Source organism: Haliotis rufescens, unplaced genomic scaffold (genome assembly GCF_023055435.1).
Source record: "Haliotis rufescens isolate VD_foot unplaced genomic scaffold, xgHalRufe1.0.p SCAF_8, whole genome shotgun sequence".
In the NCBI taxonomy this organism is placed as follows: Eukaryota; Metazoa; Mollusca; class Gastropoda; order Lepetellida; family Haliotidae; genus Haliotis; species Haliotis rufescens.
Window position 1 is genome coordinate 47379099 of NW_025964372.1, and position 494047 is coordinate 47873145.

The window sequence follows — 494047 nt, forward strand, 5'->3', positions numbered from 1 at the left end:
AAAAGTTGTCATTTAAATATCTGGGTAATTTTTGTCGAAGTTTCTAAAATTTAATATTACCTTGTCCGAAAAATAAAATTTGATGATAAAAAACAAAGCAGATGACAATAATACCGATCGCTCAAACGCATAACGGCAACCCGATGCACGTGCGTTCCGTGTAAATTGAAATGCCCATGCGTTCCCCCATTTCTTGCCCTATAAAATCCACCCAGGTCGGATAACATTCATTCGTTATTGAATTGCCACCACATGCCAAGATTTACATTTAATCAGCGACACCAAACCCTTGGACGATTGCAAGCTGGACAAACCGTCCGGCAAGTAGCCAATGCATTTCAAGTCCACGTAAGAACCATAAACAGGCTCCAGCATCAGTACCAGACCACCAACACTAAAGATGATCGACCACGTAGTGGAAGACAAAGGGTCATCACCCGACGTAAGGATCGTCAGATTGTGCGACAGCATCTTCAACATCGCTTTGTTACTGCTGCGGAAACTGATCGACCGACGATTGACGAGCAGACACCTCCACTGTCACAGGCCACAACGAGGACGTCATCACCGGGACCGTCTTTAGTGGGCAACGCAGCACCAGCAGTGGCAGCACCAGCAGTCTTCTCAGACGAGAACCGTTACTGTATTTCAACAGCAGATGGCAGAGATATATATATATATATATATATATATATATATATATAGAGAGAGAGAGAGAGAGAGAGAGAGAGAGAGAGAGAGAGTCTGGCGACGCCGTGGGGAACGTTATTCGGATGCTTGTGTTGTTGAGAGAGACTCGTAGGGTGGTCCGAGCATCATGGTGTTGGTTGGAATTGGTCTTGCACAGTGGGTCGACCCTGTGGTCTTCCAGAACATCGGTCCAGGGAGAGGCAATGGTGTCACTGTAGCTCGGTACAATAATCAAGTCTTGAGACCACACGCCATACCTCATTTGGCACGTCGCCGCAACCACGAGTTTCTGCATGGTAACGCCCGTGATCACATTGCGAGAGCAACGAGAGACTCCCTCCAGCAGAATGGCATCAGAACCCTGTGGTGGCCTGCCCTCAGTCCCGATTTAAATCCCACTGAGCACCTGTGGGACGAGATTCAAAGGCGGCTGAATGACGTCCGACCAGGGCCGACAACTGCAGCTGAAGTGCGTCAGGCGTTCCTCAGAGTGTGGGCTCGAGTGCCCATGGCTTTCATCAACCGCCTCATCCAATCCATGTATCGACGTTGTACGGCAGTCATCAATGCGGACACACGAGATATTGACTTGTGATGCCATTTTCTAAGAGACTAGTGTTGTGTTTCACTTTAAGAACATTTGAAACTTTAATTTCAACCTTGATGATCAGTTTTGCCAAGTTTCATCTTTTTAATATGTCTCAAAGTATGTTTACAGTGTTTGGACAAATAAGGTTTCTCATATATCTAGCCATGGTGACGTTTCTGTTCAGTATATGAAAGCATCACTACATAAATTGTTTGATCAAAGAACTTGGTATAAATGACATATCAAATAATCCCACATATAAGGCCAGTATGTTAACTGGAGAAATCTGCCAAAACCATACATCTGTACTATAAACTTTCAACTTTCAAACCTGATCATGTCAATCCCTCTTTTGTACTAGATTCCAAAGCTACCTAAAAATCCATAGAAAGAGAGATGTATTGCTGGGTCCCGCAAATTTACCGCCAAATCCCTGTCTCAACGATTTACATTATCCTTAATACAATCAAGGAAGGACTATCTTTATATTCACAGAAAGTATTTGAGACAAGTGAAATTATTACCATGTGGATTCTCAAAAACTCAACGGATTTGCTACACTATTCTTAATCTCAGAAAAGAACAAGGTTCGATTCTGTCATTTGATTTTTCTTTGTACATCACTTTCCCACATGACAAACATAAGGAAAAACAAACTTCATTCCTTGATCTTTGGGGCTTTTGCCACAAAACATGACGACCATAGATATAGTTACATACCTATCTTCAGACGTTCAGGTCAATGGGTCAAAAATGAAAGCAAATGCCATCTTAAGTTTACTGAGAAAACAATATGTGAAATGCTGGACCTCATTGATAACATCTATGTATAATTTGTGGATAAGACATTTAGGCAAGGTGTAGGCATCCCAATGGGTGCTCCCCTTTTTGCTGATCTGTTTCCTGATGCATATGAATAAAAAAATTCTGCTCGGATAGGCGAAGTCAATACAAGGTAATTTGGCCAGGAAGTTGAAGTTTAGCTTCAGGTAAACAGGGAATTTTTTGCGACCGTTTTATTATTACGAGGTTGGCGAACGAGACTCAATCGCAAAAAATTGAAAACGCAAAAATAAGTATAAATAATACATACATACTTTATTCATTGCAACACGTCATCAAATGTTGAAATCATCAACCAGAACCACAAGTTACCCAATAAGTTAAAAACACAAATGAATGCAGAATGGTCACACAATACATCACAAATGACAGTGTAAACAGACCAATTAGTGTCTTCTTATATAGTTTGCATTCAAACTCACAGTCATGACACTGAGTTGGTCGCAATCCCTTTCGGTCAACTTTCCGGCCAACTCAGATTAACTCGCTTCGGAGAGAAGCTGTCTATTGTGTGGTAATCGAGGGGTCATCTCAACACGGCAACTCGCAAATATATCTCGTCGCAGTATTGTCTTTCGTGTGGTATTCGCAATATTTTAACGGCGCAGAAATAAAGCTGTTTACAGTATATCCATGATCTGATACCGGTCAATAAGAAACAAATAGCCAATTCCCTTCCACTGATTTACCCAGCTGAAATAGAAATAAAGGAGACCAGTGATACCGCTTCATCTGTTTCATATTTAGATCTATGCATAAAGATTCAGAGTGACAAAACACTCTCCACATGACTGTATGACAAGAGTAATATGACATCAACTTTCCAGTAGTCAACCTTCCCTTAATGTCGAGCAATATTCCTGCAGCCCCAGTCGTTGTTTTTCTAAATTTCAAAACTTTTGAGGTACAATCGAGTATGCTTTTTCCACCATGATTTCAAAGAGCGTCCTACAACTCTTGCTAAGAAGTTGTTTGATCAAGGTTACAACATTCACGACCCCTGTAAACATTCAAAACGTTTTATGGTAGACACGTGGAGGATATTTCCAAATTTGACGCATCAGCGACAACAAAGTTGTCCGATACAATTCCATATCTTGACGTGTACAATATGATCCCGTGTTTTTCGGATGAACAATTGACTTGCCTTTGCATGGGTTTGTAAGGGGTGCCACCGGTGGGACAGTATACGCTCACCTTTTCGCGAACACATGATATCATCACGATTCGATGGTGATTCATAAACAGTCACACTCAAGATATATTCGGAATCACACAATCGATATTTTTTTATTAAATTGAAAATGGTTTTGTGCTTTAATTTCTACGCTCCAACTTATTTATTTAAAGTGCGCGGGCGGGATACCAATCTAACAACACCGAGTTTTCTGCCTGCTGCCAATGCTGTTCCCCGGGTGCAAGAACGGAGCACCTGCATCATTCAAATCATTCGACAAAATCTGGACATTCGTATTTGTTTTTTTGTTTGTTAACGCCGCACTCAGCAATATTCCCGCTGTATGACGGCGGTCTGTAAATTATCACGTCTGGACCTGACATCCAGTGATTGACATCATGAGCATCGATCCATGCAATTTGGATACTATAACATGCATCAACCAAGTCAGCGAGCCTGACCACCCAATCCCATTAGTCGCCTCTTAAGACAAGCATAGTCGCCTTTTACAGCAAACATGGGCTGCTGAAGACCTATTCTACCCCGGATGTTCACGGGTCCTGGACATTCGTCGATCCACTAACTTATCAATAGAGCCTGCTATTTATTACAGTTGCCACATATTTGATCCATTGTATTACCTTTTATGACTGTAAACCAATTCCTGGGTTTTCAATATTAGTTTTAATTATTCATTGATCTTGTGTGGTTATTTACTGATTTCACATTTAATTCTTAACGAACTTTTTTGTCAGGGTACACTTTTGCTTTTCAAATTAGGAAACAACTCGTAACAGGACGTACAGTTATAAAACTCAATATCAACACTACGTATATATGTTCAATAACACTGGGAATACATCAGTACCAACCTTGTAACCTTGAACTGGCGCAAACTGTTGAAATCAATAGGCCTCCCATCAATCACACTGTCTATGTCAGGCCTATTGATATTGAGGAAACATCTGGATTTATCACACTTGATAATGGGGCCTTTACACAGGATGGCGACCTTTGTGCCCCCCGCGTGCGACCATAAAGTTTGCCTGGTCGTCGTTGGATGCTCATAGGAGACAGAATGGTTGCCTAGGTCGTTCCAAGGTGGTACACAGGAGGATGAGACATCGCCATGGACGCCATGGTCGCCGTGAAGTTTTGAACATGAACATTTTTAAAACAGTCGCACAAAGGTCGCTGAGGAGGTTGGATGCTCAAAGGTGGATCAAAGGAGGCAGAAGGGAGGCACAAGCATTGTCGTTGTTGCAGAATGAAGGCACAGTGGTCGCCAAATGGTCGCCAGGTAATAGATGCGTTCTGCTGAAAAATATTCACGTCAATCTGGGAGATGTTTCTGCCTCCCTTGTGCCTCCTTTGGGCGACCAACAGCGTGCATTGAACGATGACTCTGGTGGCCGCCGTGCCTATATTCGGCGACCACGACAACCCTTGAGACATCATGGCAATTCTTCTGCCTCTTTTCTGCCTCTTTTGAGCTACCTGTAGTGCTCCTCAGCCTGCCTATAAATAGAGGGCTTGTACCTGTTCATTGTGGTTGACGCTGAACAACTCGAGCAGTTACTGCTGAACAACTGCTGGAGCAGTTACACAGAAACATGGTTTTCTGGATTTAGGCGACCATTAAGCGTCCTGGCCAGGTTTTGATCGCACAAAGGTGGCACAAAGGTCGAGGCCCTGTGTAAAGGGGACTTAACGTCCACGTCAGTGTCTTTATCATGCATTTATGCATTTACATATATTATTACAATATATTTACTAAATCACTATTAATTCATGAAAAATATTTGTAGAGAACTAATAGTGCATGACGTATGACACCAAAACAAAACGCAATTTCGTATTTCTGTCGATAGTTTTATTCCCACCTGCCTTGTGTTTGAAGTTCTTTTATATAATTCAAGTAAATTTGAGCTTTAAGAAAGTTAACACCTGCGCCGTAATGAGTCCCGTCAACGCTGTGGACTTCTCTTGTCAAGTTGAAAGAGTCGAACATAGGGACACTGTGCTCCTCTACGACCTTCCTCATGTGTCTGTTGAAAAGCTCTGCATGTTCATTGTCTACTCCCTTTACAAATGCTCTTCGCCAGATGCCGAACTGATGGAACCCAGACCAGACCAGTTTTGGCCAGGTCCGTTTCTTCCCCCGATGAACTGTATTTATGACAGACATGGCATAGTTCTCCGTGTCCTGTCTGTTAAAGAATTTCCACAGTCCACAGCCAAACAGAACCATGGACCGTCGTTTGTCCAGAAGCTGTTTCACATATTTTGTCATCCTTGATATTGAACCAGAATCTGTGTGTGCCCGAAATACAGCCTTGACTGTTCCGTTACACAGTGTTGGAGCATAATCAATATACTGGCGGCAGCTTCTCATCGGAAAGACATACATCCCTGCACAATTCCTTTTAGCATCTGAAACAAAGGATGGTTGGATGAGTTTGGTTTTACGCCGCTTTTAGCAATATACCAGCAATATCACGGCGGGGGACACCAGAAATGAGCTTCACACATTTTACCCATGTCAAGAATCGACGTGACGAGCGAACGCTTTAACCACTAGGCTACCCGACCGCCCCCTGAAACAAAGGTTATTATCATCAACTGAAGTGTATGACACAACTGAAGTTTTATTATCACTCGGGCTGACATGTGTGACACGTGTGACACGTGTGTGCGTGTGCGTGTGCGTGTGCGTGTGCGTGTGCGTGTGCGTGTGTGTGACTTATGCCCCGCTCAGACACTATAATGAATCCAAGCCGACAACAAGTACCATATTTTAATGTGTTTTGGTGTCATGCGTTCGGGGATCGTACCACCGAGCTTACGCTCCACGGGCAGACGCTCTACCCACTAGGCCACGGTGGCGGTCATCTCCAAATGAGTCAACAGTCATACCTATTGGCGCATCGGGTCGTAGTCCACCATGTTGATAGTCTCCCTTGAGTATGATGATAAAGGCCAGGAACATCTGCCTGACCAGAGAGTCGCCGTAGAAGTGGTATGTTCCACCGCGAAGGAGTTGACATGCCGTCCCCGACGTGAACGTTTCCATCTTGCACCTAAATGAAAAGCTCAGACGTGATTGAGGAATAAGAGATTACCTTTGTTATAACAATATAAGGACATTGCTGAGCCACGTACGAACATATATCAGACAGAGAGAGAGAGAGAGAGGGGAGAGTGAGAGAGAGAGAGAGAGAGAGAGAGAGAGAGAGAAGAGAGAGTGTGTGAGAAAAAGACAGAGATAGAGATAGGGATAGAGAACAAAAGGGAGAGTGTGTGAGAAAAAGAGAGAGTGTATGTGTGGGATGAGAGAGAGAGAGAGAGAGAGAGAAGAGAGAGTGTGTGAGAAAAAGACAGAGATAGGGATAGAGAACAAAAGGGAGAGTGTGTGAGAAAAAGAGAGAGTGCATGTGTGGATATGAGAGAGAGAGAGAGAGAGAGAGAGAGAAGAGAGAGTGTGTGAGAAAAAGACAGAGATAGAGATAGGGATAGAGAACAAAAGGGAGAGTGTGTGAGAAAAAGAGAGAGTGTATGTGTGGGTATGAGAGAGAGAGAGAGAGAGAGAGAGAGAGAGAGAGAGAGGAGAGAAGAGAGAGTGTGTGAGAAAAAGACAGAGACAGGGATAGAGAACAAAAGGGAGAGTGTGTGAGAAAAAGAGAGAGTGTATGTGTGGGATGAGAGAGAGAGAGAGAGAGAGAGAGAGAGAAGAGAGAGTGTGTGAGAAAAAGACAGAGATAGGGATAGAGAACAAAAGGGAGAGTGTGTGAGAAAAAGAGAGAGTGTATGTGTGGGTATGAGAGAGAGAGAGAGAGAGAGAGAGAAGAGAGAGTGTGTGAGAAAAAGACAGAGATAGAGATAGGGATAGAGAACAAAAGGGAGAGTGTGTGAGAAAAAGAGAGAGTGTATGTGTGGGTATGAGAGAGAGAGAGAGAGAGAGAGAAGAGAGAGTGTGTGAGAAAAAGACAGAGATAGAGATAGGGATAGAGAACAAAAGGGAGAGTGTGTGAGAAAAAGAGAGAGTGTATGTGTGGGTATGAGAGAGAGAGAGAGAGAGAGAGAGAGAGAGAGAGAGAGAGAGAAGAGAGAGTGTGTGAGAAAAATACAGAGATAGGGATAGAGAACAAAAGGGAGAGTGTGTGAGAAAAAGAGAGAGTGTATGTGTGGGATGAGAGAGAGAGAGAGAGAGAGAGAGAGAGAGAGAGAGAGAAGAGAGAGTGTGTGAGAAAAAGACAGAGATAGGGATAGAGAACAAAAGGGAGAGTGTGTGAGAAAAAGAGAGAGTGTATGTGTGGGTATGAGAGAGAGAGAGAGAGAGAGAGAGAGAGAGAGAGAGAGAGAGAGAGAGAGAGAGAGAGAGAGAGAGAGAGAGAGAGAGAGAGAGAGAGAAAAAAGAGAGGGTGTGTGAGAAAAAGAGAGAGTGTATGTGTGGGTATGAGAGAGAGAGAGAGAGAGAGAGAGGGGTGTGGGGGGACACAAAATCGTATATATTATCCAAATGGCATTGATGACAATTGTTTCAGGAGCTCTATGACATGAGCAAACATCAAGTCAAAAAATCAATGTTGCCATGAGATTCAACAGATTGAATTTCTGAGGTAAACGTGACACATGTTCGTTACTGAAATATCTATACGAAGCACATGTGTGAGGTCACAATCTAATTGTGACATCTGTCACAATTACCTGTGGGTCTGAATCCTGCACTGGACTCAATAAGGTACTATACTTGGTACTTTACTGTAAAGTATAAAGGAATTGTATTCCCAAAATAACAATATGTTGCATTGTGAAATATCCTCCACGCTTTACAATGTCCAATGTACGTCATACGTTATACCTACAGAGCATACACGGAAAAGTCGTCTTGTGAAGGGACCATTTGGGACCATTTGAACACATTTTAGTATTATTTGGTGAATTTAACGGGCTTAATATACTAAATATTCATATTAATAAAAGCCTGCGAATCACTATCAAATAGTGAATAGTGGCGTTCGCGAAAAGGTGAGCGTATCCTGCACCCGTCAAAACACATGCAAAGGCAAGTCAACTGTTCACCTAAAAAACACGGAATCACATTGTATAAGTCAAAATAGGGAATTGCATAGGACTTCATTTTCGTCAAATTTGGAAATGCCCTCCACATGTGTAGCACAAAACCATTTTGGAAGCTTTACTGAAAGTTGTAACCTTGATCAAACAGCTTTTGAGCAGGAATCGTATGACGCTCTTCGTAGAAAGGGCTTGCTCGATTGTACCTCAAAATATGGAGCTGCCGGAATAATGCTTGACATAAAGGGAGCGATTCCTTTTGAAAAGCTAAAGTCATTCCCCTTGTCAGCATTTCAGCATTTGGGTAACCACCAACTCTTATCTCTAATAACCCCACCCCGCGAATGTCAACCATTAATGTATCGAATTCGGTGCGGTTACGGAAAGAGGCGAAGTCGCCGGGGTAATTTCCCCATTCGTGACCAACTCGTCCCAGTTTACCTGGAGTTATTTTCGCGTCAAAGGATTATCTAATTGACTTAAATATGAACATTTTATAGGTAACCATCTGTAACACAACATTATATACATTTTGTAGCTTTGAGGATTATACAACTATTTGATAATATTTAATTGTTAATTTCACACGGCATTGTCATGTGTCCGAGTAGCTGAGGTCAACAATTAGACCTCCTCAAATCAAACAATACGGGTTCGAAAGTCGCTGCCGACATATATTTTCTGAAAAAACCTGCCTTGTTAAAATATGAAAACATAGTTCGTGTATTCCAAGTTTAAATCAAATGAAATGTGGTTCAAGATAATGTGTTATTGACAAACCACTCTCCATTCCTGCAAAATAATGGAGTGGCGTCACAGATGTGTTTAATCAAGGGGAGGGGGTGGTATAATAAAATCACGCACCTGCTATCACGAGGTATCCATGTTGAGTATTCCGCATGAATCGGTGACCGAAGGTCGTAGCAACCATCACAAGCACATTCTTCAACCGTTTTCATTTGACAAACGTTGCCATAACAACAGGGAGAAGTTCCTTTCGGTTCGCACAGCGCACGGAACCACCCAGATCCAGGGTACGAGATGTCTCCACATCTCTTGTCGACTCGCTCTAAACTTGCGATGCTGTTTTCCTTCATGATGACTTGTTGCAATAATTCCATTTCATTTTCCTCGGTCTCTGTCAAAGGTCGTGTCTTCCAGGATCCCGACAACATTGCTCCGAGAACGCTAGGACACGTCGTGTTGACGCCACTGGAATACGTCATGGTGACGTTACTGGGACGCGTTACCCGGAGACTAGCAGACGCCATGGTGATGTTTCTAAAAACCGTCGGGATTAAGTGATTAAACGTAGGTTGTTTAGCCACGTAACAAATCACTGTGATTGAGACGATCGCTGTTGTCGTCAGTACGCTCCAGTGCTGCCTCATCTGGACTTCTGTTGGTTAGCTATGCAAAACACAAGGACATGGATAAACTGAAGAGGCTGTTTGTTTGATTGTACACACCGCTCTTTGCAATGTTCAAGCTGTAAGTACCTGTAAATAATTAAACCTGAACCAGACTTTTATGAAAACACTACGCAGGAGTCGGTAGGTACAGGCAAAATTAAAATCAAAATCAATATCAAAATCAAAATAACACACACACACGCACGCACGCACGCACGCACACACGCACACATACACACATGCACGCACACACACGCACACACACATACACGCACGCACGCACACACACATACACGTACGCACGCACGCACGCACGCGCACGCACGCACGCATACACACACATACACGCACGCACACACACACACGCACGCACGCACACACACATAAGCGCACGCACGCACGCACACACGAACACACAAACACACACGCACGCACACACACACACACACACGCACACGCACACACTCACATACACACACGATCCCGAATCACGTCATACCAAACCACGGTATAAGATGGTACCTGTTGTTACCCTGCCTGGCTCAGAGTCAGTATGCTGTGTCTGAGTGGGGTATCAATGTTACTGAAACCTCAGTGAGCTAACACAATTAATATGGTATTAGCCTGCAATAATCTTGAACGTGGCGTTAAACCTCACTGGCCATTTCCTTACCTAAAAAATATAGCTTTGTCCTGTCTTCCGGTGCTTGTGTTGTCGATCAAGCTATCAATTTCTGGTTTGTCAGAATCGCTGTAAACTGTCACACAAGAAGACATCTCACCTTACATTAAAATACTAGCTTTTGATTGGATAAGGAGCAATCAGTCATTTTCCCTGTAGCCCGCCCATGTAGCCCTCAGAGAGATCAATCGAAACACACCGTATGCGACATTCTTATCTCGCCTAAGTGTCGTTGAAAATCAATTGATGTGAAATCAGTTGATGTTTATCCGAATGCATTTGGCGAAGTGAAGAACCCCGGCTCGTTTGCGTCATCACAGCTGTCAAAATGGCTAGATTACAGCGTTTTACTGAATTACTGAATGTCGGTAGGATAAAATCGTTGTCAACGGATCCCTCTGGGCCTATGACGTGATGTACCCTGTGTATGAGCCAATGTACCAGAGCCGTCATGCCACCCAATACCCCTCGAGATCTTTTGACAACTAACAGTATACAAATTGGTCTTGACCCCAAACGTTATGCTACGGAGTCCTGGCCAGCGTATGGGGGTGTTGCTGGGCAGGTTATTGTTTCTGATAACGGCCAGTCAACACGTGTTTTAGTCAGGCTTCAGTTTCAAACACGTCCCTGCGTCACGAACTATGAAGAGACGTGCCCGTTGCCACGGTTACCACGGCCAGATGCCCTGCTCTGTGTGTTTGTTGTTGATAAGAGTTTTACAAATTTTATTATATTTGGCCTTTCAGTATAATATGATGAGAGAAATGTTCGCCTCTCTCTTTTAAAATAATTATATCTGAATAAGTAGTGAAATTCATGGTGATGGGGAATTACATAATTTACAAGTTCTATTTTCCTTTGGAATTTTTTTCCATCGGCCAGTCTCATTAGGTAAATTATGATTACTGGTTCGAAATCGTAGTATTGGAATTGCTATTCGTTTTGGCAATAGAAGATATTTATCGAGAACCGGAGTGTCCTTTAATGTTTATAGTATAAGCCTTTAGAACTAGAATTAACGTCACTTCTCCATTTCTGGAAAAAGTGATCTTTAAGTATTTGCTCTACTTCTGACACTAGCCACTTTGTTGTGCAAATTGACGGGTTGTTAAATACATAAGATAATCCAATACTGTCTAATATATCCATTACACCTCTAACCCAGGGATTTGTTGATGCAATAGTCTTGTTCCCATTAATTGACAGATATTTATATAACAGCTGTGAAAGTTTACACACACCAGTTTGATATGTTAATTTGAGCCAGAAACATATCATTCGTTTACAAATTATTATTCTTAATGGTAGCCTACCTAATTCGCCATATATCATACAACGAGGAGTTGAAGTTCTTAATCCTGTGATAAGTCTGAGAAATTTGAGGTGTATTCTTTCTATAATTTCTAAATTTTCAAAGCCCCAGATTTCTGAACCATAAATTAATATTGGTAATACCATCGTATCAAAAGCTGATAATACGCAGTCCAAAGGTAAAACACGTGCCATGTGTTGATAAGGCAGTTTATAAGGAGGCCAGCCGTCGCCACTCACGTACCAACCACGCGCTTCACAAATGTTCATGCTAAAGTGTCATACCTTTACAAACATGTATTTACTGACGCGTGATACTATTTTGATAACGTGCCTCGGTGACAGGAGGGTCATATGCAGGCATTGATTTCACGTTCTCTCAAATGACAGTGGTTTTGTGTTTGCAGTACTGCCGATGTTGCATTTGTTACACAACTCCATTTGTACGTGAATACGAATGTAAAAAATAATACTTTTAGGAAATAAAACAGCTGTCTAGTGTAGTACACGTCCTTCGTGGATTCGTCTCTCTCTTCAGTTGGGATTCACGGCCCCAAGCAACATTGTTTGTTTATTTGTTTGTTTGTTGTTTAACGCCGCACTCAGCAATATTCCAGCTGCACGACGGCGGTTTGTAAATATTCGAGTCTGGACCAGACAACCATGTGATTCCACCAGACCTGTCAGTTCACACAATTGGGACCGATGACATGCATGAACCAATGCTGACCACCCGATCCCGTTAGTCGCCTTTTACGACAAGCATAGTCGCCTTTGACGGCAAGCATGGGTTGCTGAAGACCTATTCTACCCCGGATCTTCATGCTACTCCCAAGCAGCAATGATGGTCGTGATAGGCGACTAATGAGATCGGGTGGTCAGCCTGGGTGGCATTGTGATTACGTGTCACTGTACCCCGACGATGTGGGGCGTTGCTCGTTCTATTCATCATTGGTTTATCTGGTCCAGAATCGACCATTTAAAGTCCGTCAGTGAGGCGTTACATGAAGCCGACCTGAAAATGAAAATGACCTGTATATGAAACGGACCTGGGTATCTAAGTGACGTAACGTGAAGCTGATCTGAAAATGGGAATGACCTGTATATGACACTTACCTGTATATCAAAATGACGTGTATATGAAACTGACCTGTACAACTGTATATCAAACGGACCTGTATATCAAAATGACGTGTATATGAAACTGACCCGTACACCTGTATATCAAACGGACCTGTATATCAAAATGACCTGTATATGAAACTGACCCGTACACCTGTATATCAAACGGACCTGTATGTCAAAGTGATGTGTATATGAAACTGACCCGTACACCTGTATATCAAACGGACCTGTATATCAAAGTGACGTGAATATGAAACTGACTGGTACACCTGTATATCAAACGGACCTGTACATCAAAGTGACGTGTATATGAAACTGACCCGTACACCCGTATATCAAACGGACCTGTACATCAAAGTGACGTGTATATGAAACTGACCCGTACATCTGTATATCAAACGGACCCGTATATCAAAAGGACATTTATATGAAACTGACCCGTACACCTGTATATCAAACGGACCTTTATATCAAAGTGACGTGTATATGAAACTGACCCGTACACCTGTATATCAAACGGACCTGTATATCAAAATGACGTGTATATGAAACTGACCTGTACACCTGTATATCAAACGGACCTGCATATCTAAGTGACGTGTATATGAAACTGACCCGTACACCTGTATATCAAACGGACCTGTATATCAAAGGGACGTGTATATGATACTGACCGGTACACCTGTATATCAAACGGACCTGTATATCAAAGGGACGTGTATATGAAACTGACCCGTACACCTGTATATCAAACGGACCTGTGTATCAAAGTGACGTGTATATGAAGCTGACCTGAAAATGATGCTGGCATGTAATTATGCAACTGACTTCGGCAGTGACACCTTCCCATATATACCTCTCAATCTCACCTCATTTACTTTCCTGTAAACTGTACATTCTCCTTGTTTCTATCTATCTAAATATTTATTAGTTATTCCTATGGTCACTACTAAAAACTTTCAAGGTTAAGATTTCTGAGCCAAACTGGCGACCCGATGAGGGACAGCGACGAGTCACGTTCAAATACCCCTTGTCACGTATTGCCGAGTTCATGACTTTGTGTCATCACGTCAAACAGGCTCGCGCCTGTGGGTGTGTATCCAAAGTCACAGGTTACACCTTGTCAATTAGGTCAGGTGAGGTGAACGGGGTTTAACGTCGCATCCAATATTAGTGTACTTATATAGCGACCTGCATGCACGTGTATGTGTGGCTGCTTGTACAAGTCCAAACTGATGCCGATTTATAGCTAGCTCACTGAGATACCATGCTGCAGTTTAACATGGATACCCCACTCAGACACAGTATACTGACTCCGAGCCGACCAGTCCTTGTTTAAGCCCCTTTATGCCGAGCGCCAGACAGGGTTACAACAAGTACCATCTTTTAACGTCTTTTGGTATGACGCGGCCGGGAATCGAACCCCGGACCTTCCGCTCTCCGCGCGAACGCTCTACCACTAGTCAATTAAACTTGGTGAGATACATGCATGTCAAACTGTCACACACGACCCAAACACCTAAACGAGGCCCAGACGCCCAAAATGTTGAGCGCGAAGTATTGACGGATAAATTGAATTCCTGACTGAGGGACAAAGAGGAGTGTTTTTTAAATTTGATATACGGCTTTTCCGTTGGAAGAGAGACCGGTCACATGAACGCGAAATATTGATTGCTTGATATGATTGATCGATATGAAATAAATTGGCATGGAATGACATGGCATTATATGGTATGATATGATAAGATATGATGGGACAAGCTATGACATTGCTAATGTGTTGTGTGATATGACATATTGAAATGTGATTCAATATAGTTGTGATATATGGTACGATGGTATGTATAGTATGTTATGATAATGTTATATGAAATAATACTATATAGTATGATCTTATAATAATGATACAATATGATATGATGTTATAGAATATGTTGTATGATATAACAAGTTGTGATATGGTAATATAGAAATTATGAAATTACAGGGTATGGTATTGTACTGAATGTTTGAAATTATGTGACTGCGTTGAAATGCGAGGTCGAATGACGTGAGGTGATCTGGTGAGATATGTACATAAATTGTATAAAACTGTATATTCTTCAACTTGTACTATAGGCCTGTGGCCTCTTCAGTATGTGAAATAAAGAAAAGATTCACCAACGCGAAACTGAGAAGGAAAAGAAAGAAGCCAAGGAATGTCATCACTTGGGCCTCCAGTGGCTGGACGAAACGGCTATCGTTGTTAAGACACACACACCAACCAAATTACAGAAACACTAATCGATATTATGTCCTTTGATCGAACCTACCTGAACCAGAAATACGAGACCGGTGACACCATTTCATCTATGTCATATGTCTATGATGTGATAAATTCAGTGAGTAATGTCTCTATTGTTATGTATAAATGGGAAAATTATCATTATTTTGGCACTGTCATTAATTATAAATGAAGGAATGAATGAATAAACAACATAACAATATAAATATTTCGTCTTTAATGATTTTATTACAAAGTACACACGGTTATTATCTATCGTGAAGACGTCCGATTTTCGATCACAAATCACTTAATTTCGTTAATCCGACATACTCGTTAATCCGACACAATCATGTGCAACCAACGATGTCGGATTAACGAGACTTGACTGTATTTAGATCTATGAAAAAAGATTCAGAGTGACAAAACTTCCCACAAGACTGTGTGACAAGAAAGATGACTATAAGGTTCACATAGTCAACTTTCTCTCGATGTCGAGCAATATTCCAGCAGTTTCAGCCGCTGTGTTACAGCATTCAAATTTATTAAGTTTTCAAAACGTTATTTAAACTTTCAAAAATAGGTATGGTACATATGTAGATATTTTCAAATTTAGGGACAAAGACATAAGTGTCAAAAATAATTCCTGATGCAATTCACCGCGTTGGTTTGTTTAGGTTAATATTTGACTTGCCTTTGCTTGTGTTTGTGACAGGCGCCACCGGCAGTGCAGGATACGCTCGCCTTTTCGCGAACACCTAGTTCAAAATATGTTTCATACCGTTATATGGCAGTGTAATGTATTCTAGAACAATGTTGTAATTCTATTGAGTCAAGCGTAATCTGGAATCTTCTGAAACATCTTGCCTATACAGCTCTGTATAAAACCTTCCCTTCGGTATTTAGACTATCTAATCACTGATTGTCTGGTCCAGACCCGATTATTTGCAGACCGCCGTCATATAGCTGGAATATTGCTGAGTGCGGCGTTAAACAACACACCAGCCACCAAGACTATATAAGGGGGCAAGGGTGTGCCTATATAAATCTCACATTGCATCTCACATTACATCAAACCGTTTTCACTCTGGGTCTTTTTGGAGGCTTGACCACTGTTGCAGCTTAATGGATATTATTATCACTTTCCAGTTATTACTACTGCTTCTGTATGGTATGCTGCCATTGCAAATGTACTGTCGTTGAAGTTTGTACTGCAGCGTATTCTATACTGGCTTTGTAATCACTTTGCAGTAATTTGTATTAGTTTATAAACTTAGTTCATTTTATAACACAATTGATACATGTATACCCATTTCCTTTGTTCTTTGTTGGTTTCACGCTAAATTCTTTTACCTATAGATTTCTGGGTTATACTTATGCTTTCAATGTTGAAGTCGACACGAAACAGCTGTTGTGATTCATATAAACATGCAGATGATATGTTTGTTTGTTTGTTTGTTGTCATTCAACAAGATCCGGACATTCGCGTTTGTTTGTTTGTTTAACGCTACACTCAGCGATATTACAGCTATATGACGGCGGTCTGGAAATAATAGAGTCTGGACCAGACAATTCAGTGATTGACATCATGAGCATCGATCCACGCAATTGGGATCGATGACATGCTCAACCAAGTCAGCGAGCCTTACCACCCGATCCCGTTAGTCGCCTTTCACGACAACCATAGTTGCCTTTTACGGCAAGTATGGGTTGCTGAAGACCTATTCTACCCCGGATCTTCACGGGTCTGCAGATGATATGGTCAGGATCGAACAATGGATTATGGAAATGAGCTCTGTCGCTTAAATTGTTAAATAAAGCAGTTTCATAAAGATACCTATTATGATTATGGAAAATGTTTTCTCGCTTGTATTTACGTGGCTCTGTAGGGTGGCGGAGAATTAGGAACGCGCATAGATTTATTGTTGTGAAATCTGTAACTAAAGTAGAAAAAACGTGACGTCAGTTATATCAACGTGTATTCATGATTGACTTTAAACTAACTATTATATGGGTCTGTAGTGTGCAAATATTTGATAATCACTTATATCTGTCCCACGTGTATAAGTCTAACGATTACATGGGCCCAAAGTGCAGAATATCTGACTAACGATTGCTTGGATCTATAGTGTGCAAATATTTGACAATCCATTACATTTGTTTCACGTGTATATAAGACTAAAGATTAAAAGTTTAGGAGTTTTCATTATACAAATAATTACTCAGGTCCGAGGGTCGTGGTTTTCGCATATTGACCTCGTCAAGAGTAATCATTCCTTTTGATATATCAAAATTCACTTTAATGTTTATGAAGTCTTAAAACCGTCCTCTGTTTCATTACAATAACTTTGCTGCAAGCCGTGACATGTTCGTACCAGACGCAATCTTGATTTCTAGCAGACGAGTCAATATTCATTCCGTGACAGGTCAATATTGATCATTTGACGAGTCAATATTCGAGGTCAGTGTCAGTCACATGATTTGGGGGTCACCATTGAAATGTATTGTTTCGTCACGTGGTACGGTTTAACCAATGGAATTGCAAGTTTCTTAATGGAGGTAAATAAATAACGATGACACGGGTTTAATGTACTATATATAAGACTACCTATTACATGGATCTATCATATCTACCAGACTTAAGATTACATTAGTCTGAAGTGTAGATTATTAAATTAATGATTATATGGATTTAACGTGAATAGACCAACAATTACACGGGTCTACAGAGAAGATTGTTAGACCAACAATTACACGGGTCCAAAGGGATGATTGTTATACCAACAACTACACGGGTCTACAAGGAAGATTGTTAGACCAACAATTACATGGGTCTAAAAGGAAGATTGTTAGACCAACAATTACATTGGTCTACAGTGAAGATTGTTAGACCAACAATTACACGGGTCTTCATTGAAGATTGTTAGACCAACAATTACACGGGTCTACAGTGAAGATTGTTAGACCAACAATTACACGGGTCTTCATTAAAGATTGTTAGGCCAACAATTACACGGGTCTACAGTGAAGATTGTTAGACCAACAATTACACGGGTCTTCTTTGAAGATTGTTAGACCAACAATTACACGGGTCTACAGGGAAGATAATTAGACCAACAATTACACGGGTCTACAGTGAAGATTGTTAGACCAACAATTACACGGGTCTACAGGGAAGATGGTTAGACCAACAGTTACCCGGGTCTTCAGGGAAGATTGTTAGACCAACAGTTACCCTGGTCTTCAGGGAAGATTGTTAGACCAACAATTACCCGGGTCACCAGTCACCGAGCCTGACCACCCGATTCATTAAGTCGCCTCTTCACGACCAGCATAGTTTGCTGGGGACCTATTCTAACCAAGGGACACTGTTCGCGATCATGGCCCGTGCGACTGGAACGCCTCAATGCAATGGTTACTTCTTGGTTTACAGGAGGTCTGTTTATAGAGATTCCTGGGTTCACATAGAGCCCTAACGCGTGAAACACTGTCCGTTCTAAAGAAATAGTTATATTTGTTCCGTTAACCTCGAAACTTTCTAAGGCTGAAAACGTCCTATACAAATAGACACAGTTGACAAGGGCGTTCTATTTCTCATGTGTAGATTCGTGTCTCTACGATATTGTACAGATGGTGGTGTCAACGATCGCCACGGCTCACTATGTTTGTGACCTGGTTTCATGGACAGACAAAAATCGTGTCCTGGTGCGCATTGGGGTTACGAACATTTGTCATGACTCAGCGCCAATTGAAACAGCAAGCAATGCCCCGTGGTCCCTCTGTGACGCGCCACCTAGTTATCGTAACACTTCCTGAAAACAACAGCAACCCACCCCCTTTCCTCCCCCACCCCCCACTATCAAATAGTGATGATACTAGGTGCCCGCGAAAAGGTGAGCGTATCCTGTAGCACCGGTGGCACCCGTCACAAACACATGCAAAGGCAAGTCAATTGTTCAACTGAAAAAAACACGGGAACATGTGAGCACAAGTCTAAACACAGGGGCATTTACGCCAGCAGCCGTTAACTATTGTCTATCATGCCTATGAGTCTTGAGGTATTGGTTTTATCCATATGTTACCTTCTTCCATTTGTATTTTGATTGATTTCAAGGTTTTATGTACAAAGGTGCAAATTGTCTCACGACAATATATGTTGTCAATTCACACCTTGTAGCACCTGTGTGTTTTCTTTCGCGAGAAGCCTCAATCCTGGTCGTGGGTGTTTACTGACAAACAATCCTTATTCAAACAATCGCCACAACAGAACAATGAGTCTTCATCCGTCACCACTCGCACCTTTCCGTACCCAAAACGAAAGTCTTCGATCGTCACGAAGCTTGTTCCGGACAGACACGAGTTACACTCGACACACCAACCCTGTAGGTAATCTCGGACAGAAATGGAAGGAATCCGTATTATTAGAACTGGACCAACTTGTTCACGTGACTATAACAGTAAAAAACAGAATCTGGCGACAGTTATTGTATGGCAGTGTAATCTATTGTTAAACAATGATTGTATCTGTATTACACTGTTTCTGTTTAGATTCGGTAGAAACTCATTGCATTATGTTTGGACAGTGATTAGTTGTCAGGAATGTAGTATTATTTAATGTAAGCAGTAGTGGTGAACTACTATATTTAGGCGCTCGTGTGATGTGTCAAGCATTACAGAAACATGTGGAAAATAAAGAGTACTAAACGCGCTCCCGTGGAATACCGGTATGAAACGAGCGAATAGGCCTGGTATTTGACGAGGGAAAGCTGGTCAGACACCAGACTTGTTCACGAGTTTCATAAAATTGGTATTACACAGGGGCGAGTTTAGTATTTTCTTTATTACGCGATGCATGTCATTATCAAATTGAATTCAACAGAATAATTAGGTGATGGTCTGAGGATGCCATAATGTTCCCCACCAATATACATTTCATGAACGATTCTGGTGGTCATAGTTGAAAGTTGATAGATGTGTTCGTACAGGTTCACGACTGCCGCCTTGTCATGTCATGTCATGTGTCATGTGCACGAAACTGGTGCCATTGTAGATTCCTGACTGTGACCATCCGGATACCTTGAGTCATATGACAAGACCGAGCCCAAGAAACGGATTCATTGTGGCGGAATGTTGATATGTGACGCTGTTAGGGCAGGTTAGAATAGGGCGAACAGGTTCTATTATCACGTGGTTTCGACAAACAACTCCACAGTTTTATCATGCCAGTTACACCTTTCAAGGCCTTAGTAAAACTTTACAAACGGTGTATTGTAGACATATGGAGGACATTTCCACATTTATCGTCAATGACCAAAATGATGTCCGATACAATTCATTATCATGAATTGTACAACATGTTCCTTTACAGTGCAAGTCCAATTGTATCAGACATCAATTTGGTCACCGATGCGCCCCATGAATATGTGACCCGTGAAGATTCCGGGATAGAGGAGGTCTTCAGGAACCCATGCTTGCCGTAAAAGGTGACAATGCTTGTCGTAAAAGGCGACTAACGGGATCGGGTGGTCAGGCTCGCTGACTTGGTTGATGAATGCCATCGATTCTAATGCGTGGATCGATGTTCATGATATCAATCACTGGATTGTCTGGTCCAGACTCTATTAATTCCGGACCGCCGTGGTATAGCTGGAATATTGCTGAGTGCGGCGTAAAGCAACAAACCAACAACAACAACCAACCAATGCATATGTCTACCATAAATGGTTTTGAAAGCGTCACTACGGACTTGAATGTAGTTACCCTGATGAAGCAACTCTTGAGCAAGAGTGGTATGACGCTCTTTGAAACCTTCATGGAAAGAACATGCTCGATGGTACCTCAAAGGTTACATTGAAACACGCATAACACAATAGGGAGCGTTACACTGGATATTGAAATTGAAACTAACGAATTCATTGATGGGGATAAATATATTTTTTCGATTATTTCTCAAATGCTTGAAATAATAGGGCAGTGTCAGACGTTGACATACGACAAGTTGGGATCAGGTCCTAAAGCACACAAATGACATCATGTTGTGTACCATATGTTGAATGATTGACCTGTCTGGATGGCTTCCATAGGACGGGCGCGCCATTGTCAAATCCCAAAAATTTAAATATACAACCCTATGATGCAGCGATGAAAATTCCTGGTGCAAGATGTCGGTATGGATTAGACCCCAGTAGGATGATAATCCCTTGGACGATCTGACAAAGGTATGAGGACCTCGTACCGCCAGAGTTACGTTGGGAGCCCGCGCCAACAGTTTTCGTGCAGGGGGAACAAGTCTCCTCACATGTTGCCTAAATACATCCGGATGCACAACAGTGAAATGAACATACAAGTACAACACTACGATGTCGCTGGAGGTGTCTGGAAGGCTCTCAAGAACAAGATGTTGTGCCTGTTCTGCAACTCGTGGGTACCGTGTACTACCATGGTAGAAAGGCATTTCGTGAGCACGCCAGGAGACGCTGAAGTTGTAGGTGGTATCCGTGTCGGTCACAGGCATGTGGCCATGTCCATGAGAAGGGAAATGCAGGAACGAGTGAAGACTTTGCTTGAACTGTGCACTTGTTGAATCACCGTGCAGCCAGATCGTCTTTCCCTTCAAGCACTCTCTGTAGGCCGCGGCCGTTCTAGGTAGCGTGTCTGTGCATTGTAATGGATGCCAGGTGTTATTGTGAAAGAAACCTGTCGGAGACACCCGGTGCCAGGTCGCTTTGGTTAGCATTCGGCTGCATGGTGTCCCGGGGGGCGTTAACGTTGTTTTGTTATCCTCTGTAAATAGAAATAATCATCATGAAATATCACAACCCAATTATGTACCAATTCATACTGAATTGAAAACCGGTTTCTTTCTTATCCATCGGGAGGTTTCCTGTGTTTAAGTATATTGTCTACCTTTGGTCTCTATAAAGTACCATGTACGTTTCTAGTGTCTCGACTGCCTCTGGTCTCTTGGATAGAGAATTTGAATGTCGATTGTTCCATGCCCGGCCGCGTTCTAAAACAAGGACTGGGGGTGTCAATGTTAGACTGTGACATGGTATCTCCTTGGGCTGGCACTATACTAGCACTTGGCCTGGCATTAGTCCGGAGTACAAGCAGCTACACACGCACTCACACATGCATGGACATCACCTTCATGAGTGCAATATTCTTGAAGGCAACATTAACCCAAATTCACCTCACCACATCCTAGATTTTCAGCAGTGTACTAGAAGCAGCAATAGTGAGTCTACAATACTCCAGCTACAAGTCTATCATGGCGGTCTGTCTGTAAACGAGTCTGGGCAAGGAAGAGTAGCAACAGGAGCAACGATTCTAGTCGTAGGAGAACAATGACACTCAATCGGCTACATATAAGTCGCCGAAACAGTCCACCCAATCACAATTAATTGCATCTTATGACAGGCCACAGAGTGTTTGGGATCCGAAACTATTCTAACTCGGATTCTCGGATTGTTTTCACTGTGCGATGAAGTAAATGTGTTATTTCATATCTACCGTTTATAAGTAATACTTTTATCGTCACCGGGAGGATGTCAGGTGTTGGGTCTTTTCTGGACCTAGATATAAAAAAATCGTGAATTAATTACTCTCTTTATTCACGCTCTACTATCGTGATATATAAAGTATTTCAGGCTGTATGTGAGCAAATAATGCATTACAGTCTAAAGCGCCGCATTTCTCTGTACAGACTTTCGATGCGCGGGTCTTATCCTATGATCGTTAGTTCGTATCCCATGTTCGTCCTTAAAATGATCCTTGGTTTTGTCAGCATGAAGGCTTAATTCGAATTCAGGGGCGGTCGGATAGCCCAGTGGTTAAAGCGCTCGTCACGCCGAAGACCCGGGTTCGATTCCTGACATAGGTACAATATGTGAAGCCCATTTCTTGAGTCCCCGCCGTGATATTGCTGGAATATTGCCAAAAGCAAACCCAACTCCTACTCACTCACTCATTCGAATTTAAACTGACTTGATATAACTGAAAAACAATTCAAAGTGGTGTAAAACCCAACTCACTCACTCTCCTACAACCTACTTAGGAAATAATCGGTGAAGTATAATAGAATACATACCATTGGAGGATATCTCGCTCAGTGTTATTCAGCTTGAATGAAACACCACTTGAATGGGAATATGACCATGTATCACAAGTTAAATTTGCTGTGCTTGGTCTCCTGCAATACCAAGGGAGACCACTGTTCTCGAGAGTAAGATTACACCACTCGGGTTGCTTCAGAGGACTCGGCTGTTTCGTGGAGCAGATCGTTGTTTCAGAGAGTTGATTCTTGACGAATGTAGCATGCACGTTCCATAGACTTCCATATTGGTCGAAGATCTTGTATTGCAGAACTATCTCCTCTTTCCTTGTGTTTATAAGGGCACGTATGATGGCATGTCCTGCCCACGTGGCTTTAATTACTGCGCCATAACTTCCATTATTGTAGTCAGTGACGTCACCGGAAACGGAAGCATTGCTCTTCCGGTCCTCCATCCACACTCTCAGAAAGTCTCCGCCTGTCAACTTCCGGTAACCGTTGACGTCATACATGTTTATTTGCACCTTGATGAGATCACCCAAGTGGAAGGTTGTATGGTTGTGTTTGAGGTACATCTGGCTTTTAGCGGCACAGGATGGGTGGTTTGGTGTGGTTGGGGACCGTACAACGGTTTCTGGGAGATACCGAAAACCATATGCGTTAATGTCTCTGTTACTGGTTAGCCATCCGTAAGTGTTCCACTCTCTGCAATGAAATGAGTCAATGAGCGAGTGAGTGAGTGAGTGAGTTAGGTTCAGCGCTGCTTTGAACAGTATTCCACTTATATCACATCGTGTCAGCTTAATGTAGGAGGAGTCCCCCGCCGTGATATTGCTGGACCATTGCTAAAAGCGGCGTAAAACTACACTCACTCACTAATGTAGGAGGAAGCCCGAAGAGATGCAGGTTTCAGACGTTTACTACTTTGGTGAAACCCACAATCACGGGTATGCTGTTGACAAACCCAGGAAATAATCGGGGCGAACCGGGATTCGAACCCACAATCATAGGTTTCTTAGGGGATGCCAGTCCACACAGCGAATTGCGGCGCCTAAGACGACTTGGTCACATATATTGACACATACATATATTGCACCTCTAACAAGTATTATCCTTCATTTTCCCCACAATTTATAAATCTAGCCGAATACATCTTATTGATTATACAAATACAATACGTGAGTGAATATTGTTTTACGCTGCTATTGGCAGTATTTCAGCAATATCATGGCGGAAGAAACCAGAAATGGTCTTCACACATAATACCCACATTGGGGAATCGAACCCGGGACTCGGGCGTGACGAGCGAACGCTTTAACCACTTGGCTACCCCATCGCCCCACATATACAATAGGCAAACTTGTAAGCCATTAGGACGTTCCAACACCAATGATTGTCATGACGTTATGTTCTGATGCCTTGTGAAAATAGACAGAGAACGTATTTTGTTCCAGCGAGTTTCTGCTGACTCTACAAACGACTGTTGACTTTTCGAGAATACCTCTTTACATAAGGTGACAGTGCTGTACTTACTTGAATGTTGCCCAGTTTGTGTAGACCGCAGCGAATATACTCAGCATTGCCCAACAGGCAAGGACAGAAAAGCAGGATCTCTTCATTCTGAAACATACACCTTCGATAAACAACCGTTACCACAGCGAAGAGGCTTACAAAGTCATTTATAGAAGCAACGGGTGACTGAAGCAGTTTCATGAATACATTTCAGTCAGAGGCCATGGACTTTGTGAATGGCTGCGTTTGATCGGATACTAAGCAACAAAGAGCGTACTCGTCAATGAAAAAGGGTTAATCGACAGAGCCGACGGCCGATATCTATATGATCTACAGGCACGGGATTGAGTAACATATTAAACTGGGTCAGTAGTTCTGGATAATATTGTCCAACGCAGACAATGATTCGTGGTACATGTGTTACTCGGACAGTGTATGAAGTGGTGCTGCAGAGGTTCTCAAAGTCCGCCCGCCCACATGGGGGTTCCGGGTTAGAATAGGTCCCCAGCGGTAAATATGTAAATTTGTCCTGGGTGCTTCGCAGCATATTATTAGAAGGGTGTTTCAGTTTTTTTCCCCTTGTGGACACATGACAGTTATTTGTTGCATGTTTGCTGTCTAACGCCGCACTCAAAATTGTTCCAGCTATATGACGCTGGTCTGTAAACAATCAAGTCTGGACCAGACAATCCAGTGATTGACATCTTCCGTATTGATCTACGGAATTGGTATACGATGACATGCATCCATAATCATTATAACAATATGTAGATATGTGAATTAGTGAGTATGGTTTTACGGCGCTTTTAGCAATATTCCAGCAATATCACGACTCTCACACATTGTACCCATGTCGGGAATCGAACCCGGGTCTTCGGCGTGACGAGTGAACGCTTTAACCACTAGGCTACCAGACCGCCCCATTTGTGGGTAAAACCGACATAAGTATTCTGTAATCATACAAATACATGTTGTACATCGTCAACGTAGAATTGATAAAGCTATGAGGGTAAAGCACCACGTTCTCGTGTTCCTTGTAAGACTGGAAGCCATTTTCTCAAATAGCCTTGGTTCCGCTGTTCATATCCTCATACCTGGACATTCTTGTTCTAAGGATCTATACAAGGATCCTAATGGGCATAGATTTCAATAAGATTTCCGAATGCCATATACCATTAGTAATAGTAAATGCTATTGTTCTCGTGTGCATAGTAAACACATTCACGAAAAAACCCTGACGTCATTGTTGTGTCAATACCTTTTCTCAAACAATGTTGCAAGGGAGCGGGTTGCACTAACCTTTTGAGACGACTAAAGAATACACTCTCTATCAACGTTCACACTGTTTGCAGCAACGTGAGGGGGCTTGTTTTGTAGATCGAAGGGGGTATGTGCGAAAGATATTGCTACTGCTACTACTACTGCTGCTGCTACTACTACTACTACTACTACTACTACTACTACTACGACTACTACTACTACATCTACGTCTACTACTACGTCTACTTCTATTACTACTACTGCTACTGCTATTGCTACGTCTACTACTACTACTACTACTGCTGCTGCTGCTGCTATTACTACTACTATTTCTACAACTTCTACTACTACTTCTACTACTGCTACTACTACTACTACTACTACTACTACTACTACTACTACTACTACTTCCACAACGGGATCAGTCGACAAACCGTGTACAGGAGATTACGAGCCCATGGTAACAGAGCACATGGACCCTACCGTGTTGTTGAATTTTCACTCTTTGAAATGTTTGCAATGTTCTATATTGCATTACCCATTCAAAAGAATCATAACAGCGGATAACAGTGAAACCTTGACTAGGCCTACTGTTTACATGTGTTGTGACAACACCAACCAATTCAAACACCGTCAACGTATATCTCACATGACAAAAGACCTATTCAATACTGGCCTCCTTTACCGTGTTGTGCATGATATTGCGTACAACCATAATCACGAGACCGAGTTGACTCTCTATGTGCAGTAGTTGTTCAGGTAGGTGCAGTTATAGCAGTAGAAGTTGGTTTGTTTGTTGTTTAACGCCGCACTCAGCAATATTCCAGCTATGTGACGGCGGTCTGTAAATAATCGAGTCTGGACCAGACAACCAAGTGATTGACAACATGATCATCAGTAGAGGTACTTATACACATTACCTCGTGGACCGCCTCCGTGGTCTAGTGGGAGAGCGTCCGCCCGGGGAGCGGAAGGTCCTAGGTTCTATCCCGGCCGCGTCATACAAAAAGACGTTAAAAGATGGTACTTGTTGTTACCCTATCTGGCGCTCGGCATTAAAGGGCTAAAACAATGACTGGTCGGCTCGGAGTCAGTATACTGTGTCTGAGTGGGGTATTCATGTAAAACTGCGGCATGGTATCTCAGCGAGCTAGCTATAAATCGGCATCAGTCTGGACTAGTACAAGCAGCCATACACACACGTGCATGCAGGTTTACAAGCAAGTGTGGATTCCTTATTTATATGAATTGCCATTTCCAAACCACACCCAATCGGTTCGTCTCAAGTCAACAGTCAAATTGAATGCACGTATGCACTAGGACACACGATACATGTATAAATGCTTGTGACGAAGCATTACAGCGCGAGTTGCATGCAACATTGATAGTCTCCATTGCATCGAATTTCGTAAACACCTGGCATCGTCCCTGTAAGTACAATCACGTTAGTTATATTTACACAGCTATCGTTTCCCGCTGTATAAATTGTGTTCCCTTTCTTTACGTAGACCAGTGATATGCTATAGTATATGCATACTTTGTATTCAGTATGCCCCATAGTGTATTAGAGCTTTGTACTGTCGTTATTAAAAGAAATATATTCCTATCTTAAACCACGAGCCGCGTACAGGTCGATATCACATTAAGTGGTAGAGTATCAACAAACATCAGATGAATTATGTGATGTGATGTATGTTTCGTGTGGACTGTCGGATATGTGATGTTATGTGATGGGATGTATGTGTCATGTTGACTGTCGGATAGGTGATGTGGCGTGTATGTTGTGATGTCATATGATGAATGTTTATGTCGACTGTCGGATATGTGATATATGTTTCATGTCGACTGATGGATATGCGATGTGATTAATGTTACATGTCGACTGTCGGATATGTGATGTGATGTATGTTTCATGTCGACTGTCGGATATGTGATGTGATGTATGTTATGTCGACACTCGGATATGTGATGTGATGTGATGTATGTTTCATGTCGATCGTCGGATATGCGATGTGATGTATGTTATGTCGACACTCGGATATGTGATGTGATGTATGTTTCATGTCGATCGTCGGATATGCGATGTGATGTATGTTTATGTCGACTGTCGGAGATGTGATGTGATGTGATGTATGTTTAATGTTGACTGTCGGATACGTGATGTGATGTATGTTTCATGTCGACTGTCGGAGATGTGATGTGATGTGATGTATGTTTAATGTTGACTGTCGGATACGTGATGTGATGTATGTTTCATGTTGACTGTCGGATAATTGAAGTATGTTTATATTGACTGTCGGAGATGTGATGTGATGTGATATATGTTTCATGTCGACTGTCGGATATGCGATGTGACTAATGTTTCATGTCGACTGTCGGATATGCGATGTGATTAATGTTTCATGTCGACTGTCGGATATACTGTGTGATTAATGTTTCGTGTATAAATTGTGTTCCCTTTCTTTACGTAGACCAGTGATATGCTATAGTATATGCATACTTTGTATTCAGTATGCCCCATAGTGTATTCGAGTTTTGTACTGTCGTTATTAAAAGAAATATATTCCTATCTTAAACCACGAGCCGCGTACAGGTCGATATCACATTAAGTGGTAGAGTATCAACAAACATCAGATGAATTATGTGATGTGATGTATGTTTCGTGTGGACTGTCGGATATGTGATGTTATGTGATGGGATGTATGTGTCATGTTGACTGTCGGATAGGTGATGTGGCGTGTATGTTGTGATGTCATATGATGAATGTTTATGTCGACTGTCGGATATGTTATGTATGTTTATGTCGACTGTCGGATATGCGATGTGATTAATGTTTCATGTCGACTGTCAGATATGTGATGTGATGTATGTTTATGTCGACTGTCGGATATGCGATGTGATTAATGTTTCATGTCGACTGTCAGTAAGTGATGTGATGTAAGTTTCATGTCGACTGTCGGATATGTGATGTGATGTATGTTTATGTCGACACTCGGAGATGTGATGTGATGTGATGTATGTTTCATGTCGATCGTCGGATATGCGATGTGATGTATGTTTATGTCGACTGTCGGATATGTGATGTGATGTATGTTTCATGTAGACTGTCGGAGATGTGATGTTATGTGATGTATGTTTCATGTTGACTTTTGGACATGTGATGTGATTAATGTTTCATGTCGACTGTCTGATATGTGATGTGATGTATGTTTCATGTCAACTGACGGATATGCGATGTGATTTATGTTTCGTGTCGACTGTCGGATATGTGATGTGATGTGATGCATGTTTATGTTGACTGTCGGAGATGTGATGTGATGTGATGTATGTTTATGTTGACTGTAGGAGATGTGATGTGATGTATGTTTCATGTCGACTGTCTGATATGTGATGTGATTAATGTTTCATGTTGACTGTCGGATATGCAATGTGATTAATGTTTCATTTTGACTGTCAGATATGCGATGTGATGTATGTTTCATGTCGACTGTCGGATATGTGATGAGATTAATGTTTCATGTTGACTGTCAGATATGTGATGTGACGTGATATGTTTCATGTCGACCGATGGATATGCGATGTGATTAATATTTCATGTCGACTGGCGGATATGTGATGTGATGTTTGTTTATGTCGACTGTCAGATATGTGATTTGATGTATGTTTCATATCGCCTGTCGGAGATGTGATGTGATGTATGTTTAATGTTGACTGTCGGAGATGTGATGTGATGTGATGTATGTTTAATGTTGACTGTCGGATAGGTGATGCGATGTATGTTTCATGTCAAATGTCGGATATGTGTTGTGATGTATGTTTAATGTTGACTGTCGGATATGCGATGTGATTAATGTTTCATGTCGACTGTCGGATATGCGATGTGATTAATGTTTCATGTCGACTGTCGGATATACTGTGTGATTAATGTTTCGTGTAGACTGTCGGATATGCGATGTGATGTATGTTTCATCTCGACTGTCGGATATGCGATGTGATTAATGTTTCATGTCGACTGTCAGATATACGATGTGATTAATGTTTCATGTAGACTGTCGGATATGCGATGTGATGTATGTTTCATGTCGACTGTTGGATATGCGATGTGATTAATGTTTCATGTCGTCTGTTGGATATACGATGTGATAATGGTATGTGTAGACTGTCGGATATGCGATGTGATGTATGTTTCATGTCGACTGTCGGAGATGTGATGTGATGTATGTTTTATGTCGACTGTGGGAGTTGTGATGTGGTGTGGTGTGGTGTGATGTGATGTGATGTGATGTATGTTTATGTCGACTGCCGGAAAGGTGATGTGATGTATGTTTCATGTCGACTGTCGGAGATGTGATGTGATGTATGTTTATGTAGACTGTCAGATATGTGATGTGATGTGATGTATGTCTATGTCGACAGTTGGATATTTGATGTGATGTATGTTTATGTTGACTGTCGGATATGTGATGTGGTGTATGTTTGTGTCGACACTCAAATATGTGATGTGATGTGATGTATGTTTATGTCGACTGTCGGATATGCGATGTGATGTATGTTTATGTCGACTGTCGGATATGTGATGTGATATATGTTTCATGTCAACTGTCGGATATATGATGTGATTAATGTTTCATGTCAACTGTCGGATATGCGATGTGATTAATGTTTCATGTCGACTGTCGGATATACTGTGTGACTAATCTTTCGTGTAGACTGTCGGATATGCGACGTGATGTATGTTTCATCTCGACTGTCGGATATGCGATGTGATTAATGTTTCATGTCGACTATCAGATATACGATGTGATTAATGTTTCATGTAGACTGTCGGATATGCGATGTGATGTATGTTTCATGTCGACTGTTGGATATGCGATGTGATTAATGTTTCATGTCGTCTGTTGGATATACGATGTGATAATGGTATGTGTAGACTGTCGGATATGCGATGTGATGTATGATTCATGTCGACTGCCGGATACGTGATGTGATGTATGTTTATGTCGACACTCGGATATGTGATGTGATGTGATGTATGTTTATGTCGACTGTCGGATATGCGATGTGATGTATGTTTATGTCGACTGTCGGATATGTGATGTGATATATGTTTCATGTCGACTGTCGGATATACGATGTGATTAATGTTTCATGTCGACTGTCGGATATACGATGTGATTAATGTTTCTTGTAGACTGTCGGAGATGTGATGTGATGTGATGTATGTTTCATGTTGACTTTTGATGTGAGTTATTTTTTAGAAATACACAATATATAAAGTTATTTGATTTTATCCCATTTGATTAACATTTACGTCAGGAGTTTTTACATTTCTTCCCACTTACTATCAGATCAATGTATGGAGAAAAGAGTCTCTATAAATCACTATTCATTTTTAACATGTCTTTATGGATTAGAATGAATTTATTTCCAAGTGGCAGCATATCCTGTGTCTATATAGCAATGTGACATTTAGAAAAACTATAAATATCAAAGTTTTAATTGATTCATATAAATTGAACTAATTATTTGATAATTGGGATCTTTCAATTTTTCAGTTGCCGAATGAGTGTATGACATAAATGCATTGCTTGAAGGGAGTTGGATGTATTGAATGTATTTGGATACATATGTTACTTTCATTGACTTAACGAAAACTATGAAGTCAAAATTGTATCAGATTTTTATTTCTTGAATCATCGCCTATATTCCGTTTGCTTTTTATCTTTTTTTAGTTTGTGTGTATGATGAATATTGTAGCATAAAAATAAGACTTATATAAAGTAATCTTTATCGATTAAATTACTTTCCTTTGAAAATGTTTTCAATGCCCAGCTTTTGATTCAAATTTGCAACAAGAGTGCTCGCACATTTTGAAGTTCAGGTATGTATTGTACATCAGCAAAGGCTTGAGAGAATTTACCCAGAGCAATGAAGTGAAGGATAAGGCACGATACTATTAAACATCTCTGTGTGACAACAGAACTGACGTTAATTTTGTCTTCTTTGGAAATCCGTTAGTTTTTGTGACAATTCGGGAAATTTAAGGAAGGTATGAAGGACCTGTGGCAGGAGCGACTTACATGTTTGTGGCCATCATGACCGCTGAGTAAATCGTTACCAGAAATACCGACACCAATGGAATTCTTTATCATTCAACCTATCTGCATATTTCAAAGGACCCTTCCCTTGACTGATAAACAATTTAAGTTGCGAATATCCGACACTGAGCTACATATATAATGATGTCTAACTGTACAGCTTTTGTAAGCTATAAAATTCCATTGATTTTTTATTGGGGTCTTTGAAAATTCATTTCATTTGTCGGATATATCAGATATTGAACTAGAAAAATATATTTTTAATTCAACACAATGACAGTCGTATGGGGCTATTTGGATCTTCTAATCATAGTAACATATAGCATTCTGTCAGTGTTTAAGACCCGTGAATGTCCAGGGTAGAATAGGTCTTCAGCGACCCATGCTTGTCGTAAAAGGCGGCTATGGTAGTCGTAAGAGGATTGGGTGGCCAGGCTCGCTGGCTTGGTTGATGCATGTCCTCGATCCCAATTTCGTGGATTGATGCTCATGATATTAATCACTGGATTGTCTGGTCCAGACTCGATTATTTACAGACCGCCTTCATATTGCTGGAATATTGCTGAGTGCGGTGTTAAACAACAAACAAACAAACAATGTTGAATTATGTTCTCATATCTAAGAGTCAAGTTGGCAGGATCAAGAGAGTTGTCCTTCGTTAGATATGAAGTGGGGCTCACGTAAAACAAATATATATATATATATATGATATATATACACCAGATAAGGTGTACAGCGTTCACACAGCTGTACTGAGCAGTGATTTGTCTGGTGTTCAGAGAGTGGTGCTATCAACCTGACTGAGTGTATGTACATGTATCTGACAAATGTGGGGTTTGACACCGTTATTCCTGCTATATACAAGTAGGATATAACTGTCGGTAGTGCAGGCTATCACATACATCCCGTGATTTGTCTGGTGTACAGTGGGGGGTTGACACTGTTATTCCTGTTGCATACAAGTAGGATATAACTGTCGGTAGTGCAGGCTATCACACACATCCCGTGATTTGTCTGGGGTACAGTGGGGGGTTGACACTGTTATTCCTGTTGTATACAAGTAGGATTTAACTGTCAGTAGTGCAGGCTATCACACACATCCCGGGATTTGTCTGGTGTTCAGTTGGGGGTTGACACCTTTATTCCTGTTGTATACAAGTAGGTTATAACTGTCGGTAGTGCAGGCTATCACATACATCCCGTGATTTGTCTGGTGTACAGTTGGGGGTTGACACTGTTATTCCTGATGTATACAAGTAGGATATAACTGTCAGTAGTGCAGGCTATCACACACATCCCGTGATTTGTCTGGTGTACAGTGGGGGGTTGACACTGTTATTCCTGTTGTATACAAGTAGGATATAACTGTCGGTAGTGCAGGCTATCACACACATCCCGTGATTTGTCTGGCGTACAGTTGGGGGTTGACACTGTTATTCCTGATGTATTCAAGTAGGATATAACTGTCGGTAGAGCGGGCTATCACACACATTCTGTGATTTGTCTGGTGTACAGTTGGGGGTTGACACTGTTATTCCTGATGTATACAAGTAGGATATAACTGTCGGTAGTGCAGGCTATCACACACATCCCGTGATTTGTCTGGTGTACATTGGGGGGTTGACACTGTTATTCCTGTTGTATACGAGCAGGATATAACTGTCGGTAGTGCAGGCTATCACACACATCCCGTGATTTGTCTGGTGTACAGTGGGGTGTTGACACTGTTATTCCTGATGTATACAAGTAGGATATAACTGTCAGTAGTGCAGGCTATCACACACATCCCGTGATTTGTCTGGTGGTCCTTGTTGACACCTGTTATTCCTGATGTATACAAGTAGGATATAACTGTCGGTAGTGCAGGCTATCACATACATCCCGTGATTTGTCTGGTGTACAGTTGGGGGTTGACACTGTTATTCCTGATGTATACAAGTAGGATATAACTGTCAGTAGTGCAGGCTATCACACACATCCCGTGATTTGTCTGGTGTACAGTGGGGGGTTGACACTGTTATTCCTGTTGTATACAAGTAGGATATAACTGTCAGTAGTGCAGGCTATCACACACATCCAGTGATTTGTCTGGCGTACAGTTGGGGGTTGACACTGTTATTCCTGTTGTATACAAGTAGGATATAACTGTCGGTAGTGCAGGCTATCACACACATCCCGTGATTTGTCTGGGGTACAGTGGGGGGTTGACACTGTTGTTCCTGTTGTATACAAGTAGGATATAACTGTCGGTAGTGCAGGCTATACATACACATCCCGTTGTTTGTCTGGTGTGCATTGGGGGGTTGACACCGTGATTCCTGTTGTATACAAGTAGGATATAACTGTCGGCAGTGCAGGCTATCACACACATCCCGTGATTTGTCTGGGGTACAGTGGGGGTTGACACTGTTATTCCTGTTGTATACAAGTAGGATATAACTGTCGGTAGTACAGGCTATACACACATCCCGTGATTTGTCTGGTGTACAGTTCGGGTTGACACTGTTATTCCTGTTGTATACAAGTAGGATATAACTGTCGGTAGTGCAGGCTATACATACACATCCCGTGATTTGTCTGGTGTGCATTGGGGGGTTGACACTGTTATTCCTGATGTATACAAGTAGGATATAACTGTCAGTAGTGCAGGCTATCACATACATCCCGTGATTTGTCTGGTGGTCCTTGTTGACACTGTTATTCCTGATGTATACAAGTAGGATATAACTGTCGGTAGTGCAGGCTATCACACACATCCCGTGATTTGTCTGGTGTACAGTTGGGGGTTGACACTGTTATTCCTGATGTATACAAGTAGGATATAACTGTCGGTAGTGCAGGCTATCACACACATCCCGTGATTTGTCTGGTGTACAGTCGGGGGTTGACACTGTTATTCCTGTTGTATACAAGTAGGATATAACTGTCGGTAGCGCAGGCTATCACACACATCCCGTGATTTGTCTGGTGTACAGTGGGGGGTTGACACTGTTATTCCTGTTGTATACAAGTAGGATATAACTGTCGGTAGTGCAGGCTATACATACACATCCCGTTGTTTGTCTGGTGTGCAATGGGGGGTTGACACCGTGATTCCTGTTGTATACAAGTAGGAAATAATTGTCGGCAGTGCAGGCTATCACACACATCCCGTGATTTGTCTGGGGTACAGTGGGGGTTGACACTGTTATTCCTGTTGTATACAAGTAGGATATAACTGTCGGTAGTACAGGCTATACACACATCCCGTGATTTGTCTGGTGTACAGTTGGGGTTGACACTGTTATTCCTGTTGTATACAAGTAGGATATAACTGTCGGTAGTGCAGGCTATACATACACATCCCGTGATTTGTCTGGTGTGCATTGGGGGGTTGACACTGTTATTCCTGATGTATACAAGTAGGATATAACTGTCAGTACTGCAGGCTATCACACACATCCAGTGGTTTGTCTGGTGTACAGTTGGGTTTTGACACAGTTATTCCTGTTGTATACAAGTAGGATATAACTCTCAATAGTGCAGGCTATCACACACATCCCGTGATTTGTCTGGTGGTCCTTGTTGACACTGTTATTCCTGATGTATACAAGTAGGATATAACTGTCGGTAGTGCAGGCTATCACATACATCCCGTGATTTGTCTGGTGTACAGTTGGGTTTTGACACAGTTATTCCTGTTGTATACAAGTAGGATATAACTCTCAATAGTGCAGGCTATCACACACATCCCGTGATTTGTCTGGTGGTCCTTGTTGACACTGTTATTCCTGATGTATACAAGTAGGATATAACTGTCGGTAGTGCAGGCTATCACACACATCCCGTGATTTGTCTGGTGTACAGTCGGGGGTTGACACTGTTATTCCTGATGTATACAAGTAGGATATAACTGTCGGTAGTGCAGGCTATCACACACATCCCGTGATTTGTCTGGTGTACAGTCGGGGGTTGACACTGTTATTCCTGTTGTATACAAGTAGGATATAACTGTCGGTAGTGCAGGCTATCACACACATCCCGTGATTTGTCTGGTGTACAGTGGGGGGTTGACACTGTTATTCCTGTTGTATACAAGTAGGATATAACTGTCGGCAGTGCAGGCTATCACACACATCCCGTGATTTGTCTGGGGTACAGTGGGGGTTGACACTGTTATTCCTGTTGTATACAAGTAGGATATAACTGTCGGTAGTACAGGCTATACACACATCCCGTGATTTGTCTGGTGTACAGTTGGGGTTGACACTGTTATTCCTGTTGTATACAAGTAGGATATAACTGTCGGTAGTGCAGGCTATACATACACATCCCGTGATTTGTCTGGTGTGCATTGGGGGGTTGACACTGTTATTCCTGATGTATACAAGTAGGATATAACTGTCAGTACTGCAGGCTATCACACACATCCAGTGGTTTGTCTGGTGTACAGTTGGGTTTTGACACAGTTATTCCTGTTGTATACAAGTAGGATATAACTCTCAATAGTGCAGGCTATCACACACATCCCGTGATTTGTCTGGTGGTCCTTGTTGACACTGTTATTCCTGATGTATACAAGTAGGATATAACTGTCGGTAGTGCAGGCTATCACATACATCCCGTGATTTGTCTGGTGTACAGTTGGGTTTTGACACAGTTATTCCTGTTGTATACAAGTAGGATATAACTCTCAATAGTGCAGGCTATCACACACATCCCGTGATTTGTCTGGTGGTCCTTGTTGACACTGTTATTCCTGATGTATACAAGTAGGATATAACTGTCGGTAGTGCAGGCTATCACACACATCCCGTGATTTGTCTGGTGTACAGTCGGGGGTTGACACTGTTATTCCTGATGTATACAAGTAGGATATAACTGTCGGTAGTGCAGGCTATCACACACATCCCGTGATTTGTCTGGTGTACAGTCGGGGGTTGACACTGTTATTCCTGTTGTATACAAGTAGGATATAACTGTCGGTAGTGCAGGCTATCACACACATCCCGTGATTTGTCTGGTGTACAGTGGGGGGTTGACACTGTTATTCCTGATGTATACAAGTAGGATATAACTGTCGGTAGTGCAGGCTATCACTCACATCCCGTGATTTGTCTGGTGTACAGGGGGGGGGGGGGGGGGGGGGGGGGTTGACACTGTTATTCCTGTTGTATACAAGTAGGATATAACTGCCGGTAGTGCAGGCTATCACACACATCCCGTGATTTGTCTGGTGTACAGTGGGGGGTTGACACTGTTATTCCTGTTGTATACAAGTAGGATATAACTGCCGGTAGTGCAGGCTATCACACACATCCCGTGATTTGTCTGGTGTACAGTGGGGGGTTGACACTGTTATTCCTGTTGTATACAAGTAGGATATAACTGCCGGTAGTGCAGGCTATCACACACATCCCGTCATTTGTCTGGTGTACAGTGGGGTGTTGACACCGTCATTCCTGATGTATGCATTACAAGTAGGACTTTAATGTCGGTAGTGCAGGCTATCACACACATCCCGTGGTTCGTTTTACATCTGTCGGCTATCACGTCAATAATGAAGTCATTATTTGTGACTAAAATCATGTTGATAGCCGTAAATAACGATGTGTACAAACTCCTCGGCGATAACATCAGTCTGTATTAGTCTTTACAGAGTTGTGTCCCTTTGATTATCTTGGTCATGTTATGCAGCTGCCTTCCGTTCAGTGTTATTGATAAAAACTCTAATATAACATTGATGTTATTGTGTCAAGCTCTCGAACACCGATGGGTCGACCCCAGGGTGGTTTCGAATGTCTAGTGCGACCGTGGCACACTTAACCGGACTTACCTCCATTTTCATCTGGATGTGTCGTAAAGTTGTGTTGTCTCGAAATGATTTGTGGGCCCAAGAGTCAGTTCAGTTAAAAATCAGTTCAACTTACCCTGATAAGTCGAACTGGCAAATGTTTACAAATGCAACATAAGTCGAGGTTAAGCTTTCATGTGATGTGAAAAACGACAATGTTTGTATTCCTCAGTAGAGGCGTGATATGTAACATGCACGATAAGGTACGTCTGCTTTCTGTTGTCAATCGGTTGTATGGTCGAGTCGGATGTGTCGAATCCCGGATAATGCGAACTATTTATCTGCTCCCTGGAATTGGACACAACAGGTTTGACTGTAGTTACAGTTTAGTAGATCATTCAAAATGCCACAACCGCCAGTCACAAAACATATGCAAACAGTCTGTTTGTTGTTTAACGCCGAACTCAGCATTATTCCAACTATACACCTGGAACTTAATTAAGCGCCACCCATATTTATATCAATGAGTCAACCTTGTTGCAACCTACGGAAAAATTCTTTTTACATACGTGTGTCTAGTGTTGTTCACTGCTTAAAAGGGACACTAGACACTAATCACAGAGAAAACGTGAGTTTGAAGCATACTGATGAATTTTATTTTCAAATGGTGACATTTTAGAAAAATACGTAATTTGCACCAAAAAGAAAGTGAATATTACTATTGTCACACAGCGGTTACTGAAATGGTTGCATCAAATTTGAATCAGTGCAATCCTGGAACAATGTCTAAAGAAGCCCCAAACACAGTTTATGTCAATATTTGGTGTATCCTCCTTGTGCACGAGTGACGTCAGCCAAACGCTTCCTCATTCCCTGAATCAAAGTTGAACTTGACGTTGAGGTATTCTAGCCCACTCCTCATGCAAAGCAGCATCGAGTTCACGTAAATTTTGGACAGGTGGGTCTCTTTCTCGAACTTGACGGCCTAAAATGTCCCAAAGATGCTCTATGGGATTGAGATCAGGACTTCGTGCTGGCCAAGGAAATGTCTCAATCGCATTCTGACGTAAACATTCGCGGACAGCACGTGATCTGTGAGGTCGGGCGTTGTCATCCATGAATATCGGTCTTGTGGCCAATTGATGGTTATCAAAATGGGGAATAACTGCCGTCTCCAAGATGTAATGCTGATATCGAGGTCCGTTAAGAGTGCCATGTACACTGATCAAGTCCAGTTTACATGAGTAAGATACACAACCCCACACCATTACGGACCCACCACCAAAAGGAATGGTTTCAAGGATGTTTCGTTCGGCCATGGCTGTATTTGGCTACCTCCAGACACGTGTACGCCCGTCCACCATGTGCAAAAGGAACCGGCTTTCATCAGAAAAATGAACTCTCCTCCATGATCGAATGTTCCAGTTCTGACGTTGAGTTGACCACGCCAAACGAGCTCGTCTGTGTTCCTGTGTTAACAGTGGACGTTTGATTGGTCTTCTGGCTCTATACCCCGCTGCCTTCAAACGATTTCGGGCGGTTCTGGTTGAAATTACTCGGCAACCTAGCCACTGTGATCTTAAAACTGTAGCGTTGTCAAACGGACGTCGCCTAACAAGCCGTAATAACGCTGCATCTTCCCGCCTGGATGTCTTTCGAGGCTGACCTGGCCGTGGTCTATCCTTAACTTCATTTGTTGCACGGTATGTTTGCACTAATCTTGCAATTAGGGAATGGTGACGTCCAAGTTGCCGTCCAATATCCCCAAAAGACAATCCTGCATTATTCATTCCAATAACCTGCCATCTTAATGCTTCTGACAGTGTACGACGTGGCATGGTGGTGTTTGACAACGATCAGACAGTCTTTGTCAAGAAATGTGTACCTTTCAAGGTGTGCAAAGGTGAAAACCCATACTTGAGTTCAGAAAATTTAATGGTCTTGTGCTTCACGTGGAGTACATGCAACAGCAATCGCGTTGATCGTGGCATTGTCAGTGTGATGGTGTGGGGAAAGGGCCATATTGTCTAATTAATAATCGTTGTTTGCTTATTTTCGGTATTCATAATTCTGTGTCATATTTAGTTCGTTGGCGCTTAACTAAGTTCCAAGTGTATATATGAAGACGGTCTGTAAATGATCGAGTCTGGACTAGACAATCCAGTGATTAATATCATGAGCATCGATTCACGCAATTGGGATACGATGACATGCAGCAACCAAGTCAGCGAACCTGAGCACCCGATCCCCACCCCACCCCACCCATGTGGCTGTCCCCGATGTGATTGTGAAGCATGACTTTTATGGGCTACCGGATACTTACAGATTTCGCTCAATATCAAGGGATCAGTTCACTTCATTTCTAACACTGACCTTCGTATTTGTATGGACCTTTGTCGATGGTAATAAAAACATGACATCTGACATCAAAAGTACAATTTGCCTTTCGACCGAGTTCATGAAGTTGTGAGTGATATATATGCATTTGGAAAAACAGTTTTAATATATTTTTGTTTTGTTTGATTACTCTGCTATTTTGCAGGTATAGTTATTTGCCTCTCACGACGAGCTGATGGCAATCTATATTCTTACCCGGAATCCCCACTGGTCTAACAGTAAAGTTGTATCTTTAGTCTTTGGAGACAGGATTGAATTATATGGGTTTTAACCATTTATTGAAAGTTGGGCATGTGGATTTTAGAGATTTAAACAATTCCTATATATGCCCCTTCCGATAGTGCCATCTACATTGAATAACATCCTTTTATATCTGGCTTTACCTTCAAGAGAAAATTAATTTCATACTGTTCAACCGAATGACATTTCATTGTGAGATACCTGTTACAGGTCATTCCTCAATATGTGTAAACAGACATCTCTCTCAGGCTAATGCTACGAAAACATTGTGAGCTGTTTGTAAACAAACAAAAAATGCCCACAATGCCTACGTTATTTGGGGCGGTAGTGTAGCCTAGTGGTTAAAGCGTTCGTTAAAGATCAGGTTCGATTACTCAGATGGGTACAATGTGTGAAGCTTATTTCTGGTGTCCCCGGATGTGATATTGCTAAAAAAATTGTTAAAAGCAGCAGAACACCATACTCACTCACTCAAACGTTATTGAAAACAATTAATTGTTAAGTGAATTTCAATACTCATTAATAGAACCTTTACACTGATTTAATGAGGGCTACTGTCTATATATTCTATATCATCTATATATTCTATAATATGTATGTATTTATGTCTTGTCTGTTCAAAGCTACAAGATGTCAGGTGCGAGACCCAAATCTGGATTAGTCGACAACTGGCAGGCTGGGAAGACTGTCGCAGAGTGTAATCTGCGCATGCTCAACACGGGAGACTTAAGTGACGTCACATTCCGTGTGGGATCTGAGAAACAGGTGGTCCGAGCTCACCGCTACGTTCTCGTCAGTCGCAGCTGTGTCTTCAATGCCATGTTCTGTGGCCCCCTGGCGGAGACAGGGGAGGTAACCATCCCCGACATTGAGGCAGACATCTTCAAAGAGTTCTTGAGGTTAGATTAATCTAGCGGAAGATAAATTAATACACAAATTAAGATAACACCTTACTTATTCTTTATCTGCTTTCTGTTTTTGGTACGAGAAGCATCTGTATTTATGATTAATTAATTGCTATTCATGGATAAACAGAAAGCATTGGAAAACATTAAGCCTGCCTGTTCTGTTATATCTAAACAATACTCAATGACAAGCATAATATGTGATCGATTATACCTAGATAAAGAGTTATCTCCCTTTTCAGGTATCAGAATTGACACCCCTAGCTTTCTTTGGGCATGCAAATACTCAATATTTTACGTGGAGACCTACATATGTTTTTTTTCTAAATGTATGTTACTTGATTAATATAGTGTTTCTATTTTTGGTCCTTTTTTACAATACGTGTATGTAGTTAACAAACTTAAATAGTAATGAATACTACAAAGTAAGTTTAATTAGACTATTAGGTTAATGTGTTCCAAGGAGTCAGCTTAAGCAATTTTGTATTGTGATGTCATTTAAGGTCTACCCCACAATACGTGGGTGCCACCTCCAAGAAAATATAGCATGGAAAGGTTTGGGTTTTTTTATTCGGTACTAGTACACTATACACTCTCTTCATGTTACATCTCACAGCGTTGTAGTGGGTTTCACTTATTGTTTCCAACGTCTTTAAGGTTAGATCAATCTAGCGGTAGATTAATACACAAATTAAGATAACACCTTACATATTCTTTATCTGCTTTTATATCAATGTTTCGTAAATGCTCAGAAGATCATAAACTCACTTTTTAAAATTTTCCATGTCCTTTTTGTTACATGTTACTGTAGGTATGTGTACACAGACAAGGCCACTATCAACGCTGAAACAGTCACAGAACTAATGTACACCTCCAGGAAATATTCTCTGGATGCATTGTTCAATCTGTGTGTTACGTTCCTAGAACAGTCCCTGTCAGAAGACAATGTCTGTCAGATCCTGGAGGAGTGTCATGGTTACGGGGGGCTGGACGTGGAAAAGAAGGCCCTGGAGATTCTTACTCAAGGAGGGAAGGAAGTCATCCAATCTCCTGGCTTTGTGAAACTTTGCTCAGATTGTATGAATAAGTTTGTTAGGTCAGATGTTTTATATTTGAAAGAGGAAGACGTATTTGACGCAGTGCTGTCCTGGACAAAGGAAAGATGCCGGAAGGAAGGTGTGAGTGACACGCCTGAGAACATACGGAGACTCCTGGGAGATATGAGGTATGAGATCCGGTTTACCAGCATCCCCCTGGAGTATCTGGTGAAGGTTGTCGGCCCATCTGGTGTACTGACAGACAGTGAGAGAATGCGAATAACGGACGGAACCATCGACACAACTGTTGACATATCTCCATTCAAACATTCACAGAGAAATCCTATTGGTTGGAAACTGAAGGCATCCTGTAAACGAGTGGCTAGGTTTACGTTTAACGTATTTCTGTGTTCTAATTTGAGAAGTGGGATAAGAGCTATCTCCTTCTCACCTAGTCGGAGAATTTTCCTACTGGGGTGTCAGCTGTATGGTGGGTGGGATGGAGATGCAGAGTATACACTGACGATCAGAGTGTATGACGCCAATAACGTGGCGATTGATGAACCTTTCGTGAACACCAGGATGACACTTCAAGGCAGATACAAGCTGAATGACGTCCTGTTTCCCAGGTTTATTTCCCTCACAGCAGGTGCGACCTACACTCTGTGTGTGGACATGGAGGGACCTGAATCTTACTCAGGTGGGGGAGGAAAGGATACAGTAACTGTGGATGGGGTACAGTTCACATTTACAGACTCTCCAATGTCTACTAAAGACACATCAACACGAAAAGGACAGATACCTGGTTTGTTGTACAGTCTCCCGCCGCCATAGGCAGTACTGGTGTATCAGGTGTGTTTCGCTGACTGCTATGGCGATGATATAAGATAATTTGATATCAAGGAAACCAGATCATCTTCCATATGATCATATTAACAGGTTTAATCCCATTAAATTCCATCTGACTATCAGTGACATCTGGCTTAAACTCACTGGGGATGTGGACTACGTTATATCTGTGTAGTACAGGGAGTAAATCAACACTAAACCAATTCCCACCTATACAACATGGTTGTTTACACCTTTCAGAATACATGAGAGGACAAGGTGGTGATTGCTGATATTTGTTTCGAAATAAATATTCTTAAGATTTGTAGATATAACTCGTAGGTCTATTTGCCTTTGAGGCATCTTACATACTGACGTCAACAGCATAATGTATTGTGCGTGGTTGGACTGATGCCTGAAGCTGTAGTGCAAGTCTGTAATGACGTAATGAAGGGTGAAGGTCGTTTTGGTTACTCACCGTTTGTAGGGCACGTGAAAACATAAATGCACGTGTGCTTTGTTGTGTGTGTTGTTAATCATACTTCCCCTTGATATTGATCAGGACATTGCGGCTGAACTATGCTGTATCTAAGATGTGGTTTTGTATTCAGTGGACCCGTGAAGATCCAGGGTAGAATAGGTCTTCAGCAACACATGCTTGTCATAAGAGGCGACTAACGGTTACGGAAGGTCATGTCATTGTATCCCAATTACGGAATGATGCTCATGATATCAATCACTGGATTATGTGGTCCAGACCCGATTTATTACAGGCCGCCATCATATAGCTGTAATACCGCTAAGTGCGGCGTTAAACAAACAAAATTGTGTTCAGTGATAGATTACTTCTATTCTCTTAGACAACAAACACTCGGACTGGTTCGTTGAAAGTCGTAGTGTTCAATCTAGTGCAAGTGTGCTCAGTTTAACAACTACAGTCAATCCGATAAGCAATGTATATATTCCTCATGTAAAACATGAGTTGCAAAAGAGTTATTTATACCCAATGATCAATCATCCTTTTAATCAGCCCTCTGTTGCTATTCAAGACGAATGTGTACTTGTTTATTATAATCTCGTTAAGGTTGCCTATACAGTAAACTACGGTTATAGCCAACTCAAAGGGACCACAAATTCTAGTTCGTTATAACCTTAATTCGTTATAAGCATATATACAGCATATATACAGCAAATTGCAGGGACCTAAATACCAGTTCGTTATATCCGCCAATTCGTTATAAGCGTGTTCGTCATAACCGTAGTTTACTGTATATGCATGTACGTGCTCTCTGTATCATTACCATGTCACTTGCTTCATATCGGTGTCAAAGTCTACTGCCAGACATTGCTACAATTGTAATACAGAAGTTGGTCATCACGTTTACAGAATTTATATTAGGTTGTTCTTATGTCTTTATTGTTTTGTTTCTCAGATATTAGCTCAGTATAATAAAGCGCAGATTGCGACCAAAATATGTTCATCTGATGCATTAATGTGTTTGCCTAGCTACGCGATCTGCTAACATATTTAAAGTACATGGATAGTAGGATTTGTTGCGTACGTAAAAGATCTGGTACGTATAAAGGTACATGTAAAGTAAAGTCTGTGTTGCCTAGCTGCACGATCTGGTTCATGTTATGTAAAGTGCAAGGATCATCTAGCCTCTTTGCCTAGCTACACGATCTGGTAAAATATTTAAAGTACACGGATCGTAGGATTTGCTGCCTAGCTAGAAGTTCTGGTACATATAACGGTAATTGTAAAGTGCATGTGTTACCTAGCTACACGATCTGGTTCATGTTATGAAAAGTGCATAGATCATCTAGTCTGTGTTGCCTAGCTACACAATCCGGTGCATGTTATGTAACGTGCATGGATCATCTAGTCTGTGTTGCCTAGCTACACGATCTGGTCCATGTTATGTAAATTACATTCATCAGCTAGCCTGTGTTGCTTTGGTACACGGTCTGGTCCATGTTATGTAAAGTGCAAGGATCATCTAGTCTGTGTTGCCTACCTACTCGATCCGGTGCATGTTATGTAAAGTGCATGGATCATCTAAGCTGTGTCACCTAGCTATACGATCTGGTTCATGTTATGAAAAGTGCATAGATCATCTAGTCTGTGTTGCCTAGCTACACGATCTGGTTCATGTTATGTAACGAGCATGGATCATCTAGTCTGTGTTGCCTAGCTACACGATCTGGTCCATGTTATGTAAAGTACATTCATCATCTAGTCTGTGTTGCTTTGGTACACGGTCTAGTCCATGTTATGTAAAGTGCGAGGATCATCTTGTCTGTGTTGCCAAGCTACACGATCCGGTGCATGTTATGTAAAGTGCATGGATCATCTTGTCTGTGTTGCCTAGCTACACGATCCGGTGCATGTCATGTAAAGTGCATTGATCATCTAGTCTGTTGCCTAGCTACACGATCCGGTGCATGTTATGTAACGTGCATGGATCATCTAGTCTGTTTTGCCTAGCTACACAATCTGGTCCATGTTATGTAAAGTACATTGATCATCTAGTCTGTGTTGCTTTGCTACACGGTCTAGTCCATGTTATGTAAAGTGCAAGGATCAGCTAACCTGTGTTGCCCAGCTACACGATCCCGTGCATGTTATGTAAAGTGCAAGGATAATTAAGTCTGTGTTGCCTACCTACTCGATCCGGTGCATGTTATGTAAAGTGCATGGATCATCTAAGCTGTGTTACCTAGCTACACGATCTGGTTCATGTTATGAAAAGTGCATAGATCATCTAGTCTGTGTTGCCTAGCTACACGATCTGGTCCATGTTATGTAAAGTACATTCATCATCTAGTCTGTGTTGCTTTGGTACACGGTCTAGTCCATGTTATGTAAAGTCCAAGGATCAGCTAACCTGTGTTGCCCAGCTACACGATCCCGTGCATGTTATGTAAAGTGCGAGGATCATCTAGTCTGTGTTGCCTACCTACTCGATCCGGTGCATGTTATGTAAAGTGCATGGATCAGCTAGCCTGTGTTGCCCAGCTACACGATCCCGTGCATGTTATGTAAAGTGCAAGGATCATCTAGTGTTGCCTAGCTACGCGCTCTGGTCCATGTTATGTACAGTACATGGTGAACTAGTTTGTGTTGCCTAGCTACACGATCCGGTGCATGTTATGTAAAGTGCAAGGATCATCCATTCTCTGTTGCCTAGCTACACGATCTGGTGCAAGGTTTGTAACGTACATGATTCATCTAGCAGCTGTAGACGAGGGATTGAATGGTAACAATGAATGTAATGTGTAAATAGTGTCGACACTATAAGCCAACAGTGACCCGTGCTGTCACCAGGACAGACTCAATATGGATCGGGTGGTCATAATTGATGTTTAAATGGCGTCGACAGCATATGCACCGAGTGATCCATGCTTGTCACCAGGACAGACTCCAATGGGGATCGGGTGGCCACAATGAAAGTTTAAAGGGCGTCGACAGCAAACGCCCACAGTGACCCATGGTCGTCACCAGGACAGACTCTAATAGGGATCGAGTGGCCACAACGGACGTTTACATGGTGTCGACAGTATGCTCCCACAGTGACCCATGCTTGTCACCAGGACAGACTCCATTAGGGATCGGGTGGCCACAATGAAAGTTTAAATTGTGTCGACATCTTGCTCCCACAGTGACCCGTGCTCATCACCAGGGCAAACTCTAATAGGGATCGGGTGGCCACAATGAAAGTTTAAAGGGCGTCGACAGCAAGCGCCCACAGTGACCCATGGTCGTCACCAGGACAGACTCTAATAGGGATCGAGTGGCCACAACGGACGTTTACATGGTGTCGACAGTATGCTCCCACAGTGACCCATGCTTGTCACCAGGACAGACTCCATTAGGGATCGGGTGGTCATTTTAACGTCCATTATGTTTAAATGGTGCTTGACTTTCTGACCACTAGGAAGTGTCTGTAGTAACCTTGGTAACAGTGGGTGAGTGAGTCGGTGATTGTAGCCTTATCTTGGCGATGAACACATAAGGGGCCAATATTAATGTGAAGGACAGTGTGTTGCGTAGAGGAAGCGTTGACATTAAGTGGGAGGATGAATTTTGAAAATTGACTTCTCCTATCCCGTCATCCATCATCTTTGACTTCGAATTGGGTTTATAGTCTAAAACCGTTTAACAACCTGATAACTGTTTATAATATATTACAATTGTATACCGCTGTTCGCGTACACAGAGCACCATCCTCCATATTGCACCACTAAAGCTGAATATAAAACAAAACAAAATCATAACAGAGAATATAATAAGCCGAGAGTACAAAGTGTACAAAGAAAGGATGTGAGTCATTGTACCCCTGTGGGGGATCGAACCCAGATATTTTGCAAGGACAATGAATACTGTAGCTCAAAGGCTTCGTGACCCTACAGCCGTATCGGGAGATAGAGCATGACAAGAGTTGTCCCCTGTTATCATCACATGATACGCCCATATACAGATAGTGAATTACAGGTGACATCGATCACACACCTCTTTCGCGTTCGCCGTTTTCCAAGGTGTTCCAAGGTGTTCCAAGGTAAGATATTAACTGTTCGAATGTAACTACGGTGTATTTCATGTGCAGTGGGTAACATAGACCTAGCCTCTCCATGTTGAACTCGAGCTATCTCCTCTTTTGACCACTGTCCATGAGAAGCTACACAGCCCACTTCTACACAATAACCTGCATAGCCACTGTCACTGGCATTGGAATAAACTACTTTCTTGGTACATGCTGTCTGAACAAGTGATCTAGATGTTTTCTGCTTTACCTTGTCTGACCAGTACAGTATCATACTCATATCTGACAGCACTATCTTGTTGATCCATGAACCTGACATACCAGTGTCCATACTAAAGGATCTTATTAGTTGTATTTTAGGCCCCGGCACTAATTTCATGGAAATTATTTGACCAACAACAGAAACCACATATCTAACATGTATGCGCCTAAATATAACAGGTGAAGTATGGCTTCTCCAACCTAATATACCGTTCTTGTAGGTACAATAACTGTCATGGAAGTTGTGTCCAGCCAAAAACCTAGCGACTCCACTGTGACGAAATCTATGGTGACTTTTCTACCATTGGAACAAAACCCGGTAATAACAACCTGACGAACATGTCTCATCTTTTGAAGCTCCAGCCAAAATATGGTCTTTCAAAAAAGTAACTATCCCAAACAAAAGTCCCTGTGAGATGAGTAGATATGTGTATAATGATATGCAAGATGAATATCAAACTTTTAGGACATTCACCATGATTGCTATAACACAACGCTGTTTTTCAAAGTTTATCTGCTGGCCAAGTTGTAAGTAACTTTTGAGACGACCTTTTACAATTGTTTCCGATCTACCTTGCTCGTACTCATAGTAGTCATCAGTTAGCGTAGTCACATTGATTGTACTATACTCAACTGACAGATCTTGACATGGCCTATTGGCCGACTCGACTTGAGCCCCAAATTCCACTCACTGAGATTCCCCGAGGGGCTGTGCAGTTGACACATGGACATGTCCATCTAAAATGTGTGAATCCCCCATATGCAAAATATGTTCCTGACCTTTGCCCTTTCCCACAAAAAACCTGACCTGTGGCTGGATGAATATGCTGCACAGGAGCAGTAAGATCAGCAAATTGCTTGGATCGCTGATCCGCGAGATGACCTACCAGTCGTGTAGAGGGCGTGTTGTGTACACTTCTGACGCAGCTTGCACTGGCAATGCGTTATCATACTCTGAAGCATCAGCTTTATTGTTAGATAACTATGTTTCTGATATATCAAGGGGTTGACACTGTTATTCCTGTTGTATACAAGTAGGATATAACTGTCGGTAGTGCAGGCTATCGCACACATTGAAGCACATCTGTCGGCTGTCACGTCAATAATGAAGTCACTATTTGAGACTTAAATCATGTTGATAGGCGTAATTAACGATGTGTACAAACTCCTAGGCGATAACATCAATCTGTATTTTTCTTTACAGAGTTGTGTCCCTTTGATTATATTGGTCATGTTATGCAGCTGCCTTCCGTTCAGTGTTATTGATAGAAACTCTGATATAACATTGATTTTATTGAGTTAAGCTCTCGAACTCCGATGTGTCGAATCCAGGGTGGTGTCGAATGTACAGTCCGGTCGTGGCAAACTCAACCGGACTTACCTCCATTTTCATCTGGATATGTCTATAGTTGTGTGGTCTCAAAATAATGTGTGGGCCCAAGAGTTAAACGTCAGTTCGACTTACCCTGATACTCTGACCAATATTTACAAGCGCAACCTAAGTCTTGGTTGAATTTGCTTGTGAATGCATAAATGTGGATGTGAAAAACGATTATGTTTGTGTTCCTCACTACAGACTTGATATGTACCTTCATGTAACATGCACGGTATGCTACGTGTCTGCTTTAGGTTGTGTGGCCCGGTCGGGTGTGTCGAATCCTGGATAATACAAACTATTTATCTCCTCCCCGGAATTGGACATAAGAGGTTTGACTGTAGTTACAGGTTGGTAGATCATTCAAAATGCCACAACCGCCAGTCAAACTAGGGTTGTCTGTTTGCTTGTTGTTTAACGCCGCACTCAGCATTATTCCAAATATGTTAAGGCGGTCTGTAAATGAACGAGTCTGGACCTGACAATCCAGTGTTTAATATGATGAGCATCGATTCACGCAATTTGGATACGATGACATGCTGGAACAAAGTCAGCGAACCTGACCACCCGATCCCATCAGTCGCCTCTTATGACAAGCGTGGGGTGCTGAAGACGTATTCTATCCCCGATCTTCACGGGTAAGGAATGGCTGTAAGGTTTGTTGTCATGTGGTTCTCCCCGATGTGATTGTGAAGCATGACTTTTATGGGCTACCGGATACTTGCAGATTTCAATCAATATCAAGGGGTCATTTCACCTCATATCTAACATTGACCTTCGTATTTGTATGGACCTTTGTCGATGGTAATTAAATCATGACATCTAACCTGAAAAGTTCAATTTGCCTTTCGACCGAGTTCATGAAGTTGTGAGTGATATATATGCATTTTGTTTTGTTTTTGTTTGATTACTCGGCTATATTGCAGCTATAGTTTGTTGCCTCTCACGACGAGCTGGTGGCAATCTCTATTTTTACCCGGAATCCCCACTGGTCTAAAAGTAAAGTTGTATCTTTAATCTTTGGAGGGCTGAGTTATATGGGTTTTAACCATTTATTCTAAGCTGGGCATGTGGATTTGAGAGATTTGATAAACATGTTATCTTGGCTGTACAATTCCTATATATGCCCCTTCCGATAGTGCCATCTACTTTGAATAACATCCTTTTATATCTGGCTTTACCTTCAAGAGAGATTAATTTCATACTGTTCAACCGAATGACATTTCATTGTGAGATACCTAATACAGGTCATACCTCAGTATGTGTAAACACATCACTCTCAGGCTAATGCTACGAAAACAATGTGAGCTATTTGTAAAGAAACAACTTTTGCCCTTAAATGCCTATGTTATTTGGGGCGGTGGTGTAGCCTAGTGACTCGTTGGTCACGCCGAAGATCAGGTTTTCGATTACTCAGATGGGTACAATGTGTGAAGCTTATTTCTGGTGTTACCCTGTCTGGCGCTCGGCATTAAGGGGCTAAAACAAGGACTGGTCGGCTCAGAGTCAATATACTGTGTCTGAGTGGGGTATTCATGTTAAACTGCGGCATGGTATCTCAGTGAGCTAGCACTATAAATCGGCATCAGTCCGGACTAGTACAAGCAGCCACACAAACACACACACGTACATGGACGTCGCTATATAAGTGCAATACTCTTGGACGCGACGTTAAACCAAACTTCACCTCACCTCACCTATAATATGTATGTATTTATGTCTTGTCTGTTCAAAGCTACAAGATGTCAGGTGCGAGCCCCAAATCTGGATTAGTCGACAACTGGCAGGCTGGGAAGACTGTCACAGAGTGTAATCTGCGCATGCTCAACACGGAAGACTTAAGTGACGTCACCTTCCGTGTAGGATCAGAGAAACGGGTGGTCCGAGCTCACCGCTACGTTCTTGTCAGTCGCAGCTGTGTCTTCCATGCCATGTTCTGTGGCCCCCTGGCGGAGAAAGGGGAGGTAACCATCCCCGACATTGAGGCAGACATCTTCAAAGAGTTCTTAAGGTGAGATTAATCTAGCGGTTTTACAAATCATCCATTACCAAGAGAAAATTGCACCTTCCGTAATGTATGCTGATTTTATACCTTCTTCTAAATAACTATTTACATGAGTAATTGCTCTTTTGATACCCGAGCCACATTAAATATGTTGCTATTCTCCCTCCAGTGTTTCTATTTTTTGTCCTTTTTTTTACAATACTTGTATGTAGTTAACAAACTTAAATAGTAATAAATACCACAAAGTAAGTTTAATTAGACTATTAGGTTAATGTTTTCCAAGGAGTAAGCTTAAGCAATTTTTTATAGTGATGGTAAATCATGTCATTTGAGGTCTACCCCACTATACGTGGGTGCCACCTACAACAAAATATAGCATGGAAAGGTATTTGTTTTTTTACTCGGTACAAGTACACTATACACACTCTTCATGTTACATCTCACAGCGTTGTAGTTGGTTTCACTTATTGTGTCCAACGTCTTTTAAGGGGAGATTTATCTAGCGGTAGATAAATTAATACACAAATTAAGATAAAACCTTACGTATTCTTTATCTGCTTTTATATCAATGTTTCGAAAATGCTCAGAACACAAACTCGTTTTTTTAATTTTTCCTGTCCTTTTTTCTTACATGTTACTGTAGGTATGTGTACACAGACAAGGCCACTATCGACGCTGAAACAGTCACAGGACTAAAATACACCTCCAAGAAATATTCTCTGGATGCATTGTATAATCTGTGTGAAACGTTCATTGAAGAGTCCCTGTCAGAAGACAATGTCTGTCACATCCTGGAGGAGTGTCATGGTTACGGGGAGCTGGACGTGGAACAGAAGGCCCTGGAGATTCTTACTAAAGGCGGGAAGGAAGTCATCCAATCTCCCGGCTTTGTGAAACTTTGCTCTGATTGTATGAATAAGTTTGTCAGGTCAGATGTTTTATATTTGAAAGAAGAAGACGTATTTGACGCAGTGCTGTCCTGGACAAAGGAAAGATGCCGTGAGGAAGGTGTGAGTGACACACCCGAGAACATACGGAGACTATTTGGAGTTATGAGATATGAGATCCGGTTTACCAGCATCCCCCTGGAGTATCTGGTGAAGGTTGTCGGCCGATCTGGGGTGGTGACAAAGGATGAGAGAAAGCGAATAATTGAGAGAACTGTTGACACAACTGTTGACATATCTCCATTTAAACATTCACAGAGAAATACTATTGGTTGGAAACACAAGGCATCCTGTAAAAAAGTGGCTACGCTTAAGCCTTACCGTAATCGTAGTTTGAGAAGTGGGATACGTGCTATCTCCTTCTCACCTAGTCGGAGCATTCTCCTACTGGGGTGTCAGCTGTATGGTGGACAGAGGAGAGATGCAGAGTATACACTAACAATAAGAGTGTATGGCGCAAATAATGAGGTGATTGATGAACCGTTCGTGAACACAAAGATGTCGCTTCAAGGCGGGGGCCAGCTGAAGGTGCTTGAAGGCGGGGGACGGATGAATGAGGTCCTGTTTCCCAGGTTTATTTCCCTCACAGCAGGTGCGACCTACACTCTGTGTGTTGACATGGAGGGACCTGACACTGTCTGTGGAGAGACAGGAAAGGATGCAGTAACAGTAGATGGAGTACATTTCACATTTACAGACTCTCCAGTGTCTACTACAGGCACATCAACACGGAACGGACAGATACCTGGTTTGTCGTACTGTCTCCCGCCGCCATAGGCAGTACTGGTGTATCAGGTGTGTTTCGCCGACTGCTATGGCGATGATATATGATAATTTTATATCAAGCAAACCAGATCATCTTCAATATGATCATTAATTCCATTAAATTCCATCTGACTATCAGTGACATCTGGCTTGAACTCACTGGTGATAACAACTATGTTATATCTGTGTAGTACAGGGAGTTAATCAACACTAAAACAATTCCCACCTATACAACATTGTTCTTTGCACCTTTCAGAATACATGAGAGGACAAGGAGGTGATTGCTGATATTTGTTTCGAAATAAATGTTCTTAAGATTTGTAGATATAACCCGTATGTCCCAAACTATTTGCCTTTTGAGGCATCTTACATACTGACGTCAACAGCATAATGTATTGTGAGTGGTTGGATTGATGCCTGAAGCTGTAGTGCAAGTCTGTAGTGACGTAATGAAGGGTGAAGGTCGTTTTAGTTACTCACCGTTTGTAGGGCACGTGAAAACACAAATGCACGTGTGCTTTGTTGTGTGTTTTGTTAATCATACTTCCCCTTGATATTGATCACGACATTGCGGCTGAACTATGCTGTATCTAAGATGTGGTTTTGTATTCAGTGGACCCGTGAAGATCCAGGGTAGAATAGGTCTTCAGCCACACATGCTTGTCGTAAGAGGCGACTAACGATTTCGGAAGGTCATGTCATTGTATCCCAATTTCGGAATGATGCTCATGATATCAATCACTGGATTGTCTGGTCCAGACCCGATTATTTACAGACCACTTTCATATAGCTGTAATACCGCTAAGTGCGGCGTTAAACAAAAAAAATGTGTTGAGTGATAGATTACTTCTATTCTCTTTGACAACAAACACTGGGACTGGTTCGTTGAAAGTCGTAGTGTTAAATCTATTGCAAGTGTGCTCAGTTTAACAACTACTGTCAATCCGATAAGCAATGTGTATATTCCTTACGTAAAACATGAGTTGCAAAAGACTAATTTATACCTAATGATCAATCACCCTTTAAATCAACACTCTGTTGCTATTCAAGACGAATGTGTACTTGTTTGTTATAATCTCGTTAATGTTGCCTATACAGTAAACTACGGTTATAGCGAACTCAAAGGGACCACAAATTCTAGTTCGTTATAACCTTAATTCGTTATAAGCATATATACAGCAAATGGCAGGGACCTGAAACCCAATTCATTATATCCGCCAGTTCGTTATAAGCGTGTTCGTTATAACCGTAGTTTACTGTATATGCATGTATGTGCTCTCTTTATTATTACCATGTCACTTGCTTCATATCGGTGTCAAAGTCTACTGCGAGACATTGCTACGATTGTAATACAGAAGTTGGTCATCACTTTTACAGAATTGATATGAGTTTGTTCTTATGTCTTTATTGTTTTGTTTCTCAGATATTAGCTCAGTTCAATAAAGCGCAGATTGCGACCAAAATATGTTCATCTGATGCATTAATGTGTTTGCCCAGCTACACGATCTGCTGCATCTTGTGCAAAGTCCGTCTCTTATCTAGCCATCATTGCCTAGCTACCAGATCTGGTAACATATTTAAAGTACATGGATAGTAGGATTTGTTGCCTAGCTAGAAGATCTGGTACGTATAAACGTACATGTAAAGTGCAAAGATCATCTAGTCTGTGTTGCCTATCTACACGATCTAATGCATGTTATGTAAAGTGCAAAGATCATCTAGTCTGTATTGCCTAGCTACACGATCTGGTTCATGTTATGTAAAGTGCATAGATCATCTAGTCTGTATTGCCTAGCTACACGATGTGGTCCATGTTATGTAAAGTACATTGATCATCTAGTCTGTGTTGCCTAGCTACCCGATCCGGTGCATATTATGTAAATTACATTGATCATCTAGTCTGTGTTGCCTAGCTACACGATCCGGTGCATGTTATGTAAAGTGCATTGATCATCAAGTCTGTGTTGCCTAGCTACACGATCTGGTTCATGTTATGTAAAGTGCAACGATCATCTAGTCTGTGTTGCCTAGCTACACGATCTGGTTCATGTTATGTAAAGTGCAAGGATCATCTAGTCTGTGTTGCCTAGCTACACCATCTGGGTCATGTTATGTAAAGTGCATGGATCATCTAGTCTTTGTTCCTCAGCTACACGATCTGGTTCATGTTATATAATGTGCATGGATCAGCTAGCCTGTGTTGCCTAGCTACACGATCCGGTGCATGTTATGTAAAGTGCAAGGATCATCTAGTCTGTGTTGCCTAGCTACACGATCCGGTGCATGTTATGAAAAGTGCAAGGATCATCTAGTCTGTGTTGCCTAGCTACACGATCCGGTGCATGTTATGTAAAGTGCATGGAGAACTAGTCTGTGTTGCCTAGCTACACGATCCGGTGCATGGTATGTAAAGTGAAAGGATCAGCTAGTCTGTGTTGTCTACCTACACGATCCGGTGCATGGTATGTAAAGTGCAAGGATCATCTAGTCTGTGTTGCCTAGCTACACGATCTGGTGCTAGGTTTGTAATTTACATGATTCATCAAGCAGCTGTAGACTAGGGATTGAATGGTAACAATGAATGTAATGTGTAAATAGCGTCGACACCAGGACAGACTCAATATGGATTGGGTGGTCATAATTGATGTTTAAATGGCGTCGACAGCATATGCACCCAGTGATCCATGCATGTCACCAGGACAGACTCCAATGGGGATCGGGTGGCCACAATGAAAGTTTAAATTGTGTCGACAGCATGCTCCCCCAGTGACCCATGCTCGTCACCAGGACAGACTCCAATAGGGATCGGGTGGCCACAATGAAAGTTTAAATTGTGTCGACATCATGCTCCCACAGTGACCCATGCTCATCACCAGGACAAACTCTAATAGGGATCGAGTGGCCACAACGGACGTTTAAATGGTGTCGAAAGGGTGCTCCCACAGTGACCCATGCTCATCACACACCCCCCCCCCCCAGCTAGACTCTAATAGGGATCGGGTGGCCACAATGAAAGTTTAAATGGCGTCGACAGCATGCTCCCACAGTGACCCGTGTTCATCACCAGGGCAGACTCTAATAAGGATCGGGTGGTCACAATGGACGTTTACATGGTGTCGACAGTATGCTCCCACAGTGACCAATGCTTGTCACCAGGACAGACTCCAATAGGGATCGGGTGGCCACAATGAAAGTTTAAATGCTGTCGACAGCATGCGCCCACAGTGACCCATGCTTGTCACCAGGACAGACAGACTCCAGTAGGGATCGGGTGGCCACAATGAAAGTTTAAATGCTGTCGACAGCATACGCACACAGTGATCCATGCTTGTCACCAGGACAGACTCAATAGGGATCGGGTTGTCATTTTAACATCCATTATATTTAAATGGTGCTTGACTTTCTGGCCACTGGGAAGTGTCTGTAGTAGCCTTGGTAACCCTGGGTGAGTGAGTCGGTGGTTGTAGCCTTATCTTGGCAATGAACTCATAAGGGGCCAATATTAATGTGAAGGACAGTGTGTTGCGTAGAGGAAGCGTTGACATTAAGTGGGAGGATGAATTTTGAAAATTGACTTCTCCTATCCCGTCATCCATCATCTTTGACTTCGAATTGGGTTTATAGTCTAAAACAATTTAACACCCCGATACCTGTTTATAATATATTACAATTGCATACCGCTGTTCGCGTACACAGAGCGCCATCCTCCATATTGCACTACTAAAGCCTAAACATAAACAAAAGAAATACAGAACAGAAAATATAATAAGCCGAGAGAACAAAGTGTACAAAAAAAGGATGTGACACATTGGACCCATGTTGGGGATCGAACCCACATATTTGGCAAGGACAACGAATACTGTAACTCAAAGGCTTCGTGACCCTACAGCCGTATCGGGAGATAGAGCATGACAAGAGTTGTCCCTCGTTATCATCACATGATACTCGCATCAGCGGATAGTGAATGCGGAAGTTGTTTAACTAGAATTACAGGTGACATCGAACACACCCCATTTCGCGCTTGCCGTCTTCCAAGCTCTCGTTATCAGGTAAAATCTTACTGTTCAAAGATAACTACTATGTGTTTCATGTACCGTGGGTAACAGGGACCTGGCTGCAGCCTTTGGTGTCTACATTGCAGGTGAGGTGAAATGGGGTTTAACGTCGCGTCCAAGATTTTTTCATTTATATAGCGACGTGCATGTACGTGTGTGTGTGTGTGGCTGCGTGTACTAGTCCGGACTGATGCCGATTTAGAATGCTAGCTCACTGAGATACCATGCCGCACTTTAGCATGAATACCCCACTCAGACACAGTATACTGACCTCCGAGCCGACCAGTCCTTGTTTTAGTCCCTTAATGCCGAGCGCCAGACAGGGTAACAACAAGTTTTAACGTCTTTTGGAATGACGCGGTCGGGAATCGAACCCGGACCTTCCGCTCTCCGGGCGGACGCTCTACCACTAGACCACGGAGGCGGTCCATTGCATAACGGTTGAGGTGTACAATCAAGCATGCTCTTTCTCCGACGATTTCAAAGAGCGTCATATTTAATAGTGATATAATCAAGCTTTTGGCCAAGTGGTGTGTACTGACAAGTCGAGATGCTAGACTTTTATAGTAATCGCCTTCGTATGTTTTGACATTGAGGGATTCAAGATTCAAGATTCAAGATTCTTTATTCAGCATTTTGGGCCATGTGGCCTAGAGTACAATTACAATAATTGCTGCGTCACGTGATGTCAGGAAAATAAATACAAGTAGTCTTATTTCACATTAAATACCTGATTTAAGTATAAGGCCAAAGCCTTTACAATGTCGATATTTTTGGAGTTGAGTAGATTACATAAACTGTGATTATCATGATGGACATTGGATAACCAAGGCAAATAGTGGTTTCTGACAGGAGAATATTTTGAACATATAAACAAAACATGAAATTCATCCTCTAATTGCCCATTGAGTGATTCCTCAGTCAGTGAATTGTGCATTGTCTTAATCTAAATTTTATCAGACGATACGTCACTAGGTTGGTTGGTTGGTTGTTTAACGCCGCACTCAGCAATATTCCAGCTATATGACGGCGGTCTGTAAATAATCGAGTCTGGACCAGACAATCCAGTGATTAATATCATGAGCATCGATCCACGCAATTGGGATCGATGACATGCATCAACCAAGTCAGCGAGCCTGACCACCCGATCCCGTAAGTCGCCTTTTACGACAAGCGTAGTCACCTTTTACGGCAAGCATGGGTTGCTGAAGACCACTGGTATAGTAATTCATAAACGCATGTTGATGATATAGTCGGAATCGTACAATGGGCTCTGCTAGAAGCAGAGACTTCTTATGATTATGGAAATAGGGTTATGTCGCTTGTAGTTGTAGTGTACAAAGAGTTGGAGTGTGGGGCATGTTGGGAAATGATGATACAGGCATGGATGACCCGTGACAGGAAGGTGATGGATCCAACATTGGAAACAGATAATGAAGAACATCGTATGGCTTCTTGTGTACCGTAAGTAATTGTATTCTATGTTGTTTCAAGCAAACATCCTCAATACTTGTGTTTTACGACACTCTGAACACTATTCTCCCCCGCAACGAAGTGGAATGGGGATATTGGAATGGGTCCGTCCGTCACGGTTCTTTTCCGGAGCAGAACTAAAAATAAATTAGAGATATCTGAACCAAACTTGGCACATTGATAGGTCTAGTGGTGAACTGGTGCCTTTTGAATTTAAAAACATATTTTCGAGTTTCCATAGGAACGACTTTGACCTAGACCGAAAATGGCGGTAGTGCTCGTTTCCGGAGCAGATCTTGAAAAACGTACAGTATTTCTTGACTTGCAGACATGTCATGTTTGTGGGGGATATGAGTATTTAATGCATATTTCGGTGACAACACGTGGTGGCACTTTAACATACACGGTGAACACGATGGTGGAGCCTACGAGGCGTGTTGACCACGGCTAATAATCAGCATGAATCTCGGATTTTCACCGACGATCAGCGGATCCTGACACTACTAATGGACGAAACGCGGATCCTCCAGGTGTCTAGCTCAGCAGAATGCACAGAGACACCCTTCTTGTTTATCAAAACAGTGATATAAAGTCATTTCGATTTTTAAAAAATACTTGACAGTTACTTTAATAAAAGCTTAATTTAATGTTTTCTATTGTGGCTAGTGAACAAGCTTAAGTTACCTGAGTGAGTGAGTATGGTTTTACGGCACTTTTTGCAATATTCCAGCAATACCACGGCGGGGGACACCAGGAATGGGCCTCACACATTGTAACTAAGTCAGGAATCAAACCCGGGTCTTCAGCGTGACGAACGAACACATTAACAACTAGGCTAAATACTGAATAAAGTTGGCTGTAAATTTGGTGAAATGTGTGTTGGGGTTTGGATCGTGAAGTATGACACTCATGACTTATTGGTCAGTAAATAAAACTATATACCTTCTATATGTCTCCACCAACACAGCAAGCTGAATATTTTTATTAACTGACCAATGACGATTTTCTATGGACTTTACACAATCGATAAAGATCTAAAATAATTTGTTTGCATTGCTCTAATAAGAGCCATTGTCCATATTCTCAATTATCTATTTATTCTTGTGTTTTCTGTTCAAAGCTACATGATGTCCAATGAGAGCCAGGAATCTGGATATGTGGACAACTGGCAGTCAGGGAAGACTGTCACAGAGTGTAATCTGCGCATGCTCAACACGGAAGACTTAAGTGACGTCACATTCCGTGTAGGATCAGAGGTGGTCCGAGCACACCGCTACGTTCTTGTCAGTCGCAGCTGTGTCTTCCATGCCATGTTCTGTGGCCCCCTGGCGGAGACAGGGGAGGTAACCATCCCTGACATTGAGGCAGACATCTTCAAAGAGTTCTTGAGGTTAGATTCATCCACCAGTTTCGTATATTAGTCTATTCACCAATGAAAATAACACATTATGTACTCTGGTTCTGATGACATATTATTTTCGGAGATGCTAGGAGGACAAAAAGCCATTGTTTGAACTATATGGATTCGTACTTTAAGAGTGTCAAGACATCAAGTGTGCTCTACGCGGTAGCAGAGGCGATATTTAGCATAGAGGCATATCCCTACCTGGACACACAAAACAGATGTGATTATACTATTTTCACTTTAATAAAGATAAACATTAATAACATAATACAAACAAACAACATTTATTTCTTCCCATTCTTATTTCTTAGATATTATTGTAGGTATGTGTACACAGACAAGGCCTCTATCAACGCTGCAACAGCCACGGGTCTAATGTACACCTCCAGGAAATATGCCATAGATGCATTGTACAATCTCTGTGTAACGTTCCTGGAAAAGTCCCTGTCAGAAGACAATGTCTGTCAGATCCTTGAGCAGTGTCATGGCTATGGGGAGCTGGACTTGGAACAAAAGGCCTTGGAGATCCTGACTCGAGGAGGCAAGAGAGTCATCCAATCTCACGGGTTTTTGAAGCTTTGTGCTGAGTGTGTGGCTAAGTTTGTGAGGTCAGATAATTTGGATTTTAAAGAGGAAGACATCTTTGAAGCAGTTCTGTCCTGGACAAAAGGAAGATGCAAACAGGAAGGTGTCAATGACACGCCTGAGAACAGACAGAGTTTCCTTGGGGATATAAAGTATGAGATCCGGTTTACCAGCATGCCCTTAGAGTATCTGGTGAAGGATGTAGGCCGATCTGGTGTGCTGACAGACAGTGAGAGAATACGAATAATGGACAGAGCAGTAGACACAACTGTTGACATATCGCCATTTAAACATTCACAGAGAAAAACCGTAAGTACTATAGAAAGGAAACCGAAGGCATCCAGTGTGTATAGGTATGTGTCTTATCGCAATTTATTGATACCAGCTGGGTCCAATGCTATCTCTTTCTCGCCTAGCAAGAGCATATCCCTGCAAGGGTGTCAGTTGTATGGTGGATATGATGATGCTGAGTATAAACTGAATATCACTTTTTATGACCTTGATAAAGTGGTGTTTTTTGAACGGATGAACACGATGATGCTTCAGGGCAGTAGACAGCTGAATGAAGTCCTGTTTCCAAGGCCTTTTCCCCTAACAGCAGGTGCGACCTATACTCTGTGTGTGGACATGGAGGGACCCGACACTGTCTGTGGAGAGGAAGGAAAGGATACAGTAACAGTGGATGGAGTAAAGTTCACATTTAAAGACTGTCTAATGCAACGCACAATCACATCAACACGTCGAGGACAGATACCTGGTTTGATGTTCAATCACTCGTCATAGGGAGTACTCGTATATCAGGTGTGGCTTGCTGACCACTTTGACACTGTGGCATAATTTGATATTGTGAAAACCATATAATTAGAGGATAACCCACGAGATACTGGTGATTACGGAAAATATGGCCCGAGTGAAATTAACGTTCTCAGTTCCGAGCTTTAGCGAGGAACTGAGAACGTTAATTTCCGAGTGAAATTAACGTTCTCATTAACGTTAATTTCCGAGTGAAATTAACGTTCTCAGTTCCGAGCTTTAGCGAGGAACTGAGAACGTTAATTTCACGAGGGCCATATTTTCCGTAATAACCGTATCGAATGGGTTATTCTAATTATTACCCATACTCAATTTTGATGATTTTGTGAAAACCATATAATTAGAGGATAACCCACGAGATACTGGTGATTACGGAAAATATGGCCCGAGTGAAATTAACGTTCTCAGTTCCGAGCTTTAGCGAGATGGGAACAGATGGGAATGTCATACAAGAAGAATCAAGTCAGTCGCAGTGCGAGATGTTTGACCTAGATCTCGACCGAAGTTTCAAAGAGCGCATGGCTGAACTGGGAGCAGGATGTTTACATCTATCATCGATTCTATGCAGAATCTGTCTGGATGTATGATAACCTGGGACTAATCGGAATCAGAATCGGAATGAATGACGTTAATTCTTCGTCGTTCTTGACTTGGTTGTCTGACCGTAGCCCCAGTGTCATTTGGGGAAATTGTAATGTTAAATACCCCACCATAGATCGGCCCAGCGAAAAGTGTGTGAACTGCTTCACATTTCGTGTCATGTGAAACTCGGTTCTGTTGTGATGTACTTAGTGACACATGGTGGGCTTGTGGCATGTCGTGAGATCTATCAACATGTGATTTAAGAACTTGGGGATTTCTCATGGCTACAGTGGAGTTTGAGGTGCTGGAATGTGCAAGGATGTTGTTAATATTGTGATGCTGGTGCTCATTTATTTTGGAGTAATGATTGATGGACTGGATGTTTTTGTGACCAAACACCTGCATGATCTGATGTGCGGGAACGCCATTGTCAGAGAGAGTTTGAATCATCCTTTTCCTTGCACTGTGATTTGTTAAACGTTTATCAGCTGACAACCCTGCCCTGACGGCCATCCTTTTCATTATGGAACCCAGTTTATTACGACCAACAGGCTGGCGTTTAAACCACGTGTCTCCAGATTTGACCCCAAATTGTGTGTTGGTTGCAAGGTAAAAGGGGTGATCATTATCACAGTAATTTGCGGGTCTCAGATCACGGTACCGTTTATAGACAGCTACCGGACAGCACAAATCACCAGGTTGTGCCCATGCCTTAGGGGCAACGTCACGTGCCCCCTCAGCCTGACGTGTTTTCGATTGTCTCTCAATATACTGCAGATACTCATTGTTTTCAGTATCTTTTTTTGAGAATGACATCGCCCCATTGCATGCGCCTGTGAGGGGTGGCAGAACGCAGACCAAAGTAGATGGTGTTGTTCCACCATAACGTGTTTAAGATTGCATCAGATGTACTTGTGCCAAGTTGTCCAGATTCACGGAGTTTATTTAGTTCAAGATCTGACACGGGATCGGCCCGCTGGGGTAAGTTGCCTTTACCTTGCTTTTTCAGGGATTTATGTTTAGATCTTAAAACTTCTCGAAGTTTAATGAAATGCACGGAGTCTGACAACGAGTGTTTATAGTCATGTCTCTTCAGATAATGCTCAACACTGGCCTTTATCCCTTTTTTTGTCGATGGTTCGTATTCTGTTCCATCCGACTTTTTGGCGGATATGAAAAACCTGCACAAGAGAATATTGAGTTCACTGGGTGGGATTTCTTCAACTTTCCTTGTTTCTTGAAAACTTTGCTAAAAAAAACTGTGAACAAACTTCATGTCAAGTTTTGTTTTCTTCATGGTATTTTCATTTTCATTACTTGCCAAAAAGTCAATATCAATTTCCTTTATTGCAAAGTTTGTAGAATTGTTTTGTGTGGGGGGATCGAAAAAGTCATCACTCATTAAGTCATCCACGACTGCTTGGGGTAGGCCAAAGGACGGACTTGACGGACGTGACGGTGGTGCATTTGACACAGTTTCGGGTAGTAATCTCAATCGGAATCGGAGAACTTGCATTTCGCCAAACATAGTCTTCACCACATAGACATTGAAGGTATTAAGTGGTTGAACTATCTGTATTACACGTCCAGTGAGATCGCCATCAACTTTGACCAGGTCACTGACCTTTATCGGTGTCAAGTGGGCAGCCATGTTTGTTTACAAACAGAACAGACGTATCAAAGTTGTGCACCGAAATTTGATCGATTGTTAAATGATTGTGCATTAAAGAGATGTTACAGTAATACAATATTGGTACTTCGTTTTTATTTGGAAAAAAATACTGTATATTGTTCTAGTCAAAGTCACGCATTTGCGAGAACGACATCAGCATATAATTCATGAATGAAAGCACGTGAATGAAATGTGAAAGCTCAAAAGTAGATCCGGCAAGCAGTGTCAGTCCAATGAAATAGCGTAGACATTTAACCAGCCAATGAACACCGAGAATCACCAAAATGCACATGTGCAAATATCCAAAAGTTAATACACTAGTTCTTCCTGCCCGTATGGGTAATAATCTTGAAATATTGAAAGGTATAATCTCATTAAATGCGGAAGTTGCATAATAAAATTGCAGTTTTCCAAGGTGTTCGAAGGTACGATATTAACTGTTCAATGTAACTACTGCGTGTTTCATGTGCATTGGATATCATGGACCTGGCTGCAGCCGTTGGTGTCAGCATTGCAGAACCTTAACAGTATACAATCGAGTATGCTCTTTCTACGACTATTTTAAAGAACGTCATATGACTCTTGCTCAGCAGCAGCATTCAAGGCCTTAATATTACTTTTATGGTAGAAAAGTCATGTTGAGGAAATTTCCAAATTTGACGTGTCAGTGAAAAACATGATTTCCGGTAGGCTATTTTGCACTATATGGTCCCTTGTTTGTTCAGGTGAACGCTTGACATGCCCCCATCATGGTTATACCGTCACCACTCCTATTAGCAAGTGGTATGTGCTTCTGAGAGGAGGTTTGTGAGTTTGACAAATAAAATATCGAGAGAAGTATCAATGATACATCAATATGCAGGTCCATATTTCTTGACGACTCAGCATGTGATGTGTTCCACCAGTGGGGCCGGATACGCTCTCTATTTCACGAACACCTGGTATCAGCACTATTTAATTTTCTCACAAGAACAGCGGATCCTGATTCTACAAATATCGATGACATAATGACCTACAACTGGTACACAACTGCTCTGACGTGTGTTCATAACTCCTCACATCTCATTTGATAGATAACAGTTTTCGACTGTCACGTTGTGATTTCTGTGGTTTAGTGGGTACTGATAGTCAACAAATCCAAAACAAAGAAGCTATTGTGTGGTTGGCCACTAATACAAAGCCGGGCACTCACGATTGGTCACCCTACACCATCAGCAGTTTATTGGTTATGAATAACGAAGATTTCAGGCTGAGCTTTGACACACTGATGAAAGTGAGAGCACTGAACATTGGGATTCAAACCTTCTGAAACTGTCTAAAATCTTTCTGTGAAATTCTCAGTCTTCAAGAAACAAGGCCCTGGATATCGCAGACTGTATCACTCATAATGCTCTCGATATTTTGTTCATGAAAGATGAAAGCCTAAATAACAGCAAATAAAGTTACACTCCCTGAAGCACATACCAAGGACTTATGGAAATGGTGGTGGCATAACAATGACTTACATGATCTAATCTCTGTAACACAAGAGTTTTGTTAAATGATGAATTTAATCATCTCTGTCTCAAACTTGTCCTTAAGGTCTGTACAGACGTCTGGTATCGAAAAGGAAGACATTTTACCCGTTGGTGATTTCAATGAACATTATGATACGATTGGAAAGAGGTGAAGAAATTGATAAAATTCATTGACCCCGTGGGGTTAATCCAACACGTGAATGAATCCACACAAAAGTCTTTTTAAATGTGCATTGACGAGATATGAGAGTAATGTTAAAGAAGACAATGATCACCATATCTTGAAAATGGCATTCTCGATGTCAAAACAAACAAATCATTTATGCCAAGACATCAAAAACACAGATACTGTGTAATTCACCAAGGGATGTGGATGCTCTATGTCGTTGTATGAAAATACCTTGATACAACTCTTGGATAAACATGCACCGACTGTAACAAAACAAGCCTCAGAGGCCAAATGTTCTCCAATACCCAAACGTTACACTGATAAACAAGTCGTATGCTCGTGTGTGCATGGAGCCAAGTGCGAACTCGTATATTTAGGTTTGAACGCGAGAATGAAAGGTGAGAGCAAGCGGATACATTGTAGATTGTGCGAATGTGAGGCAGAAAGTCCTTGTCAATGCAATGGTATATAAAGAGTTCGTCCCTCAAATCAGTGTGGGTCGTGCACTCGAGGGTGAGAACACCAGACCACCATTACATGTACATGTTGGGCCAAGATCGGGCGTAAGTAGTTCATATTTAATCATATTCATGTATAATAGGATTGTTTAGTTTATTAATATGTTCCATGGATAGTAAATTATTAAACTTTGTTGTTGCGTCTAGTGCATATTGTAAATGTAAATAAAGAGTAAAATGGTAACAAAGTGTTTTTGTATTTTTGTGGTAGTAATGGAATATATATACCCACATATGTATATACCGAATATTTAGACATGTTCTGAATATTGTGAGTAGTAGTGCTGGACACCCAGCTACTCGGGTACCGTCCTTTCAGTGTTAATGTCATGCAGGCGTGACCTTTAGTCCTACCCTGGGAACAAGATGATACACACCAAGATACGTTGCGGGAGACCGTCTGATGGAAGACAGACATGAGCTGCCAAGACGTTAATGCGTCCAGTATAGACGTGACTCCTGTGTTGTATCAGAGTGCAGTGAGTAAATGCAGTATTCACTGATGCTGTATCTCCACATCCTTTAATATGAACTATTGTCATCAGAGGCAATACATTGACTAAGGTCACTCTAACGTGCTCATTGTTTGTCGTGGAAGACAAATTTACAAATGACTATCTATTGTCATCATCATTCATACTGTGTCATGAAAGGCCAGAATTATATGTTGTCATTGGACAATTCCCTTATACATGTCTGTGTAGACATTTTTTTTGTTTTTGATGATGATATTTTAATGTGACATGTGACATCTTTTATACCTGAACCTTTTTGATTGTATTGTGTGTGTATATATTAGGTTAATATTAGTATTAGCCAGTATTAGTATTAGTTTAGTATTATAGTATTAGTATTAGTATTAGTAGTAATATTGTCAGATAATTGGTAAGAAGTTCGTAGGAATTATGTAAATAGTTTTTGTTTTCTCTTATATAATAATAAATTTTTTTTTTTTTTGCTTTGAGGGTTCTGTCATTTATAATTCTCCTAGAGCATATTCTGTGACAAACATATTTAACAGTGGAACACGCTGTGCGACACACATATGAAGCTCCACATTGCGTTGTAAGCTAAATCAAATAACTGATTGTAAGTGATGTTTCATGCGACCTTGTCCTATAAATAACACGGAATTTTGATTGTCTGTAAGCCATTTCACCCGTTGGTGATCCTGGGTTGCAGCAAGACAATGTAGTACCATATCTCAATTATTCTGATCTATTTATCGGCTAAGATAATCTGCTTCCTGATACTAATATCGAGAAATCCACTTGAAATGAAGCTCCACATTGCGTTGTAAGCTAAATCAAATAACTGATTGTAAGTGATGTTTCATGCGACCTTGTCCTATAAATAACACGTCATATTGATTGTCTGTAAGCCATTTCACCCGTTGGTGATCCTGGGTTGCAGCGAGACAATGTAGTACCATATGTACCACATTCAGCTCTCTCCGAGTCGAACTCGAGCTATCTCCCCCTTTGATTACTGTCCATGAGAAGCTACACAGCCCACGTCTACACAATAACCTGCATAGCCACTGTCACTGGCATTGGAATAAACTACTTTCTTGGTACATGCTGTCTGAACAAATGATCTATAAGTATACTGCTTTACATTGTCTGACCAGAACTCATATCTGACAACAGGATCTTCCTGTACCATGTAACTGACATACTAATATCCATACTTAAGGATCTTATCATTAGTAGAGTGTGCACGGTTGGCCCAGTCGTCTGAGACGCCGCGATTCGCTGTGCAGAGTTGCGTCCCCTTGGCACGCCAGAAACCTATGATTGTAGGTTCGAATCCCGGGTCGCCCCGATTATGTTTCTAGGTTTGTCAGCACCATGCCCGTGCTCGTGGGTTTCACCAAAGTGGTAAACGTCTGAGACCTGCATCACTTCAGGCTTTCCTCTCACATTAAGCTGACACGCTGTGAACAAACTGGAATACTGTTAAAAAGCGGCGTTAAACCCAACTCACTCACTCTTATTATTTGTTGTATTTTAGACCCAAGCACTAATTTCATGGAAATGTACTGACCAACAACAGAAACCACTGATTAGTATCTAACAGGTATGTGCCTACATTTGGAATCAAACAGGTGAAGGGTGGCTTCTTCAACCTTATCCACCTTTCTTGTAGGTACAGTAACTGTCATGGGGGTTGTGTCCACTAGCCACTTCAATACCTGTGTCGAAGTCAATAGCATGATAGCAAGTGAAGGACTCATAAAATATATATAAATATATGACATGCGGAAGTGTCAACACGAAACTAGGATTACAGGTATCCAACAGGTGAAGAGGTTTCTCTCGCTCTCCGTGTTCAAACCATCTGTACCAGCCCAGGTAAGGGGTTTGTTTGTTTCTTGTTCAATGCCGCACTCAGCAATATTCCAGCTATATAACGGCTGTCTGTAAATATTCGAGTCTGGACAAGACAATCCAGCTAGTGACACCATGAATATCGATCCACGCAATTGGGATACAATAACATGCATCAACCAAGTCAGCGAGGTTGACCACCCGATCCCGTTAGTCGCCTGGTAAGGTGTACACTGTTCACACAGCAGCACTGAACGGTGAATTGTCTGGTGTACAGAGAGTGGTGCTATCGACCTGACTGAGTATATGTATCTGATATGTCAAGGGGTTGACACTGTTATTCCTGTTATATTCTAGTATGGATATAACTGTCGGTAGTGCAGGCTATCACACACATTGTAGCACATCTGTTGGCTATCACGTCAATAATGAAGTCACTATTTGAAACTAAAATCATGTTGATAGCCGTAATTAACGATGTGTACAAACTCTTCCGCGATAACATCAGTCTGTATTAGTCTTTACAGAGTTGTGTCCCTTTGATTATCTTGGTCAAGTTGTGCAGCTGCCTTCCGTTCAGTGTTATTGATAGAAACTCCGATATAACATTGATGTTATTGAGTCAAGCTCTCGAACTCCGATGTGTCGAATCCAGGGTGGTGTCAAAAATACAGTCCAGTCGTGGCAAGCTCGACCGGACTTACCACCATTTTGATCTGGACATGTCATACTAGTTGTGTTGCCTCGAAATAATTTGTGGGACCCAGAGTTAAAAATAAGTGAAACTTACCGTCATGAGTCGAACTGACAAATGTTTAAAAGTGCAACCTAAGTCGAGGTTGAATTTTCATGTGAATGTATAAATGTGGATGTGAAAAACGATTATGTTTGTATTCCTCAGTACAGACATGACATGTACCTTCATGTAACATGCATGGTATGGTACGTGTCTGCTTTAGGTTGTGTGGCCCAGTCGGATGTGTCGAATCCCGGATAATACAAACTATTTATCTGGTCCCCAGAATGGGAGACAACAGGTTAAACTGTAGTTACAGGTTGGTAGATCATTCAAAATGCCACAACCGCCAGTCACAAAACATATGCAAACAAACTAGGGTCGTCTGTTTGCTTGTTGTTTAACGCCGCACTCAGCAATATTCCAGCTATGTTAAGACGGTCTGTAAATGATCGTGTCTGCACCCGACAATCCAGTGATTAATATCATGAGTATCAATTCACGCAATTGGGATACGATGACATGCAGCAACCAAGTCAGCGAACCTGACCACCCGATCCCATTAGTCGCCTCTTACGACAAGCATAGTCACCTTTTACGACAAGCATGGGCTGCTGAAGATGTATTCTATCCCGGAATCTTCACGGGTAAGGGTTGGCTGTAAGGTTTGTTGTCATGTGGTTGTCCCCGATGTGATTGTGAAGCATGACTTTTATGGGCTACCGGAGATACTTGCAGATTTCGCTCAATATCAAGGGGTCAGTTCACCTCATTTCTAACATTGACCTTTGTATTTGTATGGACCTTTGTCGATGGTAATAAAAACAGGACATCTCACCTCAAAAGTCGTGAAGATGTGAGTGATATATATATGCATTTTGTTTTGTTTTTGTTTGATTACTCGGCTATATTGCAGCTATAGTTAGTTGCCTCTCACGACGAGCTGATGGCAATCTATATTCTTACCCGGAATCCCCACTGGTCTAACAGTAAAATTGTATCTTTAGTCTTTGGAGACAGGGTTGAGTTATATGGGTTTTAACCATTTATTGAAAGCTGGGCATGTGGATTTTAGAGATTTGATAAACATGCTATCTGGGCTGTACAATTCCTGTATATGCCCCTTCCGATAGTGCCATCCACTTTGAATAACATCCTTTTATATCTGGCTTTACCTTCAAGAGAGATTAATTTCATACTGTTCAACCGAATGACATTTCATTGTGAGATACCTAATACAGGTCAATCCTCAGTATGTGTAAACAGACATCTCTCTCAGGCTAATGCTACGAGAGCTATTTGTAAACAAACAATTTTGGCCCAGCAATGCCCCTATGTTATTTGGGGCGGTGGTGTAGCCTAGTGGTTAAAGCTTTCGTTAGTCCCGCCGAACACCAGGTTCGATTACTCAGATGGGTACAATGTGTGAAGCTTATTTCTGGTGTCCCCTGATGTGATATTGCTAAAATAATAATAAAAAAAGCAGCGTAACACCATACTCACTCACGTTATTGAAAACAATGAATTGTTAAGTGAACTCATTAATAGAACCTTTACACTGATTTAATGAGGGCTACTGTCTATATATTCTATATCATCTATATATTCTATAATATGTATGTATTTATGTCTTGTCTGTTCAAAGCTACAAGATCCCCGGACGCGTCATACCAAAAGATGTTAAAAGATGGTACTTGTTGTTACCCTGTCTCGCGCTCTGCATTAAGGGGCTAAAACAAGGACTGGTCGGCTCAGAGTCAGTATACTGTGTCTGAGTGGGGTATTCATGTTAAACTAAGGCATGGTATCTCAGTGAGCTAGCACTATAAATCCGCATTAGTCCGGACTAGTACAAGCAGCCACACAAACACACACATGTACATGCACGTCGCTATATAAGTGCAATAATCTTGGACGCGACGTTAAACCCAATTTCACCTCACCTCACCTATAATATGTATGTATTTATGTCTTGTCTGTTCAAAGCTACAAGATGTCCGATGAGAGCCCCAAATCTGGATTAGTCGACAACTGGCAGGCTGGGAAGACTGTCGCAGAGTGTAATTTCCACATGCTCGAAACAGAAGACTTCTGTGACGTCACCTTCCGTGTGGGATCAGAGAAACAGGTGGTCCGAGCACACCGCTACGTTCTTGTCAGTCGCAGCTGTGTCTTCCATGCCATGTTCTGTGGCCCCCTGGCGGAGACTGGGGAGGTAACCATCCCCGACATTGAGGCAGACATCTTCAAAGAGTTCTTAAGGTGAGATTAATCTAGCGGTTTTACAAATCATCCATTACCAAGAGAAAATTGCGCCTTCTGTAATCAATGCTTATTTTATACCTTCTTCTAACTAACTATTTACATGAGTAATTGCTCTTTTGATACCCGAGCCACATTAAATATGTTGCTATTTCCCCTCGAGTGTTTCCATTTTTGGTCCTTTTTTTACAATACTTGTATGTAGTTAACAAACTTAAATAGTAATAAATACCACAAAGTAAGTTTAATTAGACAATTAGGTTAATGTGTTCCTAGCAGTCAGCTTAAGCAATTTTTTAATAGTGATGGTAAATCATGTCATTTGAGGTCTACCCCACTATGAGTGGGTGCCACCTACAATAAAATATAGCATGGAAAGGTATTTGTTTTTACTCGGTACAGGTACACTATACACTCTCTCCATGTTACATCTCACAGCGTTGTAGTGGGTTTCACTTATTGTGTCCAACGTCTTTAAGGTAAGATTAACTTAGCGGTAGATAAATTAATACACAAATTAAGATAACACCTTATGTATTCTTTATCTGCTTTTATATGTTTTGTAAATGCTCAGAAGATCATAAACTCATTTTTTTATTTTTCCTGTCCTTTTTCTTACATGTTACTGTACCTTTAGGTATGTGTACACAGACCAGGCCACTATCGACGCTGAAACAGTCACAGGACTAAAGTACACCTCCAGGAAATATTCTCTAGATGCATTGTATAAACTGTGTGAAACGTTCCTAGAAAAGTCCCTGTCAGAAGACAATGTCTGTCAGATCCTGGAGGAGTGTCATTGTTACGGGGAGCTGGACGTGGAACAGAAGGCCCTGGAGATTCTTACTCAAGGAGGGAAGGAAGTCATCCAATCTCCCGGCTTTGTGAAACTTTGCTCTGATTGTATGAATAAGTTTGTTAGGTCAGATGGTTTATATTTGAAAGAGGAAGACGTATTTGACGCAGTGCTGTCCTGGACAAAGGAAAGATGCCGGGAGGAAGGTGGGATTGACACGCCTGAGAACATACGGAGACTCCTGGGAGAGATGAGGTATGAGATCCGGTTTACAAGCATCTCCCTGGAGTATCTGGTGAAGGTTGTCGGGAGATCTGGCGTGCTGACAGGGGATGAGCGAATACGAATAATGGACAGAACCATAGACACAACTGTTGACATATCTCCATATAAACATTCACAGAGAAATATTATCGGCTTGAAACGGAAGGCATCCTGTAAAAGAGTGGAGTGGTTTAACGCAATTGGGTTTAGTTGCAACACAGGTAAAATCTCTACTGAGATAAGTACAATCTCCTTCTCACCTAGTCGTAGCATTCTCCTCCTGGGGTGTCCTCTGTATGGTGCATTTGCTGTAGATGCAGAGTATACACTGACAATCAGAGTGTATGACGCCAATAACGGGGTGATTGATGAACCGTTCGTGAAGACAAGGATGACGCTTCAAGGCAGTAAAGTGTTGAATGACGTCCTGTTTCCCAGGTTTATTTCCCTCACAGCAGGTGCGACCTACACTGTGTACGTTGACATGAAGGGTGTAAGCCACACTGCCACTGGTAGGGAAAGAAATGCTACAGTAACAGAGGACGGGGTACATTTCACGTTTACAGACTCTCCAATGTCTACTACAGACACATCAACACAGAGAGGAAAGATACCTGGCTTGTTGTACAGTCTCCCGCTGCCATAGGCAGTACTGGTGTATCAGGTGTGTTTCGCTGACTGCTATGGCGATGATATATGATAATTTGATACCAAGCAAACCAGATCATCTTCCATATGATCATATTAACAGGTTTAATCCCATTAAATTCCATCTGACTATCAGTGACATCTGGCTTGAACTCACTGGTGATGTCGACTACATTATATCTGTGTAGTACAGAGAGTAAATCATCACTAAACCAATTCCCACCTATACAACATGGTTGTTAAGATTTGTAGATATAACCCGTAGGTCTATATGCCTTTGAGGCATCTTACATACTGACGTCAACAGCATAATGTATTGTGCGTGGTTGGATTGATGCCTGAAGCTGTAGTGCAAGTCTGTAGTGACGTAATGAAGGGTGAAGGTCGTTTTGGTTACTCACCGTTTGTAGGGCACGTGAAAACATAAATGCAAGTGTGCTTTGTTGTGTGTGTTGTTAATCATACTTCCTCTTGATATTGATCAGGACATTGCAGCTGAACTATGCTGTATCTAAGAGGTGGTTTTGTATTCAGTGGACCCGTGAAGAATAGGTCTTCAGCAACACATGCTTGTCGTAAGAGGCGACTAACGCATTCGGAAGGTCATGTCATTGTATCCCAATTACAGAATGATGCTCATGATATCAATCACTGGATTGTCTGGTCCTGACCCGATTATTTACAGACCGCCGTCATATAGCTATAATACCGCTAAGTGCGGCGTTAAACAAACAAAATTGTGTTCAGTGATAGATTACTTCTATTCTCTTCAAAAACAAACACTCGGACTGGTTCGTTGAAAGTCGTAGTGTTAAATCTATTGCAAGTGTGCTCAGTTTAACAACTACAGTCAATCCGATAAGCAATGTATATATTCGTCATGTTAGACATGAGTTGCAAAAGAGTTATTTATACCCAATGATCAAACATCCTTTTAATCAGCCCTCTGTTGCTATTCAAGACGAATGTGTACTTGTTTATTATAATCTCGTTAATGTTGCCTATACAATAAACTACGGTTATAGCGAACTCAAAGGGACCACAAATCCTAGTTCCTTATAACCGTAATTCGTTATAAGCATATATACAGCATATATACAGCAAATTGCAGGGACCTAAATACCAGTTCGTTATATCCGCCAATTCGTTATAAGCGTGTTCGTTATAACCGTAGTTTACTATATATGCATGTATGTGCTCTCTGTAGCATTACCATGTCACTTTCTTCATATCGGTGTCAAAGTCTACTGCGAGACATCGCTACAATTGTAATACAGAAGTTGGTCATCACTTTTACAGAATTTATATGAGTTTGTTCTTATTTCTTTAATGTTTTGTTTCTCAGATATTAGCTCAGTTCAATAAAGCGCAGATTGCAACCAAAATATGTGCATCTGATGCATTAATGTGTTGCCTAGCTACACGATCTGCTGCATCTTGTGCAAAGTCCGTCTATTATCTAGCCATCGTTGCCTAGCTACGCGATCTGGTAACATATTAAAAGTACATGGATCGTAGGACTTGTTGCCTAGCAAGAAGATCTGGTACTTATTAAGGTACATGTAAAGTGCATGGATCATCTAGTCTGTGTTGCCTAGCTACACGATCTGGTCCATGTTATGTAAAGTGCATGGATCATCTAGTCTGTTTTGCCTGGCTACACGATCTGGTACATGTTATGTAAAGTGCATGGATCATCTAGTCTGTTTTGCCTGGCTACACGATCTGGTCCATGTTATGTAAAGTTCATGGATCATCTCGTCTGTGTTGCCTAGCTACACGATCCGGTGCATGGTATGTAAAGTGCAAGGATCATCTAGTCTGTTTTGCCTGGCTACACGATCCGGTGCATGTTATGTAAAGTGCAAGGATCATCTCGTATGTGTTGCTTAGCTACACGATCTGGTCCATGTCATGTAAAGTGCATGGATCATCTAGTCAGTGTTGCCTAGCTACACGATCTGGTTCATGTAATGAAAAGTGCATAGATCATCTAGTCTGTGTTGCGTACCTACACAATGTGGTCCATGTTATGTAAAGTGCATGGATCATCTAGCCATCGTTGCCTTGCTACACGATCCGGTGCATGTTATGTAAAGTGCAAGGATCATCTAGTCTTTGTTGCCTAGCTACACGATCTGGTGCATGTTATGTAAAGTACATGGAGAACTAGTCTGTGTTGCCTAGCTTCACGATCTGGTGCATGGTATGTAATGTGCAAGGATCATCTAGTCTGTGTTGCCTAGCTACACGATCTGGTGCAAGGTTTGTAATGTACATGATTCATCAAGCAGCAGTAGACTAGGGATTGAATGGTAACAATGAATGTAATGCGTCGACACTATAAGCCAACAGTGACCAGTGCTGTCACCAGGACAGACTCCAATAGGGATCGGGTGGCCACAATGGACGTTTAAATGGTGTCGACAGCATGCTCCCACAGTGACCCATGCTTATCACCAGGACAGACTCAAGAGGGATCGCGTGGTCATTTTAACATCCATTATATTTAAATGGTGCTTGACTTTCTGGCCACTAGGAAGTGTCTGTAGTAACCTTGGTAACAGTGTGTGAGTGAGTCGGTGGTTGTAACCTTATCTTGGCAATGAACTCATAAAGGGGCAATATAAATGTGAAGGACAGTGTGTTGCGTAGAGGAAGCGTTAACATTAAGTGGGAGGATGAATTTTGAAAATTGACTTCTCCTGTCACGTAATCCATCATCTTTGACTTCGAATTGGGTTTATAGTCTAAACCGTTTAACAACCCGATACCTGTTTATAATATATTACAATTGCATACCGCTGTTCGCATACACAGAGCGCCATCCTCCATATTGCACCACTAAAGCCTAAACATAAAACAAAACAAAAACAGAACAGAAAATATAATAAGCCGAGAGTACAAAGTGTACAAAGAAAGGATGTGACACATTGTACCCATGTGGGGAATCGAACCCAGATATTTGGCAAGGACAACGAATACTGTAACTTAAAGGCTTCGTGACCCGTATCGGGAGATAGAGCATGACAAGAGTTGTCCCCTGTTATCATCACATGATACGCCCATATACAGATAGTGAATTACAGGTGACATCGATCACACACCTCTTTCGCGTTCACCGTTTTCCAAGGTGTTCCAAGGTAAGATATTAACTGTTCAAATGTAACTACGGTGTATTTCATGTGCAGTGGGTAACATAGACCTGGCCTCTCCATGTTGAACTCGATCTATCTCCTCTTTTGACCACTGTCCATGAGAAGCTACACAGCCCACGTCTACACAATAACCTGCATAGCCACTGTCACTGGCATTGGAATAAACTACTGAACAAGTGATCTAGATGTTTTCTGCTTTACCTTGTCTGACCAGTACAGAATCATACTCGTATCTGACAACACTATCTTGTTGATCCATGAACCTGACATACCAGTGTCCATACTAAAGGATCTTATCATTAGTTGTATTTTAGGCCCCGGCACTAATTTCATGGAAATTATTTGACCAACGACAGAAACCACATATCTAACATGTGTGCGCCTAAATTTGGAATGTAACAGGTGAAGTATGGTTCTATATACCGTTCTTGTAGGTACAATAACTGTCATGGAAGTTGTGTCCGGCCAAAAACCTAGCCACTCCAATACCTGTGAGGGAGGCTATGGTGACTTTTCTACCATTGGAACAAAACCCGGTAATAACAACTTGACTAACATGTCTCATCTTTTGAAGCTCCAGCCAAAATATGGTCTTTCAAAAAAGTAACTATCCTAAGTTTGGCCAAACAAAAGTCCGTATGAGAGGAGTAGATATGTGTATAATGATATGCAAGATGAATATCAAACGTTTAGGCCAATCACCATGACTGCTATAACGCAAGGCTGTTTTCCAAAATTTGTATTTCACACTGCTTTTGTAAACATATTTGTTTAATCTGGAAAGATTAAGAACTTTTGCAGCCAATTGCTATCAAACCCAATGCGATCTCTGGTGCACCTATCTGCTGGCTAAATTGTAAGTAACTTTTGAGACGACCTTGTACAATTGTTTCCGATCTACCTTGCTCGTACTCATAGTAGTCATCAGTAAGCGTAGTCACATTGATTGTACCATACTCAACTGACAGATCTTGACATGGCCTATTGGCCGACTTGACTTGAGGCCCCAATTTAACTCGCTGACATTCCCTGAGGGGCTGTACAGTTGACACATGGACATACCCATCTAAAATGTGTGAATCCGCCATATGCAAAATATGTTCCTGACCTTTGCCCCTTCCCACAAAAAACCCTGACCTGTGACAGGATGCATATGCTGCACAGGAGCAGTTAAATCAGCAAATTGCACGGATCGCTGATCCACGAGATGACCTACTTGTCGTGTAGAGGGCGTGTTCTGACGCAGCTTGCACTGGCAATGCGTTATCATCCTCTGAAGCATCAGCTTTATTGTTAGATAACTAGATGATCGTTATATTCTTGTACTCTTCGATGGGTGAACAAAAAGCCCAAGTCAGGCAATATCAACAAGATCTTGATGAAGTGTAAATATAGCAACCCATAAGCCAGCGTTACCCGATACATCTCACTCCATTTCAAGCTCCTCGGGTGATTTTTAATTCAAAAGAAATTTGTCAAGTGATTTTGGAGTCCAAATAAACTTATTGTGAGGGTTTCTGATCCATACAGAGTTCACTTTTGTTAATTTAGACATTTTCCTGTCAGCGATTACCAATGTCATCAGAACCAAAGCCTATCAACTATTCCTACATGCTTCAAGACAACTGTTGTAAAACCTCCCATTGAGAAGGCAGGTGAGAGTAGCAGTGAGTTAGCTGAGTATGGCCCTGTTTCAAATCTACCCTTCCTCTTCAATTATTCTTGAAAAATGTGTTAAACTCAGGATTACACAACATTTCAGCATGGAACTGGACAAAGTACTTCTCGGCAATCTAAATGACTTACTGACAAAGATCATATAAAAGATATGTCATGGCGTTACATTCCACCTTATTTATAATAAAATATATAGATTAAGCTCAATCGTTATGTACACTACGTTACAAGTGCAGGGAGTAAATCAATGTGAAACCAATTGACATTTCTCTCACATCATTGTTTGTACAACCCTGAGCACATGTGGTAACATCCACCATTCCAATAATTCATGTTGTTCAAGAAGAAAGACCAGAACATGAAGTATATCGACATTCTGTTCCAGAGTGAGTGAGTGAGTGTGTATGGTTTCACGCCGCTATTAGCAATATTCCAACAATATCACGGCGGGTGGCGAGGTAAAGGAACAAATCGAAGGGGTCTTGAAATGATTCTTGTTTATTCAAGTCTGAAGCAGTGAAGACACAAGAATGATAAATTAACGTCCTGTCCATACAGCGCCGAATAAGGCGTACTTATCTGCTACATACATGTATGAATAAACGCTAACTGTAATGAGTCATCAACAATACTGATTTACATCAGCTGTAACTTACAAATTTTCCCCTTCATCAGCAAAGCAAACCGGCCTTATGCCCACCACGCAAGGAGGGTTATCGCGCTTGCTCACAAAGAACCATAACTCTAATTGACTGTTAATTAATGACGTTGTGAATGTCAACATGCACGCAACACTGGTTCGAGTCGCACCCATACAACGCAACCTAAACATACTTTTCTTTTTCCCTTTTTTTTCACTTGTTTTACATGCATAACAAACATCAAAATATTCAACATCTCTAACATAAGAAAATACTTCCTTAAGTACATGAAAATCAACACAGCATCAACTCAGAGGCCCATACAAACTAAATACGTGTGCATTAATGTTGTAAGCGCAACAGCGGGCATACACCGTAAATGGGATTCACACGGCCACGTCACAACGTGAAAGAACCATCACGGCCACCTCTACAACTACTGCGATACCAGGATATGCGTACGATGTTCAAACAGGTTTTTGCATGCAAGCTGGGGCTAGTGAAATTTGACCCAGGGCATTGTCTTACACGAAAGTAGTTTTTGAACTGTTAGACACATTCTACTTTTAATAATCTCATTTCTGTTTGACAGCAGAATGATATTTGTCATTCTTTGGAGGTGAAATGGTGTATAATGTCGTTCAAGATTAGTGCACTTATATAGCAACGTGTGTGCGTGCATGCGTATGTGCGTTCTTGTACTAGTCTGGACTAAAACCGTTTTTGTTAGAGCCCGAGCCAATCTGTACCTTGCTTCATCCTTTTAATGCCGTGCGCCGAGTGTCGATTGATTGAGAGAAAAAAGATGTTTCAGAATTCAAGCTAAATGTTTTAAATATATAAAAAATATCTGGGTTTGCAGCTGATGATGAAAAAATGTCTGTTCTCGATGCAAAATCTCAAAAAGTGTCTGTTTCAAAGACGTTGATACCCTTTGCAGCCTCTGTGATTTCTCCAGCTTCACCTGGACTTCCAATATCTATTTTTAGATATGTCAACCACTTCTAGATTAGCAGCCCAGTGGCTGGACATAGAAGTACCTCGCCTGGCTACACCTTCTTTAAACAATAATAAACTATCCGTGTTCAATAATTGTTTTGTTTCTGTGAGAGGCGTGTACATGATTGACAGAGTTGTCTGTCGCATGATATCGCACTCATAAAATATACATATGCCATGCGGAAGTGTCAAAACGTAACTAAGATTACAGGTATCCACAGGTGAAGAGGTTTCTCTCGCTCGCCGTGTTCACACCATCTGTGCCAGACCAGGTAAGGGGTTTGTTTGTTTGTTTGTTTGTTGTTTAAAGCCGCACTCAGTAATTTTCCAGCTATATGACGGCGGTCTGTAACTAATCGAGTCTGGACAAGACAATCCAGCTATAGATATCATGAACATCGATCCACGCAATTGGGATACAATAACATGCATCAACCAAGTCAGGGAGGTTGACCACCCGATTCCGTTAGTCGCCTGGTAAGGTGTACACTGTTTACACAGCAGCACTGAACGGTGACTTGTCGGGTGTACAGAGAGTGGTGCTATCGACCTGACTGAGTGTATGTATCTGATATGTAACTAAAGTCATGTTGATAGCCGTAATTTACGATGTGTACAAACTCCTCAGCGATAACATCAGTCTGTATTAGTCTTTACAGAGTTGTGTCCTTTTGATTATCTTGGTCAAGTTGTGCAGCTGCCTTCCGTTCAGTGTTATTGATAGAAACTCCGATATAAAATTGATGTTATTGAGTCAAGCTCTCGAACTCCGATGTGTCGAACCAAGGGTGGTGTCGAATGTACAGTCCGGTCATGGCAAACCTTCATCTGGATATGTCGTATAGTTGTGTGGTCTCGAAATAAGTTGTGGGCCTGATAAGTCGAACTGATAAATGTTTACAAGTGCAACCTGAGACGAGGTTAAATTTTCATGTGAGTGGATCAATGTGGATGTGAAAAACGATTATGTTTGTGTTCCTAAGGACAGACTTGATATGTACCTTCATGTAACATGCACGGTATGCTACGTGTCTGCTTTAGGTTGTGTGGCCCAGTCGGATGTGTCGAGTCCCGGATAATACAAACTATTTATCTGCCCCCCCCGAATTGGACATAACAGGTTTGACTGTAGTTACAGGTTGGTAGATCATTCAAAATGCCACAGCCGCCAGTCACAAAACATATGCAAACACACTAGGGTTGTCTGTTTGCTTGTTGTTTAACGCCGCTCTCAGCATTATGATCGAGTCTGGACCAGACAATCCAGTGTTTAATATGATGAGCATCCATTCACGCAATTTGGATATGATGACATGCAGGAACAAAGTCAGCAAACCTGACCACCCGATCCCATAAGCCGCTTCTTACGACATGCATGGGGTGCTGAAGACGTATTCTACCCCCGATCTTCACGGGTAAGGAATGGCTGTAAGGTTTGTTGTCATGTTGTTGTCCCCGATGTGATTGTGAAGCATGACTTTTATGGACTACCGGATACTTGCAGATTTCGCTCAATATCAAGGGGTCAGTTCACCTCATTTCTAACATTGACCTTCGTATTTGTATGGATCTTTGTCGATGGTAATAAAAACAGGACATCGGACCTCAAAAGTTCAATTTGCCTTTCGACCGAGTTTATGAAGTTGTGAGTGATATATATGCATTTGGAAATACAGTTTTAATATATTTTTGTTTTTGTTTGATTACTCGGCTATATAGCTGCCTCTCACGACGAGCTGATGGCAATCTATATTCTTACCCGGAATCCCCACTGGTCTAACAGTAAAGTTGTATCTTTAGTCTTTGGAGACAGGTTTGAGTTATATGGGTTTTGACCATTTATTAAGCTGGGCATGTGGATTTTAGAGATTTGATAAACATGTTATCTGGGCTGTACAATTCCTATATATGCCCCTTCCGATAGTGCCATCTACTTTGAATAACATCCTTTTATATCTGGCTTTACCTTCAAGAGAAATTAATTTCATACTGTTCAACCGAATGACATTTCATTGTAAGATACCCATTACAGGTCATTCCTCAATATGTGTAAACAGACATCTCTCTCAGGCTAATGCTACGAAAACAATGTGAGCTATTTGTAAACAAACAACTTTTGCCCAGGAATGTCCCTATGTTATTTGGGGCGGTGGTGTAGCCTAGTGGTTAAAACGTTCGTTAGTCACGCCGAAGATCAGGTTTTCGATTACTCAGATGGGTACAATGTGTGAAGCTTATTTCTCGTATCTCCCGCTGTGATATTGCTGGAATATTGTTAAAAGCAGCGTAACACCAATCTCACTCACTCAAACGTTATTGAAAACAATGAATTGTTAAGTGAATTTAAATACTCATTAATATAACCTTTACGCGATTTAATGAGGGTCGCTGTCTATATATTCTATATCATCTATATATTCTATAATATGTATGTATTTATGTCTTGTCTGTTTAAAGCTACAAGATCCCCGGCCGCGTCATACCAAAAAACGTTAAACGATGGTACTTGTTGTTACCCTGTCTGGCGCTCGGCATTAAGGGACTAAAACAAGGACTGGTCGGCTCAGAGTCAGTATACTGTGTCTGAGTGGGGTATTCATGTTAAACTGCGGCATGGTATCTCAATGAGCTAGCACTATAAATCCGCATCAGTCCGGACTAGTACACGCAGCCACACAAACACACACACGTACATGCACGTCGCTATATAAGTGCAATAATCTTGGACACGACGTTAAACCCATTTTCACCTCACCTCACCTATAATATGTATGTATTTATGTCTTGTCTGTTCAAAGCTACAAGATGTCCGGTGCGAGCCCCAAATCTGGATTAGTCGACAACTGGCAGTCAGGGAAGACTGTCGCAGAGTGTAATCTGCGCATGCTCAACACGGAAGACTTCTGTGACGTCACCTTCCGTGTGGGGTTAGAGAAACAGGTGGTCCGAGCTCACCGCTACGTTCTTGTCAGTCGCAGCTGTGTCTTCCATGCCATGTTCTGTGGCCCCCTGGCGGAGACTGGGGAGGTAACCATCCCCGACATTGAGTCAGACATCTTCAAAGAGTTCTTAAGGTGAGAATAATCTAGATTTATTAATACACAACTTAAGACAACACCTTACGTATTCTTTATCTGCTTTTATATCAATGTTTCGAAAATGCTGTGAAGACAGGTATTATGTTTGTCAAGGTTGATTTTGTACATTCACTAACAGCATTAAGTCAAAATACCCTACATAAAGTGTGTGCTACAGGGTAGTGAGGTTTTTTATGTATTATATATGCTTACCTGGTCTAGCTAGTGAAAAGAAGGAATATAATGTAGTACTCCCTATTAATACTATATACCATTATTGTTGTCCACAACAAGTCGACAAGTAAAAGATATAACTCAATGTTAGTATGCTGCTATGATTTGAATTACGCTGACAAAATCATGAAATAAAAAGGATTCTTTATCTTTTTCCTGTCCTTTTTCTGGCATACTGTAGGTATGTGTACACAGACAAGACGACTATCAACGCTGCCACAGTCGCAGGATTAATGTACACCTCCAGGAAATATTTTCTTGATGCATTGTTCAATCTGTGTGTAACGTTCCTGGAAAAGTCCCTGTCAGAAGACAATGCCTGTCACATCCTGGAGGAGTGTCATGGTTACGGGGGGCTGGACGTTGAACAGAAGGCCCTGAAGATTCTTACTCAAGGAGGGAAGAAAGTCATCCAATCTCCCGTGTTTGTGAAACTTTGCTCCGATTGTATGAATAAGTTTGTTAGGTCAGATGTTTTATATTTGAAAGAGGAAGACGTATTTGACGCAGTGCTGTCTTGGACAAAGGAAAGATGCCGGACGGGAGGTGTGAGTGACACACCTGAGAACATACGGAGACTCCTGGGAGAGATGAGGTATGAGATCCGGTTTACCAGCATCCCCCTGGAGTACCTGGTGAAGGTTGTCGGCCGATCTGGTGTACTGACAGACAGTGAGAGAGTACGTATAATGGACAGAACCATAGACACAACTGTTGACATATCTCCATTCAAACATTCACAGAGAAATACTATCGGCTTGAAACTGAAGGCATCCTGTAAAAGAGTGGAGAGGTTTAAATCAATAAACAGTTTTGTTTGCAGCTTGGGTACAATTTCGAGAAGTTGGATATGTACAATCTCCTTCTCACCTAGTCGTAGCATTCTCCTACTGGGGTGTCAGCTGTATGGTGCGTGGGATAGAGATGAAGAGTACATAATGACAATCAGAGTGTATGACGCCAATAACGGGGTGATTGATGAACCGTTCGTGAAGACAAAGATGACGCTTCAAGGCAAAAAAGTGTTGAATGACGTCCTGTTTCCCAGGTTTATTTCCCTCACAGCAGGTGCGACCTATACTGTGTACGTTGACATGAAGGGTGTAAACTTCACTACCATTCGTGAGAAAGGAAATGCTACAGTAACAGTAGATGGAGTACATTTCATATTTACAGACTCTCAAATGTCTACTACAGACACATCAACACGTCATGGACATATACCTGGTTTGTTGTACAGTCTCCCGCCGCCATAAGGCAGTACTGGTGTATCAGGTGTGTTTCGCTGACTGCTATAGCGATGATAAATGATAATATGATACCAAGCAAACCAGATCATCTTCAATATGATCATATTAACAGGTTTAATCCCATTAAATTCCATCTACCTATCAGTGACATCTGGCTTGAACTCACTGGTGATGTAGACTACGTTATATCTGTGTAGTACAGGGAGTAAATCAACACTAAACCAATTTCCACCTATACAACATTGTTGTTTGCACCTTTCAGAATACATGAGAGGACAAGGATGTGATTGCTGATATTTGTTTCGAAATACATATTCTTAAGCTGTGGTGCAAGTCTGTAGTGACGTAATGAAGGGTGAAGGTCGTTTGGTTACTCACCGTTTGTAGGGCACGTGAAAACATAAATGCAAGTGTGCTTTGTTGTGTGTGTTGCTAATCATACTTCCCCTTGATATTGATCAGGACATTGCGGCTGAACTATGCTGTATCTAAGATGTGGTTTTGTATTCAGTGGACCCGTGAAGATCCAGGGTAGAATAGGTCTTCAGCAACACATGCTTGTCGTAAGAGGCGACTAACGGTTTCGGAATGTCATGTCATTGTATCCCAATTACGGAATGATGCTCATAATATCAATCACTGGATTGTCTGGTCCAGACCCGATTATTTACAGACAGCCATCATATAGCTCATAAGTGCGGCGTTAAACAAAGAAAATGTGTTCAATGATAGATTACTTCTATTGTCTTCGACAACAAACGTACGGACTGGTTCGTTGAAAGTCGTAGTGTTAAATCTATTGCAAGTGCGCTCAGTTTAACAACTACAGTCAATCCGATAAGCCATGTATATATTCCTTATATTAGACATGAGTTGCAAAAGAGTTATTTATACCCAATGATCAATCATCCTTTTAATCGACCGCCTCCGTGGTCTTGTGGTAGAGCGTCCGCCCGGAGAGCGGAAGGTCCAGGGTTCGATCCCGGGCCGCGTCATACAAAAAGACGTTAAAAGGTTGTTCATCTAATTTCCATGAATGTATATTACATAGTTCATATGTTCATGGGCTTCTTCACTGAATGTATAGTGTGGAGGACTACTTTACTTGAGGATAAGTAACATAAATAATGATGATAATTATGATAGTATTGCCATTATTATTCCTTCAGATTATTAAAAAAAAAGGTATTATGTTTTCATAGAGAGAAAGAGGTATGGAGATTGTGAGATTATTTTTAGCATCGGAATTGTTAACATAATTCTTAAAGATATTATGTTTTGTTTATTTGTTGTTAAATGCTGCACTCAGCAACGTAAAGATATTAAAACATTACATTTAGGTTCAGTTGTATTTTTATATTTTTATCATTTTGCAAATGTTACAGAGACCTGATAAGGGATATATTATAATGTATAGTCGCTATTCTTAAAGTAAGAATATGTTAGATTTATCAACCAGAAATATTGCACACAAGAGGATAATCATATTTCATGACACTATTCAACGTCGAAGTCAACGATATTTGTGTATGTTATTGCTACATGACACGGATACGTCATGATAAAGCAATTAGAAATTGGCATTTGATGATATAAGATAGCTACGCGATAAATCACAAAGAACAAAGAAGGAAGCGATATTTATTTCACGATAAAACATTGTTCTATCATGACGTCATTTATTGAGATTCGAACATGCACTCGCAACTTGAAAAGTAAAATTTTTAAATTTGACCTTATTTTTGAGAGGTATGTGTCTAGTGAGTTGTTACCAATAAATGTTGCTGGAGAATCCGAAAGTGAGAGTGATATGACAATCGGTATTGGGAGAAAAGGTACAGATGATTGACGAGAAAATTGTGAGAATATGCGGGACCAAACTCAAATACTAAAATGGATTTATCTAGCATGGCCGCTGTCGGATTCTATTCAATGAATCATTATTATTTAAGTACGGGTAAATATTGTAAAGCGTGTATTTTTTCCTAATTTAACACCCTAAAAGAGGCTGTACATAATGTTGATATCTCATATAGAAATAAACGAGTCTCGGTCGTTGTTTATCGTACAATTAACAGCTCCCACTCGTCGTTTGTTTCTTAATTACATGACCATATACACTAACATTATATCTTTTCATGTTTATCGGTCAACAAAAGCGACATAAGCATTTCCATTATCATGAGAAACCCTTGCCAAAAGTAGCGCCAACTGCACCATTGCGACAACATCAGGAGCAAGTTTCATGATTGACATGATGACATTGGATGCTCCCAAAAACGCGAGCTCATTCCGATCCACTAGTGGCACCCTCCACAAACACATCCAAAGGCAAGCCAATTGTTCACCCGAAAAGGCAGAGAATTGCATCTGACATCATTTTTGTCATTGATACGTCAAACCTGGAAATGCCGTCTACACGTCCAACACAAAGCCCAAGCCAGGACCCAAATCCTTCAAACCCGGCCAAAGTTCTGTTAATTACATACATTTCCCCCATAACCTTAAATAATCTATACCAGTTCTGAAGTAAATCGTATTTACCCGTATGAATCGTCTTATGTTATTTATTGCCGATAAACAGAATATGCACACTTTCTGAAAGTACTGTGTGATAAGTCACGCACCAAACCTATACTCTCGATATATATGCTGCTCTTACTTAAAAAAGAATATTGGGTTAACAAGATACGTATATTAAAGTACCATACTTTCCCGATGTGCTCTCATTCTAGTTTGAAATAATGTCATAAATAGTTACCACTCATCTTTCAATATTTTTCAAGGTTGGGTTAATCACGAACATATTTGAATATGTACAACATCTATACTTACTTATCTTTATACTTAAAGGCATCAGGATTGTCTGTCATAAGACCCCGAAACAAATATGTCCAACACAGCCCAATATTTGGCTCTTGGCTCCTTGTTCTTATATTTTATAAGTATTGTTTAAACAGCTGTTTTTTTCTGTAAAATTTGTTCATTTCAGAAATTAGATGTTATTCTAGCATCAGGTCTGTGGTACGTTTACTGCATCAGCATAACATTAAAACGATATTACATTATATAAATCCACACAGAGGAAATGCTTAACATTTATCTTTAAAGAAGGAGTGCAGGACGACTTGCTTTATACATATAAATGTGGACATATATGTATGGACATTTGGATGATACAGATATATACCTCCTTAAAGATAGTGTTCGTAGATGACTGTAGAAAATGGAATAATTATGTGAGTAATCGGGTTAATACCACGTTCAGCAATATTTAGCCATATTGCGATATTGGTTTCCAACATACAAGACGGACAATGAAATTATGACTTGAATTTGGACCTGGCTTTCTGGTGTGATGTAACACCCCAGAATCTCCGATAGAAAAAGGGCTCAAAGCACGAATTAAGATCACGAGATGACACTGATGTATGCATCTGGACATATATTTGCGTAGTATTACTACCTTAATTCATCAGTATATATGTATTTTGCATAAAAGGGTATTATAGGATCGACGCTGACATGCGCATATAACCTATTCACCAGTGCTGTAATATTTCATTTCTTCTGACACATATCGACACGAGAAATTATATTTAAATTCAAAAGGAGCCCAAGTGGGATAGAAATTTGAGTCTGAACCTGTTGAACAAGGCTTGTTTCATTTTGGGCTATAGCATTGCCGCAAGGCCTGGGCGGAAGGGAACACCTGTTTGCACCCATCAGATACCAATCACAACTTCTCTCTCCAAACGAAAACAAAATACGAAAAATGTCGGAAGTGTATCCTTCTAATTTTCTATTTAGATACATGTTTTAACTTTGAAGTAATTATATGTATCTCATGTATTATTGGTATCTGTGATGCTGGTACCGTTTTGTTGCCATTGTGTAGCTTTTGTGGAGTTATTATGAATATCAAATACATGCCTTGAAATATGGACTTGTGAAAGAACTCATCATTGAATCATTTGCATTTAAATTAATGCATATACCATTTACTTGGCGTGTATGGACATATTATCCATCTACCTATACACACTTATTATGGACATATACCGAATTTCATTGTACCTTATTATTTAAAAAAATACCCGTGAAGATCCGGGTTAGAATAGGCATTCAACAACCCATGCTTGTACGAAGGCGACTTGGCTCGCTGACTTGGTTGATGCATGTCATCGTATCCAAAATGCGTAGATCGGTGCTCTTGATGATAATGACTACATTGTTTGGCCCAGACTGGATTATTTACGAACCACCGCCATATAGCTGGTATATTGCTGAGTGCGGCGTTAAACAACAAACAATCAAACACAATCTAAATAATTATTAAACACCTTCCAACAATGAGAAATTAAACTTATATTTTCTAAATATTCTGTTATATTTATAACATAATTTGATTCATAATCTAATTATTGCGTTGCTTTCTTCCCTGTCATTCAATGTGCATGTTCAAACCCCTAAACTTTTAATATTACATTTTTCATAAATGGCTACGTTAGTGCGTTGCCTAGATCTCTCGTTACCTATTCACAAGAATAGATTGAAATAATTTGTTTTAATATCATAATTCTGTTTATCTAATTCATAATACGAAATTGATAATTCATTTATAATAGTATAGATCATATTCGTGTATATCACTATCTGATGCTAAGGTTTTATTTCAGAAAATATAATTAATTCAATACAATATAACACAATTTGCCATTATTTGACTTTTAAACTGTACAAAGTATGACATAATGATCAGAATGCCTGTAACGGGTAGTATTTAAGAAAGAAATATTTGTCCAGAAGTCCCATTTTTCAGATATGCCCTTCAGTAGTATTATTGCATATCTCCAGAGAGAGGTTTACATTGTAGTTCTCATTATTTGTGGATAATTCAAAAAGCAACATAGAAAATATAAATGCTACCATGACGAAAGAATACAGAGTATACATAACTCGCAATTCTATATATTCAGCAAACTGCCCAAAACCGAAACTCCACAACATATCCGATTACACTGATTAAGGCTGTCCCAGAACTCCATGCGATACTGACGCCCAAACCATACAGAATAAATTTAAAAGGAATCCAGCTCAAGTCTAGAACGATTTGGCAAGCCTAGATTGCCTTAATTCTATCCATGAAAGTAAGCATTAATAAAAAAATATTGTTCTTGTCTGCTTCAGATTATATTTTGTAGATACTTATTTTAACTAGGAAAATTGTACTGACACCGGCGCTGTCCCTATTGAAGCTATCCATAAGAATTTCGAATTGCCGTCCATTGTTCGATGTCAATACTTCGATGACAAGTAAGGATATCATAAAGTAATCGTTGATGCCGCGCTACACTTTGATAAAAATTATAATCAAGTTGACTGGTGTGTACATTACTACAGTGAACATGTACATGATCATGCTCTAATAATCAAATGCCGTAATGTCAAATACTAATTTATTTTTGTGTGATGAATTTAACTGGATCAGTAGTAACATGTGATATTAATATTCCATCAATTTCTTTCCTGGTTGGTCCATCCATGTCTACAAAATGAAAATAATACAATTAAAATGGAGCATAGAACAATTCTTAATTTCAGACTAGAGCTGTGGAAGTCTAGACTTTCCCAATCATTATAGACTTGAGTTGGTCTCATGATTTACATTATTCTCTTGGGTCAACGTCACAGCTCATACCATACACTAACAAGACCAGCTTGCCCTCCGCCGGAGCTCCCGGATTTTGGTTATATCATCTAACATGGCCAACTCTGCTCTTAAGTAAACAAGAATCTAATCTGCGAGGGGTCCTTTATCATCCCTATGTGGCTGCTTATAAAAATCGGATATCTTTTCCCAAAGACCTGGTTAATAATATATTTTCTGCTGAATATTCGAAACAAATAGAGTGAGTTGGTACTACATGTACATATGTATACGGTTCTATTTTAAATGACTGCAGCGCTCCATTATGAAAACAATTTGTTTTAACGCCGCTCTCAGCAGTATTCCAGTGATATATGACGGCGGTCTGTTGTATATGAAATATATGCAAATTGAATCTTGAATCTTGAAAGTTGTAACATTTCCGCAAATAAGTATCACATGCAGTATACAGTATATCAACTGCAATATACTGTATACATCAGTATACAGTGTGTCGCGAGCTCTGCGCTGGGCTGGAGCACACATTTCCTACGCCTCTCCCTTCGTCAAACACATCACTAGGGTTGCAACGAGGTCACAGGTCAGGCGGTGCACTCGTCAGTTGTCTAATACGGTCAAGAGTAAGATCTTCCGGAAGACCACTGCACTGGAGGTATGTGGATTATTGAGGAGGTACTACGTGTTTGGAACTGGGAGTTGAACACTAAGCACTTTTAGAGAAGAGCTCACAATAAAACGTTATGGACTCGCGGACGGACTTGTGTTTTCATTTCAAGACGTACATTTATCAGGTTGAACTTCCTAACTGTAACAATAACTGAACTTTACGCCTTTTATACACATTTGTGATGGGGCGACAATGCGACAACGAGACATATTTTGACCTTGAAAATGTCGCGTAACGGCATCGTCGCCCTTTTGTAAAATAAAGAAAAGGATTACCAAAGAGCGACAATGCGAACACGCGACAATGCGACAAATGGCCAATTGTCGCGCTTTTGTTAATTTTGACACGTTTTACTTATTTTTGTAAAGGCGTCAATGCGACAATGCGACAACGAGACAATGTCCTTTTCATAGTGATCCGTGCAAATAAAAATGAGTAATGAAATAGAAGTCTGACATGCCAGTTAAAAGATAGAGTGTTGCAGCTTCTGATTTCATAGATCTTCAAGAGGGGTTATCAATAATGGGATGGGTGATGAGTTCAACTGCATACGCTGTGATTAACAATAATGCCCCGAGTCAATACATTTATCAAATGTATGACATGTATTACGTGAATGAACATAGTGTTTATACTCGTCCATGTGTTTGACGGACAAAATAATTTTCTGGCTCGGTAAAACTGAGGACGGGCATCATTGTGTGTTTCCGTGCTTTGTTCAGGTGAACAATTGACTTGTCCTTGCATGTGTTTGTGACAGGTGCCACTTGTGTGGCAGGATACGCTCACCTTTTCCCGAACACCCATTGGATGACCTGAACCACTTCGGATTTTTATCCAACGTCAGTCTGATACACCATGATATAACTGAAATACTGAAATACTGTACAGTTGAAAATGATGTTTAATGCGATTACCGTAGTGTGTTACTGCAACTGTTCATATTTTGTGCAGTGATGTTATGTAATATGTAAAAGAAAGCATATTCAATTATCCAATTGATTTGAATAGAATATACTTGCGACAGTGTATTTTATTAACGCCCCAAATCGTAATTTAAACACATAAAATAACAGATCACGCATGGTGCCTTGACTTACTACTAGATTTAATGGGCCACCCCGGAATAAAACAGTTCCCCCAAAGCGAGGAACATATGTTTTAGTATGTTTACAAGAAATATATTCCAAACAATATCCTTATTAGATGAGAAGATCTTTTACAGAATTACCTCAGTAAGTCAATTACAATGACAGAGCGTCGTAATACATTTACATCAAGTACAATACGTCAAAATGGCCGACACGATAAACGTGACGGGAGATATTTTCGAAGTTGTTAATTAACCTGTGGCTATTTCAAGCCTTTGGCATCACTGAACAATTGGCCGATCATTGAAAGGTGATTGTGAAGATGTGTCAAATAGATACTAAGGTAAATTCATAGATTTCTGTAAATTGTCACTGCGACTGTTTGGATTTTTTTCCTGTTTTTTCTCCCTGGGATGGGTTGTAGCGAGGGTATCCTTAAATGGGCTTGCAACCACGCTTCTGTATGAATTCGTACCAGGGAATTCCAAGGGTTTTCCCCAGGAATGTGGAAGTAGTCAGTGTTTACGCCTTTTCAAGAATACAGTCACGTGAAGAACGTCATGTGACGGACCTCGCGTCCAAGTCGTATATCTTGTAAACTTCACATTAAAAAATTAGTTATTGTTATAACCAAATGAAACACAACCCATTATCCGATAGGGGTAACTGTACATAGCCGTTACCACAATAAACTTAGTAACATTGTTTGGTTTGACTTCTTGGCGCGTGTCTGAATTCCAGTAACATGTAACATATCCTAAAACTAGCTTATCAGCAAATCTCGCTGCACTGCGCGCGACAGATACTAGAGCAAGGCATGCCAGAAATACGAAACCTAAAGCTTCCTAAAGGAAGCCTTGGACATCACGTGCGTCGGGGGACCAGCGCCATCTGATTGGCCGTTAACAGTTGTACAAGGCGGAGCAAAAAGCATCGTTTTTCCGTCCATTTTACGCTTGAAAAACTCGACCCTTTTCTGGACACTTTCTAGACGCTGACCAATTAATCAATTTTAATGAATTTTAGTTGTTTTTCCGTCCAATGACCATATACGGAAAAAAACGACGTTTTCGTGTTTGCAGTGTATGTTCATCTGATGCCTTAATGTGTTGCCTAGCTACACGATCTGATGCATCTTGTGCAAAGTCCGTCTCTTATCTAGCCATCGTTGCCTAGCTACGCGTTCTGGTAGCATGTTTAAAGTACATGGATCGTAGGATTTGCTGCCTAGCTAAAAGGTCTGGTACATATAACGGTAAATGTAAAGTGCATGGATAATCTAGTCTGTGTTGCCTACCTACACGAGGTGGTCCATGTTATGTAAAATGCAAGGATCATGTAGTCTGTTTTGCCTAGCTACACGATCTGGTAAGATATTTAAAGTACATGGATAGTAGGATTTGCTGCCCCAGCTTGAAGGTCTGGTACATATAACGGTAAATGTAAAGTGCATGGATAATCTAGTCTGTGTTGCCTACCTACTCGATCCGGTGCATGTTATGTAAAGTGCATTGATCATCTAGTGTGTTTTGCCTAGCTACTCGATCTGGTTCATGTTATGTAAAGTGCATTGATCATCTAGTCTCTTTTGCCTAGCTACACGATCTTGTGCATGTTATGTAAAATACATTGGTCATCTAGTCTGTGTTGCCTAGCTACACGATCTGGTGCATGATATGTAAAGTACATGGAGAACTAGTCTGTTTTGCCTAGCTACACGATCTGGTGCATGTTATGTAAAGTACATGGAGAACTAGTCTGTGTTGCCTAGCTACACGATCCGGTGCATGGTATGTAAAGTGCAAGGATCATCTAGTCTGTGTTGCCTAGCTACACGATCTGGTGCATGTTATGTAAAGTGCAAGGATCATCTAGTCTGTGTTGCTTAGCTACACGATCTGGTGCAAGGTTTGTAATTTACATGATTCATCAAGCAGCTGTAGGGCTTGAATGGTTACAATGAATGTAATGTGTAAATGGCGTCGACACTATAAGCCAACCGTGACCCTTGCTGTCACCAGGACAGACGACTCAATATGGATCGGGTGGTCATAATTGATGTTTAAATGGCGTCGACAGCATATGCACCCAGTGATCCATGCTTGTCACCAGGACAGACTCAATATGGATCGGGCGATCATAACTGATGTTTAAATGGCGTCGACAGCATATGCACCCAGTGATCCATGCTTGTCACCAGGACAGACTCAATATGGATCGGGTGGCCACAATGGACGTTTACATGGTGTCGGCAGCATGGTCCCACAGTGATCCATGCTTGTCACCAGGACAGACTCAATAGGGATCGGGTGGCCACAATGAAAGTTTAAATGCTGTCGACAGCAGGCACCCACAGTGAACCATGCTTGTCACCAGGACAGACTCCCATAGGGATCGGGTGGCCCGAATGAAAGTTTAAATGCTGTCGACAGCAGGCACCCACAGTGACCCATGCTTGTCACCAGGACAGACTCCTATAGGGATCGGGTGGCCACAATGGACGTTTACATGGTGTCGGCAGCATGGTCCCACAGTGATCCATGCTCGTCACCAGAACAGACCCAAATAGGGATCGGGTGGCCACAATGGACGTTTAAATGGTGTCGGCAGCATGGTCCCACAGTGATCCATGCTCGTCACCAGAACAGACCCCAATAGGGATCGGGTGGCCACTGTGGACGTTTAAATGCTGTCGACAGCATGCGCCCACAGTGATCCATGCTTGTCACCAGGACAGACTCAATAGGGATCGGGTGGCCACAATGGACGTTTACATGGTGTCGACAGTATGCTCCAACAGTGATCCATGCTTGTCACCAGGACAGACTCAATAGGGATCGGGTGGCCACAATGGACGTTTACATGGTGTCGACAGTATGCTCCAACAGTGATCCATGCTCGTCACCAGAACAGACCCCAATAGGGATCGGGTGGCCACAATGGACGTTTAAATGGTGTCGACAGCATGCGCCCACAGTGATCCATGCTTGTCACCAGGACAGACTCAATAGGGATCGGGTGGCCACAATGGACGTTTACATGGTGTCGACAGTATGCTCCAACAGTGATCCATGCTTGTCACCAGGACAGACTCAATAGGGATCGGGTGGCCACAATGGACGTTTACATGGTGTCGACAGTATGCTCCAACAGTGATCCATGCTCGTCACCAGAACAGACCCCAATAGGGATCGGGTGGCCACAATGGACGTTTAAATGGTGTCGACAGCATGCGCCCACAGTGATCCATGCTTGTCACCAGGACAGACTCAATAGGGACCGGGTGGTCATTTTAACATCCATTATGTGTTAATGGTGCTTGACTTTCTGGCCACTGGGAAGTGTCTGTAGTAACCTTGGTAACAGTATGTGAGTGAGTCGGTGGTTGTAGCCTTATCTTGGCAATGAACTCATAAGGGGCCAATATGCATGTGAAGGACAGTGTTGCGTAGAGGAAGCACCATCCTCCATATTGCACCACTAAAGCCTAAACATAAAACAAAACAAAATCAGAACAGAGAATATAGTAAGCCGAGAGTACAAAGTGTACAAAGAAAGGACGTGACACATTGTACCCATGTGGGGGATCGAACCCAGATATTTTGCAAGGACAACGAACACTGTAACTTAAAGGCTTCGTGACACTACAGCCGTAGTTGTCCCCTGTTATCATCACATGATACGCCCATATACAGATAGTGAATTACAGGTGACATCGATCACACACCTCTTTCGCGTTCACCATTTTCCAAGGTGTTCCAAGGTGTTCCAAGGTAAGATATTAATTGTTCAAATGTAACTACGGTGTATTTCATGTGCAGTGGGTAACATAGATCTGGCCTCTCCATTTTGTTGAACTCGAGCTATGATCAGCTATCTCCTCTTTTGACCACTGTCCATGAGAAGCGAAACAGCCCACGTCTACACAATAACTTGCATAGCCACTGTCACTGGCATTGGAATAAACTACTTTCTTGGTGCATGCTGTCTGAACAAGTGATCTAAATGTTTTCTGCTTTACCTTGTCTGACCAGTACTGAATCATACTCATATCTGACAACACTATCTTGCTGATCCATGATCCTGACATACTAGTGTCCATACTAAAGGATCTTTTCATTAGTTGTATTTTAGGCCCCAGCACTACTTTCATGGAAATATACCTAATATACCGTTCTTGTAGGTACAATAACTGTCATGGAAGTTGTGTCCAGCCAAAACCCTAGCCACTCCACTGTGACGGAGTCTATGGTGACTTTTCTACTATTGGAACAAAACCCGGTAATAACAACCTCACGAACATGTCTCATCTTTTGAAGCTCCAGCCAAAATATGGTCTTTCAAAAAAGTAACTAACCCAAGTTTTCTCAAACAAAAGTCCGTATGAGAGGAGTAGATATGTGTATAATGATATGCAAGATGAATATCAAACGTTTAGGCCAATCACCATGACTGCTATAACACAAGGCTGTTTTCCAAAGTTTGTATTTCACACTGCTTTTGTAAACATATTTGTTTAATCTGGAAAGATTAAGAACTTTTGCAGCCAATTGCTATCAAACCCAATGCGATCTCTGGTGCACCTATCTCCTGGCTAAATTGTAAGTAACTTTTGAGACGACCTTTTACAATTGTTTCCGATCTACCTTGCTCGTACTCATAGTAGTCATCAGTAAACGTAGTCACATTGATTGTACTATACTCAGCTGACAGATCTTGACATGGCATATTGGCCGGCTTGACTTGATGCCCCAATTCCACTCACTGAGATTTCCTGAGGGGCTGTACAGTTGACACATGGACATGCCCATCTAACATGTGTGAATCTGCCATATGCAAAATATGTACCTGACCTTTGCCCTTTCCCACAAAAAAACCTGACCTGTGACAGGATGCATATGCTGCACAGGAGCAGTTAAATCAGCAAACTGCTGATCCGCGAGATGACCTACTTGTCGTGTAGAGGGTTTGTTCTGACCCAGCTTGCACTGGCAATGCGTTATCATCCTCAGAAGCATCAGCTTTATTGTTAGATAACTAGATGATCATTATATTCTTGTACTCTCCGATGGGTGAGAAGATAGCCCAAGTCAGGCAATATCAACAAGATCTTGATGAAGTGTCAATATGGCAACCCATAAGCCAGCGTTACCCGATACATCTCATTCCATTTCAAGCTCCTCGAGTGATTTTCAGTTTAAAAGAAATTTGTCAAGTGGTTTTGGATTCAAAATAAAGTTATTGTGAGGGTTTCTGATCCATACAGAGTTCACTTTTGATAATTTAGACATTTTCCTCTCAGCGATTGCCAATGTCATCAGAACCAAAGCCTATCAACTATTCCTACATGCTTTAAGACAACTGTTGTAAAACCTCTCATTGAGAAGGCAGGTGAGAGTAGCAGTGAGTTAGCTGAGTATCGCCCTGTTTCAAATCTACTCTTCCACTTCAATTATTCTTGAAAAATGTGTTAAACTCAGGATTACACAACATTTCAGCATGGAACTGGACAAAGTGCTTCTCGGCAATCTCAATGACCTGCTGACAAAGATCATATAAAAGATATGGCATGGCGTTACATTCCACCTTATTTATAATAAAATATATAGATTAAGCTCAATCGTTATGTACACTACGTTACAAGTGCAGGGAGTAAATCAATGTGAAACCAATTGACATTTCTCTTACATCATTGTTTGTACAACCTTAAACACATGTGGTAACATCCACCATTCCAATAATCCATGTTGTTCAAGAAGAAAGACCAAAACATGAAGTATATCGATAATTCTGTTGCAGAGTACAGGGAGTGAGTGAGTCAGTAAGGTTTCACGCCGCTATTAGCAATATTCCAGCAATATCACGGAGGGGGTACACCATAAATGGGATTCACACGGCCACGTCACAACGTGAAAGAACCATCACGGCAACCTCTACAACTACGGCAATACCAGGATATGCGTACGATGTTCAAACAGGTTTTTGCAACGTTTGATCGTGTCGTTTGATTGAGAGAAAAAAGATGTTTCAGAATTCAAGCTAACCTGGACTTCCAATTTCTATTTTTAGATATGTCAACCACTGCCAGATTAGCAGCCCAGTGGCTGGACATACAAATACCATGCCTGGCTAAATCATCTTTAAATAATAACAATCTATCACTGTTCAATCATTTTCTTGTTTCTTTGAGAGGCGTGTACATGATTGACAGAGTTATCCTTCGCATGATAGCAAGTGAAGCACTCATAAAATATAGATATACAGGTATCCAACAGGTGAAGCGGACTCTCAGGCTCACCGTGTTCAAACCATCTGTACCAGACCAGGAAGGTGTTTGTTTGTTTGTTTGTTGTTTAACGCTGCACCCGCAATATCCCAGCTATATGACGGCGGTCTGTGACTAATCGAGGCTGGACAAGCCAATCCAGCTAGTGACATCATGAATATCAATCCACGCAATTGCGATACAATAACATGCATCAACCAAGTCAGGGAGGTTGACAACCCGATCCCGTTAGTCGCCTGGTAAGGTGTACACTGTTTACACAGCTGTACTGAACGGTGATTTGTCTGGTGTACAGAGAGTGGTGGTATCGACCTGAGTGTATGTATCTGATATATCAAGGGGTTGACACTGTTATATACAAGTAGGATAAAACTGTCGGTAGTGCAGGCTATCGCACACATTGTAGCACATCTGTCGGCTATCACGTCAATAATGAAGTCACTATTTGAGACTAAAATCATGTTGATAGCCGTAATTAACGATGTGTACAAACTCCTCGGCGATAACATCAGTCTGTATTAGTCTTTACAGAGTTGTGTCCCTTTGATTATATTGGTCAAGTTGTGCAGCTGCCTTCCGTTCAGTGTTAACATTGATGTTATTGTGTCAAGCTCTCAAACTCCGATGTTTCGAATACATTGGTGGTGTCGAATGTACAGTCCGGTCGTGGCAAACTTTCATCTGGATATGTCGTATAGTTGTGTGGTCTCGAAATAATTTGTGGGCATGATAAGTCGAACTGACAAATGTTTACAAGTGCAACCTGAGACGAGATTAAATTTTCATGTGAATTCATAAAGGTGGATGTGGAAAACGATTATGTTTGTGTTCCTCACTACAGACTTGATATGTACCTTCATATAACATGCACGATATGGTACGTGTCTGCTTGAGGTTGTGTGGCCCAATCGGATGTGTCGAATCCCGGATAATACAAACTATTTATCTCCTCCCCGGAATGGGACACAACAGGTTTGACTGTAGTTACAGGTTGGTAGATCTTTTCAAAATGCCACAACCACCAGTCACAAAACATATGCAAACAGACTAGGGTTGTCTGTTTGCTTGTTGTTTGACGCCGCACTCAGCAATATTCCAGCTATGTTAAGACGGTCTGTAAATGATCGAGACTGGACCTGACAAACCAGTGTTTAATATCATGAGAATCGATTCACGCAATTGGGATACGAAGATATGCAGCAACCAAGTCAGCGAACCTGACCACCCGATCCCATTAGTCGCCGATTACGACAAGCATGGGCTGCTGAAGACCTATTCTATCCCCGATCCTCACGGGTAAGGGTTGGCTGTAAGGTTTGTTGTCATGTGGTTGTCCCCGATGTGATGGTGAAGCATGACTTTTATGGGCTACCGTATACTTGCAGATTTCGCTCAATATCAAGGCTTCAGTTCACCTCATTTCTAACATTGACCTTCGTATTTGTATGGACCTTTGTCGATGGTAATAAAAACATGACATCTGACATCAAAAGTTCAATTTGCCTTTCGACCGAGTCGTGAAGATGTGAGTGATATATATGCATTTGGAAATACAGTTTTATTTATTTTTTTTGTTTTTTTTTGTTTGACCACTCGGCTATATTGCAGCTATAGTAAGTTGCCTCTCACGACGAGATGATGGCAATTCTTACCCGGAATCCCCACTGGTCTAACAGTAAAGTTGTATCTTTAGTCTTTGGAGACAGGGTTGAGTTATATGGGTTTTAACAATTTATTGAAAGTTGGGCATGTGGATTTTAGAGATCTGATAAACATTTCCTATATATGCCCCTTCCGATAGTGCCATCTACTTTGAATAACATCCATTTATATCTGGCTTTACCTTCAAGAGAAATTAATTTCATACTGTTCAACCGAATGACATTTCATTGTGAGATACCTATTACAGGTCATTCCTCAATATGTGTAAACAGACATCTCTCTCAGGCTAATGCTACGAAAACAATGTGAGCTGTTTGTAAACAAACAAAAATTGCCCACAATGCCTATGTTTTTTGGGGTGGTGGTGTAGCCTAGTGGTTTAAGCGTTCGTTAGACACGCCGAAGAACAGGTTCGATTACTCAGATGGGTACAATGTGTGAAGCTTATTTCTGGTGTCCCCCGATGTGATATTGCTGAAATAATGTTAAAAGCAGCGTAACACCATACTCACTCACTCAAACGTTATTGAAAACAATTAATTGTTAAGTGAATTTCAATACTCATTCAAAGAACCTTTACACTGATTTAATGCGGGCTACTGTCTATATATTCTATATCATCTATATATTCTATAATATGTATGTATTTATGTCTTGTCTGTTCAAAGCTACAAGATCCCCGGCCGCGTCATACAAAAAGACGTTAAAAGATGGTACTTGTTGTTACCCTGTCTGGCGCTCGGCATTAAGGGGCTAAAACAAGGACTGGTTGGCTCGGAGTCAGTATACTGTGTCTGAGTGGGGTATTCATGTTAGACTGCGGCATGGTATCTGAATGAGCTAGCACTATAAATCGGCATCAGTCCGGACTAGTACAAGCAGCCACACAAACACACACACGTACATGCACGTCGCTATATAAGTGCAATAATCTTGGACGCGACGTTAAACTAAATTTCACCTCACCTCACCTATAATATGTATGTATTTATTTCCTGTCTGTTCAAAGCTGCAAGATGTCAGGTGCGAGCCCAAAATCTGGAACAGTCGATAACTGGCAGGCTGGGAAGACTGTCACAGAGTGTAATCTGCGCATGCTCGACACGGAAGATTTCTGTGACGTCACCTTCCGTGTCGGGTCAGAGAAACAAGTGGTCCGAGCTCACCGCTACGTTCTTGTCAGTCGCAGCTGTGTCTTCCATGCCATGTTCTGTGGCCCCCTGGCGGAGACAAGGGAGGTAACCATCACCGACATTGAGGCAGACATCTTCAAAGAGTTCTTAAGGTGAGATTAATCTAGCGGTATATTAATTAATACACAAATTAAGATAACACCTCACATATTCTTTATCTGCTTTCATATCAATGTTTCGAAAATGCTGTGAAGACAGGTATTATGTTTGTCATGTTTGACTTCGTACATTCACTTACAGCATTAAGTCAAAATACCGTACATAAAGTGTGTGCTACAGGGTAGTGAGGTTTGTATGTAGTATATATGCTTACCGGGTCTAGCTAGTGAAAAGAAGGAAAATAATGTACTACCCCCTCTAAATACTATATACCATATTTTTCGGTCCACAACAAGTCGACAAGTAAAAGATATAACTCAATGTTAGTATGCTGCTGTGATTATGAATTACGCTGACAAAATTATAAAATAAAATTTCCTGTCCTTTTTCTTACGCGTTACTGTAGGTATGTGTACACAGACCAGACAACTATCAACGCTGACACAGTCGCAGGATTAATGTACACATCCAGGAAATATTTTCTTGATGCATTGTTCAATCTGTGTGTAACGTTCATGGAAAAGTCCCTGTCAGAAGACAATGCCTGTCACATCCTGGAGGAGTGTCATGGTTACGGGGAGCTGGACATGGAACAGAAGGCCCTGGAGATTCTTACTCAAGGAGGGAAGAAAGTCATCCAATCTCCCGGCTTTGTGAAACTTTGCTCCGATTGTATGAATAAGTTTGTCAGGTCAGATGTTTTATATTTGAAAGAGGAAGACGTATTTGATGCAGTGCTGTCCTGGACAAAGGAAAGATGCCGGAAGGAAGGTGTGAGTGACACACCTAGGAACATACGGAGACTTCTGGGAGAGATGAGGTATGAGATCCGGTTTACCAGCATCCCCCTGGAGTACCTGGTGAAGGTTGTCGGCCCATCTGGGGTGTTGACAGCGGATGAGAGAGTACGAATAATGGACAGAAATGTAGACACAACTGTTGACATATCTCCATTTAAACATTCACAGAGAAATACTATTGGTTGGAAACTGAAGGCACCCTGTAAACGTGTGGCTAGGTTTACGTCTCACAGTTTGTGGGGTCCTAGTTTGAGAAGTGGGATAAGTGCTATCTCCTTCTCACCTAGTCGTAGCATTCTCCTACTGGGGTGTCAGCTGTATGTTAGTTGGAAGGATGCTGAGTTTACACTGACAATAAGAGTGTATGACGCCAATAACGTGGCGATTGATGAACCTTTCGTGAACACAAAGATGACGGTTCAAGCCATGGGAAAGGTGAATGACGTCCTGTTTCCCAGGTTTATTTCCCTCACAGCAGGTGCGACCTATACTCTGTATGTGGACATGGAGGGACCTTTGACCGGCTTTGGTGAAAAAGGAAATGCTACAGTAACAGTAGATGGGGTACAGTTCAAATTTACAGACTCTCGAATGTGCACTACAGACACATCAACAGAGAGAGGACAGATACCTGGTTTGTTGTACAGTCTCCCGCCGCCATATGCAGTACTGGTATATCAGGTGTGTGTCGCTGACTGCTAAGGCGATGATATATGATAATTTGATATCAAGCAAACCAGATCATCTTCCATATGATCATATTAACAGATTTAATCCCATTAAATTCCATCTGACTATCAGTGACATCTGGCTTGAACGCACTGGTGATGTAGACTACGTTACATCTGTGTAGAACAGGGAGTTAATAAACACTAAACCAATTCCCACCTATACAACATGGTTGTTTGCACCTTTCAGAATATATGAGAGGACAAGGAGGTGATTGCTGATATTTGCTTCCAAATAAGTGTTCTTAAGATTTGTAGATATAACTCGTATATCTATTTGCCTTTGAGGCATCTTACATACTGACGTCAACAGCATAATGTATTGTGCGTGGTTGGATTGATGCCTGAAGCTCTAGTGCAAGTCTGTAGTGACGTAATGAAGGGTGAAGGTCGTTTTGGTTACTCACCGTTTGTAGGGCACGTGAAAACATAAATGCACGTGTGCTTTGTTGTGTGTGTTGTTAATCATACTTCCCCTTGATATTGATCACGACATTGCGGCTGAACTATGCTGTATCTAAGATGTGGTTTTGTATTCAGTGGACCCGTGAAGATCCAGGGTAGAATAGGTCTTCAGCAACACATGCTTGTCGTAAGAGGCGACTAAAGGTTTCGGAAGGTCATGTCATTGTATCCCAATTACGGAATGATGCTCATGATATCAATCACTGGATTATCTGGTCCAGACCCGATTATTTACAGACCGCCGTCATATAGCTGTAATACCGCTAAGTGCGGCGTTAAACAAAGTGAGTGAGTGAGTGAGTGAGTATGGTTTTACGCCGCTTTTAGCAATATTCCAGCAATATCACGGCGGGGGACACCAGAAATGGGCTTCACACATTGTACCCATGTCGGGAATCGAACCCGGGTCTTCTGCGTGACGAGCTAACGCTTTAACCACTAGGCTACCCGACCGCCCCCGTTAAACAAAGAAAATGTGTTCAGTGATAGATTACTTCTATTCCCTTCGACAACAAACGTACGGACTGGTTCGTTGAAAGTCGTAGTGTTAAATCTATTGCAAGTGCGCTCAGTTTAACAACTACAGTCAATCCGATAAGCCATGTATATATTCCTTATATTAGACATGAGTTGCAAAAGAGTTATTTATACCCAATGATCAATCACCCTTTAAATCAGCCCTTTGTTGCTATTCAAGACGAATGTGTACTTGTTTATTATAATCTCGTTAATGTTGCCTATACAGTAAACTACGGTTATATCGAACTCAAAGGGACCACAAATTCTAGTTCGTTATAACCGTAATTCGTTATCAGCATATATACAGCATATATACAGCAAATTGCAGGGACCTAAAAACCAGTTCGTTATATCCGCCAGTTCGTTATAAGCGTGTTCGTTATAACCGTAGTTTACTATATATGCATGTATGTGCTCTCTGTATCATTACCATGTCACTTTCTTCATATCGGTGTCAAAGGCTACTGCGAGACATTGCTACAATTGTAATACAGAAGTTGGTCATCACTTTTACAGAATTTATATGAGTTTGTTCTTATGTCTTTATTGTTTTGTTTCTCAGATATTAGCTCAGTTCAATAAAGCGCAGATTGCGACCAAAATATGTTCATCTGATGCATTAATGTATTGCCCAGCTACACGATATGAAAGTGCGTCTATTATCTAGCCATCGTTGCCTAGCTACGCAGTCTGGTAACATATTTAAAGTACATGGATCGTAGGATTTGTTGCCTAGCTGGGTGATCTGGTACGTATAAAGGTACATGTAAAGTGCATGGATCATCTTGTCTTTGTTGCCTAGCTACACGATCTGGTGTATGTTATGTAAAGTGCATAGATCATCTAGTCTGTTTTGCCTACTTACATGATCTGGCCCATGTTATGTAAAGTGCATGGATCATCTAGTCTGTGTTGCCTAGCTACACGATCTGGTTCATGTGATGTAAAGTGCATGGATCATCTAGTCTGTTGTCCCTAGCTACACGATCTGGTCCATGTGATGTAAAGTGCATAGATCATCTAGTCTGTTTTGCCTACTTACATGATCTGGCCCATGTTATGTAAAGTGCAAGGATCATCTAGTCTGTGTTGCCTAGCTACACGATCTGGTTCATGTTATGTAAAGTACATTGATCCTCTAGTCTGTGTTGCCTAGCTTCACGATCTGGTCCATGTTATGTAAAGTGCATCGATCATCTAGTCTGTGTTGCCAAGCTACACGATCTGGTCCATGTTATGTAAAGTACATAGATCATCTAGTCTGTGTTGCCTAGCTACACGATCTGGTGCATGTTTTGTAAAGTGCATGGATCATCTAGTCTGTGTTACAATGAATGTTTTGTGTAAGTGGCCAAAACGGACGTTTAAATGGCAGCATACGCCCCCAGTGATCCATGCTTGTCACCAGGACAGACTCAGTATGGATCGGCGGTCATTTTAACACCCATTATGTTTAAATGGTGCTTGACTTTCTGGCCACTGGGGAAGAGTATGTGGTAACCTTGGCACATGAACAATGTGAAATACAGTGTCAAGGAAGAGTTCACATTCAATCATTTTTGACTTCGTATTCGGTTTATAGTCTAATATATTTTAACATCCTGATACCTGTTTACAATATATTACAATTGTATACCGCTGTTCGCGTACACAAAGCTTCGTCCTCCATATTGTACGTTGTATCGACAGTATACGCCCACAGTGACCCATACTTGTCACCTGGACAGACTCAGTAGGGATCGGGTTGCCACAATGGATGTTTAAATGGTGTCGACAGTATACGCCCACAGTGACACATGCTTGTCACCAGGACAGACTCAGTAGGGATCGGGTGGCCACAATGGATGTTTAAATGGTGTCGACAGCATGCTCCCACAGTGGTCCATGCTCGTCACCAAGACAGACTCCAATAGGGATCGGGTAGCCACAATTGACGTTTATATGGTGTCGACAGTATACGCCCACAGTGACACATGCTTGTCATCAGACTCAAATACCGATCACATTACCCATCATCTCTGACTTCATGTTAGGTTTGGACGTTGGGGTAGCCCAGAGGTTAAAGCATTCGCTCGTCACGCCGAAAACCCGGGTTCGATTCCCCACATGGATACAATGTAGCAACCCAATTTCTGGGGTCCCTATTGATGGAATATTGTTAAAAGCGGCGTAAAACCATTCTCATTCACTCACTCATATTGGGTTTATAGTAAATATGCAACTATTACATAACCAGCACCTGATTTAACCACAACATGCTCCAGATCACACTATGTGTGCTTGATGTTAAGACAAATCTCGGCGTCCTGGGTCCGAATACTCAAATAGACACATACCCCTTAATGCCGAGCGCCAGACAGGGTAACAACAAGTATGCTCCGGGCGGACGCTCTACCACTAGACCACGGAGGCGGTCCATTGCATAACGATTGTAGTGTATAATGAAGCATGCTCTTTCTACGACGCTTTCAAAGAGCGTCATAGTTAATAGTGATATAATCAAGCTTTTGGCCAAGTGGTGTGTACTGACAAGAGGAGATGCTGGACATTTATAATAATCGCCTTCGTATGTTTTGACATTGAGTGATTCAAGATTCAAGATTCAAAATTCTTTATTCAGTATTTTGGGCCATGTGGCCTAGAGTACAATTACAATTACAATCATTCCTGCGTCACGTGATGTCAGGAAAATAAATACAAGTAGTCTTATTTCACATTAAATACATGATTTAAGTATAAGGCCAAAGCCTTTACAATGTCGATATTTTTGGAGTTGAGTAGATTACATAAACTGTGATTATCATCATGGACATTGGATAACCAAGGCAAATAGTGGTTTCTGACAGAAGAATATTTTGAACATATAAACAAAACATGAAATTCATCCTCCAATTGCCCATTGAGTGATTCCTCAGTCAGTGAATTGTGCATTGTCTTGATCTAAATTTTGACAGACGATACGTCACTAGGTTGGTTGGTTGGTTGTTTAACGCCGCACTCAGCAATATTCCACCCATATGACGGCGGTCTGTAAATAATCGAGTCTGGACCAGACAATCCAGTGATTAATATCATGAGCATCGATCCACGCAATTGGGATCGATGACATGCATCAACCAAGTCAGCTAGCCTGACCACCCGATCCCGTAAGTCGCCTTTTACGACAAGCGTAGTCAGCTTTTACGGCAAGCATGGGTTGCTGAAGACCTATTCTACCCCGGAATCTTCACGGGTCCGTCACTGGGTAATAATGCTGTATTATTACAAAATCATAACCTGTACGCCTGTGTACTGCGGTCTCTGGATAATAGAAGTCACCGAGCTCGATGGATTTGATGGATACGTCCATCTTACGTCACTATAGCCTGCAATGTAGCTGTCAGTGTTCAGTCTAAAACGTAAACGTCTACACGATATAATTGCTTGTAGATATACTGTAGGTAATGAAACCGTTAAGAGTATATCAATTCCATTTATTTAGTAAATATTTATGTCAGAAATATTTGAACAATATTGAGTGTATTTTTCACTGGTATAGTAATTCATAAACGCATGTATATGATATAGTCGGAATCGTACAATGGGCTCTGCTAGTAGCAGAGACTTCTTATGATTATGGAAATAGGGTTATGTCGCTTGTAGTTGTAGTGTACAAAGAGTCGGAGTGTGGGGCATGTTGGGAAATGATGACACAGGCATGTTTGACCCGTGACAGTAAGGTGATGTATGCAACATAGGAAACAGATAATGAAGAACATCGTATGGCTTCTTGTGTACAGTAAGTAATTGTATTCTATGTTGTTTCAAGCAAACATCCTCAATACTTGTGTTTTACGACACTCTGAACACTATTATCCCCCGCCACGAAGTGGAATGGGGATATTGGAATGGGTCCCTCCGTCACGGTTCGTTTCCGGAGCAGAACTAAAAAAAACATTAGAGATATCTGAACCAAACTTGGCACATTGATAGGTCTAGTGGTGAACTGGTGCCTTTTGATAGTTTGGAATTTTTAAAAATATTTTCGAGTTTCCATAGGAACGACTTTGACCTAGACTGAAAATGGCGGTAGTGGTCGTTTCCGGAGCAGATCTTGAAAACCGTACAGTATTTCTTGACTTGCTGACATGTCATGTTTGTGGGGGATATGAGTATTTCATGCTTATTTCGGTGACAACACGAGGTGGCACTTTAACATACACGGTGAACACGATGGTGGAACCTACGAGGCGTGTTGACCAAGGCTAATCAGTATGAATCTCGGATTTTCACCCACGATCAGCGGATCCTGACACTACTAATGGACGAAACGCGGATCCTCCAGGTGTCTAGCTCAGCAGAATGCACAGAGGCACCCTTCTTGTTTATTAAAACAGTGATATAAAGTCATTTCGATTAAAAAAAAATACTTGACAGCTTAATTTAATGTCTTCTATTGTGGCTAGTGAACAAGCTTAATTTACCTGAGTGAGTGAGTATGGTTTTACGCCGCTTTAAGCAATATTCCAGCAATATCACGGCGGGGGACACCAGAAATGGGCCTCAACATTGTACCTATGTCAGGAATCGAACCCGGGTCTTCAGCGTGACGAACGAACACATTAACCACTAGGCTAAATACTGAAAAAAGTTGGCTGTAAATTTGGTGAAATGTGTGTTGGGGTTGGGATCGTGAAGTATGACACTCATGCCTTATTGATCAGTAAATAAAAATATATACCTTCTATATGTCTCCACCAACACAGGAAGCTGAATATTTTTATTAACTGACCAATGACGATTTTCTATGGACTTTACACAATCGATAAAGATGTAAAATAATTTGTTTGCATTGCTCTAATAAGAGCCATTGTCCATATTCTCCATTATCTATATATTCTTGTGTTTTCTGTTCAAAGCTACATGATGTCCAGTGAGAGCCGAGAATCTGGATATGTGGACAACTGGCAGTCAGGGAAGACTGTCACAGAGTGTAATCTGCGCATGCTCAACACGGAAGACTTAAGTGACGTCACCTTCCGTGTAGGATCAGAGAAACAGGTGGTCAGAGCTCACCGCTACGTTCTGGTCAGTCGCAGCTGTGTCTTCCATGCCATGTTCTGTGGCCCCCTGGCGGAGACAGGGGAGGTAACCATCCCTGACATTGAGGCAGACATCTTCAAAGAGTTCTTGAGGTTAGATTCATCCACCAGTTACGTATATCAGTCTATTCACCAATGAAAATAACACATTATGTACGTGTACTCTGGTTCTGATGACATGCTAGGAGGCAAAAAAAATATTTTGAACTATATGGATTCGTACTTTAAGAGTGTCGAGTCAGTATGCCCTACATCAAGTGTGCCCTACGCGGTAGCAGAGTCGATATTTAGCATAGAGGCATATCCCTACATGGACACACAAAACAGATAACCCAACCTGATTATACTATTTTCACTTTAATAAAGATAAACATTAATCACATAATACAAACAAAATAACATTTATTTCTTCCCATTCTTATTTCTTAGATATTATTGTAGGTATGTGTACACAGACAAGGCCTCTATCAACGCTGCAACAATCACGGGTCTAATGTACACCTCCAGGAAATATGCCATAGATGCATTGTACAATCTCTGTGTAACGTTCCTGGAAAAGTCCCTGTCAGAAGACAATGTCTGTCAGATCCTGGAGCAGTGTCATGGCTATGGGGAGCTGGACTTGGAACAAAAGGCCTTGAAGTTGCTGACTCGAGGAGGCAAGAGAGTCATCCAATCTCACGGGTTTTTGAAGCTTTGCGCTGAGTGTGTGGCTAAGTTTGTGAGGTCAGATAATTTGGATTTTAAAGAGGAAGACATCTTTGAAGCAGTTCTGTCCTGGACAAAAGGAAGATGCAAACAGGAAGGTGTCAATGACACGCCGGAGAACAGACGGGGTTTCCTTGGGGATATAAAGTATGAGATCCGGTTTACCAGCATGCCCTTAGAGTATCTGGTGAAGGATGTAGGCCGATCTGGTGTGCTGACAGACAGTGAGAGAATACGAATAATGGACAGAGCAATAGACATAACCGTTGACATATCTCCATTTAAACATTCACAGAGAAAAACCGTAAGTACTATAGAAAGGAAACCGAAGGCATCCTGTAAAAGTGTGTATAGGTTTGTGTCTTATCGCAATTTATTGATACCAGCTGGGTCCAATGCTATCTCTTTCTCGCCTAGCAAGAGCATTTCCCTGCAAGGGTGTCAGTTGTATGGTGGATATGATGATGCTGAGTATAAACTGAATATCACTTTTTATGACCTGGATAAAGTGGTGTTCATTGAACGGTTGGACAGGATGATGCTTCAGGGCAGTAGACAGCTGAATGACGTCCTGTTTTCAATGCCTTTTCTCCTAACAGCAGGTGCGACCTATACTCTGTGTGTGGACATGGAGGGACCTGACACTGTCTGTGGAGAGGATGGAAAGGATACAGTAACAGTGGATGGAGTAAAGTTTACATTTAAAGACTGTCTAATGCAACGCGCAATCACATCAACAAGTCGAGGACAGATACCTGGTTTGATGTTCAATAACTCGTCATAGGGAGTACTCGTATATCAGGTGTGGCTTGCTGACCACTTTGAAACTGTGGCATAATTTGATATTGTGAAAACCATATTATCTTGGATATGATCACAATGAAAGGTATAATCTCATTAAATGCGGAAGTGGTTGCATGATGCAATTGCAGTTTTCCAAGGTGTTCCAATGTGTTTCAAGGTACGATATTAACTGTTCAATGTAACTACTGCGTGTTTCATGTGCATTGGATTTATGATACATCAATATGCAGGTCCATATTTCTTGATGACTCAGCATGTGATGTGTTCCACCAGCGGGGCAGGATACGCTCTCTATTTCACGAACACCTGATATCATGGATCTGGCAACAGCCGTTGGTGTCAGCATTGCAGAACCTTAACAGTATACAATCGAGCATGCTCTTTCTACGACTATTTTAAAGAACTTCTTATGACTCTTGTTCAGCAGCAGCGTTCAAGGCCTTAGTAAAACTTTTATGGTAGAAAAATCATGTGGAGGAAATTTCCAAATTCGACGCGTCAGTGACCAACATGATTTCCGAAAGGCTATTTTGCACTATATGTTCCCTTGTTTGTTCAGTTGAACGCTTGACATGCCCAAATCATGGTTATACCGTCACCACTCATATTAGCAAGTGGTATGTGCTTCAGAGAGGAGGTTTGTGATTTTGACAAATAAAATATCGAGAGAAGTATCAATGATACATCAATATGCAGGTCCCTATTTCTTGACGACTCAGCATGTGATGTGTTCCACCAGTGGGGCCGGATACGCTCTCTATTTCACGAACACCTGGTATCAGCACTATTTAATTTTCTCACACGATCAGCGGATCCTGATTCTACAAATATCGATGACATAATGACCTACAACTGGTACACAACTGCTCTGACGTGTGTTCATAACTCCTCACATCTCATTTGATAGATAACAGTTTTCGACTGTCACGACGTTTTTGTGATTTCTGTGCTTTAGTGGGTACTGATAGTCAACAAATCCAAAATCAAGAAGCTATTGTGTGGTAGGCCACTAATACAAAGCCGGGCACTCACGATTGGTCACCCTACACCATCAGCAGTTTATTGGTTATGAATAACGAAGATTTCAGGCTGAGCTTTGACACACTGATGAAAGTGAGAGCACTGAACATTGGGATTCAAACCTTCTGAAACCGTCTAAAATCTTTCTGTGAAATTCTCAGTCTTCAGGAAACAAGGCCCTGGATATCGCAGACTGTATCACTCATAATGCTCTCGATATTTTGTTCATGAAAGATGAAAGCCTAAATAACAGCAAATAAAGTTACACTCCCTGAAGCACATACCACGGACTTATGGAAATGGTGGTGGCATAACAATGACTTACAGGATCTAATCTCTGTAACACAAGAGTTTTGTTAAATGATGAATTTAATCATCTCTGTCTCAAACCTGTCCTTAAGGTCTGTACAGACGTCTGGCATCGAAAAGGAAGACATTTTACCCGTTGGTGATTTCAATGAACATTATGATACGATTGGAAAGAGGTGAAGAAATTGATAAAATTCATTGACCCCGTGGGGTTTATCCAACACGTGAATGAATCCACACAAAAGTCTTTTTAAATGTGCATTGTCGAGATATGACAGTAATGTTGTAGAAGACAATGATCACCATATCTTGAAAATGGCATTCTCGATGTCAAAACAAACAACTCATTTATGCCAAGACATCAACAACAAAAATACTGTGTAATTCACCAAGGGATGTGGATGCTCTATGTCGTTGTATGAAAATACCTTGATACAACTCTTGGATAAACATGCGCCGACTGAAACAAGCCTCAGAGGCGAAATGTTCTCCAATACCCAACCGTTACACTGATAAACAAGTCGTATGCTCGTGTGTGCATGGAGCCAAGTGCGAACTCGTATATTTAGGTTTGAACGCGAGAATGAAAGGTGAGAGCAAGCGGATACATTGTACATTGTGCGAATGTGAGGCAGAAAGTCCTTGTCAATGCAAGGGTATATAAAGAGTTCGCCCCTCAAATCAGTGTGGGTCGTGCACTCGAGGGTGAGAACGCCAGACCACCATTACATGTACATGTTGGGCCAAGATCGGGCGTAAGTAGTTCATATTTAATCTTATTCATGTATAATAGGATTGTTTAGTTTATTAATATGTTCCATGGATAGTAAATTAATAAACTTTGTTGTTGCGTCTTGTGCATATTGTAAATGTAAATAAAGAGTAAAATGGTAACAAAGTGTTTTTGTATTTTTGTGGTAGTAATGGAGTATATATACCCACATATGTATATACCGAATATTTAGACATGTTCTGAATGTTGTGAGTAGTAGTGTTGGACACCCAGCTACTCGGGTACCGTCCTTTCAGTGTAAATGTCATATAGGCGTGACCTTTAGCCCTACCCTGGGAACAAGATGATACACACCAAGACACGTTGCAGGAGACCGTCTGATGGAAGACAGACATGAGCTACCAAGACGTTACTGCGTCCAGTATAGACGTGACTCCTAGGTGTTGTATCAGAGTGCAGTGAGTAAATGCAGTATTCACTGATGCTGTATCTCCACATCCTTCAATATGAACTATTGTCATCAAAGACTATACATTGACTAAGGTCACTCTAACGTGCTCATTGTTTGTCGTGGAAGACAAATTTACAAATGACTATCTATTGTCATCATCATTCATACTGTGTCATGAAAGGCCAGAATTATATGTTGTCATTGGACAATTCCCTTATACATGTCTGTGTAGACATTTGTTTTGTTTTTGATGATGATATTTTGATGTGACATGTGATATCTTTTATACCTGAACCTTTTTGATTGTATTGCGTGTGTATATATATTAGCTTAATATTAGTATTAGCCAGTATTAGTATTAGTTTAGTATTATAGTATTAGTAGTAATATTGTCTGATAATTGGTAAGAAGTTCGTAGGAATTATGTAAATAGTTTTTGTTTTCTCTTATATAATAATAAATTATGTTGTTTTTTTGCTTTGAGGGTTCTGTCATTTATAATTCTCCTAGAGCATATTCTGTGACAAACATATTTAACAGTGGAACACGCTGTGCGACACACATATGAAGCTCCACATTCCGTTGTAAGCTAAATCAAATAACTGATTGTAAGTGATGTTTCATGCGACCTTGTCCTATAAATAACACAGAATTTTGATTGTCTGTAAGCCATTTCACCCGTTGGTGATCCTGGGTTGCAGCAAGACAATGTAGTACCATATCTCAATTATTCTGATCTATTTATCGGCTAAGATAATCTGCTTCCTGATACTAATATCGAGAAATCCACTTGAAATGAAGCTCCACATTGCGTTGTAAGCTAAATCAAATAACTGATTGTAAGTGATGTTTCATGCGACCTTGTCCTATAAATAACACGTCATATTGATTGTCTGTAAGCCATTTCACCCGTTGGTGATCCTGGGTTGCAGTGAGACAATGTAGTACCATATGTACCACATTCAGCTCTCTCCGAGTCGAACTCGAGCTATCTCCCCCTTTGATTACTGTCCATGAGAAGCTACACAGCCCACGTCTACACAATAACCTGCATAGCCACTGTCACTGGCATTGGAATAAACTACTTTCTTGGTACATGCTGTCTGAACAAATGATCTATAAGTATACTGCTTTACATTGTCTGACCAGAACTCATATCTGACAACAGGATCTTCCAGTACCATGTAACTGACATACTAATATCCAAACTTAAGGATCTTATCATTAGTAGAGTGTGCACGGTTGGCCCTGTCGTCTGAGACGCCGCGATTCGCTGTGCAGAGTTGCGTCCCTTGGGCACGCCAGAAACCTATGATTGTAGGTTCGAATCCCGGGTCGCCCCGATTATGTTTCTAGGTTTGTCAGCACCATGCCCGTGCTCGTGGGTTTCACCAAAGTGGTAAACGTCTGAGACCTGCATCACTTCAGGCTTTCCTCTCACATTAAGCTGACACGCTGTGAACAAACTGGAATACTGTTAAAAAGTGGCGTTAAACCCAACTCACTCACTCTTATTATTTGTTGTATTTTAGACCCAAGCACTAATTTCATGGAAATGTACTGACCAACAACAGAAACCACTGATTAGTATCTAACAGGTATGTGCCTACATTTGGAATCAAACAGGTGAAGGGTGGCTTCTTCAACCTTATCCACCTTTCTTGTAGGTACAGTAACTGTCATGGGGGTTGTGTCCACTAGCCACTTCAATACCTGTGACGAAGTCAATAGTGACTTTTCTACTATTGGAACACAACCAGAAAATAACAGAACCTGATGAACATGTCTCATCTTTTGAAGCTCCAGCGCAAATATGGTCTTCCAAGAAAGTAACTATCCCAAGTTTGGCCAAACAAAAGTCGTATTGGATGAGTAGATATGTATGTAATGCTATTCAAGATGAATATCAAAATTTTCAACCAATCACCATGATTGCTACAACACAGCGCTGTTTTCCGATCTTCGTATTTCACACTGCTTTTGTAAACATATTTGTTTGATCTAGAATGATTAAGACATTTTCCAGCCATTAGCTATCAAATCCAACACGCTGTTTGAAGTCAGGTGCACCTATCTGCAGCCTAAATTGTAAGTAACTTTTTTTAGACGGCTTTTTCAATTATTTCTGATCTACATTGTTGGTACTCATAGTAGTCATCAGTAAGCATAGTGGCATTGATTGTACCATCAATAACGTTACTATACTCAACTGACAGATCTTGACATGGCCTATTGGCCGGCTTGACTTGAGGCCCCAATTCCACTCACTGAGATTCCCTGAGGGGCTGTACAGTTGACACATGGACATGTCCACCTAAAATGTGAGAATTTGCCATACGCAAAACATGTTCCTGACCTTTGCCATTTTCCAAGAAAAACCTGACTTGTGATAACATGAATATGCTGCACGGGAGCAGCAGTTAAAGCAGCAAACTGCACGGATCTTGTAACCGTCGCTGATCCACGAGATGACCTACTAGTCGTGTAGAGGGCATGATGAGTACGCTCTTGATGCAGCTCGCACTGGCAATGCGTTATTATCCTCTGAAGCATCAGCTAAATTGTTAGAAATGTAATTTTGTACTGTTTCCCAGATGCCTTCAGATTAACTTCTTTTGTAACAATCCAATTTTGACGTCACAAATCTTCCAATTGATCGCTCTGTTCCAGGACTCTTCATGGAAATTAAATGGAATTGTGTTCCCCTCGCAGAAACAAACAGTCCTTGTCAGGTTTTAATTTCTTAATATCCAAAGAAGCACCAATTTCAGAATTGTGTGACGATTCAAATTGCTTTTTATGTCAATCAAGCTTATTCAAAATGACGTCGATTGTAGCGTCTGTATCCATTGCAACGCCAACTTGCCGTGCTTACTAATAAAGCGAGAGAGAAGAATTCAAATTCACCTTCCTTTTATATGCCCTCCACAACGCCACCTGGTTGGGCACACAGTCCCTTGAATACAGTTGCACACCTCTGGGAGGAAACAAGTTCCATTGTCATATTTCAAATGAAGGAAATAGGATTTCAGAGAAGGTGCAAAAGGCAAACACTGAATGGCTTTCCACTAAAAGGCATTCGAAAATCTTAGCTGGAAATGCATAGACAGATTTGTAACCATTCCAGAAATGCAAAAGCACAAGAAATTGGAAACTCAAAGAATAGGTTGTGTTGCTCAAAGATCAAGCAGCGTTATGGAAAACTAGATGCTCGTTATATTCTTGTACTCTCCGATGGGTGAGAAGAAAACCCAAGTCGGGCAATGTCAAGAAGATGTTGATGAAGTGTTAATATGGCAACCCATAAGCCGGCGTTACCCGATACATCTCACTCAATTTCAAGCTCCTCGAGTGATTTTCAATTCAAAAGAAATTCGTCAAGTGGTTTTGGACTCAATTTGTTTTATTGTGACAGGTTCTGATCCATACAGAGTTCACTTTTAATATTTTAGACATTTTGCTCCCAGCGATTGCCAATGTCATCAGAGCCAAAGCCTGTCAACTGGTACTGTTCCTACATGCTTCAAGACAACTGTTGTAAAACATCCCATTGAGAAGGCAGGTGAGAGCAGCAGTGTGTAAGTGTGTAATCTACCCTTCCTCTTCAATAATTCTCGACAAATGTGTTAAACTCAGGATTACACAACATTTCACCATGGAACTGGACAAAGTGCTTCTCGGCAATTTCAATGACTTACTGACAAAGATCAGTAAAATATATTTCATGGCGTTACATTCCACCTTATTTATAATAGAATATATAGATTAAGCTCAATCGTTATGTACACTACGTTACAAGTGCAGGGAGTAAATCAATGTGAAACCAATTGACATTTCTCTCACATCATTGTTTGTACAACCCTGAGCACATGTGGTAACATCCACCATTCCAATAATTCATGTTGTTCAAGAAGAAAGACCAGAACATGAAGTATATCGACATTCTGTTCCAGAGTAAAGAGAGTGAGTGAGTGAGTATGGTTTCACGCCGCTATTAGCAATATTCCAGCAATATCACGGATGGGGGACACCATAAATGGCATTCACACATTATACCCATGTAAGGGATCGAACCTGGGCCTTCAGAGTGATGAGCCAACGCTTTAACCACTAGGCTACCCCACCGCCCCAAAAAGAACAGTGACCAGTTTAGGGGTTTCTACTTAAATACTGCACAGGGCAGATTCACACGGCTACGTCACAACCTGAAAGAACCATCACGGCCACCTCTACAACTACGGCAATGCCAAAACCAGGATACGACAGTGTGGAGCATTTACGCATTGAAGATTTTCGCAGTAGACGAGCAATTTGAGGTGTCACTTTGACGGACATACAACGTCGGCTGCGATGGAGACAGGTTTGGTATTGTGATGAGTCACATTTTATGTTACACGGCGCGGATGGTAGACATCGTGTTTACAAGCGTCGCGGGGAACGCTATGTATGAAACTGCATACAGGAAGTGGACAGATTGGTGGTAATAGTGCGCTGGGCATCATTTTTGTAACTCAAGTTTGGAAATGTCCTCTACGTGTCTACAATAAAATAAATAAAAGTTAATCTTCTAGGCCAAATTACCTTGTTTTGACTTTGACAGTCCGAGCGGAAATTCCGATTCATATGCAAAAGTTCAAAAAGTTTTTTTCATGGAAGCTGGGGCGTGTGAAATTTGACCCAGAGCAATGTCTTACACGAAAGGTTGTTTTTGAAGTGGAAGACACATTCTACTTTTAATCCTCGCATTTCTGTTTGACAATAGAAATATATTTGTGTTTCTTTGGAGGTGAAATGGTGTATCACGTCATTCAAGATTAGTGCACTTATATTTGCGACGTGTGTGTGTTTGGCTGCGTGCGTGCGTGCGTGCGTGCATGCGTGCGTGCGTGTGTGCGGGCTTGTACTAGTCCGGACTAATGCCGTTTTTCTAGAGCCCGAACCGATCAGTACCTTGTTTTATCCTGAGCGCCGAGTGTCATTTGATTGAGAGAAAAAAGATGTCCCTGCTTCAGACCTTGAAAAAATATATTGCCTGCCACAAAAATTACATTGTTGCAAGGTGTTTTCAGAATTCAAGCTAACTGTTTTAAATATAAAAAAATGATATCTGGGTTTGCAGCTGAAGCTGAAAAGATGTCTTTTCTCAATGCAAAATCTCCAAAAATGTCTATTTCCAAGACTTTGATAACCTTTGCAGCCTCTGTGATTTCTCCAGCTTCACATGGACTTCCAATATCTATTTTTAGAAATATCCACCACTTCTAGACTAGCAGCCTAGTGGCTGGACTACCACACCATCTGTAAACAATAACAATCTCTCAATGTCCAGTAATTGTCTTGTTTCTGTGAGAGGCGTGTACATGATTGACAGAGTTGTCTTTCGCATGATGGCAAGTGAAGGACTCATAAAATATATATAAATATGTGACATGCGGAAGTGTCAAAACGAAACTAAGATTACAGGTATCCAACAGATGAAGAGGCCTTTAAGGTTCTCTCGCTCTCCGTGTTCAAACCATCTGTACCAGACCAGGTAAGGGGTTTCTTTGTTTCTTGTTCAATGCCGCACTCAGTAATATTCCAGCTATATATCGGCGGTCTGTAAATATTCGAGTCTGGACAAGACAATCCAGCTAGTGACATCATGCATATCGATCCACGCAATTGGGATACAATAACATGCATCAACCAAGTCAGGGAGGTTGACCTCCCGATCCCGTTAGTCGCCTGGTAAGGTGTACACTGTTTACACAGCTGCACTGAACGGTGATTTGTCTGGTGTACAGAGAGTGGTGCTATAGACCTGAGTGTATGTATCTGATACATCTGGGGGTTGACACTGTTATTCTTGTTATATTCTAGTATGGATATAACTGTCGGTAGTGCAGGCTATCACACACATTGTAGCACATCTGTCGGCTCTCAAGTCAATAATGAAGTCACTATTTGAGACTAAAATCATGTTGATAGCCGTAATTAACGATGTGTACAAACTCCTCGGCGATAACATCGGTCTGTATTAGTCTTTACAGAGTTGTGTCCCTTTGATTATCTTGGTCAAGTTGTGCAGCTGCCTTCCGTTCAGTGTTATTTATAGAAACTCCGATATAACTTTGATGTTATTGAGTCAAGCTCTCGAACTCCGATGTGTCGAATCCAGGGTGGTAACGAATGTACAGTCTGGTCGTGGCAAACTCAACCGGACTTATCTCCATTTTCATCTGGATATGTCGTATAGTTGTGTTGTCTCGAAATAATTTGTGGGCCCAAGAGTTAAACGTCAGTTCGACTTACCCTGATACTCTGACCAATGTTTACAAGCGCAACCTAAGTCTTGGTTGAATTTGCTTGTGAATGCATAAATGTGGATGTGAAAAACGATTATGTGTATGTTCCTCACTACAGACTTGATATGTACCTTCATGTAACATGCACGGTATGGTACGTGTCTGCTTTAGGTTGTGTGGCCCGGTCGGATGTGTCGAATCCTGGATAATACAAACTATTTATCTCCTCCCCGGAATTGGACATAAGAGGTTTGACTGTAGTTACAGGTTGGTAAATCATTCAAAATGCCACAACCGCCAGTCACAAAACATATGCAAACAAACTAGGGTTGTCTGTTTGCTTGTTGTTTAACGCCGCACTCAGCATTATTCCAAATATGTTAAGGCGGTCTGTAAATGAGTCTGGACCTGACAATCCAGTGTTTAATATGATGAGCATCGATTCACGCAATTTGGATACGATGACATGCAGGAACAAAGTCAGCGAACCTGACCACCCGATCCCATTAGTCGCCTCTTATGACAAGCATGGGGTGCTGAAGACGTATTCTGCCCCCGATCTTCACGGGTAAGGAATGGCTGTAAGGTTTGTTGTCATGTGGTTGTCCCCGATGTGATTGTGAAGCATGACTTTTATGGGCTACCGGATACTTCCAGATTTCGCTCAATATCAAGGGGTCAGTTCACCTCATTTCTAACATTGACCTTCGTATTTGTATGGACCTTTGTCGATGTTAATAAAAACTTGACATCTAACCTGAAAAGTTCAATTTGCCTTTCGACCGAGTTCATGAAGTTGTGAGTGATATATATGCATTTTGTTTTGTTTTTGTTTGATTACTCGGCTATATTGCAGCTATAGTTAGTTGTCTCTCACGACGAGCTGGTGGCAATCTTTATTTTGACCCGGAATTCCCACTGGTCTAACAGTAAAGTTGTATCTTTAATCTTTGGAGGGCTGAGTTATATGGGTTTTAACCATTTATTGAAAGCTGGGCATGTGGATTTGAGAGATTTGATAAACATGTTATCAGGGCTGTACAATTCCTATATATATGCCCCTTATGATAGTGCCATCTACTTTGAATAACATCCTTTTATATCTGGCTTTACCTTCAAGAGAGATTAATTTCATACTGTTCAACCGAATGACATTTCATTGTGAGATACCTAATACAGGTCATACCTCAATATGTGTAAACACATCTCTCTCAGGCTAATGCTACGAAAACAATGTGAGCTATTTGTAAAGAAACAACTTTTGCCCTTAAATGCCTATGTTATTTGGGGCGGTGGTGTAGCCTAGTGGTTAAAGCGTTCGTTAGTCACGCCGAAGATCAGGTTTTCGATTACTCAGATGGGTACAATGTGTGAAGCTTATTTCTGGTGTTACCCTGTCTGGCGCTCGGCATTAAGGGGCTAAAACAAGGACTGGTCGGCTCAGAGTCAATATACTGTGTCTGAGTGGGGTATTCATGTTAAACTGCGGCATGGTATCTCAGTGAGCTAGCACTATAAATCGGCATCAGTCCGGACTAGTACAAGCAGCCACACAAACACACACACGTACATGGACGTCGCTATATAAGTGCAATACTCTTGGACGCGACCTTAAACCAAACTTCACCTCACCTCACCTATAATATGTATGTATTTATGTCTTGTCTGTTCAAAGCTACAAGATGTCAGGTGCGAGCCCCAAATCTGGATATGTCGATAACTGGCAGGGTGGGAAGACTGTCACAGAGTGTAATCTGCGCATGCTCAACACGGAAGACTTAAGTGACGTCACCTTCCGTGTAGGATCTGAGAAACAGGTGGTCCGAGCTCACCGCTACGTTCTCGTCAGTCGCAGCTGTGTCTTCCATGCCATGTTCTGTGGCCCCCTGGCGGAGAAAGGGGAGGTAACCATCCCTGACATTGAGGCAGACATCTTCAAAGAGTTCTTAAGGTGAGAATAATCTAGCGGTAGATTAATTAATACACAAATTAAGATAACACCTTACATATTCTTTATCTGCTTTTATATCAATGTTTCGAAAATGCTGTGAAGGTATTATGTTTGTTATGTTTGATTTCGTACATTCACTAACAGCATGAAGTCAAACTACCCTACATAAAGTGTGTGCTACAGGGTAGTGAGGTTTGTATGTAGTATATATGCTTACCTGGTCTAGCTAGTGAAAAGAAGGACTATAATGTAGTACACCCTCTAATCACTATATACCATAATGGTTGTCCACAACAAGTCGACAAGTAAAAGATATAACTTAATGTTAGTATGCTGCTATGATTTGAATTACGCTGACAAAATAACAAAATAAAAAAGATTCTTTTTATTTTTCCTGTCCTTTTTCTTTCGCGTTACTGTAGATATGTGTACACAGACAAGGCCACTATCAACGCTGAAACAGTCACAGGACTAAAGTACACTTCCAGGAAATATTCTCTGGATGCATTGTATAAACTGTGTGAAACGTTCCTAGAAAAGTCCCTGTCAGAAGACAATGTCTGTCAGATCCTGGAGGAGTGTCATGGTTACGGGGAGCTGGACGTGGAACAGAAGGCCCTTGAGATTCTTACTCAAGGAGGGAAGAAAGTCATCCAATCTCCCGGGTTTGTGAAACTTTGCTCAGATTGTATGAATAAGTTTGTTAGGTCAGATGTTTTATATTTGAAAGAGGAAGACGTATTTGACGCAGTGCTGTCCTGGACAAAGGAAAGATGCCGGGAGGAAGGTGTGAGTGACACGCCTGAGAACATACGGAGACTCCTGGGAGATATGAGGTTTGAGATCCGGTTTACCAGCATCCCCCTGGAGTATCTGGTGAAGGTTGTCGGCCCATCTGGTGTACTGACAGACAGTGAGAGAATGCGAATAACGGACAAAACCATAAACACAACTGTTGACATATCTCCATTCAAACATTCACAGAGAAAAACTATTGGTTGGAAACTGAAGTCATCCTGTAAACGAGTGGCTAGGTTTACGTCTCACAGTTTGTGGGGCTCTAGTTTGAGAAGTGGGATAAGTGCTATCTCCTTCTCACCTAGTCGGAGCATTCTCCTACTGGGGTGTCAGCTGTATGGTGAACACTGGAGAGATGCAGAGTATACACTGACAATAAGAGTGTATGGCGCCAATACCGTGGCGATTGATGAACCTTTCGTGAACACAAAGATGACGCTTCGAGACGAGGGACGGCTAAATGACGTCCTGTTTCCCAGGTTTATTTCTCTCACAGCAGGTGCGACCTATACTCTGTATGTGGACATGGAGGGACCTAAGACCAGCTGTGGTAAAAAAGGAAATGCTACAGTAAAAGTGGATGGGGTACAGTTCACATTTACAGACTCTCGAATGTGCACTACAGACACATCAACAGAGAGAGGACAGATACCTGGTTTGCTGTACAGTCTCCCGCCGCCATAGGCAGTACTGGTGTATCAGGTGTGTTTCGCCGACTGCTATGGCGATGATATATGATAATTTGATATCAAGCAAACCAGATCATCTTCCATATGATCATATTAACAGGTTTAATCCCATTAGATTCCATGTGACTGTCGGTGACATCTAGCCTGAACTCACTGGTGATGTCGACTACGTTACATCTGTGTATTACAGAAGTAAATCAACACAAACCCAATTCCCACTGATACAACATGAGAGGACAAGGAGTTGATTGCTGATATTTGCTTCGAAATAAATGTTCTTAAGATTTGTAGATATAACCCGTATTTTCTTAACTAATTGCATACTGACGTCAACAGTGTACTTTATTGTGCGTGGTTTGATTGATGCCTGAAGCTGTAGTGCAAGTCTGTAATGACGTAATGAAGGGTGAAGGTCGCTTTGGTTTCTCACCGTTTGTAGGGCACGTAAAAACATAAATGCACGTGTGCTTTGTTGTGTGTGTTTTTAATCATACTTCCCCTTGATATTGATCAGGACATTGTGGCTGAACTATGCTGTATCTAAGATGTGGTTTTGAATTCAGTTGACCCGTGAAGATCCAGGGTGGAATAGGTCTTCAGCAACACATGCTTGTCGTAAGAGGCGACTAACGGTTTCGGAAGGTCATGTCATTGTATCCCAATTACGGAATGATGCTCATGATATCAATCACTGGATTTTCTGGTCCAGACCTGATTATTTACAGACAGCCATCATATAGCTATAATACCGGTAAGTGCGGCGTTAAACAAACAAAAATATGTTCAGTGATAGATTACTTCTATTCTCTTCGACAACAAACGTACGGACTGGTTCGTTGAAAGTCATCGTGTTAAATCTATTGCAAGTGTGCTCAGTTTAACAACTACAGTCAATCCGATAAGCAATGTATATATTCCTTATGTTAGACATGAGTTGCAAAAGAGTTTTTTATACCCAATGATCAATTACCCTTTTAATCAGCCCTCTGTTGCTATTCAAGACGAATGTGTACTTGTTTATTATAATCTCGTTAATGTTGCCTATACAGTAAACTACGGTTAAAGCGAACTCAAAGGGACCAAAAATTCTAGTTCGTTATAACCGTAATTCGTTATAAGCATATTTACATCATTTATACAGCAAATGGCAGGGACCTAAAAACCAGTTCGTTATATCCGCCAATTCGTTATAAGCGTGTTCGCTATAGCCGTAGTTTACTGTATATGCATGTATGTGCTCTCTGTATCATTACCATGTCACTTGCTTCATATCGGTGTCAAAGTCTACTGCGAGACATTGCTACAATTGTAATAAAAAAGTTGGTCATCATAAGTTTGTTCTTATGTCTTTATTGTTTTGTTTCTCAGATATTAGCTCAATTCAATAAAGCGCAGATTGCGACCAAAATATGTTCATCTGATGCATTAATGTGTTGCCAAGCTACACGACCTGATGCATCTTGTGCAAAGTCCGTCTATTATCTAGCCATCGTTGCCTAGCTACGCGATATGGTAACATATTTAAAGTACATGGATAGTAGGATTTGTTGCCTACCTAGAAGATCTGGTACATATGAAGGTACATGTAAAGTGCATGGATCATCTAGTCTGTGTTGCCTAGCTACACGATCGGGTGTATGTTATGTAAAGTGCATTAATCATCTAGTCTGTGTTGCCTAGCTACACTATCTGGTCCATGTTATATAAAGTGCATGGATCATCTAGTCTGTGTTGCCAAGCTACACGATCTGGTGCATGTTATATAAAGTGCATGGATCATCTAGACTGTGTTGCTAAGCTACACGATCTGGTTCTTGTTATGTAAAGTGCATTGATCATCTAGTCTGTGTTGCCTAGCTACACGATCTGGTCCATGTTATATAAAGTGCATGTATCATCTAGTCTGTGTTGCCTAGCTACACGATCTGGTGCATGTTTTGTAAAGTGCATGGATCATCTAGTCTGTGTTACAATGAATGTTTTGTGTAAGTGGCCAAAACGGACGTTTAAATGGTATCGACAGCATACGCCCCCAGTGATCCATGCTTGTCACCAGGACGGACTCAATATGGATCGGCGGTCATTTTAACATCCATTATGTTTAAATGGTGCTTGACTTTCTGGCCACTGGGGAAGAGTCTGTGGTAACCTTGGCACATGAACAATGTGAAATACAGTGTCAAGGAAGAGTTGACATTCCATCATCTTTGACTTCGTATTGGCTTTATAGTCTAATACATTTTAACAACCTGGTACCTGTTTAAAATATATTACAATTGTATACCGCTGTTCGCGTACACAAAGCTTCATCCTCCATATTGTACGTTGTGTCGACAATATACGCCCACAGCGACCCATGCTTGTCACCAGGACAGACTCAGTAGGGATCGGGTGGCCACAATGGATGTTTAAATGGTGTCGAAAGTATACGCCCACAGTGACACATGCTTGTCATCAGACTCAAATACCGATCACATTACCCATCATCTCTGACTTCATGTTAGGTTTGGACGTTGGGGTAGCCCAGAGGTTAAAGCATTCGCTTGTCACGCCGAAAACCCGGGTTCGATTCCCCACATGGATACAATGTATCAACCCCATTTCTGGTGTCCCTATTGATGGAATATTTTTAAAAGCGGCGTAAAACCATTCTCATTCACTCACTCATATTAGGTTTATAGTAAATATACAACTATTACATAACTAGCGCCTTATTTAACCACAACATGCTCCAGATCACACAATGTGTGCTTGATGTTAAGACAAATCTCGGCGTCCTGGATCCGAATGCTCATATACACACATACCCAATTGGAGCCACTCATCAAATAAATTAAAGGTATCCACGTGTGGCTCCAACCATGCTCCGATGTGGACCTTCTCCTACTCACAGTGTTTACCTCTAAAGCTAAACATGATTTGGACAGAGTCAGTCTCGATACAAAAACAGCACAAGATATAGTAAATGAGAGAATGAGGTTATGAGCCGAGTTTGGCAAAACTCCAATCAGCGTACTTCACACATTGCACCAATGTGGGGGATCGAACCCAGATATTTGGCAAGGAGAACGAACCCTGTAACTCAAAGGCTTCGTGACCCTACAGCCGTATCGGGAGATAGAGCATGACAAGAGTTGTCCCCTGTTATCATCACATGACACGCCCATATACAGATAGTGAATGCGGAAGATGTTTAACTAGAATTACGGGGTGATATCGAACACACCTCATTTTGCGCTCGACGTTTTCCAAGCGTTCTCAGGTAAAATCTTACTGTTCAAAGATAACTACTATGTGTTTCATGTACCGTTGTGTCAGGTCGGGTGAAATGGGGGTTAACGTCGCGTCCAAGATTATTGCACTTATATAGCGACGTGCATGTACGTGTGTGTGTTTGTGTGGCTGCTTGTACTAGTCCGGACTGATGCCGATTTATAGTGCTAGCCCACTGAGATACCATGCCGCAGTTTAACATGAATACTCCACTCAGACACAGTATACTGACTCTGAGCCGACCAGTCCTTGTTTTAACCCCTTAATGCCCAGCGCCAGACAGGGTAACAACAAGTACCATCTTTTAACGTCTTTTGGTATGACGCGGTCGGGGATCGAACCCCGGACCTTCCGCTCTCCGGCGGACGCTCTACCACTAGACCACGGAGGCGGTCCATTGCATAACGATTGAGGTTACAATCAAGCATGCTCTTTCTGCGACGATTTCAAAGAGCGTCATATTTGATAGTGATATAATCAAGCTTTTGGCCCAGTGGTGTGTACTGACAAGTGGAGATGCTACACTTTTATAGTAATCGCCTTCGTATGTTTTGACATTGAGTAATTCAAGATTCAAGATTCAAGATTCTTTGTTCAGCATTTTTTCTGCCATGTGGCCTAGAGTACAATTACAATAATTGCTGCGTCACGTGATGTCAGGAAAATAAATACAAGTAGTCTTATTTCACATTAAATACATGATTTAAGTATAAGGCCAAAGCCTTTACAATGTCGATATTTTTGGAGTTGAGTAGATTACATAAACTGTGATTATCATGATGGACATTGGATAACCAAGGCAAATAGTGGTTTCTGACAGAAGAATATTTTGAACATATAAACAAAACATGAAATTCATCCTCTAATTGCCCATTGAGTGATTCCTCAGTCAGTGAATTGTGCATTGTCTTGATCTAAATTTTATCAGACGATACGTCACTAGGTTGGTTGGTTGGTTGTTTAACGCCGCACTCAGCAATATTCCACCTGTATGACGGCGGTCTGTAAATAATCGAGTCTGGACCAGTCAATCCAGTGATTAATATCATGAGCATTGATCCACGCAATTGGGATCGATAACATGCATCAACCAAGTCAGCGAGCCTGACCACCCGATCCCGTAAGTCGCCTTATACGACAAGCGTAGTCACCTTTTACGGCAAGCATGGGTTGCTGAAGGCCACTGGTATAGTAATTCATAAACGCATGTTTATGATGTAGTCGGAATCGTACAATGGGCTCTGCTAGTAGCAGAGACTTCTTATGATTATGGAAATAGGGTTATGTCGCTTGTAGTTGTGGTGTACAAAGAGTCGGAGTGTGGGGCATGTTGGGAAATGATGATACAGGCATGGATGACCCGTGACAGGAAGGTGATGGATGCAACATTGGAAACAGATAATGAAGAACATCGTATGGCTTCTTGTGTACCGTAAGTAATTGTATTCGATGTTGTTTCAAGCAAACATCCTCAATACTTGTGTTTTACGACACTCTGAACACTATTATCCCCCGCAACGAAGTGGAATGGGGATATTGGAATGGGTCCGTCCGTCACGGTTTGTTTCCGGAGCAGAACTAAAAATAAATTAGAGATATCTGAACCAAACTTGGCACATTGATAGGTCTAGTGGTGAACCGGTGCCTTTTGAACTTTAAAAAATATTTTCGAGTATCCATAGGAACGACTTTGACCTAGACTGAAAATGGCGGTAGTGGTCGTTTCCGGAGCAGATCTTGAAAACCGTACATTATTTCTTGACTTGCAGACATGTCATGTTTGTGGGGGATATGAGTATTTAATGCATATTTCGGTGACAACACGAGGTGGCACTTTAACATACACGGTGAACACGATGGTGGAGCCTACGAGGCGTGTTGCCCACGGCTAATAATCAGCATGAATCTCGGATTTTCACCCACGATCAGCGGATCCTGACACAACTAATGGACGAAACGCGGATCCTCCAGGTGTCTAGCTCAGCAGAATGCACAAAGACACCCTTCTTGTTTATCAAAACAGTGATATGAAGTCATTTCGATTTTTAAAAAAATACTTGACAGTTACTTTAATAAAAGCTTAATTTAATGTTTACTATTGTGGCTAGTGAACAAGCTTAAGTTACCTGAGTGAGTGAGTATGGTTTTACGGCACTTTTAGCAATATTCCAGCAATAACACGGCGGGGGACACCAGGAATGGGCCTCACACATTGTAACTAAGTCAGGAATCAAACCCGGGTCTTCAGCGTGACGAACGAACACATTAACAACTAGGCTAAATACTGAATAAGGTTAGCTGTAAATTTGGTGAAATGTGTGTTGGGGTTTGGATCGTGAAGTATGACACTCATGCCTCATTGGTGAGTAAATAAAACTATATACCTTCTATATGTCTCCACCAACACAGCAAGCTGAATATTTTTATTAACTGACCAATGACGAATTTCTATGGACTTTACACAATCGATAAAGATGTAAAATAATTTGTTTGCGTTGCTCTAATGAGAGCCATTGTCCATATTCTCAATTATCTATTTATCCTTGTGTTTTCTGTTCAAAGCTACATGATGTCCAATGAGAGCCGAGAATCTGGATATGTGGACAACTGGCAGTCAGGGAAGACTGTCACAGAGTGTAATCTGCGCATGCTCAACACGGAAGACTTAAGTGACGTCACCTCCCGTGTAGGATCAGAAGTGGTCCGAGCACACCGCTACGTTCTTGTCAGTCGCAGCTGTGTCTTCCATGCCATGTTCTGTGGCCCCCTGGCGGAGACAGGGTAGGTAACCATCCCTGACATTGAGGCAGACATCTTCAAAGAGTTCTTGAGGTTAGATTCATCCACCAGTTACGTATATTAGTCTATTCACCAATGAAAATAACACATTATGTACTCTGGTTCTGATGACATATTATTTTCGGAGATGCTAGGAGGACAAAAAGCCATTGTTTGAACTATATGGATTCGTACTTTAAGAGTGTCAAGACATCAAGTGTGCCCTACGCGGTAGCAGAGTCGATATTTAGCATAGAGGCATATCCCTACCTTGACACACAAAACAGATGTGATTATACTATTTTCACTTTAATAAAGATAAACATTAATAACATAATACAAACAAACAACATTTATTTCTTCCCATTCTTATTTCTTAGATATTATTGTAGGTATGTGTACACAGACAAGGCCTCTATCAACGCTGCAACAGCCACGGGTCTAATGTACACCTCCAGGAAATATGCCATAGATGCATTGTACAATCTCTGTGTAACGTTCCTGGAAAAGTCCCTGTCAGAAGACAATGTCTGTCAGATCCTTGAGCAGTGTCATGGCTATGGGGAGCTGGACTTGGAACAAAAGGCCTTGAAGATCCTGACTCGAGGAGGCAAGAGAGTCATCCAATCTCACGGGTTTTTGAAGCTTTGCGCTGAGTGTGTGGCTAAATTTGTGAGGTCAGATAATTTGGATTTTAAAGAGGAAGACATCTTTGAAGCAGTTCTGTCCTGGACAAAAGGAAGATGCAAACAGGAAGGTGTCAATGACACGCCTGAGAACAGACGGAGTTTCCTTGGAGATATAAAGTATGAGATCCGGTTTACCAGCATGCCCTTAGAGTATCTGGTGAAGGATGTAGGCCGATCTGGTGTGCTGACAGACAGTGAGAGAATACGAATAATGGACAGAGCAGTAGACACAACTGTTGACATATCGCCATTTAAACATTCACAGAGAAAAACCGTAAGTACTATAGGAAGGAAACTGAAGGCATTCTGTAAAAGTGTGTATAGGTTTGTGTCTTATCGCAATTTATTGATACCAGCTGGGTCCAATGCTATCTCTTTCTCGCTTAGCAAGAGCATATCCCTGCAAGGGTGTCAGTTGTATGGTGGATATGATGATGCTGAGTATAAACTGAATATCACTTGTTATGACCTTGATAAAGTGGTGTTTTTTGAACGGTTGAACAGGATGATGCTTCAGGGCAGTAGACAGGTGAATGACGTCCTGTTTTCAAGGCCTTTTCCCCTAACAGCAGGTGCGACCTATACTCTGTGTGTGGACATGGAGGGACCTGACACTGTCTGTGGAGAGGAAGGAAAGGATACAGTAACGGTGGATGGAGTAAAGTGTACATTTAAAGACTGTCTAATGCAACGCACAATCACATCAACACGTCGAGGACAGATACCTGGTTTGATGTTCAATCACTCGTCATAGGGAGTACTCGTATATCAGGTGTGGCTTGCTGACCACTCTGACACTGTGGCATAATTTGATATTGTAAAAACCATATTATCTTGGATATGATCATATTGAAAGGTATAATCTCATTAAATGCGGAAGTTGTTGCATGATAAAATTGCAGTTTTCCAAGGTGTTCCAAGGTGTTTCAAGGTACGATATTAACTGTTCAATGTAACTACTGCGTGTTTCATGTGCATTGGATATCATGGACCTGGCTGCAGCCGTTGGTGTCAGCATTGCAGAACCTTAACAGTATACAATCGAGTATGCTCTTTCTACGACTATTTTAAAGAACGTCATATGACTCTTGCTCAGCAGCAGCATTCAAGGCCTTAATATTACTTTTATGGTAGAAAAGTCATGTGGAGGAAATTTCCAAATTTGACGTGTGAGTGACCAACATGATTTCCGAAAGGCTATTTTGCACTATATGTTCCCTTGTTTGTTCAGTTGAACGCTTGACATGCCCAAATCATGGTTATACCGTCACCACTCCTATTAGCAAGTGGTATGTGCTTCAGAGAGGTGTGTGTAATTTTGACAATTAAAATATCGAGAGAAGTATCAATGATACATCAATATGCAGGTCGATATTTCTTGATGACTCAGCATGTGATGTGTTCCACCAGTGGGGCAGGATACGCTCTCTATTTCACGAACACCTGGTATCAGCACTATTTAATTTTCTCACACAATCAGCGGATCCTGATTCTACAAATATCGATGACATAATGACCTACAACTGATACGCAACTGCTCTGACGTGTGTGCGTAGCTCCTCACATGTCATCTGATAGATAACACAGTTTTCGACTGTCACGACGTTGGTGTGACTTTTGTGGTTTAGTGGGTACTGATAGCCAACAAATACAAAACACAGAAGCTATTGTGTGGCTGGTCACTAATACAAAGCCGGGCAATCACCATCGGCAGTTTATTGGTTATGAATAACGAAGATTTCAGGCTGAGCTTTGACACACTGATGAAAGTGAGAGCACTGAACATTGGGATTCAAACCTTCTGAAACCGACGTAAACCTTTCTGTGAAATTCTCAGTCTTCAAGAAACAAGGCCCTGGATATCGAAGACTGTATCACTCATAATGCTCTCGATATTTTCTTCATGAAAGATGAAAGCCTAAATAACAGCAAATAATGATCTAATCTCTGTTACACAAGAGTTTTGTTAAATGATGAATTTAATCATCACTGTCTCAAACTTGTCCTTAAGGTCTGTACAGACGTGTGGCATCGAAAAGGAAGACCTTTTTACCCAGTTTTACAATGAACTAACGGTTCTCCCCGACAAACTCCCCCAGGGGAAAAAATACAACCGTTGGTGATTTCAATGAACTTTATGATACGATTGGAAAGAGGCGAAGAAATTGATAAAACTCATTGACCCAGTGGGGTTAATCCAACACGTGAATGAATCAACACAAAAGTCTGGACATTTTTAAATGTGCATTGACGAGATATGACAGTAATGTTGTAGAAGACAATGATCACCATATCTTGAAAATGGCATTCTCGATGTCAAAACAAACAAATCATTTATGCCAAGACATCAAAAACATTGATACTGTGTAATTCACCAAGGGATGTGGATGCTCTATATTGTTGTATGAAAATACCTTGATACAACTCTTGGATAAGCATGCGCCGACTGTAACAAAACAAGCCTTAGAGGCCAAATGTTCTCCAATACCCAACCGTTACACAGAATCACAAGTCGTATGCTCGTGTGTGCACGGAGCCAAGTGTGAAAGGTATATTTAGGTTTGAACGCGAGAATGAAAGGTGAGAGCAAGCGGATACATTGTACATTGTCTAAGCCTGTGTTGTGCGATTGTGAGGCAGAAAGTCCTTGTCAATGCAAGGGTATATAAAGAGTTCGCCCGTCATATCAGTGTGGGTCGTGCACTCGAGGGTGAGAACGCCAGACCACCATTACATGTTGGGCCAAGATCGGGCGTAAGTAGTTCATATTTAATCATATTCATGTATAATAGGATTGTTTAGTTTATTAATATGTTCCATGGATAGTAAATTATTAAACTTTGTTGTTTAGTATAGTGCATATTGTAAATGTAAATATAGAGTAAAATGGTAACAAAATGTTTTTGTATTTTTGTGGTAGTAATGGAGTATATATACCCACATATGCATATACAGAATATTTAGACATGTTCTGAATATTGTGAGTAGTAGTGTTGGACATGACACCCAGCTACTCGGGTACCGTCCTTTCAGTGTAAATGTCATGCAGGCGTGACCTTAAGTCCTACCCTGGGAACAAGATGATACACACCAAGACACGTTGCGGGAGACCGTCTGATGGAAGACAGACATGAGCTACCAAGACGTTACTGCGTCCAGTATAGACGTGACTCCTGTGTTGTATCAGAGTGCAGTGAGTAAATGCAGTATTCACTGATGCTGTATCTCCACGTCCTTTAATATGAACTATTGTCATCAAAGACAATACATTGACTAAGGTCACTCTAACGTGCTCATTGTTTGTCGTGGGAGACAATTTACAAATGACCATCTATTGTCATCAACATTCATACTGTGTCATGAAAGACAAGAATTATATTTTGTCGTTGGACAATTCCCTGTCTGTGTAGACATTTGATTTGTTTTTGATGATGATATTTTAATGTGACATGTGCTATCTTTTATACCTGAACCTTTTTGATTGTATTGTGTGTGTATATATATTAGATTAATATTAGTATTAGCCAGTATTAGTATTAGTTTAGTATTATAGTATCAGTATTAGTAGTTATATTGTCAGATAATTGGTAAGAAGTTCGTAGGAATTATGTAAATAGGTTTTGTTGTCTCTTATATCACAATAAATTATATTATTTTATTTGCTTTGAGGGTTCTGTCATTTCTAATTCTTCTAGAGCATATTCTGTGACAAACATATTTAACAGTGGAACACGCTGTACGACACACATATGAAGCTCCACATTGCGTTGTAAGCTAAATCAAATAACTGAATGTAAATGATGGTACATGCTACCTTTTACTATTATAAACACGGCATTTTGATTGTCTGTAAGCCATTTCACCCGTTGGTGATCCTGGGTTGCAGCAAGACAATGTAGTACCATATGTAGCACATTCAGCTCTCTCCGAGTCGAACTCGAGCTATCTACTCCTTTATTACTGTCCATGAGAAGCTACACAGCCTTCGTCTACACAATAACCTGCATAGCCACTGTCACTGGCATTGGAATAAACTACTTTCTTGGTACATGCTGTCTGAACAAGTGATCTATAAGTATACTGCTTTACATTGTCTGACCAGAACTCATATCTGACAACAGGATCTTCATGCACCATGTAACTGACATACTAATGTCCATACTTAAGGAGGTCTGAGGCGCCGCGATTCACTGTTTAGAGCTGCGTCCCTTGGGCATGCCAGAAACCTATGATTGTGGGTTCGAATCCCGGTTTGCCCCGATTATGTTTCTAGGTTTATCAGCACCATACCCGTGCTCGTGGGTTTCACCAAAGTGGTAAACGTCTGAGACCTGCATCACTTTGGGCTTTCCTCCCACATTAAACTGACACGCCGTGATAAAACTGGAATACTGTTAAAAAGCAGCATTAAACCCAACTCACTCACTCTTATTAATAGTTGTATTTTAGGCCCCAGCACTAATTTCATGGAAATGTACTGACCAACAACAGAAACCACATACTTAGTACCAAACAGGTATGTGCCTACATTTGGAATCAAACAGGTGAAGGGTGGCTTCTTCAACCTTATCCACCTTTCTTGTAGGTACAATAACTGTCATGGGGGTTGTGTCCACTAGCCACTTCAATACCTGTGACGAAGTCAATAGTGACTTTTCTACCATTGGAACAATACCAGAAAATAACCGAACCTGATGAACATGTCTCATCTATTGAAGCTCCAGCCAAAATACGGTCTTCCAAGAAAGTAACTATCCCAAGTTTTCCGATCTTCGTATTTCACACTGCTTTTGTAAACATATTTGTTTGATCTAGAATGATAAAGACATTTTCCAGCGATTAGCTATCAAATCCAACACGCTGTTTGAAGTCAGGTGCACCTATCTGCAGCCTAAATTGTAAGTAACTTTTGAGACGGCTTTTTACAATTATTTCCGATCTTCAGTGCTAGTTCTCATAGTAGTCATCAGTAAGCATAGTGACATTGATTGTACCATCAATAACGTTACTATACTCAACTGACAGATCTTGACATGGCCTATTGGCCGGCTTGACTTGAGGCCCCAATTCCACTCACTGAGATTCCCAGAGGGGCTGTACAGTTGACACATGGACATGTCCATCTAAAATGTGAGAATTTGCCAAACGCAAAACATGTTCCTGACCTTTGCCATTTTCCACGAAAAACCTGACCTGTGATAACATGAATATGCTGCACAGGAGCAGCAGTTAAAACAGCAAACTGCACGGATCTCGTAGCCATCGCTGATCCGCAAGATGACCTACTAGTCGTGTAGAGGGCATGATGAGTACACTTCTGGTGCAGCTTGCACTGGCAATACGTTATCATCCTCTGAAGCATCAGCTAAACAGTGCGTGCGTGCGTATGTGCGTGCTTGTACAATTCCGGACAAAAGCCGTTTTTGTTAGAGCCCGAGCCAATCTGTACCTAGCTTTATCCTTTTAATGCCGAGCGCCGAATTTCGTTTGATTGAGAGAAAGAAAATGTTTCAGAATTCAAGCTAACTGTTTTAAATATATAAAAATTTCTGGGTTTGCAGCTGATCCTGAAAAGATGTCTATTCTCGATGCAAAATCTCCAAAAATGTCTATTCCAACTGCAACAGAATTATTGCTGGAATATTGCTAAAAGCGGCGTAAAACCATACTAACTCACTCATTATTTCAAAGACGTTGATACCCTTTGCAGCCTCTGTTATTTTTCCAGCTACACATGGACTTCCACTATCTATTCTTTGTCCACCACTTCCAGACTAGCAGCCCAGTGGCTGGACTACCACACCTGGCTACACCATCTTTAAACAATAACAATCTATCACTTTTCAGTAATTGTCTTGTTTCTATGTGAGGCGTGTACATGATTGACAGAGTTGTCTTTCGCATGATAGCAAGTGAAACACTCATAAAATATATATAAATATATGACATGCGGAAGTGTCAAAACGAAACTAAGATTACAGGTATCCAACAGGTGAAGAGGTTTCTCTCGCTCGCCGTGTTCAAACAATCTGTACCAGCCCAGGTAAGGGGTTTGTTTGTTTCTTGTTCAATGCCGCACTCAGTAATATTCCAGCTATATAACGGCGGTCTGTAAATTTTCGAGTCTGGACAAGACAATCCACCTATTGTCATCATGACTATCGATCCACGCAATTGGGATACAATAACATGCATCAACCAAGTCAGCGAGGTTGACCACCCGATCCCGTTAGTCGCCTGGTAAGGTGTACACTGTTTACACAGCAGCACTGAACGGTGATTTGTCTGGTGTACAGAGAGTGGTGCTATCGACCTGACTAAGTGTATGTATCTGATATATCAAGGGGTTGACACAGTTATTCCTGTTGTATACAAGGAGCATATAACTGTCGATAGTGCAGACTATCTTACACATCCTGTGGTTCGTATCACATCTGTCGGCTATCACGCCATTAAAGTCACTATTTGAGACTAAAATCATGTTTATAGCCGTAATTAACGATGTGTACAAACTCCTCGGCGATAACATCAGTCTGTATTAGTCTTTACAGAGTTGTGTCCCTTTGATTATCTTGGTCAAGTTGTGCAGCTGCATTCCGTTCAGTGTTATTTATAGAAACTCCGACATAATATTGATGTTATTGAGTCAAGCTCTCGAACTCCGATGTGTCGAATCCAGGGTGGTGTACATGTCGAATGTACAGTCCGGTCGTTGCAAACTTTCATCTGGATATGTCGTATAGTTGTGTTGTCTCGAAATAATTTGTGGGCCTGATAAGTCGAACTGACAAATGTTTACAAGGGCAACCTGAGACAAGGTTAAATTTCCATATGAATTCATAAATGTGGATGTGAAAAACGATTATGTGTATGTTTCTCAGTACAGACTTGATATGTACCTTCATGTAACATGCACGGTATGGTACGTGTCTGCTTGAGGTTGTGTGGCCCAGTCGGATGTGTCGAATCCCGGATAATACAAACTATTTATCTGGTCCCCGGAATTGGACATAAGAGGTTTGACTGTAGTTACCAGTTGGTAGATCATTCAAAATGCCACAACCGCCAGTCACAAAACATATCCAAACAGACTAGGGTTGTCTGTTTGCTTGTTGTTTAACGCCGCACTCAGCATTATTCCAACTATGTTAAGGCGGTCTGTAAATGATCGAGTCTTGACCAGACAATCCAGTGATTAATATCATGAGCATCGATTCACTCAATTGTGATACGATGACATGCAGCAACCAAGTCAGCGAACCTGACCACTCGATCCCATTAGTCGCCTGTTATGACAAGCATAGTCACCTTTTACGACAAGCATGGGCTGCTGAAGATGTATTCTACCCCCGATCTTCACGGGTAAGGGTTGGCTGTAAGGTTTGTTGTCATGTGGTTGTCCCCGATGTGATTGGGAAGCATGACTTTATGAGCTACCGGATACTTGCAGATTTCGCTCAATATCAAGGGGTCAGTTCACCTCATTTCTAACATTGACCTTCATATTTGTATGGATGTTTGTCGATGGTTATAAAAACATGACATCTGACATCAAAAGTTCAATTTGCCTTTCGACCGAGTTCATGAAGTTTTAATATATTTTTGTTTGTTTTGTTTCCGTTTGATTACTCAGCTATATTGCAGCTAAAGTTAGTTGCCTCTCACGACGAGCTGATGGCAATCTATATTCTAACCCGGAATCCCCACTGGTCTAACAGTAAAATTGTATCTTTAGTCTTTGGAGACAGGGTTGAGTTATATGGGTTTTAACCATTTATTGAAAGCTGGGCATGTGGATTTTAGAGATTTGATAAACATGTTATCTGGGCTGTGCAATTCCTATATATCCCCCTTCTGATAGTGCCATCAACTTTGAATAACATCCTTTTATATCGGGCTTTACCTTCAAGAGAAATTAATTTCATACTGTTCAACCGAATGACATTTCATTGTGAGATACCTATTACAGGTCATTTCTCAATATGTGTAAACAGACATCTCTCTCAGGCTAATGCTACGAAAACATTGTGAGCTGTTTGTAAACAAACAAAAATTGCCCACAATGCCTATGTTATTTGGGGCGGTGGTGTAGCCTAGTGGTTAAAGCGTTCGTTATTCACACCGACGATCAGGTTCGATTACTCAGATGGGTACAATGTGTGAAGCTTATTTCCTGTGTCCCCCGCTGTGATATTGCTGAAATAATGTTAAAAGCAGCGTAACACCATACTCACTCACTGAAACGTTATTGAAAACAATGAATTGTTAAGTGAATTTCAATACTCATTAATAGAACCTTTACACGGATTTAATGAGGGTCGCTGTCTATATATTCTATATCATCTATATATTCTATAATATGTATGTGTTTATGTCTTGTCTGTTCAAAGCTACATGATCCCCGGCCGCGTCATACCAAAAAACGTTAAACGATGGTACTTGTTGTTACCCTGTCTGGCGCTCGGCATTAAGGGGCTAAAACAAGGACTGGTCGGCTCAGAGTCAGTATACTGTGTCTGAGTGGGGTATTCATGTTAAACTGCGGCATGGTATCTCAATGAGCTAGCACTATCAATCGGCATCAGTCCGGAGTAGTACAAGCAGCCACACAAACACACACACGTACATGCACGTCGCTATATAAGTGCAATACTCTTTGACGCGACGTTAAACCCAATTTCACCTCACCTCTCCTATAATATGTATGTATTTATGTCTTGTCTGTTCAAAGCTACAAGATGTCAGGTGCGAGCCCCAAATCTGGATTAGTCGACAACTGGCAGGCTGGGAAGACGGTCACAGAGTGTAATCTGCGCATGCTCGACACGGAAGACTTCTGTGACGTCACCTTCCGTGTGGGGTTAGAGAAACAGGTGGTCCGAGCTCACCGCTACGTTCTTGTCAGTCGCAGCTGTGTCTTCCATGCCATGTTCTGTGGCCCCCTGGCGGAGACTGGGGAGGTAACCATTCCCGACATTGAGGTAGACATCTTCAAAGAGTTCTTAAGGTGAGAATAATCTAGCGGTAGATTTATTAATACACCAATTAAGATAACACCTTACATATTCTTTATCTGCTTTTATATCAATGTTTCGAAAATGCTGTGAAGACAGGTATTATGTTTGTCAAGGTTGATTTCGTACATTCACTAACAGCATTAAGTCAAAATACCCTACATAAAGTGTGTGCTACAGGGTAGTGAGGTTTTTATGTATTATAGATGCTTGCCTGGTCTAGCTAGTGAAAAGAAGGAATATAATGTAGTACTCCCTTTAAATACTATATACCATAATGGTTGTCCACAACAAGTCGACAAGTAAAAGATATAACACAATGTTAGTATGCTGCTATGATTTGAATTACGCTGACAAAATCATGAAATAAAACGGATTCTTTATATTTTTCCTTTCCTTTTTCTGGCATACTGTAGGTATGTGTACACAGACCAGACGACTATCAACGCTGACACAGCCGCAGGATTAATGTACACCTCCAGGAAATATTTTCTTGATGCATTGTTCAATCTGTGTGTAACGTTCCTTGAAAAGTCCATGTCAGAAGACAATGTCTGTCTGATCCTGGAGGAGTGTCATGGTTACGGGGGGCTGGACGTGGAACAGAAGGCCCTGCAGATTCTTACTCAAGGAGGGAAGGAAGTCATCCAATCTCCCGGCTTTGTGAAACTTTGCTCTGATTGTATGAATAAGTTTGTCGGGTCAGATGTTTTATATTTGAAAGAGGAAGACGTATTTGACGCAGTGCTGTCCTGGACAAAGGAAAGATGCCGGAAGGAAGGTGTGAGTGACACACCTGAGAACATACGGAGACTCCTGGGAGATATGAGGTATGAGATCCGGTTTACCAGCATCCCCCTGGAGTATCTGGTGAAGGTTGTAGGCCGATCTGGAGTGTTGATAAATGATGAGAGAGTACGAATAATGGACAGAAACGTAGACACAACTGTTGACATTTCTCCATTTAAACATTCACAGAGAAATACTATTGGTCTGAAACTGAAGGCATCCTGTAAAAAAGTGGCTAGGCTTACGGCTCACCATTATCGTAGTATGAGAAGTGGGATAAGTGCTATCTCCTTCTCACCTAGTCGGAGCATTCTCCTACTGGGGTGTCAGCTGTATGGTGGAAACTGGAACGATGCAGTGTATACACTGACAATAAGAGTGTATGGCGCCAATAACGTGGCGATTGATGAACCTTTCGTGAACACAAAGATGAAGCTTCAAGGCTGGGGCGATCTGAATGAGCTTCAAACCGGGGGACGGCTGAATGACGTCCTGTTTTCCAGGTTTATTTCCCTCACAGCAGGTGCGACCTACACTCTGTGTGTGGACATGAAGGGACCTGGCACTGTCTGTGGAGAGGAAAGAAAGGATGCAGTAACAGAAGATGGAGTACATTTCACATTTACAGACTCCTTAATGTCTACTACAGACACAACAAAACAAAGAGGGCAGATACCTGGCTTGTTGTACAGTCTCCCGCCGCCATAGGCAGTACTGGTTTATCAGGTGTGTTTCGCCGACTGCTATGGCGATGATATATGATAATTTGATATCAAGCAAACCAGATCATCTTCCATATGATCATATTAACAGATTTAACCCCATTAAATTCAATCTGACTGTCAGGGACATCTGGCTTGAACTCACTGGTGATGTCGACTACGTTACATCTGTGTAGTACAGGGAGTAAATCAACAATAAACCAATTCCCACCGATACAACATGGTTGTTTGCACCTGAGAGGACAAGGAGGTGATTGCTGATATTTGCTTCGAAATAAATGTTCTTACGATTTGTAGATATAACCCGTAGGTCTATTTGCCTTTGTCTTACATACTGACGTCAACGTTGTACTATATTGTGCGTGGTTGGATTGATGCCTGAAGCTGGAGGGCAACTCTGTAGTGACGTAATGAAGGGTGAAGGTCGTTTTGGTTACTCACCGTTTGTAGGGCACGTGAAACCATAAATGCACGTGTGCTTTGTTGTGTGTGTTGTTAATCATACTTGCCCTTGATATTGATCACGACATTGCAGCTGAACTATGCTGTATCTAAGATGTGGTTTTGTATTCGGTGGACCCGTGAAGATCCAGGGTAGAATAGGTCTTTAGCAACACATGCTAACGGTTTCGGAAGGTCATGTCATTGTATCCCAATTACGGAATGATGCTCATGATATCAATCACTGGATTGTCTGGTCCAGACCCGATTATTAACAGACCCCCATCATATAGTTGTAAAACCTAGTATAAGCATATATACAGCATCGTTATAAGCATATATACAGCATATATACAGCAAATGGCAGGGACCTTAAAAAACAAGTTCGTTATATCCGCCAGTTCGTTATAAGCGTGTTCGTTATAACCGTAGTTTACTGTTTCAAGCATGTATGTGCTCTCTGTATCATTACCATGTCACTTTCTTCATATCGGTGTCAAAGTCTACTGCGAGACATTGCTACAATTGTAATACAGAAGTTGGTCATCACTTTTACAGAATTTATATGAGTTTGTTCTTATGTCTTTATTGTTTTGTTTCTCAGATATTAGCTCAATTCAATAAAGCGCAGATTGCGACCAAAATATGTTCATCTGATGCATTAATGTGTTGCCCAGCTACACGATCTGCTGCATCTTGTGCAAAGTCCGTCTATTATCTAGCCATCGTTGCCTAGCTACGCGATCTGGTAACATATTTAAAGAACATGGATAGTAGAATTTGTTGCCTAGCTAGAAGATCCGGTACGTATAACGGTAAATGTAAAGTACATTGATCATCCAGTCTGTTTTGCCTAGCTACACGATCTGGTCCATGTTATGAAAAGTGCATACATCATCTAGTCTGTTTTGCCTAGCTACTCGATCCGGTGCATGTTATGTAAAGTGCATTGATCATCTAGTCTGTTTTGCCCAGCTACTCGATCCGGTGCATGTTATGTAAAGTGCATTGATCATCTAGTCTCTTTTGCCTAGCTACACGATCTTGTGCATGTTATGTAAAGTACATTGATCATCTAGTCTGTGTTGCATAGCTACACGATCTGGTTCATGTTATGTAATGCGCATGGATCATCTAGCCTGTGTTGCCTAGCTACACGATCCGGTGCATGTTATGTAAAGTGCAAGGATCATCTTGTCTTTGTTGCCTAGCTACTCGATCCGGTGCATCTTATGTAAAGTGCAAGGATCATCTTGTCTGTGTTGCCTAGCTACACGATCTGGTGCATGTTATGTAAAGTACATGGAGAACTAGTCTGTGTTTCCTAGCTACACGATCCGGTGCATGGTATGTAAAGTGCAAGGATCATCTAGTCTGTGTTGCTTAGCTACACGATCTGGTGCAAGGTTTGTAATTTACATGATTCATCAAGCAGCTGTAGACTAGGGATTGAATGGTAACAATGAATGTAATGGGTAAATGGCGTCGACACTATTAGCCAAAAGGGACCCGTGCTGTCACCAGGACAGACGACTCAATATGGATCGGGTGGTCATAATTGATGTTTAAATGGCGTCGACAGCATATGCACCCAGTTATCCATGCTTGTCACCAGGACAGACTCAATATGGATCGGGTGGCCACAATGGACGTTTAAATGGTGTCGGCAGCATGCTCCCACACATACCCAAGAATACATGGGACCTAACTCTTCCACAACGATATAAACCCAATAAAGCGTTGTAAAATAGTATCTTGATGTCATCAGCGATAACTCCTGCAGAACTAATTGAGGTTAATTAGCAAGGGTTAATTAGTGTTTATATATAGCACGACTCTCGTGCTGTACGTTCTACGTTCGAACCCACGTGTAGATACATTTCGTGTAAATATTTTACATTTCTGTTTGTTTTAAAAACTAAAAGAACATTGTTTTGGATTAAGTTCATGAATGTATAATTTGGTATGTCATACTTTATTATCCCCGTTTTATATTGATGTAATCGGAATGTATTCATTTGAAGTGTACTTTGCGCTATTACCTGTTGTTAAAAAGTGCCACAAGAGGCGATATAGTTATGCATGAAATAATTATACAAGCACCGAGTCGAAACATCAGCTAACAAACTAAATAAACAAAGTTTTGAATTGAGGAAAACTATTTATTTACGTGAAGACATGAATAATATAATGCATTATGCTAATCTTTAACAAAAGGATGTCACATGTCCGAAACACATAAACAGGTCTGCAAACATCAGTTCAGTTTGCTGGCCATCTCCATAAGTTTTGCCCTTGAAGTGGACTTCGTTGACACATCATGAGTTTGCAAAAAGTCACGGAGCCCCGAAACTGAAAGTTCGCTCAAATTGACATCTTGAGTTGGTTGAGATGTAATTTCTTTAGTGATGTTTGACCTTTTACCCTGTCTCACTTCATTTATCGTATCTTCCCAATACACAAGCTTCCTTTTGGTGTATTGGCGCTTGACTCGATTTAGATCACTATGGTTCTCCATTCGTTTCCTGACTTTCAGTGCCTCAACGGTTGCATCCCATTTATTTGATTTTTGCTGATGTATTTTTTTAATTTCATCATTAGTTTTTTCAAGGGCCTGACAACTGAAGTCACGAATTGAGCCATAGCGGTCAACAAAACCAGGAACATGGTAAACCAAACAGTGAATATATGGCGTTATTCGCATCTTTTGGTACAAATTCATTTTACACCCGATTGAAACGAATAACTGAACCCAGCTTTTCGACAGTTCAAAAACCTCAATTGCTGGGGTACCTGGAGTACAAATTTTGGAATAGATTTCTGAAAGGTTTTGCCAAAGTTTGATGATGATGCTCTCAGTGTCAGGATTTAATTTACCTCTAAGCTTTGCAGGTAGATAATTCAAAAGCTTTTTCTTTTCCTGACCCGAGAGACTTGTCCAATTGAGTTTTTTGCTCTCTCTCTCTTCCCAAACAGAAAATGAAACACCACAGGACCTGATACACTGTACTATCTCGTCAACATGTCTTGCCTTCTCTTTCTTTTCAACTAGACACTTATCCATGTCGCATGCCTCCACTATCAAATTCCTTTCTAGCACATCTGTTATCCTAAGTAGCAGATGCAACTCATCTCCAATGTAGTTCTGAACCTCAAGTTTTATAAGCGGGGCATGGAGAGCACCATGGGAACATTTGTCTGCACATTGTGTAATGTCCTCTACTGTACGCCTGAGTTCCCCTGTGTCATAGTAATCCCAGGCCTTAGTCACGTCGTGTCTATCATTCTTATGCACTTTGCACCAGGGACAAGCATAATTGCCAGTAGCGCCACCTAGGCCTAACATTGTTGAAATCATTTTCATGTCTGACGAGAAAAGAATGTCAATGCCTATCTCTCTGCAACCCACTTGGATATGACCCACAGTTACAATATCATTGATGTCATTAAACATTGGATAAAGACAGGATTTTAAACTATGGTAATCTTCTTTACATTGTACAATGGCAAGGGTATTTAAATTTAAAGATGATAGTGTCTTGCCAGGCTCGACAATGTGGAATGTAAAGATGACAAAATTAGAAATCCTACTAACTTTGGTGCCATCCCCGCCAATATTAACACACACCTTATCTACGTCAGGATTATCTTTGATATGCTGCGCTACCTTCTTCCTGAGCTCATCCTTAAAGCTAAGCATTGCTCCCGGCACATTACCTGGCACACGTTGAATGACTACGGAAGACGACATCTCATTACGTGCCCCTACCACTGTGTGAGTTCTTGGTAATTCTCTGTGAATTTGGGAAATTTCGTGATATGCTGAGTCGCTTACGCCAAAACGATCCAAAACATTGACAAGGGAGCGCAGCTTTAGCTTTTCAGATTCTGACAAGTTGGAATAATGTTTTGGAGTTGACATCGGTAAACTGACTAAACTGTTTTTTGAACCGCTGGCTGTTGTTGTAGGCGTTAAACCGAATTCCTGTGTAGAGGTGTAGGACCTTGACCAGAGAGCGTGTGCCAAACTTGTGTGATTCCTGCTCTACTCTATCGCCTAAAAACTCAGTAACTGTAGCATTACCATCCCCTTGAACACACAGTAGCTCACTTGAAAATACAGAAAAACAGTGTTTTTCACCCATAAAAAGTTCCCTTTTTCTGCCAGATTTATATTTAGTTTTCAATTTGGAGGACACTGATCCCCAAACACGTCCAATGTGTGTTTCCATCCTGTCTGTCTGACATAACTGCATGTGCTTTAGTTGAGTATTTACAATGGCTATGTATGATAGATTACCATAGCGACATTTTGCAGTATGGAGCTGTTTGAGAAATTTATGAGTAACAAACAAAGATATAGCAATTTTGTCAGCCCGTTCTAAATGTTTCTTATTCAGAAACGGACTGACCTCAGTGGAAAATGATAAAGAGTCCTTGAATTTCAAATTCTGTGCATACGTTATGTTGTCAGACATTTTGAACAAACAATTTAAGGTTATATACACTGTGGAAAAACTATATACACTATATACAAAAAGCCATAAGTTGTTTTGAGTTCATTTTCCCTTTGAAATGATGGCTGCATCACAAGCTCTAGTGAGCACAGCAAACTGTACTGTCTCGACGGGGGTCTTCACGAGAAGCACACGACCATCACGGACCACCCAGATGGAAGTCATCCTCACACGTGGCCAGGCCCTCACAGGAAAGTCCACACACGTTCCCTCTCCTTGGACGTTGACATGATACCACCAGTGGTCAGATAGAAAATGTTTGGTAAAATCCGCTTGCTGGAGATGCACCTTGCCATCAGAATGGTACACAGACCTAAACACGTCCAAAGGACACGGTACAGAAAACCTGACTTCACGGGTTTTCAGACGTGCCTGGAATCCTCTCTCTACATCTCGAAAAAATGCAGATATCAGCTGTGGACAGGCATCTGGTTGGTGGAAAGACTGAATCAAATGACCTGGCAGATGATGTTCAGGCTCCCAGGTGCAGTCCTCTATTGAGTAACCCTGCCATTGCACAAGATAGAGTACACCCTGAAAACAAAATAAAGAATATTGAACATGTCAATGACTTACATTGATCTTAGCCAATACCATTTCATTTGCAAATACATTTCAATAATCAATTCATACACGATATGTCACGCTAAAATGGTACGTAATGTGCACAGATTATATAATCATATTATGATAATAGATGTAATCAAATTACCCATCGTTAACTAAGTCTGGTCTGTAGCGATTGAACTGCACAGACGTTTAAGATATTCCTGTTGTTCCTCCACCAGCAGCGGTCGGTCACACAAAGACCGCCTTCATTACATATTTCCTTTTTGTATACATTATAGTTATACTAGATCTTTGTTAAGGGTTTTGATAAAAATATAGTGTTGATTGGTAATTTTAATCTACCAGAGGATAGTAATCTTAATATCAATGAATCTTTACATGACCTTTTTTTGCCAGACAATGCTTTAATTATATAATGCAAATACTACGAGATATCTGTTACAACTTTACTTACAAGTAAATGTAACTTTTAACCATATTCAGGATTGTGACACAATAAACTATTCTATTCTATTCTTAAGTTCTATTAAAAGCACTACTACTAATATTACTGTATTTCACCAAGGGCGTAAAGAGAGGTCCTTGATTTCACACAAGCCCAAGACTGAACGTGTGGTGTTTTAAATCCGTATTATCAAGTTTCAATGCCCCTATCAAACAATATACATTACGTAAACGCGACCCCATCTGGTGATATCGCCAAGGCGTGATATAAATGTATACAGTCCACTCGTAAAACATCATCTGTTCGGTATTATGGGTTTGTTTTTATTTATTTCTTCTTGATAAGGTTGGGGATGGTCTTACTTGTATTACATTTACATATTGCTTAAATAACAAACACTTCATGAACCATCGTGGCTCTACCAAAATGTAACGAGAATGGAACTATTGACAAAACTGTTTCAGGAAATAATTAATCAAAGTGTTGTTATATAAACATATTTCGATAAAATAGCATGTGATTGATCAATCCCTATCTTATAGTAATGAATTCCCATTCAATGAAAAAAATGTTTTTGAATGCTTTGATATTATAACACTATTTCATGTCAATTTCTATGAAATTAATAGAATAACCATGTCTGAAAACCTCAACTATAATCTATAAGTATGGCGCTGCTTCAAATGTGCTGAACCATTAATCAAAACCTACATTTACGTTTATTTTGTTAAATGTGATGTTTTAAGAATTACACTATATCCTATTTATTTCATGTCATACGCTGTTGTTGTTTTATATAGTTAATATCTTAATTATATATTATCTGTTAGTCTGTGAATGCTCTGACGTATCTAGCCCAACACATTATGGTACCTTTTACTACTTACTAATAACTTGAGAGCTGTACACATTAAAACAAAAGCACAAATTAACTTTAAGTTGACCTACCTTTTGAGTTTTCTTCCTTTGTATCAACCGCTCCACACAGTACACTCCTGGAAGGGTTACGGTGTTGGTAAATCTGGAAGATCGGTCGCAGCTAAGTGGTTCCCCTTCATGTAGTTTCTTCCAGTCCGTGTGATTGCGTGCCCTCAAATCCATTCTCACTTATATATCGTATCGGCAGTAATTGCTAAGATAACAAGACGATTACCAAAATGACCGATAGCGTACGCAACAGGCACATGCATGATTTTTCATGCATCGCGCTTGCTTTTATACATACCTTTGACACACTGAGGTGCAGTGTCATATTGACAGCAATCTCTCAAATACGTACAACAAACCATGCCTTGAAATTTAAATCTTAACGTCATGTGACGAATGTAGCATTCTTTATTTTCTGTTTAAATGTTAGTCAACTGAAAACATGTTATTTTTAGTACAGATTTATATTGGAAAATGTGTCCATTATTTTAATACGTGAAAGGATAAAACTACTTAAAACTTTTTTCAGTGATTTAGTTTACGATACTTATTTTACTGAACTATTATTTTTGGGTATGAACAGGTATAAAGTTTTAGATCTTGACATATGGATAGATATCAACTCGAATCCTAATATTAATACCGTGTTCCTTTCTATGTATTATTCACGAGAGACAGGACGACGCCTCCCCCCAAATATAGGAAAATGTTGTTAACAATAAGAAAATGTTAAGAAAGGCAAAAAAATTAATTACAAATTTTGCCAGTTAAATAACAAAGATTGACTTAAATTCCAATACAGCTACGGATACTTACGATATTTCCTCATCCCGATTTAATGTTATCTAACACAAATCCCTTCACTAATGTCCGGTCTTTGACAATGAGCTTAGCGGTTTAACACCTGTTATATTGGGGAAACAAGAGATAAGGCAAGTAAAGGAAAGAATCACACTACACGTGTGATTACAGGACGTTTCTCCCTCTCTTATCTGCTCAAATGGCTTAATTAAATTGCATTAGTTTATCAAAACAATGTTATTAAAGGATATCCGATAGTTTTTACAGGCAAAATATAATTTGTTCCGTAATAAAAACTAATTCGGATGGAGGTTTCTTACAGTTTAAGAATTGTATATAACCAAAAAATTTCTTTGAAATATAAACCAAAACAATTGCTCCTTCTTTGTCAATACATTCAATTCTTGATAAAGCCAATGTAACATAGTATATTGATAATATCATTACAACATATTGTTATTCCATGACGGTGATGTTATCATTTGATAAAAATCCGTATCTACACAAACAACAAGAGTTTAACAAAGTATTTGCGTCATACAACACGATATCTGTTAAACATATCGGATCATTACGGTTACATTTATAAATCATTAACATGTTTATAACCTTACAATTCGTAAAATAATATACCACTGAGTCAAGAATTGTTTATATAATTTTCAATAAGTAAAGTAGGGAATTTTGAATAGAATTGCGCGCCATGACGACAAATAATTAAACACAGAGAGTACACTCATGATACGAAGCACCTGAAGACAGACATATAGATATATATGACCCCTATTGACCGCTTGTGCCCAGGTCCAAGGGAGCTAACCAGCCGGTGCCATAACTGACTGGAAAATATAGCAATCTCGAAAAATGTGTGTCATCTTTAAGCTTTTGTGGAAGAAACTTAGCATCCATATTTTTTGCTAAGTTTTGGAATAGTATCTGAGAAAGGTTTGATGAATAAGTAGATATGCGCGGAGTATATCTATGTATTATACTTAACAAGTTATACAGTGTCAAACTTTGTGATAAATCTGACAATTCTTCTTTCATTATGGTAACAGCAAAGCATAACAACCCTCTACATTCGTTTCAAGATGGAAGCCATTTACGTCCAAGTTAAAAATATATAGAAAAATTCTTTAGAAAGCTTACGGTAAGTAGAATACATACATAGGCGGGGAGATACTGTAACTTCTGTCTATTCTATTTTAAAAATTAAAAAAGAACCTAGTCCTTCTTTGCTATCATATATTGCACGCTCCGTTGAACAGGAGGCACAGCAGGCGACAGGCGTCCACTTCTTGCACATGGTGATCCATGCTTGTCACCAGGACAGACTCCAATAGGGATCGGGTGACCACAATGGACGTTTAAATTGTGTCAACAGCATGCTCCCACAGTCATCCATGCTCATCACCAGGACAGACTCCAATAGGGATCGGGTGGCCACAATGGACGTTTAAATGGTGTCGTCAGTATGCTCCCACAGTGACCCATCCTTATCACCAGGACAGACTCCAATAGGGATCGGGTGACAACAATGAAAGTTTAAATGCAGTCGACAGCATGCGCCCACAGTGATCCATGCTTGTCACCAGGACAGACTCAATAGGGATCGGGTGGTCATTTTAACATCCATTATATTTAAATGGTGCTTGACTTTCTGGCCACTGGGAAGTGTCTGTAGTAACCTTGGTAACAGTGGGTGAGTGAGTCGGTGGTTGTAGCCTTATCTTGGCAATGAACACATAAGGGGCCAATATTAATGTGAAGGACAGTGTGTTGCGTGGAGGAAGCGTTGACATTAAGTGGGTGGATGAATTTTGAAAATTGATTTCTCCTATCCCGTCATCCATCATCTTTGACTTCGAATTGGGTTTATAGTCTAAAACAATTTAACAATCCGATACCTGTTTATAATATATTACAATTGTATACCCCTGTTCGCATACACAGAGCGCCATCCTCCATATTGCACTACTAAAGCCTAAACATAAAACAAAACAAAAACAGAACAGAAAATATAATAAGCCGAGAGAACAAAGTGTACATAGAAAGGATGTGGCACATTGTACCCATGTGGGGGATCGAACCCAGATATTTAGCAAGGACAACGAATACTGTAACTTAAAGGCTTCATGAGCCTACAGCCCTATCGGGAGATAGAGCATGACAAGAGTTGTCCCTCGTTATCATCACATGATACTCGCATTAGCGGATAGTGAATGCGGAAGTTGTTTAACTAGAATTACAGGTGACATCGAACACACCCCATTTCGCGCTCGCCGTTTTCCAAGCTCTCGTTCTCAGGTAAAATCTTACTGTTCAAAGATAACTACTATGTGTTTCATGTACCGTGGGTAAAAGGGACCTGGCTGCAGCCTTTGGTGTCTACATTGCATAACGGCGAGGTGAGGTGAAATGGGGTTTAACGTCGCGTCCAAGATTTTTGCATTTATATAGCGACGTGCATGTACGTGTGTGTGTGTGTGTGGCTGCGTGTACTAGTCCGGACTGATGCCGATTTAGAATGCTAGCTCACTGAGATACCATGCCGCACTTTAGCATGAATACCCCACTCAGACACAGTATACTGACTCCGAGCCGACCAGTCCTTGTTTTAGTCCCTTAATGCCGAGCGCCAGACAGGGTAACAACAAGTTTTAACGTCTTTTGGTATGACGCGGTCGGGAATCGAACCCCGGACCTTCCGCTCTCCGGGCGGACGCTCTACCACTAGACCACGGAGGCGGTCCATTGCATAACGGTTGAGGTGTACAATCAAGCATGCTCTTTCTCCGACGATTTCAAAGAGCGTCATATTTAATAGTGATATAATCAAGCTTTTGGCCAAGTGGTGTGTACTGACAAGTGGAGATGCTAGACTTTTATAGTAATCGCCTTCGTATGTTTTGACATTGAGTGGTTCAAGATTCAAGATTCAAGATTCTTTATTCAGCATTTTGGGCCATGTGGCCTAGAGTACAATTACAATAATTGCTGCTTCACGTGATGTCAGGAACATAAATACAAGTAGTCTTATTTCACATTAAATACATGATTTAAGTATAAGGCCAAAGCTTTGTGGCCCCCTGGCGGAGACAGGGGAGGTAACCATCCCTGACATTGAGGCAGACATCTTCAAAGAGTTCTTGAGGTTAGATTCATCCACCAGTTACGTATATTAGTCTATTCACCAATGAAAATAACACATTATGTACTCTGGTTCTGATGACATATTATTTTCGGAGATGCTAGGAGGACAAAAAGCCATTGTTTGAACTATATGGATTCGTACTTTAAGAGTGTCAAGACATCAAGTGTGCCCTACGCGGCAGCAGAGTCGATATTTAGCATAGAGGCATATCCCACCTGGACACACAAAACAGATGTGATTATACTATTTTCACTTTAATAAAGATAAACATTAATAACATAATACAAACAAACAACATTTATTTCTTCCCATTCTTATTTCTTAGATATTATTGTAGGTATGTGTACACAGACAAGGCCTCTATCAACGCTGCAACAGCCACGGGTCTAATGTACACCTCCAGGAAATATGCCATAGATGCATTGTACAATCTCTGTGTAACGTTCCTGGAAAAGTCCCTGTCAGAAGACAATGTCTGTCAGATCCTTGAGCAGTGTCATGGCTATGGGGAGCTGGACTTGGAACAAAAGGCCTTGAAGATCCTGACTCGAGGAGGCAAGAGAGTCATCCAATCTCACGGGTTTTTGAAGCTTTGCGCTGAGTGTGTGGCTAAGTTTGTGAGGTCAGATAATTTGGATTTTAAAGAGGAAGACATCTTTGAAGCAGGAAGATGCAAACAGGAAGGTGTCAATGACACGCCTGAGAACAGACGGAGTTTCCTTGGGGATATAAAGTATGAGATCCGGTTTACCAGCATGCCCTTAGAGTATCTGGTGAAGGTTGTAGGCCGATCTGGTGTGCTGACAGACAGTGAGAGAATACGAATAATGGACAGAGCAGTAGATACAACTGTTGACATATCTCCATTTAAACATTCACAGAGAAAAACCGTAAGTACTATAGGAAGGAAACCGAAGGCATCCTGTAAAAGTGTGTATAGGTTTGTGTCTTATCGCAATTTATTGATACCAGCTGGGTCCAATGCTATCTCTTTCTCGCTTAGCAAGAGCATATCCCTGCAAGGGTGTCAGTTGTATGGTGGATATGATGATGCTGAGTATAAACTGAATATCACTTTTTATGACCTTGATAAAGTGGTGTTTTCTGAACGGTTGAACAAGATGATGCTTCAGGGCAGTAGACAGGTGAATGACGTCCTGTTTTCAAGGCCTTTTCCCCTAACAGCAGGTGCGACCTATACTCTGTGTGTGGACATGGAGGGACCTGACACTGTCTGTGGAGAGGAAGGAAAGGATACAGTAACAGTGGATGGAGTAAAGTTCACATTTAAAGACTGTCTAATGCAACGCACAATCACATCAACACGTCGAGGACAGATACCTGGTTTGATGTTCAGTCACTCGTCATAGGGAGTACTCGTATATCAGATGTGGCTTGCTGACCACTTTGACACTGTGGCATAATTTGATATTGTGAAAACCATATTATCTTGGATATGATCACAATGAAAGGTATAATCTCATTAAATGCGGAAGTGGTTGCATGATGCAATTGCAGTTTTCCAAGGTGTTCCAATGTGTTTCAAGGTACGATATTAACTGTTCAATGTAACTACTGCGTGTTTCATGTGCATTGGATTTATGATACATCAATATGCAGGTCCATATTTCTTGATGACTCAGCATGTGATGTGTTCCACCAGTGGGGCAGGATACACTCTCTATTTCACGAACACCTGATATCATGGATCTGGCTGCAGCCGTTGGTGTCAGCATTGCAGAACCTTAACAGTATACAATCGAGCATGCTCTTTCTACGACTTTTTTAAAGAACTTCTTATGACTCTTGCTCAGCAGCAGCATTCAAGGCCTTAGTAAAACTTTTATGGTAGAAAAATCATGTGGAGGAAATTTCCAAATTCGACGCGTCAGTGACCCACATGATTTCCGAAAGGCTAGTTTGCACTATATGTTCCCTTGTTTGTTCAGGTGAACGCTTGACATGCCCCCATCATGGTTATACCGTCACCACTCCTATTAGCAAGTGGTATGTGCTTCAGAGAGGAGGTTTGTGAGTTTGACAAATAAAATATCGAGAGAAGTATCAATGATACATCAATATGCAGGTCCATATTTCTTGACGACTCAGCATGTGATGTGTTCCACCAGTGGGGCCGGATACGCTCTCTATTTCACGAACACCTGGTATCAGCACTATTTAATTTTCTCACACGATCAGCGGATCCTGATTCTACAAATATCGATGACATAATGACCTACAACTGGTACACAACTGCTCTGACGTGTGTTCATAACTCCTCACATCTCATTTGATAGATAACAGTTTTCGACTGTCACGTTGTGATTTCTGTGGTTTAGTGGGTACTGATAGTCAACAAATCCAAAACAAAGAAGCTATTGTGTGGTTGGCCACTAATACAAAGCCGGGCACTCACGATTGGTCACCCTACACCATCAGCAGTTTATTGGTTATGAATAACGAAGATTTCAGGCTGAGCTTTGACACACTGATAAAAGTGAGAGCACTGAACATTGGGATTCAAACCTTCTGAAACTGTCTAAAATCTTTCTGTGAAATTCTCAGTCTTCAAGAAACAAGGCCCTGGATATCGCAGACTGTATCACTCATAATGCTCTCGATATTTTGTTCATGAAAGATGAAAGCCTAAATAACAGCAAATAAAGTTACACTCCCTGAAGCACATACCAAGGACTTATGGAAATGGTGGTGGCATAACAATGACTTACATGATCTAATCTCTGTAACACAAGAGTTTTGTTAAATGATGAATTTAATCATCTCTGTCTCAAACTTGTCCTTAAGGTCTGTACAGACGTCTGGCATCGAAAAGGAAGACATTTTACCCGTTGGTGATTTCAATGAACATTATGATACGATTGGAAAGAGGTGAAGAAATTGATAAAATTCATTGACCCCGTGGGGTTAATCCAACACGTGAATGAATCCACACAAAAGTCTTTTTAAATGTGCATTGACGAGATATGAGAGTAATGTTAAAGAAGACAATGATCACCATATCTTGAAAATGGCATTCTCGATGTCAAAACAAACAAATCATTTATGCCAAGACATCAAAAACACAGATACTGTGTAATTCACCAAGGGATGTGGATGCTCTATGTCGTTGTATGAAAATACCTTGATACAACTCTTGGATAAACATGCACCGACTGTAACAAAACAAGCCTCAGAGGCCAAATGTTCTCCAATACCCAAACGTTACACTGATAAACAAGTCGTATGCTCGTGTGTGCATGGAGCCAAGTGCGAACTCGTATATTTAGGTTTGAACGCGAGAATGAAAGGTGAGAGCAAGCGGATACATTGTACATTGTGCGAATGTGAGGCAGAAAGTCCTTGTCAATGCAATGGTATATAAAGAGTTCGTCCCTCAAATCAGTGTGGGTCGTGCACTCGAGGGTGAGAACGCCAGACCACCATTACATGTACATGTTGGGCCAAGATCGGGCGTAAGTAGTTCATATTTAATCATATTCATGTATAATAGGATTGTTTAGTTTATTAATATGTTCCATGGATAGTAAATTATTAAACTTTGTTGTTGCGTCTAGTGCATATTGTAAATGTAAATAAAGAGTAAAATGGTAACAAAGTGTTTTTGTATTTTTGTGGTAGTAATGGAGTATATATACCCACATATGTATATACCGAATATTTAGACATGTTCTGAATATTGTGAGTAGTAGTGCTGGACACCCAGCTACTCGGGTACCGTCCTTTCAGTGTTAATGTCATGCAGGCGTGACCTTTAGTCCTACCCTGGGAACAAGATGATACACACCAAGATACGTTGCGGGAGACCGTCTGATGGAAGACAGACATGAGCTGCCAAGACGTTAATGCGTCCAGTATAGACGTGACTCCTGTGTTGTATCAGAGTGCAGTGAGTAAATGCAGTATTCACTGATGCTGTATCTCCACATCCTTTAATATGAACTATTGTCATCAGAGGCAATACATTGACTAAGGTCACTCTAACGTGCTCATTGTTTGTCGTGGAAGACAAATTTACAAATGACTATCTATTGTCATCATCATTCATACTGTGTCATGAAAGGCCAGAATTATATGTTGTCATTGGACAATTCCCTTATACATGTCTGTGTAGACATTTTTTTTGTTTTTGATGATGATATTTTAATGTGACATGTGACATCTTTTATACCTGAACCTTTTTGATTGTATTGTGTGTGTATATATTAGGTTAATATTAGTATTAGCCAGTATTAGTATTAGTTTAGTATTATAGTATTAGTATTAGTATTAGTAGTAATATTGTCAGATAATTGGTAAGAAGTTCGTAGGAATTATGTAAATAGTTTTTGTTTTCTCTTATATAATAATAAATTATTTTTTTTTTTGCTTTGAGGGTTCTGTCATTTATAATTCTCCTAGAGCATATTCTGTGACAAACATATTTAACAGTGGAACACGCTGTGCGACACACATATGAAGCTCCACATTCCGTTGTAAGCTAAATCAAATAACTGATTGTAAGTGATGTTTCATGCGACCTTGTCCTATAAATAACACGGAATTTTGATTGTCTGTAAGCCATTTCACCCGTTGGTGATCCTGGGTTGCAGCAAGACAATGTAGTACCATATCTCAATTATTCTGATCTATTTATCGGCTAAGATAATCTGCTTCCTGATACTAATATCGAGAAATCCACTTGAAATGAAGCTCCACATTGCGTTGTAAGCTAAATCAAATAACTGATTGTAAGTGATGTTTCATGCGACCTTGTCCTATAAATAACACGTCATATCGATTGTCTGTAAGCCATTTCACCCGTTGGTGATCCTGGGTTGCAGCGAGACAATGTAGTGTCCATATGTACCACATTCAGCTCTCTCCGAGTCGAACTCGAGCTATCTCCCCCTTTGATTACTGTCCATGAGAAGCTACACAGCCCACGTCTACACAATAACCTGCATAGCCACTGTCACTGGCATTGGAATAAACTACTTTCTTGGTACATGCTGTCTGAACAAATGATCTATTAGTATACTGCTTTACATTGTCTGACCAGAACTCATATCTGACAACAGGATCTTCCTGTACCATGTAACTGACATACTAATATCCATACTTAAGGATCTTATCATTAGTAGAGTGTGCACGGTTGGCCCAGTCGTCTGAGACGCCGCGATTCGCTGTGCAGAGTTGCGTCCCCTGGGCACGCCAGAAACCTATGATTGTAGGTTCGAATCCCGGGTCGCCCCGATTATGTTTCTAGGTTTGTCAGCACCATGCCCGTGCTCGTGGGTTTCACCAAAGTGGTAAACGTCTGAGACCTGCATCACTTCAGGCTTTCCTCTCACATTAAGCTGACACGCTGTGAACAAACTGGAATACTGTTAAAAAGCGGCGTTAAACCCAACTCACTCACTCTTATTATTTGTTGTATTTTAGACCCAAGCACTAATTTCATGGAAATGTACTGACCAACAACAGAAACCACTGATTAGTATCTAACAGGTATGTGCCTACATTTGGAATCAAACAGGTGAAGGGTGGCTTCTTCAACCTTATCCACCTTTCTTGTAGGTACAGTAACTGTCATGGGGGTTGTGTCCACTAGCCACTTCAATACCTGTGACGAAGTCAATAGTGACTTTTCTACCATTGGAACAAAATCAGAAAATAACCGAACCTGATGAACATGTCTCATCTTTTGAAGCTCCAGCCAAAATACGGTCTTCCAAGAAAGTAACTATCCCAAGTTTGGCCAAACAATAGTCCATATTGGATGAGTAGATATGTATGTAATGCTATTCAAGATGAATATCAAAATTTTTAACCAATCACCATGATTGCTACAACACAACGCTGTTTTCACACTGCTTTTGGAAACATATTTGTTTGATCTAGAAAGACTAAGACATTTTCCAGCCATTAGCTATCAAATCCAACACGCTGTTTGAAGTCAGGTGCACCTATCTGCAGCCTAAATTGTAAGTAACTTTTGAGACGGCTTTCTACAATTATTTCCGATCTACATTGTTGGTACTCATAGTAGTCATCAGTAAGCATAGTGACATTGATTGTACCATCAATAACGTTACTATACTCAACTGACAGATCTTGACATGGCCGGCCTATTGGCCGGCTTGACTTGAGGCCCCAATTCCACTCACTGAGATTCCCTGAGGGGCTGTGCAGTTGGCACAAGGACATGCCCATCTAAAATGTGAGAATTTGCCATACAAAAAACATGTTCCTGACCTTTGCCATTTTCCACGAAAAACCAGACCTGTGATAACATGAATATGCTGCACATGAGGAGCAGTTAAAACAGCAAACTGCACGGATCTCGTAGCCATCGCTGATCCGCAAGATGACCTACTAGTCGTGTAGAGGGCATGATGAGTACACTTCTGGTGCAGCTTGCACTGGCAATACGTTATCATCCTCTGAAGCATCAGCTAAATTGTTAGAAACGTAATTTTGTACTGTTTCCCAGATGCCTTCAGATTAACTTGTTTCATAAAAATCCAATTTTGACGTCACCAATCTTCCAATTGATCCCTCTGTTCCAGGACTCAACCATCAATCATCTCTTCATGGAAATTAAATGGAATTGTGTTCCCCTCGCAGAAACAAACATAGTCCTTTTCAGGTTTTAATTTCTTAATATCCAAAGAAGTTTGAATGAACTGTTTTCTCGAAGCACCAATTTATGAATTGTGTGACGATTCAAATTGCTCTTTATGTCAAGCGAGCTTATTCAAAATGACGTCGATTGAAGCGTCTGTATCCATTGCAACACCAACTTGCCGTGCTTACTTATAAAGCGAGAGTGAAGAATTCAAATTCACCTTCCTTTTATATGCCCTCCACAACGCCACCTGGTTGGGCACACAGTCCCTTGAATACAGTTGCACACCTCTTGGAGAAAACAAGTTCCATTGTCATATTTCAAATGAAGGAAATAGGATTTCAGAGAAGGTGAAAAAGGCAAACACTGAATGGCTTACCACTGTGGTTCTGATCAATACAGAGTTCACTTTTGATAATTTAGACATTTTGCTCCCAGCGATTGCCAATGTCATCAGAGCCAAAGCCTATCAACTATTCCTACATGCTTCAAGACAGCTGTTCTAAAACCTCTCATTGAGAAGGCAGGTGAGAGCAGCAGTGAGTTAGCTGCCTATCGCCCTTTTTACAATCTACCCTTCCTCTTCAATGATTCTTGAGAAATGTGTTAAACTCAACATTTCACCACGGGACGTGACAAAGTACTTTTCGGCAATCTCAATGACTTACTGACAAAGATCATATAAAAAATATTTCTTGGCGTTACATTCCACCTTATTTGTAATAAAAAAATATAGATTAAGCACAATCGTTATGTTACAAGTGCAGGGAGTAATTCAAAGTAAAACAATTGACTTTTCTCTCACATGATTGTTTGTACAACCTTAAGCACATGTGGTAACATCCATCATTCCAATAATCCATGTTGTTAAAGAAGAAAGACCAGAACATGAAGTATATCGATACTTCTGTTGCAGAGTAAAGGGAGTGAGTGAGTCAGTATGGTTTCACGCCGCTACTAGCAATATTCCAGCAATATCAAGGAGGGGTACACCATAAATGGGGTTCACACATTGTACCCATGTGGGGAATCGAACCCCGGTCTTCAGAGTGATGAGCCACTCGGCTACCCCACCGCCCCAAAGGAATAATGACCAGTTTAGGGGTTTCTACTTAAATACTGCACAGGGCAGATTCACACGGCTACGTCAAAACGTGAAAGAACCATCACGGCCACCTCTACAACTACGGCAATACCAATACCAGGATACGACAGTGTGGACCATTTACGCATTGAAGGTATTCGCAGTAGACGACCAATTTGAGGTGCCATTTTGACCGACATGCACCGTCGGCTGCGATTGAGACAAGCTTGGTTTTGTGATGAGTCACGTTTTATGTTACACCGCGCGGATGGTAGACATCGTGTTTACAAGCGTCGCGGGGAACGTTATGTACGAAACTGCATAAAGGAAGTGGACAGATTTGGTGGTAATAGTGCGCTGGGCATCATTTTTGTAACTCAAGTTTGGAAATGTCCTGTACGTGTCTACAATAAAATGTTTTCAAGGCTTCACTGAGGCACTCTGAATCTTTATGCATAGATCTAAATATAAAACAGATGTGGCGGTCTCATGGGTCTCGTTTGTTTCTAGTTCAGGTTGGTAAATCAGTGGCAGAGAATTGGCTATTTGATGGTTATTGAAGGATATCAGATCATTGATGCACTGAAGCTTACGTTGAACTTCTTGTCCAAATTACCTTGTTTTGACAATGACAGTCCGAGCGGAAATTCCGATTCATATACAAAAGTTCAAAAAGGTTTTTCATGCAAGCTGGGGCGTGTGAAATTTGACCCAGAGCAATGTCTTACACGAAAAGTTGTTTTTCAAGTGTAAGACACATTCTACTTTTAATCCTCTCATTTCTGTTTGGCAACAGAATGATATTTGTGTTTCTTTGGAGGTGAAATGGTGTATAACGGCATTCAAGATTAGTGCACTTATATAGCAACGTGCTTGCGTGCGTGCTTGTACTAATCCGGACTAATGCCGTTTTTCTAGAACCCTTGTTTTATCCTTTTAATGCCGAGCCCAAAATATAAAATAATATCTGGGTTTGTAGCTGAAGCTGAAAAGATGTCTATTCTCGATGCAAAATCTCCAAAAATGTCTAAGAAGGGGCGGTTGGGTAGCCTTGTGGTTAAAGCGTTGGCTCGTGACGCCGAAGACCCGGATTCGATTCCCGACACGTGTTCAATGTGTGAAGCCCACTTCCGTCGTACCCCGCCCTGATGTTGCTGGAATATTGCTAAAAACCGCATAAAACCATACTCACTCACTATTTCAAAGAAGTTGATACCCTTTGCAACCTCTGTGATTTCTCCAGCTTCACATGGACTTCCAATATCTATTTTTAGATATGTCCACCACTTCTAGACTAGCAGCCTAGTGGCTGGACTACCACACCTTGCTACACCATCTTTAAACAATAACAATCTCTCAATGTCCAGTAATTGTCTTGTTTCTGTGTGAGGCGTGTACATGATTGACAGAGTTGTCTTTCGCATGATAGCAAGTGAGCTCTCATAAAATATACATAAATATATGACATGCGGAAGTGTCAAAACGAAACTAAGATTACAGGTATCCAACAGGTGAAGAGGTTTCTCTCGCTCTCCGTGTTCAAACCATCTGTACCAGACCAGGTAAGGGGTTTGTTTGTTTCTTGTTCAATGCCGCACTCAGCAATATTCCAGCTATATAACGGCGGTCTGTAAATTTTCGAGTCTGGACAAGACAATCCAGCTAGTGACATCATGAATATCGATCCACGCAATTGGGATACAATAACATGCATCAACCAAGTCAGCGAGGTTGACCACCCGATCCCGTTAGTCGCCTGGTAAGGTGTACACTGTTTACACAGCTGTACTGAACGGTGATTTGTCTGGTGTACAGAGAGTGGTGCTATCGACCTGACTGAGTGTATGTATCTGATATATCAAGGGGTTGACACAGTTAATCCTGTTGTATACAAGTAGGATATAACTGTCGGTAGTGCAGGCTATCACACACGTGGTAGCACATCTGTCGGCTGTCACGTCAATAATGAAGTCACTATTTGAGACTAAAATCATGTTGATAGCCGTAATTAACGATGTGTACAAACTCCTCGGCGATAAGATCAGTCTGTATTAGTCTTTACAGAGTTGTATCCCTTTGATTATCTTGGTCAAGTTGTGCAGCTGCCTTCCGTTCAGTGTTATTGATAGAAACTCCGATATAACATTGATGTTATTGAGTCAAGCTCTCGAACTCCGAGGTGTCGAATCCAGGGTGGTGTCGAATGTGAAGTTCGGTCGTGGCAAACTCGATCGGACTTACCTCCATTTTCATCTGGATATGTCGAATAGTTGTGTTGTCTCAAAATAATTTGTGGGCCAGGAGTTAAAAATAAGTTCAACTGTGATGAGTCGAACTTACAAATGTTTAAAAGTGCAACCTGAGTCGAGGTTGAATTTTCATGTGAATGCATAAATGTGGATGTGAAAAACGATTATGTTTCTGTTCCTCACTACAGACTTGATATGTACCTTTATGTAACATGCACGGTATGGTACGTGTCTGCTTTAGGTTGTGTGGCCCAGTCGGATGTGTCGAATCCCGGATAATACAAACTATTTATCTCCTCCCCGGAATGGGACACAACAGGTTTGACTGTAGTTACAGTTTGGTAGATCATTGAAAATGCCACAGCCGCCAGTCACAAAACATATGCAAACAAACTAGGGTTGTCTGTTTGCTTGTTGTTTAACGCCGCACTCAACAATATTCCAGCTATGTTAAGACGGTCTGTAAATGATCGAGTCTGGACCAGACAATACAGTGATTAATATCATGAGCATCGATTCACGCAATTGGGATACGATGACATGCATCAACCAAGTCAGTGAACCTGACCACCCGATCCCATTAGTCGCCGATCACGACAAGCATGGGCTGCTGAAGACGTATTCTACCCCCGATCTTCACGGGTAAGGGTTGGCTGTAAGGTTTGTTGTGATTTGGTTGTCCCCGATGTGATTGTGAAGCATGACTTTTATGGGCTACCGGATACTTCCAGATTTCGCTCAATATCAAGGGGTCAGTTCATCTCATTTCTAACATTGACCTTCGTATTTGTATGGACGTTTATCGATGGTAATAAAAACAGGACATCGGACGTCAAAAGTTCAATTTGCCTTTCGACCGAGTTTATGAAGTTGTGAGTGATATATATGCATTTGGAAATACAGTTTTAATATATTTTTGTTTTGTTTTTGTTTGATTACTCGGCTATATAGCTGCCTCTCACGACGAGCTGATGGCAATCTATGGCAATCTTACCCTGAATCCCCACTGGTCCAACAGTAAAGTTGTATCTTTAGTCTTTGGAGACAGGTTTGAGTTATATGGGTTTTAACCATTTATTAAAAGCTGGGCATGTGGATTTTAGAAATTTGATAAACATGTTATCTTGGCTGTACAATTCCTATATATGCACCTTCCGATAGTGCCATCTACTTTGAATAACATCCTTTTATATCTGGCTTTACCTTCAAGAGAAATTAATTTCATACTGTTCAACTGAATGACATTTCATTGTGAGATACCTATTACAGGTCATTCCTCATTATGTGTAGACAGACATCTCTCAGGTTAATGCTACGAAAACAATGTGAGCTGTTTGTAAACAAACAAAAATTGCCCAGCCATGCCTGTGTTATTTGGGGCGGTGGTGTAGCCTAGTGGTTAAAGCGTTCGTTAGTCACGCCGAAGATCAGGTTCGATTACTCAGATGGGTACAATGTGTGAAGCTTATTTCTGGTGTTCCCGGATGTGATATTGCTGAAAAATTGTTAAAAGCAGCGGAACACCATACTCACTCACTCAAATGTTATTGAAAACAATGAATTGTTAAGTGAATTTCAATACTCATCAATAGAACCTTTACACTGATTTAATGAGGGCTACTGTCTATATATTCTATATCATCTATATATTCTATAATATGTATCTATTTATGTCTTGTCTGTTCAAAGCTAGAAGATCCCTGGTCGCGTCATATCAAAAGACGTTAAATGATGGTACTTGTTGTTACCCTGTCTGGCGCTCGGCATTAAGGGGCTAAAACAAGGACTGGTCGGCTCAGAGTCAGTATACTGTGTCTGAGTGGGGTATTCATGTTAAACTGCGGCATGGTATCTCAGTGAGCTTGCACTATAAATCAGCATCAGTCCGGAGTAGTACAAGCAGCCACACAAACATACACACGTATATGCACGTCGCTATATAAGTTCAATAAACCCAATTTCACCTCACCTCACCTATAATATGTATGTATTTATGTCTTGTCTGTTCAAAGCTACAAGATGTCAGGTGCGAGCCCCAAATCTGGATTAGTCGACAACTGGCAGGCTGGGAAGTCTGTCACAGAGTGTAATCTGCGCATGCTCGACACGGAAGACTTCTGAGACGTCACCTTCCGTCTGGGCTCAGAGAAACAGGTGGTCCGAGCTCACCGCTACGTTCTCGTCAGTCGCAGCTGTGTCTTCCATGCCATGTTCTGTGGCCCCCTGGCAGAGACAGGGGAGGTAACCATCCCCGACATTGAGGCTGACATCTTCAAAGAGTTCTTAAGGTGAGATTAATCTAGCGGTTTTACAAATCATCCATTCCCAAGAGAAAATTGCACCTACCATAATGTATGCTGATTTTATACCTTCTTCTAAATAACTATTTACATGAGCAATTGCTATTTTGATACCCGAGCCACATTAAATATGTTGCTATTTTCCCTCAAGTGTTTCTATTTTTGGTCCCTTTTACAATACTTGTATGTAGTTAACAAACTTAAATAGTAATCAATACCACAAAGTAAGTTTAATTAGACTATTAGGTTAATGTTTTCCAAGGAGTCAGCTTAATAAATTTTTAATAGTGATGGTAAATCATGTCATTTGAGGCCTACCCCACTACACGTGGGTGCCACCTACTACAAAATATAGCATGGAAAGGTGTTTTGTTTTTACTCGGTACAAGTACACTATACACTCTCTCCATGTTACATCTCACAGCGTTGTAGTGGGTTTCACTTATTGTGTCCAACGTCTTAAGGGTGAGATTAATCTGGCGGTAGATAAATTAATACACAAATTAAGATAACACCTTACCTTACGTTTATCTGCTTTAATATCATTGTTTCGAAAATGCTCAGAAGATCATAAACTCATTTTTTTTATTTTTCCTGTCCTTTTTGTTACATGCTACTGTAGGTATGTGTACACAGACAAGGCCACTATCGATGCTGAAACAGTCACAGGACTAAAGTACACCTCCAGGAAATATTCTCTGGATGCATTATATAAACTGTGTGAAACGTTCCTAGAAAAGTCCCTGTCAGAAGACAATGCCTGTCAGATCCTGGAGGAGTGTCATGGTTACGGGGAGCTGGACATGGAACAGAAGGCCCTGAAGATCCTGACTCGAGGAGGGAAGAGAGTCATCCAATCGCCCGGGTTTGTGAAACTTTGCTCTGATTGTATGAATAAGTTTGTTAGGTCAGATGTTTTATATTTGAAAGAGGAGGACGTATTTGACGCAGTGCTGTCCTGGACAAAGGAAAGATGCCGGAAGGAAGGTGTGAGTGACACGCCTGAGAACAGACGGAGACTCCTGGGAGAGATGAGGTATGAGATCCGGTTTACCAGCATCCCCCTGGAGTATCTGGTGAAGGTTGTCGGCCCATCTGGGGTGGTAACAAAGGATGAGAGAGTACGAATAATGGACAGAACCGTAGACACATCTGTTGACATATCTCCATTCAAACATTCACAGAGAAATCCTATTGGTTGGAAACTGAAGGCATCCTGTAAACGAGTGTCTAGTCTTGCGTCTAACATGTTTTGGATTTTGAGAAGTGGGATAAGTGCTATCTCCTTCTCACCTAGTCGGAGTATTTTCCTACTGGGGTGTCAGCTGTCTGGTGGGTGGAATGGAGATGCAGAGTATACACTGACGATCAGAGTGTATGACGCCAATAACGTGGCGAATGATGAACCTTTCGTGAACACAAAGATAACGCTTCACAGCGGGTGCGAGCTGAATGACGTCCTGTTTCCCAGGTTTATTTCCCTCACAGCAGGTGCGACCTACACTCTGTGTGTGGACATGGAGGGACCTGCAACTTACTCAGGTGTGGGAGTAAAGCATGCAGTAACAGTGGATGGGGTACATTTCACATTTACAGACTCTCCGATGTCTACTACAGACACATCAACACAAAGAGGACAGATACCTGGTTTGTTGTACAGTCTCCTGCCGCCATAGGCAGTTCTGGTGTATCAGGTGTGTGTCGCTGACTTTTACACATACGTTACATCTGTGTAGTACAGGGAGTAAATCAACACTAAACAAATTCCCACCTATACAACATGGTTGTTTGCACCTTTCAGAATACATGAGAGGACAAGGAGGTGATTGCTGGTATTTGCTTCAAAATAAATGTTCTTAAGACTTGTAGATATAACCCGTAGGTCTATTTGCCTTTGAGGCATCTTAAATACCGACGTCAAGAGCATAATGTATTGTGCGTGGTTTGGATTGATGCCTGAAGCTGTAGTGCAAGTCTGTAGTGACGTAATGAAGGGTGAAGGTCATTTTGGTTACTCACCGTTTGTAGGGCACGTGAAAACATAAATGCACGTGTGCTTTGTTGTGTGTTTTGTTAATCATACTTCCCTTTGATATTGATCACGACATTGCCGCTGAACTATGCTGTATCTAAGATGTGGTTTTGTATTCAGTGGACCCGTGAAGATCCAGGGTAGAATAGGTCTTCAGCAACACATGCTTGTCATAAGAGGCGACTAACGGTTTCGGAAGGTCATGTCATTGTATCCCAATTACGGAATGATGCTCATGATATCAATCACTGGATGGTCTGGTACAGACCCGATTATTTACAGACCGCCATCATATAGCTGTAATACCGCTAAGTGCGGCGTTAAACAAACAAAATGTGTTCAGTGATAGATTACTTCTATTGTCTTCGACAACAAACGTACGGACTGGTTCTTTGAAAGTCGTAGTGTTAAATCCATTGTAAGTGTGCTCAGTTTAACAACTACAGTCAATCCGATAAGCAATGTATATATTCCTTATGTGAAACATGAGTTGCAAAAGAGTTATTTATACCCAATGATCAATCACCCTTTTAATCAGCCCTCTGTTGCTATTCAAGACGAATGTGTAACTTGTTTATTATAATCTCGTTAATTTTGCCTATAAGCATATATACAGCATATATACAGCAAATGGCAGGGACCTAAAAACCAGTTCGTTATATCCGCCAGTTCGTTATAAGCGTGTTCGTTATAACCGTAGTTTACTGTATATGCATGTATGTGCTCTCTGTATCATTACCATGTCACTTTCTTCATATCGGTGTCAAAGTCTACTGCGAGACATTGCTACAATTGTAATACAGAAGTTGGTCATCACTTTTACAGAATTTATATGAGTTTGTTCTTATGTCTTTATTGTTTTGTTTCTCAGATATTAGCTCAGTTCAATAAAGCGCATATTGCAACCAAAATATGTTCATCTGATGCCTTAATGTATTGCCCAGCTACACGATCTGCTGCGTCTTGTGCAAAGTCCGTCTATTATCTAGCCATCATTGCCTAGCTACGCGATCTGGTAGCATATTTAAAGTACATGGATAGTAGGATTTGCTGCCCCAGCTTGAAGGTCTGATACATATAACGGTAAATGTAAAGTGCATGGATAATCTAGTCTGTGTTGCCTACTTACTCGATCCGGTGCATGTTATGTAAAGTGCATTGATCATCTAGTCTGTTTTGCCTAGCTACACGATCTTGTGCATGTTATGTAAAGTACATTGATCATCTAGTCTGTGTTGCATAGCTACACGATCTGGTCCATGTTATGTAATGCGCATGGATCATCTAGTCTGTGTTGCTTGGCTACATGATCTGGTGCATGTTATGTAAAGTGCAAGGATAATCTAGTCTGTGTTGCCTAGCTACACGATCTGGTCCATGTTATGTAAAGTACATGGAGAACTAGTCTGTGTTGCCTAGCTACACCATCCGGTGTATGGTATGTAAAGTGCAAGGATCATCTAGTCTGTTTTGCCTAGCTACACGATCTGGTGCAAGGTTTGTAATGTACAAGATTCATCAAACAGCTGTAGACTAGGGATTGAATGGTAACAATGAATGTATTGTGTAAATAGCGTCGACACTAAAAGCAAACAGTGACCCGTGCTGTCACCAGAACAGACTCAATATGGATCGGGTGGTCATAATTGATGTTTAAATGGCGTCGACAGCATATGCACCAAGTGATCCATGCTCGTCACCAGGACAGACTCCAATGGGGATCGGGTGGCCACAATGAAAGTTTAAATGGCGTCGACAGCAAACGCCCACAGTGACCCATGCTCGTCACCATGACAGACTCCAATGGGGATCGGGTGGCCACAATGAAAGTTTAAATGGCGTCGACAGCATACGCCCACAGTGACCCATGCTCGTCACCATGACAGACTCCAATAGGGATCGGGTGGCCACAATGAAAGTTTAAATTGTGTCGACATCATGCTCCCACAGTGACCCGTACTCATCACCAGGACAAACTCTAATAGGGATCGAGTGGCCACAACGGACGTTTACATGGTGTCGACAGTATGCTCCCACAGTGACCCATGCTTGTCACCAGGACAGACTCCAATAGGGATCGGGTGGCCACAATGGACGTTTACATGGTGTCGACAGCATGCGCCCACAGTGATCCATGCTTGTCACCAGGACAGAATCAATAGGGATCGGGTGGTCATTTTAACATCCATTATGTTTAAATGGTGCTTGACTTTCTGACCACTGGGAAGTGTCTAGTAACCTTGGTAACAGTGTGTGAGTGAGTCGGTGGTTGTAGCCTTATCTTGGCAATGAACTCATAAGGGGCCAATATTAATGTGAAGGACAGTGTGTTGCGTAGAGGAAGCGTTAACTATCCCGTCATCCATCGTCTTTGACTTCGAATTGGGTTTATAGTCTAAAACCGTTTAACAACCCGATAACTGTTTATAATATGTTACAATTGTATACCGCTGTTCGCGTACACAGAGCACCATCCTCTATATTGCACCACTAAAGCCTAAACATAAAACAAAACAAAAACAGAACAGATAATATAGTAAGCCGAGAGTACAAAGTGTACAAAGAAAGGACGTGACACATTGTACCCATGTGGGGGATCCAACTCAGATATTTTGCAAGGACAACGAATACTGTAACTCATAGGCTTCGTGACGCTACAGCCGTATCAGGAGATAGAGTATCATATGAGTTGTCCCCTGTTATCATCACATGATACGCCCATATACAGATAGTGAATTACAGGTGACATCGATCACACACCTCTTTCGCGTTCACCGTTTTCCAAGGTGTTCCAAGGTGTTCCAAGGTGTTCCAAGGTAAGATATTAACTGTTCAAATGTAACTACGGTGTATTTTATGTACAGTGGGTAATATAGACCTTGCCTCTCCATGTTGAACTCGAGCTATCTCCTCTTTTGACCACTGTCCATGAGAAGCTACACAGCCCACGTCTACACAATAACCTGCATAGCCACTGTCACTGGCATTGCAATAAACTACTTTCTCGGTACATGCTGTCTGAACAAGTGATCTAGATGTTTTCTGCTTTACCTTGTCTGACCAGTACAGAATCATATCTGACAACACTATCTTGCTGTGCCATGAACCTGACATACCAGTGTCCATACTAAAGGATCTTATCATTACTTGTATTTTAGGCCCAAGCACTAATTTCATGGAAATTATTTGACCAACAACAGAAACCACATATCTAACATGTATGCGCCTAAATATTACAGGTAAAGTATGGCGTCTCCAACCTAATATACCGTTCTTGTGGGTACAATAACTGTCATGGAAGTTGTGTCCAGTCAAAAACCTAGCGACTCCACTGTGACTCTGTCTGGTGACTTTTCTACCATTGAAACAAAACCCGGTAATAACAACCTGACGAACATGTCTCATCTTTTGAAGCTCCAGCCAAAATATGGTCTTTCAAAAAAGTAACTATCCCAAACAAAAGTCCCTGTGAGATGAGTAGATATGTGTATAATGATATGCAAGATGAATATCAAACTTTTAGGACAATCACCATGATTGCTATAACACAACGCTGTTTTTCAAAGTTTATCTGCTGGCCAAATTGTAAGTAACTTTTGAGACGACCTTTTACAATTGTTTCAGATCTACCTTGCTCGTACTCATAGTAGTCATCAGTAAGCGTAGTCACATTGATTGTACTATACTCAACTGACAGATCTTGACATGGCCTTTTGGCCGGCTTGACTTGAGCCCCAAATTCCACTCACTGAGATTCCCTGAGGGGCTGTGCAGTTGACACATGGACATGTCCATCTAAAATGTGTGAATCCGCCATATGCAAACTATGTTCCTGACCTTTGCCCTTTCCCACAAAAAACCTGACCTGTGGCTGGATGAATATGCTGCACAAGAGCAGTTAAATCAGCAAACTGCTTGGATCGCTGATCCGCGAGATGACCTACCAGTCGTGTCGAGGGCGTGATGTGTAAACTTCTGACGCAGCTTGCACTGGCAATTCGTTATCATCCTCTGAAGCATCAGGTTTATTGTTAGATAACTAGATGATCGTTATATTCTTGTACTCTCCGTTGGGTGAGAAGAAAGCCCAAGTCAGGCAATATCAACAAGATATTGATGAAGTGTCAATATGGCAACCCATAAGCCAGCGTTACCCGACACATCTCATTCCATTTCCAGCTCCTCGAGTGATTTTCAATCTGTACTTTACTAAGAAAGTGTTATCCCAAATATAACATTAGTTACATTTGACCACATTCTAAAATGGCATTGTGTATTCATAGCTTTCGGCCATGGGAGCCGTGCCAATTTACACTTGTCAGGGGGTACTCAAAGTACGTGATCTCGACTACCAGTTGTCGGACTTTCATTTTTGTGGAAGCCTCGGTGACTGAGTGGGTTAGATCGCTGACTTTGTGTGCTGGCGATTAGGTGCCTCACCCTGGCAGGTGTGGGTTCGAATCCCGGACGGGTCTCAACCCAAAAAAGTACTAGAATCTGTACTTTACTAAGAAAGTGTTATCCCAAATATAACATTAGTTACATTTGACCACTTTCTAAAATGGCATTGTGTATTCATGATTGACAGAGTTATCCTTCGCATGACAGCAAGTGAAGCACTCATAAAATATAGATATGCCATGCGGAAAGGAAACTAAGATTACAGTTGCCAACAGGTGAAGAGGACTCTCAGGCTCGCCGTGTTCAAACCATCTATACCAGACCAGGAAGGTGTTTGTTTGTTTGTTTGTTTTTTGTTTAACGCTGCACTCAGCAATATCCCAGCTATATGACGGCGGTCTGTAACTAATCGAATCTGGACAAGACAATCCAGCTAGTGACATCATGAATATCAATCCACGCAATTGGGATACAATAACATGCATCAACCAAGTCAGCGAGGTTGACCACCCGATCCCGTTAGTCGCCTGGTAAGGTGTACACTGTTTACACAGCTGCACTGAACGGTGACTTGTCTGGTGTACAGAGAGTGGTGCTATCGACCTGACTGAGTGTATGAATCTGACATATCAAGGGGTTGACACTGTTATTCCTGTAATATACAAGTAGGATATAACTGTCGGTAGTGCAGGCTATCGCACACATTGTAGCACATCTGTCGGCTATCACGTCAATAATGAAGTCACTATTTGAGACTTAAATCATGTTGATAGCCGTAATTAACGATGTGTACAAACTCCTCGGCGATAACATCAGTCTGAATTAGTCTTTACAGAGTTGTGTCCCTTTGATTATCTTGGTCAAGTAATGCAGCTGCCTTCCGTTCAGTGTTATTGATCGAAACATTGATTTTATTGAGTCAAGCTCTCGAACTCCGATGTGTCGAATCCAGGGTGGTGTCGAATGTACAAGTCCGGTCGTGGCAAACTCGACCGGACTTATCTCCATTTTCATCTGGATATGTCGTATAGTTGTGTGGTCTCGAAATAATTTGTAGGCCCAATAGTTAAACGTCAGTTCGACTTACCCTGATAAGTCGAACTGACTAATCTTTACAAGTGCAACCTAAGTCGAGGTTGAATTTGCTTGTGAATGCATAAATGTGGATGTGAAAAACGATTATGTGTATGTTCCTCAGTACAGACTTGATATGTACCTTCATGTAACATGCACGGTATGGTACGTGTCTGCTTTAGGTTTTGTGGCCCAGTCGGATGTGTCGAATCCTGGATAATACAAACTATTTATCTGCTCCCCCGAATTGGACATAACAGGTTTGACTGTAGTTACAGGTTGGTAGATCATTCAAAATGCCACAACCACCAGTCACAAAACATATGCAAACAGACTAGGGTTGTCTGTTTGCTTGTTGTTTAACGCCACACTCAGCATTATTCCAAATATGTTAAGGAGGTCTGTAAATGATCGAGTCTGGACCTGACAATCCAGTGTTTAATATGATGAGCATCGATTCACGCAATTGGGATACGATGACATGCAGCAACCAAGTCAGTGAACCTGACCACCCGATCCCATTAGTCGCCTCTTACGACAAGCATAATCACCTTTTACGACAAGCATGGGCTGCTGAAGATGTATTCTACCCCCGATCTTCACGGGTAAGGGTTGGCTGTAAGGTTTGTTGTCATGTGGTTGTCCCCGATGTGATTGTGAAGCATGACTTTTATGGGCTACCGGATACTTGCAGATTTCGCTCAATATAAAGGGGTCAGTTCAACAGATTTCTAACATTGACCTTCGTATTTGTATGGACCTTTGTCGATGGTAATAAAAACAGGACATCTGACCTGAAAAGTTCAATTTGCCTTTCGACCGAGTTCATGAAGTTGTGAGTTATATATATGCAGTTTGTTTTGTTTTGTTTGATTACTCGGCTATATTGCAGCTATAGTCAGTTGCCTCTCACGACGAGCTGATGGCAATCTATATTCGTACCCGGAATCCCCACTGGTCTAACAGTAAAGTTGTATCTTTAGTCTTTGGAGATAGGGTTGAGTTATATGGGTTTTAACCATTTATTGAAAGCTGGGCATGTGGATTTTAGAGATTTGATAAACATGTTTTCTGGGCTGTACAATTCCTATATATGCCCCTTCCGATAGTGCCATCAACTTTGAATAACATCCTTTTATATCTGGCTTTACCTTCAAGAGAGATTAATTTCATACTGTTCAACCGAATGACATTTCATTGTTAGATACCTATTACAGGTCATACCTCAATATGTGTTAACATATCTCTCTCAGGCTAATGCTACGAAACCGGTGTGAGCTATTTGTAAACAAACAACTTTTGCCCAGAAATGCCTATGTTATTTGGGGCGGTTGTGTAGCCTAGTGGTTAAAGCGTTCGTTAGTCACGCCGAAGATCAGGTTCGATTACTCAGATCAGTACAATGTATTAATCTTATTTCCTGTGTTCCCCACTGTGATATTGCTATAAGCAGCGTAACACCATACTCACTCACTCAAACGTTATTGAAAACAATGAATTATTTAGTGAATTTCAATACTCATTAATAGAACCTTTACACTGATTTAATGAGGGCTACTGTCGATATGTTCTATAATATGTATGTATTTATTTCTTGTCTGTTCCAAGCTACAAGATGTCAGGTGCGAGCCCCAAATCTGGATTAGTCGACAACTGGCAGGCTGGGAAGACTGTCACAGAGTGTAATCTGCGCATGCTCGAAACGGAAGACTTAAGTGACGTCACCTTCCGTGTGGGGTCAGAGAAACAGGTGGTCCGAGCTCACCGCTACGTTCTTGTCAGTCGCAGCTGTGTCTTCCATGCCATGTTCTGTGGCCCCCTGGCGGAGACAGGGGAGGTAACCATACCCGACATTGAGGCACACATCTTCAAAGAGTTCTTAAGGTGAGATTAATCTAGCGCTTTTACAAATCATCCATTACCAAGAGATAATTGCACCTTCCGTAATCAATGCTGATTTTATACCTTCTTCTAAATAACTATTTACATGAGTAAATGTTCTTTTGATACCCGAGCCACATTAAATATATTTTTTACAATACTTGTATGTAGTTAACAAACTTAAATAGTAATAAATACCACAAAGTAAGTTTAATTAGACTATTAGGATAATGTGTTCCAAGGAGTGAGCTTAAGCAAATTTTTCATAGTGATGGTAAATCATGTCATTTGAGGTCTACCCCACTATGCGTGGATGCCACCTACAACAAAATATAGCATGGAAAGGTGTTTTTTTTACTGGGTACAAGTACACTGTACACTCTCTTCATGTTACATCTCACAGCGTTGTAGTGGGTTTCACTTATTGTGTCCAACGTCTTTAAGGGGAGATTAATCTAGCGGTAGATAAATTAATACACAAAATAAGATAACACCTTACGTATTCTTTATCTGCTTTTATATTAATGTTTCGAAAATGCTCAAAAGATCATAAACTCATTTTTTTACTTTTACCCAGTCCTTTTTCTTACATGTTACTGTAGGTATGTGTACACAGACAAGGCCACTATCAACGCTAAAACAGTCACAGGACTAAAGTACACCTCCAAGAAATATTCTCTGGATGCATTGTATAAACTGTGTGAAACGTTCCTGGAAAAGTCCCTGTCAGAAGACAATGTCTGTCAGATCCTGGAGGAGTGTCATGGTTACGGGGAGCTGGACCTGGAACAGAAGGCCCTGGAGATTCTTACTCAAGGAGGGAAGGAAGTCATCCAATCTCCCGGCTTTGTGAAACTTTGCTCCGATTGTATGAATAAGTTTGTTAGGTCAGATGTTTTATATTTGAAAGAGGAAGACGTATTTGACGCAGTGCTGTCCTGGACAAAGGAAAGATGTTGGAAGGGAGGTGTGAGTGACACACCTAGGAACATACGGAGACTCCTGGGAGAGATGAGGTATGAGATTCGGTTTACCAGCATCCCCCTGGAGCATCTGGTTAAGGTTGTCGGCCCATCTGGGGTGGTGAAAAAGGATGAGAGAGTACGAATAATGGACAGAACCGTAGACACAACTGTTGACATATCTCCATTTAAACATTCACAGAGAAATACTATTGGTTTGAAACACAAGGCATCCTGTAAAAAAGTGGCTAGGCTTACGGCTCACCGTTATCGTAGTTTGAGAAGTGGGATACGTGCTATCTCCTTCTCACCTAGTCGGAGCATTCTCCTACTGGGGTGTCAGCTGTATGGTGAACACTGGAGAGATGCAGAGTATACACTGACAATAACAGTGTATGACGCCAATAACGTGGCGATTGATGAACCTTTCCTGAACACAAAGATGACGCTTCAAGGCGGGGACGAGCTGAAGGTGCGTCAAGGCGGGGGACGGCTTAATGACGTCCTGTTTCCCAGGTTTATTTCCCTCACAGCAGGTGCGACCTACACTCTGTGTGTTGACATGGAGGGACCTAACACTGTCTGTGGAGAGGAAGGAAAGGATGCAGTAACAGTAGATGGGGTACATTTCACATTTACAGACTCTCCGATGTCTACTACAGACACATCAACACAGAGAGGACAGATACCTGGTTTGTTGTACAGTCTCCCGCCGCCAAAGGCAGTACTGGTGCATCGTGTGAGTTTGGCTGAATTTTGTTGGCAATTACAAAGCAGATAGCAGTCAGACGTTGGGCCAACGTTGGGCCAACGTTGGCTGAACATCGTTTGGTCAACGTTGGGCCAACGTTTCTTTGCCAACGTTAGGCCAACGTTGACCCAACGTTGGGACAACGATGTTCAGCCAACTTTGGACCAACGTTGGGCCGCCGGCCAAAATGACGTTGGGCCAACGTTGATAGCCAACATAGACCCAACGTTGATGGCCAACGTTGACCCAAAGTTAGATTACGCCTTTTTTATTCCTCACTACCTCCCAGGCAGCCTGAAATGTTTGTACCAGTCTTGTTAAGACATCAGGTAACAAGCAATACGTTCTGCAAGCTAAATTCATTCTGAACACTATCCATGAAAGAGCATGCCAATGAAATTTGTTCTCTTCTGGCAGGGTACCTCAGCATGCATAGTTTGAAATATGGCGAAGAAAAAAATTCAAAATTACATGTACAATTTAGTGATATAATATTTACTTTCCCCAAAACCTTTTTAAGACATAGTGCAAATTGTTCACAAATGTTTCAACACTATTAAAAGATATGTGATTTTCCCATGAGTTTGCAAATTAAAACTATCACCCAGCAGACAATAAGCCCGGCACAAATTGAAAGATTTAATATTTCTTGGCCTTACCCAATACCTTCAGCATTGAGGAGCAACGCTGAGACAAGCAAAATAGTCCATGCGTCAGATGTCCTATGATCCATATCCTTGATCCATTAAAGAATATGACAGCAACAAAGTGACACTAAAATTCTGGATTCAGTGACCTTTATTTATTAGTTAAATGACAAGTCAGAACTTGGGCTGAGTGGTTGAGGAGCCTTTTCAATCATCAGATGTAGAGTGAGAAGAACTTATCACAGGGATGATCTTCAACTGTATCCATGGTCTTTCCTCATTGTGCCTTGCTAACTGAATAAAAAAACAATGACACAAATATAATAAAAATGACAAGGCAAGGAACATATTTTTGACATAAACAAATGGTTGCATTCCCCCAAATAATAATGTGATGTCTGAAATAATAATGTGATGTTTCAGCAGTGCTACCTCCACCTCCACATCAAACTTTGCACTGAACTTCTCCTATTGGAATAGAAACTACTCCAAATTGGAAAAGAATCCATGTATTTCTTTTCAAGTTATAAGTTGCACAAATGTTGAAGAAAATAATTCTAATTTCAAAACATGTAAAAAATCATACTGTTTTATAAAATACCCATATCAAAATCAACCTTTGCCCTGCATCTCTCCAATTAATATAAAAAGTGTTCCTTTGTATCACATTCTCAAATAAACCAGCAGAGATAAATCTCATTTACTAACAGTATGTCATCAGCGGTGTTAACTTTGACAAATAGTTTCATCAGCCTATAGAAATCAACTGTAATTATTCAAAAGCAGTAACTTTGCCTTTCTGCATTGCAAATGCAAAATAACATATGTTGGCGGAGTTTCTAAAATCTGATGTGAAAAATAAACAAATAAATGAAAAATATATATTTCCAAATAAAATAAATAGTTCTCATGTTGCAAGCATGAATGTTGAATATGATTATGAATTGACCTTCCAATCAGTAATAGAACTGTTAACACTTTGTGGTATTTAATTAAAATCGTGATTATAGATTCTATTTAATCTTTTTTTTAAAATAACACCAATATTTTACATATTAATATGCCAGGATATTTATATATGTTCTAAAATTCACAGAGATAGTGACGTTGGGAAAATTAACAAAATGCTATATCTGAGACAATATAAGACAAAGTTGAAACATCTCTGTAAATATTTATTGAAATATATTATTCTCAATCGGAGATGATTTATTGACTATTTCGTACCCAATTTAATCCAATACGTTCCCTTAGTTTTAACCATAACTCCCCGTAGTAGTAAATCATTTCTTAATATACACAAATAAATAATAATCAATCCCTTTCAAATAACAACAAACACGATCCCACGGCCACTGATTGGTGATCGAAAACTGAACTCGCGGTGTTGCCGACAACAAGGAAAAGCTCCATACATGGATCAGCAGGAGTCTGCATGGTATTATTATATCATGTACACGGAATGCTTTGAGTTTTAGAAGCCTCGTTCTCAGTTGTTCAGTTTAATTGATCTTTTTCACCGTAAAGTTAATTGTCACAAGCGATAACGAATTTCACCTTTTCAATTGAGTTTGCTTGTTATTTTTAAACATATGCGAGAATAGGAACAACCAGTATTCATTTACAAATACCATAGTCAGTAGTCATGTGGTTGCTCGCTGTCCGGTGACCTCCAACTGTTAGAAACAGCTAAGATCAACACTGCAACTTACGACATACGGTGCACATTTCTTTGCACTATCATGTCCTCTCGATCACGACAAACTTTATGATACGGACAAGCTCGATTTTTTTGGAAACGCTAGTAATAATATGCTATATTTGCAAGCAATCAGAGTGACATATTCCTATTCGGCTTCGGTCATGAAGTTAGTGAACGTGGTGTTTTCAATTTCTGGAAAATAATTACTCGTGTTGATATTTCTGAATGTACAATGGTTGTTTTTTCTCGGGTACTGTTGGAACATTATAACAAGACATTAATTAAACACTTACCTCTATATGTATTCGAAGAAAACAGTATTCCGATGATCGAGCCTGTGCTTGTGTCGCGTCGTCTGCTCGTCGAGAGGCGCAAAAACGCAGCGCCCTCCATGAGAAGCTGTCAATTAAGAGTAGCGCCCCTTGGAAATAATTTCCGAAATGCGAACTGACGTTGAAACAACGTTTGGCCAACGTATGAAATCCGACCGCGACATTGCCAACCTTTGCCAACGTTGGGCCAACGTCTGAATGCTAACTGGGATATATATATATATGATAATTTGATATCAAGCAAACCAGATCATCTTCAATATGATCATATTAACAGGTTTAATCCCATGAAATTCCATCTGACTATCAGTGACATCTGACTTGAACTCATTGGTGATGTAGACTACGTTATATCTGTGTAGTACAGGGAGAAAACCAACACTAAACCAATTCCCACCTATACAACATGGTTGTTTGCACCTTTCAGAATACACGAGAGGACAAGGAGGTGATTGTTGATATTTGCTTCGAAATAAATGTTCTTAAGATTTGTAGATATAACTCGTAGGTCTATTTGCCTTTGAGGCATCTTACATACTGACGTCAACAGCATAATGTAATGTGCGTGGTTGGATTAATGCCTGAAGCTGTAGGGCAAGTCTGTAGTGACGTAATGAAGGGTGAAGGTCGTTTTAGTTACTCGCCGTTTGTAGGGCACGTGAAAACATAAATGCACGTGTGCTTTGTTGTGTGTGTTGTTAATCATACTTCCCCTTGATATTGATCAGGACATTGCGGCTGAACTATGCTGTATCTAAGATGTGGTTTTGTATTCAGTGGACCCGTGAAGATCCAGGGTAGAATAGGTCTTCAGCAACACATGCTTGTCGTAAGAGGCGACTAACGGTTTCGGAAGGTCATGTCAATGTAACACAATTATGGAGTGATGCTCATTATATCAATCACTGGATTGTCTGGTCCAGATTATTTACAGACCGCCGTCATATAGCTGTAATACCGCTAAGTACGGCGTTAACCAAAAAAAAGTGATAGATTATTTCTATTCTCTTCAACAACAAACACTCGGACTAGTTTGTTGAAAGTCGTAGTGTTAAATCTATTGCCAGTGTGCTCAGTTAAACAACTACAGTCAATCCGATAAGCAACGTATATATTCCTTATGTTAGACATGAGTTGCAAAAAAGTTATTTATACCCAATGATCAATCATCCTTTTAATCAGCCCTCTGTTGCTATTCAAGACGAATGTGTACTTGTTTATTATAATCTCGTTAATGTTGCCTATACAGTAAACTAAGGTTATAGCGAACTCAAAGAGACCACAAATTCAAGTTCGTTATAACCGTAATTCGTTATAAGCATATATATAGCATATATACAGAAAATGTCAGGGACCTATAACCCAGTTTTTTATATTTCCCCCAGTTCGTTATAAGCGTGTTCGTTATAACCGTAGTTTACTGTGTATGCATGTATGTGGTCTCTGTATCATTACCATATCACTTTCTTCATATCGGTGTCAAAGTCTGCTACGAGACATTGCTACGACTGTAATACAGAAGTCGGTCATCACTTTTACAGAATTTATATGAGTTTGTTATTATATCTTTGTTGTTTTGTTTCTCAGATATTGGCTCAGTTCAATAAAGCGCATATTGCAACCAAAATATGTTCATCTGATGCCTTAATGTGTTGCCCAGCTACACGATCTGCTGCATCTTGTGCAAAGTCCGTCTATTATCTAGCCATCATTGCCTAGCTACGCGATCTGGTAGCATATTTAAAGTACATGGATAGTAGGATTTGCTGCCCCAGCTTGAAGGTCTGGTACATATAACGGTAAATGTAAAGTGCATGGATAATCTAGTCTGTGTTGCCTACCTGCACGATCTGGTGCATGTTATGAAAAGTGCATAGATCATCTAGTCTGTGTTGCTTACCTGCACGATCTGGTGCATGTTATGAAAAGTGCATAGATCATCTAGTCTGTGTTGCCTAGCTACACGGTCTGGTCCATGTTATGTAAAGTGCATGGATCATCTAGTCTGTTTTGCCTTGCTACACAGATATTTACCAGATATTTAAAGTACACGGATCGTAGGATTTGCTGTCTAGCTAGAAGGTCTGGTACATATAACGGTAATTGAAAAGTGCATGTAGGATCTAGTCTGTGTTGCCTCGCTACACGATCTGGTTCATGTTATGAAAAGTGCATACATCATCTATTCTGTTTTGCCTAGCTACTCGATCCGGTGCATGTTATGTAAAGTGCATTGATCATCTAGTCTCTTTTGCCTAGCTACAGGATCTTGTGCATGTTATGTAAAGTACATTGATCATCTAGTCTGTGTTGCACAGCTACACAATCTGGTTCATGTTATGTAATGCGCATGGATCATCTAGCCTGTGTTGCCTAGCCACACGATCCGGTGCATATTATGTAAAGTGCAAGGATCATCTTGTCTGTGTTGCCTATCTACACGATCTGGTTCATGTTATGTAAAGTACATGGAGAACTAGTCTGTGTTGCCTAGGTACACGATCTGGTGCATGTTATGTAAAGTACATGGAGAACTAGTCTGTGTTGCTTAGCTACATGGTCTGGTGCATGTTATGTAAAGTACATGGAGAACAAGTCTGTGTTGCTTAGCTACACGATCTGGTGCAAGGTTTGTAATTTACATGATTCATCAAGCAGCTGTAGACTAGGGATTGAATGGTAACAATAAATGTAATGTGTAAATGGCGTCGACACTATAAGCCAACAGTGACCCGTGCTGTCACCAGGACAGATTCAATATGGATCGGGTGGTCATTTTAACATCCATTATATTTAAATGGTGCTTGACTTTCTGGCAACTGGGAAGTGTCTGTAGAAACCTTGGTAACAGTGGGTGAGTGAGTCGGTGGTTGTAGCCTTATCTTGGCAATGAACTCATAAGGGGCTAATATTAATGTGAAGGACAGTGTGTTGCGTAGAGGAAGCATTGACATTAAGTGGGAGGATGAATTTTGAAAATTGACTTCTCCTATCCCGTCATCCATCATCTTTAACTTCGAATTGGGTTTATAGTCTAAAACCGTTTAACAACCCGATACCTGTTTATAATATATTACAAGTGTATACCGCTGTTCGCATACACAGAGCGCCATCCTCCATATTGCACTACTAAAGCCTAAACATAAAACAAAACAAAAACAGAACAGAAAATATAATAAGCCGAGAGTACAAAGTGTACAAAGAAAGGATGTGACACATTGGACCCATGGGGATCGAACCCAGATATTTGGCACGGGCAAGGACAACGAATACTGTAACTCAAAGGCTTCGTGACCCTACAGCCGTATCGGGAGATAGAGCATGACAAGAGTTGTCCCTCGTTATCATCACATGATACTCGCATTAGCGGATAGTGAATACGGAAGTTGTTTAACTAGAATTACAGGTGACATCGAACACACCCCATTTCGCGCTCGCCATTTTCCAAGCTCTCGTTCTCAGGTAAAATCTTATTACTATGTGTTTCATGTACCGTGGGTAACATGGACCTGGCTGCAGCCTTTGGTGTCTACATTGCATAACGGTGAGGTGAGGTGAAATCGGGTTTAACGTCGCATCCAAGATTATTGCACTTATATAGCGACGTGCATATACGTGTGTGTGTTTGTGTGGTTGCTTGTTCTAGTCCGGACTGATGCCGATTTATAGTCCTTAGTCAGTGAATTCAGCATTGTCTTGATCTACATTTTGACAGACGATACGTCACTAGGTTGGTTGGTTGGTTGTTTAACGCCGCACTCAGCAATAGTCCAGCTATATGACGGTCTGTAAATAATCGAGTCTTGACCAGACAATCCAGTGATTTATATCATTAGCATCGATCCACGCAATTGGGATCGATGACATGCAGCAACCAAGTCAGCGAACCTGACCACCCGATCCCGTTGGCCGCCTCTTACGACTAGCGTAGTCACCTTTTACGGCAAGCATGGGTTGCTGAAGATCTATTCTACCCCGGAATCTTCACGGGTCCGTCACTAGGTAATAATGCTGTATCATTACAAAATTATAACCTGTACACCTGTGTACTGCGGTCTATGGATAATATAAGTCATCGAGCTCGATGGGTTTACGATGGGATACGTCCATCTTACGTCACTGTAGCCTGATATGTAGGTATCAGTGTTCAGTCTGACACGTCAACGTCTACAAGATCATATTGCTTGTAGATATACTATAGGTAATTAACTTTAAGAGTATATCAATTCCATTTATATTTAGTAAATATTTATATCAGAAATATTTGAACAATATTGAGTGTATTTTTCACTGGTATAGTAATTCATAAACGCATGTTTATGATATAGTCGGAATCGTACAATGGGCTCTGCTAGTAGCAGAGACTTCTTATGATTATGGAAATAGGGTAATGTCGCTTGTAGTTGTGGTGTACAAAGAGTCGGAGTGTGGGGCATGTTGGGAAATGATGATACAGGCATGCATGACCCGTGACAGTAAGGTGATGCATGCAACATTGGAAACAGATAATGAAGAACATCGTATGGCTTCTTGTGTACAGTAAGTAATTGTATTCTATGTTGTTTCAAGCAAACATCCTCAATACTTGTGTTTTATGACACTCTGAACACTATTATATTGAAATGGGTCCGCCCGTCACGTTTCGTTTCCGGAGCAGAACCAAAAAAAACATGAGAGATATCTGAACCAAACTTGGCACATTGATAAGTCTAGTGGTGAACTGGTGCCTTTCGATAGTTTGGAATTTTAAAAAATATTTTCGAGTTTCCATAGGAACGACTTTGACTTAGACTACAAATGGTGGTAGTGGTCCTTTCCGGAGCAGATCTTGAAAACCGTACAGTATTTCTTGACTTGCAGACATGTCATGTTTGTGGGCGATATGAGTATTTCATACTTATTTCGATGACAACACGAGGTGGCACTTTAACATTGGGTGAACGGTGACGCAGTTCAAACACGGTGAACACGATGGTGGAGCCTACGAGGCGTGTTGACCAAGGCTAATAAGGCATTCAAGGCCTTAGTAAAACTTTTATGGTAGAAAAATCATGTGGAGGAAATTTCCAAATTCGACGCGTCAGTGACCAACATGATTTCCGAAAGGCTAGTTTGCACTATATGTTCCCTAGTTTGTTCAGGTGAACGCTTGACATGCCCCCATCATGGTTATACCGTCACCACTCCTATTAGCAAGTGGTATGTGCTTCAGAGAGGGGGTTTGTGACGTCATTTCAGCCATTTTGACAAATAAAATATCTAGAGAAGTATCAATGATACATCAATATGCAGGTCCCTATTTCTTGACGACTCAGCATGTGACATGTTCCACCAGTGGGGCAGGATACGCTCTATTTCACTAACACCTGGTATCAGCACTATTTAATTTTCTCACACGATCAGCGGATCCTGATTCTACAAATATCAATGACATAATGACCTACAACTGATACGCAACTGCTCTGACGTGTGTGCGTAGCTCCTCACATGTCATCTGATAGATAACACAGTTTTCGACTCCCACGACGTTGTTGTGACTTTTGTGGTTTAGTGGGTACTGATAGCCAACAAATCCAAAACAGAGAAGCTATTGTGTGGTTGGCCACTAATACAAAGCCGGACAGTCACGACTGGCCACCCTACACCATCGGCAGTTTATTGGTTATGAATAACGAAGATTTCAGGCTGAGCTTTGACACACTGATGAAAGTGAGAGCACAACATTGGGATTCAAACCTTCTGAAATCGTCTAAAACTTTTCTGTGAAATTCTCACTCTTCAAGAAACAAGGCCCTGGATATTGCAGACTGTATCACTCATAATGCTCTCGATATTTTGTTCATGAAAGATGAAAGCCTAAATAACAGCACATAAAGTTAAACTCCCTGAAGCACATACCACGGACTTATGGAAATGGTGGTGGCATAACAATGACTTACAGGATCTAATCTCTGTAACACAAGAGTTTTGTTAAATGATGAATTTAATCATATCTGTCTCAAACTTGTCCTTAAGGTCTGTACAGACGTCTGGCATCGAAAAGGAAGACTTTTTTACCCAGTTTTACAATGAACTAACGGTTCTCCCCGACAAACTCCCCCAGGGGAAAAATACAACCGTTGGTGATTTCAATGAACATTATGATACGATTGGAAAGAGGTGAAGAAATTGATAAAATTCATTGACCCAGAGGGGTTAATCCAACACGTGAATGAATCCACACAAAAGTCTGGACATTTTTAAATGTGCATTGACGAGAGACAGTAATGTTGTAGAAGACAATGATCACCATATCTTGAAAATGGCATTCTCGATCTCAAAACAAACAAATCATTTATGCCAAGACATCAAAAACATTGATACTGTGTAATTCACCAAGAAATGTGGATGCTCTATGTCGTTGTATGAAAATACCTTGATACAACTCTTGGATAAACATGCGCCGACTGTAACAAAACAAGCCTTAGAGGCCAAATGTTCTCCAATAATAAACCGTTACACGGAATCATAAGTCGTATGCTCGTGTGTGCATGGGGCCAAGTGTGAAAGGTATATTTAGGTTTGAACGCGAGAATAAAAGGTGAGAGCAAGCGGATACATTGTACACTGTCTAAGCCTGTGTTGTGCGATTGTGAGGCAGAAAGTCCTTGTCAATGCAAGGGTATATAAAGAGTACCCCCCTCAAATCAATATGGGTCGTGCACTCGAGGGTGAGAACGCCGGACCACCATTACACGTTGGGCCAAGATCGGGCGTAAGTAGTTCATAGTTAATCATATTCATGTATAATAAAATTGTTTAGTTTATTAATATGTTCCATGGATAGTAAATTATTAAACTTTGTTTTTTAGTATAGTGCATATTGTAAATGTAAATATAGAGTAAAATGGTAACAAAGAGTTGTTGTATTTTTGTGGTAGTAATGGAGTATATATACCCACATATATATATACCGAATATTTAGACATGTTCTGAATATTGTGAGTAGTATTGTTGGACATGACACCCAGCGACTTGGGTACCGTCCTTTCAGTGTAAATGTCATGCAGGCGTGACCTTTAGTCCTACCCTGGGAACAAGATGATACACACCAAGACATGTTGCGGGAGACCGTCTGATGGAAGACAGACATGAGCTACCAAGACGTTAATGCGTCCAGTATAGACGTGACTCCTAGGTGTTGTATCAGAGTGCAGTGAGTTAATGCAGTATTCACTGATGCTGTATCTCCACATCGTTTAATATGAACTATTGTCATCAGAGACAATACATTGACTAAGGTCACTCTAACGTGCTCATTGTTTGTCGTGGAAGACAATTTACAAATGACTATCTCTTGTCATCAACATTCATACTGTGTCATGAAAGGCCAGAATTATATTTTGTCGTTGGACAATTCCCTTATACATGTCTGTGTAGACATTTGTTTTGCTTTTGATGATGATATTTTAATGTGACATGTGATATCTTTTATACCTGAACCTTTTTGATTGTATTGCGTGTGTATATATATCAGGTTAATATTAGTGTTAGCCAGTATTAGTATTAGTTTAGTATTATGGTATTAGTATTAGTAGTAATATTGTCAGATAATTGGTAAGAAGTTCGTAGGAATTATGTAAATAGTTTTTGTTTTCTCTTATATAATAATAAATAATATAATTTTTTTTGCTTTGAGGGTTCTGTTCTTCTAGAGCATATTCTGTGACAAACATATTTAACAGTGGAACACGCTGTGCGACACACATATGAAGCTCCACATTGTGTTGTAAGCATAATCAAATAACTGAGTGTAAGTGATGTTTCATGCGACCTTGTCCTATAAATAAAAACGGCATTTTGATTGTCTGTAAGCCATTTCACCCGTTGGTGATCCTGGGTTGCAGCAAGAAAATGTAGTACCATATCACAATTATTCTGATCTATTCATCGGCTAAGATAATCTGCTACCTGATTCTAATATCGAGAAATCCACTGGAAATGAAGCTCCACATTGCGTTGTAAGCTAAATCAAATAACTGATTGTAAGTGATGTTTCATGCGACCTTGTCCCATAAATAACACGGCATATTGATTGTCTGTAAGCCATTTCACCCGTTGGTGATCCTGGGTTGCAGCAAGACAATGTAGTACCATATGTACCACATTCAGCTCTCTCCGAGTCGAACTCGAGCTATCTACTACTTTATTACTGTCAATGAGAAGCGACACAGTCAACGTCTACACAATAACCTGCATAGCCACTGTCACTGGCATTGGAATTAACTACTTTCTTGGTACATGCTGTCTGAACAAATGATCTATAAGTATACTGCTTTGCATTGTCTGACCAGAACTCATATCTGACAACAGGACCTCCCTGTACCATGTTACTGACATACTAATGTCCATACTTAAGGATCTTATAATTAGTAGAGTGGACACGGGTGGCCCAGTCGTCTGAGACGCCGCGATTCGCTGTGCAGAGTTGCGTCCCTTGGGCACGCCAGAAACCTATGATTGTGGGTTCGAATCCCGGTTCGCCCTGATTATGTTTCTAGGTTTGTCAGCACCATACCCGTGCTCGTGGGTTTCACCAAAGTGGTAAACGTCTGAGACCTGCATCACTTTGGGCTTTCCTCCCACATTAAGCTGACACGCCGTGATATAACTGCAATACTGTTAAAAAGCAGTGTTAAACCCAACTCACTCACTCTTATTATTTGTTGTATTTTAGACCCCAGCACTAATTTCATGGAAATTTACTGACCAACAACAGAAACCACATACTTAGTAACTTACAGGTATGTGCCTACATTTTGAATCAAAACAGTTCATGGGTGGCTTCTTCAACCTTATCCACCTTTCTTGTAGGTACAGTAACTGTCATGGGGGTTGTGTCCACTAGCCACTTCAATAGCTGTGACGAAGTCAATAGTGACTTTTCTTCCATTGGAACAAAACCAGAAAATAACATAACCTGGTGAACATGTCTCATCTTTTGAAGCTCCAGCCAAAATACGGTCTTCCAAGAAAGTAACTATCCCAAGTTTGGCTAAACAATAGTCCATATTGGATGAGTAGATATGTATGTAATGCTATTCAAGATGAATATCAAAATTTTCAACCAATCACCATGATTGCTACAACACAACGCTGTTTTCACACTGCTTTTGTAAACATATTTGTTTGATCTAGAATGACTAAGACATTTTCCAGCCATTAGCTATCAAATCCAACACGCTGTTTGAAGTCAGGTGCACCTATCTGCAGCCTAAATTGTAAGTAACTTTTGAGACGGCTTTTTACAATTATTTCCAATCTACATTGCTGGTACTCATAGTAGTCATCAGTAAGCATAGTGACATTGATTGTACCATCAATAGCGTTACTATACTCAACTGACAGATCTTGAGATCGACTATTGGCCGGCTTGACTTGAGGCCCCAATTCTACTCACTGAGATTCTCTGAGGGGCTGTGTAGTTGACACATGGACATGTCCATCTAAAATGTGAGAATTTGCCAAACGCAAAACATGTTCCTGACCTTTGCCATTTTCCACGAAAACCCTGACCTGTGATAACATGTATGCTGCACAGGAGCAGGGTTAAAACAGCAAACTGCACGGATCTCGTAACCGTCGCTGATCCGCAAGATGACCTACTAGTCGTGTAGAGGGCATGATGAGTACACTTCTGGTGCAGCTTGCACTGGCAATACGTTATCATCCTCTGAAGCATCAGCTAAATTGTTAGAAACGTAATTTTGTACTGTTTCCCAGATGCCTTCAGATTAACTTGTTTCGTAAAAATCCAATTTTGACGTCACCAAACTTCCAATTGATCGCTCTGTTCCAGGACTCAACCATCAATCATCTCTTCATGGAAATGAAATGGAATTGTGTTCCCCTCGCGGAAACAAACATAGCCCTTATCAGGTTTTAATTTCTTAATATCCAAAGAAGTTTGAATGAACTCTTTTCTCGAAGCACCAATTTCAGAATTGTGTGACGATTCAAATTGCTCTTTATGTCAATCGAGCTTATTCAAAATGACGTCGATTGTAGCATCTGTATCCATTGCAACACCAACTTGCCGTGCTTACTCATAAAGCGAGAGAGAAGAATTCAAATTCACCTTCCTTTTATATGCCCTCCACAACGCCACCTGATTGGGCACACAGTCCCTTGAATACAGTTGCACACCTCTTGGAGAAAACAAGTTCCATTGTCATATTTCAAATGAAGGAAACAGGATTTCAGAGAAGGTGCAAAAGGCAAACACTGAATGGCTTACCACTGAAAGGCATTCGAAAATCTTAGCTGGAAGTGCATAGACAGATTTGTAACCATTCCAGAAATGCAAAAGCACAAGAAATTGGAAACTCAAAGAATAAGTTGGGTTGCTCAAAGATCAAGCAGCGTTATGGAAAACTAGATGCTCCCTATATTCTTGTACTCTCTGATTGGTAAGAAGAAAACCCAAGTCGGGCAATGTCAACAAGATCTTGATGAAGTGTCAATATGGCAACCCATAAGCCGGTGTTACCCGATACATCTCACTCCATTTCAAGCTCCTTGAGTGATTTTCAATTCAAAAGAAATTCGTCAAGTGGTTTTGGACTCAATTTTTTTATTGTGACGGGTTCTGATCCATACAGAGTTCACTTTTGATAATTTAGACCTTTTGGTCCCAGCGATTGCCAATGTCATCAGAGCCAAAGCCTGTCAACTGGTACTGTTCCTACATGCTTCAAGACAGTTGTTCTAAAACCTCTCATTGAGAAGGCAGGTGAGAGCAGCAGTGAGTAAGCTGACTGTCGCTCTATTTCGAATCTACCCTTCCTCTTCAATTATTCTTGACAAATGTGTTAAACTCATGATTACACAACATTTCACCACGGAACTGGACAAAGTGCTTCTCGGCAATTTCAATGACTTACTGACAAAGATCATATAAAATATATTTCATGGCGTTACATTCCGCCTTATTTATAATAAAATATATAGATTAAGCTCAGTCGTTATGTACACTACGTTACAAGTGCAGGGAGTAATTCAAGTAAACCAATTGACATTTCTCTTACATCATTGTTTGTACAACCTGAAGCACATGTGGTAACTTTCATCATTCCAATAATCCATGTTGGTCAAGAAGAAAGACCAGAACATGAAGTATATCGATACTTCTGTTGCAGAGTAAAGGGAGTGAGTGAGTCAGTATGGTTTCACGTCGCTATTAGCAATATTCCAGCAATATCACGGAGGGGGTACACCATAAATGGGGTTCAAACATTGTTCCCATGTGGGGAATCGAACCCGGGCCTTCAGAGTTATGAGCCACTAGGCTACCCCACCGCCCCCCAAAGAATAGTGACCAGTTTAGGGGTTTCTACTTAAATACTGCACAGGGCAGATTCGTAGATATGCGTTTACGCATTGAAGGTATTCGCAGTAGACGACCAATTTGAGGTGTCATTTTGACGGACATGCACCGTCGGCTGCGATTGAGACAAGCTTGGTTTTGTGATGAGTCACATTTTATGTTACACCGCGCGAATGGTAGACATCGTGTTTACAAGCGTCGCGGGGAATGCTATGTACGAAACTGCATACAGGAAGTGGACAGATTTGGTGGTAATAGTGCACTGGGCATCATTTTTGTAACTCAAGTCATTTTGACGGACATGTACCGTCGGCTGCGATTGAGACAAGCTTGGTTTTGTGATGAGTCACATTTTATGTTACACCGCGCGGATGGTAGACATCGTGTTTACAAGCGTCCTGGGGAACGCTATGTACGAAACTGCATAAAGGAAGTGGACAGATTTGGTGGTAATAGTGCACTGGGCATCATTTTTGTAACTCAAGTTTGGAAATGTCCTGTACGTGTCTACAATAAAATGTTTTCAAGGCTTCACTGAGGCACTCTGAATCTTTATGCAAAGATCTAAATATAAAACAGATGTGGCGGTCTCACGGGTCTCGTTTGTTTCTAGTTCAGGTTGGTAAATCAGTGACAGGGAATTGGCTATTTGATGGTTATTGAAGGATATCAGATCATTGATATACTGAAGCTTAGGTTGAACTTCTTGTCCAAATTACCTTGTTTTGACATTAACAGTCCGAGCATGTTCCGATTCATATGCATAAGTTCATAAAGGTTTTTGCATGCAAGCTGGGGCGTGTGAAATTTGACCCAGAGCAATGTTTTACACGAAAAGTTGTTTTTGAAGTGTAAGACACATTCTACTTTTAATCCTCTCATTTCTGTTTGACAACAAAATTATATTTGTGTTTCTTTGGAGGTGAAATAGTGTATAACGACGTTCAAGATTAGTGCACTTATAAAGCAACGTGTGTGCGTGCGTGCGTGCGTGCGTGCGTGCTTGTATTAATCCGGACTAATGCTGTTTTTCTAGAGCCCTTGTTTTATCCTTTTAATGCCGAGCCCAAAATAAATAATGATATCTGGGTTTGCAGCTGAAGCTGAAAAGATGTCTATTCTCGAAGCAAAATCTCCAAAAATGTCTATTTCAAAGAAGGGGCGGTCGGGTAGCCTAGTGGTTACAGCGTTCGCTCGTCAACCCGAAGACTCGGGTTCGATTCCCGACATGGGTTCAAGGTGTGAAGCCCACTTCTTGTGTCCCCCGCCGTGATATTGCTGGAATATTGCTAAAAGCCGCATAAAACCATACTCACTCACTATTTCAAAGACGTTGATACCCTTTGCAACCTCTGTGATTTCCCCAGCTTCACATGGACTTCCAATATCTATTTTTTGTCCACCACTTCTAGACTAGCAGCCCATGGCTGGACTACCACACCTGGCTACACCATCTTTAAACAATAACAATCTCTCAATGTCCAGTAATTGTCTTGTTTCTATGTGAGGCGTGTACATGATTGACAGAGTTGTCTTTCGCATGATAGCAAGTGAAGCACTCATAAAATATATATACATATATGACATCCGGAAGTGTCAAAACGAAAGTAAAATTACAGATATCCAACAGGTGAAGAGGGTTCTCTCGCTCTCCGTGTTCAAACCATCTGTACCAGACCATTTAAGGGGTTTGTTTGTTTCTTGTTCAATGCCGCACTCAGCAATATTCCAGCTATATATCGGCGTTCTGTAACTAATCGAATCTGGACAAGACAATCCAGCTATTGACACAATGAATATCGATCCACGCAATTGGGATACAATAACATGCATCAACCAAGTCAGCGAGGTTGACCACCCGATCCCGTTAGTCGCCTGGTAAGGTGTACACTGTTTACACAGCTGCACTGAACGGTGACTTGTCTGGTGTACAGAGAGTGGTGCTATCGACCTGAGTGTATGTATCTGATATATCAAGGGGTTGACACTGTTATTCCTGTTATATTCTAGTATGGATATAACTATCGGTAGTGCAGGCTATCACATACATTGTAGCACATCTGTCGGCTGTCACGTCAATAATGAAGTCACTATTTGAGACTAAAATCATGTTGATAGCCGTAATTAACGATGTGTACAAACTCCTCGGCGATAACATCGGTCTGTATTAGTCTTTACAGAGTTGTGTCCCTTTGATTATCTTGGTCAACTTTTGCAGCTGCCTTCCTTCAGTGTTATTGATAGAAACTCCGATATAACATTGATGTTATTGAGTCAAGCTCTCGGACTCAGATGTGTCAAATCCAGGGTGGAGTCGAACATACAGTCCGGTCGTGGCAAATTCGGCCGGACTTACCTCCATTTTCATCTGGATATGTCGTATAGTTGTGTTGTCTCAAAATAATTTGTGGGCCGAAGAGTTAAAAATAAGTTCAACTGTGATAAGTCGAACTGACAAATGTTTAAAAGTGCAACCTAAGTCGAGGTTGATTTTCATGTATATGCATAAATGTGGATGTGAAAAACGATTATGTGTATGTTCCTCACTACAGACTTGATATGTACCTTCATGTAACATGCACGGTATGGTACGTGTCTGCTTTAGGTTGTGTGGCCCAGTCGGATGTGTCGAATCCCGGATAATACAAACTATTTATCTGGTCCCCGGATAAGGACACAACAGGTTTGACTGTAGTTACAGGTTGGTAGATCATTCAAACTGCCACAACCGCCAGTCACAAAAAAAATATGCAAACAAACTAGGGTTGTCTGTTTGCTTCTTGTTTAAGGCCGCACTCAACAATATTCCAGCTATGTTAAGACGGTCTGTAAATGATCGAGTCTTGACCAGACAATCCAGTGATTAATATCATGAGCATCAATTTACACAATTGGGATACGATGACATGCAGCAACCAAGTCAGCGAATCTGACCACCCGATCCCATTAGTCGCCTATTACGACATTATTTGTATGGACCTTTGTCGATGGTAATAAAAACAGGACATTGGGCCTGAAAAGTTCAATTTGCCTTTCTACCGAGTTCATGAAGTTGTGGGTGATAGATATGCATTTGGAAATACAGTTTAAATATATTTTTGTTTTGTTTTTGTTTGATTACTCGGCTATATTGCAGCTATAGTTAGTTGCCTCTCACGACGAGCTGATGGCAATCTATGTTCTTACCCGGAATCCCCACTTGTCTAACAGTAAAGTTGTATCTTTAGTCTTTGGAGACAGGGTTGAGTTATATGGGTTTTTAACCATTTATTGAAAGCTGGGCATGTGGATTTTAGAGATTTGATAAACATGTTATCTGGGCTGTACAATTCCTATATATGCCCCTTCCGATAGTGCCATCTACTTTGAATAACATCCTTTTATATCTGGCTTCAAGAGAAATTAATTTCATACTGTTCAACCGAATGACATTTCATTGTGAGATACCTATTACAAGTCATTCCTCAATATGTGTAAACAGACATCTCTCTCAGGCTAATGCTACGAAAACAATGTGAGCTGTTTGTAAACAACAATTTTGGCCCAGAAATGTCCCTATGTTATTTGGGGCGGTGGTGTAGCCTAGTGGTTAAAGCGTTCGTTAGTCACGCCGAAGATCAGGTTCGATTACTCAGATGGGTACAATGTGTGAAGCTTATTTCTGGTGTCCCCTGATGTGATATTGCTGAAATAATGTTAAAAGCAGCGGAACACCATACTCACTCATTCAAACGTTATTGAAAACAATGTATTGTTAAGTGAATTTCAATACTCATTAATAGAACCTTTACACTGATTTAATGAGGGCTACTATCTATTTATTCTATATCATCTATATATTCTATAATATGTATGTATTTATGTCTTGTCTGTTCAAAGTTACAAGATCCCCGACCGCGTCATACCAAAAGACGTTAAAAGATGGTACTTGTTGTTACCCTGTCTGGCGCTCTGCATTAAGGGGCTCAAACAAGGACTGGTCGGCTCAGAGTCAGTATACTGTGTCTGAGTGGGGTATTATTGTTAAACTGCGGCATGGTATCTCTGTGAGCTAGCACTATAAATCGGCATCAGTCCGGACTAGTACAAGCAGCCACACAAACACACACACGTACATGCACGTCGCTATATAAGTGCAATACTCTTGGACGCGACGTTAAACCCAATTTCACCTCACCTCACCTATAATATGTATGTATTTATGTCTTGTCTGTTCAAAGCTACAAGATGTCAGGTGAGAGCCCCAAATCTGGATTAGTCGACAACTGGCAGGCTGGGAAAACTGTCACAGAGTGTAATCTCCACATGCTCAACACGGAAGACTTAAGTGACGTCACCTTCCGTGTTGGGTCAGAGAAACAGGTGTTCCGAGCTCACCGCTACGTTCTTGTGAGTTGCAGCTGTGTCTTCCATGCCATGTTCTGTGGCCCCCTGGCGGAGACAGGGGAGGTAACCATCACCGACATTGAGGCAGACATCTTCAAAGAGTTCTTGAGGTTAGATTAATCTAGCGGTTTTTCAAATCATCCATTACCAAGAGAAAATTGCACCTTCCGTAATCAATGCTGATTTTATACCTTCTTCTAAATAACTATTTACATGAGTAATTGCTCTTTTGATACCCGAGCCACATTAAATATGTTGCTATTTTCCCTCAAGTGTTTCTATTTTTGGTCCTTTTTTACAATACTTGTATGTAGTTAACAAACTTAAATAGTAATAAATACCACAAAGTAAGTTTAATTAGACCATTAGGTTAATGTTTGCCAAGGAGTCAGCTTAAGCAATTTTTTATAGTGATGGTAAATCATGTCATTTGAGGCCTACCCCACTATACGTGGGTGCCACCTACAATAAAATATAGCATGGAAAGGTATTACATTTTTTTACTCGGTACAAGTACACTATACACTCTCTCCATGTTACATCTCACAGCGTTGTAGTGGGTTTCACTTATTGTGTCCAACGTCTTTCAGGGGAGATTAATCTGGCGGTAGATAAATTATTACACAAATTAAGATAACACCTTACGTATTCTTTATCTGCTTTAATATCATTGTTTCGAAAATGCTCAGAAGATCATAAACTCATTTTTTTTAATTTTTCCTGTCCTTTTTGTTACATGTTACTGTAGGTATGTGTACACAGACAAGGCCACTATCGACGCTGAAACAGTCACAGGACTAAAGTACACCTCCAGGAAATATTCTCTGGAAGCATTATATAAACTGTGTGAAACGTTCCTAGAAAAGTCCCTGTCAGAAGACAATGCCTGTCAGATCCTGGAGGAGTGTCATGGTTACGGGGAGCTGGACGTGGAACAGAAGGTCCTGAAGATCCTGACTCAAGGAGGGAAGGAAGTCATCCAATCTCCCGGCTTTGTGAAACTTTGCTCTGATTGTATGAATAAGTTTGTTAGGTCAGATGTTTTATATTTGAAAGAGGAGGACGTATTTGACGCAGTGCTGTCCTGGACAATGGAAAGATGCCGGAAGGAAGGTGTGAGTGACACGCCTGAGAACATACGGAGACTCCTGGGAGAGATGAGGTATGAGATCCGGTTTACCAGCATCCCCCTGGAGTATCTGGTGAAGGTTGTCGGCCGATCTGGTGTACTGACAAACAGTGAGAGAATGCGAATAACGGACAGAACCGTAGACACAACTGTTGACATATCTCCATTTAAACATTCACAGAGAAATACTATTGGTGGGAAACTGAAGGCATCCTGTAAACGAGTGGCTAGGTTTACGTCTCACAGTTATCGTTGTTTTGGTTTAAGAAGTAGGATAAGTGCTATCTCCTTCTCACCTAGTCGGAGAATTCTCCTACTGGGGTGTCAGCTGTATGGTGGACGACATGGAGATGAAGAGTATACACTGACAATAAGAGTTTACGACGCCAATAACGTAGCGATTGATGAACCTTTCGTGAACACCAGGATGACGCTTCAAGCCAGTAGACAGGAGAATGACGTCCTGTTTCCCAGATTTATTTCCCTCACAGCAGGTGCGACCTATTCTCTGTGGGTGGACATGAAGGGACCTAAGACCTGCTCAGGTGAGGGAGGAAAGGATACAGTAACAGTGGATGGAGTACAGTTCACATTTACAGACTCTCCAATGTCTACTACAAACACATCAACACGGAAAGGACAGATACCTGGTTTGTTGTACTGTCTCCCGCCGCCATAGGCAGTACTGGTGTGTCAGGTGTGTGTCGCTGACTGCTATGGTGATGATATATGAGAATTTGATATCAAGCAAACCAGATCATCTTCCATGTGATCATATTAACAGGTTTAATCCCATTAAATTCCATCTGACTGTCAGTGACATATGGCTTGAACTCACTGGTGATGTCGACTACATTATATCTGGGTAGTACAGGGAGTAAATCAACACTAAACCAATTCCCACCTATACAACATGGTTGTTTGCACCTTTCGGAATACATGTGAGGACAAGGATGTGATTGCTGATATTTGCTTCGAAATAAATGTTCTTAAGATTTGTAGATATAGCCCGTATGTCCCAAACTATTTGCCTTTGAGGCATCTTACATACTGATGTCAACAGCATAATGTATTGTGCGTGGTTGGATTGATGCCTGAAGCTGTAGTGCAAGTCTGTAATGACGTAATGAAGGGTGAAGGTCGTTTTGGTTTCTCACCGTTTGTAGGGCACGTGAAAACATAAATGCACGTGTGCTTTGTTGTGTGTGTTTTTAATCATACTTTCCCTTGATATTGATCAGGACATTGCTGCTGAACTATGCTGTATCTAAGATGTGGTTTTGTATTCAGTGGACCCGTGAAGATCCAGGGTAGAATAGGCCTTCAGCAACACATCCTTGTCGTAAGAGGCGACTAACGGTTTCGGAATGTCATGTCATTGTATCCCAATAACGGAATGATACTCATAATATCTATCACTGGATTGTCTGGTCCAGACCCGATTATTTACAGACAGCCATCATATAGCTGTAATACCGCTAAGTGCGGCGTTAAACAAAGAAAATGTGTTCAGTGATAGATTACTTCTATTCTCTTCGACAACAAACGTACGGACTGGTTCGTTGAAAGTCGTAGTGTTAAATCTATTGCAAATGCGCTCAGTTTAACAACTACAGTCAATCCGATAAGCCATGTATATATTCCTTACGTTAGACATGAGTTGCAAAAGAGTTATTTATACCCAATGATCAATCACCCTTTTAATCAGCCCTATGTTGCTATTCAAGACGAATGTGTACTTGTTTATTATAATCTGGTTAATGTTGCCTATACAGTAAACTACGGTTATAGCGAACTCAAAGGGACCACAAATTCTAGTTCGTTATAACCGTAATTCGTTATAAGCATATATACAGCAAATGGCAGGGACCTTAAACCTAGTTCGTTATATCCGCCAGTTCGTTGTAAGCGTGTTCGTTATAACCGTAGTTTACTGTATATGCATGTATGTGCTCTCTGTATCATTACCATGTCACTTTCTTCATATCGGTGTCAAAGTCTCCTGCGATAAATTGCTACAATTGTAATACAGAAGTTGGTCATCACTTTTACAGAATTGATATGAGTTTGTTCTTATGTCTTTATTGTTTTGTTTCTCAGATATTAGCTCAGTTCAATAAAGCGCAGATTGCGACCAAAATATGTACATCTGATGCATGTATGTGTTGCCCAGCTGCACGATCTGATGCATCTGGTGCAAAGTCTGTCTATTATCAAGCCATCATTGCCTAGCTACGCGATCTGGTAACATATTTAAATATATTGATAGTAGAATTTGTTGCCTAGCTAGAAGATCTGGTACGTATAAAGGTACATGTAAAGTGCATGGATCATCTAGTCTGTGTTGCCTAGCTACACGATCTGGTTCATGTTACGAAAAGTGCATAAATCATCTAGTCTGTGTTGCCTACCTACACGATGTGGTGCATGCTATGTAAAGTGCATTGATGATCTAGTCTGTATTGCCTAGCTACCCGATCCGGTGCATGTTATGTAAATTACATTGATCATCTAGTCTGTGTTGCCTAGCTACACGATCTGGTGCATGCTATGTAAAGTGCATTCATCATCTAGTCTGTTGTGCCTAACTACACCATCTGGGTCATGTTATGTAAAGTGCATTGATCATCAAGTCTGTGTTGCCTAGCTACACGATCTGGTTCATGTTATGTAAAGTACATTGATCATCTAGTCTGTTGTGCCTAGCTACACCATCTGGGCCATGTTATGTAAAGTGCATTGATCATCAAGTCTGTGTTGCCTAGCTACACGATCTGGTTCATGTTATGTAAAGTGCATGGATCATCTAGTCTGTGTTGCCTAGCTACACCATCTGGGCCATGTTATGTAAAGTGCAAGGATCATCTAGTCTGTGTTGCCTAGCTACACGATCCGGTGCATGTTATTTCAAATGCAAGGATCATCCAGTCTGTGATGCCTAGCTACACGATCCGGTGCATGTTCTGTAAAGTGCAAGGATGATCTAGTCTGTGATGCCTAGCTACACCATCTGGGCCATGTTATGTAAAGTGCAAGGATCATCTAGTCTGTGTTGCCTAGCTACACGATCCGGTGCATGTTATTTAAAGTGCAAGGATCATCTAGTCCTTGCTGCTTAGCTACACGATCTGGTGCAAGGTTTGTAATGTACATGATTCATCTAGCAGCTGTAGAATAGGGATTGAATGGTAACAGTGAATGTAATGTGTAAAAGGCGTCGACACTATAAGCCAACAGTGACCAGTGCTGTCACCAGGACAGACTCATTATTGATCGGGTGGTCATAATTGATGTTTAAATAGCGTCGACAGCATAATCTAACAGTGATCCATGCTTGTCACCAGGACAGACTCAATATGGATCGGGTCGCCACAATGGACGTTTACATGGTGTCGACAGTATGCTCCAACAGTGACCCATGCTTATCACCAGGACAGACTCAAGAGGGATTGCGTGGTCATTTTAACATCCATTATATTTAAATGGTGCTTGACTTTCTGGCCACTAGGAAGTGTCAGTAGTAACCTTGGTAACAGTGTGTGATTGCATCGGCGGTTGTAGCCTTATCTTGGCAATTAACTCATAAAGGGGCAATATTAATGTGAAGGACAGTGTGTTGCGTAGAGGAAGCATTAACATTAAGTGGGAGGATGAATTTTGAAAATTGACTTCTCCTGTCCCGTCATCCATCATCTTTGACTTCGAATTGGGTTTATAGTCTAAAACCGTTTAACAACCCGATAACTGTTTATAAAGATTACAATTGTATACCGCTGTTCGCATACACAGAGCACCATCCTCCATATTGCACCACTAAAGCCTAAACATAAAACAAAACAAACACAGAACAGAAAATATAATAAGCCGAGAGTACAAAGTGTACAAAGAAAGGATGTGACACATTGTACCCATGTGGGGAATCGAACCCAGAAATTTTGCAAGGACAACGAATACTGTAACTCATAGGCTTCGTGACGCTACAGCCGTATCGGGAGATAGAGTATGATATGAGTTGTCCCCTGTTATCATCACATGATACGCCCATATACAGATAGTGAATTACAGGTGACATTGATCACACACCTCTTTCGCGTTCACCGTTTTCCAAGGTGTTCCAAGGTGTTCCAAGGTAAGATATTAACTGTTCAAATGTAACTACGGTGTATTTTATGTGCAGTGGGTAACATAGACCTTGCCTCTCCATGTTGAACTCGAGCTATCTCCTCTTTTGACCACTGTCCATGAGAAGCGACACAGCCCACGTCTACACAATAACCTGCATAGCCACTGTCACTGGCATTGCAATAAACTACTTTCTTGGTGCATGCTGTCTGAACAAGTGATCTAGATGTTTTCTGCTTTACCTTGTCTGACCAGTACTGATTCATACTCATATCTGACAACACTATCTTGCTGATCCATGAACCTGACATACCAGTGTCCATACTAAAGGATCTTATCATTAGTTGTATTTTAGGCCCCGGAACTAATTTCATGGAAATTATTTGACCAACAACAGAAACCACATATCTAACATGTATGCGCCTAAATTTGGAATATAAGAGGTGAAATATGGCTTCTCCAACGTAATTAACTGTCTTGTAGGTACAATAACTGTCATGGAAGTTGTGTCCAGCCAAAAACCTAGCGACTCCACTGTGACGGAGTCTATGGTGACTTTTCTACCATTGGAACAAAACCCGGTAATAACAACCTGACGAACATATCTCATCTTTTGAAGCTCCAGCCAAAATATGGTCTTTCAAAAAAGTAACTATCCCAAGTGTGGCCAAACAAAAGTCCGTATGAGATAAGTAGATATGTGTATAATGATATGCAAGATGAATATAAAATTGTTTAGCCAATCACCATGATTGCTATAACACAAGGCTGTTTTCCAAAGTTTGTATTTCACACTGCTTTTGTAAACATATTTGTATAATCTGGAAAGATTAAGAAATTTTGCAGCCAATTGCTATCAAACCCAAAGCGATTTCGGGTGCATCTATCTGCTGGCCAAATTGTAAGTACCTTTTGAGACGACCTTGTACAATTGTTTCCGATCTACCTTGCTCGTACTCATATTAGTCATCAGTAAGCATAGTGACATTGATTGTACCATACTCAACTGACAGATCTTGACATGGCCTATTGGCCGGCTTGACTTGAGGCCCCAGTTCAACTCACTGAGATTCCCTAAGGGGCTGTGCAGTTGACACATGGACATGTCCATCTAAAATGTGTGAATCCGCCATATGCAAAATATGTTCCTGACCTTTGCCCTTTCCCACAAAAAACCTGACCTGTGGCTGGATGAATATGCTGCACAGGAGCAGTTAAATCAGCAAACTGCTTGGATCGCTGATCCGCGAGATGACCTACCAGTCGTGTAGAGGGCGTGTTGTGTACACTTCTGACGCAGCTTGCACTGGCAATGCGTTATCATACTCTGAAGCATCAGCTTTATTGTTAGATAACTATGTATCTGATATATCAAGGGGTTGACACTGTTATTCGTGTTATATACAAGTAGGATATAACTGTCGGTAGTGCAGGCTATCGCACACATTGTAGCACATCTGTCGGCTGTCACGTCAATAATGAAGTCACTATTTGAGACTAAAATCATGTTGATAGCCGTAATTAACGATGTGTACAAACTCCTCGGCGATAACATCGGTCTGTATTAGTCTTTACAGAGTTGTGTCCCTTTGATTATCTTGGTCAAGTTGTGCAGCTGCCTTCCGTTCACTGTTATTGATAGAAACTCCGATATAACATTGATTTTGTTGAGTCAAGCTCTCGAACTCCGATGTGTCGAATCCAGGGTGGTGTCGAATGTGCAGTCCGGTCGTGGCAAACTCAACCGGACTTATCTCCATTTTCATCTGGATATGTCGTATAGTTGTGTTGTCTCGAAATAATGTGTGGGCCCAAGAGTTAAACGTCAGTTCGACTTACCCTGATACTCTGACCAATGTTTACAAGCGCAACCTAAGTCTTGGTTGAATTTGCTTGTGAATACATAAATGTGGATGTGAAAAACGATTATGTTTGTGTTCCTCACTACAGACTTGATATGTACCTTCATGTAACATGCAAGGTATGGTACGTGTCTGCTTTAGGTTGTGTGGCCCGGTCGGATGTGTCGAATCCTGGATAATACAAACTATTTATCTCCTCCCCGGAATTGGACATAAGAGGTTTGACTGTAGTTACAGGTTGGTAAATCATTCAAAATGCCACAACACCGCCAGCCACAAAACATATGCAAACAAACTAGGGTTGTCTGTTTGCTTGTTGTTTAACGCCGCACTCAGCATTATTCCAAATATGTTAAGGCGGTCTGTAAATGATCGAGTCTGGACCTGACAATCCAGTGTTTAATATGATGAGCATCGATTCACGCAATTTGGATACGATGACATGCAGGAACAAAGTCAGCGAACCTGACCACCCGATCCCATTAGTCGCCTCTTATGACAAGCATGGGGTGCTGAAGACGTATTCTACCCCCGATCTTGACGGGTAAGGAATGGCTGTAAGGTTTGTTGTCATGTGGTTCTCCCCGATGTGATTGTGAAGCATGACTTTTATGGGCTACCGGATACTTGCAGATTTCGCTCAATATCAAGGGGTCCGTTCACCTAATTTCTAACATTGACCTTCGTATTTGTATGGACCTTTGTCGATGGTAATAAAAACTTGACATCTAACCTGAAAAGTTCAATTTGCCTTTCGACCGAGTTCATGAAGTTGTGAGTGATATATATGCATTTTGTTTTGTTTTTGTTTGATTACTCGGCTATATTGCAGCTATAGTTAGTTGCCTCTCACGACGAGCTGGTGGCAATCTTTATTTTTACCCGGAATCCCCATTGGTCTAACAGTAAAGTTGTATCTTTAATCTTTGGAGACATGGTTGAGTTATATGGGTTTTAACCATTTATTGAAAGCTGGGCATGTGGATTTTAGAGATTTGATAAACATGTTATCTTGGCTGTACAATTCCTATATATGCCCCTTCCGATGGTGCCATCAACTTTGAATAACATCCTTGTATATCTGGCTTTACCTTCAAGAGAGATTAATTTCATACTGTTCAACCGAATGACATTTCATTGTGAGATACCTATTACAGGTCATACCTCAATATGTGTAAACACATCTCTCTCAGGCTAATGCTACGAAAACAATGTGAGCTATTTGTAAAGAAACAACTTTTGCTCTTAAATGCCTATGTTATTTGGGGCGGTGGTGTAGCCTAGTGGCTAAAGCGTTCGTTGGTCACGCCGAAGATCAGGTTTTCGATTACTCAGATGGGTACAATGTGTGAAGCTTATTTCTGGTGTTACCCTGTCTGGCGCTCGGCATTAAGGGGCTAAAACAAGGACTGGTCGGCTCAGAGTCAATATACTGTGTCTGAGTGGGGTATTCATGTTAAACTGCGGCATGGTATCTCAGTGAGCTAGCACTATAAATCGGCATTAGTCCGGACTAGTACAAGCAGCCACACAAACACACACACGTACATAGACGTCGCTATATAAGTGCAATACTCTTGGACGCGACGTTAAACCAAACTTCACCTCACCTCACCTATCAAATGTATGTATTTATGTCTTGTCTGTTCAAAGCTACAAGATGTCCGGTGCGAGCCCCAAATCTGGATTAGTCGACAACTGGCAGGCTGGGAAGACTGTCACAGAGTGTAATCTGCGCATGCTCAACACGGAAGACTTAAGTGACGTCACCTTCCGTGTAGGATCAGAGAAACAGGTGGTCCGAGCTCACCGCTACGTTCTTGTCAGTCGCAGCTGTGTCTTCCATGCCATGTTCTGTGGCCCCCTGGCGGAGAAAGGGGAGGTAACCATCCCCGACATTGAGGCAGACATCTTCAAAGAGTTCTTAAGGTGAGATTAATCTAGCGGTTTTACAAATCATCCATTACCAAGAGAAAATTGCACCTTCCGTAATGTATGCTGATTTTATACCTTCTTCTAAATAACTATTTACATGAATAATTGCTCTTTTGATACCCGAGCCACATTAAATATTTTGCTATTCTCCCTCCTGTGTTTCTATTTTTGGTCCTTTTTTTTACAATACTTGTATGTAGTTAACAAACTTAAATAGTAATAAATACCACAAAGTAAGTTTAATTAGACTATTAGGTTAATGTTTTCCAAGGAGCCAGCTTAAGCAATTTTTTATAGTGATGATAAATCATGTCATTTGAGGTCTACCCCACTATACGTGGGTGCCACCTACAACACAATATAGCATGGAAAGGTATTGGTTTTTTATTCGGTACAAGTATATTGTACACTCTCTTCATGTTACATCTCACAGCGTTGTAGTGGGTTTCACTTATTGTGTCCAACGTCTTTTAAGGGGAGATTAATCTAGCGGTAGATAAATTAATACACAAATTAAGATAACACCTTACGTATTCTTTATCTGCTTTTATATCAATGTTTCGAAAATGCTCAGAACACAAACTCTTTTTTTAATTTTTCCTGTCCTTTTTCTTACATGTTACTGTAGGTATGTGTACACAGACAAGGCCACTATCGACGCTGAAACAGTCACAGGACTAAAGTACACCTCCAAGAAATATTCTCTGGATGCATTGTATAATCTGTGTGAAACGTTCCTAGAAAAGTCCCTGTCAGAAGACAATGTCTGTCACATCCTGGAGGAGTGTCATGGTTACGGGGAGCTGGACGTGGAACAGAAGGCCCTGGAGATTCTTACTAAAGGCGGGAAGGAAGTCATCCAATCTCCCGGCTTTGTGAAACTTTGCTCTGATTGTATGAATAAGTTTGTCAGGTCAGATGTTTTATATTTGAAAGAAGAAGACGTATTTGACGCAGTGCTGTCTTGGACAAAGGAAAGATGCCGTGAGGAAGGTGTGAGTGACACACCCGAGAACATACGGAGACTATTTGGAGTTATGAGATATGAGATCCGGTTTACCAGCATCCCCCTGGAGTATCTGGTGAAGGTTGTCGGCCGATCTGGGGTGGTGACAAAGGATGAGAGAAAGCGAATAATTGAGAGAACTGTTGACACAACTGTTGACATATCTCCATTTAAACATTCACAGAGAAATACTATTGGTTGGAAACACAAGGCATCCTGTAAAAAAGTGGCTACGCTTAACCCTTACCGTTATCGTAGTTTGAGAAGTGGGATACGTGCTATCTCCTTCTCACCTAGTCGGAGCATTCTCCTACTGGGGTGTCAGCTGTATGGTGGACAGAGGAGAGATGCAGAGTATACACTAACAATAAGAGTGTATGGCGCAAATAATGAGGTGATTGATGAACCGTTCGTGAACACAAAGATGACGCTTCAAGGCGGGGGCCATCTGAAGGTGCTTGAAGGCGGGGGACGGATGAATGAGGTCCTGTTTCCCAGGTTTATTTCCCTCACAGCAGGTGCGACCTACACTCTGTGTGTGGACATGGAGGGACCTGACACTGTCTGTGGAGAGAAAGGAAAGGATGCAGAAACAGTAGATGGAGTACATTTCACATTTACAGACTCTCCAATGTCTACTCCAGGCACAAAAACACGGAAAGGACAGATACCTGGTTTGTTGTACTGTCTCCCGCCGCCATAGGCAGTACTGGTGTGTCAGGTGTGTTTCGCCGACTGCTATGGTGATGATATATGAGAATTTGATATCAAGCAAACCAGATCATCTTCCATCTGACCATATTAACAGGTTGAATCCGATTAAATTCCATGTGACTATCAGTGACATATGGCTTGAACTCACTGGTGATGTAGACTACGTTATATCTGTGTAGTACAGGGAGTAAATCAACACTAAACCAATTCCCACCTATACAACATGGTTGTTTGCACCTTTCAGAATACATGTGAGGACAAGGGGGTGATTGCTGATATTTTCTTCGAAATAACTGTTCTTAAGATTTGTAGATATAACCCGTAGGTCTTATTGCCTTTGAGGCATCTTACGTATTGACGTCAACAGCATAATGTATTGTGCGTGGTTGGATGGATGCCTGAAGCTGTGGTGCAAGTCTGTAGTGACGTAATGAAGGGTGAAGGTCGTTTTGGTTACTCACCGTTTGTAAGGCACGTGAAAACATAAATACACGTGTGCTTTGTTGTGTGTGTTGTTAATCATACTTCCCCTTGATATTGATCACGACATTGCAGCTGAACTATGCTGTATCTAAGATGTGGTTTTGTATTCAGTGGACCCGTGAAGATCCAGGGTAGAATAGGCCTTCAGCAACACATCCTTGTCATAAGTGGCGAATAACGGTTTCGGAAGGTCATGTCATTGTATCCCAATTACGGAATGATGCTCATGATATCAATCACTGGATAATCTGGTCAAGACCCGATCATTTACAGACCGCCATCTTATAGCTGTAATACCGCTAAGTGCGACGTTAAACAAACAAAAATGTGTTCAGTTATAGATTACTTCTATTCTCTTTGACAACAAACACTTGGACTTGTTCGTTGAAAGTCGTAGTGTTAAATCTATTGCAAATGTGCTCAGTTTAACAACTACAATCGATTCGATAAGCATATATAATGTATATATTCCTTAAGTTAGACATGAGTTGCAAAATAGTTATTTATACCCAATGATCAATCACCCTTTTAATCAGCCCCCTGTTGCTACTCAAGACGAATGTGTACTTGTTTATTATAATCTCGTTAATGTTGCCTGTATGTGCATGTATGTTCTCTCTGTATCATTACCCTGTCATTTGCTTCATATCGGTGTCAAAGTCTACTGCGAGACATCGCTACAATTGTAATACAGAAGTTGGTCATCATTTTTACAGAATTTATATGAGTTTGTTCTTGTGTCTTTATTGTTTTGTTTCTCAGATATTAGCTCAGTTCAATAAAGCGCTGATTGCGACCAAAATATGTTTATCTGATGCTTTAATGTGTTGCCAAGCTACACGATCTGGTGCATCCTGTGCAAAGTCCGTCTATTATCTAGCCATCGTTGCCTAGCTACGCGATCTGGTAACATATTGAAAGTACATGGATAGTAGAATTTGTTGCCTAGCTAGGAGATCTGGTACGTATAAAGGTATGTTATGTAAAGTGCATAGATCATCTAGGCTGTGTTGCCGAGCTACACGATCTGGTTTTCATGTTATATAAAGTGCATGGGTCATCTAGTCTGTGTTGCCTAGCTACACGATCTAATGCATGTTATGTAAAGTGCATGGATCATCTAGTCTGTGTTGCCAAGCTACACAATCTGGTTCATGTTATGAAAAGTGCATAGATCATCTAGTCTGTGTTGCCTACCTACACGATCTAATGCATGTTATGTAAAGTGCATGGATCATCTAGTCTGTGTTGCCTAGTTACACGATCTGGTGCATGTTATGTAAAGTGCAAGGATCATCAAGTCTGTGTTGCCTACCTACACGATCTGGTCCATGTTATGTAAAGTGCAAGGATCATCTAGCCTGTTTTACCTAGCTACACGATCTGGTAACATATTTAAAGAACATGGATCGTAGGAGTTGCTGCCTAGCTAGAAGGTCTGGTACATATAACGGTAATTGTAAAGTGCATGGATCATCTAGTCTGTGGTGCCTAGTTACACGATCTGGTGCATGTTATGTAAAGTGCATGCATCATCTGGTCTGTGTTGCCTAGCTACACGATCTGGCCCATGTTATGTAAAGTGCAAGGATCATCTAGTCTGTTTTGCCTAGCTACGCGTTCTGGTCAATGTTATGTAAAGTGCAAAGATCATCTAGTCTGTTTCGCCTAGCTACCCCATCTGGTTCATGTTATGTAAAGTGCATTGATCATCTAATCTGTGTTGCCTAGCTACCCGATCTGGTGTATGTTATGTAAAGTGCATTGATCATCTAGTCTGTGTTGCCTAGCTACACGATCCGGTCAATGTTATATAAAGTGCATGGATCATCTAGTCTGTGTTGCCTAGCTACACGATCTGGTGCATTTTATATAAAGTGCAAGGATCATCTAGTCGGTGTTGCCAAGCTACACGATCTGGTGCATGTTATGTAAAGTGCATGGATCATCTAGTCTGTGTTGCCTAGCTACACGATCTGGTCCATGTTATATAAAGTGCATGGATCATTTAGTCTGTGTTGCCAAGCTACACGATCTGGTCCATGTTATGTAAAGTACATAGATCATCTAGTCTGTGTTGCCTAGCTACACGATCTGGTGCATGTTTTGTAAAGTGACTGGATCATCTAGTCTGTGTTACAATGAATGTTTTGTGTAAGTGGCCAAAACGGACGTTTAAATGGTATCGACAGCATACGCCACCAGTGATCCATGCTTGTCACCAGGACGGACTCAGTATGGATCGGCGGTCATTTTAACATCCATTATGTTTAAATGGTGCTTGACTTTCTGGCCACTGAGGAAGAGTCTGTGGTAACCTTGGCACATGAACAATGTGAAATACAGTGTCAAGGAAGAGTTGACATTCCATTATCTTTGACTTCGTATTCGGTTTATAGTCTAATACATTTTAACAACCTGATACCTGTTTAAAATATATTACAATTGTATACCGCTGTTCGCGTACACAAAGCTTCATCCTCCATATTGTACGTTGTGTCGACAATATACGCCCACAGCGACCCATGCTTGTCACCAGGACAGACTCAGTAGGGATCGGGTAGCCACAATGGACGTTTAAATGGTGTTGAGAGTATACGCCCACAGTGACACATGCTCGTCATCAGACTCAAATACCGATCACATTACCCATCATCTCTGACTTCATGTTAGGTTTGGACGTTGGGGTAACCCAGCGGTTAAAGCATTCGCTCGTCACGCCGAAAACCCGGGTTCGATTCCCCACATGGATACAATGTATCAACCCCATTTCTGGTGTCCCTATTGATGGAATATTGTAAAAAGCGGCGTAAAACCATTCTCATTCACTCACTCATATTAGGTTTATAGTAACCAGCACCTGATTTAACCACAACATGCTCCAGATCACACTATGTGTGCTTGATGTTAAGACAAATCTCGGCGTCCTGGGTCCGAATGCTCATATACACACATACCCAATTGGAGCCACTCATCCAATAGAGGTATCCACGTGTGGCTCCAAACATGCTCCGATGTGGACCTTCTCCTACTCACAGTGTTCACCTCTAAAGCTAAACATAATTTGGACAGAGTCAGTCTCGTACAAAAAAAAGAACAAGATATAGTAAATGAGAGAATGAGGTTATGAGCCGAGTTTGGCAAAACTCCAATCAGCGTACTTCACACATTGCACCAATGTAGGGGATCGAACTCAGATATTTGGCAAGGACAACGAATACTGTAACTCAAAGGCTTCGTGACCCTACAGCCGTATCTGGAGATAGAGCATGACAAGAGTTGTCCCCTGTTATCATCACATGACACGCCCATATACAGATAGTGAATGTGGAAGATGTTTAACTAGAATTACAGGGGACATCGATCACACCCGGCGTTCACCGTTTTCCAAGGTGTTCCAAGGTGTTCCAAGGTGCTCAAAGGTGCTCAAAGGTGCTCAAAGGTAAGATATTAACTGTTCAAATGTCACTACAGTGTGTTCCATGTACCGTGGGTAACAGGGACCTGGCTGCAGCCTTTGGTGTCTACATTGCAGAACGGTTGAGGTATACAATCAAGCATGCTCTCTCTACGACGATTTGAAAGAGCGTCATATTTAATAGTGATATAATGAAGCTTTTGGCCCAGTGGTGTGTACTGACAAGTGGAGATGCTGGACATTTATAGTAATCGCCTTCGTATGTTTTGACATTGAGTGATTCCTCAGTCAGTGAATTGTGCTTTGTCTTGATCTAAATTTTGACCGACGATACGTCACTAGGTAATGATGCTATATTATTACATCATTATAACGTCACTAGGTAATGATGCTATATTATTACATCATTATAACGTAAACGTCTACAAGATTTAATTGCTTGTAGATATACGAAAGGTAATGGACTCTTTAGAATATTTTAATTCCATTTATATGTAAACGCTAATATGTACAGATCATATTTGAAAAATATTGAGTGTATCTTTCACTGGTATAGTAATTCATAAACGCATGTTTATGATGTAGTCGGAATCGTACAATGGGCTCTGCTTGTAGCAGAGATTTCTTATGATTATGGAAAAAGGGTTATGTCGCTTGTAGTTGTGGTGTACTAAGAGTCGGAGTGTGGGGCATGTTGGGAAATGATGATACAGGTAAGGATGACCCGTGACAGTAAGGTGATGGATGCAGCATTGGAAACAGATAATGAAGAGCATCGTATGGCTTCTTGTGTACCGTAAGTAATTGTATTCTATGTTGTTTCAAGTAAACATCCTCAATACTTGTGTTTTATGACACTCTGAACACTATTATCCCCCGGCCCGAAGTGGAATGGGGATATTGGAATGGGTCCGTCCGTCACGGTTCGTTTCCGGAGCAGAACTGAAAAAAACATTAGAGATATCTGAACCAAACTTGGCACATTGATAGGTCTAGTGGTGAACTGGTGCCTTTTGATAGTTTGGAATTTTGTTAAATATTTTCGAGTTTCGATAGGAACGACTTTGACCTAGACTGAAAATGGCGGTAGTGGTCGTTTCCGGAGCAGATCTTGAAAACCGTACAGTATTTCTTGACTTGCAGACATGTCATGTTGGTGGGGGATATGAGTATTTCATGCTTATTTCGGTGACACCACGAGGTGGCACTTTAACATGGGGTGAACGGTGACGCAGGTCGTACACAGTTAACACGATGGTGGAGCCCACGAGGCGTGTTGACCAAGGCTAATAATCAGCACGAATCTTGTATTTTCACCCACGATCAGCGAATCCTGACACTACTAATGGACGAAACGCGGATCCTCCAGGTGTCTAGCTCAGCAGAATGCACAGAGACACCCTTCTTGTTTATTAAAACAGTGATATAAAGTTATTTCGATTTTAAAAAAAAATACTTGACAGTTACTTTAATAAAAGCTTAATTTAATGTCTTCTATTGTGGCTAGTGAACACGCTTAAGTTACCTGAGTGAGTGAGTATGGTTTTACGGCGCTTTTAGCAATATTCCAGCAATAACACGGCGGAGGACACCAGAAAAATGGCCTCACACATTGTAACTAAGTCAGGAATCAAACCCGGGTCTTCAGCGTGACGAACGAACACATTAACAACTAGGCTAAATACTGAATAAAGTTGGCTGTAAATTTAGTGAAATGTGTGTTGGGGTTAGGATCGTGAAGTATGACACTCATGCCTTATTGGTCAGCAAATAAAACTATATACCTTCTTTATGTCTCCACCAACACAGCAAGCTGAATATTTTTATTAACTGACCAATGACGATTTTCTATGGACTTTACACAATCGATAAGGATGTAAAATAATTTGTTTGCATTGCTCTAATGAGAGTCATTGTCCATATTCTCCATAATCTATATATTCTTGTGTTTTCTGTTCCAACCTACATGATGTCCAGTTAGAGCCGAGAATCTGGATATGTGGACAACTGGCAGTCAGAGAAGACTGTCACAGAGTGTAATCTGCGCATGCTCAACACGGAAGACTTAAGTGACGTCACCTTCCGTGTAGGATCAGAGAAACAGGTGGTCCGAGCACACCGCTACGTTCTTGTCAGTCGCAGCTGTGTCTTCCATGCCATGTTCTGTGGCCCCCTGGCGGAGACAGGGGAGGTAACCATCCCTGACATTGAGGCAGACATCTTCAAAGAGTTCTTGAGGTTAGATTCATCCACCAGTTACGTATATTAGTCTATTCACCAATGAAAATAACACATTATGTACTCTGGTTCTGATGACATATTAGTTTTTGGAGATGCTCGGAGGACAAAAAGCCATTGTTTGAACTATATGGATTCATACTTTAAGAGTGTCGAGTCAGTATGCCCTACATCAAGTGTGCCCTACGCGGTAGCGCAATCGATATTTAGCATAGAGGCATATCCCTACCTGGACACACAAAACAGATAACCCAACCTGATTATACTATTTTCACTTTAATAAAGATAAACATTAATAACATAATACAAACAAACAACATTTATTTCTTCCCATTCATATTTCTAAGATAATATTATAGGTATGTGTACACAGACAAGGCCTCTATCAACGCTGCAACAGCCACGGGTCTAATGTACACCTCCAGGAAATATGCCATAGATGCATTGTACAATCTCTGTGTAACGTTCCTGGAAAAGTCCCTGTCAGAAGACAATGTCTGTAAGATCCTGAAGCAGTGTCATGGCTATGGGGAGCTGGACTTGGAACAGAAGGCCCTGAAGATCCTGACTCGAGGAGGCAAGAGAGTCATCCAATCTCACGGGTTTTTGAAGCTTTGCGCTGAGTGTGTGGCTAAGTTTGTGAGGTCAGATAATTTAGATTTTAAAGAGGAAGACATCTTTGAAGGAGTTCTGTCCTGGACAAAAGGAAGATGCAAACAGGAAGGTGTCAATTACACGCCTGAGAACAGACGGAGTTTCCTTGGAGATATTAAGTATGAGATCCGGTTTACCAGCATGCCTTTAGAGTATCTGGTGAAGGATGTAGGCCGATCTGGTGTGCTGACAGACAGTGAGAGAATACGAATAATGGACAGAGCAATAGACACAACTGTTGACATATCTCCATTTAAACATTCACAGAGAAAAACCGTAAGTTCTATAGGAAGGAAACCGAAGACATCCTGTAAAAGTGTGTATAGGTTTGTGTCTTATCGCAATTTATTGATACCAGCTGGGTCCAATGCTATCTCTTTCTCGCCTAGCAAGAGAATTTCCCTGCAAGGATGTCTGTTGTATGGTGGATATGATGATGCTGAATACAAACTGAATATCACTTTTTATGACCTTGATAAAGTGGTGTTTATTGAACGGTTCAACAAGATGATGCTTCAGGGCAGTAGACAGCTGAATGACGTCCTGTTTCCAAGGCCTTTTCCCCTTACAGCAGGTGCGACCTATACTCTGCGTGTGGACATGGAGGGACCTGACACTGTCTGTGAAGAGGAAGGAAAGGATACAGTAACAGTGGATGGAGTAAAGTTCACATTTAAAGACTGTCTAATGCAAAGCACAATCACATCAACACGTCGAGGACAGATACCTGGTTTGATGTTCAATCACTCGTCATAGAGAGTACTCGTATATCAGATGCGGCTTGCTGACCACTTTGACACTGTGGCATAATTTGATATTGTGAAAACCATATTATCTTGGATATGATCATATTGAAAAGTATAATCTCATTAAATGCGGAAGTTGTTGCATGATAAAATTGCAGTTTTCCAAGGTGTTCCAAGGTGTTTCAAGGTACGATATTAACTGTTCAATGTAACTACTGCGTGTTTCATGTGCATTGGATATCATGGACCTGGCTGCAGCCGTTGGTGTCAGCATTGCAGAACCTTAACCGTATACAATCGAGTATGCTCTTTCTACGACTATTTTAATGAACTTCTTATGACTCTTGCTCAGCAGCAGCATTCAAGGCCTAAGTAAAACTTTTATGGTAGAAAAGTCATGTGGAGGAAATTTCCAAATTTGACGCGTCAGTGACCAACATGATTTCCGAAAGGCTATTTTGCACTATATGTTCCCTTGTTTGTTCAGGTGAACGCTTGACATGCCCAAATCATGGTTATACCGTCACCACTCCTATTAGCAAGTGGTATGTGCTTCTGAGAGGAGGTTTGTGACGTCATTTCAGCCATTTTGACAAATAAAATATTGAGAGAAGTATCAATGATACATCAATATGCAGGTCCCTATTTCTTGACGACTCAGCATGTGATGTGTTCCACCAGTGGGTCAGGATACGCTCTCTATTTCACGAACACCTGGTATCAGCACTATTTAATTTCTCACACGATCAGCGGATCCTGATTTTTCAAATATCGATGACATAATGACCTACAACTGATACGCAACTGCTCTGACGTGTGTGCGTAGCTCCTCACATGTCATCTGATAGATACCACAGTTTTCGACTGTCACGACGTTGTTGTGACTTTTGTGGTTTAGTGGGTACTGATAGCATACAAATACAAAACAAAGAAGCTATTGTGTTGTGGGCCACTAATACAAAGCCGGGCAGTTGCGATTGGCCACCCTACACCATCGGCAGTTTATTGGTTATGAATAACGAAGATTTCAGGCTGAGCTTTGACACACTGATGAAAGTGAGAGCACTGAACATTGGGATTCAAATCTTTTGAAACCGTCTAAAATCTTTCTGTTAAATTCTCAGTCTTCAAGAAACAAGGCCCTGGATATCGCAGACTGTATCACTCATAATGCTCTCGATATTTTGTTCATGAAAGATGAAAGCCTAAATAACAGCACATAAAGTTACACTCCCTGAAGCACATACCACGGACTTATAGAAATGGTGGTGGCATAACAATGATTTACAGGATCTAATCTCTGTAACACAAGAGTTTTGTTAAATGATGAATTTAATCATCTCTGTCTCAAACTTTCCCTTCAGGTCTGTACAAACGTCTGGCATCGAAGAGGAAGACATTTTTACCCAGTTTTACAATGAACTAACAGTTCTCCCCGACAAACTCCACCAGGGGAAAAAATAGAACCGTTGGTGATTTCAATGAACATTATGATACGATTGGAAAGAGGTGAAGAAATTGATAAAAACTCATTGACCCCGTTGGGTTAATCCAACACGTGAATGAATCCACACAAAAGTCTGGACATTTTTAAATGTGCATTGACGAGCTATGACTGTAATGTTGTAGAAGACGATGATCACCATATCTTGAAAATGGCATTCTCGATGTCAAAACAAACAAATCATTTATGCCAAGACATCAAAAACATTGATACTGTGTAATTCACCAAGGGATGTGGATGCTCTATGTCGTTGTATGAAAATACCTTGATACAACTCTTGCATAAACATGCGCCGACTGTAACAAAACACGCCTTAGAGGCCAAATGTTCTCCAATACCCAACCGTTACACAGAATCACAAGTCGTATGCTCGTGTGTGCATGGAGCCAAGTGTGAAAGGTATATTTAGGTTTGAACGCGAGAATAAAAGGTGAGAGCAAGCGGATACATTGTACATTGTCTAAGCCTGTGTTGTGCGATTGTGAGGCAGAAAGTCCTTGTCAATGCAAGGGTATATAAAGAGTTCGCCCCTCAAATCAGTGTTGGTCGTGCACTCGAGGGTGAGAACGCCAGACCACCATTACATGTTGGGCCAAGATCGGGCGTAAGTAGTTCATATTTAATCATATTCATGTATAATAGGATTGTTTAGTTTATTAATACATGTATGTTCCATGGATAGTAAATTATTAAACTTTGTTTTTTAGTATAGTGCATATTGTAAATGTAAATATAGAGTAAAATGGTAACAAAGAGTTTTTTTATTTTTGTGGTAGTAATTGAGTATATATACCCACATATGTATATACCGAATATTTAGACATGTTCTGAATATTGTGAGTAGTAGTGTTGGACATGACACCCAGCGACTCGGGTACCGTCCTTTCAGTGTAAATGTCATGCAGGCGTGACCTTTAGTCCTACCCTGGGAACAAGATGATACACACCAAGACATGTTGAGGGAGACCATCTGATGGAAGACAGACATGAGCTACCAAGACGTTACTGCGTCCAGTATAGATGTGACTCCTAAGTGTTGTATCAGAGTGCAGTGAGTAAATGCAGTATTCACTGATGCTGTATCTCCACATCCTTCAATATGAACTATTGTCATCAGAGACAATACATTGACTAAGGTCACTCTAACGTGCTCATTGTTTGTCGTGGAAGACAAATTTACAAATGACTATCTATTGTCATCATCATTCATACTGTGTCATGAAAGACCAGAATTATATTTTGTCATTGGACAATTCCCTTATACATGTCTGTGTAGACATTTATGTTTTGTTTTTGATGATGATATTTTGATGTGACATGTGATATCTTTTATACCTGAACCTTTTTTGATTGTATTGTGTGTTTTATATTTTATATTAATATTAATATTAGCCAGTATTAGAATTAGTTTAGTATTATATAGTATTAGTAGTAATATTGTCAGATAATTGGTAAGAAGTTCGTAGGAATTATGTAAAAAGTTTTTGTTTTCTCTTATATAATAATACATTATATTATTTTATTTGCTTTGAGGGTTCTGTCATTTCTAATTCTTCTAGAGCATATTGTGTGACAAACATATTTAACAGTGGAACACGCTGTGCGACACACATATGATGCTAATGATGTAAGCTAAATCAAATAACTGATTGTAAGTGATGTTTCATGCGACCTTGTCCTTTAAATAACACGGCATTTTAATTGCCTGTAAGCCATTTCACCCGTTGGTGATCCTGGGTTGCAGCAAGACAATGTAGTACCATATGTACCGCATTCAGCTCTCTACGAGTCGAACTCGAGCTATCTCCTCCTTTGATTACTGTCCATGAGAAGCTACACAGCCCACGTCTACACAATAACCTGCATAGCCACTGTCACTGGCATTGGAATAAACTACTTTCTTGGTGCATGCTGTCTGAACCAGTGATCTATAAGTATACTGCTTTACATTGTCTGACCAGAACTCATATCTGACTACAGGATCTTCATGCACCATGTAACTGACATACTAATGTCCATACTTAAGGATCTTATCATTAGAAGAGTGGGCACGGGTGGCCCAGTCGTCTTGGACGCCGCGATTCGCTGTGCAGAGTTGCGTCCCTTGGGCACGCCAGGAACCTATGATTGATGGTTCGAATCCCGGTTTGCCCCGATTATGTTTCTAGGTTTGTCAGCACCATACCCGTGCTCGTGGGTTTCACCAAAGTGGTAAACGTCTGAGGCCTGCATCACTTCGGGCTTTCCTCCCACATTAAGCTGACACGCCGGAATACTGTTAAAAAGCGGTGTTAAACCCAACTCACTCACTCTTATTAATAGTTGTATTTTAGGCCCCAGTACTAATTTCATGGAAATGTACTGACCAACAACAGAAACCACATACTTAGTATCTAACAGGTATGTGCATATAATTGGAATCAAACAGGTGAAGGTTGGCTTCTTCAACCTTATGCACCTTTCTTGTAGGTACAGTAACTGTCATGGGGGTTGTGTCCACTAGCCACTTCAATACCTGTGTCGAAGTCAATAGTGACTTTTCTACCATTGGAACAAAACCAGAAAATAACAGAACCTGATGAACATGTCTCATCTTTTGAAGCTCCAGCCAAAATATGGTCTTCCAAGAAAGTATCTATCTCAAGTTTGGCCAAACAATAGTCCGTATTGGATGAGTAGATATGTATGTAATGCTATTCAAGATGAATATCAAAATTTTCAACCAATCGCCATGATTGCTACAACACAACGCTGTTTTCCGATCTTCGTATTTCACACTGCTTTTGTAAACATATTTGTTTGATCTAGAAAGACATTTTGCAGCCATTAGCTATCAAATCCAACACGCTGTTTGAAGTCAGGTGCACCTATCTGCAGCCTAAATTGTAAGTAACTTTTGAGACGGCTTTTTACAATTATTTCCGATCTACAATGCTGGTACTCATAGTAGTCATCAGTAAGCATAGTGACATTGATTGTACCATCAATAACGTTACTATACTCAACTGACAGATCTTGAGATGGACTATTGGCCGGCTTGACTTGAGGCCCCAATTCCACTCACTGAGATTCCCTGAGGGGCTGTACAGTTGACACATGGACATGTCCATCTAAAATGTGAGAATTTGCCATACGCAAAACATGTTCCTGACCTTTGCCATTTTCCACGAAAAACCTGACCTGTGATAACATGAATATGCTGCACAGGAGCAGCAGTTAAAACAGCAAACTGCATGGATCTCGTAACCGTCGCTGATCCGCAAGATGACCTACTGGTCGTGTAGAGGGCATGATGAGTACACTTCTGGTGCAGCTTGCACTGGCAATACGTTATCATCCTCTGAAGCATCAGCTAAATTGTTAGAAACGTAATTTTGTACTGTTTCCCAGATGCCTTCAGATTAACTTGTTTCGTAAAAATCCAATTTTGACGTCACCAAACTTCCAATTGATCGCTCTGTTCCAGGACTCAACCATCAATCATCTCTTCATGGAAATGAAATGGAATTGTGTTCCCCTCGCGGAAACAAACATAGCCCTTATCAGGTTTTAATTTCTTAATATCCAAAGAAGTTTGAATGAACTCTTTTCTCGAAGCACCAATTTCAGAATTGTGTGACGATTCAAATTGCTCTTTATGTCAATCGAGCTTATTCAAAATGACGTCGATTGTAGCGTCTGTATCCATTGCAACACCAACTTACTGCCGTGCTTACTCATAAAGCGAGAGAGAAGAATTCAAATTCACCTTCCTTTTATATGCCCTCCACAAAGCCACCTGGTTGGGCACACAGTCCCTTGAATACAGTTGCACACCTCTGGGAGAAAACAAGTTCCATTGTCATATTTCAAATGAAGGAAATAGGATTTCAGAGAAGGTGCAAAAGGCCAACACTGAATGGCTTACTACTGAAAGGCATTCAAAAATCTTAGCTCGAAGTGCATAGACAGATTTGTAACCATTCCAGAAATGCAAAAGAACAAGAAATGGGAAACTCAAAGAATAAGTTGTGTTGCTCAAAGATCAAGCAGCGTTATGTAAAGCTAGATTCTCGTTATATTCTTGTACTCTCCGATGGGAAAGAAGAAAACCCAAGTCGGGCAATGTCAACAAGGTCTTGATGAAGTGTCAATATGGCAACCCATAAGCCGGTGTTACCCGATACATCTCACACCAATTCAAGCTCCTTGAGTGATTTTCAATTCAAAAGAAATTTGTGAAGTGGTTTTGGACTCAATTTCTTTTTTATTGTGACGGGTTCTGATCCATACAGAGTTCACTTTTGATAATTTAGACATTTTGCTCCCAGCGATTGCCAATGTCATCAGAGCCAAAGCCTGTCAACTGGTACTGTTCCTACATGCTTCAAGACAACTGTTTCAAAACCTCTCATTGAGAAGGCAGGTGAGAGTAGCAGTGAGTTAGCTGACTATCGCCCTGTTTCCAATCTACCCTTCCTCTTCAATAATTCTTGAAAAATGTGTTAAACTCAGGATTTCACAACATTTCACCACGGAACTGGACAAAGTGCTTCTCGGCAATTTCAATGACTTACTGACAAAGATCATATAAAATATATTTCATGGCGTTACATTCCATCTTATTTATAATAAAATATAGAGATTAGGCTCAATCGTTATGTACACCACGTTACAAGTGCAGGGAGTAATTCAAAGTAAAACAATTGACATTTCTCTTACATCATTGTTTGTACAACCTTAAACACATGTGGTAACATTATCGATGTTGTTCAAGAGGAAAGACCAGAACATGAAGTATATCGATAATTCTGTTCCAGAGTAAAGGGAGTGAGTGAGTGAATATGGTTTCATGCCGCTATTAGCAATATTCCAGCAATATCACGGCGGGGGTACACCATAAATGGGGTTCGCACATTGTACACATGTGGGGAATCGAACCCCGGGCCTTCAGAGTGATGAGCCAGTAGGCTACCCCACCACCCCCAAAAGAATAGTGACCAGTTTAGGGGTTTCTACTTAAATACTACACAGGGTAGATTCACACTGCTACGTCACAACGTGAAAGAACCATCAAGGCCACCTCTACAACTACGGCAATACCAATACCAGGATGCGACAGTGTGGACCATTTACGCATTAAAGGTATTCGCAGTAGACGACCAATTTGAGGTGTCATTTTGACGGACATGCACCGTCGGCTGCGATAGAGACAAGCTTGGTTTTGTGATGAGTTACATCTAGATTACACGGCGCGGATGGTAGACATCGTGTTTTACAAGCGTCGCGGGAAATGCTATGTACGAAACTGCATAAAGGAAGTGGACAGATTTGGTGGTAATAGTGCACTGGGCATCATTTTTGTAACTCAAGTTTGGAAATGTCCTTTACGTGTCTACAATAAAATGTTTTCAAGGCTCCACTGAGGCACTCTGAATCTTTATCCATAGATCTAAATATAAAACAGATGTGGCGGTCTCATGGGTCTCGTTTGTTTCTAGTTCAGGTTGGTAAATCAGTGGCAGAATTGGCTATTTGATGGTTATTGAAGGATATCAGATTATTGATGTAATGAAGCTTAAGTTATTCTTCTGGCCAAATTACCTTGTTTTGTCTTTGACAGTCCGAGCGGAAATTCCGATTCATATGCATAAGTTCAAAAAGGTTTTTCATGCAAGCTTGGGCAAGTGAAATTTGACCCAGAGCAATGTCTTACACGAAAGGTTGCTTTGGAACAGTAAGACACATTCTACGTTTAATCCTCTCATTTCTGTTTGACAACAGAATGATATTTGTCTTCTTTGGAGGTGAAATGGTGTATAACGTCGTTCAAGATTAGTGCACTTATATTGCAACGTGTGTGCATGTGTGCGTGCGTGTGTGCGGGCTTGTACTAGTCCGGACTAATACCGTTTTTCTAGAGCCCGAGCCGATCAGTACCTTGTTTTATCCGTTTAATGCCGAGCCCAAGTTAAAAAATAATATCTGGGTTTGCAGCTGAAGCTGAAAAGATGTCTATTATCGATGCAAAATCTCCAAAAGTGTCTATTCCAAGGACGGGGCGTTCGGGTAGTCTAGTGGTTAAAGCGTTCGCTCGTCACACTGAAGACCCGAGTTCGAAGCCCATTTCTGGTGTCCCCCGCCGTAATATTGCTGGAATATTGCTAAAAGCGGCGTAAAAGCGTACTCACTCACTCACTATTTCAAAGACGTTCTGTGATTTCTCCAGCTTCACATGGACTTCCAATATCTATTTTTAGAAATGTCCACCACTTCTAGACTAGCAGCCTAGTGGCTGGACTACCACACCTGGCTACACCATCTTTTAACAATAACAATCTCTCACTGTCCAGTAATTGTCTTGTTTCTATGTGAGGCGTGTACATGATTGACAGAGTTGTCCTTAGCATGATAGCAGTGAAGCACTCATAAAATATACATATGACATGCGGAAGTGTCAAAACGAAACTAAGATTACAGGTATCCAACAGGTGAAGAGGTTTCTCTCGCTCGCCGTGTTCAAATCATCTGTACCAGACCAGGTAAGGGGTTTGTTTGTTTCTTGTTCAATCCCGCACTCAGCAACATTCCAGCTATATAACGGCGGTCTGTAAATATTCGAGTCTGGACAAGACAATCCAGCTAGTGACATCATGAATATCGATCCACGCAATTGGGATACAATAACATGCATCAACCAAGTCAGCGAGGTTGACCACCCGATCCCGTTAGTCGCCTGGTAAGGTGTACACTGTTTACACAGCTGTAGTGAACGGTGATTTGTCTGGTGTACAGAGAGTGGTGCTATCGACCTGACTGAGTGTATGTATCTGATATGTCAAGGGGTTGACACTGTTATTCCTGTTATATTCTATTATGGATATAACTGTCGGTAGTGCAGGCTATCACACACATTGTAGCACATCTGTCGGCTATTACGTCAATAATGAAGTCACTATTTGAAACTAAAATCATGTTGATAGCCGTAATTAACGATGTGTACAAACTCCTCGGCGATAACATCAGTCTGTACTAGTCTTTACAGAGTTGTGTCCCTTTGATTATCTTGGTCAAGTTGTGCAGCTGCTTTCCGTTCAGTGTTATTGATATAAACTCCGATATAACATTGATGTTATTGAGTCAAGCTCTCGAACTCTGATGTGTCGAATCCATGGTGGTGTCAAAAATACAGTCCAGTCGTGGCAAGCTCGACCGGACTTACCACCATTTTGATCGTGACATGTCGTACTAGTTGTGTTGCCTCGAAATAATTTGTGGGACCCAGAGTTAAAAATAAGTGAAACTTACCGTGATGAGTCGAACTGACAAATGTTTAAAAGTGCAACCTAAGTCGAGGTTGAATTTTCATGTGAATTCATAAATGTGGATGTGAAAAACGATTATGTTTGTATTCCTCAGTACAGACATGATATGTACCTTCATGTAACATGCACGGTATGGTACGTGTCTGCTTTGGGTTGTGTGGCCCAGTCGGATGTGTCGAATCCTGGACAATACAAGCTATTTATCTGGTCCCCAGAATGGGAGACAACAGGTTAGACTGTAGTTACAGGTTGGTAGATCATTCAAAATGCCACAACCGCCAGTCACAAAACATATGCAAACAAACTAGGGTTGTCTGTTTGCTTGTTGTTTAACGCCGCTCTCAGCATTATTCCAAATATGTTAAGACGGTCTGTAAATGATCGAGTCTGGACCAGACAATCCAGTGATTAATATCATGAGTATCAATTCACGCAATTGTGATACGATGACATGCAGCAACCAAGTCAGCGAACCTGACCACCCGATCCCATTAGTCGCCTATTACGACAAGCATGGGCTGCTGAAGACCTATCCTACCCCCGATCTTCACGGGTAAGGGTTGGCTGTAAGGTTTGTTGTCATGTGGTTGTCCCTGATGTGATTGTGAAGCATGACTTTTATGGGCTACCGGATACTTGCAGATTTCGCTCAATATAAAGGGGTCAGTTCACTTCATTTCTAACATTGACCTTCGTATTTGTATGGACCTTTGTCGATGGTAATAAAAACAGGACATCTCACCTCAAACGTTCAATTTGCCTTTCGACAGAGTCGTGAAGATGTGAGTGATATATATATGCATTTTGTTTTGTTTTTGATTGATTACTCGGCTATATTGCAGCTATAGTTAGTTGCCTCTCAAGACGAGCTGATGGCAATCTATATTTTTACCCGGAATCCCCAGTGGTCTAACAGTAAAGTTGTATCTTTAGTCTTTGGAGACAGGGTTGAGTTATATGTGTTTTACCATTTATTGAAAGCTTGACATGTGGATTTTAGAGATTTGATAAACAATTCCTATATATGCCCCTTCCGATAGTGCCATCTACTTTGAATAACATCCATTTATATCTGGCTTTACCTTCAAGAGAAATTAATTTCATACTGTTCAACCGAATGACATTTCATTGTGAGATACCTATTACAGGTCAATCCTCAGTATGTGTAAACAGACATCTCTCTTAGGCTAATGCTACGAAAACAATGTGAGCTATTTGTAAGCAAACAATTTTGTCCCAGCAATGCCCCTATGTTATTTGGGGTGGTGGTGTAGCCTAGTGGTTAAAGCGTTCGTTAGTCCCGCCGAACATCAGGTTCGATTACTCAGATGGGTACAATGTGTGAAGCTTATTTCTGGTGTCCCCTGATGTGATATTGCTGAAATAATGTTAAAAGCAGCGTAACACCATACTCACTCACGTTATTGAAAACAATGAATTGTTAAGTGATTCATGTTAAACTGCGGCATGGTATCTCAGTGAGCTACCACTCTAAATCGGCATTAGTCCGGACTAGTACAAGCAGCCACACAAACACACACACGTACATGCACGTCGCTATATAAGTGCAATAATCTTGGACGTGACGTTAAACCAAACTTCACCTCACCTCACCTATAATATGTATGTATTTATGTCTTGTCTGTTCAAAGCTACAAGATGTCAGGTGCGAGCCCCAAATCTGGATTAGTCGACAACTGGCAGGGTGGGAAGACTGTCACAGAGTGTAATCTGCACATGCTCAACACGGAAGACTTCTGTGACGTCACCTTCCGTGTGGGATCAGAGAAACAGGTGGTCCGAGCTCACCGCTACGTTCTTGTCAGTCGCAGCTGTGTCTTCCATGCCATGTTCTGTGGCCCCCTGGCAGAGACAGGGGAGGTAACCATCCCCGACATTGAGGCAGACATCTTCAAAGAGTTCTTAAGGTGAGATTAATCTAGCGGTTTTACAAATCATCCATTACCAAGAGAAAATTGCACCTTCCGTAATGAATGCTGATTTTATACCTTCTTCTAAATAACTATTTACATCAGTAATTGCTCTTTTGATACCCGAGCCACATTAAATATGTTGCTATTTTCCCTCCAGTCTTTCCATTTTTGGTCCTTTTTTTACAATACTTGTATGTAGTTAACCAACTTAAATAGTAATAAATACTACAAAGTAAGTTTAATTAGACTATTAGGTTAATGTCTTCCTAGGAGTCAGCTTAAGCAATTTATTTTATAGTGATGGTAAATCATGTCATTTGAGGTCTACCCCACTATGCGTGGGTGCCACCTACAACAAAATATAGCATGGAAAGGTATTTTGTTTTTACTCGATACAAGTACACTATACACTCTCTCCATGTTACATCTCACAGCGTTGTAGTGGGTTTCACTTATTGTGTCCAACGTCTTTAAGGTAAGATTTATCTAGCGGTAGATAAATTAATACACAAATTAAGATAACACCTTATGCATTCTTTATCTGCTTTTATATCATTGTTTTGTAAATGCTCAGAAGATCATAAACTCATTTTTTAATTTTTCATGTCCTTTTTCTTACATGTTACTGTACCTTTAGGTATGTGTACACAGACCAGGCCACTATCGACGCTGAAACAGTCACAGGACTAAAGTACACCTCCAGGAAATATTCTCTAGATGCATTGTATAAACTGTGTGAAACGTTCCTAGAACAGTCCCTGTCAGAAGACAATGTCTGTCAGATTCTGGAGGAGTGTCATTGTTACGGGGAGCTGGACGTGGAACAGAAGGTCCTGGAGATTCTTACTCAAGGAGGGAAGGAAGTCATCCAATCTCCCGGCTTTGTGAAACTTTGCTCTGATTGTATGAATAAGTTTGTTAGGTCAGATGGTTTATATTTGAAAGAGGAAGACGTATTTGACGCAGTGCTGTCCTGGACAAAGGAAAGATGCCGGGAGGAAGGTTGGATTGACACGCCTGAGAACATACGGAGACTCCTGGGAGATATGAGGTATGAGATCCGGTTTACAAGCATCCCCCTGGAGTATCTGGTGAAGGTTGTCGGGAGATCTGGCGTGCTGACAGGGGATGAGAGAATACGAATAATGGACAGAACCGTAGACACAACTGTTGACATATCTCCATATAAACATTCACAGAGAAATACTATCGGCTTGAAACGGAAGGCATCCTGTAAAAGAGTGGAGTGGTTTAACGCAATCGGATTTAGTTGCAACACAGGTAAAATCTCTACTGAGATAAGTACAGTCTCCTTCTCAGCTAGTCGTAGCATTCTCCTCCTGGGGTGTCCTCTGTATGGTGCATTTACTGTAGATGCAGAGTATACACTGACAATCAGAGTGTATGACGCCAATAACGGGATGATTGATGAACCGTTCGTGAAGACAAGGATGACGCTTCAAGGCAGTAAAGTGTTGAATGACGTCCTGTTTCCCAGGTTTATTTCCCTCACAGCAGGTGCGACCTACACTGTGTACGTTGACATGAAGGGTGTAAGCCGAACTGCCACTGGTAGGGAAAGAAATTCTACAGTAACAGAGGACGGAGTACATTTCACGTTTACAGACTCTCCAATGTCTACTACAGACACATCAACACAGAGAGGACAGATACCTGGCTTGTTGTACAGTCTCCCGCTGCCATAGGCAGTACTGGTGTATCAGGTGTGTTTCGCTGACTGCTATGGCGATGATATATGATAATTTGATACCAAGCAAACCAGATCATCTTCCATATGATCATATTAACAGGTTGAATCCCATTAAATTCCATCTGACTATCAGTGACATCTGGCTTGAACTCACTGGTGATGTCGACTACGTTACATCTGTGTAGTACAGGGAGTAAATCAACACTTAAACAATTCCCACCTATACAACATGGTTGTTTGCACCTTTCAGAATACATGAGAGGACAAGGAGGTGATTGCTGATATTTGCTTCGAAATAAATGTTCTTAAGATTTGTAGATATAACTCGTAGGTCTATTTGCCTTTGAGGCATCTTACATACTGACGTCAACAGCATAATGTATTGTGCGTGGTTGGATTGACGTAGTGACGTAATGAAGGGTGAAGGTCGTTTTGGTTACTCACCGTTTGTAAGGCACGTGAAAACACAAATGCACGTGTGCTTTGTTTTGTGTTTCGTTAATCATACTTCCCCTTGATATTGATCAGGACATTGCGGCTGAACTATGCTGTATCTAAGATGTGGTTTTGTATTCAGTGGACCCGTGAAGATCCAGGGTAGAATAGGTCTTCAGCAACACATGCTTGTCGTAAGAGGCGACTAACGGTTTCGGAAGGTCATGTCAATGTAACACAATTACGGAGTCATGCTCATTATATCAATCACTGGATTGTCTGGTCCAGATTATTTACAGACCGCTGTCATATAGCTGTAATACCGCTAAGTACGGCGTTAACCAAAAAAAAGTGATAGATTATTTCTATTCTCTTCAACAACAAACACTCGGACTAGTTTGTTGAAAGTCGTAGTGTTAAATCTATTGCAAGTGTGCTCAGTTTAACAACTACAGTCAATCCGATAAGCCATGTATATATTCCTTATGTTAGACATGAGTTGCAAAAGAGTTATTTATACCCAATGATCAATCATCCTTTTAATCAGCCCTCTGTTGCTATTCAAGACGAATGTGTACTTGTTTATTATAATCTCGTTAATATTGCCTATACAGTAAACTAAGGTTATAGCGAACTCAAAGAGACCACAAATTCAAGTTCGTTATAACCGTAATTCGTTATAAGCATATATATAGCATATATACAGAAAATGTCAGGGACCTATAACCCAGTTTTTTATATTTCCCCCAGTTCGTTATAAGCGTGTTCGTTATAACCGTAGTTTACTGTGTATGCATGTATGTGGTCTCTGTATCATTACCATGTCACTTTCTTCATATCGGTGTCAAAGTCTGCTACGAGACATTGCTACGATTGTAATACAGAAGTTGGTCATCACTTTTACAGAATTTATATGAGTTTGTTCTTATGTCTTTATTGTTTTGTTTCTCAGATATTGGCTCAGTTCAATAAAGCGCATTTTGCAACCAAAATATGTTCATCTGATGCCTTAATGTGTTGCCCAGCTACACGATCTGCTGCATCTTGTGCAAAGTCCGTCTATTATCTAGCCATCATTGCCTAGCTACGCGATCTGGTAACCTATTTAAAGTACATGGATAGTAGGATTTGCTGCCCCAGCTTGAAGGTCTGGTACATATAACGGTAAATGTAAAGTGCATGGATAATCTAGTCTGTGTTGCCTACCTGCACGATCTGGTGCATGTTATGAAAAGTGCATAGATCATCTAGTCTGTGTTCCCTACCTGCACGATCTGGTGCATGTTATGAAAAGTGCATAGATCATCTAGTCTGTGTTGCCTAGCTACACGGTCTGGTCCATGTTATGTAAAGTGCACGGATCATCTAGTCTATGTTGCCTACCTACACGATCTGGTGCATGTTATGAAAAGTGCATAGATCATCTAGTCTGTGTTGCCTAGCTACAAGGTCTGGTCCATGTTATGTAAAGTGCAAGGATCATCTAGTCTATGTTGCCTACCTACACGATCTGGTGCATGTTATGAAAAGTGCATAGATCATCTAGTCTGTGTTGCCTAGCTACACGGTCTGGTCCATGTTATGTAAAGTGCATGGATCATCTAGTCTGTGTTGCCTAGCTACTCGATCCGGTGCATGTTATGAAAAGTGCATGGATCATCTAGTCTGTTTTGCCTTGCTACACAGATATTTACCAGATATTTAAAGTACACGGATCGTAGGATTTGCTGTCTAGCTAGAAGGTCTGGTACATATAACGGTAATTGGAAAGTGCATGTAGGATCTAGTCTGTGTTGCCTAGCTACACGATCTGGTTCATGTAATGAAAAGTGCATACATCATCTATTCTGTTTTGCCTAGCTACTCGATCCGGTGCATGTTATGTAAAGTGCATTGATCATCTAGTCTCTTTTGCCTAGCTACAGGATCTTGTGCATGTTATGTAAAGTACATTGATCATCTAGTCTGTGTTGCACAGCTACACAATCTGGTTCATGTTATGTAATGCGCATGGATCATCTAGCCTGTGTTGCCTAGCCACACGATCCGGTGCGTGTTATGTAAAGTGCAAGGATCATCTTGTCTGTGTTGCCTATCTACACGATCTGGTTCATGTTATGTAAAGTACATGGAGAACTAGTCTGTGTTGCCTAGGTACACGATCTGGTGCATTTTATGTAAAGTACATGGAGAACTAGTCTGTGTTGCTTAGCTACATGGTCTTGTGCATGTTATGTAAAGTACATGGAGAACAAGTCTGTGTTGCTTAGCTACACGATCTGGTGCAAGGTTTGTAATTTACATGATTCATCAAGCAGCTGTAGACTAGGGATTGAATGGTAACAATAAATGTAATGTGTAAATGGCGTCGACACTATAAGCCTACAGTGACCCATGCTGTCACCAGGACAGATTCAATATGGATCGGGTGGTCATTTTAACATCCATTATATTTAAATGGTGCTTGACTTTCTGGCAACTGGGAAGTGTCTGTAGTAACCTTGGTAACAGTGGGTGAGTGAGTCGGTGGTTGTAGCCTTATCTTGGCAATGAACTCATAAGGGGCTAATATTAATGTGAAGGACAGTGTGTTGCGTAGAGGAAGCATTGACATTAAGTGGGAGGATGAATTTTGAAAATTGACTTCTCCTATCCCGTCATCCATCATCTTTAACTTCGAATTGGGTTTATAGTCTAAAACCTTTTAACAACCCGATACCTGTTTATAATATATTACAAGTGTATACCGCTGTTTGCATACACAGAGCGCCATCCTCCATATTGCACTACTAAAGCCTAAACATAAAACAAAACAAAAACAGAACAGAAAATATAAAAGGCCGAGAGTACAAAGTGTACAAAGAAAGGATGTGACACATTGGACCCATGGGGATCGAACCCAGAAATTTGGCAAGGACAACGAATACTGTAACTCAAAGGCTTCGTGACCCTACAGCCGTATCGGGAGATAGAGCATGACAAGAGTTGTCCCTCGTTATCATCACATGATACTCGCATTAGCGGATAGTGAATGCGGAAGTTGTTTAACTAGAATTACAGGTGATATCGAACACACCCAATTTCGCGCTCGCCGTTTTCCAAGCTCTCGTTCTCAGGTAAAATCTTACTGTTCAAAGATAACTACTATGTGTTTCATGTACCGTGGGTAACAGGGACCTGGCTGCAGCTTTTGGTGTCTACATTGCATAACGGTGAGGTGAGGTGAAATGGGGTTTAACGTCGCATCCAAGATTATTGCACTTATATAGCGACGTGCATATACGTGTGTGTGTTTGTGTGGTTGCTTGTACTAGTCCGGACTGATGCCGATTTATAGTCCTTAGTCAGAGAATTCAGCATTGTCTTGATCTACATTTTGACAGACGATACGTCACTAGGTTGGTTGGTTGGTTGTTTAACGCCGCACTCAGCAATAGTCCAGCTATATGACGGCGGTCTGTAAATAATCGAGTCTTGACCAGACAATCCAGTGATTTATATCATTAGCATCGATCCACGCAATTGGGATCGATGACATGCAGCAACCAAGTCAGCGAACCTGACCACCCGATCTCGTTGGCCGCCTCTTACGACAAGCGTAGTCACCTTTTACGGCAAGCATGGGTTGCTGAAGACCTATTCTACCCCGGAATCTTCACGGGTCCGTCACTAGGTAATAATGCTGTATCATTACAAAATTATAACCTGTACACCTGTGTACTACGGTCTATGGATAATATAAGTCATCGAGCTCGATGGGTTTACGATGGGATACGTCCATCTTACGTCACTGTAGCCTGATATGTAGGTATCAGTGTTCAGTCTGACACGTCAACGTCTACAAGATCATATTGCTTGTAGATATACTATAGGTAATTAACTTTAAGAGTATATCAATTCCATTTATATTTAGTAAATATTTATATCAGAAATATTTGAACAACATTGAGTGTATTTTTCACTGGTATAGTACATGTAATTCATAAACGCATGTTTATGATATAGTCGGAATCGTACAATGGGCTCTGCGAGTAGCAGAGACTTCTTATGATTATGGAAATGTCGCTTGTAGTTGTAGTGTACAAAGAGTGTGGGGCATGTTGGGAAATGATGATACAGGCATGTTTGACCCCTTGACAGTAAGGTGATGCATGCAACATTGGAAACAGATAATGAAGAACAGCGAATGGCTTCTTGTGTACAGTAAGTAATTGTATTCGATGTTGTTTCAAGCAAACATCCTCAATACTTGTGTTTTACGACACTCTGAACACTATTATCCCCCGCCATGAAGTGGAATGGGGATATTGGAATGGGTCCCTCCGTCACGGTTCGTTTCCGGAGCAGAACTAAAAAAACGTTAGAGATATCTGAACCAAACTTGGCACATTGATAGGTCTAGTGGTGAACTGATGCCTTTTGATAGTTTTGAATTTTTAAAAATATTTTCGAGTTTCGATAGGAACGACTTTGACCTAGACTGAAACTGGCGGTAGTGGTCGCTTCCGGAGCAGATCTTGAAAACCGTACAGTATTTCTTGACTTGCAGACATGTCATGTTTGTTGGGGATATGAGTATTTCATGCTTATTTCGGTGACAACACGAGGTGGCACTTTAACATACACGGTGAACACGATGGTGGAGCCTACGAGGCGTTTTGACCAAGGCTAATAATCAGTATGAATCTCGGATTTTCACTGACGATCAGCGGATCCTGACACTACTAATGGACGAAACGCGGATCCTCCAGGTGTCTAGCTCAGCAGAATGCACAGAGACACCCTTCTTGTTTATTAAAACAGTGATATAAAGTCATTTCGATTTTTTAAAAATACTTGACAGTTACTTTAATAAAAGCTTAATTTAATGTCTTCTATTGTGGGTAGTAAAGAAGCTTAATTTACCTGAGTGAGTGAGTATGGTTTTACGCCGCATTTAGCAATATTCCAGCAATAACACGGCGGGGGACACCAGAAATGGGCCTCACATATTGTACCTATGTCAGGAATCGAACCCGGGTCTTCGGCGTGACGAACGAACACATTAACCACTAGGCTAAATACTGAAAAAAGTTGGCTGTAAATTTGGTGAAATGTGTGTTGGGGTTGGGATCGTGAAGTATGACATTCATGCCTTATTGGTCAGTAAATAAAACCAACACAGGAAGCTGAATATTTTTATTAACTGACCAATGACGATTTTCTATGGACTTTACACAATCGATAAAGATGCACAATAATTTGTTTGCATTGCTCTAATGAGAGCCATTGTCCATATTCTCCATAATCTATATATTCTTGTGTTTTCTGTTCCAAGCTACATGATGTCCAGTGAGAGCCGAGAATCTGGATATGTGGACAACTGGCAGTCAGGGAAGACTGTCGCAGAGTGTAATCTGCGCATGCTCAACACGGAAGACTTAAGTGACGTCACCTTCCGTGTAGGATCAGAGAAACAGGTGGTCCGAGCTCACCGCTACGTTCTTGTCAGTCGCAGCTGTGTCTTCCATGCCATGTTCTGTGGCCCCCTGGCAGAGACAGGGGAGGTAACCATCCCTGACATTGAGGCAGACATCTTCAAAGAGTTCTTGAGGTTAGATTCATCCACCAGTTACGTTTATTAGTCTATTCACCAATGAAAATAACACATTATGTACTCTGGTTCTGATGACATATTATTTTCGGAGATGCTAGGAGAACAAAAAGCCATTGTTTGAACTATATGGATTCGTACTTTAAGAGTTTCAAGACATCAAGTGTGCCCTACGCGGTAGCAGAGTCGATATTTAGCATAGAGGCATATCCCTACCTGGACACACAAAACAGATGTGATTATACTATTTTCACTTTAATAAAGATAAACATTAATAACATAATACAAACAAACAACATTTATTTCTTCCCATTCTTATTTCTTAGATATTATTGTAGGTATGTGTACACAGACAAGGCCTCTATCAACGCTGCAACAGCCACGGGTCTAATGGACACCTCCAGGAAATATGCCATAGATGCATTGTACAATCTCTGTGTAACGTTCCTGGAAAAGTCCCTGTCAGAAGACAATGTCTGTCAGATCCTTGAGCAGTGTCATGGCTATGGGGAGCTGGACTTGGAACAAAAGGCCTTGGAGATCCTGACTCGAGGAGGCAAGAGAGTCATCCAATCTCACGGGTTTTTGAAGCTTTGTGCTGAGTGTGTGGCTAAGTTTGTGAGGTCAGATAATTTGGATTTTAAAGAGGAAGACATCTTTGAAGCAGTTCTGTCCTGGACAAAAGGAAGATGCAAACAGGAAGGTGTCAATGACACGCCTGAGAACAGACGGAGTTTCCTTGGAGATATAAAGTATGAGATCCGGTTTACCAGCATGCCCTTAGAGTATCTGGTGAAGGATGTAGGCCGATCTGGTGTGCTGACAGACAGTGAGAGAATACGAATAATGGACAGAACAGTAGACACAACTGTTGACATCTCCATTTAAACATTCACAGAGAAAAACCGTAAGTACTATAGGAAGGAAACTGAACGCATCCTGTAAAAGTGTGTATAGGTTTGTGTCTTATCGCAATTTATTGATACCAGCTGGGTCCAATGCTATCTCTTTCTCGCTTAGCAAGAGCATATCCCTGCAAGGGTGTCAGTTGTATGGTGGATATGATGATGCAGAGTATAAACTGAATATCACTTTTTATGACCTTGATAAAGTGGTGTTTTCTGAACGGTTGAACAAGATGATGCTTCAGGGCAGTAGACAGGTGAATGACGTCCTGTTTTCAAGGCCTTTTCCCCTAACAGCAGGTGCGACCTATACTCTGTGTGTGGACATGGAGGGACCTGACACTGTCTGTGGAGAGGAAGGAAAGGATACAGTAACAGTGGATGGAGTAAAGTTCACATTTAAAGACTGTCTAATGCAACGCACAATCACATCAACACGTCGAGGACAGATACCTGGTTTGATGTTCAATCACTCGTCATAGAGAGTACTCGTATATCAGGTGTTGCTTGCTGACCACTTTGACACTGTGGCATAATTTGATATTGTGAAAACCATATTATCTTGCATATGATCATATTTAAAGGTATAATCTCATTAAATGCGGAAGTGATTGCATGATGCAATTGCAGTTTTCCAAGGTGTTCCAAGGTGTTTCAAGGTACGATATTAACTGTTCAATGTAACTACTGCGTGTTTCGTGTGCATTGGATATCATGGACCTGGCTGCAGACGTTGGTGTCAGCATTGCAGAACCTTAACAGTATACAATCGAGCATGCTCTTTCTACGACTATTTTAAAGAACGTCATATGACTCTTGCTCAGCAGCAGCATTCAAGGCCTTAGTAAAACTTTTATGGTAGAAAAATCATGTGGAGGAAATTTCTAAATTCGACGCATCAGTGACCAACATGATTTCCGGTAGGCTATTTTGCACTATATGTTCCCTTGTTTGTTCAGGTGAACGCTTGACATGCCCCCATCATGGTTATACCGTCACCACTCCTATTAGCAAGTGGTATGTGCTTCTGAGAGGAGGTTTGTGACGTCATTTCAGCCATTTTGACAAATAAAATATTGAGAGAAGTATCAATGATACATCAATATGCAGGTCCCTATTTCTTGACGACTCAACATGTGATGTGTTCCACAAGTGGGTCAGGATACGCTCTCTATTTCACGAACACCTGGTATCAGCACTATTTAATTTTCTCACACGATCAGCGGATCCTGATTCTACAAATATCGATGACATAATGACCTACAACTGATACGCAACTGCTCTGACGTGTGTGCGTAGCTCCTCACATGTCATCTGATAGATAACAGTTTTCGACTGTCACGACGTTGTGACTTTTGTGGTTTAGTGGGTACTGATAGCCAACAAATACAAAACAAAGAAGCTATTGTGTGGTAGGCCACTAATACAAAGCCGGGCAGTCACGATTGGCCACCATACACCATCGGCAGTTAATTGGTTATGAATAACGAAGATTTCAAGCTGAGCTTTGACACACTGATGAAAGTGAGAGCACTGAACATTGGGATTCAAACCTTCTGAAACCGTCTAAAACTTTTCTGTGAAATTCTCAGTCTTCAAGAAACAAGGCCCTGGATATCGCAGACTGTATCACTCATAATGCTCTCGATATTTTGTTCATGAAAGATGAAAGCCTAAATAGCAGCAAATAAAGTTACACTCCCTAAAGCACATACCACGGACTTATAGAAATGGTGGTGGCATAACAATGATTTACAGGATCTAATCTCTGTTACACAAGAGTTTTGTTAAATGATGAATTTAATCATCTCTGTCTCTTGCCCTTAAGGTCTGTACAGACGTCTGGCATCAAAAAGGAAGACTTTTTTACCCAGTTTTACAATGAACGGTTGTATACAGTTATCCCCGACAAACTCTCCCAGGGGAAAAAATAGAACCGTTGGTGATTTCAATGAACATTATGATACGATTGGAAAGAGGTGAAGAAATTGATAAAACCCATTGACCCGGTGGGGTTAATCCAACATGTGAATGAATCCACACAAAAGTCTGGACAATTTTAAAATGTGCATTGACGAGATATGACAGTAATTTTGGAGAAGACAATGATCACCATATCTTGAAAATGGCATTCTCGATGTCAAAACAAACAAATCATTTATGCCAAGACATCAAAAACAGTGATACTGTGTAATTCACCAAGAAATGTGGATGCTCTATGTCGTTGTATGAAAATACCTTGATACAACTCTTAGATAAACATGCACCGACTGTAACAAAAAAAGCCTTAGAGGCCAAATGTTCTCCAATACCCAACCGTTACACAGAATCACAAGTCGTATGCTCGTGTGTGCATGGAGCCAAGTGTGAAAGGTATATTTAGGTTTGAACGCGAGAATGAAAGATCAGAGCAAGCGGATACACTGTCGTGGTCTAAGCCTGTGTTGTGCGATTGTGAGGCAGAAAGTCCTTGTCAATGCCAGGGTATATAAAGAGTTCGCCCCTCAAATCAGTGTGGGTCGTGCACTCGATGGTGAGAACGCCTGACCACCATTACATGTTGGGCCAAGATCGGGCGTAAGTAGTTCATATTTAATCATATTCATGTATAATAGGATTGTTTAGTTTATTAATATGTTCCATGGACAGTAACTTTGTTATAAACTTAGTATAGTGTATACTGTAAATGTAAATATAGAGTAAAATGGTAACGAAGTGTTTTTTGTATTTTTGTGGTAGTAATGGAGTATATATACCCACATATATATATACCGAATATCTACACATGTTCTGAATATTGTGAGTAGTAGTGTTGGACCCTGCGACTCGGGTACCGTCCTTTCAGTGTAAATGTCATGCAGGCGTGACCTTTAGTCCTACCCTGGGAACAAGATGATACACACCAAGACATGTTGCGGGAGACCGTCTGATGGAAGACAGACATGGGCTACCAAGACGTTGTTGCGTCCAGTATAGACGTGACTTCTAGGTGTTGTATCAGAGTGCAGTGAGTAAATGCAGTATTCACTGATGCTTTATCTCCACATCGCTTAATATGAACTATTGTCATCAGAGACAATACATTGACTAAGGTCACTCTAACGTGCTCATTGTTTGTCGTGGAAGACAATTTACAGATGACTATCTATTGTCATCAACATTCATACTGTGTCATGATAGACCAGAATTATATTTTGTCGTTCCCTCATACATGTTTGTGTAGACATTTGTGTTTTGTTTTTGATGATGATATTTTCATGTGACATGTGACATCAGGTTAATATTAGTATTAGCCTGTATAACATTAGTTTAGTATTATAGTGTTAGTGTTAGTAGTAATATTGTCAGATAATTGGTAAGAAGTTCGTAGGAATTATGTAAATAGTTTTTGTTTTCTCTTATATGATAATAAATTATATCATTGTATTTGCTTTGAGGGTTCTGTCACTTCTAATTCTTCAAGAGCATATTCTGTGACAAACATATTTAACATTGGAACACGCTGTGCGACTCGCACATGAACTTCACATTGCGTTGTGAGCTAATCAAATAACTGATTATAAGTGATGTGTCATGCGACCTTGTCCTATAAATAACACGGCATTTTGATTGTCTGTAAGCCATTGCACCCGTTGGTGATCCTGGATTGCAGCAAGACAATGTATTACCATATGTACCACATTCAGCTCTCTCCGAGTCTAACTCGAGCAATCTACTCCTTTATTACTGTCCATGAGAAGCGACACAGTCCACGTCTACACAATAACCTGCATAGCCACTGTCACTGGCATTGGAATTAACTACTTTCTTGATACATGCTGTCTGAACAAATGATGTATAAGTATACTGCTTTGCATTGTCTGACCAGAACTCATATCTGACAACAGGATCTTCCTGTACTATGTAACTGACATACCGATGTCCATACTTAAGGATCTTATCATTAGTAAAGTGGACACGGGGGTGGCCCAGTCGTCTGAGACGCCGCGATTCGCTGTGCAGAGTTGCGTCCTTTGGGCACGCCAGAAACCTATGATTGTGGGTTCGAATCCCGGTTCGCCTCGATTATGTTTCTAGGTTTGTTAGCACCATACCCGTGCTCGTGGGTTTAACCAAAGTGGTAAACGTCTGAGACCTGCATCATTTTGGGCTTTCCTCCCACATTAAGCTGACACGCCGTGATATAACTGCAATACTGTTAAAAAGTGGCGTTAAACCCAACTCACTCACTCTTATTATTTGTTGTATTTTAGGCCACAGCACTAATTTCATGGAAATTTACTGACCAACAACAGAAACCACATACTTAGTACCAAACAGGTATGTGCCTATAATTGGAATCAAACAGGTGAAGGGTGGCTTCTTCAACCTTATCCACCTTTCTTGTAGGTACAGTAACTGTCATGGGGGTTGTGTCCACTAGTCACTTCAATACCTGTGACGAAGTCAATAGTGACTTTTCTACCATTGGAACAAAACCAGAAAATAACAGAACCTGATGAACATGTCTTATCTATTGAAGCTCCAGCCAAAATACGGTCTTCCAAGAAAGTAACTATCCCAAGTAACTAGCCTTCACATTAACTTGTTTCATAACAATCCAATTTTGACGTCACAAATCTTCCAATTGATCGCTCCCTTCCAGGACTCAACCATCAATCATCTCTTCATAGATATGAAATGGAATTGTGTTCCCCTCGCAGAAACAAACATAGTCCTTTTCAGGTTTTAATTTCTTAATATCCAAAGAAGTTTGAATGAACTCTTTTCTCGAAGCACCAATTTCAGAATTGTGTGACAATTCAAATTGCTCTTTATGTCAATCGAGCTTATTCAAAATGACGTCGATTGTAGCGTCTGTATCCATTGCAACACCAACTTGCCGTGCTTACTCATAAAGCGAGAGAGAAGAATTTAAATTCACCTTCATTTTATATGCCCTCCACAACGCCACCTGGTTGGGCACACAGTCCCTTGAATACAGTTGCACACCTCTGGGAGAAAACAAGTTCCATTGTCATATTTAAAATGAAGGAAATAGGATTTCAGAGAAGGTGCAAAAGGCAAACTCTGAATGGCTTACCACTGAAAGGCATTCGAAAATCTTAGCTGGAAGTGCATAGACAGATTTGTAACCATTCCAGAAATGCAAAAGAACAAGAAATTGGAAACTCAAAAATTAAGTTGTGTTGCTCAAAGATCAAGCAGCGTTATGGAAAACTAGATGATCGTTATATTCTTGTACTCTCCGATGGGTAAGAAGAAAACCCAAGTTGGGCAATATCAACAAGATGTTGATGAAGTGTCAATATGGCAACCCATAAGCCGGTGTAACCCGATACATCTCACTCCATTTCAAGCTCCTTGAGTGATTTTCAATTCAAAAGAAATTCGTCAAGTGGTTTTGGAGTCAAAATAAACTTGTTGTGAGGGTTTCTGATACATACAGAGTTCACTTTTGTTAATTTAGACATTTTCCTGTCAGCGAATTCCAATGTCAAAGCCTATCAACTATTTCTACATGCTTCAAGACAAATGTTGTAAAACTTCCCATTGAGAAGGCAGGTGAGAGCAGCAGTGTCAGCTGACTGTCGCTCTATTTCCAATCTACCCTTCCTCTTCAATTATTCTTGACAAATGTGTTAAACTCAGGATTACACAACATTTCACCATGGAACTGGACAAAGTGTTTCTCTGCAATCTCAATGACCTACTGACAAAGATCATTAAAAAATATTTCATGACGTTACATTCCACCTTATTTATAATAAAATATATAGATTAAGCTCAATCGTTATCTACACTACGTTACAAGTGCAGGGAGTAAATCAATGTGAAAACAATTGACATTTCTCTTACATCATTGTTTGTACAAACTTAAGAAATTGTGGTAACTTTCATCATTCCAATAATCCATGTTGTTCAAGAAGAAAGACCAACACATGAAATATATCGATAATTCTGTTGCAGAGTAAAGGGAGTGAGTGAGTGAATATGGTTTCATGCCGCTATTAGCAATATTCCAGCAATATCACGGAGGGGGTACACCATAAATGGGGTTCGCACATTGTACACATGTGGGGAATCGAACCCCGGGCTTTCAGAGTGATGAGCCACTAGGCTACCCCACCACCCCAAAGGAATAGTGACCAGTTTAGGGGTTTCTACTTAAATACTGCACAGGAAAGATTCACACTGCTACGTCACAACGTGAAAGAACCATCACGGCCACCTCTACAACTACGGCAATACCAATACCAGGATACGACAGTGTGGACCATTTACGCATTGAAGGTATTCGCAGTAGACGACCAATTTGAGGTGTCATTTTGACGGACATGCACCGTCGGCTGCGATTGAGCCAAGCTTGGTTTTGTGATGAGTCACATCTATATTACACGGCGCGGATGGTAGACATCGTGTTTTACAAGCGTCGCGGGGAATGCTATGTACGAAACTGCATAAAGGAAGGGGACAGATTTGGTGGTAATAGTGCACTGGGCATCATTTTTGTAACTCAAGTTTGGAAATGTCCTCTACGTGTCTACAATAAAACGTTTTCAAGGTTTCACTGAGGCACTCTTTCTCCATAGATCTAAATATAAAACTGATGTCGCGGTCTCATAGGTCTCGTTTGTTTCTAGTTCAGGTTGGTAAATCAGTGGCAGGGAATTGGCTATTTGATGGTTATTGAAGGATATCAGATCATTGATGCACTGAAGCTTACGTTGAACTTCTTGTCCAAATTACCTTGTTTTGACATTGACAGTCCGAGCGGAAATTCCGATTCTTATGCATAAGTTCAAACAGGTTTTTGCATGCAAGCTGGGGCGTGTGAAATTTGGCCCAGAGCAATGTCTTACACGTAAAAGTTGTTTTTGAAGTGGAAGACACATTCTACTTTTAATCCTCTCATTTCTGTTTGACAACAGAATGATATTTGTGTTTCTTTGGAGGTGAAATGGTGTATAACGACGTTCAAGATTAGTGCACTTATATAGCAACGTGCGTGTGTGCGTGCGTGCGTGCTTGTACTAATCCGTTTTTCCAGTAATTGTCTTGTTTCTATGTGAGGCGTGTACATGATTGAAAGAGTTGTCTTTCGCATGATAGCAAGTGAAGCACTCATAAAATATATATAAATATATGACATCCGGAAGTGTTAAAACGAAACTAAGATTACAGGTATCCAACAGTTGAAGAGGGTTCTCTCGCTCGCCGTGTTCAAACCATCTCTACCAGACCAGGTAAGGGGTTTGTTTGTTTCCTGTTCAATGCCGCACTCAGCAATATTCCAGCTATATAACAGCGTTCTGTAACTAATCGAGTCTGGACAAGACAATCCAGTTATTGACACAATGAATATCGATCCACGCAATTGGGATACAATAACATGCATCAACCAAGTCAGCGAGGTTGACCACCCGATCCCGTTAGTCGCCTGGTAAGGTGTACACTGTTTACACAGCAGCACTGATCGACCATTTGTATGGTGTACAGAGAGTGGTGCTATCGACCTTAGTGTATGTATCTGATATATCAAGGGGTTGACACTGTTATTCCTGTTATATTCTAGTATGGATATAACTGTCGGTAGTGCAGGCTATCACACCGTTTTAGCACATCTGTCGGCTGTCACGTCAATAATGAAGTCACTATTTGAGACTAAAATCATGTTGATAGCCGTAATTAACGATGTGTACAACTCCTCGGCGATAACATCGGGTCTGTATTAGTCTTTACAGAGTTGTGTCCCTTTGATTATCTTGGTCAAGTTGTGCAGCTGCCTTCCGTTCAGTGTTATTGATAGAAACTCCGATATAACTTTGATGTTACTGAGTCAAGCTCTCGAACTCCGATGTGTCGAATCCAGGGTGGTGTCGAATGTAGAGTCCGGTCGTGGCAAACTCGACCGGACTTATCTCATCTCATCTGGATATGTCGTATAGTTGTGTGGTCTCGAAATAATTTGTGGGCCCAAGAGTTAAATGTCAGTTCGACTTACCCTGATACTCTGACCAATGTTTACAAGCGCAACCTAAGTCGAGGTTGAATTTGCTTGTGAATGCATAAATGTGGATGTGAAAAACGATTATGTTTGTGTTCCTCAGTACAGACTTGATATGTACCTTCATGTAACATGCATGGTATGGTACGTGTCTGCTTTAGGTTGTGTGGCCCGGTCGGATGTGTCGAATCCTGGATAATACAAACTATTTATCTCCTCCCCGGAATTGGACATAAGAGGTTTGACTGTAGTTACAGGTTGGTAGATCATTCAAAATGCCACAACCGCCAGTCACAAAATATATGCAAACAAACTAGGGTTGTCTGTTTGCTTGTTGTTTAACGCCACACTCAGCATTATTCTAAATATGTTAAGGCGGTCTGTAAATGATCGAGTCTGGACCTGACAATCCAGTGTTTAATATGATGAGCATCGATTCACGCAATTTGGATACGATGACATGCAGCAACCAAGTCAGCGAACCTGACCACCCGATCCCATTAGTCGCCTGTTATGACAAGCATGGGATGCTGAAGACGTATTCTACCACCGATCTTCACGGGTAAGGAATGGCTGTAAGGTTTGTTGTCATGTGGTTCTCCCAGATGTGATTGTGAAGCATGACGTTTATTGGCTACCGGATACTTTCAGATTTCAGTCAATATCAAGGGGTCAGTTCACCTCATTTCTAACATTGTCCTTCGTATTTGTATGGACCGTTGTCGATGGTAATAAAAACATGACATCTAACCTCAAAAGTTCAATTTGCCTTTCGACCGAGTTCATGAAGTTGTGAGTGATATATATGCATTTTGTTTTGTTTTTGTTTGATTACTCGGCTATATTGCAGCTATAGTTAGTTGCCTCTCACGACGAGCTGGTGGCAATCTATATTTTTACACGGAAACCCCACTGGTCTAACAGTAAAGTTGTATCTTTAGTCTTTGGAGGGTCGAGTTATATGGGTTTTAACCATTTATTGAAAGCTGGGCATGTGGATTTGAGAGATTTGATAAAAATGTTATCTTGGCTGTACAATTCCTATATATGCCCCTTCCGATAGTGCCATCTACTTTGAATAACATCCTTTTATAACTGGCTTTACCTTCAAGAGAAATTAATTTCATACTGTTCAACCGAATGACATTTCATTGTGAGATACCTATTACAAGTCATTCCTCAATATGTGTAAACAGACATCTCTCTCAGGCTAATTCTACGAAAACAATGTGAGCTGTTTGTAAACAAACAACTTTTGCCCAGCAATGCCCCTATGTTATTTTAGGCGGTGGTGTAGCCTAGTGGTTAAAGCGTTCGTTATTCACGCCGAAGATCAGGTTCGATTACTCAGATGGGTACAATGTGTGAAGCTTATTTCTGGTGCCCCCTGATGTGATATTGCTGAAAAATTGTTAAAAGCAGCGAACACCAATCTCACTCACTCAAACGTTATTGAAAACAATGAATTGTTAAGTGAATTCCAATACTCAATAATAGAACCTTTACACTGATTTAATGATGGCTACTGTCTATATATTCATCTATATATTCTATAATATGTATGTATTTATGTCTTGTCTGTTCCAAGCTACGTGATGTCGGGTGAGAGCCGGGAATCTGGATTAGTCGACAACTGGCAGGCTGGGAAGACTGTCACAGAGTGTAATCTGCGCATGCTCAACACGGAAGACTTAAGTGACGTCACCTTCCGTGTAGGATCAGAGAAACAGGTGGTCCGAGCTCACCGCTACGTTCTTGTCAGTCGCAGCTGTGTCTTCCATGCCATGTTATGTGGCCCCCTGGCGGAGACAGGGGAGGTAACCATCACCGACATTGAGGCAGACATCTTCAAAGAGTTCTTAAGGTGAGATTAATCTAGCGGTTTTACAAATCATCCATTACCAAGAGAAAATTGCACCTTCCGTAATGTATGCTGATTTTATACCTTCTTCTAAATAACATGAGTAATTGCAATTTTGATACCCGAGCCACATTAAATATGTTGCTATTTTCCCTCCAGTGTTTCTATTTTTGGTCCTTTTTTTACAATACTTGTATGTAGTTAACAAACTTAAATAGTAATAAATACCACAAAGTAAGTTTAATTAGACTATTAGGTTAATGTTTTCGAAGGAGTCAGCTTAAGCAATTTTTTATAGTGATGGTAAATCATGTCATTTGAGGTCTACCCCACTGTACGTGGGTGCCACCTACAACACAATATAGCATGGAAAGGTATTGGTTTTTTTACTCGGTACAAGTACTCTATACATTCTCTTCATGTTACATCTCACAGCGTTGTAGTTGGTTTCACTTATTGTGTCCAACGTCTTTTAAGGGGAGATCAATCTAGCGGTAGATAAATTAATACACAAATTAAGATAACACCTTACGTATTCTTTATCTGCTTTTATATCAATGTTTCGCAAATGCTCAGAACACAAACTCATTTTTTAAATTTTTCCTGTCCTTTTTCTTACATGTTACTGTAGGTATGTGTACACAGACAAGGCCACTATCGACGCTGAAACAGTCACAGGACTAAAGTACACCTCCAAGAAATATTCTCTGGATGCATTGTATAATCTGTGTGAAACGTTCATTGAAGAGTCCATGTCAGAAGACAATGTCTGTCACATCCTGGAGGAGTGTCATGGTTACGGGGAGCTGGACGTGGAACAGAAGGCCCTGGAGATTCTTACTAAAGGAGGGAAGGAAGTCATCCAATCTCCCGGCTTTGTGAAACTTTGCTCTGATTGTATGAATAAGTTTGTTAGGTCAGATGTTTTATATTTGAAAGAAGAAGACGTATTTGACGCAGTGGTGTCTTGGACAAAGGAAAGATGCCGTGAGGAAGGTGTGAGTGACACACCCGAGAACATACGGAGACTCCTGGGAGATATGAGATATGAGATTCGGTTTACCAGCATCCCCCTGGAGAATCTGGTGAAGGTTGTCGGCCGATCTGGGGTGGTGACAAAGGATGAGAGAACGCGAATAATTGAGAGAACTGTTGACACAACTGTTGACATATCTCCATTTAAACATTCACAGAGAAATACTATTGGTTGGAAACTGAAAGCATCCTGTAAACGAGTATCTAGGCTGCGTAAACCTAGTTGTAGTTTTAGAAGTGGGAGAAATGCTATCTCCTTCTCACCTAGTCGGAGCATTCTCCTACTGGGGTGTCAGCTGTATGGTGGGTTGGGTGATCCAGAGTATACACTGTCAATAAGAGTGTATGGCGCCAATAACGAGGTGATTGATGAACCTGTCGTGAATACAAAGATGACGCTTCAAGCCAGTAGACAGGGGATTGACGTCCTGTTTCCCAGGTTTATTTCCCTCACAGCAGGTGCGACCTATACTCTGTGTGTGGACATGGAGGGACCTGCAAATTACTCAGGTGAGGGAGGAAAGGATACAGTAACAGTGAATGGGGTACAGTTCACATTTACAGACTCTCCAATGTCTACTACAGACACATCAACACAGATAGGACAGATACCTGGTTTGTTGTACAGTCTCCCGCCGCCATAGGCAGTACTGGTATATCAGGTGTGTTTCGCTGACTGCTATGGCGATGATATATGATAATTTGATATCAAGCAAACCATATCATCTTCCATATGATCATATTAACAGGTTGAATCCCATTAAATTCCATCTGACTGTCAGTGACATCTGGCTTGAACTCACTGGTGATGTAGACTACGTTATATCTATGTAGTACAGGGAGTAAATCAACACTGAACCAATTCCCACCTATACTACATTGTTGTTTGCACCTTTCAGAATACATGAGAGGTCAAGGAGGTGATTGCTGATATTTGCTTCGAAATAAATGTTAAGATTTGTAGATATAGCCCGTAGGTCCCAAACTGTGAGGTATCTTACCTACTGACGTCAACAGCAAAATGTATTGTGCGTGGTTGGATTGATGCCTGAAGCTGTAGTGCAAGTCTGTAGTGACTAATGAAGGGTGAAGGTCGTTTTGGTTACTCACCGTTTGTAGGGCACGTGAAAACATAAATGCACGTGTGCTTTGTTTTGTGTTTTGTTAATCATACTTCCCCTTGATATTGATCAGGACATTGCGGCTGAACTATGCTGTATCTAAGATGTGGTTTTGTATTAAGTGGACCCGTGAATATCCAGGGTAGAATAGGTCTTCAGCAACACATGCTTGTCGTAAGAGGCGAGTAACAGTTTCGGAAGGACATGTCATTGTATCCCAATTACGGAATGATGCTCATGATATCAATCACTGGATTATCTGGTCCAGACCCGAGTATTTACAGACCGCCGTCATATAGCTGTAATACCGCTAAGTGCGGCGTTAAACAAACAAAAATGTGTTCAGTGATAGATTACTTCTATTCTCTTCGACAACAAAAGTACGGACTGGTTCGTTGAAAGTCGTAGTGCTAAATCTATTGCAAGTGTGATCAGTTTAACAACTACAGTCAATCCGATAAGCAATATATATATTCCTTATGTTAGACATGAGTTGCAAAAGAGTTATTTATACCCAATGATCAATCACCCTTTTAATCAGCCCTCTGTTGCTATTCAAGACGAATGTGTACTTGTTTATTATAATCTCGTTAATGTTGCCTATTCAGTAAACTATGGTTATAGCGAACTCAAAGGGACCACAAATTCTAGTTCTTTATAACCGTAATTCGTTATAAGCATACATGTATATACAGCATATATACAGCAAATGGCAGGGACCTAAAAAACAGTTCGTTATATCCGCCAGTTCGTTATAAGCGTGTTCGTTATAACCGTAGTTTACTGTATAAGCATGTATGTGCTCTCTGTATCATTACCATGTCACTTTCTTCATATCGGTGTCAAAGTGTACTGCGAGACATTGCTACGATTGTAATACAGAAGTTGGTCATCACTTTTACAGAATTTATATGAGTTTGTTCTTATGTCTTTATTGTTTTGTTTCTCAGATATTAGCTCAGTTCAATAAAGCGCATATTGCGACCAAAATATGTTCATCTGATGCATTAATGTGTTGCCCAGCTACACGATCTGCTGCATCTTGTGCAAAGTCCGTCTCTTATCTAGCCATCGTTGCCCAGCTACGCGATCTGGTAACATATTTAAAGTACATGGATAGTAGGATTTGTTGCCTGGCTAGAAGGTCTGGTACATATAACGGTAAATGTAAAGTGCATGGATCATCTAGTCTGTTGTGCCTAGCTACACGATCTTGTCCATGTTATGTAAAGTGCATGGATCATCTAGTCTGTGTTGCCTAGCTACACGATCTAATGCATGTTATGTAAAGTGCATGGATCATCTACTCTGTGTTGCCTAGCTACACGATTTGGTTCATGTTATGAAGAGTGCATTGATTATCTAGTCTGTGTTGCCTACCTACACGATCTGGTGCATGTAAAGTTCAAGGATCATCTAGCCTGTTTTGCCTAGCTACACGATCTGGTTCATGTTATGAAGAGTGCATTGATTATCTAGTCTGTGTTGCCTACCTACACGATCTGGTGCATGTAAAGTTCAAGGATCATCTAGCCTGTTTTGCCAAGCTACACGATCTGGTCCATGTTATGTAAAGTGCATGCATCATCTAGTCTGTGTTGCCAAGCTACACGTTCTTGTCAATGTTATGTAAAGTGCATGGATCATCTAGTCTGTGTTACAATGAATGTTTTGTATAAGTGGCCAAAACGGACGTTTAAATGGTGTCGACAGCATACGCCCCTAGTGATCCATGCTTGTCACCAGGAAGGACTCAATATGGATCGGTGGTCATTTTAACATTATGTTTAAATGGTGCTTGACTTTCCGGCCACTGGGGAAAAGTCTGGTAACCATGGCACATGAACAATGTGAAATACAGTGTCAAGGAAGAGTTGACATTCCATCATCTTTGACTTCGTATTCGGTTTATAGTCTAATATATTTTAACATCCTGATACCTGTTTAAAATATATTACAATTGTATACTGTTCGCGTACACAAAGCTTCGTCCTCCATATTGTACGTTGTATCGACAGTATACGCCCACAGTGACCCATACTTGTCACCAGGACAGACTCAGTAGGGATCGGGTGGCCACAATGGACGTTTAAATGGTGTCGACAGTATACGCCCACAGTGACACATGCTTGTCACCAGGACAGACTCAGTAGGGATCAGGTGGCCACAATGGATGTTTACATGGTGTCGACAGCATGCTCCCACAGTGGTCCATGCTCGTCACCAAGACAGACTCCAATAGGGATCGGGTAGCCACAATTGACGTTTATATGGTGTCGACAGTATACGCCCACAGTGACACATGCTTGTCATCAGACTCAAATACCGATCACATTACCCATCATCTCTGACTTCATGTTAGGTTTGGACGTTGGGGTAGCCCAGAGGTTAAAGCATTCGCTCGTCACGCCGAAAACCTGGGTTCGATTCCCCACATGGATACAATGTAGCAACCCCATTTCTGGGGTCCCTATTGATGGAATATTGTTAAAAGCGGCGTAAAACCATTCTCATTCACTCACTCATATTGGGTTTATAGTAAATATTCAACTATTACATAACCAGCACCTGATTTAACCACAACATGCTCCAGATCACACTATGTGTGCTTGATGTTAAGACAAATCTCGGCGTCCTGGGTCCGAATACTCAAATACACACATACCCCTTAATGCCGAGCGCCAGACAGGGTAACAACAAGTATGCTCCGGGCGATGCTGGACATTTATAGTAATCGCCTTCGTATGTTTTGACATTGAGTGATTCAAGATTCAAGATTCAAAATTCTTTATTCAGTATTTTGGGCCATGTGGCCTAGAGTACAATTACAATTACAATCATTCCTGCGTCACGTGATGTCAGGAAAATAAATACAAGTAGTCTTACTTCACATTTAATACATGATTTAAGTATAAGGCCAAAGCCTTTACAATGTTGATATTTTTGGAGTTGAGTAGATTACATAAACTGTGATAATCATGATGGACATTGGATAACCAAGGCAAATAGTGATTTCTGACAGAAGAATATTTTGAACATATAAACAAAACATGAAAGTCATCCTCTAATTACCCATTGAGTGATTCCTCAGTCAGTGAATTGTGTATTGTCTTGATCTAAATTTTGACCGACGATACGTCACTAGGTAATGATGCTGTATTATTACATCATTATAACTTTTACGGCTATGTCCTGCGGTCTCTGGATAACAGAATTCACCGAGCGCGATGGATTTGATGGATACGTCCATCTTACATCACTATAGCCTGCTATGTGGCTGTCAGTGTTCAGTCTGACACGTAAACGTCTACAAGATTTAATTGCTTGTAGATATACGAAAGGTAATGGAAACTTTAAAAAAAAAAATATTGAGTGCATCTTTCACTGATATAGTAATTCATAAACGCATGTTTATGATATAGTCGGAATCGTACAAGGGGCTCTGCTAGTAGCAGAGATTTCTTATGATTATGGAAATAGGGTAATGTCGCTTGTAGTTGTAGTGTACAAAGAGTCGGAGTGTGGGGCATGTTGGGAAATGATGATACAGGCATGTTTGACCCGTGACAGGAAGGTGATGGATGCAACATTGGAAACAGATAATGAAGAACATCGTATGGCTTCTTGTGTACCGTAAGTAATTGTATTCTATGTTGTTTCAAGCAAACATCCTCAATACTTGTGTTTTACGACACTCTGAGCACTATTATCCCCCGCCACGAAGTGGAATGGGGATATTGGAATGGGTCCCTCCGTCACGGTTCGTTTCCGGAGCAGAACTAAAAAAACCATTAGAGATATCTGAACCAAACTTGGCAAATTGATAGGTCTAGTGGTGAACTGGTGCCTTTTGATAGTTTTGAATTTTTAAAAATATTTTCGAGTTTCTATAGGAACGACTTTGACCTAGACTGAAAATGGCGGTAGTGGTCGTTTCCGGAGCAGATCTTGAAAACCGTACAGTATTTCTTGACTTGCTGACATGTCATGTTTGTGGGGGATATGAGTATTTAATGCATATTTCGGTGACAACACGAGGTGGCACTTTAACATACACGGTGAACACGATGGTGAAGCCTACGAGGCGTGTTGACCACGGCTAATAATCAGCATGAATCTCGGATTTTCACCCACGATCAGCGGATCCTGACACTACTAATGGACGAAACGCGGATCCTCCAGGTGTCTAGCTCAGCAGAATGCACAGAGGCACCCTTCTTGTTTATTAAAACAGTGATATAAAGTCATTTCGATTTAAAAAAAAATACTTGACAGTTACTTTAATAAAAGCTTAATTTAATGTCTTCTATTGTGGCTAGTGAACAAGCTTAATTTACCTGAGTGAGTGAGTATGGTTTTACGCCGCTTTTAGCAATATTCCAGCAATATCACGGCGGGGGACACCAGAAATGGGCCTCACATATTGTACCTATGTCAGGAATCGAACCCGGGTCTTCAGCGTGACGAACGAACACATTAACCACTAGGCTAAATACTGAAAAAAGTTGGCTGTAAATTTGGTGAAATGTGTGTTGGGGTTGGGATCGTGAAGTATGACACTCATGTCTTATTGGTCAGTAAATAAAACTATATACCTTCTATATGTCTCCACCAACACAGCAAGCTGAATATTTTTATTAACTGACCAATGACGATTTTCTATGGACTTTACACAATCGATAAAGATGTAAAATAATTTGTTTGCATTGCTCTAATGAGAGCCATTGTCCATATTCTCCATTATCTATATATTCTTGTGAATTCTGTTCCAAGCTACATGATGTCCAGTGAGAGCCGAGAATCTGGATATGTGGACAACTGGCAGTCAGGGAAGACTGTCACAGAGTGTAATCTGCGCATGCTCAACACGGAAGACTTAAGTGACGTCACCTTCCGTGTAGGATCAGAGAAACAGGTGGTCCGAGCACACCGCTACGTTCTTGTCAGTCGCAGCTGTGTCTTCCATGCCATGTTCTGTGGCCCCCTGGCGGAGACAGGGGAGGTAACAATCCCTGACATTGAGGCAGACATCTTCAAAGAGTTCTTGAGGTTAGATTCATCCACCAGTTACGTATATTAGTCTATTCACCAATGAAAATAACACATTATGTACGTGTACTCTGGTTCTGATGACATGCTAGGAGGCAAAAAAGATATTTTTGAACTATATGGATTCGTACTTTAAGAGTGTCGAGTCAGTATGCCCTACATCAAGTGTGCCCTACGCGGTAGCAGAGTCGATATTTAGCATAGAGGCATATCCCTACATGGACACACAAAACAGATAACCCAACCTGATTATACTATTTTCACTTAAATAAAGATAAACATTAATCACATAATACAAACAAACAACATTTATTTCTTCCCATTCTTATTTCTTAGATATTATTGTAGGTATGTGTACACAGACAAGGCCTCTATCAACGCTGCAACAATCACGGGTCTAATGTACACCTCCAGGAAATATGCCATAGATGCATTGTACAATCTCTGTGTAACGTTCCTTGAAAAGTCCCTGTCAGAAGACAATATCTGTCAGATCCTGGAGCAGTGTCATGGCTATGGGGAGCTGGACTTGGAACAAAAGGCCTTGAAGTTGCTGACTCGAGGAGGCAAGAGAGTCATCCAATCTCACGGGTTTTTGAAGCTTTGCGCTGAGTGTGTGGCTAAGTTTGTGAGGTCAGATAATTTGGATTTTAAAGAGGAAGACATCTTTGAAGCAGTTCTGTCCTGGACAAAAGGAAGATGCAAACAGGAAGGTGTCAATGACACGCCGGAGAACAGACGGGGTTTCCTTGGGGATATAAAGTATGAGATCCGGTTTACCAGCATGCCCATAGAGTATCTGGTGAAGGATGTAGGCCGATCTGGTGTGCTGACAGACAGTGAGAGAATACGAATAATGGACAGAGCAATAGACATAACCGTTGACATATCTCCATTTAAACATTCACAGAGAAAAACCGTAAGTACTATAGAAAGGAAACCGAAGGCATCCTGTAAAAGTGTGTATAGGTTTGTGTCTTATCGCAATTTATTGATACCAGCTGGGTCCAATGCTATCTCTTTCTCGCCTAGCAAGAGCATTTCCCTGCAAGGGTGTCAGTTGTATGGTGGATATGATGATGCTGAGTATAAACTGAATATCACTTTTTATGACCTGGATAAAGTGGTGTTCATTGAACGGTTGGACAGGATGATGCTTCAGGGCAGTAGACAGCTGAATGACGTCCTGTTTTCAAGGCCTTTTCCCCTAACAGCAGGTGCGACCTATACTCTGTGTGAGGACATGGAGGGACCTGACACTGTCTGTGGAGAGGAAGGAAAGGATACAGTAACAGTGGATGGAGTAAAGTTTACATTTAAAGACTGTCTAATGCAACGCTCAATCACATCAACACGTCGAGAACAGATACCTGGTTTGATGTTCAATAACTCGTCATAGGGAGTACTCGTATATCAGGTGTGGCTTGCTGACCACTTTGAAACTGTGGCATAATTTGATATTGTGAAAACCATATTATCTTGGATATGATCACAATGAAAGGTATAATCTCATTAAATGCGGAAGTGATTGCATGATGCAATTGCAGTTTTCCAAGGTGTTCCAAGGTGTTTCAAGGTACGATATTAACTGTTCAATGTAACTACTGCGTGTTTCATGTGCATTGGATTTATGATACATCAATATGCAGGTCCATATTTCTTGATGACTCAGCATGTGATGTGTTCCACCAGCGGGGCAGGATACGCTCTCTATTTCACGAACACCTGATATCATGGATCTGGCAACAGCCGTTGGTGTCAGCATTGCAGAACCTTAACAGTATACAATCGAGCATGCTCTTTCTACGACTATTTTAAAGAACTTCTTATGACTCTTGCTCAGCAGCAGCATTCAAGGCCTTAGTAAAACTTTTATGGTAGAAAAATCATGTGGAGAAAATTTCCAGATTCGACGCGTCAGTGACCAACATGATTTCCAAAAGGCTATTTTGCACTATATGTTCCCTTGTTTGTTCAGGTGAACGCTTGACATGCCCAAATCATGGTTATACCGTCACCACTCCTATTAGCAAGTGGTATGTGCTTCTGAGAGGGGGTTTGTGACGTCATTTCAGCCATTTTGACAAATAAAATATTGAGAGAAGTATCAATGATACATCAATATGCAGGTCCCTATTTCTTGACGACTCAGCATGTGATGTGTTCCACCAGTGGGGCAGGATACGCTCTCTATTTCACGAACACCTGGTATCAGCACTATTTAATTTTCTCACACGATCAGCGGATCCTGATTCTACAAATATCGATGACATAATGACCTACAACTGGTACACAACTGCTCTGACGTGTGTTCACAACTCCTCACATCTCATTTGATAGATAACAGTTTTCGACTGTCACGTTGTGACTTTTGTGGTTTAGTGGGTACTGATAGCCAACAAATACAAAACGAAGAAGCTATTGTGTGGTAGGCCACTAATACAAAGCCGGACAGTCACGATTGGCCACCCTACACCATCGGCAGTTTATTGGTTATGAATAACGAACATTTCAGGCTGAGCTTTGACACACTGATGAAAGTGAGAGCACAACATTGGGATTCAAACCTTCTGAAACCGTCTAAAACCTTTCTTTGAAATTCTCAGTCTTCAAGAAACAAGGCCCTGGATATCACAGACTGTATCACTCATAATGGTCTCGATATTTTGTTCATGAAAGATGAAAACCTAAATAGCAGCAAATAAAGTTAAACTCCCTGAAGCACATACCACGGACTTATAGCAATGGTGGTGGCATAACAATGATTTACAGGATCTAATCTCTGTAAGACAAGAAGTTTGTTAAATGATGAATTTAATCATCTCTGTCTCAAACTTGTCCTTGAGGTCTGTACAGTCGTCTGGCATCGAAAAGGAAGACTTTTTTACCCAGTTTTACAATGAACTAACGGTTCTCCCCGACAAACTCCCCCAGGGGAAAAAATAGAACCGTTGGTGATTTCAATGAACATTATGATACGATTGGAAAGAGGTGAAGAAATTGATAAAACTCATTGACCCAGTGGGGTTAATCCAACACGTGAATGAATCCACACAAAAGTCTGGACATTTTTAAATGTGCATTGACGAGATATGACAGTAATGTTGTAGAAGACAATGATCACCATATCTTGAAAATGGCATTCTCGATGTCAAAACAAACAAATCATTTATGCCAAGACATCAAAAACATTGATACTGTGTAATTCACCAAGAGATGTGGATGTTCTATGTCGTTGTATGAAAACACCTTGATAGAACTCTTGGATAAACATGCGCCGACTGTAACAAAACAAGCCTTAGAGGCCAAATGTTCTCCAATACCCAACCGTTACACAGAATCATAAGTCGTATACTCGTGTGTGCATGGAGCCAAGTGTGAAAGGTATATTTAGGTTTGAACGCGAGAATGAAAGGTGAGAGCAAGCGGATACATTGTACACTGTCTAAGCCTGTGTTGTGCGATTGTGAGGCAGAAAGTCCTTGTCAATGCAAGGGTATATAAAGAGTTCGCCCCTCAAATCAGTGTTGGTCGTGCACTCGAGGGTGAGAACGCCAGACCACCATTAAATGTTGGGCCAAGATCGGGCGTAAGTAGTTCATATTTAATCTTATTCATGTATAATAGGATTGTTTAGTTTATTAATATGTTCCATGGATAGTAAATTATTAAACTTTGTTGTTAAGTATAGTGCATAGTGTAAATGTAAATAAAGAGTAAAATGGTAACAAAGTGTTTTTGTATTTTTGTGGTAGTAATTGAGTATCCAAACCCACATATGTATATACCGAATATTTATTCATATTCTGAATATTGTGAGTAGTAGTGTTGGACATGATACCCAGCCACTCGGGTACCGTCCTTTCAGTGTAAATGTCATGCAGGCGTGACCTTTAGTCCTACCCTGGGAACAAGATGATACACACCAAGACATGTTGCGGGAGACCGTCTGATGGATGACAGACATGAGCTACCAAGACGTTACTGCGTCCAGTATAGATGTGACTCCTAAGTGTTGTATAAGAGTGCAGTGAGTAAATGCAGTATTCACTGGTGCTGTATCTCCACATCCTTTAATATGAACTATTGTCATCAGAGACAATACCAAGGTCACTCTAACTTGCCCGTTGTTTGTCGTTGAAGACAATTTACAAATGACTATCTCTTGTCATCAACATTCATACTGTGTCATGATAGACCAGAATGATATTTTGTCTTTGGACAATTCCCTTATACATGTCTGTGTAGACATTTGATTTGTTTTTGATGATGATATTTTGATGTGACATGTGATATCTTTTATACCTGAACCTTTTTGATTGTATCGTGTGTGTATATTTACTAGGTTAATATTAGTATTAGTCAGTATTAGTATTAGTTTAGTATTATACTATTAGTATTAGTAGTAATATTGTCAGATAATTGGTTAGAAATTATGTAAATATTTTTGTTTTCTCTTACATAATAATAAATTATATTATTTTATTTGCTCTGAGGGTTCTTGTGTGACAAACATATTTAACAGCGGAAAACGCTGTGCGACACACAACACAACATAAAAAAATGCCCAGTCTCCCCATGAACACAACTGTTATCACCTAACACAAATACCGCCATACACTTAACTGTTGCACGACAACTCAAACCAGAGGCAAAGCTTTTTGGCAAGAAAGTGATGGAACCGTGTTCCCTCAACGAATGCAACAGCCATGACCCCGGAAGATTTACATTATTAATACACATCAAGATGAAAAATTATCACAATACGCACCAATTGCAAGTATTATAACGGTTCTTCACGCTGAACCAACAGCGACTAGAAGTTGCAACCAGTCAAATCAGTGATAGCAACATATCAATACCTATGCCACATTGCCCACCTTTGCCAAGCAAAAAACCACAGTTATATTCTTTGGTGGGAGCCAATCAGCGAACTCACAAACATTCACACAGACATAATGCAGGTCGTCTTGGTACACATTCTGAAACAAATCTGTAAAACAGAACAACTCATCAACTAAACTCTATCAAAAGACCAAGAATATCAAAATGCAAATCATTCTCACCCAGACCACTTTTAAGCCTACAGGCTGGATGAGCCTCTTTTGGCCTTGACAAAACAGTATTAAACTTAAGGAACAAACACACATTTATCACAAGGTAATGGCCAAAAACAAGTTGAGTGCCAGTCTGGAACAACCAACGTCCCCACATCATGACACTGTGAAAAATGTTTGATAGTTGTAGGTATCAAACACACAGGGGATACAATCCAATTCATTGTCCCTTTCCAACAAACAATAACTACTGCCTGACATCCCGGATGCTGAAACGCGAATTAAAGCCGCAAGTTTGGTGTTTCATGCTACCTTTTACTAATTTAAACACGGCATTTTGATTGTCCGTAAGCCATTTCACCCGTTGGTGATCATGGGTTGCAGCAAGACAATGTGGTACCATATGTACCACATTCAGCTCTCTCCGAGTCGAACTCGAGCTATTTCCCCCTTTTTGACCACTGTCCATGAGAAGCTACACAGCCCACGTCTACACAATAACCTGCATAGCCACTGTCACTGGCATTGGAATTAACTACTTTCTTGGTACATGCTGTCTGAACAAATGATCTAGAAGTAAACTGCTTTACATTGTCTGACCAGAACTCATATCTGACAACACGATCTTCCTGTACCATGTAACTGACATACTGATGTCCATACTTAAGGATCTTATCATTAGTAGAGTGGGCACGGGTGGCCCAGAGGTCTGAGGCGCCGCGATTCACTGTTCAGAGCTGCGTCCCTTGGGCACGCAAGAAACCTATGATTGTGGGTTCGACTCCCGGTTCGCCCCGATTATGTTTCTAGGTTTCTCAGCACCATACCCGTGCTCGTGGGTTTCACCAAAGTGGTAAACGTCTGAGACTTGCATCACTTTGGGCTTCCTCCCACATTAAGCTGACACGCCGGAATACTGTTAAAAAGCGGCGTTAAACCCAACTCACTCACTCTTATCATTTGTTGTATTTTAGACCCCAGCACTAATTTCATGGAAATTTACTGACCAACAACAGAAACCACATACTTAGTATCTAACAGGTATGTGCATATAATTGGAATCAAACAGGTGAAGTGTGGCTTCTTCAACCTTATCCACCTTTCTTGTAGGTACAGTAACTGTCATGGGGGTTGTGTCCACTAGCCACTTCAATACCTGTGACGAAGTCAATAGTGACTTTTCTACCATTGGAACAAAACCAGAAAATAACAGAACCTGATGAACATGTCTCATCTTTTGAAGCTCCAGCCAAAATACGGTCTTCCAAGAAAGTAACTATCCCAAGTAACTAGCCTTCAGATTAATTTCTTTCATAACAATACAATTTTGACGTCACCAATCTTCCAATTGATCGCTCTGTTCCAGGACTCAACCATCAATCATCTCTTCATGGAAATTAAATGGAATTGTGTTCCCCTCGCGGAAACAAACATAGTCCTTTTCAGGTTTTAATTTCTTAATATCCAAAGAAGTTTGAATGAACTCTTTTCTCAAAGCACCAATTTTAGAATTGTGTGATGATTCAAATTGCTCTTTATGTCAATCGAGCTTATTCAAAATGACGTCGATTATAGCGTCTGTATCCATTGCAACACCAACTTGCCGTGCTTACTCATAAAGCGAGAGAGAAGAATTCAAATTCACCTTCCTTTTATATGCCCTCCACAACGCCACCTGATTGGGCACACAGTCCCTTGAATACAGTTGAACACCTCTGGGAGAAAACAAGTTCCATTGTCATATTTCAAATGAAGGAAATAGGATTTCAGAGAAGGTGCAAAAGGCAAACACTGAAAGGCTTACTACTGAAAGGCATTCGAAAATCTTAGCTGGAAGTGCATAGACAGATTTGTAACCATTCCAGAAATGCAAAAGAACAAGAAATTGGAAACTCAAAAGTTAAGTTGTGTTGCTCAAAGATCAAGCAGCGTTATGGAAAACTAGATGCTCGTTATATTCTTGTACTCTCCGATGGGTAAGACGAAAACCAAGTCGGGCAATGACAACAAGATCTTAATGAAGTGTCAATATGGCAACCCATAAGCCAATTTACCCGATACATCTCACTCCATTTCAAGCTCCTTGAGTGATTTTCAATTAAAAAGAAATTAGTCAAGTGGTTTTGGAGTCAAAATAAACTTATTATGAGGGTTTCTGATCCATACAGAGTTCACTTTTGTTAATTTAGACATTTTCCTCTCAGCGATTGCCAATGTCATCAGAACCAAAGCCTATCAACTATTCCTACATGCTTCAAGACAACTGTTGTAAAACCTCCCATTGAGAAGGCAGGTGAGAGCAGCAGTGTGTCAGCTGACTGTCGCTCTTTTTCCAATCTACCAATCCTCTTCAATTATTCCTAAAAATGTGTTAAACTCAGGATTACACAACATTTCACCACGGAACTGGACAAAGTGCTTCTCGGCAATCTCAATGAGTTACTGACAAAGATCATATAAAAAATATTTCATGGCGTTACATTCCACCTTATTTATTATAAAATATATAGATTAGACTCAATCGTTATGTACACTACGTTACAAGTGCAGGGAGTAAATCAATGTGAAACCAATTGACATTTCTCTTACATCATTGTTTGTACAACCTTAAGCACATGTGGTAACTTTCATCATTCCAATAATCCATGTTGTTAAAGAAGAAAGACCAGAACATGAAGTATATCGATACTTCTGTTGCAGAGTAAAGGGAATGAGTGAGTCAGTATGGTTTCACGCCGCTATTAGCAATATTCCAGCAATATCACGGAGGAGGTACACCATAAATGGGGTTCACACATTGTACCCATGTAAGGGATCGAACCTGGGCCTTCAGAGTGATGAGCCAACGCTTTAACCACTAGGCTACCCCACAGATTGGACAGATTTGGTGGTAATAATGCACTGGGCATCATTTTTGTCACTCAAGTTTGGAAATGTCCTCTACGTGTCTACAATAAAATGTTTTCAAGGCTTCACTGAGGCACTCTGAGTCTTTATGCATAGATCTAAATAACAAACAGATGTGGCGGTCTCACGGATCTGGTTTGTTTCTAGTTCAGGTAGGTAAATCAGTGGCAGGGAATTGGCTATTTGATGGTTATTGAAGGATATAAGATCATTGATGTAATGAAGCTTAAGTTAATCTTCTAGGCCAAATTACCTTGTTTTGACTTTGACAGTCCGAGTGGAAATTCCAATTCATATGCATAAGTTCAAAAAGGTTTTTGCATGCAAGCTGGGGCGTGTGAAATTTGTCCAAGAGCAATGTCTTACACGAAAAGTTGTTTTTGAAGTGTAAGACACATTCTACTTTTAATCCTCTCATTTCTGTTTGACAACAGAATGATATTTGTGTTTCTTTGGGGGTCAAATGGTGTATCACGTCATTCAAGATTAGTGCACTTATATAGCGACGTGTGTGTGTGTTTGGCTGCGTGCGTGCGTGCGTGCTGGACTAGTCCGGACTAATGCCGTTTTTCTAGAGCCCGAGCCGATCTGTACCTTGTTTTATCCTTTTAATGCCAAGCGCCGAGTGTCATTTGATTGAGAGAAAAAAGATGTCCCTGTTTCAGACCTTGAAAAAATATATTGCCTGCCACAAAAATTACATTGTTGCAAGGAAGTCAACTGTTTTCAATATAAAAAAATTATATCTGGTTTTGCAGCTGAAGCTGAAAAGATGTCTATTCTCGATGCAAAATCTCCAAAAATGTCTATTTCAAAGACTTTGATACCCTTTGCAGCCTCTGTGATTTCTCCAGCTTCACATGGACTGCCAATATATATTTTTAGAAATGTCCACCACTTCTTAACTAGCAGCCCAGTGGCTGGACTACCACACCTGGCTACACCATCTTTAAACAATAACAATCTCTCAATGTCCAGTAATTGTCTTGTTTCTGTGTGAGGCGTGTACATGATTGACAGAGTTGTCTTTCCCATGATAGCAAGTGAGGGACTCCTAAAATATATATAAATATATGACATGCGGAAGTGTCAAAACGAAACTAAGATTACAGGTATCCAACAGGTGAAGAGGTTTCTCTCGCTCGCCGTGTTCAAACCATCTGTACCAGCCCAGGTAAGGAGTTTGTTTGTTTCTTGTTCAATGCCGCACTAAGCAACATTCCAGCTATATAACGGCGGTCTGTAACTAATCGAGTCTGGGCAAGACAATCCAGCTAGTGAGATCATGAATATCAATCCACGCAAGTGGGATACAATAACATGCATCAACCAAGTCATCTAGGTTGACCACCCGATCCCGTTAGTCGCCTACTAAGGTGTACACTGTTCACACAGCTGCACTGAACGGTGATTGTTTTGTGTACAGAGAGTGGTGCTATCGACCTGACTGAGTGTATGTTTCTGATATATCAAGGGGTTGACACTGTTATTCCTGTTATATTCTAGTATGGATATAACTGTCGGTAGTGCTGGTTATCACACACATTGTAGCACATCTGTCGGCTATCACGCCAATAATGAAGTCTCTACTTGAGACTTAAATCATGTTGATAGCCGTAATGAACGATGTGTACAACTCCTCGGCGATAACATCAGTCTGTATTAGTCTTTACAGAGTTGTGTCCCTTTGATTATCTTGGTCAAGTTGAGCAGCTGCCTTCCGTTCAGTGGTATTGATAGAAACTCCGATATAACATTCATGTTATTGAGTCAAGCTCTCGAACTCCAAGGGTCGAATAAATGGTGGTGTCGAATGTACAGTCCGGTCGTGGCAAAACTTTCATCTGGATATGTCGTATAGTTGTGTTGTCTCGAAATAATTTGTGGGCCTGATAAGTCGAACTGACAAATGTTTACAAGTGCAACCTGAGACGAGGTTAAATTTTCATGTGAATTCATGAATGTGGATGTGAAAAACGATTATGTGTATGTTCCTCAGTACAGACTTGATATGTACCTTCATGTAACATGCACAGTATGGTACGTGTCTGCTTTAGGTTGTGTGGCCCAGTCGAATGTGTCGAATCCCGGATAATACAAACTATTTATCTCCTCCCCGGAATTGGACATAACAGGTTTGACTGTAGTTACAGGTTGGTAGATCATTCAAAATGCCACAACCGCCAGTCACAAAACATATGCAAACAAACTAGGGTTGTCTGTTTGCTTGTTGTTTAACGCCGCACTCAACAATATTCCAGCTATGTTAAGACGGTCTGTAAATGATCGAGTCTGGACCAGACAATCCAGTGATTAATATCATGAGCATCGATTCACGCAATTGGGATACGATGACATGCAGCAACCAAGTCAGCGAACCTGACCACCCGATCCCATTAGTCGCCGATCACGACAAGCATGGGCTGCTGAAGACGTATTCTATCCCCGATCTTCACGGGTAAGGGTTGGCTGTAAGGTTTGTTGTCAAGTGGTTGTCCCCGATGTGATTGTGAAGCATGACTTTTATGGGCTACCGGATACTTGCAGATTTCGCTCAATATCAAGGGGTCAGTTCACCTCATTTCTAACATTGACCTTCGTATTTGTATGGACCTTTGTCGATGGTAATAAAAACAAGACATCTGACCTCAAAAGTTCAATTTGCCTTTCGACCGAGTTTATGAAGTTGTGAGTGATATATATGCATTTGGAAATACAGTTTTAATATATTTTTGTTTTGTTTTTGTTTGATTACTCAGCTATATAGCTGCCTCTCACGACAAGCTGATGGCAATCTATATTCTTACCCGGAATCCCCACTGGTCCAACAGTAAAGTTGTATCTTTAGTCTTTGGAGACAGGTTTGAGTTATATTGGTTTTAACCATTTATTAAAAGCTGGGCATGTGGATTTTAGAAATTTGATAAACATGTTATCTTGGCTGTACAATTCCTATATATGCCCCTTCCGATAGTGCTATCTACTTAATAACATCCTTTTATATCTGGCTTTACCTTCAAGAGAAATTAATTTCATACTGTTCAACCGAATGACATTTCATTGTAAGATACCTATTACAGGTCATTCCTCATTATGTGTAAACAGACAATGCTACGAAAACAATGTGAGCTATTTGTAAACAAACAGTTTTGGCCCAGGAATGCCCCTATGTTATTTGGGGCGGTGGTGTAGCTTAGTGGTTAAAGCGTTCGTTAGTCACGCCAAAGATCAGGTTCGATTACTCAGATGGGTACAATGTGTGAAGCTTATTTCTCGTATCTCCCGCTGTGATATTGCTGGAATATTGTTAAAAGCAGCGTAACGCCATACTCACTCACTCAAACGTTTTTGAAAACAATGAATTGTTAAGTGAATTTCAATACTCATTAATAGAACCTTTACACTGATTTAATGCGGGCTACTATCTATATATTCTATATCATCTATATATTCTATAATATGTATGTATTAATGTCTTGTCTGTTCAAAGCTACAAGATCCCCGGCCGCATCATACCAAAAGATGTTAAAAGATGGTACTTGTTGTTACCCTGTCTGGCGCTCTGCATTAAGGGGCTAAAACAAGGACTGGTCAGCTCAGAGTCAGTATACTGTGTCTGAGTGGGGTATTCATGTTAAACTGCGGCATGGTATCTCAGTGAGCTAGCACTATAAATCGGCATCAGTCCGGACTAGTACAAGCAGCCACACAAACACAAACACGTACATGCACGTCGCTATATAAGTGCAATAAACCCAATTTCACCTCACCTCACCTATAATATGTATGTATTTATGTCTTGTCTGTTCAAAGCTACAAGATGTCAGGTGCGAGCCCCAAATCTGGATTAGTCGACAACTGGCAGGCTGGGAAGACTGTCACAGAGTGTAATCTCCACATGCTCGACACGGAAGACTTAAGTGACGTCACCTTCCGTGTTGGGTCAGATGAACAGGTGGTCCGAGCTCACCGCTACGTTCTCGTCAGTCGCAGCTGTGTCTTCCATGCCATGTTCTGTGGCCCCCTGGCAGAGACAGGGGAGGTAACCATCCCCGACATTGAGGCAGACATCTTCAAAGAGTTCTTAAGGTGAGATTAATCTAGCGGTTTTACAAATCATCCATTACCAAGAGAAAATTGCACCTTCCGTAATGTATGCTGATTTTATACCTTCTAAATAACTATTTACATGAGTAATTGCTCTTTTGATACCCGAGCCACATTAAATATGTTGCTATTTTCCCTCAAGTGTTTCTATTTTTGGTCCTTTTTTACAATACTTGTATGTAGTTAACAAACTTAAATAGTAATAAATACCACAAAGTAAGTTTAATTAGACTATGAGGTTAATGTGTTCCTAGGAGTCAGCTTAAGCAATTTTTTTATAGTGATGGTAAATCATGTCATTTGAGGTCTACCCCACTATACGTGGGTGCCACCTACAATAAAATATAGCATGGAAAGGTTTTATCTTTTTACATTATCATGTTACATCTCACAGCGTTGTAGTGGGTTTCACTTATTGTGTCCAACGTCTTTAGGGTGAGATTAATCTGGCGGTAGATAAATTAATACACAAATTAAGATGACACCTTACGTATTCTTTATCTGCTTTAATATCATTGTTTCGAAAATGCTCAGAAGATCATAAACTCATTTTTTTTATTTTTCCTGTCCTTTTTGTTACATGTTACTGTAGGTATGTGTACATAGACAAGGCCACTATCGACGCTGAAACAGTCACAGGACTAAAGTACACCTCCAGGAAATATTCTCTGGATGCATTATATAAACTGTGTGAAACGTTCCTAGAAAAGTCCATGTCAGAAGACAATGTCTGTCAGATCCTGGAGGAGTGCCATGGTTACGGGGAGCAGGACGTGGAACAGAAGGCCCTGAAGATCCTGATTCGAGGAGGGAAGAGAGTCATCCAATCTCCCGGGTTTGTGAAACTTTGCTCTGATTGTATGAATAGGTTTGTCAGGTCAAAAGTTTTATATTTGAAAGAGGAGGACGTATTTGACGCAGTGCTGTCCTGGACAAAGGAAGGATGCCGGAAGAGAGGTGTGAGTGACACGCCTGAGAACATACGGAGACTCCTGGGAGAGATGAGGTATGAGATTCGGTTTACCAGCATCCCCCTGGAGTATCTGGTGAAGGTTGTCGGCCCATCTGGGGTGGTGACCAAGGATGAGAGAACGCGAATAATGGACAGAACCGTAGACACAACTGTTGACATATCTCCATTTAAACATTCACAGAGAAATACTATTGGTTGGAAACTGAAGGCATCCTGTAAACGAGTGGATAGGTTTACGTCTCACGGTATTCGTAGTATGAGAAGTGGGATAAGTGCTATCTCCTTCTCACCTAGTCGGAGCATTCTCCTACTGGGGTGTGCGCTGTATGGTGAACGGTGTGGAGATGGAGAGTATACACTGACAATAAGAGTGTATGACGCCAATAACGTGGCGATTGATGAACCTTTCATGACCAGGATGGTGCTTCAAGGCAATTTCACGCTGAATGAAGTCCTGTTTCCCAGGTTTATTTCCCTCACAGCAGGTGCGACCTATTCTCTGTGTGTGGACATGAAGGGACCTATGGCCTGCTTTGGTGAGGGAGGAAAGGATGCAGTAACAGTGGATGGGGTACATTTCACATTTACAGACTCTCCACTGTCTGCTACAGACACATCAAAACGTCAAGGGCAGATACCTGGTTTGTTGTACAGTCTCCCGCCGCCATAGGCAGTTCTGGTGTATCAGGTGTGTTTCGCCGACTGCTATGGCGATGATATATGATAATTTGATATCAAACAAACCAGATATCATCTTCCATATGATCATATTAACAGGTTTAATCCCATTAAATTCCATCTGACAGACGGTGACATCTGGCTTGAACTCACTGGTGATGTAGACTACGTTATATCTGTGTAGTACAGGCAGTAAATCAACACTAAACCAATTCCCACCAATACAACATTGTTGTTTGCACCTTTCAGAATACACGTGAGGACAAGGAGGTGATTGCTGATATTTGTTTCGAAATAAATGTTCTTAAGATTTGTAGATATAGCCCGTAGGTCTATTTGCCTTTGAGGCATCTCACATACTGACGTCAAGAGCATGATGTATTGTGTGTGGTTGGATTGATGCCTGAAGCTGTAGTGCAAGTCTGTAGTGACGTAAAGACGGGTGAAGGTCGTTTGGTTACTCACCGTTTGTAGGGCACGTGAAAACATAAATGCACGTGTGCTTTGTTGTGTGTGTTGTTAATCATACTTCCCCTTGATATTGATCAGGACATTGTGGCTGAACTATGCTGTATCCCAGATGTGGTTTTGTATTCAGTGGACCCGTGAAGGTCCAGGGTAGAATAGGTCTTCAGCAACACATGCTTGTCGTAAGAGGCGACTAACGGTTTCAGAAGGTCATGTCTGATGCTCATGATATCAATCACTGGATTGTCTGGTCCAGATCCGATTATTTACAGACCGCCGTCATATAGCTGTAATACCGCTTTGTATGGCGTTAAACAAAAAAAAATGTGTTCAGTGATAGATTACTTCTATTCTCTTCAACAACAAACACTCGGACTAGTTCGTTGAAAGTCGTAGTGCTAAATCTGTTGCAAGTGTGCTCAGTTTAACAACTACAGTCAATCCGATAAGCAATGTATATATTCCTTATGTTAGACATGAATTGCAAAAGAGTTATTTATACCCAATGATCAATCACCCTTTTAATCAGCCCTCTGTTGCTATTCAAGACGAATGTGTACTTGTTTATTATAATCTCTATAATGTTGCCTATACAGTAAACTACGGTTATAGCGAACTCAAAGGGACCACAAATTCAAGTTCGTTATAACCGTAATTCGTTATAAGCATATATACAGCATATACAGCAAATGGCAGGGACCTAAAACCCACTTCGTTATATCCGCCAGTTCGTTATAAGCGTGTTCGTCATAACCCTAGTTTACTGTATATGCATGTATGTGCTCTCTGTATCATTACCATGTCACTTTCTTCATATCGGTGTCAAAGTCTACTGCGAGACATTGCTACAATTGTAATACAGAAGTTGGTCATCACGTTTACAGAATTTATATGAGTTTGTTCTTATGTCTTTATTGTTTTGTTTCTCAGATATTAGCTCAGTTCAATAAAGCGCATATTGCAACCAAAATATGTTCATCTGATACATTAATATGTTGCCCAGCTACACGATCTGATGCATCTTGTGCAAAGTGCGTCTATTATCTAGCCATCATTGCCTAGCTACGCGATCTGGTAACCTATTTAAAGTACATGGATCGTAGGATTTGTTGCCTAGCTGGAAGATCTGGTACGTATAAAGGTACATGTAAAGTGCAAGGATCATCTAGTCTGTTTTGCCTACCTTCACGATCTGGCCCTGTTATGTAAAGTGCATGGATCATCTAGTCTGTGTTGCCTAGCTACACCATCTGGTACATGTTATGTAAAGTACATTGATCCTCTAGTCTGTGTTGCCTAGCTACACGATCTGGTGCATGTTATGTAAAGTGCATGGATCATCTAGTCTGTGTTGCCAAGCTACACGATCTGGTCCATGTTATATAAAGTGCATGGATCATCTAGTCTGTGTTGCCTAGCTACACGATCTGGTTCATGTTATGTAAAGTGCATGGATCATCTAGTCTGTGTTGCCAAGCTACACGATCTGCTTCATGTTATGTAAAGTGCAAGGATCATCTAGTCTGTGTTTCCAAGCTACACGATCTGGTGCATGTTTTGTAAAGTGCATGGATCATCTAGTCTGTGTTACAATGAATGTTTTGTGTAAGTGGCCAAAACGGACGTTTAAATGGTGTCGACAGCATACGCCCCCAGTGATCCATGCTTGTCACCAGGACGGACTCAATATGGATCGGCGGTCATTTTAACATCCATTATGTTTAAATGGTGCTTGACTTTCTGGCCACTGGGGAAGAGTCTGTGGTAACCTTGGCACATGAACAATGTGAAATACAGTGTCAAGGAAGAGTTGACATTCCATCATCTTTGACTTCGTATTCGGTTTATAGTCTAATATATTTTAACAACCTGGTACCTGTTTAAAATATATTACAATTGTATACCGCTGTTCGCGTACACAAAGCTTCATCCTCCATATTGTACGTTGTATCGACAGTATACGCCCACAGTGACCCATGCTTGTCAGCAGGGCAGACTCAGTAGGGATCGGGTGGCCACAATGGATGTTTAAATGGTGTCGACAGTATACGCCCACAGTGATCCATGCTTGTCACCAGGACAGAGTCAGTAGAGATCGTAGGCCACAATGGACGTTCAAATGGTGTCGAAAGTATACGCCCACAGTGACACATGCTCGTCATCAGACTCAAATACCGATCACATTACCCATCATCTCTGACTTCATGTTAGGTTTGGACGTTGGGATAGCCCAGAGGTTAAAGCATTCGCTCGCCACGCCGAAAACCCGGGTTCGATTCCCCACATGGATACAATGTATCAACCCCATTTCTGGTGTCCATATTGATGGAATATTGTTAAAAGCGGCGTAAAACCATTCTCATTCACTCACTCATATTAGGTTTATAGTAACCAGCACCTGATTTAACCACAACATGCTCCAGATCACACTATGTGTGCTTGATGTTAAGACAAATCTCGGCGTCCTGGGTCCGAATGCTCATATACACACATACCCAATTGGAGCCACTCATCCAATAGAGGTATCCACATGTGGCTCCAAACATGCTCCGATGTGGACCTTCTCCTACTCACAGTGTTCACCTCTAAAGCTAAACATAATTTGGACAGAGTCAGTCTCGTACAAAAAAAAGAACAAGATATAGTAAATGAGAGAATGAGGTTATGAGCCGAGTTTGGCAAAACTCCAATCAGCGTACTTCACACATTGCAACAATGTGGGGGATCGAACTCAGATATTTGGCAAGGAAAACGAATACTGTAACTCAAAGGCTTCGTGACCCTACAGCCGTATCGGGAGATAGAGCATGACAAGTGTTGTCCCTCGTTATCATCACATGACACGGCCATATACAGATAGTGAATGCGGAAGATGTTTAACTAGAATTACAGGGGACATCGATCACACCCGGCGTTTACCGTTTTCCAAGGTGTTTTAAGGTGCTCAAAGGTGCTCAAAGGTAAGATATTAACTGTTTAAATGTCACTACAGTGTGTTCCATGTACCGTGGGTAACAGGGACCTGGCTGCAGCCTTTGGTGTCTACATTGCAGAACAGCTGAGGTATACAATCAAGCATGCTCTTTCTACGACGATTTCAAAGAGCGTCATATTTAATAGTGATATAATCAAGCTTTTGGCCCAGTGGTGTGTACTGACAAGTGGAGATGCTGGACATTTATAGTAATCGCCTTCGTATGTTTTGACATTGAGTGATTCCTCAGTCAGTGAATTGTGCATTGTCTTGATCTAAATTTTGACCGACGATACGTCACTAGGTAATGATGCTATATTATTACATCATTATAACTTTTACGGCAAGCATGGGTTGCTGAAAACCTATTCTACCCCGGAATCTTCACGGGTCCGTCACTAGGTAATGATGCTGTATTATTACATCATCATAACTTTTACGGCTATGTACTGCGGTCTCTGGATAATAGAATTCACCGAGCGCGATGGATTTGATGGATACGTCCTTCTTACGTCACTATAGCCTGCTAGGTAGCTGTCAGTGTTCAGTCTGACACGTAAACGTCTACAAGATTTAATTGCTTGTAGATATACGAAAGGTAATGGAAACTTTAGAATATTTTAATTCCATTTATATTTAGTGAATTATTATATCAGTAAACGCTAATATGTACAGAAAATATTTGAAAAATATTGAGTGTATCTTTCACTGATATAGTAATTCATAAACGCATGTTTATGATGTAGTCGGAATCATACAATGGGCTCTGCTAGAAGCAGAGATTTCTTATGATTATGGAAATAGGGTTTTGTCGCTTGTAGTTGTAGTGTACAAAGAGTCGGAATGTGGAGCATGTTGGGAAATGATGATACAGGCATGGATGACCCGTGACAGTAAGGTGATGGGTGTAACATTGGAAACAGATAATGAAGAACATCGTATGGCTTCTTGTGTACAGTAAGTAAGTGTATTCTATGTTGTTTCAAGTAAACATCCTCAATACTTGTGTTTTACGACACTCTGAACACTATTATCCCCTGCCACGAAGTGGAATGGGTTCGTCCGTCACGTTTCGTTTCCGGAGCAGAACTAAAAAACCATGAGAGATATCTGAACCAAACTTGGCACAGTGCTTTTCGATAGTTTCGAATTTTTAAAAATATTTTCGAGTTTCCATAGGAACGACTTTGACTTAGACTGAACATGGCGAAATTGCTGGTTTCCGGAGTATATCTTGAAAACAATAGTTCTTGACTTGCACACAACCAGACGTCATGTTGGTGGGGGATATGAGTATTTCATGCTTATTTCGGTGACACCACGATGTGGCACTTTAACATGGGGTGAACAGTGACGCAGGTCATAGACAGTGAACACGATGGTGAAGCCCACGAGGCGTGTTGACCAAGGCTAATAATCAGCACGAATCTTGGATTTTCACCCACTATGAGCGGATCCTGACCTTACTAATGGACGAAACGCGGATCCTCCCGTTTGTGTTGCCTAGCAGCGTGAGCAGGCACGTAGCTCAGCGGAATGCACAGAGACACCGTTCTGGCATATTAAAACAATGATATAAAGTCATTTCGATTTTAAAAAATACATAACAGTTACTTTAATATAAGTTAAATCTCTTCAATTGAGATTAGCGGAGAGCCTTAAGTTACCTATTACATATTATTGTGTCAAAGTCTTCCAGTGTTTGTTGTTTTAAATACTGAATAAAGTTGACTGTAAAATTTGGTGAAATGTGTGTTTGGGGATTGTGAAGTATGAATCGTGGGTTACTGGATAATTTTAGATTTCAAATGATGTTTACATTTGCACTGTTTACATTTACATTCAAATGACAACTGTTAAACTCGAGTTTATAGTTAAAATATGGTATGTTGTCCATCCCCTATTAGCCTATCATCTAGATATGTGGAAGTGTTATCTGTGCACGCTCGTCACGGAAGATTTAACCACAGGAACTCGTTATTGGTTAGCAAATGAAAATATATACCCCCTGTATGTCTCTACTTAAACATGGAGGTATATACGTTTACTTACTAACCAAAAACGATTTCCTTTTAACTCTACACAGTCGATAAAGGTGTGAAAAGTAATATATCTTCATTGCTCGAATGAGGGCTATTGTCTATATTCTATCTATATATTCTTGTGTTGTCTGTTCCAAGCTACAAGATGTCTGGTGAGAGCCGGGAATCTGGATATGTGGACAACTGGCAGTCAGGGAAGACTGTCGCAGAGTGTAATCTGCGCATGCTCGACACGGAAGCCTTGAGTGACGTCACCTTCCTTGTTGGGTCAGAGAAACAGGTGGTCCGAGCTCACCGCTACGTTCTTGTCAGTCGCAGCTGTGTCTTCCATGCCATGTTATGTGGCCCCCTGGCGGAGACTGGGGAGGTAACCATCCCCGACATTGAAGCGGGCATCTTCAAAGAGTTCTTGAGGTTAGATTAATCTAACAGTTTTGAATAGTAATCAATATCAATATCCATAGTGCAATATATGTTCAGTACAGGTGTATTTGACCGAGCAAGTGATTGATATATACGTGTATGTATACTTTTATAAACACTTTATATGTTTGTTTGTTGTTTACGCCGCACGCAGCAATATTTCAGCTATATGACGGCGGTCTGTAAATAATCGAGTATGGACCAGATACTCCAGTGACTGTCATCATGACCATCCACGCAATTGGGATACGATGGCATGCATCAACCAAGTCAGCGAGCCTGATCACCCGTTCCCGCAAGTCGCAAGCATGGGTTGCTGAAGACCTGTTTTAATCCGAATCTTAGCGGGTGTATATGCTTTATACAACTATTTATAACTGCGGCAAGTATACTGTGTGGGGTATTCATGTTAAACTTCGGCATGGTATCTCAGTGAGCTAGCACTATAAATCGGCATCAGTCCGGACTAGTACAAGCAGCCACACAAACACACACACGTACATGCACGTCGCTATATAAGTGCAATGATCTTGGACGCGGCTTTAAACCCAATTTCACCTCACCTTATCTCAAAAACCAACTACTATATTTATGATTGAAGTTCAAATAAGAAATGAAATCTTTTCAACACATGTTTACTTCACTCTATTATAGGTATGTATACACAGACAAGACAAATGTCAACGCTGAAACAGTCACAGGATTAATGTACACCTCCAGGAAATATTCCCTTGATTCTTTGTTCAATCTTTGTGTGACGTTCCTGGTAAAGTCCCTGTCAGAAGACAATGTCTGCCAGATTCTGGAGCAGTGCCATGGTTTTGGGGAGCTGGACCTGGAACGGAAGGCCCTGAAAATCCTGACAGAAGGAGGGAAAAGAGTCGTCAAGTCTCCGGGGTTTGTAGATCTTTGCCCTGATTGTCTGGAAATGTTCCTCAAGTCAAACAATCGGAAAGTGAAAGAGGAAGACCTATTTGAAGCAGCTATGTCTTGGACAGAGGAAAGATGCCGGAAGGAAGGTGTGAGTGACACGCCTGAGAACAGACAGAGACTTCTGGGAGATATGAGGTATGAGATCCGGTTTACCAGCATGCCCCTTGAGTATCTGGCACACATTGTAGGTCCTTCTGGAATGCTGACACAGGAGGAGGGAGAACGCATAATGGACCAGAAACGAGTGGCTTACGAGTTTCGTAGAAATGTCACGACATCCTTCAAATATGTCAGCAGGTTGCAATATTATGAGACACGTGTCACAAAACCAGGACGACATGCCGTCTCCTTTTCCCCCAGTTGGGACATTCAGCTTCAGGGATGTCAGTTGTATGGAGGAAGATTAAGAACTGAAGAGTACACATTAAGTATCAGAGTGTATGGACCCAATAATATGGTCATCGCTGAACCGGTACGGAATGCCAGTTTGGAGCTTCACGGACGTAGACAACGGAGTAACGTCCTGTTTCCCTCGTCTGTTTCTCTCACAGCAGGTGCGACCTATACTCTGTGTGTGGACATGGAGGGACCTGCCACTGCCCGTGGTTGGGGAGGAAAAGATACAGTACAGTTCACCTTTCGACCCTCTCCAATGAGTGATACAGGCACATCACTGCGCGAGGGACAGATACCTGGCCTGATATTCAGTCTCAGATCAAAGACATCATAGGCTGCTCGAGTCATAGCTACATGTAAAAATAAAAGTGTCAAAATCCTTTCCAGATTCATAAGAATGTCATGACATGTTTTAATTGTTTTCACATTTAATCCGTCTACTTGCCCGTGTTAAAGAATATATATGTGTGTTTGTGTGTCTGCGTGCGTGCGTACGTACGTATAGAATGCTGAGACAAAGGTTTATCCTGGCAAGTTACTTTGCTAACACTCGTTTGTGTCTCTTCGCACAGCCTTGCCTTCCACATGCACCATGGTTGGTCGTCTAGTAAATCTTAGATGAACTTAACTGTTAACTTATATTGTATCATACGAGCCGGGGGTCGAATACATCCTTTTGACATGACTTTGGCGTTGACAGTCATTCTAACCAGTCTTTCAACCCAGAGACAGAACAGCCCGCATCCATGGTTACCAGAAAGGATGAAGGTCAATGATACCATTGATTTGAAAGATTTGTTATCCCTGCATCAGGGACTGCACAAAGTAAGAACAAGACTATACTATGTGTCGTTGAAAGATTTCCAACTCGTATCAGCAATTTTTGCTGACGGATGGTTCAACTAGCATTATGGCTAAAATGAATAGAATTATCATAAAAACGCCCACATGTTATAAGAAATAAGAAATAAGCAGGCCACTGTAACTTGATAATCCCCTCATATTACTCGGTCTTTTCAACTGCCCTCCTTCGTCGGGCAGTTAATGGAAGACCTCAGGCTTCTGCAAATGATAATGCCCTGAAAAATAGTATTACCTTAAGAGCAATGATCTTGATATTGCTTTGAAACGTTTGTCCAAACAACCAGAAACAGATTCCACTAAATCAGAAAACGACCTCATGTTCCTTAATTTAAAATTTTGTGAAGCCCATTTCTGGTGTCCCCCCTCGTGATATTGCTGGAATATTTCTAAAAGCGGCCTAAAATCAAACAAACTCACTAATTTAAAATTTGCAAACAATTTATGCTTTAAACTTAAGTAACATTCTCAGAAACATTTAGTTTCCCTCAATGTCAAACGATTTTTCACATTTCGGGAACCACCATTTTCCTTTACGAACACAATCCCACCCAAGGTGTTAATTATAGGAGCGTGGTTCATAACGTGGACTTGGTAGTACTGATGTAAATATCTCTACTTGTGGCTGCCAAGACTTATCATACTACTACAACACAGACATGTCCATTCCTCTTTTGTACTGAATTCAAAAGCTCAATAACAATCCGTGCAAAGAGATATATGTCACTGGTTCCAGCAAATGTACCACCAAATGTCTGACTCAAAGATTAACCATAATCCTTAATACAATCTAGGAATTGTCTTCTTTATATTCACAAAACGTATTAAAGACTAGTGGAATTGATTTGCGAAAACTCAAAGTATTCGCTTAAAATTTTCGCAATGTCAGAAAGTTCAGTTATGTCAAAACATTTGATTTTTCAGTAAGAAAAAGAAACAACTGTTTGGATAACAATTCCCAGTTAATTGAAAATAAACCAGAAGTTGTTATCCATAAAGTTGTACGTTTTACTTACTTATTTGCAGACTTCTTAAATACCAATCAAACAGTTATTTGTGTTTTTTCAGCTGGTTACTAAACTGGTTACATCCCTATACTCAAAGGTTTATGGTAATTTGTCAAAAAAGAAAGCAAATGTCATCCAAAGTTTACTGATAAAACAGTATGAGGAAAGCTGGACTTCCTCATTTGATAACAGGGGGCACGGGTCGTCTAAGGCGCCGCGATTCGCTGCGCAGAGTTGCGTCCCTTGGGCACGCCAGACACCTATGATTGTGGGTTCGAATCCCGGTTCGCCCCGATTATGTTTCTAGGTTTGTCAGCACCACAACCGTGCTCGGGTGTTTCACCGAAGTGGTAAACGTCTGAGACCTGCATCACTTTGGGCTTTCCTCCCACATTAAGCTGACACGTCGTGATAGAACTGGAATACTGTTAAAAGCGGTGTTAAACCCAACACTCACTCATTTGATAACATTATTGTCAAATGTAGTGATACAACATTTAGGCAAGAAGTGGGCATCACCATGGGCACTATTAGTGTGCTGCCCTCGTTGTTGGTCTGTTTCTTTATGCATACGAGTCAGATTATCTGCTGTGATTGGCAAAATCTAAAGACGGCAATTTGGCCAAGAAGTTGGTAAGATTCAGGTATATTGATGACCTGGTATTGCTCAAAAACTGTCCAGTAGCTCATTCCCTTTCACAGATTTACCAACTTGAGCTAGAAATATACACTGAAAGGCAAAAGAAACGTCACTTCTGACATACTGATAAAACTTAACAGACACTGGCAGTTACATGTTCTGTGGTCAATAAACTCATTTAACGTTCTACTGCTTCTTTTTGTTGCCTTGAAGTCCATTTAACAATTGAATTTAAAATGGAGTGCTTTGCCCAAACGCAGCCTACAAAAGTGCAATGGGACTCAGTTGCGGAAAAGACTTGTCAAAAACATGATGCACGTGCATATCGTGGATGGTATGGGTATAAAAGACACCCAAAACTGTTAAGCTGGCTTTCGTTATTTCGATTCATCAGCCATGCCAAGATTATCAGGAAATGAGAGACAACAAGCTATCGGAAGACTGCAAGCAGGCCAGAGTGCACAGGTCGTTGCAAATGCATTCAATGTCAATGCTCTAGATCGTCAGCCTCAGACATCTCTACATGAGACAAGATGTCTTTGACCACGGGTTTCATCCACTGCCTGATTTTAGAATCCATTTTTTCGGGATCTGTGTTTGGATCCAAGGTTCTCTTTTTATCGAGGATAGGCTTGAATTAGGCACCAAAGTAGCTGATATATGAAATGGCTCTTGACAGTCGCTCTAGAAATGTAGCTTCCCAACATTTTTTAAGTTTGTTCTCAATCCACCTTTCACTCCTTCCATCTTGTTCATATTCATCTCTCTTCTTGGATATATCTTTCTTACACACTTTCAAAGTCTGTTCCAACGTGTATTCCAACCCTTTAACCTCTCTCTCTTTATCAGCTTCAGTGACTTTAGAACTTGCAACAGAACCTAGGTCATCACTGTTGTCACTGGCTGTATCAACTTTAGCAACTTATGGGCTCCCCTCCATTCTCAGGGCACCAGTTTCTCACATGACCTTGGAGGTCGTTGTTTTTTTCAAACACAATGCCACACTCGTCACAGGAAGGCATTGTTATGTCACTGTCCTCGGATTCACTGTCCACTGGAGCAGTCTCTTCTGAGATGTGTTCTCTTCTGGTGCCCAGCAGGAAATGATATGACTGCTTGCTAACCTCCTCTTTTATAGGCTGTGAGGCGTTGACTATGTCAAGTACATTAGGTTTGGAGTCTCTCTGATTCCAAGGTGGTAGGTCGGAGGTCAATGGTCAGATTACCATATGGTTTCTGAACAGCTGACTCATACACTGACATAAAGCGGTCAGTGTTGTTGGGATAGATGCGCCTGGCAAACAACTGGACTTGATGTCTGTCCACGGGGGAATTGAACAGTGTTACATAATGGGAGTTCAAAGCAATGTCACGTAACTCATTGCCTCTGGGAAACAGGTTTTGCAATAGTAGAAAGATGAAAACATTCTTATGGTGAGAGGTTCGGGTAAACAGTCGTGAGATGCGTTTATCATCTTTAGCCTCAGACATTAAGTCCTCTTAAACCATCATGTTATTATTATGTGAATCTAAATAATTTTCATCTTGTATGTTGTAAGGAATCCCTGTGACAAATTTGACATAGGACATGGTTTTGTAGATGGTGTCGTATAGAGGTTGCCACTCAGTGTAATACCATATAATATTGTTAGGTACTGGATTGATGAGTCTTCTCTGCACTAAGTAATAGACAAACATAGACTTGCCACAACCGGATGGACCCACTGAGACAGCATTACCAGGAATGGTAAATTTGAACTAAACATGTGGGCTCTGATGCGATGTGGACTCCATGACAACTGGCATGCAACTGACACTGGAATAAGAGGATGAGCCTTCTATACTCTGCATATTAGCCTCTGGGATCCAGCTGTTAAACTTCTTGGGATTTCCCATCCATTTCACCAGCACCTTTTTTACACCAACTCGTTTCCTTTTCTTCAAAACTTTCTCCACAGCCAGATGGTGTCAGTAGGCTTGTTTACTTTCTGAAGTTCATTCTCATAAAAACTCCCCTTTATCGGATCCTCTGCCATATCTTTTAACTGGTAGACAGGAATACCATCTCTATAATAACGCCTTCTCACAAAAAAAATTCTTTAGTCCATTTCTCTTGAAATGCAAACCAAAATGGGATTGTCTGACTTGATCTCCAACTTTCAACTTAAACGATTTCTTCCTGGGTTTCTTATCTTTCTTGATAGTTTCGTGTTTTTTCAGAGAATCAATAAATTGTTCTTTCCATACTACATTTTCATTAGTGATGTTTATGTCTGAGGGTGATCGTTCATTCAATGATCTGTGAGGTCTGTGGTTATAATCCCAGACGAGATCTTGCAAAATATCCAAATAATGATACGTTTGTTTGTAGGTGAAATATCTGTACCTCGTTGTCTTGAGGGTCCGTATGACTCTCTCAGCATAAGACGCTTTGGTTTCATTCTGAATCACATAATAGGTAATCCCTTTTCTTTGTAAGAAAGCGTTCACTTTCCTATTATCAAATTCTCGATCGTATGATCTTAGGCAGAGTTGTATGAGAAAATATCTTTTTCAAAGATTTAATAACAGAGTCGGGTTTTTTATTGCTCAATGGTTCAACCAAGAAATACCTGGTAAACACATTCATAACTATCATCAGGTATTTAACGCCAGCATTGTCTAAAGCAATATTGGATACATCAGCCAAGTCTATATCCCAGCGATCATTCAATCCAGAGGCCACCACTCTGTTCCGCTTGTATTTATACCTTAAAGGTCGCTGCAGTGAATAGGCATCTTGAGAAGCTAAATAACCACTTCTTAATATGATGTAAACTGATGTCATACTTCCCCTCTCTTTTCACGGTGTGATACAGCTTATTTGGTCTGGAAAGGGAGGCTGGATGTTTTGAGTTAAAATAAATATCAGACAAATAAATTTCCAACCGTCAGCCGGCATGGTTGCATGTGAAATGATACATAAACTTCTTCTGTAAACTTCTGTTCTGAAATGATACATACATACATAGAGTATACATAAATTTTATATGCATTCCCCATTTGTAATTCTTATAGAGTGAGTGAGTGAGTGAGTTGGGTTTAACGCCGCTTCTAACAGTATTTCAGTTACATCGCGGCGTGTCAGCTTGTGGGAGGAAAGCCCGAAGTGATGCAGGTCTCAAACGTTTACCACTTCGGTGAAACCCACGAGCATGGGTATATATAACCTAGAAACATAATCGGGGCGAACCGGGAATCGAACCCACAATCATAGGTTTCTGGTCATTCATATAGAGCTGAGGCTGGGTTACATTCATTCACAAAAACATACTTGTATGTGTGTATTATCTCGTGGAAATGTGGAATGTTTCCTTTATACAAAGTGAGGAGGTCATGGAATGATGAGCAAACCGCTGTGTTATCCAAAAGCATTTTGTTTACACAGCTGACAGACGACTGGCTGTATGACCCGATTACACGCTCTCGACCGGTTTGAATGTACTATACGAGCTTTTTGTAGTGTGACGTCACTCCTTCATCAACCAATTAGATTGACGTACATTAATGTACCTGGCGTTGAACTGTCATAGTTGCTTCATCATCAGGCCACTTGCATTGTACCGATCGGTTTAAAAAATGAATAGTCGAGACTCTGCCCTGGATGCTCAGATGAAAACCTGAATCTTCAGAATATTTTCGGGAAATGCAAACTTGTTGAAGGTAAGTCGGGAAAATACTTGTGTGAACATCAAAGAGGTTGATTTTTATATATCGATTATACTAAAGTAAATGTGAGATAAAATGTCGAGGGGAAGCAACGCAGTCGTCCGATGGCCTGTAGAAACCACGCCCTTTGAATGGGACCTGCTGCGAGTGACCTCAGTGTAATAAAGCTCAGTTCAGTTCAGACTGGGGGACCCGTGAAGATTCCGGGATAGAATAGGTCTTCAGCAACCCATGCTTGCCGTAAAAGGTGACTATGCTTGTCGTAAAAGGCGACTAACGGGATCGGGTGGTCAGGCTCGCTGACTTGGTTGATGCATGTCGTCGATGCCAATTGCGTGGATCGATGCTCATGATATTAATCACTGGATTGTCTGGTCCAGACTCGATTATTTACAGACCGCCGTCATATAGCTGGAATATTGCTGAGTGCGGCGTTAAACAACCAACCATTCAACCAACCATCAGACTGGGGACAATTTCGTTTCGTGCGAAAGAACAGTGTAACGTTTTATATTACCCGTCCATGTGTCTGTAGACTGGTACCCGGTCAGAGGAGCGCATGCGCTCTAAGACAGGCGAGCCAGTCTGCATGTGGTTGTGGAAAGGAAGTCGTAGGTATAATAACAATAATACACAATAATAAATAGAAAAAAACGGTGCGTATATATAGGACAATCACTTAGAGTGTAATCAGAATCAGAGATGAATTATGACAGTACAAGAAATGACTCATGTCATGTTGTCATGATACAGTATATACTTATTTATAATACTCGAAAGTTGGTCTCGAGCTAAGGGGATGATGGTGAGCGAAAAGTGGGGGTCTTTGTTAAACGCAGGGGACAGGTCTTGTATTTATGAATTTATGGTCAAGAGAACTGGTATGGTGATATATTTTCACTGGCATATGTTATTTGTAGCACCAATATCACACAACTGTCATGTTTACTTACTCTTGATGAATATTGAACCCAAGGAGTTTTAAACGCCCGATTCAATGGCTGAACAGATGTTGAGCTGGTCAGTGACCATTGGGTGTGCTGGCTGGACATATTGCAGAAACTATTAGTTAATCCTTGAAGTTTTAGATCGAATATATACTTGGGACTTTAGGTAGAATGGACGGCTAAAAACGATCTGAGTATTTGTGAAATTTACGTTGTTTTAGTATATTACGACAGGGACACCTGAAATTGGCTTCACACATACATTGTGTGACAAGTGAACGCTTCACATCGAGGCTACCCCACAGCCCTTAGAAGAAATTAAAATGTTTGATCTGTAAAACAGAACATAAAATTATGTGATGCGCTGTTTATTGTTAATGTGTCTTATACGTTTTGAAGGGCGACAAGTCTGTATTGTGGAAAAGCCTTTGCTCATCAAGCCAAAGGGCCAATTTTATTTCACCATATGGGTAAATTGTGTGAAGCCCATTGCCAATTGCAGGAATATTTATAACAGCGACATAAAACCATAGCCTACACACTCTTGTTTTGAATATCACCAATAGGAGGTGCAAATTTTAATAATTTCCATTTGGAACCAGTATGGTCTTTGATGTTCATATGCATTATATGTTATAGATGAGGGCATGTGTCTGGTTAAAGAAATGACCACAGAATGAATCGTGAAAAACCCTCCCTCCCATTTGGCTGGATTGTGAAACAGTCGTCAACGTACCCGGAACGTGTCTACTACTTCAACACACACAGTGGTGTAACAACATGGGAAATGCCTCATCTCGTCAAAACGAACAACGTGAGTTCCGATGTTCTGGTAGAATATGTATGTTGTGAATATGTGTCAACTGATTTTTAATCCCGAGTTCAGTCGTGTGGGTAAAGCTAAGATATGCCTGACAACAACCTTACAACAAAATATGGCCTCTTGCATCATGTAATGATGCAGTTGGAATAACAAAATCCACAGATTCACAGATTTTTCCAGATTGTGATCATTTGTCTGTAATATTCTGTAAAATCAGAGACCATATAATAGATGCCCTCTATTATATGGTCTCTGGTATAATGGTATAAACCCTGCTCACTCTCATCCATACAGGCTGTCTCCATGGTGTAGTGTATAGGGTCTGCCCAGACAGCGGAGGGTCAGTAGTTTGATCTCAGAATGCTTCAATAGATGGTACTTGTGGGGTTATAACATGAACTGGTGTCTGAGTGGGATATCCATGTTAAACACTACCGCAAAGCATGGCATCTCATTGAACCCACACTCTTAGCGTGAGCCACCTAATCGCCAGCATATAAAGTCAGCGATCTGACCCACTCAACCACCAAGGCTTCCACAAAATGGAAGTCTGACAACTGGTAGTCTAGATCACGTACTTTATGTACCCATCTGATATGCGTAAATTGACACAGCTCCCATGGCAGAAATCTCTGGACTAGTCTTAGAAGTACAGACTGTCTAAGGCTGTCTGTGTTGAGGATGGAAACAGACAGAATCTTTTACACATGCTTCGGTCCCCTTTTGTTCCACGGCTAACAAAACCCACTGTGCAGAGTTGCATCCCTTGTCCGTACTAGGATGTGCTTTTGTTCCACGGCTACGTGATGGACATTTATTACCTCATTTTGACAATTTTGTGACCTATTACTTATTTGACAGTCGCTTACTTTGAATAGCTGCTTTGATGATCATGATGATATCCTCCTGCTCAACACCAAATGAACATGATAACATGAATTGGTGTAATGTCTATTGTTTAAAATACCCCCCTGTCCGAATGTCCGAGACGGTCTGTTTTGCTGACTGATGGTCAGTCTTGGAATGTTGCACGTAAGAGGCGACTAGTGGGGATCAGGTGATCAGGCTCGCTGACTTGGTTGATGCATGTCATCATATGTCATCGTAAGAGGTAAATTAACTGGAAACGTTTAACACATTTATAATATTGATGAATAAAATTTCAATGAGTTAAAGTTACTAAGTTGACAATCCACGAGTTAATGTTATTTTCTGAGAACTAACATTAAACAGTACTGTTTTTACTCTTTAGCTCGTTAGTCTAGAGCAATGTGGACTGGCAGCATTTTATCTGGTCGTCAGGTAATTTTACAAAGAATGCCAGTCTGACTGAAATTTTGGGGAATTTTATACACTGGTAATGTGAGCATTTTTATGGTTCTGAAATGGCTACATGGTCTATATCTTTCCGTTAGGGGAGGTCGGGTAGCCTAGTGGTTAAAGGGTTTGCTCGTCACACCGAAGACCCGGGTTTGATTCCCTACATGGGTACAATGTGTGAAGCCCATTTCTGGTGTCCGCCGCCGTTATATTGCTGGAATATTGCTTAAAGCGACGTAAAACCATACTCACTCACTCTTTCCGTTATTTCAGAATGCTATACCTCCACCTTGTCATGCAGGAAAGGAACAATTCAGTCCACCATGCAGTCCTCGCTACTCTCCGACCGACTCCTCCGATGATTCCCCATATTACAGTGAAGCAGAAAAGCAGGACCCCCAGAATGAGCCTGTGTTTAGTCAGTTCCAGAAGAACATCTATGATGATGTGATTTCCAACTCTCCGTCTCACGAAAAAGACGAACAGGTAAGACCCACCAAAGAACAGTCCACTGGACAAGTACCAAAAAGATCTCAAGGAAAATGTCCGGACACCAGTTATAAACACAAAGTCCGTGAGAAAGTGTCTATGAAGGAGGAGAAGTGTAAGTCTGAGGAGAAAGTTCCTCGAGTTAAATTCAAAATAGAGACGCCTGATTCAAAATTACAGGTGAAAAAGGAAGTGAGTGACAAGCCAAGGAAGTTTGCACAAGGTGACCGACAACACTCCTTTAATATTTCCAAAGTGTTAACAGAAATCAGAAAAGATGTTGAGTCTTCTGATAATGTTAAAACTTCAAAGAAGAAAACTACATCGGGAAGTGATTCTGTTAGTAGTATACAGAGGATGGGGGAATTCCCACTGCCGCTTACGAGGAAAATTGGCAGGAGAGAGGTTGTGCGTTCATCGGAACATAACAAAACACAAGACAAATCTCCACTAAAAAAGAAGGGTGAAAGTGGCAGGAGAGAGGTGGTGCGTTCACCGGAACATAACAAAACACAAGACAAATCCCCACGGACAAAGAAGGGGGAAAGTGGCAGGAGAGAGGTGGTGCGTTCATCGGAACATAACAAAACACAAGACAAATCCCCACGGACAAAGAAGGGTGAAAGTGGCAGGAGAGAGGTGGTGCGCTCATCAGAACGTCACAAAACACAAGACAAATCCCTGACTGCTGCTGGAGCAGGGCGGTTTTCTAATCTAGTACATTTGAAACAGGGCAAGGACCCTGAGACGGTACCCAGTTCGTCAAGCAAAGATTTGTGGACACGGAAAAGAAAAAATTCAGATTCCCCCACCAGTGATGTTGTGCCTGTGAAAATTGTGCCAAAGAATAATTTGTCTCTAAAAGTATCAGTTGGAGAGAAGAGGAAAGTTGTATTGAGTCCTCAAAGAAGGACTAAATGTAGCCGTCAATCATCAGGTGAATATCTTGACCTCAATGTGGAAGACCAGACAGTAGCAGATCGTCTTCAGCGTGTCAATCAAAATACTTCAGCTGTTGTTGTTCGATCACCTGTGTTTGACAGGTTGAATGTTTCAAGTGAAGTAAGTCCGCTGAACATTCCAGGCCCCAGTGCTGCAGTCCTCTCCCCAGTTAGAAAACATAGACCTAACCATCAGCCTGATGTCAGGAGGGTGGTCTCGTCGGACAGTGAGGCTAACACTAACAACAGTGTCCCTGGGGACCCCCCCGGTCCTCGACCCCCTCCACAGGCAGACAGACTTGACCGCGTCCAGGAGTGGATAGATCTTATTAATGGGAGTCAGGAGGTCCAGCCGGAAACACCTGCATGGTCTCAGCCTTCTGTTCAGGTTCAAGGTAAGTCAGTAACCTAGGATACACTTCCTTTTCCCTGCTTTCCTCATGAGATGCTGGTTAGGATATGTATTCTGCATCTGGGTAAAAGTAGGATCTGTTTTAGGATAGGTTCTCAGGACATGGGTTAGGAAAGGTCCTCAGGATCTTGGTTAGGATAGGTCCTCAAGATCTGGGTTAGGGTAGGTTCTCAGGATCTGGGTTAGGATAGGTCCTCAGGATCTGGGTTAGTATAGATCGGTTATACATGTTATAGATTATCAAGATTTTGGTTAGGATAGGTCTTCAGGATCTGGGTTAAGGTTATCAGGATCTGCTTTAGGGCCTCTGGATCATGGTTAGGATAGGTCCTCTGGATCATGGTTAGGATAGGTTCTCAGGACCCGGGCTAGGATAGCTCCTCAGGATCAGGGTTAGGATATGTCCTTTGGACCCTTGTAAGGATAGGTTATCAGGATGCAGTTTTAAGATAGGTTCCCGGAATAGGATAGATACCCAAATAAGTTTCCAGGGCGTCACCCAATGGCTTAAATTACTGTTTTACCCTGGTTTGCCTGGTCCACACTCGAATAGTGACAGGTCTCACTCAGTGTTCATGCATGGTAAGTTAGACAATTGCTTGTGTTTTGGGTCATCCCTGTGGGGAGGGACTCTGGTCAGAATAGGCCACATTGACCTCATTCTTTGAATGTATCGTATTCGACGTAATAAGCGCCTAGGGCGCTCTCGAAATTAAAAATAGGGGGCTCTTTTTAGAATATTATTTTCGTGAAAAAAACAGAGTTGAAAGATAAATTTTGTGGTTTATGCTGACAGCCTGAAATGTTTATGTACGACAGATATATTTTTCTAGAATTTAATTGCCCATAATTAAGGTTGCATATAACACACGAGTGCATATTGTACGCGAAATAAATAAGTCTTGTGAACATTGATCAATCGGAAAGGGTGCTAATTAGGATTGTTCACTAGCCAATATATTAGCAAATACTGCCGTGGGCGCTTATTAGAGCGGGGCGCTTATTACGTCGAATACGGTATGTTATGAGATGACTGAAATTGGAATCATGTGGCTACAGTGTGTGGCCTGACTGTGGCCAACACTGGTTGTCATTATGCAGTCACAATTAGTGTAACATCATACTACTGATATTGTATATAAAGTAGCTCCATACAATAATATGTCTTGTTTGTCTTTAGTTTGCAGCATTCATTAATATGGCCTGATCAGTCCAATGTGATGTACGCAGCATTCATTAATATGGCCTGGTCGGTCCAATGTGATGTACGCAGCATTCATTAATATGGCCTGGTCAGTCCAATGTAATGTACGCAGCATTCATTAATATGGCCTGGTCAGTCCAATGTGATGTACGTAGCATTTATTAATATGGCCTGGTCAGTCCAATGTGATGGCCTGGTCAGTCCAATGTGATGGCCTGGTCAGTCCGATGTGCTGGCCTGGTCAGTCCGATGTGATGGCCTGGTCAGTCCAGTGTGATGGCCTGGTCAGTCCAATGTGCTGGCCTGGTCAGTCCAATCTGATGGCCTGGTCAGTCCAATGTGATGGCCTGGTCAGTCCAATGTGCTGGCCTGGTCAGTCCAATCTGATGGCCCGGTCAGTCCGATGTGATGGCCTGGTCAGTCCAGTGTGATGGCCTGGTCAGTCCGATGTGATGGCCTGGTCAGTCCAGTGTGATGGCCTGGTCAGTCCGATGTGATGGCCTGGTCAGTCCAGTGTGATGGCCTGGTCAGTCCAATGTGATGGCCTGGTCAGTCCGATGTGATGGCCTGGTCAAGCCAGTGTGATGGCCTGGTCAGTCCGATGTGATGGCCTGGTCAGTCCAGTGTGATGGCCTGGTCAGTCCAATGTGATGGCCTGGTCAGTCCAGTGTGATGGCCTGGTCAGTCCGATGTGATGGCCTGGTCAGTCCGATGTGATGGCCTGGTCAGTCCGATGTGATGGCCTGGTCAGTCCGATGTGATGGCCTGGTCAGTCCAATGTGATGTGTGTTTCAGCCCTGCTAGAGCATCCCCAGGATGAGGATGAGGTCTGTGACATGGAGGTGGACGAAGACACCGACGAGGACGAGGATCAGATGATAATAGATGTAAGCATCACCATTCCTTTCATTTAGTAGAATGCTTTAAAAAATAAAAGAATTGGTTCTCAGGCAATGACTGTTGAAAATATAGTGTGGGCATTGTTTTTTGTTTTTTTTAGCTTGTTCAAACTAATATGTAACCATGGTAACGAAACAAACAGTTGTGTACCATCAACCTGGGAAATGGCTTCCCTATATAAACAAGCATTCAAACTCCTACTGTTGCCATGACCATGACACGAGATGCACAGTAAAACAGTGCACATGTAAAGGGAAGTAACTGTGTGCTTTATTGAATTGAAACGTACAGCAGGCTTTATGATGATGCGGGTGGTGCCTGAGTTACCAAGACTATTATTTAATTCTCATCACATCCTTCAGCTTTCATAATTAACACTGCCCTTTACCTGTGGCGGGTGAACGCTTTGAGAGCTGTTTCTATCATGAACAAAAATTCCTTCTGAGTGACCAGAATTTCTGAGCTGATTTTCTTTGTTCTATTATGGTTTTTGTTTAGTCATTCATTTAATGAGTACTTGATCAGAAAGTAAATTTTAGAACTTTCTCTCACCAATAATAAAGATTAGTTTTGGTTATTTTGAAAGTTGGTTAAGATTAGAATGGTTGTTTCAGATAAAGTATTTGATGACCTGTTGTATTGAACAAGGAATCCTTCATATAAATGATAATATGACAGATAAAAACTCTTTTATATATATGCATGAAAATACTGTAACCAAGTTACAGATTGCCTTTTGTGTTTGATAACTGTTTGATTGTCTTTGCTCGTTTCAGCTTCAAGAAGTCCGAGGAGAATTAGAGTTCAGTTCTAGTCAGGTAGGTCGTTTAATATAGGGGCCTGTCCTTTCACAACTTGGTTTATGGATGGATGGATGAATTATCTTGTATTGCAGACTGAAGGGTTGGTGGTTAGTTTAGTGATTTTATCAACAATATTTTATGTTGCCTGAGATAACAGATATATGAAAAGTGTCGAAATGAAATGTGGGCTGCTGCTACCACATTCTCTGTATTAAGCCCCCTCATCCAGTAAGTGCCCCTTGACCAACTTCTAGACCAATCTGTAAGTAGTCTTTATAAGCACCACTGACTAAGACCAAACATTTACATGACAGTCCATGTTTTCTTTTGTATTTTACACATTCCCAGTAGTTCAAAGTGGCATTAAACCCAACTCACTCATTCACATTCCCTCTAAAGTGATCCTCTCTCCGACAACATATTAAGCTTGAAAGGAGGATGCAGGGGTTTATCTTGACGAGGGAATATTCCTGCAATATCATGTCAGGGGACATGTTGTAAACATGTACAGAACTGAACCTCGGTCTTTGATGTGACAAGCGAACGCTTTAACCACAAGGCTACCCGACCTCCTCCTTAGTTCTACATTCCACAGATGTGTCTCTTTCTTTGACTGTGGTGTTTTTGTGAATGATGCCAACATGGGTATGTTCTCTGTTGTAGTCAGCGTTTGACCTGTCTCTGCCATGTTCGGCTACACGGGCTGAAGCAGCCTCACAGGTGAGATCAACACACACAGGGTGACCTTAGTTTGAAATTATGAATCAGTTATAGGTTCTGATATGTTTTGTCAGTGAAAACATATTTCAAACTGCACTTGTCTGAAAAATAATAGCATTAAAGAGAACTGTCTATCAATGTGTCTGGTGGTGGACACCTGTGTGTCAGTGCCTGTCCTTTGAGGTGTCACACTGTGGTTCTCTGTTCCAGGGGCTGTATCTGGTTGTGGACACGAGTGTGCTCGTTAATCACCTGAAGCCTCTGTCTGACCTGCATGATGAGGACATACAAGGTGATGTAAACATGATTAATTATGTTAATAGTGTTGGTATTTCCTTATTATCCAGAAATGGGTTCCGTCCGTCCGTGTGTGTGTGTGTGTGTGTGTGTGTGTGTGTGTGTGTGTGTGTGTGTGAGTGAGTGAGTGAGTGAGGGAGGGAGGGAGGGAGGGAGGGAGGGAGGGAGGGAGGGAGCGAGCGAGCGTGCGTGCGTGCGTGCGTGCGTGCGTGCGTGCGTGCGTGCGCGTGTGCGTGTGTGCGTCCCGAAATCATTTCCGGAGCATAACTCAGAAACCGTTAAATATTTCTCTTCGAAACTTTGCATGTCTATCAGACTCATGCTGAACTGGTGCCTTTTGCTATTTAGGAATTTTATAAATATTTATTTTTTACGTTTCCATGGCAACAAGTTGGACTTAGGTTCTATAAGGGTGCTGTACGTTTCCAGAGCGTAACTCAAAAACCGTTAAATAATTTCTTACAATTATTTGCATGTTTACCAGACACATACTGAACTGGTGCCTTTTGCTATTAAGGAGTTTTATACATTTTTATTTTTTACGTTTCCATGGCAACAAGTTGGACTTAGGTTCTACAGGGGTGGTGTTCGTTTCCGGAGCATAACTCAAAAACTGTTAAATCCTTTCTTACAAAACTTTGCACGTCCACTGGGCACATACTGAACTGGTGCCTTTTGCTATTTAGGAATTTTATAAATATTTATTTTTTACGTTTCCATGGCAACAATTTGGACTTAGGTTCTATATGGGTGGTGTTCGTTTCCGGAGCGTAACTCAAAAACCATTAAATACTTTCTTACAAAACTTTGCATGTCTACTAGGCACATACTGAACTGGTGCCTTTTGCTATTTAGGAATTTTATAAAATTTTATTTTTTACGTTTCCATTGCAACAAGTTGGACTTAGGTTCTATAAGGGTGCTGTTCGTTGCCGGAGCGTAACTCAAAAACCTTTAAATAATTTCTTACAAAACTTTGCATGTTTACCAGACACATACTGAATTGGTGCCTTTTGCCATTTAGGAGTTTTATAAATTTTTATGTTTTACGTTTCCATGGCAACAATTTGGACTTAGGTTCTATAAGGGTGGTGTTCGTTTCCGGAGCATAACTCAAAAACTGTTAAATCCTTTCTTACCAAACTTTGCAGTTCTACTAGGTACATACTGAACTGGTGCCTTTTGCTATTTGGGAATTTTAGAAATTTTTATTTTTCATGTTTCCATGGCAATAAGTTTGACTTAGGTTCTACAGGGGTGGTGTACGTTTCCAGAGTGTAACTCAAAAAACGTTAAATACTTTCTTACAAAACTTTGCATGTCTACCAGGCAAATACTGAACCGATGCCATTTGATATATAGCACTTTTAGAAATTTTTATTGTTTATGTTTCCATGACAACAAGTTGGATTTAAGTTTTAATATAGGATTGGTTTACTTAAGTAGTATAACAAATAAACTGTTAAATATTTCCTTGCCAAACATTGCATGTCTATATATAAAGCGCATACTGAACTAGTGCCATTTGATATTAAGGAGTTTTAGAAATGTTTATTTTAGAATTTCCATTTCAGCTATTTTGACATGGGCTAAGAGAAATGTTGGGTCAGTTACCTTGTTTGGGACCATAACGTGTTAAAATGGGCGGGGGATATAGATGACTTTGTCAACTATACGCTTGTTACAATACTTACAAGATGTGTCAGAAGACGTTATATAAAAAACAGAAGACCTGGGTTGGATGGGAGCTCTGTCAGTTTGGACCACTATGTCAGTAACAGTAGCTAATCGACTTGGCTGACTGCGGCAAGCTTGTGGTGCGAGGTCACGTAGTATCTGCAATGACACTGAAATTAGGTCTATGCTTACTCAGAGGTGTTTCATGATACTATGTTGTTTTTCTTTGTTCTTTTTTATTGTTATCACTATTAATACAGGTCTGTCTCAAGGAAAGAATTTAGGAAGTCATGTATGTGAAAGAGACTGGACTCACTGACCTCTGTGTTGCAGGGTTCGGGCTGCCGACGCTGGTGTTCCCCTGGGTGGTGCTGCAGGAACTCGATGCCCTCAAGGACAACCGGGCACGGCTAAGTCTCGTATGTTGTGTAGGACAAAGGTCCCCAAGGACAAAATGCCTTGGACAAAATCCAACTTGTGAAAAATTATTCAAAACCTGAAATCAGAAAATTCAGTAATCAAATATGGCTGCCATCATATGAACAGATGCAAATTAAAAGTTGCCTAAAACATTTTCTCCAAACCCCTTCTTGTTATTAACAACATTTTGAGCAGAATTGTACTTCAAAAGGTCCACCCACTGGTTCATATTAAGTATTATTTTGAGAAATCACCTGATAGGTGTAATATTTCCTCTGTGTGTAATTAGAAAGGGAAGTTCAAGTCTCTGCAACATTGATGTTGATTTATCTCTCTTGTTCAGTCCATGAGCTGCCAGAGCAAGGCGAGTCGAGCTGTCAAATACATCAATGCCTGCTTCACCGGGAGACATCCCAGAGTAACTGGCCAGTCTCATAGAGAGGTGAGTTCACCAGGAGACATCCCAGAGTAACTAGCCAGTCTCATAGGGAGGTGAGTTCACCAGGAGACATCCCAGAGTAACTGGCCAGTCTCATAGAGAGGTGAGTTCACCGGGTGACATCCCAGAGTAACTGGCTAGTCTCATAGAAAGGTGAGTTCACCAGAAGACATCCCAGAGTAACTGGCTAGTCTCATAGAGAGGTGAGTTCACCGGGAGACATCCCAGAGTAACTGGCCAGTTTCATAGAGAGGTGAGTTCACCAGGAGACATCCCAGAGTAACTGGGCAGTCTCATAGTGAGGTGAGTTCACCAGGAGACATCCCAGAGTAACTGGGCAGTCTCATAGAGAGGTGAGTTCACCAGGAGACATCCCAGAGTAACTGGCCAGTTTCATAGAGAGGTGAGTTCACCAGGAGACATCCCAGAGTAACTGGGCAGTCTCATAGTGAGGTGAGTTCACCAGGAGACATCCCAGAGTAACTGGGCAGTCTCATAGAGAGGTGAGTTCACCAGGAGACATCCCAGAGTAACTGGCTAGTCTCATAGAGAGGTGAGTTCACCAGGAGACATCCCAGAGTAACTGGCCAGTCTCATAGAGAGGTGAGTTCACCAGGAGACATCCCAGAGTAACTGGCCAGTCTCATAGTGAGGTGAGTTCACCGGGAGACATCCTAGAATCTTATAAAGAGAGAGTTCTCTGGGAGACAACCTAGTACCTCATAGAGAGGTGGGGCGGTCGGGTAGCTTAGTAGTTAAAGCGTTCGCTCGTCACGCCGAAAACCCGTTTTTGATTCCCGACATGGGTACAATGTGTGAAGCCCATTTCTGGTGTCCCCCGCCGTGATATTGCTGGAATATTGGTAAAAGCGGCGTAAAACCATACTCACTCACTCACTCACTCATAGAGAGGTGAGTTTTCCAAGAGACAACCTAGAGTTGCTCAGTTTGGTCAATGCCAGTCTGTGTGTAGTAATTAGTTGCTCTGAATTGAGGATTATTTGAATGTCTGCTGTCTGTCTTGCACACATTTCCTACCAGCATGTTGTGTTGTTTGCATCTGTATTACATTTTCATGTCATGATCGCAGCTAGCCTTAATTTCATTACAATGTACTCGATGTATTCCAGGCAGCGGAGATGGTGGAGGGGCTGGAGATAGAATGCAACGATGACCGGGTGCTACAATGCTGCTTGCAGTTCAGAAATAAGTGTGAGTTGTCTCCCCTTGAACTGAAACATGCTTATAAATTTTTGAGCTGTCTGAGAAACTAAGAAAATGCTGCAGTTGTACAGATTCATTCATGCAATTCCCAGTCTTATTGACTATTTTATGGACATTGGAATCCATGTGTTTCGACATCATTATTGAGGGGTCACATTTTCATCTTCCAAGAGTGCAGTTCAGTTGCATCTGGAATCGAGCATTAAACCCACATTGATTGTTTTCCTTTTCATGCATTGCACGCGCATGGGCTTAGCCAGTGGTTATTTTCAGGCTTGTGTTTTGGGTAGCTTTTTCCATGACCTTCAAACTTGCACTCTTCTTTGTTTTAATAGTCGTTTTTCATTCTTCCCGTTTCATAAAAGCAACAAATCAGTGTGACATAAGCATAAACAAAATGCCCTTCAACTGTTATCCAAATCAGCAGACCTGTGAAGATAGGTAGAATAGGTCTTCAGCAACCCATGCTTGCCGTAAAAGGCCATTATGCTTGTCGTAAAAGGCGACTAACAGGATCTGGTGGTCAGGCTTGATGACTTGGTTGATGCATGTCATTGATCTCAATTGCGTGGATCGATGCTCATGATATTAATCACTGGATTGTCTGGCCCAGACTTGATTATTTTCAGACCGACTGGTATATTGCTGAGTGCAGCGTTAAACAACAAACAAACCAAACCAAACATCATCAGCATAATAGATGTGTTGACGATCGCTGGCATATCTTCAAATGTGGCACCCTACATACTTATGTGACCCTTCAATAATGAAGCTAAATGTCGTCTTTAGAATAGAGAGACATGTAAAGCTATCAATTTGTTTCAGTCGAGAGTATCAGTGCTTAAAATCGGTTACAACACAAGGCTGTCCTCATCACTGACTGTTCAAACAATTGACTCTCAAGTCCTCTGATAATATATATGTATAATGATCAAAAAAAAGTTGATAAAAAATAGGCAGCATGAATGTTTTGGGGGATATTTGTTATCACCCTAACATACAATGTGGAAGGAAATAGTCATCTGTCCGTTCGTTCGCCTGTCCATCCGTGTTTCATTTCTCGAGCATAACTTGAAAACAGTGAAAGATTTTTCATCCATACTTGATATATGTATCAACCAGTGCCCTTTGCGATTTGGGGGATTTGTCATTTTTTGATAACTCATGTTTTAAGCTGTGTCATCATTACAAAAGTATATCCCAAAAAACATTCAGGAACCCCAGCTATTATTGTTCATGTTATTCTCTGTTCCAGTTCGGACGTTGAGTGTGATTCTCCTGTCGGAGGACGTCAACCTGTGTAACAAAGCCATGATGTGTGGGCTGGATGCAGGCAGCATCAAGGTAGGTACACACGCTTCACTGTGTGTGTGTGGGTGTGGGTGGGGGTGGGGGTGTGGGTGGGTGGGTGGGTGGGTGTGTGTCTGTGTGTTGGTGTGTGTGTGTGTGTCTGTGTGTGTGTGTGTCTGTGTCTGTGTTTCTGTGTCTGTGTGTTGGTGTGTGTGTGTGTCTGTGTGTGTGTCTGTGTCTGTGTTTCTGTGTCTGTGTCTGTGTGTTGGTGTGTGTGTGTGTGTCTGTGTGTGTGTGTGTGTTTCTGTGTCTGTGTCTGTGTGTTGGTGTGTGTGTGTTGGTGTGTTGAGTTAGCTAATTGTGAGGACCAATATCATCATATGTTTGCTGTTGAATTTACATTTGATTTAGTTGAGAATGTTCTTTGTATTAAAGTCTTGGTTTCAGAATATTCATGGAATCCTCGTCCTATCTCAAGCTGTTCAAGAGCCCAACAGTGCTCAAGGTAGGTTTGCCCTGGAAATACAGCACTTTGAGTATTTGGACAAGATTTATTTATCACAGTCATTTGTGTTTAGCTCACCTGACTGAAAGTCGGTTTGTTTGCTGTCCATCATAATCATCTCTTCAGAAACTTTTCGACCAATGAAACTGTAACTTTACAAGCTTGATCAAAACTCCAAATTGATCCTTTGAGTTTTTAAGCTGTTTCATAAAAACATATTTCTGGCCTTCATTCACCCACTTTTGTTGAAAATGCAAAGAAATTTGGATTTTATTTTCCTAGAAGTGGGACTCAACAAAGATCCTAATTTTCATAATAATTAAAAAGTGTGATTTTCTGTTTTGAACATGTTTGATCTTTAATTCTCATAAAATGCACATCTGGTTCCATAGTCCCTTTCTCCTCTGACATTGCCAGACTTGGTCAGACACTGTACTTTGGCATGTATATTTCTTACGATTACATCATATTTTGTCAAATTATTAGGATTTGAGTGTTAGTTTCTTTTGCCCCAATATGATGGGGAAACTATTTGTGTATCAATGCTGATAGCATCTTTTGCTGATTGTCTGTCTTTGTTGGCATTTTAAACTGTTGACTACATATCCAGGTGAGCTACAGTGCTTTGGGACTTCTTTTTTTTAAACATTTATATCACTATAAGAATCCTGACAGAAACTATTGGTACCGTAATCGACTTAATAAGCGCTCCGCTCTAATAAGCGCCCACAGCGATATTTGCTAATATATTGGCTAGTGAACAATCCTAATTAGCACCCTTCCATTGATCAATGTACACAAGACTTACTTATTTGTGTATAATACGCACTCGTGTGTTATATGCACCCTCAATTACGGGAAATTAAAGTCTGGAAAAATATATCTGTCGTGTATAATACACAGACTTTTCTTTTTGTATCATTTCAGGCTGTCAGCATAAACCACAAAATTTACGATCTTTCAGCTCTTTCACAACAATTATGCTCTAATAAGAGCCCCAATTTCTAATTTTGAGAGCGCCCTGGGCGCTTATTACGTCGAATACGGTATTTTGTATCTAGAAATGTCTAGAAATAAGTGAGTCATATATAGTTCAACCTTTCTACTTGAATCCGTTTAAGTCAGTGTAGTTTATGGGGACTTGTCATGTAGAGGTCGAAATGGGCTTCTCCTCTCTTCTGTTCCATTTATATTTAGAGCATAATTTCTCAGGAACAAACACAGTGCCTGTGATACCCCTCACATCACCACCATGTCCCTCACCAGTCACGCAAGGGACACGCCCTCGTACCTCATCAGTCACAACAGAGAAACAGGGTCACACCACGTTCGTCACACCTGTTCGTCCTGCTCAGATGAACCGAGTCCAGGTAAGCTGTCCTTGAGAGAGAGTGAGTGAGTATGGTTTTACGCCGCTTTTAGCAATATTCAAGCAATATCACAGCGGGGGACACCAGAAATGGGCTTCACACATTGTACATCTTCGGCGTGACGAGCAAATGCTTTTACCACTGGGCTACCCCACCGCCCCAGTCCCTAAGAAATCTTCCAGCGGTATCCATTGCTACCAACGGTCCCAGATTCATCGTATTTGCGATCTAAACTAAATACTAAAATACAATATCTTCCTTAATTCATATGAATATGATGCCAATTTATGGACAGAAAATCACCAGAACTAAATTTTCATAGGCAGGGTCATTATTTAGCTTTACATCATCTGTTTAGTATGAACGCGTCTTGTTTATCGACTGGTATGAAGTCTATTTATAGAGTTGCATCTGTCATGCCGAGACACTTCATTGGTATTATTTGAAGTTGTAGACTTTGAAATAGACACAAACGATAAGTTTATCTTCTGAGATTTGGAATCACTTTTTTGTATTGTACTGTAGACGATTCATATTGTCTGGCTTTGGCTCCAAACAAAATACTTATTGTAATTTGAGAAAGTAGCTAGGAATATGTTTCAAGAATTATTTCACTCTGGAAAGATAATCAGAAATTCCTTAGAGGTTATTGTCTGATGTTGTTATTGTCAAATGTAGAAAGGAGTAGCTACTATTGGACAGATCCCAGGAGACCGGTGGTTCAATCCTCTGTCTGCATCATACCAGACACTGAAAGATGATACATGTTACCCTAACTGGTCCTCGACATTCACGTGATGAAACAAGGACAGGTGTTGTGTATCTGAACCCTGTTTTACAGATTGATGAGGTCATGTTAAAGGTGAAGGCTATTTGAACTTTATTTAAAACTAATTGTCAAGGTCATGTTAAAGGTGAAGGTTTGACCTATTTGAACCTTATTTTACAACAGATTTTCAAGGTCATGTTAAAGGTGAAGGTTTGACCTATTTGAACCTTATTTACAACAGATTGTCAAGATCATATTAAAGGTGAAGGTTTGTCCTATTTGAACCTTATTTACAACAGATTGTCAAGGTCATGTTAAAGGGGAAGATTTGTCCTATTTGAACCTTATTTTAAAACAGATTGTCAAGGTCATTTTGAAGGTGAAGGCTGTAACCTATTGAACCCTATTTTGCAGATTGACGAGATGGTGGTGAAGGTCAAGGCTGTTGTCAAGGACACACTTGGTCTGGTTCTTGAGACCGAGATGAAAGCAGCATATGACAACATTTGGTGAGGGTGATATGATACACTTATATAATAATTATGTCCCGAATATGTCCCTTTTGAAGTGAAATGACAATGTTTATACAATACAAATGTCACAGTACTAGTTGAAAAGAATGGTAGGAATTTTCATTTTGATTATCAAGAAGCTTTTGAATTTAGTGAGTGAGTGAGTTGGGTTTTACGCCGCTCTTAACATTATTCCAGTTATATCGCGGCGTGTCAGCTTAATGTGGGAGGAAAGCCCGGAGTGATGCAGGTCTCAGACGTTTACCACTTCGGTGAAACCCACGAGCACGGGTATGGTGCTGACAAACCTAGAAACATAATCAGGGCAAACCGGGATTCGAACCCACGATCATAGGTTTCTGGCGTGCCCAAGGGACGCAACTCTGTACAGCGAATCGCGGCGCCTTAGACGACTGGGCCACCCGTGGCCCCCTTTTGAATTTAGATGTGGCAAATGTCAAGGAAATTAACTTGTTGCTCACAAGTAATGTTTGATTGTGTTCCTAGGAAGACTGTTGTCTACCGGAAGCCACCTTGGTCTGCTGTGGACATCATGGAATCCATCAGGAAGTAAGTGGCGGTCAGGTCACAGTCGTTGTGGATATCATCTTGCTGTAGCTGTCACATCTGTCAATGTATCCTGTTGCTTGTTGCAGCCATGTCCTGTCATGGCTCATGTTTCTGTCATGTTGCTTGTCTTGTGGTCACATTGCAAGGTGTAGCTATCATGTTGCTGAGGTGTAACAAACTCACTGTATGCTCCCTGACTTGTATAGCTGCCATTATTCTGTCATTGCTCAGTATATCTGTACGTCTGTATGTCTGTGAACACATTGGGTTCGTGACCTGTGAAGTAGAGAATAGGTCTTCAGCCACCCATACTTGCTGTAAGAGGTTACCATGTTTGTTGTAAGAGGCGACTAACGGGATCGGGTGGTCAGGCCTGCTGACTTGGTTGATACATGTCATCGTATCCCAAATGCATAGATCGATGCTCATGATGTCAATCACTGGATTGTCTGGTCCAGACTCGATTATTTACAGACCACCGTCATATAGCTGGAATATTGCGGAGTGCGGCGTTAAACAACAAACCAACTAACCAACCCTTCTCAAAACATTAAACAGTAACAACATCAGTCAATAATCTCTAAGGAATTTCTGATTATGTTTCCAGAGTGAAACAATTCTTGAAACCTATTCCTAGCTTCTTTCCCAAATCAAGCATAGATCGATGCTCATGATGTCAATCACTGGATTGTCTGGTCCAGACTGGATTATTTACGAACCGCCATCATTAGCTGGAATATTGCTGAGTGGTGTTAAACAACACTCAAACAAAGACAAACAAAGACAAACAAACAAATCCTGCAATCAGTACTGACATGTTTGCTCTGTATGTCCCCAGGCACTGGATGGCTGTGTTTGGTATGATCTTGCCGAAGCAGATGTCCAACACTGTCAACTCCATCACCACCAAGTTCCAGCCTAACAAAGGTGAACAATAGCTTCCAATGTATGACAGGCCGTGTACTATATACGATCATTGGGCAGTGGAGTAGCGTTTTGCTCGAAAGCTTCGGCTTGTCATGCCAAAGACTTCAGTTTCATTCGTCACATGTGTACAATGTGTGAAACCCATGTTTTGTGTTCCTCCAGCGTGATAGGGCTTGAATAACACTGAAGCAACATAAACCCCTCACACTTCTTTTGTAAAAACTGTACATTATGTAGTTCCCCTGCTGTGAGATATCCATGATAACATGGTGGTGTATATATGTGTAGTTCCCCTGCTTTGAGATATCTATGATAACATGGCGGTGTATATATGTGTAGTTCCCCTGCTGTGAGATATCCATGATAACATGGCGGTGTATATATGTGTAGTTCCCCTGCTGTGAGAGATATCCATGATAACATGGCTGTGTATATATGTGTAGTTCCCCTGCTGTGAGATATCTATGATAACATGGCGGTGTATATATGTGTAGTTCCCCTGCTGTGAGAGATATCCATGATAACATTGCTGTGTATATATGTGTAGTTCCCCTGTTGTGAGATATCCATGATAACATGCTGTATATACATGTAGTTCCCCTGTTGTGAGATATCCATGATAACATGGTGGTGTATATATGGTTATTACCCACGTGGTGAAGATACAGGTGGTAAGATACTACATTCGTACATCACACGTGTGTCGTACAAGGTTGACCTTGTTTTATTCGTTTGATTGGATAACCCTGACCTCTGTCACACCGGAACTACTTTTTTTATTCATAAAAAATCACAAGGCGTCATTCATTTTGCAACTACAAGGCAGAACTGAAGCAATCTCATGTTGGTGAGGGATCTAAACAAACACTTTATTAAACCAAACAAGATAGTCACACGCATCCAATTTGGTTTGAATCCTATATAAGTTATGCATTGAGCTTCCACAAACATTATATAATCGAGCTATATCCATTTACAATGTTCGACTACTGTTCAATAGTCCGAGGGTCCCCATGAGCGTGACGCACCCGACCACTTTCGCAATTTCCAATTTGATTTAACGTAAAAGGATAAGCGTGGTGAAATGAAGTCAGTTTAAACTATCTTGACAGATATCTAGATTTACTTGTAATGATCCGTTTGTGCCATCAGTGTCCTCTTCGAAGCGTATTTTGTGGCACTGTTTCGGGAGTTGTTTGTTCACGACTGCACAACCAGATCACTCAAAGTGAACATTTCCGATACAAATCATTCGAATACTCCATGGAAGTGTGAAGGATTTCTGATTATGTGGCCCCAATATCCCAAAGGTGAACAATAACATTCCCTATCTCTAGCGTAAAACGCTTAGTAGATCACGGTTGTCTTTTCTTACTCCGGTGGTGACCTTGCCCTTCGTTCGAAGCTGTCACTGACATGCAAGCAGACTTGAGCGATTTGATTTTCACGTTTTCAGTAAAGGGTGGTACAGTAAACATGAATGTCTTTGGCGAACACTCTGATTTCCCTCTTCCAAAACGGTACGGACATGATATAAATTCAGCTGATAGATCAAGGAAACTGAACCATTTTGAATGCACAGACGGGACCCCGGCAGTGCGGGTGACCGACTGTTGGTCCGATATTCAAAGCGTGGCGCTAATGTGACTTTTCAAATTTTCTTATAGATGTCCTGCGTACTTACAACATGGCAGTGAATTCTAATAAGTTGAAGAAATTCTTCCAAAAGGTTCTTGAGCGTCGGTGCTGTTATGTTTTCGAATACAACTGTAGACGCATGTTGTTAATGCATATGCATAGGAATGTAAACAATGCCCATATTTGGGCATATATCAATATTCATGCACAACCAGATTTTGCAACCGGTTTCAGTTTGGTCTGTCAACGGACAAAAGTTGTTATGTATTAACACTTACATACATATTTAACGTGGGTAATAAATAAAATACCACACTCATTCTCGTTAGATACCATTTTTACGTAACTCGTGATTTTTCTATGGTATCTGACCTCGCTTTCGCTCGGTCAGATACCATAGAAAGTCCACTTATTTCGTAAAAATGGTATCTAACGAGAATGAGTGTAGTATTCTCTATGTAGTTCCCCGGCTGTGAGATATCCATGATAACATGGCAGTGTATATATGTGTAGTTCCCCTGCTGTGAGATATCCATGATAACATGGCAGTGTATATATGTGTAGTTCCCCTGCTGTGAGATATCCATGATAACATGGCTGTGTATATATGTGTAGTTCCCCGGCTGTGAGATATCCATGATAACATGGCAGTGTATATATGTGTAGTTCCCCTGCTGTGAGATATCCATGATAACACGGCTGTGTATATATTTGTAGTTCCCCTCCTGAGGAGCTGTGAGGTGCTAGAGCTGATACAGGAGCTGATGCAGCTCATGGAGGCACTGCAAAAACATTCCAGGTGAGTGAGTGAGTGGTACAGTGGTACTAAAAGTTATCAATCAAGTTGGGAGAAAGCAAACCAGTGGTTGATAAGATGAGCACTGACCCATGCTGGTCACACAGTCTGTCACCACCCAGTTGTTATTTGTTGGTTTTGGGGGGACTAAGCCTGATCTGGAATCTGCAAGGTCGTGAGATGGTTTAAGATAAAAATCTAATATTTACGACCTTATACATCAGGGTATGAAACTCCCAAAAGTTTCAGCCAGACCACAGGACTGGCTAGCTGAAATACTTGCCAGCCCTGACCAAAACCTGCCTGCCCACTATAATCATATGTTTCTCAGGATTATTTAATTAAAACCTTAAATCGAATTCATTGAACATGAAGTAATGCAAGAAAAGAAATAGCAAACACTTTTTAGGTCAGATTTGTATTTAATATCCCAGAATACATCATGTAAATAATGCTTATCATCGGGAAATATTTAGAATATTTTTACATATGAAATATAACCCGACCGTCGGGCAGGGGGATTTGAAAATCTGGCAGCCCGAGTTGAAATCAACCCGTCTCGGACGGTCGGGCAGGCAGGTATTTCGAACACTGTATACATATATATTTCACGTAACACAAGTGAAAATTAAGAATTTTGACATTTTTTCCAAAGGAAATTTTTGTGAGTTTGTAAGTTTGGTTTTTGTCTCTCCTTGTCAACTAAAAGTACCCCAGTGTCCTCTTCATTACTTCAGATGCATTGTGAATATATATTCATGAGGGAAAGCAACTTCATTAGAATTTATTAATGAGCAATTTCAGAGGTCTGATTGTGGATTTGAACATTAATGCATTGGAGGGATCTCCTATAATGGGCACCGCCTCCGTGGTCTAGTGGTAGAGCGTCTGCCCGGAGAGCGGAAGGTCCAGGGTTCGATCCCGGGCCGCGTCATACAAAAAGACGTTAAAAGATTGTACTTGTTGTTACCCTGTCTGGCGCTCGGCATTAAGGGGCTAAAACAAGGACTGGTCGGCTCGGAGTCAGTATACTGTGTCTGAGTGGGGTATTCATGTTAAACTGCGGCATGGTATCTCAGTGAGCTAGCACTATAAATCGGCATCAGTCCGGACTAGTACAAGCAGCCACACACACACATACACGTGCATGCACGTCGCTATATAAGTGCAATAATCTTGGCCGCGACGTTAAACCCCATTTCACCTCACCTCACCTACAATGGGCATGAGGCTGATAGCATGTATCCACTAAGAAGGCTGTATGAAAATAACTTGTTTGAAACATTATCTTACATTTGAATGTCCGTATATAAAACAGACGATTACTTCCGTTGCAGCTATAAGGGCAGAGTAAGCATTTCTATAGACAAACTGAAGACTGTGCAGATGCAACTACACCACCTGAAGACTGCACCAACCTCATCAACACCAACATCATCAACACCTTCATCATCAACACCAACATCATCAACACCAGCTTCATCAACAGCACCATCGTCTACACCTACACAGGTAGCACTACACAAGTGTTGTGTCTCTAGAATGCCTTAATCCATCTTCCTGAGGCAAGGGAGTTAACTGACTATAAAAGTCCAGTTTCCAACCTTGCCGAACTAGCCTGATTGATCATAGCGCCACCAATGGCTATTACGAGTTATGTCCCTTCTATGTCCCTCCTATTGACCAATCAGATTCCACCTCTAATATCACTTGCATTTGCTTCAAACAAGATGGTGGCGCTCAGTAAAGACGATCTGATCAATAATCAAGATCCATATTGTAATAAAACAGGTCTTACTTTGCAAAGTGCATCAAATTACACGAGCGCCTTGATTGAAAACATGAAATGGTTTGGAAAATATCTGTTGACACCGAGATGGTGGTACACATGCTTTCCTGCAAGTGACCGAATTCTGTATGACAGTTTACTAACTGTCGATTTCGTTACGTGATTTTGATTGGACTATGCATAGACTTGTTAGTCAGGCCAAGACATGACTCCATAATGCCAGCCTAGTTCGGCAAGGGGGAAAACTGGACTTTTGCAGTCAGTTACTCCCTCGCCTCAGGAAGAAGCTGCTGGTTATGAAGACCAGCGTCTGGCTCATCTATTATGTACAAGATGCAGGATAATGTTTCTAGAGGACCTGTCTTTGTCTTTGTAACATTACCTAAGAGCCCTGTGGGGATTTTGGATTAGAACTGGTCCCCAGCAACCCATCCTGGTCATTAGAGGCAGCTCAATGGATTGGGTGGTCAGACGAGGTGGTTTGATTCCATGTCATCGTACCCCGATGGTGTGAATCGTTTCTCACAATATCAGTCTCTGGATTCTTGGTTCAGACTCAATTATTTACAGGCTGTCTTCATTATGCTGGACTACTGCTGAGTGTGGTGTTAACAACAATCAAACATATAACCTTAGCCTGTTAGTATCTTTATGGTCATCCAAGAGGTTTGTCCTGGGGTAGAATAGGTCTTCAGCAACCCATGCTTGCCGTAAAAGGCGACTATGCTTGTCGTAAGAGGTGACTAACGGAATCGGGTGGTCAGACTCGCTGACTTGGTTGAAGCATGTCATTGATCCCAATTGCGTGGATCGATGCTCATGATATCAATCACTGGATTGTCTGGTCCAGACTCGATTATTTACAGACTGCCGTCATATAGGTGGAATACTGCTAAGTGCAGCGTAAAACAACAACCAACCAACCAATCATCCGAGAGGTAATTGGTTTATTGTGATACTTGTGAATTGTAATGTAAATGTCTTGCTGACTATTTTATTTCAGTTATTGAATTAAGTGAACCATCCTGACTACAAATTACAATATCTGTTGTAGCCCAGAACATTTACATGCAAGCCTGTTGCCAGTCAGTCGTCCACACCGACACAAGTCTCTGTTGACCGTCCTGCTCCTTCCACACATAGAGATGTCACTCCTAGTCCCCGGCGACCTTCACAAGCAGGCTCTGCAGCCACCGGGACAAGCTCTGACTCCCTAGTCAAACCCTCCGGCTCGAGTCTAGCTGGGTCCAGAATCAGGGTCAGACCTGCCGGCACTGCTCAAGCCTCCACCAGCTACAACACCGCTACAACCGCTGTCACGGCAACCCCCACAGCTAGGCAGCCTGTCCACACACAGGATCCGACTGTGGTACAGGACTGTTTCCAGCTTGTGTGGGCGAATGTGTACCAAGTGTGGTAGGTGTCTTTTTGCTGTAGGTGTCTATCTGTACTGTGTGTGGTAGGTGTCTATCTGTAGTAGGTGTGTACCTGTAGTAGGTACCTACCTGTAGCAGGGGTTTAACTACATTAGGTGTCTACTTGTAGCATGTGTCGCTCTGTATTGGTGTCGGATAATGAAGTTGTGTTTGTTATTGTCGAACAGGCTTTATGGTTGTCTAATGTTTCTGGTGAGGGTTAATGTGTAAGTCTATGTTTATTTTCCAGTGTTGAGAACAAAGCTTGTACATATTTAATTCTGTTATTCCAATTATTTCAGCATTGAGATTTATGTTTCAGTGTGGAGATCGAAGCCTCCCTGTCGCAGTCCGTCAACAACAGCTACCTCAGTCTATTGACTCGCCTCACCAGGATCATCAAGGACCTTCGATATGAGTTTGCCCTGTAAGTCAACATCCTTATTTAGACCTTGACATGAGACAATTTGACTTGGGATGCCATGGCTTCAAACACTTTTGCTGCATCTAATTTTTTTTAAATACGAACCCTCGTAAATATTATTTTCCAAGTTACCAGTGACTCACTCACTCACTCACTCACTCACTCACTCAGTGTTATTCTATGGGATCGGAAATGTGGCTCACTCACTCACTCATTCAGTGTTCTCTGGGATCGGAAATGTGACTCACTCACTCACTCATTCAGTGTTATTCTATGGGATCAGAAATGTGATTCACTCACTCATTCACTGTTATTTTATGGGATAGGAAGTGTGACTCACTCACTCACTTATTCAGTGTTCTTCTCTGGGATCGGAAATGTGACTCACTCACTCACTCACTCAGTGTTCTTTAATGGGATCGGAAATGTGATTGCCGATCCTTTTGTCGATGATTGGTATGAAAATTGAAGATATTTATTACTTCTGTCTGTAAATCAATTCTACCTTTTGTTTTCAGATGTCTTTCAATTTCTCCCTATGAAATTTCTAATGAGAGAGAGAAATTTCAAAACTTCTGTGAACAGCTGAACACAGTATTTGTGAAGCTGAAGCATAAGGTAACTATTGATAATTCAAATGTCTGGAAACAACATGTTTGTAATCATAACAGATATCATTACTGTTGCAGCTCCTAATGTGTATAGGCAGGGATTTATTTCAGACTCTGAACTGTGTTCCCCTGGGAAACAATGTTATTTTGTTCAAAATTTGGACTTTTTAATAGTTCATTTTTTCTTAAATACAGAGGTATTTTGAGATTGCATTTAATGCAATAACATGAGTTGAAGCATTAAAATGCAATATATTATTCTTCCTTTTAGTGAATACAGGTTACTTCTAAAAAGCCATAAAATTAGTTATAAGTTATGTATATTATTATACTGTAAGATGAATTGGGAAATGTTTCTTTCCAAATTGGGAATTTTTATTGACATTTGCTGCAGACTTAGGGTCGAATGTCAGCCTCATCAGATCTAGATAAATCCCTGAGAGGGCACGTATGTGGTCCAGTAATATATGGCTCAGCAATTCACTGTACAGAGTTATGTCCCTTAGGCTTACCAGGATCAGTGACAAGATTGTGCATGCTCAGAGGCGGTAGAAACTAACAATTTTAGTCCACCAGTCCTTATTATGATAACATATAGCAAAACCCTTAAAATAGCAAATTTCTACTTGTCCTTATGATACCTTAACTACTGGGCAGTTTGGCAAGGACTACAGGACAAGTGCCAATTTCTAACGCTGCTCAGAGGCTGTTCGTATCAACATAGATACATCTTCCCGAGGCAAAGGGAGTTAACTGACTGCAAAAGTCTCCACTCTTGCCAAACAAGGGAATTATGGAGTTATTGTTTTGCTGTACTAATAAGTCTATGCCTAGTCCAATCCAAATTGCAAAACAAAATCGAAATCCAGTTTGTAAACTGTCATGCAAATTACAATCGATTGCAGAATTTGCAAAGCATGTGTACAGTCAACTTATTTCCAACAGATATTTTTCAAATATTTTCATGTTTTAAATCAATTTGATGCACATGACAAAGTAAGACCCATTTGATTACAATATAATTCTTGATTAACGATTAGCTCTTCTTCACTGGACGCTGCCACTTTGTTTGAAACTAATGCAAGTGATAGGAGAGGTGGAATCTGATGGGTCAATGAGAGGGACGTAGGAGGGACATGACTGGTAATAGTGACTGGTGGCGCTACGATCGAGCCCAGAAATTCCAGCCTGGTTCGGCTAGGGTGAAACTGGACTTTTGGAGTCAGTTAACTCCCTTGCCCTGGGAAGATGCTTACACATGGAGTTCCAACTGAAACAAAACTACAACTGCTGGTGCCTGACTTTGTTTTTAATGATTGTGTATGGAAATTAAATATCGGTGATATCAAATTAGGAAATAGAAGCATTCATTTCTAAACTGGCATATGCCTTCTCTGCATCCCGGTGGATGCCCTCTGTATTTCTTGTTGCATCTGTTTTCAATTTGTAAGTGTACAGGAAAGCCGGATTTTGTGTCCGATAAATCCCTTCACCTATGTCAGATATTTGACGTGACATGTTTCTGTTTTGTTTCAGCCAGTAGAGTTCGAGTCAGTTACAGTCGATGCCCTGATGTCCTTTTTCCGTACCACCAACAACAGGTACAGCTTATGGCTTGTTTTCTGTCAGAACTTTCTCTCTATATATACTGATTTCATCTGGGGATTATATATTATAGCTGTGAATTACATATATTGTTACATGTAAAGATGGTGGAGTTTATGAAGAACAATAAACTTTGAACATTCAATTGAAAACTTATTATCTGAAGTAGTAACATGCATAACAATTTTTTAATTATAACAACATTGGTGTATAATAATAACTTTATTGATAATTTATAACAATAATGGCTCTAGTCGTGGCAACTTCTAAACTTTCGGGAAGTTGTAATCTATCGGACTGTCATTCAGGCGATGTTTCTGACAGATCACGATCTGAAAAATACTATCATGAAAGTGTATCCCGTGGATAAGCCGAGCCCTTTCTACAGAATATTTTTTCTGGTCCTCAAAATTCGGCTTATACGCGGTCATATATGGTATATAAGTACAATTCTGGAATCTGTAATTTGGATTAAAATTTGTTTTGTTTCATTTGTTTACTGTCAGACACCTCTATTCATAAATAGTTTCCATTGTAGGTTTCATCTAAGTGGTAAAGATCTATAGCCTGCATCGTCTTTCCTCTCACTTTATACACCTACTGTCACTTATGCCTGTAGTATTGTAGGTATCTTGCTATCTCGTAGTATCCTTGTGGAGTATCCTTTCAAGTGAAACCTGCCAAGAGGTTGAAACAGGACTTTTAGTATGCATCTTATGTTGATTTTTGACTGGTTATATGTAATATTTTTCACATAACAATTCCATGACGTGAGTTGAACCTGCAGCCTCACATGTCATCTTTAGTATTGGAACCCACTGTTTTACCCACTGGGGCAGGTGATGAAAGGGTGTTCAGTCTTACATGTCATGACTTCAGTTGTCTGCATGCTGCACATGGTCTTTCTCTTGCCCCCTGTCATCAAATTTGTTTCTTAATGCAACTACTGTATTGTTTCTCTAAATTCCTTTTGGTCTACTTGAGTTTCGAAGGTTCATATATAAGTTGAAACTGTCCTTGTCATGTCTTAACAACAAATTAACATTAAATGGCTGAGATGTTGTTCAAAGAGGCATTAAACGCAAATGAAGTTGACTTTTGATGTGTTTTTTCAGGCCGCTCCTTCAGTCAGGCTTGATGCAACTGGACAGCATCATCCGCAGCCTGTACGAACTGGTTAAGCAGCTGCCCGACTGACGAACAGGTCCGACCATCATCCTGGATCTCACTTGATGCTATATAGGATGTTAAAGATGCACGGGTACATCATCCATAATGACTGGCCAGACTGACTGACCAACAGGTTGGACAATCATCCTGAACTATTGCCAGATCTGACATGATGGCATATCTAACAGCTGCATTTGTATGTCATCCATAACGACGAGCCAGACTGACTGACCAACACATCGGACTGTCATCCAGATCTAAAGGGTAGATCACCATTAGATAGACTGTCCATCAGGTCGGACTATCACCCTGACCTGTTGCCAGATCTGAAGGGTAGATCACCATTAGATAGACTGTCAATCAGGTCGGACCATCACCCTGACCTGTTGCCAGATCTGAAGGGTAGATCACCACCACAGACTGTCCATCAGGTCGGACCATCACCCTGACCTGTTGCCAGATCTGAAGGGTAGATCTCCACCACAGACTGTCCATCAGGTCGGACCATCACCCAGATCTGTTGCCAGATGTGAAGGGTAGATCTCCACCACAGACTGTCCATCAGGTCGGACCATCACCCTGACCTGTTGCCAGATCTGAAGGGTAGATCACCACCACAGACTGTCCATCAGGTCGGACCACCACCCTGACCTGTTGCCAGATGTGAAGGGTAGATCACCATTAGATAGACTGTCAATCAGGTCGGACCATCACCCTGACCTGTTGCCAGATCTGAAGGGCAGATCACCACCACAGACTGTCCATCAGGTCGGACAATCACCCTGACCTGTTGCCAGATCTGAAGGGTAGATCTCCACCACAGACTGTCCATCAGGTCGGACAATCACCCTGATCTGTTGCCAGATGTGAAGGGTAGATCACCACCACAGACTGTCCATCAGGTCGGACCATCACCCTGACCTGTTGCCAGATGTGAAGGGTAGATCACCATTAGATAGACTGTCCATCAGGTCGGACCACCACCCTGACCTGTTGCCAGATCTGAAGGGTAGATCTCCACCACAGACTGTCCATCAGGTCGGACCACCACCCTGACCTGTTGCCAGATCTGAAGGGTAGATCTCCACCACAGACTGTCCATCAGGTCGGACCATCACCCTGACCTGTTGCCAGATCTGAAGGGTAGATCTCCACCACAGACTGTCCATCAGGTCGGACCACCACCCTGACCTGTTGCCAGATCTGAAGGGTAGATCTCCACCACAGACTGTCCATCAGGTCGGACCATCACCCTGACCTGTTGCCAGATGTGAAGGGTAGATCTCCACCACAGAGTGTCCATCAGGTCGGACAATCACCCTGATCTGTTGCCAGATGTGAAGGGTAGATCACCACCACAGACTGTCCATCAGGTCGGACAATCACCCTGACCTGTTGCCAGATGTGAAGGGTAGATCACCACCACAGACTGTCCATCAGGTCGGACCACCACCCTGACCTGTTGCCAGATCTGAAGGGTAGATCTCCACCACAGACTGTCCATCAGGTCGGACCATCACCCTGACCTGTTGCCAGATCTGAAGGGTAGATCTCCACCACAGACTGTCCATCAGGTCGGACAATCACCCTGATCTGTTGCCAGATGTGAAGGGTAGATCACCACCACAGACTGTCCATCAGGTCGGACAATCACCCTGACCTGTTGCCAGATGTGAAGGGTAGATCACCACCACAGACTGTCCATCGGGTCGGACAATCACCCTGACCTGTTGCCAGATGTGAAGGGTAGATCACCACCACAGACTGTCCATCGGGTCGGACAATCACCCTGACCTGTTGCCAGATGTGAAGGGTAGATCACCACCACAGACTGTCAATCTGGTCGGACAATCACCCTGACCTGTTGCCAGATCTGAAGAGTAGATCTCCACCACAGACTGTCCATCGGGTCGGACAATCACCCTGACCTGTTGCCAGATGTGAAGGGTAGATCACCATTAGATAGACTGTCTAACAGGTCGGACAATCACCCTGACCTGTTGCCAGATGTGAAGGGTAGATCACCACCACAGACTGTCCATCGGGTCGGACAATCACCCTGACCTGTTGCCAGATGTGAAGGGTAGATCACCATTAGATAGACTGTCTAACAGGTCGGACAATCACCCTGACCTGTTGCCAGATCTGAAGGGTAGATCACCATTAGATAGACTGTCCATCAGGTCGGACCACCACCCTGACCTGTTGCCAGATGTGAAGGGTAGATCACCATTAGATAGACTGTCCATCAGGTCGGACCACCACCCTGACCTGTTGCCAGATCTGAAGGGTAGATCTCCACCACAGACTGTCCATCAGGTCGGACCACCACCCTGACCTGTTGCCAGATCTGAAGGGTAGATCTCCACCACAGACTGTCAATCAGGTCGGACCACCACCCTGACCTGTTGCCAGATGTGAAGGGTAGATCACCATTAGACAGACTGTCTGACAGGTCGGACCACCACCCTGACCTGTTGCCAGATGTGAAGGGTAGATCACCATTAGATAGACTGTCAATCAGGTCGGACCACCACCCTGACCTGTTGCCAGATCTGAAGGGTAGATCACCATTAGATAGACTGTCTAACAGGTCGGACAATCACCCTGACCTGTTGCCAGATGTGAAGGGTAGATCTCCACCACAGACTGTCTAACAGGTCGGACCACCACCCTGACCTGTTGCCAGATGTGAAGGGTAGATCACCATTAGACAGACTGTCCATCAGGTCGGACCACCACCCTGACCTGTTGCCAGAACTGAAGGGTAGATCACCATTAGATAGACTGTCCATCAGGTCGGACCACCACCCTGACCTGTTGCCAGATGTGAAGGGTAGATCACCACCACAGACTGTCTAACAGGTTGGACAATCACCCTGACCTGTTGCCAGATGTGAAGGGTAGATCACCATTAGATAGACTGTCTAACAGGTCGGACCACCACCCTGACCTGTTGCCAGATCTGAAGGGTAGATCACCATTAGATAGACTGTCTAACAGGTCGGACCACCACCCTGACCTGTTGCCAGATGTGAAGGGTAGATCACCATTAGACAGACTGTCCATCAGGTCGGACCACCACCCTGACCTGTTGCCAGATCTGAAGGGTAGATCACCATTAGATAGACTGTCTAACAGGTCGGACCACCACCCTGACCTGTTGCCAGATGTGAAGGGTAGATCACCACCACAGACTGTCTTACAGGTCGGACAATCACCCTGACCTGTTGCCAGATGTGAAGGGTAGATCACCATTAGATAGACTGTCAAACAGGTCGGACAATCACCCTGAGCTGTTGCCAGATGTGAAGGGTAGATCTCCACCACAGACTGTCCATCAGGTCGGACAATCACCCTGATCTGTTCCCAGATGTGAAGGGTAGATCTCCACCACAGACTGTCCATCAGGTCGGACCATCACCCTGACCTGTTGCCAGATGTGAAGGGTAGATCACCACCACAGACTGTCAATCAGGTCGGACAATCACCCTGATCTGTTGCCAGATGTGAAGGGTAGATCACCATTAGATAGACTGTCAAACAGGTCGGACAATCACCCTGAGCTGTTGCCAGATGTGAAGGGTAGATCTCCACCACAGACTGTCCATCAGGTCGGACAATCACCCTGATCTGTTCCCAGATGTGAAGGGTAGATCTCCACCACAGACTGTCCATCAGGTCGGACCATCACCCTGACCTGTTGCCAGATGTGAAGGGTAGATCACCACCACAGACTGTCAATCAGGTCGGACCATCACCCTGACCTGTTGCCAGATGTGAAGGGTAGATCACCACCACAGACTGTCCATCAGGTCGGACAATCACCCTGATCTGTTGCCAGATCTGAAGGGTAGATCACCACCACAGACTGTCTAACAGGTCGGACAATCACCCTGAGCTGTTGCCAGATGTGAAGGGTAGATCTCCACCACAGACTGTCCATCAGGTCGGACAATCACCCTGATCTGTTCCCAGATGTGAAGGGTAGATCTCCACCACAGACTGTCCATCAGGTCGGACCATCACCCTGATCTGTTGCCAGGTCTGAAGGGTAGATCACCACCACAGACTGTCCAACAGGTCGGACAATCACCCTGACCTGTTGCCAGATCTGAAGGGTAGATCACCACCACAGACTGTCCATCAGGTCGGACAATCACCCTGATCTGTTGCCAGATCTGAAGGGTAGATCACCATTAGATAGACTGTCCATCAGGTCGGACCATCACCCTGATCTGTTGCCGGATCCAGTGACTATGGTGGCTGCACATAGATTCTGCAGGTTCAGCTGACAATCCAATACAAACTACACAGTTGTAGTTGGGATGGTTTGGTTCATTCAAAACATTACAAGCTGCTATCTGAGACTGCTGACATCAAGTCTGTTATACACAGGATTTTTTAATAAATTTCTGTTGTTCCCAGAGTTGTGGAGTAATTCAGTATTCCGTCAAAACCCTATTTCGGAATGCATAGAATGATCCAATACAATCTTTAAAATGTAAGGGTTTGGAAACAAGCTTTGTCAAATTTCAAATGAAAAAGGTTGCGATACACAATCAGATTCAAACATTGCATGAATCAACAAAGAGCTAAGAATATAATGTTGAGAAAAAAGTGACCACTTTTTGTTAAAGTTATTTTTGTCATCCTTTTTTTGTTGCGATAAATTTCTCGCATTGAATGTATGTTTTTAAAAAGTTATAAAGTATGTCTATTTTCGGTTTGATTCCTTTGATACATGAATATGGCTTTTTCCAATGTTATCTGAAACTGCCGACATCAAGTACGTAATGGTCAGTTTGTTTACCTCAAGACAGTGGTGAGTGCTTTGAACAGGTCCGTTAATGTTTATTATCATCTGTGGTTGAGCAGAACTATCAGCTTTTTGAAACACTTTAATACGGGTATGTGCCTTGACAGAAACGGAGACACGTTTCTAAACTTCATTGTGATAATAATTGTTGAAGGGATCCAGTCCTCCTTGTCAGACATGTAATTGATGGATGGATGATGTGTTATAGAGAGTCAAACCTCATTTTGTCGAACTTGGATTCAAATTCCCGGTTGTCTTGAACTCATTTGGGAGGCCCAAGTAATCAAATTAATCATGAAATCTTCCTGATGTCTCGAACGCCGGGAAACTCAAACTATTGTTCAGGTCCTCACGAGTTCGACACGAGGTTCGACTGTATGTTAAGAATACGCAATTGTATGTTCGTTAGTCTTTTGGGGGTTCATTTTTAGAAACTGATGTTTCATTATCTTAGTTTTACACTCAAAGTGTTTCCTTTAGCAATGTTTTAGTAAAATCATGGATTTGAAGACATTTTATGTTTAGGATCTTGTCTTTTAAGTTAAGTTGTTACAATGTGTTATAGGCGGATGCTTAAAGCATAGTCAGTTTTAAGTTTGTATGTAACAAGACACATTTGCTGCTATTGAGATGTGCTTGTCGTAAAAGGCGACTAACGGGATCGGGTGGTCAGGCTTGGTTGATACATGTCATCAATCCCAATTGCGTGGATCGATGCTCATGATGTCCATCACTGGATTGTCTGGTCCAGACTCGATTATTTACAGACCGCCGTCATATAGCTGGAATATTGCTGAGTGCGGCGTTAAACAACAAACAAATATTATTGATATGTTCTTTCTTGCCACAGTTCAATGTCATGAACATTTGAGACAAGTACATCAGTATTGGTGTTGACTTGTCTGTAATCAGCTGCTTTAACCGTATCTCAGTGCTGTTCTCTTAAAAATAATATTTATAGTGACCATACAGCGATAGACACTAACATTGTTAGTCCACTAGTGCTAATAACAATATCATACTGTATAGCCAAAGCCTTAAAAATGGCAAATTTCTTCAAGTCATTGGTTTGATTTGATTTGGTGGGTCTCTGTCTACCAATACTTTGTATAGTGATCAGCATGTCTGTCCGTCCGTCCGTCAGTACTCCTAAACCATTGAAAATGTCTTGTTGAAATTTGCCATACAGATTAGTTTAGTGATGAACTGGTGTCTTTTGAACAAGACACGACTGACCATACAGATGATAGTGTAGTGGATAGAGTATCTGCCTGGAGAGCAGATCACTGGTTCGATACCTGGCTGTGTCATACCTAAAGATGTTCAGATATGTCAACTTGCCTGGTGATCATTCTGCATTAAGGGGATAAAACAAGGACTGGTCGACTCGGAATGTACTGTGTCTGAGTGGGATATCTAGTGTTAAGCTGCAGCATGGTATCTCCATGGGCTAGCATTAGGTGAGGTGAAATGGGGTTCAAGATTATTACACTTTTATAGCGATGTGCATGCACATTTGTTTGAATGTGTGGCTGCTTGTACTAGTCCGGACTAATGCTGATTTTAAGTGCTAGCCCATTGAGATATCATGCCACAGTTTAACAGTAATACCCCACTTAGACACAGTATACTGACTCCGACCAGTCTTTGTTTAAGTCCCATAATGCAGAGCGCCAGGCAATGGAAGCATGATGAAAACAGCACTAGTCAGGACTAGAACAAGCAGCCACACACACACACGTGCATGCACGTCACTATATAAGTGAATGACTGAACTTTGGATGTTATTTCCCTCAGGTAGGACCACCATGAAAAGGTTAAAGTAAGTCAAAGGTCAAGGCCATGAGGAAAAGAAGTCGGATGCAGATGCAGATTGATCGTGAATCAAGAAAATTGTATTCCTTTGTCTGTCTAGAACCATACGGTCTGCACTTCAGACTTTCCTCTATCTCTAACTCTCTTAAGCTGTGATACGTATAACTGAAATTCCATCAATCAATCAATCAATCAACCCATACCCCCACCCACCCTCCGACGAATGAACGATAGAACGAGAACAATCCACCCAGTTAAGGTACAATGACTAGACAAACAAATGACTGAAAACATCAGCAGTATTCTGCCATGGTGCTACATTAACACAGTCAGCCAAATCACAGTCTGACCACCTAGTCCTCTGTAGCCATCTCACTCGTGGAGATCCGAGGTAGAATAGGTCTTCAGCAACCCATGCTTGCTGGTAAAAGGCGACTATGCTTGTCGTAAGAGGCGACTAACGGGATCGGGTGGTCAGACTTGCTGACCTGGTTGATGCATGTCATCACATCCCAAATGCGTGGATCAATGCTCATGATATCACTCACTGGATTGTCTGGTCCAAACTCAATTATTAGCAAACCGCCATCATATAGCTGAAATATAACTGAATGCAGCATTAAACAACAAACAATCAAATCTTCAACCATCTGTTGCTTCGGACACGTGATTCTTGTTCCAGAGTCCTCACAGTGTCGTATCATTTAGGAAGTATTGTTCTACTGTATGTAACACTCACTGTACACTCTTGTGATTTCTTTCTTTGACATGAACATTTGTATGCATATTGTTTCTTCATCCTGACATTATAAACTGTCAGATACTAGTTCATATATTTGATACATATTATCACAAGAAATGTGATTAAAAATATTGAATATACATTCTGTTATGTTTTTTTTCATATGCAGGTAATAAGGCAATACCTTTTCACTTGTTTAATGGTTCTGTTGACCTTTATGTTATGTAAAGTGCAAAATATATTTTATCAGCACTATTTTCCTACCCTGCTCACCAGAACAAAATATTGCATATGTAGCAGGGCATGAAGTTCTCCCACAGATGACATCCTTACCTTGTCAACTTGCTGACTGGGGTAAGATCGGAAGGTCTGTATATTTTAGTGCTGTGCTGTTTCGTCAATGACTTGGATGAACTTGCAGGAGTGAGCTTTAATCCAATCCCCTGCTTTTCTGCCCTGAGACTGAGGACCGCCTCTGTGGTCTAGTGGTAGAGCGTCTGCCCAGATAGTGTAAAGTCCTGGGTTCGATCCCTGGCCACGTCATACCAGAAGACCTTAAAAGATGGTACTTGATGTTACCCTGTCTGGCGCTCGGCATAAAGGGGCTAAAACAAGGACCGTTGGGCTCGGAGTCAGTATACTGTGTCTGAGTGGGGTATTCATGTTAAACTGCAGAATGGTATCTCAGTGTTCTAGTACAAGTAGCCACAAACACACAAGTGCATGCACGTTGCTATACAAGTGCAATAATCTGGCATATTCCTGTGGGGAAATAATCTGACATATCCCTGTGGGGCAATAATCTGGCATATCCCTGTGGGGAAATAATCTGGCATATCCCTGTGGGGAAATAATCTGGCATATCCCTGTGGGGAAATAATCTGACATATCCCTGTGGGGCAATAATCTGGCATATCCCTGTGGGGCAATAATCTGGCATATCCCTGTGGGGCGTCTACCCAGATAATCATACAGGCCACCAGTAATGGAGTCCAATCTGTGCAGCTGTGAGGAGTCTTTCCGTTCAGCTAAGTGTGGTGCATCTTCTTTGGCTGGAATCTGATCCTGCTGCAGACCAAGGAATGGTCAGCACTGAGGTACAAAAATGTGATAAGCACGTTACTGAGATGGCGCTGTCTTGGGATGATCAGGGACTACTTGCACAAAGCGATCATAGCGCTAAGATGATTGTAGCTCCTATACTTTAACATAGCTTACAAAACTCGTAGCGCTAAGATCGCTTTGTGCAAGTGGGTCCAGGACTAGCTGGTGCCAGTGCTTGGACCGGGGTTGTCTCCAGAACACCTTGTGTCGAGGCTTAGTCTGGAAGAAGGAATCAGTGATGCATAGGTTGTGGGATGTGCACAACTTGAGAAGATGTCCATCTTCATCTTGGCAATTCCATATTGACTGATACTACTGACTCTTTCATTGAAGTCGCGAAGCAGTAGCAGCTGTTCTTGACTGGTGATCACTGATGATGGTCTAGGGTTGGTCAAGGGTTGGTCATAGAACTGGAACTTATCCTTCAGATAGGTACCATTCTTGCCAGGCTGTTATCATTCTGAGCATCGAGTACTTGACAGCAAAGCCAACGCCTTGCTTGTTGGTTTGATCAGCCTCTGTAACAAGGCGATGTCCACTTGCAGTGTTCGACCTGACTTGGTTGATGCATATCATCGATCCAAATTTTGTGGGTCGATGCTCATGATGTCAATCACAGAATTGTCTGGTCCAGACTCGATTATTTACAGACCGCCGTCATATAGCTGGAATATTGCTAAGTGCAGCGTTAAACTATAAACAAACAAACTTGCAGTATTCGGAGATTGTTGTTGATGACAGCGATCGCTCACCTCCCTGAGCCCCAATGACAATCCAGGTATCACGGTGTTAACATACCAGCATCCCAACCTAAGAGCTGGCTTCTTGAGTTTCTTTTTTCCTTTGTTGTCTTATCTTGGGGCATGAGTGGCCCAGTCATCTAAGGCACCGCAATTCACTGTGCAGAGTTGCGTCCCTTGGGCACGCCAGAAACCTATGATCATGGGTTCGAATCCAGGTTCGCCCAGATTATGTTTCTAGGTTTGTCAGCACCATACCCGTGCTCGTGGGTTTCACCGAATTGGTAAACGTCTGAGACCTGCATCACTTCGGGTTTTCCTCCCACATTAAGCTGACACGCTGCCATATAACTGGAATACTGTTAAAAGCGGAGTTAAACCTAACTCAGTCACTCATCTTATCTGGTGCAAACTTTACAGTCTGCGGTCAAGCTTGTCAGAACACAGTGCATTGATCCCTTCCACCATCACAAGCAGCCCCACGTGCTATATTCTACGCATACTGCCTTAGGGACTCCGAATTTCACTTAGCCTTTTCCATTGATTGGAACAGCCGCAAGTCAGCGAGGGTTTGGAATAAGAGTTATGACCAGCCAAACCTGACGAGACTCCTTTGCCAGAAGCATCTGGTTTTTAGATTCCAGATTGCCGCTTATCCCCTATGCCACCCCAGCTTTAACAGTCTTGGTCAGTTCACATTTAAATAAAAAGAAGTTGTGAATTATAATTTGACTCCTCAATATATAAACACACACTGTCTGCAAGGAAAGGTTACATTATTGTTTTCCTACAATGTGAGGCATTCTTTTTTTCCCAGTAAAACAAGGGAATGAATATTTTGTTAGAAACAAATCCTGCCCCCATCCCCAGGAAATTCAAATGGTCGGTCCCTAAGGACACATTTTCGGGTGGGTCTGTAATGATGTGGGTTGGGATCACAATGACTGCCACAACGCCACTGAATATTGCCCATGGAATGGTCACTGGACAGTGCTACCGGACAACATACTGGCGCAACATGCTGGTCCACATTCTGTCTTTCAAAACCATAATTCTTGTGCCCACCATTCACGTACCGTGACGTGACTACCTCCAGCAGCCAAACATCACCAGCATGCAAGGCCAGCCATGAGTGCTGAACGTTTCCCCTTCAGAGCACGTCTAGGACACAATCGGGAGACTGTACGCCGACATCCAAGGTCACCCGCTACGTTAGCCGAACTGGGCCAGGCGCTGCAAGAAGAGTGGAGAAGACTAGCAAATAGCATGGGGAGATTGATTCAATGGTTGGCCAATCGAGGGGGCATGACCCAATATTGATCAAATAATCTCAAAACATTTTTTACTACACATCCCTGTCGTATTTTTTTATTGCTTGCATCCTTACAATACACCGCAGGCATGTTGATCGTCATCGTACACCTATAGTACTTCCCTTTTATCCATCTATCCCCATCACTCGATACCTCTTTGTATTTCTCTTATCATTTGTTATTCCCCTACTTTTTGGAAGAGTATATGATTGTTTGTTTAACGCCGCACTCAGCAATATACCAGCTATATGACGGCGGTCTGTAAATAATCGAATCTGGACCAGACAATCCAGTGTTTGTTTGTTTATTGTATAATGCCGCACTCGGCAATATTCTAGCTATATGACGGCGCGGTCTGTAAATAATCGAATCTGGACCAGACAATCCAGTATTTGTTTGTTGTTTAACGTCGCACTCGGCAAATTACAGCTATATGACGGCGGTCTGGAAATAATCGAATCTTGACCAGACAATCCAGTGTTTGTTGTTTAACGCCGCACTCAGCAATATTCCAGCTTTATGACGGCGGTCTGTAAATAATCGAGTCTGGACCAGACAATCCAGTCATTGACATCATGAGCATCATGCATCATGCATCAACCAAGTCAGCGAACCTGACCACCCGATCCCATTAGTCGCCTCTTACGACAAGCATAGTCGCCTCTTAGGGCAAGCATTAGTATGAAGGATCTGGGACTGTGAATGAACTTTGCACCAGATTACAGGCGGTGTTAATATTGTTCCTGATCCCCCGATCCCGTTAGTCGCCAGCAGCAGATGTCAGCACTGATATCCAAATAGTTTCCACGTCAATTTTGAGGACTAACAGGCTAAATAAATTTGAAACGTAAGTAAATTTCAACAATTTCAAGAAATTATTTGCAGCAATGGATGTAATATTACATGTCATTTCTGCAATACAAAACAATTAATCCTCCATACCAAGTTGCAACTGAACCTGAATAGGACTTTTATGGAAAGAACGAGGTAGGCCAACTGGATATGTCGTATTTAAAAGTTGCAGAAAACGTTCAAATATTGATAGGACAAATATCAGACATTCAAATTCTTTCATGCACGTATAATGTTGGACTTTGATATGATGAAATGCATGAGCATGGCTAAAATGAGTGAAAAGGGACAATTTCTTCACACTCCGAGAGAAAAGTATGTTACCCAATGCGAATGTTTACCGAATGTTGTTCTGTTTTTATGAAAATCTACCAACAAAAGTAGCTTGGTTCAAGGGCTAGCTCATGTTAAGGTTTTGGAAAATGCTTCTTGAAAGCCTCTCCCGTTTAACACGCTTAGCCTCACCTGCGTTGTTATGTCCAAAACGAGCAAGAGTTGAAATGAATAAAGTCAAATTCTCATGCATATTAACTATCTTATAACTTTGATAATATTACCAACGGAAAAAGTGTCTGTGCTCCATATAATGTTCAATAAAAATAAATTTATTCTGAAATTGAATAATGCATCTTTCAATATTTTCATGAAGACATCTCGACTGAAGGCCGTAATTCCAAGTTTGCACGTGCATGTTCGTGCATGGCGCACAAGTTGGATGTCTGCGTGTTTATTGGGACATGGTACTCACACACGGTTTTTTTCAATAATTTTCAGCACACAATTATTTTATAGCTGCTCATAAAAACACTTTTGTTTAACTATAAATAGCGCTTACGAAATACCACGGCTTGCTGAAAACCAACGTTACGCGCCGTGGGTATGCTGCAAAAACGAAAAGCGCAAAACGAAGTTGCCATACAATTTAATGCTCATTGAAACACAATATCATCGATGACTTGGTTGATGCATGTCATCGTATCCCAATTGCGTAGATCGATGCTCATGATGTCTATCACTGGATTGTCTGGACCAGACTCGATTATTTAGGGACCGCCCTCATACAGCTGGAACATTGGTGGGTGCGGCGTTAAATAACAAACAAACAAATATTATCGTATCCCATATTCGTATAGATCGATGTTCATGATGACAATCACTGGGTTGTGTGGCTTACAATTTCGTTTATTGTTTTTAACAACGTTTCTTATTATTTCTTGCCATTCATCCATTCGCCTGTTGAAGGGGATTAAAATAATTCTGAAACGCTGTAAAAACGAAACAAGTTGTTATTCATAAAAAAGCGGCATGTCTTCATGTTCTATGAAATTTTAAGTGCCAAGTGCATGAAGACAGGAGTTGAGACCCGTGAAGATCCGGGGTAGAATAGGTCTTCAGCAACCCTTGCTTGCTGTGAAAGGTGACTATGCTTGTCGTAAGAGGCGACTATAACGGGATCGGGTGGTCAGGCTCGCTGACTTGGTTGATGCAGGTCATCGTATCCCATTGCGTGCATGGATTGATGCCCATGATGTCATTCACTGGATTGTCTGGTCCAGACTCGATTATTACAGGCCGCCGTCATTATATATATATATATATATATACTGAACAACAAAAGTTCCTGTGACATTGAATAAGATTTAATGTGAGGTTATGTTTTTTTCCAAATCTGAAACAATTTCGGTTTGCAACAGATAAAAGAATCCTGTAAGCGTTCAAATGGTTTAATTTGCCATACTGACTTCAGAACATGCGTGATTTCATGAAATCATGAACATGCCAAAATGTCAATTTACAAATAAATAGCGTGTGTGTCCACCTCTGGTTGCGATGCAAGCAACACATCTTCGTCTCATGGAATGGACCAGGCGTCGCACAAAGTCGTGTATAATATCTGTCCATATCTGCTGGAGCATGTTTCGAAGTTCCTGGAGTGTCTGTGGAACACGTGGTTGACGTCGAAGGCGACGATCCATCTCATCCCACATGTGCTCGATTGGTGAGAGATCAGGGGAGCGAGCCGGCCAGGGGGATGACATTCACGTTGTTTTGTTGAAGAGAATCCTGAACAAGTCGAGCAAAGTGATGCCATGTTGAAAAGTAATGCCTGGGCCATGACGACGCAAAAACGGTATAACAACAGGGCCGATGATCTCGTCGCGGTAGCGCTGTCCTTTGAGATTTCCCTCTACCACTATCAAACGGGTCCTTTGTCTTGCTGTAATCCCAACCAATACCATAACGCTGCCGCCCCCGAACCGATCCTCTTCCATGACACAATGATTGACGTTACGTTCACCTCGACGTCGGTACACTCGAATCCGTCGTTCGCTGTGGCAGAGGTGAAAACAAGACTCGTCAGTGAACAGAACTTGTCCCCTCTGCATGGCCGTCCAGCGTAGACGCTGTCTGCACCACGGTAGACGTGCTTGACGGTGGTTTCCTGTCAAAATGGGACGTCTGGTAGGTCTTCTGGCGACAATCCCTGCACATCTGATGCGACGACGTACGGTTTGTGAAGATATTCGTCGAAGGCCAGGGATGCTTCTTGCAGTCACTGTTGCTGGCTGGAATCGATTTCGTAGGTGTGTTGTTCGAATCCAGTTGTATTGTCGATTATTGGTTACGCGTGGCCTGCCACTCCGAGGATGGTCTGAGCTCTCTGGCTGCATTTTCCTGTTGCCAACGTTGCCATTAACACCAAAAATTGTTTCTATGGACGTTAAATTGTCTTGCAGCATCACGTTGACTCGATCCTGCTTCAAGCATACCAATGGCTCACAGACGCTCATTTTCGGATAGGCGTGACATTTCGTAATGTTGAATGATTGCGTAATTTTGTTGTTTTTCTGAGTGGTTGTTGTCAGCACGATGCTAAACAATGCATATGGAATCCCGTTAACGCACATGTTTTTATACCCATTCTTGGGTAGTGAAATGCATGGGGCTTACCTAAAAGTCGACTTTTCATGGAATGCATGCTTTTCTGTAGCAGCTGCGTTGTTGTGACTTGATTCCATACATGTACAACAATATTGAAAACCAAACTTTATTTGTTTGAAAAATACACTAAAATAGTGGTGTCACAAGAACTTTTGTTGTTGAGTATAGATGAATCAGTTCGATCGCTTCTGTTGGTCACGCATTGGTCAATTAATAATCTTTTTAATTGAAAATATATCACCAAATGAATGGCTGCTGGGGGTATCATTGCTTTTTACTAACATGGCATTTTATACATCAACATGGTTAGTATGAAGGATCTGGGACCGTGAATGAACTTAGCACCAGATTACAGGCGGTGTTAAATATTGTTTCCCCAGTTAATACAACACTTATTCACAGTACTTTAATAATGGTAAATTATCATGGAGTTTGGAGGATCACAGAATAACAGAACGACTGAAAATAAACATGAATAGTTTGCTGACTGTTACTTTTACTAGGAAAGCGTCTTACATCTATACTTTGTAGAAAATATTAATAATATCAATGTGACAAATCTTGATATTGATACAAAGTTCATGTATGTAGTTCTATGTATATTGTATACAGCGTTAGAAATTGGCACTAGTCCTGTAGTCCTTATCAAACAAACCAATAGTAAGGGAATCATAAGGACTAGTAGAAATTGGCCCATTTTAAGGTTTTTGCTATATATTATCATTATAAGGACTAGTGGACAAAGACTGTTAGTTTCTAACCCTGGTATATGCACATCATATGTCATTGATTATTTAATAATCCAATTTTCCTTCAGATTTGTTTTATTTGATTTTTTAATTAACAATATAAAGTTTGTTTTGTTAGGCTACTGAGTTTAATATTTGTAGAGTTGCAACGAGAACAGTGCTCTACCGCCTAAAACAGATGGTACCCGCCTGCGGTGCCATGTCGTGAAAGTAAACACCATTATTACGTACTGTCGAAATCAGTGTCACTTAGGATAATAAACACTTTTATCCCATGCATTAGGAACATACATATTGTTTATCTGTGTTGCAGACATATATTTATCAAGACTTATTAACGACATTAACATTTACCATAAACGAAAACAGTCGAAACTCTTGTACTATAAATAGAACGACTAACTATATATGTATTGAGATATGTTAAATAATCTCTCCTTCAATATAAAACGATTATTTAAAAAAATTAGACATATAATGAAACAATCGAATAAAAGAACGAAACATGTATTACTTTACGAACTGAATATGGCTACTTACTTGTTTCTGCGACAAAATATTTCTTGATTATATGTAGTTGAGAAGGTAGTATAAAATGAAACCGCTGGCAAGTGGAACAAGTTGAGTGGTTAAGACTTATGTTTGCAGCGAAACCCCCATGTTTTGAGCACTGACACCACTAAGATGATCGGCCAGACAGGTCGCAAAGATTTTTCTGCCATTACGTTAGGTTTTGGCAGTGAGGATTACAATAACAGTAAAGGAAGACGCAGGCAGTCGCCAATCCGGGTGAGTTGTAGTTCTAAGTGTCTGTCCCATGAGAAGTTGGGAGTATCGCCGACCAAGATTATATCTAACATATTGACTTTATTGAAACATGTACAATGTACACGACTCGCATATATACAATTAGTGACAGCTCCCTGGTGAAATACATTTGAATTAAACGACAAAAATTGAAATGATGTCATGTTTACGGCCTTATTTGTCACTATGCCAAAATTGCTCGTTTCAACCACCTGCTTTTCTAAGGCTTGTTTATGAAAGTAAGCCTAACTGTATTTATTGGTAAATGGGGTACTAACTTGTGACCAACGTGAAAGGAAAGGAATTATGTTGCTCAAATATTGATCGCAATCAGCTAGTGATTATCTTTGGATTCAAATACAGCCCTGTACAAGAGACCATTCTTCAACATCTGAGAGGGGTAGAGTTACATACTATAATTACGCCTACATTTATAGACCTACCGTATCTGTAAGTTTGTAGATATTTTTTTTCATAATGATGATAAATGGATATTTGTAATGTTCTAGAGCATTTGTTTGATTTCCTTTCTCGTCTCCCAAAGTTGTTTTCAACCCATGCAGCCTTTGAGGCGCTAGGCCTAGAAGGTTAGCAGTCATATAACTATCTCATCCTACTGGATACCCATTCAAGCATATTTCAAACAAAGTCACTTGCCTAAGGAGACACCAAATGTGCTACATGTGCATTAATGTCGGTCAGGACTGAAGCCCCAGAAACTAGGGCTGGGGCTGGTTACTCTTGATATGGTCTCTGGTGCTGAGTAGCGTTAGAAAATAACAGTTTTCGTCCACTAGTCCTTATCATGGTAACATATAACAAAACCCTTAAAAATGGCAAATTTCTACTTGATACTATTTATTGATACATGAAATCGGCGAGTGAGTGAGTGAGTGAGTATTGTTTTACGCTGCTTTTAGTTTTAGCAATAATTCAGCAATATCACAATAGGAGACTCCAGAAATGAGCTTCACACACTGTACATGTTGTACCATATGACTCTTGTGAGGGATCAATTCCAGGTTTTGGTAGTGATGAGCGAACACTATAACCACTAGGCTACCCCACTGGTTAACCAAGATCTACATTGAAAACACTGTATGTTCACCTGCTAATTGCCACATGTTTTAGCCCTGGATGATTTACATGTTGTATGAAAGTTAGTAGACAGCACAAACCCAAGTGATGATGAGCATGGTCAACGAAAACTGTTATTTTATTTTTTCACAGTACTAACCATGTAACACTTTCTTCGTTGTTATCATGATAATGTAATCTGTTTGTCTTCAGGTATGGAACCGATTGTCCCGACTTCAGCGAAGCATCATCTGCCTAATGCTGGCGGTTGGTACAATCTGTGCCGTGTACATCATTCCCGTCATCTACCGTGACTTTGGCACCGTGGACGACCTTGACATCAGCAGGAGGCGGATCACAAAAGACAACGACCACGACTTGTTCGGCATCAAAGACAGGATTCAGCTAGACAAGGACAAACAAGCCAAGCTTCAAGAACTTAAAAACAAGGCGCGTTTTCAGTTACAAGGGATTATGGTTTGTTAAGTCTAGCTTCTATGCAACCCCAAGCATTCATGCATCATCATGTGAAATGCGTTTTACTGAGAGTATGCATGACATATGTAGGTTTCATGGTAATGTTTCTGTTTGTTAATATTTCATGTTACATGGTCACATAGTTACTAATATATTACCAAAGGTGATGGGTTTTACTGTTAACTCTAAACTTCCTGTGTATGACCCAATTATTACCCTGTCATGTACAAAGATAAAGGGGAATTGAATCAAAGAGAACTCTCCATTAACCCAGTCATCCCAGATGCCATATTGGCTGTGCAGAGTTGCATCCCTTAGTCATGTCAGGATCTGCTGGTCATATGTTTGAATCCCATATTTGTGTTTGGTCTGTCAGTGGCATACCGATGCTTGTGGGTTTGACACAAATCATAAATACCTACATTGGGTATGTTGGGCTGCTTTCATCCTAACAGTTGAAACTGACAGGCTGTAATAGAATTCTTAGGTTGCTGAAGTACTCACCAATGCTCACTCGTATTATCTTGTTATGAGTGAATTATACCAATCATTCGACCTGTGAAGATCCGGGGTAGAATAGGTCTTCAGCAACCCATGCTTGCCCTAAAAGGCGACTATGCTTGTCATAAGTGGCGACTAAAGGGATCGGGTGGTCAGGCTCACTGACTTGCTTGATGCATGTCATTGATCCCAATGCGTAGATCGATGCTCATAATATATCCACCACTGGATTGTCTGGTCCAGACTCGATTATTTACAGACCGCTGTCATATAGCCGGAATATTGCTAAGTGCAGTGTTAAACAACAATCAAACAAACCAATCATTCCAGAAACCAAGTCATCTTAGGCACAGCAATTGTCTGTGCAGGGTTGCGTCACTTAGATGTGTGAGAAACCTACCATAGATGGATCCAGAGAGGGGTCCAGGAAGTCCGGCACCTTCCTTTTGAAAACCAAATGTAATAAGTTGTAAGCAGTAAAATAACCTGAGAGAGGATTTTAATAGTTTGGACCCTCCCTTTTGAAAATGCAGGATCTGCCGTTGCCTATGGTTCTGGGTTTGAATCCCACTTCTTCCTGATTATGTTCCTTGGTTCATCAGCACCATACCCATGCTCGTAGGTTTAACCAAAGTGCAAATACATCTCAGACATTTCAGACCACATCAGACCTCAAACCATGAAGATCGTGTAATATGTCGCCAACAAGTACTGTATTTACACCCTGTGGGGATGCCAGGTTAGGAGAGATCCTCAGCAACATGTGCTAGTCATAACAGGCGACCAGATGGATTGACTGGTCACTGTCAGGCTCGGGGAATTGGTTGTTTGCATGTCTTCATATCCTGGCAGCATGAATTGTTGCTCATAATATCATTCACTGGATTGTCTGTTCCTGACTCGATAATTTATAGGCTGTTGTCATGGGGCTGGAATATTGCTGCGTGTATCAGAGACATTTGTATTTAGCATGATAGCAACATATTGCAGTGTACATGATGCATTCCAGTCTTTATTTGAATTATCCTTCATGGTGTAGTGGAAACGGTGTCTGCTTGGGAAGCGGAATGTCGATCCTCTGGCTTAATCATTGGTCATACCAAACAACGTCAAGAGATAGAACTAGTTGTTACCCTGCCTGGTGCTCGTATGTTAACACACATGAATGCATCAGAGCTCCAGATAAGCTTTTGGTGTTGTGGGTATTTTATCCATGCATTTTAAAATCATTGGGTATCAGTAATTCTATCTGGATATTCAAATTTTGGTTACCCACTAGTTTTTACACATGTGGGTATTTAAGTTAAATATTTAAAAACACTATTCATCTAGTCCCTGCAAACTGGTGTTGTGTTGGTTCGAGAGCTTTATAGGACTAAAAAATACCACGATACTTCCACAAGAAAGTGATGGCAAATGATCATGGTGTAACTGTCATCGTGGAGTTTGGTAAGGTTGACGGAATGTCCGTTTATAATTTCAAAATAAGTTTCTGATTTGCTAATCGAATACGCAAGGCTACTTCACAATATTTTCATGATACGCACAAGTTTTATTTTTGAAGAGAATCTGTAATGTTCGTTGCGTATTTGATACGCTTGGATTTTATTTAACTTCATATTTCTGCATTTTTGATGCGTATTTTACGCAGATACGCAGCTTATCTGGAGCTCTGCATATCGCTATTATATGAGAAATAAGTCTGGATATGACATTACAAACTAACTTTACATCATGTACATTATGTTATGTGATGTATCAAAATAACCGTAATACACTTTTTGTGAGTTTTCCATCAGTACACTATACCCTGCTCCTGGTATTTTTTGTTTAAAAATTAACCTAAATAAATAGGATGCCTCTGACTTAAAATGATGCCACATAATATTGATCCAAGCAACTGAATATGCTGAATGACAGATGTCGGTGAATTAATCAGGGACTATTCAGTGGGGATGAGGTGACTGTATAATTGTATTGATTCAGTACGGTGATGCATGCAGTGTGAGTGATTAAATACTCCATTGCTCCGGATGAGTTGAGTATTTGTGTACAGTACGCGAAATAAATCCTCATTTCCATGAAACCCTTTGCCATGGTGTAACAATATTCTGCATAATTCTCACACCTAAATCCTATTCCTGTCCTATATCCTATGTGTAGCTGTATTTCCTTAGGAGCCAGTTCAAAAGTTTGATGTTGAATAAAAATCGTAACTCCTTTAGTTTAAGGGGAGGGGGGGGGGGGGGGGGGGGGGTAGTGTTAATGGTCCTGCAAGTTTTCTATTCTATAACAGGAACTTACCTTATGTCTCAATGTTTTATGTGTGTAAATTAGCTCTGTTCCTATTTCACCGATCCAATTATTTTTCATGTGCTGTTAGATGTCTTTAAATACAGCTATGAGGTAGGGTTTTGTCACCAACGCGAGTGGCAAGTCCTTTTAGCATGTGTAGTGAAGTGCACAATATAGATTATCTTACCTGTCAGAATATTGATATCTGATTGGTTCACATGATCATGATAACATGTTATATATTCCCCCTGGGAGGGAAGTCATTTTTTTAGTTGGATAATAAATTCCATATAACCCGCTTCGAAGTAAAAGCTGCTTGTTTACGAGTCATTGAAAGTCAAGTGACACAGCACAAGCACTTCAGCTCAATCAAACAGCAGTTTTCTATTTTTAGTTTGTTTTAATTCTTTTACAATGAGAGATTGAAACATGGCGAAAGACAACTCCATTGTGGCAGTATCATGATGGGTATACCGTATTTGACGTAATAAGCGCCCAGGGTGCTCTCAAAATTAGAAACAGGGGGCTCTTATTAGAATATTATTTTGGTGAAAAAAAACAGAGTTGAAAGATAAATGTCATGGTTATGCTGACAGCATGAAATGTTTATGTACGACAGATATATTTTTCCAGAATTTAATTGCCCATAATTATGGGTCCATATAACACAAGAGTGTGTATTATACACGAATAAATAAGTCTTGTGTACATTGATCAATCGGAAGGGGTGCTAATTGGGATTGTTCACTAGCCAATATATCAGCAAATGTCACTGTGGGCGCTTATTAGTGCGGGGCGCTTATTACGTAGAATACGGTATGTGGTTTTATGTGGCTTGTGGTATAAACCTGATAAGACCTAATGTAGGACGCATAAAACCACTTATACCCCTCGTGATACCGCTATATCAGATTTGATCTACAAAAATTCTACAAGTGATTTTCAACACCAAGTAAATAAACTTCAGTCGAAGTAGTGTTCTGAAGCAGGGCAAAACACAAGAAAGCATGACAAAAGAAGTCACTAAGCAAAGCTAAACTCGGAAATTCAAACATTTTCAGAATTATGTTGCGGGGGGGGGGGGGGGGTTGCCTCAAAACTTAAGGAATAGGTTTTCATCTGACATCAAACTTATGAAACGGGCCCTTATAAATCTCTATTTACTGATCAAATGCTGGCATCACTCTACTGCAGTGAATGATGCACAAAAGACTATGTTTACTTGTAGACATATGTGTCGCTGACAAGCTGGAGCAGAACTTGAGCAGATGCCAATTCAGCTGAAACAACATCCAAAGCAGAATTATATATATTCATGATATTAAATCTCTTCTCATTGGTTTATGCATGCCTAGTATAGACTGGACCAAGGGAGTATAGTTGGATCATAGAATTTCAAACATCATACGTTTCGAACGGCCATATTTATCGTGATTACCCACGCTGTTTTACCAGGGATGTAGTATCACCCAAACATTGTAAATACTCAGATCAATAATAATAAGAAAAGGTTGTCTTAAATATGTGAATGAAATGTTTTACAGTTGTTCATGTGATTAGCGATAAGACTAGAATGTTTCTCAAGCGTCCGAAAACCCGTAACACGGGATACATACATACTGGTTAACTAAAGGAAATATCAGTACCCAACATGCCGAGTGAGATTGACAACATGTGAATAAATACTCCACGTGCGTGGTGTAGGTGAGGTGACATGCACCTGCTGATGTTACTGGTGTCACCCACTGTGAAAGTGCTGGAATATTGCTAATCAATGACAAACCATACTCACTCACTTGCTAAGGTACCCTTGAAGATCCGGGATAGTATCGGTCTTAGCAACACATGCTTGCCATACAAGGCAACCTTTTCAGGGATGAAGCAATTGTTATGTTTGAACATGTTTCAGGTCACTTCAGGGTCCAATTGCACAAAGCGATCTTAGCGCTAAGACTAAGACTATGTCTATGTTAAAGTATGGGAGCGCTAAGATCGCTCTGTGCACGTGGGCCCAGGTTAACATATGTCTAGATAAACAAGTTTTACTAATATGTTAACAGGTGTTGATTTAAGTAACCCGATTTAACTTACACCAGGTCATAATTTATTATAAGAATACACGATGTCCAGCTTTTATATGGGACGAGAGACCAGTCACATGAATGCGAAGCTGATGATCATAAGCGTATAACAACACAATTTGACGTTCGTTCATTTTTCACAGGACTGTATTCTTGAAATGATGTAGACACTGACAGACAACTTCCACATTCCTGGGAAACCCCTGTTAATTCCCTAGCACGAATACACACAGAAGCATGGTTTCTGATTGTTTAGACCTTTAATCTTGAAATCAGCGTTTTAGCATAAATTGAGAAACATCTGACTTTGACTCCATGATCGTTCATGAATATCCTCACTACGACCCATCTCAAGCTCTGGCGTTCACACAGTTTGGCCCTCATTGTATCAAGGTTCATACTCCAATGAACTCACACAAAGTGAAAGTCAATCCTTAAATGTTGACATGAAAAGCTAGTTTGCACTGATGCATGTATTACATGGCTAAATCGAGCCCTGATGTTAGTTTGAAGTTTTTGATATGTTTCAGACCAGACCAGTTTTGCACTACTGTGTTTGAAAAGATGTTTATTTCATCCCATCCGCCTACTATGAACTCATCAAGCAATAATCACTTATCCTGTTCATTGGCTTCATGTCCCTATTGGCTTCCACCTATGTGTTCTCTGTCCATCGTGTTGTGACAGCATCATCCCTTTGTTGTCAACACCTACCAATGTTATCCCACTCATGTATGCAATTGTTGTTACTGTTAATCCTCCACCTACTATATGTATTCTGTACTATGTCCCTCATTCAGCCTTGCTTGACAAGGATATAAGGATCTATACCGAACGTCGCTTTTCACAGTATTAAAGAAGTTGATATCCATAAAATTGTGTTTAGCTTGTCATCCGTCAACTTATGTTTATTTCTGTATGCAATTACCCAACAATTATTTTGTTTTAGAAAAAAAGAGACAGTGATGATCAAAAAATCAGATTGTTGTGGCCTAAGATGTTCCAGCCCCTGTCTGTGAGTGAGTTAGTTAGTGGCAGATTGGTGTCAGTGATGGACTCCCCTGTGAAGATCCGGGGTAGAATAGGTGTAGATAGGAACCCATGCTTGTTGTAAGAGGCGACTATGCTTGTCATAAGAGGCAACTAACGGGATTGACTGGCCAGGCTCGCTGAAATAGTTGATGTCATCGTATCCCTATCGTGTAGATTGATTCTCATTATGTCAACCACTGAATTGTCTGTTCCGGACTTGGTTATTACAGGCTCCAGTATTGCTGCGTTTGGAGTTAAACAAACATTGATCATGTTGATACGTCAGCATGGTCAGTGTTCCCGCTGGTTTTAAAAAATACCAGTCCCCCCTAATTTTTGCCAGTCCCAACTTTCAACAAATAGAAAAATGTATGCAAATTATTTGTTTTTAATTCTTTCAACATAATGTTCAGTGCAAAGATGTCATCTCTGAAGGAACTTAGTTAGATCTGTACGTCATTCACACAAACTTCAGTCACAATTTTCTCTCTTTTTTTTAATTTGCATAAAATACCCCCCAAAATAATCAAAACCCAACTACTTTCCATGCATGCATTAAATGAAAAACTCAAATGTATAAAAACAGCTCTCGTATATACCCAATGAAGCTTTTTCAGCATGCGTATTAAAAGAGCTGATTTCCGAAACACAATTGTGTGCTAATTTACTTTCCGAGTCAAGCCTATATATTTAGAACAGTTATACATCTAAAACATTCTTCTTCTTTTTTAAAATCTTAAATTGTTCACTAATTTTAGGATAAACCCAATAGAGTAATGAATAGATGAGTTAAAAGATATTGGTTACCCAATGAAAATGTAATAAACCAATTAAAATAGAAACCCTAGAGTAAAAACTCAATTGCTCAAAGAGTTATCTGGAGCTCTGACTACAGGTGGCCTATGATTTATCTCCGTAAACACAGTATCAGTATACAACGTCGGTATTTGTCTTCGTACTGTTGCCTTCCCCTAGCCTAGTCGCAACAACGACCACGTGGAATTAATTAGGTTTGAGTTTTATGCAATAGAAGATATTTCTGACTACATTTTATTCCCCATGAAAAAACCAAACTTCTAAAGCTGTTAGTGGTGAATAAATCAATTGGGGAGGGGGCTTATGATATTTAATTGATGTCCCAGGTGTCAGGATGTCCCAGGTGGTAGTGTGTGATTGATCTGACAGGAAGTCCCAGGTGGTAATGTGTCTGTATTACTTGTGTGGGATATATTATACTGTTCATAGTACCGTATTCGACGTAATAAGCACTTCGTTCTAATAAGCGCCAACGGCAGTATTTGCTAATATATTGGCTATTGAACAATCCCAATAAGCACCCCTTCCGATTGATCAATGTACACCAGGCTTATTTATTTGGTATAATACGCACTCATGTGTTATATGCACCCTTAATTATGGACAATTAAATTCTGGAAAAATATATTTGTTGTATACAAACATTTCAGGCTGTCAGCATAAACCACGAAATTTATCTTTCAACTCTTTTTTTTCCACCAAAATAATATTCTAATAAGAGCCCACTATTTGTATTTTTGAGAGCGCCCTGGGCGCTTATTACGTCGAATTCGGTATGTGTAGAATACCTCCTATTTAGCAGGTTAGAGGTGAACATTTTGTATTTTGTCTGCAGTATAGATATTACCATCGTGTATGGTATACTGTGAAATAGGTACACCCAGTAGCTATTAATCTGTTGACAATTGAAGAAAACCCATGTTCACTCCAATATGTCCTAGTTCAAGGGGTAAAAATTAATTTTTGGTTTCACTGTGAAAAACATATCTGCTGCGGTTGCCATGTACCGAATGGCAGGAGTTGTAGTCCACCAGGAAACATCACTAGTTCTTCCTTAATGTTCCTGCTCATGGAGTTGCAGTCGTATGCTAATTCTGTGAAATTGTGCCTTTGTGTTATGTAAAGTTTTCTTGCAGTTGATAGCAGGACTTACCAGTACCTGGTTTATCTGTTTGTGAGGCCAGGGGACTCTCCATCTTCCTGAGGCAAGAGAGTTAACTGACTATAAGGCCCAGTGTCCGCCATTGCCGAACTAGGCTGGTATTATGGAGTTACATTTTGCTTGGACTAATGAGTCTGTGCATAGTCCAATCAAAATCGCGCACCGAAATCAAAATCCGGTTAGTAAACTGTCGTGTACATTTCAGTCGATTGCATGGTTTGCAAAGCAAGTGCACCACCGATTTGTTGTCAACAGATATTTTCCAAATCTTTTCATGTTTTTAATCAAGGTGCTCACGCGATTTGATGCACTTTGCAATGTAAGACCCGTTTTATCACAATATAGATCTTGGTTATCGACCAGATCATCTTGACTGGGTGCCGCCATTATTTTATTAAGCAAATGCATGTGATATGAGAGGTGGAATCTGATTGGTCCATAGGAGAGGCTTAGAGGGGACATAACTCGTAATAACCACTGGTGACGCTACAATCGGGCACAGGAATTCCAGCCTAGTTCAGCAAGGTTGGAAACTGGACTTTTAAAGTCAGTTAATTCCCTTGCCTCAGGAAGATTGGGACTCTTGGGACTACTTTCAGGGGCCTCAGGCATAAACAGGTCACCTAGTCTTGTCGACAACGACCACGTGGAATGAATTAGGTTTGGGTTTTATAGAAGATATTTCTGACTACATTTTATTCCCCATGAAAACAAACAAACTTCTAAAGCTGTTAGTGGTGAATAAATCAAGGGGGGGGGCGGGGGGATGTCCCAGGTGGTAGTGTGTGATTGATCTGACAGGAAGTCCCAGGTGGTAATGTGTCTGTATCACTTGTGTGGGATATAATATACTGTTCATAGTACTGTATTCCACGTAATAAGCGCCCATGGCAATATTTGCTAATATATTGGCTAGTGAACAATACCAATTAGCACTTTTCTTGGTTTGATATGAAACTGAGTGACTGCGGGAAGAAAGTCAGAAATAGACAGACTGACCTTGTATGTCTGACCAGAGTAGACAATGATTGAACTATCATTAGTTTCAATGTGCATGCTACATCTAATAATTAATACAACCATACTTTTCAGATACAATCAATCTCACCAGCCTCCCCCTTCCCTATAAGAAATGCCCAATCCTTTATGCTAATTTCGAACCTGTGTATCACAAATATAGGACCCTTATTCCTCAGAAATTGTGGATCATTTGTTATAGTTAATGACCTGGCCCTGTGGCAATCTGTGACTCTGTCCTGATGATAACCTGTAACAATTTGTGTTAATAATGATTTATCTCTGGCCATATGAACATGATGAACAATGTTAGTTGCCATTACTACTTTAAAAGAATTAACATATTTTTAAGTGCTATAATGGGACCCAGTAAATCTAATTTACCTAGCGCTTGTTGTTTTGTACACTGCTTCATGGCCTTCACTTATTGGAGACTGGTGTCCATTTGGCCCCTGTACTTATAACAGGAAATATGGTATATTCAATCCCAGAATACTTTTGGATTTGTGTATGGATCTCGTCTGTTGATGATGCTGGTGTGGTGTGTTTTGGAAGATGGCTTGTGCTAATGCTCCCTGTTGGAGTTGTGTAGTAGTGGGATGGGCCCGTGAAGATACCGGGGAGAATAGGTCTTCAGCAACCTATACTTGCCGTAAAAGGCAACTATGCTTGTCGTAAAAGGCGACTAACGGGATCGGGTGGTCAGGCTCACTGACTTGGTTGATGTGTGTCATTGATCCCAATTGCGTGGATCAATGCTCATGCTGTCAATCAGTGGATTGCCTGGTCCAGACCCGATTATTTACAGATCGCCGTCATATAGCTGGAGAATTGCTGAGTGCGGCGTTAAACAACAAACAAACAAACAAACAAACAAACAAACAAAAGTAGTGGGATGATACACTGATGCATTGGTGGATTGCGATGTTTGCTTCTCAATACAAGTTTCGATCACTATCGCACACTAAGTAAGATGTGTATCATTTCTTACCTTAAATGTATTCTTTAATAATTGTTACATCAAACATTAATTACTAGTGAAAATGAGTAGTGAAAATGTAATATTTTCATCCATTGCACCATATTTGACACTGTCAATTTCAAATTGTTAGTGTGCCAGATACTTTGCCATCCTGTCTATGAAAATGATGCACATGCAAGTATTGTGATACGTATCGGAACGTGGGCAAGGTATCGTGATACGTTTCGGATCGCACAGTTGGTGTATTGTCCCAGCCAATCGTGGAGTGTCAGGTAGATGAGTGTGGCTAGTGCTAATTTTAATGATCCCTATGGAGGTCTTTGAAATCCATTTAGTAGTGATACACACAAGGGAGAGAATATTTATGGATGTGAACTTCTCTATTATAAGGAGCACATCATTTCAGAATATATGCTTACTCCTTCATCAGATGATATGTACTCATTGTTGAAGTTGACATCCATTAGTATTCCCTCTCTCCATTGGGGAGTTAAGTGGTGGAGTGTTGCTTGTGCTGATGTTGCTGTGTGTGCTGTTACAGGCGCAGGTGAAGGCAGACATCCAGCCGAAGGACCCCCCTGGTCTGGAGGCGCCGGTCCCCCCAGACACGGGGGACAACCAGGAGGGTCAGGACGTCCTCCAGCAGCCCATCCCGGACGAGGATGACAAGAAGGCAGCGGAACAAATTGTGAGTCCATGCTGCAATAATGCTCATATATACTGATGGTGCAGGATGGTGTCTTATAGTGCCTGATCATACTGATGGTAGGGTTTTGAAATCACTGCCAAGCTTTAGCAAAGTCAGTGCCTCATTTGCCCGACTCATTATGTGAGATCTCCTGACAAACATTTAAGTGAATTTTGATAAATATTCGTAATAGGTACCAAACGTAACTTTGAAAAAGTGAAACTACGCTCATGGGTTGGACCAATCTAACTGATGTCGGTGTATTGTTACTTCGATAACTCTTCAGGACACGCTCTCTGATTGGTTGCGACACATATTGTAGGAAGTCATACGCTCTCTGATTGGTTGAAGACATATTGTAGGAAGTCATACGCTCTCTGATTGGTTGCGAGACATATTGTATGAAGTCATACGCTCTCTGATTGGTTACAAGACATATTGTAGGAAGTCATACGCTCTCTGATTGGTTGCGAGACATATTGTAGGAAGTCACACGCTCTGATTGGTTGCGAGACATATTGTAGGAAGTCATACGCTCTCTGAATGGTTGCGAGACATATTGTAGGAAGTCATACGCTCTCTGATTGGTTGCAAGACATATTGTAGGAAGTCATACGCTCTCTGATTGGTTGCGAGACATATTGTAGGAAGTCATAAGCTCTCTGATTGGTTGCGGGACATATTGTAGGAAGTCATACGCTCTCTGATTGATTGGTTGCGAGACATATTGTAGGAAGTCATACTCTCTCTGATTGGTTGCGAGACATATTGTAGGAAGTCATACGCTCTCTGACTGGTTGCGAGACATATTGTAGGAAGTCATACGCTCTCTGACTGGTTGCGAGACATATTGTAGAAAGTCATACGCTCTCTGACTGGTTGCGAGACATATTGTAGGAAGTCATACGCTCTCTGACTGGTTGCGAGACATATTGTAGAAAGTCATACGCTCTCTGATTGGTTGCGAGACATATTGTAGGAAGTCATACGCTCTCTGATTGGTTGCGAGACATATTGTAGGAAGTCATACACTCTCTGATTGGTTGCGAGACATATTGTAGGAAGTCATATGCTCTTTGATTGGTTGCGAGACATATTGTAGGAAGTCATACACTCTCTGATTGGTTGCGAGACATATTGTAGGAAGTCATACGCTCTCTGACTGGTTGCGAGACATATTGTAGAAAGTCATACGCTCTCTGACTGGTTGCGAGACATATTGTAGGAAGTCATATGCTCTCTGATTGGTTGCGACACATATTGTAGGAAGTCATACGCTCTCTGATTGTTTGCGAGACATATTGTAGGAAGTCATACGCTCTCTGATTGGTTGCGAGACATATTGTAGCAAGTCATACGCTCTCTGATTGGTTGCGAGTCATATTGTAGGAAGTCACACGCTCTCTGATTGGTTGCGAGACATATTGTAGGAAGTCATACGCTCTCTGATTGGTTGCGAGACATATTGTAGGAAGTCATACGCTCTCTGATTGGTTGCGAGACATATTGTAGGAAGTCATGGAAGGTTGCACAAAACACGTTGTCTGGTTGGTTACGGTCTAGAGAGTGATGAATTTGTTATTCATGATTGGAAAAGCCACAGAGATGCGAAAACTGATTCATCAACATCAAAGTGAAAGTTGAAAATGCAGTGGCCGAACAATCGCGTCCGAAAAGAGAGATATGACAACTGGTATTAGGAGAAAAGGTACACATAATTGATGTGAAGATTGTGAGAATATGCAGGAAATATGAAACTTAACTCACCTGTTCGTAAACTCGACTTGTCCGACATTTCCAAGGTTGAATTCTGTTCAGGGAGTCATCATTTTTAAAACTTAGGTAAATATTATAAAGCTTGTACATTTTATCAACATCCTTCAAGCTGCTGTGCATAATTTTGATATCTCATATCAGAAATAAACGACTTGTGGTTGTTGTTTATCGTACAATAAAACACTGCAGGGAGAATAAACCATGATCGGCGCAGGCAATAAGCAAATCCCTCTCATCATGCTCATTGTTTATTTCGTAAGTAAAGGATAGTTTTGCCCTGAGCTACTATGGTGCTTTGTACATGCTTTGATGTTTTAACAGTTGAGGGCAAAAGTATACTTTAGTCTTCAATAAATCCCGCAAGCAGGGTTGAGAAGTTTGCTAGAAATTTAGCAGACAAACATTTGAAGCAATTTATGCTCACTCACTCACTCTTCCTATCTGCTCTGTGAAGATACGGAGTAGAAGAGGTGTTCAGCAACCCATGCTTGCCGTAAGAGGCGACTTTGTTTGTTGTATGAGGCAACTAATGGGATGGGGTGGTCAGGCTCGCTGACCTGCTTGATGCATGTCATTGTGCAATGTGCATGTCAATCATTTGATTATCTGGTCCAGACTCAATTATTTACAGACCGCCGTCATTTAGCATGAATATTGTTGAGTGTGGCGTTAAACAACAAACAAACAAACAAACAAGTATCTAAATGTAGGTGGGATCTAGTGGTGGTCAGTAGGGGTGTGGTAAAGATGAGCTCATGTACCCCTGAGGGAAGAGTCAATTAACATAGTTAATGAAGGCTCCCTGTGGCAAACACCACCCTTAGGTTACGATAGGATCAGATTATGGGTCAGCCTGGAGAAAGCTCTTTCTTCAGGAGTGATAAGATAGTAATTATGTAATTTATGGGTTTTAGTTTCTGAGAGATACAATGTCCAATTGTGTGTTTACTGGTATGTTTGATTATCTCCTGTCCAAAAGTTCATTCAAGATAAACACAATTTAGTTAATCATATTAAGATGTAGAATTCCGCCTTGTATTTATGTTTAGCTTGATTGAGTAAATAAATGTGTATTAGATGGTTCTACATGAATCATTTGTGCACATTCTGTAACTGATTTTAAACTTTTTTTAAACATATGGATTGATATTTTCTAAGATAAAATGATTTTAGGGCGGTTACTAAACATACTAAAGCTACGATTGCATATTATTGTATACAGGTGCATTTTGTAGATATAATTCAATTTTGTAAAATTCATATAGGTTGTAGAAAAACTAAATTTCAAAAAATTGGTACAGAATTCTTGAAATTTTCAATAAAATTGACGTTCTTCAAATTTACTCTTGTTGTTTTGTTATATTTTTCATGAGTATTTGTTGGTAAACAGCTAAAAATGAATTGGGTAATAGCGATTTTTGTTGCATATTCTTCTCAAATACACAGCTTATATGGAGGTCTCGTACTGAAGCTAGATGTGTTTCAGATTCCCCCAGTAGACGAGCATGAGAATGATGCCAAGCAGCCAGCAGCCAAGACAGCACGATATGACTTATTTGAGGGTATGTTATCACCCGTCTAGTGTCAGTAGTCACTGTGCAGAGTTGTGTCCCTTAGTCTTGCCAGGATCTGCTGATCTTAGCTTTGAATCCAGATTCTCCCTGATTATGATCCTTGGTTTGTTGGGACCCAAATGTGTGGGTTTCACCAAATATCTACAGTCTACATCACAATGGGGTTTCATTAATCAGGGATCCAGCATGTCACATTAACTCATAAACATGGATATGCAGGATTAATTAACAATAAGCAAGATGTAGTGTCATGTTGGTGCATTATGCACTGCAGTAGACTAGAGTAGACTGTGCGGGTGTGTGTGTATAGGTACGATATTTGAAAAGGGTACATGGCTACATTGGGTAATTATTCACAGCGTTGATAGGGGGCACGGGTTGCCCAGCCATTTAAAGCGCCGTGATTCACTGTGTCCCTTGGGCATGCCAGAAACCTATGATTGTGGGTTCAAATCCTGGTTTGCCCCGATTATGTTTCTAGGTTTGTCAGCACCATACCCGTGCTCGTGGGTTTCACCGAAGTGGTAAACGTCTGAGACCTGCATCACTTCGGGCTTCCTCCCACATTAAGCTGACACGCCGCGATATAACTGGTATACTGTTAAAAGCGGCTTTAAACCCAACTCACTCACAGCGTTGATACATTTACGTTTTTAAAAATGTTCATGTACTTGTATGCAAGCAGTTCTAAATTAATTGGGTTATGGTGGCTTATTTTGTGTATGTTACACAAATGCAACCAATACTCAACTTCTCTGGAAGCCACTTGTCTGAAGCACAAGTGAAGGTTTATTTAGTCCAGAAAGGTCAGTTTATTACCAAGATTTAAAGCCGATCTACTGAATGCCAAGAAACAAGTTCGGCTTCTTGATTTGTAAGCTGATGGCTGAGTGAAGTAAATAAAAAGAGGTGTAAAACGTATCTCCCTCACTCACTATCTATCAGTGTAATTGGACAAGAGATTTTGACAATTTACTTGTCAGAGGTTAAGTGGACAGTTGTTGGTACAGTGCTTGATGATGACCTTCTCTTCAGCTGCCAAGCACCAGACTGAGAAGCAGAAGGCCATCGTGGCGGCGTTCCTTCACGCCTGGAACGCCTACAAGAAGCACTCCTGGGGTCATGATGAGCTGCACCCGATCAGTAAAACTCACTCGGAGTGGTTCGGTGTCGGACTCACACTGGTTGACTCCCTCGACACCATCGCCATCATGGGACTGAGACAAGGTGAGTGGTTGACTTGATTGACACCATGGGACTGACACAAGGTGAGTGGTTGACTTGATTGACACCATGGGACTGAGACAAGGTGAGTGGTTGACTCACTTGACACCATCGCCATCATGGGACTGAGACAAAGTGAGTGGTTGACTTGATTGACACCATGGGACTGACACAAGGTGAGTGGTTGACTTGATTGACACCATGGGACTGACACAAGGTGAGTGGTTGACTTGATTGACACCATGGGACTGAGAGAAGGTGTGGTTGACTCACTTGACACCATCGCCATCTTGGGACTGAGACAAGGTGAGTGGTTGACTTGATTGACACCATGGGACTGAGACAAGGTGAGTGGTTGACTCACTTGACACCATCGCCATCATGGGACTGAGACAAAGTGAGTGGTTGACTTGATTGACACCATGGGACTGACACAAAGTGAGTGGTTGACTTGATTGACACCATGGGACTGAGACAGGGTGTGGTTGACTCACTTGACACCATCGCCATCTTGGGACTGAGACAAGGTGAGTGGTTGACTCACTCGACACCATGGGTCTGAGACAAGGTGAGTGGTTGACTCACTCGACACCATGGGACTGAGACAAGGTTGACTCACTCAACACCAAGATATAAGAACTGTTCATATATTCCAATTGTTATCCGAATAACCTTTTTTCCAAAATTGCCTGCCAACAGCACTTAGATAAGTCACCGAAAAATTAGTTAATTGTATTTGAAGCTGTTGTGTTTCTCTCTGCAGAGTTTGACGAAGCAAAGGAGTGGGTGAAGACGAGTCTGAACTTCAACGTGAACCGTGACGTCAACCTGTTCGAGATCACCATCCGCATCCTCGGCAGCCTGCTCAGTGCCTACCACCTGTCAGGGGAGGACATCTTCAAGGAGAAAGCGGTGAGATCTCTACAACTACATACTCCACATTACTGATATACGGATGGAGGATATGTTGTGTATGCACTGAATGATATACGGATGGAGGATGTGCTGTGTATGCACTGAATGATATATAGAAAGATGATATATGTTGTGTATGCACTGAATGATATATAGAAAGATGATATGTTGTGTATGCACTGAATGATATATAGAAAGATGATACATGCTGTGTATGCACTGAATGATATATAGAAAGATGATATGTGTTGTGTATGCACTAAATGAAAGATAGAAAGATGATATATTCTGTGTATGCACTGAATGATATATAGAAAGATGATATGTGTTGTGTAGGCACTGAATGATATATAGAAAGATGATGTGTGTTGTGTATGCACTAAATGAAAGATAGAAAGATGATATATTCTGTGTATGCACTGAATGATATATAGAAAGATGATGTGTGTTGTGTATGCACTGAATGATATATAGAAAGATGATACATGTTGTGTAGGCACTGAATGATATATAGAAAGATGATGTGTGTTGTGTATGCACTGAATGATATATAGAAAGATGATATGTGTTGTGTATGCACTGAATGATATATAGAAAGATGATATGTGTTGTGTAGGCACTGAATGATATATAGAAAGATGATACATGTTGTGTATGCACTGAATGATATATAGAAAGATGATGTGTTGTGTATGCACTGAATGATATATAGAAAGATGATATGTGTTGTGTATGCACTGAATGATATATAGAAAGATGTTATGTGTTGTGTATGCACTGAATGATATATAGAAAGATGATATGTGTTGTGTAGGCACTGAATGATATATAGAAAGATGATACATGTTGTGTATGCACTGAATGATATATAGAAAGATTATATGTGTTGTGTAGGCACTGAATGATATATAGAAAGATGATATGTGTTGTGTATGCACTGAATGATATATAGAAAGATGATACATGTTGTGTAGGCACTGAATGATATATAGAAAGATGATGTGTGTTGTGTATGCACTGAATGATATATAGAAAGATGATGTGTGTTGTGTATGCACTGAATGATATATAGAAAGATGATACATGTTGTGTATGCACTGAATGATATATAGAAAGATGATGTGTGTTGTGTAGGCACTGAATGATATATAGAAAGATGATATGTGTTGTGTAGGCACTGAATGATATATAGAAAGATGATACATGTTGTGTATGCACTGAATGATATATAGAAAGATGATGTGTGTTGTGTAGGCACTGAATGATATATAGAAAGATGATATGTGTTGTGTATGCACTGAATGATATATAGAAAGATGATACATGTTGTGTAGGCACTGAATGATATATAGAAAGATGATGTGTGTTGTGTATGCACTGAATGATATATAGAAAGATTATATGTGTTGTGTAGGCACTGAATGATATATAGAAAGATGTTATGTGTTGTGTAGGCACTGAATGATATATAGAAAGATGATATGTGTTGTGTATGCACTGAATGATATATAGAAAGATGATGTGTGTTGTGTAGGCACTGAATGATATATAGAAAGATGATATGTGTTGTGTATGCACTGAATGATATATAGAAAGATGATACATGTTGTGTAGGCACTGAATGATATATAGAAAGATATGTGTTGTGTATGCACTGAATGATATATAGAAAGATGATATGTGTTGTGTATGCACTGAATGATATATAGAAAGATGATACATGTTGTGTATGTACTGAATGATATATAGAAAGATGATACATGTTGTGTAGGCACTGAATGATATATAGAAAGATTATATGTGTTGTGTAGGCACTGAATGATATATAGAAAGATGATATGTGTTGTGTATGCACTGAATGATATATAGAAAGATGATACATGTTGTGTAGGCACTGAATGATATATAGAAAGATGATGTGTGTTGTGTATGCACTGAATGATATATAGAAAGATGATACATGTTGTGTATGCACTGAATGATATATAGAAAGATTATATGTGTTGTGTATGCACTGAATGATATATAGAAAGATGATACATGTTGTGTATGCACTGAATGATATATAGAAAGATGATGTGTGTTGTGTAGGCACTGAATGATATATAGAAAGATGATGTGTGTTGTGTAGGCACTGAATGATATATAGAAAGATGAAACATGTTGTGTAGGCACTGAATGATATATAGAAAGATGATGTGTGTTGTGTATGCACTGAATGATATATAGAAAGATGATATGTGTTGTATATGCACTGAATGATATATAGAAAGATGATACATGTTGTGTAGGCACTGAATGATATATAGAAAGATGATACATGTTGTGTAGGCACTGAATGATATATAGAAAGATGATATGTGTTGTGTATGCACTGAATGATATATAGAAAGATGATACATGTTGTGTATGCACTGAATGATATATAGAAAGATGATATGTGTTGTGTATGCACTGAATGATATATAGAAAGATGATACATGTTGTGTATGCACTGAATGATATATAGAAAGATGATACATGTTGTGTATGCACTGAATGATATATAGAAAGATGATACATGTTGTGTAGGCACTGAATGATATATAGAAAGATGATATGTGTTGTGTAGGCACTGAATGATATATAGAAAGATGATGTGTGTTGTGTAGGCACTGAATGATATATAGAAAGATGATATGTGTTGTGTAGGCACTGAATGATATATAGAAAGATGTTATGTGTTGTGTAGGCACTGAATGATATATAGAAAGATGATACATGTTGTGTATGCACTGAATAATATATAGAAAGATGATATGTGTTGTGTAGGCACTGAATGATATATAGAAAGATGATATGTGTTGTGTAGGCACTGAATGATATATAGAAAGATGATACATGTTGTGTAGGCACTGAATGATATATAGAAAGATGATATGTGTTGTGTATGCACTGAATGATATATAGAAAGATGATATGTGTTGTGTATGCACTGAATGATATATAGAAAGATGATACATGTTGTGTAGGCACTGAATGATATATAGAAAGATGATACATGTTGTGTAGGCACTGAATGATATATAGAAAGATTATATGTGTTGTGTAGGCACTGAATGATATATAGAAAGATGATATGTGTTGTGTATGCACTGAATGATATATAGAAAGATGATACATGTTGTGTAGGTACTGAATGATATATAGAAAGATGATGTGTGTTGTGTAGGCACTGAATGATATATAGAAAGATGATAGATGTTGTGTATGCACTGAATGATATATAGAAAGATGATACATGTTGTGTATGCACTGAATGATATATAGAAAGATGATACATGTTGTGTATGCACTGAATGATATATAGAAAGATGATACATGTTGTGTATGCACTGAATGATATATAGAAAGATGATATGTGTTGTGTAGGCACTGAATGATATATAGAAAGATGATATGTGTTGTGTATGCACTGAATGATATATAGAAAGATGATACATGTTGTGTATGCACTGAATGATATATAGAAAGATGATACATGTTGTGTATGCACTGAATGATATATAGAAAGATGATGTGTGTTGTGTATGCACTGAATGATATATAGAAAGATGATACATGTTGTGTATGCACTGAATGATATATAGAAAGATGATACATGTTGTGTATGCACTGAATGATATATAGAAAGATGATGTGTGTTGTGTAGGCACTGAATGATATATAGAAAGATGATATGTGTTGTGTATGCACTGAATGATATATAGAAAGATGATACATGTTGTGTATGCACTGAATGATATATAGAAAGATGATACATGTTGTGTATGCACTGAATGATATATAGAAAGATGATATATTCTGTGTATGCACTGAATGATATATAGAAAGATGATATGTGTTGTGTATGCACTGAATGATATATAGAAAGATGATACATGTTGTGTAGGCACTGAATGATATATAGAAAGATGATGTGTGTTGTGCATGCACTGAATGATATATAGAAAGATGATACATGTTGTGTATGCACTGAATGATATATAGAAAGATGATGTGTGTTGTGTAAGCACTGAATGATATATAGAAAGATGATACATGTTGTGTATGCACTGAATGATATATAGAAAGATGATGTGTGTTGTGTATGCACTGAATGATATATAGAAAGATGATACATGTTGTGTATGCACTGAATGATATATAGAAAGATGATGTGTGTTGTGTAGGCACTGAATGATATATAGAAAGATGATACATGTTGTGTATGCACTGAATGATATATAGAAAGATGATACATGTTGTGTATGCACTGAATGATATATAGAAAGATGATGTGTGTTGTGTAGGCACTGAATGATATATAGAAAGATGATACATGTTGTGTATGCACTGAATGATATATAGAAAGATGATACATGTTGTGTAGGCACTGAATGATATATAGAAAGATGATACATGTTGTGTATGCACTGAATGATATATAGAAAGATGATGTGTGTTGTGTATGCACTGAATGATATATAGAAAGATGATATGTGTTGTATATGCACTGAATGATATATAGAAAGATGATACATGTTGTGTAGGCACTGAATGATATATAGAAAGATGATACATGTTGTGTAGGCACTGAATGATATATAGAAAGATGATACATGTTGTGTATGCACTGAATGATATATAGAAAGATGATACATGTTGTGTATGCACTGAATGATATATAGAAAGATGATATGTGTTGTGTAGGCACTGAATGATATATAGAAAGATGATATGTGTTGTGTATGCACTGAATGATATATAGAAAGATGATACATGTTGTGTATGCACTGAATGATATATAGAAAGATGATACATGTTGTGTATGCACTGAATGATATATAGAAAGATGATGTGTGTTGTGTATGCACTGAATGATATATAGAAAGATGATACATGTTGTGTATGCACTGAATGATATATAGAAAGATGATACATGTTGTGTATGCACTGAATGATATATAGAAAGATGATGTGTGTTGTGTAGGCACTGAATGATATATAGAAAGATGATATGTGTTGTGTATGCACTGAATGATATATAGAAAGATGATACATGTTGTGTATGCACTGAATGATATATAGAAAGATGATACATGTTGTGTATGCACTGAATGATATATAGAAAGATGATATATTCTGTGTATGCACTGAATGATATATAGAAAGATGATATGTGTTGTGTATGCACTGAATGATATATAGAAAGATGATACATGTTGTGTAGGCACTGAATGATATATAGAAAGATGATGTGTGTTGTGCATGCACTGAATGATATATAGAAAGATGATACATGTTGTGTATGCACTGAATGATATATAGAAAGATGATGTGTGTTGTGTAAGCACTGAATGATATATAGAAAGATGATACATGTTGTGTATGCACTGAATGATATATAGAAAGATGATGTGTGTTGTGTATGCACTGAATGATATATAGAAAGATGATACATGTTGTGTATGCACTGAATGATATATAGAAAGATGATGTGTGTTGTGTAGGCACTGAATGATATATAGAAAGATGATACATGTTGTGTATGCACTGAATGATATATAGAAAGATGATACATGTTGTGTATGCACTGAATGATATATAGAAAGATGATGTGTGTTGTGTAGGCACTGAATGATATATAGAAAGATGATACATGTTGTGTATGCACTGAATGATATATAGAAAGATGATACATGTTGTGTAGGCACTGAATGATATATAGAAAGATGATACATGTTGTGTATGCACTGAATGATATATAGAAAGATGATGTGTGTTGTGTATGCACTGAATGATATATAGAAAGATGATATGTGTTGTATATGCACTGAATGATATATAGAAAGATGATACATGTTGTGTAGGCACTGAATGATATATAGAAAGATGATACATGTTGTGTAGGCACTGAATGATATATAGAAAGATGATATGTGTTGTGTATGCACTGAATGATATATAGAAAGATGATACATGTTGTGTATGCACTGAATGATATATAGAAAGATGATATGTGTTGTGTATGCACTGAATGATATATAGAAAGATGATACATGTTGTGTATGCACTGAATGATATATAGAAAGATGATACATGTTGTGTATGCACTGAATGATATATAGAAAGATGATACATGTTGTGTAGGCACTGAATGATATATAGAAAGATGATATGTGTTGTGTAGGCACTGAATGATATATAGAAAGATGATGTGTGTTGTGTAGGCACTGAATGATATATAGAAAGATGATATGTGTTGTGTAGGCACTGAATGATATATAGAAAGATGTTATGTGTTGTGTAGGCACTGAATGATATATAGAAAGATGATACATGTTGTGTATGCACTGAATAATATATAGAAAGATGATATGTGTTGTGTAGGCACTGAATGATATATAGAAAGATGATATGTGTTGTGTAGGCACTGAATGATATATAGAAAGATGATACATGTTGTGTAGGCACTGAATGATATATAGAAAGATGATATGTGTTGTGTATGCACTGAATGATATATAGAAAGATGATATGTGTTGTGTATGCACTGAATGATATATAGAAAGATGATACATGTTGTGTAGGCACTGAATGATATATAGAAAGATGATACATGTTGTGTAGGCACTGAATGATATATAGAAAGATGATATGTGTTGTGTAGGCACTGAATGATATATAGAAAGATGATATGTGTTGTGTATGCACTGAATGATATATAGAAAGATGATACATGTTGTGTAGGTACTGAATGATATATAGAAAGATGATGTGTGTTGTGTAGGCACTGAATGATATATAGAAAGATGATAGATGTTGTGTATGCACTGAATGATATATAGAAAGATGATACATGTTGTGTATGCACTGAATGATATATAGAAAGATGATACATGTTGTGTATGCACTGAATGATATATAGAAACATGATACATGTTGTGTATGCACTGAATGATATATAGAAAGATGATATGTGTTGTGTAGGCACTGAATGATATATAGAAAGATGATATGTGTTGTGTATGCACTGAATGATATATAGAAAGATGATACATGTTGTGTATGCACTGAATGATATATAGAAAGATGATACATGTTGTGTATGCACTGAATGATATATAGAAAGATGATGTGTGTTGTGTATGCACTGAATGATATATAGAAAGATGATATGTGTTGTGTATGCACTGAATGATATATAGAAAGATGATACATGTTGTGTATGCACTGAATGATATATAGAAAGATGATACATGTTGTGTATGCACTGAATGATATATAGAAAGATGATATATTCTGTGTATGCACTGAATGATATATAGAAAGATGATATGTGTTGTGTATGCACTGAATGATATATAGAAAGATGATACATGTTGTGTAGGCACTGAATGATATATAGAAAGATGATGTGTGTTGTGCATGCACTGAATGATATATAGAAAGATGATACATGTTGTGTATGCACTGAATGATATATAGAAAGATGATTTGTGTTGTGTAAGCACTGAATGATATATAGAAAGATGATACATGTTGTGTATGCACTGAATGATATATAGAAAGATGATGTGTGTTGTGTATGCACTGAATGATATATAGAAAGATGATACATGTTGTGTATGCACTGAATGATATATAGAAAGATGATGTGTGTTGTGTAGGCACTGAATGATATATAGAAAGATGATACATGTTGTGTATGCACTGAATGATATATAGAAAGATGATACATGTTGTGTATGCACTGAATGATATATAGAAAGATGATGTGTGTTGTGTAGGCACTGAATGATATATAGAAAGATGATACATGTTGTGTATGCACTGAATGATATATAGAAAGATGATACATGTTGTGTAGGCACTGAATGATATATAGAAAGATGATACATGTTGTGTATGCACTGAATGATATATAGAAAGATGATACATGTTGTGTATGCACTGAATGATATATAGAAAGATGATACATGTTGTGTAGGCACTGAATGATATATAGAAAGATGATACATGTTGTGTAGGCACTGAATGATATATAGAAAGATGATGTGTGTTGTGTAGGCACTGAATGATATATAGAAAGATGATACATGTTGTGTAGGCACTGAATGATATATAGAAAGATGATACATGTTGTGTAGGCACTGAATGATATATAGAAAGATGATACATGTTGTGTAGGCACTGAATGATATGTAGAAAGATGATGTGTGTTGTGTAGGCACTGAATGATATATAGAAAGATGATACATGTTGTGTAGGCACTGAATGATATATAGAAAGATGATGTGTGTTGTGTAGGCACTGAATGATATATAGAAAGATGATGTGTGTTGTGTATGCACTGAATGATATATAGAAAGATGATATGTGTTGTGTATGCACTGAATGATATATAGAAAGATGATGTGTGTTGTGTAGGCACTGAATGATATATAGAAAGATGATGTGTGTTGTGTAGGCACTGAATGATATATAGAAAGATGATATGTGTTGTGTATGCACTGAATGATATATAGAAAGATGATGTGTGTTGTGTAGGCACTGAATGATATATAGAAAGATGATGTGTGTTGTGTAGGCACTGAATGATATATAGAAAGATGATGTGTGCTGTGTAGGCACTGAATGATATATAGAAAGATGATGTGTGTTGTGTATGCACTGAATGATATATAGAAAGATGATATGTGTTGTGTATGCACTGAATGATATATAGAAAGATGATGTGTGTTGTATAGGCACTGAATGATATATAGAAAGATGATATGTGTTGTGTAGGCACTGAATGATATATAGAAAGATGATGTGTGTTGTGTATGCACTAAATGAAAGATAGAAAGATGATATATGCTGTGTATGCACTGAATGATATATAGAAAGATATGTGTTGTGTATGTACTGAATGATATATAGAAAGATGATATGTGTTGTGTATGCACTGAATGATATATAGAAAGATATGTGTTGTGTATGTACTGAATGATATATAGAAAGATGATATGTGTTGTGTAGGCACTGAATGATATATAGAAAGATGATGTGTGTTGTGTATGCACTAAATGAAAGATAGAAAGATGATATATGCTGTGTATGCACTGAATGATATATAGAAAGATATGTGTTGTGTATGTACTGAATGATATATAGAAAGATGATATGTGTTGTGTAGGCACTGAATGATATATAGAAAGATGATATGTGTTGTGTATGCACTAAATGAAAGATAGAAAGATGATATATGCTGTGTATGCACTGAATGATATATAGAAAGATATGTGTTGTGTATGTACTGAATGATATATAGAAAGATATGTGTTGTGTATGTACGAAATGATATATAGAAAGATGATATGTGTTGTGTATGTACTGAATGATATATAGAAAGATGATGTGTGTTGTGTAGGCACTGAATGATATATAGAAAGATGATGTGTGTTGTGTAGGCACTGAATGATATATAGAAAGATGATGTGTGCTGTGTATGCACTGAATGATATATAGAAAGATGATATGTGTTGTGTATGCATTGAATGATATATAGAAAGATGATATGTGTTGTGTATGCACTGAATGATATATAGAAAGATGATGTGTGTTGTATAGGCACTGAATGATATATAAAAAGATGATATGTGTTGTGTATGCACTGAATGATATATAGAAAGATGATATGTGTTGTGTATGCACTGAATGATATATAGAAAGATATGTGTTGTATAGGCACTGAATGATATATAGTGGGAGGATATATCTTGTGTATATTTATTGGATATGTTGTGTACACACTGAGTGATAAAGGGATAGAGCATATATAGTGTCTAGAGACCGGATATGTTTTATTTACCTTATATGGGACATATCATGTATACATGTTCACTGAGTGATATAAAGGTGGAGGATATGTCTTGTGTATGTACTGTGTAAAGTAAGATAGAGGATATGTCCTGTGTATGTACTGTATAATGTAAGATAGAGGATATGTCTTGTGTATGTACTGTGTAATGTAAGATAGAGGATATGTCCTGTGTATGTACTGTATAATGTAAGATAGAGGATATGTCTTGTGTATGTACTGTGTAATGTAAGATAGAGGATATGTCCTGTGTATGTACTGTCTAATGTAAGAAGGAGGATATGTATTGTGTATGTTCTGTGTAATGTAAGCAAATGGTAGGACAGTGGATATGTCTTGTGTATGTACAGTGTAATGTAAGATGGAGGATATGTCTTGTGTATGTACTGTATAATGTAAGATAGAGGACATGTCTTGTGTATGTACTGTATAATGTAAGATAGAGGACATGTCTTGTGTATGTACTGTATAATGTAAGATAGAGGATATGTCTTGTGTATGTACTGTATAATGTAAGATAGAGGATATGTCATGTGTATGTACTGTATAATGTAAGATAGAGTATAGGATGTCTTTCTTCATGTATGTACTGTATAATGTAAGATAGAGTATAGGATGTCTTTCTTCATGTATGTACTGTATAATGTAAGATAGAGTATAGGATGTCTTTCTTCATGTATGTACTGTATAATGTAAGATAGAGTATAGGATGTCTTTCTTCATGTATGTACTGTATAATGTAAGATAGAGTATAGGATGTCTTTCTTCGTGTATGTACTGTATAATGTAAGATAGAGTATAGGATGTCTTTCTTTGTGTATGTCAGATTGACCTGGGCAATCGCTTGATGCCATGCTTCAACACGGGGTCGAAAGTCCCGTACTCTGATGTGAACCTGGCATCGGGACGTGCACACGCGCCCCGCTGGGGTCCCGACAGCAGCACATCGGAGGTCACCACGATACAGCTAGAGTTCAGGGACCTCAGCCGCATCTCGGGGGAGAAGAAGTTCGAGGTACGACAGATCTGGGCATTGTCTTGAAACAGAGTGGGTGTGTCGGCAATCTGATTAGTCAAGTGTGAGACATGTAACCCTGTTTTGGCTGTATAATGAAGATGTGTACACTGAAGTTGAAAAGGAAATTGGTTGTTTGATGTTTCCTACCTAAGAGGTTTTGTTAAGGGCCCCGATACCTAAAGGGGTGAAATGATACAGCAAGGTCGCGATACAATACGTATCATGATACATAGGTCACGATATGATACGTATCACAATATGCATATTTTCGTCAAATTATATGGAAACTTCATCCTATAAATATTTCAGAGCAGTTTCACAAGGAAAAGCTAGCTGTAGACACATTGATTGACAAAACTCTGAGGTCATTAAACGAGTAGTAATTTTTTTTTTTTTTTTAGCAAGTGTATCATCTTGTATCGATACAGAAAAAAACATATCACATATTGTATCGTCGCATGAAAACTCATGAAAACTCACGTAAGAGTTATAACAAGAACCAACCACTTGACCCCAATTGATTATTTGGAACACTGCTATGACACTGTTGCTACACGGCTGTTCCAGGATATCGTGCACGAGGTGTCTATGCATGTCCACAGCCTGCCCAAGACAAGTGGGTTGGTGCCAATCTTCATCAACGCACAGAGCGGCAACTTCCGCCAATCTGGCACCATCACAGTTGGGGCGCGCGGAGACAGCTACTATGAATACCTGCTGAAACAGTGGATACAGAGTGGCAAGAAGCTGGATGTGTAAGAAATACAATTATCTTATGATTGGTTGGTTTGTTGTTTTACGCCGCACTCAGCAATATTCCAGCTATATGACGGCGGTCTGCAAATAATCGAGTCTGGACCAGACAATCCAGAGATGACATGCATCAACCAAGTCAGCGAGCCTGACCACCCGATCCCGTTAGTCGCCTTTTACGACAAGCAATTATCTTATGAGCGAACACTTTAACCACAAAGCTACCCCTGGAACTTGAGAACCTATCCCCAGCACCCTGTGTTTGCTGAAAGGGAAATTTAAATAAGGACTTCATGGTCTGATTGTGTGGTGGTTGTCGTGGACTTGGGGTGACACTGATTGTCATGTACACTGTTCTTGTTTCAGCTTCAAGGAGGACTACGTAGAGGCCATTGCTGGGATGAAGGAGAAACTGGTGCGAAGGTCCGAGCCCAGCAAGCTCCTGTTTGTCGGGGAACTCCTCAGTGGGCGTTCCTTCAGCCCCAAGATGGTAAGTCTATCAGAGTAGCTGGGAGGCATATGGATGGGTACTCATGGATGTGTAGCTCACAGATGGGTAGCTTATGGATGTGTAGCTCACAGATGTGTAGTTCACAGATGGGTAGCTCACTGTGTAGCTCACGGATGGGTAGCTTATGGATGTGTAGCTCAGAGATGGGTAGCTCACGGATGTGTAGCTCAAGGATGGGTAGCTTATGGATGTGTAGGTTATGGATGTGTAGCTCACAGATGGGTAGCTCACAGATAGGTAGCTAACTGATGTGTAGCTCACGGATGGGTAGCTTATGGATGTGTAGCTCACAGATGTGTAGCTCACGGATGTGTAGCTCATGAATGGGTAGCTCACAGATGGGTAGCTCAGAGATGGGTAGCTCACGGATGGGTAGCTTATGGATGTGTAGCTCAGAAATGGGTAGCTCACAGATGTGTAGCTCAAGGATGGGTAGCTTATGGACGTGTAGCTTATGGATGTCTAGCTCACAGATGGTTAGCCCACAGATAGGTAGCTAACTGATGTGTAGCTCATGAATGTGTAGCTCACAGATGGGCAGTTCACAGATGGGTAGCTCAGACATGGGTAGCTCACAGATGGGTAGTTCACAGATGGGTAGCTCAGAGATGGGTAGCTCACGGATGTGTAGCTAACTGATGTGTAGCTCACGGATGGGTAGCTTATGGATGTGTAGCTCACAGATGTGTAGCTCACGGATGTGTAGCTCATGAATGGGTAGCTCACAGATGGGTAGCTCAGAGATGGGTAGCTCACGGATGGGTAGCTTATGGATGTGTAGCTCAGAAATGGGTAGCTCACAGATGTGTAGCTCAAGGATGGGTAGCTTATGGACGTGTAGCTTATGGATGTCTAGCTCACAGATGGGTAGCCCACAGATAGGTAGCTAACTGATGTGTAGCTCATGAATGTGTAGCTCACAGATGGGCAGTTCACAGATGGGTAGCTCAGATATGGGTAGCTCACAGATGGGTAGTTCACAGATGGGTAGCTCAGAGATGGGTAGCTCACGGATGTGTAGCTAACTGATGTGTAGCTCACAGATGTGTAGCTCACGGATGTGTAGCTCATGACTGGGTAGCTCACAGATTGGTAGTTCACAGATGGGTAGCTCAGAGATGGGTAGTTCACAGATGTGTAGCTCACAGATGGGTAGCTTATGGATGTGTAGCTCACGGATGTGTAGCTCACAGATGGGTAGCTTATGGATGTGTAGCTCACGGATGTGTAGCTCACAGATGGGTAGCTTATGGATGTGTAGCTCACGGATGTGTAGCTCACAGATGGGTAGCTTATGGATGTGTAGCTCACGGATGTGTAGCTCACAGATGGGTAGCTTATGGATGTGTAGCTCACGGATGGGTAGCTTCTGGATGTGTAGCTCACGGATGTGTAGCTCACGGATGGGTAGCTAACTGATGAGTAGCTCACGGAAGTGAGGCTCACAGATGGATAGCCGGCAGATGGTCAGCTCAAGGATGTGTAGAACACAGGTGGCTAGCTTACAGATGTGACGTGGTTACAATTGATGAAATAAGCAGCGTATTTGACAACCTCAATTGAATGTCAAACAATATATACATTTTGCATTTTGGTGACAATGTAGGATTCTGTGGAGAGTTGGGGCTCAGCTTTGATTGTCTTCTCATTATTCATTATGGTTGTGGCTATAGCAAGATCCACCACACAAAGGAAACACGCCCTTGATATGTGTAGACCCATGAAGATCCAGGTAGAGAATAGGTCTAAGACGCTACTAACTGGGTCGGGTGGTCAGACTCGCTGACTTGTTTGATGCATGTCACCAAATTCCCTGGATGGATGCTTATGATGTCAATCACTGGATTGTCTGGTCCAGACTCGATTATGTACAGACTGTCTGGTCCAGACTTGATTATGTACAGACCGCCACCATATAGCTGGAATATTGTTGAGTAAGGGGTCAAACAACAGACAAAGACCCTTGATCTGTGTCAGGCCTAGGGTTTGAATGTCACATAGAAGTACAGCTTCTGTTTGTGTTGCTAGGACCACCTGGTGTGTTTCCTGGGCGGGACCCTGGCGCTGGGCAGCTACTATGGACTGGGGGAGGATCACATGGACTTTGCCAAGGAGCTGACTCACACATGTTACCAAACATACAACAAGATGCCCACTAAACTCAGCCCTGAGATCACATACTTCAACATGGCGCCTGGTGCTCAGGATGATCTCATTGTCAAGGTAACCATTAAGCGTCAATGCCAGAGAATAATCAGATTCGATTATCCGCTGAAACAGATTCCATTGAGCATAAAAGGTAAAATAGCGGTGAATGGATCACTGAAAATCAGTGGTGATACCAGGTTGTAATAGGTCTTCAGCTTGCTGTAAAAGGCGACAATGCTTGTTGTAAGAGGATTAGGGGGTCAGACTCGCTGACTTGGTTGATGCATGTTATTGTATCTCAAATGTGTGGATCGATGCTCATGTCGATTACTGGATTGTCTGACAAGCGTTAAGTGCTGATCGTTAAGATTCGATGTCCAGAAGTGAGAGGCGACTAACGGGATCAGGTGGTCAATGTCGCTGACTTGGTTGAAACATGTCATCGATCCCAATTGTGTGGATCAATGATCAAGATATCAATCACTAGATAGTCTGTTCCAGACTCGATTATGTACAGACCGCCGTCATATAGCTTGAATATTATTGAGTGCGGCATTAAACAACAAACAAACAAACTTTAATCATTTGCTGTTAGTGACGATCATACAGATAAACTGATGCTAAAGCTACTTCCACTCACACCTGTCTTGCACCCCAGCCTCTGGATGCACACAACCTCCTGCGGCCCGAGACGGTGGAGAGCCTGCTGTACCTGCATCGCCTCACGGGGGACAAGAAGTACCGTGAGTGGGGCTGGCAGATCTTCCAGGCCTTCGAAAAATACACCAAGATCCCGGGCGGGGGGTACTCCTCCATAAACAACGTCAAGAACATGGGTAGCCCAGGATTTAAAGATAAAATGGAGAGTTTCTTTTTATCGGAAACACTCAAATATTTATATTTATTGTTTAGTGATGATCCAAAGGTTATATCTTTTGATGATTATGTGTTTAACAGCGAAGGACATCCTTTACCAATCAACTGGACATAGCGGGGTGTTCAAATAGTTTGGTTAATTATTGAATGCAAGCATATCTGGTGAAACAGTTCAGTGACAACATGTGATTGTTGAAAGAGCAGGATGTGTGATTTTATGAGATTGCGAATCGTTAAATCAAACTGGGCTCTTTTTTATTACTCGATTAAATTTTTTACGTCTTTGAAATTAAATATGCACATGCAGAATTTTCTTTTAAAATATCAGAAGCTGAAAATAGTGCTGAATGTTCAGCTTGGAATGGTTATTTTAATCCAAATCAAAGACTTATTTCCTTTCCTTATTTAGTTTTTAATTGTGAAATATGTTAAGAAGTCTTCAAAATATTAACTTGATCAGTGTTTATTCTAAATTTGTGAAATCTTTGCTTTGATCAACCAAGTATTGACAAAGCTGAAGCAGATATTAAGTTGAATATTGACTTTAATTGCAATAATTGTTCAGTCTACATGAATGTTAAGTTTATGACATGAGACAGAGTTAACACCATCTTCTTGAGTCCAGGGACTATTTTGTCATTTCGTATGGCCTGTGTGTGATAGTATGGAACTAAGGACATTGTATTGAACCAGCCTAAAATTACCTTATTATCTGGGGATGAAGATAATCACGCTGTTTAGCCATTATAGATGATATGCAAACATTTCATCAATATTTTTAATAACACGAACAAACTCAAGCATATCACACACAGTTATATTCCTACCACAAACTGTTTCTTCCACTGTTGACTTAATGACCAAGACCTCATCACTTTAGTGTTTGAAACACTAGATAATCACTGACCCGTAAAGATACGGGGTAGAATAGGTCTTCAGCAACCCATGCTTGCCGCAGTAGGCGACTATGCTTGTCGAAAGAGGCGACTAATGGGATCGGGTGGTCAGGCTCGCTGACTTGGTTGATGCATGTCTACGATCCCAATCACTGGATTGTCTGGTCCAGACTCGATTATTTACAGACTGCGTCATATAGCTGGAATATTGTTGAGTGCGGCGTTAAACAACAAACCAACCAACCAACTAGATAATAACTGTCACTTAGTATCAAATCTTCTTCCATGTTGTTTACTACACGTCAACAAGACATCAAAACACGTTTGTTAAAGTGTTTCTACAAATAGAAAATATTAGTAATCTTTTATCGAATAACAAGAGATATGTTTATTATGTATTTTCTCAAGTGTTATTCATGATCTTCTCTGAAAAATTTAGTGTTATTGAGGCCTGAAGACTTAGCTGTAACATGTTGTGATAGTTCACTGTAAGTGATATGTTTGTTCACGCCAGTGAGACAACTAGACTTCATCTTTTCTGATATGTAGAGAATCTCACCCTTGTGTCTTTTGATATCATATATATATATACAGTGTTTTACGTGCTGCCAAAATGTGCATCCAGCATGCTCAAATGTAGAGAATGCACGCAGAATATTGTTTTTCTGCGTCCCAACGTGATGCACAATAATAGTCATTGTACCTACAGCTCATCAAAAGCTGTTATCGGTGTCTATTATTTCATCTGTCGATCATGACCACTGTCCACGTGATTATTGGTTCATTCCTTGCTCAAAAGTAATAATCTGAACTACAGTACACGACCACGACACCATTTCACTACTTTACAGGACCCTCATATTGCCTGCAGGACCTTAAATACATTTTGGCGGTCCCCTTGACTTCCCTTTGTAAAACCCTGTATATATATATATATATATGTGAGTCGATAAAAGTTTCAAATTTGGAGACTTAGGAAATATTGTTAGATGTCAGTATGGGATGACAAATACAGTATTTCATCACTAAATACATAATAAATGATGTATGCTGATATGATGTGAAAACAGCACTCACTCAGTGTTGCTCACTATTCTAACGGTGGTGTCAGTGTCACAGCAAGTCACTTCCATGCCCCTACTGCCAGTTGACTCAAGATCACACGGTGATATCCTGTACAGATATGTCGTCCCGATGTCATGGAGCTATATATTATTGCCACATGTTCCCGTGTTACAGTATCTCCATGGCTAACAGATTTGTCAAGTAATGTCACACATTGTTTCAGTCCTTGATAAGTTTATTTAAGAAATAAACGACTCGTGGCTGTCGTTTATCCTATAATAAAACACTGCAGGGAGGTTAAACCATGAGGGGCGCTGCCCACGTGCTTCATTCTCCCTGCAGTGCCACGAGTTGTTTATTTCTTATATGAGATATCAATATGAGATATCATATTATTACTGCCTCTTCAAGGATGTTAATAGAATATACAAGCTTTAAAAAATATTAACCCATATTTAAATAAGGATTACGCCCTGAATAAAATCCGACCTCGGCAATGTCGATCAAGTCCATTTCATGAAATATTGTCTTTCCCACATATGATCTGCACGTCGATTATCTGCACCTTTTCTCCCAATACTGATTGTCATATCTCTCCCACTTTTGCAATCGTTCGACCATTGCGTTTATCTCCATAGCCCAGCTCCATCTAGGGGGAACAACTCTTTAGACACTTCCCTCTCAAAAATAACTTTGTCCAATATATGACTTCATCAAGTTGCGAGTGCTTGTTCAAATCTCCAGAAATGACGTCACGATAGAACAATGTTTTAACGTGAAATAAACCACACTTCATTCTTCATTGTTCTTTGCGAAATATCGCATAGCTATCTAATTTAATTTGATTAGTTTACTATTGTCGAAGACATGAATATCACACAATCTTAAACATTTTGTGAGACTAGTCGAGGGGACCGCTGTAAGACTATTTACTAGTCCTCGGAGTGTGTAGCTAGTCCTGCTTGAATGAGACAGAGTGTTTACTAATAATACTATGTTTACATTGTCTGTCTGTGTTATTGAGTTCTATCTGTTGTAAACTAAAGCATTGAAAACTGGTGCCGAGTTAAAATATATATATACTTGTCCTCAGCACAAAAAGTATTCTCCTGCTACCAGACTAGCATGAATTTCAAAGGCTGATCAATTATAGGAACCTTTCCTAGTTGCTGTCGTGAAATGCTCAGTGAATTGTATGCTGCTGTTTCCAGTAAAACCATCTTTATTTAAACAAAACAATATGGACGGTCATGTATGTTATGGTCTAATATGCCGCTTATAAAGATTCCTTACAGACGAGTCTTAAAATTGTCAGGGGGCCTTTGTTGGAGCAGGACTCTTTATACAAGGAATATGGTATATATGTATCTTTTGTAGTGCTTAACATTTTTCCATTTTTTGTTGTTGTTGTAATAATCAGAAAGCCTTTTGAGCCCAAATGTCTATTATTTCGTTTCATTATTTAATTCCAATTTTGTTATACTTGATTTCGTTTCCTTTACCTTTTTCCAATTTCCATATGTATCAAAATGGCAGCCTCCAGCAAGGAGTGTTGAGTATGTGCTTGACCAACAGAAATAATGTCTTTTGTGATTAAAACTGCCTTGGCGTCCTATATCCATCACAAACCACCCATCCCTCGCCCGTGCATCCAAGCACCGTGTTTTCAGTAATACTGTTTGAAGGGCAGCGTGTCCAGTATTTTGACGGTAACATGTTTACATAATTTACTTTGCTCAATTTATGAGAGGTTTGTAGTGGCCAGCCTGGGACTATGTAAATACATTTGATGAATTATTGTTTGAAAAGTTACTACATGTAGTTTCTTTAATTTTGTTTGCTTTTTGAAGTTGTATTTCATTTTATATAATCTATCAACTTGATAAAAGATAGAGTGGTTGGGCAATTACAAATAAATTATTTTTCTATATTTCTTTTCTTATTGTGGTTTTGACTCGGGTCAGCTGAATCTGTAAAGCGAAACAAACTTGTCAGCTAAGCAGACCACCATAACTACTTACTGATATTCATCTCTTCATGTTGATCATGGTTTGGAAAACATTACTCTTGTATTTTGAAATGAATGATGTGTGTGCTGGGAGGGGAGGTAAGTCTGCAAAATGGCCTTTTGTTTATGTTTATGTGATGGGTCAGTGCCCCCTGGTGTGCTGGGAGGGGAGGTAAGTCTGCAAAATGGCCTGTTGTTTATGTTTATGTGATGGGTCAGTGCCCCTGGTGTGCTGAAACATGAATATGATTTGCGTCTGTTGTGTCCTTACTTCCATCAAGTGTCCTTGCCATGGTCTTGAGGGACGTGTATTGAACATTGTGGGCTATCTGCTGTCACGGCGTGCGATTATGGCAGGGTTGGAAACTGCCTCCATGCCTCCTTGACCACCTCCTTGTCTCCTTGACCACCTCCTTGTCTCTTTGACCACCTCCTTGTCTCCTTGACCACCTCCTTGACTGCCTTTCTGTCTTATTAAAGCCAGATCTTTGTTCTCGCTACGGCTAAACAAATATCTGAAGACATCCCAGATGAACTACCTTTCACAAACTTTCAACAACCACAAACTAGAAGCTCAGCTTGAGCCAATCAGAAAGCAGCTTTCTCGAGCTTTACTAGATTCAAAATAGTGACTTTCTTTCCAGACTGCGCTTGACAAAGTTGGTGAATCAAAATTTGAAAACAAAATTAGATTCTGTCTATTATATGGCTGAGTATGGCAGTACTTCCCTTGGGCTATGGAAAGTCATTCATTTAATTGTTCATCCCATTGAAAGATAGACAATGTCTTCTATTTGGAATCTTTCGAACAGCTCATAATGGTTGTTCGGAATACCCCGTGATAACCTTTTTAAGATTGCATGATTTAAAAAATCATCTTGATTTTCACTTTCTGATCTGGTAAGCGACGCTCTGATTGATTGGATGAAAGGTTGTTCCGACGTGACCAGTAATGGGATGTCCTCAGATCTGTGTGTAACGGGAGCGAGAACTAAGATCTGATTTTAACGAGCTTGACTGCCTCTGTTAATGTCTTAGTCTCCTCGACTGCCTCTTTCACTGCCTCTGTTCCTGTCTTCATCATACATTGCTTCAAGTACAAGGACTTATCTAGGCCTGCTCAGAGGCTGATAATTCTTACCAAACTTCTACCTCTATTACATATCTGACATTTATCCTGTATTGTGGCTTCAATCACACTAACTAAACTTTTCAGATTTTCAACAGACATCCTCTTCACTGTCAATTACACACAATTAGTTGCCGCCAAGTAGTCTCGTAACTACCCACGCCGTGACGTCACAATGGCAGCTATATCACTATTTCCCCTCATCTCCTACTAGAGGTAGATGAATTAGAGAGGTGGGAGGGAGAAATTTGTATGTAATAGAGGTAGTATTCTTAGAATTATTAACAATGATAACTATTGTTCGATATTCGGCCACAACTCCACAGCCAATGTTTCCCAAATGAATAATTTCCCAATTCATTTTTATGTGGTATATCTAATGTGATGGCTTGGTCAAGGTGACTTGTATTTCACTGATAACAGGACTGATAAAGAGAAAGAGGCTTTAATGCTTAATTTGACATTACTGATGAATTGATGAATGCAGTGTTAAAATATAATGTTAAAATGCTTCGGAAATATAAAAAGGAAAAAAAGAAGTTTAAAACAACCCCAATTTTGAACAAACTAACAACATTTCCTCATCTACAATTCACAGGTTAGTATGATGGGGGAACTTAAGTTATTCAAACCCATGAATTATTAATATGCACTTGCTCCAATAATGATATGAAGGAAACACTATGAATACTAAAACATTCATCCCCATGAGGGGGGTGCAGGCTAAAACGGCATCTCAGCAAAACATCCCCGATTTCAACGAGCAAAAATGGCTACTGATTGTTGAGTGAAAACAGCACATCAATTTTATAACACAAGAAGGATTTTTGTGGTAGTAAATATGCTTTTTTCATGGTTTATTCATTGATCATATTTTCTTTACATCACTGGACCATGGACAGCAAGCATTGTGTTTGCATTTGGGAGAGTTAAGCCGTCTTTGAAGCCTGCGAAATGCCGTCATGTTCACTGCACAACATTAGCCGTTTTGTTTTGAGCGGGGTTCTGTTTTTGCCAACTTTGTGCCGTTTTAGCCATACAAGAGCATATCAATATCATCCGAGCACATTGCATCATGGGAGGAGCCAGTTGTTGATGTTTTCCCTTTTACATAGAGTTTATAAGTGTTGATAAACAAAAAAACATTTGGATATGGTATTTTAACTTTGAGAGCCAGGATTCTGTTTTTATTTTTTCAACAATACAAATTATGTATATGATTTGTGTATGAATATTTTTATTCCCCCCATTTGTTTGGGGTATTAATATTAATATTAATATTATGTCATTATGATTCAGATTGTCTTTGCTGAATAGATTGATGAATTGTATACTTCTGAAGATTTGACTGATCTTGCAGCAATAGAAAGTAACAGTCCATTAGTCTTATACTGATAACATATAGCAAAGCCCTTAAAAATGCCAAATTTCTACTGGTCCTTATGATACCTTAACTATTGGTCAGTTTGGCTAGCACAACAGGACAAGTGCCAATTTCTAATGCTGGATCTTGTCTCTTCTGAAGTACACATATTCACTTGAATGCAATAATTCATACATTCTCATTCAACTTGTGTGTTGGTCTTACAAGGCTCTGGTGCACAAAAGAGTTTCATTTTCTAAATGATGTGAACTTATTTTGTGAAATTAAATCTATTGATTATTTGTTCAGACATGAAATATTCATCTTGTACAAGAGTGTGAAGGATTGATGTTAAGAATCCTAAAGTTCTGTTTTCTTGTGAACATTGTATATTTCATATGTCCAAAACACATGTGAATCTCATGTAGAAGTAGAGAACATTGTCATATCAGTTTGCAGTCAAACATAAGTGTAACATGCATAGAACAGTAGAAAAAACAAGCACCTGTCAACTCAATCTCACTATCGTGTTTGTTCAGTTCATGCTATTGGGGGTAGGGGTGGCCCAGTTGTCTAAGGCGTCACGATTCGTTGTGCAGAGTTGCGTCCCTAGGGCACGCCAGAAACATATGATTGTGGATTCGAATCCCGGTTCACCCCGATTATGTTTCTAGGTTTGTCAACACCATACCCGTGCTTTGTGGGTTTAAATGTCTGAGGCCTGCATCACTTCGGGCTTTCCTCCCACATGATATAACTGGAATACTGTTCACAGCGGTGTTAAACCCAACTCACTCACTCAGTTCATGCTATCAAGTTGCTTCATGTTTGCTGGAGTGTTGGCCAAGGATAGTAATGTCTACCATGGATGTATAGATTTTAATTATTTAAGAATTGACTTTCACTTTGTGTAAGTTCATTGGAGTATGAACCTTGATAGAGTGAGGGTCAAACTTCAGAGCTTTACATGGTTTAGTCATCATTAATCAGGTGGACGATCATTGAAAGGTGATTAAAGATGTGTCAAATAGACACCAAGGTGAATTCATTGTTTGCTGTAGACTGTCACTGTCAGCCTAGACACGGATCGAGTCGATACTAAGATAGTTTGGATGTGCATTTCTTTATTTTGTTCACTAGGATGGGTCGTAGCGAGGATATTCATGAACAATCATGCAGTCAAACTCTCGGACTCAAGATTAAAGGGTCTAAATGATCGGAAACAATGCTTCTATATGTATTCTTGCTTGGGTTCCCAAATGAATGCGGAAGTAGTCTGTCAGTGTTTACGTCATTTCAACAGTACAGTCTCGTGATTAACGTCATTCATACACTTTGAACATCAATTTTGTGGTCATGTGACTGACCTCTTGTCCAGTGGAAAAACTGTATGTCATGTTAACTTCAGATTGAAAAAACTACGCCTGTTTTAACACATACTTAGAAGTCCATGGGTTTTCTTCATGTGTGTGAATTAGGGTTTCCAGGGCGCCGGATAGTAATTTGAGCTATTGAGTATTTCTCGCAAATTATCTTTCAAATTGGGTATTGATAGTTTTCTTTTGGTATTCAATATATTTTTCTCATTTGGGTCGAGTCTATTGGTTATTTTTAACACCAATTAGTAGACATTTTTTAAAGAATAATTCTGTTTAAAAAAGTGGTTTTCAGGTGACTTGGAATTTGTATCTGTTCATGTGTTGCCCCAAGTCGGAAACGTTGCATAAACTCACAACAGCGATATGCATGTCTAAGGCTTAAAAAAAATAATAGTCTTGGTTCTCAGGCACCGCTCGCATCATGATAAAGTCAGCCACACATTTCACTTTTATTTCCATTTAAATTTTTCTTTTAAAAAATCCTAATACATCTACTTAAAAACAATGCATTCCAATATAGCACGCAGTTACCTCCCTTTACATCGGCACTGCTTTTCTGCGCATCTTGTGTTATGGTCATGGCAGCCACTGGAGTTTGTATGCTTGTTTATGTAGGGAGGCCCTCTCCCAGGTTGATAGTACACAACTGTTCATTTGGTCACATACTAGTTTGAACAAGAAAAAAACCCAACCACCCGCCCACACTATATTTTCAAAAGTCATTGCCTGAGAACTAATTATTTTCTTTTTCTAAGCCTAATTAACAATAAGCGAGACATGGCACCTTGGTAATGCACTAGTCACAGGAGTAGAGGACATGGATGTGTGATCTCTGAAACTGATTAGTAAATGACGATCTGTAGGAATACAGGTACACAAGATGAAAAGGATACTGGGGTAATTATGCAATTTTTTACTTATCCTGCATTACTCCTAAATGCATAATATACCCTATAGACAGTGATGTGATGCATTATGGAGTAATGCAGGATTAGTATACAAATGTAAAAAAATATTTAGGTTTTACTAAGTGTTGTTATAGTATTGGGTTTCTGAATTTCTCCAACTTAAGTGGGTAGTGGTGACTTTTTTTGTGTATTTACATAAATACACAGCTTATATGAATGTTTAAATGTATTTTTTTATTTTGACATCTTGAACTGGCATTATTTTTTTCACACTTGTTTATTATTTTTTTGAAAATTTATGTTCAACTTCACAATCATACATTTGTGTATGAAGCTAAGACAATGTTTCAAAACTGTCATTGTGGCAGATTTAATCAGCTTGTTGTGGGTTATTGTCTTCGAATTTCAATCAGATGCAATTTTTCTTGTTTTTGTGGATTTAATTTTGCCAAGAGGCAAAATTTGAACTCTGTGTTGATAACAGGAATCTTTTAAGGGAAAGCTATAACAATCAATACATGCCAAATAGTACTTGGTATCAGCATATTTTGTGGTGTGTATGCTTTGAATGTTATTTTTCTATTTTTGCAATATTTGGTCATGTTCCGCTGTAAGATAAGACTATCTTTTTGGCCTTACATCTTTAAATATAATCCAGAACTTAGCAATGGTGTTGGAACGTTTGTTGTTTGGGGGATTACGCCTAGGTTTAGAAAGTATGGTATGCCACAAGGATTGTCTCCCTTTGCTACCCTGACTGCCATTGTTACATCTTGACATTGTGTTCGCTATGTAATGTTGCCGGGGTCTGGATGAAATCAAAACCAAGGATGTTACATTTCATTGAGGTAGGATAATTTTTGGGGGGCAGACGAAGTTATTAGTGCTGGCAATCGTCACATATTTAGTTCCTAAATGAAGGTGTGAATAACTGGGAAAAGTCTGTGAACTCTTGTAAGGATAAACTACTGTGATTTCTATACTGCTCTCCTGGAAACTGTGATGTGTTATAAACACTAGGAACTGTTACTACTAAGATGTGCTTTGGCAATGTTTGATATTGAATTGTTTCGGGAAGAACTAGCATTATTCAAATGAGTGAAAAATGTAGGCTATTCTTCACAATTTACTTCCCTATTTTAGACATTTTGTATCAATAATAATCCAAATGGCAAGAGGCAAAAAAAAATATACAATGTTATCAAGGCTCACTAAATATTCTATGAAAGCTCTTCCCATAAAAGTTTTGATTTAGTCTTTTACTTAAACATTGTTCCATTTCAAAAACAGCAATTTTATTTATTATTTATTTTATTTATTTTTGTTTTATTTTTACTTTACAAACTTTTTTAAGAAGCTCATATGAAAACAAAACAAAACTTGTCTGATCTTAATTGTATTTGTAAACGTTGTTGACCTCATTGACATATTGCTGGGCCAACTGTATGCATATTTACTTCAAAGTCATGAATGAGCGCTCATTGTTGTTGTGTTAAATGTAAGTTAATCCCAAACAACTGTGAGGTTCATTATGCAGTTCTTGTTACAATTTGAAACATATTTCCATCCAGTTATCAGGCAATTAATGAGTGTTTAACATGCTATCTCACATCTTGACACATCATCATGTACCTCCCTCCTGTTATAATATAGTCCCTGGTCCCCTTTGCCAGGCTTTGTTTAAGAAGTGGTGTCACCTAATCCTACCATCTTCCTGTATCAAGGGAGTTAACTGACTGTAAAAGTCCAGTTGCCACTCTTGCCACACTGGGATGGAATTATGGAGTTACGTTTGGGAGGATGAATGAGTCTATACAATAGTCCAATCAAAATCTTGTAACGAAATAGACATCCGGTTCGGAAACTGCCGTGCAGATTTCAGTCAATTGCAGGATTTGCAAAGCATTTATACCGCCAACTCGGCATTAACAGATATTCTCCAAATCTTTTCATGTTTTTAATTAAGGTGCTCACATGATTTGATGCACTTCGTGTAGTAAGACCCGTTTTATCACAATACAGATCTTGATTATCAATCAGATAGTCTTGACTGGGTGTTGTCATTATTTTTTTAAGCAAATGCAAGTGATACGAGAGGTGAAATCTGATTTGAGGGACATAAGGGGACATTCGTCATAGTCAGTGGTGGTGCCGAGAAATTCCAGCCTAGTTTGTCAAGGGTGGAAACTGGACTTTTATAGCCAGTTAACTCCCTTGCCTCAGGAAGATGGCTCCTCCTCTCTTATCCCTAACTTGTCACTCAACCTCTCTCACTCATGAAATCAAAACCAAATCTAAATGCTACTTGGCAGAGATCTTCATGCAAAATCTCTGCCTTGGCTGAGCAAGTCCTTGATATATTTAATCAACTCAGGAGAGATATGAAATAATTTTTAGTGGGAAAAGATGTTCTTGTGTCTTAAGAGGAGAGGGAGGTCATTATATTACAAGACAGTCTGGTTGTATTTGGGAAAGCTCACAAAAGTCGGATAAGTATAAGTCACTACTTGTTTTAGAGATGAAAGAACAGTGAATTTAGATTGACAGAAGCTGTAGTATCCAGCCCTGCTCTATGTCAGGGGCTCCCAGCACTGTTGTCAGTAGGCTGGATCAGGACGTAGTGTTAGTTCAGTTGGTAGCACCGGTATTGCCTGATTTAACTTCTACCTCATTTCACAGTCTTCTAATAAGATAGTAGGATTGATGCAGTCCGATTCAAAGTTTGTAAAGCTGAAGTGTGAATTGCTATCTGCAATGATTTCCTGTATTTTATACAGTTTGTCCGTACTGTTGGTTCTGCTGTCAGCTTATAGTTGCAGTGTGGGCTGCAGTTGCATTGTGGGAGCATGTTGAGGTCTTGCCAGCTTTTGTGCATTACTCAGTGTCTTCCTCTTGCATCCTCTTGCCGTAAGAGGAGACTGATCAGGCTGACTTGGTTGATGCATGTCATCGTATCCCAGTTGCGTGGATGGATGCTCATGATATCAATCACTGGATTGTCAGGTCCAGACGCGATTATTTACAGACTGCTGTCATCAGCTGGAATATTACTGAGTGCGGCATTATACAACAAACAAACAAACAAACAAACATGTGACAGCTGTCATGCAGGGATCACTGTGTTTCATGGTTCTGCAGTACCTTTTAGACACATTGGCTGTTCCCCTAATTTGCAGCTACAAGGGTCTGTATCAATGTAGTGTCGGGGATGAAGCTGTAAGTTTAGGACGCCAGATTGCAATTGACACAAAGTTCATTCATATTGCGCATTTGCATATTGAAGGGCATTTTGACCCAAGTCATTACCAAAAACGAGAAGTTTACATCAAAATGTCTTTATCAGCACCCTGTATTAACTTTATCATTTCAGTGTACTCTTGTGTACACGTGATGAATATTGTGTTCATTTAGATAGTAACAGCTTGAATACATATCAAGACTCGAGTGCAGCTTTAAAATCCGAGTTATTTGAAAACTGGTCCAGAGCACTACTGGAAATCTTATTTCACTAAAATTTCACAATATATATGAATCCATGGTCTCTGATTCTTTCTTGAAATTCTTAGCAATTTTAGTGACATTTTTATTTTTTTTCCTGTAATCCTTGGATACAGGGGGTGAGAAGCCATGTTGCATTTTGTGGGGCCAAGTGTGTGTTCGAGTATTCCATGTTTGTTCACTGAAGTCATGTTTGTTGTTATGTGTATAATTAATAACATCAGTGTACATCAGCAGAAGATGCATAATACTTACTTTAGAGATTTCGTCAACTGACCAGGTGATGTTGTCAACTGACCGGGCGATGTTGTCAACTGACCGGGCGATGTTGTCAACTGACCGGGTGATGTTGTCAACTGACCGGGCGATGTTGTCAACTGACCGGACGATGTTGTCAACTGACCGGGTGATGTTGTCAACTGACCGGGCGATGTTGTCAACTGACCAGGCGATGTTGTCAACTGACCAGGTGATGTTGTCAGATGACCGGGCGATGTTGTCAACTGACCGGGCGATGTTGTCAACTGACCGGGTGATGTTGTCAACTGACCGGGCGATGTTGTCAACTGACCGGGCGATGTTGTCAACTGACCGGGCGATGTTGTCAACTGACCGGGTGATGTTGTCAACTGACCAGGTGATGTTGTCAGATGACTGGGTGATGTTGTCAACTGACCGGGCGATGTTGTCAACTGACCAGGTGAAGTCGACAACTGACCGGGTGATGTTGTCAACTGGCAGGGTGATGTTGTCAACTGACCGGGTGATGTTGTCAGATGACTGGGTGATGTTGTCAACTGACTGGGTGATGTTGTCAACTGACAGGGTGATGTTGTCAACTGACCGGGTGATGTTGTCAACTGACCGGGTGATGTCGACAACTGATGGTTGATGTTGTCAACTGACCAGGTGATGTCAGAAACTGACCGGGTGATGTTGTCAACTGACCGGGTGATGTTGTCAACTGACCAGGTGATGTTGTCAACTGACCGGGCGATGTTGTCAACTGACCAGGTGATGTTGTCAACTGACCGGGTGATGTCGACAACTGACCGTGTGATGTTGCCAACTGACCAGGTGATGTTGTCAACAGACCCAGTGATGTTGGCTGTTGGTGGTAGTTTTGACTATGTTTTGTGAAAAGTGTGAGTAAGTTTCCTGTGTTTAAGCCCATAGCTCATATAATCAAAATGTCAAACTCATGTATATTAATATCTTTCTGATGGCATTTCTGTAAAACCATATACTCGAGAATATGCCAATGTCGGGGTTTGATTGTCAGTGCTACATGTGTGTATATATATATACTACTCGCCATTGATAACATGTTGAGTGTCCAGTTTGGGGTGGTTGAGACCGATTGTTTGGAAGTGTTGTCAAACAAATAGTATCTGATAGTGCAATGGAACTGAACCATGTTAGGCTTCATTTCAAGCTAATTAAACAACAGTACACGATTCAATAACACTTTGGTCACTAGTGTTGTAGAAACAGGATACAACATTTCAGTACCGCTATTAGTGCTCGATTTAACTTGTACCATGTGCCTGTTGGCGTGAAAACCTAGCAGCACTAAACAAAACCAGTTTGCACCCTTGCAACCCGGTCCCATCATTTTATCAAAATATAGAAATTCTCAGATCATGATTAATACAATTCTTAATACAATTAGTGAGTGAGTGAGTATGGTTTTACGCCGCTTTTAGCAATATTCCAGCAGGGGGACACCAGAAATGGGCTTCACACATTGTACCCATTAATACAATTAGTACTGACTGTTACAACACTGTGACAGTGTCATCAATGGCAACCATCATATGATGCATAAATATTATCACAGTAATTGTTGGATAATCTAAATATCATAACGTAAGATGGGCGACGTCAGTGATAGATGAAGCTGCAGTATAGTACATTATCTTAACCACAGTTTGATGACGTCAAGCCCAAGAAAGAATGACAAATTACACATAACACATATTAAAGCCTAGAGGTACTAAGTGTGTTCAAAGATTGATGTGTGGACAAATATGGTTTAAAGAAATGGATCTGTGGATGCCAACTTCTTTATTATGAGGAACACAACGTTTTGGGGTATATACTAACTCTTTCATCAGGTGGGTGGGGCACCGGTGGCCCAGTTGTCTGAGGTGCCGCGATCTGCTGTGCTGAGTTGCGTCCCTTGGGCACCCTAGAAACCTATGATTGTGGGTTCGAATCCGGGTGGGCTCCAATTATGTTTCTAGGTTTGCCAGCAACATACCCATGCTCGTGGGTTTCACCGAAGTGGTAAACGTCTGAGACCTGCATCACTTTAGGCTTTCCTCCCACATTAAGCTGACACGCCGTGATATAACTGGGATACTGTTAAAAGTGGTATTAAACCCATCTCTCTCTCTCTCTCACTCACTCACTCACTCACTCACTCACTCACTCACTCACTCACTCACTCACTCACTCACTCAGGTGAATCATTGTGCATGTACATATAGATATCAGGTTGCATTTTTCAATAAGAGGTTGCACTTGTTCATGTTATGTATAGCTAAATCGAGCCCTGACAATCAATTGTCGAGTAGGACAGGTCAGGACAGCTAATGGTGTGATTGGACAGTCCAACAAGGTGGTCGTATATAGGTCGGGATAACGGACGGTGTATATATGGGGTGTGACTGACAGTCTGTCCTACAAGGTGGTCGTATATAGGTCGGGATAACGGACGGTGTATATATGGGGTGTGACTGACAGTCTGTCCTACAAGGTGGTCGTGTATAGGTCAGGATAACGGACGGTGTGTATATGGGGTGTGACTGACAGTCTGTCCTACAAGGTGGTCGTATATAGGTCGGGATAACGGACGGTGTATATATGGGGTGTGACTGACAGTCTGTCCTACAAGGCGGTCGTATATAGGTCGGGATAACGGACGGTGTATATATGGGGTGTGACTGACAGTCTGTCCTACAAGGTGGTCGTATATAGGTTGGGATAACGGACGGTGTATATATGGGGTGTGACTGACAGTCTGTCCTACAAGGTGGTCGTATGTAGGTCTGGATAACGGACGGTGTATATATGGGGTGTGACTGACAGTCTGTCCTACAAGGTGGTCGTATATAGGTCAGGATAACGGACGGTGTATATATGGGGTGTGACTGACAGTCTGTCCTACAAGGTGGTCGTATGTAGGTCAGGATAAACGGACGGTGTATATATGGGGTGTGACTGACAGCCTGTCCTACAAGGTGGTCGTATATAGGTCGGGGAACCTGATGGTGTATATATGGGGTGTGGTTCCCCTTGTTTTGCCCATCCTCGTCTTTGTCAGAATGTGATCAGGAAAAATGGCTCAATTTTTATGACTTGGACAGTGATGCAAAGCCAAACCAATTGTTTTCAGGTTTATTTCCCAAGACAAACTCTTGAAATAGGTCTTCTCAACTTTACCTACACATACATTTTGAAACACGCTTTTAATTTGCTTTTACATTCACAAATTTTAAGGTAGGCTTGTCACAAAATAAGTTGGTCTGGCCAAATGTAGCTATTCAAACTTAATGCATTCTTCCTTAGAAGGTACTTGTAAATCATCCCCTTTTAACATGTGGCAAATTGTTCTTGGGGGGCTATTATCATCCATACCGATAGAACATTTCAACCATAAGTTGTAACCTCGAGGACTGTTCAAGGGAGGTTTGAAACAGATAGTTTCACTTGAATTTATTATCCCTGGAAGAAAGATTTCCCTAGTTGCCTATTTTACAGTACACGGGTAGACAAGTTCATTGTATTTAGGGAGCACGGGTGGCCCAGTTGTCTAAAGTTCTGCGATTCGCTGTGCAGAGATACGTCCCATGGGCACACCAGAAACCTATGACTGTGGGTTTGAATCCCGGTTCGTCCCAATTATGTTTCTAGGTTTGTCAGCACCATACCTGTGCTCGTGGGTTTCACCGAAGTGGTAAACGTCTGAGACCTGCATCACTTCGGGCTTTCCTCCCACATTAATCTGACACGCCACGATATAACTAAAATATTGTTAAAAGTGGCGTTAAACTCAATTCACTCACTCACTCATTGTATTTGGCTAGCCTTTTGTAATGTTGACTAAAAGAGTGGACTGTTTGATTGTATATGAGTATGACGAGTTAAGTGAATTGACTGTATAGTAGCATATATACCATTTGACATAACATTATTGAATTGTAAGAGCGAAGCACTTCATTGATGGAAAGAATGTCATGGAACTATGGAAACTGTTTAGTGTAATGGCAATAAGCAGTGTCATAGTTCTACAGACTTGTTTTAGGTGTCGATAGAAGAGAAAGTACAAGGTTGATTACAGTGCACACTCTTACAAACTTGCACATTCTTTATTAGAATTAGTTCATTAGCTATTCTTAGTGTTGCTGTCAAACTGTTTCCGCTGATTGTCTCAATATTCTCTACCTCAGTGAGTGTGACTTCAGTTATGCATGAGTGGATACAAGCAACATGGCTTTTGTCCAGTTAGATTTTCAAAGAGTTTAAATGTTTTCAGAAATGTGTTTGAGGAAACTTAGAAATATAACAAACCTCATAGAATAAGGTAATGACACACATTCTACCATGAAATAACTTGATTCTGATTGGTCAATCAGAGGTGGTTAGATCACAATAAACCCCCTTGATTCAACAAGCTGATTTAACAAGTAAATAATATTTTTTACAACCCAAACATGGTTCATTCTGTGGTTTCATTTCAGATTTTTGTCTCGTGTTTGTCCATCATGTCTCTATAAAACAACCAAGCAGTACCTGTTCTGAAGACATGCAACTAATCAATGCTTTAGGTCACCGGTTCGAATCCCGGTTTGTCCTGATTATGTTTCTAGGTTTGTCAGCACCATACCCATGCTCGTGGGTTTCACCGAAGTGGTAAACGTCTGAGACCTGCTTCACTTTGTGCTTTCCTCTCACATTAAGCTGACATGCCGCGATATAACTGGAATACGGTTAATAGTGGCGTTAAACCCAACTCACTCACTCACACTAGCCAGTTGTTGAAGTCAGGGCAGGAGGCTGATGTACAGTGTGTACTGTATTGGAGTGTCTCCTCTCTCCTCTATGTTACACTGTTATTACATGCCGTGCATGTAGCACTTGTGTATACGACTCATATCATGATGTTCATACTTTATATTGATTCTGTATACATTTAACTGTAAATAAACACCTGTGATATATTTTATAATGCCTTGGTTCTTTCCCTTTGTGTGTCCGAAATGGATGGCCAGTGATTTGATCCCAGCAGCATCATGCCAAAAGACGTTAAATGGTACATGTTGTTACCCTGACTGGCAATCAGCATTGAGGGGATGTAAAACAAAGATGGCCGGCTTGGAGTCAGTATGGGGGGGGTCGTGTAGCCTAGTGGTTAAAGCGTTCGCTCGTCATGCCGAAGATTTTCAACATGGGTACAATGTGTGAAGCCCATTTCTGGTGTCCCCCTCCGTGATATTGCTGGAATATTGCAAAAAGCGGCGTAAAACCATACTCAACTCACTGGAGTCAGTATACTGTGGCTTATTGGGTTTTCATGTTAACATGTCATGGTACCTCAAAACATATTATGGGATAGCGATATTGACATTGTTTCATCATACACCAAACTGACGCAGAGTTGGAAATTAAGCAGGGTCCTTGAAGCTTACTCCCCAAGTACCGTATACGACGTAATAAGAGCCCAGGGCGCTCTCAAAAGTAGAAATAGGAGGCTCTTATTAGAATATTATTTTGTCGGAAAAAAACAGAGTTGAAAGATAAATTTCGTGGTTTATGCCGACAGCCTGAAATGTTTATATACGAGAGATGTATTTTTCCAGAATTTAATTGCCCATAATTAAGGGTGCACATGAGTGCATATTATACGCGAATAAATAAGTATTGTGTACATTGATCAATCGAAAAGGGTGCTAATTGGGATTGTTCACGAGCCAATATATTAGCAAATATCGCCGTGGGCTCTTATAAGAGTGGGGTGCTTATTACGTCAAATATGGTATATGAATCTAGGACCCCTTGTAGCATTAGGGCCATGTCAAGGACCCCTGACCCTTCACGCTGCAGTTTGAACACTGTATATACACAACTGAAAACAGGAAAACATCACCCCTTCTTCAGTATCACATGCCCCATCTTCTCCAGGCAAGGGAAGTAACTCTTAGTCAGTTAACTCCCTTGCCTCAGGAAGCAACATACATATCCCAACTGACCTGTATCTTTTAGAAATATCTACATATGGCGTTGATCTCAATTTAATAGATGTCTGATATGCCAGTGATACCGGTTGGAACTTCGGTACAAGATCACCGTATATTCCGCCTGATGGGCACAAGAACTGAGTCTTAACATACGTCGCAAAGCAGAGTGAGCGAAAAATAAGATCGTCCAATCACAATGTTTGGTTTCTCTTTTTCAATATGAGTATGTCACTTTGTAAAAAATAACAAATGTATTTCCTCCAAAAATTAATAAACTATACATTTATTAAAAATGGATACTTTTTATGAATATATACAGTTAGAGGTACTTTACTTCCGTAGGTGTATATTTTTAATACTCTTAAAAGTAAACCCTGCTTAACAAGGTGCTTTCATTGGGTTCTGAGCAAGCCATTCTGTGCCAGGCAAAGGTATTTGAAGCAACATTGGACAGTTCGCGGATGGGTGACCTCGGAGAGTTTCTAGGTTTCGGTCCTGCACAAAAATAAACTAGGTTACATGTGGTGTCTCCTTTGGGAAGTGATTTTTTCCGAAATACGCCTCTGTTCACCAAGCTGTTACCACTTAGAATGAGGTGATAATGTGACTAAACCTCTTCAGACACCTGGGGTTGTATAGATACTCCCCAGGGATTCAAGAATAAGATCACTGCATACTGATCCATAATGTACCTTTGTGAGCTTGCACATCTGGGTGAATTCAGCATGTAACAAATATGTTATTTATATTTTTTAATTTGAAAATTAAAAAAATTGTTTGAAATATCACGATATTTAGATACTCAGCAAAAAAAAATCTCAAAAGTTGTAAAATCATAAGTATCTGACAGTGTTGCCAACATCCATCCACAATTCATACCTGAAATGAATTGGGTATTTTTGCATGGATTCAGCTTATAAGCACCCCAACCAACATCAATCTGTACAAGTTCCCCCTTACTAAGCTTGAAAAGTTACATGACTGTCTTGTCTTCAACATCCCTTGCTTGTAACAGGTGTCTGACCAGATTGGGTGGTCAGTCTCGCTGACTTGGTTGATGCATGTTCTCATATCCTAATTGCATAGATTGATGCTCATGACAATCACTGAATTGTCTGGTCAATACTATTCTTTAGAGACCAATATCATAGAGTGTTGCGTTAAACAACATGATGGTCCATATTTTCTGTAAATTTGATTTTTTACCAGAAAACCCAGCAGCATAGGAGTATATTTGCGTAATTGTTTTACCGATGTTTAAACCAAGTGTGTTCACTTTCTCCGACTTTTAACTTGTGTATGGATTTAATAAGCATCCCCCTTTTTCAATTTTCTAAGTGGGCTCAGCTTGGTACAGTGAATAGAGTGTACACTTGAACCACCACTTTTTGCCACAAACTGAAACACAAGAGTGCTCTGAGAGCACTACATCCCCCGCATAAATTTTTTTAACAAGTTTATATTTTCTTTGTATTTTTCATGAAGCTCCGTAAAACAGGGGCAGTAACTGTCAAAATTTGTCGAAATGAAACGGGACTGTGATATGCGTATCATCATGTCTACATCTTGTGTGTAGAGTGTCAGGGATATTCTCTGGAAACTGGAGGAGGAGCAGATTTCACAAGCTTAGTACCCTCTCTTACAATTAGGCAAATGAAGCTCCGTAAAACAGGTGCAGTAACTCTGTCAAAATTTGTCGAAATGAAACGGGACTGTGATATGCGTATCATCATGTCTACATCTTGTGTGTAGAGTTTCAGGGATATTCTCTGGAAACTGTAGGAATTGATTTCACTAGCTTAGTACCCTCTGTTGGACGGACAGACGGACTGCGCCACGACATAAATTATAATTCCCCTTCGGCCATTCTGGCCCGGCAGGGGATAAAAAGTGCTGCCCAAGAAAATTTAGAATTAACAAATATGCCTAAAATACTTTCTTATTAACATATACCCGAGCTACAGAGGGTAGTGAAAGTAACATTGTTTTGACACTATCCCAGTTGTGAAGTATCATTGTGTTGTGATTTTGACCTACACATTTAAGAAACAAGCTGTTTTGAGACATTAAGAAAACATCAAAAAGAATAAATGACCTACCCACTGACCAGTGTGTAGAGAACAAGTATTTGACATATGCATGTTGAAGAAATAGGCTAATATTTGCGTGGAGTGGCCAGGAAATGTCACTATATATCTTCAGTAGATTTAAGGGTCAGATTTAATAAACATTACCTTGGCCTACAAAACCAAAAGAAATTTTAATGGGACTGGGACTATGGCTAAAGTCGCATATTGTCACTTGCCCCGAAGACCTGTCTTGTGGACACAGTGAACCCATGTGGCTACCATCGCAGACTGACTGACTTTATGCCCTGTCCATAAAGGTGTCCTTTTACACTCACAACAGAACCAACATGTAACAAATAAATTTTATTTCTTTCAACATTTTTACACTTTCATTCATCATACAGCCACAATGCACTCCAGCTTTCATTCTGATGATAATGAGATGTATACATATATACACACACCATGCGATGACTGCGTACACAAGAGTGATGAAATCACATACGCCAGCTATAAACAATCAGGACATCAACCAGATCAACTGAAAATGTCAAAATCACAGAAAAATCAATTTCTCAGCCTTTGAAATTTTGATAATTAATCTGAATGATGTCATTTACCTTACAAAATAAATAGCCTTCTGCAGACATCTGCAGTAACAAAAATATACTACTCCCTAAAATTCCCAAAACTTAAAACATAAGTAAATTTTCAACCCCATGCTCGAGATTCACGAGGACAGTTCCCTGCAGGTCAGAATATGTTCGTATCACACCAAGTTTCAAAAACTCCAAACTGTCAGTTTTGCTTCAAAGTGTGTCTTGATCACATTTGCAGTTTTCATTGTTAATTCGATTACTGTCAGAAATCCAAGTGAAAGTTAAATAAATAATTCACATTTAATTGAACAAAGTATTTCTCCACTGTTGAAGTAAGGGGTACTTGATGGTACGTGCTTCGTAATGAAATGTCTGGTCCATGAGATGAGTCTTTTCATGACAATATTTATAAACCAACCCTACATCGCGCCACTCTCACAACTCGTCGTGATCTCCATCCTCTCCTGCAGGTGGAGGAGGTCCCCCCTCTCCGCCCGCACCTCCTGCTCCCTCGTAAAGTTTGCTCATGATCGGCTGCACAATTTCTTCAAGTTCCTTCTTTTTGGCTTGCAGCTCTTCTGCATCAGCATCAGGGTTGCTTTCCAACCATTTAATCTTTTCATCGACTGCTGCTGTGATTGTGTCCTTATCTTCAGAGCTCAGCTTTCCTCCCAACTTTTCCTTATCCCCGAGTTGGTTTTTCAATGAATATGCGTAACTCTCCAGCTCGTTCTTTGCTTCCACCTTTTCCTTTACCTTCTTGTCATCATCTGCGTATTTCTCTGCATCGTTGATCATACGCTCGATATCTTCAGGTGACAAGCGGTTGTTGTCGTTCTGAATAACAATGGCCTCTTTACTGCCTGTGCCCTTGTCCTCTGCTGTTACTTTGAGAATACCGTTAACATCGATCTCGAAGGTGACCTCAATCTGGGGAACACCACGAGGTGCTGGGGGGATTCCGGTAAGATCAAACTTTCCGAGAAGATGGTTATCTTTGGTCATTGGTCGCTCACCCTCAAACACCTGGATGGTGACGGTGGGTTGGTTATCAGAAGCTGTGGAGAAAATCTGGGACTTCTTGGTAGGGATCACAGTGTTTCTGGGGATGAGTTTGGTCATCACGCCTCCAACGGTCTCGATACCCATAGTGAGGGGGTTGACATCGAGCAGGACGAGGTCACCAGTATCTTCTTCTCCACTCAGAACGCCGGCCTGGACGGCAGCACCGTATGCGACAGCTTCGTCAGGGTTGATACCACGGTTGGGCTCCTGTAAGAGGAAGGGCATACATCAGACAAAAATACTTTACATGAAAAGAGCAGAGAGTGAATGATGTGAGTCAGCATGTTTCTAACTGGGGCCTGTAAGGAAGTCTTGACCAGGATTCAAAACAACTTCACCAATCCGAGTGATTAAAGATTTCCTTGTGGGCTAGAACTTTCACCATTAGGAAAATGGCAAATGATATTACATATATCAAAATTAATTCTCTACTGTACAGTTGTCACCAGTTCTATCCCATTTCAATTGGCATGTCTGAACTAGAGACCTTCTAAATTCCTGAATCCCACAGGGAAACTGAACAAATAGTATGAATGTACTGTGTGCAATGCAACATAAGAACTCATTGATAACAATCCCAGGACTTGAACGTGACTGACCTTGCCATTGAAAGACTCCTTGACCAGCTGCTGAACCTTTGGAATACGGGTGGAACCTCCGACCAGAACAATCTCATCGACCTCGGTCTTCTTCAGGTCAGAATCCTCCATAACTCTCTGCACTGGCTTCATGGTGGAACGGAACAGGTCCTGTTGAAATAAAAATAATAATAAAAATAATAATAAAAAATAAAAATAAAATTTAAAAAAATTTAACATGTCTAGGATCTTTTTCATCCCATGAGAAAAGAATTACATTACAAAGTGGTCACTTACAAATTACCTGCATGCCATAATCAACCTTGTAATTGTTAACACAGACAAGTGATGACATCTACTCACCATGTTCAGTTCTTCAAACTTGGCTCTGGTGAGAGTCTCAGAGAAATCTTCACCCTCGAACAGAGATTCAATTTCGACACGGGCCTGGTGCTGGGAGGACAGGGCCCTCTTGGCCTTCTCCACTTCACGACGCAGTTTCTGTACAGCACGGTTGTCCTTCCTCAGATCCTTGCCCTTCTTCTTCTTGTACAGTTTGATGAAGTGGTCCATGACTCTCTGATCGAAATCCTCACCACCTGAACACAATGAACCCTTGTCATGTCATTTCAAAAACATAATTCACTGGCATGACAATTTATCAATTGAACCCAGCAGTCATTTTTTATACAAACACCAAATAATACTGAAATGGGTGACCGGAGAGGTTGGGCTAGCAGACACAAATGTCTTTGACATGGACTAATGTATGGAAATTGTCTTAAAAACCTTGACATCTAGTTGCCTGAACATGGCTCTTAGCATAATTTCAGCCACATGGACTGTTATTGACCGAGATTACCAGACCGAACAGATCTTTACTAGACTTAGACAGGTCACACAGTGCCACCACCTGATTCACAATGAAGCGCCACGAATAAAGGGAGGTAACTGAAATGCTACTATGCACTGATTACCTCAATTGATCAATGATTGTGAGGTTCACTTAGCGACTTACCAAGATGGGTATCTCCATTTGTGGCAACTACTTCAAAAACGCCATTGTCGATTGTCAGAAGGGAGACATCGAAAGTCCCGCCACCGAGGTCAAAAACAAGGATGTTCTTCTCTCCTTCCCTCTTGTCAAGACCATAGGCAATGGCAGCTGCAGTCCTGAAACAGGAATGAATGATTAAATAAAGTTAACTATTGACCAAACAAACATCTTGTTAAACTTAAAATGAATAAATATTGATCAAGCAAAGAGCCATCAAATAAATTATGTTGTATTCAGCTATTACTACTCATGTAACAAATTTATAAACTCATTAAAACTTACGGCTCGTTGATGATTCTCATAACATTAAGTCCAGCAATGGTTCCGGCATCCTTGGTTGCTTGCCTCTGGGCATCGTTGAAGTAGGCGGGGACAGTGACAACTGCGTTGTTGATTTTCTTGCCAAGGTAAGCCTCAGCAATCTCCCTCATCTTTCCAAGAACCATAGCTGAGATTTCCTCAGGAGTAAACTGCTTGGTATCAGAGCCAACCTTGACCTGAACAACGGGCTTATCTTTCTTGTTGATAACAGTGAATGGGAAATGCTTCATGTCTGATTGAACTGATGGGTCGTTGAAGCTACGTCCAATCAGACGCTTGACGTCAAAGACTGTGTTCTCAGGGTTGGTGGTCAGCTGATTCTTGGCTGCATCACCGATGAGACGCTCACCATCAGGGGTGAAGGCCACGTAGGATGGTGTGATTCGATTACCCTGGTCATTGGCGATAATTTCAACGCGTCCATTCTTAAACACTCCAACACTGAAAAATAATTTGAATTGTTAAGGTTAGTCTCGAGGAACTCACTTTAGAGGGCAATCAGCTAGATTTTAACAGGAAGCTATGATCCACAGGACTAAACCTTGCAATTTAAGCTGAGGAGTTGTGCAATTTTCGAATTTCAAATAGTGCCACAAGGAGATTGAGATCATGTTGCCAGCTTGAAGTTGAGCTAGACTAGTGAATTAATCAACCGTAATTAGCCAACACTTTACTGCAGGAACAAATATATTCATAAACCGATAGATCTACATCACAGTACCTGCTGTTTTAATGACTTTACTAAACGACACTCTAAGCAAATATTAGTTAAGCCTGGTCTATGTTCAAAGTCAAAGACTTAAGTATAAGATGCTCTCTGGTTTAGGTATCCATCACTTACCATGAGTAGGTTGTTCCCAGATCAATACCAATGACAGTGCCAACACCGTCTTTGTCTTTTTCTTTCTTCTTATCCGAGTCTTCTTCATCTTCGGCTCGCACCGACGACATGGCACCCAGAAACAGTGCCAGTAGGCACAGAGGTAGCAATGACTTCATTTCTGAAACACAAATTGTCTGTCAGTATATATAATCAACATATGCTTGATTATCAAAATGAATATCAAGAGTAAAACAGTGGTTGAGGCAACTAAAGGAAATTGTATATTCAAATGGTCTCATTTCTTCACTTTACACATTAGGCCTGGTAAGGGTCAATATTTTCCATATGAAGATATAGCTTACATGAAGTTGATCTAGGCTAAGTCCAATCTAATAAATTACGAATCACCCGAAATATGTTGACATTGTACATTCGTTACATATAGACAGCGTTGGTGTATGATAGATGAAAATCATGTTGAAATGTCAGTTAAATTGTTGCACGTAAAAATTTTGCAAGTGCCAAAAAATGACAGACGTGTCAAATGGGCGTGTCCGTCTGTTGAAACAGAAACTGTCTTTACATCTAGTCATGAAAGTATCATTCGTGGGATTGATTTTACGTTCCTAATCCGAAAACGATGTTGAAAATATATTCTCGCTGAACGACATATTCGTTATCCTGCATTAACAGATACCGGCGAATACATGTGGCATATTGTAATTCCACTAAGACCACGTTTTACCGGCATGAAATATGAATCAGACGACAAAAATTAATGACAGGAATAAACTCACCTTGCTTGTGTACGATTGTATGTTGATCTTGAATAAATGTGTTCAAGTAAACACCACAATCTGGCTTCAAATTATCTTACGTCGATGTTCGCTTGTCTTCCTTCTTGTGAGAATTTCTGATCTGACCTTACACTGAGTGCTAAATACAGCATGCAGCCTTTCTATTATAGCGGAACTGGTCGTGTCGAAAAGCGATTGGTCAATAGTGATGCGAATCGCAATTTCATTGGCTTAGTACCCGTCAGCTGGAATGCGCTGATTGGTTGAGCTAAAGGGTACCTTGTCAATTTCTCGAAAAGACACGTACACATACGAAAACAATCGACTTTTCAACGAGTGTGTAAATGATACTGACGAATTACACGCAATAGTTGTGTGTAGATTTCATCATTAATACACGTGTACTTAAACTGATAGATTCATACAAAATATATTGTATTTAGTTGTTAGCAATTTTACTTCGGCATATTTCGTCAAATGGCGCGAATGATTAGAAACCGGTTTCAGTTCATAATGCAAATACATCCTAAAACGGGATCCGGTTAATATCTGAGGAAAAATACTCCATTGCGCATCTAGCGCGCATTTACCATGCGGTTTGACCATGCTCGTCATAGAATGGGGAAGACGTAGGAGAGACGAGATGTGTTCGAAGAAAATGAGCTGCCCATGTAAGCTATTCGTAATTGCTATGTATAAGTGACCGATATCGACTACAGCACATGATGATTATATTGCATGTTACTATATGGAGGTGTGTCTTGCTAAGAGCCTGCATTTTCCTATTTTAGGTGTTCACAAATTTAAATGAGGCAACCACAATGGCGGAGCCACGTGGTCGTGGGGTATTAATTTCTTTTAGTCTACTGGTTCACGAATAGGTCACTACTACTGTATGTATATCATCGGTGCCAATGAAGAATAATTTATCCTCTTATCTCAAGAAGTGAAGACACTGTCACCAAAACTGAGGCACCGAAAACTTAGCCAGAATGTGTTGCTGTTAATATTTATTCAACTGCCCGATTTTGCGTAAGTCTTTACTTAGACCTGAAAGGGAAACCAAACTGGAATTTAGAGCTTGATGCAGAGAACATACATTTCACTCGCCGAACTTCAATTTCTACTTTGTAAATTTGTCACTTCATCAACAGGGCAATGCAATGGATTCGTCTTGGTCTTTCTACTCTTGAGTTGGTAGAAGTAGCATGATCATGACTTCACGTCAATGTGAATTATATATATGTGTATAGTGAGATATGAGTAAGAATTTAACATTGTATTCAAGCCTCATTTGGCTAAAGTTCAATGGCCAATGAACTGCCCCAGGCATCTAATTAAAAAGCAGATTAGATAACCATAGGTTACAATTGAGTTGTATAACTGTCATTGTGTGATGAATAGCAAATGGTTAGATCAATCACTTAAGTATATATAGCCCCTGTCAACAGTTTATAACGATCTTAAATGTATCCCCTAAAAAAGTTTGACTTCAAAGAATCAAGCGGGTAAAACGCCTAAAGATGCTAGATCTAGTTGCCCATGGCAGTGTAGACATCTGTTCTTGAGGGTTTTACCATGAGGCATTTTAGGACTGCATTTTAGGACTGGTTGACTGAAAATGTCAAGTTTCTGTAGTTACTGACATCCATAATGGTGTACTAGTAGTGTCGTAAGAGGCGACTAATGGGATCGAGTGGTCAGGCTTGCTGACTTGGTTGATATGCATGTCATCGTATCCGAATTGCGTAGATCAATGCTCATGAATTGTCTGGCCCAGACTCGATTATTTACAGACCGCCGTCATATAGCTGGAATATTGCTGAGTGTGGTGTTCAAACAAACAAAACTAACGAAACCAAAACATAGTGTTGGTCATGTGTGTAGTGGTATGCCTCTGAGTCTGCCATTTGAAACAGTGAGGATATTGCTTGCCGATGATGTTACACATATTTGCTACTCTTGATTGCAAAAATGACGAGAAATACCATCACTGAGGCAAACAACATTGTCAGGTTAAATCGGCTCAGACGTGGCCACTGAGAAAAAACATGCATGTTAATGTACCTTTCCCTGTATGTAATGTCAATAACATCTGAAATGTTGATAAGTTTCTCATGATGTTACCCTTGCTGATGCCTTTCAGATTACGGGAACAATCGCATAACGTGAGCGGCTGCTGCGTTGGATAACAGCTGTAAGTATATGTCTTGTGGGTGGTAGTGTGCCTCTCCTTTAATCTTTAACACTAGGGTTATCTGTTGGTTCTAAGGGATAAATATATCAGTCTGTGCTGAAAACATGAGTCTGTTAGCCTGTATTTGGATCATAGCCTTTTAGTATGTAGGAACCTTTATTAGTTGAGTGTACTGGACCACACTTTGTAAGGAGACTTCAGCTGCTGTCTGGTCAAGGCAAGACTAGTGTATTAGACTTGTGACGTTTACCACAAGTCTGAAGCCCAAGTCAGCGTTAGAAATTGGCACTAGTCCTGTAGTCCTTACCAAACTGCCTAATAGCAGAAATTGGCCCATTTTAAGGGTTTTGCTATACGTTATCATTATAAGGACTAGTGGACAAAAGCTGTTAGTTTCTAACCCTGCAAGTCCATGTTCAGTCTGGTCTAGTCAGCTTGGCTAATAATAGGCCATACGAGAGACTAACATGTTGTGAAATTGGTTCAATGAGCCATGTATGGGCTAGTAGACTAAGTTTTTGGTGCCATATAAATATCGGTCCTAGATATTGCTGAGTGATGAGATCATAGTTCAACTGCAATCATCTGTGTTGAATATTTGAAAGTAGCCTGACAGTGTGATTCATGAGACCGCAAGTTCTGACCCACCACTCTTGTATATAACTCTATTGTCTGAGAAAAATATCCATTGATATGAATTTGTCAACTGCCGTTCCAAGTTTCTGTATATTAAGGTATGTCTCTCTTTTCCAGCACATGCCGTTTCCATGGTATTCCTGTTTCTACAGGTAAGATATGAATGTTTTTCCTTATCTACCTGCGTTGATTATCTCCCTTACCTGTGTTGATTATCTCCCTTTCATTGGCAGTATATGATGACAACTTGGGAATCTCTCTGAAATTTCTGAAAGACAACATTTTTATCTGATACTGCCAATATTTGGGGAACACTTCATGCATGCTAGTAAAAATGAATTTGGAAAGGAATACACATACAGCCATTACAAAAATTGCTGCTTTGGTAGTGGAGCTGTTGGAAGCTTGTGGTTCAAGACTCACATGGGGCGATGGGGTAGCCTTGTTTTTAAAGCGTCGGCTCGATACTCAGAAGATCAGGTTCGATTCCCCACATGGGAACAATGTGTAAAGCCCATGTTCCGCTGTCTTTCCTCCCCCTCCCCCCCCCCCCCCATCCCATGATATTGCTGGATTATTGCTAAAGGCTGTGCAAGACCATGCTCAGTCACCATAGACACTTGGCTAATGTATATTTCTTGTTGCAGATACAGTGATGTCCGATCAGAAAATACCCCTTAATACATCAGGTATGGTATTAAATATTTAAGTCAGTAGTCTAGTAAAATGTTATTGCAACCGTACACCCTACATGCTCTGTGATGAAGATATTGAACTCTCTCACTGAAATAATTGTTGACATTTTCTTTCTGAGAGCATATTCACTGTCTATCAGACATGTACACATCATGAACTGTAACCGTTTGTGGTCATAGCAAGTTCATATTTTTCAAGGGATTACAAATTTCTCTTGTAGCATGTCTCCACCCAACCAACATTTTCTGAGATTCTGACGGGAGGTGCAGGCGGGGGGCCTCTGAAAACTGCGACAAATGCCTATTCCTATTTAATAACTGATAGTTACTTATTTTATATCATATACAAACATTTTACTTGCTACTGCTCGTTGGTAAAATTAAGGTCAACATATCCAGTGTTACATTTAGACTATTACGTTTAGATAATTACACGTTCTGAATTACAGCCAGTGTTAGTTGCCTGTACTTCATTTTGAACTCACAAATTCATTAAAACTGAGCATTTTTAATATTAATGAGTATTTGTTTCTGTGTACTGAAACAGATGTCTGACCTTGACATTCAAAGGTGATTGTTCACTGTACTATCAGTTCTGAATATTTGCTTAGATTACATAACATTTAGAACATGTTGCACTGAAGCGTGACATACTTGGCTATCAAATAAACTGTTTGTAAAGATGGCTAATATTCAGTACAAGGTGACTGCCAAACTTGCATGTCTTCGAAGGCACTTAATTAAAAAAAGGTACTTGAACTTTTTCATGCATCATATTAGTATACATGGTATGGTACCCAAGTGAAAATACATATTACCCATATTTAAGAAGTTGAAGACACTTGATATAACTTTGGTATAACACTGCATGTTTTTATGCAAAATCAAGAATTGGTCAGCTTCAACCAAGGGGTTAACATGATGCTATATGTGACGGGCGGACTGAACTTGCTGTAGAACGTCCCCTACACAGGTCTGATTAACCCTGTTTACAAATTCCCAGTCGATGTGTTTATCGTGTTTGTTCCAAAATTGTTCTGGGATCATTGGCTGTTAAGTGCATGTGTTCCTGAACACAGTTATGCCCCTTGTGAAGGATCTGTTGACGAGTATTTACCCAGGTGCCTCTGGTTATGATTTGTAATGGGTGTCCGGCCCATGGTTTTCACCAGTGATAAATATCAAAGAATGTGCTGTGATGTAACTGAAATAGGATTCAAACTCTTCCATCAAATGTTAGTTCTTGAATTTTACGTTTACTTTTTCTAGTCAATGGGAAAGTTGCTGGAAGCTGCCATCCGTCACACATCGACATGATTGATGTAAGTGTTCAGAAATACATTGACATTACATTACAGACCAGAGTGCAACTTAATACAACAAATAGATTTAATGCTTTTACTTACACACTGAGGCTTACCCCAAACATAATTTGATTTGTTTTATGTGAATATTCAAGTTGTGCCATTGCTCATGATGACTCCTTGATAGGGCAAAATGATAGTAATGATTATCGTTATCCAGAGCTGATGGCATTGGTCCACAACTGTTCACCCATTTTAAGAGGGCGTACTGAGTATATCTCCCCCTGATTTCTTATGACTATAGTTTATCTGTACGTTCATGCCCAATGTTTAGATTCGGGAAAGAATTGGTCTTCAGCAACCAATGCTTGTTGTAATAGGCGACTTACAGGATCGGGTGGTCAGGCTTGCTGACTTGGTTGAGGCATGTCATTGTATCCCAGTTTGGTAGATCGATGCTAATGTCAATCACTGGACTGTATGGCCCAGACTCGATTATTTATGCTGCCGTCACGTAGCTGGAATATTGCAGAGTGCGGCGTTAACAAATGTGGTCTGGCTGCACGTCCCAGATAGTCACATAATATTGCTGATAACGCGTAACACAATGACTTGAGCATGCTGACAATACCTCTCACTGGCTGTTAGACAGTTCTCGATTTATTATATTTTTTATCTGCTCTGAGTGATGACATCATAGTTCAACTGAATAATCCATGTTGATACACCATTAGTCTTTCGCTCCTATCTGACAGAGCAGCATGTCCACATTATCCATGTGATCCGACAACACAACTGTCAATTTTCTGATCCTACCTTATATTTTATTTTCAGTGTGACATGAATCTGGCTTGAGGGCAGCATGACAGGATGGAGGTTCCACACAATGAGATGCCTGTGATAAAAGGTATCTAAAATCTTCATTTTCCAGACTTAATCTGTGTTCTTTAATAATTTTCAAACAAACAAAATATTTATATAGAGTTAATAAACTGTTACCAACAGAGACCATTTTTCTTGCGACCAGTTTGTCCCCTAATGTTGACATATAAAATCACTGTCGGATTCAACTCAAGACTTCAATATTGTTCAATGTGATTTTACTGAGAACTAAGATAGGAAGATGCGACTAACGGGATCGGGTGGTCAGGCTCGCAGACTTGGTTGATGCATGTCATGGTATCCCAATTGCGGAGGTCCATGCTTATGTCAATCACTGGACTTTCTGGTCCAGATTAGGTTTACAGACTGCTGGAATATTGCTGAGTGCAGCGTTAAAAAACAATAACTTTGTAATCTGCTCTGAGTGACGCTATCATAGTTCAAATGCAATCATCCATGTTGATACCTCAGTCTTTCGCTCCTATCTCAAAGAGCAGCAGCTTTGAGTGATTAGAAAGCGAAAGTCACTTTTCTAATCCTAATACTTGTTTTCAGTGACATCAAGAAGCTGTCTTGAGTGCAGTTTGACAGGGCACAAGTTTGGAGATTCTATCCTAGATGGCCAAAGGTAACAATGTGGTCATGATTTACGATGCGTCTGTATACTGGTTATTTAGCATCCCTGTCAAACGGGACTGATTACAGGTTTTGTCAGATTGACAGTCACTGGTGATTCTTCTGGTGTCAAGTTGAATATGGACAGGGTGCCTTTTCATAAGACTTCTAAATGGCCTTTGGAATTTTGGCACTAATGAAAGGGTCATGGTCAGACTAATGCTTTTAAAATTGTTTATTATATACCATATAGGATATACCATCTATTAATAGCATTTACCGTTTATAGAGTTTGGTCCTGCCTCGAAAAGTTAGTTTTAGATTAATGGTCATGTTCATTTTGATGTATCATGTTCATGAAAATGTTGTCTGTACTTGAATTTTACTTGTTCAATGGAAATATCAAGGTTAATCCAAGGGTATAGGTAGTCTCCCCTGACTCATGTGACATTACTCGACATTAATGAGAACAGACAAGTTGTGCCATTGCCAGTGATGACTCCTTGATAGGGCAAAATGATAGTAATGATTATCGTTATCCAGAGCTGACGGTACTGGCAAACAACTGCTGTTTCCTGATGATTGATATTCCAGGATTTTGCAACCCATGAAGATTCGGGTTAGAATAGGTCTTAGTCTTAAGCAACCCATGCTTCTTGTAAGAGGCAACTGCTGGGATCGGGCTGTCAGAATGGCTGACTTGGTTGATGCATGTTATCGATCACTGGATTGTCCTGTCCAGACTTGATTATTTACATACTGCCATCATAAATCTGGAATATTAAATGGTGCAGCGTTGGACAAGCCAAACAGGGATTTTGCTGGAATGTGATTTTAGAAATCTTTGCAAAGGTAGCCAGTCGTTTTTCTTGAGTTATCTTCATTCAGATGGGAGACAAAATTAGAGATTAACATGATCAGCTGGTCAGGCTTGCTGATTAGCATGATGCATGTCATCGATCTCAATTGCGTAGATGGATGCTCATGTCAATCAATGGATAGTCTATTTACAGACCATCATATAGCTGGAATATTGCAGAGTGCAGCGTTAACAAACGTGGTCTGGCTGCATGTCCCAGACATGGCCACATAATATTGCTGATACAGCGTGACAGTGACTTGAGCATGCTAACAATTTCTCTCTGGCTGTCGGACAGTTCTCGATTGATTATATTTTTGATCTGCTCTGAGTGATGACATCATAGTTCAACTGAATAATCCATGTTGATACACCATTAGTCTTTCGCTCCTATCTGACAGAGCAGCATGTCCACATTATCCATGTGATCCGACAACACAACTGTCAATTTTCTGATCCTACCTTATATTTTATTTTCAGTGACATGAATCTGGCTTGAGGGCAGCATGACAGGATGGAGATTCCACACAATATCAGATACCTGTGATAAAAGGTATCTAAAATCTTCATTATCCAGACTTACTGTGTTTTGAAATATTTTAATGCCCGCTTTAAACAAACAATATTTGTATATATTCAGTTAATATAAACTGTTGCCAATACAGACCAGTTTTTTTTCTTGTGACCAGTTTGTCCAAAAATTGTGTCAACATATAATTACAGTTGGATTCAACTCATTATTGTACTGTAAAGTCTTGCGATAGGAGTTGCCGATTGTGTCCGTGATGATATTTGATAGGGACAGATGAATTCTGTGATTATTTATCTTATCTGATGACACTTGGCATAACAGCGTTTGAAGTTTAAACTGATTAGCCACAATATATAAACTGAAGTCCTTGGTTTGTTTCAGGAAGCTTGTGAACATGGTTGAAAGAAGACAGTCTTTACCAGAAGTGTATGTTGTGCAAAGTGCATTTCAATAAACCTTAGTTGAAACTTGAGCGTATGTTGTGTAGAAATTTGCATGTCAAACTCAGGAGTGAAGTCAAGACTTTTAAATATTTTTCCACTGGGAATTCTGGGTTTCACAGAATAAAGATTGAATGGTCAGAGACACGCCAGAAACCTATGATTGTGGGTTCACCCCGATTATGTTAGGTTTGTCAGCACCAAAACACGTGCTCGGGAGTTTCACCGAAGGGGTAAACGTCTGAGACTTGCATTACTTCGGGCTTTCCTTCCACATTTAGCTGACACACCGCGATATAACTGGATTGCTGTTAAAAGGGGCATTAAACCCAACTCTCTCATGTCATTAACTGGATTGTCTGGTCCTCTATTATTTACAGACCTCGGTCATAACTGGAATATTGCGGAGTGCGGCGTTGAATCAACGGTACACACTCACGACATGGTGTAGATGTGCCTTTTGCTGTTTTGGTTTCTCCATGTTTAGGGGCGGTCGGGTAGCCTAGTGGTAAGGCGTTCGCTCATAACGCAGAAGACCCGGGTTTGATTCCCGCCATGGGTACAATGTGTGAAGCCCATTTCTGGTGTCTCTCTCTCCCCCCCCCCCCCCCCCCCCCCCAGCCGCAATATTGCTGGAATATTGCTAAAAGCGGCTGAAAACCAAACTCACTCCACTGTTTAAAGAAATTTGGACAAGCACAAGATGACAACCCCCTCTGGTTTCTTCCAGGGTACCAGTGGTAACAAAAGACACCAGCTCATCAGCAATTCATATGGGTGAATGAAAGCCCTAATTTGGGTCTTGGAAACGCAAAAAACTCATCATTAAAAACATGAAAAGAGTAGGAAATTCCAAGGGGCTAAGAATTATGACCGATCAAAACTTAGCAATGGCAGAAAGCTATCGAGTCAAAGGACCAGTTAAAACACGTTTTTAGCACCTATATGAGACCTTAAGCTCGGGGAAAATGTCCGTGTTGCCTTGGAAACGGAAGTAATTACAACTCGTAACGAAGGTTAAGCACTTGTGTAAAGTGTATGAAAACAACACAATTTAGTCAGAGCAGCATGAATCACACATGTAGTAACTCTACTATATTTCTTGACCCTTAACAATTATTGCTACCATAGTCTGAGTGGGGTAGCTTGGTGGTAGAACCGATCACTCGTCGGGTTCGTTTCCACACTTGCATTGATACCATAGATGTCCATTCATGCTGTCCCTGCCGTGGTATTTCTGGAATATTGCTCTAAGCTGCGTAAAACCACTCATTAAGTCACTGAAGGATACGTAAAATTTAGTCATGAATTTGCTGTAAGTAAAAACATGTCTCCCCCTCAATTTTTCTGAAATATCTTTTAAAATATAATGCTTGAATTCAGTGCGACTGTAAAAATATATTTGATATATTTTTCTCAATTAAATGGACTTCATTACCAAACTATGAAAATGCGACTATGCTTGTCGTAAGAGGCGACTAACCGGATCGGATGATCAGGCTCGCTGACTTGTTTGAGTGATGTCATATAGCTGGAATATTGCTGAGAGCGGCGTTAAACAACAAACTATAAAAAACGCTGAACAAATGAGTATTTTCCATTCAATTACCCTGAACTATCATCGCCAAAGATGAAAACACTATGGACAAGATAATTTTGATCCAGGGGTTAACAGGGTGCGAAGAAATGCCACGAAGTATACCTGCTTAATACAACACCCGTGAAGACCCGGGGTAGAGCAGGACCTTCAGCAAGCTAGGCTTGCCGTAAAGGCGACTAGGCTTGTAAGAGGCGACTAACACGATTGGGCGGTCTTGGTTGATGCATGTCATCGTATCCCAATTGCGTGGATCGATGCTCATGATGCCAATTTTGAACAATCTTTTACCATCTGTTGATTATCTGTTATACATAAACCATACATCTAGAATCATTTTTGCGGTTTTTTTGCAGAATATATTTACATTGGGTCATAATTTCGTAACTATAATTCGTTAATCCTGATACTTAGTAACCCGGGTGATTTCATTGAAATCAGTACCGCCCGGATGTGGTTTCACTGTGTCTTGTGAACGGTTAGGCAACATCATATTTTGTACAACGCATATATATACTGAACAACAAAAGTTCCTGTGACAATGAATGAGTGAGTGAGTGGTTTTACGCCGCTTTTAGCAATATTCCAGCAATATCACGGCGGGGGACACCAGAAATGGGCTTCACACATTGTACCCATGTCGGGAATCGAACCCGGGTCTTCGGCGTGACGAGCGAACGCTTTAACCACTAGGCTACCCGACCGCCCCTGTGACAATGAATAAGATTTAATGCAAAGTTATGGTTTTTACCAAATCTGAAACAATTTCGGTTTGCAACAAATAAAAGACTCCTATAAGTGTTCAAATGGTTTAATTTGCAATACTGACTTCAGAAAATGCGTGATTTTATTTAAAAAAACCACGAACATGCCAAAATGTCAATTTACAAATACAAGGTACACACGGTTATTATCTATCGTGAAGTCGTCCGATTTTCGATCACAAATCACTTAATTTCGTTAATCCGACATACTCGTTAATCCGACACAATCATGTGCAACCAACGATGTCGGATTAACGAGACTTGACTGTAAATAGCGTGTGTGTGTCCACCTCTGGTTGCGATGCAAGCAACACATCTTTCATGGAATGGACCAGAAGTCGCACAAAGTCCTATGGGATACCTGTCCATATCTGCTGGAGCATGTTTCGAAGTTCCTGGAGTGTCTGTGGAACACGTGGTTGACGTCGAAGGCGCCGATCCATCTCATCTCACATATGCTCGATTGGTGAGAGATCAGGGGAGCGAGCCGGCCATCCACAGTCATACCACAGTTGAGAGATTTAATGTCATCTGCTAGACCAAGGGACGCAACTCTGCACAGCGCATTTCGGGCCGACTAAGACGACTGGGCCACCCGTGTCCCCTCTTGAGTAAGACACGTACTAAATGTGTTATCGGTTACTAACATAGTCTTACATGATCTTTGATATTCATGAAGACGCAATGATAGGCTTTACTTTAATACAACCTAGCAGAAGACAGTTTAATCCGAATAATAAGAATACACATATATTAATATATATCTTACCAATTACTAAAATAATCCTACATGATAGTTATGAAGAACGTAATAAGCTTTACTTTAATACATTGAAGAATACAGCTTAAACCGAATTATAAAAATACACAAATATGAATATAAAATTTCAGTCTGCAATTTAAATAATATGAACACATCTTTTATGTCTAAACTACCGTTAATTACCAAAATTCATATGCTGAAAGGCATGTCATTGAATGGGTCCAATTTATACGTAAATAGAGCTTAACACTACTGAACATATAGCAATATATGGGCAACTGGATAAAGCAACCAGTGTTATTTGCGCCCACGGGTTTTGCGTGTACAGTGTAGATACCTCGCTTAATAAGTACATTGTTTAAACATTAATTACATAAAAGGGTAATTTAAATCATTTGAATTGAACACACGGTAATTATTTAAAGATTCATTCATTTATCTACACTTTGATTGCAAACATGCAATAAAATATAAAAATGACAACAGATGCACAAGAATTACTTTGCTTCCACGAACCCGATTACCTGTAATATTAATTTGCAGAAGGTCTAAACGTTATTATATTACATTTTATACTTTTTTCATATACACTATATCGTTAGATTATTTCAAGTGCTACATGGTCTAACCTAACTATAATAATAAATTCACTGGTGTACTTAATCAATAATGCCTAATCTAAAATTTTGATTATATTCAAAGTTCATTAACGATTTAATAGATGAAAACTGCCATTTTCTAACCTTTCCGAAATTCAAAGAGATTTATGATGTAAATATCAATTTTCTCGAATTCTTAGGAATAATAAGTTCTGTATCAACAAATCTCCAATCTGTGTCGAAAGATTGACAGAAGACTGAACACTCCCTCTTCCACCCAATTTATTTCATCTACTGAAAGGAGATAAGTCACGTTATTTATACACAAAATTAATTGAGATACACTGAAGCAAAAAGCAACATATCAGAAAATGGGAACACGAACTGCACACACATTTAAACGATGCATGGCTAAAATACAACATGATCCCATTTAGATACACAGAGCAAATCCAATCAGTGGTTTTGATACAAACTCTTACACAACATCCTACCAACCAACAATTTGTTTACAAAATGAGTTATGTTAACAATGAAACATGTGACTATTGTCAACAACGAAACATGTGACTATTGTAAATCAGAATTAGGAACAAAAACATATGTGTTTTGGGAATGTAGAAAAATTCGTCCACTTTTGACATACTTGGAAAGTTAGTTTCTTGAAAATCGTTCTTCGTTTCCCGAAAAATAATAATCACCCTTTAAATATTATAGTTATATTTGTTAAAAAAACTCATTTACGAAAATAAACAGCAAAAACTGCCAACTTTCCAAAATATTCAACTTCAACTGTCAGAATACTATAATGTTACAAAATGTGCAGCTGTCATATGTTTTTCATGTAATTGTGACAATTATCTACATGCAATAAAAATGTCAAGGAGAAAAAAAGATTATATTCAAAGCAATTAACAACTCAGAATGCAATTGAAAAACGGAAAATAGGAATATAATTTAAGAACATACAATATATCAAGTGAACATGTCTTACCTTTAAATAACCAAGAGAAGCAGCTACTAGTGGCCAGTCATTCGATGTATTTCAGCAGTGAGGTACCCCGAATAAAGGATTGTTATTTTATATACCACCGATGCTCTTAGTGGTTATGAGGGCGGTCGGGTAGCCTTGTGGTTAAAGCGTTCGCTCGTCACGCCGAAGAGTGAGTGAGTATGGTTTTACGCCGCCTTTAGCAATGTTCCAGCAATATCACGGCGGGGGAAAACCAGAAATGGGCTTCATACAGTGTACCCATGTCGGGAATCGAACCCGGGTCTTCGGCGTGAAGCGTTCGCTCGCCACGCCGAAGACCCGGGTTCGATTCCCGACATGGGTATAATGTGTGAAGCCCATTTCTGGTGTCCCCCGCCGTGATATTGCTGGAATATTGCTAAAAGCGGCGTAAAACCATACTTACTCACTTAGTGGTTATGATATGGTCGCACGTTCAGTTATCAGTTATTTAAACAAGACTTACAATGATGCTAATCTAACGTACTGACCATCTTAATTTAGAGATTACCTTTGGCAGAAATGACTAAAATTACATAACAGTTTTCTGGGTGAGGTGAGGTGAAATGGGGTTTAACGTCACGTCCAAGATTATTGCACTTATATAGCGACGCGCATGCACGTGTGTGTACTAGTATGTGCTGCTTGTACTAGTCCGGACTGATGCCCACTGAGATACCATGCTGCAGTTTAACATGAATACCCCACTCAGACACAGTATACTCACTCCAAGCCGACCAGTTTTAGCCCCTTAATGCCGAGCGCCAGACAGGGTAACAACACGTACCATCTTTTAACGTCTTTTGGTATGACGCGACAGGGGATGGAACCCTGGACCTTCCGCTCTCCGGGCGGACGCTCCACCACGAGATCAAGGAGGCGGTCTAGTTTTCTGGGAGAGCGTGTTGTCACAGAGTAATGTTTACTTCTATTTCCGGACAGGTTGGTTGGTTGGTTGGTGTGTTGTTTAACGCCATACTCAGCAATATTCAAGCTATATGTCGGCGGTCTGTAAATAATCGAGTCTGGACCAGACATTCCAGTGATTGATATCATAAGCATCGATCCACGCAATTGGGATCGATGACATGTTTCAACCAAGTCAGCGAGACTGACAACCCGATCCCGTTAATCGCCTCTCACTTCCGAACATGGACTTTTAACGATTAGCACTTAACGCTTGTCAAGTGAAACTTGGAAATGAAGGCAGGCGTATATATCAACACTATGTCATATGGATCCTAATCAACTTAAAACCTGAAAATGAATGCAATCTTATATCAACACCGACTGAGACTTTTAGTAGACAAACTATTAAGAAATATCCACAAAATGTGGCGCTTTATCCTATATCGTATAAAATCAAAATTATTAATAAAAATAGAAAAAAATAAAATAAATATAAATGATGACGTATTTTGGAAGGATGATAGACGCATGAGTTACACGTGATTGCAAAACACAGATTGGTTCATGTCCTTTGTTTATTTTCTCCAAATCATAATATCCGTTGCAGTCTTGAAATAGCACTACAAAGGTAAAGCGACCTGTCATGGCACTAGGGTTACGTTTTCATACTCCTTTTTTCAGCCATCGCTTTGTACATCATATTGGCTACATAATGATGTAAGAAAATCTATAACTATGTTTCATGATACATGCACTTTTAACACACTCCGACAATCCAGCTGCATAACCTTAGCCCATATCAGTGCACTCAGTGTTGGGCAAAGTAGAAACTCGGCCTTCGAGGGCTTCTATCATACACAATAGATACAGTATATAACTATTGTCTTCCATCATTATCCTCATTCAGATGAAGAAAATGACATTTTGTGCCGTAACTAAAATACACTGCCCTACCAACACGTCAGTAGTTATCTATATAAAACGATTTAGATTCAAATTAGACCCCCTTCATATCTTTACAACCCGTGTGGGACCCGTGAAGGTTCCGGGGTAGAATAGGTCTTCAGCAACCCATGCTTGCCGTAAAAGGCGACTATGCTTGTCGTAAAAGGCGACTAACGGGATCGGGTGGTCAGGCTCGCTGACTTGGTTGATGCATGTCATCGATCCCAATTGCGTGGATCGATGTTCATGATGTAAATCACTGGATTGTCTGGTCCAGACTCGATTATTTACAGACCGCCGTCATATGGCTGGAATATTGCTGAGTGCGGCGTTAAACAACAAACCAGCCAACCAATCACAACCCGTGTTGATCCAGGTAACAACAGGCCTTCAGCTACCCATGCTTGCCGTAAGAGGCGACCAACCGGATGGAGTGGTCAGACTCGCTGACTGGGTTGATGCATGTCATCGTATCCCAATTGCGTGGATCGATATCAATCACTGGATAGTTTAGTAGAGACTGGAAAATTTACAGTCCGCCGTCATATGTTTGTTTGTTTATTTGTTGTATAACGCCGCACTCAGTAATTCTCCAGCTATATGACGGCGGTCTGTAAATAACCGAGTCTGGACCAGACAATCCAGTGATTGACATCATGTGCATTGATATTGCTGAGTGCGGCGTTGAATAACATACAAACAAAAATCATATCATCACGGACGGGTTATGTTTCTCAGCATGACCCTGTTGTGCCAGTCTTGATTACTGGCAACTCCATCACACAACGAGTACATTGCTGGCCACAGTTCAAAATCCATTCATTCATGGCCTGTAATTTATTCGTACAATAATAATTACATATGTATATTGTTTGCATGTCCATATGATACTGGTTGCTTTACCTTTTATGAAATCATGAACAAACTCTAATTCTGCAGAAAAAAAGACTCAAAAGTAGGTAAATAAAACGCAATGAAGTGGAAATTGGTTGCTGATATATCATTTAAGAGGTGTGAGTGAGTGAGTATGGTTTTACGCGCCAGTGGTGTGAGATATATAGATGGAAATGTCATTTTCCATTGTATCATATCAATAGTATTTGACGGATAAAAAGTTAATATCTGCTCAGCAATCAAAGGTTTACTATTAGCAGTCGAAGGACACCGTATCATATCAATAGTATTTGACGGATAGAAAGTTAATATCTGCTCAGCAATCAAAGGTTTACTATTAGCAGTCGAAGGACACCGTATCATATCAATAGTATTTGACGGATAGAAAGTTAATATCTGCTCAGCAATCAAAGGTTTACTATGAGCAGTCGAAGGACACCGTATCATATCAATAGTATTTGACGGATAGAAAGATAATATCTGCTCAGCAATCAAAGGTTTACTATTAGCAGTCGAAGGACACCGTATCATACCAATAGTATTTGACGGATAGAAAGTTAATATCTGCTCAGCAATCAAAGGTTTACTATTAGCAGTCGAAGGACACCGTATCATATCAATAGTTTTTGACGGATAGAAAGTTAACATCTGCTCAGCAATCAAAGGTTTACTATTAGCAGTCGAAGGACACCTCTTGGGTGGATATGTAATCTTGCAGCAAACTATTGTTTCAGGTGTATATATTTGTATTTTAGCTTTTTTGTAAATAAAACTATTTTAAGTTTTGTTTCTGTTGGACTATATATATTGTTTTTATCCCATCATTCTATGTCCAGCCCTCTATTGATCAATCACATTCCAAGCTATCCTGTGATTGGCCAAATTCAAACTTTACCTACTTGCTCTGACTAACTCCATGTTGGCACTTTCACTATGCACTGCTTTGGGAGTATTTGTAGATCACCACTAAAGGTTAGTTTATAATTTATCTTTACTTCTAAATAGGATTAAATAGTAATCAAAGATTAGGCATTATAAACAAGCATGAAATACTCACATCCCCCGCCAGTTTGACATGTCGGGTGAGTGAAATGCATTAGCTCCTGTGAACTATGTTCACTGGGCCTTTTTGTAAATGGCCTAATTGCAGCACTAAAAAAAAGTTATTACTGGTGTTGTTTTTCCATCTGCAGTTTATGATAGAATATGTTACTGAATTTGTAATGAGTAAGGATGAGACATATGGACGAACAACTTCTTTATTACAATTAGGAGCGATGGTTTCGGTGTAGGTTCTAAGTAGTATGGTTGACAAGAATATATATTGTTTATACAGTTGAGTAGGTTTAAGATCAGTTACACTGTTTTATTTGTAATGAGTTGTGTTTCTGCATGAAGTTAGTCAGTGAATGCAACAACTGTGTCCATGACACTTTTGGAGGAACATACACTCAAGCAATGCAGAACTTACCGACAAGAAAGGAAATGTATTCAATACTGTGAGATGACATTATGTGTCAAGTTTGATGAAGAAATATAGTACGGTTTTCAAGATCTGCTCCGGAAACGAGGACTACCGCCATTTTCAGTCTAAATCAAAGTCGTTGCCATGGAAACTCGAAAAATAACTGTTTAAAAATCCCACACTATCAAAAGGCACCAGTTCACCACTAGACCTATCTATGTGCCAAGTATGGTGAAGAAATATGGTACGGTTTTCAAGATCTGCTCCAGAAACGAGGACTACCGCCATTTTCAGTCTAAATCAAAGTCGTTGCCATGGGAACTCGAAAAATAACTTTTTTGAAAATCCCAAACTATCAAAAGGCACCAGTTCACCACTAGATCTATCTATCTGCCAAGTTTGGTGAATACATATGGTACGGTTCGCAAGATCTGCTCCGGAAACGAGGACTACCGCCATTTTCAGTCTAAATCAAAGTCGTTGCCATCGAAACTCGAAAAATAATTTTTTTTAAAATCCCAAACTATCAAAAGGCACCAGTTCACCACTAGATCTATCTATCTGCCAAGTTTGGTGAAGAAATATGGTACGGTTCGCAAGATCTGCTCCGGAAACAAAATGTGACGGACGGACGGACGGACGGACGGACGGCACCCATTCCTATATCATAATAAGCATCTAAGAAGTAATTATCATATTTACATATCATGTACATATCATGCGTAAGTAATTATTCCTGCTTTGATGATTATATGATATGTATTATTTCTTAATGTGCATGTACTATATTATCTGTTTCTGTTTCTTATTACAGGGTGTCTATCGTGATTATTCACAAATAAACATAAGCCTCACACCCCGTAGCCGTCTTGGTGTTATCTGTATATATAATGGATAAAGCCACTGAAAACCCGGTTACACTTTGTTTTCGAGTCAACACGTCTTCATAAATGTCCAAGTTCAACTGTTTGTGACCAGGTGTTAATCAAGTTTGAATGGGTGTAAAGCCTGTGATTCAAATCTGTAATCAGTAAAACCATCCCCAGACATTCACAACAGCAGCAGTAGACCTTCACAAGCCTCTCACCTCATGCAATATTGAATAATCAAGTCATTGTTGTTGGAGTTCATGTACAGTCAGTCATCTCCCCCTCCCCCTCCTCCTCCACATCCACCACCTCCACCTCCTCCACATCCACCACCGCCTCCACATCCACCACCGCCTCCACATCCACCTCCGCCTCCTCCTCCACATCCACCTCCGCCTCCTCCTCCACATCCTCCGCCATCATATCCACCACCGTCGCTGCATCCACCACCACCGAACGATGAGCTGCCTGTAAAGTCACTCCCGCCACCGTAGTAACCCCCTCCTCCGCCATAATCATTTGCTCCTGAATCTCCACCATCATCATAGCTTTCACTACAGTCGACAGTAAAACTATCCATTCCCATCATACAAAGGTCTTCAAAATCGTCATCATGACCCGCATCAAACAGATCCACATTGACATCACCTGTCAATTCGTCATCTCCATCATCATGCTCCTTCTCCTCTTCTTCATCCTCTCCACTCTCGCTGTCAGCACCTTGTCCACTTTTCTTTTGTCCGTTCTTGAGCAATGCATGCCTTGCCTTCCTGTCGTCTCTGTATGAGTTCTCCAAATAATGGTTAGATGGACATTCCTGAAGTACCCCAGCTGCAGATAGGAACAGGACATTCTCACAGGCATCTGCCAAATCACGACGACCTAGCTTCCTGCCATAGTTCGGGGACAATGCAGTTTTCCATGCTTTCGATCTTGGCTGACACAGAACATGCAGGACACTGACGGAGAAAGCCAGGGTAACTCGTTCAGCAGCTTCTTGGTATTTGTCCGGGAACGTGACACACTTTCTTCTACACTCCATTCCATCAAGTCGTAAGTAGAACTTCCAGGGAAGGTCCTGACACATGCATGTATTTTTCATGGTCCTGGTGGAGAACTTGTAGAAGTTGATGTTAAGATATCCACAAAGATCCTGTCTCTTCTTCCGACGCTTCGAACAACCTATAGGTTGAAAACAAATATCACTTGGTTTTGGAGATCAACCATGCTAATTCATATATATTTGTTTGAGCGGGCAATGGAGGTCAAGTCGTCTAAGGCGCCGCAGTTTTCTGTTCAGGGCGTTTCAGAAACCTACAAGTATAGTTATAAGTTTAAATCGCCCAGATTCGAGCTGACAGTGTTCATGCCAGCACAAAACCTATACTCGTCAGTTTCACCAATATAGTAAACATCTGAGACCTGCATCGCTTCAGGATTTACTCTGACATCAAGCTGACACACCATGATATAATTGAAATACTCTTTAATGCAGGGTTTAACCCAACTCAGGTCACTCATACAAAGTGGTTTTATTATAATGACTCAATATACACATCCATAGCTCATGGAAATGCAAATTTTAGTCTATTAGAACAGACAATAAGAAAATTCTTCAACCGAAACTTGTACATATGTAATTTTCATAACTTAAGGAAATGAAAAAAACCCACAATTGCAATACGATAAGACTACTTGTATATTGAAGTAGTGACATACTTGAGGCGCTAACCCAGTTGCCAGTAACCAAACCCCAGTCTCCTTTATTGTTCTGTATCAACATCGCTCGTTGCCCTAACTTTGGATTTAAAGATGGCAGGTCCTGAAAATATAACACATGTGAAACGATGTTATCATGAATACGCAAGATTATCTGTATGATCCTTCAATCATTGTAACAAACTCGCACTCATTTATCTCATAATGTGCAGTTGACGCTTGGCACCATAATCATTTAGATGGAATTTGATTTTCTAAGTCGTCTTCAGGCCTGAATTTTGCCATGGTGATGTTTCTGGGTTTGTTAGCACCATACAAGTCCTTGTGGGTTTCATCAAAGTGGTAAGCGTCTGAGACCTGTACCACTTTGGGCTTTCTTCCCCCATAAAGTTAACAACCTGTATCTTTAGCTGTTATGAGCGTCGTTAAACTCACTCACTCATTGTGGAGATTACTGTGTATACAGCGATACCATTCTTTGTACCTTTCTATGTACAAAGAACATTAATAAATACTAACTAATAGGTACTTATTAGTTAACTCATTTGTTTAGTCAGCTGGTATCACTGGAAACGGTGCGGTTCTTCCCCCAAAAAGGTTTTACAGTACTTGTATAAATATGTTTGTTCAACGTCAGGCAACAATCACTTTCTGTTTTATGCAAATTGTGTGAGTGGCCGGTGCTACCGGTAGGGCAGGACCAGACATGCTTACCTTTTCGCGAAAACCTGGTGACATCACTGATTTTCAGCGATCACTAATATAGTTTTCACCGCTATTTTGCCTTTTACAATCAATGGAATCTGTGTAGGCAGCTAGTTGAGACTGGTTAAGCCCTGGTGTTGACGTTTTATAGTTAATAAAAGCCACAAACCCTTTCCATATTCATTATAAATCTCTTCTAAAAGCAAAGACCATTGTAAGTTTCCGACTATACCATTAGCGTGTGTTTATGAATCACTATCAACTAGTGATAATACCAGTTCGCAAAAAAATCACTCAAAGGAACTTATTGTATACCGCAAAATTGTGAATTGAAACGGACATCACTTTTGTCACTAATACGTCAGTTTTGAATAGTGTTAACTTACGGAAGATGAATCGACTGCTTCTGGTGAAGGAAGTTGGTCTGCACCAATGAGATAAGCAAACGAGACCAGTCTTTTCTGGTGATACACAAGAACTGCTGACATCAGCAGATCCGTGGAGTGGACGACTCTGCATACAAACTCTGCAGTGCAACCAGCCGCCGTAAGTCTGGAACGAGGACACAATTGTCTACATTCCGCATTTAGGGTGGGACGGTGTTGGGCTGAAAAACACTTTGACTGAAATAATATAACAATAACACCACGGTTTCAGCATCATATCTAAGTGACTGAGTTAAATTAAAAGTTAGATCGGCTGATTTTCAGCCATATTGCGAGGAAGGCCAACAATGACTCAGGTCGTAGATATGTGACACCTTTAAAGGCACGTGCCATACGTACTAATAGAGTGAGTGAGTGAGCTGAGTTTAATGTTGTGAACAGTATTCGGCGTGTCAGCTTGTTGTGGGAGGAAAGCCCGATGTGATGCAGGTCTTAGGACGTTTTCCTCTTAGATGAGACCTACGAGCACGGGTATGTTGCTGACAAACCTAAAAACATCATTGGTATTCAAGCCCACGTCCATACGTTTCTGGCTTGCATAAGGGACGCAACTCTACAAAGCGAAATGTAGCATCACCCATGCCCCAAAGTACACATACAAGAGAAAGCTCATAGAATTCAAACTGTATCATCAGTGATGGTAGACATCTATTGATATTTATTTACTAGCACAACATATTGTAATTCCTGGGAACACGATACTGTTCAAAGCAACGTTGAACAAAACTTACTCAACAAGGTTTTAGATTACAACTGGTGTTGTGATGTTGCAAAACAACCTTGGTTGTCTTGTGTTCTTGTTAAGATCATACGTGTATCTAAGAGCCCCACCCAACCTCCAGGTAAAGGAGTTGGAGTGAAATTAAAAACAATGCGCACGTTTAATTTTTCCACTGTTGGGATTGGTGCCACAGCTAGTTCCATGACCATATTTGCCCTACTAAATCAAACATTTTGTTGGCCAAACTATTTGGGTGTCACGATGATAGCAACTGCATGGTTTGTTTGAAGTAAAATGCTGTAGAAGTAAATTGTTTTCAGAGAATTCATAGCCAAGAAATTCTAAAAGACAATAACCAGATGCTATAAAATTATATATTTTGGTGAGCTCACTGTTGGTATTCCATTGGTCATTTATGGAAACAAGTCAAATAGTCAGGATAATATTCCTTTAAAAAGAACAACTTACTTGTGTATTGCCATGTGGAACATTGCTGAAACACCTACAGGACGTGGTATTGGCACAGGACCCCATACTTCCTCTCTTGGTAACAAAGGACCCTCCCTATGCGTCTTCCAAGGGCCATTATTCAACTGTAATGTCGTTATAGGACGACTTAACTCTCCTTTACATGTCAAGATTATATCCCATGGTTCCAGTGTTTTCTTAGCAGAAATTGAATATGTATATCCTTCAATGGTCTCAATTGACGACAGGCAGTCAAGCGTTGCCTCTCCCACTTCTATCTCCTTTTTGAAAATCGTGAACCCTGATTTTCCGATCAACTTGAAGTGGATGACATGGTATTTGTTTGTACATATCTTTGCTTGGAAGAGATTAGCCCCCTTCCAAGTCAAAATACATTTGTCAATGTAATTCTTTGTACTCAGTGTTATCTTATTCAACACCACTACTTCGTCTCGTAAAATAGCCACCTCTAACTTTGCTGAACGTGCCCCTGTTGGAAGTCCGTCAATTTCAATGTGCGTGAGTTTCACAAGTACTTCTTCCACACCTAAAGCCTTTGTTTCTCCCTCTGTCAGCTGATACAATTGTCCCTTTTGGTTTTCACCTCTGTACATGGCACCAGGGAAGGAAAAGCTCTCATGAAAAACATTTTTCCAAAGGGAGGATGTCCGCATCGTGGCATTGGTAAGCTTGGAGTTTTGTGATCTGTCGTTGACACTGTCATCATGACTCAGGATCTTACCGAGGAGTCGCTTAGTATCAGATAGATAGGCGACAGGATCCAACTGATGGGTATGCCATACCAGATCAATGTCAAAGGTGGGAGCAAGGAAAGAGTTTGGGTTGCTTTTCAGGAGGAACAGAAACTGTTTATATCTCTTCATGGCAGTTTGCAGGTACGTCCGGTGCTTGTAATGAGGTAGGGATACTTGATAGAAGAACTGTTTTTGCCTTGCTGAAGCTGAGACAAGATCATAACTGATACTGGATACAAGGTCCTTTTCACCCGTTGATCCTTCAGTTTTGGCATGGAAGGGTGTTTCTGGGCACTCCTTATTCCACAGATACTCTGTCATAGATAGGTACTTCTGCCTTTCATAGGAGCCTATCAGTTTGTGGGGAACCAAAACGCCGACCATGGACAAGCAGTCTTTCTGATATGACATTGGAGCCAACATATGACAGTGCCAGACCCACTCAATGTCCAAAGGAGCTGCCAGAACTTCATTTGTGTGTTTGGATGCAAAAGGCAGCCAGTATCGTTCATAACGACCTATTGCTCTCAGGAGAACGGGCCCTTCGTAAAGATGGCCGTGATTGTCCACTAGTTCCAGAAAGCTGAGATGCTTCTCGACTGCTAGTAGAGAAACATCTACATCCATGTCAGTAATGGATTCCACTGAGGAAGAAAAAAGGACCTCTTACAATCGGTTTGTGATTGACTATTTAATATTTTGGAGGGCCGGGAATGTAAAGAATTTGTTCTCGAAAATAATGAAACTGAAACGGATATTGAAATTCATCAAATTGAAATTATGCATAGGGATACTAAATTAATTAAACTGAAAAATACATATGGACATAGAAAATATCACCTTAGTTCATTTTCAAAACAACACAATTTTATCAACCTCCATTGTTCATTTACATTGTGCATATATCCAATCTCATGAAAATCTGACAAACTCTTCATAGGATGTCAGGTCATCTGAACTGATTTATCAGCAATCCAGCGTTGATGCCTCTTAATTCTCAATACGAACATTATGTGAAGCTCTGAATATCTCTAAAAGTTTCTAAAAATTCTACTTGCTCACACGAAGCAGCATATCCGACATCTTTATTCTTAAAATGAACACAAACTGCCAGTTCAGAATGGAAATCAAGTGTAACCGAGCTTGGTTTATATAATGTGTCTCGGTGAAGTAGAAGGAAAGTTTACTTTCGTGAAACCCCCGAGCATGGTATGGGGCTGACAAACCTAGAAACATGATTAGGAAAATTTGCGTGAATATGATTCGTACCCACAATGAAAGGTTTCATTCCCAGTGAACTGTGGCGCAGTAGACAACATGGCCACGCGTGTTCCTTTTACTTGTTGACTATGCCTACTACTCGCGAAATCATATCATTGAATGCAGTACATTAAATACTTACTGTTCATTGATGTTCATTGATGTATTACGTTGGTCTAATCAAATTTCTAGGGAACTTAAAGTATGTCTTCAACCCGTCCTGAATCTGGGGATAAATCATGTGTTCATCATCATCATCATCATCATCATAGTTTTAATCAAGAGCTTAGCAACATTTGTTGTTTCTTTCCCCTCTAAGTAATATTTCCAGTTGGCGGACGTCAGGGTACGCAGCTGGCGGATGTTGGGGTACGCAGACATCAACCAAGCGTCTTCTACCCTGAACCACCCGATCCCTATATCCTATCTTTCGACAAGCATAGTCGCCTCTTATGGCATGCATGGGTTGCTAAGACACTATTCTTACCCAGAACTACCACGGGTTCCCAATTCAAAGTCGCAACTTACGACTAGCCAAGAGGTGCCGGGGACACCATCTATCCCTCATTTTTTTTCGCAATCGTATAGAAATATAGCAATCGAAGTCGGCTATCTAATAACGTTTGTATGTTTGTTGTGTAACACCGAGCGCAGCAATATTACAGCTATATGAAGAGCTATTATCTGGTCACCTATGTTTTACCAATTCCCCGGCAGCAGTAAAATGCTTCCCCGTCCGCATCGCATAATATGACTCTGGAATTGGGATACGATGACATACATATACCAAGTCAGTTAGCGCATAACTCGCTTTCTTTGATATTATAAGGGCGTATCGTCATATTGATCAGCAAAAATAGAATACAGTTTTGTCTTGGAATCAATAAGGCTAATCCAAGTAGATCAAGTAAGATCAAAGTAGGTTGTTTTTACACAGGCACTTCACACCCAGATGTGGGTGTATTCGATCTGCCTACAATAAACAAACACACAAGATAACAGTGATTAATCAATTTATCCTTTTATCAATGTTTTTTTCTACACAACTGATCTTTTCTCTTTTCGTACCCTGCAACATGCATATCACATAAATGCAGTTTAGTTGTCTGAGAAATAAGGGTGGTTGCTGTTTTGAGTATATGAATTGAATTGAATTGTTGCAAAAATAATTTAAAAAAACAAACAAAACACATATTTGCTGTATTCTAAACTACATAAGTGTACATGTTTACTTCAATTGTTTGAGGTTATTATGCCCTGTCCAAATGCAATTTTGCAAGGTTTTTAGAAACGTGATCCGTCTGTTATCCGGAGCACAACTCATATACCAATCAACATTTCTTCGAGAAACTTTGCATACACATGAGGCATACACCGAACTGGTGCCTTGTCATCAAATAAATCACATGATTAAACACCAAGCTATGATACAGAGGAATCATCTTATCATCCACGCAATCTCAAATCTCGAAATGCTTTCACTGGGATACTTCTTTTTATGAAGTTATGAAATAAAACAACTGCAAACTTGAAACTGGGCCATTTAAAATATGTCTTTACAAAAAAAGAAAATCAACTGATCATTCATCTTTTGCTGGGCTGCCACGTGTATATAACATAACACACATTTAACCTCACTTCAAACCTGGATTTAGATTGAATAATTACCCAGGACACAATAAATGCCAAATGGGAACCTTTGTCAGGTAATCTAAGTGATGCTACCGCTAATTGTACCTGTAATAAATTCATTAACTGAGCATCAAGTGAATGACGACAAATACACAAGTGTCGGGTTATACCAGAAAACGTGGATGACAACAAGGGAGTAGTAATCGTATTCCGAAATCCGAAAATGCTTTCACTGCATGGATACTTTTTTTTAGTATTAAACTATAACCATCTGGGTTATTTCCAAATGACGACGGGGCGGTCGGGTAGCCTATTGGTTAAAGCGTTCGCTCGTCACGCCGAAGACCTGGGTTCGATTCCCGACATGGGTACAATGTGTGAAGCCCATTTCTGGTGTCCCCCGCCGTGATATTGCTGGAATATTGCTAAAAGCGGCGTAAAACCATACTCAGTCAGTCAGTCCAAATGACGACATCCGAAGAGCTCCGCCGTTCTTTTTGTCTGTTTGTTTAGGCTGAAGAAATTAATTAACATGCGCCCTTTGTCGAAATCTTTATAGATCACAGTTAACCAATCAGTGTTCAAAAATAAGTAAAACAAATATTGCCTCCAAGTAAATTCAGCTGTCCTTGCAGACGGTAGCCCAGTCTCTTGTCACGCTCAGCTGTGTTGCGTATCATCCGGGTACTCACGGGGAAAAAACAATAACAAAGGCAACAAACAGTCCTGGGGAATTGCTTTAGATCAGTGCCCCTTTAAATAATGTGTTCCTTCACTGAACGTTATGCTAGCGTTTTCTATAGTCAATCCATGTCCTGTCCGTCATGTTTGTTCGTCTAGTGGAGGCTGCCATTGTGCAGTAATTGCCTGGGTCAGTGTTGCGCCAGTGCAGCATACCCAAGGAACCAGGCTGCATTTCAATATCAATTCAATGTATTAAGATTAACTTCAACGAATACATTACCTGCACGATCACGTTAACCTCCCTTTTGTCACTCCGGATAAACAGGGTTTATTCACCTGCACGATCGCTTGTACCTCAATATACGACTATCCAGATAAATAGGGTGTACTATTCATTACTTATAAATATGTCTTTAGTAACTTTGCAATAGTTGAGTATCAGTTGAAATCTATTTACTTCAACACAATATGCCAGTACAACCGCATACTCACGTCTATTGACAGCCTGCCTCCCTGCCTGCATGGTCGAGTAGACAGAATATTTCCGTGTTGTTCCCGCGAAGACCTCTGATTACAGTAACACCAGTTCCTGGACATGTTTCGTGTGGCATAACTTTGTCATTTCACAGAAGACCGCGCAGATGTTTCAGCGTCGGTAACTGCGATGTAGTCTTTACATGAGATAATACATATGAGGAATGTGGTATACTGCCTCCGTATTTAACTGTTCAGCGCACTCTCTTCCACTCCTCCCACAGCCAGATGACCGCGCAGATGTTTCAGCGTCGGTAACTGCGATGAAGTCTTTACATGAGATAATACATATGAGGAATGTGGTATACTGCCTCCGTATTTAACTGTTCAGCACTCTCTCTTCCACTCCTCCCACAGCCTGATGTCGCAATGATCGGGTATTAAGGTCATATGTCATCGAGCTAGGTCATGTCGACATAGCGAGTTCAGTGTGGGACTTAACGAACATATCCAGTGTACCCAGATCAAGTTTCCTTTAGTCTATTGTTTCTGCCCGCTTGCTGACGGTTGTCATGTCAATAGGAATATTGAACTGGGGTGGTCAGGTGCAGTTAAACAGCTAAAGGGAGGTAATCGTTGCTTGGGTGGGTATTTTTGTACATCGACTGTTCAGCTTGCGTTTAAATATAAAGAAGAAGATCTATATAATTAAACTCCTCTTTTAATATTTACATACTATCTGAGATTTGAATTTTATAAAATGTATCAACATATCCACGAATTATCGGAATATAGATACGATTGTATGAAATATTATTCTAAATTGATTAACTGTAGTTATTTTGTGTAATAACTGATTGTTAAAACTGATACTTTGATTGATTGATAAAGAGCATATTTATATAAACTGATGAGCAAAAACAATCTTTCCTCCCAGTTGATTTGATCATATCGTTCATTTCGATTTGAAAATACTCAAGTTAGCATAATCATATCTAACAAATGAACTGTTTGTCTTGTTTGTTTGTTGTTTAACGCCGCAATCAGCAATATTCCAGCTATATCGAGTCTGGACCAGACAATCCAGTGATTGACACCATATAAAGTGAGATTGACCAATCAGAGAGCAGAACTACTGACCCCACATGAGCCCGTATACCGTCAGTGAATATTCAAGTTGGTTGTAACTGACCTAATATGAGACCGTATACCGTTAGTGACAGTCATCTTGGGTTTTCCAACACCCTCTTCACATATTTCACATGAAAATTCTGGTACAGAAATTCGTTATTCGACATATATATAGCTGAAGCTGTTGATGACAGATACAGACAGTGTTTTTTTATCAGCTTAGAGCTCCTTTAGGTAGACCTCTCCGTGACCCAATGGCAACGCCTCCAACAAACACGCCTCCAACAATGACAACGCCTCCAACATCGACGCCTCTAACAGAGACGATGCCCACTCAACCACCTAACACTGGAGCACTGACGATTTCAACAACAATCACGAATAAACTTGCAGGTAATACATTTGTTGTGTCACTGTCTGTGGTTTGTCACAGGTCATACATATATATGATGGTATATGATATGTGTTATAATTTGAGTTTTTTGTTGTTTTTTCTTTTGTGTTTATTTTTTATTGTTTCTTTTTATGTTTACGTTATGTATATCTAGACCTTGATAGCTTAGTCACGATAATCATAGCTCATAGTTATTAGATCATCAGAATATTATACAACTATTGTATCCTTTAATATTAGTTATGAACTATTGTTAATTGTTTATTGTTTGTTTTTGTTTTTTATTCATACCTAGAGCCCCCAACAACAAAAACGACGACTTCCACAACAATCACGGATAAACTTGCAGGTAATACATTTGTTGTGTCACTGTCTGTGGCATTATCTGTATTTTGTGTAGTTTTTGCGACACTCTTTTTAATTTTGTTTTGTTACCGAAAGCGAAAGCAGAAACTTAAATGATAGTATAAATACTGAACTAGAGGAAACAGATTATGCGCTTGTACCTACTAACAAGTAATTATTAATCTAAAACAAAACAAATAAGAAAAAAGAAATTATAGTTTACCTAATTGTTTTGTTTTTTAATTATTTTTTTATATTATTATTTTGAAAAAAGAAAAGAAAAGTGGATTGAAAATGTTTATTATTACTTTCCAGAACTAACAAATGAAGTAATAGGAATCCTTGCCTTAGCAATCACAACAACTATCTCACTCCTTCTAATCTACTTCAATCGCTTCCTGCGACGGTGTCTGAAACCCTCACCTCATGATAGCGAGGCTCCACAAAGACCACGTCACCCTCAACCCTTTCCACCTGATGTTGATGCCGTCTCAATGCAGACCTTAAACCTATCAGAGGACACTAACACTGATGAACATCAATCACCAGAGCAACCCTTCTTCACCTTTTGGACAACTTCTTCCCCAATCAAACAACAACTCATGTGCATCCTCTAAAACTACAGTATTGCAAGTTGTCACTCCCGAGATGTCATCTTCAGCAAGTTCTCCCGTCTCACCACTGATGCACACCTCATCTAGTGACCTCTCTCATGTGCACTCACCTGTCACGCCATCAAGTGATTCTTCTCAAACACCATTGATGCCAGTTGATCGTGATGACACAGTGCAACCCCCCGATACCTTACTCGCTTTCAGGCAAGAGTGAGTGTGAGTGAGTTGGGTTTAACGCCGCTTTTAACAGTATTCCAGTTATATCACGGCGTGTCAGCTTAATGTGGGAGGAAAGCCCGAAGTGATGCAGGTCTCAGACGTTTACCACTTCGGTGAAACCCACGAGCACGGGTATGGTGCTGACAAACCTAGAAACATAATCGGGGCGAACCGGGATTCGAACCCACAATCATAGGTTTCTGGCGTGCCTAAGGGACGCAATTCAGGCAAGAAGGATAATGACGACTTTAACTGAACTTTGTTATAATTTGACATCATTTTATTTGGTTGTTTTCTTTTAGATTTTGTCTATTTTAGAAGCACTGCTTATGTTGCTGCCAATGAAAACCTGCAGAAAGCCAGCAATCTATGGAATATGTATACATTTTGAATAGAAATATTTGCTTTGTCCTGGAAATATCTGTGAGGTTAGTATTTTATGCTCCTGTGCTGAACGGGGGTTGGACAATTATATATATATAGTGTGTTTAAACTCAGTGTTCATGCATAAAGACCTTTTGGGTAGGCTGATTGTTGTAAATTAATTACGGTAATGCCTAGATGATGAGAGAGCGTTGAATATAAGGTTAGCATGAGCTTGCTTCCTGCTATTTCCATCATGAAATCATCTAACACTAACACCATAGTCTTGTGAGAGGTGTTCGACCATGAATACAGATCACTTGCAGGAGGGAAGCCTTCATTTAACAGAATGTTGTCAACAGATGTTTGCATATCGACATACAGTCAACTCCGGTTATAACGAACACGCTTATAACGAACTTATGGATATAACGAACTAACTTTTTAGTCCCGACTATATGCTGTAGTTAAGCTGTACATATGCTTATAACGAATTACGGTTATAACGAACTAAAATTAGTAGTCCCTTTGAGTTCGTTATAACCGTAGTTTACTGTACATGTCTTGCCAAGCGGCATAACAATACACGATGAGTTCTGGTGTTTTATCAAACATGACATTAGTATTCAACAAAATTCGTCTACACAAAAACGTTTTTCCACTGCACGTACCTCCAATAATTGAAATCGTGGTAGGTGTGGAGAAAGGGAGTAAACACTCTGTATCCATGTTGACTAACAAGCGGTTACAGTGCAAATGTAAAACCTACCTAGTTTACACCTGAGGTGCGGTCGGGTAGCCTAGTGGTTAAAGCGTTCGCTCGTCACGCCGAAGACCCGGGTTCGATTCCCGACATGGGTACAATGTGTGAAGCCCATTTCTGGTGTCCCCCGCCGTGATATTGCTGGAATATTGCTAAACTCACTCACTCACTCACTCACTCACTCACTCACTCACTCACTCACTCACTCACTCACTCACTCACTCACTCACTACACCAACAATTAAGCTGCACTTGGTACAATGTTTCCCTGTTGTCTCTGTCGTCTTGCATGACGACGGAGATTATTTCTAGCCTCATCTCGCTCTTGACGTAAATGTTCAAATTTAAAAATAAATGTTATCAGCTGTGTGTTTCGAATGAAAATGCGTTTGATACTCGCGTCACGTGTGTTCGGATGAGTGAAGCGTCGTAAAATCCTAAGGTAGTTGTTATTCGGATTAGGTTGCAAAAATCTGCGGTTCTCAGCACGTGTCACAGGTATGCGACCATCAAGTAACATTCTCACTACATCTACGACAGCCTCGATTTGTCCTCTTGTCATATTATGTATATCGTCCAGAGTCTGCTCATGACATCACAAGCTAAAGATGTCATAGATAGAGCAGAAGCCGAGCAGAAAAGAACCAAAGCTATAAAACGGAAAGCTGGAGACAAAATAATTACAACTAAGAACGTACATCGTGAGTGAGTGAGTGAGTTGGGTTTAACGCCGCTTTTAACAGTATTCCAGTTATATCGCGGCGTGTCAGCTTAATGTGGGAGGAAAGCCCGAAGTGATGCAGGTCTCAGACGTTTACCACTTCGGTGAAACCCACGAGCACGGGTATGGTGCTGACAAACCTAGAAACATAAGCGGGGCGAACCGGGATGCGAACCAACAATCATAGGTTTCTGGCGTGCCCAAGGGACGCAACTCTGCACAGCGAATCGCGGCGCCTTAGGCGACTGGGCCACCCGTGCCCCCTCCTTGTAAAAAGTTTTTCACTGTGTTCAGACTGTATTTTTTACCATGTTGCTTCAATGCAGCCCGAAACTTTCCAGGTCCAGAAAAGGCACCTGGTCTACGAGGATTAACATAATACTCCTCCAAGTAGGACTCATTTCTCAACTGCGAGGGCTGTTGCTGTTGTTGTTCAATAGCCATCTTAAACAAACAGTGAGCTCTTTTTTAATGACCGCATTGTTTTATATTAAAACCGCACACACTTGGTCCAATACTTTGTCACAAATCTTATGCACTTAGCAAAAAGGTCGGCTGGCGGATAATTGTGGAGTTGTGTCTCGTCCACAAGCTTGACGTATGTGGGCATCTGGAGTTAGCACTATCTCACATCATATCAGGAATAAGTCACATTAATGTCAACAACTGTTTATTCACAAATACATAAATAGCATATGATACATGAAACAATATAATATAATATAATATAATATAATATAATATAATATAATATAATATAATATAATATAATATAATATAATATAATATAATATAATATAATATAATATAATTTAATATCACATATACAGTAGGCTTGTTTATGTTTGCTTGAGGCCTCGTACGATTTGCAGCATTTTGATAATACGTGTTTTTAAATCTTTGACTAACTCATCAGTCTTAATGTAAGAATCTCTAAAATCTTTACATTGATATTGACACATGATAACTGGTGACACACGATTTAGAGATGAGTCATCTCGAACCAATTGAATATAGTTTCCAATCACGTTGTCTTCATTTACCTCAGAAAAGGCCATATTAACATAATGGTTGACGAGATCTTGCTCAGACATCAGTGCATGTACGAACTTGTTCTGCTTGTTCAAGCATACAACTAAAACAAAATTCAACAGAAAGGCGTCTAATAATTTTACAAAGTTCCAGAGTGTAACACAAAGTTAGTAACGATTCAATATATTGAATTTTGTGCGTTGTGTCCACTTCATCTACTTGAACTTGACGAGTTCGAGATTTCTAAATAATGATTCGTTTAGCCATGTCGATGTCATCGACGATCAACGATCCTTATCACCCTATAAACATTTATCTCTGCCTGGAAACCACTGAGGTGATTGTGCGACAACTGTTTCGTTTAGAGCATCGGGTGAACGGATACATATTTCCACGTGTAGAAATAGGAGCGACCTTCCATTATGCTATTAAAAATTAAAAAAACCCAAGGTTTATCACTCTTGAAATCATTAGCATGTTAATTTAACTCGTTGAACAAGTTTGAAATGCAACACAAATTAAACATACAGTATGTCCCATCTAAGTCAATCGAGATGAAATTTTATTATAGGAAAACGACAGTTCTGTCTGCTCTGGGTGGAAATTTACTAACCTATCAACGTTGTATGTAGACATTGTCAACGTTAAACAACGTGCTGCTAGAGAGCGGTCCAACATCAATATGTCACAAGCATTCAACAAATATGTGTTAAATATAGATCGCACTGTTGTCATGCGTTACTATTGCTTGCCTATGATTGGTCAGTATAAGACAGGTACACAGTCAGACAATTAATACAAATCTTCCTTTCAGTTCTTTGTTCTTCTTCGGTTAATATGTCTATCAATTAATTATCACAAAGATCCGATTAATGTTATCGAGTTTATTTCCGGAATGGACCTTCTTCAAAGGAGGATAATGCGGAAAGCCGCCCAAACAACTCAAAGTAAGAAGATTGTATCTTGTCTATATACTAGTGAGTGAGTTGGTTTTAACGACGCTTTTAACAGTATTCCAGTTTTATCGCGGCGTGTCAGCTTAATGTGGAAGGAAAGCCTGAAGTGATGCAGGTCTCAGACGTTTACCACTTCGGTGAAACCTACGAGCATGGCTATGGTGCTGACAAACCTAGAAACATAATCGGAGCGAACCGGGATTCAAACCCACGATAATAGGTTTCTGACGTGCGAATCGCAGCGCCTTAGACAAAATAAAAACTTACAGCGATCCATCACGGATAATGGACTCGGTTTTTAAAATTTATCACAAATGTTACTTCAAAAGTTTACCACAACCAAAACAATATAAAAAGTCCATTTCATCCTCAAAATGCTGGAATTCATGACCATGCGGTCCACCACATACGGTGTAGAAATATGTCATGTCCGCCGGATCACATTTCCCCCTATTCTGGCAGAATGTCGTGTCATCACTCTCTTCGTCGCTAATGATGACTGTTTCATTATGCTTCTTCATGTCACTACCACTTTCATGATGACAATCATCCCCGTCGTCGTCCTCGTCGACAGTGACGTTAGTGACAGCTCTACTGGCTGTAGTTTCAGATAGTCCAACTGTTTTTCCCGCTCCCTGCTTCTTGTTTCTGTTTACTTTAAAAAAAACCTGCAAACTGTTGGCCATCAAGTTCTTGCTGGTCTTCACTTGACCTCGAAAAACCATATGCGTACAGTTTTTGGCTTCTTGTTCAAACCTCTCTGGGATGAAAACAGGCATGGTCCTTCGGGATTTCATCGAATGCAGTCTTGACATAGAATTTGTATAATTCTACTCCATCACCGAGTTTAACCTTCCCGGCTCAGCACTTCTAAAGCACAGGCTTCAGGCAGCTGACTCACACTAATACGATTTTCAATATTGCTGAACTTATCCCTAGATGCCTTGTAGAATTAAGCAAAATCCCATTCTAGGAGTTTCGACGGACTGGAGTAGGGTTTCTTGTTTTGAGTGGATTCGACTTTACGTTGACCTTTAGGCATTTTTGTTATTTTGAAGAATGTCCTTTCCTGAATAAATAGTAATAATAATAAAATGATTAACCAAATAACTAAATAAAAATTGTAGATGACCAAAAACACGTACAAAAACCAACAAAAAAGAAAACAAACAAAAACAACAAACAAAACAACCCAACAACATGAAAATCAAATACATTCCGGCTATATAGTGTAGCTATGAGGATGAAAACGACTTGCATTACGAACCCTACATGATACCTGAATGTTAAACACGAATATGTAACATTCAATCTGAATAAACGATAAATTAGTAGTTTACAAATGTAACATTTAACTTCAAGGTAACATGTAATCTTAAATAATAACAATGTCATGTTATGACAAGAAATTAATAAGCACTCACCAGAAATGAAGATCGCACAAGTAGCTGGACAGGTTCGTCTGTTGTCTGACACCTTCCCTAGAAATGTGAGATATATGTTTACCAGGGCACTGTAGATAAAACAACCATTTATTTCAAGTATTGGTAAGTACTCTTGATTCGTTTGGGTGTGGTTTGGTACTACATTCTTAATAATGTTGCAGGGGTGGTTCATTACGAAAAATGAAAAGCTGCGGTTGTGTTTGTTGAGGTGACATTTATTCCATTATCAATCACTTCCTCAATTAATCACCCTGTAATAAAATATAACATTATATACTGTACATAGAACAGCATTCAAAGATACGGCTGCATATTAATTATTTCCTAGTTTGAGCAGTCACATTAATCCATACATGCAACGCATACAGTTACACATCACTAGTTCGTTGTAGATAACTTATATTAAATACAATTTACCGAACTTTCAAATAGTAATACATATATTAAATATCTCATATCATAACTGAATATATCAGTTACAAACTATATAGTTTGAAGAATACTAGCAGCCGTGTGGCGTCATAAATATATACTTATTATCTCTAAGAGTAGGAATAAGTAGTATACAGTGCACTTATGCCCGTTTTTTAATTGCAGCCCTCCCATTGGCTGATTTCTGCCCGTCATATATTGCAGCCCTCCCATTGGCTGATTCTACCCGCAGGGTCCCCCTCCCCCACCTCCTAACCCAGAGTAATGACGTCATATATTTCTGTCCTCTCATTGGCTGATTTCTACCCGCAGGGTCCCCTCCCCCACCCAGGGGTCCCATCCCTCCACCCTCCACCCAGGGTCCCATCCCATTATGATTTGAGCGCTGTTATGTAACTTATTCATAATTAAACCTAGTGAATGCTATTCTATACTTAGTGTATACAATAATAATTAAAAAGAAATTCAAAAAATACAAAGTGAAATTCTCCAGCTGAAAAAAGAAATAGAGAAAGGATATCTTTATTGAAAGCGTCTCAGCAAAATGTTAAAAGTTTTCTTTTGGGACATTTGGTGGTTCCGTAAGGAACCTGTGCGTACGCTGTACACGTGGATGTTGACGACGTCTTAGATCGTCGTGGATGGTGAGCCAAATACGGTCTTCAGGTAGACGCAGTTGGGGGAATGTCTTCTATGTTCTTGTAATATTTTGTCTTCATATTTCCATTTGTACAGTTTAATACCACACATATAGCACTGAACGCAATCGTTCATTCCCGTGTAGAATAACCCGCACCTGGCCAGCTCGAGAGGAGTCTGCTTAATTTGAATAGGAAATTTGTAGTAGGTATCTAAACGATTTTTAAAATACCTGTAGGAAGGGTGATCGGGAATGACCATAATATCTGACTTCACTGTCCACGAACTCCCACAGCTATCCGCATCCAAACATTTACATCCGTAGTCGACACTATCTTCGCAATCCGCGCTTAAATCTGGACAATCCATTTTCACGTCCGATATCTCCAACAGCTCGAGCCGCAATGATAAATCCGCGATGACGGCCCGGCGATAAAAATCACGTGACCAGCCGGATAAGCAATGAACGTCCAACGCCGGGCAATCACGTGACAGTTGCGGGTCAGTGACCCGCACTCAAACCCGGTAACTTAGATTTATATATAACACCGGTTTGCGGAATTAAATAGTATACACGTAACCGGCGAACGACTAGCTAATTCAACAGTTGAGAAAGCATGGAACAGCCTGTTGACGAACCTCCCATGATCGCTACCGCTAAATGCGGTTTGTTGGGTAGAAATTTATCCATTAAAGGAAAGAAGCGTATTATGATTATAGGTACATCTATCCTGATGTGTCTTCTAACCGGTTCTTCGGTAGCCGAATGGATCACTAGGACAACTAATAATTCTCCGATCGAAGCCTCTAACGCTATTTTCCAGACATTAAAATATCTACCCAGATCTGAGGCTATAAAAAGTCTGAACACCCGTGGCGAAAAGTGTTCGCTTAATCAGTTCAAATTGTCGGCAGTGACCAGACTAAACGTATGTCGAGTTGAAAACCGTATAGTTTTGGACGTGAGAATGTTTCTGGCCGGTAAGGCCACCATTAAAGGAATAGCAATGACCATGCAAGAATGGAGAACGATGCTACAATTGCTACCTTTGATAAAGACTGAACTCGGATTGTTTAACGTTACTGGAAAGTGTAGACCTTCCATAATAGGCGAGACAACGAATAATATGTCGTGAATAGACACTGTCTTTATACAAAAGCTTTCCCAATGTCGTATTTAAACACGTTTATGTATTAAGAAATATCATACCGTTTTCATTACCTTCTATAGTCGCGAACATTTTGAAACTGTCACTTCTTAACAATAGTTATGACACTGTGCGTGAGCGACATTGACGCTGACCGCATCGCCGTTGTTATCGGTTAATCACCAGAGGCTGTTGCGCAGCAGCTGGTATTACGGATCGCTGACGCTGAATACGTCTGACCGATCCGTTGACGGGAGCTATTTACACCCGATTATATCGAATGTACCAACATGTCATACTTAATATCAACCGTTTAACCTGTAGCCGTACGTTGCTTTAATATCCGAATAAACAACAAAATAGTAGCATATACGTTTTTAACGCTTTTATATTCCAATACCAAGAGTGTACGATATCATCGTTTATAGTACAGTCATCGGTGAAACTGTTTAAAATACGACTCATGGAGTTGTGTCGACACCGATAATATAGAAAATACAGACAATAGTAACCGCAAACAACGCTATCGTAACATTGAAGCTTGCTACTAGAATATTTGTACGCACGTCTACCGTATAGATATTTAAAACTATTGAATTCAGCATACATAAGCGAATTATTCAAACCGAATGAATCAAAACTTTCTACGGTATCTTTATTCGGTACGTAAAAGCAAATCCAGTGTAATCCCGAATGCGAAGCTGGCGCAGTGTTCACGATATAGGCTGCCGGTAAAGTCTCTCGTTTATGCGTACGTAGTAAATAATCCCTAGGTAATGTGCCTTTGTAGACGTCCTTTAACTCGTAGTCGCCTCGCACGAAAGCGTCTATATCCGAGGTGTACAACATCTTTACGTCATCATAACGTTACGGTACGCGTCCACTTCAATGCAGTTATTCATTTCCAAATAGGTAATCATGGTCAAAGGGTGAGCTTGCGGTTGTGAAAAGTACAGTTCGATTCCTACTTTGCCCGATTGTTTAGGGTAGTGATGTCCTTCATCCGCGCCTAGATCGTTACTAAAATCGATAATGTACAGGGTAAAACCGCCACGGAATTGTTCGGCCGTTATACCGTGTAATCCATTTCGCCACAGTCCACCGCCATTACGAAACAGGTCTAAGTAAGTTTCGTACAATCTGGACGAGTCGTCGTCGTAATCTACGTGGATAGATTTACCGTGTACCTCTTGGCCATTCAATTTTACGTTTAGATTTGTCAAACTTTGATGACCAAATTTGAAAGGGTTCAAATGGCATGTACCGGCATACGCATTATTTTCCACCAAACCAACGACCATACGTTTCGGGAGATCTCCGTTGACAATAGTTTGATTATGATAATCTCTTACACCCGTTGGTATATCGTGAGCAGTTGTCTTGACTCGCGTTATAGGATATTTTGCAGTTATCCCTTTCTGTAAAGCTTTAATGTGTAGTTCTCTTATTCGTGGCGAAACTTCCACTTGTCTCACGTAAAATTCCGCTCTGACGATCTCACTTTTATAAGTAGTCCCACCACCGGCGTACATCAACCAAAACTGATCCGATGAACGAATGAGTTCTAGTTTTATATTAACGCCGTCTAAGAGATAACGGGGTTGTAAAAATATATCGCAATTAAGTCTTGACACGTATTCTACTTCACGCGTGGGAACTATTGATTTCCACCGTTTTTTCGTCCCCGAGTTGCAGCGAGCATTGTCCATATTGAGATCGTCAAATTTGTTGGCTTCGTCCACATACCATCCTTGACACGTCATAAAACTCTGTTTAGATTCTTCGTCGAAGGACAGTAGCGATTCCACATAACTCCGGTAGGGGTACGTACCGAGACTAGGCGTGACCTCCTGCTGATTTTGACCGAGTTGTACCCTTACATCGCGGAAAAGACTGTGAAGGGAATTATTTATAGGCGCCACGTGGTCCGGAGGTATATTATTATCTTGTCCCGATGCTCTCGGGTTTGTATTGTCGCCATTACTTTTAGTTACTTTGACAACAATTCGCAAATAACACTGCGCTAAATCGATATAACTATTAACGGGATTTAGGATATCGAATCGTATGGGTCCAGACCCGATTGTAGAGGTTGTCGGAGTATATCGCACCCATTGACTATCGGTCATGCTCGTCACAACACCCGGTACTGAAAATAAATCTAGTTCAGACTTTGCACATTGTATAGCCTCGGCACGAATCATCGTCTACGCGGTTTATTTCTCTTCCTCTTTCTGCGTATTTTAGCCGGCGGGGCACGTATTGACCCGTTCACGGATTGAACGCCTTCTGACAAAAATTCCCCGGCTCTTCTCTTAAATGCTGTCCGCGGACTTACGCCGTCCTCCACCACATCTCGAACGACATTAGATAATTTCTTAACTCCGCTTCTGAGCGCACTCTTTCCCAACGATTTTTATCATAGGTAACGAGATTCTCCCCAAAGCACCGAGTATGTTCCCAAATCCTCCGCCCGCTTGATAATATCATCCCGTATAAACGGGTACGCCCCCACCAAACTGAAGTCGAGAACGTCTCTTTCTACGATATGGATGAAGTATTATGCGCTTCTCTTTCGAAAGTGTAGTTTAACCATTGACCGTCCGCTTTGAAATGATACACTTCTGCCCGCATCGTCTTTAATATAGATACTAATACTTCGCACAGTTTCATATCGTAATGGTACGTACAGTATAGGGTTATAGTCTTTGACGTAGACAAAATCGTCCAACATAGCTTTACTAACGGGTACGTGAGTGAGTAATGGAGTTAACGCGTTTCCAACAACTTGAAACTCTATAATGTCGCTGTACAGGTACAGGTTATGGAATGTTTGATCTTTAAGGGTATGAAGGGGTAAGGTAGCCGCCTGCTTTTCCTCGTGTAACGTAAACACGTGTTCATCGGACTTTGTCACAAAACCCAATAATCTCGCTAAGGCTGGGTGAAGTTTTATCGATATTTTGAAAAGCCTTACTCGGGTATGTTGTTTTTCTTCTTCTTTGGAAACAGGAGGTAATTTGAAATAAACGGTGTGGTTCTTAATAGTTAAAAACTCCCAATCCGTTGGATAGTAATAAAATTCATTAGCATCTACATCCGACAATTTCTTGGTTTCGGACTTGATACCTCTCTGTAACGATTCGTTGATCACCGCAACTAATTGGCTGCCGGTATAATGTCCTTCGGCAATGGTTAGCGAACAGGCATGCGCGAAAGGCAAATCCACGTTGCCACGGGAACCGCTTGTGGTCGTAAGGATTTTACCGACGATCGATACGCTGAGGGTGTTGAGAGGGTTATGTACGTTTCGCCATGTCACGGGTATTTGAACTTGAGATACCCCTACTTCCCATTCGTGTCTATTGAAATGTAATGGATAAGGTAAATCAGTCGTGTACTCATTGGCTTTGTTTTCAGGCCTGTAAACCATAGAGGCGTCACTCGGTAGCGTAACGTAAAAGTTTGTATGGTTTGAATCCATCGCGGTATTACCCCTTTAACCTCTCGATCGATCCGTATATAAGCTACACGATTTGTAAAATACTATCTTTCGGTAGCCACTGATTGAAAATTTTTGAGTACCCTTTCCAAGAAACAAACGCCTCGGGCAGCCCAGTTTCAGGATTAATTCTTTCTGATATGATGTTATCAATTTCGTACATATCGGGCTCTTTAACCGGCTGTAGTTCCTCCCGATAAAACGTTCCAACTAATTCATTCCGCGAATAGTCTCCCACTTTGTACACCAGGGGCAGTCTACCTTTAACTACTCTCGTAATGTAAAACACTTCCCGTGTCCAGTTAGAAGTATAACCTTTCTCGAACGCCATTTTACTTTTACTTAATCTAACGGGAGTACCAACCTTTAACGCTAATTTTTTCAGGCGTTTCTTTCGCGAACTTTTTATGAAATCGAGCACGCCTATTTCAACTACCGGGTTATCTCGTCTGACTTCCAGAGGTTTTCTGCCTATAGTTCTATGATAACTCGAATTGTAAGCCGTCACCAAATCTTGTAATATGTCGATATACTTGTAAGAACGGGTTTTAGTAAAATACCTCCACATACGTTGTTTTAGGGTTCTTTGAAATCTTTCAACAACCGCGCACTTGGTTTGAGGATTCTGACTAGTATAATAGTTGGACTGCATTTCATTTTTTACAAAACTTTTAAATAATTTGTTATCGAATTCTTTTCCCTTATCGCTTTGAATACTTTCAGGAGTTCGAGGTTCAGCGCGTTTGAGAATGCGTTAAAACCTTCGAGAACGTGTAAAGGATTTTTTAATTTCAAAGGCTCCACCCATACCATTTTACTAAACACGTCTATAACGCACAAGATATACTTATACGAGTCATTCTCGCTAGCCAAAGACGCCATAACGGTCAAATCCATTTGCCACAACTGGTCGCTAGTAACGATAGACGAATTAAACGAATCTCTCTGAAACTTATTTCGTACATCTCTGTGCAGCGTATACGCTGTCTGACTTTCTAACCAGTTTTGTACCATTCCACGCGTAGGTTTATTGCGTTTCCTAGTCCGACCTATAGCATCCATTAAAGGTGTAACGCCGCCATAACTCGCGACATGCTTTCTGTCGTAATAAACTTTTTTTAACCAATCAGACCACTTTTTACTTAGAATGCGTGGCTTCCCACGATAAACTTTTTCTCGAACTTTTTGTTTTCTTCTTGGGACTCGGGGTGTAAATTTGTTCATGTTCAGTGTCTTCGTGCCCGTACTGCCACTCTAACTCTCGCCAACGTCGCCTATTACCTATCATCTCCCTATTTAAGCCCCGTTCCTTTAATAACCCCAGGACGATATCCCAACCCTTAGGGGGCGAGGCTGTCGTTTTAGTGCGAGATAAATCCCTTACGATATCGGCAACCCTATGATCTCGTAAAGTCTGACCATCGACCTTTAACCTCCCATATTCGTCCCACCCCAATCTAGGATGTTTTGTTATGCGTTCCAGTAACGAGAGAGCGGTATTTTTATACGTTTTAGGTAGAGTTTGCAACGTATCCGACACCACGCTAAATCCGTCGATACTGGTCTGGACTGGCTCTTGCTTCGGCGGTATTTCGTCGACGGATAATGCCTTTCGCGGCTTATCCTCCTTTATTCTAGCTCGACGTTGTAAACTTAAAGCTTTTTCTAAGAGACCGCTGTATTTCTGTAGCCGGTCATATGAAGTAGTGTCGTCGTTTTCCAGCGTTTCTCGAATCTCGTTTAAATTAGTTTTCCTCGACTGATTGAAAATAAAATCTTTTTTCAATATACCGTTATCGCGTCAGAGTCTCGTATAGAGAATAGGGGATTAAAATCATACGTCTGGCTTGATCCGAAGACATTACGATACTATACCCGACAACACCTTAATAGCCAGAGGCGCTAAAACTGCCGCTAATGCCCCGATAAATCCTCCTTTTTGCTGTAGTATTCGTTTTTTTATGTTTTACAGACCCTCGCTTTTTTCTGAGCTCGTGTAGTTTTGTTCTGTGTTTGAGTAAGGATTTTCTCTGACTGACACTCATCGGTACGTGTCCGAGAAATATATTCGACGCTACCTCGGATATCGCGTCTACGACTTCTTTAGGTAAATGGCGTATAAGCTTGTTTCTAACGCGAGGCGTCGCTCTACACATATAGTGTAATATATCGGCATTTTTCTTCACTATACTCTTATTCATGACTCTTCCCAAGATGTAGCCGGAGGAATGTCTAGCTTCAATTTGAGACGGTTAACGTTAGATTTATTCTTTTGTACCCCGGACGTCTTCGGTTTAGTCACGTGACTATCGATCGTTTTCGCCGGATTTACGTTAACATTTTCATCGTCAGTATCGGTACTACTCCCTTCTTCCGAACTAGTTTCAGTTGTAGATGTATCGTAGTCACTAGTGTCGGTGAAGTCGTACTCAGACGTCGCGCTGTCGTCACTACTGTCCCGGGAATCGCTACTACAACTTTCCCTACTATAGGCTCCATCCTTATCAGCACTATGCACGCGGTCCCACGATTTACAACCTTGTTGACACCACGCCATGACGATATCGAATGATGAGGGCGAGGTAATTTCGTGTATTAATACCTCTTAAGGTCGGCAGTGTCACCCTTTATACCCGTACGGTTGGACTACGAGTTCTGATTTTATACGTAGAGCTGCCCTTTAAGGCGTAACAGCGGTACCACGAGACAATGCGCGTAGACCTCTAGGGTTAACCTCTTATAATACTAGCATCGTTATACCGTTCCCCTTTAAGGCAATGGATGTAACGTTATGGATAAACACTAGTGCATTATTTTGACAGTTATATACCGTAACGTAGCGCTTTAAGGTAACGCGTGTTTGCGTTACGAGTAAGGTATGTATACATCTATTGCCCCGTCAAATATATTCCCTCTAAATCTATACGTTTCGGGTGTCGCGGGAGTCAGATCTAACATCAAATAAGTATGAGGCAATTTCGTCGCCTTGTAATACGCCTCTCGTATAAATTTTATTTTCGTGGGATATACTTGACGAGCTAATGTTTCGATTTGAGACCCATCTCTCGGGTTTTTATAAACTACCATATGACTACTATTTAAACTTATAGCTCGATGGTGTTTCGTTTTAGCAAATAAATTTTGCTGTAAATATATCAGTGATACATTTCTGTGACTCGACTTTTTCACAAACCATCTAAGTAACTCTGACTCTTCCTCTGACGTAATATCGCCCAGAAAATCGTCTACGACTATCCAACTCTTATCTCGAACTAACATTTCTGCTTCGATGACGTTACGTATAAAATATATGGTTATACCGTGTTTCTCGCAGAAAGACGATATTTCATCGTACAGAACCTGTTGTTCGCTAAATACCCACACGGTGACATCGGGTTTTTCGCACAGTGGTAAATCGTTATCTAAACTCTGCAGCAACTTATATACAAAGGTTGTCTTTCCAGCACCGCTACTTCCACTCATCAATACGCGGAAAGGGTGTTTAAACGTGAATGTTTTACAACGCATGCGTGAAGGTGAGAAACAGGGCGATTTTCTGGCTCCAACAAATCTGTTGGTTTTCAACTGCAAGTGCCTTATTTGTGTGTCTTTCGTCAATTAGACTGTTCAGAAATGGATATTAATTCATCTCAGAAGCGAAAGCTGGAAAGTTCATTCCCAGAAGATTCGAAAAAAGCTCGAGAAGACACCCACGACGATGCAAGCTTTGTCAACACAGTAATGGCGCCCAGTTCAAACGCCGTGGCGAGACCCGTCACATGTGTGGAAGATACGGACTTTTGTAGCATCTCAACAAACGGTGAGCCCTGTAATAATACTATTAGCAAGAATGACAACCCATGTTCACCAGATATGGCCCATGTAATGTTGGACGCTATGTCAAAGCTCACGAAACAGATGAGTGATATGAACACTGACATGACAACACGCATGAATGCCCTTGAAATGTCACTGGAATCAAAGATTTGTGTTAAATTTCGTGAGATCGCTGAATCTGTGATATCGGAAGAAATCAAGTCTGTACGGTTAGAATTTAACAGCAAGTGTGAAACTTTGAGTAAACAAATAACAAGACTGGAAAGTGGTTGTGAAACGTTGAAGGCCAGGTTTGCTGACGTCACTAAGACTGGTTTACCAAATGTAAACATTGTGATTAAAAACCTGCCTAAATCATCATGCGAAGATAACGACGTCAGTGTGACCCTGCATAAGGTAAACACATTGTTACTTGACGGGCTCGGTCTGCATGACGCACGTGCTTCAGCTGCTTCACGGAAAGTCGGCCATGACGACCGGCCTGGTGTTGTAATAGCAACCCTTGACAACAGTAACATGCTAGCAAAAGTGATGAAGGCGAAACGAAAACTGAAACTTAGCAAGCAGTATGACCGTGTGTATATCGAAAAAGAGCTGCCCCTTGAAGCCCGGAATACCCAAGCATCGCTCAGAACAATTTTGAAACAGATCGGAAAGGACAGTGACTACTATGTGCGCGGCACTAAACTTGTGACCAAAGGAAAACGACCAGATGCAACTAACAACTAGGGGGCACTGCGGTTAGGGTTTTGGAACACGGGGGGTTGGTCACAGAGTGTGAATAGTAATAGTCAGTTCAGACAGTCTGTTGTGTCAGACTTAAACTGTGACATTTTTGGTGTCTGTGAAACATTTCTTAGAGGTCAAGAGAGTTTGGAGATAAAAGATTATACATGGATTGGAAATAATCGCCGCAACCAGAATAAGCGTGCCGAACGAGGGTCTGGAGGATGCGGTGCTTTTTTTAAGGATAGATTATTAGAACAATTTTGTGTTGACATTTTAGATAGGGAATCCAATGATGTCATTTGGTTTAGGTTAACTTCAAAATGTGATTTTAACTTTAAAATTATTTTGTGTGTCTGTTATCTCCCTCCTGTTAGTTCTAGCCGTGTGAATGATGGAGAAAGATTCTTTGAAACATTATTAGAAAATATTTATATGTATCAAAATGAAGGAATCATCTGCTTGTGTGGAGACTTCAATGCGAGAATAGGAAAGGAACAGGATTTCATTGAGGGTGTGGACTGTATACCGGAAAGAGTGACTATTGATAGTGGTGAGAATTCTTATGGGACGATGTTTTTGGATTTTTTGACTGAAAGTAATTTGTGTGTATTGAACGGGCGTAAGGGTGACCAGGATTTCACGTATGTAAAGAATGGTGCGTCAGTGGTTGACTATGTTGTAGCTGCGCATGAACAATTGTCGTATTTTCAGTGTTTTGATGTTATTCGTATGTCATCCTTGATTAACCCCACAAACGTCCCTGACGCTGTTCCAGATCATTCTGTTTTAACTTGGCAAATATCACTGCCCTCCACTGTCAGTCCGGTTAACAACCCCCCCGATACAGTCGAGTTACCAGCTCAGCCCCGAAGATACAGGCAGGATAGGATACCAGAATATTTTCTAAGCCATCCCGACTCACTCGATAGACTTAATGAGGCAATAAAGAATATTGAGACTGAATTGTCCAATAAAAACAACGTTAATGCAGCTTATTATGAATTTATAACTTTTATGCATCACGAACTTGATAAAACGGTTGGTCGGTCGGTCCTTCAAGGAAAGTGTAGAAACAATAAGGGTAAATCGTTTTACAAGCCTTATTGGTGTCAAGAACTCCAAGAGCTGTGGGACGTGTCGTGCGCAGCTGAACGCCAGTGGTTGAGATGTAAATCGCCTGTTCGAAAAAAAGACTTGAAAAAATCATTTGTAGCAGCGCGAAAATCTTTTGACCGAACACTACGGAAACTTAAGCGCTCTTACCGGGCTACCGAACAACAGCGACTACTTGATAAGTACAACAGTAAAAATTCAAGGGATTTCTGGAGAACTATTGGGAAGATTGGAGTGGCAAACGACAGGGACACCAGCATTCCATGGGAAGTTCATTCCGGAGATAGCATATCTACAGACAAGCATGTTGTGTTAAATACGTGGAAGGTCAACTACAGCGAGCTGTTTGTAGCCGACACAAACTCTAAGTTTGATGAAAGACATTTCAAGAACATTTCTGAAGAACTGTTTCATAATAACGTAGTCATCGATGCTGTCTTCGACAAATCCAGTTTGAACGCTCCGATTACATCTGTAGAAGTCGAGAATGCAGTGTCAAGAACAAAATTCGGAAAAGCCACTGGTGGTGACTCCATACCAGCCGAAGCTCTTAAAAACGGAAGTTGCATCGAGATTCTTCTGAAGCTATTCAGGTACTGTTTTGAAAATAGAACCTGTCCTGACCTGTGGAAGCGTAGTATAATTCATCCGTTGAAGAAACCGAATAACGATCCCAGGGACCCGTTAGGCTATCGAGGTATTTCGCTTTTGTCGGTACCATGCAAGATCTACGCTGATATACTTAACAATAGACTTTCCAGTTGGTTAGAAGAAAACAACGTCTTGGCAGAGGAACAGAATGGCTTCCGTAAAAAGAGAGGTACTCAAGAGCATTTATTAACGCTGTATTCAACCTTGCATAACAGAAAACTGTCCAAACAATCCACATTCGTCTGTTTTATAGATGCCATGAAAGCGTTCGACAAAGTGAACAGAGACTGCCTATGGTACAAACTCCGTAAACTAGGAATAGACGGAAAATTCTATGAAGCTGTTACGTCCATGTATGAAAACACTACAGGACAAGTCCGCGTCAATGGATATTTAACAGACCTGTTTAATGTTAACACCGGGGTGAGACAAGGTTGTGTCCTGTCACCTACGCTCTTTGCAGTTTTTATTAACGACCTGGCCAGTGAAATTAACTCTCTTCAATGTGGCGTCAGTGTTGGCGACTCGATGTTAAGTATACTCCTCTACGCAGACGATATTGCTTTGATTGCTCCAAACGAAGCCAGTTTACAACGTATGATGGACGTCGTCGCAAGGTGGTGCTCTAAGTGGCGTCTGCTGATAAACATCGACAAGACGAAGGTGGTTCACTTCCGACCAACAGGTGTGGAAAAGTCGAGCGCGTCGTTTGTTATTGGCACGGAAAAGATCAGTTTTGCCCACGCTTATAAGCGTTTGGGATTGTGGTTTCAAGAACTCTTGGATCTAAATTATTGTGCTAAGGAACTTGCGAAGTCGGCAAATAGAGCTTTGGGAGTTCTCATTTGTAAATTCAAAGCGGTAGGAGGCATGGCGTATGATGTCTTCAACACATTGTACAGTAATTTGGTGCAACCAATTTTATCTTACGGCTCTGCGATCTGGGGTTTAAGAGAATTTAGATGCATTAATAATGTTTTACACCGCGCCTGCAGATTTTTCTTGGGCGTCGGAAATAAAACTCCCAACCTAGCTGTTCGTGGCGAGATGGGCTGGCTTTCGTCGATAACTCTTCAAAACTTAGAAACATTACGACTGTGGAAGAAAATAATATCTCTTGAATCTGATCGAAAGATTACTGTGATAGTGAACTGGTCTAAACGCTTCCGGAAATCATGGGTAAATTCTGCTGTGTCTTTGTTGAAAAGGTTTGATTCAAGTAATCTGGACATGTATAATATTGCTGAAAATGATTTCAAAGTTCTTAAGGACCGTATCATTGCCGCCGACGCTGACTCTTGGTGGGTGGATCTATGGAATGACAGGGGATTAACCAATGGGAACAAACTGCGGACCTACAGGCTATTCAAGGCATCCGCACACGTCGAGTCTTATGTCCGGAATATTCTGAACAGACAACAGGGTAGTGTTCTTGCAAAATTGAGATGTGCGACTTTACCTTTAGAAATTGAGCTCGGCAGATTCCGGCGACCGATTACCCCACTTAATGACCGTATATGTCAGTTCTGTGATGAACATCAAGTTGAAGACGAGACCCATTTCCTGATCAACTGTACCCTTTTCTCTGATATCCGCTACGACCTATGGAGAAAAGCCTGCATTGCCAATTCACAGTTTCTGAGTTTCCACCCTTGTGATCAACTTCGCTTCCTTATGCAGTGTGTCAGCTTGTGTAAACCTCTGGCCGCAACAGTGACGTCAATGTTTCTCCGGCGACAACGTGCCGGGCAGTGATGTATATAATGTGTATGTTTTTGTGAGTGATAGATGAGTATGTGGGTAGTGTTTGTATGTGATGTATGCGCACGTGATATTGAGTGGATGTGGTACACTGTATGTGTGATTGAAAATGAAATGCGTGTAATATTTATGTGTGTGTGTGTGCGTGCGTGCGTGTGTGCGTGCGTGCGTGTGTGTGTACTTTCGATTTTGTTCGTGTATTATTCTTGCCAATTTATATAATGGATAATTTAATGATTTTAAGTGCCTCATAGATCCTTCATGGGTCGGCTGATGTTTTTATCAATCATACGTATGTATACGTGTAATGTTTTTTACTGTTTTTAAACACCAGGTGGCACTATAATAAAATAATTTTCTTCTTCTTCTTCTTCTGTATCCCACGATAGTTCTACGTGTCCTGACATGACGGCGGCAGTCGACCTAATGTCGAACACCCGAGCAGAAAACGTTATAAATATCGAATAAAGACAGAGGTGAAATTGGCTTTAGTGAGTGAGTGAGTGGGAATGGTTTTACGCCGCTTTTAGCAATACTCCAGCAATATTGACACCTGAAATGTCCACTAGAGACGGTCAGAATAAAGACAGAAAACATTGAGAACGATTGATGTATGTTTATTCTTAGAAAACGTGTAGACGGAACGGGAACAAAGTTGTCAGGATGTCGAAAGCAGTAGGTAAAGGGGTCATCGGTAACGACGTATTAGTTCCACACTAAAATCCTTAGTTTCATAATTCCCTGCATCTGGTCAGCATCTGATCAGTATCAGGATAGGATCTGGTCAGTAACTGGACAGCATCTGGTCAGGATCTGATCAGTACCTGGCAGGATCTGGCCAGTGGCTTTGTCATTCAAATGATAATGATCAGTTTTTTCTCCTTTGAGCATAATGGTGTCGTATGCCTTGCAAAAGGTGTGTGTGTGTGTGTGTGTGTGTGTGTGTGTGTGTGTTTTGACTAAAGGGAGTTTGTGTGGTTTTATAGGTTTGGAATTTGCTAGTGTCATTTGATTGTTGCAATTTAGTGTGGACTGGAGTGTTGTTCTGTGTTGCTGGTAATGTGTGCAATATAGTATTACGCGTTCAGGCGTTTCTTTTAAGTTGCAGTGGGGGCATTTACCGGTTGGAGGTTTTTTAATTTGGTGTAGGTGGGAGTTAACTTAGTGTGGTCTATTTGTAGTTTAGTTATTACTCTGTCAATTTTTTATATTTTATTATGGATTTTTGTTTTTTGATTGGGTTTTGTAGCAGGTGTTTTAGTTTGCAATCAGATTTCTGATAGTTGTTTTGCCACTTTTGGAAGACTTTCTCCTTTGTGATACTTTTAATTTCATTTTTGATATTGGCAGGTTGATGCTTACTTCTTCTAATTTTAGTGCTGATTTGGCTGCTTTGTCTGCGTGTTCGTTGCCAAACACTCCAACATGGGCAGGGATCCAAACTATTTCTATGTCTTTACCTAGTTTACGTAGATTGTTGGCGCTTTTAATTATCTGTTGTATTGGTTTTGGGAGCTTTTTTGTGTTTTTGTTTTTTATGGCCTGGGGTCCACTTAATGAGTCTGAAAGGATTAGGGTTTTTTGGTGTCTATTTATTTGATCGCAGTATAGGGCTGTTACTATCCCCATTAATTCGGCTGTGAAAATTGATTGTTCATTTGGGAGCCCATATGATTGTGTTTCTTTTTGGGGTTCGTTGATATGGATGCCGAATCCTGTGCGTTTTGAGCCAGGGTCAAAGGACCCGTCTGTGTAAATGTGACACCAATTTGGACATTTTTCGTGAATGTATGCAAATGTGATGGATATAGCGGTATTTGGATTAGTTGCTTTATTTAGTCTGGTGGAGAGAGATATGTCGATTTTGGGGGGTCGGAGTTTGGGTGTGAAGGTGTTATTTGGGACTGTGTTTAACTGTACATAATTTAGGTTGTGTGTATTTCGGTAATTTATTATGCGTTGAGAGATTGATGTTAATTGAGGGTTTTTGCGAGCTAGAGCTTGGAGTCTGGGGCTCTTATTAGTTTTAAGGATCTGTTGGATTTTGGCCTTTTTGTTGGGTTGAGGCCCAGTTATTTATTGTTAGATGTTCTCGGCGTAGATCCAGGGGTATTTCGCCTGTTAGTGCCTGTAGCGATATGCTCGGTGTGCCATGCTGAGTGCGTGTGATTATCTTGAGTGCTTGATATTGAATTGAGTTTAGTTTATCTCTTAATGAGGAGTTTAAGGTGTTGTATATTTGGCATCCATAGTCTATTTTTGATCTAATTAGTGATTTGTAAAGAGATAGTAGGGTCTTCTTGGAGGCCCCCCTACTTGGAACCTGTCAGGCAGCGTAGTGTGTTTAGGTCTTTAGTGCATCTATTTGTTAGGTTTTTAATGTGAACACCCCAGGTGAGGTGTTCATCAAAGATTAGTCCAAGGAATTTGGTTTCTTTTTGGAATTGTATTTTGTTTTTTGTTGTTGTTTAGTTGTAGTTGGGAGTGTTTGCACGCATATTTCTGTGTTTGAATACTATCCCTGTGTTTTTTTCGGCATTTAGTGAGAAACCCCATTTATTTACCCTTATTTGAATTTTATTTAATGCATTCTGCAGTAATTTTTGAGCCATATTTATGCTTCTAGTGCGGACCCAGAGGGCCCCATCTTCCGCGTATTTGGAAGTTTATATTTTATTGGGTATTCAAACGAATAGGTCATTAATAATAACGTTGAAAAGTGTTGGGCTTAGAATGCTACCTTGGGGGGTGTCATTTTCTAAGGGACACTGGTCCGATAGCGTTTGGTCGATACCAACGGTTATTTTGCGATTAGTTAGGAAGTCTTGGATATAGTTTATTATTTGGCCTTTAAGTCCTGCTCATTTTTCAGTTTTTGTATTAGCCCGTTATGTCATACCACGTCGAAAGCTTTAGAGAAGTCTAGAAATATGGGTCCCACGATTTACAACCTCGTTGACACCACGCCATGACGATATCGAATGATGAGGGCGAGGTAATTTCGCGTATTAACACCTCTTAAGGTCGGCTGTGTCACCCTTTATACTCGTACAGTTGGGCTACGAGTTCTGATTTTATACGTAGAGCCGACCTTTAAGGCCTAACAGCGGTACCACGAGACAATGCCTGTAGACCTCTAGGGTTAACCTCTTATAATACTAACATCGTTATACTGTCCCCTTTAAGACAACGGATGTAACATTATGGACAAACGCTCGCGAGTTATTTTGACAGATATATACCGTAACGTAGTGCTTTAAGGTAATGCGTGTTTGCATTACGAGTAAGGTATGTATATATCTATTGCCCCGTCAATATGATCGATGTATGTTTATTCTTGAAAACGTATAGACGGCACGGGAACAAAGTTGTCAGGATGTCCGAAGCTATAGGTAAAGGGGACATTGCTACCATGGTAATGATGTAGGTTTGAGTGCGGGTCATTGACCCGGAACTGTCACGTGATTGTCCGGCGTTGGACGTTCATTGGTTATCCGGCTGGTCACGTGATTTTGATCGCCGGACCGTCATCGCGGATTTATCATTGCGGCTCGAGCTGTTGGAGATATCGGACGTGAAAATGGATTCTCCAGATTTAAGCGCGGATTGCGAAGATAGTGTCGACTACGGATGTAAATGTTTGGATGCAGATAGCTGTCGGAGTTCCTGGACTTTGGGATCGGATATTATGTTCATTCCCGATCACCCTTCCTACAGGTATTTTAAAAATCGTTTAGATACCTACTACAAATTTCCTATTCAAATTAAGCAGACTCCTCTCGAGCCGGCCAGGTGCGGGTTATTCTACACGGGAATGAACGATTGCGTTCAGTGCTATATGTGTGGTATTAAACTGTACAAATGGAAATATGAAGACAAAATATTACAAGAACATAGAAGACATTCCCCCAACTGCGTCTACCTGAAGACCGTATTTGGCTCACCATCCACGACGATCTAAGACGTCGTCAACATCCACGTGTACAGCGTACGCACAGGTTCCTTACGGAACCACCAAATGTCCCAAAAGAAAACCTTTAACGTTTTGCTGAGACGCTTTCAATAAAGATATCCTTTCTCTATTTCTTTTTGAGCTGGAGAATTTCACTTTGTATTTTTTTAATTTCTTTTTTATTATTATTGTATACACTAAGTATAGAATAGCATTCACTAGGTTTAATTATGAATAAGTTACATAACAGCGCTCAAATCATAATGGGATGGGACCCTGGGTGGAGGGTGGAGGGGTGGGACCCCTGGGTGGGGGAGGGGACCCTGCGGGTAGAAATCAGCCAATGAGAGGACAGAAATATATGACGTCATTACTCTGGGTTGGGAGGTGGGGGAGGGGGACCCTGCGGGTAGAATCAGCCAATGGGAGGGCTGCAATATATGACGGACAGAAATCAGCCAATGGGAGGGCTGCAATTAAAAAACGGGCATAAGTGCACTGTATACTACTGGAATATATTATAAAATGCTTCCAGGTTGTGTTAAATTATAACACATAGTTAATACATATAAATTCATTCATAAGTGAATGATAAAATAAAGGATTTATACATACCCTGTGGGTGACACCGGGATGTGTCTATAAACCCACATCATATAGGATTATGGCATTCCTTTAAAAAGTAAATAACATAACTAAAATGCCTGAATACATACATACACACATACATACATACATACATACATACATCATGACAACCATTTCCTTAAATTATAGAAAACCAACTTCTAATTCAATCCTTACATTCAAAACTCATACTCTCACACATACTTACATGTTAAACACTTTATACCGATAAAATAGAAGATATCTTGATTATTTGATATCATTGGTAAGCATTTACAATATTTTACATTATTGATAACATATTTAAATGATAAGTTAGAATTCTATTTAGGAAAGATAATGTAAATAACCAACCTGAACTATATGTAGTCCATGTCCTGTCAGTGCAGAGTTACAAGCAGAGTGCAGTCTCATCAGTATCCTCTGTATCCATTATATCCACTTCTTCTATCTCCTCTGCTCTCTCTTCCCCCTCAGCTGGCCGATCAACTGCACTGACAGTTGATGCTGAGGACTTATTTAGGAAAGATAATAACTTACTTACCTACTTACTTTGGAGATTTACGTGCGCTTTCCGACTGATGCGTATTTTTAGCACACGGGCCCGGCCAGGCCATTTAATGTGTTTTCGAAAGGGGCGAAAGTGGTGTGTGCAACCCAAGAGGGGGCTTTAGGGGTTGCTTATATAGAATTTGGGAATTTTGAGATTTGGAATAGATGCCGATGGGGTTGGGGAGTAGAACTAAGGGAGCTGGGTATGGTGGATGTTTGTTTGTTTATGTGATTTTGATTTGGTAGATTATAGTGTTTTTAGATGCGTTTTATTAGTTCCGTTTTGATTAAGAATACGCCTAAGGCCTTGAAGTTTTCTAGTTTATTTTGTGGGTTTAGTATTGCTTCTAGAGTGAGAGCCTTGTTTAGATTGAGGTTGGTTTGTAATGCGGTTCGATGTGTTAGGTAATGTGTGCAGTGGATGAGTGCGTGTTCTGGGGTTTCTAGTTGTTTGCAGTGTGGGCAGTTACCTATAGTGTGTTTTTTTATTTTTGTTAGGTGGTTATTTAGGTTGGTGTGTCCTGTTTGGAGTTTAGTGGTTACTCTGTCGATTTTTTTGGTTAGTGGTTTGCAGTGTACTTTTTTTATTTGGCTATTTGAGTTTAGATAAAGGTTATGCCATTTTTTGGTGATATTTTGCTTGTTTACGCTTTTAATAGGAAAGATAATAACTAACCTGAACTATATGTAGTCCATGTCTTGTCTGTGCAGAGTTATAAGCAGAGTGAATTAAAAGTGTGCAAATGTTGGGGAAGAAAGCTGTAGTCTGATAATGTTAATCAGCTAGGAGGCTGAAAGGCTATTGTATGTCATGACAAGCTACAGAGTTTGTGACAAAGGGACAGGAATAGACTAACCTGTCCACCCTTCAATATAATGGACCAACCGCTTGGACTCTTAACCCAAGCATACACATTTTGTACTACAACTAATGAAGATGTATACAACTACTTGAAATGAAAAAAGCTAAAACTAAATTCCTAAAAAACTATATATACAATATCCTGTTACAATAACTGAGTAGTTAATCGGTTTCACGGAGGAATTAAGAAACCCATTGACGTACATACTGAAACGCAAAATGTATTACCTTTGATAAGTTGGCAAGAGATGAAAGGCACCCGCCCGACTTGTTTCCACAACTCTTAACTTCCATATGATGGATGATTATTTTAAGAAAGATTTAGTGAAGCCTAAGGATTATATGTATTTACCTTTGAGACATGAGATTGATTATGATTACCCTCTCCTTACAATCGTTCCAACGGCTCTTAGTTAGAGAAACATGTTTTTTGTGATAGCGATTCATGAAGGCGCGTACTTTGGACCAACCCTCTCTCTCGTGGATTACCCATCCGGTTGGATTCCGCTGGCGCAGATGGATTGTGACGTCACGGATGGATTTTAAAGCTAACAAATATCTACTACTTCCGCCTCTGTGGCGATAACTTCATTAGTATGACAGACGTCCGGCTTGTTTCCAGTGTAATAACACAACAACACTACGTTGTTGTTTCTCGATTCAGCGTAATAAGATGCCGTTGGTTCCGGGTCGCGCTTATACACACGTGGCCCTTTCTGCGCAGTTTTACCATAGTGTTATAAATGTAGTCAGTTCTTCAGTAACTGCACATCCCCGCCGAGACTCGTCACAGACGAATAACACAAAGGTATGTCACTTTCTGTGCTGTGTTTTTGGGGGGCAGATTTTTTTGTTTTCTAGTTGTGAGAAACTGTATTTATCTGAAAGTATATAATAATATATCTCGCTCGAGTGAAATAACATGTTATTTCATAATACTTATGCCGTCATTATTGTCATTCTCCCTTAATGACAGTATGATTTTCCGTGATTATCAGTGAGAACATACATAAATAAATAGACACTTTGTCTTTTCTGGTATGATAAAAAGTTTAGCTCAAATCGTGACCTGACAAAGTTGACATTTTCACTCGAGGCTGCGCTCTGACTACAATATGAACTTTGTTAGGTCAGTCGATGAGTTAACATGTTATTTGACAAGGAATATGGAATATGGAGCAATACTCCAGCAATGTCACAGCCCTTCGGCGTGACGAACGGAGGCTTTAACCACTAGCTTTCCCCACCGCCCCTTCAGTCAAGGAACTGAACCGTTTACCTCGCGAAGTGCTCAGTACGATTTTAGATGAAGGCACGACTCGCAACAATTGTTTTTTGTATTTGGCAGTTTCCGTCTTATTCATACTTTTGTTTTCAAAAAGTTTTATTTGGTAATTTATGCTTTTCGATAAAATCCTAGCCACCCCACAAGCCCCAACCTCACCCCTCCAGATGTCCAATCATCGGTTCGTCACTGACGTAAATATAGTGATGTTTGGGGCGAAAAATCATTTTGTTATTAGCTGTTCCTTCGTTGTATATACTTTGTTACTCGCATGTATTTCATATAATAATATTGGGTAAGTGAGTGAGTATGGTTTTACGCCGCTTTTAGCAATATTCCAGCAATATCACGGCGGGGGACACCAGAAATGGGCTTCATACATTATACCCATGTCGGGAATCGAACCCGGGTCTTAGGCGTGACGAGCGAACGCTTTAACCACTAGGCTACCCGACCGCCCCTATAATAATATTGAGTAAAGCTGTCTGGGGTGTTGCCGATAATGCGTTAATGTTAAGTTATATGATGCCGACGTCTTTATTTCTAATCCGGGTCTTCAGCAACTCATGCTTGTCTTAAAGGCGACTATACTTGTCCAACCAACGGAATCGGGTGGTCAGACTCGCCGACTTTGTTGATGCATGTCATCTTATCCCAATTGCGTAGATCCATGCTCATGGTGTAAATCACTGGCTTGTCTGGTCCAACGAATATTATTTACAGACCGCCGTCATATAGGTGGAATATTTCCGAGTGCGGCGTTAAACAACAAACAAAAACAAACTATATTTCTATTCTTGCTGTTCTGTCAATAAATGGATACATTGTAAATAAGCATGTGAAAAAATATGTATTTCAACAAAAATGAACTGTCAACTTACAGACAAGAATGGGATGTATTTCTCATCTTTGTCGTCGCATATTTCCGTGTGCTAAAGCGAAATGACTTCGGAGCTGACAGCGTAACGAACTATTCATAGTTTCAAATAAGCTGAGTGCTGATATCTTATCGAGATATCGGTGCCGATGAGATTATAGCCTGTCGTCGCATATTTCCGTGTGCTAAAGCGAAATGACTTCGGAGCTATCGACAGCGTAACGAACTATTCATAGTTTAAAATTAGCTGAGTGCTGATATCTTATCGAGATATCGGTGCCGATGAGATTATAGCCGTTCCACAAAGTTACAACGTCTTACATGATATACTGAATTAACATACAGTACACTACGGTTATAACGAACACGCTTATAACGAACTGACCGATATAACGAACTTTTTTTTAGTCCCGGCCTTTTGTTGTATATATGCTGTATATCTGTTTATAACGAACTACGGTTATAATGAACTATAATGAACTAAAATTAGTGGTCCCTTTGAGTTCGTTATAACCGTAGTTTACTGTAGTTTCGGCTGACGAAGCTGGCAAGGTGGTTCGATTTCGGCCGCGTCAAACTTCCGTTCGACATTTAGGGGATAAAACAAGAACTGGTCGGCTCGGCGTCAGTATATGTCAGGGGAGCGAAAGGTCTGAGGTTCGATCCCCGGCCGCGTCACGCCAAAAGACGTTAAACGGTGGAACTTGTTTTACCTTGCCTGGCGCTCGGCATAATAAGGACTAAAACAAGGACGCAGGTACGCACACACACATAAGTGAAATAATAAATGAACGCGATAAAACACCATAAAAAGGAAAGAAGAAAATTTAGGGATCTGTTTCTGCGGATAATCAAGACTGATAATTCTCTGACGATCACGTTTCATATTTAAGCATATGACATCTCTGGTTTAAAAATGTTAATATAAATGTTTATCATATAATGGGTAGGTGTCTCTGCAGGATAAAACCAACGGGTAAAGCGATATCCTTTGGTGTCATGTTCCGGACAGAGATGCAACTGTCAAAGTAGGGTCTACTTTCGAACTGTTTACAAACAAACATGGCGTCGCGCTTGTCAATCGGCGATCGAGTAAGAATTATCCATCGGAAATCTGGAGAAACGACTGGGCTAAGTGCTAGCATTATCAAACTAATAATCTAATACACTGAAATTCACTAAGACAAAATTGTTATGGATGAGCAACTTCATTATTACAATTGGGCGACGTGGTTGTAAAAAAGAAGTTGCTCATCCATAACAATTTTGTCTTAGTTACCATTCCAACTTCTAAATGCCACTCAAAGAAGTCACTGAAAGTCAGTGTCTAACTATCACGTAACTAAGGCATATAAATTGCAAAGCAAATTATCGTGGACACTAGCCTGGCTGGATCAGTTTCCTTATCTATGATGCTGACGGCTTGGAACTTTCCCCCAAGTTTGATTTCGCCGAAAGATGAGCGACTTGAAACCTTGTTTCACTTTTTCGCTGTATGTACATCCATCGGACCCGGATGTGCGTGTTTGACACACTATATATTAATGCGCACATTCCAGGGAAATTTGCAATGTTTAGGTAATGTTTGCAAGAGATTTGTCGAGCAAAGAATTGAAGAAGGACATAATATGATAAGGAGGTTATCAAGCGTGTGTGTTTGGGGATGGTAAATATCCTGTTTTAGGACTAAAGATTATGTATTTAGCTCGACAAGGATCGCTTAATACAATGTTTTCTCCTAATATAGGGGCGGTAGGGTAGCCTAGTGGTTAAAGCGTTCGCTCGTCACGCTGAAGGCCCGGGTTCGATTCCCTACATGGGCACAATGTGTGAAGCCCATTTCTGGTGTCCCCCGCCGTGATATTGCTGGAATATTGCTAAAGGCGGCGTAAAACCACAACCACTCACTCCTAATACAGGACATTTACCATCCCCAAACACCCTCGCGTGATTGTTTTTTGTTTAAACGCCGCACTCAGCAACAGTCCAGCGGTCGATGGCGATCTGTAAATAATCGCATCTCTGGACCAGACAATACAGTGATTGATCTCATGAGAATCGATCCGCGCAATTAGGGTTACGATGATATGCATCAACCAAGTCAACGTCCTCTAGTTCGTAAACACAGTTCTCTTATCACCCCGACCGCTGCGGCTAATGGAATGCAGATGTTACAACCACTGACACCACGTCGTGTTATCTAAACGTCAGATACACGAGCAACTACAATCCTCGAGTTACAGACTCCCGGAAAGCAATTACTTAAGCGGACATCTTAGTGTTAGTGTTAGTGTTAGTGTGTTAGTTAGTTAGTGTGTTAGTGTGTTAGTTAGTGTGTTAGTGTGTTAGTGTGTGTGTGTGTGTGTGTGTGTTAGTGACGGCGGTCTATAAATAATCGAGTCTGAACCAGACAATCCACTGATTGATCGCATGAGCATCGATCCACGCAATTTGGACACGATGATATGCATCAACCAAGTCAGCGAGTCTGACCACCTGATCCCGTTAGTCGCCACTTACAAGTATTGGTTACTGGAGAGCTCTTCTAACCCGGACACGGGTCGGACATCCTGGTATGACACACATTGAGACGGAAATTTCACCCGCAACAGGACACTTACAGGAGATAAGGTACCGTGTTTCTGGACATGTTACAGTGGCTTCAAATTGGTCGTATATTGGTTGGATATCTTAAAAGGAACACATGTATGTGACATAAGGTTTAAATGACACAAGGAACATCGCTTCAGTATCAGTACCAGAGACCATATACAAATATCTGTTCCCTGACATTACTAAGAATAGGACAGAAACACATGTTTACCTATACTATTGTATACAGAAACAATAAGATGTATTTTTATGGACAGTTTGTCTTACACAGAGGCTCAAAGAAACATCAGCTGAGTGTGAAACGTTCTAGTGTCTCTGTTAGCCTGTATCCCATCCCACGATCTGTATTCTCTCGCCTCTGTCTGTCTGTCTGCTTGTTGTATCATATTAAAATGTAACTCATCATGAACATCTTGAACATCAATCTACGCAACTGGGATACGATGACATGCATCAACCAAGTCAGCGAGCCTAGACACCCGATCCGAGTTAGTTGCCTTTTACGACAAGCATAGTCGCCTTTTACGGCAACATGGATTGCTGAAGACTTATTCTACCCCGGATCGTCACGGGTCTGATTCATAGGTACGAATCCCAGCTACGTACGTAACAGACAATCCAGTGATTGACATTATCAGCATCGATCCACGCAATTGGGATACGATGACATGCATCAACCAAGTCAGCGAGCCTGGCCACCCGATCCTGTTGGTCACCCCTTAAGAGAAGCATAGGTTGCTGAAGATCAATAGCCTAGTGGTTACAGCGTTCGCTCGTCACGCCGAAGACCCGCGTTCGAATCCCGACATGGTACAATGTTTAAATCCGATGGCTGGTGTCCCCCGCCGTGATATTGCTGGAATATTGCTAAAAACGGCGTTCAAACCATACCCACTCACTCACTCTAACCCGAGTCTTCTCCAAATGTAATTTATATTGGGTTAGTGACTGAGTGAGTGTAGATTTACGCCGCATTCAGCAAATATTCAGTCTAGTATGGATGACGCAAACCAGTAGTCAGAAACATGCAACGATCAATGCCATCTAGGTCAGAAACATGCAACGATCAATGCCATCTAGGTCAGAAACATGCAACGATCAATGCCATCTAGGTCAGAAACATGCAACGACCTGTTCACTGGGTTTAACGAGTGTACATACACTCACTGAGTTTTATGAGTGTACATACCCAGTCGTCTAGGGCGCCGTGATTCGCTGTGCAGAGTTGCGTCCCTTGGGCACACCAGAAACCTATGATTGTGGGTTCGAATCCCGGTTCGCCCCGATTATGTTTCTAGGTTTGTCAGCACCATACCCGTGGGTTTCACCGAAGTGGTAAACGTCTGAGACCTGCATCACTTCGGGCTTTCCTCCCACATTAAGCTGACACGCCGTGATTTAACTGGGATACTGTTAAAAGCGGCGTTAAACCCAACTCACTCACACACATACGTTCACCCTAGTGACAAAGTTCCTGTTCACTGAGTTTTATGAGTGTACATTCACGCCCTAGTTGCAAAAGTTGTTCCTGTTCACAAATATCACAGGTACGCCCCTAATCCTTTGGCTTTTGTTTTGTGTGTTGGTCCATGTAAGCGGGGTTATTAAAAAGTAAAAAAAAAAATGTGTTGTGTTGTCTGAAGGATGTGGATCGACATGCACATCCGAGAAAAACAGACCACTCACACTGACACAGTCCTAGCACTGAATGCTGATGAAACATGAGTGAAGTCTCTTCAATGGACAAAACTGGCCTGCCCACCCGGGGAAGCAGAGACGATTTTGGCTCAGAGTCCACAGTGGTATAAGACAAAATCGGAGTGTATGGAATCGTTGAATCGTGTTGTCAAACGTGGGGTTGACTTACCCGACTGTTGGGATGGTCCGTATTATTTTCTGTTTTCAAGATCATCTATCGTGTTCAACCCAGAACCCGGCAAGAAGACGCCATGCTGCCAAGCCTTTGGCGGTTGGCGACCATATAAGGGCTATTATATTAACCTGTTTATATGAAAACAATACTGAATATAACAAATACGTATATTTAGCCCCTGTGAAGATCCGTGTTGGTTTGATTGTCAGCACCCATGCTTTTTCCAAGAGGCGACAAAAGAGATCGGGTGGTCAGGCTGAGTGACTTGCTGGATGCATGTCACCGTATCCCAATTTTGTTCAGACTCGATTATTAACCGCCGACATATTACAGAATACTGCTTAGTGCGGCGATAAATGACCAACAAACACACAAACCGTACAATTTGCAGTTATATTGACATTTCATCTTCTAACATTTGTAAGACATATGGTATATGACACAACAATTGTATCACGTTAAAAACATGTCAAGTCCGAATAGGTTTTCGGCAAGCAATGCTTGCCGTAAAAGGCGACTAACGGAATCGGTGGTCAGGCTCGCTGATTTGGTTGAAGCGTGTCATCGATCCCAATTGCGTGGATCGATGCTCATGATATCAATCACTTGACTGTCTGGTCCACAATCGATTATTTACAGACCGCCGTCAAAGAGCTGAGTGTGACATAAAACAACAAACAAACCAAACAAAACCTAAACTTGAATCGGACATCATGTCATGTCATCCTTTTAAGACTTTTCTCTGTTACATTTTACCACAATATATTTTTCTTTGTCCAGACTGTTACCCAGGCTTGAACTGCAACCATCATGGCGTTTACACAAGGCCGTCGGAGCCTCCTGACATTCCTACTGATCCTGATCCCTTTTGGCATTTTGGCCTTTATGCTGGGAAGGTTCTGCCAGAGCTGCGTTGAAGCAACAGTTGAGGACTCTACATTGGGTACTGGTAGCTTGAAGGATCCAGAACGAAGTGCGGATACGAATGGAAAGGCCCGTGTTTACACCTGGAATGGATATAAGTGGACGAAGCTTCCGGAGTTCTGTTCATTTATGGAGACGAGAAACTGCCACAGACTCATTACTCCAAGTGGAGACTCGCCAATCTTTCTGCACGATATCAAAGACGACATTTGGATATCTGGATATATTGCCAAGACGGGACTGTGGGAACCTCAAAATGTAAACGTTATTTTGGAACAGCTGCGACTGGACAATAAGATGGGCTTCATCGACTTAGGGTCCCATGTAGGTGCGTTTTCTTTGTCTGTTGCCAAGGCTGGTCGACAGGTGGTGTCCGTCGATCCTCTACCTTCAAACATCAGGAATTTGTGTCAGTCGGTAGAGTATGGTGAACTTTCTGCTCAGATTACATTATTGTTTAACGCTTTATCCAACACTCAACAGGATGTCACATTCAGTTTCACCCCCGGGAATATAGCTGCCACTGAAATAAGGAAATCTGGTAATTCAGAAGACATGTCAGTGTCTGGATTTTGTAGGAGACCTCTGATATCCCACTCAGTGACATTGGATGATATTCTTCCTTTTGTGAAGTTTGATAAAGCTTTCATGAAAATTGATGTCGAGTCAATGGAATTTGAAGTTATATCAGGCGGTAGAAAACTTTTCAATCAGATAGATGTGAGAGGAATTTTAATGGAATGGGAGCACACGAAGGATAGTCCTAAGGCTCCCAAGCTTATCAATCTGCTTCAAGGCATGGGATACAGAGCTTTCTCTCCCTTTGATCAAGGACACCAACTACTCGTGAATGACTATAAGAACTGGACCTACGATGTAATTTGGTTGAAACATAAATAAACAATTAGTGACGAAAGAACTTCTGATAACGGAAGAATTATTTATTTTTATTCGAACACGAAATTGATCTAGACTAGGCGAACAGAAACGAGGTATGTGTAAAAGTGTAAGTCGATATTTGGTTGCTTGTTTAAAGGAGTAATGACTATAATCTATGGTGAAAAATACCTGAACACATTATTGATTTCACCCTTAGTGCTTGGAGGTCAATATCTGGTCAAGGCACGATTTTATGGGTCTGAAATGTAAATTTGAATAGAAAAATAATGCTTCTGATAACACAGAACTATTAGCATTCTTTCAAAATGGAGTAAACGTCTTTGATAAAACAAAATTGATCTCCAACAAGGCAAGCACAAACTTCTGACAAAACTGATTGTATTTGTCTTTGCGTAAATGTTTTTTTATGTTCATTGACATCACCATTATTTGAAATAAACTTTTCTCGGATAAATCCCTAGGTACAATCTTGATGTCACTACTCAGGAATTTATCGGTGAACAACAACACATTCGTTTCCTGACACTGAAAAGTAGGCCCTCCAATAAATGTCTGCAACCCTCTGCACAAGGGACAGCAGCGGACGCTCTCTCAGCCAAATGGACGCAGTGTTTGCTTCGAGCCGCGTGATGAATAATTAGTATTCACTTGACAGTACTGATACACTCAACCCGTGGGCATTCCGGGTACAATATATGTCCCCAGCGACCTATGCTTGTCGTAAGAGGCGACGTATACGTGAATTGAGTGAGTGAGTGAGTATGGCTTTACGCCGGTTTTAACAATATTCCAGCAATATGACGGCGGGGGACACCAGAAATGGGCTTCAGACAATGTACCCATGTCGGGAATCGAACCCGGGTCATCGGCGTGACGAGCGAACACTTTTACCACTAGGCTACCCGACCGCCTCGACTTACACGTGAAGATCCGGGGTATAGCAACCCAAGCTTGTCGTAAAAGGCGGCTATACTTGTCGTGAGAGGCGACAGGATCGGGTGGTCAGGCTCGCTGACTTGGTTGATGCATGTCATCGTATCCCAATTGGGTGAATTGATGTTCATGTTCATGATGAGTTACATTTTAATATGATACAACAAACAGACAGACAGACAGAGGCGAGAGAATACAGATCGTGGGATGGGATACAGGCTAACAGAGACACTAGAACGTTTCACACTCAGCTGATGTTTCTGTGAGCGTCTGTGTAAGACAAACTGTCCATAAAAATACATCTTATTGTTTCTGTATACAATAGTATAGGTAAACATGTGTTTCTGTCCGTTCTGTCCATTCTTAGTAATGTCAGGGAACAGATATCTGTATATGGTCTCCGGTCGTTACGTAGATCGATGCTCATGATATCAATCACTGGATTATTTACAGACCACCGTCATATAGCTGGAATATTGCTGAGTTCGGTGTTAAACAACAAACAAACAAACGTACGAGGCGGCAAAATGGACCGGGTGGTGAGGTTCGGTGACTTAATTGGTTGATTGCATGTCATTGTATCCCAGTTTTATGTTCATAATGTCAATCACTGGATTGTCATATTCAGACTCGATTATTTACATACCGTCGTCTTATAGCTGGAATGTTGCTGACTGTGGCGCAAAACAACAAACACACAATACAAATACACAGTAAAGATATAACTTAATTTAATTATATGTCTATGTCTGCAAGACCGCAGACCAGACTGGTCTAGTGGATCGAGCATCTGCCCGGGCAGCGAAAGGTCGGTGGTTCGATCCCCGGCCTTGTCATACCAGAAGACGTTACAAGATCGTAATTGTTGTTGGCTTTCGACATTAGGGGATAAAACATAGACGGCTCGGTATTCTTGTCTGAGTGGAACATCCATGTGAAACTGTGGTATGTTATAGCGTGGAAAAGCTTTGTAGTCCGGAGTAGTACAAGAACACGCACTCATGCAACCACCCATATGTATGTCACGCACACAACCTGCACGCAAAACAGAAAGGTGAAGAAGACCTGTGCTGGCGAGTAAATACGTCCGCCGATTACGGGGCGGTATTTGTCCCAATTTATTTACACGGCCTGTTGCAGAGTGACCTACTTCGCAGCCATGGAGTCTCTACGGGGGAAGGTGACAATTGTAACCGGTAGGTACCTGCTGGCAGCCAGCCTCGCCCTTGTGGACTGGAGGGACGGATAGAGCAGGGATGGGGCAGGTGGGGTAGGGCAGGTGGGTGGTTGCTGCAGACACAGAGAATCTCTCTGGCGATTGCCGGCTACCATAACGGGGGCTGGCAGATGATATGGACGCTAAACACTGCATGGACCGATTTGTCGATATCAACACTTGACTGATGGGTTGACATATCGCGTGCAACTGCAAACCGTTACGTAATAGTAGACGTAGCTGTAATAGGGTGAGTTAATGAATCGTGTTAAACGCGCTGTCATCAACATTCTAGCTCGGGATTGCCCAACAGTCGGGCCAAGAAAGGTCGGGCCGGGTCGGGCCAGCGGGTAATACTAAAAATGGATTGCAGAATAATAAAACGAAACGTGCATATCTAGGCAGATCTCAATTGTTCAGAAACGTATAGTTTTGCTCATTTAATTGAGTTTGAATCAAAATGCATCTTCAGCAACGTAATAAACTGATAATTATAACTACATACCGAGAGTCCTCGTAGAAAAGTCAGTGTCTTGACTGTGTCTTTTCTTTGATGAGAAGGTTTCTCACCGACCTTAGCGTAGAGTTGTGATGTCGTGGGCTGGAAATGACAGTGTTTTCACTACTCTTCTTTCATTAACTAACGTGTCCCTAATTAACATTTACTAATTCATGTTAAACCAACAAAGGATGTTTTCAGCAAGTGGATGAAACTGGTCCGTTAAAGTCAACCATTTTTACTGTATTTTCTTAAGAAAATCTATGTCAGAAGTGTTCGGTCCGACTCTGCCCGGCCTGTTAAAATCAACTTAAACCTCACAGATGTATCATCAAATGGATTCCCATCTATAGACTAGTATTATATCTACGTATATATCCTTTTACTTTGTCTCAGATCGCTGTACTTAAAGAAAACAAGGAGCTCAAAGTGAAGCCCTTATCCCTATACTTTCTCAACATAGTCTCTATCAGAAGTACCGACTCCGTGGTCTAGTGGTAGAGCGTCCGCCCGGAGAGCGGAAGGTCCGGGGTTCGATCCCCGACCGCGTCATACCAAAAGACGTTAAAAGATAGTACTTGTTGTTACCCTGTCTGACGTTCGGCATTAAGGTGCTAAAACAAGGACTGGTCGGCTCGGAGTCAGTATACTGTGTCTGAGTGGGGTATTCATGTTAAACTGCGGCATGGTATCTCACTGTGCTAGCGCTATAAATCGGCATCAGTCCGGTCTAGTACAAGCAGCCACACACACGTACATGCACGTCGCTATATAAGTGCAATAATCTTGGACGCGACGTTAAACCCCATTTCACCTCACTTATCAGAAGTGTTTGGCTTGTGTTGGGTCCGACTTGGACCGGGCTATCAACATACAGATGTATCTTCAAATGTGTTCACATCTATAGATTAGTGTTATATATACCTATATACTTCTTTATAATGTCACAGTGTATCGCATTTAAAGAAAACTGGTCTGTTAAAGTCAACCATTTTTACTGTATTTTCTTAAGAAAATCTATATCAGAAGTGTTTTGTCCGACTTGGCCCGGGCTGTCAAAATCAGCTTAAACCTAACAGATGTATCATCAAATGGATTCACATCTATAGACTAGTGTTATATTTACCTATATACCACTTTATAGTGTCTCAGATCGCTGTACTTAAAGAAAACAAGGGGCTCAAAGTGAAGCCCTTATCCCTCGACATTCTCAGCATAGTCACTGTCAGAAGTGTTTGGCTTGTGTTGGGTCCGACTTTCTGTATACTTACACATCATCACGCCATACTGTATTTAATTATGTTTCTTATTCTAATACTGCTAATGTTTGTCAGTGGCCAGTGTTAGTATATTTTATGGAAAAGAATTTTTCATACCTATATGGCGATATGTTACAACTTTATTTCGTATTTGTGAGGGACACGACACTATCATGGCTTACAAAAGTATTCTGGAAGCATTTTAGGACAGACATGTTAACGGAAGTTCAAAAGAAAATAAATGGGTTTCGTTAATTAGCCTCAACAAATGCATAAGTTATCAATGAAACGGTATGCTATTAACTACCACTAAAAGCTCAGGTCAGCTAATTAAGGGCAAATAAGTTGATTGATTACACAACACCTAGTCGATTGCAATTACACAAGATGCCATTAAGCAAGCTGAGTACAGGTGTAATTTGTATTTAATTCCATACTTAACGTGCATATACGGACGCTATGAGAAGGATCGATGAGACACATGACTTGAAGTTAAGCAAAAACAAAAGCTTGAACTGTGAAACCAAACATTAATGTTATCAACTCAAGTTTTGGTGCAGGAAGATGTTTTTCTTGCACAAAGATGTACATGTGCATATGTTAAGGTACGAAAACCTGGTATCTAAGTGGTACCTCAGATGTACCACTCGCCCCGTCTACGCAACCTGCCAGTATCTAATTATTTGGAATATCCTTTCCCGCGTTTCTTTAAATTAAAAAAGACTAATTTCATACGAAGGGGTCTGTGATCTAAAAACACAATTAGTATGTTTACGTAGACACAGACACACGTAGTGTGGTCTGTACAACAAATACAACGTTTAAATCTATTTAAATCTATAGGGTTATGGTGAATTTTGGCTAAGGCGAGAAAAACACTTCTTTGAGAGTGGATGTGGAGAGTATGCTTCACTTTGTATACATGTAAATACATTTGATGATACATCTGTTGATTTTGACAGCCCAGGCTGGAGTCGGACCAACCACAAGCCAAACACTTCTGATAGAGACTATGTTGAGAATGTAGAGGGAAAAGGGCTTCACTTTCAGCATCTTGTTTTCTTTACGTACCACGATCTGAGACACTATAAAGTGGCATATAGGTAGATATAATACTAATCTATAGATGTTAACACATTTGATGATACATCTGTGTGTTTAAAGTTGATTTTGACAGCCAAGTTGGACCGAACACTTGTGAGACTGTTTAGAGTATGAGGAGTGAGGTTTAACGATTGCTCTTTTACATGTTACCTAGATAAGCGACTCTTACACACAGACTCCGAAACACTTAATTATGGTACACGTTTTTGGTTTATGATTGTTCATTAATGTCATGTGTGTATGTTGCATCAATAATATGTAGGTATGGTCGCCGATAATGGAGTAATTAGCCAATAAAACTTTGGCCCGTCTTGGCCCGGCCCGGCCCGACTTTTAGGCAATCCCTTCTAGCTCCACTCTCGTGGCAGTCATATACATCCACTTCCGGGTGTCCCGACGCCGGTATCACGACTCACTGCTTAAAACGTTCGTAAAAGGTAATCCATGCAGATTGTTGATGAAGTGTTGGACATCTAACAATCGGGGGCTTGAGGTAAAACATTTGGTGGTCAAATGATCATGAGAATGAAGGGTCATCATTGTACTGTGTTACGAGTCGATTCCCAAATTGAAACAATATGTTAATCCAGAAATGTCACGTGTGGTCCAGTCGTCTCAAACGCCGCAATTCGCTGTGCAGTGCTATGTCCCTCACAATCGTACCGGGGCGGTCGGGTAGCCTAGTGGTTAAAGCGTTAACTCGTCACGCCGAAGACCCGGGTTCGATTCCCGACATGGGTACAATGTGTGAAACCCATTTCTGGTGTCCCCCGCCGTGATATTGCTGGAATATTGCTAAAATCGGCGTAAAACCATACTCACTCACTCACATCCGTACCAGGTCCGCCGACAGAGGTTCAAATACCAGATTCTGTGCTCCTAAATTATGATTGTCATAATACTCGTAATCGTTTAAAACATGACGGCAATGACTACCGTTGCTTTGATCAACACTGTCTCGTCCAGACCCGAATAGATGATATATACTGTTGCTTCCGTTCAGGAGAGGGGGCACGGATGGCCCTGTCGTAATTAGTGCTTAAACCTTTGGTAATCGTGGCATGTCAGAAACCTAACATTGTGGGTTCGAATCCAGGATCCAGGACCTAGGTTTGGTGAGCACCATATTCGTGCTCGTAGGTTTCACCGAAGTGGTAAACGTGCATCACCTCGGGCTTTCCTCCAATATTAAGCTGACAAAGCGGCGTTAAACACAACTCACTTACTCAAAAACACTCTTGCATTAATTATTAACAAATTCTGAATCTGTTGAAAACATTCCTCGAAAAGCCAGGCGAGAAGAGATTGAACTACACTCTTTCGCTGACTGCAACTGAGACGTAGGTGCATCTCATAGCCATATGTATAAGTGGTGCTGACGTGAAGTAGCCATATTTGTACTTATGACGTGAAGTGTCTATATGTATAGTGGGCCATGGCGTGAAATAGCCATACTTATAGTTGGTCACGACGTGAAGCATCTATATTTCTAGTTTGCTATGACCTGAAATAACCATATTCATAGTTTATCATGACGTGAATTAGACATATTTATATTTGATGAAGTATCTATATTTATAGTTTGCTATGACGTGAAGTACCCATATTAATAGTTAGTCATGACGTGAAGTACCCATATTTATAGTTGTCAAGACGTGAAGTAGCAATAGTTTTACTTGTCATAAGTGAAGTACCCATATTTATAGTTGTGATGACGTGAAGTACCCATATTTATAGTTGTCATGACGTGAAGTACCCATATTTATAGTTGTCATGACGTGAGGTACCCATATCTATAGTTGTGATGACGTGAAGTACCCATATTTATAGTTGTCATGACGTGAAGTAGCCATATTTATAGTTGTGATGACGTGGAGTACCCATATTTATAGTTGTCATGACGTGAGGTACCCATATTTATAGTTGTCATGACGTGAGGTACCCATATTTATAGTTGTCATGACGTGAAGTAGCCATATTAATAGTTGGTCATGATGTGAGGTACCGATATTTATTGTCGGTCATGATGTGAGGTACCGATATTCATTGTTGGTCATGATGTGAAGAACCCATATTTATAGTTGTGATGACGTGAAGTACCCATATTAATAGTTGGTCATGACGCGAAGTAGCAATAGTTATTGTTGGTCATGATGTGAGGTGTGCATATTTATTGTTGGTCATGATGTGAGGTACCCATATTAATAGTTGGTCATGACGCGAAGTAGCAATAGTTATTGTTGGTCATGATGTGAGGTGTGCATATTTATAGTTGGTCATGATGTGAAGTACCCATATTTATAGTTGGTCATGATGTGAAGAACCCATATATATAGTTGGTCATGATGTGAAGTACCCATATTTATAGTTGGTCATGATGTGAGGTATCGATATTTATAGTTGATCATGATGTGAGGTATCCATATTTATTGTTGGTCATGATGTGAGGTACCGATATTTATCGTTGGTCATGATGTGAGGTATCCATATTTATTGTTGGTCATGATGTGAGGTATCCATATTTATTGTTGATCATGATGTGAGGTGTGTATATTTATAGTTGGTCATGATGTGAAGTACCCATATTTATTGTTGATCATGATGTGAAGTACCCATATTTATAGTTGGTCATGATGTGAAGTACCCATATTTATTGTTGGTCATGATGTGAGGTATCCATATTTATAGTTGGTCATGATGTGAGGTATCCATATTTATAGTTGGTCATGATGTGAGGTATCCATATTTATAGTTGGTCATGATGTGAGGTATCCATATTTATTGTTGGTCATGATGTGAGGTATCCATATTTATAGTTGGTCATGATGTGAAGTACCCATATTATAGTTGGTCATGATGTGAGGTATCGATATTTATAGTTGATCATGATGTGAGGTATCCATATTTATTGTTGGTCATGATGTGAGGTACCGATATTTATTGTTGGTCATGATGTGAGGTATCCATATTTATAGTTGATCATGATGTGAGGTATCCATATTTATTGTTGGTCATGATGTGAAGTACCCATATTTATTGTTGGTCATGACGTGAAGTCTACAATCCCTTCACCCTGTTCGTTACAGGTGCTAGTTCGGGCATCGGAGCTGGGATCGCGAAGTATTTGGCGAAACAAGGATGTCGACTGTCTTTAACTGGACGAAAACAGGACAATTTGGAGGCTGTGGCCAAAGAAACCGGACTGGTTGAAAGCGATGTCAGTAGTGTCCAATATCACACTGATAATGTATAATATCATCGAATATTTAGTCTATGCAATATCAGTTACTTCAAAACGTGTGCGTTCAAATATACTTCTTTGTAACTTATACAACTGTGGTGTATTATTTATGAATATACATGGGCAATATATATTACTTTCTCACATCAAACATGTGGTATCATATCAAATAGTAAGTAAATCTTTGAAATGATGTACAGCAATATTTCAAAGAGGTTTCATATGACTTTCACATATGACTGAACCTCGTTTATCCAGACACCTTTAATGTTGAACGATATTACGTCATTATGCTGTATTCGGATTGTCTGTAGATTCTCACGACAGTTGGAGACATAGCAAAAGCTGAGGACAGACAGAACCTAATAGACACAACTATGGCCAAGTACGGTAGGATAGATGTTCTGGTAAGTAGATGTTAAGACAGACGAAGCAGTGAACACGTTTAAATCAATGATCATGGCTAACACATCTTCCCGAGACAAGAGAGTTAACTGACTTTAAAAGTCAAGTTTCCACCCTTGCCGAACTAGGCTGGAAGTCCTGGGCTCGATCGTTGCGCTACCAGTGGCTATTACGAGTTATGTCCCTTCTATAACTCTCCTATGGACCAATCAGATTCCACCTCTCGTATCACTTGCATTTTCTTCAAACAAAATGGCGGCGCCCAGTCAAGATGATCTGATCGATAATCAAGATCCATATTGGGATAAAACGGATCTTACATCCCAAAGTGCATCAGAATAAATGAGCACCTTGATTAAAACATGAAAAGATGGGCAAATATCTGTTGACACCGAGTTGGCGGTGCACATGCTTTGCAAATCCTGCAATCGACCAAAATCCGCATGACAGTTTACGAACCGGATTTCGATTTCATTGCGCGATTTTGATTGGACTATGCATCGACTCGTTAATCCAGCCAAAATCTCCATAACCAGAGACTCCATAATATTACCAGCCAAGTTCGACAAGGGTGGAAACTGTGCTTTAAATAGTCATCTAACTCTCTTGCCTCGAGAGGATTGGCTGAACAGGGTGCAATTTATGTTTTCTTTGTTAATAAGAGTAAAAGCGACAAAAGCATTTCCATAATCATAAAAAAGATCTACTAATTGCCGTGTTCATTGTACGATTCCGATTATATCATAACCATGCATGTGCTTACCATTTAGCGAACACCTGGTGTCATCATTCATTTCCAGTGGTCCATACATGTAATTTCCACCGCTGATTTGCCTGTTGCGGCGTGCAATGATTGTTTCGTCGGACGATCGACACTGCTTATTTTCTCTGGTGTTGACGTCTTACATGAAGGGATCGTTATCAAAAAGTGAGTGAGTGAGTTGGGTTTAACGCCGCTTTTAACAGTATTTCAGTTATATCACGGCGTTAGCTTAATGTGAACAAGAAAGAGTGTCACATGTTCCATCAAAATACTTACCTTGGTCAAACTATATTACAATCATATTAAACAGTATTAAAGGAGATCTATTGAAAAATAACTTTTCAAAACATGTTTCAAAGTCAAGGAAAGTACATATTTACACTATGTAATTTCATTGTTATCTAACAAGCAACAAACAACTGCCCTGATCCCACCACCCGCGCGTAGGCATATTGAAATCCCAGCGAAAGGCCGAGCTGCACCCGTGACGTCACAGCGGAAAGACGTCCGCCATTTTTGTTTCGTTCACAGTGCATTAATCCACATGACAACGAAGTGATTTTGCGATATTCTCGGCGTATTGAAAGCGCTAATGTGATATTATGTTGCATGGGGTGTACTAGTTAATCCAACAAAGTACAAGGTGAAATTTCGTCAAACTTCCAAGCGAAAAGGCCGATTTAGCGTGTAGGAAAGTTGAGATACAGCGATGTCAGCTTGGAAAAAAATGGAATCGACTGGAGATGCCGTTTTGTGTTCCTTGCATTTTGAGGAATCTGTCTATGAGAGAGATCCACACAAACTAAAGACACTTAAATGAGGGAGGAGTAGGGGTTTACCCCCTGAATCCCGCCTCTTGATCCACCACCGATGAATATTGCTGTCATTGTCATTGCTGGGTCGGCTAATACTCGGGTACTCGAGTCAGGTGGGTACTGAGGACTACAGGTGGGTAGGTACCCAGAGGACTATCCGGACTCGTGGTTAGTCATGTGATATATGGTTTGAGGACAAAACATCACTGTAACTCCATGGTCACAGTACAAGTTGTACTATTGTTCGCATTCCATTTGTGACGTTTGCCACCAATGGGGCAGGACACGCTCACCTTTTCGCGAACACCTGGCATCATCACTATCTGATAGTGATTCATAAACACATGCTCATGATATAGTCGGAAGCGCACGATCGACTTTTCGTTTCGCAGAAATTTCTATTGTATATGGTTCTGTGGCTTTTGTTTATGTTATTATTATTGACCAGATCGCTCTGTATGTGTATCTAAATACGTTTTCCCAGGGATCCTGTCAAACAATTCGGACATTTTGTACCCAACTCTTAATACCTACAATGAGTACCCGGGTAGTGTCGGGAAATAGGGGTCGGGTACTCGGGTAATGTAGGGTAATAGGGTTCGGGTATCCGGGTTGATTCTTAGGACTCGTGACTGCACAATGTAACAATTAATGCATTACATTCATTTGAAAAGAGAGCAAATTTAGCTTTCACCCTATGCTAATTGCTTGGCATAAAGACAACACAGAGAGCAATGTTTGACAATGGTAAGCGTCAATCTACACCAGCCACAATTACCCAAGAAGTCAGTCTCGCGAATTTTATATTAAAATAGTAATTTCCAGTTTAGTCAGAAATATCGGGATAGGGTTCAATGACAGATTGTGTTACCTCGTCTTTCTGATTGAATGTCTTCACTCGGTAGATTTTCCCCGCTTTCATCCCTTATGTACCGGAAGTCCCCGTGGTCCCTTGTATGGTGGCTTAAGTTAGGTTGCTGGGGATCCCTAGCCAATTTTTGGAATGTATTCTTGGTTACTATTATGGTTACTTACTAGTTTTATATTTTAGCTGTGATACTCTAGTTCTTTTACTGTCCTTTGTCAACGGATTTTATATTCTATATTTATGCATTATTCCTGTATAACTTGATTTAGACACGATATGGCTGAAATATTGCCGATGTGACTATAAATCTCACTCACTCACTTTCATCGCTGCTGTCATGACTTTTTTTACTAACCACAGGCTCATATTGTTATGGACGATTATGTATAACGTCAATGCTCGTGGGTTTCACCAAAGTTGTAAACATCTTAGACCTGCATCACTTCGGGCTTTCCTCCTACATCAAGCTGACGCTCCGTGATATAACTGGAATACTGTTCAAAGCGACGTTAAACCACTTACATGCATGTATATATGTATTTATCAAACTCTTGTAGCACAGTGTGTGGTTTATGGAGCATGAACTGATTGATTGGTTACAGGTTAACAACGCCGGTATCCTCCAGGTGAGTCCGCTGGCCGACGTGACTGAAGAACATTACGACATCATTTTTAACATCAATTTGAAAGCACACGTGTTTCTCACGAAACTCGCCATTCCACATCTGATTGAAACCAAAGGTATGTATTTAATGTATCAGTTAAATGTTGATAAAGTTGTGAGGGATAAACGATGTAAACTCCTACACATGGGTATCAACTACAACATCACTTCCATCAACCAGGTCATGTCATGTCATGTCAAGTCATGTCGGCAAAATTACAGCCATAGTGTGACAAGCTAATGCATTTATTTTTTCGAAAGGTATGCGTTCAGAGATCCTTATACCGTTGTCAAGCAAGGCTGAATAATGAACACGGTACAAAATATATACATTATTCAGTATGCTTGACAACCGTATAAGGATCTATATACAGAAACGTCGCCTTTACATTACATAAAAAGTTGTTATCCATAAATTGTGCTTACTTTGACCTTAAGAAATTCATCTCATTCTAAACTTGGGCTTAGACAAAGTGTATATTATATACGAACTGAGGTGTGTTTCAGAATCTGCGGAACCTCTTGCTAATGTCACTTTTGCTGTTTGCTGTATTACAGGTAACATTGTGAATATTTCGTCCACCGGATCCTGCAAACCAGTAAGTAGCTACCTCAGTAGAATCAGCCGTGGGTGATGAGTTAGGGAGAGGGTGTCAGTTACTTGAGGTTCAGCTGCGGTTATGTTGGTACATGTAGGTGAAGTTCACTCTCCTGTTGACTTTACCATTTACCGTAGCGCCCTAAATGGAGAAGCGAACATGTGCAGTAACTGGTCATCTAAATGTGTTGTGACCATAACAAAGACGTGTATAGACTGGATTATACAAGCTTACACTTGCTTACACTTGTATAGACTGGATAACACAAGCTTACACTTGTATAGACTGGATTACACAAGTTAATACTTGCTTGCACTTATATAGGCTGGATTACACAAGCTTACACTTGCTTGCACTTATATAGGCTGGATTACACAAGCTTACACTTGCTTACATTTGTATAGACTGGATTACACAGGCTTACACTTGCTTACACTTGTATATCGACTGGATTACACAAGCTTACACTTGCTTACACTTGTATAGACTGGATTACACAAGCCTACACTTGCTTACACTGGTATAGACTGGATTACACAAGCTGACACTTGCTTACACTTGTATAGACTGGATTACACAAGCTTACACTTGTATAGACTGGATTACACAAGCTTACACCTGCTTACACTTATATAGACTGGATTATACAAGCTTACACTTGCTTACACTTGTATATCGACTCGATTACACAAGCTTACACTTGCTTACACTTGTATAGACTGGATTACACAAGCCTACACTTGCTTACACTTGTATAGACTGGATAACACAGGCTTACACTTGTATAGACTGGATTACACAAGTTAATACTTGCTTGCACTTATATAGGCTGGATTACACAAGCTTACACTTGCTTGCACTTATATAGGCTGGATTACACAAGCTTACACTTGCTTACATTTGTATAGACTGGATTACACAGGCTTACACTTGCTTACACTTGTATATCGACTGGATTACACAAGCTTACACTTGCTTACACTTGTATAGACTGGATAACACAAGCCTACACTTGCTTACACTTGTATAGACTGGATTACACAAGCTGACACTTGCTTACACTTGTATAGACTGGATTACACAAGCTTACACTTGTATAGACTGGATTACACAAGCTTACACCTGCTTACACTTATATAGACTGGATTATACAAGCTTACACTTGCTTACACTTGTATATCGACTCGATTACACAAGCTTACACTTGCTTACACTTGTATAGACTGGATTACACAAGCCTACACTTGCTTACACTTGTATAGACTGGATTACACAAGCTGACACTTGCTTACACTTGTATAGACTGGATTACACTTGCTTACACTTGTATAGACTGGATTACACAAGCTGACACTTGCTTACACTTGTATAGACTGGATTACACTTGCTTACACTTGTATAGACTGGATTACACAAGCCTACACTTGCTCATACTTGCATGCACTTGCATATACTTGCATACACTTCCCTACGCATGCATATACTTGCATACACGTGCTTACCCATACATAAACATGCATGCACATGCTTAACCTAGAGATTTGCTTACACTCATTCATATAATTGTATGTACTTGCATTGTTGCATCAATCACCTATTCTAACATTGGCGTCTTTTATAATATTGCCATTTTATGGCATATTTTCAAATTAGGTAAGTTACCGGTGCATTGTGTTATATAGTCAAAGCGTATATGTCAATGGTTACGTTTGGTGTATAAACAGATTGCATTGGTTGTAAGCAACCATGTTTCAATGATAATTATGTTTCTCACATCTAGCAATGTATATTGCTGATAACACCACTTTGTTTTTCCCAGGGCACTGGCGAAGGAATCTATTCTATGAGCAAGGTTGCTATGGACATGTATACCAAAGTCTTGGCTCTGGGTATGCAGATAAAAGCGAGGAAACCCTTTCCATATTCATAACAAATCTCTGCCAAGTCGATTGTACGATTCCGACTATATCACGAGCATGTATTTGTGAATCACTGCCGAATACTGATCTGTACTAATGTTATATTTGGGAAAACACTTTCTTAGTAAAGTACAGATTCTAGAACATTTTTGGGGTTGGGTCCCATCCGAGATTCGAACCCTCACTGCCAGAGTGAGGCACCTAAATGCCAGCTGACAAAGTCAGCGATCTAACCCACTCAGCCACCGAGGCTGCCAAAAAATGAAAGTCCGACAACTGTAAGTATAGATCACGTACTTTGTGTACCCCTCTGACAAGTGTAAATTAGCACGGCTCCCATGGCCGAAAGCTTTGAACACACAATGCCATTTTAGAAAGTGGTCAAATGTAATAAATGTTATATTTGGAGAAACACTTTCTTAGTAAAGTACAGATTATCGTACCTATTATGGGGGTTGAGTCCCAACTGGGATCCGAACCCACACTGCCAGACCGAGGCACCTAATCGCCAGTACACTAAGACAGCGATCTAACCTACATGTACTCATGTCCGATTAGGTGCCTCACTGACTTTGTGTCAGACATTTGACCACTTTCTAAAATGGCAGGGTGTGTTGATGATACTAAGTGTTCGCAAAAAGATGAGCGTAACCTCTCCCACCGGAACACCCGTCAGGAACACGTGCAAAGGCAAGTCAATTGTTCACCTGTAAAGACACGCGAACGTATGGTACAAGTAAAATAGTCAATTGCATCGGACATTATTTGAAAATGTCCTCAACAGGTCTACCATAAAATTTTGAAAGCTTTACTGAGGCCTTTAATGTTGTAAGCGAGACAGCCCTTTCCATAATCCTAAATGGTAGGTCTATAAGCCATCACACATAACCGATGACACTATTGCTGTAGTTACACCGTGCGTCATACTTCCTACATTACCAACAAGTCTCTGCCAAGTTAAGGCCAAGGGTAGCACAGTCATCAAATCGCCGCGATTAGCTGTGCAAGACTGCGCCAGTTATGCGTTGCAGGAAACAATACCTTGGTTCGAATCCCTGATTTGTCCTTGTTTGTCAGTATAAAACCCGTGCCCGAGGGATTGTCCTCCCGCATGAATCTGACATGTCGTGATATAACTGAAAAACTATTCAATGCAGCGTTTACCCCAAACAACTCACTAACTGTCATTTGATTGATATCAACGTTTTTCCCTGTGTTACAGAACTTGGACCCAAAGGAGTTAGAGTTAATTCTATCAAGTATGTATAAATTTTGGTCATGTGTCTATTTAATTAAGACACTTTTTTCTCAAAGTAAACCATCTGCTTTTCCTTTCGACAACAGTCCAGGGTTTGTGCCGACGGACATCTTTCGGAGAAGCAACCTTGACGAGGCGTCGGGAGGGTACGAGCCAGATGAGGTGGGTAATATTTTCTAGAATGTAGGCGTACGTACGTTCGTTCACGCATGGTGTCCCGTGCGCCATGGACCTATTCCATGCAACACCAAGCTGATCTCTTATAATAATAACATATGAATATATACACATTATTCTCTATCCATTCAGTTGTATTTTAACAAGCTGATAGACAACATCAAATTCACGCCATTCCTTTCCTTCATTAAATTTGTCCTCTGTACTTTAAGCGAAGCCAAATGAGTGGCCTTTAGCTGTGATTTAAGTCTTGTACTGCGGCTCCTGCCAAACACAATAACGATACAGGACGAATACTGTGTAGTATTCACCTTCTCTAGAATTAAAATTGTGTCCCAAAATACAATTGTATGGTGATGCACATGAGTGAGTGAGTGAGTGAGTGAGTGAGTGAGTATGGTTTAACGCCGCTTTTAGCAATATTCCAGCAATATCGCGGCGGGGGACACCAGAAATGGGCTTCACACATTGTACCCATGTCGGGAATCGAACCCGGGTCTTCGGCGTGACGAGCGAACGCTTTAACCACTAGGCTACCCAACAGCCCCTGATGCACATGAAGTAATATCCTGACTGCGTTTTGTACTGTGGAAGTTCTGTTTCTTCGTGTGCTCATTACCGTCGTACTGAGCAATATTCTCGCTATACGAAGGCGGCCTGAACAAAAATCGAATCTAGACCAGATAAACCAGTGATTGATATTATGAGCATTGTCCCAATCCACGGGTTACGATGACCTCCATTCAACCACTTCAACAACATAGGTTGCTAGGGACCAGTTCAAACCCGCAGCTATTGGCACAGGTAGGCTATATATCGCACATGAGACATGGACCACTCAGTTTGTATTTCTATCACAGATGACAAAGGAACTGACTGCGGCCACGCCCCTTCGACGGCCAGGCACCCCTGAACAGATTGGTCAGGTAGCAGCGTTCCTGGCTTCAGACATGGCAGCCTTCGTCACAGGAGAGATTCTCTTCGCTGATGGTGGCTGGAGACTGTGACCTACTTACATACATGGATGACGACGACGACGACGATGATGATGATGATGATGACAGTCCATTTGTATTACACTTTGCATGTTCGATATCATGCTCATAGTACCGTTGCACATATATTCACTTCAATGCTGATTAAAGGTTCTGATCATTTTCATCTATGTCGACCTCTTTACTTCGAGTCCTTCTGATGACAAGGTTCTTTTCTTGGTATTGCGACCAGATACAAACTGGGCACACAGGTTTCTTACGTTTATAACTCCATAAACGCAAAATATTATGAAAGTCAATTCCTAATTGACTTTCAGTTATCATGGAACCCTTAGGGTTTCTAGGTAAGAATATAGGTCCCAATCTGCTTATGCTGGTCGTAATACTAAACGGATCGGGTGGTCATGTTCTGTGTCTTGGTTGAGTGTGTCATCATACCCCGACGGTGGTTATCATTGAGCGCGATATTAATCACTGGAATGGCTGGTCCTTATGACTTTATGACTTTAACATAGCCAGCAACGAAGTAAGTGAATGTTGCCGCACCATGCTAAGTAGCCAATGTCCATGCCGCATGTTAGAGTCCTACCTTACTGAATCATCTCGTCCGATTATTTGCAGACCGTTGTCATTTCGCTGGAAAATATAGCGTGTGACGTTAGACACAAACTGAGAAACAAATTATTGATCATGGTGTAAGTAAGAAGACATCATCAATGCGTAACCATAATTAACCCATGAAGATCCGAATCCGAAGTTAGAATTGATCTCCAGCAACCCATGTTTGTCGTAAGAGACGACTAAGGGCATCGGGAGGTCAGGCTCGCTGACTTGCTTAACGCATGTCATCGAATCCAAATTGGGTAGATCGATTTCCTTGAAGCCGATAACTGAATTGTCTTGAGTATTTACAGACTGCTGTCATATAGCTGGAATAGTGCGTTCGGCGTTATACAATGAACAAACAAATATACCTCTTTTAGTTTGTTCATTATGAATTGGTTTCATTTCATTTTCTATTCATAAATAGACCAGCCCATGCTCTTTGTCAAGTATTTGTTAGGTTCAGTATAAAAGGTTTGCTAGACAAACTTGAATTGTGTTAATATTAGTATATCGACAAGCCAGTGTGCATAACACATATATTGAACACAACTGAACATAAATAATCATACTTTGCTAACCATTACAATAAGCAAAATTTAGCAACTGCCTAGGAAAATGTAGCACGATAAAATTTTATGTGGAGTGGTCCCGTACCCTCATCAAAGAACAGGAACGACAACAAGCAGGCCACGCATTCGTGCCAAAACCAAAAAGGAGATCAAGAATAAGATATTTCCTCGATATAGGATGGTATCTTGATAAATATAAATGTCATACATCACGATCCCGTGACATCACATAAGTAATAAAACTTCCATGAAAGAATTCTCTGGTCCTTGGTCAGGGCCACGATTGGGTGATCCAGGACGACCGTCTATATTACATGCATCATCATGCATCAAGAATATGAATCATGCATACAGGTCATGTCACTCGTCACACAAAGTAACCGGCCTGACTTCATGCATACATGAGAGATTACACACACATGTTTAACGAGGCAAGGCCGTTTTCGAAGCTGATCATGTATTAAGCAGTCAAATGTAGGGGACCCAAGGCTTGGCGGGGAGGCTTTCTACTTGTGTCGAGTGTTGGTGTATTTGATATCAGAAGACATTCGGGTGAGATTGTATGTATTATCCAATATTGTTCTCAATTATTTAGGGAAAAACATTTGACATTTTTCATGATCGTTGTGTCATTTGAGACCAAGTTCAAATTATAGACGCGGATCACGCGAAATGTGTTTATAAATTTAAAACACCAACGCCAGAGGGTAATCAGTCCCGATTATCCGCTAAAACAAACTCCATTGTGTGTGTGTGTGTGTGTGTGTGGGGGGGGGGGGTTGAGGGTGAAAATTATGTGCATGGACGACCGTAAATCATGATGACACCAGGGCCCGCTTGCACAATGCGATCTTAACCCTAAGACTATTGTCTTAGCGCTAAGATTGCTCTGTGCAAGTGGGCCCTGGTGCCCATGAAAAGGGCAAGCGTGCACTTCTCTAATCCGACTGATACGTTTGCGGGCTAGATATTGAGTGAGTGAGTATTGTTTTACGCCAATTTTAGCAATATTCCAGCGGGGAACACCAGAAATAGGCTTCACACATTGTACCCATGTGGGAAATAGAACCCGGGTCTTCGGCGTCGCGCGAACGCTTTAACCACTAGGCTACCCCACCGCCCCGCCAAGACATTGTGTGCCAGTGCTGATACGCCAATTGAAGCGTGAATTAGGCAATTAAATATAGATAAAATAATGATTTGGTGAATTCAACAGATATTGTCCAAAGTCTCCCGTCCCTATGACGCGAAGACTGACTCGTGGTGGGGAGGGTTAGTGATATCCCACGTCAACTTATCGGTGCAAATACTCTGATATTTACTCAATATGCACATATCACTTTTCAGTGTTGATTGGCTTATTGTGAACCCTGAACTTTACTGGGCTACTTTCGTAACATTCATTCGTTCATAATTCGATCAAGGACACCGTTTAACCTGGATAAAAGTGAAAATGCAACCAAACAAAGAAAAACAAACTAAATTACCTTAATTACCAATTTTATTATCTAATGCCTCTAGCACTTTAGCAGAAAACCAATATCATATTTTAAATATGCATATGCAGCTGATCACCTATGTCGCTGAATGAACGTGTAGCAGTTCACAAGGTTCAGGATGACCGAGGTATTTGGGACGAAGCTACATAGTAGGACTGTTTCCCCTCAACACATATTACCAGTTACAAAACTACAAGGTTAGAAACCAATTTCTTCCCTAAACTGTTCTGGAGATCACTGAAGAGCAACACGTGCTGTTCACTGCCGTAATGGTGGTCGCAGCCGGAAAGCCAGCTAGCGCCGAGCTCAAGATACTTAGTTGAAATTTCAATATACAAAGTTGAAATACCAAGCTGAATTTTTATAGTTAACACGTCCCATTTTAATTCTGGAAACCCAAAAGTCCAAAAACTCTACGGTCTTTGCCCAGTCTCGGTCAAAGGTATTTACAAAATTAAGCATGCTGTTTTCATGGGAACATACCAAGGAAGTAAAAATGAAAACAAAATTGTTCAAAAACTCATTATTTACACTATGTCCCATTCGACAGTCTACAACACACGAATAACTGTCAAACAAGTTTTGGTACCCCTTGTGTTAAGGCAAGTTATTTAGTTCAATAAATTTGTACTAAAATCCTTTTCAATTTGTTTTCACCATTTTCCCTATTCCATTCCATGCATGTTTATTTTGCTACATCTTATTGCTCATGTTCGCAAGTGTTATAAACACTTTAATGTTTCTCCTTCCTAATCTAACGTTAAAACATTTCAGGTCATTACCATCATCTAATACACAAGAGATGATACCAAGACATATTCGGTTTTATGGTCTACGCGGTCTTACAATTGATTTTATTAGTCTTTAAATCTCATGTCTAGTACATATTTTCAAAAACAGGGCTGTTAGCTGATATAAGGAATGAAACATCCAGTTGAATTCCCAGTTGACGTACTTACTTTAAAAAAAATCAAATATGAGGACTGTATACGACATACGTTAGTCTCTTAACGACGTTTCTACCATTAATATTTTGAATAAGCCGTTAATATGCCAGTTGTGACAGGGATGATGGTATGGTAGCTGTAGCAGACAGATTGACAGTCGTTGTTACGTGCGTCACTAGCTAGGTAATTAGTACGGCATTGACCTTGTTGATTGTTACTATACTTAATTCAAACTCCTTCCACACTGACACCGCATCAAATATATTTGTGTACCGATTACATAACTCTTACGGACAGGGTGGGGTGGTAGTTCATCGGACGACACTGTGTATATTAAGCGGGTCCTTTGATATCTCCTCCAAACATACTTTTATTGAATGACCCATTTAACGATGATACACATCTCGTTGAATATATCAAGGCACTAATTCATCTTTCATAAACTTTTTTTTGTCTTTGTGCTTAATATATCCACATATCAACGAAAATATGTAATACATGTATCCACACAAAAAATATACATATACAGGCTAGGTATTTGCCCACAGCAACTGTTTATTTACGCGTGGTGTGGTAGATCGTAAGCGACCGAGAGCAGGTATTGCAGAATCACCTGTAAATAATGCCGACACTGTATAAGATACAACGTACTAATGAGAATGTGAGAATTATCAGAAGAAGGCTGTTTTTTTCTGAACTGTTACCATTTTCTTACCAAAAGTGACAATGCATTTAAAAGTTGCTTTAGTGTCATAATATTCACTCAAGTTTTCCTCAGTTGCCTGTAAACATAATTCCCATTTGTCAGTTCAACACCGCATATAATTAAATAGTTATTTCGAGATTTCGTTAGAATGTGAGATATTCAGCCAGACGTTATGCAATGAAAGACGAATCGGGTTTTTTCCCCATTTAAATACGCGCACGTGTACCTGTATATTGCATACCTAGTGTCACTTAATTTCCCAGTGTGATGTATCAACGAGACATAAATGGGAAATGAAAAAGAAACTAACTAAACTTTAATTCGTTGGAAAATAACGCCAATGAATTGTTGTACACGCGCATGAATTCGTATGATAAACTGTCAAAACCTTTTGAGAGGTAAGGCCGGGTTCATTAAAGATCGTTGCAATATGTAAAAAAGGTGAAATTTGTAAAACTTCTGTAAAGGAAACCTCTAACCTAAGGCCCTTTTTAAATAGTAATGTAATGATATAATATAAAGTATATTTCACATGATACAGTATACTTTGTACACAAGTAGTTAATTCTTTAAAGGGACTGACGAAAACATGGGCGAAATATTTTAATAACGCCATAAATTAGTTGAAGTAAGTTTGAATGAGTTGAATCATGTGTCATGCTTATGACACCTTTATGTATTTGCGAAACTAAAACTGTTGAGCAAGGGAAAATATTCTCGCCCATGGGCGAAATATTTCAATATCGCTATAAAATCATTGAATTAAGTTAAAATGAGTTGAATTTTGTGTCATGATACTTGAAAGATATACATATATGTATTTGCGAAAAAAAACATGAGTTTTGAGTAAAGGAAAATATTCTCGCCCATGGGCCAAACCTTTTTCTCGCCCATGGGCGAAATATTTCAATATCGCTATAAAATCGTTGAATTAAGTTAAAATGAGTTTAATTTTGTGTCATGATACTTGAAAGAAATACATTTATGCATTTGCGAAACAAAAACATGAGTTTTATGTAAGGGAACATATGTGTCTCGGGCTGATATGTGTGTCTCGGGCTGATATGTGTGTCTCAGGCTGATATGTGTTTCTCGGGCTGATATGTGTGTCTCGGGCTGATATGTGTGTCTCAGGCTGATATGTGTTTCTCGGGCTGATATGTGTGTCTCGGGCTGATATGTGTGTCTCGGGTTTATATGTGTGTCTCGGGTTGATATGTGTGTCTCGGGTTGATATGGCGTATGATATGAAAAATGCCATATGATAACCTTATTAACATATACCATAACATAAAATGTTAAATGTATCTATTTGCAAAGGACTACAAAAGATTTTCCCCTTGTTTGGAAGTTATTGCCACAGTAAAGCAAGCTGAACAGACGCGCAGACGACGCACTAAGGGACGTAACTCTAATTCCTTACCACCCGGGCTGATATCGTTCGCCCATTGACAAGCCATAAAGGGTTTGGTTTTTACACCCCCTGTGATATGACTGTCTCCATATCGGCTCTATCGCACATGAAAAATGACTCATATCATTGAAGATACATTAAAGGTCGTTATTTAATGCCACGACTGTTTGCAATGTTTTGTTTGTTTGCTTGTTTCTTGTTTAACGCCGCACTCAGCAATATTCAAGCAATATGACGGCGGTCTGTAAATAATCGAACCTGGACCAGACAATCCAGTGATTGATATCATGATCCTCGATCCACGCAACTGGAATACGATGACATATATCAACCAATCTCAGCGAGCCTGACCACCCGATCCCGTTAGTCGCCTCTTACGACAAGCACGAGGCAAGGGAATAAATATGAAAGTCCAGTTTCCACCCTTGCCGAACTTGGCTGGAATTCCTGGGCTCGATCGTTGCGCCACCAGTGGTTATTATGAGTTATGTCCCTTCTGAGCCTTTCCTATGGACCAATCCGATTCCTTCACTTGCATTTTTTTCAAACAAAATGACGGCGCCTAGTCCAGACGATCTGATCGATAATCAAGATCTATATTGTGATAAAACGGGTCTAACATCGCGAAGAGCATCAAATCACGCGAGCCAATTGATTAAAAACATGAAAAGGTTTGGAAAATATCTGTTGACAACGAGTTGGCGGTGCACATGCTTTGCAAATCCTGCAATTGACCGAAATCTGCATGACAGTATACGAACCGGATTTCGATCTCGTTACGAGATTTCGATTTGAGTATGCATAGACTTGTTAGTCCAGCCAAAATGTAACTCCATAATACCAGCCTAGTTCGGCAAGGGTGGAAACTGGACTTTTAAAGTCAGTTAACTCTCTTGCCTCGGGAAGATGGGTTTTAGCAATAATACAACCCCACTCTGCTGCCTCATCGCCTAGCATTATCAGATTTCGCTCAAACATATATAAGTGATTAGGTTATTGAGTTGGGCTTCACGTGTTTCAGGGCAATATTTCAGCAATATACTGTCTAGACTTGGCAGATCGTCGTGCTCCAGTATGACCGTACACAAGGATAAAAAATTCAGGACTGCAACATAACTGAACATGAGGGGAATGGAGGGGGCTCAATCCTAATTTTGGGTGTGATCAGTAGAGCTGGAAGAACCGATCTTCATGTCCAATAGCGGGGCACGATGACAGGTGTGCGTTTTGGGGATGACATTATGGATGTGGTGCAATCGGACAGGACTTCGTGCCATGGACGATAATGCACGACCTCATCGTGCCAGATTCGTTGATGTCTACTTAGAGCAGGAGACCATTGTCCACATGGAGTGGTCAGCCCGGTCAACTCTATCGAACACATGTATAGTGAGGTGCAGATCGCCCTCTCACGACATCCTGTCCTTTCGGCAACTCAATAGCTTTTACTGACGAGTGGAACAATCTTCCTTTGCCATCCAAACATTTATTGCGAGCAAGCGACGACGACAGGCTGTGATCATCACGTGGATCACATACGCGATACTGAGAGGTGTTTTTGTGGACAATGAATTTGCTTTCGTGATGATTTGACTTTTCAGTTTTGGTCAGATACTCTCATTTTAACGGGTGGTCTGACTAATTATAAGTCACATGTTGTTTGTTGGCATTGTGTGGCACATGGACGTTTATTCATTAAACATGTCTTCATGCAATATTGTCTTTGGTTATTCAACGGATGCACACAATTACGAATTACCCTTTGAAGTGGTGATCATTTGCAAACTTTGAGTTTGATAAGTTAGGCGTCAATTAGATACGGTTAAAGCAATACAAAGAATTCGAACATTACACGGAGCTGGAGCTGTACCGTTACGCATCTCCCCTAGCATACCGCTACATTTGAAGCACAAGCCAGTCGCCAAGATTGTGTTCATAAAAAAAATGCGCAACCGATTCGTAAAATTATCTATCAACTAGGTATTGTAGGCCACATCTGTGACCAAGAGTTGTCTCTTTACCTGTGTTTCCTTTTCTTCAGGCATTAATATATTCACAGTGTATATGCATCATGGCTGTCAACGTTCCTGGATTAATCTCTGTTGCGGCGTTCTACCTCCTCATCCTTATTATCGGCATCTACGCCGGAAGGAAGAGCACCAAGTCAAAGAGTCTGACAGAGCTCTTTCTCGCAGACAGAAACATAGGAACTGCGGTGTCTCTCTTCACCATCACAGGTAACATGGGCAATGTGCTGTCTCTCTTTACTATCAAGGTAACATTGTCACTGTGCTGTCTCTCTTTACTATCAAGGTAAAATAAGCAGTGTGCTGTCTCTCTTTACGATTAAGGTAACATGGGCAGTGTGCTGTCTCCCTTTTACTATCAAGGTAACAGGGTCACTATGCTGTCTCTCTTTACTATCAAGGTAACATAGGCACTGTGCTGTCTCTCTTTACTATCAAGGTAACATTGTCACTGTGCTGTCTCTCTTTACTATCGGGGTAACCTGGGCAGTGTGCTGTCTCTCTTTATTATCAAGGTAACATTGGCATTTTGGTCGCTCTCTTTATTATCACAGGTAACATGGACACTGTGCTGTCTATCTTAAGTATCACAGGTAACATGGGAAGTTTGCTGTCTCTCTTTACTATCAAGATAACATGGACAGTGTGCTGTCTCTCTTTTCTATCAAGATAACATGGGCACTGTACTGTCTCTCTTTACTATCAAGGAAACATTGGCATTGTGGTGGCTCTCTTTATTATCACAGGTAAAATAGGCACTGTGATGTCTCTCTATATTATCACAGGTAACATAGGCACTGCGATGTCTCTCTATATTATCACAGGTAACATAGGCACTGCGATGTCTCTCTTCACTATAACAGGTAACATAGGCACTGAGGGGTCCTATTATCATAGGTATCACAGACACTGGTGTCTCTCTTTATTTTTATTATAACAGGTAATATAGGCACTGTGATGTCTCTCTTTACAACAACAGGTAACAAAGGCACTGTGATGTCTCTCTTTACAACAACAGGTAACAAAGGCACTGTGATGTCTCTCTTTACCATAACAGGTAACATGGGCACTGTGATGTCTCTCTTTACTATAACAGGTAACATAGGCACGGTGATGTCTCTCTTTACCATAACAGGTAACATGGGCACTGTGATGTCTCTCTTTACTATAACAGGTAACATAGGCACGGTGATGTCTCTCTTTACTATAACAGGTAACATAGGCACTGTGATGTCTCTCTTTACTATAATAGGTAACATAGGCACTGTGATGTCTCTCTTTACTATAATAGGTAACATAGGCACTGTGATGTCTCTCTTTACTATAACAGGTAACATAGGCACTGTGATGTCTCTCTTTACTATAATAGGTAACATAGGCACTGTGATGTCTCTCTTTACCATAACAGGTAACATAGGCACTGTGATGTCTCTCTTTACTATAATAGGTAACATAGGCACTGTGATGTCTCTCTTTACTATAATAGGTAACATAGGCACTGTGATGTCTCTCTTTACTATAACAGGTAACATAGGCACTGTGATGTCTCTCTTTACTATAATAGGTAACATAGGCACTGTGATGTCTCTCTTTACCATAACAGGTAACATAGGCACTGTGATGTCTCTCTTTACTATAATAGGTAACATAGGCACTGTGATGTCTCTCTTTACTATAATAGGTAACATAGGCACTGTGATGTCTCTCTTTACTATAATAGGTAACATAGGCACTTTACCAGAGAAGGTAACACGAGCAAGTACCTTTATTATAACAGGTGGACTAACGTATGATTTGTTTGTTTATTTGTTGTTTAACGCCACACGCAGCAACATTCAAACTATATGACGACGATCTGTAAATAATCGAGTCTGTACCAGACAATTCAGTGATTGATATCATGAGCATCGATCCACGCAATTGGGATCGATGACATGCATCAACCAAGTCAGCGAGCCTGACCACCCAATCCCGTTAGTCGCCTCTTACGACAAGCATAGACGCCTTGTACGGAAAGCATGGGTTGCTAAAGACCTATTCTACCCCGGAACCTTCACGGGTCACCCAACGTATGAACCTTTATATACTCACACGCAAAAGAAACGCAAGTCGAGTATGCAGTATACATGATATTTATTTTCAACAGTAAAGACAAGAAATACTGATAGGGCAAGATTGACAAAAATTTGACTGAAGACAGTTTAATGGATTAAAAGGCAGATGACATAATTGTTTTTGTTTTCAAATGTAAAAGGCTTACACAGTTTCGGGTCAATACCCAAAATGTCGGTCAATACCTGGTGTGACCACCATTAGCATTGATCACTGCCACACATCTCCTGTACATTGAGTGGATCAGACGATTTGTGAAGGCCCTAGGGATCCCCCTGCACACATCCAGAGCAGCTGTGCGTAGTTCATCGGCAGTTGTAGGGACTGGGGGCACATTGTGCGGACGCCTTTGAACCTCATCCCACAAGTGATCGATGGGGTTCATATCTGGGCTGAGGGCTGGCCACGGCAGAACACGGATGTTGTGTTGTTGCAGAAAGGCCATGGTAGCACTGGCAACATGGGGACGAGCGTTGTCCTGCTGGAAAATGTGTTGTTGATGTTGTGCAAAAAATGGAACAAAGTGGGGTCTGATCACTTGGTCGATATACCGCTGAGCAGTGACGCCGTGTCCCCGACCTTGACCAACATTCAGAAAGCACATGGGTCCAAGTCTCTCATTAAGTCCAATCCCTGCCCATATCATGACGCTAGGTCCCCCCATGGATCCCTTTCCACAACGTTTCTGTCAGCAAAACGATCACCTCGACGCCGCCAAATTCTGACTCTTCCGTCTGCATGGGAGACACAAAAGCGATTTTCATCAGAGAAGATGACACACCTCCACTGACGATGACGCCAATTGTGAAAACCCTGTGCCCACTGAAGTCGTGCTTGTCGATGGAGAACAGGACGACGTGCTGGTCGGCGACATCAGAGGTTGTTGGAACAGAGACGTCGGATCACAGTGTCCCGGCTAATGTGTCGTTTATGTGTTCCTATGGTCTGTCGAGCACTTTCACTTGCAGTTAGGAACGGATGTCGCTGGTGTTGACGGGTAATCTGCCGATCTTGTCGAGGTGTGGTGAACCTAGGTCGACCGCTCCGAGGAATGTCATCTGTGGTCTGTGTAGCATTATATCGATGCAGGAGACGGTAAATTTGTGGTTATGTTAACGTTGAAATGACGGGCAACATCTGGGACAGACTCTACAGCTTCCAAACGTCTCTGAATTTGAGTAAGGCGTGGCATTGTTGACCAAGGAGTGGTAGGTCCAAGAATCGGCCATTGTTTTATACCCACTACAGTTCGTGACAGTTCGTGCATTTTCGATTTCGCGAGAAATGGGTGCATGATACCCACATATTCATTGAAATGGTGCGTTTTGGCGATTCGTTTTTTATGTTGCGTTTTTACTCGGGGCTTCCAAAATGCAACCAAAAATATTGATAACACCACTAGGCTTCACTACATGCTAAAACTCGTATCAATTTATGTTTCCGTGTTTGTTACCTATTTGCTTAAAACCACTTACGTTTCGTTTGCGTGTGAGTATATATTCTTGTTGACATGATTTGTGTTTCGATGTAACTTCAGCTACCTGGGTCGGAGGTGGGTACATCAACGGCACTGCTGAGATAATATCACTGCAGGGATTAGCATGGACCCAGGCTCCATTCGGGTATTCAGCCTCTCTTATGATCTGTAAGTATGTACACGAACGGGCCTATGCAAATTTGTAGAGTGTTTGACAATGAAACAATTTGTTAGGTCACCACCGAGATGGTTTTGTCCCGTCATTCAAGCGTTGGCTCGTCACCCCTCAAACATTGGCTCCATTCACCAGATTGGTATTCTCTGCAAAGAAGTGTGGGATCATGAAATATGAATGTTATTATCGGTCGTCATTAAAAGATGAGCTTTGAAAAAGGATTGGCCGAAATAGAACCGTTCGGAACCAAAACCTAACGCCCCAACACACCCAAAACATTGCACGAGGACCCTGCAGTTTCTCCCTGTACGTGGGTAGTTGGTATTTGTTTATTACTTCGATAAAAGGTCGGCAAATCGCCATAAGTATTACTGATTTTCATTATCCAGAGAGACACGCAAGCTCCCTCCTCTTGCTTCAATGCAGTATCTTGGATCAGATTGGGAATGCATTGTCTGCAACGTGATGAATACCTCAGAGCTAGTCGCATGCTTCAAACTGGTAGAATTCAGCGATATCGAGCCAGTCTGTTCAATGTGTCTTAGTCTGTGATTTGCAGACATTGGAACAGGTTTCTGCAGACACAAATTCTAAATGATCGGCCCCGCACAGTGCGCCCAAGGTTAACAACGTAAGTCCAGAAACAATTAAACAGAAACAAATTGCTGTACAGTTTCTGGCCGGACGATTAGAAACCGTTATCATGTCGACACATTTTAACCAGGCGCCAATGGTGTTTTAGGGCGTAGAAACTGGGGTAATTGCCGATGGTCTCGAGTGAACCTTTTGGACGAGTCCAGAACTCCATATTCAATCTGGACTTTTTGGAGAATGGGCGTAGACGTGCCTTCATGCGGTCTTCGTAAGGCAATATACAGATTAGGGGATGGGTCTGTAATGATCGAGGGCGGGATCACTGCATAATCATAGTCAAAGTTCAAGGGCATTTGTCATGGCTATAGGTTAGCATCCCTGAAGCGCCATTGTGACTAGAACATGTCCCTTGACGTTGGTTACAGAATTTTGATAATAGAACTGTCTGTTCTCTCCTTAACATATTCTGCCAACTTAATTGTCTGTTCGGTTCTTCCCTATTGGTGACACATGCTGACTGTTTTCGAGCGGCTGCTTAGCCAGTAGCTATCGACTTGGTGTTCATATGCACAAGCAACCGCTGGTTATCCTGTGGATTAACCACCATCCAGCAAGTTATATTAAGAACACGGTGGTCATTAGTTTGGATCTATTATAAATGTTTCCAAAATGTGTTCATTCGCTAAGTTTGAGATGTAATATCACACAAAAACAGCTTGAGTTATATAATAAATGAAACTTTTAACAATGGATGTCAAATACCCTGTTTGTCTAATATCGTGACTTGCTTACAACTGATATTTGAACTTATTTGAATTATTAGGCGTTCCGCTGGGTTAAATGTCTAAGGGCTGTGTCAGCTCTGATTTTGAGTTATGATGCTCTTCTACCAATTCTAGCCACGCCACTCGATTAATTAAAGAGGGTACTTAACAACCACTATTAAATCATGATAGCCTACGGAGATACCATGCAACAGTTTAACATGAATACCCCACACCTCGACACACAGACCTCCAAGAGGATTATCAATTACCATGTATCATTAGTGTACTCATTTATCAATATGTCTATCAGTGTCAGTGTATATATGTATCACATTGTCACTTACTATGTATTAGTATGTTGGAGTTAAAACAAGGTAATTTGGCCAAGAAGTTTTACTTAAGCTTCAGGTATATCGGTGATCTGATATCGTTAAATAACCATGAAATAGCCAATTCCCTTCCACCAATTCACCCACCTGAACTAGAAACAAAGGAGACCAGTAAGACCACCTCATCTGTTGCATATTTAGATCTATATATAAAGCTCTCCACAAGACTGTATGACAAGAGGGATGACTTCAACGTTCCAAATAGTCAACATTCCCTTCATGTCGATCAATATTCCTGCAGCTCCAGCCTTTGGTGTTTACATTTCGCAACTTTTGAGATACAAGCGAGCATTCAGTTCTACCAAGATTTCAAAGAGCCTCACACGACTCTTGGTCAGTAGTTGTTTGATAAAAATTACAACATTCAAGGCCTCAGTGAAGCTTTCCAAGCGTTTTATGGTAGACATGTGGAGGACAAATTTGACACATAAGTAACAAAAATGTTGTCCGATGCAATTCCCTACATTGTCTTGTACCATATATTTCAGGTGAACAATTCACTTGCCTTTGCATGTTTTTGTGATAGTGGTACTGGTAGGGTGGGATACGCTCACCTTTTCGCGAACACCTGGTACAATTACTATTTGATAGTGATTAAAAAAATTGTGAATATGAACCGGGATTTGTCTCTTTTGTATATCTATGTATCAGTACATCTACGCCCCGGGCGGTGATACTCTATTTACTGGTAGTACTGTATCATGTATCCACGTATTGTTGTGTTTAGGTGGCTACTTCTTCTGCCCTAAGATGAGACGTGCCAAATACGTGACGATGTTTGATCCCTTCCAGGACAGATACGGCACACGTGTCGGTGCACTCATGTGCATTCCACAGTTCATTGCAGATCTCTTATGGACAGCAGCCATTCTCTCAGCGCTGGGTAAGTCAAGCATTCCACAGACCAGTGCCGGTGTATGTTTTCCCTCAAATCAACACTAAACCGACCATAGAATAATGTGTAGATATGCTAAGTATTCAAGTGATCAGGAGTGACAATTTAGCTCGTTTTAGGAGGGAAGGCCGATGTGACTGACGCTGGTTCTAGATGTTTACCACTTTGGTGAAGCGAGCTTGTGCAAAATTAATTGGTAATATCAACTCGTTATGGGACACGGGGGGTAGTCGTCTCAGGCGCCACAACTCGCTGTGCAGAGTTGCGTCCCTTGGGCACGCCAGAAACCTTTGATTGTGGGTCGAATTCTGGTTTGACACGATTGTGTTTGTACGTCAGTAAGCACCATACCCGTGCTCCTGGGTTTCACCAAAGTGGTGCAGGTCTTGACAAACCAACAAACATCACCAGATTTGAACTCACAATCATATGTTTCTGGTGTGCCAAAGGGATGCAACTCTATGTAGCGAATTGTGTCGCCATAGACGGATAGGGCAACCCGTCACCCCTCTCCAGAATAGAAACATCATTACTTATCTACAATCCTGGATCTGGATGAGACAATGTACATCGATATCATTGTATCCGTAGTCATCGCCGTCCTTTTGTCAATGAGCGCGAGCATGAGACTAACAGTCAAAAGTTGGAAGCACAAGCAGCAAGAATCTGGTATTTGAACCTCAGCGAATTGTGGCGCCTTAGACCTCCGTGCCACCTGTGCTGTTGATACCTATTTTGAACATTTGTGTTATATTAATCGCACAGCTCCTGGAGTGCAGACATGTCTTACTCGTTTCAAACATAAATTTTTAATTTTGATCTGCTGAACAGGCGCAACCGTACATATCATCCTGGACCTGGACGAGACCATGTCCATCATTGTGTCTGCAGTCATCGCCGTCCTGTACACCTTTGTGGGTGGACTGTGGTCAGTTGCCTGCACCGACGTTGTCCAGCTCATCTGTCTGGCCGTGGGCCTGGTAAGTGGACATGTGACATGGAGATACATTTTTATCTAGAAACAGTTACCAGGTATCAGGTGACATGGACATACGTGTCGTCTACAAACAGTGACCAGCTAACAGGTGACATGGAGATACATTTGTCTAGAAGCAGTTACCAGGTAGCAGGTGACATGGACATATGTGTCGTCTACAAACAGTGACCAGCCAACAGGTGACATGGAGATACATTTGTCTAGAAGCAGTTACCAGGTAGCAGGTGACATGGACATACGTGTCGTCTACAAACAGTGACCAGCCAACAGGTGACATGGAGATACATTTGTCTAGAAACAGTTACCAGGTAGCAGGTGACATGGAGATACATTTTGTCCAGTAGCAGTGACCAGGCGACAGTTCGTATGTCTAAAATCCCATCCACATGCATATTCTTATTCTTGTCAGTATTTATGCAGGGGATTTTTCCCTTGTTCGTATACCCTTTTCCTGAGCTTGTCCAAAAAAAGACATAGCACACAAGAAGTGTGGACCATATCTATGCATCTTTGAAAAAAGTGGCCTGTTCATGAGAACTGATGTTCACATGAAAAGCGTGCATGTAAATTGGGCTTGTCGTCACATGAATGTTGATATGATAAACTAGGTGTTCACAAAGACATTTAATCTTAACCTCAGAAGCCCGTGATAAACCAACCCCGCTACGACTCATCCTTATGACACATCTTTTATGTTCCGTTAAATGATAAGCCAATTCATCAGTAAAGAATAACAGCTAATCGCCACACGTCCATTGATAATATTGAACCCCCCTGGTCGTACCAGCAATTTTAACGTTCTTAAGTAAGTGTGTTGTAAAGCTCTGTCACTGTGACTGGTGATAAAATGTGATAAAATTATTAAAAAAATCTGTTTGTTGCAACCAAACACCAAAAGATGAAACCCTAGGTCATTTCGGACAAACATACTCATCATGTGTCTTTTTGAGGGCCCTGCTTGTTTGTATGGCGGTCAGAGGCAACATGAGGTCACACAAACCGAATGAAGTTATGCATACACACTTCGAGGCGCCAAATCGGGATATAAATCATAAGAATTGATTTTGGCATGGCAGGATTGCAACTGTGAGGTGTTAGGCAACAGACACACACTTCCATTTTTATGTAAACTGTGCGAAAGGCGGGTGATCTGAGTATTGCAGGACATGCTTACCCTCTTCGCATCATCATCAATGCAATTGAGATGACATGCATCCCCCAAGTCAACGAGACTATCCACACGTTCCCGTTAGTCGCATTTTACGACAAGAATGTGTTGCTGAAGACCAATTCCAACCCGGATCTTATAGGATACCTGTATCATTCAAACACGGACTCGTTTTCACAGCGTCACGTTGCATGACATGTAACATCTCTTGCATTTTCTTACAGATAATAGCTGCTCCATTCGCCATGACTCACCCGTCCGTTGACCTCACCAGTGTTCAGGACAAATGGCAAGGGGAGATAATTCCTGGACAGATAGGAATTTTTATAGATCTCTACTGCATGATCACCCTTGGTGGTACAACGTGGCAGGTGAGTTATTCAAACAGAAGACTGATTAATTTGATCCATTATTAATCCCCGCCACAAAGTCTGGGGCGGGGATATAGGAACAGAGTTTGTCCTTTCATCCGTCCGCCCGTCTTTCCGATTCTCAATGGGGAATCTTTTCCTCAAAAACTATTTAAGTTGAGAAATGAAATTTTACACACTGATGTTACTTGTAACGATCTCAAATATGTTCTTAAAGTTGTGTTTTAAATGTATTTTTACAGAGTTATGGCCTTTTCTCCATGCTTTACAACTTAGTGCATACTGCATGAGGTGAAGGTGAAATTGAGTTTAACGTCGCGTCCAAGATTATTGCACTTATATAGCGACGTGCATGCACGTGTATGTGTGTGTGTGGCTGCTTGTACTAGTCCGGACTGATGCCGATTTATAGTGCTAGCTCACTGAGATACCATGCCGCAGTTTAACATGAATACCCCACTCAGACACAGTATACTGACTCCGAGCCGACCAGTCCTTGTTTTAGCCCCTTAATGCCGAGCGCCAGACAGGGTAACAACAAGTACAATCTTTTAACGTCTTTTTGTATGACGCGGCCCGGGATCGAACCCTGGACCTTCCGCTCTCCGGGCGGACGCTCTACCACAAGACCACGGAGGCGGTCGCATACTGCATGAAAGGGGACAAGTTTTCTCAGAAACTTCTTATTAACATTACTTCTATACAGTGATATTTTTTTCTGTTGTTTTTTATGCCAGAAAGTGCCTAATAAAATAGATGCCCTGTCACATGTACGGCCTGCTATATGTCCTCGCCACTTGAAATATAATCACGAAATATTTTTAACCTCTCTAAGTCACTTTACTGCCAATCTCTACCCGTTGTAAACATGTGATCAAATCTCAATAAATGTTGTTTATGACAAGCAAAATGGATGTTTCTTATAAAGCGCACGTTACAATTTTTGTCATTACTGTCAGTTATATTTATTTTCGCCTAAATGGCTTGTTTTCATTTATTAGCACACAAGCAGTGATCTTGTTAATAATCGCGATATTTCGTTTTTCCATTTGAAGTGCGGAGGACTATAACAAAATACTTAAGCGTATAATACATGGCAAACCTGAAAAGACAACCTTCAGAGTGAGGTGAAAGAGAAATTATTACACTGATACTGCCTTTTGTGAGGAAGGGGTGCATTTTGTGATCGCCATTTTAGGAGGCTTACCAGCGAGCACTTGCGTGTCGGACCCCCGAGCAGGCCAGGTCGTCCACCATGATTGCTGGCATCTTCTGTCTGCTGTTGTCTGTGCCCCCTGCCGTTATTGGAATAGCCGGAGCCGCAGCTGGTATGCTGGTATTTTTCAAAATAATCTACCTGCTTTTCAATACACCTTCATGTCGATAATGAAGCTTTTCAATTCCAGTCAGGAAGATGTTTTCTGAAGCCATCCTGAAAAACCCATTCATGGCAGCTTTGAGGTCCTCGTTGTCATCATAGTGCTTTCTACGAAGGTGTTCTTTCGGTTAAGGAAACAGGTGGAAATCACTTGGTGCCAGGTCTGGCGAGTATGGAGGGCGAGGAAGCTCTTTGAACCCACATTGTCGCACTGCAGAGGTGGGAAAAGAGTCATTGTCATGAAGTAGAAGAACTCCAGCAGTCATCATTCCTAGATGCTTTTCTTTGATAGAATCTCTCAGGCGATGAAGCAAATCAATGTAGTAGTCACCGGTAATCATCTTTTGACTTTCTAAGTAATCAACAAGGATCACACCCTTTTCATCCCAGAATACAGTGGCCATAACTTTCTTCACTGATCTCGAAGACTTGTATTTCTTTGGTGCTGGAGAAGTGGAATGATGCCATTCCAAGGACAATCTCAGTTCTTTTTTTTCTTTAAGAACAGAATTTAGAAACTTGGCACCCAACGAGCAGATATCTTATTCTAATGAATCTAATGATCATGAATATTAGTTTCTAAGCATCCATGACTTAGACCTGTGTCTTCCTTCCTCAAGTTCAGTAATGGTAATACGTCTATCTGACAGTGTATGTTTTCCATCTCCTTGATTGAATCTTGGTTGAGCGTCGTCCAGAGGTCATCATCAATGCTTGTTCTCCGAGCCTTAAACATAGCTGCCTAACTTTTAACAGTGGAATGGCTAGGGCACTTATCCCCATATACTTGTGACATGCGGTTATAAATTTTTTTGGGGGGTACTTTTCTCTAAAGTAAAAAAACTTGATGTCTGCTCGGTACTCGGTTCTTTTCCATTTCTGTGTCCGTTTGGACCCTATCACGTTTCACAACTATTAATCTACCATCGAGCATGCTCTTTCCAAACAATTTCAAAGAGCGACATATTAGTCTTACTCAGAAATTTCTTGATCAAGTTTACAACAATCAAGGCCTCAGTAAAGATTTAAAAAGAAGTTATATGGTAGACACGTGGAGGAAATATCCTAGGTTGACGCATCAGTGACAAAAATTCGGTCCGATGCAATTCCCTATTTTGTCTTGTACACGTGTGTTTTCAGAGGAACAATAGATATGCTTTGCGTGTATTTGTGATGGGTCCCACCGGTGGGGCAGGATACCCTCACATTTTCGCGATCAACTTCGTCACTATTCGATATTGATTCATGAACTCAAGCTCATGTTATGGTCGAAAATGTGCTTTTGGCAGAGATTTTATATAAATATAGAAAGGGTTTTATCTCTTTTATTTTAATTTTCAAACTGTGTATAGTTCCTTTTGCCCCTCAGTTTATAATATCAACAATCGATATTAGATTAACAAGTTTGTGACTGGCAGGCTTTTCCAGAAACAACGACACTTACTCATGGTATGATAGAATAGGATACTATTTATGGTCTCTCTAGATCAGTCGAATTACACATCATTCAATAGATATGGTGGGCTTGGGTCCCCAAGGTTTAACAATCTTATAATAATTAGATTTATTCATACTGCAGATTGGAACGCCACATCCTACACGGGGGAAGTCCCTATCCCCCCAAACCAGATGGGAATGATCCTGCCCCTGTCCCTCCAGTATCTCTGCCCCCTCCCCGTCGCCATCGTTGGTCTGGGTGCCGTCTCCGCTGCGGTCATGTCCTCAACAGACTCCAGCGTTCTCGTCACATCGTCCGTCTTTACCAAGAACATCTACAAGACTCTTATTCGCACACGGGTAAGCTTTAAGGTTCTTGTGTAGGTTACTTACAATAAGATACATGCGCTGTAATTGGAACTGTATATCATTATGGTTAATAAATCATATAGCTGAGTTTCATTGAATTAGGACATGATGAATTGAGCGCATCAATGTTTATATTTGCTATTAAATTCACACAGTGATATGAAACGAGAGTACAACTTGTGGGTACAGAACTATTCATGGTGCAGCCACGCAATTAATAATGAAACAGTTTTATTTTTTTAATATCCAAAAATGTTTTGTTATTATCGTACTCAAGATTTTGGTGTAGGTTTTGGTTGCTGTCGTGTACTCATTTATTTGTTACTCAGTAAAGAGGTAACAGCTAGGTCACACGCCACTGAAGTCCCGGATATGATCTGACTGAGTCGAACAATGAGAAACAGACTTGTCGCATCCCATTATGTATGTAAAGATGTTTGTTGTACTTAATGAATGCTGTTCCAGGCTTCTCCTCGGGAAATGATCTGGGTGATGCGAGTGACCATCATTGTGGCCGGAGCATTAGCCACCATACTGGCCATTGTGGGGAGAAGCGTCTACAGTCTGTTTGTCCTATCCTCGGACCTGATGTACGTCATCCTCTTCCCCCAGTTCGTCAGCGTTCTCTTCACCAACTCCGCCAATGCCTACGGGTCTCTGGTTGGCTTTATCACAGGGTTTGCACTCCGGATATTAGCCGGGGAACCCCTCATCCACCTCCCCACCTGTATACCCTTCCCGTTCTACACGGAGACTGATGGCCAGAGGTTTCCTTACAGGACCCTCATCTGTCTTATCACGTTTGCTGTAATATACAGCGTGTCTCGGTTGGCTGATGTGTTGTTTGACAGGGAAATTCTGCCCTCAAAATACGATGTTTTGAGACGATCGAAAGACATACAGAGGGATGAGGCTGCGGAAGCTGAGGAAATGCTTGACAAGGGAACTGTAATTGACAAGGAACCTATACTTGACAAGGGAAATAACTTCTAGCGAGGCAGATGTGTTTAGTTTAAAGTATCCTAAGGGAGCTTGCAAATCTATTCCACCAAATCACAATAATGCTTTTGGTAATTTCAAACTGTTATCCCCGCAAATTACATTGGAAATACATTTTTTCAGAAATTAATAAAGCAATTTTCTGCAGATTCGCATGTATTAAGCAATATGTTTATAATCATATTATAGTAATCTTCAATTCAAATAGAATAAAAAAAACATCGCGATGATTAATTAACGAAGATAGCTGCAGGTGTGCTAATACTTATCAAGTAAAAACAAGCAATTCCGCCTGTAAGGAATATTACTTGCAGTGACAAATATTGCTAAGTGGTCTTTTCAAGAAATATTCATTTTGCTATTGATAAACATCATCATTGAGTTTTCATCACAATCCGATTATGTCCTGTGATGCGGGTACATGTACTGGGTGGGATATTTCACAAATGTACGAGATCACACCTTTGGTAGGGCTAGAGGGTGGGGGTGGGTTGCTTGTGGGAGGTAGGCTTGCGGCCATTAGGGTTGGGGATCTTACTGATAGATGGGGAGCAAGTTATGATGATATCAATGCCTGCTTGGTGCTTAAGTAATCTGCTAATATGAAGAGCATATGATCCTGATGTGGGCGGACTCTGGTCGGTTTGTGTTTGCTCTGGAGTATGGTGGAGTCCTCTTGACTGTTGAGATTTGTGAAAACATGCTGAAGATGTTCATGGTCAAGGTCACGGTTGCTAGAGCAGATGTGGATGACTCTCTTGGTGTCAACAATTCACGAGCCATCAAATTCAGTTTGATGCAGTCCAAATCCTCTCAACCGACAAGTCCAAATCCTGTCAACCAACAATGTAGGACTTCACAATCAGAACCAATAGAAATCCGTCGTCACTAACCTCAAATCAATAGTGATCAAGGGTATTACATTTTGTCTGCTTGTGAAGATCTAATCAAGCAACTAACCTTTCTAATTAGCTTCCAATCAGCTTGTCAGAACTTTTTAAATCATTTTAATCGTTACTGTAAACCTGGCTTCGTTACCCGTGTGCTATTTGTTATTCTTACTGTACACGTGGCTACAGACAATTATGTGTGTGCTACTTCTTATTTATTACCTAGTTAATGTTTATCTGCTGTTTATCCCAACTTCTTATGCATATATAACTCTCTTCACTTGGTTGCAGACCAAGAAATTACACCAAAGCGTCGCCATATGCAATAACCCAGAAGTTGTTATCCATAAATTGTATGTTTACTTGTTTTCTTATTCAGTCTAATTTCACTCCTGCGAGAGAAATATGTGACAGAAAACTGATAACAAAGAGGGGGATGTGTGTTGCACAATTTTTTAGGTACAAATGAGCACGCACTTTCTACCAAGATTTCAAAGACGAACGAGGAGGTGTTACACCCCTCTGATTTGGGGTGCTAAAAAGATATAAAAAACCCAAGAAAAACTTGCATTTCGTTTCTGCATTCAACATTGCGTCACAGACAGACGTTCCATGACGTCATCACATCATATGACAGGTGAACACAAACAAATGGCAGTGGAACAGTCCTCTGTCGCTAGTAAGATACATAGTACAAAGTCTATAAGCTCAGCAGTAAAGGCCAAATATTGAAATAGACCACACTGAAACCGCTGTGGACAGGTTTATATTATTTCTACTTATTCTATCATAAGCCATTATTGAATATCATGTCACAAGACTAGCTAAAAACTAATTTACAACACAGCATACCAATGAGTGTCCAAAAATGAAAACATTAAAGTGGACATAACACTGAATTGTGCAATTCTTCTATACGACTAGCACTTACCATCATCATTGAAACAGACTATGCTGAGTTTCTTGTCTTTGTTTGTTTGTTGTTTAACGCCGCATTCCAGCTATATGACGGCGGTCTGTAAATAATCGAGTCTGGACCTGTCAATCAAGTGATGGACATCATGAGCATCGATCTAGTGAGTGAGTGAGTTTATGTTTTACGTCACATCGGCAATATTTCAGCCATATCGTGACGAGATGTTATACATCATTAAGACATATATTTACTAAATAAAAACCTGTCTTTGATGGACAGTCAAATAACTAGAATATCACAGAAGAATATTTAAAACTAGCATACAACCACGAAATGATACCACTATTTGGAACAATACATTATAAAAAAGGGCTATAGATCGCCAGCAACTGAAGGTAGATCACCATACTAGCTATAGGGCCATGGGAACTAACAGCCTTCAGTGGCTGTCGATTGTACGCAATTTAGCCATCAGTTAAGAGAAACAAATGTACTACGTTTAAAAACTGTGGTTGGAATAAACGTTCTTTCAGGACTATCAGATGGACAATAATATAACACTACTTCAACCTCCTTTGAGTACACAGCCACTAACCATCTAAGTTACAGATACAACACTACCGATATTATAAAAAATAACTATTTACACAATTCAAAATTTATCAATAAGTTCATTTTCTTTTAAAAATCCTATAATAAAATGACAACTGATACTATTAAAAAGATCCTTAAGAAATGATGATTTAAAATATGTATTCCTTATGATGGCAAAATCAATACAGTCAAGCATGACATGCTTGACCGTGATTCTCTCATCACAATCGATACAAAATTGAGGATCCTTACCTTTCGGTATATGTTCATGTGTGTACCTACTGTGGCCAAAACGACATCGTCGTATTATGACCTCTTCAAATCTTGACTGATAACCAAGTAGGTGTAACCAACAGTTGGTTTTATTTCATATAATTTATTTATACCTAATTTGGTGTCCCACTTCTTTTGCATTAGATCTCGGATATATGATCCAGTCACTCGCTTATAATCAGTGTATGGAATAAGAAGTAGTGTCACAGATTTGTTGAGTGCTGCTTTAGCAGCAGCATCAGCCATTGTGTTACCTTTTATGCCCATATGACTGGGTAACCAACAAAAGACGGTGTCGTATTGGCCAGTTGAAAGATCATTGTAAAGTTCTAAAATATCTAAAATCATTGGATGAGTCGAAGATACATTATTTAGTGACTGAAGACAAGAAAGAGAATCAGAAAAGATGATAAACTGTTTACATGCAGACTGTTGTTGTATATATATCAAGGCTGTGAGAAGAGCAATCGCCTCAGCTGTGAAAATAGAGCTTTTGTCTGGTATTCAAGAGGATATAATTATTGATCCAACAACAGTGGCACTTGCTTCTTTGCCAACATCCTTAGACCCATCAGTAAAGATTGAACGGTGAGTGTCGTATTTATTTCTTATTTGTAAATATTCCTGGTGATAAACTAGTTGATTAGTGTCAGATTTGATATAACGTGTGAGGGAAACGTCCACTTCTGGCCTCACCAACTGCCAGGGAGGAGAAGACAAAAGTCGGTAAGGAGAGATGATGTCCAGATCTAGATTTGCAGCATTAATTTGAGATCTGAGCCACATTCCAAGTCAAGGAACCAGCTTTGATTTCTTCTGAAACAGTTTCTTCATATAGGGGATTAAAAACGGAGTCATAAGCAGGGTTGGAGGTATTGGAACGTAGTTTAGTAATATATTGAGAGACAATTTTGTTTAGCGTTGTTTTAAAGAGGGTTCATCAGCCTCGACATAGAGGCTGTCAGCTGGGGAAGTCCGAAAAGCACCAAGACAAAGTCTTAATTCTTGATGGTGGATTGAAACCAGTTTTTTTTTAAAACTTCTCTTACAAGCTCCAGCATATACAATGGCGCCATAGTCCGGCTTGGAGCGAATTAGAGATCTGTATAAGTGAAGAAGGGTTATCTGATCCCCTCCCGTCTTTGAATTTGAGACGACTTTTAACAAATATAGGGCCTTCAGGAATTTTGTCTTCGGCTATTTAATATGTGGGGAAAAAATTAATCCCAAATTTTGGCTTCTTTTACAATCTTGATTTGAGTGCCATCTAAAAAGAGTTTATGGGGTATATATTTCCGACAGAAATGTATACAACGAGTCTTGGTCTGTGAAAACTTAAAGCCATTCTCAAGACACCATTTATGAATTTTATTAAGACACAACTGTTATTTGCGTTCAATTGTACCCATGTTTTCACCACGACATAAGATATTAAAATCATCCACAAACAATGACCCATCAATTGAGTCATTTAATACTTTTGAGAGACTATTTATTTTTATACTGAACAATGTGACAGACAAAATAGGGTCCTGTGGAACTCCCTGGTCTTGATTATAATGATCAGACAGGGTTGATCCAACACGAACTTGAAATTGTCTGTCCGTTGAAAGCTGGGATATAAAATGGGGCAAACGGCCTCTTAAACCAAAGTCGTGTAAATCTTTTAAAATACCATGTTTCCATGTTGTATCTTAAGCTTTATCAAGATCGAAAAAGATTGATACAGCATGCTGGTTATTTACAATGGAATTTTTAATGAATGATTCGGAACGAACCAGATGGTCAATAGTACTGCGATTTTTGCGGAAACCACATTGAATATTGGTAATAACATTATTGGTTTTTAAAAAAACATACCAGTCGGTTATTGACCATGCGTTCCTTGGTTTTACAAACGCATCTAGTTAACAAAATAGGTCGATAGTTAGATGGATCAGTATGATCCCGGCCAGGTTTTGGTATAGAGATAACAATGGCATTGTGCCAGGAAGGAGGAAAGTGTCCAGTTGTCCAAATATTATCAAAAATATTTAGAAGCATTTCGAGACATGGATTGGGTAAACTCTTCAGTGTGTCCGTGAACAACTGAATAGGATCAGGGACGTTAATGAAAATGTCAGAAGTCAATTTGTCAATACAAAGTATCTGAAATAATGGCCAGTTGTCCTTTTTAAAATTCCACCTTCTCACAGGTGGTTCATCTTTCGGGTTAATAGCTGAAAGTATTGTGGGGAAATGATTGCTTCCACATAGATCATTGTGGACCGACCATTCAAATTCGTTATATACATTTGGATCTGTGAGTGACAGATAAAGAGCAGAATAAGTTCAAGTAGCGGGATGTAAATATGTGTCTGATCCATCATTAAATATGCATAATTTGTCATTTGAAATGAAGACTTCCAGGATTTTCCCTTTGCCCATTAAGGTAACCCATGATGACACAGGGTCTTGGGAGCTGATCAAACAAATCCTGAAGATCAGACTGCTGAAGAGGAGATGATGGTGAAATGTATAAGGAGCAAAGTGTGAAGGTTATATGTAAAGACATACGGACAGCAACAGCTTAGAGGTTGCATTTAACAAGGACAGGGCTATAGATGATATTCTGCCTCACCAAAATGGAAGCGCCACCTGTAGGTGAAAACGAATGATACGAATTGTACTGACGAAAATCAAATTTGTCTGTACTTTTCAGGTATGTTGCTTGTAGGCTAAAAGCTGATGATTTAAAATCCTGTGATGATAACTCTGCAATTCCATTGTATTGAATTAGTAGCTGCACTCATGGAGGTTCAACTGGGATACGTGAATGAGTGGAAGGGACATTCCCATGTACTGGGAGGGAAGGAGTGAGCTCCATGTCCAATTGTTCAAATGAATTATGAACCGCTACAGGGCACACAGCAGGAGAAGGCTCCCCCAAGTGCTGGAGTGCTGTGGCCTTTCTCCTCATTTGCTTTTAGGTTTTCTTTTTTTTTTATAGATGGGCTTTGCCCTGAACTGGTTCAATTTCCGGTATAATTTCTGGTTCAGTTGGCTGAATATGTGAAGGTTTCAGGTTTTCTGTTTGAGATGAAGACGTCATTGTTGAGGTCATTTTACGATGATGTCGTGTTGGCCATTCAAAATATACACACGAATATTTATTAAAAGGTGAGAATCCTCCGTTTTGTATCCCTTGTGATGAAAGAATCACAGTAAAGCATGTTCTGCTTCACTGTATTGATTTTTCCATCACAAGGGTCACAGTCAAGGACCTTTTCAGTCATGTAAATTCTCGTTTAATATTGTGCTTTTTAAAAGAAATAGAATTAATTCATTGATTATAATGTACATAATGTGTTATTTTATACATTGGTAGTGCTAATTAATAATTTTGTTTGTGGCTGTACCCTCGAGGGGGTTGAAGTGGCGTAAAATTATTGTCCCCCTAAGAGGATATGTAAGTCCCACATCATTCGAAGTATTTCTATGCATGCCAGACTTTTAAAACGTAGCATTTTTGTCATTTTAATCTTAGACTTAACTGGTAAACTATCGCCAGTGACTGAAGGGATGATATCAATCCTGCTGGGGTACATGCAGGAAGCAAAGGCACTGTAAGTCCCCATGGTCCCTAGTATGGTGATCTCCCTTTAGTTACTGACGATCTCTAGCTTATTTTTATATTGTGTTGTTAATTCTTTCTGCTTTTAAATGTTCCTCAACTAGTTTTAAACAGAGTCTGGGATATTCTAGTTATTGTACTGTCCTTCGATGACAGTTTTTTAAAGTCTACATATATGTGTTATCAATGTATTACTTCTCATCACGATATGGCTGAAATATTGGCGATGTGACGTTAAATATTAACTCACTCACTCACACTCGTAGAAACTTTGCGGGGCCCAGTGACCTAGATTTTAATTCCCCTTTGATTCCTTTTGTGGCATGCCCAGTATCATTTGCATAAGGCCAGCCATATTTTTTATGTGTTTCTCATCTCCAACCTTAACTAACAAGAAATAAAAAGAGATAAATAAAATATAAAATTCAACAAAAAAATGTCTTTCAATTATTGTGTAAGTTATTGTATGCCATTTTATAATAAAAATTTAAAACACATGGTACTAGTCCATCAAGATTATTCAGGTCGCTGTCAACGCGGATCATCATCTCTTGTAACTACTTCCGCATGAACAAATATTTTGGTCTCGCAGCTCAAAGCAACAATGTCGCTCTCAGATGCATTTTTTCTCCATCTATGACGAGCATCTGCCCTAATATCTATGCCTCGACAATCTCCCTGGTCAATTGATTTCAACAATGTAATATAATTATTTAATTTGAAGTTTACACGATATATTGCTTTTCCATTGGACGAGAGGCTGGTCTCATGACCGAGAAATAGGCGTTCATAAGCGTATGAACGACACAATTTGACGTTCATACGTACAGAGCGAGGTGTCACTCCAGGCCGGGACTACTTTCCAATACATTCCTTGGAAAACCCTTCATGGGAATTCCATTGCCTTCCGTATATTCTATTCATATCTAGCTCAAGTCATGTGACAAAAAATAACACAACTCTGTGTAATTTAATAACAAAACTGTTATGGTAAACCATCGGTTAGAAAAGTGTTCTGCCGTGCTTGAAATAAAAATAATAATAAATTCATAAATTTGTTTTATTTTCTGTTATCGTCTGCTAGACGTCAACACTAAAAAATGGACGATGAACAGGGATCAACGTTTGATTATGGTTCATTCGATGCACACTGGATCGATAGTGACGATCTTGATGCAATATTATTGTCACTGGGTCAAGAAAACATCTGCAGTTCCCGTTACGCAAGTTAAAGAAGAACCCGTGGATGACACGCCCACTGCGAGTGATGGGAGATTCCCCAAAATTAGTGAAGAAACACTGGATGCCATTGAGGCACAAAGGTATTCAGCATAAACAATAAAAAATGCACAATCGGCTCTTAAGATGTTAAGCGATGAGCATCTGTTATTACACTTAAATTATTCCCATAACTGTAAATATTGTTATGGTGGCACTTGTAAAGAGCAACCTCCCCGTGGTGAGTTCTGGGTAGCGCTAATAGTTCTTCCCCCGTCTAGACCCTGGGTAGAATGTGTCCTCAGCACCCCGATGCTGGTCGTATGAGGTGACTAAATTGGGCAACCTGTTAGCCGTGGGTTGCACCCCTGTGTCGGTGGAGGAAGGGGTTCTAGTGATTGAGGGCACTGGAGCCAGGAACCGGTGTTTGCATCTTGGATATCCAGTGCACTAAAACACTGTTCTTTGTAACACTCCGTGGTGGGTGGGGAGCAGGGGTGCTTAATTACTTTCTTTAACCATGTCTCACCAATACCTTGGTTCAAACCATTCAAAATGTAGACATGATGATCAAGATGAAGCTGATCAAAATGAAAAATTATTTCGTGGATTAAATTCCTTGGCCCGATTTGTTGTGATCGAGGCAGCTGATAGACAACCTTTAAAGCTTAATCCATTCGCCATTTCCAAAACTGTTTCTGAAAGTTGTGGAAAAGTGAAGAATGTGACCCGTCTCCGTAGTGGCTCTCTTCTTGTTGAGTGTTCACGGAGACAGCAATCTCTCAATCTTTTGTCATTAACCACATTTGCAAATATTGAGGTTGCTGTGTCCGCGCACAAAACCTTGAATTCTTACCGAGGCATTGTTTGAGACAGAGTTCCTTGCCTGACTGAAATTACAGAGGATTTACAATCTCAAGGCGTAACAACAGTTACCATGAAATCTAGAGACGGAGACATAATCCCGTCCAACACTTACTTGCTTACTTTTACACTTTCAGCCCTTCCTAACTCAATTGAAGCTGGTTATCTCAACATCGGAGTGGAGGTGTATGACCCCAATCCACTCTGCTGTTTCAAGTGCCAAACGTTTAGACATGGCTCCAGACCTTGTGATCACTCAGTGGTCTGTCAGCACTGTGGTGCCAGTCATGACAACACCGACTGCACAGCAGAAATAAAATGTTCAAACTGCAAAGGACAACCTCTGGCTTCATCAAGGTTATGCCCAGAATGTCATAAACAAGCCAAAATCCTGAAGCTCAAGCTCTCCTTTTACCATGCTAAGAAGCTTATCGTCCACTTACCAGAACCTTTTCTGCTGCTGTCGCTACCTCAGCTCCTCCAACAGCATCCATTTCAGACAGAGTTGACATGGATCACATCAGAACAACCTGTCAGCATATCATCTGTGATAACTTCCAATTCGTCTTCAATTCAAACTATAAGCCACTCTCAACCGATAACTGATAAACCTGATACTGTTGAACCAGCGACTAAAACGCCAGAGGCTCTTTAAGCCGTTGCAGTCCGGATAACATTTCATATTGCCTACATACTTTGCTCTTTGTATATTTCACCATCTTCTCCTCTTCAGCAGGCCGATCGTCAGTCTTTGTTTGACCAACTCCCTCAACCCTGCGTCATCATGGGCATAACCCGCAGTGGGTAAATGTTGATACGAACGCTAAGCGCACGGTCCTTGAAGATTTTATTACAAACGGGGGCACGGGTGGCAGAGCTGCGTCCCTTGGGCACGCCAGAAACCTGTGATTACGGGTTCGAATCCCGGTTCGCTCCGATTATGTTTCCAGGTTTGTCAGCACCATACCCGTGCTCGTGGGTTTCAACAAAGTGGTAAACGTCTAAGACCTGCATCACTTCGGGCTTTCCTCCCACATTAAGCTGACACGCCGTGATATGACTTGAATACTGTTAAAAACGTCGTTGAACACAACTCACTCACTCATCATTGGTGACCTAAATGGGCATAACCCTCTATGGGGAAGTGTTGCTAAGGGCACGGTCCTTGAAGATTTTATTACAAACAATAATTTATGTACATCTAATGACGGTGCAAAGACAGGATTTATATCCTGCAACAAGAACTTATACAGCATTAGATCTGTCACTCACAGATTCTAATTTACTATATATTTGGTTGGTTGGCTGGTTTGTTGTTTAACGCCACACGTAACAATATTGAATTTGACTGGTCTGTCCACGATGACCGATATGGAAGTGACCATTTCCCAACAGTGCTATAAATCTATCCTCGCCACTGATGAGCCACTTTCAACAAGATGGCATTTTAATAGGGCAAACTGGCCCTTATTTCTAACTCGTTATTTTGAAATACTGAAACATGAAACTTTCCAAAACATTCCTGACCCAATTCAGATGTTCTAGGAACAACTGAAACACATAGCTGATGAAACCATTCCTAAGTCATCTGTGAACCCGCACATTCGCAAACCATGGTTTAGCGATGATTGCAAAGAGGCTAGAAAGCTTAGGGAAAAGGCAGAAAAGTTTTTTCCTCTGACACCCTACGGTCGATAATTGAAATATTGTAAAGATAAATAGTGCAAAGGCTAGACGAACATTTAAACAAAATAAACGTCAGTCTTGAACAAATTATGAATCACGTTCACCTGTATCAAAGGTGTGGAATATGATTCAAAGAATGAAAGGCAAGGGTTATAAATCCAGCATTAAACATCTGAAAGATGGTAATGATATATATACAGATAAATCTGACATCGCAAACAAATAGGTAAAACTTTAGCCAAGCATTCTTCATCATCTAACTCAGATCCTAAATTTCAGCAACAATTTCAGAAAAAGAAAAAGGTTCATTTTCATTCTGATAATGGTGAAGATTACATATTTTCACTGCAAGCAGCAAATGGAGCTGGTAATATTCATTATCAGCTGTTAAAACACTTGCCTGAATCATGTCTCCAGATACTTAAAACTACGTTTGATGATATTTGGACATCAGGGATATCTCCTCCTTCGTGGTATGATGCGATTATAGTCCCTATACCAAAACCTGAACCGGATCATACAGATCCATCAAATTACCGCCCTTATATCTCTCACTAGCTGCGTTTGCAAAACTATGGAGTGTATGGTGAACAACCGATTAGTTTTGGTATTTTGGAAACCAATCATCTCATTACAGATATACAATGTGGTTTCCGGAAAAATAGAAGTACCATTGATCATCTGGTACGTTTAGAATCGTTCATTAAAAAATCAATCATAAACAAACAAAATGCTGTATCCATCTTTTTTCGATCTAGAAAAAGCTAATGATACAACTCGAAAACATGGTATTTAAAGAGATCTTCATGATTTTGGATTGCGGCGTCGTTTGCCTCAGTTTATATCCATTTTTTTAACCGACAGACAATTTCAAGTCTGTGTGGGTTCAACCCTGTCTGACCATTACAATCAGGATCAGGGTGTCCCGCAATATCTTAAAATTAAATGTTTGAAGGCTCTGGACCTACTGAAAGTTGTTGCAAATTCTAAGTGCGGTGGGGATCAAACAACCTTACCTCACCTGTATAGATCCCTTATTAGATCTAAACTTGATGGTTCAATTGTATATGGCAGCGCTGCTAAAAGTATCTTAGAAAAATTAGATAGTATACATCATCAAGGACTGAGGCTCTGTCTTGGAGCATTTAGAACTTCTCCTATAGATAGTTTGTATGTGGAGGCCGATGAGCCTTCACTTGCACAACGCCGCTTAAAATGATCCCTTCAGTATATAACTAAATAACTTACAAACCCATAAAATCCACCTTTTAAATGCGTCTTTCATCCTCTTCATGAGGAACTGTTTCACAACAAGCCTAAGCTTGTACCGCCACTTGGCATTTGGATCAAGTCTCATATTGTTGATGCTAGTATTGACTTAGGCCTGAGGTAGACCTGTCTCTCACTAATTAAAAAAAATCTGAAACAAATCAACTAATTTATCTTCAAGAATAAAATCAATTACGATCCTCATACAATACGTACAAATCTATATTTACAGATGGATCCAAGAATGGTGACGCTGTTACCAGTGACACTGTCATTGGATCCAGGACTATATCAAACCGAATACCAGATAACTCTTCCATTTTTACAGCAGAGGCAAAGGCCATATTAACATCATTGGGATTGTAAGTGTCAAAATTGTAAAGTAATTTTTTCAAAGTTCAGAATCATATTTCCTTTGTTTGTTATCAAAGTATTAAAATATAAATCATATTTCGTTTCTGGCAAGTATTAATTCATATTTCATTTCTTCTCCATTCAAATTTATGTTTACTATCATAATATGCCAAGGGGCATAACTGCTTAGTATCGTGTATTATCTTCCATGTGGCCCTAAAAGCATGCAGCATGCATGAGAGAATGAAAGAAATGAGAAAAGGTTTTAAGGATAAAAGAGTCTGAAAACAATGGTGAGTTTGCCAAATTTTGTCATATATATTATTTTATCATTATCTACATGTGTATACATGTTTTAGAGCAGTTATTTAGTCATAAAGTGTTTTTCAGCGTTTGTTTACATTTTGCATAGTATTTCATGTCACTGAAAGGTAGTCAATTTTATTAGGGTAATTCATTTCTAATGTCATTATGATTATTTGCATTAATGCATCATTTGATCAAAATAGTAATTATTGTTTATTCATTTGTATTTCAGTCAATCTGAAAATAATTAGATTCTAGTTAAGAAAAGAAAGACATTTATCTAAAAGGAAAAGAAAAGAATGTAAAGAAAAGACAGAATGCAAAACAGGAAAGAATAAAGAAATCATCATTTGAGAAAGAAAGACTTCAAGTTATTACAGGGATATATAAATAACCAATCAAAACATAAACAATTAATCATATTTTCAGACTCACTTTCTTGCCTTCAAGCTATTAAAATTCTATCTTGTACACATCCAGTTTTAATAAAAATTGTTGAATTGTTTAATGATCGTGCTACTGGCCAATACAACATCATTATTTGCTGGTTACTGAGCCATGTTGGTATAAATGGTAACTCATAGGCCGATTCTGCAGCTAAAGCAAACACTCAACAAATCTGTGACACCACTTCTGATTCCATACAGCGATTATAAGCCAGTGATCAGATGTTATATCAGAGATCTCACGAAAAAGTAGTGGGACACCCAAGCAAGTGTGAATAACTTACATGAAATTAAACCAACCATTGGCTACACCTACTTGGGTTGTCAGTCCAGATTTGAAGAGGTCATTTTGGCCACTCGAGATATACACATGAGTATCTATCAAAAGGTGAAGATCCTCCGTTCTGTAACCCTTGTGATGAAAGAATCAAGGTCAAGCATGTCCTGCTTGACTGTATTGATTTTTCCATCACAAGGGATTAGTGTTTCCAAGTTTCATCCATAAAGGATCTTTTTAATCAGATAAGTTCTCATTTTTTACTTGTTTTTTTAAAGTAGATTGATTGATAAATTTTGATGACCATGTTTCTTGTAAATAAATAAACTTTTACTATTGGTAGTATGAATCAATAACTGAGATTGTAAGTGGCTATATCCTCGAAGGGGGTTAAAATAGTGTAAAATTGCAAAATTATTTTAAACATTAACTCACGCATTAATGTTATGGTTTCGCTCAATAATGTTCACAATCGTCAATAAAACATTCTACATGTTACGTACACCCGATAAACAATGATACAAGTCCAACCTACAAAAGTCCAATTCTATAACATTCATAAAAGTATATATATATATATATATATATATATATATATATATATATATATATATATATATACTCATACCTTTCATTTCAGACTGGTCCTTCTTAACATGTAAAATCCAAACAGATTGGGTTAACTTATCTCAAGAAGAGCTTGCCACACGTTTGCGATTCTCTTATGCTGAGACTTGACCGAGAACAAAGTCTAAGTCTGATGATGTTTATCACAAAAACACAATGTGGAACATTCGGTCTGGGCATCTCAGGGTTATCGGGAGAGATATTGACTTTGTGAAAGATAAGGCATTCCACAAGGCTAATGATTTGTTGAATGGTCAACTGAAACAAAACGTCAGAGCTGGCTTGTTTAAACAAACGAAGCACAAGCCGATCATTGACAAGGGAGATATAATTAAAACAAAGAATGCCTTAATCACGATACTCCAACATGTGTTTAGCAGAAAGTTTGGTTTGACGTAGCCATTCATTTCGTCACTCTCAGATGTCCAAAAGCTCGTTCACGTTTAAAGTTGACAATGAAGGCAGAGAATTTGCAACTCTTACCAATGACGTAGCAGGAAAAAACTAACCAGGGAGTATTGATGATGGTGAAAGGTATGCATGCGGCTGATAAACGCATGTATGCGACAGGCACACATAATTGTCCCGTAAAGTCACAAAAGATTGCTGATTGAGAAATCCCATCCTGATGCAGTCAGTCTGCACTGTGTTCAAAATCAAATGCAGTTATTGGTGATAATGTGTGGTTCTCTTCTAAACCCCTCTCCCAACGCCAATACGGGAACATAATCCGTACAATTTCTAATGAAGCCGGGTCGAGCCGTATCTATACACCACACAGTGTCAGGGCTACTGCTTTTCAAAGGTTGAGCGACGCCTCCGTTGAATTATGCCACATCATGTTTATGTCAGGGCACAGGAACGAGGCAAGTGTCAGAAGCTACAACAGAAGTTGTTCTTCTGACCAACAGTACAAGGTTAGTTCTGTATTTCGAAACATTGGATTTGGGGAAGCCGCCAATCGGCAGCCATCTGCGACGGTTTCAAGTCCGCCACATAAGGTGATGATGCACAGTATTCAGCTCAGCATTTGTCAATGTTTCAAAACCTGTCGTCACAGGTGGCCCCTTAATCCGGCAACTATATGTCGAGAGGTAGTTTTCACAACTGCCACTTCAACTTTAACTTCGCTGGTAAACAATAAACTTGCGACACAAATTCCGTCTCGACCTCCGCTCTCACGATTTGCAAAGTCCTTCACCGCCAAACTGCTTTTCCATTCCACCAATGTTTGTTAAAAAAATATTCTTAACTGCAGTTTATGAATTGTTGCAAAGTATTAAACTTTATTAAAGACAAAAATGTGTTCTATTTATTTATTGAATCCGACGTTCATACAGTTTGGCCCTCACTCTGTGAAGGTTCATGCTCCAATGAACTCACACAAAGTGAAGGTCAAACATGAACGATTCGATTGTTTTTTTAACGTACATTAAAAGTTTATAATCATGTCTTTTAGCATATTTGTCAATTGTGTTGAGGTTACAATCAATAATTGTAATTAATGGTGATATTTAGATATAAAACGTCTCATGTACAATGTGTAGAAAGTAAGATGGTAAATAATAAGAAATCGCATTAAAATACAATAACAATATACATCTGTAATTCTAAAGCTTATGTTCCACATGCCCAGAAGAGCCAGGAGGAAAACTAATTTAATATAGAGGAGAAATTACATACATGAAAAGACATCATCTGAATATGACTATATAATTTATATATGTAATTGTTACGAAACTCTACCTGTCGACACGAACTATAATGATTATAGATATACCATCAGGAACAGTTTATGCTTCTTTTATCGAAAAGCTTCCCCTGAAAAATCTCTAAATGTTGAGTCACAAACATTCACCGGAAGACTCTGATGACAGCGGTATATCGAGGGATCACTGTAGTAATAAGAGACACAGATGAGCCTATGTTACCTGTAATAGTGAATAGAGACACAACTGTGCCCATGTTTCTGGCTGCGAGGAAGACCTCTGTTAGACTTTTTGATTTGCTGCCCTTTCTTCCGGCGTAGATGCCGATGACGAGGATGAGGATGTAGAACGCCACAACAGAGATTAATCCAGGAACGTTGACAGCCATGATGCATATACACTGTGAATATATTAATGCCTGAAGAAAAGGAAACACACGTAAAGAGACAACTCTTGGTCACAGACGTGGCCTACAATAACTGGTTGATAGACTAGATGTGTTATATCTACCTTTTGATAAAACACCAGCGAATGTAATTCTCACAATTTGTGATGTAAAAACTACCTTTGATATACAAAATAACACAAATTCGATCTGTCTGATAAAATACATTAGTTGATATAATAAATGCATTTAGTGATATGTTAACATTTGCGATATAGAATAATTCATGATATGATAAAATCTAATTTGTGATATAAATTCATTCTTTGCTGTCAAGAAAAGAATAATTGTTACAATGTAATTAAGAACAACTAGTAAAACGGCGGCTTATGTATTTTATTGAGTAACGCGATTCCATCACGGTTTCCGCATCTGTTTCCGCACCAACATTCTTTTACGCATTTCAACACACGTACACTACTGCCGGAAGTTCATTCCTCTTACACGCGTTGAGAACGTGAGTAACACGCATGTGACACGGGTGCTCAACGGGTTGCACACGAGTTGAGCACCCGTTGAACCCACCTCACCTGCCGTGACCCCACCTCACCTCGAGCTCCCGTGACCTCCACCTCACACGCGGTACTAACACTCATCTTACATCAATACCATGATATCCGTTCATCTGCACCTAGTTCCATCCACACTTACTATTTGTTATAGTATGTGTTCATGTACATTGTATTGTTTTAAACAATAATATTTTGTGTGAATGTGTTGGTTGGTTTGTTGTTTAACGCCGCACTCAGCAATACTCAGCAATACTCAGCAAAAAATCGAGTCTGGACTAGACAACCCAGTGATTGATATCATGAGCATCGATTCACGCAATTGGGACACGATGACATGCATCAACCGAGTCAGCGAGCCTGACCACCCGATTCCGTTAGTCGACACTTACAACAAGCATAGTCGCCTTTAACGGCAACCATGGCTTGCTGAAGACCTTAGTAGTTGGGGACATGAGTTTGGTACGGACTACTTCCGGTTGTGGTCACGTGACCTGCGCAGGGCATTGTGGGTAATGCGTGCGTATCATAGATGGCGGCACTTCCGTTTTCGGTTGCATGCGCATCCAAGATGGTGGCACTTCCGGTTCCGAGAGGCGTGCGCCTCCAAGAGGACGTCACATCCGGTTCCGGGGAGGAGGAGGATATAAGAAGTGCTCGTAAATGAAAAAAAAGGAAAAGAAGCGGCACGTAAAATCCTCCAGGAGGTTTTTTGTTGTTGTGGTGAAGAGGGTAGTCAAAGCAAGGATGAATAGCGATCTACGTCTACGAGTAAAACACCACGTATTTCTATAGATCTCTCTCTATCCATATAAATGTAAATATATATAAATATATATATATAAACGTCTGTTTAAAGACACGAGTGACATCACTTCCCCAACTTCTGACCTATTCTACCCCGGATCTTCACGGGTCTTGCGTGAATGTGAATAGTGTGTAT

General features: G+C 40.7%; 22 protein-coding genes, 3 long non-coding RNA genes and 4 other non-coding genes across 54 annotated transcripts; 24 read left to right on the forward strand and 5 right to left on the reverse strand.

Moving 5' to 3' along the window:
- Positions 1-5168: 5168 nt before the first annotated feature.
- Positions 5169-9910, reverse strand: LOC124152736. The gene is made up of 3 exons (XM_046525777.2): positions 9240-9910; positions 6216-6379; positions 5169-5732 (listed from the first exon to the last, which is right to left on the reverse strand). Exons 1-3 carry the CDS (start codon positions 9764-9766, stop codon positions 5173-5175), a joined length of 1251 nt encoding a protein of 416 aa, XP_046381733.2. The 5' UTR covers positions 9767-9910; the 3' UTR covers positions 5169-5172.
- An 11242-nt stretch (positions 9911-21152) lies between these two features.
- Positions 21153-23923, reverse strand: LOC124152735 (NXPE family member 3-like). The gene is made up of 3 exons (XM_048389836.1): positions 23261-23923; positions 22684-22745; positions 21153-21954 (listed from the first exon to the last, which is right to left on the reverse strand). The coding sequence occupies exons 1-3, from the start codon at positions 23797-23799 to the stop codon at positions 21176-21178; spliced, it is 1380 nt and encodes a 459-aa protein (XP_048245793.1). The 5' UTR covers positions 23800-23923; the 3' UTR covers positions 21153-21175.
- Positions 23924-40951: 17028 nt separating this feature from the next.
- LOC124152770 lies at positions 40952-54634 on the forward strand. The gene is made up of 4 exons (XM_048389838.1): positions 40952-41403; positions 42221-43279; positions 51169-51465; positions 52103-54634. The coding sequence occupies exons 1-4, from the start codon at positions 41135-41137 to the stop codon at positions 53181-53183; spliced, it is 2706 nt and encodes a 901-aa protein (XP_048245795.1). The 5' UTR covers positions 40952-41134; the 3' UTR covers positions 53184-54634.
- LOC125376846 (BTB/POZ domain-containing protein 6-like) lies at positions 47751-84099 on the forward strand. 3 transcript variants are annotated; one of them, XM_048389082.1, is made up of 3 exons: positions 47751-47833; positions 71013-71288; positions 71926-73541. In XM_048389082.1, the coding sequence occupies exons 2-3, from the start codon at positions 71020-71022 to the stop codon at positions 72992-72994; spliced, it is 1338 nt and encodes a 445-aa protein (XP_048245039.1). In that variant the 5' UTR covers positions 47751-47833; positions 71013-71019; the 3' UTR covers positions 72995-73541. The 3 variants fall into 3 exon arrangements, with proteins under 3 accessions (XP_048245039.1, XP_048245041.1, XP_048245038.1); XM_048389084.1 differs by lacking the exon at positions 47751-47833 and adding an exon at positions 68229-68314; XM_048389081.1 differs by lacking the exons at positions 47751-47833; positions 71013-71288; positions 71926-73541 and adding exons at positions 68245-68314; positions 82270-82545; positions 82964-84099.
- LOC124152765 (BTB/POZ domain-containing protein 6-like) lies at positions 58481-61607 on the forward strand. The gene is made up of 3 exons (XM_046525815.2): positions 58481-58690; positions 59820-60089; positions 60428-61607. The coding sequence occupies exons 1-3, from the start codon at positions 58542-58544 to the stop codon at positions 61470-61472; spliced, it is 1464 nt and encodes a 487-aa protein (XP_046381771.2). The 5' UTR covers positions 58481-58541; the 3' UTR covers positions 61473-61607.
- A 16326-nt stretch (positions 84100-100425) lies between the features above and the next one.
- LOC125377039 (BTB/POZ domain-containing protein 6-like) lies at positions 100426-102892 on the forward strand. The gene is made up of 2 exons (XM_048389839.1): positions 100426-100694; positions 101108-102892. The coding sequence occupies exons 1-2, from the start codon at positions 100426-100428 to the stop codon at positions 102201-102203; spliced, it is 1365 nt and encodes a 454-aa protein (XP_048245796.1). The 3' UTR covers positions 102204-102892.
- A 4031-nt stretch (positions 102893-106923) lies between these two features.
- LOC125371671 (BTB/POZ domain-containing protein 6-like) lies at positions 106924-109786 on the forward strand. Its single transcript, XM_048389840.1, has 3 exons — positions 106924-106991; positions 108112-108387; positions 108736-109786. Exons 1-3 carry the CDS (start codon positions 106975-106977, stop codon positions 109784-109786), a joined length of 1344 nt encoding a protein of 447 aa, XP_048245797.1. The 5' UTR covers positions 106924-106974.
- Positions 109787-117755: 7969 nt separating this feature from the next.
- LOC124152768 (BTB/POZ domain-containing protein 6-like) lies at positions 117756-194455 on the forward strand. Of its 8 annotated transcripts, none has more exons than XM_048389072.1 (3): positions 117756-117852; positions 120282-120557; positions 192707-194453. In XM_048389072.1, the coding sequence occupies exons 1-3, from the start codon at positions 117794-117796 to the stop codon at positions 193764-193766; spliced, it is 1395 nt and encodes a 464-aa protein (XP_048245029.1). In that variant the 5' UTR covers positions 117756-117793; the 3' UTR covers positions 193767-194453. The 8 variants fall into 8 exon arrangements, with proteins under 8 accessions (XP_048245029.1, XP_048245031.1, XP_048245028.1 ...); XM_048389074.1 differs by lacking the exon at positions 192707-194453 and adding an exon at positions 128488-130117; XM_048389071.1 differs by lacking the exon at positions 192707-194453 and adding an exon at positions 120980-122677.
- LOC125376848 (BTB/POZ domain-containing protein 6-like) lies at positions 126560-138235 on the forward strand. The gene is made up of 3 exons (XM_048389092.1): positions 126560-126749; positions 127880-128149; positions 138215-138235. The coding sequence occupies exons 1-2, from the start codon at positions 126601-126603 to the stop codon at positions 128100-128102; spliced, it is 372 nt and encodes a 123-aa protein (XP_048245049.1). The 5' UTR covers positions 126560-126600; the 3' UTR covers positions 128103-128149; positions 138215-138235.
- On the forward strand, positions 134709-224065 carry LOC125376847 (BTB/POZ domain-containing protein 6-like). 4 transcript variants are annotated; one of them, XM_048389085.1, is made up of 3 exons: positions 134709-134827; positions 220726-221001; positions 221645-224065. In XM_048389085.1, the coding sequence occupies exons 2-3, from the start codon at positions 220733-220735 to the stop codon at positions 222711-222713; spliced, it is 1338 nt and encodes a 445-aa protein (XP_048245042.1). In that variant the 5' UTR covers positions 134709-134827; positions 220726-220732; the 3' UTR covers positions 222714-224065. The 4 variants fall into 4 exon arrangements, with proteins under 4 accessions (XP_048245042.1, XP_048245044.1, XP_048245045.1 ...); XM_048389087.1 differs by lacking the exon at positions 134709-134827 and adding an exon at positions 206552-206621; XM_048389086.1 differs by lacking the exon at positions 134709-134827 and adding an exon at positions 218196-218290.
- Positions 197128-203455, forward strand: LOC124152772 (BTB/POZ domain-containing protein 6-like). Its single transcript, XM_048389080.1, has 3 exons — positions 197128-197216; positions 200725-201000; positions 201635-203455. Exons 2-3 carry the CDS (start codon positions 200732-200734, stop codon positions 202713-202715), a joined length of 1350 nt encoding a protein of 449 aa, XP_048245037.1. The 5' UTR covers positions 197128-197216; positions 200725-200731; the 3' UTR covers positions 202716-203455.
- Positions 224066-227285: 3220 nt separating the features above from the next.
- Positions 227286-242348, forward strand: LOC124152773 (BTB/POZ domain-containing protein 6-like). 2 transcript variants are annotated; one of them, XM_048389078.1, is made up of 3 exons: positions 227286-227356; positions 228471-228746; positions 240152-242348. In XM_048389078.1, exons 1-3 carry the CDS (start codon positions 227301-227303, stop codon positions 241197-241199), a joined length of 1380 nt encoding a protein of 459 aa, XP_048245035.1. In that variant the 5' UTR covers positions 227286-227300; the 3' UTR covers positions 241200-242348. The 2 variants fall into 2 exon arrangements, with proteins under 2 accessions (XP_048245035.1, XP_048245036.1); XM_048389079.1 differs by lacking the exon at positions 240152-242348 and adding an exon at positions 229085-229823.
- On the forward strand, positions 236848-268368 carry LOC124152771 (BTB/POZ domain-containing protein 6-like). 3 transcript variants are annotated; one of them, XM_048389090.1, is made up of 3 exons: positions 236848-236898; positions 258503-258778; positions 267009-268368. In XM_048389090.1, the coding sequence occupies exons 2-3, from the start codon at positions 258510-258512 to the stop codon at positions 268015-268017; spliced, it is 1278 nt and encodes a 425-aa protein (XP_048245047.1). In that variant the 5' UTR covers positions 236848-236898; positions 258503-258509; the 3' UTR covers positions 268018-268368. The 3 variants fall into 3 exon arrangements, with proteins under 3 accessions (XP_048245047.1, XP_048245046.1, XP_046381780.2); XM_048389089.1 differs by lacking the exon at positions 267009-268368 and adding an exon at positions 259389-261605; XM_046525824.2 differs by lacking the exons at positions 236848-236898; positions 267009-268368 and adding exons at positions 255746-255863; positions 259389-261605.
- On the forward strand, positions 245161-248503 carry LOC125377040 (BTB/POZ domain-containing protein 6-like). Its single transcript, XM_048389841.1, has 4 exons — positions 245161-245309; positions 246450-246725; positions 247074-247564; positions 248418-248503. Exons 1-4 carry the CDS (start codon positions 245161-245163, stop codon positions 248501-248503), a joined length of 1002 nt encoding a protein of 333 aa, XP_048245798.1.
- Positions 268369-273764: 5396 nt separating the features above from the next.
- On the forward strand, positions 273765-309048 carry LOC124152764. 9 transcript variants are annotated; one of them, XR_006863553.2, is made up of 24 exons: positions 274467-274555; positions 275486-275660; positions 277263-278814; positions 280831-280922; positions 281712-281753; positions 282402-282458; positions 282669-282750; positions 284766-284851; positions 285196-285294; positions 286422-286503; positions 287771-287859; positions 288253-288310; positions 289523-289680; positions 290864-290958; positions 291469-291531; positions 292370-292458; positions 294814-294895; positions 296230-296404; positions 297736-298097; positions 298419-298523; positions 299039-299138; positions 300668-300732; positions 301852-302039; positions 308523-309048. XR_006863553.2 is itself a non-coding variant. In XM_046525813.2 (24 exons), the coding sequence occupies exons 2-23, from the start codon at positions 275523-275525 to the stop codon at positions 301931-301933; spliced, it is 3753 nt and encodes a 1250-aa protein (XP_046381769.2). In that variant the 5' UTR covers positions 274467-274555; positions 275486-275522; the 3' UTR covers positions 301934-301940; positions 308523-309048. The 9 variants fall into 9 exon arrangements, 7 of the variants coding, with proteins under 7 accessions (XP_046381767.2, XP_046381766.2, XP_046381769.2 ...); XR_006863551.2 differs by having other exon boundaries at positions 301852-301997; XM_046525813.2 differs by having other exon boundaries at positions 301852-301940.
- An 8547-nt stretch (positions 309049-317595) lies between these two features.
- LOC124152763 (endoplasmic reticulum mannosyl-oligosaccharide 1,2-alpha-mannosidase-like) lies at positions 317596-357742 on the forward strand. 2 transcript variants are annotated; one of them, XM_048388997.1, is made up of 11 exons: positions 317596-317772; positions 319081-319344; positions 329772-329918; positions 333181-333256; positions 334304-334495; positions 335256-335404; positions 346120-346308; positions 346879-347066; positions 347431-347554; positions 349604-349798; positions 350382-357742. In XM_048388997.1, exons 1-11 carry the CDS (start codon positions 317668-317670, stop codon positions 350712-350714), a joined length of 1962 nt encoding a protein of 653 aa, XP_048244954.1. In that variant the 5' UTR covers positions 317596-317667; the 3' UTR covers positions 350715-357742. The 2 variants fall into 2 exon arrangements, with proteins under 2 accessions (XP_048244954.1, XP_048244955.1); XM_048388998.1 differs by having other exon boundaries at positions 319081-319317.
- A 7498-nt stretch (positions 357743-365240) lies between these two features.
- On the forward strand, positions 365241-368075 carry LOC125376915. Its single transcript, XR_007219376.1, has 2 exons — positions 365241-365468; positions 365538-368075. It is a non-coding gene; the product is annotated as an uncharacterized LOC125376915 (long non-coding RNA).
- Positions 368076-371506: 3431 nt separating this feature from the next.
- Positions 371507-376545, reverse strand: LOC124152761 (endoplasmic reticulum chaperone BiP-like). Its single transcript, XM_046525805.2, has 7 exons — positions 376397-376545; positions 375618-375777; positions 374738-375217; positions 374417-374571; positions 373762-373997; positions 373420-373569; positions 371507-373027 (listed from the first exon to the last, which is right to left on the reverse strand). Exons 2-7 carry the CDS (start codon positions 375773-375775, stop codon positions 372191-372193), a joined length of 2016 nt encoding a protein of 671 aa, XP_046381761.2. The 5' UTR covers positions 375776-375777; positions 376397-376545; the 3' UTR covers positions 371507-372190.
- Positions 376546-376686: 141 nt separating this feature from the next.
- LOC124152762 lies at positions 376687-384588 on the forward strand. Its single transcript, XR_007219288.1, has 9 exons — positions 376687-377067; positions 378543-378593; positions 379347-379381; positions 379877-379918; positions 381194-381246; positions 382063-382135; positions 382666-382738; positions 384065-384137; positions 384498-384588. It is a non-coding gene; the product is annotated as an uncharacterized LOC124152762 (long non-coding RNA).
- LOC124152786 lies at positions 378329-378397 on the forward strand. The gene has a single exon (XR_006863555.1). It is a non-coding gene; the product is annotated as a small nucleolar RNA SNORD24 (small nucleolar RNA).
- Positions 379458-379528, forward strand: LOC124152787. Its single transcript, XR_006863556.1, has one exon. It is a non-coding gene; the product is annotated as a small nucleolar RNA SNORD79 (small nucleolar RNA).
- LOC124152789 lies at positions 381905-381988 on the forward strand. Its single transcript, XR_006863558.2, has one exon. It is a non-coding gene; the product is annotated as a small nucleolar RNA snR60/Z15/Z230/Z193/J17 (small nucleolar RNA).
- On the forward strand, positions 383907-383990 carry LOC124152788. Its single transcript, XR_006863557.2, has one exon. It is a non-coding gene; the product is annotated as a small nucleolar RNA snR60/Z15/Z230/Z193/J17 (small nucleolar RNA).
- Positions 384589-394641: 10053 nt separating the features above from the next.
- Positions 394642-403804, reverse strand: LOC124152733. The gene is made up of 6 exons (XM_048389842.1): positions 403256-403804; positions 400590-400673; positions 398433-399831; positions 397184-397349; positions 396093-396195; positions 394642-395555 (listed from the first exon to the last, which is right to left on the reverse strand). The coding sequence occupies exons 2-6, from the start codon at positions 400594-400596 to the stop codon at positions 394642-394644; spliced, it is 2589 nt and encodes an 862-aa protein (XP_048245799.1). The 5' UTR covers positions 400597-400673; positions 403256-403804.
- Positions 403805-404573: 769 nt separating this feature from the next.
- LOC125377041 (proline-rich receptor-like protein kinase PERK2) lies at positions 404574-405724 on the forward strand. Its single transcript, XM_048389843.1, has 3 exons — positions 404574-404761; positions 405058-405111; positions 405423-405724. The coding sequence occupies exons 1-3, from the start codon at positions 404623-404625 to the stop codon at positions 405722-405724; spliced, it is 495 nt and encodes a 164-aa protein (XP_048245800.1). The 5' UTR covers positions 404574-404622.
- Positions 405725-409917: 4193 nt separating this feature from the next.
- LOC124152759 lies at positions 409918-430212 on the reverse strand. Of its 2 annotated transcripts, none has more exons than XR_006863548.2 (3): positions 429966-430212; positions 411200-411256; positions 409918-410844 (listed from the first exon to the last, which is right to left on the reverse strand). It is a non-coding gene; the product is annotated as an uncharacterized LOC124152759 (long non-coding RNA). The 2 variants fall into 2 exon arrangements; XR_006863549.2 differs by lacking the exon at positions 429966-430212 and adding an exon at positions 412524-412680.
- Positions 430213-431607: 1395 nt separating this feature from the next.
- LOC124152741 lies at positions 431608-439513 on the forward strand. Its single transcript, XM_046525781.2, has 2 exons — positions 431608-431833; positions 438454-439513. Exon 2 carries the CDS (start codon positions 438484-438486, stop codon positions 439495-439497), a length of 1014 nt encoding a protein of 337 aa, XP_046381737.1. The 5' UTR covers positions 431608-431833; positions 438454-438483; the 3' UTR covers positions 439498-439513.
- Positions 439514-441511: 1998 nt separating this feature from the next.
- On the forward strand, positions 441512-456378 carry LOC124152758 (uncharacterized oxidoreductase MexAM1_META1p0182-like). Its single transcript, XM_046525804.2, has 9 exons — positions 441512-441626; positions 447595-447725; positions 448064-448156; positions 451203-451341; positions 451823-451863; positions 453683-453752; positions 455005-455041; positions 455127-455202; positions 456078-456378. The coding sequence occupies exons 1-9, from the start codon at positions 441590-441592 to the stop codon at positions 456222-456224; spliced, it is 771 nt and encodes a 256-aa protein (XP_046381760.2). The 5' UTR covers positions 441512-441589; the 3' UTR covers positions 456225-456378.
- A 1463-nt stretch (positions 456379-457841) lies between these two features.
- On the forward strand, positions 457842-477259 carry LOC124152756 (high affinity choline transporter 1-like). The gene is made up of 9 exons (XM_046525802.2): positions 457842-457939; positions 463995-464190; positions 467630-467737; positions 470222-470377; positions 471221-471369; positions 472779-472925; positions 474124-474253; positions 475883-476100; positions 476575-477259. Exons 2-9 carry the CDS (start codon positions 464025-464027, stop codon positions 477100-477102), a joined length of 1602 nt encoding a protein of 533 aa, XP_046381758.2. The 5' UTR covers positions 457842-457939; positions 463995-464024; the 3' UTR covers positions 477103-477259.
- The last annotated feature ends 16788 nt before the right edge of the window (positions 477260-494047 follow it).

Excerpts from the sequence above, each read along its gene's own strand:
- LOC124152736 (XM_046525777.2), bottom strand. The coding sequence starts at position 9,766 with ATGAGGCAGCACTGGAGCGTACTGACGACAACAGCGATCGTCTCAATC. Across the intron at positions 6,380-9,239 it reads TGGATACCTCGTGATAGCAG|GTGCAAGATGGAAACGTTCA; the intron begins GTGCGTGATTTT and ends CTTTTCATTTAG. Across the intron at positions 5,733-6,215 it reads ACGACCCGATGCGCCAATAG|ATGCTAAAAGGAATTGTGCA; the intron begins GTATGACTGTTG and ends CCTTTGTTTCAG.
- LOC124152735 (XM_048389836.1), bottom strand. The coding sequence starts at position 23,799 with ATGTACCTCAAACACAACCATACAACCTTCCACTTGGGTGATCTCATC. Across the intron at positions 22,746-23,260 it reads GAGCGAGATATCCTCCAATG|GTCCAGAAAAGACCCAACAC; the intron begins GTATGTATTCTA and ends TTTTATATCTAG. Across the intron at positions 21,955-22,683 it reads AAAAGTATTACTTATAAACG|AGGATAACAAAACAACGTTA; the intron begins GTAGATATGAAA and ends TTCTATTTACAG.
- LOC124152770 (XM_048389838.1), top strand. The coding sequence starts at position 41,135 with ATGTCAGGTGCGAGACCCAAATCTGGATTAGTCGACAACTGGCAGGCT. Across the intron at positions 43,280-51,168 it reads TACAGTCTCCCGCCGCCATA|TTATGTCTTGTCTGTTCAAA; the intron begins GGCAGTACTGGT and ends ATATGTATGTAT. Across the intron at positions 51,466-52,102 it reads ATCTTCAAAGAGTTCTTAAG|GTATGTGTACACAGACAAGG; the intron begins GTGAGATTAATC and ends ATGTTACTGTAG.
- LOC124152765 (XM_046525815.2), top strand. The coding sequence starts at position 58,542 with ATGTCGCTTGTAGTTGTAGTGTACAAAGAGTTGGAGTGTGGGGCATGT. Across the intron at positions 58,691-59,819 it reads CGTATGGCTTCTTGTGTACC|CTACATGATGTCCAATGAGA; the intron begins GTAAGTAATTGT and ends TTCTGTTCAAAG. Across the intron at positions 60,090-60,427 it reads ATCTTCAAAGAGTTCTTGAG|GTATGTGTACACAGACAAGG; the intron begins GTTAGATTCATC and ends ATATTATTGTAG.
- LOC125376846 (XM_048389081.1), top strand. The coding sequence starts at position 82,277 with ATGTCCGGTGCGAGCCCCAAATCTGGATTAGTCGACAACTGGCAGTCA. Across the intron at positions 82,546-82,963 it reads ATCTTCAAAGAGTTCTTAAG|GTATGTGTACACAGACAAGA; the intron begins GTGAGAATAATC and ends GGCATACTGTAG.
- LOC125377039 (XM_048389839.1), top strand. The coding sequence starts at position 100,426 with ATGTCAGGTGCGAGCCCAAAATCTGGAACAGTCGATAACTGGCAGGCT. Across the intron at positions 100,695-101,107 it reads ATCTTCAAAGAGTTCTTAAG|GTATGTGTACACAGACCAGA; the intron begins GTGAGATTAATC and ends GCGTTACTGTAG.
- LOC125371671 (XM_048389840.1), top strand. Across the intron at positions 108,388-108,735 it reads ATCTTCAAAGAGTTCTTGAG|GTATGTGTACACAGACAAGG; the intron begins GTTAGATTCATC and ends ATATTATTGTAG.
- LOC124152768 (XM_048389070.1), top strand. The coding sequence starts at position 120,289 with ATGTCAGGTGCGAGCCCCAAATCTGGATATGTCGATAACTGGCAGGGT. Across the intron at positions 120,558-172,415 it reads ATCTTCAAAGAGTTCTTAAG|GTATGTGTACACAGACAAGG; the intron begins GTGAGAATAATC and ends ATGTTACTGTAG.
- LOC125376848 (XM_048389092.1), top strand. The coding sequence starts at position 126,601 with ATGTCGCTTGTAGTTGTGGTGTACAAAGAGTCGGAGTGTGGGGCATGT. Across the intron at positions 126,750-127,879 it reads CGTATGGCTTCTTGTGTACC|CTACATGATGTCCAATGAGA; the intron begins GTAAGTAATTGT and ends TTCTGTTCAAAG.
- LOC124152772 (XM_048389080.1), top strand. The coding sequence starts at position 200,732 with ATGTCCGGTGCGAGCCCCAAATCTGGATTAGTCGACAACTGGCAGGCT. Across the intron at positions 201,001-201,634 it reads ATCTTCAAAGAGTTCTTAAG|GTATGTGTACACAGACAAGG; the intron begins GTGAGATTAATC and ends ATGTTACTGTAG.
- LOC125376847 (XM_048389085.1), top strand. The coding sequence starts at position 220,733 with ATGTCAGGTGCGAGCCCCAAATCTGGATTAGTCGACAACTGGCAGGGT. Across the intron at positions 221,002-221,644 it reads ATCTTCAAAGAGTTCTTAAG|GTATGTGTACACAGACCAGG; the intron begins GTGAGATTAATC and ends CTGTACCTTTAG.
- LOC124152773 (XM_048389078.1), top strand. The coding sequence starts at position 227,301 with ATGCATGCAACATTGGAAACAGATAATGAAGAACAGCGAATGGCTTCT. Across the intron at positions 227,357-228,470 it reads CGAATGGCTTCTTGTGTACA|CTACATGATGTCCAGTGAGA; the intron begins GTAAGTAATTGT and ends TTCTGTTCCAAG. Across the intron at positions 228,747-240,151 it reads ATCTTCAAAGAGTTCTTGAG|GTATGTGTACACAGACAAGG; the intron begins GTTAGATTCATC and ends ATGTTACTGTAG.
- LOC125377040 (XM_048389841.1), top strand. The coding sequence starts at position 245,161 with ATGTCGCTTGTAGTTGTAGTGTACAAAGAGTCGGAGTGTGGGGCATGT. Across the intron at positions 246,726-247,073 it reads ATCTTCAAAGAGTTCTTGAG|GTATGTGTACACAGACAAGG; the intron begins GTTAGATTCATC and ends ATATTATTGTAG. Across the intron at positions 247,565-248,417 it reads ATCTGGTGTGCTGACAGACA|CGGGGCAGGATACGCTCTCT; the intron begins GTGAGAGAATAC and ends GTGTTCCACCAG.
- LOC124152771 (XM_048389089.1), top strand. The coding sequence starts at position 258,510 with ATGTCAGGTGCGAGCCCCAAATCTGGATTAGTCGACAACTGGCAGGCT. Across the intron at positions 258,779-259,388 it reads ATCTTCAAAGAGTTCTTAAG|GTATGTGTACATAGACAAGG; the intron begins GTGAGATTAATC and ends ATGTTACTGTAG.
- LOC124152764 (XM_046525811.2), top strand. The coding sequence starts at position 275,523 with ATGAATCGTGAAAAACCCTCCCTCCCATTTGGCTGGATTGTGAAACAG. Across the intron at positions 275,661-277,262 it reads ATCTCGTCAAAACGAACAAC|AATGCTATACCTCCACCTTG; the intron begins GTGAGTTCCGAT and ends CCGTTATTTCAG. Across the intron at positions 300,733-301,851 it reads TTCCGTACCACCAACAACAG|GCCGCTCCTTCAGTCAGGCT; the intron begins GTACAGCTTATG and ends GTGTTTTTTCAG.
- LOC124152763 (XM_048388997.1), top strand. The coding sequence starts at position 317,668 with ATGATCGGCCAGACAGGTCGCAAAGATTTTTCTGCCATTACGTTAGGT. Across the intron at positions 329,919-333,180 it reads AGAAGGCAGCGGAACAAATT|ATTCCCCCAGTAGACGAGCA; the intron begins GTGAGTCCATGC and ends GATGTGTTTCAG. Across the intron at positions 334,496-335,255 it reads CATCATGGGACTGAGACAAG|AGTTTGACGAAGCAAAGGAG; the intron begins GTGAGTGGTTGA and ends TTCTCTCTGCAG.
- LOC124152761 (XM_046525805.2), bottom strand. The coding sequence starts at position 375,775 with ATGAAGTCATTGCTACCTCTGTGCCTACTGGCACTGTTTCTGGGTGCC. Across the intron at positions 375,218-375,617 it reads CTGGGAACAACCTACTCATG|TGTTGGAGTGTTTAAGAATG; the intron begins GTAAGTGATGGA and ends ATTATTTTTCAG. Across the intron at positions 373,570-373,761 it reads AGTTTGAAGAACTGAACATG|GACCTGTTCCGTTCCACCAT; the intron begins GTGAGTAGATGT and ends TTATTTCAACAG.
- LOC124152733 (XM_048389842.1), bottom strand. Across the intron at positions 397,350-398,432 it reads TTCCACATGGCAATACACAA|ACTTACGGCGGCTGGTTGCA; the intron begins GTAAGTTGTTCT and ends TCCTCGTTCCAG. Across the intron at positions 396,196-397,183 it reads AAGCAGTCGATTCATCTTCC|GACCTGCCATCTTTAAATCC; the intron begins GTAAGTTAACAC and ends TTATATTTTCAG.
- LOC125377041 (XM_048389843.1), top strand. The coding sequence starts at position 404,623 with ATGGCAACGCCTCCAACAAACACGCCTCCAACAATGACAACGCCTCCA. Across the intron at positions 404,762-405,057 it reads AATCACGAATAAACTTGCAG|AGCCCCCAACAACAAAAACG; the intron begins GTAATACATTTG and ends ATTCATACCTAG. Across the intron at positions 405,112-405,422 it reads AATCACGGATAAACTTGCAG|AACTAACAAATGAAGTAATA; the intron begins GTAATACATTTG and ends ATTACTTTCCAG.
- LOC124152741 (XM_046525781.2), top strand. The coding sequence starts at position 438,484 with ATGGCGTTTACACAAGGCCGTCGGAGCCTCCTGACATTCCTACTGATC.
- LOC124152758 (XM_046525804.2), top strand. The coding sequence starts at position 441,590 with ATGGAGTCTCTACGGGGGAAGGTGACAATTGTAACCG. Across the intron at positions 447,726-448,063 it reads CCGGACTGGTTGAAAGCGAT|ATTCTCACGACAGTTGGAGA; the intron begins GTCAGTAGTGTC and ends GATTGTCTGTAG. Across the intron at positions 451,342-451,822 it reads ACATCTGATTGAAACCAAAG|GTAACATTGTGAATATTTCG; the intron begins GTATGTATTTAA and ends GCTGTATTACAG.
- LOC124152756 (XM_046525802.2), top strand. The coding sequence starts at position 464,025 with ATGGCTGTCAACGTTCCTGGATTAATCTCTGTTGCGGCGTTCTACCTC. Across the intron at positions 467,738-470,221 it reads TTCAGCCTCTCTTATGATCT|GTGGCTACTTCTTCTGCCCT; the intron begins GTAAGTATGTAC and ends TGTTGTGTTTAG. Across the intron at positions 471,370-472,778 it reads TCTGTCTGGCCGTGGGCCTG|ATAATAGCTGCTCCATTCGC; the intron begins GTAAGTGGACAT and ends ATTTTCTTACAG.